This window comes from Atheta coriaria, unplaced genomic scaffold (genome assembly GCF_025399875.1).
Source record: "Atheta coriaria isolate IRGN ID8LTWV9N9 unplaced genomic scaffold, Caltech_Dcor_3.1 hic_scaffold_5_pilon, whole genome shotgun sequence".
Classification (NCBI taxonomy): domain Eukaryota; kingdom Metazoa; phylum Arthropoda; class Insecta; order Coleoptera; family Staphylinidae; genus Dalotia; species Dalotia coriaria.
In genome coordinates, this window is record NW_027045447.1 from 9,653,411 (window position 1) to 10,151,665 (window position 498,255).

At 36.8% G+C, this 498,255-nt stretch overlaps 51 protein-coding genes, 11 long non-coding RNA genes and 3 other non-coding genes across 102 annotated transcripts; 35 read left to right on the forward strand and 30 right to left on the reverse strand.

Annotated features, from left to right (window-relative positions):
- The first annotated feature begins 9,124 nt into the window (after positions 1 to 9,124).
- On the forward strand, positions 9,125 to 33,145 carry DAAM (disheveled-associated activator of morphogenesis-like protein). The gene is given in 11 exon segments (XM_065302781.1): positions 9,125 to 9,509; positions 20,162 to 20,284; positions 26,664 to 26,786; positions 28,714 to 28,872; positions 28,932 to 29,162; positions 29,238 to 30,653; positions 30,717 to 31,018; positions 31,098 to 31,279; positions 31,282 to 31,400; positions 31,457 to 31,705; positions 31,772 to 33,145. Coding segments are annotated over 11 exon segments (3,435 nt in total). The 5' UTR covers positions 9,125 to 9,449; the 3' UTR covers positions 32,243 to 33,145.
- Positions 33,146 to 35,518: 2,373 nt separating this feature from the next.
- Positions 35,519 to 63,142, forward strand: LOC135792485 (ras association domain-containing protein 10-like). Its single transcript, XM_065303134.1, has 7 exons — positions 35,519 to 35,781; positions 60,635 to 60,818; positions 60,882 to 61,007; positions 61,093 to 61,313; positions 61,378 to 61,600; positions 61,664 to 62,704; positions 62,764 to 63,142. The coding sequence occupies exons 2-6, from the start codon at positions 60,636 to 60,638 to the stop codon at positions 62,291 to 62,293; spliced, it is 1,383 nt and encodes a 460-aa protein (XP_065159206.1). The 5' UTR covers positions 35,519 to 35,781; position 60,635; the 3' UTR covers positions 62,294 to 62,704; positions 62,764 to 63,142.
- Positions 63,143 to 63,690: 548 nt separating this feature from the next.
- Positions 63,691 to 64,653, reverse strand: LOC135792416 (uncharacterized). 3 transcript variants are annotated; one of them, XR_010548310.1, is made up of 3 exons: positions 64,513 to 64,653; positions 64,231 to 64,458; positions 63,691 to 64,151 (listed from the first exon to the last, which is right to left on the reverse strand). It is a non-coding gene; the product is annotated as an uncharacterized lncRNA (long non-coding RNA). The 3 variants fall into 3 exon arrangements; XR_010548311.1 differs by having other exon boundaries at positions 64,231 to 64,367; positions 64,431 to 64,547; XR_010548308.1 differs by having other exon boundaries at positions 64,231 to 64,551.
- Positions 64,654 to 64,689: 36 nt separating this feature from the next.
- On the forward strand, positions 64,690 to 65,491 carry LOC135792415 (putative small proline-rich protein 5). The gene is made up of 2 exons (XM_065303040.1): positions 64,690 to 64,831; positions 64,891 to 65,491. The coding sequence occupies exons 1-2, from the start codon at positions 64,810 to 64,812 to the stop codon at positions 65,253 to 65,255; spliced, it is 387 nt and encodes a 128-aa protein (XP_065159112.1). The 5' UTR covers positions 64,690 to 64,809; the 3' UTR covers positions 65,256 to 65,491.
- A 6,096-nt stretch (positions 65,492 to 71,587) lies between these two features.
- On the forward strand, positions 71,588 to 72,539 carry LOC135792204 (uncharacterized). The gene is made up of 3 exons (XR_010548217.1): positions 71,588 to 71,744; positions 71,799 to 71,885; positions 72,016 to 72,539. It is a non-coding gene; the product is annotated as an uncharacterized lncRNA (long non-coding RNA).
- A 106-nt stretch (positions 72,540 to 72,645) lies between these two features.
- On the reverse strand, positions 72,646 to 95,452 carry LOC135792203 (harmonin-like). Its single transcript, XM_065302815.1, is given in 13 exon segments — positions 72,646 to 73,675; positions 73,737 to 74,526; positions 74,726 to 74,957; positions 75,050 to 75,595; positions 75,655 to 75,801; positions 77,675 to 77,854; positions 77,915 to 78,653; positions 78,715 to 78,852; positions 78,927 to 78,951; positions 80,228 to 80,336; positions 83,603 to 83,658; positions 83,661 to 83,953; positions 94,931 to 95,452. Coding segments are annotated over 11 exon segments (2,475 nt in total). The 5' UTR covers position 83,953; positions 94,931 to 95,452; the 3' UTR covers positions 72,646 to 73,675; positions 73,737 to 74,515.
- Positions 95,453 to 100,487: 5,035 nt separating this feature from the next.
- LOC135792289 (uncharacterized) lies at positions 100,488 to 101,469 on the forward strand. Its single transcript, XR_010548234.1, has 2 exons — positions 100,488 to 100,914; positions 101,188 to 101,469. It is a non-coding gene; the product is annotated as an uncharacterized lncRNA (long non-coding RNA).
- TRNAW-CCA (transfer RNA tryptophan (anticodon CCA)) lies at positions 101,018 to 101,089 on the reverse strand. Its single transcript has one exon. It is a non-coding gene; the product is annotated as a tRNA-Trp (tRNA).
- A 2,031-nt stretch (positions 101,470 to 103,500) lies between the features above and the next one.
- On the reverse strand, positions 103,501 to 104,539 carry LOC135792288 (S-phase kinase-associated protein 1). The gene is made up of 2 exons (XM_065302916.1): positions 104,397 to 104,539; positions 103,501 to 104,253 (listed from the first exon to the last, which is right to left on the reverse strand). The coding sequence occupies exon 2, from the start codon at positions 104,251 to 104,253 to the stop codon at positions 103,765 to 103,767; it is 489 nt and encodes a 162-aa protein (XP_065158988.1). The 5' UTR covers positions 104,397 to 104,539; the 3' UTR covers positions 103,501 to 103,764.
- A 558-nt stretch (positions 104,540 to 105,097) lies between these two features.
- On the forward strand, positions 105,098 to 108,594 carry LOC135792220 (uncharacterized). Its single transcript, XM_065302831.1, has 4 exons — positions 105,098 to 105,332; positions 106,967 to 107,121; positions 107,220 to 107,330; positions 108,190 to 108,594. Exons 2-4 carry the CDS (start codon positions 106,979 to 106,981, stop codon positions 108,422 to 108,424), a joined length of 489 nt encoding a protein of 162 aa, XP_065158903.1. The 5' UTR covers positions 105,098 to 105,332; positions 106,967 to 106,978; the 3' UTR covers positions 108,425 to 108,594.
- On the reverse strand, positions 108,503 to 110,637 carry LOC135792219 (mitochondrial ornithine transporter 1). Its single transcript, XM_065302829.1, has 2 exons — positions 110,136 to 110,637; positions 108,503 to 109,486 (listed from the first exon to the last, which is right to left on the reverse strand). Exons 1-2 carry the CDS (start codon positions 110,200 to 110,202, stop codon positions 108,639 to 108,641), a joined length of 915 nt encoding a protein of 304 aa, XP_065158901.1. The 5' UTR covers positions 110,203 to 110,637; the 3' UTR covers positions 108,503 to 108,638.
- A 587-nt stretch (positions 110,638 to 111,224) lies between these two features.
- Positions 111,225 to 122,977, forward strand: Rab3-GEF (Rab3 GDP-GTP exchange factor). Of its 7 annotated transcripts, none has more exons than XM_065303515.1 (17): positions 111,225 to 111,344; positions 112,231 to 112,428; positions 112,536 to 113,194; positions 113,265 to 113,399; positions 113,456 to 113,824; positions 113,881 to 113,995; positions 114,141 to 114,173; positions 114,550 to 114,638; positions 114,691 to 116,893; positions 116,964 to 117,371; positions 117,508 to 117,651; positions 117,748 to 118,239; positions 118,292 to 118,564; positions 118,622 to 118,789; positions 121,258 to 121,330; positions 121,389 to 121,435; positions 121,702 to 122,977. In XM_065303515.1, exons 2-17 carry the CDS (start codon positions 112,315 to 112,317, stop codon positions 122,125 to 122,127), a joined length of 5,748 nt encoding a protein of 1,915 aa, XP_065159587.1. In that variant the 5' UTR covers positions 111,225 to 111,344; positions 112,231 to 112,314; the 3' UTR covers positions 122,128 to 122,977. The 7 variants fall into 7 exon arrangements, with proteins under 7 accessions (XP_065159587.1, XP_065159591.1, XP_065159590.1 ...); XM_065303519.1 differs by having other exon boundaries at positions 121,533 to 121,837; XM_065303518.1 differs by lacking the exon at positions 117,508 to 117,651.
- A 6-nt stretch (positions 122,978 to 122,983) lies between these two features.
- On the reverse strand, positions 122,984 to 151,849 carry LOC135792159 (uncharacterized). Its single transcript, XM_065302774.1, has 3 exons — positions 151,354 to 151,849; positions 151,202 to 151,247; positions 122,984 to 126,336 (listed from the first exon to the last, which is right to left on the reverse strand). The coding sequence occupies exons 1-3, from the start codon at positions 151,847 to 151,849 to the stop codon at positions 123,492 to 123,494; spliced, it is 3,387 nt and encodes a 1,128-aa protein (XP_065158846.1). The 3' UTR covers positions 122,984 to 123,491.
- On the reverse strand, positions 129,166 to 134,935 carry Pits (Protein interacting with Ttk69 and Sin3A). The gene is made up of 3 exons (XM_065303523.1): positions 133,716 to 134,935; positions 130,907 to 131,487; positions 129,166 to 130,843 (listed from the first exon to the last, which is right to left on the reverse strand). The coding sequence occupies exons 1-3, from the start codon at positions 134,563 to 134,565 to the stop codon at positions 130,718 to 130,720; spliced, it is 1,557 nt and encodes a 518-aa protein (XP_065159595.1). The 5' UTR covers positions 134,566 to 134,935; the 3' UTR covers positions 129,166 to 130,717.
- Positions 131,798 to 134,675, forward strand: LOC135792792 (uncharacterized). The gene is made up of 2 exons (XR_010548470.1): positions 131,798 to 132,152; positions 132,374 to 134,675. It is a non-coding gene; the product is annotated as an uncharacterized lncRNA (long non-coding RNA).
- On the forward strand, positions 135,088 to 137,538 carry LOC135792791 (uncharacterized). The gene is made up of 2 exons (XR_010548469.1): positions 135,088 to 135,347; positions 135,606 to 137,538. It is a non-coding gene; the product is annotated as an uncharacterized lncRNA (long non-coding RNA).
- TRNAT-CGU (transfer RNA threonine (anticodon CGU)) lies at positions 149,607 to 149,678 on the reverse strand. Its single transcript has one exon. It is a non-coding gene; the product is annotated as a tRNA-Thr (tRNA).
- Positions 151,850 to 153,374: 1,525 nt separating the features above from the next.
- Positions 153,375 to 154,049, forward strand: Tim9a (translocase of inner membrane 9). Its single transcript, XM_065303238.1, has 3 exons — positions 153,375 to 153,538; positions 153,608 to 153,703; positions 153,757 to 154,049. The coding sequence occupies exons 1-3, from the start codon at positions 153,482 to 153,484 to the stop codon at positions 153,889 to 153,891; spliced, it is 288 nt and encodes a 95-aa protein (XP_065159310.1). The 5' UTR covers positions 153,375 to 153,481; the 3' UTR covers positions 153,892 to 154,049.
- LOC135792571 (ras-related protein Rab-32B-like) lies at positions 153,892 to 155,281 on the reverse strand. The gene is made up of 6 exons (XM_065303235.1): positions 155,051 to 155,281; positions 154,964 to 154,996; positions 154,603 to 154,756; positions 154,481 to 154,541; positions 154,191 to 154,374; positions 153,892 to 154,113 (listed from the first exon to the last, which is right to left on the reverse strand). Exons 1-6 carry the CDS (start codon positions 155,106 to 155,108, stop codon positions 153,986 to 153,988), a joined length of 618 nt encoding a protein of 205 aa, XP_065159307.1. The 5' UTR covers positions 155,109 to 155,281; the 3' UTR covers positions 153,892 to 153,985.
- Positions 155,282 to 155,353: 72 nt separating this feature from the next.
- LOC135792568 (cytochrome P450 CYP12A2-like) lies at positions 155,354 to 157,627 on the forward strand. The gene is made up of 6 exons (XM_065303231.1): positions 155,354 to 155,920; positions 155,989 to 156,195; positions 156,265 to 156,666; positions 156,719 to 156,884; positions 156,939 to 157,394; positions 157,450 to 157,627. Exons 1-6 carry the CDS (start codon positions 155,694 to 155,696, stop codon positions 157,561 to 157,563), a joined length of 1,572 nt encoding a protein of 523 aa, XP_065159303.1. The 5' UTR covers positions 155,354 to 155,693; the 3' UTR covers positions 157,564 to 157,627.
- A 402-nt stretch (positions 157,628 to 158,029) lies between these two features.
- LOC135792567 (cytochrome P450 CYP12A2-like) lies at positions 158,030 to 160,358 on the forward strand. The gene is made up of 6 exons (XM_065303230.1): positions 158,030 to 158,339; positions 158,589 to 158,795; positions 158,859 to 159,260; positions 159,311 to 159,476; positions 159,543 to 159,998; positions 160,134 to 160,358. The coding sequence occupies exons 1-6, from the start codon at positions 158,077 to 158,079 to the stop codon at positions 160,245 to 160,247; spliced, it is 1,608 nt and encodes a 535-aa protein (XP_065159302.1). The 5' UTR covers positions 158,030 to 158,076; the 3' UTR covers positions 160,248 to 160,358.
- A 126-nt stretch (positions 160,359 to 160,484) lies between these two features.
- Positions 160,485 to 164,952, forward strand: LOC135792161 (uncharacterized). Its single transcript, XM_065302775.1, has 13 exons — positions 160,485 to 161,047; positions 161,118 to 161,324; positions 161,384 to 161,785; positions 161,837 to 162,002; positions 162,064 to 162,519; positions 162,608 to 162,709; positions 162,790 to 162,820; positions 162,997 to 163,249; positions 163,320 to 163,526; positions 163,579 to 163,980; positions 164,032 to 164,197; positions 164,262 to 164,717; positions 164,780 to 164,952. The coding sequence occupies exons 1-13, from the start codon at positions 160,806 to 160,808 to the stop codon at positions 164,891 to 164,893; spliced, it is 3,204 nt and encodes a 1,067-aa protein (XP_065158847.1). The 5' UTR covers positions 160,485 to 160,805; the 3' UTR covers positions 164,894 to 164,952.
- A 206-nt stretch (positions 164,953 to 165,158) lies between these two features.
- Positions 165,159 to 172,155, forward strand: LOC135792162 (uncharacterized). Its single transcript, XM_065302777.1, is given in 14 exon segments — positions 165,159 to 165,556; positions 165,609 to 165,815; positions 165,886 to 166,287; positions 166,346 to 166,502; positions 166,562 to 166,652; positions 166,655 to 167,022; positions 167,082 to 167,183; positions 167,420 to 167,448; positions 169,382 to 169,534; positions 169,926 to 170,199; positions 170,259 to 170,646; positions 170,712 to 170,872; positions 170,928 to 171,112; positions 171,168 to 172,155. Coding segments are annotated over 14 exon segments (3,198 nt in total). The 5' UTR covers positions 165,159 to 165,275; the 3' UTR covers positions 171,568 to 172,155.
- LOC135792572 (ferritin heavy chain-like) lies at positions 167,193 to 168,500 on the forward strand. Its single transcript, XM_065303236.1, is given in 4 exon segments — positions 167,193 to 167,632; positions 167,634 to 167,787; positions 167,851 to 167,988; positions 168,044 to 168,500. Coding segments are annotated over 4 exon segments (591 nt in total). The 5' UTR covers positions 167,193 to 167,552; the 3' UTR covers positions 168,263 to 168,500.
- A 259-nt stretch (positions 172,156 to 172,414) lies between the features above and the next one.
- Oscillin (glucosamine-6-phosphate isomerase Oscillin) lies at positions 172,415 to 174,584 on the forward strand. 3 transcript variants are annotated; one of them, XM_065303234.1, is made up of 6 exons: positions 172,415 to 172,597; positions 173,069 to 173,215; positions 173,279 to 173,748; positions 173,806 to 173,979; positions 174,067 to 174,169; positions 174,357 to 174,584. In XM_065303234.1, the coding sequence occupies exons 2-5, from the start codon at positions 173,092 to 173,094 to the stop codon at positions 174,136 to 174,138; spliced, it is 840 nt and encodes a 279-aa protein (XP_065159306.1). In that variant the 5' UTR covers positions 172,415 to 172,597; positions 173,069 to 173,091; the 3' UTR covers positions 174,139 to 174,169; positions 174,357 to 174,584. The 3 variants fall into 3 exon arrangements, with proteins under 3 accessions (XP_065159306.1, XP_065159305.1, XP_065159304.1); XM_065303232.1 differs by lacking the exon at positions 172,415 to 172,597 and adding an exon at positions 172,766 to 172,884; XM_065303233.1 differs by lacking the exons at positions 172,415 to 172,597; positions 174,067 to 174,169 and adding an exon at positions 172,764 to 172,884.
- Positions 174,467 to 175,086, reverse strand: LOC135792574 (uncharacterized). The gene is made up of 2 exons (XR_010548388.1): positions 174,856 to 175,086; positions 174,467 to 174,799 (listed from the first exon to the last, which is right to left on the reverse strand). It is a non-coding gene; the product is annotated as an uncharacterized lncRNA (long non-coding RNA).
- A 2,457-nt stretch (positions 175,087 to 177,543) lies between these two features.
- LOC135792592 (uncharacterized) lies at positions 177,544 to 180,860 on the reverse strand. Of its 2 annotated transcripts, XR_010548401.1 has the most exons (17): positions 180,735 to 180,860; positions 180,570 to 180,621; positions 180,406 to 180,457; positions 180,242 to 180,293; positions 180,078 to 180,129; positions 179,914 to 179,965; positions 179,752 to 179,803; positions 179,588 to 179,639; positions 179,424 to 179,475; positions 179,260 to 179,311; positions 179,096 to 179,169; positions 178,932 to 178,983; positions 178,768 to 178,819; positions 178,604 to 178,655; positions 178,440 to 178,513; positions 178,276 to 178,327; positions 177,544 to 178,164 (listed from the first exon to the last, which is right to left on the reverse strand). It is a non-coding gene; the product is annotated as an uncharacterized lncRNA (long non-coding RNA). The 2 variants fall into 2 exon arrangements; XR_010548400.1 differs by lacking the exon at positions 178,440 to 178,513 and having other exon boundaries at positions 179,096 to 179,147.
- A 1,071-nt stretch (positions 180,861 to 181,931) lies between these two features.
- Positions 181,932 to 199,704, reverse strand: Ptp10D (Protein tyrosine phosphatase 10D). 2 transcript variants are annotated; one of them, XR_010548432.1, is made up of 18 exons: positions 198,876 to 199,704; positions 191,577 to 191,820; positions 187,731 to 188,015; positions 187,112 to 187,675; positions 186,520 to 187,053; positions 186,195 to 186,464; positions 185,843 to 186,124; positions 185,500 to 185,778; positions 185,229 to 185,431; positions 184,965 to 185,171; positions 184,336 to 184,909; positions 183,969 to 184,200; positions 183,703 to 183,889; positions 183,390 to 183,647; positions 183,172 to 183,320; positions 182,861 to 183,096; positions 182,561 to 182,712; positions 181,932 to 182,358 (listed from the first exon to the last, which is right to left on the reverse strand). XR_010548432.1 is itself a non-coding variant. In XM_065303377.1 (17 exons), the coding sequence occupies exons 1-17, from the start codon at positions 198,951 to 198,953 to the stop codon at positions 182,327 to 182,329; spliced, it is 4,614 nt and encodes a 1,537-aa protein (XP_065159449.1). In that variant the 5' UTR covers positions 198,954 to 199,704; the 3' UTR covers positions 181,932 to 182,326. The 2 variants fall into 2 exon arrangements, 1 of the variants encoding a protein (XP_065159449.1); XM_065303377.1 differs by lacking the exon at positions 182,561 to 182,712.
- A 1,156-nt stretch (positions 199,705 to 200,860) lies between these two features.
- On the forward strand, positions 200,861 to 201,830 carry LOC135792708 (pheromone-binding protein-related protein 6-like). Its single transcript, XM_065303384.1, has 4 exons — positions 200,861 to 201,021; positions 201,147 to 201,320; positions 201,389 to 201,562; positions 201,625 to 201,830. Exons 1-4 carry the CDS (start codon positions 200,980 to 200,982, stop codon positions 201,640 to 201,642), a joined length of 408 nt encoding a protein of 135 aa, XP_065159456.1. The 5' UTR covers positions 200,861 to 200,979; the 3' UTR covers positions 201,643 to 201,830.
- On the reverse strand, positions 201,730 to 202,517 carry Grx5 (Glutaredoxin 5). Its single transcript, XM_065303383.1, has 2 exons — positions 202,120 to 202,517; positions 201,730 to 202,058 (listed from the first exon to the last, which is right to left on the reverse strand). The coding sequence occupies exons 1-2, from the start codon at positions 202,370 to 202,372 to the stop codon at positions 201,865 to 201,867; spliced, it is 447 nt and encodes a 148-aa protein (XP_065159455.1). The 5' UTR covers positions 202,373 to 202,517; the 3' UTR covers positions 201,730 to 201,864.
- Positions 202,518 to 202,740: 223 nt separating this feature from the next.
- LOC135792706 (alpha- and gamma-adaptin-binding protein p34) lies at positions 202,741 to 203,662 on the forward strand. Its single transcript, XM_065303382.1, is given in 2 exon segments — positions 202,741 to 203,449; positions 203,452 to 203,662. Coding segments are annotated over 2 exon segments (753 nt in total). The 5' UTR covers positions 202,741 to 202,839; the 3' UTR covers positions 203,595 to 203,662.
- A 185-nt stretch (positions 203,663 to 203,847) lies between these two features.
- LOC135792704 (Golgi resident protein GCP60) lies at positions 203,848 to 207,236 on the reverse strand. 2 transcript variants are annotated; one of them, XM_065303379.1, is made up of 5 exons: positions 206,909 to 207,228; positions 206,550 to 206,838; positions 206,172 to 206,490; positions 204,516 to 206,111; positions 203,848 to 204,446 (listed from the first exon to the last, which is right to left on the reverse strand). In XM_065303379.1, exons 1-4 carry the CDS (start codon positions 207,072 to 207,074, stop codon positions 205,530 to 205,532), a joined length of 1,356 nt encoding a protein of 451 aa, XP_065159451.1. In that variant the 5' UTR covers positions 207,075 to 207,228; the 3' UTR covers positions 203,848 to 204,446; positions 204,516 to 205,529. The 2 variants fall into 2 exon arrangements, with proteins under 2 accessions (XP_065159451.1, XP_065159450.1); XM_065303378.1 differs by having other exon boundaries at positions 204,516 to 206,490; positions 206,909 to 207,236.
- An 80-nt stretch (positions 207,237 to 207,316) lies between these two features.
- On the forward strand, positions 207,317 to 209,417 carry LOC135792163 (CWF19-like protein 2 homolog). Its single transcript, XM_065302778.1, is given in 5 exon segments — positions 207,317 to 207,394; positions 207,514 to 207,564; positions 207,567 to 207,984; positions 208,035 to 208,565; positions 208,568 to 209,417. Coding segments are annotated over 5 exon segments (1,770 nt in total). The 3' UTR covers positions 209,260 to 209,417.
- Rpn12 (regulatory particle non-ATPase 12) lies at positions 209,326 to 210,405 on the reverse strand. Its single transcript, XM_065303380.1, has 2 exons — positions 210,205 to 210,405; positions 209,326 to 210,134 (listed from the first exon to the last, which is right to left on the reverse strand). The coding sequence occupies exons 1-2, from the start codon at positions 210,310 to 210,312 to the stop codon at positions 209,445 to 209,447; spliced, it is 798 nt and encodes a 265-aa protein (XP_065159452.1). The 5' UTR covers positions 210,313 to 210,405; the 3' UTR covers positions 209,326 to 209,444.
- A 751-nt stretch (positions 210,406 to 211,156) lies between these two features.
- On the forward strand, positions 211,157 to 213,131 carry LOC135792232 (uncharacterized). Its single transcript, XM_065302844.1, has one exon. It carries the CDS (start codon positions 211,397 to 211,399, stop codon positions 211,802 to 211,804), a length of 408 nt encoding a protein of 135 aa, XP_065158916.1. The 5' UTR covers positions 211,157 to 211,396; the 3' UTR covers positions 211,805 to 213,131.
- A 7,332-nt stretch (positions 213,132 to 220,463) lies between these two features.
- On the reverse strand, positions 220,464 to 220,848 carry LOC135792164 (small ribosomal subunit protein uS10m-like). The gene is made up of 2 exons (XM_065302779.1): positions 220,763 to 220,848; positions 220,464 to 220,704 (listed from the first exon to the last, which is right to left on the reverse strand). The coding sequence occupies exons 1-2, from the start codon at positions 220,846 to 220,848 to the stop codon at positions 220,464 to 220,466; spliced, it is 327 nt and encodes a 108-aa protein (XP_065158851.1).
- Positions 220,849 to 221,259: 411 nt separating this feature from the next.
- Tmem131 (Transmembrane protein 131) lies at positions 221,260 to 227,514 on the reverse strand. Its single transcript, XM_065303513.1, has 10 exons — positions 227,100 to 227,514; positions 226,968 to 227,026; positions 226,798 to 226,892; positions 226,619 to 226,742; positions 226,351 to 226,464; positions 225,709 to 226,285; positions 225,380 to 225,648; positions 225,142 to 225,318; positions 224,650 to 225,066; positions 221,260 to 224,583 (listed from the first exon to the last, which is right to left on the reverse strand). The coding sequence occupies exons 1-10, from the start codon at positions 227,200 to 227,202 to the stop codon at positions 221,515 to 221,517; spliced, it is 5,004 nt and encodes a 1,667-aa protein (XP_065159585.1). The 5' UTR covers positions 227,203 to 227,514; the 3' UTR covers positions 221,260 to 221,514.
- Positions 227,515 to 227,660: 146 nt separating this feature from the next.
- LOC135792788 (sorting nexin-25-like) lies at positions 227,661 to 232,500 on the forward strand. Its single transcript, XM_065303514.1, has 7 exons — positions 227,661 to 227,996; positions 228,122 to 228,353; positions 228,413 to 228,582; positions 229,096 to 229,230; positions 229,580 to 231,125; positions 231,185 to 231,874; positions 231,936 to 232,500. Coding segments are annotated over exons 1-7 (2,832 nt in total). The 5' UTR covers positions 227,661 to 227,994; the 3' UTR covers positions 231,993 to 232,500.
- Positions 232,501 to 232,650: 150 nt separating this feature from the next.
- Lrp4 (LDL receptor related protein 4) lies at positions 232,651 to 243,163 on the reverse strand. The gene is made up of 10 exons (XM_065303512.1): positions 242,529 to 243,163; positions 240,592 to 241,204; positions 240,336 to 240,529; positions 240,144 to 240,273; positions 239,786 to 239,892; positions 239,417 to 239,727; positions 239,039 to 239,355; positions 235,170 to 238,978; positions 234,726 to 235,108; positions 232,651 to 234,671 (listed from the first exon to the last, which is right to left on the reverse strand). The coding sequence occupies exons 1-10, from the start codon at positions 242,596 to 242,598 to the stop codon at positions 234,504 to 234,506; spliced, it is 6,102 nt and encodes a 2,033-aa protein (XP_065159584.1). The 5' UTR covers positions 242,599 to 243,163; the 3' UTR covers positions 232,651 to 234,503.
- On the forward strand, positions 241,560 to 241,632 carry TRNAR-UCU (transfer RNA arginine (anticodon UCU)). The gene has a single exon. It is a non-coding gene; the product is annotated as a tRNA-Arg (tRNA).
- Positions 243,164 to 253,015: 9,852 nt separating the features above from the next.
- Lcch3 (Ligand-gated chloride channel homolog 3) lies at positions 253,016 to 259,503 on the reverse strand. Of its 3 annotated transcripts, none has more exons than XM_065301903.1 (8): positions 259,027 to 259,503; positions 257,476 to 257,567; positions 256,721 to 256,788; positions 256,090 to 256,235; positions 255,628 to 255,785; positions 255,277 to 255,561; positions 254,706 to 255,203; positions 253,016 to 254,568 (listed from the first exon to the last, which is right to left on the reverse strand). In XM_065301903.1, exons 1-8 carry the CDS (start codon positions 259,080 to 259,082, stop codon positions 254,390 to 254,392), a joined length of 1,482 nt encoding a protein of 493 aa, XP_065157975.1. In that variant the 5' UTR covers positions 259,083 to 259,503; the 3' UTR covers positions 253,016 to 254,389. The 3 variants fall into 3 exon arrangements, with proteins under 3 accessions (XP_065157975.1, XP_065157974.1, XP_065157976.1); XM_065301902.1 differs by having other exon boundaries at positions 257,476 to 257,576; positions 259,027 to 259,502; XM_065301904.1 differs by having other exon boundaries at positions 257,476 to 257,553; positions 259,027 to 259,075.
- A 1,828-nt stretch (positions 259,504 to 261,331) lies between these two features.
- Positions 261,332 to 268,133, forward strand: LOC135791508 (gamma-aminobutyric acid receptor subunit alpha-6). The gene is made up of 8 exons (XM_065301900.1): positions 261,332 to 261,592; positions 264,069 to 264,379; positions 265,658 to 265,725; positions 266,106 to 266,326; positions 266,509 to 266,591; positions 266,839 to 266,973; positions 267,120 to 267,607; positions 267,666 to 268,133. The coding sequence occupies exons 1-8, from the start codon at positions 261,546 to 261,548 to the stop codon at positions 268,038 to 268,040; spliced, it is 1,728 nt and encodes a 575-aa protein (XP_065157972.1). The 5' UTR covers positions 261,332 to 261,545; the 3' UTR covers positions 268,041 to 268,133.
- Positions 268,134 to 268,221: 88 nt separating this feature from the next.
- Positions 268,222 to 341,884, reverse strand: oaf (out at first). The gene is made up of 4 exons (XM_065301908.1): positions 341,593 to 341,884; positions 317,253 to 317,366; positions 278,578 to 278,896; positions 268,222 to 269,593 (listed from the first exon to the last, which is right to left on the reverse strand). The coding sequence occupies exons 1-4, from the start codon at positions 341,689 to 341,691 to the stop codon at positions 269,271 to 269,273; spliced, it is 855 nt and encodes a 284-aa protein (XP_065157980.1). The 5' UTR covers positions 341,692 to 341,884; the 3' UTR covers positions 268,222 to 269,270.
- On the reverse strand, positions 270,524 to 272,275 carry LOC135791512 (sentrin-specific protease 1-like). The gene has a single exon (XM_065301905.1). The coding sequence runs from the start codon at positions 271,517 to 271,519 to the stop codon at positions 270,578 to 270,580; it is 942 nt and encodes a 313-aa protein (XP_065157977.1). The 5' UTR covers positions 271,520 to 272,275; the 3' UTR covers positions 270,524 to 270,577.
- On the forward strand, positions 286,312 to 287,269 carry LOC135791991 (uncharacterized). The gene is made up of 2 exons (XM_065302606.1): positions 286,312 to 286,604; positions 286,694 to 287,269. Exons 1-2 carry the CDS (start codon positions 286,422 to 286,424, stop codon positions 287,267 to 287,269), a joined length of 759 nt encoding a protein of 252 aa, XP_065158678.1. The 5' UTR covers positions 286,312 to 286,421.
- Positions 334,406 to 336,797, forward strand: LOC135791992 (uncharacterized). The gene is made up of 6 exons (XM_065302607.1): positions 334,406 to 334,526; positions 334,579 to 334,738; positions 334,790 to 334,968; positions 335,027 to 335,792; positions 335,852 to 336,000; positions 336,712 to 336,797. Exons 1-6 carry the CDS (start codon positions 334,406 to 334,408, stop codon positions 336,795 to 336,797), a joined length of 1,461 nt encoding a protein of 486 aa, XP_065158679.1.
- On the forward strand, positions 338,771 to 340,426 carry LOC135791513 (uncharacterized). The gene is made up of 2 exons (XM_065301906.1): positions 338,771 to 338,904; positions 339,447 to 340,426. The coding sequence occupies exon 2, from the start codon at positions 339,447 to 339,449 to the stop codon at positions 340,359 to 340,361; it is 915 nt and encodes a 304-aa protein (XP_065157978.1). The 5' UTR covers positions 338,771 to 338,904; the 3' UTR covers positions 340,362 to 340,426.
- A 280-nt stretch (positions 341,885 to 342,164) lies between the features above and the next one.
- On the reverse strand, positions 342,165 to 343,868 carry LOC135791509 (glycerate kinase). Its single transcript, XM_065301901.1, has one exon. It carries the CDS (start codon positions 343,752 to 343,754, stop codon positions 342,255 to 342,257), a length of 1,500 nt encoding a protein of 499 aa, XP_065157973.1. The 5' UTR covers positions 343,755 to 343,868; the 3' UTR covers positions 342,165 to 342,254.
- A 2,307-nt stretch (positions 343,869 to 346,175) lies between these two features.
- Positions 346,176 to 357,347, forward strand: LOC135792450 (pancreatic lipase-related protein 2). The gene is made up of 6 exons (XM_065303095.1): positions 346,176 to 346,788; positions 351,895 to 352,057; positions 354,949 to 355,361; positions 355,435 to 355,626; positions 356,150 to 356,321; positions 356,875 to 357,347. The coding sequence occupies exons 1-6, from the start codon at positions 346,680 to 346,682 to the stop codon at positions 357,002 to 357,004; spliced, it is 1,179 nt and encodes a 392-aa protein (XP_065159167.1). The 5' UTR covers positions 346,176 to 346,679; the 3' UTR covers positions 357,005 to 357,347.
- LOC135792449 (uncharacterized) lies at positions 346,284 to 349,014 on the reverse strand. Its single transcript, XM_065303094.1, is given in 6 exon segments — positions 346,284 to 347,069; positions 347,136 to 347,346; positions 347,349 to 347,900; positions 347,955 to 348,133; positions 348,184 to 348,343; positions 348,396 to 349,014. Coding segments are annotated over 6 exon segments (1,959 nt in total). The 5' UTR covers positions 349,003 to 349,014; the 3' UTR covers positions 346,284 to 346,819.
- On the reverse strand, positions 353,087 to 354,101 carry LOC135791994 (esterase E4-like). Its single transcript, XM_065302616.1, is given in 3 exon segments — positions 353,087 to 353,707; positions 353,784 to 353,932; positions 353,935 to 354,101. Coding segments are annotated over 3 exon segments (813 nt in total). The 5' UTR covers positions 353,978 to 354,101.
- Positions 357,348 to 358,557: 1,210 nt separating the features above from the next.
- On the forward strand, positions 358,558 to 359,018 carry LOC135792451 (uncharacterized). The gene is made up of 2 exons (XR_010548326.1): positions 358,558 to 358,633; positions 358,709 to 359,018. It is a non-coding gene; the product is annotated as an uncharacterized lncRNA (long non-coding RNA).
- An 871-nt stretch (positions 359,019 to 359,889) lies between these two features.
- LOC135791529 (uncharacterized) lies at positions 359,890 to 360,554 on the forward strand. The gene is made up of 2 exons (XR_010548052.1): positions 359,890 to 360,001; positions 360,062 to 360,554. It is a non-coding gene; the product is annotated as an uncharacterized lncRNA (long non-coding RNA).
- A 166-nt stretch (positions 360,555 to 360,720) lies between these two features.
- On the forward strand, positions 360,721 to 366,498 carry Cka (Connector of kinase to AP-1). 2 transcript variants are annotated; one of them, XM_065301928.1, is made up of 6 exons: positions 360,721 to 361,310; positions 361,639 to 362,068; positions 362,127 to 363,037; positions 363,102 to 363,280; positions 363,429 to 363,607; positions 363,696 to 366,498. In XM_065301928.1, the coding sequence occupies exons 1-6, from the start codon at positions 361,122 to 361,124 to the stop codon at positions 363,866 to 363,868; spliced, it is 2,061 nt and encodes a 686-aa protein (XP_065158000.1). In that variant the 5' UTR covers positions 360,721 to 361,121; the 3' UTR covers positions 363,869 to 366,498. The 2 variants fall into 2 exon arrangements, with proteins under 2 accessions (XP_065158000.1, XP_065158001.1); XM_065301929.1 differs by having other exon boundaries at positions 360,722 to 361,310; positions 362,130 to 363,037.
- A 529-nt stretch (positions 366,499 to 367,027) lies between these two features.
- On the reverse strand, positions 367,028 to 367,534 carry LOC135792167 (uncharacterized). Its single transcript, XM_065302782.1, has one exon. The coding sequence runs from the start codon at positions 367,532 to 367,534 to the stop codon at positions 367,028 to 367,030; it is 507 nt and encodes a 168-aa protein (XP_065158854.1).
- A 234-nt stretch (positions 367,535 to 367,768) lies between these two features.
- Positions 367,769 to 370,321, reverse strand: Slh (sec1 family domain containing Slh). 2 transcript variants are annotated; one of them, XM_065301930.1, is made up of 8 exons: positions 370,232 to 370,285; positions 370,144 to 370,175; positions 369,920 to 370,079; positions 369,551 to 369,852; positions 369,114 to 369,491; positions 368,276 to 368,973; positions 368,014 to 368,214; positions 367,769 to 367,954 (listed from the first exon to the last, which is right to left on the reverse strand). In XM_065301930.1, exons 2-8 carry the CDS (start codon positions 370,169 to 370,171, stop codon positions 367,847 to 367,849), a joined length of 1,875 nt encoding a protein of 624 aa, XP_065158002.1. In that variant the 5' UTR covers positions 370,172 to 370,175; positions 370,232 to 370,285; the 3' UTR covers positions 367,769 to 367,846. The 2 variants fall into 2 exon arrangements, with proteins under 2 accessions (XP_065158002.1, XP_065158003.1); XM_065301931.1 differs by lacking the exon at positions 370,144 to 370,175 and having other exon boundaries at positions 370,232 to 370,321.
- Positions 370,322 to 370,934: 613 nt separating this feature from the next.
- On the forward strand, positions 370,935 to 374,723 carry CoRest (REST corepressor). Its single transcript, XM_065302941.1, has 8 exons — positions 370,935 to 371,207; positions 371,337 to 371,480; positions 371,543 to 371,757; positions 371,823 to 372,002; positions 372,236 to 372,319; positions 372,719 to 372,816; positions 372,941 to 373,136; positions 373,389 to 374,723. The coding sequence occupies exons 1-8, from the start codon at positions 371,096 to 371,098 to the stop codon at positions 373,758 to 373,760; spliced, it is 1,401 nt and encodes a 466-aa protein (XP_065159013.1). The 5' UTR covers positions 370,935 to 371,095; the 3' UTR covers positions 373,761 to 374,723.
- A 1,412-nt stretch (positions 374,724 to 376,135) lies between these two features.
- On the reverse strand, positions 376,136 to 382,599 carry LOC135792486 (homeobox protein unc-42). Its single transcript, XM_065303135.1, is given in 6 exon segments — positions 376,136 to 376,783; positions 377,416 to 377,512; positions 378,075 to 378,251; positions 380,850 to 381,124; positions 381,842 to 381,868; positions 381,871 to 382,599. Coding segments are annotated over 6 exon segments (924 nt in total). The 5' UTR covers positions 382,112 to 382,599; the 3' UTR covers positions 376,136 to 376,676.
- LOC135792487 (uncharacterized) lies at positions 376,685 to 379,243 on the forward strand. The gene is made up of 2 exons (XR_010548333.1): positions 376,685 to 376,826; positions 376,955 to 379,243. It is a non-coding gene; the product is annotated as an uncharacterized lncRNA (long non-coding RNA).
- Positions 382,600 to 390,102: 7,503 nt separating the features above from the next.
- LOC135791827 (multiple coagulation factor deficiency protein 2 homolog) lies at positions 390,103 to 392,042 on the forward strand. Of its 3 annotated transcripts, XM_065302375.1 has the most exons (5): positions 390,103 to 390,639; positions 390,723 to 390,766; positions 391,139 to 391,340; positions 391,410 to 391,656; positions 391,757 to 392,042. In XM_065302375.1, the coding sequence occupies exons 3-5, from the start codon at positions 391,158 to 391,160 to the stop codon at positions 391,921 to 391,923; spliced, it is 597 nt and encodes a 198-aa protein (XP_065158447.1). In that variant the 5' UTR covers positions 390,103 to 390,639; positions 390,723 to 390,766; positions 391,139 to 391,157; the 3' UTR covers positions 391,924 to 392,042. The 3 variants fall into 3 exon arrangements, with proteins under 3 accessions (XP_065158447.1, XP_065158448.1, XP_065158446.1); XM_065302376.1 differs by lacking the exon at positions 390,723 to 390,766; XM_065302374.1 differs by having other exon boundaries at positions 390,105 to 390,766.
- LOC135792168 (uncharacterized) lies at positions 392,040 to 392,753 on the reverse strand. Its single transcript, XM_065302783.1, has 3 exons — positions 392,662 to 392,753; positions 392,337 to 392,599; positions 392,040 to 392,275 (listed from the first exon to the last, which is right to left on the reverse strand). The coding sequence occupies exons 1-3, from the start codon at positions 392,751 to 392,753 to the stop codon at positions 392,040 to 392,042; spliced, it is 591 nt and encodes a 196-aa protein (XP_065158855.1).
- Positions 392,754 to 393,574: 821 nt separating this feature from the next.
- Positions 393,575 to 400,494, forward strand: LOC135792329 (uncharacterized). Of its 17 annotated transcripts, none has more exons than XR_010548268.1 (7): positions 393,575 to 393,816; positions 393,973 to 394,029; positions 395,484 to 395,535; positions 396,361 to 396,397; positions 397,285 to 397,476; positions 400,006 to 400,160; positions 400,229 to 400,494. XR_010548268.1 is itself a non-coding variant. In XM_065302948.1 (6 exons), the coding sequence occupies exons 1-5, from the start codon at positions 393,729 to 393,731 to the stop codon at positions 400,147 to 400,149; spliced, it is 372 nt and encodes a 123-aa protein (XP_065159020.1). In that variant the 5' UTR covers positions 393,575 to 393,728; the 3' UTR covers positions 400,150 to 400,190; positions 400,288 to 400,494. The 17 variants fall into 17 exon arrangements, 3 of the variants coding, with proteins under 3 accessions (XP_065159020.1, XP_065159019.1, XP_065159021.1); XR_010548276.1 differs by having other exon boundaries at positions 397,426 to 397,476; XR_010548274.1 differs by lacking the exon at positions 393,973 to 394,029 and having other exon boundaries at positions 397,285 to 397,323; positions 397,426 to 397,483.
- Positions 400,495 to 402,298: 1,804 nt separating this feature from the next.
- Positions 402,299 to 409,644, reverse strand: LOC135791801 (uncharacterized). Of its 3 annotated transcripts, XR_010548124.1 has the most exons (8): positions 409,424 to 409,644; positions 409,250 to 409,290; positions 405,035 to 405,086; positions 404,871 to 404,922; positions 404,707 to 404,758; positions 402,904 to 402,955; positions 402,577 to 402,792; positions 402,299 to 402,464 (listed from the first exon to the last, which is right to left on the reverse strand). It is a non-coding gene; the product is annotated as an uncharacterized lncRNA (long non-coding RNA). The 3 variants fall into 3 exon arrangements; XR_010548125.1 differs by lacking the exons at positions 402,299 to 402,464; positions 402,577 to 402,792; positions 402,904 to 402,955 and adding an exon at positions 404,159 to 404,431; XR_010548123.1 differs by lacking the exons at positions 402,299 to 402,464; positions 402,577 to 402,792; positions 402,904 to 402,955 and adding an exon at positions 404,559 to 404,594.
- Positions 409,645 to 414,004: 4,360 nt separating this feature from the next.
- LOC135791722 (protein dachsous-like) lies at positions 414,005 to 491,232 on the forward strand. Its single transcript, XM_065302221.1, is given in 11 exon segments — positions 414,005 to 414,291; positions 423,264 to 424,488; positions 424,558 to 425,066; positions 481,418 to 482,084; positions 482,990 to 484,018; positions 484,161 to 484,361; positions 484,419 to 486,757; positions 486,760 to 487,618; positions 487,682 to 487,990; positions 488,051 to 488,407; positions 488,410 to 491,232. Coding segments are annotated over 10 exon segments (9,927 nt in total). The 5' UTR covers positions 414,005 to 414,291; positions 423,264 to 423,284; the 3' UTR covers positions 490,863 to 491,232.
- LOC135791723 (facilitated trehalose transporter Tret1-like) lies at positions 478,725 to 480,477 on the reverse strand. The gene is made up of 2 exons (XM_065302222.1): positions 480,322 to 480,477; positions 478,725 to 480,264 (listed from the first exon to the last, which is right to left on the reverse strand). The coding sequence occupies exons 1-2, from the start codon at positions 480,362 to 480,364 to the stop codon at positions 478,898 to 478,900; spliced, it is 1,410 nt and encodes a 469-aa protein (XP_065158294.1). The 5' UTR covers positions 480,365 to 480,477; the 3' UTR covers positions 478,725 to 478,897.
- Positions 491,233 to 498,255: the final 7,023 nt, after the last annotated feature.

Here is a 498,255-nt window from a genome sequence, read left to right on the forward strand (position 1 = left end):
TGGTTATGCCAGCTAACCTACCTGTATATTTGCTACTTGTTTGAGAATTTTGAGTACTTTACTAATACTAATAGGAATATCGCACGTCTTGGCACGACTATACCCAACGTCGCAAAAATAGCCAGCTCGTAAATTTCCACCGCGCGCGTTTCCTGCTTTTCATAAATTCGCGTTTCTTTGCGGCGGCGAATTTATGCACTCGCTGGTTTTATGCGCAAAGTGTGCGACGCACAACAACCTTCCATGCCGCCCATGCATCAGAAAGAAGAAATACGATTGAAATTGTGTATAAATTTCTTCGTGCCAGCGAGAACGCTCTCTGGACGCATTGCATGCCAATTCGAATCACAAATGCAACGGAGTACCACACTGTAAATAATGCTGCCTGATGTAATGTAATAAAATAACGATTTGTGGAGGTTGATATTGTGATATTTGATACAAGAAGGCAATTTCACTTTGTAAACGAAAATTGGGTTAAGAAATAATACCAAGTTATTATTTTTGATAAAATTTGATTTTTTAAGTAAATTTTTATGTTTTGCCCATGCATAAATGTAATAATGGATAAAATTATTTGACAATCGAGTGTATTCTCACCTGGGAGTCCATATTTATGCGTGACGTGTTTCAAGGGTGTCTGCATTGCCAAAAATGCATCATTGGTAATAAAACGTCCCGAAAGCACGGCACACGAGCCGAATTTATTGAATGAAATTTTCGGTTTTGCACTCCAGGGTTCAATAACACAAACATTGCACCTGACAAAGTTTATTTGAGGGTTTTGACTCTTGAAATCAATGTTTATTCTCCCTACTCACGAAATTTGACGCTTAAACGAGAATTAATTCAAAATTGATGTCGTAACAAAACGAAAACACGCACATTTGGCGTGAAAATAAAAAGAAAGTGATAAAAGGATTTTCATTAATGGCCAACAAACACAAATGATAAGTGTTATATCTTCAAAACGGAAAGAAATGCGATTCATGCATGCGAGCCGAAATGGAAAGAAAGTTAATACCGTTTTGCTCATTTATCAATATCAGAAGTAATAATTGTTGCATGCTTATTTAAATGTTTGGAGCTCTTTTCAGAGTGCCATTAGGCGCGATCGCGGTCGCGCGGAAAAGAACAGACATTTTAAAGAAACGCTAAAGAAAACGATTAGATTACGCACCTTCGTAAAATGTTGGGCAAATGTGCGGCGACATCGATTCGAACGTTTCGGACGAATTAATCAAGCTCAGCGGCACAACAGATTGCGTAAAGTTAAATTTAAATCAAATATATTGAATTATTTATTGCATTGAATAGAAAATTCAACTTTCCAAGAAAATAATTTATTTTTTGCACGAATTCTCCACTCAAATGATGATTAATTAATCTTTCGTAATTATTTCCTCAAATATTTCTCCCAAAAACTCCACTTCATATTATTATTGATTGTGTTTAATTTTGACTGAATTGAGTGTTGTATGTTTATTCATGAACTTGATTGATAACCGGTAGTCGTTTAATTAAAACAAAAAAATCCCAAAGAGGTAGTGATGACCTGACGATGATGATGTTTGATGTTTGATGGTTTTTAGACGTTTTTAGTTTCTATTTGGTTTCTATTACCTCGACTTTATATTATTATTATTATTATTTTTATTAATATCTATCTAGATAGATGCGTGAACACTTTTTAAAGTGCTGCTAAATTTTTATGTTTGATTTTACTTGAGTGAAGCTTGTTTCTGATGCATGATTGATTTTTATTGATTTGATTTGCGTGGCGTTTTTATTTTGAACTTTTCGGGAACGCCTCGACTTGTGAAATTGAGAATGATCGACAGGATTTAAACGAATATCAAATATCAAGCAAATCAAGCAGATAAATCACACAAAAATTAATCGAATTCATCAAACATTATGACATGTAATTTAGAAAATATTTTTTAATATATAAACAGCTGTAAAATTAAATTAAACATTTTTTTGTAATTTAAAGTTCATTTTGATGGATTTTATTGCGAAAATGCATAATTTTCATTCGTAATTGTCAATTCAAAGTGCATTTCTGCACACGAGAATCCAAATGTCGCGTATTTTGAAAAATACAGGTTTATTTGAATTGCCTCCGGGTGTATTGAACCATTTCTACACATTCGGTCAAAAACTATACAAACATTTAATATAAAGTATTGAATTATAGTGTTTTACACCGTTGCTAAAGTTATTGCCAACTTGTAGTAACAACACGCTTCAAAAAGTGTAATATTTCAATTTACATTCACCGGGTGTTCGTTTAAAACATGGTAAAACATTGTCCAACAATGGTTGCGCCCGATAAATCCGATTTCGAATGCATCGCGATGCTCTCAATGTCGTCGCATCGATTCACATACAAATCAATCAACGATAAAAATTATACAAGTTTTCATATTCTTCTTGTACTTTTCGGAGTTATAAAAATTGTAATTTCTAAAGTAGGTAGTAGGCGAAAAACTTTTTTTAAATATAAATGAACATAGAAAGTGTGTTGTGAGTCAGATGTACACACGCGCTGATTTAATTAAATCTTAAGACGCGCATCTAAAGATTAAGCTGCTATTAGTGTGCGTAATTAACGTTAAATTAACATTCTTTGAGGCTCGAGGTGCCAGAGACGATTAGCGCACGAGCTTGGGCGTCAAGACGAGAAAATAAAGTGGAAATGAGCGATGATGATGAACAAGGCATGAAATTAAATAAATTTACAGCATTTACAGCCGCCGACAATTAGGTATTGTGTAATGCCACAGATGAATATTGTGCTTAAAATTAAACAACGAAAAATAATTTATTTAAAAATATTAATTCAATGTTTTGTTTTGTTTCAGGTAAATATTTGAAAAAGATGAGAAAATTGTGCACGCCTTGGAAAATTTAAGTTGTGAGTAATTGAAAATGTGTTTTAATATTGCTGGCACGAATTCTAATGTAGGTTAGTGATTTTTTGCGTCGTTCACCTTCAGGTCAACCTGTTTAAATGTCGTCCGGCAATGGCCGCACGCACGTACCTATCTATTCATTTCAATTTAATTTACGCATTGGTATGCATTCTATAATTTCTTGCACGGTAGCGCATGTTTAGATAATTACGAATTACAATTAACAACAATAACGGGACTCGCGCACCTGCATTTACATTCGATATGCGTTTCTGGCAAACGTGAGGTCAAAATTTACGACTGGATAATATGCTAATATTATTATTGTTTACTTTGAAAAGTATTTAGAAAAATAAAAGAAATCATCAACAGAATGTCATGATTTCTTACATTAAAATGTTAAAATGTTAATTTCTGTTTTAATATTTTACTTAAAACACAAGAAAACATCAATTTATTTATGTATATAAAAATATAATCACATAATTCGAGTTAAAATGACGCTAAAATGCATTTATTTGCTTAAAATTAACGAAAAACACTTGTTTTCCACGGTTTTGAGACACAAAAAGTGTACTTTAAACACGGGCGGCCAAAACCGTGACTAAAGTACTTTAGTCACGTGCTTTAGTCACGGGGTGGAGTCTGCGCCTACTACGGTGCAGTCAAACAATCACATTTTTATTTATTTTTTGACTTACTATCAATACTCTACATTTTTTTTCATTTTAAAGAAAAATATACTTCCCATAGATTTTTTCATTCAATATGTTTACTACGCAATAAATTACCTTTTCAATTATGTATCAATCATTTTTCTGTCATTCTAAATGATTGAGTTATAGCACCGCAAAAAAACGAACAACATATGAAAGTATTTTTTTGCGAAAAAAAGTATTTATTTTACATGAATTTCTTTGCATTGGCGTTTAAAAGATTTGAAGGATTCGTCCGGATCGCCTTTCTAGCAATTAAAACGCTAATTTATGAACGCGTCCAATGTATTAACATTTATGTGTTTATTTTCGCGTTTTTTGTGCGTAGTGAAACATTACCAGGTGCTCCACGCATTTTTTTTGCAACCACAAGTGATCTCACTTTCATAAAATTCTCAAGTTTATGTTTTATCAATAGTATTTTCAATGCGTTCGCTTGCGATTAATTTCTTGTTATGCCATTAAAAGTTAAATAAATTACTATTAATGCGCAATGCAATGCGATTGCGATTGCGATCAAAGTGATTGCATCGGATTACTTAGTATTTCTATCACTTGCGATAATTCTCCATGTCTGGATTTCTATTATTGCATTTTTATGTTAATAAAATTTCAACAATGCGTGTTTTATTAAGTTAAGTATAAAGTATAACGCTTCCTTTAATAATGGATATTTAACGAAATTAATTTTATGGCAATCGTGATACGTGAATTTCGTGGGTGCAGCCAAATGTTATTTGCAGGCTAAAAGTGCAAAAATGTACGAAATTGCACAAGCTGTCGGTTGTCTTGTCGTCTTTTGTACTTTGCAAATGTCAACCTCGACTCTTCTGCGCTCGAATAACGCAATAATCTAGACGGTTAAAGACCGAAGAATGTTGGATTACAAAGCACAATTGCAGTGTGCCATTGAAATTCATACTCAACTCAAGAGAGGCAAGAAAAATAAAAAAAACTGCATACTTGAAATAATTCAGCTGTATTTCTATACAATTGCTGAGTAATCTGTGCAATATTTGAAGAAAGTCATGCTTAGAAATGGTGATGGTCCCATTTTGATGCGTCCATGCTCCTAACATGGTAGAAAACGATCGTAAATTGCCTTAAAAGTCTGCTGCGTGCAAATGCAAATACTCGATGCGCAAATATGCAAATTACCAGTCATCATACTCAATAATAATCATCGACCATCGTTGTAAAACGGTTGCATAGAATTTAGTATTTGAGGATTTTTGTTGAGATGGATGGAGAGATATGAAGATGTGAAGGCGATGTTAATGCTTGGTTATCAACAGTTATCGTGGTGTGGTTGGAAGAAACTAATGACAGCATCGACGATTTATGTAGCGATATATTCCGTTCGACGCTGAGAATCCCAGGAGGAAGCGATGAAAATCGAGTCTCGTGTCACCGGGTTTATTTGCTTATCGGCGACGTTTTTTCATCGGCTTTTCCGGGCCGCCAGCGTCCTGTCCGGGTTTTTTCTTCTGCCGGCTCTTATGGCTTTACTTGACACCATTAAACCGTTTCTATAGGTTTTACTTTCTTTTTGGATGCAATTTCCTTTCGATAGAAGTTTTCATTTGTTAATTTAATTAATTCTACATGCTTTATATGTATAGCTTTACTCGTATATTATTAGTTAAATTTTTTATCAGAGAAAATAATCGTAACTTGAAACCAATTTGACTTTATTTTTCAATTTAAAAAATTTAAATACCAAAAAAGTATATTTTTGCCACCTGACTATAATTTGAATACATTTGAATTACTTGTTATCCGATTGAGGAAATACTGGATGATTACGAGCCACTGTTTTGTTTCTTGTATTCGAACACCTCTAGGTTTCACATCTAAAGCGGAAACATTAAATTTAATGAAGAAGCGATCAAATTATCCAACTCTTTGACGCCGCCAGCAAACTTTAGCGATTGGTAAACTACTTGCATTTGAAATAAGCTTTAAATAATTAATTCCGTACGTTTAAAACAATTTTTGCAATAAATTTCATTCTATTTAATTGAATACGACTGGCATAGGATATTTATTAATTCGATTGAAACTCTTTTGAATGCAGGCGATAAGTGCGTTGAAATTAAGCAAATATTGCGTAAGCCACTCAGGCCTTCATCCTTCATCAAAATCGCACGTAAGCACATACACGATGAATGTGAATATTTTATTCCTGCATAACGCAACGTGTGCAATTCAATTACGCTTAAATTAATTACGTATTAAGAACGCATCTGAGTGGAAATGCTTCTGCTTCAAATGAGAGACTTTTTTATGTTTATTTCGCGTTTTGTGGTGTTTCCTGGACGCAGTCACTTGAGGTTTTACGCAGATGGCGCAGATTGCGTAATCGAATTTGAATATAAATCTGTGAAGTTACTTCCTAATTGAAAGTTGCGCTTACAGATTTTGCATGCAATTAAAAACGTTCATAAAACAACAGATTACGGATTTAATTCTTCTTATTGAAGCTGAGTAACTAATCAGTAACTAATTATGCTTTCACTGAAAGCATGAAATTCATGATTTTATGTTTGAATGTGATAATGTCGTTGTTTATGCCATCTGTCATATATTAGAATTATATACCTATAACCATAATTAGTTTGCCATATGAACTTTCATCCCTTATTTTACCCTATGTAAGTTATATTTTTATGATAAAAAGTAGCCAATATTATTTTTCTTGGCCAAAAATATCTCTATACCAAAATTTATCAATATTGGTTCAGTGGTTTAGGCGTGAAAGCGACACAAACAAACAAATTTACTCAAAATTGCATTTATAAATTGTGTTAAGATTCTATGTTGATATTTTCAACAAAACAATAATAAAATAATACTATAGTGTCTGCCGCTAGAAAAAAATTTAATTTTTTTGTATTTCTTTGCTAAAAAAGACTAAAAACCAATAACAATTCAAAAATTGTTACAAATGTAAGTTCTAAATTAGTGCCATGGCAAACACAATCTCAATCACTTACTTTACACATTCTACTCCTAATACAACATAATTATAACAAATTTTTCATTTCAATCACTCAACTTCGCTCCAATCACAATCCAATAATTTAATGATCAATCAGACATCAATAAAAAGCCATCAAATTATACCCATTTGTGTGAAGTTGCAACCGTGAATAAATCACGCATTTAACACCTACCTACTTGTTAGTGACCGCTGTTACCGCAGTCTTCTTGATGATGATTATTTATTTCTTGTTTCGTTGTTATGTGCCATGCGTAATATGTTAAGCTGAGTTATCGTGCAATGTTGTTGTTTGCTGTGCTGCACTCCTAATTTTGTTTGTGCTCATTAAACGCGCATAACTTGTGGTACCGCGCATTTTCTTAAATAATATTTTAATGAGGCTTCATTTCTTTAATTTTTCGGTGGCCGGAGGAAGTCGAATATTTCTTGCGCTTCATTAGGCGTTGCTTTACGTGCGGTGCGATGGATATTAATGGCTGGCAATTATGATATAATCGAAATCATTATTTATATATTTCACAGTTCGGAAATTAACACAAGGAAATATTAATGGTGAAATTATATAGCAAGTTGAATTAAAAGTTGAAAAATATTTGATTACTAATGTCATTCATTGGAAAATTGAGCAAAAACACAGAAAATACTGTTTTTTTGGAGGTTTTGAGACGAAAATTGTAGAAAAAAACAGAAATATTTCATTTTATTACACACAACACATCTCCAACAAATGATTTTTGGATAAAAATACTTATTAATTTAAGTATTATCTCGAAAATGTGTAAATTTGTGATTTTTTAATAAGAAAAATAAGAAAAATATTTTAAAATTGCAAAAAGTATTTTGTAATTTGTTAATCACTTGATTTATTCATAAAATTATGAAATATTAATTATGTCAAACACTTATGGTAAAAATTAAATTAAGTATTTTCCTTTTAAGTCCAAAAATTAAGCAAGATTAATGGTTTTGGCATGAAATTTTCGCTTCTTTTTCTTTAATTTTTGTTTCGTAACTGCTGCTGTATTTAGGTATTACTGTTCATGCTGCGGTTATTGCTGTTGTTGTTGTTGTTGTTGTTATTATTCTTTCTTTCTTCATTTTATTATCTCTCGGTAGTCAAAACTTTCTTCCGAAAAATGTTTCTTCTTCATACGCGGCCCATTGCACGCGCTTCACGGCGATCTCCATGGATTTCCATCCTCTTCCGTCTGCGTCGTCAAGGTGTTACCGAATTGAATATTTATAAAGCGCGTCGGCGTGATGTGTGAAAATTTCGTTTTTATCGGGAATTAATCAAGTGCGTTTTCTAGTGTGTCGTCACGCGCGAGTCGTGTGATAAATGATTACAACTATTGCGCTCAGGCAGCGACTAGGAAATATTCTCGGGCTCGGTCAAAGCCTTCAGACGTTGGGCGTTAGGAACGGAACGAAAGCACCGATTGAGTTATAAAAGCAATAATAATAAGGATGTAAATGCAAATTTTCGACATTTTTCGAATTTTTGTTCCGCTCTCTTCTCGTTTGCTGCAGAAATGCGTTCGAAGAAATCTGGAAATTTGTGGAAACATTATCGAAATGTTCCTAAAGACGTAAACAAATTAATCTTTATCTCACCGTGTGTTTAATCGTATGTAAACAGCAGAATATGATTAATTATTTTAATTATATTATATATTTGGTGATTTATTAATTATATTGTACGTGGAAGAAAAGCTGAATGCCAACATTATGATTATTTTATGATTATTATGGGTAATTATTGTTTTTGGAAAAAATCTCAAATTGGGCATCGAACGCATCATGCGTTGGAATCTCTGGAAGGATGGTACTCGAGGACTTTCTCGCCTTCTTCGTTGGTGTCTTCGTTCCTCTTCTTCACAGCGCGCGGCGCCAATGCACTAAAGTGGGTCGCGCGTTCGACGAATATTTCGCTTTGTAGTTTACGTTTATTTATTTACTCGATGTACACATCACGGTAAAATCTTCAGAATGATGATATCTACGGAAAATTGGATTTCATTAAATTTTCTTAGAAAAAATTATGAAAAACTAGAAAATATTGAATTTTAATTGTAATTGGAAAACATTTCGCTTTAATTTAAAATATTTTGCAGTTAAATTCAATTTGAATCTAAAACATAACCTATTTCAATAGTTGTCATTATAGGCAACCAAGTATACATCCCCAACTTTTAAATCGCTTGAATTAAAATGAGAATTTACTATAAAACTCAAAGATTTTATGTTAAATTCAAAAATAATCATTATTTTTATAATTTGTTATTTTCCTGAAAGTGTAGCACCGTAGTGTAGAATAATCCACCTGTACGATCGCGACTAGCACCTCTGTATCGTGCGCATTTCACGTTGCATTGCGGCCCGCTCGGCCGGTGTCTTGCGCTTGCTGCTGCTTCTCGGCGCTGTCCGCATCGTCCTCACCATTACCATTGCCAACAATACCGCTGCGCGCAGTGCTGTGCCGTGCCTCTTCGCGTCGGGCCCGTCAAACGCACCTGCGATCGTCGCGAACGCGGTCGTGTGTGCTCTCGCATTTCACCGCGCACACGACGCGAACTTTTATCGCAACACGCGAGTCACGCGCATCGCGAAATTTTATCAAAATTATTACCGCAATGACACTCTCGTGAACATTCGCATAGCCTTCTTAAAATGCGTTAATTAACTTTGTTTAATATGTAAATCAGCAAGAAAAACTGTTACTTGTGTGTAAGTTACATTAAAAGTTCTTTCAAATAAAAACAAGTTGGGATTGAATGTGATCGTGATCAGTGAGGATTTTGCGGATTCAAAATGGCTTCGATTATGTGTAGCAAGGAACAAATAAACGATATTATGGATAAAATGCACAAGGTAAATTCAATTTTATTTTTAATAAGGTCAAAATGTCATAAAAATCAAAACCACGTGTTTTCATTGGATTTCTCCGCTGAAAATTAACCTCAAATAATTTTTTATTAAAAACTAATAAAAATCAATTAATTTTCTATAGATTCGCGAGAGAAATCTAAAATTCCTTGTGTCAATGAATAAAATAGAATAAAATGTGCTAAAATAAGACGAGTCGTATCTCTAGCAAGCGACAAATTAACAGATGCCTGATTAATTGCGCTTTTTGCATGGTTGAATCGCATTAGGCTTCGCTTCTCAGTTATGTACGAGTAGTTAGTAGGCTTGGGATTTGTCGGCGTCGTCGTCGGCATTTTCATCTCTTGAACGTGTCGCGTTAATGAAACGCGTGTTTGCGCTGCACACGAAGATAAAATTACAATCACTGGCAATCACCGGCGAACGCAGTTTCGCGCATGTCTATCGATGCCGAGACGTCGAGATAGGCAGATAATAGTGCGAAAAGTCAGAAAGTCAGTGTGGCATCGTTCGCACTTCGCGTCTCGCGGTATTCAGGCAACAGGCAAGGTTTAAACATTTAACTAACAAAAACATGCAAGAACATGAACGTAAAAATAAATAGAATGCAGTAAATTCAATTTATTCAGTATAATTTTCGAAATGTTTTTACATTTGAATTTTTTATGAGTAAATTTATTATTTTTTAGAAAATATATTTGTTAGACAACGTGAAGAATTTATTTTCGCATTTTTTATTATTTTGCCAAAAATAATCGTTTTGTTGATTACTTAATATTTAATAAAAATGTTTGGTGAAATTTTAATTAAATGCGAAAATTAGGCGAATATAATAAAATTGTAAGCGAAATATGCAATACATTCTCGTATTTGAATTTAATACTTACTAAAGTTTATGATTGTCGTAAATTAGATATTATCTTTTCTGAACATGTAAAATGTGCACTTTCAATGAATTTCATGAGGTTTCTGTGTTTGTATGGTAATGAGCAGCTAAACGCGGTCGTCCTCCTTATCTACATTTTCTGTAATTATTTAATTCATCAGATAAACAATCTGTGAAGCATTATTTACACAATCTAAGATTTGCATGCACATAGAAATTTTACTCTTAAACTGTTAAAAACTGCACGTTTACGAAACTTTTTATTTTGATTAAATTCCAGTGCAGAAAATAAAGCAGCAATTTAATTGTGGTATTATTCACGTGTTTTTACTGCTCTTTGTACGCTAATTTTCTATTCATTTGAATATGATGCGATGCGTTCATGCGCAATGAATGTGTCAATTAAAATTCAATAAAAATAGAAATTCAATGAAAATCGTTTTATTGATATCTAGGGAAAATGAATGTGAATGGTAAACGAGATGAGAAATGTTGAAATGGAATAAAAAGTGATTCTTTACGAGCGCAATAAAAAAAGTACTGCAATTGCATGAATGGCAAATATAACGAAATCAAATGAGATGAGAAATGCGAATAATGCGCTGTGGCGTTACTCAAGAAAGTTGTGACAATGACATTGTGAATCTGATTAAGAAAGCTGCCCTCTAATAAGATTTTTTATTCTAAATTTAATGAAAAATGCTAATAATTTATCTAAACTCATTTTTAATTTTTTATTTTTGTTTACAAAACTTAGTGAATTCTATTTTCATCTAATAGTTCAATATTATTTCAACATTGCTGTGTGATATTTGTATTCTATTTTATTTTCCTCTGCACGGTTCTCACTGAAGTTATTCGGTTGTTCGTGCCCGCGCATGTAATACAACAGCCACGCTCTTGAGAGGTCTCGCGACCGGCGCGAAGAAGCGACCGAAGAGACCTATCGATGACCCAATAACCTATAATAGTACTAAAAATCATCGCCGACTCGCCGGCAAACTACTACTGCGCGCCTGCCTGCATGGCCGGCAAGTTGCGCGCAACAAACGCCGAACGGGCCCATAAAACTGCCGACATAAAAGTACTACATACTTTAAATGCAAATAAATACATCATCGCGCGCGCACACACACTTGCTGACACACAACCGGACCGCACAAGTGCAAGCGACAAGAGGTCAACGTATTAAATTATGTCAAAAGTAAAACAAAAAAAAACAACACAGTTTAAATATTTGCTTGATTTTTGTAAGTTTTGTGTCATAATAATTTTCACGTTGTTAGTTTTTATGATGTTTACATTCTTGTGCTGGTCATAATCGGAATTTCTGTGGTTTTCTAGGTCGATGCATAATTTACTTTCCAGCTTCTTCATGTTTTTTATTTGTTTGTGTTTTGGGAGAATCCGACAAAAACTAAAACTTTATAAGTTTTTTTTTTGTTTAGCGGTTGGAAGTTATTGCCCTCTGCATTCCAGCAAAATAAAATTATTGCATAATTTGACAGCTTACAAGGTGTAAATTATTAACTTTATAAATTTATTCGTAAAATATATTCCCATTTTTGCAAAGTCAAAGTTCGCGTGATTTTATTTGCATTTTTAGCTGCTGCATTTAATTGACACTGAAATTTTTGCTATTTTTCAAGAATTCTGTTTTTAATTTTTTATTATTTTCGTTTTGCGTTTCGTGTGCGCATAATCCAAATTGAAATCGAAACTTTACCACAACCTACATGATTGCGATATATTACTACTTATTATTGCTTGATATTAGAGGTAGACGAAACAAAAACGTGCAGAACTCGACCGACTGCGAGCTGAACATCAAATAGAGCATTACGATTTGCATAACACAACCAGCAACAAAACAATACAATACAATGGGTTATAAGTTACAAGCGCAATGGAATACAAGACATAATACTGGCTTATAACACTTGTACGTTTTATGTATGATGAAAGAACAAGTGTATAAACATATATTTTATTAATGAACTACGATAAATCAAAAATGTATTAACATTTCCTTAAAAGTAACGCCATCTGGTTACTAAAATAAGAATTAAAAAAATTAAAAATATTTTATTAAAACATATTGTGTGTTTACCTATGGTAAATTAGGTACTTTATTAACATATTACGCATATATTTATTACGTTTATAAGATGACTCGCCTATTTTACGTCCTAATTTGTTGTTATACACTTTTTATTCCCTCGAATTTGCACATAATAATGGTATTATGTGTACGCTTACGCTGCAATTGAGAACTTTTAATGTTAATTGGCTTTCCGATTGAATCGTACGATTAGATAACCAAATCCGAAACGAATATTTCATCAGTCTACATTTCTGACGCAGATTCACGTCAGAAATCAGTAACTAACTGTTAACGGAACGTGAGTACTTGTAAGTTGTCGAAATCGAGCAATAAAAACTCAAATGTTTTATAACTATTATAACATTTGAATATAATTTACTATTCATTCATACTAATGAGGTAGAAATACAATTATTTCACGTTTTTATCTCATAATTATTTTGTCTCAAAATTAGGCAAAAGAAGAAAGATTCTCTTGTGGATTCAAAAAAAGTTTCGTTTTCATTCCATGACACATTTTTTCACTGTTGAATTCGCGCCTTTTATAGCCACATAATTTGCTCGCATGCTCACAACACGTTCACATTCGCAATTGGCGATTTCGTTTTGGTTTCATTGATGCTTTTTTTCTGCGCGCGCGTTGATGATCAATTTCAGTTTTATTGAATACGAGTTTCAAGTTTACGATTCCAAGCGACACCGATTCTTGTCTCACGACGTGAATGAAGTGATGTGAATCTCGGCGAGTGCTGTTTGTGGCCTGATTAATCGTCCAGATCTGATCGGCGAGGTAATTAATCGACTTGCGACGTGCGACGTGCGACTTTTAACTTCTAATGATTCTCCAACTACAGATTCATGCGAGACTGAGCATTTGGCGTTCTGGGCGATTTCATAAATCGCTTTTTAAAGAGGTTTACGCTCATTTTAATCGCTTAATTCTAGACTCGATTAAGTGACGGAAAAAACCAAGGCGGTCGGATTAATTTTTACTTCCGAAACATTTCGTTACAAGTGTTTAATTACAAGTTTTCTAAATTCACATATTTATTTTTTCTTTAAATTTAAATTTAATGTAATGTATGTAATGAGAACAAGATAATTGTGACTCTAATTGTTTCTCGTTGCAAACGAACTTCTTGAATGTGTGTAAAGTTTAATTTAGGTGAATTGTGTCGTGCAGAACAAACAAGCACACATGCATACGCTTGCTTGAAGGTACTTATTCATATCTGTACGCAATTATAGTGTGCAGAGATGGCGATGTAAACAAATGAGATAACGCGAGTACGCGTGGCGCATTGTTTGTAAATGTTTGTAAAACTATAATTGAGCAAACAGAAAATGGCAGGGAGCAAGAAACATGAAATGAAGGCGGTTGGAAAGAATGTGCGGGTATGTCGAGGCACGTAAACTATGTTAAACTGTTCGGGACTGTGCTGAAAGTTTGAAAGAACGCGCCGCATCAAGATTGAAAAGTTAAGAGAGGAGATTCATTCATAGAAAAGGTCACAGTACATTATTATACTTACAACATAAAACAATTGTGTTTTCGTTTAACTTTCAATTTTGTGTTGATGCAACTGAGTATAAGCAACTTCTGACTAAATATTATTAGTGAATAAAATATAGTATTCATATCTATAATCCACTATAGAAATTATTATAAAAATGCATTAATATTGTTTCTCATTTTTAAAATTAAAATTCCGAATCCTACTGTCAGAATAAATTTTAGTACAACAATAAATATACTAAACTTATGTTGCACTTAGTCAACCGCTGATAATAGAACGGGTGGGTTGATATAAACGATTTGTAAATAAGTCAAATGGATTTGTCGACGGTGCGTCACAAAGCGCGGCGTTTTTGCATCACAAATATTTATTAGATTGATATTAATATTTATAATCTAATTTTGCATGCACTATGCATGTTTACAGCCCGTTCAAAATAAATTTAATCAATTTTTGGACATTATTGGAAAGTACTCTTGATTTTGCATCAAATATCGCCACCTATTACTCAATTGAAACAAAATTTTAACCTTTTTAACCTTGAATACATTATTGACTAATGCATTTATGTTCACACCCGGTATAGTATATTATCCTTTATATATGCATTCGTACTTTATGATTGCTGTTGAGCAAAAGTATGCAGATATTGGTCGCTTGCTGAGATGAGTTTTTTTTTCTTCACTCGTGTCAGACTGCCTAATAAGTAAAACGAAGTCAAGTTAATCCAGTGTGGTGTGGTGTGTACCGTGTGGGCATTGTGCAACGTTCAGCGCAAATGCAAAGAGCAAAAAGCTTCTCAGCGCGATTTGTAATGGGCTTGTTGAATCTCATTACAATTACAACAATCCGACCCCGTCAATATGTTGGCGGGATGATAAAGCAAGTTTATTTGGAGCATGTGCACTTGATGTTTAGCATAACAAACCAACTGTTCTATTAACTTTTAACTTTTTGCACCGTGCACTAAATGATAGTTCACATGTGTATTATGAAGGCCTTTTATAGTGTTAGATGCTTTATGTTGTTACGGTTTTACGAGTGTTGTTATCTTCTTTTGAGCTTTTCAAAGCCAGAGAAAGGTAATGGCGGACGACAGGTGCGATTATATGGCCGTCACCTGTTGCCCATGCAGCCGGCTGCTCATTGACCGTCGGTAAACTGCTAACGCAATAATCGTTTTAAAAGCTTCCTATTGTTTGGAGTACTTTAACAAATCTGCAAAATATTGCACGTAAATCACTTTAGACACGCCGAATTTACAAAATGGACATGCGCTGGCGCAAGCTCTACGCCGTGACTCAAACCTGTGCCTAAAGTACTTTAATCACTGCCTTGGCTGTCCGTGTTTAAAATATCACTTGTTGTGTCTAAAACCCGCCAAAACTGTCGTTTTAAAAGTGGAAATGGAAAAAGTTATTTAATATTCTCATAATTACTACTTTGATGATCAATAGAAGGAAGTAATTAACACCACAAAATAAAAGTGTCATTAAACTTTGTAATATTGTGTTTCTCGTATCCGTATCATGTTTTTCTTCAGTTGGACGCGCGCACAGACAGTCGATTTAAATATCGCCACAATTCTGAAAAGAAAGAGTGGTAAAAAGCGGCATAAATGAATGCACAATGGAAACCTAAGAAAGCGAAACCTTCAATTGTTTGCGCTGCGCTACTTGAACCATCAATGCAACACATCAACAAGGTTTCGTTTTAGCATCCAAACATTAGTCGAACAATATAAATTCAATTGTTTTTCGACTATGTAATTTTAAACGCTGGTGTTTTGGTGTTTTTGTTGTTTATTTCAATGTTTAGTTAAATATAATTTTAACGCTCGACTTGATTGGTCACTTTCTTTTGAGGCCTTTAATTTATTTCATTCGGGTTTTTGTTTTCGCGGTTTTATGGCCTTCGCTAATGATTAATTCGATTTTTATTGTTTCGGCGATTTCAAATTTGCATTCAGCGAGAGTTTATTACACGGATTGTTGTTGTTCAATTGACCTACGAGTAAGTAAGTATTAAAGAAACTGTAAATCAGCGTGTCATCAACGAATTTAAATGGCCAGCGTGTTAAAAGTTACTAAAAATTTAATTGTTGTGTATTGACGCATTGTTGACTTGCGGTAAAAGTATTGAGCAGATAGGTGGCATGAAGTTATGGTTCATAAAACAATTTTGTCGATTAACCGAAAGTCATAGTTATTATTAAGCCAAATGATAGAATATCATGCCTATAATTAAAATTCCTCAGACTCGCATATCGCACGTTGCTGCTTTAATTAGCAGCCGCGTGCTGAGCGTTATTTATGCGCAATTTATGATATCTTTTCATTTCGATTTGCATTCGCATTATGCGCATATTTAATTCGCACGCACGTTTTCATATCGGCTGCTATTGACATTTTATTTGCATTTGCACGCTGCATAATTTAAACTGTTTAAACACCTGAAACTATTAAAGAAAAGATGTAGGTGAGACTTTTCTCCACAATATACGCATAACACCTAACAGACCACGCGGAGAGTTGCGTTATATTACATTACATTCCATTGAAACAGAATTGCAGAATATGTAACGGTCGATACGCATATTGCTAACGTGTGTACAATTGCAAGTGTGATAAACGGTGATAATCAGTCGATATATGCTGCACGTTTTATTTGATTTTTAATTTTGAAAATTTGCATTGCTTGTTTTTGTGTGCACGATTCGATGCACGTTCGCGTTCACGCGTTATTGGCATGGAATTATGTCGCATGCGTACATATCTACATATTTCTCTAGTTGAGCGAGTTTGTTAAGAGATTGCAAAATGTGTCGGAGTGTCGGTGTGTCGACCTGCAAGGTGTAGCTAAAGGTGCATCAAGGTTGGATGCATTCGTTTCGCTACAAGAAATTATTACTGTAGTTATAACACATGGCACCAGTTTAAATAAAAAAAAAACAATCATGATACCTATCATTATAATATAGTACAATCCACGTAGTATGACTTAACAGAAAAAAGTTTTTGCATTTTTTTTTCTACAAAACAATTAATTTTTAATAGAAATTGTGTAAACTAAAAGAGATATTCAGGAACGAATCCTAGACTCTTAAATTACGGAAAATTCTCTATATGATAGGCTAGTTAAAACGGAAATCTAAGAGATGAAATTATAATTCTTAAGAAAAAATTGCCATAATAAACTGATCATCACACTTGCTCATAAACTAAAAGCCGTAGCAATCAACAATTTGCTGATTATGAAAGACTAGAAAATTCTCTATCAGATAGAAATATAAAAGAATTATATTTCCAATAGTAAAAGGTCGAAAAACGCGACTAAAAGTGCTAAAAAGTAACATTTTTCAATTTTTCCCCATTTTATTCAATCGCGAATATCTCGTAAACTAAAAGAGATAATTAAGATCCGATCGCAGCGTCTTAATCTACGTACTTTTCTCTATCAAATAGGATAGTTAAAACGGAAATCTGAAAGATGAAATTTTAACTCTTAAGAAAAAATTTGCCAAGGGGGGGTGCTTGATACTTTTTTTCGACGATTTTTGATAATTAATATCTCATAAACTAAAAGCCGTAGCAATCAACAATTTGCTGATTATGAAAGACTAGAAAATTCTCTATCAGATAGCAATATAAAATAATTATATTTCCAATAGTAAAAGGTCGAAAAACGCGACTAAATGTGCTAAAAAGTGACATTTTTCAATTTTTGCCCATTTTATTCAATCGCGAATATCTCGTAAACTAAAAGAGATAATTAAGATCCGTTCGCAGCGTCTTAATCTACGTACTTTTCTCTATCAGATAGGATAGTTAAAACGGAAATCGGAGAGATGAAATTTTAACTCTTAAGAAAAAATTGCCAAGGGGGGGTGCTTGATACTTTTTTTCGACAATTTTTGATAATTAATATCTCATAAACTAAAAGCCGTAGCAATCAACAATTTGCTGATTATGAAAGACTAGAAAATTCTCTATCAGATAGCAATATAAAATAATCATATTTCCAATAGTAAAAGGTCGAAAAACGCGACTAAAAGTGCTAAAAAGTGACATTTTTCAATTTTTGCCCATTTTATTCAATCGCGAGTATCTCGTAAACTAAAAGAGATAATTAAGATCCGTTCGCAGCGTCTTAATCTACGTACTTTTCTCTATCAGATAGGATAGTTAAAACGGAAATCTGAGAGATGAAATTTTAACTCTTAAGAAAAAATTGCCAAGGGGGGGTGCTTGATACTTTTTTTCGACGATTTTTGATAATTAATATCTCATAAACTAAAAGCCGTAGCAATCAACAATTTGCTGATTATGAAAGACTAGAAAATTCTCTATCAGATAGCAATATAAAATAATTATATTTCCAATAGTAAAAGGTCGAAAAACGCGACTAAAAGTGCTAAAAAGTGACATTTTTCAATTTTTGCCCATTTTATTCAATCGCGATTATCTCGTAAACTAAAAGAGATAATTAAGATCCGATCGCAGCGTCTTAATCTACGTACTATTCTCTATAAGATAGGCTAGTTAAGGCTTTGATATTTCCAACACTTATCTGCATTTGTTTTTGGCATATTTGAAGATCGTTATTATAGTATATTCAGAAAATATTCAAAATCAAGTGGCATGTGGCAAGCTACGAAGTATCGCACAAATAAGAGATGAAGATAATAGGAAACACTGTATATTTGTGTTTCTTATTCTTATTCGCAGGCTAAACCATATAAACGAATACTTTTGTCTCTTTTTAGTGTAGTTTCATTAATTTTGAAATCCCAACAATTCTAAAGAAGTTTTCACTTCAAAAATAGTATGTATGTTACACATTTTTAAGCACTCAACATCCAAGATACTCTTTTATCTGTTTTGACAGTTTATATTTATATTCATTGCTATTCTAATGTTCCAGTTGCGTTGAAATAGTTCTGTAGCCGTGTAGTGCCACGGTTTAGTTTAGCGCGCTCGTGGAAAATTGATTACATCTCTTCGCTTTACGAGTTTAGCTTAAAATCGCATTTGTAATAATCACTTCCAGCTGCACGCCGCCACGCACCACTCCCAGGTCTATCACGTCCTGAAGATATTGAGAGAAAAGTGTATGTGGAAATATTGCATGCGATGAAGCGAAGACCACTGGCGCATTAGTCGTAGTCGGTGAAGAAGTAATAATATTTCTCTAATAATAACGGTGAAAATGAGATAATCAACGCGCGGCGGACGAACATAAATTCCATCATTATTGGGATTATGTATTAGTAAATTGTTTAATGAAAAAATAAAATTTATTACTAAAAATCAATTTCGAAAAATTTTAAGTATCACCATCGAGCGGGAAAACTATAAAATTAAATATATACTTAAGAAATATTTTCTTTTAAACATTTTCTTTTGTAATCTACTTCCTCAGAAGAGAAATGAAGCTTCCAACCAATCCATTCGAAGAAGAAAAGTATTTTGTATGCTAATTTGCTAGTAAAAGCTGTTTTTCATTTGGTTCACTTACTCGGCGCTCCAACAAGAAAAGAGAGAGACTCGTTTGCGATTCAGCATGAAATGTAGGAAACGAATACATTGACATATTGAATGTGCATCAAGAAGTCCCGCGGAAAGCGGGACAACAAAAAACAATACAACAAAAATTACTTTGAAAAAAATTTGTCGAACACGATGAGCAATGAGTTTAAAACGTCCTCAATAGGATTAAATTACAATTGCAAATAGACAAACAAATTTACAAACACAAATTAAACTTGAACCAGTCGTGTTCTTCTGGTATTTCTTTAAAACGTCGTTTGTTAAGTGCATTGGCATGTATTTAACGTGAAAATTTCTTGTCGTCATTGTTATAGGAAACACTTAGTTTAATTCACGATGAGGGTGCATAAATTAGTTTTTTATACTTTCCCCTTCCGTTGGAAAGTTTTCACATTTTCATGTTGATTGCGTTGTTTTGCTGCATTATACACTGACGTGCGTGTGAAAAACTTTTCCTATTGTGCGTTTCATTGCAGTTTCCTACACTTTATTAAAGTTTTCTTTTATTCGATGCTTAGTAATATATGGAAAATGAAACCTTTTTTGTTCATGTTGTTAATATTGTTCGTTTTTGTTTTCAGGGCTTTCCAAAGTGCAGCTTAAAATTGCCAGCGTGGGATAATTTAACCAACGCGCTGCCTCGATTACACATCCCGGCCATGCCGGCCGTGCGCTCACGGCGCGGCTGGTGCGGCTGCCTACAAGTAAGTCATCCAGCGCCCTCTGGTAGCGCAAAGTCTTAAAATTACATTTTTACTCAATTTTTAAGAATAAAAAATGAATTTATCGTTTGTAAGTGAATTGTAAGTGAATATAGTGACGATTAATTTGTTCGGAAAGCAAAGGCAGTAATTTCGTTATCATCGCCGGGTAGTCATTCGAAAATCACCGCGCAGGCCCCCGCGGACTCTTGTCTGCGCCAGCAAACAACTGTTATTAGTCTAATATTTATCGCTCGTAATTACGCTTTGATAAATTACACTCTTGTTATTATTCTCGTATACCTTTCGTTGCGTTGCGAGTACCTCGAAGATTCAAAAGAGATTTCTCTTTTTTGCTCTCCAACCTGCGCGCCTGCATTCATTTCATATCAATACTCAATTCAAATCCGCTTCTTATCATCTGTCGAAGCAGTACGCTTATTACTTATTGCCAGCCCACTAGCAGCTCGCTACATATTCGAATTTACATAATTGAGAAATGGGCAGAAACGAAGAAATGAAACGTACTCGCGGAGATAACGATTGAAGCATGCATTGAGTGGACAGAAGGTGATGAAAGAATAAGAAATTCGGACTTGAAATCCATCGACGGTCGATGGTCAAGCGAAAGAAAGTCCGTGAACGCTCCCTAATCTCGCGCGATCGCTACAAACGCGTCCGAGCGATAAATAACCTGCAAACAAGTCTTTAATTCGAGAACATTCATCGCGCATACTTTTGATCCAGAATATAATATGAGATATTATACTGTTTTTGGTGTAAAAAAAGTTGGATACAAGTGGCGCCGCCTGGTGCTCATAAAACTCGTTTATGTTGTAAAATTGTGTTCTGATGTCTGAAATAATTTTATTTTCTTGTTCCGGTTGTTTTTATCGCGTTTCGCGTCGTTATTTGTTTTAAATTAGTAATTTTATTATTTATTTGCCACGATTATCGCTTAATTAACATCGCTTCATTTTCCTTTCGCTTTTTTCTTGACTCTCGAACAGCAATCATTAATATTAATAACGTCAATCGTCACTGGATAGATGAAATTTTTATTTAATTTTCGTTTTACGGATAAACACGGCGCAGGTCATTAAAAACATTTAACGAATGCGAGTCTGCATGAAATAGCGCTGCACAATCCGTTAGCTACTAATCTATAGCGTAATGGACTAATTTTCAAGCTGGAGATAAATTTAATGAACGTGCATCATTAAAACACGCAATGGCAATGCCAATACCATTGGCATTGACAGTGGAACACCCAGAATATGAAAATTCAATCGCGGTTCATTTGTATTTTTAGAATGTGTGTTTTTTTTTTGTTTGCGTTTCGTCGATAATTTCACTCGGCCGGCGTTGGTCGACCGCACGAAATTTTCTAATACCTTTTAATTCCATTTAACGACTCGCAAGAATGTCGCCGACGTTGCGGGCCACACTTTTGCGCCTAGGAATTATGAAATACGATCGCGTGAGGTGAAAGAATTTAGATGGCAATGCCAAGGAGCAGATTCAAGTGTTATACGCGCTTTTTCATTTTTATACTGTCAAATGAGTTGGAAATACGGTTAAAAGTTTTAAATCAATGAAACTAGACATTTTTAAATGTTAAAATGAACAACAAATATTTTTATATCTGACAGGAAGCTACTTTTAACGTCTTTAAGATGTTTGCAAATAATTTTTCTTTATATTTTCTTGAAATTCCCAAAATGTTTGTCATTTTGTCACAAAATTCATATAATAAATGCAACCTAGTATAAAGCGATTGCTGAACTTGTTGTGTGTACATTGTAATAATACCTTTATTCACACATGTAGTTTTTTTGCGTGATAAACTCAAACGACCGTAACGAACACGACAATAAAAACGTACGCGCAACAAACGCACGCAAAGTTAATTGTAATTTATGCAATAATATTGGTACTTTTGGGTATGGCTTGTGCGCCAGCGATATCGGGCTCTACGTGAAGCGAATGTTGTTGAGGTGATAGTTTCATGCGTTCATGCCCATTTCGCGCACCTCGCGCACTTTGCGCCCGTATTCGCGTTCGAAAAGTAGGTTCCCGGCCAAACACGTCCCGACGCTAATTACCGATATTAAACATGTCGGGGCTAGCAGGTCACTTTGCCGGTAAAGATAGTCGTAAACTTTCCAAATCAATAAAATTGAATTGTTTGACAAACGCAAAGAAAAATTCGCGAAAATACGATTTAAAAAATAAAAACAAATTAACTTTCGAGGTTAAGTAATTTGACTAAAACGGATTTTAAAGTGCTGTGAAATACGAGTACTTCAACAAACGTGGAAATTACAATACCGCTTAATATCCAGTCAAATTCTCATTAATAATTATATTAATAATAATTTGTTTTAGAAAATAAATTTTGCCTTTTTCTTCGTTCTAAATAAAAGAATTAAATTTTAACCAGGAAAATATTTTTTCAAATCATTTTTTACACTTCCCGTTATTACAATATTAAAAACTCTTACGATTACATTTATTATTACGCGACTATAATAACACAATTTAAAACCTAATTATTTATTGTAACTTGCGCGGAAAAAAAGATATTATCTAATGTTTGTATTCGTTACATATATTATTAACATAATTTAATATGTATGTAATCGGTACGAAATGATTTCCTAACGTTTTTTTTTGTCTCAAACCGCAGAAATTAAGAAAAAAACTTAAATACGAAAAAACGCTCCGTAATCGAAGCTGGGAGTGTTCATGGCTTGGTTTATTGTTCGAATCATTGCTTATTTGGCGAGCAAATCGCTTGGTATTTAAATTTCGACATGAACTTCTCGTTAAATTTAAATGCCTCGAAAAACAGTTTATAAAGTGCATGTTGTGTGTGGTCGGTAAATGTTTTAATCAAGGCTGTGTACTCGTACCAACAAAGAATATATATTTACTGTTTAGAAGATAAATTAAGTTTTGAGCGTTTAAAGTTTTTTTCTTGCTGTTTGCCGGCTTCAAACTCGCAAAATTGCATGTTTTCACACGTCAAGTGAGTTAAACAGTTGAACGTAACGTCAATTAAGTGTCATCGCCCAGAGGTGACTTTTCCTCGCGTTCGTGTTTAGTTAGATCTTCTCAGTCTGTACAATTTGCACTTTTTTCCTGTTTCAACTGAGATTCTCACAGCATCAGCCTGTGCAAAACATTATTAAATCGTACATATTAATCTAGTACGTCACATAGTTTGACATCCACTGTTTCTTATGTTATCTATTCGCTTTGGTCTTGTTCTTGCACTGTTGTTGTTCTTCCTCGGAGGCTCGCAGCGATGTTAGCAATTTTTATGCAGGAATTTCCTTGAGGCCTTCAAAAGTCGATTAAAGTGCTCTCGTTCTAGCCTGCTATCATTTGTACATTCTCGCAGTCATTTCGCAAATGACTTGTCCGCGATACGCTCGTATCAAAACGTCTACATTTAGCCGCGTTTTATCAACCATAGTATTAAAATCGAAGATAATGAAACAGAACGCGAACGAAATCCACATAGTCAGTCGGCGGTGTATGGCATAAATATTGTTATTAAAGCTTTCACGTTTGTCCCGCAAACATTAGGCCATTGCAATGTTTAGCAGCGTTTAAAATACACATCTCGAATTATAGTTATGAGTGCTTTTGAGCGTTTTAACTATAGGAAAGAGTACATCTCGTTTGTTTCATTACTAAACACTTTAAATGTGCGAAACGTAGATAGTTATTATTTTTGTAGAAAAAAAAAACTTTCTTTTAAAAGTTTTGAGGAATCAATATTTTTTAATATTTAATATAATATTTTAATATTTAATAATTAAAAATATATTTCAGTTTGTAATTAAATTTGCGTTAAAATTCTGGGTTTTTTTTCTGGGATTTTAATGTTGTGCATGCAAGTTGCCTGAATAAGGTTTATTCCATATATAAATTCTAAATTGTTGCTGATTATCAGTTATAGTCATGATGCCTATCATAATTAATTTTATAAAGGTGAATGTGAGTTAATTAGTTTGTTTGTGTCGCTTTTACGTAAAAACTACTCAACCAATTTGGATATATTTTGGTATAGAGATCGTGTTGACGATGGAAAAGCAAGTGGGCTACTTGTTTTGCAATAATATAACTTCAAGGGTATAAAATAAGGGATGAAAGTTGATATGTCGCAAAAGTGCATTACTGGCATTTTTTTTCAAATAATATTAAGAAGAAGAATATTGGCGAAGTCGATAATTACGAAAACAAGTAAATAATTTACAAAAAACAGATTTGGTAAGATTGTTATTACAATGAAATTGAAGCAAAGTAAAACACATTTAATTTGAGACAAATTAATCAACTTTTGTAAATTAGATTCACGTAATTTATTTAGATAATGATTCTGGGAGTATAAACAATAACCTAATGCATTATTACACTTGCTACTCATTGGCAACGCGCTTATTTTTGCAATTAATTATAATTACTAAGCGCTAATTCCACCTGCATAACAGTAATTTGATGAACAAACGATTCAGCGATTCATCGCAAGCAGGAAGAATCAATTCATCGTCGCGGCTAATTTTCACTCACTGTTACATGCTATAATTGGAAATTATGAACCGAACGGGATTATTCAATTAGAAGCTAGATAGTTCAGCTACTTAATCCTAATTTGCTCATTATTTCAATATGAAATCATCCTTGCTTTCTTTCCACCATGACATTTAAGGATGTCTGCTTCTGCTTATTTATCCAAAGAGAGAGATTTTAGAATGTTACACTTTTCATTAAATGCGAAATTGAATTTCAGCGTTTGATAAATGCCTGCGCGGCGCACAGCCGAAAGCTGTGGGATTGTAGATCAAACGCATGTGTGCACCGCGGGCGCACAGTGCGGTGATTTTTACATTTCGGCGGTGCTCTTGGCACTCGGAGCGCGCGCGCGATCTCGCGAAAAGAGAAAATCGAATTCCAAACGCGGCATTTCGCACTAATCATACGCGCGCAACAGATTTCGCATGCGGATATACGTTCGATTCAAGGTGGACGCAGACACATTACCATTACACCTAGATTATGCTTTTTGATCTTTGTTTGGCGCAAAAATCGGACCTACCTTCGCCAGGTGCCATAAATGGATTCGCACGCACCGCGCCAGTGCCACGCCAATTAATTTGACTGTTGGTGTCGGTGATTATTAACGGGCATTATTGAATAAGGCGATTCGTTGTTCTATTTTGGGGTAAAAGTTTTGTTCAAATAGATAATAATTTACAGAAGAAAGACGCGAAAGTAATAGAAAATGTATATTTATATGATTTATGATACCGAGTGAAAATTTCTACAGGTTTTGAGTTTTATTTTAAATAATTTGCATGCTAATTAAGAGTAAAATATTAAGGGAAAATATAATATATTAAATACGACCATGAATTGTTACTTTACAGCCTTAGGAAAGTATTTCTGTTAAATGCATGAATGAATAATTATTGATTTGATTTGCTCAGCAATTTCAAGATATTATTTTTTGCGCATTGTTCATTCATGCAAAAATATTTTATCAAAAACATTAGCATATTTTTCCTGTAGTCAGCAGAATTTTTGATAAAAATCATTCATTCTGCAGTTATAAATTAATTTTTTGTACTAAAATACTTCTGTTTTTTCCAAACTCGAGAAATTCCGGATTTAACGATGTTGTCTGTACGAATTCTTATCGAGTTCGTCGCCAAGAGTGTCGTCGGCGTCTAGCCGCACGTAATCGGATGCTAAAAGCGCGCAATTAACGATGCAAAGCCGTAAATCATTAAGCGGCGCTTTATCCGCCACGCGGAATTTTTTCTTTCCGACGAAGAATTTGCTGCGATCGCCGCCTTTTGTTGTCGGCGCTTAACACTGGCGGACATGCGAAATTTGCATAATGAAATGATGAAATGAATTATAAATTATGTTATTTTTTGTGTGTCTACATTAAAACCATTAAAAAAAGAAAAGAAATTCGCAATAATCGTTTGTATGGGTTAAAATAGCGAAACAATTTTATTTCTAATAAATCGTGCGGTTTGATGATGGCAATATAAGGCGGTTAATTGTTGAATAAGTACCTGAGCATGTATAATTTATGCATTTTCGTGCCTAGCAACACGGTTTGAAAGGAGTTTATCGTGGAGCGGTAATCGCTGAAATTGATAGTGTTTTCCCTTTTATTTCGCTCCGACGAATTTGACGATTTTAACGATTTGCTTTATGTCAGTTTATTGTTTATTTATGCCGATGCCGGATTGAATTCAAGATTTAAAAGCGCGTAATTAAACTAGACATTGGATACGCTCTTTAATGAGGAGATACTTGAAGTGTTTTCTAAACAGCAACTTTTTCCTTTTGTTTTAAGGATGACGAACCTCCTGAAATTACCTATTGCGTGGTGGAGAACTCTGGGACTCTGCAAGCCATCACTCCAACACAGCCAATGCCACCGCAGGATGAACTGGATGCAAAATTTGCGGAACTTGTCGTAAGTTTACAAATAATCTTAAATTTCAATTTCTACTAGTTAGAACTGTTTGCATGGGAAGGTAAAATTTTTGTGTTTTCTATTTTTCTTACAATTTCTTCCAATTTTCTCATTTTTTGAGTTTTCCATAGACTTCCTCAAGTATTTTAATACTTTATGATACGTGAATAATTGTTTATACATTCTTTGGTTTATTGTGACTGCACATCCGCAGATTTAAATGATTTTATATTACTTTTTCTGTAATCTATTAAAATTTATTACAAAACGGGAAAAACGAAGGCAAACCGAATCGAAACAGGTTGCGTACATGCACCGGCTGTTATGCTAATGCAAAATTGCGGTTTGTTCCGCGATTTATAATCTCATTACGATCACATTATTGCCGAGATGTTTTCATCTTGCTTGTATTACGATGAGATGGAAACAGAAGAGCTAAAGAAAAATTTATCCATAAAAATAAACGAACTGCAGAATTTTTAATCAATGCCACATTAATTATGTTTAAAATACAGAATATATGTTACAGTATAATCATAAGTATGTAAATATTAAATTGAAAATGTTTGCTTTTTCATTTTGTTTGTTTGTGCGGTTTTTGTGCTTGGTTTTCACCGGAAATAATATTTGTTGTAATATAACGTAACCAAGTTTATGTACTCGAATACCACACCATATGGCCGGCAGAAATTGCAAGCGCAGAACGAATTTTTAGTAAACAATTATTATTAACGATGGTTTACCAAGAATGGCGGTAAAACTGCTACGTAGAATACATATTGATAATAAATTTGCTCCTTTTATAAACAAGATTAAATGAAATAGTCTACTTCCGCTCTTGTTATGATGTTGCCATCTTCTTTTCTTTGCTTTTTGTTTTGTTTTGCAATTTGAAAACCTGTTGTTGACTGCGAAATGAAGGGAAATGACGGAACGCATCCGTGGACGAAACCGACAAAAGAAGCGTAAAAACTGATTTGCCGATTCGCTCAGCAGACGGAAAAGTCGGCAAGAATTCGAAATGCGCGATCGGTGCGAACTTGCGCATAACTGTACCCATTCGAGATGAATACGAATGCGAAATGCATCATGTAGAATGTGTAATGCTGAATGTTGATGGTTGATGGGCTCTGAATGCAAGCTGTATGTCAAGGCGATTGTAAATGATTGTAAACGATCGCCGATCGCGATCCTCGCAGATTTGCACTCCCGCAGCGCCGTGTGACGCCATTACGGTCACTTTCACCGTCAAGATGCTGTCATAAAATGGCCGCCCGGGTGTCAATTCCGGACCGCCATTAAAAATCGATTATAAACGATGCAAAACCAACACCGCCGATTGCATCGGCTCGTAAAGTATTCAAAAAGTGAAATTTTTGCTTTTCTAGTCGATTAAAGCTTAACAATGCGCCCGTAATGGGTTAATTATGTGACAGAGAGTTGAAAGGCACACTCCAAACACGAGTTGTTGTATTGTTCAACATGAGTTACTTAGCCATTTAAAATATTTAAAGAATTTATTGTTTTAAACTAGCAAAAATACAGTTGTACTTACATAATGGCATTCTTAGTGATAATTGCATTTTCGAATCACTCTAATCACGCCTGAATGTTACCAACGGTTGAGTGATGTTGGTATTAATTGCAATGTAATCAAGAAATGTTCGATTAACCGTTTGCGGTATGCAGTATGGCTTTCCATGCGTTTTTTGCGCATTTGCGATGGATTTCCGCATTTTTCTTGCTTTTTCCATCTGGTCACCCACATTTCTAATCGATTCCTGGGCTGCAAACATTTTTACTTCAATAAACTTTTAGCTAATGGGTTTCTAACAGTGTTAAGCTAATAAATTTTAAAACAAATCTCAACTAAAAGCAAATTTAATGTCAATATGTCTAATTTCATATTTGTACTTTGTATTTACAGGAGGAACTTGATTTAACAGCCCCAAACAAAGCTGCAATGCTCAGCCTACCTTCGGAGAAAAAATGGCAGATCTATTGCTCAAGAAAGGGCGGCGAGGACAGCGTCGACTTGGCTCAAGGACCCGAACATTACATAGAAAGACTGCAGACATTAGCCACTGTAACAATCTAAAAAATTAACTCAAAATACTTGATTTTATTAAACAAATATGTTTTTAGTTGGAATATCCAGAATTAAACACCGAAGAAGAAATCCGTACTCGAACGAAACAAATCGACGGTCTGAAGACAGCTCTGCGCACGTCTACACACAGTTTTGTAATCAAATTCATTGAATTGGATGGCCTCCCGGTGCTTTTGGACTTTTTGGAGAAAATGGATTACTTTGCCGCGCAGAGTTCACTTCATACGAGTATTATTGGTTGTGTCAAAGCTCTCATGAACAATTCTGTAAGTTCTTCTGCTGACATTTTGTAAACTTTATTGTTTGATTTATGTATGACACTTATGTTTAAATTATTGCAGACTGGGCGGGCGCATGTCTTGGCACATCCAACAAGCATCAATACAATTGCTCAATCTCTGAGCACAGAAAACATCAAAACAAAAATTGCGGCGTTGGAAATTCTCGGCGCTGTTTGTTTGGTGTCTGGTGGGCATAAGAAGGTCCTGGATGCTATGTTGCACTATCAGAAATATGCATTTGAACGAACGCGATTCCAAGGCATCATTAATGATCTGGATAAATCTACGGGAGTTTATCGAGATGAAGTCAACTTGAAAACTGCGATTATGTCTTTCATCAATGCTGTCTTAAGCTATGGCCAAGGACAGGAAAATCTGGAATTTCGTTTGCATTTACGTTATGAGTTTCTTATGCTTGGTATACAACCGATTATTGATAAACTCAAACGTCATGAAAATGAAAATTTAGATCGTCATTTGGACTTTTTTGAAATGGTCCGCAATGACGATGAAAAGGAGTTGGCTAAAAAGTTTGACCAGGAGCATATTGATACCAAAAGTGCGTCTGCTATGTTTGATTTGATCAGACGGAAATTAAGTCATACTCCAGCTTATCCACATCTCTTATCTCTACTGACACATTGTTTGCATTTATCTGGTGGTTGTGATGGACAGTACTGGATGTTATTCGATAGAATTGTCCAACAGATTGTTCTTCAACAGAATGAAATCGTAGAGGGCAAACGAAAAGTGGCAGATCCTGATGTCTCTCCCATACAGATTAATGTTAAGGAGATTGTGCATTTGTTAGCAAAAGAGGAAGAGCTTGTTGCAGCTCGAAAGAAAGCCGATGAGCTTGAGAAAGAAAATACTGACATGTCTGTTCGGCTTGCTAAGAAGGAACAGGAGCTGGATCAAAGAACTCAGGAGAAGGAAGATTTTGAAACGAGTCTGCTACGAATTAAAGAGCGTTTGGAGAAGGAAACATCCACGCATATTGAAACCAGGCAGAGATTGTCTGAAATTGAATATAGAGCTGCCGAATTGGAACGTCAGGTGAATTGTGAGCGCGGGGAGAGACACCGTTTGGAACGTCTTGTTAGTTCAGGCAATATCCCAGATGATGCCAAGGTGATTGGATTGAAAGGACTGGAAGCTAATGGGGATATCAAAAGTGATTTTAAGTCAGCACCACCTCCACCACCACCACTGGCGCCTCCACCACCTCCAGCTCCAGGTCCACCTCCACCACCATGTGCACCAATGGCCCCACCAGCACCTCTCAGAATGGAGATGCCTAAAAAGAACGTACCCCAACCTGGTAATCCATTAAAATCGTTCAATTGGTCAAAGTTACCAGATGCCAAGGTAAATGGCACAATTTGGAGTGAGCTAGATGACACTAAGCTTTACAATGCGATGGAGTTGGACAATATTGATAAACTGTTTTGTGCTTATCAAAAGAATGGAGTTGCTGTAAGTTCTGCTGCAGTTTTACATTTTACTGAGTAAATAATAACTGTTTATATTTTATTACAGAATGAAGGTTCTATTGAAGACCTCCGCCAGTTAGGCTCGACCAAAAAGACAAAGGTCCTATCGGTGATTGATGGGCGACGAGCACAGAACTGCACTATTCTTTTGTCTAAGCTCAAGATGTCGGACGAGGATATTACCAAAGCTATTCTAAGTATGGACAGCAAGGAGCAGCTGCCCATGGATATGGTGGAGCAACTTTTGAAGTTTACTCCATCGCCTGAAGAGGCTGCTTTATTGGAGGAGCATAGTGATGAAATCGATTCATTAGCACGTGCAGATCGATTCCTGTATGAAATTTCAAAGTAAGCATATTCCTATAAATATAGCACATTTTAAAAGATATTAAAAGATATCTAACTTACTTTTTGTATAACTTTAAAGGGTGCCTCATTATGAACAACGCTTACGAAGTCTGCACTACAAGAAACGCTTCTTGATCAATGTCAACGAATTGATTCCACGGATTGGAAATGTGATGGAAGCCTCAAGGGAAGTATCCCGATCCAGGCGGTTGAGAAGACTGCTGGAGATTGTGTTGGCGCTTGGAAATTACATGAATCGCGGGCTCGAGGCAACGCTTCCGGTTTTAGGTTGGCATCACTAAACCGTTTAGCTGATACAAAGTCTAGTGCAGCAAAGGGGACTACTTTGTTGCATTATTTAGTACAAATTTTGGAGAAGAAAGTAAGTGTTTTATTAGATTTTAATATATTTTCAACAATAACTTTGGTTAATTCTAGTTTAAAGACATTCTAAGAATGGATGAAGATCTACCACATGTTCGTGATGCTGCCAAAGTGTCCCTTGGCGAATTGAACAAAGACATGGCGCAGCTACGCGCTGGATTGAAGGATGTAGCCAAAGAAATCGAATTCCATCGCGCCCAAAGCCCGGTGGCCAATGACAAGTTTGTCCCGGTTATGCGCGAGTTCCAAGCGACTGCCACTTGTAGATTGGCGGAAATTGAAGATCAATATCAAGATATGAAGGTATAGCAAATTATTAATTACAAATTTCTAATAATAATAAATAATATTTGTATTTTAACTGTTTAGACACGCTTTGAACGTGCTGTGCGTCTGTTTGGTGAAGACCCAAGCCAAATTCAACCTGACGAATTCTTCGGGATCTTTGACAGTTTCCTCACCACCTTCCAGGAGGCGCGTCAAGACAACGAAAATATGCGTAAGCGTCAAGAGGAGGAAGAAAAGCGTGCCAAACAAGAAGCAGATCTGAAGAAACTCACCCTTGAACGCAAACACAGTCGAGAAGGCATTCTCTCAACAATCAGCAAAACAATAGGTCTGAAGAATTCTTCGAATGGTGAGAGCAACGACGCCAAAGGAGAGTTCGATGATTTGATCTCGGCGTTAAGAACTGGAGATGTATTTGGCGAGGACATGGCTAAATTCAAACGATCGAGGAAGAATAAAATAGCCGCCGGAAACTCACCCCCGCGAAGAAATTCGGTAAATCGTGATGATAGTCGCGAGCGTGTTATTTCAAACGGTAATCGACGTCAGTAAAGCTTTCATTATGAATGTCTGTGTACGATTGAGTGATGCATTTGCTCATATTTACAAACAACGGCTTTTTAGAAACATTTTAAACGTAGCAACAATTACTTAACGATTAATAATCAACATTATTAGGATGTCGAGCATGATAGCGACGATGTATCAAGCCATATTAATTGGATAATCGGATGTACTGATTTTACGTAAAGAGTTTAAATTTAACGCATAGTAATATATTAAAAAGTGGATCAACATGATATGAAACGAAGGCAAAAATTAATGTTTTGTATAAAATATTTTGAAAAAAGCAAACGAACTTTTAGTTTCGTACAACTCAAACACATGTACAATTAAGTATTTTTTTCGGTATTTTCTATATGATATCGGACCAATATTTCTACAAATATTGTACAATTTGGCGACAAAAATGAACTTGTGGTCAGTTTGTTTTATTTTGTAATTACTTTCATTTCTGATCCGTTAGTCATGGAGTACTCAATATGTACTCAAAGTGCAGCGGTGACATTGTATAAATTTTATTGTTATTTTGTTTAAACTTGAATTTGTACGTACAACTTATGATTATTAATTTATATCGATTTGTAACAGACTTTAAATGATACTGTGGATACGTTAGGTAGCGAGAAGAACGACGAGGCATCTCAATTATTAATCACAGATTCCGTGTTGCTAACTCATTTTTATTTGCGTTTTCCAACATTTTATTACCGGCAAAACACCAGTAGATGATATCCTGACGACTGTGAACGCTGTGGACCACAGTCCTTGACAGTGGGAGCAGTGATGACAATTTGTATGTTTGTATAACGTAGAAAACAAACGAGTAGTAGATAAATGTTACAGTTTTTATTATTATTACGATGATGAATTATTAAATGATTATTATTGAAATATGTGAAAGTTTTCTGTATTTATGAAATTCTATGTACATTTATATTTAATATTTAACTAAATTCTTTAATTTACAGTTTATGGTAACATATTTCCGAGCAGCAACATGGAAAAAAGGAGTGCAACTAAAATCTGATGGTGAGTACCTATAATTTGTTTAGAAAAAGCATTTAAATAATTATTTAGGCCCAATCCTAAATAAACTTATTTCAATGTAGTATTCCAAGGCGTAATTCATGGCGCGTTTTTAAATAATACATACGCCTACTACAGAATGTTGAATACATGCTTACAATTTGTCGGCATATACGAACAATTCAAATAATTGGGGTCCTGAACTTGGCTTTTCTGCGCTTCCGCTTTCCTTCCTGCTCTTCTCCTCTTCACTCTCATTGTTCCTGTGCTGTAAGTTATGAATCGAGCAATGCGTATTTGTCTTACGAGCGCACATAAATAAGGCAGAATAAATAAGTGCTTATTGCGCTTGCCATAAAGGAGATAATAATACCCGATACCGGCTCGTAAAAAACGTCAAAAATTCCAACCTTTGACTTTCTTTATGTTCATACAAAAGAATACTTTTTCGTTTGCATAAGTGCAGTTTTATTTGTATTGTGATCAGAAGAATACGATGCATCGAAGATGCAGAAACAAAGAAATGCAGAAAAATATTGCAAAACGAGGTTGTTACACGTGTAATTTGCAACAGTGTTGCACGTGGCCTAAATTCACCCGAACAGTGAGAAAACAAAATAATAACTTATTGATTTTAATACTTAAAGTAATAACAACAACACTACTTCAATGTGGGAGCAAAATATTAAATAATAATTGGTTTCTAAATTAATTTATCAATTGATTTAATATTTAACAATTTGCTGCGTTCATTATATTCACATAACAATTTCGTGCGTCATGAAAGTTCCTGCCGGTCATGATATCTCTGGGTCATGCAAATATTCAATAAATAACCGCGCGTGAGCACCGGACGTGGCGCACAGCCATGAAAACACCTACAATCAACCCAGCAAAGAAAAACGAGCAGACGATGAACCTACACTTTACCGCCGCATCAAGATCCGAGAAGAAGAAATAACGCGTTATTGATGTATCCAAATCTTTCACGCCCGGAAGATACATACTCGCACAAGACCGCCATCAAGATAATCTACAGGATGTTTTTAAATGCTCAAATTTCATTTTTGCACGAAACTTCAAAATCAGTGCGTGTTTGGATAAAGTTTTCGTACGCATTCGGTTTATGATACAAGACACACGTGTGTCTTAAAAGATTCGGTCGTGCAGCATTGGATGAAACTGCGCAAATTTACATTTTTATGGCTCGCCTGCAAGGAAACTCGTGCTCGTACGCGGAGAGAGTAATTTATAAGTTATGCGTCGTTAAGCGTCACGACTTTTGCAGTTTTACGAATTCAATAAAATACACTTTTTGGTATTTTAAATGCATTGCAGTCAATTATCGATAAGATTCATTTTATCATTAAATATTGTAAATTGCCCAGTTTGTTGCAGACGACTAATGAGGCGCATAAGTTTCACACCAGACGCCTTCTTCGTCTGCGGCGTTCACAAGTGCGCACACAGTGAACTAGTCACGCCGGAAATCGCTTTTTCATTTCGTTGCCTCCGCACGCAAACCGCCGCGACCGTCGACAACACGAAGCACACGAGGTACGCTATCGCCATTAAGCAAAAAAGAAAAGCGAGCAGACATCTTAACCAACTGAACCAGAAATATCGGAAATATCAAGCGGCGAGACAAGCGGGCAAAAAAACTAACTTGTAATGATCGACACAGTGCAACAAAACAAGTAAAAGTGAGCTAATTTACTGCAGAAAACGTTTAAAATTAAAAATTTGTGTAAATAATTTATTTTAATAATTTAACAATGAAAAAAATTGATAAAAACATTTATGTAAGCTTTAAATTAAAAATTTTCATATTATTATAGAATACTTTCTTAATTAAAAATTGTAATTTTAAGTTTAAGTGTCATTTTGCTTGACCTCATTTTAAATCACATAATTTACCCAAGTACTTCCGCATTTTTACAGTTTCCAGGATAATTTTATAATCGCTATGTTGTAAAAACATGCCATACAGTTAGGCAAAAACATTAAAGTAAATTTGGGTGAAATAATGATATCCGAGTGCTGCGGCTCACACTACTAGTTCATTAACTCTTTGCTTTTCTTGTTGTTCTTCTTCGTTTCCGAGTGCGTTACCGTTTCGATGAATAAATCGCGGCTGAATCATGCCCGCTGTCGTCGATTCACTTAAAAATCCAGGTGGGGGTCCCCGTCAGGTAAACGTGACGCGTTCGACCACGCACCGTCTGCCGCGGAGGAGTTCTTCACGCGCACACCGCGAACACTCGGCGAGCTGGCGGGCTGCGGCGCGGTATTACATGTTTTTATTTTTCGTCACGAGCCGCGAAACGGTAACGTGTGTTCGGGACGCGTTTCATTGATCACATCAGTGTATTACTTGACTATTACTAAACTGACAGTGTTGTGGAAGTGCATATACATTTTGGATTTAAAATAAACTCGAGGATTTATGGTTGTGTTACCAACTTGGAAGTCATCACAGAGGCCAGGCACAAATTAACAAGGTAATTAAACAATTTAGTCATAGTATGTAGTCAATTGTAGAAAGTAAAAACATTCTTAACCACAAATTGTATCTACAATTTCTAATTCTTGCAAACTTCGATTCCAATCGAATGCCCGAGGAAATTTAAATTTACTTTGAAACGTGATTGACTGTATCGAACGTGCATACTCGGGAGGTAATTTCTGCAGGGCAAGAAATTGTTTCGCTCGCGCCGGGAATTTCAGATCGTAAATGTTTATCATTCGGATGTTGGAAACAATGCACGTGGAATGTAAGTCATCTCGATATGATTGCTCGCATCGGATATCATTTGCATCTTACGGGCTGCGCATGATTTAATTACCCATTGAAGAAATGCAAATGTTGGAATGCAAAAATTACCACGTGCAAAGTTTATTATGATTGTAATATGCGATTAGTCGCTATTGTTGATTGACAAATCGTTAAAAATTTATATTGCAATTTTGTATTTTGCAACTTTGATCGTTGAAGACATTGGTTACATCATTGCACGACACTCCCTTCAGGCGCAATTTTGTAGTTAAAACCAACTTAAAACATAAAGTAAAGAACACAAGATTATTATTATGTTAACAGCGTCGTAAAATTTTATGAATGTGATTTTTGCTGTTCATTAATTGTTTTCATACCAGTTTTATAAATTGCATAATTAATAAAGTAAACAAATTGCTACTTTGCAATTTTAGACCGTTATTGAGTACATAATGCATTACGTTAAAATAGTGTAAAACGTGGTATATTTTACACGTTGTAACAAGTTTCAAGATCGGTTTATCTGTTTTGTTCGCCTTGAAGAGTTTATCTCTTTGATAATTCTGTGTGTGTCGGCCGTACCTCACGCTGTTTAAACCATGTTACACGCGTTTGTTCGCCGGGTACATCGCTGGAAGATAAATCGATTGCACCGGATCATGCCAATGTACAGTTTTGCTGCGCACAATCACCAATTGCCCATCAACAAACGCACAAATATAAAAATGTTTTGTTTTTACTTAAACACGATGAATACGTCATGAGTCATGCGCTTTGTTTGCGTATTGCGAACACGCTAGCAGCGTACAAGTTGATGAATACACACGACATTCTTGCTGCAGGTATTTGCAGAGCAACTGTTCAGCTTATTTGCACCTAGGAGTAAATTTGTAATAGGAAATCCAAAGAACGCGCTAATTAAATAAGAAGGAATATTATTTACAATCTTTTTCATGGTAAATGTGTGTATTGTAGTCGTTAAGTGCCTTAAATTAATTTTTAAAGTTGCAAAGTGAAGTAGTGTTGACATTAGGTTAGAGTAGTAAATTTTGAGGTTAGATGTTGCTTGTATTATGAATAAATGTGAGTAAAAGCAATGATAGACATTAGAAGTTGGTAGATGTTGAAACATTCGCTTTTCTCGAATGCAATTTGCGAAATTGGATGCAATCTGAAAACAAAATGAAAGGAATCAAACAAAAGGAAAATAAATGCCACAAGTACCTGTAGAATATCTCAGAATAGTCTTTTTTCTTTTCTATTTTTAATTTCTATAATTTCGAGAAAGGAAAAGTTAAATTTAATAAATGAGTTTAATAAAGTAATGAAATATTTTTACTATCAGGCTATAAGGTAAAACTCACACGATTTCTTCGTCTTTCAATTATTTTTTCAAAATATCGTTATTGTTAGTTTTTTTAGGTTCTTTTAAGTATATTTTCTGAGGCTTTTCTTCTCTTTTCTCATCATAATCAACATGCACTTGCATGTTGCGCATCTTCAGTGAATCGTTAGCGGCGACGAACTATTTACATGAAAACCTGCTCGCTGTTCGGCCGTTTTGCTTCCATCGCTTCCATCTTATTCCTACACTCTATCTACTTGACTTCCTTTGCTGCAATCGCTTGCCTACCGTGTGCTTTTATTTCTTCGGCGAACGCGTCGTATCATTATCGTTATTATTATGTGTAACGTTCTACTTCTCATTTAGCTTGTCGTCAATAAACACTATCAGAATTGAAACATGATCGGTTATTCCAGTCGAATCAAACAAAAATTCAATTTTTATACTTATCAGCAAGCAATTAAACTTTTTTCTTAACTTAATGCATTAAAATTAGTTTTGTTATTAAAGAACTTAAATTTTTTACAGAGAAAAATTCAGTTTTTATTTGCGAAATCAAAATAATTAAATTTGTATCAATTTTCTCACTCTGATCATGCTAAAAAATATGAAATAATATAAAATAGTATTGGGTAATCTTTTTAGACTTCCTGTTTCAATAAAACCTCAAATTTGAAGCCAAAATAATCCACCTGATTATGAAACTACCTTTAGTGACTCATTAGATGCAAATGAAGCTTAGCGTTATCGTTACGTCTACCTGTCGTAGAGTACGCGCGTTGGGCGCTGGGCCGGAAACAGGAAGTCCATTTAAAAAGTCCGTTAAGGGTTCACTCGGCCGGCGGCATATGGCGTCACTAGCATGGATCTTCAACGGCCAAACAAGTGCCTCGGTCTTTGTCGACCGACCGTTGAGGTTCCCATGGCTTACCAGCCTTACAGGTTGTTGTTGACGTTCCGTGTGCTTTACATCTGTGTCGGTTCCAATTCATTAATAACATAAAAAATAACGACGACATTATTCCCAAACAAAATGATCCACATGAACCAGTATTGTATACAAAAGTAACTTGATCTGTCAGAAGTTGTCTTTTATGAATGCAAAACGGTTGAGTTGGAAATATTGCTTAATCGATTATCGTGTATTCATCCGGTGGGTGAAATTTTTTATTATTATTTTTAGTTTTGCAATGAGCGTATTGAAGTTGTTCTGTGTGTATGTGTATGCACTGAAGACGAAACTGAAATTATTTGAGTAAGTGATGCGCGATGCGCGACAGGTGGGTTGCTGCGCAAACAGTTTTCGTTCTTCGTTTTACGATTTCCGATTGGATTTGTGTGTCTGCCGCAATGTGCGCTCGCGTGGCGTGGCTAACGGCTGGTTGCAATGGTCGAAATTAGTCGTCAGGTGCAGTCAGGTGTTTGCGTGCACCGCGCACCGGTGATTCTCCAACCGGCCCGGTGCAACAATGTAAAATACCGTGCAACTTTGCTGCGCACGCAGTGAAACTCATCATTTTAACTTCAAATCTTTAGTTGTCAAAATAGAATCATTTCTACTATACGTACTTTGACTTTATTTGGGTTATGTTTTGGTATTGTGATTTCCCAAAATGTAAAAATATTTGAAATGCATAAAATTACACAGAAGCACGCCGGCGGAACAAAGTGGAAGCACAAGGCACCGAAACGTTTTCGTAGTACACTCGAGTGCGTATTGAATCTTATATGTTTGGTCACTTGGAAAATCCTACGCCTTTCCGTACGAAATCTCAAAGTGCAACTGTGCATAACAAATAACACGCCAATTAAATAAATTTGTACGTTGTGGTCTAGAATTTCAGAGTGTGTCCGATTTTATACGTTTAATTAAAAATATAGGAAGTAAAAAATTACAACGAAGTGCATTTCGTTTTATTTTCACATTGACTTTAGTGTTGTTTGTTTTATTATAAAGTTATAAACCTGAAGTAGTAATAAATTTACGTGAAATAATTCAATTCATTGTTAGGACGTTTCGTCATTTATTCTCAACACTCATTATGTAATGATATTAAACAAAGTTGCGATACGAAATGTAGTAAAATTTTAAAGAATTTGCTTCTGTGTAAATTTGTTGGTACAGTTAACTATGTGTACTCTATAATTATTAGTTATTAATGAACTTAATGATGTGTGCAGAAATTTCTATGAAACTCAATTCAATTGGTAGCTGGCGCAAGAAAATGAGATATATAATTACCTTCATTTTCTATATACTCTTAATTTTTAAAGTTTTGCAAAAATAAAGTTAAATAACTCAATCATTAATATTTTATATTCAAAAACGTGGGATTAAATGGTTGACGTAATTATAATTTTCATTAAAACTCCACCACAAATTTGATCTTCTATTTTTCACGTTGGTAGTTAAATTTTTGCAATAAAAAGCAGTCTCTTTGCATTTCCTTGGTCAAAATTACTTTTATATCTAAATTTGTCAAAATTGGTTTTGTGGTTTTGGTGTGAAAGCGTCACAAATACACAAACAAACTCACAGATATAATATTTAGGATATTATTTAGGATATGGATAAGAATTTTGTACATAACTTTAAAATTAATTAATTAGCAACAAATTTAAACACAAATTTTAATTTTACTTATTTTATTTTATCTAGCTACTTTGTCAACATGTCCCCACGGAAAAGGAAAACGCTCAAGTAAATACTTGTTATAAACCATAAACAGTTTAAATAGTCGTAATAACTGTCATCAGTTATAAGTTACAAGAAAAAACTTTCATTTTTTATTTGTTTCACTAAGCCTGCTTCCTGCCACAACAAAACGTCTTCAATTTTCTTCACTCCGTGCAGTTGCCTTCGCTTTTTCACTTTTATTCTCAGCCAAAATAGTAACGATTTCTAAGCTTCAAATCTTCATTGTGGCCGTTTCGGCGTTTCGTCTTATTTGGCATTATCTTGTTGATAATATTCTTCACATTCGTTGCAGTTAGTTAAGTTATTTAATCACATGTTAGTTCATCGCCTCATGTTTCTTCACGCTTTGACTTTACTATCTTCTCTATAACAAGACAAGTTGATGTACAATACCGTTTTCATCATATTGCCGCATAATTTACAAAGAGGAAGAAGTAACAGCTCAAGAATAACATATATTGTGATACAAAAACTTATCGAAGTAGAACTTACATTGTTTTCTGCTTAGTTACTCTTGAAACTTTTGCTCGTTGTTTTTTGTTTACTGATTTTCTTTTCGGTTACAGTGTGTAAACTCTTGTACATTTGCATAGTATCCAGTGGCGTAGCAAGAATTTCCCCTATGAGCATTGAACAAAGCATTAATTGTTCTTCAATATAGTAAATTGACCAAGTAGGTAATTAAAGAGAGCAGAGGTTTCTAAAAACAAAATTAATAATTTTATTCCAAAATAAGTTTTGACTTTGTACTAAATCAAGAGCTGATGCATTATAACCTCAAATTTCAAAGTTTAGTTTTGCTTTTAATGTAAAAATGTCTGTTTCTCGTTTGTAAACGCTGTAAATTACGTATAATACAGTAGAATCTTGATAACTCGAATGTCAAGGGAAACCAAAAAAAATTCGAGATAGCAAGTGTTCGACTTAACAAGAATTTCGAGATATGAAGAGTTAACTCATCAAATTTCGACATAAAAAGGCACAATTTCATAGAACATTTATTACGACAAATTACATTAGGTAACATAAAATGAAATATAGGGAAAGTAGCCATATTTGGACCATTTTTATATTTTTTGATTTATAGAGCCACATATAAACTGTCAATAAATATTAAGTAGCGGAAAAGTAACTCACAAGGCTTACCAACAAAATGATATTTTTGGTTTAAGTAAAAATTATATTTATACCCCTCAAATTTCAATTTAAAAAAATTGTGTTTTTGGTCCAAATTAAGAAACCGGTTTCCTAAATTGGACCGCGCGGTTTCTTAAATTGGACCAACCTTTTTTTAACGGCAATTGACACAATAGTAAATTTTAGTTTTAGCAGTAACACAAGCACATTTTGTATAAACCAAAGTGCGGCATTTCATACAGTGGATCATTTCGAAGATTTGTGCTCGTCCACAAGCTTTTCTAGGAGGTCGAAAAAATGATATACGTTTTCCCTGTAAAACTCCGGTGTCTGTCTTCGGTCCAACTTGGGCAACTTGAAGAATTTATATATAATGATCAACAACAATCTTAATATAACATAACCTCTCAAAATTAATACTATAAATTATAGATAAATAAAGAAGCTTTCTGATGATAAAATAATAATCGGTAAAACTAACGTTTTAACGGCTTGACAGCTCTTGCACTTACGTCGTTATAATAGATTTGATAATCAATGATACACGAAGTTGTTGTCACGACGAAAGCACGCGGCAAGTTTTAACCCAAATAGTTGCATTAATTGTTTATAAATACGAGTAAAACAAGGGGCCAGTCAATTTTTGCATAAACTTCAACAGTCCGCGGATATCGTGGTGGTCCAACTTAGGCGCTGGTCCAAATTATGCTACCTTCCCTATTGTATTGTACTCATGTTGTTGCTTGTTAACAGCCAAACAAATATGTACTGACTGAGCCAAGTAACCAAAAGTGACCAAAAATGAAGAAACATAACATCTGTGTTTCTTAGAAATTAGAAAGTTTATTGAATGAATTCATTCCTTGCACGTGTGCAAAACAAAAACAATAGATAAGAGGCCCCGAGCCCCGAACATTCCTTTTTGATTTTATTGCCACGAGTTTTAAGCTCCGGGAATCCCGAGTTTTGAGCTCCGGGAATCTCGAGTAAGAAATCATAAAATTTTATGAACTTCGACTTACTGAGGTAGTATTTGCAGTTCGAGTTACTGAGTATTAAAATGTACGAGTAATGCCTCACAGGGAAATAACTTATTGTTCGAGTTACTGAGTCTAAAAAATTCGAGTTAGTGCGTCGTTCGGGGTTCAGCGGAAGGGAATAGCATATCTTTTCGAGTTACTGAGGATTACGACTTAACAAGGTTCGAGTTATCAAGATTCTACTGTATTTGAAATATTTGCCATTTGCGACGGAAAACAAAGGACCGGCGGATATTTCTAGGCCCAACGTCCAATATATTTAGCTACGCCATTGACTGTATCTAATTACCAAACATTGAACAAATAACACGTCAGTCAACATGGATAATTCTATGTTGCTACCTAGGAGCGAAACGTAAAGATGTTGAAATCATTAGTTGTTCTTAGAAAAGTCAGAGATTCGCCAAGACCGAGAGGAAATTACGTGCAACCTCCTCCGGAAACGGCATAATGCACCCAGACGTGATCATTATTGTTGCTAATTACAACTCGAACGAAGCAACGAACAAAAAAGTTTATGTGTGTTATGCATTGAGGATGTGAACCAATGAAGAAAACAGGAAATCCTTAACAACTAACGTTTTTACTAAATTGTCATGTCAACACTTTCAAATTCATAGAAAATTATTAAATGGCATTTAGATTTATAAAAGTCGCACACTCAAAACACTAATTGAACAAGGTCGAGTTGAATGGGTAAATAGGCAATAAACATAAAATAGAAATGATTAAATTACGTATAAATATAGACAAATTAATTGGTCAATTATACCCTCGGCTAGATATGAATCGCAGAGATTGGTGTAATTTCTGCAATTGGCGGCGACCGCTGCGCGTTGCTGTGTTTCTGCAATTTGTGCAAATTGTTGAGAATTTATGCCACTAGATTACCGCTTATGGCAATTGTGGACTGTTTCTAGACCGAACAGGTGTCATTTGGCATTAAATATTTTAATAGTGATTTATTTATTCTGCAGCTGACTGTGAATGCAATTTCAGTCGTTTCTATGATAATGTGATAATCAGTTGATTATTAGTGAATAATTTGATTTGCTGTTGATACCTATTGATAAGTTAATAAATCATAAAATCAGGAATGCAGCTAAACAAACAATTCAAGAATTTAGAACGTGATTAGCACATTGGATAACAATTTATGCAAGGCTTATGGGTCTCCGGCAGTTTTTTCGATTATAAAACTTTTTAAACTAGTGTAAAATTTAAGATTTTATCCTTAGAATATTCAGATTGTATTTTTAAGATTTTTTTACTTTTAAAATAACGTATGCTGTTAATTTTTCATGATCGCATTGAACAATTTAATTTAATTAATGTTTTTAACAAAAATCCTTCAAACCACCACAATTTATGAGTATTTTTCTATTAACTTTTATTGCACTGCTGCTATTATTGCAAAAGGTGAAAATTAAATAGTATTCATCAACATAAAATGTCGTGCAGTAAATGTTTACGCACCACAATTAAAAATCTGTAAATGGTAAGAAAATGTTTATGAAACATTATCTAACGATTTAAATTAAGTCGTCTTAAAAGCAGGAAATCAACATCTCGATAAACAGCCCGTCTAATCACAATATTAACAACATTAACGTTGCTAATTAATGGTCCGAATCGATGTAATTAATTAATAAAAAACCGTTGCTACATCAAAACGACATGTGAAAACTTAATTTAAAAGTTCAAGAAAACTAGCCGATTTTTTTCAATAGAAATATCACTGCGTACACGAATACAAAATCGCGCTAATTATAAACTCGTCTAATTTACGATCGCAACTCTCGCTTTTAATTGCATTAATAAACATTAATAAACGTTTTCAGTCTAGTGGATCGCAATAGTATCGTATGATTATCTGTGCATTTTTTTCTAATTCCATTAAGGCTAATTAATTAAGTTATTACGTGCACCACAGGAGTGAAAAGTGGAAAATAATAATAAAAGCAAAAAACGTTTATAAAATATAAATCTAGGAAATTATCATTTCCTTATTGAGAAATTGTTTATGTAGATTAAGAAAATATAAAAATAATGAAATGCATTAAATGCAAATGCTAATCTGGATAACAATAAATTAATTACGTTCATTAAACGATAATTTATCGTTTTAAATGGAGTTAATGTGCTCTAATGAAATCGAAAGCAATGTCAATGATAATTCAATGATAATTTCAGCATAATCCGACCGGATTTTTACAATAAATTTCATTTATAAGTTGATAACATTTATAAAACGATTCAAACCTAGCCAATAAAAGTATAATGCGTAATTTTTCTTTAATTACTTTATTTATCCGTAATTTATACGCTTTTTTGCTTTCATGAAGTTGTGCAGTAAGTGTGCTCATAAATTACGCCGTTTAATTGTCGCCGTTTATTATTTATTAGCGTCAATCATTCAGCTGGACACGTTTGGCGCCTGAGAACTTGCGAAATCACACACTATCCTACACGCAGTACCTACATTAAAAGGTTTAAAATGTTTCAATAGAACTATAACTTGTACTAGTCAAACGGGTGTAAAATCCTCGTGTTGAGTTTAACGATTGCGTCATAATTGCAAATTTCAATTATCCATTGCAGGCGAGTTTAAAAGCGTGTAATATCAACACAATGTGTTGGTCACTGTAGGTGTTCGACAGTAAATGAGTTTCCATCAGTTAACGATGTTTATACGAGCTGTACGCACATTATACACGCGAACAGTTCGTATGCAGCGTAAGTGAATTACCTCTGGAAGGAAAAAACATAATCGCTGGAATGAAAAGCAATGAAAACTGATAGGTATCTATCTCTCGGCGTGCAGTTTCAAAGTGTCAGACTATTAAAACAGGTCTTGTCAAACTGTGGATTCCAGTGAGGCAACGGTTATTATAGCGATAATTGCTAAGAGTGTTAAAAGCACTGTTTTAAGTGCCATAAATATGAAAATGCTTTGGTGGAAATGCCACCAGGTAATCAACTCACTTATTGAATAAACAAACCTCCCATATAAGACTGATATTGATACACGTTGATAGTTGTGGATAGATTGTGACTGCCGGCAAATAAATTAATAAATAAATCACGAGTTGTGTGAATTTTGCAATGCGCTTCGATTAGCATATATAACGAAGTGACATTTAAGTTTTTAATGAATAATATAGGGTATTATTACGAGTACATGAAAGTTTATTATTTTTGAATGGAATGTCTTATTTTATTCATTAGTGAAGCTAAAGCGTCAATTTCAATGTTTTGCACTGGATATTTTTTGATTTACGTGCTAAGGATGACAAGCATTTTAATTGTCTTAATTTAAAAATATAAAAATGAATTAAATTGAGTTAATTTCACGAAAACTCAAGAACTGCTGGACCAATTTGTTTATAAATTGAAGAAAGGTTCAAAAAGTGAGATAATTTGAAGAAATTGTAAAGAAAATTAAAAAATTGAAGAAAATTAAGAATTTTTTGAATTTGACATTAAAATTTACGCATCCAGATTCAGAAAAATTACTTTTAAAATAATAATTACGAAATGATTGTGTCCATAATTAATATTTTAATATGTATTTGTGATTTACGTTCATCATTACCTTCCAGTATATAATATACCATTATATCCCGTTTCAATGAGTGGGAAAAATATTATAATTTTCTATTGTGTAGTCAAAAATAGAAAATAATGACACCAAAGAAAAAGGTTGGTACTTTAGTGAAAACTAGATTTACAGATTAAACACTTGAAAGTTCTTGACTTTCTTGACTCTAAGTACAAGCCGCTAAATTTGGTCACAATTTAGTCCTAATGATGATTTTGACATTCAAAATACAAATTCAAAGTGGATATTAAAGTCCAAATTGAGGCTGGAAGGTCTGAGTCACGAAGTTGTTTTAGGCAGCAATTTGGGGAACCGTACCGATTATTTTCCAAGAACAAATTTAATTGATGATACTCTGACATTTGGCATCATAAACTTTGGAATGCTCTTAAATTGTGACATTAACATATTAGCAAGTGGAGTGGATCGAAATTTATTTCGGGTTTTGCCCACCTGCACAAAACCACTCCACAAAACATTTTGTATTGTTACTTTTGTGAAGGTGTTTTTAGTGTAATAAATTGCTGGCTTATGATTCACCTCTTTTGCATCCTTGTATGCATCATCTCTTTATTTCTTACCTGGAGACAGATTTTGGACTTGATCTTGACTTTTTTCACTTTTGTCACATCTCACAACAAAAGCTTTAATAAAAAGAAAAAAGTAAAGTCTGGGCGCAAAACACAAGCCACTGACGTTATCTCACCAAAGTGATTTAAGTTAGTTTGAAGATGAAAGTCTGTTTGGAATTATGCAAAGGTGGGTTTTGAGGCAGGCGCAATCTGATAATCGGCTATTTTAGTATGCAGTGTTAATCCGGTTCATGTCATGCTCACGTTGTTTGTTCTACTGCATTCTTGGGCGTCATAAATTTGGACAGACCTACGCTGCTACCACACAACCTTTCAACAATCATAGTGCACCTAAATGCGTAAACATTGAGGTAGCGCATATCTAGATCATCATTCCAAATCCGGTCTGGTATGACGCACATGTTTATATAAGTCGGCATCCCAACATACACACCGTATTTTATTCAAGCATAATGAATAGACTAGTTTTTATAAAACCGTGTTAAACGAAGATATTTTTGCAAAACTGATAGTTTCTTTAAAGAAAAACATTATATTTTGGTTTTATCTTGAAACTTATTGAAATTATTGGACCTTCCTTTCATTACCTTCTGAAAATTTACGTATTTTGCATATAATATTAATTTTCTTATCAATAACTACATATAAATCATATTAAATAACATATATTATAGATAAAATTAATATTATTAGTTTGTATTGGTAATATTCACATGATTAATGCGTTGATTACAAAAAACCACCATGCACCTAATTAATTAACTCACCAGGTTCACTTCGGATTACATAAATAACTCAATACCAACCACATCTACATATTATAAGTAAGTAGATAAAACTACTTCTATTCGCAGAATGTGCAAAACGAGTTTTAGATGCAAGCGCAAATTATGATGCGAATACTTCGTACAGGTAGTCAGTCGTGTTTAATTAATTTATGCGCAACGTCGCGCTCGTTTAGCGCACCGCTGTCCCAGTGGTATAAATAAATAATCATTTATATTTTATAATTTTATACAATTTAAATTTTACATTTAATATTTTATCGCACTATTTTATAATATTCACAACTGCGTCTTCTTTCCAGACTCATTCAATGAATAATTTTAAGTTTTGCTCCAATTACGCAGTGAATATGCGAATTTTTGTCAAAAGAAGATGTAGGTAGGTTGTTTATAATGACGTGCAGTGTGACGGAAAATAAGAAAACGATTGGAAAACGATAGAAAACTTGTTTGCAATTGCGGAGTGAACGAGCTTTTCAGCTTAAATCATGTTGAAAATTTTGTTTTAGTTTCCTCGCATGGATTCCAGATAATTGCTAGAGGGTTTGAATTAAGCCCATTTTGCCATGATTGCACGTAATTCATTTGATCCATCGGCGATTTTAAACCTGAAACAAGCTTATTGCTTTATTTCATTGACGTTTTAAAATATCTTATTAAAATGATAAGTTCGAAGGGTTTTTTAAAGTATTAGTTAGGTTTTTTGATCTGTAAAAACTATTAATGCAAAATAGATGATTAGTTTTCTTATCTATAGATAGTGCACTTAGAAAACGACCATTCTACACATAGAAATATTTGTAGATGTCCCAGGAAAGTTTAAAAAGTGATAAAACGCAAAGAAATTGCAAGAAAAATTGCGAAAACCAAATTTTATTTTGCGATTACACTTATTAAAAGTAATTCTCAAGTCACGCCCAAAATAATACCCAACAGATAACAGATTTTGTCACACTCTGTAAATAAAATCACATAAAATGTGAATTGCGGTCGAAATGCGAAGAATTCCTGTCGAAGTCGTTCGCTATCTAACTGTCAATCGTTCTGGATATTTGTTAGAAAACGCAAACTTTGTAGCCTGCCGAGAAACATCGCATTTATATTTATACACGCGTTATTATTAATAAATTATGCTATGAGAATAAGTCTATCATCAACCTGTAGCGCCAGTATGTTTCTGAGGTAAAAATAATTTGCCAAATGTTGTAATTTATCTCTTTGGTGTTTCATTAAAATTTCAAATGTTGTCCCAAAAGTCATTAAATCGGATATCTTCGTGCGTTCGGACCGTGAAATTTGTCTTCCAAATATCTTTAACAGTTTTAACAATGTAGTTATCTCGATGGCAGGTGTTGAAGCATAACTTGCGCCTCGTAAAAAAGTCGTAAAGTTTAACTTACACTCGAAATAAAACAAATAATTAGCTAATAATATATGTTTTACACTTTTTTGAGAAAATTAAAATTATAGTTACCTATTGATTATACTAGAAACATAAAAATTAAAACGCAATAAAGTTTACCATGTGCGATAAAATTGTATAATTTATAGATATACATATTCTTGGAAATGTTTTTATTGTGGTTCATTAATAATCAACTGCATAATTTGTATTGTTTTTATTGTTTCAATGCAGTGAAACAGTGAACTCTTGAACTAGTACGGCGCGGTTTATGTTTTAATTGCACAATGCAATTTACTAAGCAAACAATACAAGATATTCTACTTAAAAACAATTACGCTGTGCTTATTAGTGTTGTTCATGACCTGGCATGGAAACTTATTCATCATCAAAGTCAATGATACCAGAAATGCATCTGTTTACTTTTTTTATTTTTTACAATTTCCGCTAGTTAACGGTGATTTTTACAACAATAATTTTAGCGCAAGTAGAAATATAGTTAATTAAGTTAATACTACATAATAACGATGGTAACAATCATATCCGATTGAGAAATTCATAATGCAGTGCAAAATAGAAAAGAAAATGTCGCTAACTTGATTTTTTTACGATGCTGAATGTTTATGGATTAGATTTACCGTTGGAGCGTAAGACTGGGAGTTAATATCAGTAATAAAAATTAAGTTAATACGTTTCTCAAGTCTCAGATTAGTGCTAATTACCAATTGTGTTATAAAAACTCGTTAAAACTTAAAAAAATAATTTTGCATACTTTTCTTGCAAAATTTAAATAAAATTTTATCGTGCATACCGAAAAAATAAATCAGACACATTTAAAACATATGTTAATAAATTTTTATGTGAAATTTAGTGATATTTTTTAAATCTTAAGTTGTAAGAATTTAAAACACTCGTTATTATTTATTAGCATTTTTAGTGATACTAAAGAAGAAGAAAAAATCTTGACTTTCTCTTTAAGAACGTTTTCGTTTGTTTGGTTAGCTCATTATTAGCAATAAATGTATGCAAAACGTTCTACCAATTCGTTACACATTGTTACACTCCGCCAGTTATCCACCTGTTAGCGCTGACAAATGCAAAAAAAAACGCTCGCTGGCTAATAAGAACAGGATGAAGAATGGCAAAACCAGTGAAATTGATTCGGCATTTTTTAAGCCACTCGTTTCATAAACATTAACGTGCACAAAACACATGTGACAGGTGTTTTGAAAGTGGTTTTTAATGCTTTTTTATACTTCTTAATAATTTATAGCGATTAGTTGCCAACTACAACATTAAAATTAATAAATAAATAATTAATCGATTAGAATGTATTTAAAAAAATGAGTTTTTTATTATTTTATTTTACACTATTAGAAATACTGATTTATGACAATGATGCTTTTTGTTGTGTAAGATTTATTGTAGGTATTGCATGAAAATTAATTTACATTTTGTGAAAGTAACAGTTTCCATGAAAAATCCATGAAAAACGAATAAATGACGAAACCTCATTGCTCATTGTTTGATGCGCGGCTCAAACGCTCTCAACACTTGAAAAACAAATGCGACGATCCACTATAAATTACATTTGCTGTAATTATATTTACATCATTGTTTTTTCGAGACTCGCTCATTACGCACATTACGAGAGCTGATGCCCTTAAAATCCATTGAAACACATTTTACTTTCACTTCTTTAGATCTCATGAAATGAAATCGATTCCATTATTTCGTTTGACGTTTCAAGCGTTTTGTATGTATCTAGCAATACAAGTGCTTATTGAATAAAAACGACGAGTATACGCGAGTTGTCTGCATCAATGTTCCACCTAAGGTTGGTTGTTGGTTAAATTGAGCATGCTCACATGCAAAACGAACCAAGGAATTGAGCATTGACCGAAAACGTGCAAAGTGAAGAAATACGCCGCAACAGCGATGTTGGATGTTGCATTATATTCACGATAAGCTAACCAAGGAGGAGGTTGCTCAATCGGCCAGGACGTTAAACTACGTTAAATGTGCGCTAAATATCGTGATTTACTAGCGCCTCGATCATAAATACGGTTTTGTAAGACCTCCACTTGAAAACACACCTGATTCAATTTAATGTTTTTTCAAAATTAATTTCCTTTGAATATTAATAGCTCAGTCAACTTACAAAAAGTCGAGTTTAAGTTATTTTAATTCCCATAAAGTTCACAAGTCTCCCATTCATACCAAAAGTGCATCAAATAGATTTTTGCATTTTAAAACTAAACGACTAGAAATATATTCATGTTGACTGAGCTTAAATAATTTAAAAAATTAAAACTCAACCTCCAAGAAACAAATATTTACTTTTCAATTTACTATTTACAACGTTTTCCGCTAGATTGCGTAATTTGATAACTCGTGTAATTAAAATTTCGAAATTAGACTAACAAAGACATCTAAACTCTTAAAATGCTTAGCCATACAAAGGCTTTACACAATAAACAAATAAATAACAATTATAATATTACACGCGTTTTACGTTTGTATCATGCTCATTTCGCCATTTCGCATACGAAGATGAAAATTTACATTTGCTGACATTTGTATATACAGCATATCGAAAGTACCACGAAATAATTATATTGTTCTCCAGACATTCGAAATTACCAGTTTCATAGATTGAAAGATATTAATTATTACAAAATAATTGCGAGTAATAAATTGTGTTCGAGTCAAAACTGCCACGGTTATGTGAATACATTACATTAATATAAATTAAACAAACGTTTCTGTTGAATGCTGATTAATTAGCGCTGTTAATTGCAACATTCGATGTTTAACATTGAGCGATTTTTCTTTGGTTAGGGTCATCAACATTAACATATAACGTTTTATTGTCTTACACTCTTATATTCTTACGTATTTCGATTGTTGAAACATCCACACAATAAAAACATGCATGAATTAATTTAATTATTTAATTGTTTATCGTTAATTAATTAGCCCTGGTGCCGAATTCGAAACACTCGTTAAAACTGCGTTTCTTGCAATTTAAGTGTAATTGACGTTGCTGGTCGGATCAAAATCACATTTAATTGAATCGGAGTTTAAAATTACCGCAAATTAGTCGATAAATTGTTGCTCTCGATGCTGACCAAGCGGTGATTAATCAAAGATAATTATTACATAAAACACACTGTGTTTATTAGCATAAACGTTTTACTAAACCACTGCTTAGGCTCATAAATACAAAGCTATACTGAGAAATTGGTTGTTTTGAGATTAAGCGATAAGATTTTAGTTTGGTTTTCCGCTTGCTTTCCAGAAACATGAAAAAACGCGTGTATGATACTGGTGTTTATGAATTATTACGTGCCGCTGTGTGTTATGTGCGCTGTCGTGCTCTAATTACCGGAATTAATTAAGGTACAAGCGTTTAATTAACGTTTTGTTTTACAAATAGTACAAAATTTAAAAGTAGAGTTCAAATCTTGATTTTTAGCTGGTTTAATTGAAAAGCGGTAACTCGAGCTCAGCCTACTTGTGATTATGCGCTATCACGCATGCGCACTCAATTTTTACCAGGAACTTAAGATTAAGAAGTTATCGGGTCGATATGTACAGAACCGATTGTAGAAAATTTGCATTGAATGCAATCGACGAAACGTCAACACATTCTAAAACTGATTTACGCTTTAAATTTGCATCGAAATTAAACGATTGTTGCAATTCTCTACGAAAGTGTTCCAAACACTACAAAATGTCATTTTCATGCTAATTTCTTTACACATTGCAACATTATTCAATAGATAATAATTATTTTCTTGTAAACAACTATTTCGGCCGTTACTAATTGCAGTAAATATGCGCATGCGTGGTAAATAATTACATATTGATTATAACATTAGATTTGTGTGACTTTGCACTTCCGTGATTTCTCGAAATCGCCAGCACTGCTTAAACAGTTACATGAAAAACAATTGACAGTCATTGACAGTCGTGCGCACGATGGTACCTGACATGCCGCCATTATGGCTGCCGTCTGCATATAAAACAAAACACGACGAATTTCGGAATTCTTGCGTGTTGCATTCAAGGTCTAAGCTGAAATTGTAGTTAACACTGTCGACGATGACGAGCTCATCATCGTCACGCACAGGCTGATATTTCATTGAAACATTGAAAACATTGAAACGTAAAAACCGAAATTCGTGAGGAGATTAATAAAATGTCGTCTGCACGTTTTTCTCACTTTGTTTTGGCCCATTGTTATTCAGCGATTCTCACGCTAACAAAACAATTACTTAATAAAATTTTAAGATTAGTTGAAGCTGTAAACGCTATTTTATTTGTGCATAAATTTTATGCGAATGAAAATGATGCAATCGTTAAACTATTATTACCTCTGTAATTAAATTACTTTGCCATAAAATATCCAGAACAATGAAGAAAGTGAAATGCTAACAGTTGCGAATAACAACTCGATGGGCGTGGTTTTGGTGTTTGTACTACCCCGCATGCGCACTCGATTGAAGCTATAAAAACTCTGTACACTTTTGTTCTCCACACACAATTACAATTTATGTAGAGTTTTCTCTTGAGAAAATATTCACGTTTAATGTTTGAGACGCAACTTTTCTCGGTTTCTCAGCTGCGACGCCGATGATTTACGAGCTGGGCCCGCACACGCAGTCCTTCTCTTTGATCTTTTAAAATCTCTCCTCTAATAATTCGAGAGAAACCGAAAATTATCCCATTCCCGCGCCGCGCACGAGCGACGCACGAAGCCCAGAAAGAACAAGAGAAATCACGATGATTACCCATGATTATTACCTAATAATAATTATGATAGCGAGTATGTATTACTTACGCACGCCTCGCACGCCGACATGTTACAATATGGCGGCGGTAACAACATAAGTGCTCGACAATAATTGTAATGTCTGCAGAAGACACATCTACACATCTGCAAACGATGAGATTCGTATAATGTTTCACATCATAGTGCATTTTCAAGCAGAGGTAAAAGTATTGGCTACCGGGCATGCGCAACAAACGCACTCAACTACGACCAAATTGGAATATTTGCTTTTATAGCTCCGTTGTTATTTTATGTCGGTGTTTTATGGCTCTGCAATGGTGTCAATCCGTATAATTTGAAACAGTCTCTTGTTTACATTCACGCTGATAGATTTCGCTCGCTTAATTTGCATAATGACGGCGTCACTCGCGTTAAAATATCATGTCTTCGATGGCGTTTCTTTGACTCCGCGTCTTCGTCGAGTGGAATTTCGAGCTGCGTGTAGAAATTATGGGCACGTGCCACGCATGTCAAAGACGAAGGACTTTATTGATATTTCCGACGCCAACGCGTTTTTTTTTCTACATGTTTAAAGCGGTATGCAAACACCAGACACAACTAAGCATAAATGCTACAAATCATCACGATGTCATAAAATACTTGCTTTAAATGTCATCTCTACCTACTTCTAGCACCAACTGGAGACTCACATAAATAAACATTTGTGGGCAATAATCTATAAAGCTCTAACACAATCGCGAATATCTCGTGAACTAAAAGAGATAATTAAGATCCGATCGCAGTGTCTTAATCTACGGACTATTCTCTATAAGATAGGATAGTTAAAACGGAAATCTGAGAGATGAAATTTTAACTCTTAAGAAAAAAATTGCCAAGGGGGGGTGCTTGATACTTTTTTTCGACAATTTTTGATAATTAATATCTCATAAACTAAAAGCCGTAGCAACCAATAAATTGCTGATTATGAAAGACTAGAAAATTCTCTATCAGATAACAATATAAAATAATTATATTTCTAAGAGTAAAAGGTCAAAAAACACCATTAAAAGTGCTAAAAAGTGACTTTTTTCAATTTTTGCCCATTTTATTCAATCGCGAATATCTCGTAAACTAAAACAGATAATTAAGATCCGATCGCAGCGTCTTAATCTACGGACTATTTTCTATAAGATAGAATTGTTAAAACGGAAATCTGAGAGATAAAATTTTAACTCTTAAGAAAAAATTGCCAAGGGGGGGTGCTTGATACTTTTTTTTGACGATTTTTGATAATTAATATCTCATAAACTAAAAGCCGTAGCAACCAACAAATTGCTGATTATGAAAGACTGGAAAATTCTCTAGCAGATAAAAGTATAAAACAAAAATATTTCCAATAGTAAAGAGTCAAAAACCGCCACTAAAAGTACTAAAAAGAGACATTTTTCAATTTTTGCCCATTTTCTTCAATCGCGAATATCTCGTAAACTAAAAGAGATAATTAAGATCTGATCGCAGCGTCTTAATCTACGGACTTTTCTCTATAAGATAGGCTAGTTAAAACGGAAATCTGAGAGATAAAATTTTAACTCTTAAGAAAAAATTGCCAAGGGGGGGTGCTTGATACTTTTTTTTGGCGATTTTTGATAATTAATATCTCATAAACTAAAAGCCGTAGCAACCAACCAATTGCTGATTATGAAAGACTAGAAAACTCTCTATCAGATAACAATATAAAATAATTATATTTCTAAGAGTAAAAGGTCAAAAAACACCATTAAAAGTGCTAAAAAGTGACTTTTTTCAATTTTTGCCCATTTTATTCAATCGCGAATATCTCGTAAACTAGAACAGATAATTAAGATCTGATCGCAGCGTCTTAATCTACGGACTTTTCTCTATAAGATAGGCTAGTTAAAACGGAAATCTGAGAGATAAAATTTTAACTCTTAAGAAAAAATTGCCAAGGGGGGGGTGCTTGATACTTTTTTTTGGCGATTTTTGATAATTAATATCTCATAAACTAAAAGCCGTAGCAACCAACAAATTGCTGATTATGAAAGACTAGAAAATTCTCTATCAGATAACAAAATAAAATAATTATATTTCTAAGAGTAAAAGGTCAAGAAACACCATTAAAAGTGCTAAAAAGTGACTTTTTTCAATTTTTGCCCATTTTATTCAATCGCGAATATCTCGTAAACTAAAACAGATAATTAAGATCCGATCGCAGCGTTTTAATCTACGGACTATTTTCTATAAGATAGAATAGTTAAAACGGAAATCAGAGAGATGAAATTTTAACTCTTAAGAAAAAATTGCCAAGGGGGGGTGCTTGATACTTTTTTTCGACAATTTTTGATAATTAATATCTCATAAATTAAAAGCCGTAGCAACCAACAAATTGCTGATTATGAAAGACTAGAAAATTCTCTATCCGATAACAATATAAAATAATTATATTTCTAAGAGTAAAAGGTCAAAAAACACCATTAAAAGTGCTAAAAAGTGACTTTTTTCAATTTTTGCCCATTTTATTCAATCGCGAATATCTCGTAAACTAAAACAGATAATTAAGATCCGATCGCAGCGTTTTAATCTACGGACTATTTTCTATAAGATAGAATAGTTAAAACGGAAATCAGAGAGATGAAATTTTAACTCTTAAGAAAAAATTGCCAAGGGGGGGTGCTTGATACTTTTTTTCGACAATTTTTGATAATTAATATCTCATAAACTAAAAGCCGTAGCAACCAACAAATTGCTGATTATGAAAGACTAGAAAATTCTCTATCCGATAACAATATAAAATAATTATATTTCTAAGAGTTAAAGGTCAAAAAACACCATTAAAAGTGCTAAAAAGTGACTTTTTTCAATTTTTGCCCATTTTATTCAATCGCGAATATCTCGTAAACTAAAACAGATAATTAATATCCGATCGCAGCGTCTTAATCTACGGACTATTTTTTATAAGATAGAATAGTTAAAACGGAAATCTGAGAGATGAAATTTTAACTCTTAAGAAAAAATTGTCAAGGGGGGGTGCTTGATACTTTTTTTCGATGATTTTTGATAATTAATATCTCATAAACTAAAAGCCGTAGCAACCAACAAATTGCTGATTATGAAAGACTAGAAAATTCTCTATCCGATAACAATATAAAATAATTATATTTCTAAGAGTAAAAGGTCAAAAAACACCATTAAAAGTGCTAAAAAGTGACTTTTTTCAATTTTTGCCCATTTTATTCAATCGCGAATATCTCGTAAACTAAAACAGATAATTAAGATCCGATCGCAGCGTCTTAATCTACGGACTATTTTCTATAAGATAGGATAGTTAAAACGTAAATCTGAGAGATGAAATTTTAACTCTTAAGAAAAAATTGCCAAGGGGGGGTGCTTGATACTTTTTTTTGACGATTTTTGATAATTAATATCTCATAAAATAAAAGCCGTAGCAACCAACAAATTGCTGATTATGAAAGACTAGAAAATTCTCTATCAGATAACAATATAAAATAATTATATTTCTAAGAGTAAAAGGTCAAAAAACTCCATTAAAAGTGCTAAAAAGTGACATTTTTCAATTTTTGCCCGTTTTATTCAATCACGAATATCTCGTAAATTAAAAGAGATAAACAGAAACGTCTCGCATACTCTTAAACTACGGAAAATTCTCTATAAGATAGGCTAGTTAAAACGGAAATATGAGGGATAAAGCATTTGGAATGCACAGAAAACTGTAAACTCTACATTCACCTTTGCATTTTGTGCATTTCCTAAGTGTCTTAAAGTAGAACACATTTTATCGACGTTTTATTAACATCATTACGGACATTAGACGCGCGGTAATAACATTACGAATTAACATTACAAACATATCGTCATCCATTAACGTTCACTCGTTTGATAAATACCGGCACATGACTTTTTACAATTTTCTGCTTTTCCTCACTCAATTACTCTTGCGGTTGCAAAACATGTCGAAGTCTACGCCAATACAAACACATTTATCATTATATCTGCAAACATAAATTATCATTGACATGGAATTCTTATTTCAAGCGCATATTGTGTTTAATGTCTTTAAAAGTTAATTTAAGCAAAAGTTAACCTATATTATTATATCTAAGTAGGATTCAATGAGTTTACTGTTTGCTCGAGTTTAATCTTCACAAGAACGGCAAACAATTCCTCGTTAACTAACTATCAGATGTGAGCAAAGCTTATGTTTATATGCGAGTGAAAAAGTTTTACGATGGATTCTTTTTAATTCTCGGCCTTTTTATTCTGAAACAGAGACAAATTCCTGTGCCTAGCGCTAAAATTATGGATTTAGATTGGCGAAAATACGAAATGATAAACATTTTAATGGCAGAATTCTGTTTATGGCAAGCGTTAACGGTTTTAATGAAATATTTATCTGAGTGCGAAATTTATTAGGTTTTATTCGTTGAATAAAAATGATAAATTACGACCAATAAAAACATGTCCCAGATTACACAACATATTGCACTCGTTGCACTGATTATATCATTATTAAATCTGTAATAATAATTAACGACTTTTATGTGCTTAAAAAGTTGTGTACGTGAGTTTCTCATGCGCGCAGCATCACAATGAAATTGTAAAAATATGCATAATAATTTCTAGGTTACTCAATCCAGTGTGACTGAATGAAACACTCATAAATCACCTCTTTGTTTTACATGCTTTTACATTTGTATTTTAATGGCGCACCGTGAGAAAACTCATCAGCAAGTCAAAGTAAATATATTTGGAATTAAAATTGAAACAAATTTGTGTTCAATGAAGCAAAGAGAAAAAACCGGTAGACTTCGTAGAATTTTGTGTGTATAGTAGAATCGATGTTTCGATGGACACAGTGGATGTGAATAACTGAATGAAGATGAGCGTTCATGAGAAACGAGTAGCGCAGTCGATCACGTAATTTTCTACGGACGTGTGCATGAGATAATGTTCAACACGTGAATATCGAGTAGGTGCGGACGAGGAGAAGAAGACGACGAAGAAAACACCGGATGCACGTACGAAATAATCTTCTTTCCTGCTAACACACTAAGAAAATGTAAAAATTTATCAATCTTATGATGAAAATTGCTTGTGCGCATACGTCGAAGATATTAAATTTTGTTTTTAGTGTTTTTTGATGATCAGAATATAAAAAAAGCTTCATTGCAAAGTCTGGAACACTTAAACATCATTTTACACTACCAACACATTGTAAACATGTAAATGATCAGTTCGACGCTTCTTCATCATAACCTACAACTCGCGCTACTCATGATGATCCCTTGTGTCGAATGCTAAATGTTTAACATATGCGTGCTTGGCACAATTTATTTACTCGATGGCGTGCGACGCCGCATCATTACTTACCGTCGGCGGCGCATTAATTTCGAAAACAAACCACCGCGATGTCTACCGCGTTTCCGAAGCTTCTGTCTTGAGCGCCGGCGGTGGCCCGTGGTCTCGTTCCTCGCCTGAAGCAGAGCTTCTGGAGCGGGCGCGCTGCCACCCTAATTACACGGCTGCGAAGGAGATGATTATTTGTTTTCTGTGTTTTGCGCGGCAAGTACTTCTCTTCGGAAAGCAAAAGATGAAGAAGAAGTCGGGTTTGTGATTATAGGAGTGCAAGTCGCGCTTGCCTGCTGTCCCAAGACGTTTGCGGCACCGCTAGCTAAGAAAGTTCTTTTAAGTGGAGCTTGTGATGAGCTCCAGATGAGATCTACATGGTAGATAAAAGAGAGATGTCATAAATTACACATAAAAGAGGTAAAAGTAATATTTACCATAAAATATTTTAAATCAAATAAATTTTTTGGATATAATTGTGGTTTTGGGTAATTTTAAACTTTTAAGATCGAAAAAAAAATTTTTGTTGCATATTTTGTGAATTTAAGTATAAAATCGTAATATATCACAAAATAAATAAAATTTACTTAGGTAGCGACGAATTACCGTTAATACTCGCTCGGATATCTTGTATATCGTTGTTAAGTTCCATTGTTCGCGTTTTTACAAACAAATCCACGAGTTACGAAAAATCGTAACTTAATAATAAAATACATAAATTGCGGCATAATTTCGAAGCGAATCACAAATCACAATGGAACAACCAGCCGACGAACACGGCCCGAACAAAATATAATTTGTACCGTACACACCTGCTCCCAGAGAACAAGAAAAAAATCTTATTAGACTTACTTAATCTTGATTCACTGCCTGGTTACATTTTTGAACATACTGTATAGTATATCTTTAATAAACTGGATGAAACGTATGAAATATTTAATTGTGAGTACAACTTTGTTCTTGTTCACCTGTTCACGTGAATTACTTAATATATTTCACAAGGCGTGTTGTCGGGAGAGGAAAACAAAAGCCAAACAAGCGTATTAAACAAAATGGCCGCCTATCACACGCCGTGCGGTGTCGCGCAACGGACGAGCAACGAGGAACTAATTACGTTCTTTCAAAATACGCACAATATTATAAAGCGATTGCACCTGAAGTGACATTTCTTCATTTATTACGCAATGCAGTCAGTCTAATCAGATGTCGTGAATTAGCTACCGTACTTCCGCTTTTCATTTGTCGTCGAGTCGTCGCCATCTTGTTAGCGGTGTCTTTGTTGCAAACGACAAAAGTGCATGTCGGAAGGGTAAAAAACTTTGCAATTATTACCAGTATTACGTTTATTGCGTTTATTACGATTCGAATAGCATGCCTTACGATTGTTACACGTTTTGACGGCGCTGGCAATTAAGCAGTCGGTCATTAGTCACAGACAGTCGTTGACGTTGCACTTGTTGCAATTATTCGACGCACTGAATAAAATAAAAGGAAACACTCACATAACAAAGCAAAAAGAATCGTAAACTCAAGAATAGGCATTCGCCTGTAATTATTTTACGATTTATTAAGTTTTTTGAGTTTGAAATTTTAAAAAACTTTTTTTATTTACTTATTTATTTGCTGTCGTTTGTAGTTATTTATTGGTTTATTATGTTTATTGCTCAGAAACAGGTCCAACGATAGGCAAATATTATAAGTAACGATATAAAAATGATAATTTTAGTGTTTTGAGAGCACAGCACGTGCCAGATTTATAGAAATTGACTTAAGCAGATTTTGACCGATTTATAAATAGAATTTCTTGGTTTGTTGTAGGATGATGTGGATTGACGAGACGCCAAAGAAGTTGAACGACACAGATGACAGCGCCGATTCAGTGAGCAGCGGTGAGGAGCTGCCAATCTGGGTGCGAGGCGAACAAAGATGGGTGTCGGGCGTTGTCGAAGAAACCACATGCTTTGATGTTATCAAAGTTTTACTACAAGATGAAGAAAATAGAGTAAGTTAAATCACACAAATATTTATAATACTAAAGAAATTTTAAATTTTTAATTTTTTACAGGGCAAACACACCGGAAAAGTCGAAGAATACCACATTACTGAACGATGGCGTGGTGTGGAACAACCATTAGATGGCGAAGCAGCCATATTAGATATTTGGAATGCTTGGGGCACTGCACAAACAGAAGTAAGACTTCTTTTTAAGTCAAATCTAAATTATTCACATTAAATGATATTTCTGAGTGTTTTATTTAAAATTTTTGTGTTCTTAGGTTAAAATCTCGTTGAGAAGATTAAAATACGACCGCACATTACGCCGGTCCCGTTGTCGCTCGGATACCAGTCTATGGTCAGATAAAAACTCCTTCAAAACGGTGCACCCTAAGAGATTGACAGCGCTCCAGAACGAGAAACAACCGTCTAGTACCGAGGAGCTTTTAAAGTTGGTATTGGCTCAAGGTGAAGTGATTAGAAAACAACTTAAAAAGCTCAGGTAAGAATAATAAGGGACATAAAATGCTTTCAGAACTTTAAGTCTAATCTAGTAATGTTTTTAGGCACAGTGAACATCAAATTGGAAACTTAGAAGAAAAGACTCATCGAGCCAGGGTACGAAAACATGGCAGTAATTATTTGCTGGAAACTTATCTGAAAGGTTTATCGGAAGCAATTGAACCAGAAACCTCCGAAACACCTTTAGGCGATAAAAACAGTGATAGTGGTGTGGTAACTGAAGGAGACAGTGAACAATCCAATAACAAAGCATCCAATTCCGCTGAGGTAAGTTTAATACATCATTAAATAGACTTAAAAATAAAATTAAATTGATTTTGCTTATTTCAGAGTTCATTTGAAAGATTCTCGTCACCATCTTCGCATGAATTCAACAAAGACCTCAAAGACGACGATACTTCGTCCACAATTAGTGAGGCTACTGTACGAGAACAATTGGATCTTTTTGACAAAATATCCAAACTAAACAAACGCCTACTTAAAGAAGAAGAAGCTTTAGTACGCTTGGAAGCTAACCTTAAGAAACATGAGAAATCTCATAGCGCCACCGACGAGTTGTCGAAAAATCTAACGCAAACTCGTACTGAACTCGCGAAAGGTTCTTGTGAATTGCAACATAATGATGTTGTACTGGAGGAAACCCTGGAAGCCATCACGCATCGACGAAACTATCTGGAAACGTTGCACAAAGATCTCACGAATGAGGATCAAGAGTTTGAAATGTTGCAAACTTTGCTTTACAGGCAAAGCATCAATCAGCACAAGCTCAAGATTCAGAGGCAGCAATTGGAACAACAGCAACAGCAACAACAGCAACAACAATTGCAGTTACAGCATAATCAACAACTGTTTGTACAGTCATATCCGTTGAGTCCACAGTTTCAAAATCAGCAGAGTCATCAAAGATTAGGCGGTTACAAGGCGCATCATACCAAAGAATTGTTAGATACCTTAGTGTAGCACAAAATTGCGACCAATTTTGAAAAATCCAATTGAATTGTTTGTGTTTGGGTTAATTTTATACCAAATATTTGTACCTAACATCGATTTTAATCAGTGTTAATGTGTAAGATAGTGTAATGATACATTTTCAAAGTCATATTTTAGAATGTAATGTCTAACATTTAAAATTTGTGCATTTTGTAAATAAAATTTGTTTGTTTTTTAATCAAAGCCAGTTTTGTGGAAATTTTTGATAAATCTTAGTAGCCTGTGAGTAGAAATTGTTTTACTATTGTTTGATCGTTGGCAGCTCATGCATTTGCACCGTTTTTGATCTTTTTTCATCAGCCTGATTAAATTATCCGCAATTATTTGCATCGAACGTTTCGCTGTTTTCTAAAACCAACGATTAACATAACTCTACTTGCGGTAAGTCGAATATTTGATTAATTTCTTGCATTTTCTTAATATTGACTTTGCATTTGCAGAATCCGAAAATGGCGTCAGGAGGGTCTGATATACCAAAGTGCTTCTGTCCCTGTGGCGATTGCAAGTGCGGGGTCGGCTGCAAATGCACACCAGAAAATCGCATGCCAGGCTGTTGCTGCCAGATTTCAGCATCGAAAGGGGGCCCAGCTGAAGTGTGTCTCTGCAAGTGTGAAGGCTGCAAAGCCGGCACCCATTGCGGCGGCGAATGCAAGGAAGGTACATGTGGCGGCAAGTGCATGTGCTCCTCATTGAGATGCTAATCATCCAACGATGATATGATGTAAACAAGATCAAGACAACAGCTTTATGTAACGTCAACTTTATTTTTCTCCTCAAAATATGACCTTGTTTAATGCAAATAAAAATTAATCGTAAAAACCTGTGTTTTATTTATATTTTACATGTCCCTTATTAAAAATGTTTTCAGGCTTGCTCAAGAAATATTGTGTCACTATCAATCAAGTTTTACACAAATTGTGTTTAAAGATTGATTGGTGAGGAATCCATCTAGTGAAAATGCCGATTTAAAAATCGCTATAAGTTGAAGAGTAAAAAAAGTTAAAAATCACAGCGAAATTCAATAAATTTTAAATAAAAATTTTTACATGTAGCTACCTCCTCACACATTCTGCGATCCGGATACAAATCGGTAAAATTATTTCGATCTTCGCGACCAAAAATCGCTTCAAAATTGCCATTTTACAGTTTTGGGTATCAGGAGAACAGAATGTGCGAGGAGGTGTAAGATTTTTAAAAATTTTGAATTTTGAGGCGCCATCTCGTGGTGGAGTATTGAAGTAACATATTAGTTGTGCTTGCGTTTTTCACAAACAGAGGGCGCTAGGTGTTTTAAAATTCAAAATAAAGAATTGATATTCTTAATCTGAAAACGAATATAATTTGGGAGGCAAAATTAGCAATAAAAATTACTGCAAAAATATTATTTATTGTAAAAACAATGCATTACATAGCGGTAATAAGTAAATAAATAAAATAAATACAATAAATACATTAAATAGTAATAAATAATGAGTAAAATAAATTAAATGCAAGTATTAGAAATAAAAACTGACTAAATATAACAAAATCGCCCTTACAATTGACAGTGTCTGTTCTTTATCACAAATTGATGAAATTTAAGCTGCCATTTTAAAGCAACTAGTCTTTTGCTATGAAATTGCAGGAAATAGAAATCATCCCTTTCTGTATAGAACTATGAAAGGAAACTCCCACAGAACAAGTCATCTGCTTCTTCTTCTTCTTCTTCCTCTTCTTCTTCTTGTTCCTCCTCTTCTTCTTCTTCTTCTTCTTCTTCTTCTGTTGGCTGTATGGTCACTATACAGCATAGGCTATCAGCCTGTTTTTCATCCTGACTTGGTTGGGTAAACTGAAATAAATCAAATCATATCATTAATGAACATACTTTTTCTGAATTGGTGATTAACATCAACCACTCATGATCTTACCTCAATGAATGTCTCAAAATTCACATTACAGACTTAACTGTTTCTCGGCTTTTTCTAACAATTCATTGTTGATTAACCGGGCAACGAAGGAACCTCACATTTGACTTAAGTCGACTTATTCGTAAGTGGTACATCAGCTGTCCATAGTTGGTACAGAAAATGCAAAGAAAAATTCAAAATTTAGTCTTAATGTCATCTACCATAATCCGGCCACAGATGTGTTAAATTCTGTAATTTAATTTCAGTAATATTGTTGGTATTGATAAGATAAAACAATAGTACGTGAGAGTGTGATTGATGCTCGAATGTGTTGCGTGCCGTGTGCAACTTTAATTTGTTTATTCCTGATGAAATGTAGGCAAACCATTAGTCAGTTAAGTGAGTTGGCTGGAATACGTTCGTCGTACTCAACGCCGTCTGAATTTGCACACGGCACCAATGATTTCTAGAACGTGATTATCTCAACCGGCTGCAAAACCCGCGAAGTATAAAACGCCGGTTGCGTTATATCGCCGCATCACAAACCGATAAGTGATAGATCATCTTCAAAGGTTAATACCTCCAAAGTACCAATTCAAAATGGCCGCCACTTCTGAAAATGGTAAGTATACTTAATACTTGAATACTTGATACTCACTAATTTACTTGTTGCTTTTACAGTGTGCTGCAAAGTTGATCAGAAATGCTGTAAAGCTGACTCAAACTGCTGCAAAGACCAAGTCTGCTCCTGCGATTGCAAGAAGGATAAATGCTGCACCATCGACGCTAAATACTGCCCTGAAGATGCCGAATGCTGTATTGTAAATGGCAAACGCTGCTGCATTGAAGGGAAATGTTCCGGTGATGGTAAATGCTGCCCTGAAGGTGCCAAATGTTGTGTGATCGAGGGCAAAAGCGTTTGCGTTGACGGCAAATGCATTCCAACCGGCGGCCAATGCTGTCCCGGTGAAGAAAAATGCTGTGGCAAGGACAAACAATGTTGCAAGGACGGGAAACCATGCTGCAAGAAAGACGACTGTTGCTAAGAAGGCCCTCCAAGAGTCGACATAGTCAGATAGTCTTCTCCATGCCTTCCATTTTCATCAATATCTGTAACATTTTCAATAATTTATGATTATTAGGCTTAATTCTTGACGATACATATTTGTAATTTTAATTTGGTAAATTTGCAGTAGCATGACCAGCCATTTTGCAAAGAAACTATGTATTGTAAATTGTAATGTTAATTTTAAAAATAATGAAATAAATATTTGGTTTTAAATTTTTGTTATTGATAATATTGTGAAGTCAAATATTCAACAAAAGCGATGTCTTTCTCGAACAAATTATAAAATGTTGCATATTTGCACGTTCCGGTGTTTTTCTGCAAGTTCGAAGCTCGGCGAGCTCCGCGAAGAGTCAACAAGCTGAAGTTAATGAAATATGAATGAACATGAGAAGAAAGCACGCGCAAAAGGCCGGCGACGGCAAAAAAGAACACCGCCGGTACTCAAAGACGAAACATGACGCATCATAATTTATGAATTACGACGGCCCGTTAGCATCTTAGATTCTTAGATGTTTGCCATCACCATCGCGTTCGGCATCGCGCATCGAAACGATTCCGAACGCAATCTATCGTGACGTCTGTAACGTTGCTTAATGATTATAACACGGCTCAACAAAAAAAAATTTATTTTTTGCCTAAAGTTTATTTTATGATTTTTGGGTTAATTATGCGCAACAACTACCAGCGAATACCTCATTTTGGTATAAAGTTTGCTTTTGTGATATCTGTAGTAATAATACTCATTTTCAAATCTACTATATAAAAATAAGACTGCTTTTCCTTCCTGTCGCTATAACTCCAGAACGCACCAACCGATTTTCACGGTTTTGCATTTGTTGGATAGGTCTCGGGCTCAGAGAGATATATAACAAAGAAAATAGTAGAAAAATTCGAATAGAAAAGCGGGAAAGCACCAGGGAAAGCACCTGAAGGAACAGGGAAAACATTTGTCATTTCATTGATTTTGTTATTGTAGAAATTACTCGTAATTATTTCTACATGTTAGGTTGGTATCGAGGAGAGAAAAGATTTGATGAAACAATTCGTTAAACAGTTTGGCAATACCTCAGAAGCTTTTACTTATTTGAAAATTTTTTTTCCCAAGTTATCTGAAGCAAAAGTTAAAGCTGGAATTTTTGTTGGTCCGCAAATTAGGCAAATTTACGCCGATGAAAAATTTTCAAAATTGCTGAATCACACCCAAAAAGCAAGTTGGAACAGTTTTAAAGTAGTAGTAACTGGATTCTTAGGAAATAACAAAGCTAAAACTACGAAAAATTAGTTGAAAACATGTTGAAAAATTTTAAGGCCATGGGATGTCTTGCTGGATGTCTTTGAAAGTACATTTGCTTCATCCGCACTTAGATAAGTTAAAAAATAACATGGGGGCATATTCCGAAGAGCAAGGAGAACGTTTTCATCAGGACATCATGCACTTCAAACAACGATATCAAGGCCAATATAATGAAAATATGATGGGAGACTATATCTGGGGTTTATTGAGAGAAAACAGTTATGATCATAAAAAAAGGGCAAAAATGTACACTTTTAAACTATTTTTCACTTTTTTATAAGTTATTTTAATAGTAAAAATTCATGCAAATGATAAATTAATTTATTTGTATAGTTCTATCCTTAATTAAACATAAAAATCCCAAATTTTGAAAAATATAGTTAAATCTGAATTCTGAGTACAGAAGCAAACTTCTTTATGTCATATATTTTTTTTTCGTGTAGTTATGACCTAAATTATCGAAATTAAACCTTTAAACGAAAAGGCAAATTTTGTGTTGACCTGTGTAATCAGGCAAACACCGGCGATTCGCATCGCAAAATATACAAGATATATGGATTATTTTTGCAAATTTTATGTCTCCATTTAGAATTATTCAAATCCACAACTGCATCGTTCATCAATTTTATAGGGAATTGTTTTGAAATACATGCATTTCATATATTACATGAAAAGATTGGAATGCTTACTTACATAAATAGAAGTGTTTCTTGTAATTTAATTATTATCGAGATTAGTTTTTCATAATTCATTTATATAATATTTTAAATGTAAGTTTACACAATTTGATTGTGCTTAAATTAATTGTGCTTAAAATTTCAAATAGAACCTAAACGGTTAATGTTAGAAAAAAATATTACTGAAATAATTGATGTAGAATTAAATTATCTGTCAGAATCAGAAAACAGAATTTCAAAATTTCAAGCTTTAATTTTGAATATAAAAACAAGAAATCTTTTGCCTTTTTTATGGCGAAATATTTGTTCACCAAATGCAACTTTTGAACTAATTAGAATTTTTGAATTCTGTTTTCGGATTCTGAAAGATAATTTAATTCTATATCGACTATTTATGTAATTAATTTACTAACATTGACCGTTTAGGCCCTATTTGCAATTTCAATACAAAAATGGTTTTTACATGCTAATAGGGCATTGATCTACAATTGTGATACTGGTTTCCGATTCAGAATTTAATCTACTTTCAGAATCCAAAATCCGAATATAAAAATTTCAATTAGTATAGAAGATGCATTTGCTAAAATAAAAGATTTCGCCATAAAAAAGGCAAAAAATTACGCGTTTTCATTAAATTTTGCAAATAGGGCCTAAATGCTTAATGTTAGCAAAAAAGTTACTAAAATAACCGATAAAGAATTAAATTATCTATCATAATCCGAAAACAGAATTAAAAAATAGCAATTATTTCAAAAGTTAATTTAAAAATTCAAACTTTTAATTTTAACATTAAAAAGATTGAATCTTTTGCCTTTTTTATGACAAAACCTCTTTTCAGCAAATGCAGTTTCTGTAATAATGAGAATTTTTTAATACTGAAAGTAGATTAAATTTTGAATTGGAAACCAGTAACACAATTACAAATTAAATCCCTATTGGCATGTAAAAACCAATTTTTTTTTTAATTAAAATTGCAAATAGCACCGAATGAGAAAACTCGTCTTGCAATTTAAATTTCTTATCTAGGTTTGATTACGGAGCATTTCAAATCGTTAAAAGCGATTACCGCCCTAAAACTTAAACAGCAAAATTCATTTCGCGAGTCGGCGCAAATTCAAACATAACTTTGGACGGTGACTAAGATTAAGTAATGAAATTCTTAAAGCAGAAGTGCATTATACAATATTTATGCAAACAAATCGTTAGAACTATAAGCAAAATTGTGTTGTCCTAGTCATTAGCTACTTTTAATCGGTCTACTCGTTAAACGCACATTACATCTTAATGTAATGGCAAAAACCCTTTGCCCTTAGTACTTGATAAGAATATCGCATATTTTCAGTCTATATAAATTGAAATCACTGCATTTGAAAATCAGTACAATTAAATCTGTTAAAGATTATTGACCACACTCGCCACACCACAAAATGTAAGTAAAATAATATTTTAAATAATATTTTCTTTTAAATGAACAATTTAAATTAATTTTGTATTGTTTTTTGTTCTAAAAAGCTTAAAATGGAATCTTCTAAGTCAAAATCACCAGCAAAAAACACCACTACTCCAATTGAAACCTGCAAACACAAAGATGCAGATTGTCTGTGCAAAAAGAAGAAAAGTTACGCTGAAAATGCCTACACCAACGGATTTATTCTAGCTACGGCCGCCATGATGAACGATTTGGAAGTGGTACGGAAAGCCAGAGACGCCGCCATCTTGGCCAGCTTAAACTCACCCTGAACTTCAAACCAAAACGACTAAAAAACTCATCATCGTAATATTAGTCTTAAATGTATTATGATTTATCGATAAACATTAATATATTTTTATCACTCTAAATGTCTCTTAATTGGTGTTCATATTGCATTCAATTTTCCAGCAATTCCAGCACTAGCAATGATTTATTGACAGACTAGTTATCTGCCAAATGATTTGATTTGAATGCAGCTGTACACCTCCGGAGCTTGTCTCGCGCCGTGCTTAATTCGCAAACGCGAGAATTTGCATTTTGCGTCGGGCATCGGGTTTCGCATTAGAAACTTCCCGTGCGGTGCAGATTTATTGCATCGCGTGGGATAGAAAGTCAAGTCGCTAGTCAAAGACACAAGCGGCACACATGACTCTGGATGCAGGATGCATGAGTAGAATGCAAACGAAGACTCATGCCTCCTGGTCACCTGGTTAATGTTTACTGGTTTTACCACTTCTTTCCTCAAAAATGATTTGATCAATTCACATTCTCGTTTTATTTTGTACCAAACAGTTTTATGAAAATAAAAGTATAATAACGTAAACAAATTTCTAAAATTAATGAGTTATTATTAGGCCATGGCAATCACTGACCTACTCCAACCACTACCAAGCAAATCCAATGTAACCGAATACTCCTCACATTTATATGAACATGCAAAACGTGTAAAACAGCAAGTACTCACATAAACCAGTCGAAGATGAAATATTATATCAACACTAGAAGACTATCAATCATAACGACATAACCTGCCAACTACCACGATGCTCAAGTCGTTGAATACTGCAACAAGTTTACAGTTCACGCTCATATTCGCAAACTAGATATCACTTGACTCGCTTGACTTCTATTTGATATTGGAATTCAATTTGCTTGTTGACTTGCATGAGAATCTTGGAATATCTTGGATTGTAATGTCGTTTAATGTCAACGATATCAACATTCAAAACACAACATTCCATGCGTTGGTATTTTTGTTTTTAAAGTTATAATAGGTTCTTCTTGGTTACATTAGTTTACTTTTGCGTTTGCAGTTAGTTTTTTTGTGGTAATTCGAAGCGGTAAAGCGTTCGAGTGAACGCTTCTTGTATGTAGCCACTTGGAAGGCTTCACTTTTTATTCAGATTTCAATTTGAAACCTACATACAAAGCGTGTAAACTAATTTACTTAAAAAGCAAATGACATTAATTATTTATTATGACGATTTTTACAAAGTGGTTCGGTGCAAATGTAAATTTATTGCGTTGGTTGCATGAATCATCGATGGAATGGTTATTATCAATATTTTTTGCTTGCCTTTTGTTATGAGCGCCATGTTTACCCACTGTTTCATAAATGTTTGGTGTTTTTATTTCGGGCTCATTGTTCTACACGCATTACTACGCGTGCATCACAAATAGCGAAACGAGCATGCATTATTAATGCGCTTCGAAATATTTATCAGTTTTGCGCTGTGTATGCAAATCAGCGCGAATCGCAAACAATCGCAAGCTACATGCAACGAAACAAGATGGCCGCGCGCAAATTTATGTTTTTCTCGTTAAATGCGATTTTAGATTTACAACTATTAGGGATAGTAATTGAATTGTATTTGTTGCACTGGTTGGAAAAGATTTCGTCCGGTTTAATGAGTCTTAGGCAAGAGTTGTCGAGTGAAATATCGCAAAAACTAGTTGCGATGTACAGTTACTTCAATCCAGATGCATTATTAACGTCCGCGTGGCCGTGGCAGTAGTGGCACCGCACGAAGTCGAGGAATATACTGCTGCATGATAGCAAAACACGTCGTCGACATCGTCTACATGCAAAACCAGCAAGACGTATGAGTTTTCATCCTGTAGCTTGCAGTCACGCATTTGATACAGGATTTAATATTTCAGAATTTCCTGCATGCAAACATCTTTACTTTATCAAATTTCTAAATTTTGGATTTGAAATAAATTTGGGTTTTAATAAATTAAGTGTAAATCTGGATTTGTAGTCTATAATTTGCAATGTTTTTGCGTTTGACGTAGAAAGTTGCTTTCATCATTTCACTCCAGTCTACCAATTCTTTTTTTGCGTGGCCAAGAAACGCACACGCAGTCTAGATGAGATTTACGACTGTTGTTAACGTCTCTGTACTGGCTGAAATACATTCGAATAGGAATTCGCGCAGCGCTTGATCTTCATTTGTTCATTCATAGATTCGAATTCAAGTCCACGGTGAATGAGCCCAATGCCAATTGAATTGTTAATTTGGAATACGGTACGAGAGGAACGTTAAAATATCGACGGCAGGAAGACAATAACATTCAGCCGCTTGAACGTTAAATTGTTCAAAGGTTCGTGTAGGCGACGAATTGCAAATTCCTTGTACGGATAGGAAAAAAGTTGAAAATTACAGTATGTGACTAGAACTTTGATAATTAATAAATATACTACAGCAGCCAATTAATAGATTTGTTAAATTAGTTATAAATTGTAGTGCTGAGCGGTAAATTCAATTATTTCGTTTAATTTTATGTTGTTTTTATGGGTAAATTTTACCGGTGTTGGATTTTACTACATGTTGAAATGGTTTGTAGTTGTTGGGTGGCGGTGGAATCGATCGATGGCGGGGGCCTGCGCTTTAGCATAAAAGCCGCTCGCCGGGAACAGATTATTCACAACTCAAACCACCTCTGGAAGTGTTGTGTTTTACGTCTGAAGAGAAGACAAATAAATTTGTGCCAAAATGCCGTCTCCATGCGATTCCTGCAAAGGTAAACACAATATATCAGTATAAGACAAATTAATTATAATCAAATCAATTGCAGACACTTGCACTGATGGCAAGGGCTGTGGTAGCGACTGCAAATGCGGCGACGATTGCAAATGCGGTGATCATCATCATTCTGGTTCTGGTAAGCATATAATTAAATAATTATTCTGTTTATCATCAATTAAGCAATATTTATTGTCAATTACACTCATTTAAACCCACGATTTCTACAGAACTATGCAATAGTTTAATTTATGCTTATTGTGTTTTAGGTGATGGATGCTGCAGTGGTGAAAAGAAAGAGTAACTTCCATCAACAGATATTTGAAAGTAAATCCTATTAAGAAGAAAAACGATAAAATGTAACCGACTTATTATTTATTAACCATTAAAATGCTTGTACCATCTTAAGTAGAAGAAGCATATTACGGCTTTTTACGGCTATGATTATTTTATACTTGTTTATCGCCAAGACATTCCTATATCTAATTATACTTTGCAGACGAATGAATTGTTCTGTAATACATAACTGTTACGTTTGTTGATTATTAACTTTTTATGTTACTGTATACGCATAGTTCCTGCTGCAGTTTGCGCTTTAAACAACTGTTTAACGATATTTTAAGTAACTAAACGTTTGTTAATACGTTCGCGAACATGTTTTATTATACTGCATAAAATTTTATTTTTTTATTTTAATTCATTATCAAATTGTGAAAATTATGAAAGAAATATAAACTTGTATTAATATAAGCTTTATCTGGTCAAAATTATAAAATATAAGTTATCAAAAACATTGACAAACTGAATTCACCATCCTGTAGAGAATTCAATTTCTGGAATTCTGATTGTCCCGTTTATTTTCTGAAATATTGATGGTAATGTTAAACTGACTAGATATATTTCATCACTTCGACAAACTCCATTGATTTTTATTTCATTTTTCATTTTGGCCTTGCTAAAAATTATTTTTTTGGGACAAAAATTAGGCAAGTGGCTCAAATATATCAAACAAATCAAATTTATTATGAAACTGAAAGAACTGCAAATAACCAAATTTAAAGTGACATTCCTGGAATTGATGGAAAACCTGATGGTAAACCTGATGGTAAACCTGGGAAGTCGGATAAGTTAGGTAAGGTATCTGGAACATTTGGCATGTCTGGCACTACGTTTCCCACAGAAAGTAAGGCTTGTAATACAGTTACCAGAATCTGAATAAGAACCTGCAGAAGTCCCAACACAGCGTTCTTTACTTCCTCAAATCCTGCAGTAACTGGAGCCGCCATTATAGGGAAGTTCTCCATCCATGACAGCACATAATTAATAAAGGAGTAAGCCATTTCTCTTGCGGCGGCTTCCAAGAAAGCTTTGAAGAATAACATGAGCAGTTTAATTTCGTGGTAGATTGAACTGACAGTGTTCAAGTTCTCGTTTGTGACGTTCGTGCCAAATTCAAAACTACTGCTGATAAGGGTCCAAGTGGACACGACAATATTCTTAGCTGCATTGCGTAAATCTTCTTCCTGTTGAAGACTTTGCCAAACATTGGTGAAGTATGCTTTCGAAGCATCCAGGAAAGCTTCCATCTTATCTAGGACTACTTGGAAATTACTTTCCATTTCTTGTTGAATTTCATCAAGCTTTGCCAGCATGACGGTTTTAGCTTCGGCGGCAAAAAGTTTGCTCTTATTGATTAGTGCGCGCGTAGCATTAACGAAAGTGGCGCATTTCTCGGCAGAATTCTCGCTTAGATGGTCACGAGCCAGTTGGATACCTTCGATGAAGTCTTCAAAATACTCTTTGAATTTACCATTTTGGCCAGCCAGCATGCCATCAAGTTGGCTGCTAAAGGAAAGGTCTACACCCAGATTAAGATCAAAAGCATGGCCGCACGCCAAAATGGCAGCTAGTGCAAGAAGGAATCTCATTCTGTGAACAAGAATTAAATATTAACAGTGAATATATATTATATTAAACTGTTGGTACTCACACTGCAGATTGAAGGGTTCTCTGATACCCAATTGCCGGATGATAGCATATTTATACTAAAAAGTGTACAGAAATGCAAATCCTGGATTAAAACACACACGTCAAATTTATAATCCAAAACTGACGACATTCACTAATGAATATAAAAAGACAAACAAAATTAAAATAAAATAAATATTATCAGGATGCGAAACATAATTGTAATCCGTTTTCATAATATTTACATTCCGCCCGTGTTAGTAGCTGGTTGGCCAAAATTACCAACGTAACAACAAAAATTATAAAAATAAAATTAATATACAGAAGTCCTTCGCATACGTCAATTAGCATTGTAGAGATTTAATGTAGATTAAATACTTTTCACAAAACACGTACAAGTCATGTTTATAAAATCATTTAATTATTATTAAATATTCTCAGTAAGTTATTATACAATCAAACTCATGCACTTCATATACATAAAATAGTAGTGTAAACTATAAAACAAATTAACAAATACAATAAGTATAGTGTACGACTACGGACAATAACAAAACTCTAATCATAAACTATTGGCAGACAATACAGAAAAAACTACAACAGAATTAAATACAGACTATAACATTTATGTACAAGACATTTATCAAACTTTCCATTAATAAAACACACACTGACGAATAACTAAAACATTTTTAAAGTTTATCTATACTATAACTTAGGTAAGTACATGTTTTAATTAAGTTTTGTGATTAAGTTATTGCTGGTTAATAATTCATGAGACATGCAGTGGCTCATCAATGATTACTGTTGGCCTAAAACAGCACCAAAGACGAAATTAATAAATACTGATTACTGATGCGGTGTAGATATGTAAATAATGGAAATGTTTGTGATGGATGTGTGAGAATAGATTAAGATAGATATTATAAGTCGTATTGCATGGAGGAGGCTCTTACATCTCGCCGAATGTAATGCTTTTTTGGTGAACCAATGATCTGTGATGCATATTACCGTTGCCGGTGGCACTGCCGTTTTGAGCATTCTTTAGGATGCCATTCGGTGCGGCCGCCATGTTGTCGACCTTCTTCATATCCGGTGCAACGTTAATTTTGACACGATTTGTAAGTACCTTTGAAAGTGCATCCAAATTGAGCTGTCGGTTTGTGTTGTTGTTCACTGTTATTCGAACCGAGCCAGTTTCGTCACTCCTGATTTGAGGTGTTGAATGATTCAATAGATTTTCCTAAAATCAGTACAAGTAAATTATAATCATGTGTTTAAACAGTCTACCGTCATGTACTCGTATTTATCTCATAATTAGTTGACTAATTTTACCATTGAGTCAGTGCGTCGCCTTAAATTCGATCGGTTCAACGTCTGCGCCAACTCTGATGCAAATTGAGAGTTGATTGGTTCCTTATTGGAATCTGCGGCGCTTCCGTTCAAGAAGTCAAATTTTCCAGGCGTTTTTCTACTTGCACCAGCATATTCACCGATTGTGACGTTGCTCAGAGGTTTCTTGGCGGCGTCGAAAGAATCGGGGTGGAAGTAAGTCGACGGTGGTTTCGGATTACTCGCTGGATTGTGTATCGCAAACGAGTCGAGCGATTCCATTTCTACGGCGTCATTGTGATGCGTGTTGGAAGGATTGTGACTAGTCGTACGGTTGACAGGCTTCTTGGGAAGAGAACGCGGAAGCGTTGAGTTTGAATTCAGCGACAAGGTGTCGTAATCAGGTGTTGGGCAAGGGGGTGGTTGATGGAAAGTTGAAAAACTTGAAAGCGTGCTGGTCTTTACAGGTACCGGCGGTGGTGGCGCTTTTTGTTTCGGTTTCACTATATTAAAGGCACCTCCTGAATTTGCAGCACCAGACATTGGCAACTAAAATTTATAAAAATTTAATAAAGTTGACATAAGAATTATAATACAAATATATTTACGGGTGGTGGTGGAGGCGCTGCATCCTTTTTATTATGTATGGTCAAATCAGTGAAACAATTCGGTTTATTCTCATTGCCTCCATTCGAATTGTTTATTAGCTGGGTTAATCTGTCTGTGCTATCTTGGGAATGTCCATTTGTACGATCCTGTGCAGAAAACAATACAATTTAAATAAGCATTTAGAAATTTCTAATTAACCAGCTTACTTCATAAGTCTGTATGATCACAAGCGGTTTCCCAACTTTATTACAACTATTATTATTGCTCATACTGAACCACCGACGCACTGCAATTGTTGTGAATGCACATGCACAAAAGGAAAACTAATGAAAACTGCACTTTTCAACGATTTTATAGAGCTACTTAATGGCAAACTAAGCCAACACTTAAATGTGTTAAGTTTTGAAGTAAGTGCGTTTCGTCTATTGTTGAAAAAACAACTGAGTCGTTTATTATTTACAAACGAATCGTTCGTAGTTCGTACGCGGTTCGGTTCGCTTACACAACGACACGACGACGACTTTGGAAGCCGAACGAACTCGCGGCGGTAAGGTAGAAAAAAACCATGCACTGGAACACAAACACACGCGAACTGCAAACGCGACGCGAAACCACGATGATGTACAATGCGCCAGCGATTTTCAACTTGTAAAACGGCGAATTTCCACCTTTAATATTAATAATAATAATAACAATAATAACCACCGGCAATAATAACTACAACAATATTTACAACCGCAAAGTACTTAAACCTCTTGGATTATTTATTATTTCGTATGTTATTTCGTACGATTTCAACCGACACGGATGTTAATCCATAATTATTATTATTGCAAGATTACGAAATATTCACTTAGAATGTAAACGAAATTTAGTTCTTCTTTTTTTACCAAAAAACTAAAACACTAAACGATTAACAGAATGAATGAGTAAGAATATAAGATAAAAAGAAACAATCGGCGGTTATATAGTCAGGTGAGTTTGTTCAAGATACGCGAGATTGTATTATCACTAACTTGACGCCTATTTATGGCGCGTAATAGCGTACACGACATACCTTATCGAAATAGTTGTGTCAGTGAGTGCATTGTTAAAAGCAGCAACATTGGTACGCGTTGCAATAATATATCTAATGAACTTTGCTTGTTGGTTGTGCTAATATTTACAAATGCGTACCATAATTGAAGCAACTACGTAATTAAAGCATTTTTATGAATAAACTAATAAATTGGCACATTAAGACATCAATTTAAATGTTAAACACTTTGAATTGCTCAGAGAAGTCTTAATTTTTGTTGTTTTGATTTGATTCATTACGCAACTTGTTAAAAGTTCATAATAGATTGAGAAATGAATGAAACAAATGAAATCGCATCACTTATTAAACTGTGTGTGCACAAATCTTCTTTAAGTTTAATTTAAACAATGAAAACATTATTTGTACAGAGTGTTACATTAATATTACCCAAAATTACATCTAAAATTATTTTTCTTAAATGATTATTTTCTGCAACACTCTGTATAAAGTCTCATTGTTACAATTTAGTCGATGAGCACACGACCGTATGGGTAACAGACGTGCGCGCCAATGAAACACAATAAAAATAATGGAATATTGTAATTCAACGCGAAAAAGCAAAAATCATCCATTCCCGCGCACGAAAAGTGAAAAGAAAAGCGCAACGCGACGTAAGAGTTACGCGTGCTCGTCGTGCACACAATTGAATTGAAGTCGCACGCTCACTTTGGATCCATTCTCAACTAGCTGAGCATTCAACATCAACGGCAACATGAAACCCGCATATTATAATATGTATTAAACAAAACTCGCGCAAAAACGCCAGTATTATGCGCATCATTCAAACAAAAAAATAAAGAATCCACCCGAAGAAAAGAAAGAAAGTAAAAATAAAATGTGAGAGTGGGTGCCAAGAAACGAAAGTAAAATTAACAATTGAATCGGATTTTTTTCGGCTGCGGTAATCCGTAACATCAGATAATTATGCTTGTAATTCCTACCTGCTTATCATCGACGCTATCTGCCGGCCCGTTAGACTTGAACATCTTCTTGTGCGCCTTGCGAAACTCATCCATGAGCTTGTGGTGCTGTTGTTGTTTTTCCGTGTCGACGTTCTTCATAAGATTTTTCTTCATTTGCAACTGCTCGTCGATGGATAATGTGTTATCAACCTTTTGTTTCTGTAATAATAGTAGGATAAAAAGTACGGTGCATTGAATTTATTGAAATGCGGTTATTACCTCTGATCGTCTTAAAAGCTCCTGGGAAATGGCACTGGAAAGGCTTGTGGCTGCAGATTGCGTACTGCTGCGGCTCGCTGAGCTCGTATAGCTGCTAATTGAAGGCGTTTTCGATAGAGCTAATTTTTCATGTGGTGGATTAGGTAAAAGTGGTTTTGTTGTCGATTCATCGCTTCGATGAATTTCGACGACGACAGTTTTGGTGTCCGGTGGGTTCGGTGGCTCCGGTTTGCAGTCCTCGAAGCTGCTGGTGCCATTATTCTTGATGGTCGTGCCGTGCTCGGAGAGATTGATAATCGTCGGCTTGTAGAAGTTGCCCCTATCGCACTCGGCATCGATGTCGTCCCATTCGATCTTCTCCCACTTCTGCTTGCTGTTGGCGCGTTGTAGATGCGCGAGACGATCCTCCAAGTCCATCGACTCTTCCTTGACGATCGACAGCCGCTTGGAATCGGACCACGAGGGACTCTGGTCGCCAGTCACTGAACTCGCCGAGCTGTTGTAGCCGGACGACTCGCCGGGGAAGAGCTCGGAGCCGGCGGACTTCCGCACGACAAGGTCCAGCTGCCGCGAAGACTTCATCAACGCCACCGCTTCGTTGAAAGCAATATCGCCAAAATCCACGCCATTGCACGCAAGGATTTGGTCGCCGGGCCGCAGGCCAGCCTCACGTGCAATCCCACCCTCCTTGGTGAACTGGATAAAAATACCCGGTTTCCAATCGGGGCCTTTGCATATTCTAAATCGAAGATGATCGTTAGATCGGCCATGCGTGCGATCGTTAAAATTTACGAGCTTACCCGCATCCTAATTTGGAGCGCGGCGCGACTTGGATTGTGATGCGGACATCATGATTCTTCTCGCCTAATTGTGGCGAGGATCGTGTCGACGAACTACAGTCTGATATTATTTGCCAACTTAATGGATCACCTCGTTTTCTAAATTAAAATAATTTGCAAACAATCAAAAATCACATAATCTACTTAAAAATCACTTAAGTAATTTTACTTACTCTTTTACAGGAATCATCCCAACACCTGAAACAACAACAAAATTTAATCCCAAGCGTCAATATTCAATAAATTTCAATAAATCCTTCAGCAGCAACTAAAATTATTGCCTACTTTAAGTGAAATATGATTCTCCGAACACCGTGTTATTATCCTTGCCAATTGCACAAGAATTGCTCAATAATCAACCTCGTACTCGCCTCGGGTCTCGCAGAACCACTTTAATTAACATGATGCGTTTTCGCATTACATTCGGGAATGTAATATAGCCCTAATAGAATAAGCGAATGTGAGGCGCACTCACATGAAAATTATTATTGACAGAATTCATGCCTTGACTTCATTACCGAGCGCATGGCTTTAATAACCGGCTGAAAAATGATACACGATGCGTTTGATTTGCGGGCAGATTAAAGGATGATTATTAATGGTCCCCGGCATCGTCAACTGCAAATTACATTCGATAATTCATGCATACGCTCAACACGGCCTTAGAAAGTATATCCAGCTCAAGAAAATATTATCATTTTTAAGCCTGCCCTGTACTAATGCAATTATGCATTTAAATTAGGATTATAGTCATATTAGAAGTGGAACAAAAGAAACTTCTATCTTAAGATAAGTCAAACGTTGGAGAGTTTTGTTTTTATTACTCTCGTATGACTGAATAAATATTATAATTTCATGACGAATCTTCTTTGTCATGTTGCTCTAAACTACCAGACATGGTAGGCAGATATAATTTAATCAAGCAGGATGTTCCAGAATAAATTCTAAACATCCTTTTCGAATTGTAAAACATCCACGCTGCATTGTTACATGTTACAACACACACACAACGAGTACGATTTGAATGAAATTCCTTTCAATTTTATCCGAAATTAGCGGTAATCCAATTTCGAGCGTAATTTGCGTTGCAAAATTACATTTTGGAATCTGAGAAACCGAAAATGTGGTTCGAGATTACAACAGTGCATTGTGCAGGCGCAGGCCAAGTGCGCGTGAAAAACCCGACAATTTGGCGCTGAATAGAATTAGGTGTTATGCCGCTTCGCGTTATGAAAGCGCCGCCGCCGGCCGGCGAGTTATATGCATTGATAATGTCTTCCGGTACGTCAAGGTGATTCGAGTACACTTGCCCGACGAACCGTGCAGCAAAACCAACAACTAAACGCCGCGAACACATTCGTTCTAAGCGTGAAGAAAAACATATTTCAGCAAGAACCAATTTTGTAGGTTTTAATCATGACAGCAATGACATTTAGTGTATAAACTATAACCTTAATTGTAATAATATACTTACTTCGGACTTTCAATGCGAGATGAGTGTGATTCGAAATCAATTGCAGCACCTCCTTGTGCACGGCGTCTTCGACGGTGAAGCCGTTGATGCGGACGATCTGATCCCCGACCTGCAAGCAGAGAAAATCGCGATTGTAATAAATTAGATCTCAATTAAAGGCGCGCGTACGCGCAACGCTGGTATTTTAATTAAAACGACGGCTGCCCTTATTTATCGCCGGCCATTATTTTCGCACGGCGCGATGCCGCGATATAGATATAGATTTTATTTGTGCGTTTATTGGATGCCCGGTTTTATTTCATTGAACCCCAGCCGCAAGGAGCCAAGGTTATTTCTTGCATTCCTTGTAATTCTGTACAATACGCAAACGCAACAAGTTACATCTTACATGTTTTCTCAAGCAGAAGAAAAATGTTCGCATCACTAAAAAGTGTCTTCTCACTGTACGGGTAACATGTCAACAATTCCTCATTAATTTTCGCATACGAGTGAAAGTGGATTATAATAAATATTAATTAAACTCGCGCACACGTAATTCTCTGATTGTTTTTTTGCTTGGCATTGTTTGAAGATGATTGAAATTTGTGTGGTAGAGTGACGTGAACAAGAGTCAACTTTTAAAAGACAATTAGCGATGAAACAAAGTAGCCCCGGCGTAGCGCGGATACTTAGCCTAGCCTGAAATGAGCAGCATTATTAACATTGACCTTAACCGGTCGTTACTTGGTTTCTTCAAGTTTCTCGAAGTAGCATCATGAGCGGCCGCATGTCATGGTATGACTGCCACGCCATGAACCAATACAACCAGTAGTTGCAGTACGAAACCAGCCTGAAGAGTAAACTCCAGCAAAAACTGACCAACAACGACGGGTTGTTAGAGCATTGAAACGCTCAAATGTCTTAGTCTTAAACAAGTATTCTTGTTATTCTCAAGACACATTACATATTTTAATATAGTGTATCTTGTTAATGTGTTTTTTGTAACCGATGACGTTTAGAATCTTGTAGTAAAGTGACTTATGACGTCTGAAGTCGTAATCATCAACGCAACAAGAATTGAACTTCCTGTGGTGGCCGGTCATGAACTTAATGTGCTTTTTACACCTTTATCTTTTGCTTTTTACGCTCACCTTCCGTCCATTACAATGCTAAATAAGTCGAAGTAAAAGTACGACTTGCACTTGTCATGAAGCATGACTATCATGAAAACAACTGACTAGATAACACTGCATTCAAAGATTCAACCATTACAACCAATCAATGCTTAACTTGGATGTGTCATTTTTCCAATACGATCAATAGCACAAATTGCAACCAACCGGGAAGTGAATTCTACAATCGTAGACAAAAGCAAGCGACTACAAAAGCTCAAAGCTTCAATTCATGTTTATTGCATGCAAGTTAAATCCACCTTCAACGTTACAGTCAGTTATGGCAAAGTTGTCATAGGGATTTAAAAATTTGAATGAAATAAGAACTTATGGTATTGCGGTAACGTTATGGAAACGCTAGCGTGCCTTCGAGAATCGCGATGGCGATGTGAAGTTCACCTTCCGACGCCAGAAGCCTCGAAACCACCACCACAAGAACAGAACACAAGTATCATACAAGTACTGGTACTTATAATCGTGCATTGGACGAAATTTATGCGTTGCGGGTGTTCCTCCACTCCGTGCTATCTGCACACTGTATAATTCATCGGATTATCTGTGTATTATTGTGTTGAGTTGACTTCGTGATCGTTTGTAACGGTATCACGAGATGAATTCAATTCTCGGCGCATATACAGTTTTACACAAAAGTGTAACAATTTTTATACGATATTTATTTATTTATTCATCTCAGCATGACTTTCTCCAATTTGTCGCCGGAGGTTTAAGCTGGGCAATTATGAATCGAAATAACGATAACAATAAAACACCTGTACTGATTATATTGACGACAATTGCTCATAATAATGCTCGTACACTCACGAAACAATGAATCAACGTGGGCACATAAACACGACCACTCATCGCATTCTAGTACAACTAAAAATTCGATAACCAGCTCGCAAACGACGAGTGATTGATATTCGCTGTATTTGATGCGGCGTTTTTCTCGGGTGAAAACGCGGAGGATGCATTTGCTATGAATAGCAACAGGAAAAGCTCGCAATGCGTTTGAAGAAGAGAAATGTGTCTGCATGCCGAAAAAACATGAATGCGAAATGAATACAAACGTAATGTAATCCGTGCTCATGCTTACATTTGAATATAAATCAGCGAGTGCGAATTGTATTGAAGACACACACGGCGCACACGCCGGACGCGCACATGGCGGAGGCGAAGAAAGTTAATTAAAATATGCATTTATGCAGGAGCATACACTGCAGATCGCACACGCGCAAGATTTAAGTTAAAGAAAATCAATTTGAATACCTAATAGTCTACAACTGAGCTACAAGACATTTTTATTCACGTTTTCACACTCAATTTATAGATTATTGACTATTATTTTATTTTGAAACATTCTGGTGTAAAAGTAGTTTTTGTGTTTAAACTTTTTATGTAGCTCCAGCGTTCGCACAGGAAATAATGTTTATTTATCTTTACGAGTACGCACAAAGAGCAGCAGCAGGTGAGCGTAATAATAACACAGAGCGTTAGATCAGATGTGGAAAAAATTACGAAACGCATCAATTACCATCCGCTCGCGTCGGATACATTCGACATTAAATAAATTATCAACTCGCGAAATTTAATTAAAGCACAAAAACACATAAACAAAATGACAGAGTACATATCCTCTCAGTTTCCGAAAGTAATTGATTAAATTATCTGCGATTAAATTACAATTAACTTTCTAAAAAACAATTACCGTTTAATATTTTACGCTTTAAAGTAAGAGCAGATTACTTTTTTATTATGGCGCGAAGAATCGGCGCCAGCGCCACCCGAAATGCGTTTATTATGAGATAAGACTGCTGCCAGAATTAATTTAGCAGTTTATTTGCAAATACTATGCATTGATTATTTCAGGTTGGGCCATAAAAATGTTTTACTGCTGACAGCTCCGGACGCATCAAATTTGCACTAAAATGTAAATTTAACACTCATTTCAGTAGGTGCTTTTTATTATTATTTTTTTGTAGTCCTACCCACTTAATACGTTAATTTAAGTTACCAGTATTTTTTCTTCTAAAAGAAAATTTCAATATTACAAATTTTGGACAAAAAAAAGAACATTATGAATGAAATTAAATGAATAAACATTTAATTTTATAGTTTAGGTTATGTTACCATATACCCCTCTCCCTGATTAATATTTATTAAGTTTTACCTTTTTAAATTATAAATCACTTATTTAGGTAAATGTATAAAGAACTTTGCTTACCCTTAATCCTTGCCTATGAGCCTCCGAACCAAGCTCAATATGCGTGACGAAAAACCAGTACCATGTTCCCTCCCACCTCGGATACTGAATCCTAAATTAGGCCCATGACGACATCCACTTAACCCTGGCGGCGGCAACGCGCTTATATTCGGTCTGACAAGTCGCACAGTCCTCACGCGATTAGATTGTCTCGTTGAAGAGACAACGCTGCCGGACATCGTGTCCGACGACATGGCCGACATCCCCGACATCGCCGACATGGCGGACATACTGGATCCACCGCCGCCATATTGAAACGGATGATGCATCGCCATCGACGACTGATGGTGGAGATAATCAGACATCAACATTCTAAAAGTAAAATTATTCAATTAAATACATATAAATGAATACAAATGAATACAAAATACAAAGAAGTGAAAGAATGATACTATTAGCATGTAATAAAATTATAAAGTTAAATTTTTCTGCAGAGACGCAACTTTTACTTTAATTACGTTGATGTGGTATTGTTTAAAAATAAAGTAAAAATATTTTGATCATTTTGCGCATTACATATTACGCAAGGCACGTAATAAATAACAGTATAAGAAACTATTATTGTTAATAGTTACGTTCCATCACAAAACAACTCATCATGTGTGATTAAAGTTTGAATAAATCATTATAAACGAAATGGTTTTTGGGTTTTGTTTTGTTTCGAGTTCAATGAGCATTAATTTGCATTGTAATTTTCATTTATATGACTATTTTGCTTTAGAACTCAAAGTAATTTTTAATGCGCGGTGAATGTACCAAAAAAATTTCTTTTTCTTTTGTATTAATTCATGGTTGAAACCATAATCAACAAATAAATGGTCATTCAGTTATTTCATTTTATACTTCACGATATAATAATTTAAAATTCGTTAATTTTATTTATAATAGCAAATTGCTTTCCATATTAATCGAAACATTTCGCAATACTAATTGGATTTGATATTCGAAAACGTAAAATATTTTCCCATCGTTTAATATCTTTTAATCACAGTTGAAATCTTTCTAAACAATAGCTTCGAAGACGAAAATAAGAGTTTAAACGGTTAAATGAATTTTAATTGAAATTTGTTTGTCTGTTAATTTCCACATTAGCAAGTTTACTTGTTTATCCTTTTATAGTATCCTGGAACTAAGTTTTCCATTAACCGATTCAACGACGAGTAATTAGAAAGGCGCGAATTGAAATTCAAAGATGTGTAATTTTCACCCGTTTCACATTTTGCCACATCGCATCATTGCATTGCCGCGGCGGCGACGTTGTAAACAAAAAGAAAATCTTATTTACGCAGTGAGCTAATTCTTATATTGTTCGCGCTGGGAAATGACATAAAGCGCCGCCAAAAGTACAAAAGTAGCGCTAAGTATTGCACTTTAAAACGTATTAAAGCGGCGCAGTAAATTTAAATTGAGCAAAACTGTAGTTAATTGAATTGTAATGAAAGTAAAGTGGCTAGAATTATTTATTAATAAGGAAAATTCAATAAATCGATCAACAGATGGTGAATTTCTTTTCACACTGCGTATTTTCACTGCGTTTTATTGGATTATGTTCAATATGACTAACAAACGCACTTCTCTTTTATTCTCTATTTTATCCTACTATATAATGACTAGAAACAAGTGCAACTTATCATTACTATTAAAACAATAGAAGCAAATTAATCTCATTTTCAAATTTCCTTTTATAATGAAAATGAAATCTTGAAATCAAAAATTGAATAGAATAAAATGAAACAAATGAATCAATAGAATAATAAGAAGAGAATAAAACCAGCCTAACCAGTAATTTCCGCCGCAGTGTTCCAATTTCTAAGCCTGATGATTAGATCAATACACAATATTAATTTCTATTTCTAATTCAAATTCAGCCTTTGCTTTTTGATAAATTACAGCTTCTTTTTATGCACTCAGCTAATAAATCAAGCTGCATCACAGTGATCCAATTTTCATTTAGTTTCTTTTATTTTTTGCATTCAATGCGTTTGGAATTTTCATTGTGTTGTATTTTAAACCTGTTGAATTGAGAGAAAAGTGCGCACGCTTGGAAAGTGAATTCGTGGAAATAGTTTTCTCATTAGCTACTTAATTAGATATTAGTAGGTATATAATTCAGTCTATCATTCAAAATACAAAAATTGCATTTTGTGATTTATTAAATGTTAAAACTCGCTTAAAAATCAGAAAAACTTCAAAATCTGTAAAAATATAAAAAATTTGCAAGAAAATTTTTGGTTTGTTCCAAATTTCACTCCACTGAAGAATATTTTTGCTCGATGTTGTATTTATTAATTCGATTACCATTGATTTTCAAAAATAGGTCATCATGCTCGTAGAAAAAGTGAATTGTGCGCGTGTTTCGTGTTACTTATTTTTTTCTGTGTTTTTTTTTCGTGTGGTTCTGCGCCCGCCGGCGATAAATATGATATACGCATTTGGAATTCTGTGCTGAGTGCGGCGAGCGCACTTTCTTCCATTGGCGGGCGCACTTGCCACGCCGTCTCGCAGCAAAAGTATTTCAGACGAGACGCGCAGAACTCTCTAGCAGGTCTGGGCCTACTTTTAGCCGAAACGCGCCCGGGGCGATCGGTCGACCGCACACCATCCTCAGCCGAGAAAACAACCAGCGGACAACCAACACAAAACAAACCTACTGATCAACATATACAACTAATTTAATCCATTCAATGAATATCATGGTGTAAAAATTATAAAATTCTTTGTTTTTCTCTCATTTACATCTAAATTCTTGGATTTTATCATTCAAGATCACAGAATATTGTCATTTGTATTAACGAATCAATTTTTTCTATTTTCACCTAAAAGTACTTTAGTCACGGGCTTTAGTCACGGGGTGGAGCTTGCGTCTGCGCATTTGCCTATGATGCAGCATAAGATAAAATAAACACGTTAATTTGTGTTTTTCTAGAGTTTTGCGTGAAATTTGCGTGAATATAATCAAATTTTCGAAAGAAACACACAAATAAATGTGCGTACAAGTGGCAAAAAAATAAAAATAAAAGAATTATTAAATTTCTTGCTTTTGACGCGCAATAAACTTCAAAATTATTTTTTCTGTAAAACTGATTTCAACCGATAAAAAATAAAATATTAGGTGTGCTTATTTTAATTAGCATCTAAAAATTATGTAAATACCGTAATATACAAATTATAATTACGAATTAATGTAACAAAATTATGCAAATTATCGCAGCACAAAATTCAGAATTAAACCTGAACGATAATTCTCTCTCCGTGTGCCATATGCACGCACTAATTGCAGTATCCGTCCTGACCGCTCCGAACTCACCATCACCTCCGCGAGCCAATAAATTATAATATTTTTACCACGCACTGATTGCCCGCCTAATTACGAGCATCACATTGTTGCGGTTGCGCCATAACTACTACACTATTACTATTACCTACTAATCGCACTAATAGTTGATTATGAGCAGGTGGATTCGCACATTCATAGTGCAACTCTTCAACGACCTTCATCAAAGTGACTTGTTGCAGACTGGGAATGTAAACGAAATATTGCTTGTTTTGTTTATGACGTATGTGAGTGTAGTAAGCATTATATTCGTGAATTAGTTGCAGAGCATTACGACACGATGCGGATTGGCTGGCACGAAGCGCAAGCAATGAAGAAATTGAACTCGGCGTGCCGATGTGCCGAAGTGGCGACGACGAGAAATTCTCACGTGACCCTTACAACGAAGGTCAAAGTTATTCACACACCGAGATAAACAGCGACAACACTGAACGTGGATGAATAAATTCCGAAAAACGACGGAATTAAATAATAAATTGAGAGAATTTTGACATTTTAGTCAAAGTATATTGAGTTGCATACATTTAGAGCTATCAAATTGATTTATTGTTTAATTCAGTAGTAATATAAACTAAAATGGGTCAAAAAATGTTCTTAATTTTCTCCTCGTAATGTTTAATTGCAACTTTATTGCTTCTCGATTATCCGTGCAGATACTCTATTTCGGTTGTAGTTAATTCAGCACGGTATCGATTTTTATGATGGGTTTGTGTGAACAAGTTCGTAAAACAAAACAGCAACAACAACAAAAAACTAAACAGGAACAAGGCGCACATTCCGAACATGTCGGACGTGTTCGAATATCAACACGCAATCGTGCCGGTCGTCTATTATATCCGCGGATCTCTCGAAAGAAATCTAAATTAGTCGGCGAAAACATTCTGGCCTAAAAACGATTACCAGCCGCCGCAAATTACCGACTTCGGCAGCAATTAAACGTCGTCGTAAATAACGATCGGAAGTTACGTTTCTCTTTTTGCGCTGTGTGAAGGTAATTATTTCCTCGTTGTAATTGTAATTGTCATGCGTCGTGCAGCAGTTGCGATATGTTTCAATTACTAAACTCGCGAACAAAACCACAAAACATTTAAATTTAAACAAAGTTATGTTGCGTTACTCGTTTGCTTTTGAGAGATTTCAAAATTATGTGGGTGTAATGTTAAGCGCACAAGTGTATAAAAGTAAGTTTAATTAAAACACGAAATATTTTATAATATTTGAACAAAAAAACAATGTTAGAAAAGAAAGTAATAGCAAAATTAAAGCAGGTAGTTGATAGGCCTTTTTTAAATTACTTTAGTCACAGTCTTGGTCGTCCGTGTATAAAGTACCACAAAACAAAAAAAACTGACGCTGTAATGATAATTAATATCTCTTAAACTAAAAGCGACGCATTGCTGATTATGAAAGACTGAAAGACAGATAACAATATAAAATAATAATATTTTCAACAGCAAAAGAATGAAAAACGCGACTAAAAGTGCTAAAAAGTGACATTTTTCAATTTTTGCCCATTTTCTTCAAACGCTTTTATCTCGTAAACTAAAAGAGATAATTAAGATCTGATCGCAGCGTCTTAATCTACGGACTATTCTCTATCAGATAAAATAGTTAAAACGGAAATCTGAGAGATGAAATTTTAACTCTTAAGAAAAAATTGCCAAGGGGGGGTGCTTGATACTTTTTTTCGACGATTTTTGATAATTAATATCTCTTAAAATAAAAGCGATAGCAACCAAAGAATTGCTGATTATGAAAGTTTGAAAAATTCTCTATCAGATAAAGATATAAAATAATTATATTTCCAATAGTAAAAGGTTGAAAAACGCGACTAAAAGTGCTAAAAAGTGACATTTTCCAATTTTTGACCATTTTCTTCAAACGCGCATATCTCGTAAACTAAAAGAGATAATTAAGATCTGATCGCAGCGTCTTAATCTACGGACTATTCTCTATCAGATAAAATAGTTAAAACGGAAATCTGAGAGATGAAATTTTAACTCTTAAGAAAAAATTGCCAAGGGGGGGTGCTTGATACTTTTTTTCGACGATTTTTGATAATTAATATCTCTTAAAATAAAAGCGATATCAACTAACGAATTGTTGATTATGAAAGATTGAAAAATTCTCTATCAGATAAAGATATAAAATAATAATATTTCCTATAGTAAAAGGTTGAAAAACGCGACTAAAAGTGCTAAAAAGTGGCATTTTTCAATTTTTGCCCATTTTCTTCAAACGCGTATATCTCGTAAACTAAAAGAGATAATTAAGATCTGATCGCAGCGTCTTAATCTACGGACTATTCTCTATCAGATAGGATAGTTAAAATGGAAATCTGAGAGATGAAATTTTAACTCTTAAGAAAAAATTGCCAAGGGGGGGTGCTTGATACTTTTTTTCGACGATTTTTGATAATTAATATCTCTTAAAATAAAAGCGATAGCAACCAAAGAATTGCTGATTATGAAAGATTGAAAAATTCTCTATCAGATAAAGATATAAAATAATTATATTTCCAATCGTAAAAGGTTGAAAAACGCGACTAAAAGTGCTAAAAAGTGACAATTTTCAATTTTTGCCCATTTTCTTCAAACGCGTATATCTCGTAAACTAAAAGAGATAATTAAGATCTGATCGCAGCGTCTTAATCTACGGACTATTCTCTATCAGATAGGATAGTTAAAATGGAAATCTGAGAGATGAAATTTTAACTCTTAAGAAAAAATAGCCAAGGGGGGGTGCTTGATACTTTTTTCGACGATTTTTGATAATTAATATCTCTTAAAATAAAAGCGATATCAACCAACGAATTGTTGATTATGAAAGATTGAAAAATTCTCTATCAGATAAAGATATAAAATAATAATATTTCCTATAGTAAAAGGTTGAAAAACGCGACTAAAAGTGCTAAAAAGTGACATTTTTCAATTTTTGCCCATTTTCTTCAAACGCGTATATCTCGTAAACTAAAAGAGATAATTAAGATCTGATCGCAGCGTCTTAATCTACGGACTATTCTCTATCAGATAGGATAGTTAAAATGGAAATCTGAGAGATGAAATTTTAACTCTTAAGAAAAAATTGCCAAGGGGGGGTGCTTGATACTTTTTTTCGACGATTTTTGATAATTAATATCTCTTAAAATAAAAGCGATGGCAACCAACGAATTGCTGATTATGAAAGATTGAAAAATTCTCTATCAGATAAAGATATAAAATAATTATATTTCCTATAGTAAAAGGTTGAAAAACGCGACTATAAGTGCTAAAAAGTGACATTTTTCAATTTTTGTCCATTTTCTTCAAACGCGTATATCTCGTAAACTAAAAGAGATAATTAAGATCTGATCGCAGCGTCTTAATATATGGACAATTCTGTATCAAATAAGCTAGTTAAATTGTAAATTTAAGAGAATATTTATGTCTTTTTTAGTGTCGTTTCATTAATTTCGAAATCACAACGATTCTAAAGAAGTTTTCACTTCAAAAACACAATAATTTTATTTTGTCATACAAACAGTTCGAACTGTTCGAAATTTTGTAAAATTTTGAAAAATTTATTCACGGAGTCTGCACATATACAGTCCAAAAAGTAAAAAATTAATTAGCCAATTTTATGATAATCTGTGCGAATGAAATTGCAGTCAAATGCAAATATGGTATATATTTTAGTTTAAAAAATACAAATGAGTAATTAAAAACACATAATACTTTAACGATTGGAAAGTCCAGGTAATGCAAAAACAATACCTGGTTCAAAGATCGGTAATGATCATTCATCACTGCAGCTTCCAATGCAATCATTGTTTTATTACGCACGAGCCTAACCAGGCTCAAACAATTGATATCATCGTTAATACAAAGTGTTTTAAATCGTGCCTGATTCATTCAGAAACTCATCTATACTAATAACAACTTTATGAGTTGAGTATATGATTCAATGATCACTCCTATTCTCGGAACTGAGGAAGCAAAACGCCGAGACCTAATAGCGCTGGTCAAGAACGCAAGATGTCGCATGCAAGTGCACAAGAAGAAAGCATTTGCAATCGAGAGGTATGTGTGTCATTCATTAATGTGTCCGAGGCGACTGAATGTCAACACAAATGCGCACATACGGTTTGTCTCGTGCCGGTTTTACTGGTAATTTCTAATTTCTTTTCACAGTCTCGAATGATTTATAGATTGAAAAATGGCCAATCTAGAAAAATCCCAATTAAAGACGCCATTCGAATGCACCAATTAAAACATCAAAATCGGTTTTCTTTTTCTGTTTTGTTGCTGTGATTATCATATTATACCGCGGAGAAAATAATTAGCGCATAAACGCGAGCGAATCTACCGCCGGTGGACTGTTTACCCAATTCGTCGCAAAACCGTGAACAACAAACACGTTAACGCCTCGACAACACAACAAACTAATAGCTCACACCGGCGTAATAAACTAGAAACCTTACTATGGTAGTTGAGTCGGAGGAAATGTTATTTTGTTGTTTTTGTTGCTGTTTGGCGTTATCAAGATTTTGCGACTCGCGATATATCACAAAGAGGAAGCCTGTTTTTTATTCTACAATGAGTTTACAACAATTTACAATAATTTACAACAGTTTATAATAATTTCCAACAGCTTGAAACACTAACGTCTTTATAATGCAATATTTTAACCTGTTTTTTGTCATTTCATAAATTAAATGGAAGACTTTTGCTGTCAGATAAAGAAATTAATATTCTGCCAAATAAAATTTTAAAAAATAAAGGAACCAAAGTGTTTGTGATTTAAAACAGACCAGGTATCACATTTAAACACGTAATTTCCGACATAGAAACCAAAAATATCGCAATAACAACAAAAAAAAGTTTAAATTCACGTATGATCATCAAAAATTGTAGTTTTTTGTAGACACTTTTTTATCATTTCGTTTTTGAGTCATTCATACGTTAAATTACGCTTTGGCACAATGTGATGAAGTCACGGTTGATAATTTCGCCCAAACTGTTGCGCATGGCAATGAGTTCACGACCGTCAAATGTAAATTACGGTTTTAACTACTCAACTACTAGCGGTTATCGTTCAGGTTTGCCATGAAAATATAAATACAACTAGGATTTAAAACATTCACTGATAAGAGCAATGGCGTGTGCAATTTTCGATAAGTTGCAAATATTTGAAGTCATTACTCCAAACTACCTTGAACAATATTCATAAGAATCAAATGCAGTGTTGAAAATATGAACTTCTATCAGTCTACCAGTTTTGTATTTTAATTTTTGAACAACTCGTGAACTCGTAATAAATATTAAAGCATAAATTACTATTTTTTATAGGAAATTTACGTAAAATGTAAAAGAAGTGAAAGCAAAATGTTTTTGAATCAATCAGTTGGTGATGTTCAATGATGTGTGCAACGCACAAGTCAAAATGATTTCTTGGTACAACAGTTTCGATAGTAACAACTAAACCGATTTGTAAAACACGAAATTTTTGGTCTTTTTGGTGGTTTTGCAGAATTGTAGCTTGTATCTAGCAGGTTACTCCTCTATTCAGCAATAACAATTCAAACTGTAGCGCAGAAGAATAGTTTATTTCGATGTGGCAATCAGAAACACTGCTTTCAATTGATAAAATGCCGCCGCTGTGCTCGTAAGAGAGTGTTGTAAGTGAAGCAGCGCGAATCCGATTCCTACGTTGATTCAAACCGCAAATGCCCGCTGATTGCTTTTCAACGTTTTCACGTTCATTGCCTATTGGCAGGTTTTGCGTTTGGAATTCGCTCGCGGATACAAATTTTTTTGCGTCGCCTATTTTTTACAAACTGTCAATAATAAATCTAGATTCTTGCTGATCTACCTACAGTGTGTTTATAAAAGTTATTAAAATATTTTTTATTAAAGCAAACAAAAAACTAAAGAAATTTCTACGATGTTGTTTTTTTTAATGATTTGATCATTAGAAAATATTATAAAGTGTTAACTGATTCTGTTGGCGACACTGTGTTCTACGCTCGTCGAGAGTCAAAAGAGAAAAAGAGCGCGCACTGAAAGTGTTCCAATTCTTTTTCTCCGCTTCTAGATCTTCGTCGGCGACAACTTTTGCATATTGCTGCGGGGCTTTGGCTACGTGTGAAATTACCATAAAATATCAAGATTCCAGTAAAACGATGCGAAATGAAGCAAATCTAACGGCGCATACGCGAAGGAAATGCTTATTTCTGCAATTATTTTCCTATTCGAACGAATAAAACCATAAACGAGCCGCAATCAGCTAACGAACAAAAAAGTATACCACTGTGACGGCTATAACAATTGACTTAAGGCACTTGGGTGCAATTAAAATTGTAATAAACTTGACAATGAAACAATTTATGGAATATTTTAGTGATGGAAAGTTTCCGAAAGAAAGTTACGCACAAAGTTGACTTACGCAAAATTTTAAACAAAATTCTAATGTGATACTGTGATACTTCCAGCGACTAAATTTGATATTTAAATCTTTTTAAGGTTTCTGTTCATATCCGTTAAAGAGAATGCAATCGGAAATCAATTTTGCAGAAAACTTATTAAAAAATTCAAAATGTGGTTCTTTACTCTTTTCTCGCAAAAATATAACTTAAACATTTTAAAATAAAAATCATAAAAGTTGATATTAAAACTAAATCATTGTTTCAGTTACATTATCTAAACAAATATGACTTTTTCTTGGCGGAATCGGCACAAAATCAGTCCAAGAAACAACCAAGTAATTAATTCATAAAATCTTTGAGCAAAATCTAGTTTATGAATATAAAAATTACATTCGATGATTATTCTGTTACAATTACTTTAAAACCATAACAAATTTACGGTTGTGCCGAAAATACGCTGTATTATTTGCTAAAATTGAGTATTCATAGGCATAACGGTTAATTTTACAGTCCGTTTTTAAATAACTACCAAAATACCTACTAATATTATATTTTATATTAACTAAAGAAAACCGTATGAGAACTGTTTTTTCCTTGTTGATTGTAAGTTAGTTTGTTGGTAAATTAGTTTCAATCGCTTTTTGTATGTACCTACTCATCGCGCTCAATTGATGCCGATTTGGAAATGGCAAAAAGTGGCATAATTGCGTGCGCAGCGTGCGCGCATTGTAGAAAATTAAAAACGCCGCGATGAAAAATGAATGACTCTACAAAAGGCAGCGCTGAAGCGCAGAATATCCGAAGACGAGCGATCGTACACACACAAAAAGCGTTTCATGGCCATTCGCATCGGGAGAAACAAGTGCGCGCGGCGAGTCAAGTGAAAGAAGTTGAAGCCGCGCCGAAGAATCAAGTCGAGATAAGTCAGTTCAACTACTCAAGAATCAATAGCACAAGATGACCGAGACGAAATTAACAAACAACGTCCGCTGCTCCTTCCTTTTGTTCGCCAACCAGCAAGCAACTTAGCCATTCAATATTTATTAATATATTTTATAATAAAAAATATTTTCTACATACGAAGTATTGCACTTGAATGTAGAACAGAAACATTTGCATAACGTATTAATTAATTCAATTAGCAAATATTTTTATGATTTTTACAAACAAAACGCACGATTTGCTTTTGCATTGTTTCATCAAGTGTGTGTGTATTGGGTTGCGTATCATTGCAAAACAATTATATACTGAGTGTTGTAATAATATACAAAACAATAAAATCTTACAAAACGCTTGGACATGGCATTGAAATTAATTTAAAAAATTACCGCAAATTTTAGTAAATAATATATTCAATATTTCTGAAATAAAATAAAAATTGCAGTTTCGTGTAATATGATTTTATAATTTTTAATTTATTGTCTGTTTTCACACCTTTTTATAGCTATTATGCAAATAACCTGATTCTATATACTCTGATTTTATGAAATATAAAGCAATAATTTAATAAATGCGCGCACGCCTACAATTATTACATGAATTAACAACTTACTTTGCTTTATTGTTGTAAGTACGTTGACTGTAAGCCAATGATATCCGACTCTGGATTGATTGCACTCCAAACCACACTACAGACGAAACATGTCTTCAATGCGGTGAAGCATCATAGTTTACGCACACCCTTTCTGATAAACACGAGGGTGTTTAGTTTAATCAATATATAACACGTTGTGTCCAATCACTTTCTATCTTTAAGTCACTTTGTCACTTAAATCCAACAAGTCACTTTTGAGGGTTAAGACTCAACGTTAGTTATGTTTATGTTTATGTTGTTCTGATTGTGTGAGGCGTAATTTAGCGAATGTAGCGTCAACGTGCCGTTCCGGCGAGTAATGGCAGCAACACTAAACCAGCTGAAGAGCAGACGACTTTGCGCGGCGCGCTGCTCGCGATCGCGCAACGGTAGGATGGACGCACGGACAGGTAGGGCAGGAAAGGTAGAAAGAGAAACGGCGTGCATGCTATACACACACACAATCTCAACGAGGTATGGAACGCACCGCCAAACACAACACACAATTGTGCTTACTTACTTACCAACACTGGAATATTGGTGGCATCGAGAGTGTCTTCATGCATGGATGCCTTCCTATTTCAGTCCAAATGGACGAATTCTATGTATTTATTCGGTATTTATCAAATATTTCAAGATATACAATATTTATATATTGTTATGGTTCTGTAATAAATAAATGTCGAACTAAAATTAGTAATTGGAATGTTTTTAATCGTTTTGGTATTTTATTCTTGTCCAAAACTTTTAAAATTAAGATTTTGGGTTAAGTTACTTTCCAAAACAGCCACTAGAGGGTATTACATGATACAGAATATGAAAAATTGCTAAATTTTCATTCATTCATTTTAATCATCAATTTTGATGATTTCCATTTGCATCACAACATAATTTAAATACTGTTAATATATTTTAAACGAAATATAATGTAAATTTATAAAATTTATGTTTTTATTGTTTTATTTATATTAAGCGTGTAAATAATTGACCGCCTTTCGCGGAACGTATGGCCTGACGCCAAAATAATTCTTTTCCTGAGCATTTATAATTTTATTCTTTATATTTGACGTTTAATTAAACCGTCTGTAATTGTTCGTAGCATATTTGATTTGTATTTATTGTTTTCCTTATTTGCTTTCTTGAAAGCATAATTAAATTAATTACAAGCCCAATTTTACAGCAATTAATTATATTATTATTTGGTCACATTAAAAAGTAATTATATAAAAAATTATTTTCGGTGACAACTGCTTTTACTTTTCGAATAATAACATGATTCCAAAGTCTTTTGTATAAAATATCTAATGTGTTGAACGGTTTAGTATGTAACAAGAAGAAATAATCTCAAAAATAAACAAGGTAATAATTTATATCTGTACATAATTGATTTTGCTCGGTTGAATTTCCGCAACGCCATTAATAGAAGTGCCCATTTTGCGCTGCGCTGTGTGGACGTGGGTGTGAAATAACTACAAATTGTAAGATATCACCAATGCATTGTAATCATCGTAAAGTTTATAAACTGTAAAGTGTATGTATTTATCAGTGTAGAAATATGTTTATACGAGAAAGCAGATGTCAACTTTTTTGACTTGTTACTAAACATAACCAAATATGCTCAAATTCATCAACCTAACCTAAAACGCTTAATTAGATTCCCTAATAGATTTGGAAATTATGAATACAAATTGTAGAAATGAATTTCTATGGATGCAAATAATTTTTTTTAATTGTAATTTTAAACTTTTTCCTGAAACTTGAAATTAAATAAAGTGAGAGTAAAAAATTAATTAGTTCATAAGTATTTAAGTATTTAAGTTAACTAAATCCAATTAAATATTGCATTTTGTCTAATGCAAGTCTAGCTTCTAGATAAGTGCATAATTTTAATACACTAATCACGCACTTACTTGCATATAAGTATTATATGTATAAATACTGGCACCGCGATTAAAACTAGCGTGGAAAATGCTTCCAATCACGAATATGACATTATCGACTCCATCATTATTGCGTGTGCGGCGTGTGGATTACATTTCGACTGTTACAAGAAGCATTACATTACATTACACTTGAAAGAATTCAATATTCAGCATGTAACATGTTTTTAAACATTCAGACTGCAAATATCTGTTATGCAAGAATCACGAGAAATTCTTCTTTAGTTTTCAACTGCTTCAAACTGCGTGGAAAACAAGAATTTACATTTATTGATGTATAATGTACAATATAATGAAATTACAAGTAGTTGGCATTAAGCTAACTTATTCATTAATGCTTAGGACTTAAATTGCGTAAATGCGCAGTTGCAATTTACAGAAATTTTTATTTTTATTAAAATATTGGAAATCCGAATGTTTGTGACGCTTTCACGCAAAAACCACCGAAAAATTTTTAATACATTTTGGTGTAGATACATTTTTGTCCAAGGAAAAGCAAATAGACTACATTTAGACATAAAAATAAAACTTTCAGGGCCTAAAACAAGGAATAAAAGTGAAGATGATAAGTTAATCATCGTTATAGTTATCATCACTACATAGTATAAAGTAAAGTCGCTTTTTTTTCCGGTCCCTTTGTTCGCTTAAATATTTGAAACTACGCAACGGATTTTGATGCCGTTTTTTTTAATAGATAGAGTGATTCAAGAGGAAGGTTTGTATGTATAATAACATCCATTAAATAGTGGAGAAGTACTGTTATTTTTGAGGTTTCTAATGTGATGTCGTAAATACAAAGTTTTCGATTATTCCCGTCTGCTCTTTGTGCGATGCTTCGTAGCTTCCCCCTCCAAGCATAGACGTGTGTATGTGTGTATGTGTGGGTTGAAGTTGACCGGTTGATGTTTTTGTTTGGAGAAGGAAAGTCGCTTTCTCTGTCTGTCTCTTTGTATGCTTAAATCATTGAAACTACGCAACGGATTTTGATGCGGTTTTTTACTTCCGTGCGAAGCCGGGGCAGGTCGCTAGTATATGATAAACCTAGGTGGCGCTATTAGCATTTGACATGTCAGTAAATAAAAATGAAAAGTTTTACCGAAAACATTTCTTTGTATAATGTTAACCAGAATCTAAAGAGTAATTAAATAGGCTACTTTATATATTAAAATATGCTCATAATAAATAATTACCTAATGTCATTGCAATTAAACACTGATTAATGATTGGATTTTATGCGAGGCGTTGCAGATGACGAAATACAAATGCGTGTATCATGTTAACAGAAATATCCACGCACGCACCTTAATTTTTTTCAAAAAGGAAGTAACACATCCATAGTTCAGCAATATTTTTGGATATATAAATGTGTGGGCTTGCAAACAACATATTATTGGATAGTGTTAGCATTAAGTGTTGGTATGTTTGTTAAAACATGTATGAGATGATGAAATCGAAGATTCATTTCATGTGGATTTCTAATCATTCTAATAATGCGAAAATGGCACACTTGTCGGTGCATCTGGAAAGATCAGCCGCCGCTCGCGGCTAATAAAAGTGTTATGTGGGCGTATGATTATGATTTGCACTCTCACTCGGCGCGCAACAGTTGCCAAGACTGTGTGTATGTAATTAACTTTGCAATTATTCGAATATCGAACACTCTGCATGATATTAGATTATGTAAGGATTGAGTAGGGGTGACTTCAATCATATATTCTGTATAGTGTATATACCAGTATAAAACAAACTTGGGTTAGTTACAGCTTTTATAACTTGAGAACCCGTAAACAGATTTTGATGATTTATGATTTGTTGGATTTGTCTCAGAATCAAATAGGAGAATAACTATTCAAAAATTTTAAAAGTTGATTTAAAGGGTGTTAAATAAAGGATAAAAACGTGATTATTAAATTAAGTAAAACAATGTAGAAATTTTAACCTGAGTATGAATCTGGGTCTTCATTCACCACTGAACTTTTTGATCACAGTATGTATTTGTATGAGTTGCTTAAAAAGCGCCAAAAGGTGGCGCTGCCAGTTAAACAATGGCGGCACTCAGATGTCACCGGGTTTAGCAGTTCAAACATCAAAATTTCCGTTTAGCATTTAAATTTCTTGTGATAAATTGTGATCAATGAACAGCAACACAAAATACGTTCTGGTTGATTACATGCCAGAGAAGCCTTGCGAAATGGACGACGCAAATGTACATGCTTTTCGTAATGCGAGAGGCGGCGACGACTGCGATACGCAAATCGTCGCAAAAGTGATGCGTGACATTCGCAACATGTCAGACCGGCAGCAATTGCTTTTCGGTGCTGCTGTAGGCTTCCTCAGCGGCTACCTGCTCACCAAGACCGGCAAGTACGTGTGCATCTGCTTCGGTGCGGGCGTGATCGTCCTGCAGCTAGCTGGACAGAACGACTACATCAAATTCAACCTGCTGCGCGCCCTCAGCGCCGATGATGTGCATCGCACCACAACTAGCGAGCCCAGATCCCAGGGTATAAGACCTATTATGGCAAGATTCTTCAGAAAGCTGCATTCTTTCCTGTTGGAGCAGCCAAACTTAACGTCGGGAGTAATTGGCGGATTTCTGATTGGTATTGGATTTTCGTAATTGAATAAAATCTTTATATTGTGATTTTGTTATCTGAAATGAAACGAAAGTTTGAGAAAAAATGTTAATCAAGGTGAAGAGTTGAAAAGTTTTATTTCAGAATCTGAATTATTTATTATGTATAATGAAAAGGGAAACTCAACGAATAGAGTGCTTAAACGATTGACGATGTTTAGTGTTCATATTTTACGACTTCCTAATGGATGCCAAAGGTTGACTTGAACGATTTTATTGCTTTTCGATTTAAATTATCATCATCGATGCGTGGTTGGTGCGTGTGGATGTTGTAGACGAAAGATTGAGCAATATTTTATGCAATAAAAAAAAACTTTCAAAATCCGGAAACGCCAGGTAACAGTTTTGTTAGTTGTCAATCAATTTAAAATACCATGTTTAAACATATACGTAAATTAATTTCTTTAAGTTTACAACGACAAGTTATAAAAATTTAATACTTTATTCTTTGTTTGCCTTTTTGCAATTACAATTATTACCGTAAATGTAGTTTTTCCTGCTGTTTAATACGTTGAGCCATTTCTACTTGTTTTTGACGCGCCTGCGCTTTTCCATCTTCCGCAAGTTTGCTTTTTGTGACACCAACTAACTTCTCTTTCTCTTTTCGGTTATCTTCTAGTTTCTGGTTTATATCTTCAATAACCGTTTTTACCATTGTGGCAGTATTTTTGTCTTACAAGTAATAAATAAGTATTCAATGTAAGAAGTTAGCGATACACACTCAATAACAAAATTTATTGTTGTGAATATAGTTAAAGTTTGATATTGTTATTTATTACAAGCTAATCTTATCTAATCATTTATCTAATCAAAGGCATCTGTACAGGCACCTACAAAATGAACAATTGCTATTCGAAATATTCGCAAATACTGCGCTAATTTTCCGAAAATGCTCAATGCTTATTCAATGGAAATATGTAAAGTTATAGAATGTTATCATAGGCAACCCATTATACACTTAGCGTTTGAAAAATTAAACTCACTACAAAATTGAAGTATAAATCAAAGAATTTCTTGCAAATAAAATTATATTACTTGTATAACCTAATAACTGCAAATTTCATCATATTTCCGCCCCAAATCACTAATATTATTCTGACCTTAACATGAAATTGTCATCTTGACATCCTAATACTTGCATTTATACGTATTATCAAATCATTCTGTTCAAATGAACACAAAGGTCCAAATTAAATGGATTGGAAAGCCAAGAAGCACATAACAGAACAATTGAATTTACACTGCCACCGCACCGCACCAGTAATCAAGATCCCTGCTCAACATAAAATTGACATTCGAAGGCATCGCCAGACTGTCGTTAACTTGGTACAAACACAAATAGGAAAATGCAATTGTAAATTTGACCGCATAGTAAAGAATACACAAAGGTAATTTTAAATCAGCGCAGAATTTAAAATTTGTTATATTTATCAAATAGTTTTAAACTTTACCTTTTTTGATACACAATAAACAAAAAGCTAGGCACAGCTGTGACCCCGACGTGATTTGAACACGCAACCTTCTGATCTGGAGTCAGACGCGCTACCGTTGCGCCACGGAGTCGTTGCTACGCAGGAATCACAATTTTAAATTAGAATAGAATTATATGAAACTCTTATTAATTAAAATTATATTTAAACTTTTGTTTTTATAACTTACAGATGCAGCCAAACACGAAAGTCCGGTCTAATTCTATACAGCCTGATAGTATTCGTGATAGCTGTTCTGTGTATTTATGCAGCAATGGTTTACGGTGCAATTGTAGGGGCTGCACAATGCTCGAGAGACGACTTTGGATGTGCACACACTTTGTGCGCAAAGCTTGGCATTCCGGGCCTTCGGTTTAAGCGAAATAAGCAGCATGGAATTATGTAGTGTACATGACAACTTGCTTTTTTATAGTTATTTTATTTTATCGAATAAATTTCTTTTGTTTAACAAAATATTGAAGAGAAAATACAATTAAAACACCTAAAATCGACAAATCTAAATTCATACTGTGAATTATATACTAAAAATAGAATAATAGAAACAAAGAACGTTAATAGTAATAATGATAATTATTTGTGATGATAAAATAAAGATTATAAGAAAATGAAGTTAGGATACAAAAATAGTACCTACGCGGTAAAAACTTGAAAGTTTTCATTTGCGAAAGATTGCGATAGACACCGCGTCAAAATTGCTACAGCAAAAACACTCAACGTTAGATTTACAAAGAAGTTCTTGGTTACATTTGGAATCTTTAAGCAACTCTATTTTATACCAAACCGCACCCCATCCCTCAGGCAAAGTTATTTCATTAAGTTTTAGAGACTTATACGGGAATGTTCTAAAGTTCGATATAGTCAATATAAAAATATTTGATCGGAATAATATTTCATAACAATAAATACCCAAATCTGCAAAGTTGTTCCGAATTTTCTCGTGTTTATCTCTTACATGAGCACAAAAATTATGTGCTCTATATTCCTTCCAGCACACTGAGCATTCAATTCTTCTGAAAGCACACACCATGTTATGCTTATGCATATCACTTGGCTTTACAAGTTCTGCACACCCATCATCAAAATTCTCGCATGGGAATTCATAATCTGGTAATATGCGTTTCAAGTTGATTATTAGATCAATCATCTCTCCTCTACAAACTGAACACTATTTCCTTGTTTCAGAGGCACATGTAACACAAACAAAATGCGCATTCTTGCATTGCCTAACATCAGACAATAAAAGTTTGAAGCATACGAGACAACTAGCAAATGTATTCTTTACCATTTCATAATTGGCAATATACATACTGATTTCGGTATTTTTGTGAAGTAATGAGGTACTAAGCAATAAACCATCAACATTTTCTCCACTGTTGATTAAGGTTTCAATTGGATATTGAATTCCATCCAGGCGCATTTCAATGTTTTCAAATTGATAAATAATAGTAAATGGCATACTTTCCGCATTCGGGCCAAACAAATGTTTTCCCACCTTGATTGAAACTGTTTCATCTAGAAATTTGATGAAAACAAGAAAATAGTGATTTTTGTAATCAGCTACAATGATGTGATCCAGTTTCTCTTCAAGATCCAATTCAATTGTAATTCTTAATGAATCAAGTACTATTTTTTTAACATTCTCATGACCAGACAAATGTTCCAAAAATAAAGCAACATCATGAAACAGCTCTTTATCCATTGGACAAGTAACATTAACTGGTGGTGTAGGTCCAAACACACAAATTGGCACATGCTTTTGAAACATAGAATAACCATCAGTAAAGTTGCATTGCTCAAATATGCACGGAAATCGAGCGGTACGTAAATATTTCTTAAGAAAGTGATTCACAACCATTAAACCTTTACTCTCCAGATCTTCAGACTTATAGCATGGTTCACAGTAGTTCTCATTTTCAGCCTCATCTTCACATACTATGGTATATATTTCAGTGATGAATACTTTTGTACATTTTGAACAGAACAAGTGTTCTTGCTTCAAATTTGAATGGTTCATTAAATTGAATTCTTTTACATAGGGTTCCATATCTATTGGTTATTAGGCATCTTTACTAAATAGTATTGAGTTATAATAAAGAATAAATATTACCTGCTTACTTCAATCGGCGTCCCAAAAATAAAATCAAAGATTTAAGTTTTAATGATCAAATAACTACCTGCGAATGCCCGAACTTTTAATAACGATTAAGAAAGTTCAAAAGATCGATATTATTTTATCTTATCTTATCTTTCAAGCAGTTATTTGTAAAAAGGAAATTTTCACTTTTTTTTAGCGTAGGCAACCCAACATTCCCAGTACTCATTTCAGTTATTTTCCGTATAACAAATACAAATTGTGTGTTTTAGCGTTCTGCCCTCGTATATTCCACATAATTTAAATGTTTATCAGGTTAATATAAACTCATTCTCCATGTCCGAAACAATGAGAAACATACGTACGAATAACACAATAGTTCCTGGGGAAAATTATTTTTAGTCAAACTAGCCTGGGACTAGCTGTATTTATTATTATATTGATTGAACTTGACTAAAATCGACAAAAAAGAAATATTAATTAGGCTCAAATAAAATATGTAAAATCTTGACGGCTGCTTTGAATTTACAATAATTTCCAGTGTAAATTTATTCAATACTCAATCACCTAATGAAAAATAAAATAAAAGCCTACCACACTGTCACATCCATAATACACAGTATTAAAATAGAAAATAAAAACGTGTATAATTTGATCTATTTCTCCTCACACCATTCATTCTCCTTCTTCACCTGCTCCTCTTCGGAGGCAGTGAAATCGTTCTTGATATTGAAAGTTTTCCTAATCTCTTCTGGGGTCTTGCCTTTAATCATATTAGCAACAGTTTTGCAAGTCACATCAAGTAAGCCCTTGATGTCCAAATAGTTAGCAGCTAAGATGAGCTCAAAAAGTGTGCCCTGGTCAACTTTAAGAAAGTCAGCATCCCAGGAGGAGATGTCATCAGTGCGTTTTTCTTTGTTCTCATCATCCTCTGGTGGTGGTGGGTCATCCTTGTGGTATGTAGCCCACTGGATGACCTTCTTGAGGATGGCGGAGTTAACATTTGGCAATGGAACTGCCTCATCTTCATCCTCATCCATTCCAAGATCTTCCAGCATGGTTTTAATGGTGACAGAGCACTTGGCAATCTCGACGTCAACCTCAAAGTTCTCTCCGTCGGAGGATTGCAATTTAATAGTCGGCATCTAATCAGAATTTCAATTTTTCAATACCACAAGTTGATTCCAAATAACGAATGCACACAGTGAAGGAAATTAAACAAAATATATCATTCTCAACGAATTGAATTATTACGCATAGTTATAGGGATATTAAGCACTATACTTACGTTTAAACAGGTCAATAGCTTTGCAAAATAATGGGAGAATGTTGATTTGATTCCACTTTACTGAAATGTGACAATGCAGACAAAATGAGCGGCAGCCTGCGACTGTCCCGCATGAAATGACGCTGTCATTTGAAGCGTCATCTATGAATCACTTATAACTGTAAGATAAAAATAAAGTATTGAAGTAAATAATGTACAGACCAATAGTAATACAAATAATATAAATCATTTTTGTGATAAATAAATAATATGTACCATTGATTTTATTTAAACTCTAGCAATTTAAAATGTTTGAATTGAGACAATATTGCGATGCTTGCGACATCTGGGAACCACTTTTAAAACTGATTTGCGCCAGTGGAAGGAAAAGACCAGAAATAAACACAAAGTAATTATTAATTTTTCTTTTTATGTCCAAGTCGTCTTTAAATGCACGTTTAAATTTAAACTTTAAAAGCAAAAAAACTACTTTTACAGTCAGTATTTTTTGAATTTATCAATGTAGAGTGTGATAAAGTCATACAAAACTTCACAGTTTTTTTCATTTTAAGTAAAGTAGATAAAAAATAATTCAAATAAAAAAAACGATTGCTTTTCTAATAATTATTAAAGCAGGATAAATTTTACTTATTATGTTAGTATTAGTACGTTTAATAACAATTCATAACAGACAGTATACCAGCATTGAAGGACAACAAATTTTGGCGGAATTTCGTCCCAACCGAGATGAGGGACCGCGCAAAGCGCAAGACTGGAAATTTTGTTAAAAGGAGCCGCCTCACGCAACACGCAGTCAGTTGTCCTGACGAAAACGAATGTTTGCAACAAGCATGGACGGTGCAAGAGATTAAAGTTGAACCAGTTGAACAACATTCGCACGTCAAAACATCGACCACACGCAAGACAAAATAATATACAACTACGAAGAATTTAAAAGTAAGTAGATAAATATTTTTTAAGCACTAAATAACTTAAAATAATCAATAACAACAAAAGTAGACAAAAATTTAAAATTCATTAAAAGCACAGTTCAAAACGATTGTGAATGATGCAACATTTGATTTATTTACTTAATATCTGACAATGCATTACAAGAAGAAGAAAATTCAACTTGTGCGCATCAATAGTTCTACTTCATGGTAAAACTTTTGGATCAAGTTGAATTATAATTATTAACCTTTCATCAGTATCGAAAGTTCACGTTTTTATTGCGTGTTGGAAACAGTTGCGAATTGAATCATAAAATATTTGATATAAAATTCGCATTTGAATAGAGCAATAATAATAGTAATAAAATAACATTTGTTACCAACCAATCAAATAGTGTAATCATTTTATGAAGTTGCATAAAACACGATTTTACGATTTCCAAACAAATCTTCGATTATTTTCGGCAAATATGAAAGCTTAAACACTCAATGGAATCTATTGATGCGATTCAGGATTGACAGATGAATGAAAATGTGTTTAGATTGTGATTAGACGTCACGCATTCCGGAAGGAATACATAAACCGTTTTACGCAAATACCCACCACGAATAAATGATTGCAATCAATCATCGATCAATGCGTCTGTCGGCCAAGAATGTGCTTTGTAAATATTTTCAACTCTTTCTTTCAATCTTTCACTTTTCACTTGGTCTTCGAATATGCGTAGTTAAATATTTATTAAATCAAGGTAAAACGCAATAAAGTCGCGCATTCCAACCGGTTTCCATTAGATGGAAAATAATTGGATTTTCATTGGATGAGATGCCGAGGCGTGGGAGTGTAATTAAATTGTCACGCGCGATATCGAGTTGAGTCATTTAAATCGTAATCGTGTTTTGTTGATGTCAGCTGTGTACGATTCGATTGCGGGAAGTGTTGAATGCTCACGAGGTGGACGGAAGCGAATTGTTGACCCGTACATTTCTGGTCATCAGGGTCGCCGGCGCCATTAACACACTGACGGAGCTTCAAGCTGATGTTAAATCTTGCGTGAAATACGGACGCATCGCGACATTTTCCACGAATTGTTGCGGACGTTGTGGATGCGATTTCGTGCATGAGCAATTCGCGTTTTGAAATCATTATCACTCTCGCTTTTCAACTGTCTTAGCTAACCACTGGGGTAGAAATCAAGCCGCATCAAGTGTTCAAACGACCCAACCGCACTAGTCTGTCATTAATCAAACTTTTGCTTGTTCATTCAATTGCAGAATCATATTTATCTACCAAAATTATTGATGAAAAATTACAAAGAATTTGTTTGAGAAAAATAGTTGTTTTGGAACTATCTTCTTTCTTTTTAAACAAAAATTGGTCAAATCAGTCCTGTACTTCTAAAATTTTAATGAAATTAATGAAAATCAACCCATTTTATCTATGTATGAAGATAATTTTAAGAAACCGGCTATTGTAGTCACAATTAAACAAAATAAACCTGATTCAAATACTAAATAAACTTTTCATCAGTCAAATTAAGTTTTTGACATAACCAAAGTTAACCTAGTTGGTAGGCAGCACAAATAGCATAGAAATAATATAAAAGTATAAATAAAACTTTAACTAAACACATTACTTTGCAGCCGTTTATCAGAATGACAATAATTGGCAAAAAATCGTTGTCAATCAGCAGTATTGGCCATTTCCGGCACGCGACATTACTCTTTACGGCGCTGTTGTTGATCGTCACGAACGGATGCGCCGCCGGCGAGAAGGTTGACTTGAAAGATCGTTGCATGTAAGTTGTTGCAAGCTGCAATAAAATCCCAAGTCCAATTTCGACAAATCAAATCAATTTCATTTACGCTAGCAACTTTATTATTTTATTATTTCCAGGAAGTATCCGCTGCATTTGATGTGCCGAGGCAGCGTGATGAAGCGAGGCGTCCCAAAAATTCGAAATTTGGACATGATCTTCGACGATTTCATCCGATCGAAAATACCCAGGTATAAACATTGTCATCGCTATAATAGCTAAAACTATTTTATGACACATTTGATCAATATTTATTCTGATAGAAGAAGCCCCAATAAATTTTGACCCAAGACTTGTATGCCCAAGTTAGATAAGAAGCTAGTGCAATATTTTTCAAGGCCGTGATCTTCTTTATCGCCCTTTACCCTTTGTGTAATAAAATCCGGGTCTTATCATAGTGAATTGCGTCATGAATGCGTGGAAAGTGAACGAAAAAAAGCGGAAATATCATTCTTCACAGTGTTGTTATCCTTTCGCCGCACAGCGCAGCAGGAAAAAAGACGCGGTAGTAGTATTACATTGCAAAATTATTAATATATCATGCAGAATGACACTGAGTACTTCAGATTTCATACGGAACTTGATATTCCACTTAAAAATAAAATGTGTTACTTTTTGGGAAGCAACTTCAAGCGTGCTTTAAACACGATTATTAACAATCGCGTGTTTGACGTCGTTTTCTTCTATCGCAACAGTTGTTTGCGAAGTGTTTTGTATTCGTTGGTGTCATCAGACATCTAAAACGATTAATTTTATTACGTGCTTTTATGCATAGTACAAATTATCGTAAACAAGTATTATCTGTTTTTCATAACCTTGCATGATGTAGGCAACCAAACGAACAAATAAATAATTTTAACACAAAAATGTCTTTTGCACAAAATTTTGCAAACGTAAGACATTGGTGTTAAAAGTGGATCACTCTCGAAGTTTCACGTAACAGTACAGCCATGTACATGGAAAACTCCCCCAAGTCTGAAACTAATAATTACATTACTTGAAGATTCATGTCGTGCTTGCAAATTAAGAGGCCTCTGTGTGAATTTGCAGGTCTACATCCGAATGGGAGGAGTATCCTCACCGGCGAAATAATCTACTTAGTAGATTAACCAAAAAAGAGCGCAATGATTTGTACGACTACTACATGTCCACCAAGCAGGCGCAACACACGAACCGATCGAAACTTTTCGACAGTTTGCTGCCAGGACGAATTGCGCGGGACGCGAATGACGCAAATCCAGCGGTCGGTTTCATCTCGTTCCTGGAAAATTTAGAATATAAGTAGATCACGATCAAATAAATACAAACTAATGAAGAAGAAACAGTATTATACAAATAGAACTTATTTATATTTATGTCACAGTATTTTTTCAATATTTATTGTAGTCAAATAAAACACACGAGACAAAAACATTAACTAAAATAATAAAATTCGAATGTTTGAGCAAATTATAAGTTAGTGAACTTTTTTTTATATATATAGGTGTAATTAGTAATAACTAGAATATTTGGTGCATAAATCTCTTGCTGTATTCGTACGTAGCGAATAATGTGGCAGTTGCAGGTACGGTCCTGACTAAAGTCGGAAGTAAACCACTGAATAATGATGCAATGCCTTCCGTCCGGAGCATTTTCATTGCTAACGTATGCATACCTATACTCAATCCTTGCACTTGAATTCTTGACTTGATTACGTCTATTGGGTACACACTGATCCAGAAAACTGTCCCACCCACAGCACCGGCTACCATGGTCTTACCCAAACCGATATCGTCTTTATTCTGCCCCTCTTTGGCTAGCAACACGCGCATTCCTTCGTACCCGCCGAAGAAAAAGAAATAACCTGGCATCTCACGCGCTAGTGTTGGCACTAACCCTCTGAACAAACCTCTGGTACCCTCTCGACGATAGATGTCGCAGGTTAATGCAAACGGTCCAATTCTTTGCACGACATTGCCTTTTGCGATTTCAATTTTTTGCATCTCGTACATCGCCTGCAGTTTGCACTTGATTAGTTCGGTTGGAGTTAGTGCTATGGATGAGAAGAAAGATGCAAGACAGCCGGCTAGACCGTTACTGACGATGCTGAGGTTCTCGATTGAGTCTGTTTTTGTCGCGTATTGTATCACCTTCTGGCACATGCCGTAGCACATGAAGAGGACGGAGTTTTCGGTGATGTTTGCTACCAGAGCGGGGACTGTGCCCGCATATAGACCTTTATAAATGCCATCGTGTTTCAAGGTTTGCACGAAGCATCCAAACATGTTAGTGTACAGTTTTGGGAATGTTTGCATTTTTACTTTGATTGTGTCCAAGGGTTGTCCTACGTATACCAAAGCAACGCCACCTATTTAATTAGAAAAATTTGCATTTATTTCCACGATTTTCGATATATCTTCTAAACTAAAAGAGATAGCAACTAGAAAATTACAGATTATGGAAGATAGGAAAATTCTCTATCAGATTAAAATATAAAATAATTATATTTCCTACAGTAAAAGGTCAAAAAACACCATTAAAAGTGCTAAAAATTGCAATTTTTCAATTTTTGACGATTTGTTTCAATTGCGAATATCTCGTAAACTAAAGAAGATAGAGAAGAACGCATCTCAGCATCTTAATCTACGCACAATTCTCTATAAAATAAGATGGTTAAATTAAAAATTTAAAAGATGAAATTTAAATTCATAAAAAAAAATTGTGCTTGAAAACTTATTTCCATGATTTTTGACAGTGAATATCTTTTAAACTAAAAGAGATAGAAACGAGAAAATTATAGATTATGAAAGATTGGAAAATTCTCTATAAGATGGAAATTTAAAATAATTTAATTTAATGGGGTAAAAGGTCTAAAATCGCGACTGAAAATGATAAAAATTGCAAATTTTCAATTTTTGATCTATCAGATGGAAATTTAAATAAAAATCATTTACACTAAGTTTTAACCTTATTTCCAATGAAATTATTCCCCGATCTCTATAAAATATTATCCTTACCTAAAAATCCAGCTGTGAAATCAATAACACCATCCTTGGTGTTGTTCGAAGACGAAGATACTGTCATGATGAATCTTGTTCAATTTTACGCACGACTGATTTAAAACGCCCACGGAAACTCCAATTGAAAAGAAAATTACTTCAGTTTGACAGGCATCCAACTAAAAGAACTTTTCAACTTTCATTTACACTGTTTGTTTCGTATTATTTAATAAATAATCGTTACACATTTAATGACTGTCGCGCATCGTCGTCCGTGACTACGACGACACGACTTACGACATAATGAGATAAACGCGTTTATGCTTCGTGCGATAATCTTTTGGTAGTCGCTAAAGCAACATCGGTATCAGCCGATTACGAACGCTGCGATTTATCACACAGAAATACACTTTTTCGATTTATCAATCCGTCAGGCGCGAATGCATGAGCACATGTCACGTCTCGCGAGGTTATATTTGACTGCGCGCAACCGACTAGCGCGATTTAAGTAAAGTAATCAAACACTATAGCACAGGTACACAATAACTCATGCAGTCAAAGTGATTATGACCCAAAAAACAAGTTTGGAGGAGGAATTTTAATGAGTGTGATGTTAATGAACACCATGACGTCATAAATTTTAGATTTCAGATTGAAATAGTGAATGACAATTGAATATTAAGTAAATTTTACTTGAATTGCATCAGAATGTTTTTAAATTTCTCTATTGCTTAGTAAACTGGAATTTACTATAGGCAACTTAATATACACCCACCAAACTTTTTATTTATTTTTATTTATTAGTTAACTTAAGTTTTCTTTAATTTCAATGTAAAATGTTTTTATTATATTTTAGTTCTCCTAAAATTTATTGTATTATATAAGAGAATAGAATGTATATTGTTTTTAAATTAAAAAAAGTTTTTATCGATGATAATGGCATTAAATAATAAACGAAGCCTTTTAACACTCCCAAACTAAAAAAAGAACAGATATACAGACATGATTAGCAAAAATAATTGTGTCTAGGACTAAAAGCACTCAGGCGCATGGCCGTTACCCTTCGATCAAGAACTTGAGTCCCGCACGGCGGCGGCGTTGAGGTGGTGGAGGCGGCGGGCGGCAGCGCTACGCGTACAACTGGTAGTAATCGCAGAACATCAGTGCTGTCAAGAAGGATACGGGCGTTTTCGAGCCGTGTCCTGTAAAGAACTTAACAACAAAATGGTAAGTGCCATATTTAAATAAATTAACAAACAATTCCATTAAAATTCCGTAAATAAAATATTCGCAAATATAATTTTATTGTGCAATCAATTTAAACAGTTACAAATATAATTTTGGGGTTTTTGCGAGTTTTTGAAGAGTTTTGATAGTTTTGCGTTTAATTATGTTTATTAATATGCTGTAGCCCTTCGATAATGCAATAATCAATACCTAAAAAGCGTTAGAAAAGTGCTCGTAATGGAAAATCTAAAAATATAGGCCAACTCGACACGCTGCAAAGGCAGGGGCCGCGCGTTATCGATCGGTTGGGGCAACGTAAGGCTCGTCTGTGTGTTAGCTTCATCTACGAATACACAAAATTACACCAACACACAGCCACGCATTGAGCTTACATATTTGCAACATTAAAATTTGCGAACGTTGATTATAAGGTGACAATGTAGTAAAAAACGCGCCTACGCCTATGCGTTCAAAGTCTTCATGAGTTTGCTCGTAAAACGCTCAAAATTAAGAGATAAAAAGCATTGTCGGTTAGTTTATTCAGCGCACGCAACCACAGCCCTGTTATTACAGTCTTTCGCCGTGATTACAGTCGTCAATCACGGTCGAAATGTTGATTCAACGTTGCGAAAGTATTTGCGAAAAAATAATCGGATAAAACTTTTCAACGTAATTAATGTCGGTTGCGGTTTTTGTAATCATTATTATTTTTTTCCAATGCAAATTATTTACTAGCATAATTATATCATGTCTGCTAGCCAGCTAATAAAACAATCTACATGTCTACACTGTCTACAGTTAGTAAATACTCGCGTGCGCGGCGTTATCAATGTGGAAATGCGGGCAAATGTGGGCTACAGTGTTTTGCGTTGTTCGTTTGTTTCAGTAATCGCGCGACGACTATGAACAACACTGGCGATTTTTACGGCGGATTTACTATGACCTACAGCAGGTGACCCAATCGTGCAAGATGTCTCTGGACGCCGAGCGGCAGTTCCTCTGCCCCCGACTGATTGACTATTTGGTCATCGTCGGGGTGCGCCCGGCGAATTCTGTGCGACCAAGCACAAATCCATCTATACAGGTAAGAATTAAATACACTCGCGTGAAACACAAACTTTTTTGTAAAAAATAAAATAAAAACAAGAAGAAGAAGATGATGATGATGAGGAAAAATGTTTTTTGAAATAGTCGCCGGAACTATTAAGGCGCTACCCGACCAATGACCATAAAGACTTTCCGATGCCCCTGGATATGGTGTATTTTTGCCAACCGGAAGGTTGCTCATCCGTGGGTCCTCGACGAACAGCTCTGCGAGAACCGTCATCGTTTGTCTTCATGCTGACGGATAAAGATTCAGGCCGAACTAGATTCGGCATCTGCGTTAATTTCTATCGACCAATTGAACGTGGTCCCGCAAATGCCCAAAACACGCGTCGAGGTTCCTCTGTTCTACGAAGAGACTCCTGGCGAAAGAGTATGGAAAAAAGTTCGGATTCAGCGTTCTCCAGTGATTATCGCAGCAGTAATGTGGGACCCAGCGATTCGGAAAAAGACTGTCCGAGTAGACGCGACTCTGAAGTGCCGAATTCTACAATACAACCTCCCAGATTGGGAGTTACAGCTCCCAGTAATGATTCGGAAAGTGGTGGTAGTCACACTCCATCTCCTCGTGCGAGTAGGAAACGCCAACGCATTCGTAATCATTCATTAACATCGCTTTGTATACTTTCGCATCATCCGTTCTTCAGCTCGTTCCGTGAGTGTTTATTCATCCTCAAGAAATTGATTGACGCATGCAATGAAAGTTCGAGCCCACGAAGCGTGGGTGGATCAAAGCAGGTTGGCAGGTGAGCCCATCAACAATGTGTGGGTGTGTTTGCAGTTTTATTACATCAAGATGTGACCTTCAACTTATAGAGACACCGTGTGGAGTATCCTGACCGGCCAGGCAACAGAAGCGACTCCCTCTATTGTCCTGCATGACGTCAGAGAAATCGAGACATGGATACTACGTTTGCTATCCGCGCCAGTGCCAATACCGGGGAAGACAAAGTAACGCAACGATCTTTTTATTGTTTTTTCACACAATGTCTGAACTTTATTTCCAGAGTGTCGATGGAAATTTTATCGCCCAGCGTTTACGACTCATTGGTTTTTGCTTTACCCGATCATACAAGGTTCACCTTAATTGACTTCCCCTTACACTTACCCTTGGAACTGCTTGGAGTGGACACATGCCTCAAGGTCCTCACGCTTATTCTACTGGAGAACAAAGTGGTGCTTCAGTCAAGGGACTACAACGCACTCTCAATGTCTGTGATGGCCTTCGTGACAATGATCTACCCCCTGGAGTATATGTTCCCTGTGATTCCACTGTTACCCACCTGCATGAGTTGCGCCGAACAACTTTTGTTAGCACCAACGCCGTTTGTCATTGGATTACCGGCGAGTTTCCTGATGTACAAAAAGAACTTCAAGTGAGATGAAACTAAAGCAGTTAAATGTAAACATTTTAATTTATAATTTTAATTAGACTTCCCGATGATATCTGGTTGGTGGATCTGGATTCATGCAAGTTGACTTCACCGGCTGAAATACCTCCGTTGCCGGAACCAGAAGGGACCATTCTTAAGAACCATCTGAAACAGGTAGGTTTCTAGGAACCGATGGGCCGATTTGATTTATTCTGAGCTTTGTTTGTTGTTCTCATCGCATTGCCAATGTTTTACAATTCAATACACGTTTTGGTCTTTCGCCTTTTCACATTTGTCTGTTTGTTGTCCTTTTTCTCAGGCCATGCAACTCATGGACCAGGCGGGCAGCGGCGTAAATATCCAATTCAATACTATCTACGAACGCATTACACTAAAAACACTTTAAACACACATACACAGTAATATAAACAACATAGAAACATAGAAAGCGCTCGCAGTAGACGTATAATACAAGTACTCTCGTAGAAGTTGTTTCCACAAAGTAAAGATCAGCCGTAGACGCACACTGAAACAAGAAACCTTTCAATGCCCCCAAGATACCCATAAAACCCTTTAAAGGTCGATCTCATTATAAATCCCGCAAATGTATTCTCGATCTTCGTGTTGATCTTGCATGAGACTGCATGTGTTTTCAGTCAGCTGTAATGCTTCCCTATGAATATCCCCTGCGTTGGTTGTGATTGATAAAATGATAATGATGATTATAGGCACTTACTGGTTTGTCAACGCCATCGGCCAACACTCAACAGCAATTACAACCTTCAAGGCGTGAATCCTTGTCGATGAACACTTTAAGGTAAGAGCAAACTTAGAGCAAAGTTTTAATGATTTTAATGGTTTGGGTTTAGTGTTTCTTCTGCTAGGAAGTCCCCTGACATGTCGCCCACACCTCCAACGATACCAATCACACGCCATACTGGCAACTCGCCAACGCCGCCCAGTGCTTCGCCACGCTCGTCGATAACACCCATTCCACCTCCAACCAGTTCACTTGCCTTCAACCCATTTATCTACGGCAATGATGTTGATTCCGTAGACGTCGCAACCCGGGTCGCGATGGTAAAGTTCTTCAACTCGCAGAACTTGCTCGCAAACTTTTCGGAGCACACGCGAACCCTGCGCTTATATCCACGACCAGTGGTTGCGTTTCAGATCAATAGCTTCCTACGGTCACGACCGAGAGCGTCACAATTTCTAAATAGGTTTGCGCGCACGCAGGCGGTTGAGTTCCTTGCTGAATGGTCGTTGACTCCAACGAACGTTGCATTCCAGAGAGTGCATACGGGAGTGCTAGATCCTGGTCAGATCGGAGACAAACCCAAGTGGTATCTGCATACATTAGACCCGATTCATTTTGTGGTCTGGGACGATGGAAGTTCTTTAAATGGAGCATTGAGAAGTTTACAGAATATGGAGAATCAACCTACTGATGAATCCGGATCAGATTCCGAAGGTGCTGATAGTACCAGCTCAAGTTATTCATCACTATCTGATTTTGTGTCTGAAATGGCTTCCTCTGACCTATCACCTGGTTATTCAGCGTCGTATGCGGAGTCTCGAAAGTTAGCACAAAATATGTCATTGTCTAGTAACTTGGACCCTCTTTTGGTATATCATCCACCATCACAGTTGCAATATCCCGATGGTGAGATACCAGATGATCGTCCTGGATCCGCACAAAGCTCATCAAGTAGTACCCAGTCTGATTTATCATCGCCTTCATTCAATCGTGATTCTGAGTTTGAATTCGGTAAAAAACAAGAGGCCCAAACAAAAGATTCTAAAGAACGTGAGGAAAGTGGAAGTTTAGAAAACGAATCTGATTCCAATTCCACGACGACTCCAAAAACTATCGTTAGTGCTGGGATGAAACCAGACTCTCCAAATAGTGATGTTGACAATAGAAATGCACGAAAAACTCGCTCAGGAAAATCAATAACACCAGTACCACCGATCAGTCCGGTGCCGTTGCAACGTCAACCCAGCGTTGGTAATGTTCTAGCCAGAACATCAAGTTTCAGCAGTACATCAGGCTCACCACAATGCAGCCCAGCTCCTTCATCAGCTCACAGTGTCACACGGCAGTCATCACAAAACTCACTCTTCGAACAATTTGCTTCACAGGCCAAGGAATTAGTTAAGGAACAAACTCGTCAGAGTAGTCAAGATGGTCTCCTGGCCCAAATGGATAAATTAAAAATACAAGCCAAAGGAAAACTAACAGAAGCTGAAGAGAGTCATATTTTTGCACCACTGGATAAATTCACTAAAGAAACCAAGAAAGCTGTTGAGGAAGCTTCGAAATCTGTACAAGAAGCTTCAAAAACTGCATTGGAAGCAAGTAAAACCGCAGCGGCAGTGTCTAAAAATACAGTAGAAGACTTAACATACGTTGGAAAATCTACAATTGGAGATTTGACCAAAAGTGCAAAAGAAGTAGTATCAAAGAAAGGTTTACTCCGAGGCGACTCGTTTAATAAAGCTGATGAACGTCGAGCGTCAACCACCAGTACATCTTTGGTTCAGGCTAGTTCAGGTTTATTGGCTGGAACAAGCAGAGACTTCTTGTCAAATATTAGCTCCGATCTCAATGGAATTGCTGCTTCAACAACGAGCATGTTTTCTGGAATATTTGGTAATAAAAAGGCACAACAACAACAGCAACAAATTCAACAAGCTCAGGCGCAACAACAAACGCAACAGATGCAATTGAAAGCAAAAGAAACAAATAAAACCGGCGTGTTTGGGCCGTTCCCACGTGGTCCCAAAGGATTGGTTGAAAAGAGTCCTTTGATTAAACACACTCCCAGCAAACGCTCCGATGAATTCCAGCGAAAGCAATCAATCGATCGCACTACTACGAACGCTGAAAACCAATTGTTTCTCAAAGATGTGGTCAATCAAATCCTCGAGGGCGAGGGCGTAGGTTGGCTGAAATTAAATCGTTTGAAGAAGCTCATGGAGGACGAATCTTATCGCAACTTTGTAGTCAGTAAACTGAATAAAACACTCGAGAGGAAAATCTCGCCTGATGATCACATTGACGACGTGGTAAGTAGTTTGCATCCCACGCAATTATGTCAGTAATTAAACCTTGTTTGCATTGAATGGCTACTTGCAGTGTGTGCCGAAGGCGGTGTGGAAAGGGATGCTCAAGGCTCTGCAGGCCGTGACGCACGGCCTCGAAGTAACCTATAGTAATTACGGACTGGGCGGAATGGCATCAGCGTTCCAATTGCAAGAGATATCCCACACACACTACTGGTCCAAGGATTTCAATGAGAGTTCCGTAATGGATCAATTGACTACACAAAGTTCCAGTCCGCGGTCGCCACAATCTCCGCGATCATCAATTCAATTAGACTGGGATTCACGAAAGTCATCACATTCGGAAGCACCCGAAGTGCGACTTCAATCTGGGGCTGAGGATGATCCCGAAGGGCATCATTCCACAGCTGAAATGTTCAAGGATATGCTCAATCAGAAGAAAAACATGCTGCTCAGTAAACTTACCTCGTTTGAATCAGATGTAAGTAGAGATTTTGGTTAAATTTTCTTTTGCGGTTCCAGGCAATCTTTGAATGTGCTGATTAGCGGATTATATTTGTATATATTTTTGAAAGAAAGATTACCTGGACAATAAATGTTGTGTGTGTGCCATACAGGCCGAAGGTACGATGCATGGTTCCGGCGGCACCCTGTCGCCGGGCGGGTCGATTACCACCGGACCCGCGTGCGGCTTGAACCGTGGCGGGCCGCAAGCCTCCTTCCGCTCTACCGTCTCGGACACAGAGGTCGAAACACTACAGGTCAGTCATTTATTACTTAATGTTGCTTTTGATTGTTGTTTAATTGTCTCAAACCTTCATCACTTCCTCTATTTAACAAATTTTAATCTATTTTAGTTTCCAAAAATTCCTAAACAAAGAACCTCCAGCGTCTGGTCGAGCAAGTCATCACTAAGCACAGGATTCAGATATCACGGGGGTCACATGGTCAACACAGCAAACACACCGTCACCAGACTCTCAAAGGACCTATTTGTTTGAAGGATTAATTGGCAAAGAAAGGTCAACCCTCTGGGACCAAATGCAATTCTGGGAGGATGCATTCCTCGATGCGGTCTCACAAGAGCGTGACATGATCGGAATGGATCAAGGTCCTCGAGAAATGATGGAACGTTACAAAGCTTTAAGTGAAACTGAACGCAAGCGATTAGAACACGACGAAGATCGACTTCTAAGCACCATGTTGTATAACCTGACCGCCATTTTGGTAATGCTCAAAGTAAACAAAGCGGAGTTAAAGAGAAAGATCCGGAGGCTGCTTGGTAAAAGCCACATTGGTTTGGTCTACAGTCAAGAAGTCAATCTACTATTGGACCAGATTAATAACTTGGTAATGTTACATTACTAACCTCAAAATATCAACTAATTTATATTAATTAAAGCATGGAAATGACATTGACTTGAAACCCTTGGGATCGAGATTATTGCACCGTCAAAGCTTCACAGTACATCAAGGAATTGATGGTGGAGGCGAGTTGAGGTTCCTAGAAGTTCGTGATGATGGTCTCGTGTTAAGGAGTACCAATGGCATCATCGTAGAACGATGGTGGTATGAACGGCTTGTCAACATGACCTACAGCCCCAAAAACAAAGTATTGTGTCTTTGGAGACGCAACGGACAACAAACCCAACTACATAAATATTATACAAAGAAGGTATTTTATATAAAACCCAACATAACCTCAATTATATACTATGTTTGTATGTTCCAGTGTAAACAACTTTATTACTGTATAAAAGACGCAATGGAACGCGGTGGGATTGCCGGAAGTGCTCCGGAACTCGGCGGTGAATTTCCCGTTCAAGACATGAGCACCGGAGAAGGTGGTTTACTGCAAGTGTGCATGGAGGGTGTCGGACTACTCTTCGCAACGAGCAAGGTAATCTTTTCGCTCTAATTCTAACCTAAAAGCAGCAGAAATAACTTATCTTGCATTACCAGTTAAAAAGAAAAAAGAAATAGATAAATTGGTCTTGTTTGCAAACAAGAGATGGCTGCAAACTAAACGGATGGAGAGCACAGTGTATATTATGCCAAAGTTTAACTCAAAATATCGTAACATGTCAACGTATATAGAAAAAAAATGCGTGCTCGTACAATTTCAATATTTGATGCAATCAGAAATAATAAAAATGACAACGTATAATTCATTACTGTTCGTGTTGTTGGGTGACGCTAATGTGACTTGTATACTGCATTTGTACTGCAAGGACCACTCAAACTTTCTTATTTACTTATGATTATGACTTCGTTTACCTCATTATTTGTTCGTTTTATTTTGAAATTAAATTAAGTCTCGTATGATTGGATTGGTTGCTCTGTGCCACTCGCTCGCCTTTGTTTTCGGCATCGTTCTTCCTGATTTTGGTTCTTCTGTTCTGTGCGAATTGCGAAATAACATAGAGTGAAAGCAATTTTTGTTCGATTCGTCATAGTAATTAGAAATTGCCGTTAAGAGATTGACTCAGCAAAACAGGTAGTAAGTTTTCTTGATTACGAAAAAACTTAAACCACACTTTTCCCCAGTATCTTAAGTAAAGTAGGGTCTGAGTCTTTTGCGACAGAAGGACGTATTCTTAAATCTAGACATTTTGAAAAGTACATTATATATGCCTCGATTGCATGAACATTTGTAACATCGATGTGCAAGTATATGATTAAATTCTGAAAGTAATCAAACGTGTCGATTTTGTTTTCTCTCTTACTAAATGGATGCATAAACTTATATAAATTTGCCTCGTTTTTTTTTACTATTTTACTATCTTTTTTTGACTCTCTCTTTGCTTCCTTCGTGAATATTATGTGTACGATTTTAAAATCTCGATGTCTGGCTCTGTTTCTTTGATTTCCTCTGATTGTGTTTCGTTTGTGATGACAAACACGAAATGAGTGGTCGTGTGTGGCAACAAAAAAAAAAGAAAAAGAATTGAATCATGAAATTCGATAACACAAACGTTTATTTCTGTACATAACCTTACTTTCACTTATTTTTCATTTTATCGAACTCGTTTCTTGCAGCTAGCTGAACGTTTTCTTTCACGTTTATTTTTTGTTTAAAATATATATATACTAGGAACTTTTGAGATGGTCCTTGTCGGGCATAAAGTAAAATTTCTCTCGACAAGTCAAAACGATTCGAACGAAAAATAGCAAATTAATAATTTGAAGAAAAAATTTTAAAAAGAAAAAAAACATAAAGCACTAATGTTGTGTTCTGTTTGTATTTTTGTTTCCAAACAATACAAATTCTTCTCTACCTACCCCGACCTATCCGAATTGCGGACACGATTTGTGGGGTGATTTGGGGTGAATCCGCCGAATTACCGCTCTCGCTCGCTCTCGCTGCTCTCATGCGCGCGCTGGCCTGAAACGCTTGACGATCTTGCAGGACTTTGAGGTACTGATTAATATTACGATTCGACCTGTTGATGAAGGAATAAGAGAAAAAAAACAATCGAAAATTTTGCGACTTTTGATATGATACCATCGTTAGATTGTTTTCTTTGCGCTCGTTCGTCCATTTATCTCTCTAATGATTATGTTTGATTTTATCAGCGAACCATATGATTTCTGTTTAGATATTGTCACCCCTGTTTTTCAATAGATGCCCATTATATCGTATTAGAACAGCTTCCTAGTGATTTATTGTTCTCATTGATTTTAGGCGTTTATTTTTGTATTCGTAGTTGTTATCAACACTTTACACCTACACACAGAACACTCAAAATACACCAAGCTTTGTTTTTTTGATTGATTTTGTTTTCAATTTCTTTAACTACACACTAGTTTAAACGTGGCTTAACTTTCAATAGTGACTTAGTTCTAGCTTTGTAGTTGCTTTCACACCACACACATTCAAGCATGTTAAAAATTTAATTTCGAACGAATTTCGATGAATATACAGACAGACAGACACACAACATTCACACCACACACATCACAAACAATTGAATCCAAAATCTTAAAAATGAACCAAATAATTCGCCAAAACCTGAAACTGAAAACCTGATGTTTGATTTGGATATTTCTCTTTAAAAAAATAATTGACCATTAATACTATATGAACTAATACATTGAGCAAACCATCTCTGAAGTTGCCTAAACCTTTACTATTTAAATGTACGCTTCTTTCACACATATATCTATATTGCATGCTTGGATTTGAACTTAGTTATCGACGATGATTTGACGATGAGAGTTGAGTATCTGCTTGCTGCATAAATCTGCATGTTGTTGCTTTGTTCACATCATCTAGTCACCTCACGTAGACGAATAAAATATGTGTAACCTGTACCGACTACTTTCAGAGTATTTTGAAATGTGTTATTAATCTGAGTTGATTTTCAGTTCTTCGTGCGCATCGATCACATTCGGAAATGCTTTACACAAAAGGGTGGCATTTTTGTTTTGGAAGAATTTAGTAAGTAACAAATCAAAAATGTTGATTTTGATTGATTAATTGAATTTTTATTATTTAGATCCAAAAACCAGACAAGTTATTCAAAGAAGATATAAATCTTCAATGGTAAGTCTGTGGCTGTGATAAGATTAAGTGTGGGTTTCATTTGATTTTGTTTTATTTAAATTTTCATTTTATTTGCATGTGCCTGCAATAATTTTAGACAAGCCAGATGATTTTTTCTTTCCATCGGATTTTTTCAATACACTTGGCCCAATGGCTGGTCCTCTCACAAACCACCCCAGGTGCACCATCATCAGTTACACCAGTATCAGCCACTCCACCAATACCAGCAACAAATTAATCCACGTTATCAATATTTCTATCTCTAGGCTGATCAGATCTGCTACGCAGTCCTCTGCGTCTTCTCCTACGTAGCAGCTGGTTCAGATAAGAAGTTCCAACTCCCAAAACCCCCACCTAGTCTGGACGTACAGGTTACCACTGCTCCGGAACCACTGGCGACGACACAAGAAGAACCCGAATTGCTCGCCGATGCGGATAAGCTGAGAGGTGATGTTAGAACTGAGTTTGACATGGCAACGATGCAAATCCCAGTGAGTCCCGAACCAGGTACGGTCACCCCGGTTGGCGGACCTCCTGCATACCCGCCACCCGCACTGCCACCGGGTGTCCAACCTCCAGCACCACCTCCCGGCAAGGTTCTCACGAGCAGGCCGAACGTCCCACCGCCGGTACCGCACCGGCAAGGGTCTGTGAGCACTGGGGCACCGCCGCCTCCGCCCAGACCTAAATGATGCGACCAATCCAACCAGAATGCAAATGACAGTATTACAGATTACGACTCGAACGTCATCGAATCCGACGACGAGGATCAACTCTCCGCATTCAGCAAGGACCGTAGAATAATATCATCATGTTTACCCTGGAATGTAAACCTGACAAAAATTAATTTCTAACATATCATCCATTTTGTTAACACTTAAAACTAACCCAATTTGTAAATGTTGTAAAGTCAAGATATATAGTGTCTTCAATGAGTTTTCTAACTCATTGAACATATTTTCTTTAACGTCATTCATTTAGTTGTTGACTTTATAATATATAGTTAGTTATATAGCAATAACTATCATCAGGCATTTGTAAATATGAAAAATGCAAAAGCAGATAAACTAAAACTTAACTAAATGAAGATGTACATGTGTTAAACAAGATATATAATCGAAATTTTTAGCAAGAAAATATTACTTTTAGTTTTAGCACACTCCAAGGATATAAAAAAATAATAAATAAATTGTGCCTACACAATACATGTATCTACAAAATAACAAACCAAACAATATTAATACCTATGAATGTCTTTGCGTGTGATTTCGATAAAACTGTGAACCTGAAAAAGGAAGCAAGCAAAACGTATCGCAATTGTGTATAAAACATTTTGAAGCTGGTTGTGTTGACTACGCTATTAGCCAATAACGCATATTTAATTTATTGTATATAAGAAAGAGTTTAGCACAAAAATGTTATAAAAGCGAGCAATATATGCGTATTCACAGCGAGTGGTGAAACTGTTAGATTTTGTTATAATTTTATTAGTACTCAATGCTTAAGAACCTATTCTTATTATAAATAAATGAATTGAAAATATTGGAATGAGTTGGATGTTATTTTATTTCGGAAATATTTGATTGAAGTTTAATTGTTGGTAGAGTCATTGGAAGATCTTGAAATGTAATAAGAGACTATGTTTTTGTTGAAATATCGACGGTTTGTGGCTGCCACGTGGATTTGTTCTTCATTTTCATTCTTAGATGTCATTTTCTGATCGTTGATAGTTGTTTTACACGCGTGTATTTCTCCAATGCTTATCGAGCAGTTGCATTCTGCCTCTCCTTCAGATAATATCTGATCCACAGTGTCTTTGATTTTATAATTTGAGTCTTTTTTTATCGGTGTTTTAACTTTTTTCTTTCTCATGATCTTCCAATCAAAAAAAGGTTTTTTCTTCGAAAAACTTTTATTCTTCTTCCTTTTCATTCGATCTTCTTGCAGTTTTTCAGTATATTCTTGTCTATATGGCATTATGGTTTCAATATCAGGTGCTTCTTGATGTTGGGGAATAGTTTTCAAAAAATCATCGAAAGAATCGACCACAGTAGCCTCAGGCAATTTTTTTTTGAATTGGCATTTCTGATTTGTGAATAATTGGAGGTTGTATACAAGATAACTTAGGGTCTTTTGATCCTTTAAGTTCTACTTGAGTTGATACATCTCGTACAACCATGAAATCATCTAAAGGTTCTGGTATTGTTATACTATCTAAACTTTTCAAATCAGAAAACTCTGAATTTAAATTCGGAAACAGCGGATTATTATCAATGGCACAATGAGCAACTCTTATACAACTCCTTTTGTTGGCTCTCACAGGCAGTGCTGGTGTTTTGGATTGCCAGGATTTATTTGAAGAAGTATCATTTTGTGATAATTCAGGCCATTGTGCAATATTTGCTTGTTTGGAAAAATTAACCCTTAATGGAACTGTATGACACTGATATAATTCCGAATATCTTTCAGTTTCTGGAACTGTAAAATTACAAACTTTATTTTCTGAAATACGACTCGCCCGAGCTTCAATTGCCTTTGTAACTTCGTTTGAAATATGAGGATTACTAGCTCCTTTAACAATTTCATAGTGATGAGTATCAGTAGTTTGTATAAGTTTGATTCTGCATTTGTCACTCGTACAATTTTCATTCTTACACATTTTCTTTTTCCGCTTGCAGCAATGGCAACAGCCATTCACCTCTGGTGTCTCAGGTACTTTATTCTTTTTATGTCGAACTACTTCTTCCTTGACACTAGTTGTTGGTTCTGAGGATAAGTCATCAACATGATAACATTCTCTAGAATCTTCATGGCGGCAGTTATTGCTAGGACAACTGAAATCTTTGCTTCTTCTAACACAACAACCTTGATTTCTGCAATGTTTGCGTCTATACCATTTTTTTGACACAGGATCACGTTTGATTTTAGTGGTATAACTACAACAACCAGAATCACGCTTCTTTCTATCCATTTCAAATTTCTGACAAGAATCGCATGTAATGTTTGGTATGCATTCATTCTCTTGAACGTAGTCGCTTATATAAACCTTTCTTTGTGAGATTTCCGTTTGGGTACCTTCGCCATCCAAAATGTTATTTGTTGAATTAAATATATTGCTTTGTTTTTGTTTTAAAATTGTCGATGGCTGTTTGCTTATTCTCTTAGAAGATACACTAACTACTGAAATACGATCAACTATTGGTTTTTCAACTGTTGAATACGACTCTGTGTAAGTTTCTAGAATTACAGGACTGTTAGCTCTGTCCACTGTTAATATTTTTGTCTGCTGCGATTTGCAACAGTCCTCTTTAGCAAATATCTTTTCTATTTCTTTCTCCTCTGATCCTTTGATTGATTTGCTTTTCCTACGTGGGAAACATCCTGAATTATTACTAACAGGATTAATATCAACAGGTAATTCAGTAGTCATTTGATTATAAACCATTTCTTGTGTGGGACCTTCATCGGACTCTTTCTTGTCTTCATAAACAGACTTGTCAACACATGAGTCTATAGAAATGCCCGGCATTGTTTGAACGACCAATTTCTGTAACTTCATGTTATTGCATTCAACATCTACTTCTACTTCTTTATCAATGAGCGTTGTATTTTTCTCAGTGCCTGTCTCAGTAACTCTGTCAGGACCTGTCTCAGTAAGTGTTTCAGTGGCTGCTGTCTTTATACAGTTACACTTGCAACATGCGGCGACTGTTCTATGGCCCATCCAGCACGGACAGCTGGGTTGTATCACACCTTGACACTTGTTCGGAAAAACCAAATTTTGATAATGATGACATTTAAAATTCGCGTTCGTTGCTGTATCATTCTTGGCCATAAAAACTTCTACTTTGGTTGGTTGTATAACAGTTTTAGGATTAGTACAGCGAAATTGTAAGTGATTTTGGCTATCTGTGATCGTCAAAGAGTCAAATTTATTCAAAACGTCTTTTGTATCCTTTGTAATATCAGTTGATAATCCTTGCGTTGCTATACTTGCTCCTGTTGACCTTTTTCTTGTTTTATCAATATTCTTTTGTTTACTGGATTCTGGGTAAATATTTTTATAAGTATTTGAATTCACGGTATTCCTTTTGCTCGAAATACTTTCACCTCTCAAACTTGGGTTTTGCGCATTTTTAATAGATTGGAGATCTTTTGAGATGCGCGAAGATCGATAGCTATTCCTATTATCCTGTGATTTCCTTGGATTATTAGGAATAGAGTCACGAGGAATAAGACTTGATGCATTTGTAGATTTTCGCCATGACGGCTCCGATTCTAGTACAGTAGACAAATTAGTAGATTTATAACGAGTTCCATCTGATGCTATGGATTCCCTCGTAAAACCTGATACACGCTTAGCTCCAGAAGGTCTTGACTTATCACTTCTAACAGAAATCCTCTTCGGAGGTGTGTATTTTATAGCTTTATTACTATTATTACTTCGAAGGGAAACGGCAAACGAATTTTTCACTTTACCTTTGGAGATTTCATTAGGTTGATTTATGCTTAGAAGATTAGATGATTCAGCAGCAAGTGGTCTATAACTAAGTTGTTGGGACTCTTGGTCTTCTTTGTAGGTGTTGTAACTGCGCATAGATTCCCTTAAAGTAGTTTGACTTGTTTGGGTGCTGGGGTAATTAAACACTTTTTTAAGTTTTTCCTCGCTGGACGGTCTTGAGATGGAATAATAGCCTGTACTATTTTTTGTGAGTATTGAATTAACATTGGAAGCTTTATTTGTTAGGTCTGTCTCGCTATGCTTTGAATATTCTTTAAAATTTTTGCTAGGAATTTGTGTGGAGAGATTTTTTTGAATTGATTCTTTCCAAGTTGGCAAAACTTCTTTTTCACTGGCGCTTACGTCATCGGATGGTTTCATATCATTAGAAATATGCCATCTGCAACAAAAACACTAAATATTAGAAAATATCTTATTATTAATAATTATTTTGGTAATGTCACAATTTATAATCGAGGCGTATACAAATTGCTTTCAAAATAATAATTATTTTTATTTATTCCAATAATTTACAATTTATCGTTATATTCGCTAATGTGGACCTGCCACGGGCTTTCCAATGTCCCGTCTCATCTTCAAGTTCTTAATTTGTTTTCTTGTTGCTGCCTTAATATCACAAATCTTTCCGCTGCTCGTTGAACCTTCACACACCCTCTTACCAACCACTTCGTCGCTTGAACAACATTTCAACGTGTAATTTTTAATGTTCTCATTAAGCTTTTGCGATTTAATATTTTTTCGTCTCTCTGGTTCAGAATTCCTATCTCCAGGTCTTCTACTTCCCTTTTTGTTAAGTGTGTGTTGAAATTTAATTTTCGTTGTTGTATCTTTCGGGGTTTCATGAGTATCTACGTCAACGGCGACATCTTCTACTTCACATTGACTTGTTCCTGGTTTTAGTAAATCATTTACCGACGTACTCGTGCATTTTTGCGGGGATTCAGGTTCCAAAATACATAAACATGACTTATCCAAATCCTCTGTATCCAAAATATCAACTTGTGTAGATATATCCCGAAATGTGAAACATTGGCGCTTAGGAAACGGTGAACTATGGTCATCCAACACAGCATTTCCAGAAAATCTTTGACTGACACTAGTATACTTCGAGTCATTCATAGCACAATTGGGTAAATTTACAGGTTGCAAGTCGATGCTACTTTCATCGGTACTGCAAATTTCTTCAGAATTAACTTTGAAGCAGCAGAATTTCTTTAGAGACACTGGTGCTTTTTTGAAAGTACTTGTGACTTGAGAAAATCTTTTGTTATAACAATTTACAGTTACTAGTTTATCATTCTTGTCTGGGCATGAATTTTCGCTTGAGCCTGAACTATTAGTTTTATCTGATTCAGAAATATGTACATTCGTGCTCTGAAAATCTTGGCTATTATATTGTATGTCAAATCCACATTTAGTTTTCCTCTTCTTGTTATTACCTTCACAACATTGCCCTCCAGTGTCCCCACGTTCCAAATTAGCCATATTGATATCCGCACAACTAGGACATGCTATATTAGAAGGAATATCTGTCACTAAAACAGGCTCAATAGCATGTAGGGCAGATTGAACAGTTAAAATCTGTTGCGATTTATCGGTGTCCTGTCTTGGTGCGCATATTTTTGATTGTTCTTTCTTGTGGTGGCAATGATTTACTCTAGTTTTCAAGTACCGCATAACTTTTATAACACAAGCTTCGGAATGAGTTAAACTTGGATGATAACTGTGACTAATGCTCGTATCAATTTCATCTAGATTATCATACTGATCAGTCATTAATTCAGTTTTCTTGCAATTGTTTGACTGAGCTCTCTGAACGTTTGGGACTGGTAAAGTGCTATCAATACAAACGCAGGACATTGTATGAATGACAAACTTATCCACCATGTGTTTGTCACTATCAAAAATTTTATCAGGCTTTGCATTGTTACAAGGACTGATTGATTTTGGACAATCACTCTCTTTAATGTCTAAAGAGTAACTACGACTGTTACAGTCAGTATTAACAACTGCATTTGTTGTAATATCGAGTTTGGCAATGTAAACCTCTACTTTAGTTGGTTGAATAATGGAATTAGGATCAACATAGGTAAACTGCAAATGATTGCAGCTATCGGTAATGGACAAAAAGTCAATATTTTGCATTGCATTTTTAGCTATTTCTACAATGTCATGTGGAGGTCTCAAAGTCGCAAACTGTGGCGATACGATTTCCATTTGCCCCTTCATTTCAGGATCACCCTCAGAACAACATGCGCCATTGTTACACAATATATTGCAATCTTGACCTTTTTTCAATGAACATTTCGATGCAGACTTCTGAATTCCTGCAGTCTGTTTAGCTTTTGGCAAAACCTCATTACTTTCATTATTTGTTTTAGGTAACACGATATTATCACTCGGCGGTGCACTTTTCCAGGAAGCCTTAACATTCGGATTTCTTTTGGATGTTTTCGTGCAAGACAACTTATTTAAGCAAGGCCTTTTCACATTTTTCACAACTGATGGAACAGACTCAGATATAGGCGACAATGACGTTGGTTTTACGCATGGTCCATGCAAACCTTTCTTCTTATTTGATTCTTCCTTGTTTCCAGCAGTTAATTGTGTTTTTGACTTGCTTTTTTTAGTAACTTGTTGTCTTTTCACCGGGGTATATTTTATCGACTTGTTATTTTTACAACAAACGGAAGTAGGATTAGGAGAAGTCTGCTTTGTTTTCATCACAGGAATTTCTTTAAGTTTCATTTTAGTTGATACCTTACAATCCTTTACTCGTTTTGGTAATTCACGAATTGTTTTGGTTTCTGCAGCTTTTCCACGACATTCTTTTGCAGGAACACTTTTAATATTATTTGCAGCATTAATAGATTCAGTATTGACATTACAAACAAATAAATCATTGGTTAAATCGATTTCGGTACGTTCAGAAATTGTTCTGAGGTATTCTTCGCTTGGTGTGCGTACGACAGGAGTATACTTAGTCCCTGGAACAGCTACCAACAACTTCTTAAAATACTCATTAGTTGGTCTTCTTGAGATGTGAAAATGTTTATTTTTAAGCCCACGAGGCACTTCTTGATAGTTATTTAACGGTAAAACTTCATTTTCAGCAAGAGAATTTAATCTGCAACAAAAAACACAAATCTATATCAAAGCAACCAGTAACAAATTGTGGATGTGAGCTATCTGCAATAAACATAGTCAGTTTTTCATCTACTTTTTATATTATTGATACATACAAGGTCTGTACACAAAAAAGTTTTCTGTCTTTCGCCACACGATCGTTAACAAATTTTTTTTATCTAAAATCATTACGTTTCGTTTGTTTTCTTTTTTATTATTTTGTACAAATTGTTTTAATCATCACATATGTATAACATCGTGTTGGTTGTTTGACAAATATCAAGAGACTGTACCGTCGGTTACGAAGCATAGACAATGTTTAAATATGCAGCATGTATCTAAACAATTTTACACACTAGAGTTTTATATACCATTTATTAGTAGACCTTGATATATATATGACACTGCCTCCGCCATTATCATATGTCGCCATTTGGGGAATAGGTTCGGGGTGGATAAACATCATACAATTAAGAATAGTTTGTTTTAATTTTCACTTTTACTCAATGAAAGTTATTACTTCGTTTTTTTTTTGTTCACTTATAATTTACCAGCGAGTTTTGGAGTTCCTATGATGAAGTCTGCAAACTTCATGTGATTTTTTTCTTCTTGACTAGGTTTACTTTCAAAGTACACAATAATTAAATATCTTCGTTTCTCAATGTAACAAATGAATTAAAAAGCAAAAAATAATGGCGTTGAGCTAAGACTAGGTCTTTGCCATGCCGATGATTTTAAAAACACCTAAAAGAAACTTGTTGATTTCGCATTTTAATCGTAACATTACAAAAAAACAAATCAAATAAAACATTCGGCTGATGAATATACAATATTTACAGCTCAAGTGAAAAATACATCAAATGGACTCGACATAACTTCATCTTTGTAAAATAAAGTGAAATTACAACAACTCAGCGGTTCGCTTTTATCCTCCAGTTGTCTCCTTTCCTCATTCTCTCACATACGCATCGCAAACTTAATTCTTAACCATTTGACCGCTTCGATCGAATATTTACATATTTACAAATATGCCATCGTTATTAATTGTTCGTATTTAGACAAATTGCACGCGAACGTGCACAAGTTGTTTCTAATTACACATACAAATTTGCGCGCAATACAAATATTACACCTGCAAACGCAGATGTCGAATGTGAAGCCAGATTGCATTACTGTATATATAGATATATATATACACATATATATATATTTCTGCCTTCTTTTCGTTAATATATAAAAAAAAAACAGGACGCTACAATGTGGGAAGTGATTATAGTGTGAGAATGCAAAGAATCCACTCGTTGCCCCAACAATGTCGTTTATGTACATTATTGATTTCGGCGATAGTTAGCCTTGTTATGTTTTTCTTTTAATTCGGTAAAATCTGTTTGTACAATCGGCACATTTCATGCCGTCAATTAAATAATATTTCCATTTTCGACACAGCCTCATCATCGCGTTCCCGATCCAGCATCACAACGCCATCGTCGTGTATCACTAACATTCGCCAACTTTCCAATGATTTGCACGCTCCTCCCCCAATTCGCAGAAAGAGGAGGTGCGTGTATGCGCGCGAGCGCTCACGATGCCGCGAGCAAACTGCGAATCCAATTCAACGCGCCAACGCCGAGCGGTTAAGTCTCGCGTTCCTTTTTGACCTTAAAGTCCTCGCCGAGGATCGTCTGGATCTCGTTCTGCATGAACGCCCACGGCACGTTCGAGTTAGCGAGCGGGCATTTCTCGCCGCTGGGGCAGTACACCTGCAACACAATTGCCTTAGTACCTTCCGCTGGCTTGGTGGCGTGGCTGGCGGATGGTCTTACCTCCTGGCCTGCGCCCTGATGCTTGATGCTGTTGCGGCTGCACGGAAAACAGAACTTGTGCTGCTGCACCGAGGGACACTGCACAAAGTGCGTATCCTCGAGGCGTTCCTGACAAATGGTACAGCGTAGTGTGTTGGCGGCAGCCGCCGGGGGCGTAGCAGTCTCGGTACCGTTCGAGGGAAGAGCTTCGGGAGCCGCACCCAGTGTACCAGTAGCACCCGCCTCCGAAGAGGTAACAGTTGTAGAAGAGACGTGCCGCGAGCCGGAGGAACGCCGGCTGCTGGACGAACCCGCCGAAGAGTTGGGCGAGTGCTGGGAGCCACGCGAAGCGGAGCGTGGCGCAACGGCGCTGCTAGGCGGGCTGCCGCCGGCGGAGCGCGGACTGCCAGAGGGCAGGTTGTCTGCAACAGATATGAGAGCCGCCATTGGACTTTGGCCTGATGCCGAAGAGGCTTGTTGTGGTTGGGTGGCACCTGAGGTCGCGTTGGCCTCCGGCGGTGAACTCGTCCTGCTGTTTAACGGAGACCCGGTGTTTGTACCGTTCGCAGTCGCATTCGCCACCGAAACGACGGCGGTGTATCCTAAAAATGCCATTACAACACATTAAAACCAACAATCGTTCAATCTCCACCCAGTCAGAGAGTCAATCAGAGTGTCGGAGAGCGTATCGGGCGCGAGTGCGCGCACCACGTTCGTCATACATTCGCGCGACCTCGATATGCAATTCGGTGACGTAGCAGGAACGCGCGCGTCGTGCACGCAGTGTGTATAATTTTAGCCAGCGCCTGCTGGCGGCCGTCGGCGCAACGCGCGTGGAATGTGACCACGACGAGTTTTTCGCTCTGTACGGCGCGCCGCGCACTCGGCGTGTATTTTTAACGGCAACGGAAATATTACGGCCGTCTCCTAGTCATGCGGCGTTGCCTGATGGCTCGACAAGCCACTCCCAGAGCCGCGTAATTATAAACTTTTATTACGCGCGCGCCCGCACGCAAAGAAATCGAAATCGGCGTGCGCAAGAAGAGCGTGTGCGCGCGCGCGCACGCGGTTCTACTAGGCTGTTGCATAACGCGACGTGTACAACCCATTCATTCCAAGAACGAAATCGAATATGCACCCACGACCTACGCCAACTAATGCACTGCATTGTGCATGCGCACGCATTCCAAGAAAACAAAATGCACACAACGCATAAGTCATTACTGACTGAGCATTGTTTAATTTAAAATGTGTGCACACCGAGCAGGTGTGTATATATAAATTACGGCGTGCGTGTTCGCGGATAATCAAACGATGAGCAATGATTGGACGCATCGTATACGGGCACGGCTGGTTTCCTTAATGATCCTGCCCGTTTGACCTAAAGAAATAAAAAAACAGGTGCAAAATACCGTTGATGTTCGCACACATGCGCGCGCGCGCGAGCGTCTTCCAAGTCGTGTTATTATCTATTTCCTTCCGTTCCAGCTGGTTGTCATGAAATTAACAACAAAAGCCTCGCGGATAAAATCAACCAGCTGCCAGTCAACTCAAGTGTATGCTTCTACAAGAAAAGTTAAAACTCAACACACGCACCGAGGGTAATTCGATAATTTTCGGTGAAAAATTCAGTTTCCCATCGGAAAAAAATCCAACCCGTTCCCAGACTGTGAGACTGCAAGCGTCAACACCACACACAAAACACAATGGGAGTGTGCTTGCATTGTTTACACTCTGAGAAATGTGAATCAATGCGATTGTTGGCGCGACGAGAACGCATCCCAGGATGTAAGTGTAGTTGTTGATGGTGGATGGCAAAAGCGCAAACGTGCAAGGCAACAGGGCAGTGATCCTAGACCGTGAGAAAGTTCTTGTAGGATCAAGGCCATCATGTGCAGACGACGACGAGCGCAAGCGCAAGGCGCGCGCGCGACTGGTTTGACTACCACCGATGATTTCTTTTGTTTGTGCCAACCGAACACAACCAGCCGGCCGCCAGGCCAGCAAAGAGTAAAAACTATCGAGTAAGAGAATTAAAAACCCTTTTATTTTTAAATGTCGAAACAAAAACGAGATATTCTTTCTCTCTGCGAGCCGGCGACACCACCTGTGCGCTGCGGCTGTACCCGACTAACGGTACCTTCCGAAAGGGGGCCAGCGGGACCAGGTAGACGCTTTTCGAAAAGCGACTCGCTCGTTTTCGAAACCGGCACGAATATAATTCTCTTGTGAAAGCTGTGCTGCTGCGCGCCACACTCGGGTCGATCGGGCATCACACGGCTGGTGTTGTGTGTGACGTAGCCGACGTAGGAACCGAAACCGGTTGAAACGTGGGCTCAGCAGAGCACACGCAACGCGCGAGTGACGATGACAGACGACGGCGCGCATACACACACACACGCCGAAACCAGCCGACCGTGCAAAAATAAAACATTACGAAACCAAACCACCACCACCAACATCACGTAGTCCTCCTCCAAACAACCAAAACAGAAGTTTTACTTTTTCTGCGCTCGCACACACTAATGAGCAATGGTGAATAATTATTATTCATAGTTATAAATAATTTGCCGTTGCGCGTCGTCATCTGCTCAACGGCAGAATGAATCCGTTAATTCGCCGCACACACAACTGGTTTTATTTTCTGTACAGTTGCGGCCGCGCGCGCTCTCAACGCGACTAGTGTAAACGATAACGCATACGAAAATAAACATTACGTCACAGATTCGGCGCCCGCCCATTGAACCGGATGCATAACCAACTAAGCGCAAACACTCTTCCGACTCTCTTTTAAAACTCTGACCAATCTCCGAATAGTTTCTTATCTCACCATTGGGTTTAAACGAGGCGGCCGCATCAAACAAACCCGTTCGTAGTTTCTCCTGCTTGAAGTTGCGTTCGGCTGTGACGCTGAACGTCTGCGCCAGGGAGACTGCTGGTAGTGACTCTCCACGAGTTAAGGGTGGTCGTACAGTGACGGCAGCGCTGTGTTCCTCAACGGACATCATGCGTTTCGAGCCGCCGTTCACCTCGCCGTTTGTATGACCATGATGCCCATGGTGTTCGTCTTCCTCAGTTGTGGACAAGCCACGCTTTAATCCCTGAAGGTTAGCTGGTCTTCCACTACTCGCCGAATGATGATGAGCTTGCATTGGATGATGTGCGCCAGCCGGCAGATGACTGGGTATCCGCACTGTTGTCCTAGCCACCATCGCTTCGTGATCCTCTCGTGTGGCTTCCTGCAGACCAGGCCGTGACATTGAGCTACCTCGAAGCGGTGCTGTTTGATACTCGGTCAACATGCCGGGTCTGGTATGCTGCATGGTGTAGGTTCCAGTGTGATGCGCCCCCGCAGCTGCTGCAGCCGCGGCCGCTGTCTGTTGTTGCTGGCGACTTGATGTCGCTACATCCCCGTTCTGATGCTCATGTCCACTGCTGGAGGTTCTGTGACTCTTGGAGCTGTGTGCGGAGCGTTGCTCCTGAAAACCGTGGGCGCGTTTCATCTGCCTTGCTGTTTCCAGCACGATCTCAATACGATCGGCGCCCTCGTAATTCACACAACCGCGGCACACCGCCTCCGAGAAATCGTGCACCATCGCCCACGGCATGCGGGGCAGGTCGCACAGATAGCACTGCTGCCGCTTAGCCTGCTGCATTTGCATCACCGACATTTTCACCATCAGTTTTCACGCTAGAAGATACCAAACACACAACGCGCACGCACTACTGGGGCACAATATCTAATAATCCAAATGTAATGTAATAATCCAATAAATCGAACTAAAAAGCCCTTATGTGTCGTAGGAACGGCTGTGGTACACTGCACTCACATAATTTAGCTCATCCGTTTAGGATGTTCATCACGATGCACTAGTCGGCACTCGGCGCAGCGGCTCCACTGCACTAAATACGAGCATGAGCGCGGGACGTGCGATCAACGCAGGCGTGTGCTACTGACTGAAAACACTGGCGCGCTCACAGGCTCAAACAAAACAGGCAACTGCGCACACCGCACGCCGAAACCGTAGAAACGGTTCGTCGGCAACAAATATCGCAGCGGCAGCAGCCGCGGCTCCAACCGACCGAGTCAGACGTCAGCGAGGATGAAGGTGGGAGAGAGACAAGCGCAGTGCTGGCGGCGCAACGCGCACTACGGCGACTACGGACGTGCCGCCACAATAATCATTATCGCCGGTCGTGACGTCATGATGTACCGCAGACCAATGGCAACATGAGCGACGTCACGCATCGTGCCAACGCGCGCGCGCGCTCACTCGGTCGTCCGCTGCATGCCGAAACGTAATCGTGTAAGCAATAAGCAAACGAAACGAAACGAAAACGCGCGCAGCGCGTCGTCGTCGTGTCGAGAGTTGTTCCCAGCACCAGCCAGCAGAGCCAGCCAGCCAACTATCGACAGCGTGGGGTCTGTTGACACGTTGCGCGTTGCCGCAATTCGGCGCAGGTAGCCAGCGAGCGCATAATTGTCACCGTTAATTGTGACCTCGATCTTTACTTTACTCGGCATGCATCACAACATGGCGGACAGAAGATGCACCGAAATTTTAACACCTCATCTCACCAGGTCATACCGTTACAACACACCACGCACAACAATCAAGTCCTTCAAACGACCTTATACATGACAATTGTCAAAACCAACAACCGGAGAGTTATATCACAGTTCTTAACACATTATAATTTGCCATCTCATCATTTTCAGTTTTACATCTGTCAAAATTCTGCAAATGAAGTTCAAGAACATTCGAGATGACGCATATCCCATGTCCGGCATGACCAACATAGTAAATTCCGTATAAACACAGCCGCAGCAGTTACACGGGCAGTTTTTGTGTTTGGGTGCGGGTGGGAGGAGTGCTTTCACCGCCGCCGCCGCCGTTACCGCCGCCCGGGACACGACGTAAGCTCCGCACTCGCCGCTTCCTCGGATCAATACCAGCGGTTGAGCATCATGCAATGTGACGCAACAAGCCCACCACCGCCGCCGCCGCCGCCACCATGCACACGAAAGTGGAGCGTTCGCCGATAACAGCGTGTAAAAATACACGCATCATGTTTGAAAAAGCACGGAATGCCCCATTTATTGCATGCCACCGTAGATTTTTGCCCCAAACCGAGTCAACTCGTTCATTTATTCAACAACAGTGATAAGGTATCACAGCGCACACGTAAAAGTATATAGATATTAGTTTACATATTGGACTTGGAATTAGAATTGGAGTAGTTATCAGCCGTCGAAGTCGTGGCTGGCAGTGATAACAACTTATCAGTTGTACCAATATATGCATCGGTTGACATTTTTAGACCACTGCAAAACCCACAACATAAGTTGATATGAAAAAAGCAGCCGGCTGCTTGTAACTAAAATAATCTCTCATTTAGGTTGATTGTATTGTCTCAGAGACACGTGATTCATTCGTGCCACCACTCACGTCACATCACGAGCGCTTCACGGACATGTTTTAACAATTGACGTAACAACTCTGCTCTGCTCTCTGCAGTCAAGGGTGATAGGCTTCTCTCAGTTAGTAAACATTTCCATACAACTCGGCAACAGAATGTGTACCGTCTTATCACTACGGTCCGGTTTCGTCAAAATTTATAATATTCATGTCACAGTATCCGAGTTTTGATTTCGTTCTGACCCCGAATGTGTGTTAAGTAAACAGACGCGCACACGCATCCGAATATAGAGAAAAAAGCGCTCTGGATGTGATGACCGATGCATTCACTGGCGACGTAAACAAGCAATACTAATCGCTGGCAGACGAAAAAACGAACCGTTTTTAGCAGAGGAATGAAAGTCGGTTACCAGTGGTGGTTAACAAACAACAGTTTGGCCATGTGGGTGCCCACATCATGCGCACTCATCTCAAAGTCCAGCATCCGCAGGCGAACGAGTAAAAATAAAAACGATATCAAATTGAAGTCATGCAGTCAGTGCATTCGCAGACGCGTCGGGTCGATACGAGATCAAGCATCAGCGCGCCGCGCGACGCTCGCCGGCGAGGGTGCAGTGAACGCGCAGTTATCGATCGCCGGGGTCGGGCCGGATAGTCACAGAGTGGGAAGAGAGGTCGGACCCTCCTAGCCATGAGCAACCAGCATTACACCGCATGCACAAACTGCATCTAGTACATAAATAATCTGTTAGAACAAAGCAGTGAAACACTCACACAGATGACAGTCATGTTGCTGAAACATTCAACAAACTAACTTCAGGGGCTACAATACACGAAACAAATAGTAAATTCATAATTAGAGTTCATTAAGGCATTAAATAACAATATTTTGGATGTTTAAACTCAATAAGTCATAGTTTCATTCACTGCGCATGTCAGAACAAAATGGCTGCGTTTCAAGTGTCAAATTGACAGTTTTTCATAGTTTTTCAAGTATTAAACTCGAAAAAAAATTGCGACATGTTCAACAAACTCAAGATTTGCCAGTTGCAACATTGATGTTCAATAATTGCGTCATTGCTAAGTGATAACAGGTGTAAATATGATAAGAGACAGTTCTACCATTATTATCTGCATCTGCTGTATATTTACACTAAACTAACCTAACTTTTTTACAAGTTAAAAAAAGTTAATGAAGAGTTTGCGGTTTCTGATGTTTCCATCTGCACAAAAGCTTTCTCTTTGAGCCACGGTGCCTTCAAAAACAGGCGAAACGTTAACGTAATCAAAGACGCATGCCGACGCAAGCTCCAAGCTCTCTTCTAACGCGTTGTAGTGGTAGTGGTACCTACTAGTAGGACGCATCATGGCGAGCGGCACTATTCCGCGACCTTAGTCAAAGAGCGGCACATTAACCCGCTCGACTACGGCCGAACAAAGCTCGCCTACGAAACGCACACAAACGCATTCTTCTTTTTCAGTCAGCAACACAGCAACTCTTCCGCAAGAACAATGAAACGCTTACAGAACACCAAAGCATACAGTTTTGAATGCGTAAGCAGTAAACAAAGCGCGCCAAGAGAGTTGAGAATAAATTCAACGCGTTCAACGACGCATGAAGCAATAATAATTCTGATATCATTTTACAATTCTCGTCCCGCTGTCCCTGTGGAACGTCATGGAATATTTTCTCAATGACTTTCTGGATGTTTTTACAATCGAAAATGACTACCGCACATTAGATGTGATTACTCGGTTAGTTATGCACGAGTTAAGCGTTTAGGCACTTAGTTCTTAGCGAGTGCATCAAATCGAAATCTAGAAACATCACGAAAACTCATAAATAAGTCACAGTCATAACTACCACGTAGTAATAGTAAAATTACAATTTACTGTTTTGTAATTTACTAAAAGTGTTAAGAAACAGTATTTAGGATATGTTATTAAGTCTAGCGGATAAATAATACGAATTTAATTTTATTGGTGAACCCAGACGCGCGCGGTCAATTGATCCAAATTGATTACAGTCTCGGTCGAGTGACTAAAATGCACCGCATGCGCCAGAAAACACTATCAAATATTGACACAGTCATTATTTTGACATGTTTTAAATACACACGCTGACAAAAACAGGAAAAATAGTTAGCATACTAACGATAATCTAAAAAGTCGACACGTGAACAAGACCTACGTTTTTTAACAAATAATTGATGTTTTTCACATTGAATATGAAATTAATTTAGTTATAGCCCTCTGGTGGTTGATTTTAAACTAAAAGACAAGTACTACTTTAATGCAACCTAAAATTTCTAGAAATAGAAAACTTTATTATTTTCTAAGTTGAATACGTAATCCATGGTTTATAAAATGTATTTATTAAAATAATTTTGTGATTTTCTTGGATTTTAAAACTGAGTTTTTTGATGATGCCCACAGGGCGAAACATGTAAAACTCGCATACAAAATTGTAAAATCCAAGAAAATCACAAAATTATTTTAATAAATACATTTTATAAATAGAAAACTCTTAGATTTTTTGTCTCAACGCTTTTACCACCGCATGGAGTCGTGTTAAACAGTTAATGTAAGGTAAATAAACAAGAGAGAATTCAGTTGGATCAGATTCTAGCACGTGTAAATATACATGGTACCAAGTCGAGTGGACCAGGAATAGATCGGGCCAACACGCTCAACGTGGCAACGACCACGCCGATATTTCAGCTTCTACTCAAACGATCGTGAGTTGTTCAAAACGGAAACCGGCTCGAACACAGGAAGTTAACACTATAAACTTGTGCTCTAAAACGCATTTTCCAATTTTAAGAAACACTTATGTGCAGCTTTTGCAAGCATTTCACTTGATGCCAAAACAAACGTTAATATTTTCAGTTTAAACCGATAATATTAGGAAGTAAGCGTTCAACTCGTGTGAAGTTGAATAAACATTTTTAATTAAACAGTTTTCAATCATCATAAAAACGTTGTGTTTGGTTGAGTGTGAACTGAATAAGCGAGGCATTATATTCAGTCGACGCAAACGAATACAAGTTATTCGTATCGATAATAATAATCGGCCACGTACGCCCCTTATCACTTATCACCAACATTCCATGGTTACGCGGCTAATAATAATGCATTGTAACATTATACCGCATTGTTATCCCGAGTATTATTCATACGCCGGCGTTATTCATGATTGTATAAAGTCAAATGTTTCTAAACTGACAAACGTGGCGAGTTTTATAAGTTTACTAACAAATCCAACTCATAAACTTCGAAAGAATGACTAGAAAATTAACATTTTGCCCATTCACACACTTAGCGACAAGAAAAATGATTTAACCGTTAAAACAGCGAAATCAAAAGTGAATGATATAATTGATTTGATAAAAGTAATTACTGGCGTAATATAAGCACCAAAATAAAGTGTCGATAAACAATCGCTATCGAGCGAGTCGAAAAAACAACGACTAAAGTGACAATGCGACAAGATTACGTGCCTCGCAGCGAAAACGTCACCAGCGTAACGTCCTCGACTCGTCGATGCCGCACGAAATTATAGATTCTCGCAATAATTCGCAATTGTCGTCCCCGCAATGCCATGCATAAACAAACGTACCAAACATTGCGTGTGTATTATGCGAGAAGGTCGTTTATAGATATTCTATTATTAGCTTATTGCAAAAAAAAATCATGAATCAACATGACGTCATTTTACAGCAACGCCATCTGTTAAAAATTAAATTTTATTCGTAAAAATCCATAGAAGTTACATTGTCGCATGATGAAATTATTGGATTTTTGATCTTTCCAGTCGAGTCGATAACAATTATCGATAGGGTTCTGTGATAAATTTAATTTTAGTGCGTTTATCGAGCCGATAAAAACATCTACGATAAACAATATGCAAATTGATATCTCCATAGTCGGGCGCACAAGTCAATTGTTTTATTTTGCCACGATACGCGATTGTTTCAGATATAATTTATTGCGTGCGGCTTTTGATTGCGCGATCCAAGGACGTCTTCCAGCGTAAACAATAAATACACACATGTAGACGTAATATTAATTTTAATTTTTATAAATATTTCAATGTGGAGCACAATTTAAAGTGTTTTTAAGTTTCACGCGGTAATTGAGCTGAAAACGACATGCGGAATTAATTCAAAAGTGATATGAATCACAGCTCGCCATGCGTGTATTATGCAAATATTCGTAGCATAAAGATTCGTTGATATTCCAAGAAAAACAAAAAGAATACTTTGACGGGATTCACGCGAGCGTAAAATTTCCGCGTGTGTGCATCAACAGTCAGTCACCTGGAAACAATGACACGTTGAAAATTCGCCACTGATTAAAACTGAAATAATAAATTGGTATATGTTTCGCTCGGACGTGGGTGTAACTACTACGTGCAGCACGCGGCGCACGGCGAACACGCCAACATCGATCTGTGTACGACGTGACGTCACGTTTTGGTCCAGCGCCAAGAGAACGCGACGCCGCCGCCGCCGCCACAGCCGCCGCCGATCGTTGCAACTGCGAGCGGGGAACCTTCACCGCGCACGACGCACGCCCGCCAGAAAATAATCCATACAGCTGCAGGATTGTCTGCAGACTTGCGCTACCGAAAATATATTCGAAATCGGCGAAAATTTCTAAATTATTAAAAGCGTTTCATTCAGCCCTGACAGTATGAAAGGCGAGGTACATACTCGAGCAGAACCGCGTGTGCACTTGGTGCCAAAAAATGCATAAAGTATGCGCAATTCGCAGGATGGATGGGCGGCGGACGCGGCTTATAAATAACGCCGCCGTCACACCGTTTCGAAACGTGCATTTGAAACAAAACAAGAACACACACGCGACCATTAACTTCAATTGCACCAAATGCACGCATTTACAAATGAAACCCAGAGATGGCGCTAGTATCATAACCTATTTCATTGATTTTCACATCAAAAACCAAAAACTAAAAACTATTAGTTTAAATTTATGAAACAAAATTAATTTTAATTTTTCTAAATTATTATTAATCATTAATCCAACACTGTAAGTTTCCTGCTCTAGCAGTAATATGATTTTGTTTATATTAGATCCAAGCAAAACTTTACATGTTACGACGCAGAATGTGCGACAGTTTGTGATACGAAATACCGTGGGGGTTGGCCTGAGTGGCGCGAGTAATGTAAAATTAAAAACGCGCGCCTGGCAGCCATCAGAGTTTACATTCGCGCGTTGCCTGTTTACGTTCGGCGCGCTAAATTTAGATATTTGTGTATTATTATTATGAGTAAACCGGGCAGTCGGGACTAGCAGGAGGAGAGGAAAGTCATGCACCAAGCATATTCCCTCATTTTAGACCTATTGCGCTTAGAGTCACGCAAAATGTAGAAAAATAAATACTGCCAACAAATTAATAATAGAGAACAAGCGGGGTATTACCTATTACGTAGCAAATTTTATACGCATTAAATTTTTATCTTTTTGTTTTAAAATTTTGAGAAATCTGTTTATAACTTATCTTTTTTTTTCTTAACTACGATTACTAAGTTTGTTGATACTTGAAAACGTTCAAAAGTATTATTTTACAGCCGCGACAATCAAAAGCTGATATAGCAGTTTGCAAAATTTTTAAGAAACTGCTTTATGCGATGTGTTACCGCAGCTTGCAGTAACAATAAAGATAAAAATTGATATTTGAGAGTTGAAACAAAAATAACATTTGAATGCTAGGCATTATTCCCTCAACAATCTTCAAAATATGCAGAACAGCAAAACTGCAGGTGCAGCACGATTCAAAATTAAGCCCTCAAATATATAAATACATTCAATATGCCTTTTATGCAAAACATAAAAATTATCGAAGAAAAACAACGTTAAACACATCAAATTTCGTAAGCAGCTGAACACTATCGTTTATCTCGTGTATGATTGATGCGATGTAAATTGCGTGCCCGGGTGCATAATAATTCCGCGCGCCGGAACAAAGTGCATCCAGTGTGCAGCGAGTGCAATTTCGCAAACAAAGAACCAGCGCGCACAACTCAAGACGCTGCGCGCTGTGTTTTGGCCCGCTGAATTCGAAAACGATCATTAATTCACACAGCCCAGGCTGTCTGCGCGTCCGCCAGTCAACTACGGTATCTACAAGGCGTAAATAAGGAACAGAAAAAAAAAACAGGCGAAAAAATAAACTGCAGCACCGGATATACCGAAATAAATATGCAGCGCGAACAAAGAACAAGATGCCTCAAGCTGGCGCTGGCACACTCACATATATTCAAGTCGAACACACGTTTGCACCTGTTTTAATTTAATAATATGCATTAATAATATACTTTCGAAACAGCGCCATCTGTATAGAAAATTCACTTTTATTGTATTGTGTATGTTTCTAACGGAAGTATCTTATACGACACGTCATCAAATTTAAAAAATGCTACTAATAAAAAACGCGATAATAAATATGACTCACATGGTTTGCAGTCACAACAACTCTATGAATATACATATGCCTACATATTCGTAATTACGAGCAAACAATGGGCACTAAACCTGCTATCTGTGCGTTGATAAGTGCATTTCGGTTGTGTTAAGATGGCTTAACATGTGGAGAATGAAAATTCCTTTAAATTTCACCCTATGTATGCAAGTTTGTTTGTTTGTTTCACTTTCCCGCGAAAACTATTAAACCAATCATCATGAAATTTTGTCCAGATATTTTCGAGGGTATTACGAAGGACGTAGGGTACTTTTTATTAAAAATTTAATAATATTTTGCCTAAAAAATAAAAAAATCCAAAATACATTGACAATTATAAAATAAAAAGAATTTTGCCAATTTTGAAAAGAAAACTGAGATTTATAATAAAAAATAAACCTCATGCAATAAACAAAAACTTTTTTATTCAATTCTACGCGGTCGGAGTCGCGGATAAAAGTTAGTGTTATAATAATAACAAAAATAATGACTATCATGATGCTGATAAATAAAGTTCTTCAACTTTGAGTCACCTCACAAGCAATAAAAATACTCCAAGTAATAACATTTTGATAGACATGGTAATAACACATTAATAAATAAACAAACAAACGTTTAAGTTATAAACATGAACTATTAACCATTTGCCGGCTATGTGTGCGTGTGTAAATAGGAGGAAACATGACAATATGCGTTATCATAGACAGCACGATGCGCAATTATGTTGCGGTGCATGTACATGCCAGAAATGAGTTATTTATTTATCAATGCCGCGTCTTTTATTTTTAACTCAACTATTCATGGATTTCCTGATGATTAAACGCCTAGTCGGTTGCAATAAGTAAATATCGTAGTGATAAAGTGTCTTATAAGGATACGTGAGTAAATTTCACAAAAAACTAGTTTAAGTACATCATTTATGAGGTAAAATTTACTTTTATGGTTTTATAAGGTAACAAGTTTCAAGATGATGAAGATGACTTTATTAGGAAAGGTTTTTTGTAGTTTTGCTTAAGTTTAAATCATTTTATTTCAAAAATACTCATCATGCATGTGTAAATTTGAGGTTATGTGCATTCAACACATACATTAGTGTTGAATTTCAACATTAGTCAGAACCAATATTGCCGTATACATTCCCACGAAGGTGACACCGATTGTTGAATCAGTGATAAAACCACACCACATAACTATCTAATCTTACACCGTAGCAACGCGGTGAGTGTACTTTTCATTTTTTTTATAAGGATATCTCACAGCTTATCTTGTCCCCGACCGCTGTTCGACAAATCCATCAAATTTAATGTGTTGTCATATGTAAAACAATAATACACCGATAGTAAGCGAGTGGAATTGACAAATTGTAAGGCAAATAGCCATTATGCAATGGTAATAAATGACGGGACGGTAGTTATTAGTACTTGTTAACATCGTCGTTAATTAATTATTTATAATTTGTGAGCTGCACTCGAATATATTGATTATGCACTCCTAAGTATAATTTTTTCAGATATCACACGTGGGTAGAATTTAGTTTAAATATTTCTTTATTTGACAACGTAGTATTCTTATCAATTTCCTTGTGTGCACAGTCAATATAGTTGTTGGCGACGTGAACACATGATAGCAGCAAATCAGTGCCGGATTTCCGTTTGCAGATAGTCACAAATTTTTTATAAATTTAAAAAACAAGTTTCGGCTTTGACTCATAATTACTCAAGTAAATTTCCTAAAATTATATGTTTCATAATAGAAAGCAGTTATTGCACTTATCAAAAAGTAAAAGTAAACGTTTGATAAAATAAAAATATTGATTTCATAATTCGAATCGAAATCAATAATCTTATCACATTAAAAAACACTCAAATGTACTTCCCTGAAACATAGTAATCTCATAAAAGCTACCGAAATGTCAAAAAGCAAGTTTTACCTAATCTCATCACGAAGATGATTAGAAAAATATTTCTATTAATCGTGTCCTCATTATCATTATCACTATCATCACCTCCTCGACCAGGACGTGGACCTCAGGCCATCGGCTCCAATATCAAAATCATGTGATGATGATGATGCGTACACGTGTGGATGGCAACAGCGCAGCCGCCGCTTGTCGATGCGATTGATAACGCCGTTTCAATATTACATTACACCATTTCAGCCGGCTAATCTTATCGGGTCATATTCCATCACTTCATATTCCCAGTATAACAATATAACAATAACAAATAACCCCAGCGCCGCACAGTATCAGTTGTGCAAACAATGAGCGCGTGAAAATGGTTACACATCGAAAATTTTGTTCCTGGTAAAATATATATATGAAATGTTGGAGTCATCAAAAATTTTGAGATTATTTCAATTGAAATGGCGACAGTAATAATCAATTAAAAAGGTTTTTCTGATTATAAAATGCAAATTCATATTTTTTGTATTGTGGGAAGTATAGACTATAACCTATAGTATTAGTTTGTTTTTGTTCCACGAGATGGCGCGTTACAAGCACAGAATTTATATAATTTGAAAATATTAAATTTTGCACAATTATGACTGATTTATGCATAATACTATTTTTTCCTCACGTGTTGTACAACATACACCACATGTGATCAATTTTATTATTGATTCGAAATCATTCCAACGTGTGTTTCCCGTGGCAGCCACGTGCAACTGTAATTATTGCATTCTGATGCAAGTCGCCCGTCTATTCAGTAATATGCATCGCGTGTGCGAGCTCGTCGGATGAATGTGATTCGTGAATAATATTAAAATTCCCTCGTGGGCAGCCGCGTGCAAGAGTTCAGCCAGAGGCGCAGCGCACCGTTGCCGATAACGGTGTCGGACTTTGGCGAAGCGCCCGAAAGCACTCCGCGCAGACGTGTCGGATGAAAAGCAGAAAAGAGGCTCGCGAGTGCGCATCGAGGCGCAGCGCGTTTCTCGCGTTGTTGGCTTCTTCGGTCACCCGGTCTTGGAAACCGTGCGATTCAACAAGCGTGGCGAACCGCACGGCGTTTAAAACAAATATTTTCGATTTAAAAATCAATTTCAAATATGAAAAAATAGGTTTATACTAGTATGCGTGATGACACGACATTGTGCGTGTTGATAAACACGTTTTCCAACACAGAAATCGACATTTTTGTGCTGTGTCATAATAACGACACGTCATGGTAACCTGCAACCGAAGAACATTTGTTAATTAAATACGAGACATATGTTTTAATATGAAAATATTGATTTTTTGCTTAGTTTAATTTATTACTTGATCGGAAGTTGTCTAATTACGCATCAAACGCACATTATATTCTCGTTTTACGTTATGAAATAAAAATGAGATAAGATAAGCGCATAATATGAGGTTAAGCGATATTTTATTGATCGATTGCAGCTTATATCATCTCAAATCAACCTATTTATAGGCGTCATTATCAAGTGGAAAAAAATTCCACTGGTAAAGAAAATTTTAAAGATAAAAAACAAAAAAATTATAAAAATCAGCGTCCCTGACATTAAAGAGTCAACCAATGACAAGACCACACATTGCCTCAAACCTGATTAAGCCACATGTCGATTTAGTCATATTCTGTCATATTTTTCCAATTACCATTAAAGATAATCATTAACGCCAGAATTATTATCATTTCAACGCATGTCTTTCGTTTTTTGGCAAGACTGTACCTACACTCGGCCAAGAGACACAAGAATAAGAACCAACCAATGCGTGCGTGTGTGTGTGAGTAGATATATAACTGGCTGGCATTAGTCATGGGACGGCGACGACGACGGCGAACGGCGGCGGGGAGACGCGATTGCGAAAAATAACGTGTAGTAAGTACACCATCAAGTGCAAGTTCCTGCGTCCTGAGTTCAAGGTCTGATGACGTACGAATCGTGTAGTCCTATAGCGCAAGAAGAGAACCACAGTCAACCAGTGTAACAAGTCGACGGCTAAACTGCTCAAGTACGCACGAAACACAATACAAACTACAAACAAGCTAATGAACCATACAAATACACACCAGGTGAAGGGGGTTCACTTTATGAAAGCTTAGAAAATAGAAAACTTGTTGCATTAACATGAAATCTATAGTTACGAAAATTTGATTGATTGAAATTCACTAAGAAATTCGTGAGAAATAAGAAATTTTCAAGAAAATGAAAAAATTCAAAATCAAACCACGTTCGCACCTCGGACGTGACACAACGTGAGACACTCGCTCTGTGAGATGATGATGGTCACCAAAGTTGTGCGCAAAATTCCAAAAACATTTCCACGTAACGATGAAGTTCTAATTGTGGTTTAATATTACATTTCGATTATATAAACACCCCATACGTGGAAAATTCGAAAAAATCGGGAAATAAATTTTTATAAAATCAGCGTAGGTATTGTTACGTTAAGTTAAATAATGCGTAGGTATTTATAGACATATTCGCATTTATACCTATTCCTGGATTCACTGGTTCACTTATATCTTGCATATTATATCCTCCGCGTAATGATTTTTAAATGAAGACCGTCCAGCGTCAAGAGACAGAAACAGAAGATGGGTCTGTGCCTTCCACCTCTAAAGTTTTATCGATTTGCCAAACTCCACAGCCAGCCTGGTAAAAAAGGTGGCGGCGACCCAACTCCCCCTTTTCTAACACGCCACCCTTCTCTCCACTCGCTGCGCAGTCGGCAGGACCTATTCCAGCTTCATCTCGTTCGACCGAGGACGAGCATAGGGTACAAGACGGTGCAATATCGATTTCAGTTTTGTTTAGGTATAGGTAATTTAATACAAATCAATATCTTATCTCGCGGATAGTAAATAATATGTCAAACCTTAAAATTACACAAATATTTACCGATTGCATGTCACAGTAGTGTTTCGTAACAAGCGGATAACAAAATGTGTTTTCAATCAATATCTTTATTATCTCATCACGATGAAAATTTACCGTGACTGTTATGATGACTGCGCAGTTAGGAGGTAAATTTAGAAAATGTGAGAGAAAGCACGTTGTTATTGTGTCATTGTGTAACGCGCCTCAAAACAGCGGAACATGTATTTGTTTAGAGGCAATCAATTAAATTGAAGTAATGGCTACTTAATCTTCATTATATAAATTTTATGCAATCGTAATAATTGAATTATTTTATTTCTCGCTAGATGGCGTCATCACTTGAGTTCTTGTCACCATGTTTTATGAAAATTATTTTATTTATATTTTTACTTCCCGAGATTGCCTAGCTATTTCTGTATGCACGTAACCTTCCGCAATGAAACAAACCCCACGTCAGTGCTCACCGGCGAGGGTGGTACACACCCCACTTCTTTCTCAATAATCTAAGTGTTTGCGTGGGCGTCTATAAGGTTATATAAAGCGGAGGTGTGATTCACGTTTTTAAAATATTGAACGGCAAACAATGGTGAATGAATTCTTCCTAGTCGCGGTGTATGGTTGAACGAGTGTAAATTCGTTTTATTTTAATGCAATTCTTCCATTTTTGGTGAATTTGTTTTCACACCTGCTTTGAGTAAATTATTATTGTCTTTACGGTCAGTGTTTTCATGATAAATCTGATAATATTATGAATATGCATAAAATATTGATTTAACTTCCTAGATAATTTAAATTCAATACTGTGGAGAAAATACGAACGATTTTTATTGTTAAATTAATTTTATATGCATTTAGAGCCTTGTGGGATGATCAAGACAAAAATCTTTTTCATTACAAACATTCAGATTTCATTTTGGTCCAGAAATACGAAATTTAGAAAAATATTAATTGTAGAGTGAAATATTTGGGCATAAGAAGTATATGATGAGCATAAAAATAGTAAAAATAGTTGAAGTGTTACTATTTCTGTTATTATCGATGCGTTGTTGTGTTTATGCGTAACCCCGGCGTATTCGTAACCTTCCGCAACGAATCGAGCGCCACGTCACGACAGTGCTCGCCGGGGCGAGGGTTGCACACTGCGTGGGCGGCCATCTACCTATATATAGAGGTGTGATTCATGCGTTAAAGTATTGAGCGAAAGACTGAGCAGGCGTATAGCCAAAAATCTACCCTTGACTTCATCCACGTTTAGCAAATCAACAACCATTCCCTCAACCCCAGAAAATACGAAAATCACGAAAAGCATTAAAATTACCATCGAAGGTAATAATATAATCAGATGACGTGGTTTTGCTGATATAACAGAATAAACTCATAACATACAAGACTGAAAATGGGAGTTTTGTACAGTAGCAGTGGATCGATAGCATTCCAATGTTTGTTTACCACGTAGAGGTCCCGGACCATGTGCGCGTCTCCGATTGACTGACTCGACCTGGCTAGGGAAATAGTGCCACCTGGCACCACGTCGCAAAGTACGTGGACCAATTGGAATGCGCACTTTTACAACCCTCGCGGTGACATTACCCGCTGTTAGCTGTTAGTCTGGCCTAATTTAACACATCAAAAGGAAACGTATAGAAACACGTTTTAAATAATTAATGAATATACAATAATATACTGTTATAATGATTATTATCAATATACAGAGGGGTTTTATTATTCGATCAACATAAGGGGTAATGTATAAACAAATTACATTGACCCGCGCGGGCACAGGTCAAAGAAATAAGTAATTTTGTTTTTTTATGGGAAATATTCAACTGAGTAGTTGTAAGTTAGACAACTCTACATACACAAAAACTGATACTTCCGTAAATTATACTCGTTATAATAATTTTAACTACAGAATTTATATAATTTGGTTTATCTTGAAAGAGGTCATGATAATAAGTTATAATTTGATGTAGAATTTAAAAAAGAAACTTGCCTCCTGTGAGGTTTGAACTCACGACCCCTGGTTTACGAGACCAGTGCTCTACCACTGAGCTAAAGAGGCCTCATAGCCTGCACTTTTAATCTACAGTATTTCTATAAAATTAAATAATTTACTCAAATTATTATTATTTGTAACAATTATATGTTACAATTACACACACCGTTATTAATTTATACATCGTAAGTTATAATTATTCTAATTCAAAGTAATGAATGAAATTATTCACAATACTAAACTTCTAAAAATCTTAAAGATCTAAATTATCAACATTTATCATAATTACGCACGTTATGATATATTTAATTGACCTGAATAAATCTCAAGAAAATCATTCCGGCCTTGGTACTAATTACACCAACCCGGACGGCCCAATTTCATTATTGCTTTTTTCGCCTTTTGCTCCACTTCCTCTTACTTTATTGCTTGTGCTTTCGAGCTTCACAGGTAATTGACGTATAACCTATTTACAACGGTTTGAAAATGAAAAAGTGGCAGATACCTGCTTATAAAACATCATACTTATTTCATTTTTATCTAAAACTTATCCGTATACACTCACACGTTTCATATTTACTGAAGAAACGCGTTTTATCAACGATATTCTATACTATCGGTGAAAATTATTATCTTGGAGTTGATAAACTCTTCAAATAAATCATAAACCTTTAGATATAATATCCAGCTATAGGTATAAACAAATATTAGCGTCTGATAACACTAAAACAACTTTAAGATGTCCCAATGATTGTACAGTTGTTCACATATACAGAAATAATATTTATGCAGATGATTCAAAGATAAATTCTAGATTTTAACTTTAACTTTACTTTTGTTACCTGATCAATGACCAGAAATACTTTATATACGTACCTGAAACATTTTTGCACAAATTTCACACAATTTCAATGCGAAATCAAGTCACAAAAGGCAAGTCCGTCCGTTTGAAAGCTTTTCAATTTCAAGCTTTCTCTTGTATGCTCTTCTTTTCACAAATTCACAGCACAGAATTAAATTTGCACCACAACTGAACTAGCACTACCTAGGTCATACACATTGTTACAGATTTTCCTCTACGCATGAAAGAAATTAAACCAGGTGTTCTTTTTTATGACATTGAATCTAAATTTACAGTTCAGTAGTATAATCGTATGTGTTTTTTTTCTTCTGGTGCTAATGTTAGGGTTTGCAAAGGGAAGTTTATTCATCAAATATAGAATAAGGGTCAAAGAGGAAAAAAATTCAATGGGAATGACGCAAAAGTCTTATACAAGTCGCTCACAAAGAACATACCCCGAGTGAATTCGATTTAAGATTGCGTCTTGAATTAATAAAAGTTGATTGTTTTTTACGACACAATCAGTGCGATTTCAATATGAATAGAATTTCTTATTGTACATAAGGTACATGGCAAGACTCTTTTGTGACAGACGTGTGCACGAGCCCCTTAAACCTTAAACTTTTCTATAGAATTGCTTTGAATAATGATTTCTTCTAAACATTTGAGTTTAGAATTCATTCAAGCCACACGCTTTTGAAGCTACTGAATAATCGATAAACTAAATATTATAGGTTTAGGCACTTACTCAGAATCTACGGTGCCTTCAGTCGGTAATAATTTGGATGGTGATGCTTTTCAGCTAAAAATAATTAAAAATACGTTAATAATCAAATTTAGCCGTAAATGTATATTGGGTTGCCTATATCAAGGAAGGAATTCTTAATGTTTGTATTGTACCTTCATTAGACCGCACCATTTGTAAATAATAAATATTCTGCCGCAGTTTGGTTTTATATTCCTTAATTTCGTCTTTGATCTTTGTCAAATTGTTGCTGTTCCTGACATCCAAAGAACCACGATTCAACCAGATTTCTCTTTTGAGATTCTTGAGAGCTGCATCGCTTTCAGTCCCTGTTTGATTGAACACTTCCATTGACTTCGACACCCGCGGCCTGTCGCGCACCCTTTGTTGATCAAATACGTTGTCGTTTACGTTGGATATGTCCGAACTGGTATCGCTGCTTTTCAAGCGTGAATTTACTATTTGGTTCACCTGGCGTTTAATTGCTGTCTGTTTATACGATCCGTGGCCACTGTCGGCGCTGAGTTTCCTTGGTAGGCTGATGCTACGATGAATTTTGGGGTTGCAATTTCGTAAGTGTTTTCCTGAACACTGATTACGACTAGCAGGATCAAGTTTGGGTTGTGAAGCCACAAACAGACATATTTCCATTCTTGGCAGGGGATGACGCGATTTATTTATGATTTGGATGATTTACATGGGTGTTGGTGATTTAATTGTGCGGCGATGAATAATTTGAATTTGAAATGTCAAACGGGTCAAAAGACCAGTTAATTTTGAAATTTGACAAGTCAGAAATAAAAATGCAACTAGTTTGTCATATTAACAAACAGTATAAGTGGTTTATTGAAATTTAATTGATGATTTGCATTATAAATTACAAATATTTACAAATATTTATTAAAACAAGAAATAAATATATTTAAAATTATTATCATTACATTCCATCCAAATATTTTCAAATTATAGAACTCAAAAATTAAAATGCATAGTATGAAGACGTTGTTTTATAAAATTCGGAGATTCAGGGTTTTAAAAGTTGGCCGTGAAACAGCGCGTAGTTTGATATTTGAGATCAAGAGTGCTTTGGAACTAATATAAATATCTTTGCAATCGAGAGTGCCATGAAAATCTTCCTAATAACTGCGATTGTTTCCCTAACACATTCTTTGTTTTACCATCGTAAAACAAAAAGCAGAAAATAGCACTAGTCAAAGTTTTAAAATTCTTTTAAGAAAATTTGAATTAGTAGAATGTCGTTGCCTTTATCAAACTCTGATTATGAAGAAGCAGTCAACGTTATAATAAAGCCAAATGTACGTCTAATTGATTACTCAACTAAGCGATGGGAAGATGTGGAAGATATCATATTTGAATATCACAATAACTTGAAGTCTTCAAAACGATCTGAAGAAGCAATCGCGTCTAATCTACTACCCCGGGCCGACTGTCCGTTGTTCGGGTATATGCCAAAATATAGAAGACAAGTTTTATTCGAGTGCAATACATGTGGTAAGCTAGTAATGCCATGCGTATACAAAGAGCACTATGATAATCGGCATAAGGAAGAGCCGATGGATCAGGATGTAACGATACCAAAGAAACCAAAGAACAATAAAAGTTTAAAATTGGGAAAAGCATCTTCAGGAACACGTCCTAATGGGAATGTTGGTAAAAAATAACAGCAGTAGAGGATTTTAGAGCAAGAGAATTAAAGAATTAATATTTTATAACTTATGTAACATTTTATAAATAAATAAAACTTTATTATCCTGTTTTGATTCCGAAATCATTTTTCCCCTTATTTGTCTTGATACTTGTACATATTTATTATAATTAATATATGACGAATTAAGTAGACATGTGTGGGATTAGTATATGTTGAACTTGTGGTTTCTCAACGCCAACCCCAATTAAGAAAGCTAAAGCTGGTATTGACGAATCATTGTTGATCTAGTTGGCGATAACACGTGATGACGTCAACCACAGCCACCCTCGCGAAACGTGCGAATTATGCTTCGTCACTCCGATGACGATGCAGAATCTTATATTAACCCCCATTATTGGCAATGCATTTGACTCTGATGTGATAAGCAGGCTTACTTCCCTTCCAAATTACCGACGTTAGTGGTACACGTATCGCCATCTAGTAGATTAAACTGGAACTGAAACTGAATGTTCAGAACTTGACATCATAACCTTACATTTAATTATTGATCAACTGATCTCCGGTTCCACGTTCCTGTCTAAAATTTGTATATTTTTGCAGTTTAATCAATTAAAATGAGCGTGTTACCTCAAGTGTCTTCAGATGCCGTGGACTCGGAACAAATGCGCACGGTAATTTTCTTGCATTACTGTCATCCACTCAATTATTCAGCACATTTATAATTTTCAATACTATTTTAGTTCAAAGAATTTCTTATCAACTACAATAAAATATCAGAGATGTGCTTCCATGATTGTATTAGTGATTTTACAAGTAGGAAAATTAAAGCACCAGAGGTAATTATAAAACAACTTTGAAGAAATGTCCTATATCAATGTAAATATTGCAGGAAAAATGTGCATTAACATGTATGGAAAAATATCTGAAGACAAACCAAAGAATATCTCAACGTTTCTCCGAGTTTCAGATGTTGGCAAATGAGAATGCACTTGCTGCAGCACAAAAGTTGCAGGGTAAAGCATAGTTATGCATTTCACATTTTTAATATCATCAGTTTGTTATGTGGATATACACTACATAAGTATATTAGTAAATAAATATAGTTAGTCAGTCTGTTATCATATAAAACACAAACGTTTCTGTGGCTTGCTGTCACTTGTAAGTATAATTTGTTCCTTTGGAGATTGGGTGTGTGTTTGATCAACATTTTCAATGGTTACCTTCATCAGTTTATTCATTGCCTCATCTGAAATTATAAACAATACATGAGAGTTATCTGGTAGTTGAGATATATTATGTAAATATTTGAAATTAATTTAGTACCCAAATTAATATTTTCTTTCGCTGATGTGATGAGCCACGTCAAAATCTTGTGTTTGGTGCAGAAAGCGTTAAGTTTTTCCGTTTCAATATTTGACGTTGTTATGTCTCCTTTGTTTGCGAGGAGAATTATCGGTATATCGCTGCCATTTGGAAGAGTGATGCGGTCACGCAGATCTGTAACCCACTAAATCAACTGGTATATCAAAAATGGTCAAATGTTGCCATTATTTTATGATTTGCGTTGAAAGAAGTTAATTTTTTATTATTTACGTCTAAAATATAATATTTACCTTATCAATGGAGTCGAACGTTGCAGGACGAGTTAAATCAAATACCACAGCAGCTGCTAAGCTAAAAATATGAAAACATATTTAAAATCAACGTTTAGAAATAAATTTTACGAACTTCTTACGCATAACGGTAATAAACACTTGTTAGCGATCCGAAACGTTCGTGTCCCGCAATGTCCCACAACTGCAGGTTGATCCGCGTATCCTTATTCCATTCGATTGTGCGGAGGGCAAAGTCCGCGCCGATAGTAATCTTATACGAGGGCGAAAATGTGTCTGGAACACGGAAGCAGGTAATTCACCTCTGCACACTACCCTACAACCCCATATAATGGCATCGTCTGGATACAAATTTGTCCTTCGGCTTGCCACAAGTTATACAATATTGATTATTATGGAATGCGGCAGTTATCGATTAAACAATCAACAATTCTCAAGAATTTTGATTTGAAACTCAGAAATAAAAATATTTAACAGACTTACCTTCTGCATATCGTTTTACAATCGAAGTTTTTCCTAAAAATGAATATTTTACATTGTGTTGATAATTATTTTGAATTTTATACTTACCAACGCCGAAATCACCCAAAACAAGAATTTTGAACAGTAGTTCACGTTTGTATTCCATGTAAAGCCGCAACTTTTACACAAATATAGCCAGGAATATTTGATTCCGTCTACATAACTATTATTACGTTGTTTTCTCACGTGTGATAACACTTATCATTAGATGAATGCGTTATGTTCGATTGATAAGAGTTTCGTGCGCGTTCGGGACATGTTGCGCGCGAGAATCGCATTGCACCAGCGAACTGATTCCCAACTATCGGGAGTTTTCATTTAGAATTCATGTTTAGTTACAACTAGCGCTATCTTACCATTGATTTACTAAGTGAAAAGGAGTTTTCTATGACCGTAAAACCTTGAAAATTGTGCTTGTAACATTCAAGCACTTGGCAATGATTTGAAATTGAAATTATAGAACACACGTGTGAATTGTTCAAGTAAATATTGAATAAATAATCAGTATTAACGCATTTGTTATTATTGCAGTCAATATTAAATTCACTGTTGCTAATATTTAATGAAGTTGTAGTTTTTGTCTGTGTTGTGTTATGTAGGATGTTGTCATGTACCAATTTTAAATAGTTTCGGGTGTAGCACACTTATTGCGTTTTAACTGCGATCAAGTTTCGTGTGTTTAGTAGCAATCATGATTCGAGCGAGTGCGCATCGCTTATTTAGCAATCAACTCGCGATAAACTCATTGAAACGATGTTACGCTCTTGGTGTAACCGCAGAAACGGAACCGGATGTGATCCCAAGCGATTGGCATAGTGCAAAACCATATGAATCTATTCCTGGCCCGACCCCGTGGCCAATTGTTGGTAATGCCTGGAGATTCATTGGAGGGGTTGATTTTTTAAAGATAATGAAACAGTAAGTTAACAAAATGGCCGCAATGAGATATTTTGGGAGATGTTTATATGAATAATATTTCTTTATAGAATGCATAATAAATATGGCGATGTGGTGATAATGCGCCAACTTCTGGCTCTTGGTGATATGACAATGCTTTTTAACATTCGTGACATCGAATGGTTGCTTCGTAATGAAGGAGCGTGGCCTATTCGTGATGGTTTAGCATCCAGTTACAGATATCGTCATGTACTACGCAAGGACGTATTCGGAGACACTTATGGTTTAATTAACGGGTTGGTTCCTGAAAATCCATGAAATCAACAAATCAACAATTGATTATGTATATAAATTAAATTTTCTAGTCAGAATGAAAGTTGGGGAACTTTTCGAACGGCAGTTAATCCAATAATGATGCAGCCTCGCACAACACATCAGTACATACCTCAAATCAACGAAATTGGTGATGAATTCATTGAGCTCGTTACAAAATTGAAGTCGAAGGATGCCAATAATGAAACACCCGACAATTTCGCTGATGAACTGAATAAATGGGCGTTTGAATCAATCACGGCCATTGCATTGGACACGCGATTAGGTGTTTTAGCTGAGAAACCCAGTGCTAAAGCAGAAAAAGCTGTACAATATATTACCGAAAGTTTTGGTTTAATATTTCAATTGGATTTCATGCCGGCTGGAAAGCTTCACATGAAGTTTAATACGTCAGTATGGAAAAAGTTTGTTAGAAATCAGGATTACTTCACTGAGTAAGCGCCATTTTTTCAACCTAAATTTGAGGTTATTATCAAAGTATTTTAGTATGTGCTTGGAGTTGATTGAGCAGGCACAACAAAGGATTAACAACAATCCAAATTATACTCTGAAACAAGAACATGAGAAAAGTGTCTTTGAAAGATTGGTGGCTAAAGATAAGAAAGTGGCAATGGTGATGACTCTGGACATGATGGGTGCCGGAGTGGACACAGTAGGTATTGTAAAATTGAAGTTCGAAACAAATTTTATTTTTGTGTTATTTCAGACCGCTAAGGCCGTGGCTGCTACATTGTATTTCCTAGCAAAGTCACAAAAATCACAAGAAGCCCTTCGTTCAGAGTTGAAACGTCTTCTACCAAATAAAAATTCCCCAATTACCAAACAAGTCCTCGATGACGCAAAATATTTGCGCGCCGCCATTAAAGAGGCTTTGAGATTAGCACCGATCGGCATTGGGAATATGCGCAAGATGACTAAACCAATGGTACTTGGCGGGTATCAGATACCTGAAGGCACGTTGATATCAATGCCTAATTTGTACTTGAGTAAAGTGATTGATAAGCACTTTTCAAACCCGCAAGAGTACATTCCGGAGCGATGGTTGCGAGAGGTTAAAACTGAGAATGTGAATGCGTTTGTTTCGTTACCATTTGGTTTTGGCGCTCGAAGTTGTATTGGAAAACGGATGGCTAGTATGGAGATTGAAGTGATTGTTGCTAAAGTATGTCAGTGTAGGATATAATTTAAGGTAGTTTAAAATTATTGATGTATTTTAGATGGTGCGAAACTTTGTTCTTGAATGGCATCACAAGGATATGTTCTTTAAGCAAGGGCTTATCTATGGAGTTGCTGATCCGTTGAAAATTAAATTGATAGATCTACCAAGTTAAGTATTGTCGCACATGTTTTTCTTATTAAACTAATAGATAATAAAATAATAAATAATAAAACTTGGCTATTGTCTCGTAGATTTTCATTATAAGTATTCGATTTGTTTTTCTTTGGTCACAAATATCACGATTTTTGCCTGAATTCGTCAAACACAAACAAATTTATTAATTTAAAATTTAACTAAGCACATCATAAAATTAGGTATGTTTAATATTGTAACAATGTATCTGGAATCAGCGCATATCAACTCATTTTTGTTATATAAAATATTTTCAGTATTTTTTACGCACAACGCAACAATCAACTGTTTTATAGTATAACTTATAATACTCGTACATTGAGCGGCAATTTGTTCAATTATTACAGCTGAAGTGACTGACGTGTCAAGTTACCCAATTCAAACTAATTCTAATCTCCTACTCCTATAAAATGATTTTTAACTGCGCATTATATATTGTCAAGTTTCGCGAGCTACACTAGACCTAGTTTGGAGAGTGTTGTTAGTCTCCGCCATGTTGCGATCAAGCGCGATTCGCGCGCTACTCATACGCGACTTGCCAAATTTAAGCAAACAAAATACTTTGATTTTGCCGAAATGTTATTCGGTGAGTGCTTCAGCTGCAACCGCAACTGCAGATTCAGATACATCATATCAGACCGTTGAATATGCAAACGCCAAACCATACGATTCCATCCCAGGACCTCCAGCATATCCGATTATCGGAAATGCATGGAGATTTATTGGCGGAGTTGATTTTTTAAAAATATGCAAAGAGTAAGTTTGTTGTTTTAAAACTTTTACATTCATAACAAACAAATTAATTGTTCAATAATATAACAACCGAGACCTTGACTGGTGTTATTGCTGCTATATGTTATAATATTATACTGTATAGTTGATGGCATTGAAATTGTTTTGATGTAATTACGTAATTCCAGCTGATTTTGTTTGGGTATAATTTAAAACCGCTTAACTAGGATAGACTTGTAAATATTTTTGTTATCAATGTGGTATTTTATGTAGAATGCAGACAAACTATGGCGATGTGGTAAGAATGCGTAAAATGGTGGCATTTGGTGATATGACCTTCGTATTCAACACCCGTGATATGGAGTACATGCTCCGCAATGAAGGCCAATGGCCGCAGCGCGAAAATCTTAAATCCAGCATGTACTATCGCCATGTTGTACGTAAAGATATTTTCGGGGACACTCATGGTTTGCTCAACGGGTAACTCATAAATCCTAATAATAAATATTGTATTGTGTTTTGATTGTTATATTAATGTCATAGACAAGATGAAAAATGGGGCACGTTCCGAACTGCAGTCAATCCCATTATGATGCAGCCACGTGTTACCCATCAATACATTCCACAAATCAACGAAATCGCTGACGAATTTATTGGTTTAGTAAAAAATTTGAAAGCGAAAGATCCCAATGGTGAAATGCCTGCAAATTTTATTGATCAATTGAATAAATGGGCTTTTGAGTCTATTACCGCCATTGCTCTGGATTATAGACTGGGAGTATTGGCGGAGAAACCAAGCGAAAGGGCCGAGAAAGCAATGAATTACATTTTGGATATATTCCGACTTTCATTGAAGTTGGACATCATGGTGACCGGTCATTTTCACAGAAAGTTTAACTCACCTTCATGGAGGCAGTTTATTAAATGCTCGGACTTTTTCACTAAGTAAATATGTGTAGGTTAAAATAAAAGGATATTAATTGAGGTTATTATAGTATGACATTGGACCTTATCGAGGAGGCCAAACATAGAATCGAAAACGATCCGAACTACGCGAAAAAATCAGAAAATGAAAAGTCTGTCTTTGAAAAATTGGTCGCTAAGGATAAACAAGTTGCAATGGTGATGATTCTGGACATGATGCAAGCTGGTATTGACACTGTACGCATAAAAGAAACCACACACATGATTATAAAATTAATCTAAACATTGTATACATTTTTATAGACTTCCAGAATAAGTGGTGCTACTCTTTACTACCTCGCAAGATATCCAAACGCTCAGGAGAAACTACGAGCTGAACTTAAGCGCCTTCTGCCAAAGAAAGACTCACCAATTACCAAGGAAACTCTTGATGAAGCAAAGTATCTGCGAGCGTGTATCAAAGAATCCCTAAGATTGGCGCCCATTACTTTTGGCACGCTTCGCATCATGACTAAAGACATTGTCCTTGGTGGTTACCAGATTCCCAAAGGAAGTATTGTTACTCTACCCAATCTTTACTTGTCTAAATCTGTGGATACGCATTTTTCAAATCCGAGTGCGTATATTCCCGAGCGGTGGTTGCGAGGTGTGAAAACTGAAAATGTGAATGCGTTTGTTACGCTACCTTTTGGATTTGGTGCTAGGAGTTGTATTGGCAAGCGGATGGCCAGCATGGAGATTGAGGTTGTTATTGCGAAGGTGAGTTCAATAACAGTATCGTTAAATTAAAAAAAAAACTTGTTTAAAATTGATGTTTGCGATGTTTTTTATGAGTTAATTGGTTAATGATTACTTGATGGAGGTTAGGCAGTTATAACAGGATATTTTTTGTAGATGGTGCGCAATTTCATAATGGAGTGGAAACACAAAGAGATGGGTTTCAAGCAAGACATGCTGTATGGTATTGCGGATCCGCTGAAGATACGATTGAGTGATGCTAGTGATTAATTATAATTTTATTCTATTTTTCGATACGTTTTTGTGTAATTTTTAAATAATTGGTAATACAATTTATAATCTGATTGGTCTGCGAAGAATAAAGATATATGGTATTCTAAATTAGAGTAAAATTTAAAGTCAGACACTAAAGTATTTATAAATTGCGTAGTTAATATGATTTTTATCAGTTGGTAAGTGAAATTTTGTTTATTTTCAAGTGTTTTCGTTTTTATTCTTATCTAATCAGTGCATTATGACTTGCTAATTTAGGTATAAGCATAAAATGCACTTAAACACTTATTGATTTTCACACAGTAACGATTTCTACTGATTTTAAAAATTTATTATATTTTATTACTGCATAACAATAAGTTGTGATAGATTATATTAGATTTGGTTATATTTCTGGCCCATAATTTAATTTTGAATTTGAAGTGGTGATTTCTCATTTTATTCCATCTTACTTCAATCACTTATACTCTATATCACTTATTAATAATCTACCTAATCATTGTTTATATTAGATATTAATAGAACGCTTGAATTATTAAACACACAGTCTCCATCATGCTGCGATCAGGCGTGTTTCGAGGACTACTCACTTGTGAGTTACCTAATTTGTCAAAACAGAACTTTTTACCGAAATATTATTCGGCGAGTGCAAACGCCGCGCAGAAAACAAACCATCAAACAGTTGAATATGAAAATGCCAAGCCGTACAACACCATTCCAGGACCAAAACCACTTCCAATTGTTGGAAATGCGTGGAGATTCATGGGAGGCATTGATTTTTTGAAAATTTGCAAAGAGTAAGTGTTTATACTAATAATTAATATGTAAAAATATAACAAAACATGTAAAAATATTATTATTGTGCAGAATGCATAACAAATATGGCGATATTGTAAAGATGCGAGAACTACTCGCTTTCGGTGACATGACATTCTTGTTCAACACTCGTGACATAGAGTACATGCTCCGTAATGAAGGACAATGGCCGAGTCGTGAAGCCCTGCCATCTATGATGTATTATCGCCATGTATTACGTCGAGATGTTTATGGAGACACTCATGGTTTGGTCAACGGGTGAGTTTGAAATTTGCAAAAAAAAGATCCAAATTTTTAAAATAAATTTAATATTTCAGTCAAGACGAAAAATGGGGCACTTTCCGAACAGCAGTTAATCCCATTATGATGCAGCCACGTGTTACCCATCAATACATTCCACAAATCAACGAAATCGCTGATGAATTTATTGGTTTAGTAAAGAATTTGAAGGCGAAAGATGCCAACGGTGAAATGCCTGCAAATTTTATTGACCAAATGAATAAATGGGCTTTTGAGTCGATTACCGCCATTGCTCTGGATACCAGACTGGGAGTATTGGCGGAGAAACCAAGCGAAAGAGCTGAGACAGCTATGAATTACATGTTGGAGATTTTCCGTCTTTCTCTGAAATTGGATATTTTGATTACTGGTAAATATCACAGAAAGTACAATACTCCAACATGGAGAAAGTTTGTAAAATATCAGGACTTTTTCACCACGTAAGTGTTTACAGATTTAAAATAGAAAGATAATAATTGTGGTTATTGTAGTATGGTAATGGATCTTATTAACGACGCAAAAACAAAAATTGATAACGATCCGGACTATGCAAAAAAGTCAGAGAATGATAAATCAGTTTTTGAAAAATTGATCGTTAAAGATAAACAAATTGCGATTGTAATGATTTTAGACATGTTGGGAGCTGGTATTGATACTGTGAGTAAACAAATAAATATTAAGTAACATAACCAATCAAATTAAACTTTTTTATTTCTAGACATCAAGGGTAGGTGGAGCTACTTTGTACTACCTTGCAAGGAATCCTGAAGCTCAGGCAAATTTACGCGTTGAACTCAAACGCCTTATGCCCAAGAAAGATACAGTGATAACAAAAGAAATCCTCGATGAAGCTAAATATCTTCGCGCATGCATTAAGGAAGCATTAAGATTTGCGCCTATTTCGTTTGGCAACATTCGCATCATGACCAAGGACATTGTCCTTGCAGGATATCAGATCCCAACTGGAAGTGTTGTCAATCTACCCAATCTTTACCTGTCGAAAGTGGTGGATACGCATTTCTCCAATCCAAGTGCTTATATTCCCGAACGTTGGTTGCGCGACGTTAAAACAGAACATGTGAACGCTTTCGTTTCACTACCATTTGGATTCGGTGCTAGGAGTTGTATTGGCAAGCGGATGGCCAATATGGAGATAGAGGTTCTCGTTGCTAAGGTAGGATATTTATATATTCACCTGCTAATCAAATATGAATGAGTAATGTATGGTAGAAGATGTAAAATTAATTTTTATTTGTTTACAGATGGTGAGGAATTTCATGATGGAGTGGAAACACAAGGATATGGCATTCAAGCAGGAAATGTTGTATGGCATGGCGGATCCGTTGAAAATTCGATTGAGCGATGTTACTGATTAAAAAACAAAACTTTATTTTTCAAGAATAAATAATAAATAGATATTATTATATCTAACATGTATTTTTAGTGGGAAATGTTAATAAATAAATATAGGTTAAGTTAGGTTATGTTAATATGGGTTTTGTTTGCTTGGTTTATTAATTTTTTATTCGCTACATATGAATTAGTTTAATTTACACCAACTTTAGCCGCACCTTCATGCGTATGTATATTTTTTGAGTATTTGGAGTGTGATTTTGGATAATATACCTACTAGTATAACAAATTGCGTCAGTATTCATCATGCGGCGATCGTGTGAGGTTCGTGCGCTCCTCGCACGCCAATTGCCGAATTTATTCAAAACAAACAAAATAATTCAACCTAAACATTACTTGACAACAACCTCAACCTCAACAAATACATATCGCACAGTTGAATACGAAAATGCCAAGCCGTACGCCTCCATTCCAGGACCTCGACCACTTCCGATCGTTGGAAATGCGTGGAGATTTTTCGGAGGTGTTGATTTCGTAAAGATGTGTAAACAGTGAGTAGAAACATGTTTCCTTATGTAAATATAACAATCGTAAAGACAATAATTTTGTTTTGTTGTTTAGAATGCATGAAAAATATGGCGATATCGTAAAGATACAGAAATTAATAGCAATTGGAGATTTGACCATAGTGTTCAACACTCGTGATATGGAGTACGCACTTCGTAATGAAGGCCAATGGCCATATCGGCAAAATTTTGAGTCTAGTATGTACTACCGCCATGTTTTACGCAAAGACATTTTCGGAGACACTTACGGTGTAGTTAATGGGTAAATTTCAAATTCTAAGAAATGATTCATATAAATATATTGTAATTTATAGCCAATATGAAAAGTGGGCCACATTCCGGACTGCAGTCAACCCCATTATGATGCAGCCACGTGTAACCCATCAATACATTCCACAAATCAACGAAATCGCTGACGAGTTTATTCATTTTGTGAAGATTTTGAAGAAGCAAGACCCAAATGGTGAAATGCCTGCGAATTTCGAAGATCAACTAAACAGATGGGCATTTGAATCCATCACCGCTATTGCTCTGGATACCAGATTGGGGGTATTAGCAGAGAAACCCAGTGAAAGAGCTGAGACAGCCATGCAATACATGTTGGAAATGTTCCGAATTTTATTAAAACTTGACATTTTTGTGACTGGAAAATATCATAGAAAATTCAACTCGCCTTTATGGAGAAAGTTTGTGAAATATCAGGACTTTTTTACTGAGTAAGTATTTGAAGATTAAAAGCAGAAAGATTTTAATTGAGGTTATTATAGTATGACCTTGGAACTCATCGATGAGGCCAAACATAAAATCGATAATGATCCGGATTATGCTCGTAAGCCTGAACATGATAAATCTGTTTTTGAAAAATTGGTGGCTATTGATAAGAAAGTTGCTATGGTCATGACTTTGGACATGCTGGGAGCTGGTATTGATACTGTACGTACCAAAACGCATACTTAACCTTGAATGCAACCTATTTTTCCTATAATATTTTTTATAGACTTCAAGAGTAAGTGGAACAGCTTTGTATTTTCTCGCCAAGAATCCAGCGGCGCAAGAAAAGCTCCGCGATGAATTAAAACGCCTTCTGCCAAAAAAAGACACTCCCATCACAAAGGAAATCATAGATGAAGCTAAGTACCTTCGTGCTTGCGTTAAGGAGACTTTACGGTTTGCACCAATCACGTTTGGTACCACTCGCATGATGCCCAAGGACCTAGTCATTGGCGGGTATCAGATACCCGCTGGAACTTACATTACTTTACCTAATTTATACTTATCGAAGGAGGTGGACACGCATTATTCCAATCCGAGTGCTTATACTCCGGAACGTTGGTTGCGTGGTGAGAAAACCGAGAATGTGAATTCGTTTGTTTCGTTACCATTTGGTTTCGGGCCTCGAAGTTGTATTGGTAAACGGATGGCAAACATGGAGATTGAGATGGTTGTTGCTAAGGTGGATTTAGAAATCTTATATCTTGTATTCTATAACTTGAAAATTTAACCTAACTTTTTCAGATGGTAAGAAATTTCAAAATGGAGTGGCATCATAAGGACATGACTTTCAAACAAGAGTTTCTGTATGGTTTTGCGGATCCATTGAGACTCCGATTGAGCGATATTACTGACTGATAATATAACTACTTATGTTTATTGTAATTTTTTTAATTTAATGATTTTTTAAATTTTAAGTGTTTTGGTGGAATGTTTTTAAAACCAAACACCTGCTCCGTTTTCTGGCTAAATTTCCTTATTTTAATCGAGTTGAAGTGTTTGCATGACTGTCGGTTACCATGTGACCTACTCTTGCTAGTTATATTTTTATCCCACAAACACTCATGTCGAGTTCCCCAATACAACGATTAGATTTCGAACGTTGAATGTTTTGACCTTGCCAGCAATACACGAATACCAGCTGAACATATACTGCTACTTTATACACATGCCAATGTTTGTTATGATCTGCTTGGTGTAAAAATCGTTAGTAACGCACCGGCAGCGAGCCTAACACATCATGAATTCTTCTACTTCAGTTATACGCTTGTTTACTAACAATAAAATTAGTGGATGTTTCTATAATCGGCTGTGTCAAAATGTAAAATGTGCAAGTTCTATAAAATCAACATTTTCTACGTCTGCATGTCCTGTAGACCATCAAGCTGCGACGGAATCAAAACCAGAAAATTGGTCTACAGCTAAACCATTTAACTCGATACCAGGACCCAAACCTTTACCTATTATTGGGAATTCATATTGGTTTGTTTTTCTCCGGGATTTTGTCAAATTAAGCGTTTAGTGAGTATTTATTTATACATTTTTTATCATTATTATATTGGTAACTTTGTAGCATGCGTAAAAATTACGGTGACATCGTAAATTTGTCAAACATCATCAATTTCGGTAACATACTCTTTCTCTTCAACGTTCGTGACATCGAATGGATGCTGAGGAATGAAGGACAATGGCCGATGCGAATTGTTATGCCCTCCAGCAAAATCTACCGTCATGAATTGCGAAAGGATCGTTTTGGTGACACTTATGGATTACTTAATGGGTAAGCACTATATAAATTTAATTACGAAGCTTTTAAAACAGTTTATGTTAATTCTAATATTGTATCTTAGGCAAAATAAAGATTGGGGTTCATTTCGAACCGCAGTAAACCCAATCATGATGCAACCCCGAGTAACAACCCAATATATCCCGGAATTGAACCAAATCGCTGATGAATTCTTGTCGCACGTGCGATTATATAAAGAAAGCAATCCACAAGGCGAGATGCCTGCTGACTTTGTACAAGAACTCAACAAATGGGCGTTTGAATCAATTGTTTACATTGCTTTAGATACTCGTTTGGGATGTCTTGGTAGGAAACCAACGGAAAAGTCTCGGAATGCAATTGAGTACACACAACAATTGATGAAACTCACCACGGATCTGGACTTGAATCCACTTGGATATATTTATAAAAAATTCAAAACGCAGACATGGAAAAATTACATTAAGTATCAGGACTTTTTCACAGAGTAAATAAAGATACATAAATATTAAAAGTAATAAATTTTAATTTGCCGATTTTTGTAGTCTAGCTATGGAACTGATTAATGATGTGGATCAAAGAATGAAATCTAGCCCAGAAAAACCTGAGCATGAGAAGTCTGTGTTCGAAAAACTGGTGGCAAAAGATAAGAAGATTGCAATGGTGATGACACTGGACATGTTAGCAGCCGGAATAGAAACAGTAAGATGATTAATCTCGCAACGCAACATACACTTAAATTAACTCATGTATCTTTTAAGACTGGCAAAGCGACTGGTGCTGCCCTCTACTACCTTGCCAAGAACAAAGACGCGCAAACCAAACTCCGCGAGGAATTGTGTCGTCTCCTACCATCAAAAACACTCCACTTACCAAAGATATACTTGAAGATGCTAAATATTTGAAAGCCACAATCAAAGAAACTCTAAGACTTGCTCCGATAGCCCATTCAACAGTTAGAGTAACACAAGAAAATATGGTCATTGGTGGATATCAAATACCACCGGAAGTATTAATAATGATGCCGCATATTTACTTATCAACTGGTACAGATGAACACTTTACTAACCCGTTGGAGTTCAGACCAGACCGGTGGATGAGAGGTGCTGATGGTACTGCGAACCAAGTGAATGCGTTTGCTAATTTGCCTTTTGGATTCGGTGTTAGGAGTTGTATTGGAAAGCGCATGGCACAAATGGAGATAGAAATAATGCTATCGAAGGTAAAATCTGTTAAAATATTTTAAGTATTTAATGAGTGTTTAAATGGTAAATTTTGTAGATTGTAAGAAACTTTTATATGGACTGGACTCATCCAGATATGACATTCAAACAGGAAATGGCCTACGGTATTGCGGATCCATTGAAGATTCAATTAAAGGATGTGGAAAAATAAATATTTTAGGTTATGTTAGGTTAAGTATATTATTTATTGTTTTTGTGCGTACCAATTAAAAATAAACCAATTAATGTGTATCAACAATAATAAGCGTGTGATAAACACAGATAAAACATCTCAAACATCGCGAATGTAAATAAAACTTGATTTATAAAAGAAACGCCAAGTTTGATGTGCTTGGTAATCATGAATTTGTTAATTTCTGTGTGTGTTGCCTGCAGTATGGCTGCCGTTTCCGGCGATTTAGTCTGTAAGTAATGTTTTATTTTCTATGTACCTATGTTCTGATAATCATTTATATTGTTGCTTTAAGGTGACTATACTATTCCGGATGTACCTACCGATTGGATCCACATGTCGGAGCAGTGCGTCAACGCAATGCGAGAACAAATCGGTTACGAGATGACCGCTTCGAATAAATTCTTAGCAATGGGTGCATTTTTCAAGGGATAGTATAAATAGGTTGGGATTCTCGGATTTCTTCTACGATTATGCTGATGAAGAACGTGAGCATGGTATTAGCTTGGCTGAATATTTAGTCAACAGGGGTGAATTGACCACTGGAATTAACGATCTCTTTCAATTAGAAGTAAGTACCACTATGAAAACAAAATGGCCGATATTTAAAGTGTTGAATATTCAATTATTTAAGTATATTCCGGATAAAACTGAATGGACGTCGGTCACAGACGCTCTGGACGATGGAATTGTTATTGAAGGTGATTTAACTGGGCATATACGAAATGTAATTGATGTTTGTGAGCATGCAGACAATTTTGAAGATTATGCGGTATGTGTAACGTAATAATTTATTATGAAAACTATTTAATAAAGTACGTTTTTAGTTGGATGATTGGTTAACGGCAGCTTGGTTGAAGACACAATATCACAATCAGTTCGAATTAGCTGATATGATATCGTCATTAACAAAGATGAATGCTTTGCATCAAAATCTCGGAGAATTTTTAGCTGATGTTGAATTATTATATGCTGAAGATGATGACGATGACGATGATGATGATGACGATGAAGACGATGAGGATGACGATGACGATGATGAATAATTATTTAAAATTAATTTAATTGTATTAACTTAATAAAAACAAATAATATCAAGAAATTTGGGTTGCCTACCTTATGATATTGGTTTGAATCGAATCTTTTCATTAAACCATAGTGTAGAATTAATATAATGTTGATATATGACATATAAACACATATATAAACATATAAACATATAAAAACAAATGTACTCCTTAACTATGCATTTTCAAGATTACAATTAACGTGTTTTCTCGTCGATTTCCATTATTTGATTCCCAATTGTGTTTCTTCCGCTCAATCAACACCAACGATTGCAAACAACCACAAAACCTTGAGGTTGATTTTTAAAAATTGCATTTATGGCGCGCTGCCTTCTATGGAAACTTGAAATCTGTTCTTATCGCGTCAATGGCATGCCTGTTTCCGGGAATTCTTATTCGCTCCCACTTGCATTTCTCCAAACCGAAAACAAAAGCAACAGAAAACTGGAGGTGGAACTGACAAAGGAATCAAACACGACTAGCACGAGTTGCCTCGCAGCATGATTCAGAATCAGCTGTTTTCTGTCTTCATTCGCTTTCGCGCAGTTTATTTCGCCTCCTCCAACCGTTGTTGTTTTTGTTGGTAAGGTGACTCGCAGAAATTCTCAGTGTTAATCCACGGTCCATCCATCTAAGAACCATCGAGAATATTACAGGTAAATCAATAAGAATATTATTAAAATGTCACTATAAACTTAAAGTAAATTAAATGTAGGTTAATGATGCCAATTTGCTCTTGAATTCAGTTGAATAACAAACTGCGCTTTCTAAATTTAGTATTAATGACACCACAACATTGAACAGCTTATGATATGGTGAAATTCATTTCACTTTGTGTTGTAAGACATTCTACCTGGTTCTTATCATTAATGTCAATAATATTTTGTATGCACTGTTTGTGCAAATACGTTTTTACTTCTAATATATCTTTAACATATTGTATGAACTGCACACTGGTTTGGAAATGTTGTTGCATAATTCATCTCAGAATAGCATCATGACCTGTTTCATGCAGCACTCTAACAGGCTAACATGCTAACAACTCTTGACTGATATTGGTGTTCATCTAAGTTCCTGAAACTTTAATTTTGGCCGCAGGTTTTCCGCCTTAGACGCTATGGGTGAGAACGCACCTAGCAGATCGTCGGATCCTATCAACATGGATGGATCGTCAGGTTCGCGCGTTCGCACACAAAGTGAATGTTCAGCTGCTAGTGAGGATGGTACTTCCGGGATTGGTTCTGGTAAAAGGTAAAAGTATATAGCAGAATTGTTTGAATTATGGAATCAAGTTTTTAAAGTTTACGTCGAGTAATATTTTATTTTCGTGGGTTTATTTTTGTTTTTATTTCTTTTTTTTGTGTGTTTGATAATTTTCTTTTGCTTTAAAAGGTCTATTTGCAGTTGTGCTTGTCAGCACTGTGCTCAACATTTTCAGCGTATTGTGTTGTTTAGTTCTTTATGAAATTGGCAAGATATACCCTTTTGACTGGATTATTGCTGAAGTTATAAGTGTAGTTATTAATAAAATCTGCGCACTTCGGAGAAATTTAAACACAAAATACATATATTACTAAAATATGTGTAGTTCTTTCTATTATTGATTAATTAATATTGTTGCCAATTATGTTGTATCTTACAGACAAAGAACCACATCCCAAACATTCATGGTAACATCCGCGTTGACAGCCGCCTCGCCACCAAAGTTCGTTTCACTCGAAGAAATCATGCAAGCTGCCAATGGCATGAAAGACATGGCGTTAGTCCATGAAATCGTTGTCGATAACGAGTTTAGATTGGAGCGCTACGAGCCCCCAGAGAACACTCTACACCGCGCAGTCAAAGATAACATGCATCGGGCTTTCTGGGAAATGCTCAGAAAGGACTTCTCGAAGGATCCCCCAAATTATACTCATGTAAGTTTTCTTGAAAAGTAATTATAAAATTAATATAAATATTAATTCTGAAAATATAGGCTTTGGTTCTGTTGGAAGATGTAAAAACGGGTCTCTTTGATCTGTTATTGCCTCAACACACGAAACTCCGTCAACAAATTTCGGAAATTCTTGACAGTGAATTGATCAAGCAACAAGTTGAGCAGGGTGTTTTTGATTTCAAGCATTATTCTCAGTATGTTATTTCTGTCATGGGCAATATGTGTGCTCCTGCTCGAGATGACAGAATTAAAGAGTTAACTGAAATGACCGACGTTGTGGACACGTTCAGAGGTATTTTGGAGATGCTGGATGTCATGGCGTTGGATATGGCCAACACCATGATTCAATTCACCAAACCTGAAATAATCGCACAGAGCATTCAATTGGAGAGGAAGAAATTTGCTGATTACTTAGCCATTCAAACAGGTAAAACTTTAAATCTTAAGAAAATTTTTAAATAAACATAAATATAAATAAAATGGTTGTTTAAGATGGTTTGGAATTCACACGTAAATGGATCCTCAGGAATCTCACAGTAAAAACAAATGAGAATCAGGATCGCGTGACGTTCGTTCGAAATCACATCAGGGAGACACTGCAGAAAGCAATGTTGGAGTTGTTGGAATGGGATCAAAACGAACCTTATCCCGAAGTAAATATTTATATTTGAATTCATTACCATCTATTTTTATATTGTTTTCTTTCAGACTTTTATGTTGGACGAGACGCGAATGAGAACATTGCAGACTGAAACGGAGAAGATTATTCTTGTGGGGACAATCATACTGATTGTTTTCGTAAATGTCGGATCTGATTTAGACTCTAACGCTGCTTTTAAGGCTCAGGTCAAGGAACATCTTTTAATTATTATGCAGTCTTACAAATCACCAAGGTATGCTATATTTTAACACGTACAAAATTATTATAATCCGCCATCTTGTTTTTAGTGATGTGAGTGATCTATTAGCGAACATCAGTATTCAAGTAATCAAAGATATTAAGGAATACCAACAAAAACACTCACTGACGCCGATCACCGAAGAAAAGGAGAAGATAATCACAAATCTAGTTCTGGATGTGGGCACAGACGATCATAAGATCAAGGGAATGGTGCGAAAACGGGTGCTGGAGTTTATCGGCGAAATTATAATTTCCTGCACAGCGGCGCCGCAACAAGTGCCTACCGGTTTGACACAACTGCAGAAGGAACTGACTGCAATCGTCGGGCAGTATCTACGTATCATTTCGCACAACACGACCGTGTTTTGCATTTATTACAATGACATCATCGAGAAGGCACTGCCCGCGCCGACGACGACGGCGACCACCACGAGTGCTCCCGCTTAAGTATGCTTACAATTAAAACAACTAACCATGAGGCAACTAACAACACTGTATACTATACTCGAGCTTTATATAAACTGAACGAGTCACTGAGATGACAGCACGGCGAACAATTTGTTTAATTTTCTAACACATTTGTGAAGTACTTGTTTTCTATTTGTAGTTCAATTTCTAGTTCAATTATTTTTATGTAATTCTACATACATTGCTTTTGAGCTTTATTATAATTTCGAATACTTTTATATTTTAAGTTGAATTTAGGTGTAGTGATGTAAATTCAATTATATTTAGAGGCGGGTGTTTGTTTCGATACAGAAAACAACTGATAAAAATATGTTATGGTACTCACAAGCACACTGGCCACACTGAATTAATACGATTAATATTTATGGTGAATACTTACAAGTAGATTGCGTATTGTGGATTAATCAACGAAATTTATCGTAAACATGCATGGAGAAAATTGTGTCAACGTGTCGAAATTTATTATGGCGACATGTTGACGAGTGAATGTTTGGTTCAACTTTGTGATATTTTCATTTACGTGGATGTTTGAAACGTTGTGAAGGGAAAATAAATATATTCTAAGTACGTTGCACAGGAGTGAATCGTCTGACTTGAATTTAATATTTTATATATCTTACGAGTTTAATATTTGTTTACAATAACAGTTCTTATATATTTTCCGTTATTGTTATTGTATTAATTGTTAAAATAACAGTTTCAACCTTCAGATGAAGGTATTGCAGTCTAAACTTCGAATAAATCCCCAGCTATAGGTTTTCAACAACGCCTCATCAACCTTGGGAATCGCTTTTTATGTTTTTCATTTTGGAATGCTTTTGTATTCAATCCGTCCGATTCAGTGTATCTTAACCGTTGGACAGTGCGCACTTGTTTAACGGACGCTTCTGTCCATCAACATTGGCTGGTGAATACGTGCTCAAGAATTATTATAATTATTAATCCAAATAGTCTAAAAATCACATTGCCCACTACTCTACTATCTGTGATATACAATTATCGTTATAAAGTAAGTTTTCTCGTTTAATTTTATCTATTTCTCGGTAAACTTAACCAAACAAATACAACATGTATAAATTAAATATAAAAATATAATCAATTCATCAAATATTTTGTCATTTCAAGTATTTCAAGTTCATCAATAATATCTTATAAATTGTTTTTACTGCACTAATTGCCTTTCAATGTAGTATGCAATTCAATACGTAATGTTTGTTTTGAAGTGCAGGCATAAACTTGTTATCTCAAGTTGAAACAAGTATAATTCATTTATGTGCGAGTATCGTAGATTATATGGTAGTTATCATTTTATTTCAGTCGGCTTTTTGTTTGTTTGCCTTTTGGGGCAGGCCAATAACCTTATCACGAGTCACATGATGATTGAGTTAAATATATAATTCTTTATTTCTCGATAGTAGTCTATTACTCGCCGCTGCAGCGTGTACAAGTGTTGTTAATGATTTCCTGCATTTTATTTTAGGTGTTATAACATACAGAACAAACATGCGTCTAATAATCTTAGATAAATCGGCCGATGTGTCCGAATGGGCTGCACGGTATGTAATGAAGAGAATAAATGACTTCAAGGCTGGACCAGATAAATATTTTGTCCTGGGTTTACCTACAGGTATTGTATATGCACAGAAGAATTTAAAAAATGATTACTATGAGTTATCTAATTCATTTTTAGGTAGCACTCCATTTGGAATGTATCAAAACTTAATTAAGTTCCATAAAGAGGGCAAGGTCTCCTTCAAGTATGTGAAAACGTTCAACATGGACGAATACGTCGGTTTACCTCGCGACCATCACGAAAGTTACCATTACTACATGTGGGATACTTTCTTCAAACACATTGACATTGATCCTGAGAATGCCAACCTTTTGGATGGAAATGCAGAGGATTTGGTGAAAGAATGCAATAATTATGAGGTGAAAATTAAAAAGGCTGGTGGAATTGAACTATTTATTGGTGGTATTGGTCCTGATGGTCATATTGCTTTCAATGAACCTGGATCTTCTTTGGTATCCAGAACTCGCGTGAAAACATTGGCACAGGACACTTTAGAAGCGAACGCTAGGTTTTTCGATAATGATATGAATAAGGTTCCTAAGAGTGCTTTGACTGTTGGAGTTGGTACTGTGATGGATGCCAATGAGGTACAATTATACACATTGCACAGTTTTGTTTTGTTTTATAATTTTTATCGTATTCAGGTAATGATTCTGATCACGGGCGCACATAAATCATTTGCGTTATACAAAGCCATAGAGGAAGGAGTGAACCATATGTGGACTGTGTCAGCCTTCCAGCAGCATCCACAAACGTTAATGATTTGTGATGAAGATGCCACCTTGGAGTTACGAGTCAAGACTGTCAAGTATTTCAAGGTAACGTAGAAATTTATTTCGTTGACCTGGTTTGTTGTTTATGTTTAACAAATTGTACAAACTTTATTCTATTTTCTGTATATTTAGGCGTTGAGCACAATCCATCACAAACTAATCGAGGAGGACACACACTTTAAGCAAAGTCGTGTCCTACATTAATATCTTATCAGGCACATGTTAGATTACGCTGGTAAAATAACCGTTCATTGATTATTACTCAATCAAGCACGCACATACATCTTTATTTTAATAACGCTTTTTACTTTCGATAGAAATCACGCAGTTTTAGTTTTCTTAACGCATTTATCGAACATGCACACATTTTATTCGATTTTAATTGTTTGATGCTAATTAATGAGCGTATTATTATGTTTCAGAGCTTAAATACCGTGCATAACCGGCTTATTGAAGATTAAAACGTACTATTAGTTGTCAATTTTAGTGCTCTACAGTTCTACATATTCATAAATAAGAGTATTTACATCTCTTCCATATACAAACGTACTTTTTAATGTCAAATTAAGGATTTTTACAATTAGTTTATAAAGTTTTTTAATCACACCAATGTATTTTTAAACTTTTATATAAATATTCGTATACATTAAGTTGTGGTAAGCCATTTTAATATAATTTTGATTTATTACACCAAACTAGTTGTACTGGAGAAACTGGACCTCAACGAGGAGATCCATTCAATGTGCACGATGTTTGTGTTCTGCTTTTCGTCTTTTCAGCATTTGCACACACTTCCCAGGTGGCTTCCATTATAGTGTGGCCTTTTGAAAACCTGTACTGATTTTTTATTCCTTGTACAAACTTCCTACAATCATGAATGACATGGATTGTGTTTTTAATAAACAATTTGTTTGAAATTACTGTGATTTTAATTTTGCATCCTCAATTTTATTCGTTTTCAGGTTACAAACATCTATTCTTAATATTAAAGTCGACTAAATCTGTTGAAAGGAACCTTTAAAAGGAAGCAGAAGTTCCGAGGTTCCGAGCTAGCATCTATATTATAATATATTGAAGGTAAACATGCATAGAAACGCAAATATTAAGCGATATTCATTTTATTCTGTAAAATAGAGCTGGCTCAGTAATATGATCGCCCGCCAATGTTTGACAATCAGCTGATCGGCAGTGTTGCCGGTTTTCTTACTTAAGCTAGTAGTGCTTCTGCTCCTCAACTTTCTGCAATCCTAATATTCAAAAGAATTTTGTGTATAATTTCACTGGAATTTCTCGACAAAATTTTTTGTGCCATTTTTTGTTGTTTTTCAATAAGGATGCCATTTGGTCCAGAATTCTTCAAGGATCAAGAATATGTACTTCTTTTTACTCTAGCCCTTTTAGTTGTCGAGATAATTACCATTTAATCTTCATAAATTAGGCCATTCCGACGGGATACACGTATTTTATTATAATTGCAAATAGGGCCTAAACGGTTCATGCTAGCAAAAAACTTTACTAAAATAATCGATGTAGAATTAAATTATCAATCATAATCCGAAAACAGAATTTAAAAATTCCAACTTTTAATTTTCCACATAAAAAAGAGAAATATTTTGCCTTTTTTATAACAAAATCTTTTCTTTAAAAATTTTTTGTGCCATTTTTGTGGTTTTTCAATAATGATGCCATCTTGTCCAGAATTCTTCAAGGATCAAGAATATGTAATTATTTTTATTCTAGCCCCTTTAGTTGTCGAGATAATTACCATTTAATCTTCATAAATTAGTAATTATCTCGACAACCAAAAGGGCTAGAATAAAAATAACTACATATTCTTGATCCTTGAAGAATTCTAGACAAGATGGCATATTTTTCTCAAAATGAAGAAATGGGCACAAAACATTTTTAAAGAAAAGTTTTTGTTATAAAAAAGGCAAAAGATTTCTCTTTTTTATGTTGAAAATTAAAAGTTGGAATTTTTAAATTCTGTTTTCGGATTATGATTGATAATTTAATTCTACATCGATTATTTTAGTAACTTTTTTGGTTTATGTTTACCGTTTAGGCCCTATTTGCAATTTTAATGAAAACAACATTCGACATAAAAAAGAAAAATGTTTTGCCTTTTTTATGACGAAATCTTTTTTCAGCAAATTCAGGTTCTGTAATAATTGAAATTATTAAATTCTGCTTTCGGATTCTGAAAGTAGATTAAATTCAGAATCGGAAACTAGTAACACACTTATAGATTAAGGCCCTATTGGCATGTAAAATACAATTTTTTAATTAAAATTGCAAATACAGCCTAAACAGTCAATGTTAAGAAAATAATTACATAAATAGTCGATATAGAATTTTAGCTTACAAAATTCGAAAACAGAATTCAAAAATTCCAATTATATAGAAGCTGCACTTGCTGATAAATGAATTTTAAACATTAATTTTACCCGCCATTAGTTACCGCCAAAACTATGTCAGCCTCCTTACACTTTCTGCGATCCGAATACCAAAACCTGAGTTTCGACTGTTTCGAGTCCAAATTTTGTGTCATTTTGCCTCCCAGAGTCGACAAAATAAAGATTGAATATTCGGAGAGCAGAAAGTTGAGGAGGCTGATAAAGTTTTGGCGGCAACTAGTAATGTGCTGCCTCTAGTGGCGACGGGTCGAAGCTCAAAACTTTCAGTAGTTTTAGTTTCCAATAAACAGATGGCGCTAGCATGCACTTTTCAAAATAAATGGTTTAAGGATCGTTTAATATGTGATCAGGTTGAAATAACAGAATTAATTAAAATCAGAAATACTTAAAAATATTATTTATTAAAGAAAACACACAAGCAGATAATGAAAAAGAAATTAAATATTAACAATATGATGCAAGAATGGTGCTTCTACGATGTCAGATTTAGGTGCAAAATCCCTAAAACCATCAAAAATTAATCCTTCGAACATAAAAATGCAATTTTGGGGGTCAATTTGTGAGATTATCACAAAAGTTATTTAGGAAAATGATAAAGAAATTTAATACTTACAATCTGAGGCAAGAATGGTCCTTCTACGATGTCAGACTCAGGTGCAAAATCCCTAAAACCATCAAAAATCAGTCCTTCGAACATAAAAATGCAATTTTGGGGGTCAAATTGTGAGACTATCACAAAAGTTATTTAGGAAAATGATAAAGAAATTTAATACTTACAATCTGATGCAAGAATGGTCCTTCTACGATGTCAGACTCAGGTGCAAAATCCCTAAAACCATCAAAAATTAGTCCTTCAAACATAAAAATGCAATTTTGGGGGTCAAATTGTGAGACTATCACAAAAGTTATTTAGGAAAATGATAAAGAAATTTAATACTTACAATCTGATGCAAGAATGGTCCTTCTACGATGTCAGACTCAGGTGCAAAATCCCTAAAACCATCAAAAATCAGTCCTTCGAACATAAAAATGCAATTTTGGGGGTCAATTTGTGAGATTATCACAAAAGTTATTTAGGAAAATGATAAAGAAATTTAATACTTACAATCTGATGCAAGAATGGTCCTTCTACGATGTCAGACTCAGGTGCAAAATCCCTAAAACCATCAAAAATTAGTCCTTCGAACATAAAAATGCAATTTTGAGGGTCAATTTGTGAGATTATCACAAAAGTTATTTAGGAAAATGATAAAGAAATTTAATACGTACAATCTGATGCAAGAATGGTCCTTCTACGATGTCAGACTCAGGTGCAAAATCCCTAAAACCATCAAAAATTAGTCCTTCAAACATAAAAATGCAATTTTGGGGGTCAATTTGTGAGATTATCACAAAAGTTATTTAGGAAAATGATAAAGAAATTTAATACTTACAATCTGATGCAAGAATGGTCCTTCTACGATGTCAGACTCAGGTGCAAAATCCCTAAAACCATCAAAAATCAGTCCTTCGAACATAAAAATGCAATTTTGGGGGTCAAATTGTGAGACTATCACAAAAGTTATTTAGGAAAATGATAAAGAAATTTAATACTTACAATCTGATGCAAGAATGGTCCTTCTACGATGTCAGACTCAGGTGCAAAATCCCTAAAACCATCAAAAATTAGTCCTTCAAACATAAAAATGCAATTTTGGGGGTCAAATTGTGAGACTATCACAAAAGTTATTTAGGAAAATGATAAAGAAATTTAATACTTACAATCTGATGCAAGAATGGTCCTTCTACGATGTCAGACTCAGGTGCAAAATCCCTAAAACCATCAAAAATCAGTCCTTCGAACATAAAAATGCAATTTTGGGGTCAATTTGTGAGATTATCACAAAAGTTATTTAGGATAATGATAAAGAAATTTAATACTTACAATCTGATGCAAGAATGGTCCTTCTACGATGGCAGACTCAGGTGCAAAATCCCTAAAACCATAAAAAATTAGTCCTTCGAACATAAAAAGGCAATTTTGGGGGTCAAATTGTGAGACTATCACAAATGTTATTTAGGAAAATGATAAATAAATTTAATATTTACAATCTGATGCAAGAATGGTCCTTCTACGATGTCAGACTCAGGTGCAAAATCCCTAAAACCATCAAAAATCAGTCCTTCGAACATAAAAATGCAATTTTGGGGGTCAATTTGTGAGACTATCACAAATGTTATTTAGGAAAATGATAAATAAATTTAATACTTACAATCTGATGCAAGAATGGTCCTTCTACGATGTCAGATTTAGGTGCAAAGTCCCTAAAATCATCAAAAATTAGTCCTTCGAACATAAAAATGCAATTTTGGGGGTCAATTTGTGAGGTTATCACAAAAGTTATTTAGGAAAATGATAAAGAAATTTAATACTTACAATCTGATGCAAGAATGGTCCTTCTACGATGTCAGACTCAGGTGCAAAATCCCTAAAACCATCAAAAATTAGTCCTTCGAAAATAAAAATGCAATTTTGAGGGTCAATTTGTGAGATTATCACAAAAGTTATTTAGGAAAATGATAAAGAAATTTAATATTTACAATCTGATGCAAGAATGGTCCTTCTACGATGTCAGATTTAGGTGCAAAGTCCCTAAAATCATCAAAAATTAGTCCTTTGAACATAAAAATGCAATTTTGGGGGTCAATTTGTGAGATTATCACAAAAGTTATTTAGGAAAATGATAAAGAAATTTAATACTTACAATCTGATGCAAGAATGGTCCTTCTACGATGTCAGACTCAGGTGCAAAATCCCTAAAACCATCAAAAATCAGTCCTTCGAACATAAAAATGCAATTTTGGGGGTCAATTTGTGAGGTTATCACAAAAGTTATTTAGGATAATGATAAAGAAATTTAATACTTACAATCTGATGCAAGAATGGTCCTTCTACGATGGCAGACTCAGGTGCAAAATCCCTAAAACCATCAAAAATCAGTCCTTCGAACATAAAAATGCAATTTTGGGGGTCAATTTGTGAGATTATCACAAAAGTTATTTAGGAAAATGATAAAGAAATTTAATACTTACAATCTGATGCAAGAATGGTCCTTCTACGATGTCAGATTTAGGTGCAAAGTCCCTAAAATCATCAAAAATTAGTCCTTCAAACATAAAAATGCAATTTTGGGGGTCAAATTGTGAGACTATCACAAAAGTTATTTAGGAAAATGATAAAGAAATTTAATACTTACAATCTGATGCAAGAATGGTCCTTCTACGATGTCAGACTCAGGTGCAAAATCCCTAAAACCATCAAAAATCAGTCCTTCGAACATAAAAATGCAATTTTGGGGGTCAATTTGTGAGATTATCACAAAAGTTATTTAGGATAATGATAAAGAAATTTAATACTTACAATCTGATGCAAGAATGGTCCTTCTACGATGGCAGACTCAGGTGCAAAATCCCTAAAACCATAAAAATTAGTCCTTCGAACATAAAAGGCAATTTTGGGGGTCAAATTGTGAGACTATCACAAATGTTATTTAGGAAAATGATAAATAAATTTAATATTTACAATCTGGTGCAAGAATGGTCCTTCTACGATGTCAGACTCAGGTGCAAAATCCCTAAAACCATCAAAAATCAGTCCTTCGAACATAAAAATGCAATTTTGGGGGTCAATTTGTGAGACTATCACAAATGTTATTTAGGAAAATGATAAATAAATTTAATACTTACAATCTGATGCAAGAATGGTCCTTCTACGATGTCAGATTTAGGTGCAAAGTCCCTAAAATCATCAAAAATTAGTCCTTCGAACATAAAAATGCAATTTTGGGGGTCAATTTGTGAGATTATCACAAAAGTTATTTAGGAAAATGATAAAGAAATTTAATACTTACAATCTGATGCAAGAATGGTCCTTCTACGATGTCAGACTCAGGTGCAAAATCCCTAAAACCATCAAAAATTAGTCCTTCGAAAATAAAAATGCAATTTTGTGGGTCAATTTGTGAGATTATCACAAAAGTTATTTAGGAAAATGATAAAGAAATTTAATATTTACAATCTGATGCAAGAATGGTCCTTCTACGATGTCAGATTTAGGTGCAAAGTCCCTAAAATCATCAAAAATTAGTCCTTTGAACATAAAAATGCAATTTTGGGGGTCAATTTGTGAGATTATCACAAAAGTTATTAAGGAAAATGGTAAAGAAATTTAATACTTACAATCTGATGCAAGAATGGTCCTTCTACGATGTCAGACTCAGGTGCAAAATCCCTAAAACCAGCAAAATTAGTTCTTTTAGACCTTTTCAGGTTACAAACATCTCTTCTCGATATTAAACTCAGCAAAATTTGTTTAAACGAACGTTTAGAAGGAAGCAGGAGTACCTAGGTTCCTAGCTAGTATCTATATTATGTAATAATGCAGGTAAACATCCATAGAAACGCTAATATTTAGCGATATTGACTTTATTCTGAAAAATAGAGCTGGCTGGCTCAGTAATATGACTGCCCGCCAATACTTGACAATCAGCTGATCGGCAGTGTTGCCGGTTTTCTTACTTAAGTTAGTAGTGCTTGTGCTCCTCAACTTTCTGCGATCCTAATATTCAAAAGTATTTTGTATATAAATTATTGCATTTTGTGAGCGAAATTTGTCGAAATTTTGTCGAGGATCATTGCTCATCAGTGTATGCTATTAGGAACGCAGAAAGTGAGAGTAGGCTGCTCCCGCCATATTATATTTTAATTCGTTTCGGCGCAAATTCAATTATTGAGATAAACTTGTTAATAGGGCCTAAACGGTCCATGTTAGATAATAATTACCTTAAATAGTTAATATAGAATTACACTATCATTCAGAATCTGAAAACAAAATTTAAAAATTTCAATTATTTCAAAACCGGCATTTGGTGAAATAAAAGATTTCGTCATAAAAAAGGCAAAAGATTTCTCTTTTTTATGGTCGAAATTAAAAGTTGGAATTTTTAAATTTTGTTTTCGGATTTTGATAGATTTTTTAATTCTACATCGATTATTTTGGTACCTTTTTTTGCTAGCACTTACCGTTTAGTCACTATTTACCAATGTTAGTGAAACAGACGTTTGACATAAAAAGAGAAATCTTTTGCCTTTTTTATGACGAAATCTTTTATTTCACGAAATACAACTTTAGAAATAATTGGAAATTTTGAATGCTGTTTTCGGATTTGGAAAGTAGATTAGATTCTGAATCGGAAACCAGTAACATAATTGTGATTAAGGCCCTATTGGCATAAAAAAACTTTTTTTTAATTAAAATTGTAAATAGCGCCTAAATGGTCGATTCCGGTTTCCATATGCTGATATCGGAAAACTGATGGAATATCTTTCTTCCTCTTGTAATTCCTTGTTGAAAGTCTAGGCTGAAAGGAGACCAGAAAAATGTACAGTACTTAGAAAAGTACCTAAAATGTACCAAGCCATTTAAGTTCGGTTGAATATCCAGCGCCTGGATAAGTAAATAACAAGGATAACAAGGATAAATAACAAGAAGGTGACATATGACTTGCCTTCAGCACCACTCAGGCAACACAAAAAACAACATTTTAACAAAAATATTACTTTATTTTGTTGTTTCCACCATTACACTCATCTTTTCATTGCTGAATAAATCAAAAAATAGAGATATTTATAAAGTAAATAAACAATTAATGACTACCTATACATATTGAGTTAACTCTAAATTACATTAGTTATGTTGTGTATGTACAAAAATCGTCAAAATCATATTCGACACAACACATTATGAGTTGTTAAAGAATAAAAACAATCGAGTAAACGAGTATTACTGTCAATACATAAAAAAATATCATTCAAGTTAAACTAACATCCTAGGGTGTGTTAAATAAAGTATGTATATAAATAGATTGCTATATTCTAAACTTGTTCAAAGAAGAAGTTGTAGATTCCAATTCCTTTTGTTCTGGATCACATTTTGTCTACATGCCTGATTCGGCAATGCCCTCATCATCTAAAACACACAAACAATTTAAAAATCTCAACACATATTTCACTACAATTAAATGTACATGCAAATATTTCACGCGTGTCAAACAAAATACAACAATTTGATAAATAGTAATAAATGCAGATAACAATGCTTGTGATATTGTGATGTTTACTAATCATTCTAGAAGTGATCATGCAAACATTCAATGTATAATCCAAATTACCACAAAACATGTGTGTGCTGCCCCAGTTTACGAATAGAGTACAAATAGAGGAAGGAGTTGATACAAGAAAGAATATGTAGTATGTACGCGTTACCGCTCCTTCTCGCCAGGACCCATCGGTTCATTCACCGCACCATTCCCTACACCTTTGCCTACGTCGTAAAATAGTTAGATATAATAACTTTGTTAGTACTCCAACAGTAAAATTTATTTTAAAATATTACGGTTAATACTACTCTTTTAAAATATTTAGAAATATAATAGATTCATAAAAGAAGGATAATATTTAGGCTTATGTACCTTCAAATCCCTGATTTTCGTGAATTTCACGCGGTGGTCCGCTCAGCTCCTTGCCCTCTAGCACCGCAAGCAAACACTGGTGGATACAAATATACTGCTGCTCAGTTTGAACCATCCATACTCGTTCTTTACGCATCGCATACACTATGGCAAAGATGTCCACATGGTCAAACACCAGAATTTGCTGTAGAATACGGTCTAGGCATATAAATGTCCCCGAACGACCGACACCCGCACTAAAAACACAAACAAATATTAATATTAATAAATATTTACGAAGTGTTTAAAACAAGTTTAATTTTACACATTACCTGCAGTGTACAACAATGGGCCGTTGATCAGACCCAACCCTTTCTCTAAACGCGCGTACGAATCGTACCAGAGTATGCGGGGGATTTGGCACGCCGAAATCTGGCCATGTCGTAAAGTGGAAATGTCTTATCACACGTTGAGTATCACCCTAAAGCAAGAAAAACAAATTCTAGATGAGTCATAATTCTTACATGTATATTTTTATGGCATAACTTACACGACAAACCATAAATTCGGAAATATTCCAATCAGGATATCGACTCTCGTTGAGAATCTGGACGGAAATGTCCCCGTAGTAAACGGGCATGGTGTCGTACGGCCAGTAATGGTCGCACTTTTCTCTTCCCTTTTCTACACAACGCGTCAACATTATGATGGCGCGCGAGTTACTCTCCCAACACATTCGCCAAAAATCGTCCCTTGTCGAATGAAGAGGTCCTTGTGTTACTATAAATTCCCGTGGTGAATTGTGACCCTAAACATAATAACTTCTATTAATATAGTTCAGTATTTTAAATTAGTATACGTACAGGTACATAATTTGCATTAATATAATCTGATCCTTCTTCATCATCAACGGGCTGTAGTTTGTATCTTGAATGGTCATAAGGTAAAATATTTGTAAATCTGTTTTTGGGCCGATTGCAAGGTAAATCAGCAAAACTGCATGCTTGTTCGCGGCCGACATGTTTCAATTCTTCAAATTCTTCGCTAAATCTGTAAACAATTATTGTTTGAGTAAGCAAATAGATGACACACTACAATTACGACATTATTAAATAATTGAAGCATTTACCTGAAATCTGAATCGGCCGACATTAATCTATAATGGTTTGCAAAGGCGTTAATCCGAATAGGTCGATTCGTTTCGATCACCGAATCAGGCACTGACATGTTGTCGTTATTGCGACTTTCGGTCGCCTTCCGACCTTGCGACCGCCGCTTGCGAATGAACAGTATGACGAGGATCGTCGCAATTACTAGTATCGGTATAACGATGCCCAATATAATCGGCGTATTGTTTTGGTCTATAAATAATTAAACGGTTCAATGAGTCAGTTACTGTAATAGTCCCACCACCTAACTAAAACTATATTCCACTCAACTCAACAATTCTACGTCATTAAATTATATGGCTGATAAGGCATTCAAGGACAACCTACCTGTTTGAATTGGGAAACTGTAATGTGTGTCTGTGAACTTATCGGGCGCAGTGAATGCTCTTATCTTGACCTTATAGGTCGAGCCAGATTTGAGCGGACCATTACAATATCCAGTTTGCCGCATATCACAGGTTTCTGAACCTATTGTAAAGTCTTCGACGGAACTGTTATGGAATGGATAATAAGGTTCCATAATTTGATATGGCGGCCATACAGAGTATGCTTGAACATCGCGCCATGAAGGCATTTCCAAGCCTGAAGCGTTCTTCGAATCGTCTTCAGCTACTATAATCGTATAGGACACGACAGGTCCGTTTTGCTCACTGAAATAATTCTTCCGGAAGCGGATTTGTATCGTCGACGAACTTTTGCACACTTCGGTGGGAACAACTATTCCTCGGGGTGGCGGAGGTGCCAAAATGGGCATTTTCTGTGTAACTGTCGTTTCTGGACCAAAACCAACTTTGGTCTCTGCCTGTATACGGAAGACATAAGTGCGACCGGGAATTAATTGTCGGATTACGCCAGTGAACTCATCAGGGCCAAAATCTTTGAATAATGTATTCGTAGATCTCTGCAATTATAAAAACAATGAAAACATTTTCGCAATAACACTCTAAAATACATACATCAAGACCATACGTAATGGTGAATTTCCGGATGACGCCATTTTGTTCAGTTGACGGTAGAATCCATTTGAATGTTATGTCACTTGGTTGAATATCCGTAGCGAAGAACTTTTCAACCTTTCCGGGAACAGATTCTTTTGTAGTGAAGATAGCAGACACAGGTAGTGAACGTCTCAGTATACTTGATTCTGTACCGCTCCTTACAACCTAAAGCACGAGTGTTTCTTAACATTAACGGAAACAGACTGAGTGTTCTCAACTTACCACAGTAAAAGTGTAGTTTCGATGAGGTTTCAAATCGATGATTGTAATGGAATTAAACAAGGTCAGGTTCTGAATGTAAACGTTATCCGCTGTCAAATACTGGACCTCAAAGGCGTTGAATTCACCGCGTGGCGACTCCCACGAGAGTGTGATCTCGGTGTCGGAAATATACGTCGCGTTGATGCCGGCAATCTGTTCCGGATCTGTGCGCAAACAAGAAATTAAAATCCTAGTCCCGTAGAGATCTCCGCCGAGCGTAAAATCGACTTACACAAACGGTCCTGCCGTTGGAGTGGTTGACTCGGAACGTTCTGCGACACTGTCCACACGGTAATATTGTATAAACGACCGGGTATTAACCCGGTGAATGTCACAAGCCTATCCGAATCATTCGCAGCCTTTTCTTGTTCCGCTATCGATGGTTCTGAGAGGGAAAATCTATAAAGATCAAACTTCGAGGAGTCTGCTGGTGTAGGGGTGTATCTCAAACTGATAGAGTCTGAAGTTTGTTGATTATTGACCACTACAAGTTCCGATTGTATCAGAGGCACTGAAATTTCATTAAATTACAATTTAAAGAATATATTTTTTGCATTGGATGAGAGTAGTCATACTTGTTCGTGTTTTCAATTGGGTTACATCACTTTCCAGGTCATTGCTGATAGCCTGTATGTCAAACTCATACTCCACGCCGGGCATGAGGTCCCCAACGAGCAACCGAATGGGTCCCGAGGAGTTATTATTTTGCGAGACGTTGCGTTTGTTAATTAGCGAGGGTTGAGCGCTCTCCCACCAGCGAACTATGTAAGTTTCTACTCGACCTTCAGGTCGTGGCCATTCCAAAGTCACATTATTGGAATCGACCAGCGGAGCAATATTGGATACTGGATTGGGTCCTATAAATATACCACAAAACACGTTCAAACACATTCAAAACAAAGGCAGGTATAAAACGGATTTACTTACTGACTGTGTGGTTTAACTGCTGAGGTTCATTACTCTCCAGACCATAACTGACTGTGTTAACCTGAATGGTATACCTTTCGCCGGGTGTCATATCAGTCACTTCCGCTTCGGTATTGTTTACACCCGGTAATTTTACCCAAGTGCCCTCGGAATCTGTCCGATAACGAATGGCATATTCTGTAATCAATGAATCCACAGGAGCTTGCCACTGTACAATCACCGAATTCGTTGTGGTCTTCTCAATAGTCATATTTCGAGGTGGTCTTGGAACTATAAAAAATTGATAGTTATCCATCTAAGTATAATATTTTTGATCACAACTTACAAACAGGTTGGAAGTATTCATGAGGTTCACTCTTCAATCCATGAGAAATGGCAAATACCTTAACCATGTACCCAGCACCAGGATACAAGTCCTTTAATACAATTCGTGACTCATAAGTTGTCTTGATAAGATTATCTAGAGTATCATTTCTGACACACTCAACTTCATATTTATCTTGTCTGGAATTAACATCTGACTTCCAACTGATGTTAAGACCATCCACCAGTGGTTTAAGGTCTTCTATGATTGGTGCACTGGGTCTGGTTAAAACAAATAGAAAACTTTCATTGGATTCAACTTTCTTCGATATTGCCGACACCGCAATCGAATAGTTTCTTCCCGGAAGTAGCGCATCTAACGTAATTTTCGTTTCATTGGTCGTCACTGTATTGGAATCACCAGCGGAGCTCTCAACTTCATGATAAGAAACCCCGTAAGATTCCTGGAAGCTATTCGGGTTGGATATCCAATGCACATTGACAACATTTAGAGATTCTTCAGTTTCTGCCTTGAGATTAACCACAGGTAAAGGTTCTAATAAGAAAAACACAATAGCAATTTCAAAATTTAAAATTAAAGTAAATTAACTTACTGAGAGTAACATCTGCAGACGTAGGCCATGATGTAACCTTCCCTGAAACGGTCTTCACCACAACCTGGTAAGTCTTGCCAGGTTCGAGATTATCTTTAAATTTCCACCATGTGGGTTCCTCTCTGAGCCTACTAACAGCAGGCTGTTTACGAACGGAACCCAAGGATATTTGATACTTGTCAAACTCGCTTCTACCACTTGGTGGTTCCCAATTTACAATAAACGAATTGGATGTCACTGAAGTCTTATCAAATGTGATATTTAAAGGTCTCACTGGCACTGTTCGATACTGAGCGGTTGTTGGAGTTGACGTTTCATCTTCCGACATAGTCTGGACGGAAATATTATAAGCCCTGCCAGGAACAAGTCCTTTAAATGCAGCCTGAGCAGGCCCAGGCGGTTCTCCCTCTTTCTCCACATATAAAACACTCTCAATTGCATCTGGTGGGTCAATGGACACCTTGTAATGAGTATAAATTGCTGGTGGGTATGGTGGTTGCCACAATACTAATAATGTGGTTTCATTTCTAAACCATACGATAAATTTACCAGGAGTATTTGGTTCTAAACAAAAATAACATATTAGTATTGAACTATAATTAATACGTACAAATCATACTGGTTGTAAAGTTCCTCGATGTATAAGCAGCGCTTTCCTTGTTTTCGAAAACAGTGTACGCTTGAACTTGATACGTGGCACCAGGTGTTAAATCCCGCAGAATATGCGGCGACGTTTCAACATTGTCCACGATAATCGTTTGTGGTTTAGGCTCCAGGGCGGTGGAGAGAGCATTTATTCTCAACTTGAACGTAGAGTAGCTTCCTTGAGATGGTGGACTCCATGAGATTGCGGCTGTCTTACCATTACGTACAGCGACGGAGAGATTCGAAGGTGGATCAGGTACTAATAAAAATATTTTTGGTGATGTTAGATTATACAAGACATTAGAATAATATAGCTATGATTTGAAGTTATGTAGTTTCTGGACTGGTAAATATGCGCATATACGTATAAATTGTATGCATATTCGTGTTTGAAAGTGCATAATTGCTGATGCAGGAAGTGTACGTTTATATTATGCAGTTCCCAATCACGAAACCGCAAAACGTGCGATGATAATAACAAATAATCTACACCCAAGCACACTCACGCTATAATTACGCATCGGACATCAAAACAATCATCAAACCTAGAACATCCTCCAGTTGTTTCAACTTAAACTATAGTTAATCACTATTTGCGTTAAAAATTAATAATTCATTTTCGCACAGTTACCATTCAATTGTTTTACTGGTCTAGCACCATTAAATTTCATTGTCATAGTATAATAATGATTATTGAAGGACTAATTGTTCATAATTGTCTTGCAGAATAACTAAATATGCGACTTTTTTTTACAAATCGCAACTTATATACAACGATGAAACATTTTTGAAGTAAAAACTTCTTAAGAATATATTTCTAAATTGTTTTAGAATATATATATATATATATATATGTATATTTCCAACAGTAAAAGGTCAAGAAACGCCACTAAAAGTACTAAAAAGTGAGATTTTTCAATTTTTGCCCATTTTCTTCAATCGCGAATATCTCGTAAACTAAAAGAGATAATTAAGATCTGATCGCAGCGTCTTAATTTACGGACTTTTCTCTATAAGATAGGCTAGTTAAAACGGAAATCTGAGAGATGAAATTTTAACTCTTAAGAAAAAATTGCCAAGGGGGGGTGCTTGATACTTTTTTTCGACGATTTTTGATAATTAATATCTCATAAACTAAAAGCCGTAGCAACCAACAAATTGCTGATTATGAAAGGCTGGAAAATTCTCAGATAAAAGTATAAAACAATAATATTTCCAATAGATAAAAACGCCACTAAAAGTACTAAAAGTGACATTTTCAATTTTTCTCGTAAACTAAAAGAATTAAGATCTGATCGCAGCGTCTTAATCTACAGACTTTTCTCTATCAGATTTTACTTTTTTCGACGATTTTTGATAATTAATATCTCATAAACTAAAAGCCGTAGCAACCAACAAATTGCTGATTATGAAAGGCTGGAAAATTCTCCATCAGATAAAAGTATAAAACAATAATATTTCCAATAGTAAAAGGTCAAAAAACGCCACTAAAAGTACTAAAAAGTGACATTTTTCAATTTTTGCCCATTTTCTTCAATCGCGAATATCTCGTAAACTAAAAGAGATAATTAAGATCTGATCGCAGCGTCTTAATCTACAGACTTTTCTCTATCAGATAGGATAGTTAAAACGGAAATCTGAGAGATGAAATTTTAACTCTTAAGAAAAAATTGCCAAGGGGGGGTGCTTGATACTTTTTTTCGACGATTTTTGATAATTAATATCTCATAAACTAAAAGCCGTAGCAACCAACAAATTGCTGATTATGAAAGACTGGAAAATTCCCTATCAGATAAAACTATAAAACAATAATATTTCCAATAGTAAAAAGTCAAAAAACGCCACTAAAAGTACTAAAAAGTGACATTTTTCAATTTTTGCACATTTTCTTCAATCGCGAATATCTCGTAAACTAAAAGAGATAATTAAGATCTGATCGCAGCGTCTTAATTTACGGACTTTTCTCTATAAGATAGGCTAGTTAAAACGGAAATCTGAGAGATGAAATTTTAACTCTTAAGAAAAAATTGCCAAGGGGGGGTGCTTGATACTTTTTTTCGACGATTTTTGATAATTAATATCTCATAAACTAAAAGCCGTAGCAACCAACAAATTGCTGATTATGAAAGACTGGAAAATTCTCCATCAGATAAAAGTATAAAACAATAATATTTCCAATAGTAAAAGGTCAAAAAACGCCACTAAAAGTACTAAAAAGTGACATTTTTCAATTTTTGCCCATTTTCTTCAATCGCGAATATCTCGTAAACTAAAAGAGATAATTAAGATCTGATCGCAGCGTCTTAATCTACAGACTTTTCTCTATCAGATAGGATAGTTAAAACGGAAATCTGAGAGATGAAATTTTAACTCTTAAGAAAAAATTGCCAAGGGGGGGTGCTTGATACTTTTTTTCGACGATTTTTGATAATTAATATCTCATAAACTAAAAGCCGTAGCAACCAACAAATTGCTGATTATGAAAGACTGGAAAATTCCCTATCAGATAAAACTATAAAACAATAATATTTCCAATAGTAAAAAGTCAAAAAACGCCACTAAAAGTACTAAAAAGTGACATTTTTCAATTTTTGCACATTTTCTTCAATCGCGAATATCTCGTAAACTAAAAGAGATAATTAAGATCTGATCGCAGCGTCTTAATTTACGGACTTTTCTCTATAAGATAGGCTAGTTAAAACGGAAATCTGAGAGATGAAATTTTAACTCTTAAGAAAAATTGCCAAGGGGGGGTGCTTGATACTTTTTTTCGACGATTTTTGATAATTAATATCTCATAAACTAAAAGCCGTAGCAACCAACAAATTGCTGATTATGAAAGACTGGAAAATTCTCCATCAGATAAAAGTATAAAACAATAATATTTCCAATAGTAAAAGGTCAAAAAACGCCACTAAAAGTACTAAAAAGTGACATTTTTCAATTTTTGCCCATTTTCTTCAATCGCGAATATCTCGTAAACTAAAAGAGATAATTAAGATCTGATCGCAGCGTCTTAATCTACAGACTTTTCTCTATCAGATAGGATAGTTAAAACGGAAATCTGAGAGATGAAATTTTAACTCTTAAGAAAAAATTGCCAAGGGGGGGTGCTTGATACTTTTTTTCGACGATTTTTGATAATTAATATCTCATAAACTAAAAGCCGTAGCAACCAACAAATTGCTGATTATGAAAGACTGGAAAATTCTCAAACAGATAAAAATATAAAATAATTATATTTCCTACAGTAAAAGGTCGCAAATCGCGACTGAAAGTGCTAAAAAGTTACATTTTTCAATTTTTGCACATTTTCTTCAATCGCGAATATCTCGTAAACTAAAAGAGATAATTAAGATCTGATCGCAGCGTCTTAATCTACGGACTTTTCTCTATCAGATAGGATAGTTTAAACGGAAATCTGAGAGATGAAATTTTAATTTTTAAGAAAAAATTGCCATGGTGGGGTGCTTGATATTTTTTATCGACGATTTTCGATAATTAATATCTCTTAAACTAAAAGAGATAACAACCAACGAATTGATGATTATGGAAGATTGAAAAATTCTCTTTTAATTCATAAGAATTCATGAGACGTAACTAATCCATACCGAGAAAAGGAGAGAATAGATAGGAATCAAGAGACGCCTGGGCACTGCGCTCACTAAGCGCTATCTTTTTATGTTTACGTGCAACCCGCAAAATATGGTGGGGGAAAGAGCAGCGCGCCTGTAGTATTGCTACCAGGTCTGCGACCCAAATGTGGATCTTCCCCCACTTTTTTGTTATTCTTTTGTTTCTTTTTTGTAATCTAACTAACCTGTTGTAAAATTTGCCGTCCATGTGAGCGTATTATGTGTCAGATTCGAGGAATACAGCCAGAAGTCATACTTGGTACCGGGCAGACCCTGCGAGAATTTAATCACGTCGTGGATATCCTTCGACGCGATTGTTGTATTCGGCTCTGGATAGCCGAATGGCGGATAATAATCAAGGCGATACACGACGCCATCTTGATTCAAGTTGCCTGGAATGTGGATAACTAATTCTGCGCCCAAACATTGCTGAAACATAAAAATAAACCACATATATTATAAAACATATTTTTGCTATATCAGAGGTGTATTAATTCAATACACGCCATATTGATAATTTAATTAACATCTAACAATCACGTGTTGCTAAAGTGTGTCGAATTTAGCAACGGAATTTTACAGTTAAACTATATACATTATTATTAATAGTAATAATATTAGTTTAGTGCGTTAACAAACACCGAAATGAAAATAAAGAAACTTTTGATCATGCAGTGTGTCGCCCAAGCACGATATACTTAGGAATTCGTTGGAATTTACATTCGCTGGAATGTTAATAGAAATTCATAACAAGCAATAAATTAACGTATTAACGCAAATTGTTACATATTACTCGTACGTACAAAGTCAGGCGAATCGAAGAGTCAAAACAGTTTCATTTTAATAATCAACATTGTTGCGAATGTGTGGATTATGAAGTAAAATATTATTATTACATTCCTATTATGGTGATTATGGTTGATTATGGTTGCATGTCGATTTTCGTTATGCAACTGCAACGAGTTACATGTTAATTTGAGTATTATTCGTATTATTTTTACGAGCGAACGATTTATTATCATTTAACTTAATTATTTGCACTGTGGAGGCAGGTACAATCATTTGGTGTACGAGGACGCAATAGTTTTACCTAATGAATTAGGTAAGTTTTATTTATAAAAACATTTAATCTTATATATTGATGTATCAGCCTTGAGCTTCGTGCAAGTTGAGTCAAAATCTGGCCAAATCTTAGAAAGTTGTTTTTAAAAATATTAAATATGTATGGATATAAACTGACGCTTTAAATCTAATTTTTATAAACATTTCCGACGGAAATTAGTTTATATCTCAACTGATCCGGATGCACCGGAAGTCAATATTTTATTTATATCGAATTAAAATGTTACCAAAGCCAGCAAAGTAACTAATTTTACTTTTTTCGTTTAACCTAGTGACATTTATAAAACATAACAACTTGCGGCGTTAAAATATTGTAAAATATTCAAAGAAATAAAAAAAGAAATCAAAGTGATGATTGAATTTCTACCACTCTTGTCTAATCTCCAATCGCACACGTTGTGTGTGTGTGAAAGTGATCATATTGCATTTGCGAACAATCGTATTCTCACCTGGTGCGCAGCACCTGCGCCTCGAATCAAATTCGAATTCAAACATCTCCACGTTGGCGAATAGTTTCTCCAAGTAGCATTTTACGACCTACTCGTGCCAAATTAGCATATTAATCAAACCGAAAACTACTAATTAGAAATCAACCCAAATCTTGTTCGATTTAATTTTCACCACCAAAGCACATTATTCGGCAGAGTTATTATTATGTGTTATTATGACAGAATAACATTTCAGTGGCCACAGAGTGAAGGTCAACGTTAATGAGAGTCATAAGGAAGTAATTATAAACCAATGAACTATCTATCTACAATCTAGAAGCTTAGATTTCTGGGAAAATCAAATAATCCTTGACACTTCAATTATTAACACATGAAAATCACATGATCATGCAGGTTGATTCAGTGGTAACAAGTGCAAATCATTTAATGCAACATGTAATACTTATATAATTATTTTACGAAGTTTATAATTTGCGACTTTTTAAAGTTTTCTTTGTTTTTTGCTGATTTGATCATTGGAACGTCGCCATGTTGCATACAACGGAACAATTTAAAGAATTTGTCGCCGCATCAAATTATGCGCGTATTATTTTTAGAAATGTTCCAATTTTCGGCGCCATCCACTTTATTTTTGTGAACAGTAAATTGCAAATGATGCAAATACTAATTTATTAAAGTGCAAATGTGATAATTGAGCCAACTGCGTCTAAAAGTTATAAAATTGCTAATAAAGTAGAAAGCAGCGCATTTTGTCGTTAAACATAACCACCAAAATAACTTTGCAAATTTAAATTATTATAAGACAAGATGCCAGATGCAGATGATGCAATTATTTATCATAAAAATGTTACAAGTTACAAATTGAAATGAATATTTCTAAATCAAAACATTCAACCACCTCTATTGTATAATTATTGCTTTAATTTAATCGATTTCGAAAGTGGTTCACAAATATAAACATGATTATGATAATTGGGCAAGATAAATTTGAATATCGTTACAAATTGCAGGTTGTTCACTATGAACTAACGCACGCTGCGCATTGTTAACGCTAAAGAATAGAAAAAATAAAGCGTGATATGTATAACACGTTGAAAATAAAAGTTTCAATACACCATACATTTTTATCTTAATGTTTCTAACAGCAACTTTCATTCGTCCATTCATTCGTTGCAAAGCAAAAAGATTAGCGTTAATGAACGAAACAAACACAACCAACTTGAACAATAGTCAAAGCAGAATTATTTTTATTTAAATCTCACTTCGAAAGAATCTGAAAGTTTACAAATCACTTTGGCACTCGTGAATTGAATTCGAAAACATAAAACAATTAGTTGCGAGTCTATTGTAAGACATGAATATTTTATTAAGTATTCGCAAAATGTTTATTCACCAACTGGATTATTGTATGCATTATGAAACAAATCACATGTGAACGCATGTGAAATATTTCTGAGTTATGAATTATGCATCGTAATCGTAACATTCGGTTGGTTGGTGTGTGTGTGCTGTTTTTTTTCGGTTTTACTTTTTTACTCTTTGAAATCGAAGCCGGAATAACCTATTTTGTTATGTAATGTCTATCTGCACACATGAACTGGATTTCGAATACACTTTTTTCCAATCGTTGCAAACTACAAAAAGTACAAAACAGCAAATAGATTATTTAGAAAGCGAAAAATTCGTTAATTTGTATGATGGAGTTCTGCATCATAGAAAGCAGACAGAACAGGAAAAAAATAGAAACATTGCTTAATTGATTTGTTAATTTATGACAAGAAATGATATGATTAACCTCAATTATAAGTAATTTTTAATATCTACTTACTGAGTTATACATTTTTTCTTTCTTTAACTCTTAAAATTTTAACCGAATGCGGAACTATGGTCAAAGGAGCCGTCAGTTTTGCAATGAGTTAAAATCAAAATTAATACTTATTTTGGTGTGTTAACTTTAACAAAAAATATAGTGTAAAACTATACGTTTCAGTAATAATTCCTATAAATATCTATATTAATATTAATTGGATTTAGGGTAAAATTTATTCGCTATTAAGACGCTGTGACTCATCAAATTAATAAGCACGACCAGCCACATAGCAGCGGCTCACCCCCCACCACTTTCTGCGGGTTGCCCGCAGGGACCACTGTGCTCAGTCGTGTCTGGGTCGTCCAGCAGTCCAGTCGCAGGTCCCTAGCTTCCCCTCCCCTCTCTTTGGCTTACTCTTAATTCGGTCCTGGTCGCGGTTTGTGGTGGTTCAAGAAGGTCAAGCGAATCTCAAGTGATATTGCGTCATCCCGTACCATTTTTTCTACTTTTCTGCTATATACAACCCCCAACATCTAACAATAAACCATTTTGAGGGTAATGTACTCTACTCATAACAATTGGCAACTGATTACTCCAAATTTAAACAGACTACAGACAACCCGAGTACAATTTATAGTAAACCACTGCAGATTCAGACACACATTGTAAATCGCAATCAAAACAAACTCAAACGCGATGTGATTGATGCTGGTGTCTGGCGGAAAAACCTAATCGATTCGTCTGCTCGGTTGTTTTTTCAGGCTCAGTTTATTCGTATACAAAACCCACATGCGCACATGCCTGTGATGAGCCATGTGCTTACTAATGTTAACTCAGGCCAGAGTTAATTAAGCTTGATTCTGTTTACACTAGCTGAATAATAAATAAATTGAAACGCCACTCACCACAATAGTTTAGCTAGAACGCACATGCACACTTTTTATTTAACTTTAATTAAACTTGATTAAAGCTATTTAAAGCTACTTTAATTCAGTTGGTTCGGTTATGTTTATAATCAAAGTATAATTCACACATAAGTATAATGAATGAAATATTATTCATGTGATTTGTTGATTTGGAACCTTGATTTATGAACAGCAAATATAGACAACATTCAAAAAATCGCCAGACCTTGATGTGGGTGACCTCCTAAAGGAATAAATTTTGTTACACTGACGTACTCACTCAGAAAAAGCACTTAATTAATGTTTTCTGTTTAATTGTTTACTAAACACGTCAATTTTTGGTTTTATGATGAGTATATTAATAATAATTCATTTACATACAAATGTAGTTGTATTTCCGGCCAAAACTCACTTGGTAATATATAAAAAAACTTGTGTTAGTTACAACAAGTATAACTCAAGAACGGCTGCACAGATTTTGATGATCTATGATTTATTGGATTCGTCTCCACCCCTATTAGCAGAACGACAATTAAAACTTTCAAAATATATGTCGTAAAGGGTGCTAAATAAGGGATGAAACTAAACTTTAAAAAAAAAACTTCAAAATCAGACTTTTTGATGAGTAAGACACATATAACCTCGAATATGAATGACCGTTGATAATTACATTTTAATCTTTTCACTAACCTGTTATTCCTTACAATTAATGACTGATTCTATGTAAAAATATTATTTCAGTTGAATAAACAAGATGATTCATTGACGTGCAAAGTTACGCAACGTAAATATCCGTGATGATCATGTACGACACGAACATAACTCATAAACAGTCTAGATATCTACCTATGAAAAACATATTGTTCATTTTTTTGCAATTGAATTTTGTTTGTGCCTCATATATTTTTTGTTCGTGACTTTGACGTACGTCTGTATTCCGTATGCGTACACACGTGCAGACGTGCTATTACTGCACGTCCGTCGTATGCAAAATGAGCTGAATTACCTAGGAATCGCATTGAATTCGCAACGCTCGAGCACACTAACTAATTGCGATTACGAAACGTGCGCGCGCGCTTTGTTTCGCGCGCGGCTCGCAGCTGCGACACGCTGTAATAAACTTTTGCAGCGTTTTGTACTTTTGTGTGAATATGAAGGTATACATATATATACATTTTCAAACGGACTAAGGCGTCGTTCTGAGTTGAAAGCGATTGCGCTAATCGACTGAGCAACCAACGACCAAGAACGCGAATGCAAATTGAGCCTTCAATTAAACGCCAAAGCGAAACCAGTTGCACATCACAAGACGCAGTGTTTGTGTTTGTGTGTGTATGCAAACACAACAATAAAACTTGTTCCTAGACTTTTACTACAGTAGGTATTGCAGATTACAATATATAACCAAACTTTACGAAGTTCATAAAATAAATATTTCTTGTTTTTGATTTGGAATTAAAAAATTAACTATTAAAATATCGAAAATTATGACTTAAACTGAGTAAAATTGTCAAAAAGTCGGTTACCACTGACATAACCTCTAATCCTGAGATGTCATTTGTTTTATTACCTCACCAGTCAATGTCAAATCATTTTTATTTAAAAATTATGTTTACTTGGACAATAAATTGAGGTTAAAACATTACTCTAAGCCGACGTAACTAGAAATTAATTAACAGCACATTACTTTACACTATTTTATAACAAACAATGAACAACAGCGCAACCTAAACGGAAAGCAATGTTAACAGACGCACGTTTTTCTTTTCTTTTAATAACCGCCGGGTCACGATTAAACGCAAGGTGCGTGTAATATCTTTTTAATTAAACGGCAATTTCTTTCAAATCTTCGTCTTGATAACAATCAAACTGTTACCAGATACGAGTACATCCTAACAGCAATAAAAGTTCAATAAACGAATGAATCAATTGTTTTGTATTTTTGAGAAAAGAAAACGAAGATTGAGTCACATCCTACGCCAAAAATACCACTTTACTCAACAACACATTCATAAAAGAAGAAAATTACTAATGAATATGAAAGCGACCTAACTTGACTTAACTTAAGCCAACTAATAAGTTGTCCATTCAGTGTAATGGCGACTTGTTTCACGCTACCGTTAATTTCGTGTTGAGCTAAAAAAAAGTCAACCAAACCAAGTCAAGCATGTTGTTCTGGTGCGGTCTTGACTTAAAACGTAAGTCAACTTCAGAGTAGCGCAAGTTCCACTATTGACTGTTCCAAATAGTTTTTGAAACGTTCGTACCTGTTCGTTGGCACAAAGTGAATTGTAATACGCACATACAATTGTGAATAAGAAGGCAGACTCAAGAATGGAATGGTGTTGGTCATTAGCATTCACTGCGAGCGCGTCATCAATGAGAATCAGCCAACAGGTTGGTTATCTCGACATTCTCAATTCATAACTAATATTACAAAATTTCAAATGAAAATATACGCAAATAAATCACTTTCCTATTATATATAAGTAACAAAAAAGTAATTCTCACGTTATTCTTGACATGTGTTCATTTCCTGACGCTAGCGGAAGTGTTTTTTGGTGAGAAATGTCGTAAAATGCGGCTTAAGTCATGTGTGAGCACAGAAAACAAAAGTTATATGCTTTGGCAGTTGATTGATCGTGTTTTACGACATGTGACTTAAGTTATTTCTTTGAATGACGTTGTTTTCCCAAAAAACTAACAAAAGCATAAAAAGTGACTTAAGTCACATTTACTTCTGTTTATTACATTAGATGTAAATAAGTTCGAACGGTATTCTAACCTTACTTAACCTCACATTCACTCTAGGTGCTCAACACGTTTGTTTTTATGGTTAGGTAGAGTACGTTTTATCCAACCTACCTAATTGCCTTTGGTTAGTTGACTATGTAGTTAAACTTTCGGATTGTTTCACGTAACGAGCAACATTTGAATACAGAACATGCTAAAATAGGGAAATTTAAATTTTTACATTCACAATTTAGTCAACGTACGTCATAGCTACACGAATATGAAATAAACAACTATTGTGGTGTAATTTACTGTGTAAAATAATATGTATAACAAAGATCTGACTTCGTTTTGTTGTTTATACTTGATAACAAGCTCGAACGAATGATAAATGCAGGTATAAAGTGTAAAATTGACATTTTATACATTTCGTATGTCTAATATAGAATAAATGGTCTCATTTACCTTTACATAATAGAAAAGTAGCACAAGCGAGAAGGTGTGCACCCAATGCCGACGAAAACGCAGCAAACCGCTGGTCATTTTACTTCCAAGAGATGTTGTCCCCCGTCAATTGTCGTTTGTTTTAAGCGCGACTCATTTGTTGTTCCTCGTTTGCAGCGGATCTGGTGTGGCTTCCTTTGTGTTGTGCAGGCAGGTAGGAGGATATTCCGGGGTACCGGGGACGCAAACAGAGAACACAGCACAACAGGTACACACGATGCACTCAACACTTTACACACGTTTCACAGTAATAAATGCAAACATTGATATATTGATCAAACAGGTGTCACCGATAAAGTCTCCTCAGTTATTATTTAATAAAGTTGTTCACACATTGAATTGCTTTGCTTTGCTTAAGATTTGCACTGCACTGCGTTATTCTTGACTTGACTTAAGTCACTTCCGATGGCACTACTTGTATAACGAATATATTATGTGCTCGTTGTGGCCGGTGATGAATATCCGTATCCGCGCACGTTGGAATTGTCGGAATAGTTGTTAAATGTGAGCGGTGTAAATGCGCGAGCCGCCGTCGACGGTCGACGTCGCCATGGTGGCCGAATTTAGCGGATTGCGGCTGAGCACTAGAAGTAGCAGCACGCGAGACGAACGAGCGAACGCAGTCACGGACAGGCCAGCGACGGGGGAAGCCTCGAATGCTTCGAGTGCTTCGAGCTCACGGCTGGCTCGCGCGGTCGTGCCGTTTGCTCGTATGCGGTCGGAACAACTTTGAGCAACTTTCATTTCTGGCAAAAAGCACCAACACCAGCAAAACGCAACGTGCGCGGTGCGCGCAATACTGACTTAACACAAGTCAGACTTGATTCGGTGGTCACAGTCTGCCACTTAATTTTGTCTTGCTTCCACTTACTTCGCCAACATCGGCAGCTTGAATATGCGTCGTTAGGTTATCGCGATATTTGATTGATAACGGTGGGTAATTTTCGCTTCAAGATAAGTTAGGTCTGTATTAATGGGTCGAGAAATGGCTCAAACCCACTTAAGATGAGTAATTTGTTGTTTAAATGTTTAAACTGAGTAATACATGGGAGAATATAGAAAAAGTTGATCTGTCGATTACCTGGAAATTTTTACGCACTTTTATGTGTTTTTATTAATAAAAATCTAAAATTCTTCTATGTATCAATTTAAATTACATATTCCAAAAGCTAATTTCTAAATAACATGTCACCATCACAAAAATATTTAAATATTCCATATTTATTGTTATTTCTATCAACAAACTTTGTTGTAACATTAGTTCTACCAATTATCCTTTTCGTAAAGTTAAAAATGGAATTCCTGCAAAATATTTTCTAATAATGGTCAACTGGTTGCCTAGTTTAAATGTTAGTTAGTAGTAAATAAGTTAGATGTAGAGTGCGCCATATTTTCTTATGTATTTCTATACATACCCAAAACTATATGATATTTATATGTATTTCTCAGCACACGCACGCAATTACGACTTATCTCATTGACTTAACGTTTGCATATGGCTGTTGTTTACTTAGACAGCGCAACAGTTTTATTTTTAATTATGGAGCAGGTTAAAATTAATATTCAATGTAATTTTCCTTCTAAATTAACAAAACCAATCTATACTTGTATTAATAAATATGTAATTTGTTGCAGCTCTACATAATGACTGAAATTATGTAACAAATGCAGTATCTTACAATGTAAAAAATCCTGTTGTTTTGCATGTTATAATACGAACTTTTAAAGCTACTAATTAATAGCTAATTGGTGATGCATCTACTAATCGCCAACTTTGTTGTTACCTGCCGCGAAACCACACATCTTTCCTTCGCAATTAAGAAAATGATATCCTTGCAAATGAATAAGCATGTACCCATTCACGTGGCCAAATTATTTAAAAAAATAAACGAATTATAATGATCGTGAACTTGCGTGTCCCATAAGCGCACATTACGAATCTGTTATGTATGTAATTGATGGGCATATAAAGTAACTGGGAAACTGCCAATCAAGCTATTGTTTTTCAATACTTAGTGATTTCCACTTGTGAAATTTCATCCATACCAGTTTCAACCCCGTCAAGATGAAGTTTGTTGTTATTTTCATCATCGTGCAGTGCTTATTGGTAAAGAATACATTTTAACTTAAGCAATAAATGTTATTGGGGTGGATTTAAGTAATTTGGGTTGTCTGCATTTTTCTAAATACTTAAGGCTACTGACTTTATAATTATGTTTTACTCTGATTTAGATTCAATACGCAACGGCTGAATTTTCAGCACAAAAATACAAGGAAATGCACGATACTTGTGTTAACCAAAGTGGTTGTCCAGAGGACATTATCGAGAATGCGCGCAACGGTGACTTTAACCCGGATCAAAGATTCAAAGCATTCTTGAAATGTTGCTTTGAACAGGAAGATGGCGTAAGAACTTACATTTTTTCAATCGCCTGTTGCAATTTTATTACTGCGAAAGTAATGATTACTTTCAGCTTGATGCAAATGGTAATATACTGGTTGACAAAGTCCTGGAATCTTTCCATGACGATCTTGTTGCAAAATATGAAAAACCAATGAGGGAATGCAACGATATCGTTTCACACGCCGGTGACACCCTGGATTACATCTACAACTATTGTTATTGTGCCTACGAAAAAACTAAGGAGGTATTTCTATTAAAATACAGCGTATTTTCATATATGTATTATTAATTTGGTTCTATTTGCAGCATTTTGATATTCCTTAAGTGAATGTTTATCAGCAATTGGAGTTATTGGAATTATTTCCTGAATAATTTTATAGAACGATTTGTTTGTAGGCAATCTGAAAACAATTTTTTTTATCTACTCTTTACATTTAATCCATTGTAAATTATATCCAACATGTTGAGATTTTAATATTAAATTTACAAGTGCACAAACATAAAAATAAGAATGTAAATTAAATTCTCACTATATTCCCATCCCAGTTACTTCTTTTCTTTGGTTCCTGAAGCTGCTTCTTTATCTTTATCTAGTAGTGCACTACGAATTCCTGCTTTTTCTAGAGTTTCCACCAGATCACCAGACTGGTGCATTTGCAAGAGAATATCACAACCACCAACAAATTCACCATTAATATATACTTGTGGGATTGTTGGCCAGCTTGAAAAATCTTTAACACCTTTAAAATAAAAATTATAATAAAATACTAACAAATTGAATATAATTATATAAAAAGATACCTTGACGTAAAACTTCATCTTTCAAAACATCATGAGCATCATATTGTACTCCATGCATTCTCATAATCTGTACAACGGCATTACTAAAACCGCATCGGGGTTGATCTGGTACTCCTTTCATAAAAACCACCACTTTACTCTTTTTTACCATTTTTGTCAAGTCTTCAGTGATGTTTGGTTTAGCTGTGCAGAAGTGTGCTTTAAAAATATTATTTAAAACACCTGCCATAGGACGTCTGGTTAAAGCGTTCATCTTGATTTCTGTCTATTCAATAAGTACAAAGATAAACGTGACTTGGAAATGCTTTTTTAATTTGATTTATAATTTAATGAAAATACCAGCGCCGACTCTTTGATAAGATTTTGTCTCTGGTTTTGTGGTTACGATCTATTTGAATTTCATAATCAACGATCATATACATAAAAATGAGTTTTTCATACAAAATATAACTAAATATCTCTTAAAATAAGCATTTATTAGAAATAATCTGATATTTTATGAGAATATCTTTAAATATAAATTGATATTTGACAATACTTAACAACCAAATCATTTTTTGTGTAAAAATATGTTGATCATTTAAAAGTATCCATGAAAGTTATAATATTTTTGCCTTGTAGGTTATCATGTCGGTAATGTCACTTGAATGTCACATTTGTTTTGATTCAAGCCAAATCACCCAAAAGTTGATTTTGGCTGCTAAGAAAATCTGAATAACAATGGAAACAACACCGTCAGTATTAATAATTAGTAACAGCAACACGAAACCAGCATCTATCATTAAATTAATCACCAAGCATCAACCCCACAACAATGATACCAACATATCCATTCATCCCTTTCAAATAAAAACAAAATACTACACAACCACCATCAATTTAATTGGATTTAATGACAATATAACAAACTTGGACAAAAATGCCTCATTCCTGAACACAATTGAAGCACTTATCATACACATGGATGCTAATAAACCATCTGCATTGGAAGATGTAGATAAATGGACACAACTTTTTGATGAGCTTGAAATTCAACCAGAAATTAAACTGCTTCTTGCTAACTACTGCAATGAATCCACAGTTATTTCCAAAGATGATGCGAATCTATGGTGTTTAGATAAGGGCTTTGAGTTTGTTGAGTTGTTTCCACCACAGAATGAAACCCAGAGTGGAGTGATAGAAGAAGAAAATGAGTTGGAAGATGCATTTGGGGAGGAGAAAGTTGGTGTGGACCGAGTTCTGGAAGCATTAGAGAATAATCTCTGGTCTAACATGGAGATGAGTGATAAGGATCCAATGAGTAAAGAAACTGAAGAGGAAACTGATATGTTTTTGAGCTGTTTAGTAATTTGATGTCGATGAAGAGCAATATATCTAATATGCCTACAAATGTGAGGAAACAGTGTGCTGAGCAGATGGTCACTGCATTTTGGAATGCCATTGGTGGTGATGAAGATGAACTTGGAGATTTGTAGCTCTTTGTATATTAAATATTTATCTGTGTATAATTCCATAAAAATTAAATAAACATAATTAATATTCACTGCTTTTATGTTTTGCTGTCTAATTATTGTTAAACTTGAAATTTCAAAGCAAAAAATTCATATTTAGGTGTTATTTAATGTTAATTTAATAAAAGGAAGTTTGGTCATCTATTTTTGATGTATTTTGCTGTTATTGCAGCTTCTATACAACAGAATTTAATATTCGGTTGAAAAACTAATCATATTCATTTATATATTTATTTAAAAATAGAAAAATCTAGTTATTCTTTTAAGATTTTAAAATTACATTGATTTGATTTGAATATAACTATATCTCTTAAATTATAAAATTAATTTTTACTTATTTTTGTTTCCAATAAAGTAAGGCACATTAAATTGAACATGAGAACATCAAAATATAAAATTTACCCCATTCTAGGTAAATTCAATGAGAACACAAATTTTATTATTATTACCCTGAAAGTCTAGCCTTCCTGCAACTCCTCAGTTTCTTCTCAATTACTTCACCCATGGCAACATCAGTTGAGGACATAATCAGTCTCCGTCTTAGCTTCACATTAATATCAGGCTTCTGGGGCTTCTTCTCTGGATCTGGTGTTTTCTCCCTGGGTGGGCCAAACAGTCTAGTTCTGTTACCATCATATGGTGACCAAGTCAATGGCTTGCGCCTGAAGCCTCTCTGGATAATCACTTGTTCATCTGGAGATGGTGCTTTGTTGGGGGTGGCTGGTTCATTGGGCACATCAGGGAGCTCGCTTAAGGCCGATCGTCGTTGAGAAGACAATCGTGTAATGCGCTCCTCATCATTTCTTGTATCGTCCACTATTTATTTAAAAATTTAATATGAATCAAACCAACGAAACCAATGTTTTATTTATTTGGATTACTTACTTTTCAGATATAAAATGCTACAAAGTTTTCATTGATAGTCATAGATAATTAGGGCGGGAAAGCTGCGAATTGCTTTAACTCATGATGTGTGTTTACGTACGCCAAGTAATCGGTGTTTTCGCGGCATACGCGGCGCGTCGAACTTGCGTTGTTCGTTAGGTTCGTTAGGATTGTCGTTGCGTTCGTTGAGTAGTTTTTACGCTCTGGCGGTTAGGTTAACCAACAACTCCAACAAGTTTGGTAAGTTTTGTCTTTTGGAAGTTTACGTAAGAGGAAAAGAGTTAGATATACTTCTTTACGAAGGGGTTAAAATGCGTTTTTTTAGTTTACTTAAAATATTTATATCCATAGTTGAAAATGCCAATTTGTAACAACACGATATTTAAAAATGGAAATAAATAATAAGAAATATTATATTTTTAGATTTAATTTTGTCTACCCTTCCATTGATTTTAGTTATGCAATCACATTCAGAGATCAAAACTCTCAAATTAAATAAACATTAAACGTTTATTTTAATTTACCTGTTTTTCCATCAAATAGATCAGGATGATCATAACGATGTTATCTTAATAAAAGCGGCAATAAAAATACAGTTAAAATTAAAAAAGGAAACAATTTGTTCTGATTTAGTTGTATGTTTAAAGAATGTTTTCTGTTGTTAGTTTTAAGGGTTTTTCGACATCAGTTTTAAATGGAATTAAAATCTCACGAATCATGGCGTTTAATTATAATCTAACTACGAATTTTCACCACCAAACTGGGCAACAAAATAAAACGTTCATAACAGATAAAATACAAATAAAGAAACGATCAATACTTAAATAAACTGATTGCACACATGTGATGAGCTAGGTCTACAGCTAACATTTCGGGTCCTTGTATCTCGTATCTTGGAATACAAACATTTAAAGATTGAAAGGATTTGAAGAGAAGATGAAATCATAATTTAAATATTTAAATATAAATACTATATACGTTTTACGCATTTTAGCGTTGAATGTCTGAATTACTTCAATGCGTATAATAAACTCTGTAATATAACGTTTTCGACCGCCACAACGAGTACGAATTGTCAAACTTCAGCAGGTATACGCCCTGTCCGGGATACTTGTGCGAGCCAGCATAAACTTCGTTTTGGCAGTCGCGTCGAAACACCGGCACAATCTCCGTCAGCAGGGACTTACTATTACCCTGCATATTGGTCGAACCCGCCTCTAAATCTCCACCAGGCAACTGGAGATCTTCATCGTAGAGTTCATCTTCAATGTCGTCACCCTCTTCATCTTCACTCTCAGAAATGTGCACGGAAACACGATCTGTTGTCGGTGTGCCGTATTCAAAATACAAACCGAAACCAATGTCGTAATGGTCAGTGGCAAACTCCCAGAAGAGTCGCGAGCCTTCTAGATGCGTTGGCACACGGACTGTTACAGTCTCACCGTGGCCAACGCGCACAACACCATCGCCTTCTGCTTGTGATACGGATTGTTTAAACGCGTCCATGTCCGCACGCGTCCACATATTCGCAGCGACCAGTTGATCGAGCGAGTCTTCATCGTATTCTTTTGTTTCGTTTTCGTTATTTATTGAATCCTGATAAAATATAATATACAAATAATATACTTGTAATAAAGTATAGAAAAAATAACTTACATAGTCTTTTGTTTCGTGTTTTATGTCCTCGCTGATTTCAGTAGTTTCACCACGTTGCGCAGCTTTGAGCTGTTGCATGTACTGGATGTAGTGTTGCTCTTGAAGTTGTTTAACTAGCGCGCCTTGTTTCTCCGGTTCGCCGGGAAATTGATGCTCGGAATATTTCCTAAACTGTTCATATGTCTGTTCATTGAGCGCCTGCTGAATCTGTCGTTTTATAAGTTCTTCTTGTTCAAGTCGTTCCTGCTCCTTTTGTTGTTCCAATTCTATTTGTTTCTGTTGTTCATATTCTGCTTGTTTTCTAACTTCATCTTCTTTACTACAAAATTGATTTTACTGTGTAATTACAGCAATAAAATATTAATAAGAATGTCTTACTATTTTCTTTCTTGTTCCTTCTTCTCTCTTCTATGTGCTTCAATATAAGTTGAAAACAAATGACACTTTCTACTTAACAACTCAACAAAACCAGCCCTAGCTTGATCTGAAGACAATCCACCTAATTTCTGCCATGCTACCCTTCTATCTCTGCCAACCACATCTAATGCCCCCACTGGGGGCAACTTGTGTATTGCTTCACTAAATGGTCCATGTGAAACTTGCTGGGAGAATGCAACCAGTTGCAGCTTATCCTCATAACTAAAATGCACAGCCTTTCCCTCTTTTTCTATAATACAACATAAACTTATTTAATAAAATTAAAACTTCTTCGATGAAATTTGTGAAGTTATAAATACCTTTGTAGAAACTGACAGCTAACTTGTACACCTCAGGTAATGGAAGTCCATAATCCAGACATGATTCGTTACCGTTCACAGGCGCCGCATCCTCTTCGTTTTCGTAGTTTATTCTTAAATTTGAGAAGGAACCCGAAATTTCGGTGTTTTCCTGCGTTGCAGCCATTGTTGTTTACGTCAATGACACACAGTTATCTTTGGGTGCTTTAGGAGCACTTGAAGCAAGTGTCAAATTTTAAACACTTTGATTTCTCTTTTTAAGTAACACACTAATTGTCGATTTATAAGCAATGATTTAGTTTGGAAATGTTTATACTTATAATTTTGTTTGTTTAGAAATGGTTATGAAAAGTTGAGTAGCGTTAATTACTTTTATAAAGTTATTTGTTTTTATACAGTGTGTTGCAAATGCCGCATCATAATTGGTATCATAACCCAACACCTAACGCTTTAAAAACGTTCCGTGGCGGAAAACACCGCATTCAAGTAAATAAATAAAAGAAGAACTTTAAATAATGGTGAGTAATGAAATAATAATAATTTTTATGTAATACATTATTTTTGTCAATTATGTACTTTAGTATTATATTTTTCGTAACTTTCAGGGAAGACACAAAGAAAAGAAACATAAGAAAGAGAAGAAACACAAAAAGACAAGAAGAAACACAAGGAGTACTCATCATCTAATGATTCAAGTGCTTCTGAAGATGAATGGGTTGAAAAACCATCAAGGGAAACAAAATCAGTTCCAGACAGAGATGACTGGTTATCGTTACCAGCAAACTTCCTCTCAGCAAGCAATAAAGAAATTAAAGACTCACGAAAACAAGCTAAACAAGAACAGAAACTTAATGATCAATATAATCCAGCAACATGCTCCAGAGAGTTAAATCCTTACTGGAAGGATAATGGAACAGGTTTGCCTAGTGCATCAAGCTCTGCTTTCAAGAAACCTAGCTTCAATGAAGATAATGATGATGAATATGATTATGGGCATAAATCATCTGCATCTGCAAGCTTAAATTCGAATTTATCAAAGAAAACATCAAACTGGAAGAAGACTAAACCTGAAACAAGTGTTTCAAACAAAATAATAGATCAAAAAGCAGCACAAATGTTAATGCAGATAATGTTGAAGAAGAAAATAAAGTGTTATCTCAAAAGGAATTGAATGCATTGGCTGCTAAATTAGTAAAAGCTGAAATAATGGGAAACACTGCATTAATGAAACAACTCCAACTGAAGTTAGATTCCGCAAGACAACTAAGAGACGAAAATCCTGGTAAAGCTAAAGAGGAAGATGTGATTCTAACACAAACAGACTCCAAAGGTTATTCACGACCGTTAAAATCTAAAAGTGACGATTGCCACGAGAATAAATCGAAAAAACGTCGAGTTGATACACACACTGATGGCGAACGCAATAAATACTTTGCCGATGATGACAAATATAATTTGAAGCAAATGTTTGAGCATGAAAAATTCAACACTGCCGAAAAACAAAACGAAGAGTTCTTGTCGATACTTGGCAAAAGCAAAAATGATGATCTAGACGAGATCTTCACGGATAAAATACGCAACCATGAAAAAGACGGTAAATCAGAACGTAGAGAACGTGATAAAGCAATCAGTGAGCATACAAAGATGACTCGAGTCCTGACAATTGCAATAAGTGTCCTACAAGTGACGCTGTGCGTAAACATTTGATTGTTACACTTGGACAAACTGTATACTTAAGTTTACCTGCGCATGAACCACTAACAACTGGGCATTGTCTAATTGTACCTACGAGACATACAATTTGCAGCACACAACTTGATGAGAACGAATGGGAGGAGATTATGGACTTCAGGAAGGCCGTGACTAAAATGTGTGCGAATCGTGGCGAAGATGTTATATTTTTCGAAGTGGCGAGATATTTGCATCGTTTTCCACACATGTCGATCGAAGCTGTCCCTATGGACAAGGAAATCGGTGATTTGGCGCCGATTTATTTTAAGAAGGCCATTGATGAGTCCGAAAATGAATGGGCTACCAATAGGAAGCTGGTTAAATTGGAGGGTAAAAATGTGAGGCGTGCTGTACCGAAAGGTTTGCCGTACTTTTTCGTCTCGTTTGGAATGCAGGAAGGATTTGCGCATGTAATTGAAGACGAAGAGGCGTTTCCGGTGAATTTTGCGCAGGAGATCATCGGAGGGATGCTGGATCTGCATCATTCACGGTGGAGGAATCCGAAGCGGCAGAGTTTCCAGCAGCAGAGCGATAGAGTGAAAGAATTTAATCAAGAATGGAAAAAGTTTGATTTTTGTCAAAAACATGACAAATATCTTAAGTCCAAACCAGCATCATGATAATCTGTTCTCTGTGAACATCTTACGGTTAATAAACAGATTTTAAAAAATTATTAAATCAAGTAATAAATGTTAAACCTATTTTCTTTCATGTTGAGAATTACACATATGACATAAGAATAAATGTAAGAAAAAACTTATTATGTTGTGACCTTAAAGATGACTTATAATCTTCTATGATTGACCTAAACAATCATCTCTAGTTCCCTAGCATAATCAATTGCTTGTTCTGCAAGTTCCTGTGAAGGAATGGAATCATCACTCTTCTGCACCTCAGGTGTGAATATGAAGACATTGTTGGTGAGCTTCCATTTCATAACCCTCTCTCCAAACTCTTTTGCTTCATCCATTTTAGGCAAATACAACATTCTAGCTGCATTTTTCAGAGATATTCTCTCATAAGCTTTCTCAACACAAGCAGCAATTTCAGCTCTGATTGTATTCAAGAGAATATCCATGAAAAAATTGTAATTCCTAGCAGGGACATTTCCTTTGGCCAAAAATATCTTATTATAACTACCTTCCATGAGGAACTGCTCAATGGACAATGGATGTCTAATGTAAATGTTCTGCTGGATGATGTCAGCTGGAAGCAGTTCCAATTCAGTGTGGAATTCAGCAACGCGATTTTGAGACAGCAGGAATAACAAGTTTAGTCCCAGCAGTTGATATTTAAACTCGGATTCAGTGATGGATGCTTGGTAGTCAAAGTAATAACATTTTAATTGTGCCATGTATCTTTCAAAGGACTGAATGTCCTTTGCTTCAATACTCCATTGTACACCAATTTCCAGTGCATCTCTAGCCAGGATTAACTCTTGTTTGGATGCTACCGAGTTAGATGTTGGCAAAAAGATGAGATTAGTTAATCCCAACTGAAATATTTAATAAATTGAAGAGTTGCATTACAGGCCAAAATTTATAACCTCAATAGTTGATATTTACCTTTAAATCGGCGAGAAGTTTTTCACATTTGCTTAGATTTGGCTTTGCTACACCCCATTCTTGTCTGAGGGATTTGTATAAAGCAGCAACTTCGTTTATTCCGGCCATACTTTAATAATTTAGAAAATAACTTCTGATTTCACAAGTTTTACAAGAGAGAATGATTTGTATTTTTGTAGCTGTCAGGAAAGTCAACTTTAGATCATGTAGATGATGTGGATCATGTACATGTCAAGCTAAATACTTTAACCTACATTATAACAATTTTTTGTTGTGTTTGTTATTTATATTAGTCTTCTTACCAACAAAAAATATAGTTTCCACAAATAGTGTTTGTACCATTTTTGTTACCAAATTATAAGAAACAGAACAGCAAATTATTTGATTTAATTTAAATTGCACACCAGACTGCATGTGAATATAAATTTTTGTAAATGATTCTTTTACATGATGTCTATACAAGGTGGTTTACTAAACTCAAATTAGTTTATTTCTTAATATTTCTTAAAAATTCCATGCATTAATAAATTAATTGCAAAATATTACTTAAAATTGCATCAATAATTATTTACTCATCGTAAACTGTGGCATTACCAGTTTTGATACATTAAAAAAGTAATGAACAAATTTTCCTAAAGCTTAATGTACACTACGTCGCCATGTAAACAACTTTACTTCATTTCGTAAAAAGCTAAAATAATTCCATCAATATATAAAAATAAAGCAATCTATTAAATCATATAAGTAATTAACAAATAATTGTTGATTTGTGATAAGTAGTGACGAGTTTATAACGCAAATCAATAATGTAAAGCGTGCTGTTTCCGCGAAGAAAACAAACCGGTAATGTTTACATTCAACGAAATGCAGTTGTGAATCCCCACTCTTCGCGCATTGACCAATCAGGACGAATGTCGCCGCCGGCGAGTTTCATAAAAGCGAGGCGCACTTGCAGCTGATTGCATTTTGCGAACACGTGTGGTGTGCATCTGACGTTTCACCGTGCGAACGGGTCGAATCAAAATAAACTCATCCCAACCCAAAACGCAACATTGCATAAAACCTAAACAACGCGAATATCATCGCAGTACCAAACCAACCGTCGTCAGTGATCGATCCTCAGAGTAACGAAGTGAAATTATTCATTTCGTGCATTTCGTGGATATTGATTTTACAACACAACACAACAAACATGGCTTTTATGATGCCAGTGGTGAAGAACGATTGGGACATCTACAAGTCCAACCGTTCGCGACGCGTGTCCGAGTGCAGTAACGGAACATCATGCCGTTCGAGGAAGGTGTCCGAGTGCAAATCAGAAGGACCCAGCCTATCGACATCACCACCAGGTGCTGATTTTATCGTCGGTTCACCGGCACATCGCAGCGTGCCGGCGAATATGTCCCGACAGTATTCACGCGCTTCATCCCGCAACTCACAAACGAGTCTTATACAAAGCCCGTGCAAGAGTATGTCGTCATCACCGCCGAAGAACGGCTCACAGTCCAGCCTCAACAAGTTCCACAACCGGCTGCTGGACAAATTGAAGCGCTCGCTGCGTCGGAATGACTGCTGCGACAACGAGCGCACCAGTTCATGAGGTAGGCGCTCCTCGACGCCGACACCGCCGCCGCCTTCAACGAACAACAACAATACGAACAACGTCGGCACCCATCAGCACCATCACCAGCAGCAGCTTCAGCACTACATTGGTCGATGATTGAGCCACTAGGGACGCTAGTATAAGGTTTCTCTTCACACTTCAGACTCACATTTCACAGAGTAGAGAATTATTAGTACGTAGTTTAATGATGTAAGTTGTAAAACACTTTCGAATCGCGCGGCGTGGCGAGAAGCGAAAGCAGCAGGACATTTCTTTGTTTGCGTGTGCGGGTCATTGACACTTTTTGGGACGATAAGACGTGCCCTGTGATATTTTCTAGAAAATATTTAAAAAAAACAAACGCTGTTTTTGTTTTGCTCATGTAATCAGCTTCAACGAATTTTGAGAAAATTTGAAAAGCGCTCTAGAAAATATTATAACTTAAAAAACAAGGCGTTGGCCAGAAATTAACCTTGACTGCGACTGGCAATGATAAAAAAATGGTGATAATATCAATTTAATAACGATTAAATTGATCGATCGATGGATAAATGATAACGCGAATTGTTGTGGGATGATTGAGTTGGGTCGTGAGTCAGTTTTTATATTCATATACTCGTACACACACACGTAACATGCGCGCCTTGTAAATGTAAATCGAATTTTTCGCTAATTTGTTAAGCGGAGTTTTAAGAAGACGCGAGAAATCAAACAATTGCGTGGTGTTTGCACGCGAAATTAAGACGCACTGCCCGGAACCCCGATGCGGGTCGAGTTTTTTCGTCTTTTTCGATGAAATTTTTTACTTCTCGCCGCCATATATGATGAATAATTGCAAACAATGAAACAGACGAATGTTGATGACCACATGACAACGTGCCGAGTATTCGTGCTGCTAGCAAACATTCCAGAGTATTTATAAAATAATAAAATTATTACAAGTTTTAATAAGAGTTGAAGCTTACAGAATTTAAATGACACACAGGATGGACAATGTACACGTTCATCGATACACTTTGTTAAAATGACAACTGACAGATATGAGGGGTTATGCAATCAAGAATACACGATTATTTTGACAGTGAAGGGAGGAGCTTCATGATTATGACAGTTTTTGTAACTTTTTTCGAATGACACATGAACTTGACAGCAGATCCTATTGCAGACGTTCTGCGCATGACTATATTATATTGTATTATATTCGTTTTATTTATTCGAAGATGTTTACGTTTTTAGAATTATAATGTTGTATTTTTAAATAAATTTAAAGAATATTATAATGGGAATATTATACGAATGATAATAAAATCAAAACTAAGAGAAATGATTTTTATTTGATAATTTCAAAAGGAAATAACCATAACCTAACTTTACCTTAATTATAATCTGAAATCTTGCATTTTTTCTTTATTTTTCTATGATTTAAGATGTTTTATGTTTAAAATTTCATAATTCTCTTTAATTTCTCTTTAATTTCTCAAAATTTCTAGTTTAACGTGTTTAAATTTGTAAAAATATATTTCTTTTATAAATAACACTGATAATTAATAATACAAATTTAAAAACTCCAAATTTTAAACAAATTTAATTAAAATTCTTGAATTTTACTCTCAACAGGCATTAAACCTTTAAATTTTCTTTCTACTGCTACTTATTCAATATTCTGCAATATTAAATGCCTAAATTATGACCCTGCCAGTGCTTTCAAAACTTAAGACATTAAAAACTAAGAAAGAATGTAAAAAAAAACTGGTTACGCCAATATATAAAGACTAAACATGTTAATTTCAGTATTTTAATGAAGTTTTAGCCGTTAAAGAATCTATTAAAACTTATTTTCGTTTAAAACATAAAACTTTGCAACACAACCTCACATAACCTCTATAAAACAATCTCAAAATATATTTCATTATGCTTTCCATTTTCGCATTTTTTTACATTTAATTTAATACTACAATTGTTTCACGTCGCATGGAAAACTACCAGCCTCAAATGATGATATGCCTCGCCTGCAGGCTGCAGTTAGTCATTAATTCCTGCCGCATGCCTGCCGCAAAACAACATTATTCAAACTGCCAGCCACGCCAACCGACCAACCCGTACATGTGTGACTGTTTATTGACATCAATTCGTTATTGTGCGACGTGCACAATGTGTACACTGCACGAGCTGGTGTGGATGCGAAAGTAAACCGAAGTAAACTTAAGTCAATTAAGTACAGGTAGGTAAACATCTTACAACGGGACAAGATGTCGAGTCAAACTTGCAAATAGGGCTTTTCTTTTTTCATTTCTTTTTTTTATTTGCGTTACGTGTTTACGAATGTCGACGATCAATTTTATTCGTCCGCAGCATTTGTCAACAAATTATTTTGCATTATGTACAGAAACGTAAGAAATTATGTTTTCGTGATATCTGACACGCAAGTAGCAACAGATTTGTTGTGATTGTTATTAATTTCATTGCATTTCCTGTAATAAATTGTTACAATCATTTGGTACAGTAAATTACGTGTTTATTTGGTTGCATAACGCATTGAACCTAACCTCCGCCAATACTACACATTACATAATATTTAAAAAACGCCCTTGAAATGCATGTGCGTAATTAATTTACATTTTTTGTTTGTTTAAAAAAAATATAATGTATGTTTAGATCAGGTTTTATTTACGTTGGCATTGACTTTACTCGAATGTTTAAAGTTTAAAACTTTTTTTTAAGGAAGAGATTGTTTTCGAGTCTCTGCCGGGTACGAACGCTGCGCGCGTGTTCAAAATCCGCGCATAAAACTAAATTTAGAAAAGAATTCAATATTTTGCAACACATGCTTCATTTCACTTCTCGAAAGTCAATATTTAGAATAAATGCAGTTTGTTTAGATTCAAAACTCGATCAAAAGAAGGTGATTTGAAGGTTGTGTACATATTATTGAGTTTTTCTTTGTAGGTAGGCAACCATCCCATACATTTTTAATAATCTAAACTAATTTTAATGTTTATTACATTTTTTTATTGCAAAAATTATGAAGAAAATTCATATTCAATTCGTAGAAATCCTAGAATAATACGAAAAGTACTATAGCGCGTAATAGTTGGTAATATTTTCGCACAATTCTATTTTTATGTCAAGTTAATAATACGGCGTAGGTTTGTCATTGTGTTTCGTGTTGTTTCAACGGATTGTTGCTGATACCGCACGCCGCCGGCAGTCGGATGTAATTCTAATCCTTTTAAAGCAATCTCCTCCGTTTTCCGCGCTGCTGTAGCCCCGCCTCCAAGCCGCCGTTTACTCTTGGCAGGCGCTTCGCAATTTCGCGTCGTGCGACACAAACGCAGTGTCATGCAATACCCGCGCATAAACAAATTATATCTAATAATAACACACGAGGTTCTAGTACTCGTACTTCTAGTACTCGACGTTCGCAAACATTACATACATGTGTGTATAGAATAAGAATCAAGAATCGGATAAACGGAAATTTACGGTTTCTTTCAATCGCAAGCTGGAAAATTACCTCTGCGAATGATTACGTAGAATTATCCCCTGAAATTACACCCTGACTTGCTTAGAAATTACTTTGCATTTTGTCTGGAAATGATAAAACACAATTCGCAATGATTGTGCGAAGTTATCAAAAAACCGTCTGAAGGTTCATAGTAATTTTAAGTGTGAGTTTTCCAGAGACAAAAAAGTACTTAGAGAAAAAATGGAAATGAAAAAATTCATTCCTGGAAATTTCCTTGATTAGCATTACATATTTTTGGCGAAAATAACAAAAAACAAAAAAATGATTATTGTAATTTGTACTGAGCTCACTTCACACCTGAATCATAGTGAGTCATACACACCTCAGTCATACTCCTTACAGATTAAGATAAATGATATAGGGCGACATGGTGGCATCAGTTTGAATGCGATTTTGCACAACCCTGGACGGAAGGCAACTGGTGGACGTGCGCCGCGCGGCGTACACACTTCGGTCGCCGCCGCCGCTGCCGCCAAAACGCCAAGCGCACGTCCTTGATAACGCAACCTTGAATCCGCTCAATAGTCCACGCTTGAATGCATGAAATCCAAGCATTCGAAATATATACATTGTTTCATGTATAGATTGGCAGAATAGAGTAAATTCAATGAACAATTGTATTTGTGTTTGAATCACCGTATAATTGTAATAATATTGCTAATATCAATGTGGTGTTACACATCAAATAACACTCCAGGTATTTGTATTCGTAATCTGTGATCGGGTGTATCATCATTCATAACATGGATTATCAACGCGTATATCATTTTTCAGTTTAATTGGAAAATACCAAAAGGTAAATAACTTTGAAAAAAATTTACGTTAGTTTCGAAGTTATAGATATAGATAAATATTACGTGGGGTGTGATATCATTCTCAAAGTGCACTTATTTCGCAATCATTTTAATGATGTATATTGAACAGATTTACTTCAAGAACAATCAAATATTAGGAATTTATCTACCGGATTTTAATTTTTCAAATTCTATTTAATCAAAAATGTTAATTTCGCAAAAATAGCTAGAGTTTTAAGAAAAATCATCAGTAAAGAAAACTTTCATAATTATACTTAATGTTTTTTTGTGATATTGAGGTCAAACGATGCTCTGTCAAGGTCAGAATATCCTTAAATTCTCCAAAATGTAAAAGCGGTTCTGAGTATTCTTGTAGAAAAAAATGTATCTAAATATTTAAATAATGAGAAAGTTAAGAGATCGATATTTAATTTGTTGATACACCTTATACATATATTCGCATGAAACGTATTTCCTGAATGAAAATAAGTGTGAACGCTTTTCCCGTCACCTCGTCCTTGCCCTTGAATGTCGGCTGTGAGATTTTGCTACGCCATTCTCGTATTCTCGTTACTGCCATCAATCAAATCTATTGTTGATCAAATGCGACCATTACAGTAAATAAATTCTACCTCTGTGAGCCAAAGAAAAAAAACGTACGAATCCTTGATGTCGTACTCTGATAAAGTGTTGTCCTTAAGTCTTGGTCATTCGTTCATCCGGTCATTCGGCAAACAATTTAGTTCTATATTCGTATTCGCAATCGCGTTCGTATTCGTCAGGATTCTGGGCGCGTATTTGATTTTATATTTATGTATTTATTATATTTGTGTATCAAGGTTTTTAGGCCAGGATTCGCGCCGCGTGAGCTGAGTTTTTTCAGTTTCGCATGCGCCAATTTCCTCGAAATATCCGCGAATTTTCAGTTTTCACGCAAAACACAAAGCGTAATAATAATAGTTGAAGTATAACAACCGGCACATGCTTTGGCATGTTATGTTAAAATACAAATTTCATCACCACGGTTTAAAAATGGCTCATATTAAACTGAAATATATTATTGCTTAGCAGAAACTACATAAAATCAACGCTTAAAAGGTAGCTTGTTAATCATATTGCAATATTGTCACAACAGAACAATTCAGCGTTATTTTGCCAAGAGAATATTATTAATATTGTTATTTATTTTTAAACATGCAGAAATATTAAATCCTGATGAAATATTTGACAATGACTCCGGCCATTTTGGCATCGCTTTGTAGTTGTAATCTAGCGAATATTAATGCTTTTTGTGCACCCGGACACGTTCGCACAATTAAGCGATTACGTAAATGCGCACACGTGGACAATGTATTTCGGTTCAGCAGGCGGCGGCGGCTGAGGCGGCGTGCCAATACTCAGTTCTGCTGTACCTGATACTGGTCAGCATTACCAGCTTTAAAGCTGGTAAACATTAAGCGTAAAACATTAACAGCAATAACAGCGTCGTTTGACGCCGACGCCAACACATCGAGACAAAAGACTGGCGCCTGTTGTTATTACGACGCGTCACGCGACTTTTTACAAAGATGCAGTCGCAGTAAATATTCAATTGCCTATGATATATTTTATTATAGCATATTTAATATTTCCAAGGGTGAAAAATGATTTCTTGTGGTATGCAACCAAACTAACCTCAAAATTTGTTTATTTGTCAATCTAGAGACAAATTTAAGGTTAGATCAGTGCATAATATAACTTAGGCTACTTTATAACCAGAAATGATGTTTGATTATGTTAAAAATATAAAAATTCACATTTGAACTTTATGTAACCTGACGTAGAGCGGTTTTATGAGCGAAAACTTTTCTTACATTTTCTATTTTCACTTGTAGCATGAAATCGGTAAAAACCGCCTGTGCTATGTTTGAAGCCGACTAAATTTAGCCTGCCGGATTATTGCCAGCGCTCATCTCATACCATATTTAACAAATATCCCCAGTTTTATAGTTTACCGACATAGATTAACGCTGTTGGTCGGATTATTAGGCATTATCTCTATCTACCTGAACCAAATTCGCCAACAAACGAATAAATGTGTAAATAAGTGGCGTACTGAAACGCAATAAACCCACTTGGGGAAATTCTCATCCATTCGGTATTGTACGGTGCGTACATAAATTTATAGCTTTTTGCGACGTGAGTAATAATAAATAAATTGCGCACAGACGCAAATAGCGGAATGCATTTGCGTAGCGCAGCATTGCGTCTGGTATACGATTCACACGTCAACGCTGCCGCTTCTTAAATGTTAATCATGATCAGTTGATCAGTCGATGACGTCAGAAATGCCATGAATTAATCGATTCTATTGATAGACGAAGCATACTCAACATTGTTAATATCTTATGATGGTATTTGATACCAGTACGTCTAAACAAAGTACAAACAAAGCAGTACAGGGTGTTGGAAACGCACAACACATTAATCAAAATTTTACTGCGTATTTACGTTTCAATGTGTATCCAGTTTTTGAAGCACACTATTAACGCAAGTGCCAATTTGTGAGCTATTTTCGTATTTGTTTTTCGAGGCGCATTTTTTTTTACTCGCGTTGGGTCCACGCTTGTATGATTGAAAGACCGGCGACAACGTCGACGGCGAGAGGTGCATTGACCATGCTGACACAAGTGATGAATTTAAATATGTTAATATGCACAGCGAGGCAATGACGTCCATTTCGGAATTAATTAATATATTTTGATTGTGGGCATGGCGCTTGTGACGATCATGATCTAATTGTTCAAATGTGCAATAACTGATAAAAATACATTTTTTCCATCATTTTTGTTTATACAGTGTTAGTAAAAAAATTACCAACTGCGATATTGATTTAACCTCAAGTGTAACAACATAGAGATGAAATAATATTAGCTCCTGATATAATGTTGCACTATGATAAATATTGATAAAGATTAATGAAAAGTGATAAAACATTGAAATATCTATAGTTTCCCACAAAATGACAAGATTTATAGTCTTTGCGCAGGCGCAAGCTTCACCCCGTGACTAAAACCCGTGATTAAAGTACTTTAGTCACGGCCCTAACCGTCCGTGATTAAAGTACCACTTTTTGTGTCAGAAAACCATTGAAAACTGGCGTTTTAAAGATGAAAATAAAAAGAAAAAAATTAATTGATGAAGTTCTCAATAATAAATTTAAAAAAATTAATTTCTGACTAATAATAATCAATGTGGATCAAATAATAAACCGCTCATAAAATTATTCACATTCCAGTAACACAGTCAACAAATCTTATTTTATATACGTATAATCACAGATAAAATGTCTCCACATTTCGGTGACATACTGGTATCACTCGCCCACGACTTTGGGCACGCAATAACGTAATGCATGACGTAAATGCGATTACACTTTTGTACTCGTATTCCCAGCTCGAAATTCAATGCAATAAAACAAATGTTTCAACATTATAGAAACTGAAAATTCGCGTGGGTGTTTCATCTCTCGCTGCAACGCTACGTTGCAATAACACCCACCCACGCTAGGGGTAACCATATGACCGTTGATGCATCCACTACCGGTGAGAATTGTTGGTATTGAAGTGATTGCGACGCAGTTTAGATAGGTCAGGGTTTTACGCCGTAGTCGCCGTTGTCGCGCATTTTCAATTCAGCCCTCGGCCTGCAATTGCAGCCATACCGCATCGACCCGAAGTCGTGCAGCGACACGGTGGCGGCGGCGAAGCCGGCACCATGACCTAGTTTGCAGCGATCAAGAAAATTTATTACGTTTTTTTTGCGTTTTTCTTATTGATGTTGTTATTCCGCGGATGAGGTTTAAAAGTTGCCGCATCGCGTCGATCGATGGTCATACTTGGTAGGCGGCAGTAAACGCTGCCGAAAATACACGGCATGCCGCCGCTGTTGGCATCACGCGTCTATATTTTTAGAATGCGCGCATCGCGGAAAATTCCCATCGATCCGTTCATATTAAGTCCCGAAAGTCGTTCGCAACTAATTTGTTGTAGCTGGAGCGGTTGTAAAAATCGATTTCATAATAAATTAACCGATTACTGTTCTAATTCCCCTTTTTTCATGACTATAATGCGTTTCTTCAAAATGTGAAGGAATAAAACACCCCGTAGAGTAATAGAAGCTTGTAGAATACGCTGCGCCATCCTGTGTTGAACTTTATAAGCAAATCTTATAAATGGCGTACACTTTACAGTGTAACAATAAGAAATAAAACATTTTTTGCTAATTTTACTTGAAACTCATGTTTAATAATAAACACTCTACCATATATCATACCTAGTTTTAATTACCTACTACCCTAAGACTCCAAATAATCAGGCAATTTCTGAAGTTCAATCTTAGATGTCTTCAATGCTACACCTTCAGGCAAATTCCTTTGCAAATACTCTACCAAAGTGTCACATGTGGATCCAGTCAAGTATTTAAATTGAACAAATGAGAAGTATGTTCTAAGCTCATACTGACTCTTGTGCTTCTTATAAATGTGCACTGATTTATACATTGTAAAACGTTCATGCTTTGGTTTCCTCAATTTCCATCTGAAAGTCAGATCATAATAAATATATTTATAAATTATTTTTGATTTAAATATCTTACGTTTTTGTTTCTAATTCAAAATGCTTGCCAGCTGTAGTGGCAAACTTTGCATAGCTGTCTAAAACAGCTGGATCATTGCCTTTCATTTCCAATTCCACTATTTTATAAAGTTTATCAAGTCCCGAGGTACTTGGAGTTGGTTGACTTGCAGTCTCAGGTGAGGTTTGTGTACTGAATGCATTAGAAAGGCGTGTGAAATTATTTCTTAATGCAAATGTATCATTTACGATTGTGGAGAAAACTCTTCTTATGTTCTACAATAAAATATGAGTTATTAATGTCGTCAAATAACTCAAAAATTAGTATTATACCATTTTGGATGTTATGAAATCTTTGGTTATGTTCGTGAAACGCGCGAATGTATACAGGGGAACTAGTTTATGATTAGCGGGAATAAAAAAATATGAACACGCATATACCGGGTATTTAGAAACTTGCCTACATCTAAAATAAATTTAAATTAATTTATAGTCGGAAAGAGTTTTGAAACTCGTAAATTTGCATTGCATTCACATTTATTTAACTGAATGTTGTATCGTTATCAACAAAGTAAGCATCCTATGTATGCCAGAGTAGTAAATGGGCCATGGGGAGTAAAAGTGATCCACAGAACAGTCTTCAGAATTACGTTAAACAGTTTAAACATCTCCGCCGACAACTTACACACACACACATTTGCATGACAAGTCGAAATTAAGTATAGACGTGCAGCAAATCAACATCAAACATCAAAATCTTCCAATCTACTGCATTTACTGGCCACGGGGTAACCATGGATCAGTATGCTGCACCGAGCCAGTCCATATGTTGGGATAGGCAAACGGGTTGAAGTTCCCGTTACGTTCCAGTTGTTGTTGATGAGGCTGCTGCTGCTGCTGTTGTTGTACCTGTGACGGTAATAATATCGGTTCAACACGATGGTTCATGACTTCCTCCTCCTGAGACCTCTGCGGGGCAAAACCCGGAGGCGTCCGAAGTGTGGAAGGAGTCCACGTCTCTTGAACCGGAGGTGTCCACGGCTCCCAGACTGATGATCCCCACAAATAATTTGAATTCGTGGTTGCCGAATTTGCGTCATTCATGATAGGAGCTGCATAGCTTGGATTCTCCCAGATCGCAGGTTGGTTAGCATTCAACAACCAGGGATTGTTAGTATTGTTAGTGTTTAAATTTGGTTGCTGTGTATGATGTGGCTGATCCACATCCAAGAACCAGTTGGTACTTTCGATTGCCGCGTGATAAAACCGGGAATAGTCTGAATTATTATCGGACCTGCCGCCGCGCGAACCAATCGGAGCCAACTTGGGCGAATGTGTGTGTGACAATGAGTGCGTAAGCTGTTGGGTGTAAGTGTTTTGTGATTGGGGCTGAAGCAAGGGAGGAGGAGGAGGTGGGACAAAAGCCTGTTTGTATGGTTCCACATACATGGTGGGTTTAGTTGTGAGACTGGTGGTTTTGGTGACGCTTCCCGGGGAAGCGGTTGCCGTAGCTGTAGATGGGGTTTCACATCTTCCAACGACATCGCTAAACGACGCCTTGTTCTCGTTCCAGATGGAATTTGGAACTGGTGACGCTGGTTTCGACCCGGACTGAGACTGACTCAGTTGCATAGGACTTATACGATCTTTATCTTTATCCGGATGTCCCATCCCACAAACCTTGTGCATACGGTCGCCATTTTGAGTCTTCGTTGATGTCGTACTCTTTTCACGATCGCGTCGTTCACGACGATTTGGTTTGACTTTTTCGATGATTACCTTCTCGCTGATTTCCTTCTCTGCAGTAATCGGCGGTGTGACGACAGGCTTACCAATTCTACCAATTTTCGCAGTGCGTTGTGTTTGTTGTGTCTTGCTGTAAACATTCTCCTTCTCTTGAACGCAAGGCGTGATTTTTTCGATGACCGGCACCTGCTTCTTCGCCTTTTTCTCTTCGTTGCTATTGCTCTGATTACTATGGCTGCTTTCAGTCGTTGTCGATGAAGTCTCTTCCTCTGGAACGATAGGTGGCGCTGGAGTCTTCACCTCTAATTTCTTCGAAACATTATTTACATGTTTCTTGAGGTGTTTCTTGGCGTTGGCTTCCTCCTGAACATGCTTCTGCTCCTCGTGTTTCAACTTTTGTGCCTCCATCCATTGTTTTTTGTGATTTTCTTTATCACGCTCCTGTTGATCTGATAACTTTCGGTTTTTCTTCTTAGTTTTACCAGTTGTAGGTACCACAGCCGTATACTTTTCGCCATCTTGCTTCACGCCCGGAGAATTTTTATCCTCCGAGTTAAGTACATTGTCCTGCTTGTTCTGTACTTCCGCTTCCGGCTTGACTGACTGCAGTTCTTGGCGAGTTTGCGCGCCAATTGATCGCAAATCCAACGTGTGCTGGACATTATTTTGTGGTGATAAAAGTATGACAGCTTCTTGACATATCTTGTCCGAATCCATCACAGCTACCAGCAGCGCGATGGTCAACGCAAAGACCATGATACTCGAAGCTAATACGTACATATTGTATTCCCACTCGGGGCGTTCAATCGCACTAGAGCATACAGACAGATAATATGAAGGTACGGTGGTCACCAGAGTGTAATTCACCGGAAAGTTGAGACTAGTGTCCAATATCAAAGTCCGTGTGACTTTTGCAAGGGTATAATCCGGCGTAAATTCAATATCAATCTTTTTTGTTCCATTGGGCAATAGAATTGTGGGTTCACAATTCAGGATTTTAAATCCGTATCCCTCACAGGACATTTGATTGATAAAAAAATTATTTATAAAGATGGGAATCTCGCCGTTGTTCTTCGCAGTAAACGACCGCTTTAAGCTTATAATCGGGATACTCCCGGACTTTGATTTGACAGCCAAATCACAGTCCTTTAAATGTTTCTCCCCAAACTCAAAGAGCAGCGGTTGCTGCAAACTGCCCGGTTTTCGATTGCCAAACTTAAAGTGTGGCAACGCACCTCTGCCGGACAACTGGACCATTTCCACAATGGTCAAATTGTTCCTCACAATCAAGAAAGCTTGGTTCGGATTGGAATCAACTGCTTTGAATCCAACCCTGAACACAAACTCTTCATTGGGTTTCAACTGCACAGTTAAAGAATTTTTAAACGCTGTGGGAAATTGCTCGTTGACATCATTCGTCTCCAAAAAGAAACCGTGCTTCCCTTTGACAAACGTGTCATGACTATGCGATACAAACACGGGCGGCAAGCCCTCAAACAAGATATCAAAGCGTGGATAAACTGAATCCATCACAATTTGTATCAGGAGATCAAAACTCGCCGGATTCCGTATGGTTACATTTTTGTACGTTGTGTTGCCGACTTGCGTTAATGGGAACGTAACCGCTGATTTATTCTCAAACGTTTCGTTCACGATCAGAGTAGGCCAGCTCATTTTAACGCGGGTTTTAAACAGATGACCCTTTACTTCGGATGTGTCCATACGCATGGTGAGGTTTTGCCACTGAGCAGCACCATGCGCAGTCTCGTTCAAATACCGGTGATACAAGATATTGACTAGATTCAGATCCAAGTCGCAGGTGGACGTCGGCTGGAGCCCGATCGACCTGCGCCAATAGACTCTGGTTTCGGCGTCTTGTATCCCCAGATAGCACTCTTGATCACATCTTTGATTGGGATCCAGTTGCAGTGTCCCCACTACCGTCGTAGCACGGCCAGGAATGTGACCCAAATGTTTGCATTCGTGATTTCGTGCAAATGTGATGCGTTCATCTGGTGGTATGCTAAGGATTTCCTCGATGGCCATGGGGTGGTCAAAAGAAGAATGTATCCGAAGCGGATGTGAACAGATTTTATACTGTAAAACACAAATATGTTAGTTTGGTTGCATATTTATAGCGGTAAGAAGCAATTGTAAACTTACAGGAAAGCATTGATCGAATACAAGTCGATCAGGTCCAATCTCGAGCTTTCCAGCGGCAATCTTAAAGTGAACCGGTATCGACAACTGTTCAAATTGGGTGTTTATCGAAATATCTCCCCAGATTTGCGTTTCCGACCGCCCCGACCTAACAGACAGTTTCAAAATGGCGTATTCCTTACTCCGCAATCGCTCACATTTCGTCATATTCGCATAAGACTCCTGCAGCAATGCGGTCTCATAATTCCCCTTCCCACATCCCATTAATTCAACCTGCCCGGATGGTATCGAAGTGGTGACCTGCTTAATATCAATCGCAATCGGATTTTTATTCACCACCAAAATGTACGAGTCTTTTTTCGACTCGACGCTAATCAAGCCCAAGTCCATCGAGTTGTCCTTGCTTTTATGCGGCAGCTTCTAAATTATTAACACAAATAACAAACAAATCAATAACTAATTAACCTGTTGATGTCGAAAACGTTTCACACATACCAAGTCCAGTTTTCCATCGTAACTGACTAGGGGAATATGCAGACTCGAGATGTTCGTGTGTAATTGAATAAATGTGTTAAGCTTCATATGCGTCGCTTGGACGCCAGGGTTGAACTTGAGCGTGAACACGACACGTTCATCAGCGTGCCGCATTACGATTGGACTGAAGTCGGTCACCTACGGATCGATTATTATTATTACAATTGTAAAACAAATACAACATTAATTAATAATTCACCTGAAAGTAATGTCGGGCATCCGCTGGAAGTGAGACATTTAGAAGTTTCACCGGTGATTGAAAATCGTTCTTGACGCTAATGCGACGATTTTCGGGTCGGTCTTGTTTGTTGTTGTAGTTTTGGATAAAATAAGTCGTCTGCGATGCGTTGAACGTAAACCCACCGTCGATTATAGTCGCATAATAGGGTACCTCCGTCTTCCTATTCGCGTTTTTATACTTGACTACAATTTTCCCGTAGAAGTCTTTGTTCTCGTACGCTTTTTTCCCTATAAAAAACCACATAATTACATGAACTAACATGATTACAAATTAATACAACTACTTACAATTGAGTACGAGTTTAGCGACCTCAACGCATCGCACACTGTCATCTTTCGCTGGCGGTATTATCGACTCCAACATTTCCAGAGTCACACTCTTCGACCCACTGTTAATCGACGCAATGCGCACAGCTTTCTTAAACGGATTGCACAGCGACAACCGTTTTGTCTTGAATCCTTCCTTTGAACCCCCGATACCAAAGTCAACATACCCTTGAGGTGGGTAAAGTACAGCATCTGGAGTGACTTGAATCTCTAAGGGTACAACTAAATCCTCAGAGTTGTTGAGTTTGATGCGTACATAAGAGGTGTGATTATGTTCGGTCTCGCCGAAGAAACGCACGCGAATAATCGCCTTTGTTTCAAACGGTGCTACCTCCCACATATCCTTGGGACCTTCCATTTCTCCACTGGGCAACTCCAGATGGAAGTCACCACCGCTGCAATAGATTTCTACAATCTGCAGCGACTCTTGAAACGGATTGTGGAAGTAAATGACGGGGGAAAATGAAGAATTGAGAGGGAGTTTGACGTTGACAATTGGGCGCAGGCGATATGGACTGAAAACACTATCACCTTTTACCTAGATAAAGAAAAAAACATAGATTTACATCAATATTTAATTCAAATTATGTTTTGATGACTTACGCGGTACTTAAAGTGGCCCTGCGTCGTATGAATAAATAAATTACTTTCTACAGAACCTTCCTCCCTGCCAAGGAACACCACATTAAAGGTTGTGTTGCCCAATGGGGGAATTTTCTGTAATTAAAACAAGGATAATTATTTTCTACTCGAATTTTATAATAAAAAATCAGTAAAACAAATTGTTTTCATCTAATATTCATGAAACACTGTTCCAAATACAAAATGAAGCAATATTTAAATAACTATATTGATATCATTTGGCACTTACCTTATTTTCAAAAAAGGAACTATGAAAATGAACAGTACTGCCAGAAATAGATGTCATATCAACACTGTAGTTAGAATCAATGTTGAACAACATCACCTTCTCCAAGTGAGGCACCCCCAAGTGCCTGCAAACAAATCATATCAATAATAGAATAACTAAAGATGAAAAACAAAAATTACCTCTGCTTAAAGTCCAAAACTTCTGGATTAAACTTAATTTGTAGTTTGGAATTGAGTTTGCTGTTAATCATGACCCCTCGGATATCAGTAAGTTCCTAAAACAAGCGTTTAGCGTATTTATGCGTAATGTAACCGCGCTGCACTCAAAATAAAAGCAAAAGCAAACTCACATCTTGAATTGATGAGATTTCTTTGGCCAGGTACCTGTCATGATTGTTGTTTATGAAGCCTGTGGGCAGAAAGGCATTAGTAGATTAGCACGGATTGCGAAACGCGCACTAAAAGCAAAACACAACACTGACCGTGGCTGCTGTCGTACGTCGTGAGCTGCGTCTTCGCTACGAACTCCAGCAGCGTGCAGCCGAGAATAAACCACGAGAGCGATCGCTTAAACATCGTAACCATTCTCTTCACATTTATGGCGCTCAGAAGTATATCGTATTGCGGATGAACGCGCGGAATAAACGCCGTGCTGCTTCATTCGCCGTTGTGCTCTTTGGTGTGTGTAGTAACACTACCGCAAACCGATCGGAGGACGAAAATATTTTCTCGCTCACTGCGACTGGCTCGCGACGATGGATGTGTGCTTGTGGTTGGTCTGTCAAAAGCGCGCTGTCACTTTCAAAACAGGCGCGTGCGCGCGATTCGACGGAGGAGTTGGAGGACGAGGGCCCGATTCGGTACAAGGTGAGACACGAGACCAAATATGTATAAGGATATTTTATGGAATTGTTGCTCAAGCGTGAGGCGAATGTCAATGTCAGCACAAATAATTGACCCTGAAACAAACGTTGTTAATATCTTTTATTTTAAAATTTTTATTAGTTGTTTAGTATATTGCCTAGCAACCTAGATAGTTGTTTGAGTGTTATGTTGGTTGCCTATTAAATAGCAACCAGCAACATCGCAGTGAACAACACTACTAAAAGTTGCATACAACTCAAATATTTTAAAACATGTCTGTAAAATAGCTTTTTTAATCAAAGCATATATTATTTCGACATCATTCGGTGGATTGGAACTTCAAGTCCCCACTTTGCATTCATTCACACACATACACCCACTCTGTAACATATGTTGCTTGTTTTGCAACAGTAATCAATTTTACCACACAGTTATCAGATATGTATCTAATTCCCGAACCGCAAGATAATAAGTAATCGTATCATGAGTTGATTGTATCGCTTGCGCTTATCAATGTGAGTATCGAACTTTTATCATATTCATTGCTTCAAGTATTCTACTAAACTGTGGTAGATTATTAACCATAAAAAGTTTGTTTCGATTTAAACAAACATTACAATATCTACAAATAATACTTTAGGATGCAAATGCGACTCGTCGCTTTGTCAACTCTCGCAGCATGCATCAGCTTGGCGGTATTGTCGCAGAGATGCCTAACATTCACTCTGCTGATGATCCTAACAACCACTGCAGTTGTTCTGGGTGTCTTCTGTGTCATCTGGGTGTACATTATGCTCTCTCTGAATCATCGCACTGGTACTGGCATTGAACATGTGCAGAAAGATATTGGTACTTTTCATACAAAATTGATGGTAAATAATTTGGAAACATTGAAAATGTTTTGATGAATCATTGTTTTTTTTTCTTATAGCATGGATATGACTTATCACCGAAAGCCACCAGTGATCACTTACCAGTCATTCTGGGGAGGACTATTGATCATTTACTGCAGCAGATTATTGATTTTTTTATAAGGGATTTTATAGAGTTTTATTTCAGGCAGTATGCTTTCAAGCCTACAAATCTATCAGACAATATTAAGTGAGTAATTACATTTTAAATATTTTCATTTCAATGAAGATAAGAGTTTAATTTTCACATTTATGATTTTGTGTTTTCAAATCATCATACTTCACTTTATCGAGCTTGTTTTTTGATTGCGGCCGCGATAAAAGTTACTTTGGAATTATCATGAAATGGCGACATTTGAAGAGCACAGTGTTTATGCTTCTGACCACAAAACTTAGTAACTTGGTTTTGTAATTATCTAAGAATAGATATATGAAGATATTCTTGACCAAAATGACCTAATCTAGTGTTGGAACAGGAACTTGGGAAAGTTATTTGCAATTGAATTGACTTTGAACTTTCATTGTAGTCTAATATTTGTGTAACAATGTTTTTTTTGTTACAAAATTACCTATGACACTTAATATTTTGACCTTACTTAAATCTAGCCATAAACCATATCAAATTTTTATTAGTTTGCTAATTTTGAGATGCGGTTAAATTTTAATTACTAATTTATTTATGTAATTACTTAATTAATTTCAGGGAGGACATTTGGGGTGCTATACATAACATTTACGATCGTCTTTCACGAGTAGATCACGTTTCGTTACTGGCTTGTGACATGGTGAACAAAATCACGACGCATTTTGCTAAAATCAGGGACGCCAAGGAGACTGGGTAAGTGCAAATAACCCTTTTTAGACCTTAATAGATTTTGATGTCTTGCAATAAAGTTCGTTTCTATGTGTTTCTTAATTATATATTTATTTATGCTTTTTGTGTGTCAATGTTTTTACTTCAAATAAATAAATCTCTCTCTGGTTGCACCTCATTTATTTATTTCGTTGAATTAACTTTGAGTACAAATAATTTACTTACCATAACCTTTAATTACTGAGTAATTTTATAAAGCAATGCATGGGAGCTATCACTGCATAACCTCAATTGTGTATATAACCAATTATACACTTAATATAGGTTGGCACATTTAAATCGCCGAAACAAACGTATTATTAAATGTTTAAAGGACTGAATTGATGAAACCAACATTCAAATTACCTCCGCATGTGCTAACAACCGAAAAGGAACTGGATTATCTTCGCCAAATCTCCGAGATGTTTGTAATGTTCCTCTTACCGCGCAGCTACTCTCTGCCCCCCGCGAAATATTTTCTACGAGAGGTTCTCGCTTGCAAGGTCCTCAATGAAGCGGTTGACATTCTCTGCGATCCGGATTTCTTTAACCAGCATGTCATCACTTACATTGAGTCCCAAAAAGTCGCTAATCTAATGCATCGCAAAACTTTTGAATACGCCAACACATTCGAAGACTTTTTAAAGATCATACAGAAAACGGACGATGTGGAAACCCTGAAAGGTTTCCGCTATGAAATAGTCAACAAAATTATGCACGCTACAACTTTACAGAATATGAAACGCGCAAAGGGAGTCGATGCGGATGCTGAGAAATCAACAGGCATAAACAAAACAGAACTTAATGAAGCCAAAAAGTTAAAGAGATTTATTGATCAATTACAGTCAGCTAAAAAAGAATGTGAATGTAGACTCTTGTCTCTGGGTTGGGATGGTGGAGTACAATATCATGTGTTACCACTCACGCAGATATTAGATCATGTACTGGGCCGGAAGTACATGACGATGTTTTTAGAAACAATGGCGAGTCAGGGTTTGGTCGGCTATTGGATGGCTGTGGAGGACTTGAAAGTCGCGCAGAGAAAAAACTGGCATCAAGTTGGAGCTGAGATATTCTATACGTATATACGCAACCCTCAAGGCGAGATAAAGGTAGATAAGAGTACTAGAAAACGTATGGAAGCATTTTTATTGGGGGATAAGGGACCTGAGGTGTTTTACGAGGTACAGAAGCAGGTTTGGCGCACACTCGAAGAGAAATACTACCAACCGTTTGTACACAGTAAATATTACAACGAAATGGTCACCGCCATTGATGCCGATGAAGGTATAACGGAAGTAGATGGCGTTGGCGGTGGCATGGATGAGAGACAAAACTCCGGTGACAGTAATACAAGTTCGGAGAGTAATCATGTTGGAGAACATTCGAATTATTCACGTAGAAAGTTAAGCGAACTGCAGGAAAAGTTAAATAATAAAGCACAAGCATTAACAGCGTTACATACATCACTCAAACCAGAATCAAGAGTTTTGAAGATGTTACAACAGGAAGTTGAATGGTTGCAAGGTGAAAAGCGACAGTTAGAAGCACATATTTCCCGAACAGAGATATGGGGTGAAAATTTAGGAAAATGGCGGGCGATTGTACAGAATGCCGAGATTGTGGATGATAAAGAGACGCCCACGTTTGTTATAGTCGTCCATATGCAATCGGACGATGAAGATGAAGAAGAGACGAGTTCCGGATGGGTCGTTTCACGATCACTCACGCAATTTCAAGAACTACATAGAAAATTACGTCCACTGTGTGCGGAAGTCAAAGGACTTGAACTACCTTCACAAACATTTAAGTTTTTGTTTGCTAAATCTGAGAAAACCACTTTGGATAAAGCCAAATTGCAGATACAGAAATATCTAGAGGTTAGTTTACGTAACATTATAATCATTGTACTTCTTAACCTCAATTGTATGCTTTTCAGTTTATCTTAGAAGACGACAGATTGAATCAATGCGAAGCAATTTATTCATTTCTGAGTCCCAGCTCGGAGCATCTCAAACAATCAGCACAAGCTCCGAAAAAGTCCAAATTCTCATTTTCCACCCTCTTTAAATCCAACAGTGATCAAAGCAGTAATAGTTCGTTAATTCAACGTGAGTCCGAAGAGGATGACATGTCGCAATATTTAGACGCGCCTGGCAGCGCGGATTATAACGATTGCAAGAATCAAAATGGCCATAATCGATCTTCGGATGAAGGAAAGGACACAGTCGCCGAACCGTTATACGCGCTAATGGATGAGATCTTTGATCATAAAGGTTTTAATAAGTATCTAAGAAAAACATTGATTACTTTCGTTCAAATTACGTATGGAAGGACGATCAATCGGCAGATTCATGATATTATCACGTGGTACTTTTCGGAGAAACAGTTGCATTATTATCTGAGTCTGCTCACGAAATCATTCTGGCCGCAAGGGATGCTAGCGCAGAAGGGTCCTGAACGCAGTGCATTGGAGAAGAGTTTCACAGCAAATGAAGCAAGAAAGATGTTTGTTAGCAATGTTCCCGAAATAATGGTAACTTTGGTCGGGCAGAACGCGGCGCGTAATGGTGCTAAGAAAGTTTTCGATAATCTACAAAACAAGAAGATGAACAAATTATTATTTTATGTAAGTTTTAAATAATTTCTCATTTCTTAAGCAACATATAATATCTAAATATTAATTTCAGGAACTTTTGGAAGTGTTTCTGATCAAGACCTTTCCCGAATTGAACATTGAGAAGTAGGTGAATGATTTGAAGCAGGAGCCAAAGCTTGTTTAAGGTTAAGTATTTAACATTTCGCGGGATAAATCGAACCAAAGCGTTACGGTGCCAATTTTGATACGTATATTTTTAAAACTTTTGTATTTTTTATTTTCTATATCAGAAAGCTTTACAGGAACTTCTTTACATTCCACATGGCGTACCTAATTTAATTTAATGGAATCGTGTGCAGTCAATTGCACGATTTTGCCTAGTATATCCACTAGCGCTATTTAATGGTTATGTTTTCTACTTACACTTAGTTTTCGGAAGTTCCGTTGTACCGAGCAGCTGTTACACTAATTACTTGATGTTGTAGACACACGTTTGTGTTCTTAGCCAGGTGAATTAATTAATTAGAGAGCTAGATACTAGGATGAAACAATAAGCATATTCAAACAAACACATAATCTCAAAAATTATAATGACAATTTTAAAACACAAAGAGACGTTGATATATTGATGAAAATAAAATTCTTTATGCGAGTAACGAAGCTTTTAGACGTACGAACTATTTTTCTAAACATATTTCAAGGAACAACATACGAAAACAGGCAAAAATTGAGGTTATCTAAGGAATGGAACAAAGCATTTTATGGTTAATGATTAAGGTTAAATTTAAGCAAAAAGACACCTGATAAACATTTAAAATACATCGTTTATTGTTAACATGAATCTTTCGGAGGCTTTTCAAGATTCATGGGTTCTAGTAATGTTTTTTTCTTCTTTTTGTATGTGTGTTTCTCCATTACCGTTTCTTTCAATTATGCCAAATTTGTTCATTTGTATTTTTCATCGCTGTGTGTGTTCACAATTTGTTATACAAGTCTTAAATGCGACAAACAAATACTCTATTGTATACTCTTAGTTAAACACTTATTAGACTGCCTCTATGCGTAAATGTGTTTCATTTAAAAAACATTTCTTTGTTAGTAATAATCATAGTAACCAATAACGAACAAATATTTTGCGTTTAACAATTTAAGTACGTATATTGTATTAATCTTTGTGATATTATTAAATTGAATAAAAACCAAATTGAATGTATACACAGAGTTTATACACATATCGCGCAGGTGAATTCATCAAGATGGCGTCGATGAGTTCATCCGCGCGCGCAAATCCGCCATGTTCGTCGTAAATTCGTAAAACAACTAACGATTATAAAATTTTTACGTCAGTCGGACGTGCAGTGTGCTCAATTCATGCTTTAATAGATTTTTACTAATTTTACAATGTGTGTTATTAACGCACAAATTGATTGATGTCGTTTTACACGCGCACGCGCATAAAAACATCCGTCCAACCAACATAACATCATTTATATACATATATAGATAGATATATATTTATTTATATACCTACATATATACTCATATTTATAGTAAATATTTTCTATCTATAATCTCATCATGGGGGCGTGTGTGGGTGTGTTAGGGGGTTGGTATCCAATATCAGTATCAATGCGCGCCGTCAATGAATGAATTACATGAGCCATTGTAATTTATCCATTTGTTCTGGCTGCAATTGTTAAATCTAAACGTTTAGAAATGGTTAGCGCCATTGTCGGAGGATTTCATCGTTGATCAAAATTTCAGACCAATCACAAACCACAGAAATCAATTAAATGCGTGTACATGATTGGTCCGTGCTGTCCGACACCTGGCGGCCATGTTTTATTTTGTTACATAACCTCAAATATGACGTGCGTTTCATTGTCTTACTTTCTTTGTATCTCGTTTTGATTATATTTTTGGTTTGTCAACAGAGCCTAACAATCAGTCTTTGTTATCATTTACATATTTTTTTTGTTCTTTACGGTTCGTGCTTATCATTTGTTTTCATCATTTTTTATAAAAATATTAATATCTAAGATATAATGCATGAAAACAAAGTTTTGTTTAGTTTATTTTATGTATATGTGTTTATGTGTTATGTGTAGGTGTCAGTTTCTCTTTGTATGCTTGTTTTTGGTATCGTGTAACAAGATATGTAACGTCTATTGAATTCATACACTAATAGATTTTATTTACTCTAAGATAATCCATGAACAAATCAGCACTTGGAAAATTAATCGCATCGTTTTATGGGTGTAAGTAATTAGAAGAATGAAGCAATTTGTTTAATTTTGTTGTTTTAATTTACCGCGTTTTTGTTTTTTGTTTTTAGTATCCAGGACCGTGCTATAATAATTTAATTAGACTTAGTTTTTTCAAAAATTTAGACAACCAAACAATTAATTACTTTTTTTTTCATTTGAGTTCTGGTTCTTATAAATTGTACTAATTTTCTTTTTTCATTTGTACACCACATTTATTACAAGTTTATGTATTTGTTGAATCCCTGCACAGAAAATTTAAACTCTCTTTGTGCTTGTTGTCAAAGGTCGCGTTTCATTTGTGTTAGTTTTGCGTTATTGTCGTTTCTCTGACAATCTGTTTGACCCGTTTTGTGTGTATGGACATATTTGTTGTTGTTTTTTTTTTTGTTTGCTTACACGACTGGATTTAGTGAGTTGCGTCGCAATGGCGTGATCGATGGCGACCGTTCCATTTCCGGCGTGATGGCTTCACAATGTGAGCTACTGGGCGTCAGCACTGTGGGTATCAAACTAGTGACTTCCGGACTGCTGCATGAACCTTTATCTTCATAAACACGTTCCTGGAACAATTCAAAATGTGTAACAAACAGTTTGAGGTTAAGTTTTAAGCATACTTGTGATTTATCGTATTTGAGCCTCTTCCACAAGAAGGGTTTCTTATCGACGTTGGTGGCTGCAGCCGGCGGTGTCTCACCCGGATTGGACGTATAGTAATTGGGATTCGAGAAGGTCATCACACTGCGCCCGGTAACGTACAACAACTTCTTGCGCGACTTTTTTAATATCAAAATGATCAACAAGAACGCGGCAGTGACAAATATTAAGCACACTATTGCAGCGATCAACACCACATAGAATGGCACCGAGAAGTGTTTCGGACGACCGTCGAATGCCTCGTCAAAGTTTCCGTTTGCATCGTAGAAGATTGCTTTGTCATCAGCTTCATCAACGTATTCATCATCATCAGGTATTTCATTAAACACCAAATGCTCCGGGTCTTAAAAAAAAAACAGAAAAAATTATAAGGTTTATTTTTAATTTTGTTTCAGGTAACTTACCCAGTTTACAAACCCTTCCATTTGGTTCATCTGGACACTGACAAATGTAATCTGTTTGTCGGAATAAGCATAAATGAGTGCATCCACCATTGTTTACCAAGCATGGGTTCCACCCTTTCTGGCGGCTTTCTGAGACAACACGTATACCCATTGCACCATCTAGATTAGCTTTGATGACTGAGGTTTTGGTACCGGAACTTTTGTCAGCTCTTACGATGGTCTTTTGGAACCAGTCAGACCAGTAAATGTAGTTTTCATATTGGGCCATTGCGAAGGGATGAGTGGTTGGTTCATTACTGCTGTGTACCAATTTTATACGGTTCTTGCCATGAAGATCAGAGGTTTCTACTCTGTCCCATTTTGCATCTGCCCAATACAATCTCTTTCCTTTGTAATCAATGGTTATACCATTAGGAAAGCCTAGATCTTGGTTGAACAGTACTCTTCTTCCGGATCCATCCAGGAATGACCTTTCTATCTTGGGTTGAGCTCCCCAATCAGTCCAGAAGAGATACCCACGACGTGGGAAAGTTGCAATTGATCGAGGTTCTTGTAGATTGTCCTTGATGACAACGTGCCGCATTGTTCCATCAATCTTACATAACTCTATTACTTTCTTTGCTCCATCAGTCCAATAAATCAGGTTACTGATCCAATCAACTGCAATACCATTGGGGATAGTGGAATTATCCGAGATAATATCTCTTCTATCCGAAAAGTTCTTCATGTTGATGGATTCGATACCACCTAAATCAATATCACTGATAAAGATCAACTGCTTCTTCCAATGGAAGTCTACATCAATCACATGTTGGAGCTTCTTAATCGGAAGAGTAACTTCGAAGAGTTCTTTGGTGTCCAAGCTGATACGAACAATATTAGACCTTGTAGTAAACATGAGGTAATTCAAAGGTTGATGTTCGCATATCTTATCTGAACCTGATTTGAAATTAATACCAGTTGGACATTGACATGAATAACCCTTGGAGTTTCGGAGACATAAATGTGAACAACCGCCATTGTTATTTCCGCAAGCATTCTCGGCTATGTTATCACTCTGAACTGATCTAATATCCATTAAGCCTTCCAACTTTTCCCTGATGACAGTCCGATCGCTACCATTATGTTTCTCAGCTCTATGTAATCCCTGTGTTTGCCAATCAGTCCAATACATGTGGTTACCCACCACGACAAGACCATATGGATGAGGTACTCCAACTATTATGACTCGTCTATCATTACCATTGAGGTCACTAGATTCGATTGTTTTGAGTTTTCCATCATTCCAATAGAGACGTTCAGATGGACGATCTATGGCTAAGCCATTAGGCCATGCCAAGTTAGTTGTGATCAAAGCCCGACGATGTGATCCATCCATTTGAGCCACCTCAATCTTTGCTTTGGTTCCCCAATCTGACCAGAACATCAATCCGTGATGGTAGTGTAATGCAATTGCTCGTGGAGTATCAAGGTCTGACCAAATTAACACCTTGCGGTTGGTACCATCCAGCTCAGCTACCTCAATGCTATTACGACCACCATCAGTCCAATACATTTTTCTTCCAGTGGAATCAATGGTTATCCCATCAGCCATTTGTAATTCATGTCTGATGATGGTACGAGGTGTTTTACCATCGGGGGTGTTCTTCTGAATGACATCAGCTGATGTATCAGTCCAGTAAACCTCCCCGGTTTTTCTATCAACATCAACGGACATTACGTTCTTCAAGGGTGGAAACGGTAATACATAATCCACAATGTAGGGCACGTCAAGAGATATCTGTCGAATGTCAACTCTATGCGCAATAATCAACGAGTTAATTGGACCCTTTGGACATGTTCTTCCATCTTTCATCAGAGCAATGCCAATTGGGCACGCACATGAATGTCCCTTTGGTTTGAGCAAACATAGATCCGAACATCCGCCATTATTGATGTGACACGATGTGGTACTGTACTTTCGGTTCCGATGGAACGCCCTCACATCCATCAAGTCAGTTATCCCAGTACTGATCACCTTGCGATTTTGACCTGTAAACTTGTTTGCTCGTTCGATTTTCAAAGTTTCCCAATCAGTCCAATAGACATTGTCGCCAAAAACATCTAGACCAAAAGGGTGTGGTAATGAACTACCTTCGAGTAAAATTTTCCGGTTGCTTCCGTCAAGGTTTGAATATTCAATTGAGGAGGTACCGCCGTCTGACCAGTATAATCTATTGGTGTCGTAATCAATTGCTAGTCCATTCGGCCAAGTCAGGTTATGAGCAATCAGCACTGACCTCATTGTTCCGTCCATTGCAGCGCGTTCAATCTTTGGTTTCTCACCCCAATCGGACCAATACATGTAACCATTAACAGGGTCTACTACGATATCTCTTGGGCGATCTAAATCCTCCCAGATAAGAATTCCTCGCAGGGTACCATCACTGTTTGCAACTTCAATTTTAGCAGTACCATCATCAGTCCAATAGAGTTTATCAGTATACCAATCGTAGGCTAGGCCAGCCGGAGATATAGCGTTGGTTTTGATGACAACTTGATGATTACTTCCATTCCAATGAGCTCGGTTGATGGTGTCTTTTTCTACATCCGTCCAATAAATCATATCAGTTTTAGACTCCCATGCAATGGCAACCGCTGATTTAATTCCATCAATTGGTACGACAATCTCATGATGATGAGCTGCATCGCTATCCAATTGTTTGATCCTCAAATCCTTCTTTCTAACAAACACCAAAAGTTTCTCGGGTTGTTGACAAGTTTTCTTATCGGAGTTTAATTTTTGTCCCATTTGACATAGACAAGTGTAGGAGTTTTTATTCGGAAGACATAGGTGTTCACATCCGCCATTATTCTCCCCGCAATGGTTTTTGTATTGGGGTTGTCTCTGTGCGTGGAAGCTGTGTATGTCCATCGGAAAATGTAGATTAGCATGAATTGTTCTCATGCCAGCACCAGTTTGCTTATTAGCAGTTGAGATCGCTTTGGTATGCCAATCAGTCCAATAAATTGCATCCTCAAAGATGGTTAAAGCGAAGGGATGGGGGAGTCCTTTACTGATCACCTTCCTCCTGTCATTACCATCAAATAGCGCAGTTTCTATTACATTGTGCTTTGCATCAGCCCAGTAAATTCGATCACTGGTAAAGTCAAGAGTTAATCCGTTAGGCCAGAAAACTGATTCGGTTATTATGCTGCGACGGTTGGAACCATCCATTTCGATGCGTTCAATTTTAGGCCTTGGACCCCAATCAGTCCAGAAAACAAGTGCGTGTCCAGGATGAACTACAATTGCTCTAGGTTTGTCTAAATCATTAGCAACCAAAATAGCTCTTTTTGTACCATCCAGGGTTGCGACCTCTACGCGCCTAGTACCAGAATCGGTCCAAAAGATCAAATCGTGGATCCAATCCAAAGCGATACCTCCAGGTGATTCCAAACCCCATTTGATGACGTCCTCCTTTTTGTCACCATTAATACAAGCTTGTTTGATGACATCCAATGCCATATCCGACCAAAAGATTAAACCCTTTTTGTAGTGATAGTCTAGTGCGATTGCATTATGTAGGCCTTTCAAAATGGCGGTGTATCGGGAGTTGATAGAAGACATCTGTAGTGATACTTGTCGAATATCAAACCTATTTGCAAAGAGTAATGTTGGGGAACAACCTAAAGCTTTACACGTTCGTAAATCAGGTCTTAGGATATATCCGGTCATGCAGCCGCATCGAAAACTGCCGATTGTGTTATTGCAGGTTTGGGAACAGACCGGGTCGGATTCATATAAACATTCATTGACGTCAATACATCTATAACCAGAAAATATTGAAATTCATAAAAATTCATTGAGTTTTTACTTGGTAACTTACGTAAAACCATCTGGAGCTAAAGAATAACCTCTGTTACAAGCACAGGCGTCTTTACCATCAACTGTCTTGATGCAGACTTGATCACACTTTGAATCTTTGTTGCAATCATAAATTGTGGGACAATCAACTTCGTCTTCACCTTTTGGACAGTCTTTGAGTCCATCGCAGACGTGTTTCTTGTTAATACAGAATTCTGTGTCGGTTGAGTTGGGTTGACTTCCGGTGCAGGCAAATTTCGTTTCGTCACATGTGATTTTACAATCAATTTCGTCTTCTTCTTGTGGACAATCTGAGTAGCCATCACAAACCCAAGTTTTCTATAAATTTAAATTTTGCATTTTTTAAAATCTCGGTTATTTTGAAATTTATAAATATTACCAGTATACAAGCGCCTGATTTACAAGTAAATTCATCTGGGGAGCAAGTGCGGGTGTTGCTATCTGTACAATTAACTTCATCTTCACTGTTTTCGCAATCTTGTTGTTTATCACACTTCCACGTTTCCGGAATGCAATCACCATTGTTGCAGCTAAACTCGCCGGCGACACATGGCCCTGAACGATTACCACATCCCTCTTCGTCGCTCCAATCGTCACAGTCATTGTCGCCATCGCACCGGAACTGATCCTTGATGCATTTTTGAGTGACGCAATGGAATTCACCTTTGTTGCAAGTTGGTGGTTCAATATCTACACCAACATCATTAAAAATTAGGAATTCATCGGTTACTAAATTGAATGTAAATACCACAACTAATTTCATCTGATTCATCATTACAATCGGGTTCACGATCACATTTCCATGACAACGAGATGCATGAACCATCCGAACAGGTGAATTCATCCGGTGTACAACTAAAATGGTAAAAATGCATTTTTTGCATCTTGCAGGTGGTTGCATTGTGATGGTAGTGGTTGGAGGTTGAGGGTTGCTAGGTAGCTGTAGCCGGGAATACTTGCCCTGTGTAGTCATGGGAACGACGCGCAATCGATCGGCGAACGGACCGCTTGCGGCGCGCTTTTCCGCGAGAGGAAAACGCACCGATTGCCCTCAAACCAACTCCAACCCAATTTCAACTACCGTTTTTCTTTAATTTTCTACTCACCCAATTTTAGTACAGTTCAATTCATCGGAGAAATCTCGACAGTCGTTGTCGTTGTCGCAGATCCAGGATTTTTGAATGCAGAGACCGTTGGCACACTCGAATTGATCACTGGTGCAATTTGTCGGAAATGCTGTGGATGTGAAATATTAAATTTTATTTGTGAGGTTTGTTTCCTTCTGATTTGAACTTTACCGCAGTGTGTTTCATCAGAGAAATCGCCACAGTCATCTTCTCCATCGCACAGCCAATCCTTTCGGATGCATTTACCCGATCTGGGACATCTGACATATTTTTCTTTATCCTTGCAGATTTCATTACGAGCATGATCAATTTCTCCACATTCGATTTCATCTTCGCCGTGTTCACAATCTTCATGACCATCACACCTAAATTTTAATAAATAAATAGAGCATAAATGAGGTTAGGTCGATTGAGGTTAAGTGTGTACCTATTAATATACTGTATACATTGACAAGTCTTCGAACAGGTAAATTCCCCGCGATCGCAGCCATCTTTACATTGAAGGTATTCCTCTTCTTCGTAGCCATCACCATCAAGACCATCACTTGATGCTTGCATGGTGAGGATACCGATGTCTTTGTTTCTATTGAAGGGATTGTCCGGTTGTATTGAGATGCCCATTCGAGGGTAACCATAGTCACTTCCCCAGGTACCGATTCCCATACCTCTTCCAATCGGGTATTCCAATCTGCCGCCATAGTAGCCGCCTTCACCGCGTGATCTTCCGCCTGTGCGTGTGGTGTCTTGCACGCTCGGGGGGTAACCAGGTGCGACCATCACCGGGAAGCCGTCGGGTAGAATGTCAAAGTCGCGCATTGGAATTGATAGTGGGACGATTGGGTAGTAGCGTTTGTTGGAGGGTGTCGGCGTGGGCCGTGGACGTGGTGGTCTATGGCCTGGACCTAGATGAAGAGGTCCAGGCGTGCGCAAGGATCCGGAGCCGTACATGATGCGGGCGGCACCGCGATGCGGTGGAGGTGTCACGGTGGTCACCGAGGGCCCTTGGTAACCGCAGCATGTTGAAATTAATATTAATAATGCTGAAAGAAATGAAAATGCATTGAAAATATGTCATCCAATTCGGTTTTGCGGTTGGCTGAATACGTAATATAAGTTTCACAAGTAGTTTTCAACGGAAAAATCCTAAATATTTCATAATTTATTATGTTAACGATGTTATAAGAATAAATATTTAAATTTAAACATAAACATGTACTAAAAGTTCTATTTTATAACGTTATTAATGCAGCCGTGAGTAATGAGACTAATGTGTCATTTTTAAAATGTACTGTACGTTGAAGGTTGTTGCGGTTAAACAAGTTGCCTATGTTATACAAAAAATTACAAATTTGCTTCATAGACTTATGTGACATACGAAGCAAGCTGTTGACGTGAGTCCCTGTAGCGCAGAGGATAGCGCGTTGGACTTCTAATCCAAAGGTCGTGGGTTCGATCCCCACCAGGGATGCAAGTAAGTCGGCTTTATGTGGTTCAAAGTCGCTTTTTGCATTCTAACAATTATTCTATTAAACAATTTAAATATTGTTTCTATTGTCATTCGAGTATTTTTCTTTTGCCTCAAAAATGTTAAAATGTTAATAATTATTTATAAAAGGTTAAATAATTATTTGCTTTAATTGATTCAAAATGGAAATATAACTCAATCTCGATAAGTTTCAGAATAATCAATGGAAAACTCTCTGGATATATAAAATTTATTTTTGTGACAGCATAATCACGTTATTTATGGCTGAATCCTCAAATCAACTCGAATGAATTGTTAAAACTGCCTAAAAATAGTCATGGGTATAATCTGTAAGCATTCAATTCGAGAGTGCTCTATACCCGTAATAGCTCAAGTAACTCAAGTCTGTGTGCTGTCTGTACGTGTCAGATGTGCCCTGTTAGCGACATTCGCGTAGGCAGTCGCTGGCGACATACAATTTGCACATTCAAACCCACACACAGACACACACAGGCAGACAGCGTGGCGTTCGGGACCAAAAGAGACATGGTCAGACCCCTACGCGAGTCACAATGAATGGTTCATTCAGCAGCGAGGAAGGCGAGGCTCGCGCTCTGGCCACGCTCGTCGCCACTCTCGCGCGGGTCGATACTATGTGAGGGTTGACTCGTGGGCGGCAGTGTGCAAACCACCACCACCACCACTACCAGCATCACCATCGTCACCATCCCTCTCCCTAAATTGAACATCTAACAACTACAGCTCGAACCTCCTGAACTCCGTCTATGACTAGGTCAACTTGTTCTACGTTTTCTATCAATTGCTACATCAATTGCGATAATTGGCTGTAATTATCATGAAAACATGCCTCGTATGTTGTTATTCTTAGATTTGCTTACCTGAAATAGTCCAATATTTGCGTATACCCTGATTAAGTCCATCTTGAGCCTGGATCGATGGTGGAAACATCGTTTTTGGGGGTGACTAGTCAATTGTTATCGGTTGGTTTCAAGCTAGGTTTTACTCTAACTTCTGTTTAAACTTTTTACTTGTTACTAGATCGGGTGGCGCCGAATTGAAGTCGCACCTCGATTTTATGCGACCCCGCGACACCCGACTTCACCCAAAGATCTTCTCTTATAACGCATCATGGTGGTCGCTTGGTTTGGATGGATGCTGTATATCCAACACTTTCAAATCGAGGAATCACACAATCACTTCTGGGAATTGTTTTTTTTTTCTCTGCTTTCTTTGAGAATCAGTTCAATCAGTCTCCAACTTGTTCACACATTTTTATAACTTTATTTACTTTGTTAGTTGAGTGATGATTTTGAGCACAAATTGTTTGGTTTCTTTGGCAATTATTTGGCGATTAGTTTTGGTTTATACGCAGGTTGGGTTTCGCTGGACGCCCGTCGATGTTGTTGTTCCGATGCGAGCATCGCACCGTGGTCCAGTCGCTGTGCGAAAATTGCGAAATATTGATTAGATCCCGAAGGCGGAGCGGCGAGAGTGTGCGCAGCATCCCACGGATTCTCACGGCGAGGCTGTGATGCTGGGGAGCGCCCGGTTAGGCGGATGGGAAATTTGGGAAACGCGACGACAGCGCCAGCCAAGTTTCAAGAAAACTGTCGCCCACGCAAATCGTTTCAGTCGTTTATTTTTGATGCCTTTGTTTATGTTTACATTCATACATGCGGCCGATAAGTTTATTATTTAACATGTTTGAAAAATAATCATGTAAAATGATTTAACTAAAAAAGTGCTGATAAAAAGTGTTTGTTTAAAGTGCTGTTAAAATGCTGTTAAAGTGCTGTTTAATTTAAATAATGTTTAATGGTTTTGATTTGAAGAAAAACACCCTGTAGCTCGAGAACTAATTGTTTTCTTGGGGCCTTCTTACCGCTATATTAAAGTTCCGAAGTCCCTCTACTCGATGCATACCTTTCCAAATCTCTAGCACTTCTGAAAGTGTCTTAAAATGCCCTTTCAAAATTTATTTAAAAAATTGAAAACTTGGTTTGGAAACACCCTGTAATTCGTGAACTAATTGATTTTTTTGGAGTTTCTCACCGCCAAGTTGGAGTATAAGAGTTCTTCTACAAGATGAATCTTTCTTTAATTTGCTTGCGCTTCCGAAAGTGCCCAAAAACGCCTTATAAAAATTAGCTTTTTCCAAAAAATGGGAAACGTGGTGTGAAAAATACCCTGTATCTCGTGAACTAATTAAATTTTTTGGAACTTCTCACCGTTAAGTGAAAGTTCAAGAGTTCTTCTATAGGATGCATACCCTTCTACTCTTGTAGCTTCTTCGGAAGTGCCCCAGAACGTCCTCTAAAAACTAGCATTTTTCGAAAAAATTGAAAACATAGTGTGGAAAACACCCTGTATCTTCTGGACTAATTGACTTTATTAAAGTTTCTCACCGTTATATTAAAATTCGAAAGTTTATCTACACAATGCATTTCATTTCAACCCTCTAGCCCTTTTAGAAGTACCTTAAAATGCGGTTCAAACATAGCTATTTTTGTCCAATAAATTTCATTGTTTGGTCGAAAAGCAGTGTCAAAATCGTAGATAAATTTTCGGTTGAATAACATAGTTGAAATTTTTTCTTAGAATATTTTTCGGTCGAATAACAGGGTCGAACTTTTCTCTTAAAATATTTTTCGGTTGAATAACAGGGTCGAACTCTTTTCTTAATATATTTTTCGGTCGAACAACAGGGTCGAACTTTTTTCTTAAAATATTTTTCGGTCGAATAACAGGGCTGAAATTTTTTCTTAAATTATTTTTCGGTCGAAAAACCGGGTCGAACTTTTTCATAAAATTGGAATGATGAATCTAAAGAGAAGATTTGGCATAAAATTTTCAACTTTTTTTTATTAAGAAATAAAATTTGGAATTTTTAAATTCTTTTATCAGATTCTGAAAATAGATTAAATTCTAAATAACCTATTGGTATATAAAAAACTAATTGAAATTGAGATATACATTAGGGTGGTCCTTAAAATGCATTTTTTTGAATTTCTTTGCTCCCAGGGGCTTAAACGCTTTCAAATCGATAAAAAAAAATTCCCTGAAAATTTGAGCTCTTAATATTAACTTTAAGATAGTCCGCACTCTCAGATAAGGTTTTTATGGAGATTACTTGGCAGAAAATGGATTTTAAGTAACAAATCGCGACATATTTATTGTAAATTTAATTCTCCATGTAAAAAATACCTCATACATATTTACTGCACCTATTGACTTGATACTATTTAGAATATATAGCAAATAATAGCAAATAGGAGTTTATTGTTCAATTTTTATCAGAATATAAGCAATATTATGGTGATACTCGAAAATCTGCAATAGTGGATAATATGAAAAAAGATTAAAGCTTAGTATTCGAATAGTCAATAGGTGCAGTAAATATGTATGAGGTATTTTTTACATGGAGAATTAAATTTACAATAAATATGTCGCGATTTGTTACTTAAAATCCATTTTCTGCCAAGTAATCTCCATAAAAACCTTATCTGAGAGTGCGGACTATCTTAAAGTTAATATTAAGAGCTCAAATTTTCAGGGAATTTTTTTTTATCGATTTGAAAGCGTTTAAGCCCCTGGGAGCAAAGAAATTCAAAAAAATGCATTTTAAGGACCACCCCTAATATACATATTTATAAATATTAATTTATAATATGTATAAATAATATATATAAATATTTATTTAAAAATATAAAATTCCGAAATTATCTATCTGGTGTCACCAACTAGATGTTTACGTCGACTGGCAATTCTCTTTCCTGTTTAGTCGGTCGTGCGCGATGGTGGCGTGAGCACGTGTTTTTGTTTGTGCGTCTATCAGCATAGTAATTAATTGCCTTTCTTAAGATGATAATGTGATAGTGGCATGGATGACAATAAATTTCAGCAAGTGTGGCTTACCGTTATCGAATTGTGCGCATGGATTCTGAAATCGAGTGACTATCCTAACATTTGTGGTTGCCGTCGGATACCGTCCACTTGCTAATTCGTCGAATTGGTATTATTATTTATTTATTCAACGGTTTATTTGTTCATTTCGTACTAATATGTAAAGTCTGTTATTAGCGGAAAGACAATTAAATGATTAGAACTAATTGCAACGAACGTATTCATTATTTTTTATATTTATTTGTTTTCATTTATTCTGTAGTAAAACCATGTGGTACCGAGCTATAGAAAATATAGAAAAACAATTACAAAATACTCTCTTGATTGTATGAGCTCCAATAAAAGATTATTTAATATTACATTTATAAGTATATTTATTTTTGTATCCCTTTTGTCGTTTTCAGGAATCATTTAAAAATAACATTTGGTTTAATTTATGTGTAGCGTGACGAAGCATATGTGTTGTTTTTTTTTAAACATAAATAAAAGTGCAACATTTATACCTGAAACGAATAGAGTAAGATAAAAGAGCCCGGTGGCTCAGGTGCATGTACCTGTACTTGCAGATTCGAGATTCATGGTTCGAATCCCAGTAGAGCGAAGATGTTTTCTTAAATATCAAAATAAATCCGAGTAATGTGGGTTGCCTATGCATTAGAGTTGAAATTCAAATGAAATTCGAATAAGAACGAAGAACGAGAAGGAGAAGAAGACCGGCTATACAGAGAAAAGAAGTTGGGATAGAGTGAGGAAAGGAGTAGAGTAGGAGGAACAGAGTTAGATGAGAAAGCCACCCCGAGAACAGGAGTGGCTTGGATTTTAAAATTTTTTGGCACGTGTCGTTATAAGACAGTCTACGGTCGATCTCCCAGAGCGCCTCCGGCGCTCTGGTCGATCGCCCACTGCTTCGATCCGTCCATTGCTCCCGGCCCATCCTACAGCTACGATGTCTCTGCGCTTCATCCCCGAAATTATCAGGCATATCAACAATTTTTATGGTGGGGGATCACCCCCAGAGAGAGGGAACTCCTTATAAGGACAATCCTTATAAGGTCTTGTTCAAATATTTCTAAGTTTAAAGTCGTCTCAAGAGAGATGACACTTAAAAATATTCTTACAAGTTCTGACCTGTAGCTGAAATGAAAGAAGGAGCACATAAATCACACGGGATACCTTAACAATTTTTATAGTGGGGATCATCCCCTGAGAGAGGGAACTCTCTCAGAGACCTGTTCCTGAAATGATAGAAGGAGTGCACAAATCAAAGAAGTCAATATATCTTACAATTTCTTTATTAACAATAAAGTACATGTTTAGATTTTACAAGTTAACAGAATACATGTCGCCATATTGAAACAGGACTTACGACCTGCTAAGCCGCGCACATATAAGCAAGTAGCATTTCGTATAGTTCTACCGAAATAAAGAAATTAATAAATAGTTCATTTTCTACGTTATTGAAAATGAAAACAAATATACAGGGTGTTACAAATGAAAAATTTAATGTCAAAACAGAAAAACATTTTAACACTACTATCATTCGTTTTTTACTCGAGGTTCCGGGAAACTAATATACCGGGTGTCACAGAAAGAAAATTCAAAGGGCAATGAGGAAAACCATAAAAACAACAGTAAAAGCAAAATTTTCACGGACACAAAGAAAAAATTAATATACAGGGTGTTTCAGTAAGAAAATCTCTAGTTGAAACGAAGAACATTCAAAACTCACAAATACCGGCGATTTTCTATGTAGTGTTAGGAAAACTATTATACACGGTGTTACAAAAAGAAAACTACAAACGACAAACGACACACTACAAAGGGAGTTAATATTCACAACATGAAGAGGGAAATTTACAAATAAACAACAATATTTTAAGATAAAATCCAAGATTTTATCCGAAAATCATCGGGAAATTGAGCAAAAAGATGAAAAATATGAAAATTTTCCATCAGATATAAATATAAAATAATTATATTTCCTACAGTGAAAGGTCAAAAAACGCTACTAAAAGTACGAAAAAGTGACATTTTACAATTTTTGCCCATTTTATTCAATCGCGAATATCTCGTAAACTAAAAGGGATATTTAAGATCTGATCGCAGCGTCTTAATCTACGCACTATTCTCTATAAGATAGGATAGTTAAAACGGAAATCTGAGAGATGAAATTTTCATTCTTAAATAAAAATTGCCAAGGGGGGGTGCTTGATACTTTTTTTCGACGATTTTTGAAAATTCATATCTCTTAAACTAAAAGCCACAGCAACCAACAAATTGCTGATTATGATAGATTGGAAAATTCTCTATCACTTAAAAATATAAAATAATTATATTTCCTACAGTAAAAGGTCGAAAAACGCGAGTAAAAGTGCTAAAAAGTGACATTTTTCAATTTTTGCCCATTTTATTCAAACACGAATATCTCGTAAACTAAAAGAGATAATTAAGATCTGATCGCAGCGTCTTAATCTACGCACTATTCTCTATAAGATAGGATAGTTAAAACGGAAATCTGAGAGATTAAATTTTCATTCTTAAATAAAAATTGCCAAGGGGGGTGCTTGATACTTTTTTTCGACGATTTTTGAAAATTCATATCTCTTAAACTAAAAGCCACAGCAACCAACAAATTGCTGATTATGATAGATTGGAAAATTCTCTATCACTTAAAAATATAAAATAATTTTATTTCCTACAGTAAAAGGTCGAAAAACGCGAGTAAAAGTGCTAAAAAGTGACATTTTTCAATTTTTGCCCATTTTATTCAAACACGAATATCTCGTAAACTAAAAGAGATAATTAAGATCTGATCGCAGCGTCTTAATGTACGGACCAATCTCTATCAGATACAATAGTTAAAAGGGAAATCTGAGAGATTAAATTTTCATTCTTAAGAAAAAATTGCCAAGGGGGGGTGCTTGATACTTTTTTTCGACGATTTTTGAAAATTCATATCTCTTAAACTAAAAGCCACAGCAACCAACAAATTGCTGATTATGATAGATTGGAAAATTCTCTATCAGGTAAAAATATAAAATAATTATATTTCCTTCAGTAAAAGGTCGAAAAACTCGAGTAAAAGTGCTAAAAAGTGACATTTTTCAATTTTTGCCCATTTTATTCAAACACGAATATCTCGTAAACTAAAAGAGATAATTAAGATCTGATCGCAGCGTCTTAATGTACGGACCAATCTCTATCAGATACAATAGTTAAAAGGGAAATCTGAGAGATTAAATTTTCATTCTTAAATAAAAATTGCCAAGGGGGGGTGCTTGATACTTTTTTTCGACGATTTTTGAAAATTCATATCTCTTAAACTAAAAGCCACAGCAACCAACAAATTGCTGATTATGATAGATTGGAAAATTCTCTATCAGGTAAAAATATAAAATAATTATATTTCCTTCAGTAAAAGGTCGAAAAACGCGAGTAAAAGTGCTAAAAAGTGACATTTTTCAATTTTTGCCCATTTTATTCAAACACGAATATCTCGTAAACTAAAAGAGATAATTAAGATCTGATCGCAGCGTCTTAATGTACGGACCAATCTCTATCAGATACAATAGTTAAAAGGAAATCTGAGAGATTAAATTTTCATTCTTAAATAAAATTGCCAAGGGGGGGTGCTTGATACTTTTTTTCGACGATTTTTGAAAATTCATATCTCTTAAACTAAAAGCCACAGCAACCAACAAATTGCTGATTATGATAGATTGGAAAATTCTCTATCACTTAAAAATATAAAATAATTATATTTCCTACAGTAAAAGGTCGAAAAACGCGAGTAAAAGTGCTAAAAAGTGACATTTTTCAATTTTTGCCCATTTTATTCAAACACGAATATCTCGTAAACTAAAAGAGATAATTAAGATCTGATCGCAGCGTCTTAATGTACGGACCAATCTCTATCAGATACAATAGTTAAAAGGGAAATCTGAGAGATTAAATTTTCATTCTTAAGAAAAAATTGCCAAGGGGGGGTGCTTGATACTTTTTTTCGACGATTTTTGAAAATTCATATCTCTTAAACTAAAAGCCACAGCAACCAACAAATTGCTGATTATGATAGATTGGAAAATTCTCTATCACTTAAAAATATAAAATAATTATATTTCCTACAGTAAAAGGTCGAAAAACGCGAGTAAAAGTGCTAAAAAGTGACATTTTTCAATTTTTGCCCATTTTATTCAAACACGAATATCTCGTAAACTAAAAGAGATAATTAAGATCTGATCGCAGCGTCTTAATGTACGGACCAATCTCTATCAGATACAATAGTTAAAAGGGAAATCTGAGAGATTAAATTTTCATTCTTAAGAAAAAATTGCCAAGGGGGGGTGCTTGATACTTTTTTTCGACGATTTTTGAAAATTCATATCTCTTAAACTAAAAGCCACAGCATCCAACAAATTGCTGATTATGATAGATTGGAAAATTCTCTATCAGGTAAAAATATAAAATAATTATATTTCCTTCAGTAAAAGGTCGAAAAACGCGAGTAAAAGTGCTAAAAAGTGACATTTTTCAATTTTTGCCCATTTTATTCAAACACGAATATCTCGTAAACTAAAAGAGATAATTAAGATCTGATCGCAGCGTCTTAATGTACGGACCAATCTCTATCAGATACAATAGTTAAAAGGAAATCTGAGAGATTAAATTTTCATTCTTAAATAAAATTGCCAAGGGTGGGTGCTTGATACTTTTTTTCGACGATTTTTGAAAATTCATATCTCTTAAACTAAAAGCCACAGCAACCAACAAATTGCTGATTATGATAGATTGGAAAATTCTCTATCAGATAAAAATATAAAATAATTATATTTCCTACAGTAAAAGGTCGAAAAACGCGAGTAAAAGTGCTAAAAAGTGACATTTTTCAATTTTTGCCCATTTTATTCAAACACGAATATCTCGTAAACTAAAAGAGATAATTAAGATCTGATCGCAGCGTCTTAATGTACGGACCAATCTCTATCAGATACAATAGTTAAAAGGGAAATCTGAGAGATTAAATTTTCATTCTTAAGAAAAAATTGCCAAGGGGGGGTGCTTGATACTTTTTTTCGACGATTTTTGAAAATTCATATCTCTTAAACTAAAAGCCACAGCAACCATCAAATTGCTGATTATGATAGATTGGAAAATTCTCTATCAGATAAAAATATAAAATAATTATATTTCCTACATTAAAAGGTCGAAAAACGCGAGTAAAAGTGCTAAAAAGTGACATTTTTCAATTTTTGCCCATTTTATTCAAACACGAATATCTCGTAAACTAAAAGAGATAATTAAGATCTGATCGCAGCGTCTTAATGTACGGACCAATCCCTATCAGATACAATAGTTAAAAGGGAAATCTGAGAGATTAAATTTTCATTCTTAAGAAAAAATTGCCAAGGGGGGGTGCTTGATACTTTTTTTCGACGATTTTTGAAAATTAATATCTGTTAAACTAAAAGCGATAGCAACCCACAAATTGCTGATTATGAAAGATTGGAAAATTCTCTATCAGATAAAAGTATAAAATAGTTATATTTCCTACAGTAAATTGTCGAAAAACGCGAGTAAAAGTGCTAAAAAATGACATTTTTCATTTTTTGTCCATTTTATTCAATCGCGAATATCTCGTAAACTAAAAGTATTAGCAACTAGAAAATTGGAGATTAAGGAAGATTGGAAAATTCTCTATCAGTTGGATATCTAAGTAATTTAATTAAAGCGGATAAAATGTCTAAAATCGCGGGTAAAAGTGCTAAAAATTGCAATTTTTCAATTTTTGATGATTTATTTCAATTGCGAAAATCTCGTGTTCATACGGTGCCTTGAACACGAGTCACTTCTACCGCTAGCCTCGTAAGGCGCCCTGAATCGGGTTACTGCTACCGCTACCCTCGTACGGTGCCCTGAACACGAGTCACTTCTACCGCTAGCTCTGTAAGGTGCCCTGAATCGAGTTACTTCTACCGCTAGCCTCGTAAGGCGCCCTGAATCGGGTCACTTCTACCGCTAGCCTCGTATGGTGCCCTGAATCGAGTCACTTCTACCGCTTGGTGGTGGTGCTTGATAATGTGTGATTTAAATGTGGGTGCTTGATAAATTAAATTTGTGGGTGCTGCATCATGTTGTTGTTGGGATTGTTTCTCGTTATCAAACTACATTGCAGAACAACAATAAATCGTTGAACTAAACTGAAATCTATCTACGTACACAGCAAACATCTTTTATAAATAATGAAATTATTTTACATACCGGTTATGGAAGATAGTATATCGACGACAAGTTGGCGAATACTAAAAAAATGCGAAACAAAACATTAGTTACAGCATTTCGTGCGATGTTGAAATAAATTTGAGTTCCGTCGGAACCCAAACTTTGAATTAAAATTCTTGTTATTCGCATAATAATCATAGGAATGACAATATTTACCTGGTAGCACAATGATCCATGCTCCTCTGTTGATGACAAATATGTTTTTCACAAGTAAATTAATTATTAGGGTTTACAAAATATCGCAGGCCGTCTCCCGACGGCAACGCGCAAAATTTAGAATTACAAAGATTACACACGCGATAAATAGCTGATAAAAGATCAATCACGTTTATTAACACTAATTGTCACCGGCGATTTAGAAAATATAACACGTTGTACCGAACTTGCAACAACAAATAACACAAGCCGAAAGTGTGAAATGTGCGCTCGTCGTTATCGCACCGATTGAACAAAACAAAATTCACTCGCTGGAACATTTCGAGGTAAATCTACATTGTTGCGCCATCTGCGCGCAATGATCCGATCATTGCGAGTAACTAAACTTTCTTAAGCAGCCGTGTAATCCTGCCGAGGTCATTTCTTGATAAAATTCATTTCGTCATTCACTAAATTGTTCTTCCGCTAACAACAGACTTTGCACATTAGTAAGAAATGTTGCTTATTTGAACAAATTAACCGATGAATAAATAAACAATAATACCAATTCCACGAATTAGCAAGCGGACGGTATCCGACGGCATCCACAAATGTTAGGATAAAGTCACTCGATTTCAGATTCCATGCGCGACAATTCGATAACGGTAAACCACACTGAAATTTATTGTCATCCATGCCACTATCACATTAACATTTTAGGAAAAACGATTAATAACTATGCAGATAGACGCACAAACAAAACACGTGCTCGCGCCACTACCGCGCACGACCGACTAAACAGGAAAGAGAATTGCCAGCCGACGTAAACATCTAGTTGGGGACACCAGATAGATAATTTTAGTATTCTATATTTTGTTAAATGTTACTGAAATAATCGATCTATCATTCCATATTTTACTGCATTCTATTTCTTTTGATTTTAGGATAAGTTTTAATTCTCTTTCGTTGTTTGCTATGCCGTTGGCATTTCGTTGGGCATGGGTACGTGACACATTTGCATTTCTTGTACAAAACACCAAGCAAAATATTTTAATGTTTATACGTTTATTTAAATGTATTTCAAATAAAATTCTGTTTTGAACAGCCATCATAAATTTTCAATCTTTGTCATTGACAACTTTTTTTATATTTCTTCGATATAATTTTAATAATTTTGTGTTTAACATGACATAACGTTAATAAAAGGAACTCTGAATTTAAATTCAAATATCCTGAATATTTAAAATTTTCTTGTTTTTTTTTTTTGCTTGTTTGAACTTTATTAAATGCTCAGCGAGTGGAGTCTTATTAAATATATTTTATCGGATAACAATAATATAAATCTTTTTTTTTATATAATGTAAGTTATAATAATAATATTTTGCTGAGCAGAAACAGAGAGGTTTATTTAATCCGATTAATATAATGCGCTTTTCTTAATATTATTGAATCACTTCCAACTACCCGTACGTAGGTAAGTACACATTACAAGTAGTACATACTTATATAAAGTAAAGTGATGTAAGTGAAAAACTATTGCAGGTGCATTCATATGTATGCCAATATAAATTGAAAGATAATAGAAGCTTGATTAAATATATTTCCTAACAAATTTGATTAAAATGTGTTATAAACATTTTCTTAACTTAATATTTAATTAAGTAACTAAAAAAATATTGCACCATTAAATAGTTAAACACCTACTCCACTTTACCATATTTGTATTTATTTAAATATTTAGTTTGATAAATCTCTTTTGGTTCTAACCCGCTTTTCAATCCAGTCGATTCGAACGACGCCAATTGCATTTCCATTTTAAGTTCGCAGCCTACAATTGACTGCAAGTTAAAAATATGAAGCCAATCTCAATATCTGCTCAATAAATTTTCGATAATTATTGGTCATTTTAAAATTTTCAGCGTAAATTTCGATTTTCAATTGTAAACTTTTTGTTCTGCGATTACATTACACACTATTGGTATGTACAAGTACAATTACTAATACATGTTGTTTTAGTTTTTCAAAGGAAGTCCCGTGTTCCCAAAAACTTGTCACAATTCACAAATGTTGTTTGCCAAAGTCTATACGTAAACAATCCATCAACGCTTTATTTCGAGCGATACATCAATTACATTTGTTTAGTAAATGCAACCAACTGCAAAATCCGCTTTTATCTGTACGCTGAACATTAACGCTAAATTCGTTATCGCCGAATACTTCAATTATTCTCGACTTCGTTTCGCACGCATGCAGAGTGTCAAATTGTCGCAGCTAGCAAAATGTTTTGTTGGTGATGTGCGTGTTCGTATTTATGCTATTTACACAATGCTGGCGTTGTAAAAACCTTTCCGGAGTTAACTCGGAAATTTCGTTTTTGTTCCTGTTTTCGCTTGATATTATCAGATTCTATTCTTACATGTATTTATTCGATGAAGTAGAATATCCAGTAGCCGGCGTTGAACAGCATGAACGCTACCGGGAAGATGATCCGCGAGTATTTGTCGATGACGTTGACGTCTTTGATTTTCGGCATTGACGCCTTCAGCACCGAAGCGCCGCGTTTTATTGCGTGGAGCACTTTGGGCTTGTGAACGGGATTTCCTGAAACATATCGTTCAAATTAAGTGATGAAAACACACTGTATGTTAAAATTGACTTGAAACATTGGCAAACATTCATGTTTAAGTGGTTTTCCCAGTTTTCCGAATACATTCACCCAGAATAATATTCTTTCTCACCTCTGGCGCCGCGATATCTTAGTCCTGGCGCTCGCGGATTGATGCAGTATGCCGTAGAACGCGAGATTCTGAAGCTGGGCGGAAAACGCGTCGGATCGATCTCGCCGCAACCGCCGGCGGCTGCTTTTGTATTGTGTCGGTTGCGTATCGACGCGATGGGGCTGAGCCGTACGTCCTGCAGCTCAATGATGTCTTCGTTACCGCTTCCTCCACCTCCACCACCGCCATTTGCATGCTCGGTGGCGCTGGCGTTCGTATGGCTGGCTGTTTTTATCGTGGTCCCCAGTTTCTTCTCGTCTTCTTTCACCTTTTTGCTTTTTTTCTTTGCGCGAGCTCCCCAGTACGTGTAATTTACGGCGGCGTACTCCAACAACGCGGCAAAGACGAAAACAAAACACATTACCAAGTATATATCGATGGCTTTCACGTAACTGATGCGTGGGAGTGAGCTTCGAACTCCTGTACTTATTGTTGTCATTGTTAAAACCGTCGTAATACCTATTAAAAAATTAGGTTATAGAAATATAGGTTATTAGAGGTTATAACTCAAATTGAGTTGAGGTTATGTTACCTAATGCTACTCTTGCACTTGTCGCTTCGTGATTAATCCAGAATGAAACCCACGATAACATTACAATCAAAATACTAGGGAGATACGTTTGAAAGACAAAATAACCTATGTTCCGCTGCAGTTTAAAAGATAACGAAAGTCTTTGATAGATTCCAGTAGCAAGTCGTTCTTTTCTGTCGTTGGTCTCATAACCAATAATTGTAAACTGCGGCAGCTCGGCTTCTTCTACTCCTCTTACTGGTGTATCCATCCAGTACATTAGAACATCCATAACTGTATAGCCATCTATAAATTACAATTTGAAAGATTAGGTTATGTTTCTATGAGTTAGGTTATGTAATAATCACTTACAGCTTTCTATTTCGACTGTACAATTTTGTGAGTCCAATGGATAATAATGTAGGTCCATCATACAAGCTAAAGTGGTAGTGAATCTCATACCGTACGTAATACCACCTTCGCCGTTTAACCGCACCAATTTATTGCGTTCGGTGACGTCATGCAGAAAACTGTAAACATATTTCGACTAACTATGGATTTTTATGACGATGATGATGATGATGATGGCGCTTGGCGTCGGAAATTGGGTTAAGCATTTGCCCTGCGCGCAGCTTTCAAGGCTTTGAAGTGAGAATCGCTCGCGAAATCTCAGATAAACCCGTTTAGGTGTAAGAAGAAAAAACTGCGCTCATGTTTTTAATCATGTATTTCATCCCGCACGCAAAATTTGTAATGTAGATTGGATTATGGAACAATTGCGCGGGCTGCATTGAAGGAAAAAATAAAAACATAAACCCGTGCGAACGAACCAACCTGCTTTTATCGTTGGCGAAGAACGTGTCCGGCACCCAGATTTTTTCGGCAAAGTCCCCCGATAACGTCAGCACCTCATCCTCGCTGCTGAACGCCAATCGTTCGTCCTTCCAGTATTGATTCAGATACATCGTGATGGTATAATCCTAATACAAACCGAACATGATTAAATTTTAAATTAAAGCAGATGGTTGATGTAAACATGTACATGGCTGACTTAGAACTACCAAAATGGTGTATTGAGGAAAAGAAGAAGCGAATCATTAGTAAAACTTGTCGTGTGCTTGGCTGAACTTCGAGCTGTGCCAATTTCCGATTTTCGTCGACTTGGTTGATTCCGAACACTATTAGGACGCTAAATGCCCGTCAGATATATAAACTGCTCCACTGCGCATTCATTCGATTTTCGCGAACGTCGCGTAAATATAATCAGCTGGCTGGCAGCAACAGAACTACAGAGATAGAAATCTCGTCCGTCTTTGCGACGCTTCCATCGTACTCGGTTGGATAATTGCGCCTTGAAGAGGGTGCGCATAAACAGACTAATTGAAATTCCAACCGCACTTTTTTTTTTTCAATTTTCTGGTTATCAATTAACTGGAATGGAAAATTAACTTTTCTTTCAACTCACCATATTGACTTCTGAAATAGCATCGAAGCTGGCAATTGTTAGATCCATACCAACGTAGAGCGGTTCACCTAAAAGTAATTTATTGTTTTGAAACTGCAGTGAATCTAAAAATAGAAAGCAATTTGCTGCCTGCTGGTAAATTGCATTTAAACTAGATAGTAAATCAAATTTACAAAATTCTAGATTTGACCGTATTGTGTGTGCAAACGTGTTTTCCAAAAAGTACAAAGTAAGGTACTAACAGTTTTAAAGGAAGGAGCGTAAAAAGGGGAGAAGGGGTATAAAGGACAAGCGAATCCAATTATCCCATATCAAGACATGTTGTCGAGTCGTTTCCTCGTCTCCTTCGTGCCTAAGTTGGAATGAGGTAAAACTGGGAAGAAGGTTGTTGCTGCGTAGTGTCTGGTGCAAGACCCTGGCCTCTATTTGAAAACCTAGATACCCAGATTTACGCAAGTAGAGACACTAGACATCCTTTTAGGCGTCTTTTAAAGTTTAACTTTCTCTTGTCCTTGCATACATAACCCCAAAAGAGTAGACACACGTGTCTGCAAAATTAGGTTATGTTGCGGTTCATAATATAATTTTAAAATTGGGTTGCCCGAAAAAATATTTGCAATCCCTTAAATTAAAAGGGATAATTTTATTGTAAAATGTATTTAGAGTTTAAAATATCATTAAAATTATTAACTTAGAGAAGGATAATGTGTTATAATGAGGTTATGTTGGGGTGTTATTCAAAATAGATTAGTTACCTCCAAAATTGGGTCGTAACCGAATGTCGTAACCCTCCAAAAGTTTGGATATCGTTTGGGTGACGTTTTCGAGACGGTCTGAAACCATATTTCTGTGAACACTAATAAACAAATTAAAATTTCCAAAGATTTTTAATAAAAAATACATAAATTTTCTCATAAAATTCAACAGAAAATGTATGAAACTTTTATATGAATCCCCAATTCCTAAACCTTGTTCATCCTTTTCCCTAACACCGCCCACCACCATTAAAACAACGCCCACATTTTCCTAAACCACGCCCACATCATTATTCACCATTACTATAAGGATAATAATCTGTAATTTTACTTTATGTCTTTTTATTGCTTTATGTTTTTACGTCTTCATATCTTCACGTCACGTACTTGTCGTCACGAATACGTGCCATCAAAAAAAAAAACTCTTAGCAACAAATCAGACCTTCATATATGCCCTACTCGTATATAAGAATCTCTTCAACAAATCAGAGAATCCGAAGCATATTGCCGTCGTCGTGTCAATATCGTGGCACTTAACATTGCTTATAAATAAAAGTCGTTTTATCCGATTTTTATGAGACTATGCGCATCAAATCAAGTGCGGAGCGTAAAAAGTTGATATAGGCATCAATGCACTCGGGCTGCATGTACTGAATTATTGAAACATGTGGATAAGTGTGGGATAGTCCCGAAGAGTGAGAAACGATAAGCACACTGACTGGGGCACTGGGGGTAAAAGTGATGCTGGGCGATGTGGAGTGATGAATCGATACGTTCCGACCGCAGCCAAGTCGTCAAACTCATCGAAACCATCACATCATCAATACCATCAAGTTGTTTGCCATTGATGGCATCATTATGATTGATTGCAGTTTTAAAATCAAAACTTAAATATTTTACAGTTTTTAATTAATTTCAGTTAAACTAATCTCCGAGTTTTGAAATAATTGTTTTCTTTTGGGTTTATTTGTACATCCAAAAACGTTACATTGATGGTTTTGATGATCTGACAATGATTTTCTGTTGTTACTCGTCAGGAGAGTTTTCGCTCGGTTTGGTTGACAGAGAAATATACGATCCGTTTATTTCGCTGACAGCAAATTCATTGAGTTTCTCTCATTCTAATTCAGAAGTTTATAACTGTCCTATTTACCAGCATTTCTGACATGTTGTAAAATCAGGCCAATTTGACCTAAATTAATAACTTTCTAACTAACTTACTGACAAATTTACGAGAACTTAGTTGGTTTATTAAATATTATTAAATAACCATTGGCATATCAGAAAAAAAAAAACAATTTTCTGTGCCTTTGCTCATAATTTTAACTTTATATAAAATTATTTCCTTGTTGTACACAAATTCTGAATTATTTTTTAACTGCGTTTGTTCTTTATTTACATTATTTACATGATTAGAACTGAGTGTTTTTATAAAAATAAACAAAAATCCCCCAAAACATGTTTTTATTAAAGTCTGAACTGGTATTCTTAACTGATAATAACTTATTATAATGTTTTGTTATTATTAACTTTTGACCTTGTTAAACTCACCCGTCGGACGGTTGAAGATCTTTGCACACAGCAACCAGAAACAGCCACAGCATCATCTTGCGGTACAAAATCGTCCACCAAACGTGTGAAACCGCGTTGTGTTCCACTAACCCTCAACCACATCGATGGGGCCTCACTCAATCGTCTTCCAAAAACGGTCCTACCCCACAACGGTCTCACGCGACCATCAACTCACGACATACGTCACCTTTGTTGAGTTTATTTACTACCGCCATCACATTATTTATTTATTTACAATACAACAACGTCAATTGGTAGTGCACTAACGCAGGTGATCTAGCATCTAATGTTAGTGGAATACTTCGTTGTAGAGTCTAGAGACGGCGTTGTAACGCGCGTTGGTTAAATTTGCAGCCGTCGCTCGGTGCACAATTTCGCACATTTCGCAGTGCTGCGAAGCGGTGGGATGCTGCGGCCTCGAGAGTGGAGCAAATTTTGCAGCTGATGACAAACGCGCAGACTCGCCGCCAGCAAGATGTGGAGGCGGCTGCGAGAAACGCCAACGAACGCATGCAATTGTATGACTCAGCGACATCTGTCCACATCATTTTAATGTAATTATTTTCAAACAAAAACCATACACGTACCTCTCCCCAGATTGTTATTTTAAATTTTCATTGACACGTCCCCATTGAATAAATAATAATTTTCAGTCTGCAATCAACATTAACTTCACGTTTAAGTTTTTATAATCTTGTGCATGTTCGTTTATCCAGAAAGTTCGAAAAACTTAAAGTTTACAATTGGCGCGGATAAAACTTTTGCCAATAATTTGTCCGTTTGCATGACAGGATCACAATGACCATTGGCCACGTTTTTTAAAACTTTTATTGCCCCCAAACTCATGGAAACATACGAGTATTTTGCATTTTACAAGTTTTGTGTTTGCCAATATTTCCCTGAAATGTTTTATTTTTGTGCAAGTACCCGGCGCCTCCACATAATACTTTCCTATAGTTTCAAAGAAATAAAATGAAACCAGTAAAAGAAACAAATAAAATATTTCTAGTTTTGCGGTGAGGTTCTAGAATGGTTGTATATTCTAGCCGCAAGGTTCAGACTATAATATTCCTTTATTGCGATACTCCAAATAAATATTTACAAACGTAACAATTATATATTACATTTTTACTGAAATATATTTAATAAAAGCTACGCATGTGCCAGCGTAATAGTATTAGTCGCAGGCTGAATGTCTAATGCAATAAGTGTAAGAATGTTGAAGGGTGGCAGCGTGGAAATGCGACTACAAGCTATAAAACCGACCGCTGCCTGTCCCCGAAACGCAAAATTGCGTCGCCGCCTAATTCCCGACTAATTACTTAATTCCATTTATTTGCCATACCACATTTTACACTTACATCCATACACCCATGTCTTCATGCATATGCATGCACCAATAAAAAAATCACCCGTTTTCTACCCTTAATTTTTTTGGAATAAAGTATATTATAACGTGATTATGTAGCTTTGTGACTAATGCACTCCTGGATTTTCTACGTATTTGATGATTTAGCTCCTAATAGAATATTTGCCTGTGCAAACAAGCAAACGCCACTTCGTCACCGCTTTCGAGAATTATCGAAAGAAAATAAAAGCGAATCGGGGGATGTTTAATACACGCGTGCCGCCGGCGATTGAATTGATTATGCGCGAGCATGGCTGGCGAAAGCTCGCCTCCGATAAATATAATTTTGGTCATTTATTCGGCAGCATGTTGCAGTCACAGTGCGAATCAATTTTAACCAGTCACAAATTGTGAAATTAAATTTTGTGTGATTTTCTTTAATTTTTTAAAAATCACGGCGTTTTAATTAATTACCACAAATACCAAGTATGGGTAATTAATTTTTGGGTGATTGATAACATGTTTTACTTAAAATAACACGTATTGATTTATTTTTTATAAATTTTTGAAAAATTACGGAATTTTTAAAATTAAAACATTTTAGATCCACTTCTTGGGTATTGAAAATAATTTTTATTTTTCTACATTAATTTTATTGCAAAAATTCTGCACTTTTAATGAGTAATTTAATAGGTTTGTGTAATAACTACAAATAATTAAGCACTTTTTTGAGAGCAGTTCCCAAAACACAAATTACAAACATTTTTTTAATTTTATTGATTTAATTATAATTTCTACCTCTTCATAATAATTCCTATTATTTGCAGAGCAGATGGTAACCTAGTCCGCGTCGAAGCGACATAACGCAAGCGCGAATCCTTCGCGGAATCGCACATGCGGGTGGCCGGCGTCGTGTTTGAAAGTTTTGCGCTCATCTCGCCCTCGGCGTGCGTTTCCCGAACGCGAAACGTGTGTTTCGCGATACTCGCGCGCATCGCACCATCACACTAGACGAAAACTAATTGCATCTCTCCGAATTTCCATCGTTATTTATTATCCCTATTAATTCAATCCACTATCTACACTACTTGCAGTTTTTTAGCCACAAGTGAAGAAGAACTTGCAGTGATCGGACCAAAACTCTCCCAAAATGTTAAAGTGCAGTGTATTAATCATCAGCGTTATAACTATCCATATGTAAGTATTGTTATACTAAATTTTATGTTGTTTTGTTGATGAAAATGTGTGTGATGGGAAAAAGTATCTGAGTGAAAATTCTTGTTGAAATCCGAATCGTCAAGTGTAATAGTGTCCGGTAAGCCATAAATATCCATTTAGTCGTAGCCGAGTAGTCTGTGCGAAGTCCTTTGGAAAACGAATCCACCTTGAGAGTAGCACCCAGCCACAAAAGAAAAGTAATGCGTGGATAATGCAGTCGTAGACAAGTCGCAAGTCTTAAATTCGTAAATAAGAAAACCACAGAAACAAAGAGTAACAAAGTGCAAACCTCGCAAAGAGTAGTTGAAAAGGGTGCGAAGTTCTTAAGAAATTCAACAAACAATTAACTAACGTCGCAGGAGAAATCCAACCAAAATAATTTATTTAATACTGCAGAAAAATTGAGATTTATAGCGGTAAATATTTCGTTTTCTCGTAAAAATCAAAAAAAATCTGTTTCTGTATAATTTAATGCGCGAATCGAATAGTGAGTGAGTGATGTTAGCTCGACTCGGTGTTATTAATATTATCATACGTGGCTTTCGGATTTCTGTCTTTTCCCGTCAGCTCTGCCGTCAAGTGCTTTGTTTTCGAGGCGCGCGCGGGTTGAATACTACACATTACACATGCAACTGACATGCCGTCGACGACCGACAAGCATGAAAAAGTAACAGCAACCTTTTTCATACGCATCGATTTGAGCAATATTTATCTAGGGAGGACTGCTGAACGATGGCCAAAAATATCGAGCAATAGACCAATATTTACTTAATAATGTGACAAGATGTCATCTCCTCTCGCAAATCATTAGATATAAAAACGAAATGTTGGTAATTTTTGTCGTGCTGTAACTTTGCTATTAATAAAATCGTTCGGTATTGATTAAAATAGTATTAGAAAGGATGTTTATGGTTGGGTAAACATGCTGGAAGGAAATGTTTTCATATGATTGGAGGAAAATTGAATAAAAATTGTCAATAAGTCAGAAACCAATAAATGTTAAAATCTGATAAAAATCTGATAAAAGAGTTTAAAATATAAAGTTTAAAACTTAAATATCATTTTAGATAATTGGTTATATCATTTTTTAAAAAGAATTATAACAAATTAAAAAATTATGTTTTTTTAAACATAAAAATGAATTAACTCGAGAACGGTTGGACCAATTTAACTCATTTTGATTTTAAAATATTTGTTTAAGTCCACGGAAAGTTGAAAATGTGAGAAAATAAAAACAATAATTTTATTTCCCTCATAAACTGATCATATTTGTTAAAAAATGAAACCGAAAAAAATCGCCAAAATTTAAATTTACTTCTTTAAATGAGTTGGAAACAAGACCACTTAGTCTCGTCTCGTCGACGAAACTCTCCACCAAACTGCCGTCACAGCCACCACGTGTACTCTGATGAAACCATGGTAAACTTGTGGTTGTGGTCGTGTGGTAGATATGCGTGTGTGCGTTAAAGTCTATCAGTTTGAAAATTGATTTTCTCAAGTGTTTAGAGCAAGCTTTTAAACGAGCACAAAACAAACGCGGATTCAGCTGAAATCGCAAACGAGTGTCTCGTCGTCGCCGCCATCTTCACGGTCTCGCGGTTGATGGGATGTGTGCTGCTTCAACTAATATCACTCACACGGCCAAGAATAGACAAGCAGCAATTCGGAATTCCGGCGCGCCTTCGAGCGAAATCAAAGATTACCAGCTGGAAAACCTCTACGTTAAATAGAAAAACCGTTAAACAAGCAACCGGCGCTGCAGGAGTTAATTTGTTCGTGAAGCAATTTAGAAAATGACGATTTTCTGACTTCTGTTTACTTGTTGGTTGATGAAGAAGAGGGTCATTCGGTCATCGTTACTCAAACATTAATTAGCATTTTATCTGCATTGTCAGTGTCGCTGTCTTGAAGATTTATACACTCGCGATGGGAGATGCCCACACGGATATAAGGACCTATCAGTAATTAATTATTAGTTAAACAATGGCCCCATTTTGGATCTTACACCCTATGTGCTTACAAGTCCTTATAATCTTACATTTTGGGGCGTAGTTGGTTTAATCCTTCGGTGGAGCATTCATCATGTCCCACTAGTTAGTTACAACAGAAAGGACGCAGATTATGAAGCGTTGGAATATTTTTTCCTAATTTTTGTAATAAATAATATCTAACGTTGTAATCCGAGATGAAAAGTAACCGATGTCGGTTAATCCTTGCTTTGCGGTTGTCCTTACTCGGGGAGAGTTCATCATCCTTTGTATTCTTTGCGATTCAAAATCGCTTCATAACTTTTTCTACGGACAAACACCGCATTTGTTTATTCTGTCCTTTATCTTTTGTCCTTTTAGGTGGTTAATGTGGTTTTGCTTTGTATATAACGTAGAATTTTTTGTAAATTTTTCTTTAAATATAAAAGACTGATGTAATTTGATGTTTATATCACAATTTAATCAAGGGTTTGGTTCTCGGAGTCTTCGATTTCGCTCCTGAAGAGTTTGGGCGATGCGAATTTAAAGCAGCACGTCGTGATCGGCCATAACTTGTCGTCGATCGTTTTGGATTTTTCACATCGGACACGGTACACGCGTTACGCGCGTCCGCCAAAGGTGCACGTCGATGATAACAGCACGTTCGATAAGAACGCTAATGATATGGAAGGACGACGAAAACGATCCGCAAACGCACATTTCAGCAAGAACATCACCACGCTGCTGGAAAACCTCCTCAAGAACTATGAAAGCTCACAATTACCATCACATGGACAAGGTATGAGTAAAACAAGAAAAAGTTTTTGTGAAAAAATAGTTTCGGATGTTTAAATTTTAATATTTTAATCCCGGTAAATTCTGCGCTAGATTTTCGAATATGTGTGGAATGACACGCTTTAAACTCACTGGTGTAGTGTCCCGCACCCGGGTGTTTAACCCTCTGCGTTTGCATGCTAGCTATTTTGACCCACCATTACACGAATGCAGGTAATGTAACTATGAGGTTACAAAAGATCAAAGGGCGCAACGGTACGGATTTGCTGGCAGCCGGCCACGGTGTGTGTTCGGGCATTCTTAACGAGCGTGCCTTTTTATTACGTCATTCATTTCATTACAAACCACGACGTGGTAACTTCATATACTTCTTTGACTTCATGAACAACAAAAAAATAGCTTCTGGTCTACATCAGTGTTGTTTATAATACAAATATTTAAAGTTAAAACTTATTTCTTAAAAGTTAAAAATTTTAAAAACAAAATTTGGTTAAATCTGGTCCAGGATAACGGAAACCGTCAACATCGATTAGATTATTTTTTATAAGCTAAAGGAATTAATGGAAAATCTGCCACATGCAATTAAACTCATTGTATTTTATCTAAAATCTCGGTACCAATACCTTTTCATCTAGAAACATCAATTATTTCTAATAATTGAAATTAAACGTTGTGCATATCATAAAATCATCCTTATATGATTAGAATGTGATGCGATTAAGGGCGGGATGTGGCTATTATGCAAGCGATGTGAGTTTGTGAGATGGATTTAATTAAATATTAATTTTTCGTTATCCGTTGATCGCGTCAGTGTCCTGCCGAATATCCGCATTAGCGCGTTACGTCAGGGGTTTGTCCGAAAGCGAGATTAGATTCGTTCCAGGCAGCATCCTGGTGCCTGGAACTTGAAGTTGTTCCGATTCGTTTATTCATGAATTGTTCTGCATAATATAATGAATAATGAGATTAAAGCGAATAACGAAAGATTATGCAACTTTTTTTTTCATAAATTGAAAAACAACGCTTTAATTTCTTTCAAGTTTTTAAGAAAACATTTCAAAAACCATACCTTATATGCTCATGAAATAATTATTTTAAATAATAATTATGTTAGACTATTATTCTTCCAGAAAAAATAAGTACCTATTCAATTTAAGTTTTCAGTATTTTAAAAATTCGTTGTTACTTGTGATTCACCGTGCATAAATTATACTGAAATTGTTTGTTTCAAAGAATTCACTTTTGAGAAATCTAATTCATCATGTAATTGTGCTAATTTCAGACAAACCCACCGTTGTGAAGACGAACATTTTAATCCGTAGCATGGGGCCCGTCTCGGAGTTGGATATGGTGAGTTTGCGAGTTGGTTAATTTGGTAATAAATCTTTTTAAATTGGTATCAAATTTCCGCGTACATCAAATCATCATTTCTTGCAATTAGGTCATAGGTTTATACGCATAAAATATAATATATGCAGCCATTATAGCATAAACTAACATAACCAAAATTACAATTTCATAACCTTATATGAGGCAATTAAATTCACAATCTGTTATAAAAAGAAAATTTGGTTATAAGTAGAATATTGTACAATGAATGCAATTTCCTATGATAATATCCTTAATGAAACTATTATCTGAGATAGTTCAATATGAAACTTCGTTTACTTTCTCGCTGATAGTTCCGATTGTTTTATTATGAAAATACAAATTGTATGCGTCTGCGACAGGAATACTCGATGGACTGCTATTTTCGTCAGTATTGGCGCGACCGGCGATTGTCTTTTCTCGGCCCCATCAAGTCGCTGTCGCTTTCCATCAAGATGCTGGAACGCATCTGGCGGCCGGACACCTACTTCTACAACGGCAAAAACTCTTACGTGCACACCATCACCGTGCCCAACAAACTGCTCCGCATTAGTCAAGATGGCGACATTCTGTATTCCATGCGGTAAGAATATTGCTAACCATCAATTATATCAAAGTACCTTTGATGAAAATTTCAATCTCACAAACGCGGTGCGTTATTAATAATAATCTCAAATTAAAAATGTCCACTTGGTTGAAAGCAAAAGGGTTGTTATTAATGTGTGCTCATTAATATGCCGCGCCTGCAATTTTCATCGTCCGCAGGCTGACGATTAAGGCGAAATGCCCGATGGAGTTGCGCTCGTTTCCCATGGACCGACAATCTTGCCCGCTCATCCTTGGCAGCTGTGAGTAAACCGAATTAAATTTTTATTATCCTCAATTAACTTAATAAAATTAACACACTCACGAAAACACGCATGAAGAGGTGCAGTGAGGTCATGTCATGGTAACAAAATGGCAACTTTCGACATTTAGTTATATTAGTATTAAACTATAATCAAATTCTCAGAATTCACAAAAATTTAATTTTTACTTCTAGTAAATGACATTTCCATAATTCACTTGTGAATTATACAATTATATCTTTTATAGATGCATACACTTCCAACGAATTGGTTTATCAGTGGTTGGACGACGCCAGCGTGAGTTTCATTCCCGGAATGACTCTATCCCAGTTTGATCTGATGAGCTTTCCGTACAGGAATTTCACGTTTCGCCGGCGCGAAGGTAAACCGGAAGTAATGTCATTATCGCCTTTTCCACTTGTGAAAATCCACGCTCAACGTTTTTACCAGCTAATCTAGTTTCAAAAATTAGTCAAACGTGCATAATGCTTTTTATGACATTATGTTTGTTTAATTTGTAATTTCTAGGTGAATTTTCCGTCCTGCAAGTATCTTTCAATTTGCAACGACATACCGGATACTTCCTCATACAAGTATATGTCCCTTGCATACTGATCGTGGTCCTTTCTTGGGTGTCATTTTGGATTCATCGCGAGGCAACTAGTGATCGCGTCGGACTGGGAATAACAACCGTGCTAACATTATCTACGATAAGTTTGGATTCACGTACGGACCTGCCTAAAGTGCGTTATGCTACCGCGTTGGACTGGTTTCTGTTATCTTGCTTTTTCTATTGCATTGCCACTTTACTGGAATTTGCTGGAGTGCATTACTTTACTAAAGTCGGCAGTGGGGAGATCCCAGTTGACGAAGATGAGTGGGTCGATTGTATGGACCAACATGACGAAATCGTCGTAAGAAACCCCATGGATTTAGTGGATAATACTGTTATGGGAAACGGAAATGGCAATACTCATACTCGACGCAGGAGTTCTTTGATATGTCCTATTTATAATGTAAGTATTGCTTTACTTACTATATAATTAATTCAAGACAAATATGTTATTTTTACAGAACCCCGGATTAAATGTAGGCCTTCATTATGACCGAAGAACATCACTGACCAATAATACACCACCGCCATCTGTTCGTCTAACAATGGAGCGCCAAACTCAGACAGAATATCGGCTACCAAAATGGCGTCAGTTTTGGAAGTGTTTGATAGGTGATGATAAATTCCGTAAACAAAGACAAAGAGAAGCCGCTGGAAGTGGTGGAAGTGATCATGGCGCAAGACACATTAATAGTGTGTCATACATTGACCAAGCAGCAAGAGTAATGTTTCCGTTGTCGTTCACCATCTTGAATGTTATTTACTGGCTGATTTACTATACATATCAGGAGGACTTTAAGTGGGGTGATACGCCATTGCATTCTTTAAGCCATTAAACGCATTTTTCGTTTTCTTTTGGCGTAATAATTCAGTTTAAACGTAAAATTCATTCATATAATTGTGAATGTATTTATTATTCATCAACTCGGTGTAACCTTTAAATATTTTGTCTGAAATAGCTTTTGCTGCTACTGTAATCGTAGTTATTATGTGAAAATGCTTATCAATGGCCTAAAATAAATCAATAATCACATAGACATTTATTTTCCATCAAATCCTCATTATTTTAAACATTGATTATTACATTTAAGAACACGTCATGTCTAATACAGTTATCAACAGGTTGTTGTACTGGGGTTTCCGAATTTTCCTCTTACTGATACAACCAGGGAAATCTGCAGGCGAAAAGCCGAACTAGATTTTCCTCCCACGCAAAATTTTCTTTTCACATAAAGGTTTCTGCATTTTTCTTTCGTAAGAAAATCGATAAGCCGTATAGTATATAAAATTCAACTTGTCATTATTGTAATTATCTACTATGCACTACTCTACTTTTTACTCTATTGTTCTAAACTAGTTCTTTTCAGGATATTTGTAACTACCGTTGATGTGTTTTTTAATGTACCAATTATCTCCGTATATTTTTCCTTACAAACATTATACAATATTCATTTGTTTTTCTTTTTCAGTTGTAATTTTTACAGTGTATTAAATAAACGCTAAGCATCCTTTGACAATGTTACGTTAAAACTGGTTTTGTGTTAATATTAACAACATTTAGTTACTGCTTGTATTGTTTTAAGTTGCTGATGGAGTTGTTTGGAGAGCGTATTATTCACATCAGGCTAGAAACTGCTAGAAAATTATCTCTGTCAGTAATTTACATTTTACACATTGTTGCTTATCTCGAAGAAGAGTAGTATAAAATAGCCCTTATCATTTAAATACTATGAGTAATGAAAATAAAGTACATTTATCTAAAATATACGTCATTACATGAAGAAACTAGGAAGTTGTTGGCTTATATACAATTTTCTTTTCATTTTGATTAATTTAAAATTAAATTCTTGAATTTTTTTACAGAAAGCAAACCAAGTATTCGCCAAATATTTCTTTACGTCTAAGGCATGTTGGTCCAATATTTTAAGAGGTTCGTTTTCATTTTTTTTTACAAGAGAATAGTTTTCTGGTATTCTGTCAATTTTTGTTCTATAAGGCAACAAGCAGACTCGACGCAGAAATGGAGTCATTCAATCGTCCCAGTTCGGCGTCGTCGCCGCCCTTTGTCATTCGTCCCAGAGACAAATCTGCTTCTGGGGCACGTAGTATGAGAACAGGTGGCACTTGCGACATGTCTTGATGCCGCAGCGGTACGTCATCGCCGTGTTCTTGCTCTCACCCTTTCCTTTGCAGTATTTCAGACCGCAAGGATACCAACCGATGCAGAGCTCAAGGTGACATTGGCATGGCGACCATACCTTCTTCACCAGTGAGCAGCTGTCGATGTCGTTGGTGTGTGCATCAGCAGTATGCACCTCGTTTGCCAGACGGGGATCAGCCACCGTTGGGAAACGTTTTAAAACTTGAAGGTATGTTGCTTCAGGTATGCCTAAAACAACAAACAGAAACGATGATAGGGTGAGGTTTTTAAACCTTTTTCCTATTTTCACTATAACTATGCAGAAAATAAGAAGTAAAAAGTGTAACTTGCAAGATATAACTCAAAAGGTATTTAGCAGTCGGGATAAGCAGCGTAGACCCAGGACAAGACGTAATCTTCGACGGCATCGCGCATTAAGAATCGCCTTATCTTATAGCATTTTCCTCACAAAGCTTGGCATTTTCCGGAACCGTAGAAAAACAAGCAGAACGCGCCGAGATAAGTTCTTAATTTCGCTTCAAAGCAAAGTTTTATATCACCGCATAAAAAGCATGTCCGCTTCGTGCTTGCAAATTCAAAATTACGAATTTGACACAATCTACATACTACATTAGGCCTCAAACGAATACCCACCGAATTCGCAACGATTTCTTTCTTTTTTCAGTAAGCCACGAACGTAGTTTATTTGCCAAAGGCAGAAAACTAATCAACTAAGTCAACAACATCCGGCGCTTGATTGTCACGTCGCTGAGGGGAGAACAGATGATAAAGAATACAAACAAAAGAAGAAAAATACGAAAATAAAAATACACGACAGAATCAAATGAAAAAAAAAATTGAAATGAAATGAAACGCAATGAGCGATGAGGAGCAACAGTGCGTCCCATTGTCCCGGATGTTTTCGCTGGGCTGAAAATAAATAACAAAAATAACCGCCACGGTAAAATGTTAGCGCAAGCGAAACGAATGCATATTGTGCTGGCCGAGAGCATTGTGCAGCGTAATTTCGAATGAATTAAATTGCGCTCGAACGCACGCCGAACGCGGAATGCGGAATGCAATGTCGAATCGTCCGAGACGAGATAACCCACATTAAACCGTTACCGTTTGCAACACGAAATTGGAGAATTTAAGAAAACGAGAAGCAACTTAAATAAATTATCAGTTTAAATGGTTTAATTTTGCACAAAATGCCAACAAAAATTTCCATTACTATTGTACCAATAATCCGCCAATCATTATCTCCACAACCATCCTCTTACGAATCAGAGGAATATCTGCATGTGTGAAGGTAAACGGTGCTTGGCGACTTAAAAACTCGGCGATTGCACAGACAAAAACGCCACAATCACCCGCATGCTTATGCTGGGGTACACCACGTGCAGATTCCAACTTCCAATTATCCACATCCAGAACACTGCCTTGTTTATCCTCATACTCTACGTATAGATACTTCATGATAATATTTAGACAATTATTCACGCTCTTAGGACCACTATCATAATAAACGACTTTCTGTTCCGCCATATTGATGCAAATTAAACACCAATGCAACCCGATATGCATCGGTATAAAAATCAGCTCATGATGAAAAATATTCACTGTCTTAGTCCACTTTTTAGTTGAAAACGGCCCATCCTTCACTAATTTCGGATAAAACGACGAATCAAAACAATATACATCCGGGAAATTATTCAATGCATTACGACTACGCTCGATGATCATCTTCATGTAAAAGTTGATTATCTCGTTGTTCAACCAATTATTACCATGCAGCGTTAACATATCCCTGCGTATGATGGTCAGCTCGAATTTGCAAGCAAGTATCGTCGTGAGGCTGCGGCTCTCATCCAGGGAGTATGCCACGATAGCTTCCTGTTTTGCGTTGAGTGGACACAGTGAGTATTCAAGCTGGGCGCTTGTCGAGGCATCTCGAAAACTGTTGATTATCTCCGACGATTGCACGGTTAATCGTTGTCTTTTTTGTATGGGAAATGGCAACGCGTGAGCTCGCTCTTGACCTAGTCTCTGAATGAGTTCGAGGTCTTGTTCCCGGCGCTCACATTCAAGGACATGTTCCTTTACGATTTGATTCGCGAGTGGGGATAGGATTAAAACGGTTAATTTCGTAAAAATACTGCAGAGCTGACCCATTTTTACGTGAAATTTTGACACTGTCACTGTATCATTTTCATTGGCATCTTGTAATTGTCATTATTAATATTTTTGTTGAATGTGAAAATTTCTGTTAAAACAATGGCTTTTATCTCAACCTACCAAGCAGATTACAGGAAGAAAACATTCATAAAATCAACTCTAGCGAAGGAAAACCTTGACGAGTATAAGATATTACCGGAAGGTGCAGTTTGGTTAGATACAAAGATTAATGTTAAAGATGTCGGGTTAGAGCTATCTATTCAAAAAATCAAAGAGATGTACAGGAAACGAATGAAGTCAGTTTATCGCACTGATTATGATGGACAAACTTCGTTTGAGGCAGATCCTGCCGATGGAGAATCAAAAGAAGAAGTTGGTGATCATATGTTGGTAACGTGTAAGAAATTGAAGTTGAGCAAAGAGAAAGATCCTGTGTTGCCACCGCTAATTGGAGCTAGAAAGCTCTTCGGATATATGAATCCGAAATATTTCCATACGAATTTGACAGAGTATGAAGAGGAGCATGGAGTGAATGCTTGTAATTGGATGTTTGGTAAGGATTTGAAAGGAAATCGGGGGTTTTTGGATAAAGACAGGAAGAAAATTCAGGACAGAATTGAACAAGAACAAGAACAAGAAGTTTTTAATAATGAAGATACTAATTTGGGGAAAAAGAAGAAGAAAAATTTTAAATGTTGTAAATGCTCAAGTCAATAAAACATTTTAAAACATTTTTAAATAAAAAAAAATATTTCTTGCAATTTCTTCATATTTTCTCCCCTTGTGAGATTTCCTAAGACTACTACAAATATTTCAAAACCAAAATTTGCTAAATAGCCCTCACCGTTCTCGAGATGAACGTAAATTAATTTTTTACTAATGAATATTGAAGTACTCAGTACTTGTCAGTGATAGCGTTAATGGTCTCACCCTGTATGCGTCCGAACACCAACATATCCCAGGTAGCTACTCTAGTGTAGTTGTTAGTAGAGGATAGTTGAGGTTAGCAACACCCGATTTGCATACAAATTGCTTTCGAGCAGCCACTCGACCGCACGGATTAATTAAAATGAACTAATATCGCATGCTGAGATTTAACGGCAATGACGGTCCAGCAAACACACATCTCCTTGAGAGTTTGCACAATTAGAGCCAAACTGCGACCAATTATCACGAGTGATCTCGGCGATCTCCGACAACAAATTTTACGAGCACATTTGCATTAAGCGTCACTCGGAATTGAATTAAAATAATTACACTCATAAAAAATATGTAAATTCGAAGCGTTTGGCAAACGAGTTGAAAGTTGAAAGTCAACTTGCAAGCTGCTTGGGAAATGAAATCCGCTTATGTTTAATATTCTGCCGTTCAAAGCAATTTACAATTTCAAACGTGAGTTGCAAATGATCAAAAGATTTTGTGCTATTATAAGCTGCGCATTCAAACTGCGTCGAAACAATAGTAAAGTTTTTATGTTTCAATACTTGAAATATATTTTAAATCTCATTTAATGAGTACCAATCTTTTACTGGGTAAAAAATATCAACGATAGATGGCGCCCCATGCGGGTAAAAATAAAGATGCTACGCCACTGTATAAAATGTTGTTTTATTTAGACCGTTGCTCTGCACATAGTATTTTAATTAAAACTGAGTTAACTTGAAAGTACGAAAATAAATTCGAAGCATCCTTTTTGTAATTACGTAATCACCATTGTGAGATTTTAAGGATTTGAAGAGATTTGAAAATATTAAACATATAAATTTCCGCAGCATCGCGAGCAAACGAGAAAATGATATTGCCCGTTTCGTGCCATAAACGCTAAACGCAAATAAGTAAAAACCAAAGGACTGCACAGGAGTGCGAGAAACGGTGTCAGTTTTATTTTGTAACATCTGTTCGTTTTCGGGCAGAAAATTAATAAATTTCAAACAGCAACATTATATACTAAAGAGGGTGAATTGAGACACAGGGGGAAAAATTAACTGCGCAAGCTGGCGTCACGTGGTGGCGACTTTTATACAAAAACGAAATATGTTTCCTAAAATCCCTAGAAAAATAAAGTAAAGTAAATAAAGACTCATTATAACGCTGCGTGAAATTTTACCTCAAAAACTTTTGAAATCATAGATTATACAATTCGCAGTAATGCAAAACATTGATTTTCTACCCCACGTGGCCTTGGAAATTGTCTGAAGAAAACATCCAGCAACACCGAAAATGATGGGCGTAAATCGACATTATAACTCATCATTATAAACGAACAACATTATGAACTCGGAACGACTGCATTAAGCACATGCCTAACACGAAGACCGACGAATGAATGAAGAAACGAAGGAGATAAATTATCGTCCGCGCGGCAGCGGCGCCAGCAAACAAAGAAAACGCATTGTCGACGGCCGCCTCCGCGCCCTGCGACATTATGATGGAGATATAGTAAGATTGTAATACGTGAGCTATAAATGTTGAAATGTTGACGACGCGCCATGAATACCTCGCAGTAAATGCCACTAGCAGCAAATTCAAACAATGCTAAATGTCATGCGCATTATTAATGCATTTTATAATTATTAACCACACATACATCACCGATAGATGGCGTGGCATACGACATCCGCCATGTTATTATCCTCCAATTGAGGTTAGGTCATAAATTATACCTGATTGAATTACGGCCTATTCAACAAATCGATTGCGGGTAATTCCTTACTGGCGTCCGGCGAAGATAATCCAGATGGCGCGCATAACCAGCGGATGGTAATAAATCGATATGGTTTAATTAAAAGCAGAGCGGGTAAATTGATCCGCAATGTAAATAAATGGGTTTAGCTTATTTGTTGTTCATTTACATAAAACCAGAAAAATGTTGAAATGGCGCAAAATATTAAAAACGCAATGTAGGACGCTGTTGTCGTTTTTTGTCTGCTGCCATCCGCAGAAGAGGATGCGCTGCCGAACAATTCGCATTTATTTATCGCCGACCTCGTGACCGAGCGGCGTTGTTGCTGCCACTCCAATCTGCGAATTGATCGGCAATAAATTCGTCGGCGAAAACTCGCAGGACAACTGACGCACACCGCACCACTCAGGTGCGGCGGGCACAAGAGCGACGCCATTGTTCACGCTGACATCTATACATTGACATTACTGATGTTGATTTAATAACATCGATCATGGCAATTGCACGCGGCGTTCGTCATTTCGTGATTGGATAAATGCGCATCGTATAATTGCGTCGTATAATTCGCCTGATAAGAATTATACCTGACAGTAGGATTCATCATTCATCCTTCCTAAATATTTTTTATGATTATATAAAACTACGTGTCATAAATAAAAAATTCCAATTCTAAGCTACTCATAAAATTCAACCAGCGCCATCTAGTATAAAATAAAATACCTAAAATAAACGCAATCATTCTGTGTCGGTTTGAAATGTTAAAATGTGATTAAATCTCCAACTTCATGAAAATAATTTGTTGCGGAAGAACAATGAGCAATCACTTTGCCGAACAAAACACGTGTAAACAAACAACTCATTTTCAGGCGCGGTGCAGCCACGAATTCGAATTAATTTCGAAATAAACGCTTGCCAAATTAAAATCGCAGTCGCAATTAAACTAATGAACGTTTCGAACGTGTTGTTCGACCGGGCGATAATGAATAGCCGCGTCCTGCGTTTGATGTTAAAAAAATACAACAATACGAATAAAATGTTTTAAATTTTTGTACAAAAAAAAACGCAGAAAAAAAACGTTCGTCCTGCATCAACAAAAAACGGGATATCAATCACAGGCGAACACGGTGTTAACTGCGCGCACAAACATGCTAAACAGAGCTTTGAACCAGCATTAATCTATCACCTGATGCAACAATGGCGTCGGCGGCAACGCCATCAACACAAATATGTGCGCGTTTTCGGCGTGTGTGGCGTGGTAAAGTCCATAATGCACGCGTGTCAAAAAATCACCGCCCGAATATGGACGAAATGCACCCGGGAATAACAGTAGAGGGTGGTAAACATGGAACGGGAGTGAAAAATGGCCGTGTCATTTGCCATAATTCACAAATTTTGAAAAACCAACGCTTCGTCTGCTTTTTTGCCTAATAAATTATGAAAAATAAACGCCACCTGGTGTCTAGTAGAATTACTAATCCCACAGCGTGTCATAATGAACCTTTCACCTTTCAATCTGGTAATTTGGGAGCCCCGCAACAAAGCCCTTACTTTAATGCGTCTCGTCGTCATTTTTTTCCACTGTTGATTAATGAAAAGTTGCGCGCGGGCAGCGACGTTCTTGCGATCGTTCATTTTCATTAAAAACGGACTACGCTTGAGGTTTGCGCATCCAATGCGTATATTTATAATGGGTTTATGAAAATCCATATAAACGGCCGCGTTCCGCACACTCGTATATAGCACACACGCGAACGCTTTTATTTTATTATGATAATTAATCCGGCCGGCGCCTCCGCCGCTAACGCGGAGAATTTAAATTTAAACGCGTGCAAGTGTAAAAACATTAACTCAACAATAACACGCCGAGCTGGTGCCGAGCGCGTGCATTTAACCAAATAAATAAATTCGTTTACGTTGAGTCAGTTAAAATAATAATACAAATTCGAAATAATTGAATTCGTTTTTTAAATTTTATTTAACACAATAAACATTATATGAACATGAAACAATAAAAAACCGACTTGCAACTTCCAAAAGAGAAAAACGCAAAGTTTATAGTAAGTATCGCCATCTATCGTCCATATTTTTTTCATAAAATTTTTCTTTTTCGTTGAAATTCGCTAAAATTTCACAAATTTCACCATCAATATAATTCCCATATACACGAATTTCAATTTTTGTTTACTTTCTGTATTTACCGCATCCCCATCACCCTCACACCACCCACAGAGACAGTATTGCTTGTTTATGTTGCTGAGCTTATTGCGATTGGCGCTTTCTTGTTCAACAACAGTATAATACCCGCATACGGCAATACTCCACAGGATATTTGATCGAAATTTATACGTGCGATTCATACGCCCATTCCGCCTGCGTCCATATATAGTGTTTACAAACGTGCGGTGTACAACATACCTATATTTTCGTAGGTGTATTGAAAGCAGGCGAAGCTGGAGAGGTTAGCACAGAGGATGGGTGACGCGCCATTACTGGGCGTTTTAGTGGCCGTCGTCGTGCCGAAAATGGGAAATGGAATACTGCCCCGGCTGTGACATTAATTTCCGCCCTTCTTCGTGCGCTATCAAACTCTCCCCCAACCTTTTGGAGTCTCACACCACATGTCTAACTCATTCGTTCAAGATGCGCGCGTTACAAATCGAAATTACGTAACGCAATACCATCTATATGTGGGTTTTTGTATCGAATACGTGCATAACCTATAAATTCGATTAGAGCAAGAATTGCCATTATTATGCATTACATGGCAGGTGCCACCTCTGCTTCTGCCGTCGACGCCATTACAAGGTAATTGTACATTAGGTTCTATTACGGTTCTCGGCAAAACCGGGAAACGTATCTGCAAAGTGCCATTCCATTTCTCACTAAGAATATGAACCAATGAAATTTCACATTCAGAATTCAGACATTTCAATTATTTCCTAGACATGCTATTATCCTTTATTAATTCCACAATATCACCGTTTCAAATTACAAATTATGTCAAAAATAAAACGTTATACACGTCTCAATCGCGGTCCAGTCTATTAACACTATATTAAATGCATAACCTCAAATTCCTTGTATGCAACAAGCTAAAAATTATATTATACTACCAACCGAACTCCCGATATAGTTGCATGTATTGTGTATGTGTGAAAACACGCTTCCATTAAATTTGAATGTGCGAATCGTTGGTATTGAACGCATTGATGTAAACGATATAACAGCCCGTGGGATAGGAGAACCCATTCAAAAAGCTAACCCGCTAGTATATTGTATAGTATTGGTTATGTTCACAGTGTGCGTAGGTTATGGGCGTTTGTGCGGTTGTGGTTGAATAGCAAATTCGCTCCTCGAACCGACTCCATTCCCGGCGCCGGTTCGCACAATGCGTCTGATCAATTTCCGCTTTTATCCGGCGGGCGTATTCACCACCTCACATTATAACCCCAATTCCTGATTCTCCGCTTTATTTATTCACCAAACAACACACCGCGACACATTTACCTTTTCGCAAAAGTTGTTTATTTCGGCGGTTAAAGTTCGATTGACGATTTGTACCTGTCTGAAAAGTTTATAGAAACCCGGGTTAATCCGTACCCGCATGACGCGCAGGCAGTTGGCGAAACTTTTCTGCGACAGCGCCGGCAATTCGAATGTTGTGTCAAGTTGTCGCGCTTGTCTGCTTTTGTTTGCTAACTGAATTGGAGGAGATTCAGGTATGGGAGAACGGCGCCGGCTCAGGAGAAAGAAGGTGTTGATGCAGAAACGTAGATTAGCAGAAGGCGCGTCCTGCGCGTCGTTGTCATCCCTTCTCGTGACAACCTGACACCAAATACACTCTCACCACTAGGAAACTCACTCAAAACTAACATGTATATTCGCCGTCTATATTATCAAGCCTCAGCATTGTCATATCCTGGGCGCGCAGGATAAATCCCAAAAAACAGAAAAAATACAAAGCGTTGACAAAAAAATAATTATCTAAAAACACGCAATACATTTTTAAGCGATAATTTTTTTACTGCTGACTTTTTCTAAGACACCCTGTATACACACGTTCCTGGCTGAGTTCTGATAAAACTCGAGACGCTTAAATTAACTTCTCAACAAACGAGGACGCTCCGTCGACGTCGACATTCCGGGCGCCGGGTTCAAGCTACGAAGGATGAGGCATCGAAGCGCATCGGAGATTGTAGATGTAGAAGGATTGCGCGACGCGAGTAAAAGTGAAATTTGAATAAGTCACGTTTGCCCTCCCGCAGTGCCCTATCACTGCGTATTATTTAAGTTTAAGATACGAGTCCAATTTCAACTTTTCGTGACTTCCCAAGCAATACATGCAGAAATGTAAAATTTATTTTAGTCTTACCTTGATTGACGGACCAGATTTGAATATCCTCATATCGAGTGTAGCTGCTCTCGGGGGCTTCCGCGCAGAGGTCTGCAATATGCGGGGAGATAATCCCCGCCAGTGTCAGATCAACCGCATAGTCCATGGTGAAGTTCTCACGTCCTCGATCTTCTTCGGGGATGCGTACTGTTGTGGGGTTCTTCTGACGCAGCTTGGACATGGCGTCCGATGAAATGAATGCTTCCTTCGGGAAGTGAAAGATGAAGCACATCACCTGGTACTGGCTTTGACCACGTTCTTCTTCGCCGAGTATCAGTGCTTTTAGAATTTGCACTTCCTGTAAATAAAAATAAAAAATTAGAGAATTTAGGGCATAAGGTGAGATAAGAGAGATAAGAATGTTTGTCAAAGTTAGATTGGGGATGGGAGTTGCATGTGCTTTGATTAGTTTCATCCGGCTGACTCAACCGCATGACCTGGTTGCAGCGCGCTGCCAATCGGAAACGCATTAGAATTGTTAATTACCCATTTGGAAGATGAGATCCGCGCTTACAGTCTGCTTCTGAGACAGTTCCCAGTGTTCCCAACGATCATTATACCAGGTCCGGACCTTGGTACTAACAATAGTTCAAATTTAATAACAAAATTTATCCTCTAAAATAAGAATACAGCAGTTTTCTAATAAAATTTTGTTGAATTTTGTTTTGAGGTACAAAATCTGTTAAGCCGGTTCTAGAATTCCCAAACTCCCAATTCTAGTTAACAGTAACTACAGTTGTTGCATTTGATTTCCTCATAAAGTAGTCTTCTTTCTTAAGACATAATAATAGCTAATCATTAGCTAGTTGCTTACTTGTAGCCATGTAATTTCTGGACTTGATTAGCTCCCGATTCCTGAGCTTGTAAACTGCTAATCCCGGGCCCGATTCAATTAGTCCGCATGAACAAGGCAAGTGATATTGAATACTAATTGTTCCGTCACGGTCCAGATTCGAACGCGGGTGTAAATTCCTCTTCCCACTTCTCCTCCCCTTCCTTTCCTGCTCGTCCAACTGGTTTTATCTCTACAGCCGAGGCTGCGTCAATTATTATTGTAATCAGATGGTAATCCGCGAGTCTTACTTTAGCGGATTAGCTCCTTAAAAGGATTAACTGAATATTCAGCATGACACCCATTGACCCAGCGGTAGCGGCAAACGGGGTGAGGGTGGTTCGCCAGTTGGCAGCCGGGTAGTGCTTTCATTGTTACAAGTGTACGTCGACGGTGTAATGCACTCCCTCGACGAGCGGCGATGAGCGAAAAGGCGCATACAAATTGCCGACTTCGGAGAGTTCTAAATGCAAATGCTCTGCGCCAACCCCCCACGCGCGTACAGCAACCCTTTTTGCTACATTTGGACGCTCCACGCCTTTGGTCGTTTTGTTAATTGTTATTTGAGTTTGTACAAAAACAAAACTCGGAGATAGCGCGCGTATGAAAATGAAATTTCTTCCGTTTACAGCAAACTTAACATAAAATCATCCCCTGGATGCTTCCCACGCTCGTAGTGCATGTGCGCTTAAACTCTCCGGCGTAGAGCGTGTTATCTAGAAAAGTAACGATTATGGACTTCATTTTTCACTAAATGCTTTAAGTGAATTTTGATAAAGAGACCGGAATGAATGTGCAAGCGGGTGATAAGGGGCGAAACGTGCTCAGATTAGTAGACCAGTCGAGCAAATAAAAGATCACGAAGAATACTTAGAAGCGCGAGATGAATGCAAGGCAGGACTTTGAGATCTCACGCTTTCAATGCAAAAAGAACAAGAAATAGAGATGATAAATTGTTCCATGAGTGTATAACTCGAATTGGGATTCAGAACAATGAAAATCAGAGAAGAATAAACTTAAAATTCAAAAATAAACATGAATAAATTTAGTTACACTCGAACATAAGTCAATATAACCGTAATAAGTCACATTGCATCTTAATTCTATTTGAAAATGCTTTCAAATAAATAGGATTAAACATTGCGTGCTTGGCGTAACGTTGACAGGAAACCCGATTATCGCTAACAGGTAAATTTATCAGCGAGCTGGGATCAGCGGGTGGAAATTAAATATTTTCGTGTTCGTGCGCTTTTTAAAAGCCGGCCGCGTCGTGACGGCACGTTCGGGCCGAGTACGTGTAGAAAAAATAGTTAAACAGCCCTCAAGCGAGTGGCCACTCCAACGCTATCCAATTTTCCTGCGGCTAGACTTAAGTATCCGACATGTATCTAAGGCTGGCAGGTCTTCAAGGGGTGAGCAAAATGCTCGCGTGTGGAAATAAAAACATACGTTGCACAAGCACGACTATCGTGTAATTCCAATTTTATCTAGAAGCTATTTATTATACATTTATACAAAGGGTGCGAATTAGGGGTAGTTCTAAGAAATTAAATGGAAAGTGCTAAAAAATAATCAGATACGCATAGTAATCACGTTTCTTTTTATTTTACATTTTTAAATTGTGGAAATAAATAAAATTCTATAAAAAATAATCGTAGATTGTAATATTTCATGCTTACGTGCACTCTGCACTAAAATATGTTGAGTTTTGTTTTCGTTGCATTCCGCTGGAGGCCAAGGGGTGCAATTCACCCCTTAGACGTAATAAAAGTAGGTTGTGTGCGCCGGTGTGAGGGTTGTTGGTCTGGTCATGATGAATTTTACACAAACAAAACGATAAAATGCGCTCGTCTGTGCGCGCGCTCGCAATTTACTTCAAATTGTGTTCGCAACCCTTACGAACACAACGCGGTGGAAATGGAAAAAACAAGCAGCGGAACAAAAACGCATCCGCAGAGTTTAATTAATTTAAAAAGATGCACGCGGCTAGTGTCGGCGCGCAATTAGCATTCGCGAATTATCGAGCCGTTACCTGCGGGGGTGTTTAATGCCCCTATCGTTATCCGCTAACAAGCACTTAATGCGAATGCGATTCGCAGCAGGGAAGGTAAAATGGTAAAAAGAGCGCGCACTGTTTGAAAAAAAAGCGCCAGCCCACGGCTACGGTTACGACGAACAGCAGGTGAAAAATAGAATGGTGAATGGGGAATGAGGAAATGCGAAAACAAGGAAGGAATTTAAAGCGATTAAATATACATCGAATTACACGATAAAACCATTAAAACGAAACGCGATGCTTAACGGCACAGCCTCTTGAATTTGGATGCGAATACGCACAGGCTTTCAACAAAAAAACAGACACATCCGGTTTTCCGGTTTGAAAAATCATAAATTTAAACTTTCCAAACCAAATTTATATAAATACTGACCTACAAACACAAATCTAGTTAGATGTTCAAAACCGAAGCAATAAAATCATTAAAATCGTTCTTTCCGGTTTCCGTGAAATCAGATAACCTCCAACGCCTGCATTGCAGTCATGCTGCAATAAAATCGAAGCCGATGAAGTTCGACCGGTATTGTTTGCTTATCCAGCTAGTAGCCCCGTCTGCCAATTGGGCATTAACCATATGATAAAGTCCATTATTCTTTTTTAATGGGCCGGAAGTGAAACGCACGGCACCATCATGCTGGCAAATGCGGGACGCGCGAGTTTTATGTGCGAAACTTTTGATTGTGCGCAATGAAAAACATGAACAAGTCACCAGTGCCTATATGCGCGGGCATTCAAAGTCATCGAAGCCGGAAAACTGGCATCCGGTGAAAAAAACACAACCCCCCGAGTGTTATGAGGTGAGAGTGTAGCTTTTACGCGAGTAAAGTTTAAATGCACAGAGAAAAAAATCAACAGGTCATCATTTTTTAATTAAAAGTTAAAATGTGCTCCTCCCACTTTGTGGGCGGAGCTAATTTATAATCCCAGCAGGAAACACATAACATTTTAATATTATTTTAAATTTTAGATATGAATAATAAATGAATAGAGTGTAAACATTTCATATTTCCGTCAAAAATAAATATTTTATGCCTTTCATTAATTTCACCCCTTCATAAAATAATTCAAACAAAATACATAAAATTGTAAACTACACGTAATATTAGTAGATTTTAATTATGCAAACAATTGCATGAATAAAAATATGTAAAAAAAACCAGCGCCAGCAAACGTGTTTCACTAAAGCATAAATTTAAATTTTTAAAATACAACGCACTGTTCCATGAAAACAATGTTTTTCACTCAAAAACGTATGCAATCACGAAGGGCTGGGGCTGCGGCCTAAAAAATTTATCGAACATTTTATTTTCGCATAAAAATTCACGCGACACGAATGCAAATATGTTTTAAATTAAACAAAAAAAAAACATGAAATACTCAACACTGGTCACAATCAACCCTTATGACCCCCTTACTCACCCCCTAAACACAACCCGTAATAGAAGGTGGAATACATTTTGATATTTCGATATAACAAATGTCAAAATCCGGAAATGTGCCACATTGCAACATCGGTTCCACCCGGGGCAGGGGATGTTTTTCCTGAGGGGATGTATTTTTATTAGCGCAACTTGATAAACACCCGAATTGTGCGCGGTTGTGGATTGCGGATGGTGCCGCGTGAACGAATCTCACGCGCAAAATCAGCAATTAAATCCCGGCTAATTACACACGCCGCCATCGACGAGGGGTTGGTGGAGCGCATTAAAACGCACGTCCATTTGTTTATATTTCCATTCCTCATTCGTGCGCTTGCTCCCTCGATAAAACTGTGCGCCGAGCATTTGAATATTTGAGTGTTGGAGTATTAACGCTGCATCAACAAGGGGGTTGACCATTAAACTCGGCGAGGGTGGCAAATCTGTTAGAGTTAGGGTTGTTTTTCGGTCATTTGCCATCACATCACACCGGCCACATTGTTATTATTTCCCAAGAGATTACGAAATTGTTAAGGGAGATGAAAATAAAACAAAAATAAATAAATTTATTTTAAATTATTAAAATATTTAACTTAAAATTAATATTTATTTATTATTTTGAATTATTTTCATAATTATACTCATTTATGCTCCGCCTAGGTTACGCCCACTGGAGGTGAGTAAGAGGCGGAGCTTAGAATCGAGGAAATCACTTAAAAAGCGCTAAAACTTGAACTTTTAAAACATTTAAAATGCGCAAAACTTTTCTTAGTTGTTCCACGTGTAATCCCATGTTTCTGACGGCCGGAGACAGAATTTAATTATTTAAAACGAGCGAATGCGAACACATCGAAAATTGAAAACGAAGCTGCGTTCCGTATCAATCGCGCATGGGAATTTCCCTAGAGATGCGCCGATGTAAAGCGATAGCTTCCCGACCCATAACATAACGGGCCCGGAGAAAATTAGGAAAGTTCGAACAATCTCCGGGTTCGTCTCAGCCCCGACCGCCCACCGACGCGGGCTGCCAACGAGTCGTCGGAACAAATCTGCCACTTTCGGGTTCAACGATTCCGATATCAGAGAGCAACTATTTCGATCTCGCAAAAAACCTTTTACTCGTAGATGTCATCAAACGTAGCAAAATATTAAGAAAAAATTGTAAAAAAAAGTATTTTTTTAAATTCACACAAAAATAATACGAAAAGATCAAGATCTCATATCAAGGTGATATGAGGGGTTGATAGGGTGAAACGTACGAATGTCAAATGAAAAGGTCGATCGAAGGGCGCGTTGGTAGTGGTTGCCGTGCGTGATCGCGTGTAAAGAGAAGCAGATTACATGGCGGAGCTTTTTATTTTGGCCGGAAATTGCTACCCAATACCGGGGTCGTCGGCGACATTTCACCCCCGCTGATAAGAGGCGCCCGTTTGCGCACCGCGCGTATATCTTACTGTCGCCCGAACACAATGCACATAATATGGGCCACAAAAAAATTCACACAAAAAACCACCTCAAACAAAAAATTGTAGATTATGGAAAATTTGAAAAATCTCTATCAGATGAAAACTTAAAAAAATTTAATTCAATGGGGTAAAAGGTCTAAAACTGCGACTGAAAGTGCTAAAAAGTGACATTTTACAATTTTTGCCCATTTTATTCAAACGCGAATATCTCGTAAACTAAAAGAGATAAATAAGATCTGATCGCAGCGTCTTAATCTACAGACTATTCTCTTTAAGATGAGATAGTTAAAACAGAAATCTGAGAGATAAATTTTCATTCTTAAGAAAAAATTGCCAAGGGGGGGGTGCTTGATACTTTTTTTCGACGATTTTCATAAATTAATATCTCTTAAACTAAAAGCGATTGTAACCAACGAATCACTGATTATGAAAGATTGGAACATTCTCTATCAGATAAAAATATAAAATAATTATATTTCCTACAGTAAAAGGTCGAAAATCGCGACTGAAAGTGCTAAAAAGTGACATTTCTCAATTTTTGCCCATTTTATTCAAACGAGAATATCTCGTAAACTAAAAGAGATATTTAAGATCTGATCGCAGCGTCTTAATCTACGGGCTATTTTCTATCAGATAGGAGAGTTAAAAGAGAAATCTGAGAGATGAAATTTTCATTCTTAAGAAAAAATTGCCAAGGGGGGGTGCTTGATACTTTTTTTCGACGATTTTCAAAAATTAATATCTCTTAAACTAAAAGTGATTGCAACCAACGAATTGCTGATTATGAAAGATTGGAAAATTCTCTATCAGATAAAACTATGAAGTAATTATATTTCCTACAGTAAAAGGTCGAAAAACGCGACTAAAAGTGCTAAAAAGTGACATTTTACAATTTTTGCCCATTTTATTCAAACGCGAATATCTCGTAAACTAAAAGAGATATATTAGATCTGATCGCAGCGTCTTAATCTACAGACTATTCTCGATAAGATGAGATAGTTAAAAGAGAAATCTGAGAGATGAAATTTTCATTCTTAAGAAAAAATTGCCAAGGGGGGGGTGCTAGATACTTTTTTTCGACGATTTTTGATAATTAATATCTCTTAAACTAAAAGCGATAGCAACCAACGAATTGCTGATTATGAAAGATTGGAAAATTCTCTATCAGATAAAACTATAAAATAATTATATTTCCTACAGTAAAAGGTCGAAAAACGCGACTAAAAGTGCTAAAAAGTGACATTTTTCCATTTATGATAATTTATTTTAATTGCGAATATCTCGTGTTCATACGGTGCCCTGAACACGAGTCTCTACCGCTAGCCTCGTAAGGTGCCCTGAATGGAGTGACTTCTATCGCTAGCCTCGTAAGACGCCCTAAATCGAGTCACTTTTACCGCTACCCCCGTACGGTGCCCTGAACACGAGTCACTTCTACCGCTACCCTCGTACGGTGCCCTGAACACGAGTCACTTCTACCGCTACCCTCATGCGGTGCTGTAAACACGAGTCACTTTTACCGTGACTCAATAAACAATAAACTAAAAACTTTTAAACTAAAAGCGATAGCGACCAACGGATTGAAAGTTATATTCACAATTTCAAAATTTATTCAAATTAATTATTCGCGTGAAACTGAACGCAATTAATGCGGCTATTGATGATTTATGACCTACCCCATTTGGAGGAATTATAACTCCACCTGTCATTAAGTAAACATAACATGCGCTCCGATCGGCGCCCGTAATTTATTATCGATTGCGTTTTGTTATTCATATTCCGACGGACGAGTAATTACATAATTACCTGCGCACGACGCGCGCATTAATATTTGCAACATATCGCTTTCGGTAATTAAGCTCTGGAAGCATATCGGTGTCGCAATAATTCGGCATTAATCTCCGGCGGTAATTTTTCGATCGTTAGTCTGGCAAGGAACCCGATAGCTAATGGCTGTTAATGGCTAATGGCCAATGGGGTGGAAGGCAGGGAATGTTGTCTGGCTTTCCAAATTTCTCTTTTTTTGAGCGGTAAATCGCCGCGCGAGCTTAATGTGGGCGAAATTTCGTTTTGGAACGTATATAAGTTGGGGTGGATTGCTGGTGGAAATTAGTTACGATTTGTTACTGCCTACGACAAGTACAATTGCAAAGTGTAGTACTAACTATTGTCCAAATAGTTATCTTAAAATGGCGGATATTCATTCACTGAAGAAATTTCTTGGCGTTATTTTGGTAAGTAAACGTTTTTTTCTAAAGTTTTGTAAAAATTTGTTCTAAGTTTTGAAAAAATCAGCAAAAATTGATTTTTCTTCCTTTTTAAGGCTGTTATCATCTCTCTTCACATAACCTCAACATCAGCGGCTCGAATGGACATTGCCAACATGGACTACGATCAAATGCTCTCCCTCCTAGCCGAACAAGAATCCGAATCACCACAACCATCAGAATCAGATGAGATTCCATACGAATCAAACAACGTTCCGCAATATTACACCGCCGAAAAACATTTCAATATCCAATCATCACCCCCCAAACCCCCAGCACAATCAAATGGCAAACGTGTGTCGTCGAATGTCGACTTTACGTTTACGAAACCTTCGGCCAGTTCAATCATCGCCCCGCACGTGGAGATTTTACATATTGTCGAATCGTTCCTGAGGCTCAAAGGCGAGATGGCCACCCGCATTCACGCGCTCATCAACGACAACTTCGACCTCTTCCAGAGCATCTACAACGTGATCGTTGCCAAAGCGTCAAAGCTGCACGGTTTCACCCTGATGGGTATCAGTGTGATTAGGAAGATCCTTGAGTTCGCCGTGCAGATGATCGGCACGTGGGAGGTGAACGCGCCGAGTGTATCAATTGGGGTTAATAAAGTGTTTAGTGCACTGGGGTAAATTAAAAACCGAGAGGTGAAATTTATAATTGATAAGCAGTGATTATACTAATATAATTTATTTAAATTTATAATAAAACTCGATAAAACTTTATCTATGTGAATGTTTTTTTTGCAAAATTTTTACAGCAAAGATAAAATTTTGAAGAAAAAATTTAAATGAGGAAAATAATTAGTTAGCTAGTTAAATATATATAATTTAATAGTTACAATTAAATGATTAAACTATTGCAATACTAATCAATAGCTTCATATCCATTTCAGTGCATAATTCAACAATATTCCACATTAATTATGCAACTGCGTATACATAATTTTGTAATTTCGTGCAATGAGTATTTTCCACCCCTTCCCTTTGCAATTCAAACATTTTATTAGCATATTAGGTTATTAGTTTTGAATCATTTCGAAATGCGGCATGAAACCCACTAGAATTATATTAATTTCGATTTAATATGAATTTTCTCCCTCACAACAACGCCAAATTGCTTCGAAAGTAGAAATTGACTAAAATAGTTCACAAATAGGTTACTGGAGTAAAAGTTTCGGTCGCGTGCTAATATCCAATGATTTTGGTTGTCATTCGCACTGATTGCGTTTATACGACTGGAAGAGGGGTGAATTTAATTTAGTTTCGTTTTAATCGGATCAAGAACAAGTTAAGAACGCATTTAAAAATAAATTTAACTTTATAGTGCAGATAAAAAGTTTTTATTAGACCAATTGTTTAAAAAATAAATGTTAAAACTAATTATACCTGAATTTTTGTCAGAAAGCAAAAAATGTGATAAAAATCAACTTAATAAAATTCCTCAGCTGATTTAAATAATAAAAAAAAATCAAAAAAAAATTTTCTAACTCAAGAAACATTTTTCCGCGACTCCTACGAATGAAATAATTTATGAATCAAATGTGTAAGGTGTAATGATGCGTGTGTAAAATATGAAAACCCGAGAAATGAATAAAATAAAGATAAAAGCAATGAATATACGCAGGAAATATAATGAAGGCAAGTATAAAAGTAGACACGAGCACATAAAAGTAACAAAGATAAGAAGAACGGTAAGAAAAGAAAGGTGATTCAATTCGGAAGAGTTGCGGTGCTACATAAATCTACGCGTAACAGCAGAATGAACCCCACACGCACATTTTTAAGGTTTAGGTATACTGTTCAAGGCACAGGTCTAAGCTTAGCTAACATTTTCTTTTCTGCTTTACTTAATAAAGTAAATGTAAGACCCCCGCGTTTAATACCGTTATTTATACCGTATCATATTGATGCACTTTGTTTTTATTTGTATTACGCAACGACGCGCAATGATGAATTGCCCTTTGTGTATTTTATCTGCAACCCGCGTCAGCGGGGGGTTGGACTGCAATCGGTTTCCAACCGTTTCGCAAACGGATTTGTAAATAAATAATCCAATCGTCTTGCTGGTGTCATGAATGATTTATTAAAGTAATGTTCTTTACGGTATATTGCGAAAAATATTGAAAATTTAAAAAAAGAAAAATGTGTTTGAATAGCAAGAAATTAAATAATAACACAAAAGAAGTTTTGTACAAGCTCCTCCCCGTGACTAAAACCAGTGACTAATGTACTTTAGTCACGGTCGTATATAAAGTACCACTTTTTGTATCACAGAACCGTGAAAAAATTGACGCTTTAAAAGTGAAAGTAGAAAAAATATTTTCAAGCAGTATTGCGTAAAAGTCCAATTTTTGCACCTTCATATGACCCTTTAAACTAATCCTGTTTTAATTGCACTTGTGTACTTTTTCTTTGTTGTATTTGTTTGTTAATTAAACATGTTGGGGTATAACCCGCCTGCCAGGTGTCCTTCGACTTTAATTTTCTTTAATGTCGACCGCCCTCGGAATCGGGCAATTAGTGCACGACGGCGCTGCGTGCGCGGCATTATTGAATGGCCGCCTCTTTTATTAAAAGTATTAAAACGCTTAATTGCACGCGGGCGGAGGCCGCGGGTTTGTTGTGCACAGCAAAAAGCCCTCCATGCTTTCATTTCATTCCGCGCCGGAATGGAAGATTGAGAAAATTTCCACTTTACGAATAGCACTAGGCGCAGCGCTAGGTGCTGCTACATGCACCTATACAAGTTAAGGAAATGAAAATTAGCCACGACCCTCAAGCGCTCAACACTCGACGATCCGGCATGATTACGCAATGAATGCTATTAGTTCCATTAGTGACTGAATAAGGGGTGTAGCGGGCGAACAACATGCAGGCAGTGAAATAAAAAAAATCAGAATTACAATATTTGTAAATTCGATCAGAGCGAAATTAGAAATCTGCCGAATATTATTTTTATGTTGTGATGGTATAATAGCAAAAATGATGATCAACTAAATTGGATTTTGTATCGGTGATGATAATAAAAGTAAATAACAGGATATAAAACGAAATGAAACCAACAAAAACGTGATAATATCAATGACAATATTTCAACACATTTATGCTACATTAACTTTTATCCACGACTTCACTCGAATAGATTTTAATAAAATGTAGTATTACTAATTACTTTCTTGCTGCTTATGCTAAAATATCAAGAAAATATTTTAAAAAATCATGTGTGCAGTTCACACGCGGTAGAAGTGAAACCTTCAGAACACTGCACTGCGAGAGAATCAGACAAAAATAGTATGATGATAATTTTTATAATAAATTATTTCACCTAATGTAAAATTGTTAGTTATATTCAAGACTTAGGAATTGAGGAATATTTGTTTAAATTTACGATGCCAATATAAACTGCAAGATGTGGTTTTATTCCAAGAAATAAAGATTCGATATCTGCAGGTAAACAAACTTATCTCTTGTGCGAATTCGCGAGATCCACACGGACAAGGTGGGCACTCACTACCACCGACAAGCAATATTTAACGCGAAAACGTGCATCCTAGTGCCATCTATCCGACTATCTAGTAACAGCAGGTTAAAACTCAAAACACATTTTATCAAATATGCAACAAAGTTGATATTGCAGGAAAATGCCAATCATAAGCAATTTAATAATGTTTAGTTAAAAGTTACTTACACCAGCCCGTTCGGTCATCCAAATTATGAATCAGCATGGACACAATACACTTACGCGCAAATAATAAATAACTTCACTAAAGTCACTAAAGTCAAGTTACAATTAAATAGTCGATCAATGATCGAATATAATACGAATTGGAAAGTAGAAGTCCGGATAAACAATACGAGTCGCACAAAACACGTCTGGATCAACCAGAAACCGGCACGAAACTGGCCGCAAACTGCATAAGCAACCACGAGGAAGTTTATGATAAGACAGCAAGAGGTGATATCACGCGACCTTATGTGCGAATTGCATTAGTCACTTTACCTGGGATCAAAACTAAACTAAGATGCAGCAACATGCGGCGTGAGGTGCTGACAACGACGACATACGGCAATGTGATAAGAAAGTGTATATTGTGTTCAAACAAACATGATTTTTGTGTCGAATTCTCACGCTTGCTGATATATAGAAATAAACAAAACAAGTTTATTTTACAATTTTTAGTCCATACTATTGCCATCTATAAATTCGATTTGCGTAATTCTGGTTTCTTATGCTGACAGATTGCCAGATTTTACATCAAATATTTAAGTGTTATTTAATTTGAACATGCATCGTTTCTCGTTTCTCGTTTTTATAATAAACTATTAAAAGTAATATAAAATTGTTAGTTATATTCATGAAAGAATTGAAGAATATTTGCGATGCTAATATAATAAACAGCAACGGTGTGTTTTGATTCCACGAAATAAAGATTCGATACCTGCAGGTAAACAAACTTATCTTTTACGCGAAATCGCGTGATCCACACGGACGCAGTGTGCACTCACTACCACCAACAAGAAATATTTAACGCGAAAACATGCATCGTAGTGTCATCTATCCGACTATCTAATAACGGCAGGTTTAAATTCAAAACACATTTTATCAAATATGCAACAAAGTTGATATTGCATGAAAATACCAATTATAAGCAATTTATTAATGCCTATCAAATCCCAATATTGATTTAATTTATACTCTATGATACAATATTCGATTCTAAAGAAGTTTTCACTTCAAAATTAAATAATTTTTATCTTCCATTAACTTTTCGCTTATTTTTTTTTATTAAATTGAGATTAAATAATTCTTAATGCAATATAAAATCTAATTTTATATTTGATTGAATTTTGTTCCCATCCCTCATCGTGTCTTCATCACTTTCTCTTTGCCGTTTTATTCGCTTGTTCAAGTTTCCTATTAAATTTCGGTATTATTGCATTGCTTTATTATTATTCACTTACGCGTATTTTCTCCGGCTATAATAATCTTCGCCAGCTGCAGACGCTGAATTGAGACCGATGGAATTTCTTGATTAAATTCCCCCGATGCTATTTGTACAACTCCAGAGAGCAAGAAAACAAGAAAGTGAATGGCGCCGATTATGAACTCGCATTTTTTCATCAAAATGTTTTTATTTTACATGTTCCTTAACTTTTAGTCCTTGACCTTAGTTATTACCAAAATCACAAAGTTACGAGTATAAACTTTTCGGGCCCGTGAACACACAAAACAAGCAAATAATGATGACAAACGATAATATAGCGTGCAAATTTTCACAAACCATCAAAATATGTTTCGGAAAATATAATTTGAAAAACGACGTGAATATCATACGACATTTTATACTAATGATCAAAAATGGGTTTTATTTTTTCATCGTACATAATGAACCACAATTTGCATCACAATCAAACAAAAATAAGCACGCGTTACCGAAATAATATAGTGCAATAAAAGCCACACTAAAATCGTGGGCGTTGTGATATTGTGATTGTGATGTTGATGAATTACGTTTATCCATCTTTCTCGTATTGTGGAAGGCCTACAGTGTCGACGCAATCAACCGAAAATTAATGAGTTTTCACAATCACAATCACCGCTTGCGTCATTCACAACTTCAACATTATTTTATAATCAAATTTTCATTGTTGGAGAATAAATTATCTACGTTAATATTAAATGAATTGACGTTTCTTAGGTTCACAAAGTATTAATCTTAAAAAAAGTATGGAATTTGGTGGAATGATTTAGTGTAGTGATTAAATTACTTTAGTCACGGGATGGAGCTTGCGCCTGCGCATTTGTCTACGGTGCATATAATTTAAAATTAAAATTGGAAATCTTATAAGCCGAGTCAGCACAAAAATATGATTTTTTATCATTAAGTAAACTTCACATTTTTTGTCGCAAGTAATGAGGAAGGAATCAACCCTAATCTGACCAATAAATCACATGTATGTACAAAAAGTAATAAACCTAATGTTTATTATCGGTTGTAAAGTTGAGGTGATGGTTATCTAATGACCAATGACCAAGTATTTCTCATTGTCATTTCAAAATCGATATCAGCACATTACAATTCGAGCATATTTTCAACTGAGCCGGAAACTACTTGTAATAAACAAAATTCCTCACCGGAAATATCTGATTAATATTAGGTATTATTAAATTGCGGTTTCAGACCAACAAATTATCGACCACTACCTACTTTGACCATTCGTAGCAAATGAATATTAATGTATATGCTTCGTAATATATTGTGTTTTGGTGTTTTCGGGTTTCTAGCTGTGAATAGAAATAATTTGTGGATTTTCCGCCCGAAGCAATTCCTGTGTCGGAAGGGATAGGACTTGTTGCTTTATTGAAGAATTTATTTTACGACGAGTGGACGCCCTACCATCGCGCAGGCAGAGTATAAAGGAAAAGCGTGTAAAACGGAAGACCAGGAAGTCCACGAAGACCGGGCGCTGCAGTTCCGGGAAGCTATAAGGAAGCATGCAGCGCATGAAGGTGTAGTTAAAAAAATATCGCGCTATAAAAATAAAAACACAAGAGTATTATAACTTTTGCGGATATACGACCACAAAATCAAGAGTGTAGTGTCTTACGTCAACATAGACACCATTTTACACTCTCAACGCCATCTATAACACAACGGAAAAAACAAAAGTAGATTTTAAATTCTAACCAAAAAAAAAAATACTAAAAACAATAGTAATAGATTGAATTTGTGTTGTAAAGTTTTGAACCACTTGGCAAAATTGTTATACCCCAAGATAGTTTGCTCGGAAAACCACAGCAGCCATTCAACATCTCCCGAAGCGCGCGTTTTCTTCGCTTCGTTATTATTGCCGCGGAAATATTAGCGAACCGCAGCGGCAGGGTGAGTGATGATTCTCAGTCGCTACGTAAAACACGAACAAGTCGGTTATTAAACGCAAACAAAGTGCTATGCCCCCAGCTCAACCTTTACTATATATCTGTATGTGTAGATGTGTAGGGTGAAGGACGAGAAGGAGAAATAGTTAGGCGGTGTGAAGTTGTGGAGATATTGCTCAAGTGCGTTTGCATAAGTCCTGACTTGACTACGAAGCGTAGAATTCCCGCCCGTTTGCAAACGGTGTAATATTATGAGTAGATAGCAGGTTTTAGGATTTCGAGGAATTCAGGCAAATGTAAGTAAGGCCTATATTTTCATGTCATATCTATTCGGTGGAATTGATATCCTTAGATCTCTCACGTCTTAGAATCCTTCCACATCACATTCACAGAAATGCAGAGAGGAAGGCACAAAGGGAGAAGCTGATTTGATTACTTAAAACATCGTTAATTTTATACCAAGTGTTGCAAACAAGAAACAAGAGACATCCTGTGATGTATAAATATTATCTTTGTAAACCATGATATGTCACCGCATCTACTTCCGGCCAACCTGAGAAAACTGCTTGTTTTCACACAGTTGGCATGTGTAAATGTGTAAAATGTGTAAACATGAAAAGTAACACGATATCTAAATGTTGAATGTGTGAAATGTAAATTCTCCGTGTGAAATCTTAGAGAATCTAGAAATAAAGATGCAGAATTCGTCGCACAAACAAAGAACGCGTTTCAACACACTTTCTTATTATCTCTGAAGTCTTTGTTCGACTTGAGCATTTCACCCCTCGCCTTGTGTGTCGCCTTGAACTAAGTTGATGTTTGTATTTCGGGCGTTTCTTGTGTTTCCCACGGAGCATGATACTTTGCGGTCCTTTAAAGTCTATCCTTCGTTCGCAATTCCAGGCATATAAGGTTACCGCCGTTCGTTTCGTGTTAAATGAAAAGGAAGGGTTTATAGGTAAATATTTGATTAGAAAATGTAAAATGTAAATGTGTACGACAAGGTAAACGGCACGTGGCGTGATAGGTAAACAAAGTAAATATGCTGGTTAAATATGGTTAAGAAAATGCTACAAGACGCGGTGGAGCAGAGCGCCCGCGCTCGGCCATTGTATAAATATTGTAATTTAATGATTACTAGAGATGCGATCACGGCGCATTATTTGCCGGCGCCCGTGTTTGCATTTATTAGGTGGAATATTTGCTCGGAGCGACTTGCTGCGAGGGGGGCGGCTCGCCAGCTTGCCATTCCGGGTGATTACACTTAATGGAATAAAGCGAAACGCAATTTATCTTACCGTGAAAACACGCCCGGCGGAGAAATGCCAATTGATGGTTGGAAAAGTGTAGGTAAGAGCAAGTTACTCACCTGTAACAAGAAAATATTACACATGAATTTATTTTCAACTACTGAAGCAAATGTAAAATTATGCACGAAATTAAAAATATTTATTTGGAAATTTTGGGGAAATTTTGTAATTATTTCATGAAAAAATTGCTAAAAATGCCGTTTAACGCCATCTACATTGAAATTATATAACTATTACTATGTTAAATCTTCATATTATCCCCTAATTCACCCCTAATTTTCCACCCTTCAAGTAATATTTTCGCAATAAAAAGTAGTTTATCTCCTCTTCTCGGTTCCAAACTATTTCTATACCAAAATTTATCAAAATTGCTTCACAGGTTTTAGCGTAAAAGCGGAACAAACAAACAAACTCATATAATATTAGTTAGGATTGCAACCAAATACATTCTAGAAGTATATAAACCCCTGTTTGACGATAAACAAGTTATCCCTGGATTATCGCGTTACGTTGGGAATATATTCCACGTCCGATCACGTACGCATCGACAAAATCCGGCTGCAAGGCGGACACTTAACCAAAACATCCGGATAGTGTCGACCGTGTCGCAGGTTACACACGTTCGGGGGCATGTTCGCGTGTTCGACAGGATGGTCCCGATCATCCGACAAACAAATGTTTCCTATTGAGCGATAGTGTGTGATCGTATGCGGAACATTCGCAGACGACACAATCGTATCATAAAATGTCATGAAATTGCACCGAAGAAAAATAGGGGATGAATGACTTGGAATACAAAAGCGGAAGAAGTCATACTGGGTGTTTTACATCACTAGACTAGCAATATACAAAAATTGTATTTTTTTACCCTGTAAATTCTTTCAACCCTTTTATATTCTCCACCCACAAATGCAAATGTTGTAGTCCTTTTGTTATAACCTCGATTTTCTACCATTCGGATTCAGCCACGCATAGAACTTCGCTTCCGTTTGGGAAAAAGGACATGAAACCAGCTTGTATATTCAGATTTCCAAGTCCAAAACGTATTCGTGCGTCCTTTTCCGCATGGCACGAGTTCACCGTCTTTTAACACAATCTGCTCCAACGCTGACTGCATGTGACAACTTGAGGAATATCCTCCCGGAATGGAACGGCAACTCCAACCGCCTCCGATAGTTGAGAGAGTCTGCTTGTCGGGAACATTCGAACATTCAAGACTAGACCAAACTAGGAATCGAGTAAAGTAAACTAGCAGTGAACATTTACAATGTTGAACGTTCTACTACATGGTCGGAGTAATAAATATACTTGGAATGGTTGATCCACATCCAAATAATCATCTTCTATCTGTTAAAAAATTAAATTAACATCTAGTAGTCTCACTAAACCGCGAAAAATTTCACAAAGTGAAAAATATGAAAAAATGCAAGGAAAATAGTGAAAAATGATTCAGAAGCTAATTTTGCGACTAAATATATTAACAAAAATTCGAAATTTTGGTCCAAAAATCAAGAAAATAATTATTTATTCCTTGTCTTATTAAAATCTGAGCAAAAATAATGTTTCCTTCACATTTTAACCTCTAGTCCCCCCTGAAAATATTTCCAGTCCCCGTCCTTGATGTATTAAGTGTAGATCTTTAGAATCTCCAAGATGCATGTAGATTGAGTGACTATACGAGAGTTACTATGCTAAATCCAGGCAATTCTAACCCGAAGCTCGTTCGCAGTCGATTTCTCCTGTTCGCTGATCGCTGTCTCTAGTCACAGCTCGACGTCTCAACGATTCCGATCCGGCTCGTACGTTAAGCGTCTGAATGCGCTCGAACACGATTTAATCTTGTCATGATAAGACCACTCCAAGGACTCAATTTTCCAGCCGGCAGCGCTGCGCATCGCGCATTTTAAACACGTGTCTTAAACACCGCGCGCGGCTTTAAACACAGCTTATTGGGTTGTGTGTGTGTGTGCGCGGAAAGGAAAAACAAGATGGCGGCGAAGTCTGACGTGACATGAAGCCACATGTGGTGAGCCTCCAGCGACGCATACGTGCGCGCACGAAGAAGAAGAACTACGTGCACATGCGGGTGTTTCCTAATTAATTTATTCGCGAGTTGGCGGCGTAATTTAGAAGCCCCCTGTGTGAGAAACAGGAGGAGGAAAGGGTGACGTATTATATTCGTTCTATTGCGCCGCTTCGGCGTCGTTACCTCATGTATTACGTTTTACTTAGGGTAAAACGGGTAAATTTTGTTTTGAAAATCAAAAAATGTTGCATTTAGCGATTATTACCGCTCATGCTTGCCCGGCGCCTCCACCATTTATTTTCGCGTAATGTTTGAAAGAAATGTATTGAATTTTGAACGAAAACTATCACGACTAGCGCTGTGTACATTGAGTTCGAGTGGAATTGAATGGCGCCGCCGACGCAGTGCGCATAAAACCGAAACTGTAACACTGAAACACTGAAAATTGAAATGGAATAAAACGTCATGGCGAGCCTCGTAAAACTTCACGCGACAAACGTCATAAAATACCACACTACTGTTGGCAAACAGAATGCGCAACAAAAACGAGGTAAACCACAATTCGAGCGAGGATTGTAACAAACTTTGCAACAGAATTGCTCGCCTGTACAAAAATGATAAAAGGTACATATAGTTGGGTTTTAAAATATGATATAAAATGACCCATTCGGGTCAATTTTTCAAATTCATTTGTCACTACAGATGACACTTTATAGTTCTATTACGATTTATTTCTTCTTCCACGAATTCAGAATTTCTCGGTTTCTTAGAGGGTCTAGGCACTGGCTGTTCGCTTATTTTCTCGTATTCCTCTTGGACCTGAGCACACGCGTCCATTTATCATCGCCAGTATGGGAAATGTATTTTTTATGTTTTTCGGCTCGACGCACGTGCATTTGCGTCTCCAACGCGCGTACCCCACGTATCAAAGCACTATATTTTTATTGAATAAGACGTATAGTGAATTTTCGACGTATTTTTCAACTCGAATTACGCTCTTCGCGGCGCATCGCACTTGATGGTCGGCGGATCTTTCCTCTCGACTTGTTTCGACTACAAGTTTTTCCTCTTTTTTTGCGGTTTTGGCTTACGCTTTATTTTTTCGCGTTCGTGTTCGTTCAATTTCTTGACGTGACGTATGTATGCGAATATGCAAACGGCGCATAAATCCGAAAAGTGCTTTTGTGTAAAAGCTCGCATTTATCTTGGAAATGTTGGCGTGCGGGCAGAAAAACTGTTTTTAGAGGAGTAACAACAAGCAATCGAACGCAGATATTTCTGACGCCTGCAATAATTTACTACAGGAAAAAAAAACAAAAAAAATCCACCCAAGGGAAATTTGAATGAATATTTAAATTCTGAATCACAATTTAGTGCCGCATATTAACCCCTGACAGTTATAACAGCGCAACTTAGCGTTGCATTTATGCAAATGTCGACTATTAATCGTAAAATTTGATTATTATTGGTGTCGAAGCGCCTGGCAAACAAACACCGATAAACCTTCCCACCCGCACCATCGTCTTTGGTCTCGACAGCGTGTGCAGTTTGGTGTTTTGGCGCGGCGCGACTTTTGTTTAATCGCGGCCGAGGCGGTCGAATTCCACCCGCAGCCACGCATGCATTTGCATCTCGTTTGCGCTGCGCGTCGAGCGTAAATATGTACAGTTTTGCACGAGCGCGCATAGTTTGCGGGCGCTCGCACGATGGTAATTCGCTAATTGTGAATGTGGAGGACGAAGAAGCAGCGCGCATAGTTCGCGAGAGGCGAGTCGACCTCGCGGGCGCTTTAAACATTGCTCGGGTGTAATTAAACTTTTGTAATAAACCACAGTTATTACGTTAACATTGTTGTTCGGTTGGTGAGCGCAGCGCACCCCGGCGCGGGGGTGGAATGTAGGGTTATTATCACGCGGATGCGTCATTAAATGCATTTTCTCTTATAGACACAACACATCCTAGAGAACTGTGATGATATTAACTGCATTTATCACAAAGTCACGTTGTGTTATGTTATGTTTATCAACTTGAATAAAAACAAGTTTTTATGTTCATGACTTATTTCAGTGGCTTACAAAGTACAAAAGTAAGATTATAAAAATAAAAATTAAAGAAAAAGAAACACAATTTAAATATTTGTATATTAAAAAAGTTTTCTTTAATTTAATTCCGCGAGAAACGCGAAACGTATTCTTCTGTCTGCTAAATTCTTTCAAATCTTCTTTGTCTACTTAGCGTAGAGCTTCTACAACAGAGCTTTTGCACGAGAGGTGCAAAACGTTTTCGTAAAACTTTCGCGAGCAAAATACGCGAAGCTTTAAAGAGTAGGATTTAATATGAAAATAATGCGTCTGAATGCAAAAGAGAAAACGCAAAATATTGTATAACTTATACAATATATGTGTTTAATGCTCTTACCAACAGAAAGCAGAAAACAAAGCGGAAAGCAGAAGCCAGATAGAAGTTGGGAAAAGTTAGCAGTTAAGGGGTTAGACATATTTTAGAAAAATTAAAAAATTAATAAATTTCAGCATAAAACTGATAAAAAATGATTTTTCTAAATTAAGTAGACTTAAAGTAAGTTATCTCAATCAAAGTTTTGATGTTTCATTGTCTAACCATAATTTTAATAAGAAAAAACGTCGATAAAGAAGCACAAAAATTAAAAATATAAAATAAATAATATATCCCTTTAAAAACTTTAAATTTTCACCGTTTTGCGTCACAGAATTTGAAAAAACTTTGCAATTTCATACTTTCAATTATTTCGCTCCGTGAATCTGCGCCATCCACTCGAAAGTGTAAGATTGCTGGAATATTGCGTTTTCTATTGCGCCGCGTGGTGTTTTCCACATTTCGCATGGAAATGCAAGGCGCTAAGGAGTTTAGACGACAAAGCACGTAACAATAGGTCATGAAAACGCGCCCGCACAAAGAAGCCAAAGCTGCGACGGCGCGCGCTGTTTTTATTTTTGAATATATTCTCGAGCCGCGCCCGAGGCGAGAATGGAAAAGCGCGCGCAAAGTGTCGCGCCACTGACGTCGTAATTAATTGTGTAATTAATTAAGATTCGTATCGCGGCCGAGAGTGCACGGCTCTGAAGGGACCGAAAGCTCTTTCTCCTCTGACACCACGCGCACCGGACAAGCAAAGCCAAAACGCAAAGCATGTTTGCTTGCCGAAAGCATAACAAAGTGCAGGTGAATGTGAAATTGAATTTAATTTAATTTAAGTATCAACGTCCGGACAGGATTTTGGGAGTTTTAGGATGAAAATGTTTTGAAAATCTTATTCAAACTAAAAATAAAAATAAAAACGTCTTCTAAATGCTTTAAAACTAAATTTAAAAAAATATTTTTATCAAATTTTCATTTTTCTTACTTTGATCAACTTTAAATAAACAATTTAAAGTAAAATAATATTTTGATCATTTATACTAAGAGTATATTAAATGTCCAATCGATTGAACCCTTGATTAATAAAATCCGTTGAGACGCTGTCGGTAAAGTTTGCATGCCAAACTTTGAATAATTAAATCCACTCGCCGTTTAAAAATAATAATACCCGCTGGCAGTAATGAACGATGAACACTCTGGTCGTGATACCTTCGCCGTGAAAGTAGACCCCTAAATGATTTATCGGGTCCTTTGTAATACGGTTAGCGGTACAATGTGTACATCTCTCGCGGCCATAAATATTACAAAGACGAGCGTCGCGTCTCATCCATATTAATCGGGGCCCAACTAAAAGCGACGCAATCGATCGATTCCGCATGAAAATTTAAACGCACCGGCGGCAGCGGCCGCTAACTTGAAGGGGGTGTGTGCGCGCAAGGAAGGGCATCTCGTTACCTTTTACCTTTTCCTCTTTCGTTTCGAGGTTCCAATAACGTCGATTGCATGTTTCCATTACTTACTTAGTTTTGGCGGATGGAATTTCGAAATTTCAGAGAAAAGAAGGAAAATGTAAGAAATATCATCGGGATTAAAGTGTACACATGGTTAATAATACAGAAAATTAATGAAATAATTAACTAGTAAGTTTCTTAGATGAATAAAAAACTTAAAGGTTCAAAAGTTTCAGAATTCAAATTTTCATTTTCTCAAGTTTCATTTCAAAATCGTTTTTAACCCCCGGTATATAATTAGAGCAGTATTATTCTCTGAGCAAATGAAAAATAATCAATGAGGTTCAATGTTGAGTACACAGGGTCGCGATTACTTATTCATGCAAAGACATAAAGGGTTAATAATGCAATGAATAAATTATGTCTTATTGTACTGATGAATGGCTAAAGACGAACAGGAAGAAGCGCTTACATAGTAATGAGTACTAAACAGTGAAGGTTAAGGGTAAAGAAAGTCCCGAATAATCTTGTATCAAACAAGCAATTAACAAATCGAGTGAAACTATGAAAATACATAAATAATTAATTAAAATCCACAAATTCTGGGCATTCTGGGCACCGTACGAAGGTAGCGGTAAAAGTGACTCGATTCAGGGCACTGTACGAGGCTAGCGGTAGAAGTGACTCGATTCAGGGCACCGTTTGAGGGTAGCGGTAGAAGTGACTCGTGTTCAGGGCACCGTATGAGGGTAGCGGTAGAAGTGACTCCTATTCTGGGCACCGTACGAAGGTAGCGGTAGAAGTGACTCGATTCAGGGCACCGAACAGGCTAGCGGTAAAAGTGACTCGTATTCAGAGCACCGTACGAAGGTAGCTATAATTTAGGTAATAATTTATCAACCGTAATAAAACTGATTCTTTAAAAAAATATTATTTTACTTTTAACTTTTAAGTTGGTTATTAATAATGAAAATTGTAATAAAAAATAAATTAAAATAATATGGTAAAAAATTGAATATAAAATTAATCATCAGGAGACTAATAATTAAAATTATGTGAATTGAAAGCGATTTCAATTAATTTTCCATTATTGCAAAATTAAAAGAAAAATTATAAAAAAATTAATGTTTGCTGGCACTTATTTTTCCAAAATTGATTTTATGCGTAATACAATTTGATGTTAAATTACACACAACCAAACTCAATTTAACACGTGAAATAATCAAATTATTTTCCATGTCAAACACACAAAATTTGTATTCTAAAACATACACCCGTTAAAATTGCCGCCCCGCTTGTTATTAAAACATTAATAAGACGCTCGGATAAAATCCGAGAAAGCCAATTAGGCGGAAAATATGAGCCGCGATTAATTGCAGTATGCCGTGATTAACTCGTCGCTGATAATGAGCCATTTTCTTCGCTCGCATCGCAAACTTCCGTTAATTTACTACGCTCGTCTTGTTTTCCAGGTATACAAACTCACCCCCGCGACTCACACCCACACACACGTACACCTCGTAATTGTTGCTTGGTTTGTTTGCTAAAACGTACGGCAGCGGCGGTATCGCCGTTTATGATGGTACATCTCGTTACATTATTAACGATTTCACGTGCCGAAGGAAGCAGATATGAGTTAGTGAAGCGAAAACAAGACGGTGTAAATGCAGACTCGCAGATCTAATTAAAACTTTGTTTATGTTTGCTGTTCGTTAATATAATCAATATGTGATGAGTTGTTGGTTACAGCGGTACGTGGGAAGTAAAGCTAAATCAAATATTTGCTCAATTTTACAACGATGCAGCTATTATTAACTAGGGTGATTATAAAATATCAAATTATACAAAATAAGTATTTCTATGATGTTGTGTTGTACCGTAGTCCAATGCGCAGGCGCAAGTTCCACCCCGTGACTAAAACCCGTGACTAAAGTACTTTTTGGGTCTCAAAACCGTGAAAAAAACTTGCAAAGTAAAAAAAATTATTTTGCGACTTAATATAGTAAGAAAAAAAATCAGTTATCATTTTATTTCCCATCTGGTTACCTTTTATCTCCAAAATATAAATTAAAAACCGTAAAATAAGCAAAAAATTTGATTTTTTTAAATCTTCGTAAATATTTCAATTTGGTGTTATTTTTCAATAAAAAAAACCTTTGAGAATTTAAAGATAAAAGCAGTTACATTGAAATTGTGCACACACATAACCTCAATAATATAAACGTGCCCATTCATGTTTGAATCTAGCCTGGAATCTATTTGATTTACTTCCGGTCCACATCAGCTGATGCACTGCTATACAGAGTGAAAAATAGAAGTATGTCCAGGCTTAGATCACGAGCATCTTCCACTTTATCGTGAGTTTTCCGGTTTGAGTAAACTCGACTCTGGGCACCGCTCTGCGATCAACAAGAAGCCACCAGCGACGAGTAGTCAAAAGAAAGAGTTCGAAGGAAAAGTGGAGTGCTCGCTGGAGTGCTTTCGACTTTTCGCCTCCACGTTCCATTTCCTTTCTGGACATTCATTTTCTAATTGAATTTATAAGAAGTGGATGCGAGCGAGGAGGAGGAAAAGATGAAAATTGCTCTTAGTCCTTATAGTCCTTAGTCCTTCTGCACTCGCATTGAACATTAAGCGTTGAGCTTTTAACTTGTTTAGTCATTTAATAAAGTCGAGTTTAATTTGTTGATGAATGCGAATGCGTGGGATGCAATTAAATGTTTCGAAACATTAATCGCTAAAATTCACTTTACACAAATTAAGGATTCATTTAAAAAATTCACAAGTGAATTACGCCAAAAGATTAATCACCTAATTTTTAATAATTTAAATTGTTACAAAAGGCTAAAGAAGAGTTTTAGTCACAAGAATAATTAAAAGTAGGTTAATACGCAGGCGTAAGCTCCACCCCGTGACTAAAGTACTTTTTGTGTCTCCAAACCGTGAAAAACTAACGATTTAAAGGTAAAAGTAGAAAAAATATATTATTAGTAATATAAATAAATCCATAAAATATACCAAGTGTTTTAAAACCACATCCCAACCGATAATAAAAAACTTTTCCCATTAAAATTTAATTCCTAATCGAACATAGGGTAAAACCTTAAGGTGGAGCTGGTAAACATCTAAAATATATTAAAATTAATAATTTATGAACACCATAACTAGCTGCAGCATACAGGCGCGCACATTATTGTTATCTTTACGCATGCAGGTTGGCAGGATGGAGGATTCGACGCCGCTAATATTTTATGCCTTTGGGAATATATTAATGCTCGCGATACCGCGCTCGTTCTCCCGCTGCAAGTCAATAACCCTCCGAACAAAGCGTTTGTGTTTGAGGTTATATCATATCGAACCAGACCATCTGCTCTCGCGCGACTAGCGAATCTTGCAAACTTCGCAGTGAAATTCTTTGTTCTTCACATATTTAAACACCGCGCGCGCAATCTTGTTCAAAAGCATATTAACTCAATGGGTTGCTCAAGTATGCCTAGATTGAGTTGAAATTAGGTTATGTTAAACTGGCGTTCAATTTTAGGTTATGTTCCACTTATATAGTTTTATAGCTATCATAACTTTCATCATTAAAGTATAATTCTTTCAAATACGTAAATTTTTAAGGATTTTAAGTAATAATAAAAGAAATAATTACAAAAATGGTTGAAAATAATGAAAATTCCTGGGAAAAATCTTTTTGAACTGTAAATAATTCAAAATTTCATTTTTTCCAAAAAAGCAAAATAAATTCAATGCAATAAAGCACAACATAGCGTAATTTAGCATAGTTTGAGTAAATGCCATAGTTCCAGTTCGGATTCCGGTTCCGGCACCGGTTTCAATTTTCGGTTCGACTGGTTTTAGTTGCTTTTTATTGAAAGTTTGTTAGCGAAATGAGTAGAGTAGCGCGAGCGCATTCCGTCGTCGCATTCATTAAGCCGGGCTCAATGTGTGCGGCAGCGTTGGTATTAAACAGAGGGCTGCAAAATGGACGTGAAAACGGGAACAATGCGCTCGTCGAGGGCGCATGTATCTTTTTCGACGTGGCGCATATTTCCACACGCACGCACATTGATCAGCAGCGATGCGATGACGCCGCCGCCATCGCCAGCTCCAACACTACCAACACCATCATCATCATGGCTCGGATGTAATTGAAATCGCCGCCCTCGCCGCACTTCATTATTGTCCATTGCGGCGCATTATTTCGTAATTGGTTTCCGTTTACGCGCGCGCTCCGCGGAAAACTTCCGGCTGCTTTTCACGTGTTACAATAGTGCAGTGTACGAAATTTTCAACAAAAACGACGCAAAACGTATGCGGAATTAGCACAAACAATAAGATAATTTTACGGTAGTATTACGAGTCTAATTAATATTTTAAAAAATAGAAAATTTTGTTGCGGAAATTTAATATTCACTTTTAATGGATTTCTACGGCCGTTAAAATTATATTTTACAAAAAAAAATGATATCTTATTTAATTCATTACGTCATCTAAACCTTATATTTGATCAATCGGACCTTTACTCTTTGAATTAATTGACATTCAGGCAGAAAGTTCAGCAAATTTCATCATAAATGTCAGATATTTACTTAAATCTGCTCAATTTACTAATGACTGGATGTGTGTGCCTTTTGTAAATTACAGGCCCTTAAATTTTCTGTCTAATTACACCCATTTAGTAATATTTAAGTAAAAAATAAACAAAACCAAAAATAAAAATCAAAAAATTTGGAAAAAAGCAAGAAAACTTTTTTATTGGGTACAGAAATATTTTTTCAAGACCTTAAAATGTGTTGCATGTACTTTATAACGTTGATTATAAATAAATAACTAATATACCATAAAATTTTCCTTTTTATAATACCCCACTCAATATTCTATGACATTAAACACCGACACAAACGCAAACAACTTTTTAAGTACTTTTTAATTCCCCAAAACAAAAAACAACACATAAAAACATTTTAAATATTAATTCAAATTGTTATTAATAATGTAAACCGAGCACAGCTGGTGCTTGGGGAATGTTTAATATCGGAGAATAATTTGTGTTTGCGTTTAATATTCAACTCGTGTGTTCGAAGCGTTGTCACTCGGACGGAAAGTGTCGAAATACTCGTAAGTTTGCGCCGTTTGGCGAGTTGACGACCGCCGCCTCTACCACCGTCGCCTACGTCTCAAACTATTAATATTCAACGGCCACTAATTTGCTTCGCACTCGTAGCTCACGCTCGCGCACGCCGGGAGATTAACCCGCTCGGGAAAGTTTGGAATTAACGCGCCCTCCAAACCATGGGGCCGCTGGTGGCGGCGGACACCTTCTTTAACGGCCGCCTCACCGCAAGTCCTTTTCTTCGTCGCGTGTGTCCCCCTGCATAATTCATTGGTCGGCGCGGCAAGTGGATTTTCGCGCCCGGCCCGTCTTCCGCACAAATTATTCTTGCCCGGAACTTCCGCTCGGACTTACGCAAACTAAATTACGTCCCGGACGAAGTTAGTCCCGCCGATTAACGCTAAAAGCATTCGGGAATATCGCACCTTGCAAGTGCTACAACTTATTACACAAAAATAAAACGAAGATATTTTTGCTGCGCATGCGCAGCTCAATAAAACAAGTTTTACTATTTTATTTTACCGGGTCAAGGATAAAAATTTATCAGACGTTGAAAATTAGTGACCTACCTCACGTGCAGCGCGTTAAAAAAGGGTCGTTAACGAAGTGCATGTTGCACATGTTGCGAAAGAGTGAAAAAGTGGGCCACCTTGACCCAAAACTGCACTCGTGGTATATTTTTAGACGATTGATTTTTCTCTGACCTGCATATATAATAACATAACACTTTTTTTGTTAACAAAAAATTTAATTAACTTTCTGCGTTGAAATATTCACCCAGTGCGCGAAATATAACGCCACAACTTTATCGCACAATTTGATTTAATATCGCGTGTATTATATGCGCCGGCGTGCGCACAATAGAAAGTTTAAAAACGCGTCGTTTTCGGAAAAATCTCGCACGTGAAAAGATGGAAAACTCCATAACTTTGTTAATAAATCTAACTTTCATAATGCTATAAGGATTCCGACGTTGGGTCGTTCGGTTCAGCGAGAATGATCGAGTTACGCGTGTGTGCCAAAGCGCACCTCACACCACCACCCCTAAGTTACGAAGGTAGTATAGGATGTGCGCATGAAATACGATTTCGTTTTACTTACTAAGCATTACATTCTTCGAGGCACCAGGCGCGGATGTTGATAAGAAGTATAATGTATTACGCAAAGTTCGCTGGAATTAAATTTTTATCATCGTATATACCTCAATGATTTTGGAATAGATTTTATGTGTCATAGAAGAATTGTAGTTATGTGATGTTTTAAGTATTGTTTATTTAATGTCTCAATTTAAGTTGTGAATGTGTTGTTTTTGGTATTTTCGCTCTGCAGCGCTCAGATTTGCTCTCGCTTTCCGGTTGATTAATTTCGGCCCTTAGTTGGCTCGCCTGGCACGGTTCCATTCGCCGCGCTGCTCCGTAAAATTGTTGATGGCAAAAAGCTAACCGACAATTTAGCACTGTCGAGCGGGGCGCCGCTCCGTCTGCGCCGTCGGCGCTAATATAGTGGCGGCGGGACGTGAGGTTAATTGATTTTCTGCAACGATAAACATCCAGCCGCCGCCGAACGGATTTCAATTAATATCGCACACCTTCGGGAGAGAACTTGCACGCAACCGGCTAAAATGTCAAGATTGTGGCGCAAATTGGCAATCATCTAACAATATTTTTAGAAATTTCAAAAATTCATCAAAAAATACATTAAACTCAAAAATATAACCCAAAAACATTAAAACTCTACGTGAAAAGAATAAAAATTCACAAATTTCTGAATTTTTTGCTTTTTTTTGTTGATGAAAGGTCAAAAAATTTAAAAACAAAAATAGAATTCGCTGTAATAGAGTTATTTAGACAAGTTGAAAGTTGAAAGTTTTTATCATCGAACATAGTGACAATTACGCTAATCCAAAGTGATTTCCGGAAGCGACGCGAACGACTGTGGACTGCGGATGAACTCGAAAAAGCTCGCAAAAGAGCAAATCTCCGGATATCGACTTTCTGCTCCCTCAGAGCGTCTTCTCAATTAAATGCGCTCGAACAAAAAGCCCGAAAACATTATCCTTCCTCGAGAGAAGTTTCCGCCGGGCTGAAATAATCCACATCACGACATTTCTTCGTCGCAACTGTTGACATCATTAATAGTTTACAATGTGACCTGATTGATATTGCGCGCCTAAAATAAGCCAGCGCGTAATGAAATTGCCGCAACCAATAAAAAGCCAATTAACCAACGAAATGGGAAACGGCACAGCGAAACGATCCAATATTGGCACAATAAATAAAGGCTATATTATGATCCGATCAGGGAGAGAATAAAATGAGCGTATATTTTTCGAACGTGTTGAAAAGCGGCATCGTAAACTTTTATATTGCGTTGCGTTTTTTTTGCGTTAAACATTTGATTATTGTCGAATAAAAGAAATTAATCAATGGGAAATTTACGCACAAATTGCTTTCGACCACACAGATGAAATTATCCGCTCTATATGAAATAATGTTATTATGTTGGCGGCGGTGAAAAGGTGTAAATGTTAAAAGGTAACGCCGGTAAAAGGATTCGTTGTTGCCATTCAGTTAATTGCGTTGCCGGCGTCGCCTCCTCGCGTGAGGGATGAAGTAATTCCGACTATTTTATTCAGCGTGTACCGCGGTACCATTGGCATACATTTTGTATGCGCGGGACCGGAAATGACCGTGCAGAATAAGTATGGCAAACACCGACGCAGGCCAAATATTATATTAACAGCAGCCCCACATCAGTACATTTCATGTATTCATTACTATTCTACCGTATAATTTTATAATTCATTTTTATAAATTACTAACAGCCTGTCTCTATGCACAGAATTGCTTAATTATCGCATGGAGAAATTATTTTCTAAGAAATGTCTCTCGTGAATTTTATACAAACTTTCATCGTGTATTTTATGCCCTTAGAGTAAAAAATTTCGCAACCAAATTTCACAGGACTATCTTCAAGCTTAATCTGAAGATATTCTGAAAATTTCATCAAAATTTGTCCAGGCGTTTTAAAGTTATAAGGGAACAAACATACACATCAACGTTTTTTCATATATAAATTTATAGAATAAATTTTACTGCCAGTTTTTTTAGAAAAGGCAATGAGTGAATGTGTGTCTTTTGATTACACTGTGTATTTTCCCAATTAGTCCACCCTTATCTTATTCTTGGGACGCTTTTGCGTGGGTGTGCGCAACCGGATCCGATAACAAACCAGAAAGTGCTGACGGATTAGAAGCGGAATTAAATCCGGTTAAAATATCTCACGCTCGGGACCGCATCTAAAACACCATCGGCTAATTTATTTTTCTTTCGCCCCGGGAGAAAAAGTCGGAACAGAGAAATTATTTATTCAATCGAATCGATTGCTTTTTCGCTGTTAGTCCAATCAATCTGAACACTAGCTATTCTAGTCACAGCACGAAAGAAAAATAAAATATTTATAAGACGATACAAAGTTTTAATGGAAAACCTGGCGAAAGTTTTATCAGACGTCAGCGCTAAGTGAAAAACTTCAATATAATTTCCGGTCGTCGTTCATCGACGTTTGCAGAAAAGATTTTTTCACACATTATTAGGAAACGATATATGAATCATAATGTGCGAAGGTAATCCTGGGAAATTCTTAAAAATTAAGCCAAAAATTAATAAAATTATTAAAAAAACTGAATTTTTTTCTGAAATAATCTCTAAATAAAAATAAATCTCTAAAAATTTATTATCTGAAATTAAACTAGCGACAAGTGCACTTTGTAAAAGCAGGAGAAAACTAGGGACTAAAAGATGGAAGAGTAAATGTTTGCCAAGCAAGCGAAGTGTCTTGAACAGAAAAAAGTATTCTGCTTAGTTTCCACTTGAAACGCCTTCAAATGTTTGTTTTCTTTTACTTACCTTAGAAGCAAAAATTTGTTCAAATAGTTAACCATACTTTTTACTTATTTTCCCAAAGAAGAAACCAAATTTAAATTGCAAATATTTAAATGGACGCCAGCGGACTTTTTATTTTCATTTTTTGAGCTTCTTAACTTTCATTGGCCTGAGACGAGAGCGCGGCGCGTTCCGTTCCGTTTGAATGCGATGCAAATTTATAGGACTTTTGTCAAACAACGCGGAACGACTCCTCGACGTCCTGTAAAACCGCCTCCCTGCACACGCTTTATTATTCCATTGCGTGTCTCGCCTAGAAAGAATTCCTAGAGACACTTTTTTCGCCGCTATTTTATGCTACAAAATCTTAAAATTTAAAAAATATGCAAAACACGTTTACATGAAAAAAATGTAAACAGAAAGTTCATATCAATTTTTAAGAATTCATAAAGTATTTGAAACACTTTGTATAACCATGGTATGACATTGCGTGGCTTTTCATAGACGAAGTAGTTTTACGTATGACACGGCCATTGGAAAAACGCGAGTCTTCATAATCTATTCATACAGTTATGAATATGGATACACATCCAGCATGCACTCGGAGGCGGCGCCGCCGCCATAAAATCCACCCCCAGCGAATAATTTACGAATCACATTGGAAATTCATGAATGCACCAGTAACATATACTTTCTAATCGAAAAATATTTCAATTTTAACCCTAAAATATCTTAACATTCGAATGCAGATGTCATAGATGTCATTGATGTTATCAAATCTTTTCTTTGGCATCCCTTGAGTGGGATGGGGGGTGGCTCCGGGCATCCCTTCCTGTTTTGCCTCATTTCCGACTTCCCTATTCATTGAATTCCGCCTCGGTTCGCGGCGCGTTTCAATAGAATCGACTGTATCGAAGTTTCGCTCGGCGGCGCCGGTGATGGTGGTGGTAATACAGTGTGTGCTAGTTCACGAAGTGAGCGAGCGAACGGGGGCGAAATCTGATTTGGACGTAACGTGATAATATCCCGGAGCCGATCGGTCGGCGATGCATGCGTCTGGCAGTCGCCATCATGCCGACAACCCACTTACAATGGTGGTTCAAGTCGAAGCAATCGAAATGTCACAGTTGAATTGAAACAAACTAATAATTGACTTGTGAAATGAAAAATTTCAAAGTTTTGTTTTTAATTTTTGAGGTGTTTTCTACCAAAACTTTTTTTGTGGTTAGTTTGAAATTAAATTCGAGTCACTATTCAATATTCCACGTAGGTACAAGTTGTCCATGTTGTCTGTTTACGTGTTCAGCAATGTCTCCATCACTGATTTGATAAGCACGCTCGCCTCCGTGTGGTGCAAGTTGAGAATATTCTCGGAAATGTACACGACACTAACAACGTTTGCTGATCAATGCGAGACGCGAACGCACGGCGCCTCCACCACACTCACCAATCCGGCGAGAAAAATGTTTGAAAATGTTTGCTCCATTTGTCGTCTCCCGGCGGCGCGGGGTCTAGGTTAGAGCCGGAGTTGGAGTATGACATTTATTACTCGGGGCCAACAAATCCCGGCGCGCCGAGGACATAAGCCGCTCTGTCGGCGTATCCTGCGGGACGCGTCATCGCGGCGCTAGCGAGTGTCTCACTACTCATACCTAAACTAGAGGAATTGTGATGGTATTATACTGGCGGTTGGTGGTGGTGGTGTGGTGCTCATGTCGTTGCCACCGTTAACTCGTATTCCCACGGGCGGCGGAGGAGCTTTGCATGTTTGCGTATTAAAATTATGACCCGCCATGCCGACAATTCTTCAAAATTTCAACCCGAACGCTAAATTTTACCAACTAAAATTTAAACCGTGTTTTTCTAGTATTTTTGCTTTTAAATCATATTTTAGGATATTTAGTACGATGGAAAACCGGTTTAATATCATCGGGTCGAGTGTACGTGTGTGCAGGGTTATAAATCGCTTGAAAATTGGCACTTTTGGCAGCCGCGGTGGCGGATTTGTGGAATTGAGAGCGAGGACACGAAAGACGCGCTCGATAAACTACACATACTCGTATGTTGAGAGCGGCGCATAAATCTGTCCGTTGTCGCGCACAAATCTCCACCAATCCAGCTGGTCGACATTCCAGAGATTGTAAAATTGGACCAAACATAAACAAGTACATAAATATCCCACTTCTCGATTTGCCAAAAAACTACTTTCAATTTTTGGACGATTTTTTAGCAAAATTACGAATTTTACGAATAAAATTCTAAATTTTATGAAAAAATGCTTCAAACGAATAATAAAAAAAATTTTAAACAAAAAATACTCTTTAATTTTTAATTTTAAGGCTAGAAATATGTCAGCTAGACAAAAATAATTATAATCTTTTATGAAAAATCACCACACTGTATGTGAAGCGTGAAAACAATAAAAATTTCCAACAATACCTAAAATCCTTAGTGGAATTAGCACCGCGCAAACGAAAGCGTGCTCGGCGTCCTCGACGTCGAGAACACGCATTATAATCCGAGGATAAATGTTAGCAAACGAAAACGAGAAACAAAGCGCAGAATAAAAACACACAACAAACGCGCGCACGCTGCATCGGAGAGCGCTCGTGCGCAAAGCATCAACACTCGTTTTTACGCTTTGCTTTATTTTAATTTTTGATAAAGACGACCGACGACTAAAACGTGGCGTCGCGTTTATGAATTTCAATCAAAACCCTCTCAACCGCGCGTGGGCGTCTCCTGTTCGAGCGCTTTTAATTTTCCGCACACTGGATGCATAGCAAGTATTAAAAATCACCAAACATTTTATGTTCTATTGTCATTTTATAAAATAAATAATTTTATGACATAAAAAAAATAAAAATGGATGAAAACTGAGAAATCCACAAAACAAACAAGAATGTTGTCGGTCGTTAGGAATAAAATCCTTTGTTTGCGCTCACCGAACCAAGGCGATCCTGCTAAGGGTCTGCCAGGTCACGTGATGCACAAACCCTTCATTTGTAGGGATTAGAATTATAATTAAAATGTTGAGCAAAAATATTTTAAACATTTTTTAAATTTTTTGAGCAAAAAATGGCTAAAAACACCACAATTTGTTGCTATTATTTTAAAATATAAAATATTAAAACAAAAGTATTAAAGTTACACCTCAGTTCTCAAGTGATTCATTAAAAACGCAAAGAATATTTATTTGGGTCAGCTTCAGACCCTCACTCTTTGCGCAATAATAAAAAAAATGCAAGTCTGGAAATATTTAATTATTTTCTCAATTTCAAAGTCCAAGAAAATACTCAGTGAAAAAATGCTGGAATTTAATTTGTAAAACACCTCGCACCCCACCACTTGCCCGTAATTTGTTTCGGCTGTGTGTTTACGTTTGTTCTCCCCATTCCTCGTATTTTTTTTCGCTTCTTTGCGTCAGCGCGACTGTTTTCTTTGCATTTTTCCAGAAACGTCGCTCGTTGAACATCTCTATAGCACACAGCATTCGCGTATTCCTCTCTTCCGTCGTACCGGAAAAACTTTTCCTAATTTAGAACTTGTACAAAATGTTCGTTCGAATGTGAGTTAAATGAAAAATGCAAAAACGAAAACAATAAAATTAAAGCGCGCAACGCGGTTGAATTACGATTGGAAACGAGAATCTTCAATTTGCTTATTCAATTCGGCCCGGAAGGAAATTCGCCGCCAAGAAACGCGGGACGAGGAAAAGCTAATATTTGAATTACAATCAGAGATATTCAGTGTTTTTCTTTCATTCCAATTTTTTTCTCCTTCACAAAAGTTTCGAAATAGCTATTTTTAAGAGGGCGGCCAGGGCGGAAACTTTCAACTTTGATGGATTATGACTACACAAAAAATTAAGGTCATACCGAACAGGTTTCAAGGATGTAAAAGGGTGTAATCATCCATCGAATGGGAAAGTCATTTTTTTCGACGTCTTGTGTTTGCATTATTAATTAATCACTTTTTAATGAATCGGACAAAGACGAAAAATAACAACCGAAAATTCGAAGGGAGAGTCAACAACGCGCGCAGGCACGCGAGTTTTACAAATGGAAAGAAAACAAAAAGTTCCGCACGATGATTTCCCGGCCGCAGAAAAGTAATTAATCAACTTTTAACTTTTAACAAGCGCCCACTCGATGCGCATTGTTTGACGACTTTTATTTTTTATTCTCCGCGCGCATTATTTCAGCGCATGCAAAAATAAAAACTAAACTAAATCAATTAAACTGCCAGGGGGTAGTTTTGCATTGTTATTCGACCACTGTAAAGTCTGCAATGCGCCAAATTCGATCGCAACATTTTTTGCCGGTTTTATGCAATTAGTTCTCCCTTTTTTGATCAATTTGCCTGATGGCAATAAAAAATAATAGCAAACAAAAATTTATTGTCAAATGTAGTCCATATAAAATGCATTGCACGTACTGTAGCAACGAGAAAAGGGTTGCGGGTTGTGGGTTGCTTGTAGCGCGTTGTGATTGCAGGTATGCGCGCGACCGGATTTAATAAAATTTGCGTACGCCCAGAAATAAAAAAAAAAACGTAAGTACTCAAAGACTGCGGTTTCGCCAATTACGGCCGGGGCGGTTTTTGGACCCGCATGCACACACGTACACATTCAAACCCACATAGCGCGGGCAGGAAATTGACGAAACGAACTCGCCATTTGAATGAATTCCAATGCGACGCGTACGAAATCCACACACATTCGTTGCGAAACTTTGTTTGAATTTCAATGAGCATCCCTTTGACACACAGAGAAAAAAATTACATTAAAGCAAACAAAAAGTTGCAGGTTATTTATAAAATAAATTTAGCTACATAATTTTGTGCATTTTTTAACTTTTTTAATTAAAATTTATGTTTGTAACACTTTGTATACACGTTTTCGAAATGGGACATTCATTAACGTCGCAGGCTTTGCCTGTTCTGTGTTCGTTCGACGGTTCGTGGCGCATTTTTTGTTTCGGCACTCTCAACGTTTTTAGCTTGTAGCAATTCGTCATTTGATTACGCTAAACCATAATTAACGGAAAATATTCCATACGACGGAAATTTCAAACAATACGAGCTTTTTATGTATTGCCAGAGAGACAAACAGGATATGAACAATATACAGAAACAACATATTGTGAAATTACAACAAAAACATTTTTTTGTAATTTTTTAAATCCGAAACAGAAAAATAAACAAAAATTTGATTAAAAAAATTTGTTTCCTGGCTTATCATGTACACAAAAAAATGATAGCAAAAGTATTAATTGTGTTTAAAGGCAAAACTTGTTTAAAACTTGGCAAACTTTTCTCATCCAGCGAAAGTTAAACAAGATACACAAAATTGGCAAAAATAAACGAAAAACTTTGAAATCTTTGTAAACCGAGCCACAATCTATTCAAATCCAGAATATCTAGAGCAAAATTCAATCCGAAGCTCAAAACTTTCAAATCTCGCATTTACAATATTCACATTCAGTCACAACAACGAAAAACTAAAAGATCAAACTTTAAGCACGTTGCCCAACCCGTCTGTTGTGGAATGTTTGGTTATGTTAAGTCCAAGTCTACGAGAAGCAAAAAAAAAAAACAAATCAAAATGTCTGACTAAAGTTGCGCGTTCGACTCGTGCGGATAGAATATCCCGAGCGCGGCATTTGCGTGCGTTTAAACTTTTCACATGTTGCGGCGTTGCTTGTGCTCGCTGTTCGCCGCCGACACAACTGGAATAAGGAATAGGAAGCGAGGCATAAGGAATGCGGCCGAATTGATTCGCATTTACATTCACATTCACATTCGCGTGTGTTTCACATACGAAATTTTCCATTTTCCTGGCGAGTGCACCAGAATTCTTACTCGGCATCAAAATTCACTTAACAATATAAAAGATATACATTGAGTGCCACCCGGATGCCAATCTCGGCCGGATGGGGGCGGAATTCCATCCCTAGTGCAAAGGGTAATCCGTTTCATCTCGTCGGGAAAAGAGTGAAAACCTTACGGAGGTGATTTCTCAGGTGTTGACCTCAAAAAGTTTTAAAATTATTTGTTTTTTGCATAAAATGTTTATTTGTAACGCTTTTACGCATAAACCAATGAATTAATTTTGATAAATTTTGATATAGAAATATTCCGGACTATGGAAAAGCAAATAAGCAACTTTTTGTCCCAAAATTTTAAGTAAAATGGTGTAAAATAAGGGATGAAAGTTACCATCAATATTAAATCATACTTAATGCTCAATTTTATCATTTTTCACGTTTTAAAATTAAAATTAATAATATTTTTGACAAATTCATCAAAAACACCCAAAAATCATCCATAAAGTTAAAGACAAAGCTCAAACAAGTAAGTTAAAAGTCGTATGTCGTTATGCGATCACCTCGCAGGTATTAACTCCATTTAGACGACGTGATACATGCATAATGAACGTGTCAACAAGTTGCGAGCCTCCCGCGCGCTACCTGTTAACAGTGTCTGCCCGGCGCCTCCACCACCGAACGCTTCCTGCGCGTCAGCCTCGTTTCCGCGCACATCATGACACCGCACGAACTAATACGAATGGCATGCTAAAACGAACTTTTCACCACTGACGAATGCAAACGAAACGAACAATGCCAAAGACGACTACAAACTGAATGTGTGTGTTGGGAGTAGTTTTCGCCGCACGCTTCGAATGATAATGACAACGATGGCTGTGTTGTGATGTTGTGATAACGCGACGCGCCACCAAGTTGTTGTCTCTGCACTATGCAAGACGGAAGTGCGGCGGGTGAATTAGAGTACAAACTTTTTGGGTAAGTGTTTACTGTGGAAAGTTTAAATGAATTTACTTCTGAAATGACAAACAAGTCAAAACAAAAGATAAATTTTAATTCAACTGCGCATGCGCAGTAAAAAAGTAATTCAAGTGATTAATCGAAGTCACAGGAACAAAAATAAAAACACAACAAACATAAATCACCCACTCGACAAGCGAAATGAGACGATTCGTCATAAATGCACGCACATGCTCCACCATCACACACATGAAAGTTGTTATTAATTGTTCGTTTGTTGTTGTTGTTGTTGGTTGAAAACTTCCGCTCGCGCATTTGGAGTCATCGCGGCGTAAAAGTGTAAAACACTCTCGGAGGTCGTAGGCATAGTAGTAGGGGGGTTGCATGCGCGGACTTTGCACCCGGAAAACCAGCATGTGGCCATCCCGGCCACATAAATTAGACGCGCGCGCCCGAGGACCGCAATTCATATTTTAAATCCAGCTGGGAAATTATTAGAAAGGTTAAATTAATTAGCGCGCCGGGCGCGACACTCCCACCGTCAGGAGCGCATAACTTTCCAGATTGAAGCAAAACAAAGCTCGGGATTGTTTGTATATACAGATATTTATGCAGATGGCGGCGAGATTAAAAGGATTCGGCCGATCGGACGCAGAGGGCGACTTTAATTAAGGCGGGCCCGGAATTTATGTAACAAGTTGCGAATTGAAGGCCGCGCGGCGCACACACGTTGGCTAGTATTTTTACATTTCGGTACTCACGTTACGAAAATCGATGAACTGCGTCACCAGGGTGCCGTCGGAGCGCTGGAATTCCAGGACGACCGTGTCGTCGCTCACGTTCGCTGAAATGTTTTCCTGGAGGACTTCACCGCCCTGGAAATGAAATAAAAATCGTTATTATTCAAAACAACAAACAAATTCACGCATATTTTAATATATATGCTCCATATTTGATTTTTAAACTACTGCGCATGCGCATTAAATAATTTTATTCAAAAAAATAAAAATTTTAAAATAAAAATAATTCAACCACTTAATTTTCATCACAAGTGGTCTATAACAACCCTTATTGAGCCTATAAAAATCTAGCGTGTTCGATAGCAACCCTTAACCGTTTATTTTTACCACACTCGACTTTTAACACCGCAGGTAGGCGCAAGGTAACAGCAGAACATAGCTTTAGGGTGGAATTCTAAGTATAAGGGTAGTAATATAATGAAGAGATGCAAATCAGCACTCATTTTTTCCTACAACGAGGGTGTGGATGTCGTGTCGAATACGACATGCGCTTTGTCGTTGCCTCGAAAAAACAAGGCTGGAGACCTAGAATGCCCTTCTCGGCTCGGGATCGAATTATATTTTCATATATATTTTATGGAAATTTTCATCGTTCAACGTTTGAGTGTTTTTGTTGTGTGTTGTGTGTGTGAGGGTTTTTTTATATCGCGATATGTTATTTTTCGCCGTTTCGCTGTTTTCTTTTTATTGAGACGAAGGGATGAAGAAGCGTGCAAAACGATGGGATGAAAAAACGTAGGCTTTTGGATTTTATCGTCTTGGGGCTTAGGAAAATAAGAAAATACATAAACACAGAACATAAAAAATCATACTTATGCTTAATGCCGGATGAAAAAATATAGCGGTCAAAAGTTTACAGAAACTTGTTTCATTTTTGTGTTAATAATTAATTACAAAAAAGAATTTGTAAACCCAAAAAATGATTTTTATTAAATTTTACTTGTTTATTACCTAATTTAGCAAGTAAAGTTAATAAAAATGTTTAAAAAAATGTTTTTTTTTTATAAAATAAACACTTTATTTGGTAAATTACTTAAAAATTAAATATATTATTATTAGTTTATAATAATTTACTTCAAGTTTTCCCCCAAAAACCTTTAGAAAAATGTTTTTCTTTTTCCTTTTTGCTTTTATGATGATAAATTATTTTTCATGACGTTTTCAAGATATTTGTAACGCGAGATGTAAATATCCCTCGAATATCTTAGTTAGTCGAGCGCAAACATGAATTTGCCATTTAAATTGCAACATCGTCGCGACGCTGATTAATAATATTCGGAGTGTATAACACAGCTGGTAGTTTCGTGCCAAAACGATCATTAATCATTCGTCGGCGCGCTTAGGTGCGACGCGCGTTCCTCATATCAACCACCGACTGCAATGTGCGGGCTGAAGCTAAGCGTGCCGAACAACGCTAAACGCCAAGCGGCGCGACGCGCTCATCGTCGATTAATTATTGCTCATTGACTTATTGGAAAATCCCCCAAGGGGCCAAAACAAACAAGTTTACATGGCACAACTTTACACGTTACATAAATATATTTTTTTTGTATGAGAAGAAAATATTTCTAATTATTTCAAAGAAAAACAGAAAATATTAAGGAAATAATGCATAAAAAAAATTAAAATATAATACTGTAGTTGCTTTCCAGTATTTCTGAACCTAAATCTCTTGTAAATCTAAAGAAAACAACAAATTTCCGTTTTTTTTTTAAAGTAAATTGAAAGTAATCATAGAATTTTCCAGAATTACGTTAACTTAATGTCACTATATAGGAGAGAAACTCAGTATCCGCGTGTGCGGATATTCGAGCGTGTCCAGTTTGACAAACATTTGCTTTCAACTCGATTCACCCGATGCACTAATGACGCGTTCTCCGCCCGCCGCCGCACGAAGGGATTTCGTCGGGTCAGCGGCGCCGCACGCGGGGTTTAATTGAACGCGACATTAGAGTGCCGGACGAGCGGACGCCCTTTATCCGCGTCCCGGCTCCGGCTGCGGCTGGATAACGCCCAGCTCAAGATCCAGCTCCATACAGGCCCATTCAGTGTTTAAACCAGGATGGGGCTTGCAATTCTGCTATCCGCTGGAGACGCGGCTGGGAGGGTGGTAGTGGGCTTGAAACATTGAGAAAATCAGTTGGGAGACTAGAAACGCGTAACGTGGGACACTCACATGGGAATGTGACATTCTTAAATTATTTCCGGGCTATAAATTTCTTGAATTATTTATTTCCTTAAACTTCAGACCTTGGAGGCACTTTCAGTTAGATTTTAATAATAAATTGACTATGCGCATGCGCAAGCTCCATCCGTGACTAAAACCCGCGAATAAAGTACTTTAGTCACGGCCGTGTATAAAGTATCACTTTTTATGTATCAAAAACGTGAACAAACAGACGTTTTTGGAAGAAAAAAGTTAAAAAAATAAATTTCGATAATAATTTGATACATATACCCTGATTAATTGACATTGACGTGGTTACATCACTGCAAAAACCAAACACGATTTTTTTTATGCACATATAACTCAGAGTTATGCAATCTGCATATTCTGTGTGCATGCGTTGTCGATAATTAATTATTGAAATTAAATTCATCAACATGTGGTATAATCTGCTCCTCGATCGTCGGCTGAAGACTCTCGACGGCGTGCAGTTGACGGCAGGATCGTTTCTCGACTAGCGTGTGGGTGGGTAGCGCTGATGCGTTAGTCGCGTTCGTCCCGTCAGAATATTAATGGCCGCCTGCCGCTTCTCGACGAAATTAGACATCGGAAATTTCGCCCGTCGAATTTGCTATCGATCCTGCGTGCCGCGCCAAAACGTTCTAACGCCAACAAGCAAGTCGTCGTCAATTTAGCGCGTTTCGCACACCTGGCCGTGGCGGCCTCAAACCAGCAGCGTGCGTTAGTTGCTTCATTTGGAATTAGTATCCGACCAAAACCTCATAATTTGTCGTATATTAAATTTTGGGGCGTATGTTTGGTCGGACAGCTTTTAAATGGGTTTTTGTGTGTGTGTGTGTCGGCAAGAAACATCGCGCGACTTAATTACGTCCAACGCGTCGTATTTTTGCGCCTAAAGATGGTGCCACCCCTAACCACACTCACACATTCACCCTCCAACAAGATGTATTAACATCAGCTATAATTTTGATCACATTCTGGCTTCACAATGGAACATTAATTACATTTTACACATTTGTGCGTAAAATCTACGAATTTATACTGTGAGTTACAATAAATCACAAATATTTTATTTCTGGTGTTGAAAAATATTCATTTTGACACTTAATATACAAAATCAACATCAAAGCAATCGACAAAAGCATAGAAACGTTGTCAAACGGTAAATTTAATTAATTGCAGCTTATCATTCCTTTGAAATGTCGACTAGAAATTTTTTGTCGCCAAAGATTTTTCTTCCTTTGATGTGATGAAAAGCCCCTCGAGCAGGAGAGCTTTCTTTGAAACGAAAAGTTCGTAATATCATAAAACAATGCTTTGTAAGCACTATCACCGTGTGCCCAGCGATAGTGTGTCATCCTCGGGGATACGTTCATCGTTTCATCGCTTATTAATAGTTGTCCCATCGTTGGATTTTTCCAGCGCTGCTTCCATCACGCTTTATTGGTAAACGCAAACTGCGACTGGAAAAGAACGAGAGGGTGGAAAAAAAGTAAGCAAGCAAGCGAGGAAGGCCAACGTGCCGAACGCGTTATTAAAGTTTATTAAAACATCTCTTCGTCTGGCCGTGCGGTGCAGTGAAAGCCGGCGGCGCGTTTGGATGAGACAAGGCCGGAAAAGCGGAAAAATGCCTCGCAGGCACCAGACGAAATATTACGCGCTAATGCGATGAAGCGACGAAGGAAGTGTGCGCATTAACGAACGCCAACTCTACGAAATCCTACAGTGTGCTCATTTTCAGACAAGTAATAATGTTTCATGGTTTGCCATTTGCTCAAACAATTTTGAGCCTTCAAAAAACATTAATAATAATTAATTTTAGATCAATTTTAATAAGGATTTAAAAACAAAATTAATAATTTCTGAAAATTTTGTCTTAAATTGTAAAATAAAACTTTTTTTTTCCATTTTTTTTCTTTTTTCCAAAAAAAATTGTACAAAAACCCCCAAAATCTTTTTTTAAGAATTACTTTGTTTTTCTTTAGTTCACGAAAAGAATATCCAAACAAGTTTTAATCTCCTTTCCCACATCTTCCCATCCAGACTTATTTACTTCTCAACTTCGTCTCCGCACAGTAAATAACAAAAGCAAGATGAACGTGACAAGAAATAATAAAAGCAACTCACTTAAAAAAACTCACAATGCTCTACGCAGGAGAAAACTGCGCGAAAGCATCAACGTTTGTTATGTCAATTATGAAGTTATTTGTGTAAAGTTTGAGTTTTTCCCCACAACTTTTGTTCTTATTTTACTTTGTAATTCAAAACTTTTAACGACGCTCATATTTCACATTCAAACAATGTCCGAATGAAAATAATTCGGAGTTTTTTTTTGTAAATGGCGTGTTGGATTGGTCTTGAAGTGGTAATAAAATAGGTGTTTTTGCGTTTTAGGGGCGGTTTGAAGCCCAAAGACGTTTAATGACGGTGGCGCGGTGAAAGTGGTAAAAATAACCCACCTCGCCCTAGTTCGATGCTCGTTCGACAAAAAAAAACGTTCCGAGGTTCTACAAATTAAATTTCCGTCCTCCCTTGCTTCGCCGCCCCCACGCCCCACGCCCCTTTAGCGCTGATTTCTCTCATTTTCATCTCGTTTTTACTTATTTTCACATTTACACTGATTTCACGACGCTTCATCAGCGCGCTAAAAGTTAAATGCTGGAGAAAGTATGATGGAATGCGATGAAAAACAACCCTTAAAAAATAACCCTACAAAAAGTTTTTAAAATGCCCAAAAATGTTTTAATTTAGTATCCATACATTAAACACAAACAAAATATAAATTTTCTTGTTTAAAATTTTTTTTACAAAAAATTTCTGAGATTTAAATTGCAATCTTAACATTTTCCAGTCGTGCCTAATGTGATATGGTGCAGCACTTGAAAATTGCATTTCCCAATTTGTTTCCGATGTAGTACGTTTGTTGGCTCTCCTTCAGGATCGCGCAATTTTTCTAAATAATTTATTTCGTTCGCAATGCACCGAGCGTGAACAACGGCGCAATTTTTACGTTCGTTTGTTTCGCGTGCGCGTTGTTTACACAGCGGCGTGTGGTGTTTGCGTTCGGTTCCGAAGGTAATTCGGTTGGGCAATGAGCTTTTCGTGTTGGCGCTGTAAAATTTTTCATTTTCCTCCGCCAGGTTTTATATCATTTCGAGGGGGCGCGGCGCGTTTGTACGCAGGACTACTCGTAAACATGCGCGAAGAATGCATCATATTTTTTTCGTAGCCAACGAGAGAGCAACAGAACAAATTTATCGTTCTTCTAGTTCTTCGTTTTCGCTAATTTAATTTCTTATGCAAAAAATCTTAAAAATATTATTAAATGCATTGTTGGATAGTTAATGATGAAATTTCAAAGAAAAAACAATAAAAACTGTAAATTTACAACGAAAAAAACAAAAAATTATTTTTTTATAAAGAAAATATTAGTTTTAAAGAACAAGAAAATATTCCATGTGTGAATTGAAGTGAAAACATGATAAGTTACAGCAGCAGGAAAAAATTGACAAATACCCGCTCGTAAAACTACAATTTTCATACGAAATTTCCATTTTTTATTGTTGTTTATTCGTCGTTTCGCCGTCTCGTCCTCGGTTCGAAAGCGACACACATAAAATTTTTATGCCATTCCGCTAGTTTGCCATTTTCCGTCCATGCATCCTCCGAAGGTTCATCCCCGAGAAAAACTTCGCCATTTATGAATAATTTAGATAAACAAATAGGATCACACATGCATAGATACAAACTCACATCAAGTGAGTCCAAAAAGTTTAAAACGTCGAGTCGAGTAAACATGAATTTACTTCATCTGGGATGAACTCGCATCGTAACTGGATACGGTCCTGCGTCGCTCGGTTACTTTACTGCTGTACACACGCGCGCCGTAATGGGTTCGTTCGGTAGGCAAACAGACATTTGGCAAGCGGCAACGACAGCGTCTAGCCGCCATCCCCTCATCCTGTTCAACCCTTTCTTGCCGCTCGCAAAGTTGCGCGCAACTCGCAGCATCACAACATGTATGCTTGGGTGGAGAGAAAAGACACGCAAGACGAATGTGTGTACACGTGGTTTATGTTGCGGTCTCGGCGGCACGTCGGCGTATAAACAAAGTATTAAACCTGAAGAATTTAAATCGAAATGAATCGTAAAGGAGCCACGCCGACCGAAAATGTCTTGTCGAGTCAATTTTTAATCTTTTATTGCTTGGGAAACGTATCCATCCGGTTTATATTTTAATTTAATTAAATTAATATCAGATGAAAATGGAATTTCCGAACGTAAATCAAATTTACTTTCAATTTTCTTCCAATATCCTCAATTTCAACACAATATAATTGAATTTCCACAATGAATTTAGCAAAAAATTAATTTTTATGTAAAAATAAGTAGGTTTTGTTGTCTAGCATAGGTTATAAGTGAGGTTAGGTCGTGTCTGGGGAGTTTCCGAGAGTTCTGGCGTCTGTTTTCACCCTCTTTGCCCCCGCAAAGAGCATCGAACGTGTTTTCGCCCGCCGACGTGCACGTCGATCGAGCGAGGTGCAGCGTCGCGACCAGATGAGCCGTGGAGCGAGGTGAAAGGGTCATTGAGCATAAAATTGGCCAGCAGATGCTGCGGATATCCGTCGCACGACGCCGGCAATAAAAAGGCACTAATGACGGTGAGACAGCGGACACTCGGTCGGCAATTAAAATCGATTGAAAACACTAACTTACTACTTGTAACAAAACAAACAATTCAAAATTTTCTTATCTAAGCTGAATTATTATTAATTCCAAGAAAAAAAGAACAAAAATAATTAAAAATTGAATTGAACGCATAAAAAATAATTTTTCTATAAAATTATCTTAAATTTTGCCTTAAACAAACATAAATTCGCCTCTCTCACTAATTACACTTTATGTTTTAATTTAAACGTCGTCGTTAATTAAATAAAAACACTAAAGAGGATAATAATTAATTTCAGCGCTGTATTAGATCGTAATTAACGTCTCGCTGGCCCTGGCGAAGAGTCGAATATGCCATTAGGCCACAGGATCTGCTATCAGAGTCGTTTATTTAATTTTACATTTTTATGGCGCTGCGCGTCGCCGACGACCGGAGACAAAAACCAGCATGCATAATTAAAAAGCTAATTACACAATGAACGCCTGTGTATCCTCAACATCCAACACTCGAAACGCAGAAGAAAAAATTGCGCGCGAATGCCACGTATTAGCATTACAAATTAGTTTTAAATTGCGTCGGAGTATCCTCGGCGTTAAGTAAAAGTTTGCTGTCGCAGCGCGCGATGGGATGAAGCGCAAAAGCATAAAAGCGAAATAAAAGGCGTTAAAAAATGCGAAAAGTGTCGCGTTCGGCGGATAAACTCTAGCCATGATCGATGCGAAACTGCGAAACTGTTTAACAAACTGGTAAACTAGTCGCCGAAGACTAGTTTCCGAAGTAGTTTACGCGGCGAGTTCTTCGGCAGGCAGAGTACTTCAATGATTCGAAAACTTAAAAAGTATCTAGGAGATAAACCCATTGGAAAGTTTGAGAGCCAATCTATCACAATTTAAATTGACAAAATGTGGAGATATTAATGGTTGCCTGAATAAAAATTCAGGAAATCTTTTGTTCTAAATAAATATTTGGAATTTTTTTTTAAATTTAACAATAAATAACAAAAAATAAAAAATTAACTCATCAAATTTAATTTTGAAGAAAAATACCTCACAAAAACGTCCTGTATAAATTAAATCGTGCACCCATACATGAGATCCTATTAGACTTGGAAACTCAACGGGGAGAATAAGGATTCCTATCGATTGGTCTCGCCCTTTCATAATGTGTCGGCCGCCCGGCAGTGTAGCCTGGCGTAATAAGTCGACTTGTATTCACTGCTCACTGAATAAGTTTACAACTTTCACAATAACTTATTTTTTCGGTTCAATATCGGCCGTGAAAACGGCCGAGACGTGCGCAAACGCTTTGCCGGCGATTGCGGGGGATGAATGCAAAGAAACGATAGCCGGGACAAAAAAGTCATTAATTTTCTGGGCCGGGACAGCGGACGGTCGGGTTGCGTGGAAAATTTCTTTTCATTTTCGTTTTTAGTCGTAGGTTTCTTTTATGTTGCCCGGCGCCTTCACCATTATACAATAAAGGGAAAAAAACTTTGCAACTTTTTTAAACAAGCGTTTCACTGCTTACTAACGCAAACATGAAATATAATAATTTGATAAATAACAATAACATTAATTATTTATTGTGTAGGAAGATTTAAAATTGAAAAAAATGCATATTTTCGAAAAATTTTAAAAAATTTAGAAAGTAAAACTGAAAATAATACGATTATTAAATACGTTTTTAACTTAATTTTATTTCGAATTTGGTTTTCGTGTTGAAATATTTATAGATATCAGCGCATCAAGAAAAGTTAATGTAAATTATGTTTGAAAAACGCTGAAAGCATTCGATAAACTTGGATCAACAACATCGACTTGCGCCGCTAGTGTTAAAAATCGCGCGATAAAAGCATTCGAAGCTCGGTCGTGAAACTTTCGCCGAGGTGCACGTCGGTAAACAAAGCCATCATACAATCCTAACTCAACACAATTTACACTCGGGGCGGCGTTCCAGGCACACGTCAACAAACAGCGCACCACTTCCATCATTCCACCACGGTTGTGATAAATAAAAATTAAATGCAAACAAGTTCTAATCATAGTTATGTTACGATTAAATTATGTTATAATGACCAAACAAGCACCAAACTTAACTGATGCATAATTGGTTCAAAATTGATGCTTTTTATGAGATTGTTGCACAGAAGAACTTGAGGGATATATAAAGTAATAGAATGGACGAGAAAATGCATCATGCATGATCAAAAATGCATTAGCACCATATTTCAAGAACGCTCGGAATAACGACGGCGCATTTTTACATCGCAGGATGCGAGGCAAATCGAACGCCGGAGCGCCCAACCCTGGGCACCTCTTGAAAATAGACGCATAAAAAGCTGAAAATACGTCCGACGTTTTCTACTTCTTCTTCAAAACGTAGTAAGTGAAATGCTTTCTAGTTTCAGCATACGTGAGTGAATTTTTAATAACCGAAAACGCTTGAAACACGAAAAAACGTGTTTAAGGGCACAAATATCACAAAATGAACAAAAAATTGGAATTTTTCAAATTTTGATAATAATTTTTTTCGACGTTTTTTGATAGTGAATATCTTCTAAACTAAAAGCGCTAGAATCTAACGAATTGCAGATTATGAAAGATTGGAAAATTCTCTATTAGATTGGAATATAAAATAATTAAATATCGAAGGGTAAAAAGGCGAAAAATAAGATTAAAAGTGCTAAAAATGGAAATGTTTCAAATTTTGACGATTTTTTACAATTGCGAATATCTCGTAAACCAAAAGAAATAGAAAGGAACGAATCGCAGGGTCTTAAACTAGGGACAATTCTCGATCAAATAAGCTAGTTAAATTGGAAATCTAAGGAATGCTTGATAATTTTTATCGACGTTTCTTTTTTTTTTTAATTTAAAATCGCAACATAAAACAATCAAACCTAAAAATCAGTAACCAAGTTAATAATTATTTATAAATGTACCAAAAAGCATAAAAAGAAACTTTAGTAAAATATTAATAACTAACAAAATCTATTAGCAGCGAACGCTATTTGCCGTTAGTTTCGTTTGAATGTCAAACATGACTACACGTTGCTTTGAACTCAATTCCAGTCTACGTCTCGCGTGTTTGCATTTTCGCATTTTTTCATTAATCGCATCGTTGGCGTCGTCCGCGCGCAATTTTTTGCGTGTTTGGCGCCGTTTTGCGCCGTAATTTACCAGCGCTCGCACAGTTTTACAGCGCGTCCGCTAATACCTGCATACCATACCGACCGACATTCATATTCGAGCAAATTCGAGCAAAATTCAATAACGGAGCAAAGAGCACACGGGCAACGAATACGCGTATACATAATGCACACACATGAGAACATGCTACCACGACAAAGTGTACCTCCGCGAAAACGCGGAACATGTGAAGAGTAAAAGCATCCAAAGGGTAAATAAACCAGCGAGTGCCTTCCAGTTACAGCCGCAACAGACAGACAGCTTCTGCCGCAAACGAAACCAAACATACGAGCCCGGCGAGCAACAAAATGCTTCGAAATTAGACTGCATGTGAACAACGCTGCTTGAAAACATCATATTGTTTTCTTATTCGGGATAAAGTTAACATAACATTATTTTGGCATTTTCATATTTTATGTTTTGATTGTTTAAATGGAATTAACATACTCAGGTAGATACGGAAAGGTGTTTTAATGGGTTTTAATTTAGTCAGGGAAAAGAGGAGTATATTCATATTATTCCCTTGAGTGAGTAATTTAAAAACAATTTAATAAAATAAAGAGAAATTTGAAATTAATTATTAAAAAATCTTCTTTATCTTTAAAATTAATAAAAAAAGTAAAGAAACCGGTGTAAATTCCATCATGTGACTAAAACCCGTGACTAAAGTACTTTAGTCACAGCCTTGGCCGTTCATGTTTAAAGTATCACTTTAACTGATGACTCAAACAATGTAAAATATAAAAATAAATTCATTAAAATAAATTGAAAGCACGTAAATGATGATTTATATTTAAGTAGTGGGCAACTCAGTGTGTACTCGTACATGCGTCTGCGTGTTGGGGGTGTCTCACCGCAAACCCTTCGCGCCGCAAAACCGAACAGTAAACTTCGCCCAAACTGCGCTCAGTTACGCGCCGCCGCCCGCTTGCCCCGTCGAATAGATCTGGATCTCGCGGCCTCCGGTTGCATGCTTTATGGATAAGATAACTTCCAATTTCGGGGGCCGGAAACTCCGGGAAACTGCACGCTGCACGCGCGCGACCGCAGCGCATCAAGATACGCGCGCGCTCAAAGGCAACAGAGGCATAAATACATCCTCCGTGGCGCAAGGAGAATGGCCGCAAATCCAGCTAATAAATATCCGAGTAGTGAGCAGCAGCGGCACGGACTTACACATCAAATCAAAAATTAAGTTTTCAAGTTATATGCGTATTATGAACAAATAACTTTCGAGTTTAAGTTTAATTCAACAATTTGCCACTTTTAATTTTAAATTTAGTGAAAAAACCAAGAATTTATGTTATTAAAAACAAATTTCCTTAATTTATAACATGAAAAAAATAAAAGGAAAAGATTGTGTCTGCTACGTCTGGCCTATTTATAGTAAATCTTATTATCTGCAGCAACCACACGCTGTAGCAGAGGTGGAGGCGCCGGTCTCGCACGCCAACTTACGTCCCCTTTATGAGCCTCTTCTGGAAACCGCGCAGACAAAGTCTCGTCTGGCCCATTCCGCTCCATTCCCACCCATTCTAACACAATTCTAATCTCTCCGACATTTTTTCCTCCTTTACCTCTCTCGCACACACACAACACACACACAAACACACACAGTGAAACTCAAAGCTCAGGTTTTGGGTTTTAGGGTCGGTGGTTTGTGGTTTACATTCGAAGAGGTTTATGCTTATTTTTATGTTAACCCAAGATAACATCCCCGTGGGGTGGCGGCGGGTCGAAACGTGCGAAGGTACGAGCAACGTAATTATGACGTGAGCTTTCGAGTTTTGAGCTTGAGGCGTAATAAATGGAAACCTACACCGCACACACATAACCTGACATTGTCGGAGGGCGAATGCGGTTAATAGTAGCGACTAGCAGGAGAAAATAGAAATAAAAACCAGAGAAACGGATGAAAACGAGAAAATAGGTTTTGTTGCGTGGGATGCGGGATTGGGATTAGAGCTTTGGATGGCGGGAAGAAAATGGAGTTGTAGAGCACAACATTTTACGACGTTATGACAGCCGTTGTGATGTGATATCATAGCTGATTACAGAATAATAGATAACTCACCATCAAAAAGAGTAACGATTCTTTCACATACCTGTAACAGAAAAAACAACATAAATTAGTAATTAATTAACTGAGTTAATTTTGTGGTACATTTGTGGGGTGTGTTGTGTGGTTACAAATAAATGTTTCATGGTAAATGAAGAGAATGGTATCCAATCGTAAATAGATGTGCAATATTTGTGACTGTGGCGAAGCGCATGAACGCATTGAACAAGAATCGGCAACACGGAATTTCCATGTTCGGCGCTGCGGTTCGTGTCGCAGCGATGTTAGGCAATTTACAGCACGTTTATTGTTGTTATCGATAAACTACCAACCCCTTCGACATACGTGGCTGACAATATCCCACATCGAAAATGTTCCGCTTGTAATTTCATGAAAATCTAGTTAAACCTGTTTTTTACAAAAAAATTTAAAAAATAAAAAAATTGCGGTAAAAATAATCAGTAAAACAGTCAGGTATCAATTAACCCGTTTTCATTCTGCGCACATAGACCTAAATTCAAGATAAGTTGTGCTCAACTGGCCAAGTATAAATGTACAATATAATTCAAGGACTCTGCCGACTCTATCGACCAGTCCAGTTCAAGCCCACAAGAAATGAGCAACCCCCTTCAAAAGCAAAACAACCCTCCAGGACGTGCGAAAGGTGTGCGCAAAGAAGAGCGTCGAAGATTCGCAAAAACTCGACATTATCGAACGTTTAAACATCAACCACCCACACCCACCGACCGGATGTACTCGAGTGGCGAGCCACCCTCAGTTTTAAGATCGCCCTCGAGGGTTAACTTTACACCTTGGACGCGCGCCGCGTGCGCCCGTCACCTAAGTGAGTAAGTAAGAAAAGAAGAGTGTGTTTACACGAATACTTTAACTTCCATCCTCCTCAACCCGTAAGATATAGTACTCCTGATCGTTATTTTTTCCAGCGAGTAAACAACAACAAAAAGTTAACAAGAAACAAACAGATGCGACTATTAGGCGGAAATTTATTCGCGCAAAAAGTGCGAAACAGGAACAATTGTCAGGGGAAATCAAAGAAAAATATTTCCACTTTCACACTGCCGGTGTTATGATTTAAAATTTATAAATAAATGATAGTGTTTGAGGCGGTCGGTTAGTGATTACTGATTGCATGCCGATTAAATATTTAAATGCCAGCATGTGCACGCAAACTTGTAAATGCAAAGTGCAAAATAATCGTGTGTTGCAAATTCCCTAAATACACGCGTAAACTATTTAGTCGATCAATACACTTCTAATAACATTTTCGCCATCAGAATAATTTTAATTAAAATAAGTAAATGATAAAAATAAAATTTTTATACATCAACTAGCGCCACCTATATTTTAATAGCTATAAAATTCATTAAAAAATCATAAAAATTTCAAAATTAAAAAAAAATCTAAAATCAAACCTAAAATAATAATCTTATAAGTAGAAACTAGCTCCATCTATGAAATAATAGGCGTGAAAAAATGTTTTGTGTTTATCATGCAATTTTCAAGCTTCACCCGAATGGAAATTACGCAAACGTCGAGTATATCGATAAAACGATCGGGTTCACATGGCGTGATAAGTAAATTACGCCATTAGCGTTAACAGCAACAATTTGTAGCCGTTATTTACTGCAGGCGGCGTGTGCATTATTGATTTCGCAATGGCACCATCCATGCCGCCCACCGAAATGCTGCAGATCGCGCGTGCATTATTTAAATCCGAAAATCCACAATTCAAATCCTAATCCCGTCGGCCTAATCTCGCCCAGTGCCTAGCGCACAATGTCGCTAACATCATGAGCACGATCAGTAAACATCGACAGATACAATGCCCGGAGTGGTTCACGTAGAATTATAGGCGATTGTTGAATTAATTAACAAAATTATCAAATAATCTGTATTATTCTATTGACTACGAACTGTGAAAACTATAAACAACAAATTTATTTCTCAAAAATTAAAAATTTAATTGGACAATGCTTTGAGTTGCGGTACAAGCATCGAACATTACTAATATGCATGCATATCTCTATAATTTGATTTATTTTGCTTAAAAAATACTTTTTCCTAGTAAAAGTCAATCTTTATTTTGCATACTATGAGTTTTTTCTTCTTTTTGGTTACAATTCGTCTTCTCCTGAAAGTGTTCCATCATTTCATTCGGTTTTCACCGCCGTGCGTTTTCTTTTCTTCACATCTTCCTTTCAATAAATCGCTCATCGCAGCCGCGTTCGTTCGGATATTACAACGCGAAAGTGCTTTTGTTAAACGCGCGCTCAGTTTTCCCCTCGTCCATTGCCTGATTCCGCATTCTCGTACCTCCGACTTCGGCGGCGCAATTTTATGGTTGCCACTAACGCGCGCCGCGAACAAAAGCATCTCCACAGGACGAAGGTCGGGCAGGACCAAAAAAAAACCTCCACTACCGCCGACCAAGAGCCGATATTAAGTTATTATCGTAGATATATTGAAAGATTGAGACGTAGACTATAGACTAGAGGTTAGCGAGGTTTTTTTATCTCAAAAAACATAAATCAAATCAAATTCGATATTAGATTTTACATTAGAATTATTAGATTTCAGAGGGTAGTAAATTTTTGGACGTACGCAAAAATGCTTGACCTACTCGTAATAGGCAACGTAAAAGATGATAAAATAAGAATTTTTAAAGTGAAAAAAAATCAATAAAGAGTAACAGCGTATAATGTGAAATTTATGTGCGAATAGCGCTTGAAATCGAATAATATCGGAAATTTAAGATGTCGACTTGTCAAAGAGGATCATACTTTACGTATATTGCATTCGGCGTCGCCGCCACCGCCAACGGCAAACCGACAACTCACTATTAAAGTAAATACCGCGGTAGACCCACCCACGCACACACATACCGAGCCTGGCAGGTGTGCCATAGTAAACCGAGCCAAACAAACTCAAGTCAGGGATACTCATATTTTACGAACAACTTCAATCGAATTTTATAACGTTTTATATCGCCTTATAATGGTTATTATAACGCAGTATAATAAAATACTCAAAATCTTTTTTATTTTAATTTCTTGAGGTTAGAATTTAAAAATTTATTTTTTGAGTCTAACAAACGTCAATCCATTTTTATATATTCACATATTCAGTGAAATGTTTCATTCCCTGCCGTTTGTCCGATTAAGGTTTTAATTTGACGCGGCGGTGCGAAAAGTTTGCGCCATTGCGCCTCGCATGAAAATCTCATGCGTCATATTACCACATCTGTATGCGAATGCAGCGCCGCAGTTTTATCGCGTTCGGCAAACTATTGTTTTAATGCCACGCGGCGCTTTATTTGTTAATTAAATATTTTATCAGACTCGTTTGAAACTTTCCACTTTGAGATAATTTATCCAAATGCATAAAAATTTTAACTATTAGCATAAAATAGGTTATGATGGTTTATAATCTTTATTAGCACGTCAACCGCTAGATGTCGCTTTTCTATTTTTGCATTGGTAACTTAATATTATGCATACAATCGCATGCTGAAAAACAAGTCTGCATGCAAATGAGAAAATTATCGCAGCTCACAAAAAACGCAACGGAAATATTCTAATAAGGGTGTAAAACGTGTGGTCACAACACAGTTTATTAAAGGGTGTAATTTAGTTGTTGTTAGTTATGACCAGCAGTTTTCCCTGAGTATCAGTTGTCTTAATTATGCACAAAAATACAAAAAATAAAAAATATACAAAGCTTTAATAACTAACGTATAAATATAGTTATTGTGAAGTAGGTATTCATAAAATTAATTCAATAAAACCAACTTTTTGAAGTTTCTGTACATAATAACAGTTATTGTTGAATGGTTGATAAGTAATAATGTAATGGATCGAATTGATCAAATGGATCGTCCGGGCACAAAGGAAACTCATTCAGGCTTTATATTCGGCTAACACGCGATGAAATTCTTAGTGAATGGTGAAGTTGTGTAGTTTTTAAAAGCGCTTTTAGAAAGTTTTCTATTTGGTGTCAAATGTAGTGTTTCATTGTTTCATTGCAGCTTTTATTACAGTGGTATGTGGAGGTTATGTGAGTTTATGAGTTGCTATAAATGCCGGGGGTGAATTTAGCATTTTGTGAGTGGAATTAATTCGATGCCGGGTGCATCCGATGGAATTTAGTATTTGCAATTTCGGTAAATTATAATCAATTTAGAATTCATACACAATTTGTATGTTTGGAGTGTAATTATAACAATATAATGAAATATGAAGTGAAATATGCTTGCGTTGACTGTGTATCAGACACGACATATTAATATTTCAAGATGTCAAGACAACGTTGCATTTTTCCGATTTAAACCTACTGTTTTTCCGCTTCCCGTTTCCCATTATTTTCCATTATTCACAATCCTCCCTACCCGCCGCCCGCTTATTACATTCGTTGCGGATTTCACATTTCGCATTCGAAGACAAAAACGAATCATAAAAACCACGCCGACTGCAAATTCTCCGCCAGTTAACGCTACTATCATCGCAATATGCAAACCAAACTTCAACCTCAACCCAGCGCGGCAACAATTTTGCGTCTTTTCGCATTTCTGCTCCTGGCAATTGCCATGTCAGACGCTGCTCGCGATCTGCCTGCGACAGAAACCAAACGAGCGTTCCTAAGCGATTTCTTAGCCGCGGACAACCCCAATCCTCTCACTCACAACTGGAACATCAACAGATATTATACTCTGCTCATGGAGTGTTGGCCACGGGCCGCCGTTAAAAATTTAATCGCCTCAAATCATCGAATATTTTTCCGTCATTTAGAACTGAAAAATAATGACGAATTAAAAACCGCACCGGATAAATTCAATAATTACGAGATTATTGATTTCGACTGTCCGCAAAGTTGGGACGTGTTATCGACTCAAGTTTGGGACGATCACATTCCCCTGTGCGGTGGATGGGATTCTTCAAACAGATTTTAATCCTCGTCGACGCGGGCAATTTCGCCGAGTTGGGGCGAGTTTTAATGAATCCAAATGGCAGAATTAAAGTGAGCGTCATGAGTCGAGTGATAATTGCCAGACGCATTCATTCAGAGAGATATCAACTTTATCAGGTTTATCGGATATCCAAAGACAGACCATTGGGTAGACATCTTTCTTTCGTCTTAATTAATAACTCTACTTAAACTTGTTGTAGTCTATGAAGATTTCGGTTACTGGAGTATCAATGAAGGTCTTATATTGACCAAACAAAAAGGGGAGATTACCACAAGAAGAAGAAATCTTCAAGGATTGTTTTTTGTCATTTCATCTACTCTAGAGCATCCGGAAACAATAAACTACTACAACACAATAAAGTAAGTAATTTGATTATAATCTTCATTTGTTAATTCTATAGAATTATTTAGATATCCGGAAACTGATTCAGTGATAAAACAATCTTATGCCATGTTCGCAAATCTGGTTGATATTGTCAATATGACCTATGCCAATGTGTTCCACAATAGTTTTGGGCATTATAATGCCACAACTAAAAAATGGACAGGTCATAGCGAATCGTTAAGAAGTGGTGCATCAAATTACAGCGGTATACAAAACCCATCAAATTATTTCCTGAATTTAATTTTATTTTATTATTATTCTAGCATCAGCAATGGTAGTGATGAAACAAAGACTACCCATAATGGATTTTGTCATTCAGATCTCGCAAAGAGTCAAAATCAAATTCATCTTTAAAAATCCTCCCACATCCTATGTTAAAGACATCTTCATTATATCATTCCACAATCACGTGTGGTACGCCCTTTTTGCAACATTCCTATTACACTGTATCTTCATAGGATATCTGCTAAATATCGAAAAAAAATATTTTGATAACACTACAGGTGATGCTAAAGATGGAGCTTTAGTCACATTAGAGTCCATCAGTCAACAAGGATCAGTAGTAACAACCAAAACCCTATCAGGAGCAATACTATTCTTTGTTCTATCATTAGCATGCATGTTTTTCTACAATGCTTACTCTAGCAGTATAGTAACACTCTTACAAAGCACGACTAGTATCAATACAATTGAAGAACTATTAAACAGTCCATTTGAAGTTGGAGCTGAAGACACAATCTACATCAAACACTTCATGAGAGTTGATACAGATCCAGTAAGAAAAGCCCTGTATGATACTAAAGTAACTGAACATGGTTTCCTGAATTTAAAAGAAGGTCTCGATAGAATGCGTAAAGGTGGATATGCATTTCACATAGAGAAGAACCCTGCGTATTATTATATTCTGCGTCATTTTGATATCAACGAGATATGCTCCCTGCAACGTATAGAAGCATTGTATCTACCATCACATTTGATATACATTCCAATGTATAAAGCTTCACCATATAAGAAAATCAAAAAAGTCGGGTAATGGCTGCTATTATATTCTTAGTACAATTTTTAGAAGAATTCATTTTTAATTTTAGTGCTTTTCGAATATTAGAAACAGGATTACATCTACGTCAAGTGAAGCTCTTTGACCCGGAACCCAAATGTACTGGAATAGCACCCTCATTCAAAACAATCGAGCTGGTTGATGTCCAGACTGCTTTCGTGACATTCTTGATTGGTTTAGGTATGACTATCTGCGTCTTTACTGTAGAATTGCTTTACCATCATAGACACACTTTAATGATGAAATTTAACAAACCTAAACGTGCTTCAATTTTATTTGAAGCTTGAAATGTATTGAATTAAAATAAAAATAACAGTGGAATTTATTAGTGTAACACTATAACTCTGTCGGTATTGAAAAATATATCTTCAATGGTGCTGCACCTAACAAAGCGTCGACGTAACAACGATACGCCATTAAATTTTTCCGTCTTTTCGACTATTCTTACAATTTTTCACTCCGAGAAGAAGAGCTTGGGAAAGCTTTCATCCATTCTTACTCAATAATAATGATAAATCGTGATATTTTGATATTTTCTGCTCACAAATAAAGACTCTACAAACATCTGTTTCCTGCGATACAAATGTCAAAAAAACCGGTGCTGGTAAATAGAATTATCCATTAGACGGAATTGCTTTTTGATCCGGCACAACAGGGTTGATAGACACACAATTTCAAGGATCTTAGTTCACAGGAGTTTTATCCCTCATCCTTTATCCTGGAAATGTTTACTCCTGCTAGTATATCGTCAACATTTGCTATTATTTGGAAATTTTAAATTCTGATCAATGTTTAAATATATTTTCAATAAAATGATGAGGCGGGTTTGTGATCCGGAGATCGGAATCGGATAAACATATCCCTTTTCATTTTGTTGCCCATTACGAGAAGAAACGGGTCGTGTGGTGCCGGAAATCGGGGAACGACCTTTCTATAATAGGATTGCCCAACGAATTTCCGGAAATAAAAAGACCTAAACCACAAACATATCAAAATAACAACAAAACCCAAAAATAATAGGATATAAGAGGTTTGAAATATAAAATAATAAACCTGTTACCTATTTAGTTTTTTTTTAGTATTTTCTCTGCTAATTGGGTAGAACAAGCCGTGAATGAGCAAAAAAAAGCAATTTTAGTGATTTGTTTCCAAAGACTTTTTGGCAAAAATAAAAATGTACATTGTTTGCCCGACCAAAAACCGGAAACTAGTCGAAAAACAGGAAGCGCAACCAAGGAAGTAATGAAAAATTCCACGGAGAAAAATAATTTTTAAGAGCGCAGTAATTAAGATTTTTTTGTCCACTTTTTCCACTTCTTGGCGGGCCCGTTGTCATCCCGGCCATTTTTCTCCCCCGGCAGCAAAAGCCCGCGAGGCGCATTAGACGTTCAGCCTCTCATCGTTTGTTTTTTACCCGCTTCTCCGGTGTCTTGTTGGCTTGGCGTAATTTTTATGCGATTTTTTGCGCGCCGCATAATTCCCAAAACAAGAAAGCAACAAAGCAAGCACTGCATAAATCTTCACCGGAGGTAACATCAACATTAAGACCAAGACGGCTGAGCAAAGTGCCATTAGAATTTATTCCTTGCGGCGGTGCTAACAACAAACACATAAATAACGTAAATAACGCAAAAACGTGTACTCAATCAACAATAGAAATGTTTGAACACAGAGAAAAACGCCGTGAAAGGCATGAAAGAAAACGAAACCTTTTGTTCCACGACCGCAAAGCTCAGTCAGCTGTTGAGGTCTGTATTTATAAGGTTTTAATACATTTTACCGCACACCAGCGCGGGTGTGCATAAAGAATGATGGTGCGGTGTGTGCGGGGGTGGGTTCGGGGCGTGACAGGTACGGCGAGAAAAACGATGGTCATAAGTCACCTTTGCTTCTGAGGGGCGGCCGCGCCGGACGCGTAACAAAGGCGCTTTCGGACAGCCGCCGGCCGGGGCCGTTACAATACAATTGATCTGACACACAATGGCCACCAATCAGCCGATCGGCTCGCTAAACGACGCCGACGATACATCACCCCTTCCAAAATCCACGCCAAACCACCAAAACCGGAACTAAATTCCAAACAAAGCGATATTGGCTTATCTTTAAAAACTATATCCTTAATCAAACCGGAAAAAGTATTTACAACTGAAACTCCAACCCGGAACACTCATCAGGATAATTTCATGTTTGTGAATGACTTGTGAAAAGTGTACGCGTCGTCGACGCGGATTTATCAGCCTGCCTTAGATTTGCTTTGATCCAGCAAATTTACTTTAAGGTCGTCGCGTGCTCGTCTGCTTCGCGATGCGCTCACGGCTCGATTCCTCCGACTCGTGTCTGAAGTCGTCTCGGATTAACTCGCCGAACGTGAACGGTGAACACAAAGCGTCGAAAATCGCATTTTTTACGTGTCTTCGGCCCGCAAAAAACACTTCACGTCGACGCAGTCAAAACCAAATATCGAAAATAAAGTTAGAAAATAATTTGTTTACTCAAACGTGATTTCATACGCATTCTGAACATTTTTCTATTCTCGTGGTTGCAAAATCATAAAATACCTTTATCTCAGTCAAATAATTATCAAAGAAACTAAATCAAAACTTGATTCACCTACTTCTGTAAGCCGCTGTTGTACACTTATGGCACATCCTGAAACTTAAAGTTTTCGCTCACGTGCCATCATAAAAGTGTCGATGTCCTATTATATTCGTACGTGTGAAGTCATGCTTCACTGCATCTTTTACAGTACGCATACGACCGATGAATTTTAATCAGCAAAAAGCGTCTCGCCAGGAATTTTCAAAGCGAACATTTTTTCAGCAACTAACTTCACGAAAATATAAAACTTGAGAGACAAAAAAAAACAGTAATAAAAACGTCGTGCGTATATAGAATTGTACGTCATGTCCTTTGCGGAGAGAAATTTATAACGCCCATGTGATAAGAGGACAGTTTATTTGATGTTCTTCAGCATAAGTGTTGATTTTTATTTGGCGCTCATAATGATAACAGCACACGGCGGAATATTAGTGAAAAAGTTACGTGAATAAAATAATTCCACGAAAATCTATCTATAAATAAATCGTAAGTAATATTTTATTTATATTTTTAATATTAGAGTAGTATTTTAGTTGTAAGCTTTTATTTTGACATATTAATTCCGTGCGTGGCATTTTTTGAAAAAAAAATTGTGTATTTCGCGAATTATTGTAAATGCATTCGAATGTTATCGATTTTAGTAAGTAATGGTTTATATTGTTTATTATATTGATGGTGGCGAAGAGCACTAGCTATATTGTGGAACACGAATGCGGCATTTTCGGCGGAATGTTTGCTTTCAGTTTGACGCAAAACACGAGGCTATAAACTAGCAAACGCGGCAAATATATCAAAATGTTGTGCGCGGCACATGCAAAGTGCAAACACGCCGATAAAAATTCACACATACACTCAACATATTCCGTAATTGCAGAAAATGCAAAAATATATATTTGTGAAATTCAAATTTCACGTCAATTTAGTGTTTGTGCTTTTGTGATTCTGAAAAATGTGCGTCCAGAGCTGCACAGGTGGGCGAAAATAAAATATTTATAATCTATTTGTTAATACTCCACTGTCTGTTCCAGATGTGGGTGAATGGCCTTCTGCGAATATCAATTTTGATTACAATTCAAAGTTTAGTCCTTGCGAGACCTGACTCCAGGATCGATGATGATTACGACGACGACTTTGTGCCTGGTGGCAGGCTACTGGGAGATGTTATAACTGTTGCTGGAGATGTTGTGGAAGATGTTCTTGTGGGTGGAGAGGGTACTACTACTACTCCACAACCAACAACTACGGTTACTACTCCAACAACAACAGTTCCGACCACAACTCCTACGACTACTCCAACAACGACTCCTACTACTCCTACTTCTACAACTGTTACAACTCCCACGACTGCAACGACACCTACTACTGGAACAACACCAACAACTACTCCAACGGGTCCAACGACCCCTACTGGAACAACTCCTACAACACCAACTACTACAGCTACAACTCCAACAACAACTCCTACAACAGCTACAACTCCAACAACAACTCCTACTACTCCTACGACACCTACAACTCATACAACCACTGCTACAACTCAAACAACAACTCCTACAACCGTTACCACCACTCCTCCAACAGTTACTACAACTCCTACAACTCCCCACACTACTTCAACAACAACAGATCCAACTGCTACTACCCCAACTGCAACCACAACTGATCCAACTGCAACAACACCAGATCCTACAGCAACCACAACAATAGATCCTTCTGCAAGTACCACTGCTGTTAGCACAACTACAGCAGCACCGAATGGTGCCCTTCAAAATATTCTAGCCTGGGCGGCTGCAATTGGAGCAGGATTATTCGTAAACGCTCCAATGATAAGAGCCGCTATATTGTTTGCTGTAGCACTCATGGCGCTTACAGGACCTCTGAATATTTTCGGTGTCATGATAATTTTCTTTGTTCAGATGATCAGACCCTTCTTACCAATATAAAACTAACTTACTCACAACAATGTAATAAATATCAAATCAATAAAACAGTGGAATATTGTTCAAAATTCTTCAAATTTAAATTTAACCTATAACACCATGAATATGATAAACTACATGAAAACAATAACAATTTCCTCTTATTTTTTAGATGGATATCAAACTATTGGTGGGTCTCACCATAATTTTCACCCTTTTTCCTGGGAGTATCACACAGACCTCAACCCCAACCCCTACTCCAACCCCCACCCCAACTGGTAGCAGTACAACAACTTCAACAGCAACAACAAATACGGGAAGTTCTACAAACTCTTCCCCAACATCATCTACAACTCCAACCAGTACCACAAGTGGTAGTAGTACTTCTGGTGGTAGCACATCTACAACAACACCTAATCCATCTGATCCAACAAGTTCAACTGGTACAGGTAGTACCACAGTTAGCTCAGGTAGTACAACTTCATCGACCACTGTGTCCACAACCACAAAGCTCACAACAACCACCACCCCACGACCCACAACGGCATTATTTGTACGTCCAACATACATGAACCCAACTCTAAGTGAATGGCTCATTTTGATGGTTACAATTGGCCTTCCATCGATGCCTGTAATCATCGTGGGCATGGTCATTATGATCGGAGCTTATATTTTAACAGTCCCTCCGACTATTGTAATGTATATTTATATTTCTATTGAACAATATCTTGGAATGTTTAAATTTTAAAAGGAAAAACAGAGGAAAAGGTAAAAAACACACTTTATTATTATTAGAAATATATGTAGTGGTTAAACAACAGTAGTTAGTCAAAGATGCAACAGGAACTCGCATGTGCTTCAGGTGGTAGATAAAATCTTAATCCGAATCATTTATATTAATCACTGTCACTCCTTGTAACTGCCTGCAATTCAAGCGTTGATTTTTATTTGCAACGTTTGATCTAATTGAAGGCACTAATCAAACGTCTGCTCAGTTATAAGCTAATTATCCGCGGTTAATTACGCGAGTCTAGTCAGCCCGACCTTCGAGAGGGTTCTGTTTACACAACGGCAACATGCCCTTCACCTTCAAACTCCTTCAAGTCCTTCAAACCTCACCAACACAAACCATTACAACAAATTTCCGTAATATGCACGTAAATTATATTAGGTGAAAGCTCCCGAGTTTCCAAGCTTTATACTCGTGAAGATATGTATTGTCATTTGTTTATTTAATGATATTTCTACAACGTACCTGATTGCGAACGTTGATCACCAACTGCTGGCTAGCAGGATCACAAAACAGCACGAGAAGCAGTCCGCACAGAGTCACGCACAGCCTGCATGCGGACATCTTGTCGCACGTGGTGTTTAATTACAACAACAACGGACGATTGCACGCCATAGTGAACAGCTGACCGGGACGCCGATAAGATGATTTGCGCGTGGGTGGATCTGTCGCGAGCGCCGCTTGATGCCGACTGGCGAAGTAACCGCGTGCAGGCAACTAACGCCGATGAAGCGCACGCGCCGCAGGAATGTCACAACATGTTGGGCATGTTGGAGAAGCATGGTGAACTTGAAAATCGATTGCCCACGACGCAACTTCGGCTGGACTCGGAAAAAAACATTTGATTAATTAAAATCTGATAATGTTTCAAAAGCTTTGATTAATACGTTGTATTGTAGATTATATTGTGAGTTATTTTGTGTTTTGTTAGTTTATGCATCAATCATATGATTTTAAATCTTACAGAGAAACTTTTTGTTATTTTCATGTGTTTGCAATGCTCCTTGATAGATGGCGCGACACTTTTAAACGTCTACTAAAAAACATGATTTTTCGTATATTTTATCAAAAAACGTCCCAATTTCGTTATTATAAACCTCAAAATTATGTTTAAGTATATTTTAAATTTAAATTGCTTTCCCTGTTATAATTAAAATATGAATATCCATGACATTCGTGCCTGTATGTCCTGTTCTTATCAAATAATCAGGTTTCTTCTCCTTAAAATAGTTGTAAGTATCACAATTTTCCAAAAAGGGCTTTGCTTGTTCTTTCTCTTCAGGTGTTAGTCCAACGGGAGCAATCGCCCCAGCCATATCCGTCGGCCCATCTATACCATCAGTTCCACAACTTAAAAAGTAAATCCCTTCACTATCATCACCCTCCAAAATCATCGCCAGCTCCAAAGCAAGATGCATATTCCTCCCACCTTTCCCCTTTTTACCACCAACCACAATCGTTGGTTCACCACCAAAAATCAAACACAAGGGATCACCCACTCGTGAATACTTCATTTTTTCAAATGCAACCATAACCATCGAATCCAACAAATCCTGGTACTGATTTATAGCAATAATTGGCCGACTTTTATATTTGAAGTATTTCACAATCTCCAGATAGAATTCAGCGACATCAGGAACTTTACCATCAATTCTCGTTGTGACCACATCAGCGTAATACCCAAGTTTCTGAGCTTTCTGCGCAGCGGCAGTACATGCCAAGCTATTGTTACCAATGACAAAGTTCTTAACATTACGAAACACTCGTAAAGTCGACGCTGTTGTTTCCTGTGTTTCCTCATGAGAGACAACAGTTTTCAGGTTACGAGACAGACCATCCAAGAGTTCGTATTTGTTTAGAACTGATAAAACATTCATGCATTGAGAAGCTACATGTGGTGCAGTTGGTCCACTTGCAATAATATCCAAGGAATCACCAACCACATCACTGAGGATCAATGAGTAAACCTTAGCTGGATAAGCAATACGTGCCAATCCGCCACCTTTGAATATGGATAACTTTTTACGTACACAGTTCACCTCGAAGATACCAGCTCCTCTGTTGAACAACTCCCTGGTCAAAAGTATTTTTTCATCAAGGGTGACACCTTCTTTAGGTAATGGTAACAGGGCAGATCCACCACCGGATATCAAGACAATAAGCACATCATCATAGTCTAGGCTTTCAACAAGATCATATATTTTCTTTGCTCCTTTCATGGCGTATTCATCGGGTAGATTATGATACGCTCCTTCAAAGACTTCGAATTTTTCAGCGAATAATTGCTCTTTTTTAGTCCCTAGCGCCATCTTACTGACTTCGTGCGTACCTGCGGGGATTGTCAGTATTCCACGTTCGACTTTATCACCGAGGACATTCAAGAGTTCCGAGGCCATGGCAAAGACAGCCTTACCAAAACCGATAATATAGACTGGTTTCTTCAACTCGAAGCTTCTATCCACGATTGTTAAGGTTTGCTTACCGGATTCTTCACTGGTTTTTAGTTTAACGCTGGTTTGTATGAGGTTTGAAGTTTGCACTGAACCCAGTGCAGCCTGGAAGATCTCACGAAGATGGCGTGCTTGGTCCATCATTGCCCTCGACAACACAAACTGTGATAAACGCATTGTTATCAATTTAATAATTACGTCACGTGCATAATCAGAAAATTTAGAAAAATAAAGACTAGCAAGTATAAAGGTTACATTGTCACGTTGATTTTGTTTAGTTATAAACTTCACATGAAGATGGCGCCTTATTAGCATTTGTATATAAATTAATCAAAAAAGAGTAAAAACAATTACGAACCACATTACCATATAGAACATTAATTTTACATTAGTCTGAGTATACACTTCCTCCAAAATACTGTTTTTTGGGATTAATGATGCTTTTTGTAGACACATTAAGCAATCCAGAACATCTGCTTTATTTTTTATTATAAATAATAAAATAACAATCAGTGGGCAATGTATTCAGTTCTCGCCCAACTAGAAATCTTGTAACAACGGTCAAAATGAAGGTATTAAAAATGTTCTTGATGTTGTTGGTGATTTCTGGAAGTGTTGATTATGTCAAGCCACTCAACGCCATTTTGAAGTCGTGGTCGAGCTGTGGTGGCAAAAAATACCCGAATTTCTTGCATATCTTTAACTTTAAACATTTGGGTGATTATGTTCATCGTGTCGATGTGAATTTGACTGGGGAAGTTGAATTTGGAGCCAATTTAAAAGTAATTATTGTAAAATTAGAAAAAATTGAAAATACATGTTTATTGTTGATTTTTTTAGTATAAAACAAATATTTACAAGAATGAAAAAAGCTGGCTATAAATTTTGGAGGTAAAGATGTCTGCAAGGGTGCTTTTGCTATTTTGGGTGATGTTGCCACCAATGTCTTGAATGTTCTACGTCCTAAAGTTTCTGCAAGTTGTCCAATCAAAAAGGTAAGCTAAAAAGTTTAAAAAATAACTTTCAGCACGTAATAATACTAATAATTAAGCTTAAATAATAAAAAAAATCAAATGAATTTTTATTATTTTATTTTTTCAATATTTGAGTTAAAATTTGTATTTTTAGGGGGTTTACACTGCAAGAAACACAGTTGTTGATGCTAAATTAATTAAACTGCCGATACCACTGAAAGGCAACTTCCGGATTGAGTTACCAATCTCAGAAGTAGCCACTAACAAAGATGTGGCATGTATTGAGATCGTCGCTGACCTAATGTAAAGGTTTTTACAATTTTATCAACAAAATTTTATTTGTGTATTTAAATAAATTCACACCTTGCATTTTGTCCTGATTGTGGTTACTTAATCGACCTTAATGCATTATTTGCAAGTCAACAGAGACTTTCATCATGAACAATGACAACCACAGTACTCGCACTTCGCAGAATAATATAATGATATTGTAATGACCTTGATATTGAAATTCTTTGCAATATTAATTACCTGGGTATTTTATTTGTATTTACATAGTCATACATTTTAATTTTTAATAGCAATTTGCTTTATTACTTTGACATTTTTTATATGAAAATGGCGACTGTGGAATTGCTCAATGTACATTGCGCAATGTTGAAATCGAAGACGACGATAGAAGTTGAAATTGAAATTAATGAAATCGATATTGAAATTGAAGTGGAAGAAATTATAGGCTTCTTGTATGATACGGCGATATGTCACCTGCACGCACTCGACGCAATCACGGTCGGTTTCTAAAAGGCGGTAGTCGTTTGGTCATTGATCGAAAAACGAAAATATGAAAGCGACACATTTATTTTATCACACACATTTAGTACTTATTAGTTTATGGCAAAAATATCAAATAAAACTTAGTGTATGTTTACAGGCGTAGAGTCCAACTAAGTATAGATATTATTAAGTCAATAGAAAGGTTATAAAAGCTGTGATTGGTAATGAATTAGTTTGAGAATCAAATAAAAATTGTTTGGGTATAAATTATCACTATTAATGATTCGTACTGAATTGTTGTTTTGCTATTCTTTCATTATTTGGTATGTATTTGTGTTAACTTTAAAATTATAAGTTTTTTAGTTGTTTATTTCAGATTTTGAGGAAAAAAAAACAAGTTTTTTAACCTTTATTCACTTTTCTTGTATTTTTACAAATATTTCAACATCAAAATTAGCCAAATAGCTTCAACCGTTCTCGAGTTATAATAAAATTACCAAGCGCCAAGTCAATTTTATTCCTGTACATAGATTTTAAACAAATTTCAAAATACAAATACATTTTACTGTATTTTACAAGAGTATTTACCTTGTCGTATAATTCTCTACCCTTGATACACAATAAAACACATTTTTATTCATTAAACAAGCAAATTAAATTGAATTAACTGAATTTAGAATCAAAAAAAGACACAAAATTCTATTTACTGGCCTTTACATGTTTGTAGGTGGCAGTATGTGCACCTCACTACTCATGTGCAAAGAGTTCACTTTCGATGCGTATTCTCAGGTTCTCACTTTCGGTAGACAGCGAGGTCTTGAGTTTCTTGAGCACCGCCTGCAACTAGCGACTGGCAGTTCGCTGCGACTCGGCGTGCAGGAAGGACCTACCTCGGTACCTACTCACACTGTAATCCCACATATTTATAATATTTATTGTAATAAAGAAACACACAGAAAATATTAAACTTAATTATAATAATCTACTCAATAATAATCAAACGGAAATACCTAAAATATTAAAATATTACAAAGAGCAGTTGGTTGTTTTTATTCTTATAGTTTTTGTTCGTGCAGTGAATCGTGCGCTTTCACCACATGTGCGAACTGTAGTGAACTTCTAATTCTCCATGGTTTAAGCCGCGCTGAATTAATCAATCGTGCGCGGTATTAATTGACCGGTTATTGGCTATAAATAGCAATAATAGTGTTAGACATTAACCCAAGGCGCTGCTTAAAAAGTGAAAAGTTGACAAAGTGGATTAGTATAGTAATAGTAATATAAAAATTTAAAAACAATAAAAAAACAAAGAAAAATTGGTTATCTGGACTCCTCCTAAAGTCAAGTAAACGAAATGACACACCATAAAAGAAGCTGCGTGACGCATCTTCTACGATTTGAGAACGTCACGCGAGAAAGTGTCTTCTTCTTTTGTTGCTGCCTACTTTTATTTACTATAAACGGTAAGTCTATATATAGTATGATATACTATAGTCAAGCAGAAGGTATTACTTTTTTTCCTTTGTGAATTTTTGCTTTCAAAGCTATTTTACGATAATAAACAATTTCCATAGCCAGAACCCACATGGTCAAACATACTCCGGATAAAAATATCACAAAAGCAGTCTCTACATCAACCAACTCAATCATTTTGAACGTGGGTGCAATCCCTGAACATTTAGGTTCTTGTTCAAAGAGTAATACATGACGTTGATGTAATCCTGTTTCTAATATTCGAAATGCTCTAAAATTAAAAAATAAATTCTTCTCAAAAAATTGTACTAAGAATATGTATAATAGTAACCATTACCCGACTTTTTTGATCTTCTTATATGGTGACGCTTTTATCATTGGAATGTATATCAAATGCGTGGGTAGATACAATGCTTCTATGCGTTGCAGGGAGCAAACCTCGGTGATATCAAAATAACGCAGAATATAATAATACGCAGGATTCTTATCAATGTGAAATGCATATCCACCTTGACGCACTCTATCGAGACCTTCTTTTTCTTCAGGAAACCATGTTCAGTCACTTTGGTATCATACAGCGCTTTTCTTACTGGATCAGTATCAATTCTCATGAAATATTTGATGTAGATGGTGTCTTCGGCTCCAACTTCAAATGGACTGTCTAATAGTTCTTTAACTGTTTTGATACTAGTCGTGCTTTGTAGGAGACTCACTATATTTGTAGAATATGCAGTGTAGAAGAACATGCATGCTAATGATAATATTACGATGAGTATTTCACCGGATATAGATTTAGTTGTTACTACAGATCCTTGTTGAGTGATGGATTCTAGAGTTATCAGGAATCCATCGTTGGCATTAGCTGTATAATTATTTAATACTTTTTTCTCGATATTGAGTAGATAACCAATAAATATACAGTATAAGAGAGACATTCCAAGCAGGGCGTACCACACGTTACAGTGGAAAGCAATATTGAAGATGTCTTTAACATAAGATGTCGGAGGACTTTTAAAGATGAATTTTACAGTGATTTTTTGGGAGATTTGAATGACGAAATCTATGAAAGGTACTCTTTCCCTTATTACAACTAAAGGTGATGCTAGAATTTTAATTAAATTATATTCTAAGCATTTTTTATGATATTTTTAAATACCGCTGTAATTTGATGTACCAATTCTTAAAGATTCAGTATGACCGTTCCATTTCTTAGATGTAGCGTTATAATACCCAAAAGTATTGTGGAATACATTGGCATAGGTCATATTAACGATATCAACCAGATTTGAGAACATGGCATAAGATTGTTTTATCACTGTATCAGTTTGTGGATGTCTAAATAAATCTATAGAATTAATAAATGAAGATTATTACAAATTACTTACTTTGTTGTGTTGTAGTAGTTTATTGTTTCCGGATTTTCTAGTGTACATGAAATGACAAAAAACAATCCTTGAAGATTCCTTCTTCTTGTGGTAATCTCCCCTTTTTGTTTGGTCAATATAAGACCTTCATTGATACTCCAGTAACCGAAATCTTCATAGACTACAACAAGTTTAAGTAGAGTTATTAATTAAGACGAGAGAAAGATGTCTACCCAATGGTCTGTCTTTGGATATCCGATAAACCTGATAAAGTTGATATCTCTCTGAATGAATGCGTCTGGCAATTATCACTCGACTCATGACGCTCACTTTAATTCTGCCATTTGGATTCATTAAAACTCGCCCCAACTCGGCGAAATTGCCCGCGTCGACGAGGATTAAAATCTGTTTGAAGAATCCCATCCACCGCACAGGGGGAATGTGATCGTCCCAAACTTGAGTCGATAACACGTCCCAACTTTGCGGACAGTCGAAATCAATAATCTCGTAATTATTGAATTTATCCGGTGCGGTTTTTAATTCGTCATTATTTTTCAGTTCTAAATGACGGAAAAATATTCGATGATTTGCGGCGATTAAATTCTTAACGGCGGCCCGTGGCCAACACTCCATGAGCAGAGTATAATATCTGTTGATGTTCCAGTTGTGAGTTAGAGGATTGGGATTGTCCGCGGCTAAGAAATCGCTTAGGAACGCTCGTTTGGTTTCTGTCGCCAACAGATCGCGAGCAGCGTCTGACATGGCAATTGCCAAGAGCAAAAATGCGAGAAGACGCAAAATTATTGCCGCTCTGGGTTTAGGTTGAAGTTTTGTTTGCATAATGAGATAATAGTGGCATGAACTGGCGGTGATATTGCATTTGGACTGGTATTTATTATTCGTTTTTGCGCAACCAATGTAATAAGCAGGCGGTGAGGTTTTTAAATAATTAAAAATAACGCCAACTAGCGACACAAAATCATAGGGCACATCGTAAAATTGCAACATTGGCTATACATATTAAATTATAAATGTGTCGTGTACTTTAAACACGATAACACAAACTGCAAAGCAACATCCCTCACATTTTTTGCATTTATTTTGAAATATTTAAGCAATAAATTCAATTATTATAATATACACAGTTATTTTTCGTAATATATTTAGTTAATTATATGATTGAGCAATTATAATTGATTGTCACGGTGGCAACCACTGTGAAGAACATATTAAAGTCCAAAATAGAATAACCTTCACACAGAATTCATAATTAACTCCGTAAAGTCCAAGGATACGCATAAAGTGCACTAGAAAAGAACGAAATAATTTATTATTTGTTTATTTTGGTTAATGAAATTAAATTTGGCAATATAAATGTGTCGCTGAGGTAAATAAATTATCTACAAATTTAATTATAATTAATCAGATTTAATTATTCTGGCGACAATAATATTCTTACCTAATATTCCAAAACAAACAAATATTACTTAAATAAACAAAGATATAACTAAATAATTTAATTGTTTATAATTACTAGTAATATTTAGCACACAAATAACAATAAATTATGTATAATTGTACGATATTAGTTTTTTTTTTTCAAGAACGAACGAAACAAATTGCATTTACGTTTTTTTTTTATTTCGTTACTTGTAATTTTGTAGTTAAAATATACAATCGATCGAGAACTAGACGTTTACCTTGCAGCGGCTATCTGGCAAACATGTTGCAATGAGTTGATGAAGATTCAAATCATTCAACATCAATAAGTGTTGAGTTTCGTAATTTCATGTTAGCTCATTGACGCGCTTTCAAAATTCACTTGAGCGGGCATTAACATTAGCATACACAAATGTTAAACCTATATTATTATACATATTTTAGCCCTAATTAATGAAGATTTAAAAATTCCTACAAATTCTCAGAAAATTAATATTAATTATTATTATATGCTGAATTTTCAAACTTTCACTTGATTTTCTAGACACTAAGTTCGTTTTGACGTAATGTTAACAAATGACTTACTTGGAACTTAAAAGATTTTTCTATAGATTTTTTCTACAGATGTTAACCTTGATCATGGCCTAGATTCCTTTCCAAGTTAAAAAACACTCGTAAAAAACGAATAAAAGAATTAAATCCAGTTTGTGGACGCACCTGACACTCACTTTTATTTTAATTTTATTTTTAATACCTTTCTTTCACTCGTGGATCGTGCACAACAGATTTAAAAATGAATCAAGAAAGTTTAAAAAATAAAAAGTTAAACTTTGTCTCACTGCATTTCTGTAAAATTGTTTTCGTGTTTTTATTGTTTACTTATTAACTTTTTCAACATTTATATTGTTTCTTTTTTTTTATAAAAAAAAAAAACAGTGTAAATGTAAACAAGTTTCTTTCGCCTTTGTTTTTAATGAGGAGTGAAAAATTAAAATAAGATTATAATTTGTTCTGGGAAAATAAAATGTAAGAAACGATACGTGAAATGGAAATAATGTGTTTGGTTTGTTGCGTTACGCATGTTTTTCTCTTTTGTTTGCATTCACTACACGTACAATACACGTAGAGCAGGGAGTGCATTGTGTTGAGTGTAATGAAAATTGAACGAAAGTGAAAGAAGTACGAGTAAAGAGTGAAATGCATTAATTAATTAAGATTAATGCTTATTATACATTTGCAGTTACAGATACGTGCTTGCATGTTTTGATATCGATATCAGCATTAATTCAAATGTTGTGTATAAGTATTATCAGGTTCTAATTATTTTTGACGTTCATTTACGAGGTTAGAATTAGAACAAACTTTGAAAGTGAATTAATGGTAGAAAAATTTAAGCGTAATTTAAGTTTTTTCTTGTTTTAAATTATTTTTTGTTATTGGACATTGTGATATAATAAAAAGAAGAATATTTTCAATGTCATAGATTTAATTTTAAAATAAAATTAAGTATTTTAATTTTGTTTTACTGCAAAACAAAAACCAACACCAATAAATTTTAAAATTAGGTGTCCAAGACCTTGAAATTACTGACATTATTATACTTAATTCTATAGTTTTTATCATTCAAAACATAACATTATTAATTTTAATTTGATTTTAATTTTTATGAAAGTAATTCAGTTAAATAATAACACACACGTAAACTCTCACTCTTACTTTTATTTCTGCTTAAGTAATGCCGTACAAATTTTCGTTAAGAAACATAAACTCCATATTTTACTAATATATGCGGTTTTATTCGTAACTGATTGAAATCAAGTTTTATGTTGCATTAAATCAAGTTTATTTGAACTAAATTAAAAATTATTTTACAAATTTCAACTAACTATTTCATATATTCATCATAAAACTGAAAATTTTATTTAAAATTAAAATTAGAACTAAAATCTTTCAAATCTCTCGTTAAACTCCCCTCTTTCATCTAATAATTTATTCCTATCTATAATTAATGATAATTTAACCAAAATTAGCATGAAATCGTTTCACTGGCGTCAATTACCAGCAGCAATCAGCAATAAAACACGAATTCCTATTTCTGGCTCAACCACATCTAGAATATTCACATTATTCACCTATGCACTTTATATGTATGACATAAAGTGAAAGGACAACTATCTATAACTATGATAAAATAAAACCTCATTAATTTATTCAAATCCTCACACCTAATACATTACATTATTTTCTTCAATATTTAATTTTTATTGATTTTTTTAATTATTTTTCTCGTAGGATCACAAGTTCAAGCTCAAGATGACATCGAAGACGTAGAAGTTGTCGAGGAGTCCACATCAAAGAAACCTCAAACGGTGCAAGACTTGTACAACACCTCCTCATGCATACCGAAACCGTTCACATGTCCACATCCGCAAATCCAATACTACTTATACACAAGGTAATTACTAATTAAACATAACCACAGATTTATGCTAATCACTCAACTTTCCGAGCGCTTAATTTAGTTTTAAAGTTAATCAGTGTCATTAAATTAATTTGCGACTTTTATTGACTTACTTACGCCAGTCAATGATAAATAAGTGAAAACACTTGACCGTAAAAAGGAAAAGTTACAAATTATAGTTGATGTTCAAAGTATCACTTATAGATGTCACACGTCACTAAACTTGCCATAAACGTACTTTTACTCTTTGCTGCTTATTGGGAAGCCTATACATTATATATTTCCGGAAGTAATATAACCTCAAATTAAATTTTACAATAACTTCCTGTAATAAAACTTTAATTTTATTTACCAGGCGCATATGTTTCATAAAGTCGATCCCAAAACTCAAAATTTACATTATTACCATTCACAATATCAAATTCATCATTTCTTAACCTCAAAATATTTTTATCTATACAATTATACGGCTTCCATTTGATATTCATTAATAATCTGTCATAAAACGGTGTTGGATTACTATACCTAACAAAATTACTTTGTAATCGTACCATTCGCTTCATCCAAAGCTCTTCTAGACTGTTTGGTGCTATCTGGGGACTTGCAGATTTAGCATAAATATAAGAATCATCATCAGCATGACATGCGCCAGGAAATTGTTTAATTCTAGCATCGGATAACTTAACCACATTCAATTTTGTATCCAATCCGAAATTCGCCATGTAAATCTTTTGATATTTACTTGCAATTTCAACAGTTCTGTGGGCGCCATGTTTAAACCAAATGTCACCCCAGAAATTTATCAAAGACTCGTTGATTTTTTTGGATTTGAAAAATAAAATTTGTTTACTTCTTCTTCTACTATCGTGCGATTAATACCAAAATCAAATGGGATATGTATAGAGATATTTGTCATTTCAACACTGTTCGGAATGATTGTAGAATTAAATAACAATCCTTCCATATTAGTTGTACTCAACATCATGGGCACACAATTGAAATCACCGTTTCTTGTGGACTCAATCAATGATTTAGTAATAAAACTTTTGTTTTGTCTTTTTCGTCTTCCATTGATAAACCTGAATACATTGGTTTATCTAAACAGAAATTATTCCAATTTATCTTCGTTTGGGCTGATAAAATATCATTTATAGGAGTATTCTGTAATTGATTAACCATTTTAACATGATTATCAGTATTGATTCCTAATGCTTCAGCTAAATCTACTGCGGTGTTTGGTTGGATTGACTGAACATTCGGCGAAAGAGCTGTTAAACTCCTCGAAATCACTTTATGAAATAAACCATTTGATAGCGGTGAATATAAGTGAAAATGAGAGGATAAACCACCTGCACTTTCACCACTCAGTGTCACAGCATTGGGATCACCACCAAAATATCTAATATTTTTCTGTATCCATTCTAAAGCCATGATTTGATCACGAAAACCATTATTAGGTGTAACGATTGATGAGTTGTCTAGAGTTAAGAAACCAAGCGATGATAAACGATGGTTGATTGTAACAATGACAATGTTCTCAGTGATAAGATATTTTGGATTTGCATTCGAAAAGGAGCTGGTTCCCAAAAAGAAAGCGCCTGCATGAATGTAGGCAAGGACTGGTTGTAAATTCAAAGAGTTTAACTGTGGATTATATAAAAATACATTTAACATAGGCAACTTAATATACATACATCTTTCAAAAGTTTGGTTAACTTACTGATTTTGTGTATACATTCAAATAAAGACAATCTTCCTGTCCAAGAAACAATGTACCATATGATTGTGGACAAGTTGGTGATGCTTTAGTGCCATCTTTAATGCCTAACCAAGGTTGGGGTTCTTTTGGTGGACGAAAACGTAAATTTCGAGAGGTGGTTGAGCATAAGGCACTGATTGGAAAGCGTAATACATATTGTTATTGTAATCCAAAAGTTCCAAACCGGAAATTAGGCCTTTTGATGTCCTCGCTATAATATTACTACTTATTACATCAATAATATTATAACATAAAATAAAACACAACACAAACGGATATTTACACTTCATAATGTATGTTATGTTGGAGTAAATGAAGTTGCCAACCTTTTATTAATTTTTCCTGTTTTTAATCATCGAATTTAATCAGTTAATATTATTATCTATTGTGCATTATTTATTTTATCAATAATTAAATTTAAATCAGCACGGTTTTCATTGTGGATTAATTACATTTCATGACAGCAAATATTTTATTAAAAGTCGTAAAGATGGATTTCAACACACTTCAAGCATTTCTTGATTAATCTCACGTTTGACATTTAGAGATGATTATATAGAGTGCAATAAATATTTAACTGCAAATTACTTACTTGTATGTGAAAAAATAACGCTTGGATCTATGCTAATCATTGCTGTTTCATAATGTGGATGTTGTCGTTGGTTTAATGATGTTTAACGAGAAATTACAAAATTGAAAATTACAAAATTGCGATTCTACGAGTATTAGGCATACAAACAATAGCGTAAATAAGAAGGAAAGAAAGCACACATGCTGTGGAATATCTAGTAAATGTGTGTCATTATAAAAATTGCTTTTTATTGCTGTTGCATTTATAACGATTTATGGTGCGGTATTTCTTTGCGCTAATTCATTGAAAGAAAGTGAAATACGAGGATTATGTAATGCATTTTAAAGTTAAGTAAATAACCTACAATATGTAAAAAATAAATTGACGTGTTACCTGATTTAGTTTTACCTCATTTTGGTTTTAAAATATTTGTAAAATGTTTGAAAGTTTAGAAAATATGAAGAAAATTGCAAGAAAAAAATTAAAAATTAATTTTTTTCCCAAAATCATTAATAAATTCTTTTATTTTAATTTTTTCAAATTAAATTATTTCAGGAGAACGCAAGCATCCCCAGAACTAATCAGTACAATGAAACTGGATTCCTTATACAAATCAAACTTCAATCGTGCGCATGAAACAAAAATCGTCGTTCATGGTTTCGGTGGCGGACGAAATCTATCGCCGAGTACCGACATGCGTGATGCGTATTTCTACCGAGGTAATTACAACATCTTCATCGTCGATTACGGCACATTGGTCAAGGAACCGTGTCTGAAGCAAATGGAATGGGCGCCGCGTTTCTGCGCGCTGTGCATCGCGCACCTTGTGCGTTATTTGACTCAACATCCGCGGGGCATCAGAGCTGATCAACTACACTTGATAGGATATAGTGTGGGTGCGCATATTTCCGGTCTGGTAGCCAACTTTTTAGATCCACAATTGGATGGCAAACTAGGTCGAATTACAGGTTAGTAATTCTATAGTTAATAAACTAATATAGGCAACCAAATATACATTTAATGGTTTTATTTATTTTATAGGTTTAGACCCTACGATTGTGTTTTACTCAGCGGCAAATACAACCAGAGACTTGGATCCATCAGATGCACACTTCGTGGATATTCTACATACGAATTCAGGGATTCTAGGCCAATGGGGACCGAATGGACACGCTGACTTTTACATCAATGGCGGTTCAAGCCAACCAGGCTGTGCAAGCGATACAATTTTCAGTAATTATTACATTTTTTATTATAAACTAGCTGTTGCCCGCGACTTCGTTCCCGCAGTGTTTAATAAAAATGTAATTCGTTTTTACTCTCTTGTTCTAGACATACTCGTAGTAAGAGTCAATTCTATCAATAAGATTAGCAATTTTAATTTAAAGAAATTAATTATATAAAGTTTTGTCAATAATGCACTTCAGCGCGCCATCTCGAATTCAACTATTTAACTATAACTATGATTGAATCTCAATGTCAAATTTTATTCTATAGGAAAGAGCTGTTTTGAGGATTTTCCCGGCAATTATTCGAATTTTTCTCACCTTTTAAACCTTCCCTAGACCTCCACGAATAATTCAAGACCAAGATAAGTTAAATCCGTTCAGCCGTTCTCGAGTTTTAGCGAGACTAACGAACAGCAATTCATTTATATATATATATATAGATTAAAATTTTGCAATTGTTATATAAGTTGTAGGTGTAACATGTAGTCTATTTTATTATATAATAATTAATTGTTTGAATGTGTTAGAAACGCTCGCGTGCGACCACACGAAAGTGACACCATACTTCATCGAGTCCATCGTGTCGAAGAAAGGCTTCTGGGCGTATCCGTGCCCGACGCTCATCAGCTTCTTGCTACGCATTTGTGATCCCGACGAGTCGGAATATGTGCAAATGGGCGAGCATGTCGACCGACGCAAGTAAGACACATTTCATCATCTGGTACATTTAATTGCTACATTACATACTGTTACATGCTTGCCACATTTTGCTCTCAATTACAATTACTGACCTAGCGTGCAGTAAACCATAACGTTTTTCAAGTATGTAATTCAATATGATCACTAATCATGGCTTAAATCGGTTGCAACACTCTGTATAACGGGAAGATAATTATTGCTTGTGGGAATAAGTATGTGAGATGTGATTAATGCATTCTTGTGTTGTTTACTCTTGTTGGATAAAGTGTAAATAATTTTCGTCCTCTTTTTTGATTTCTACATCAGTTTCAACTCGATGGAATTTCAATTAACCGTGAATGACTTAATTTATAGTAATTTAATATCTGTCGCATATCGGTGTAGTAGAAAACTGCAGTTTTGTTTGAATTTGATGGTTTAAAAGGAGAAAAAGGTCTAAAATCAAAAATTTCAACAAAAAATCCAAAAAATAGAAATAAGTTTATTTTATACTCGCTACTTCAGTGTTTATAGTGAAATTATTGCAAAAATTTATATTTTTTGTTTTGTTTAGAGCTCGAGGTGTGTATTACGTTACAACAAATGCCCATCCGCCGTTTTCGCAAGGCCATCCACTCCGAGAAACACTCGCCAGCACGAATCGTCTCCGACGTCGAAATCCCAACTGGCTTTTCCGGAAGTAAACCTTTATTCATAAAAACAAGTGATAGCACACTTTTTGTATCAAAAAATGATGTTTAATAGTATATAAAACTTTCTTGCCTGGTTAAAAGTTAATGGTTAGTCAAATTATGTAACTGGGGAGAACTGTAATATTTTTCTATGTTTAATTTACAATTTATCATTGAATCGCCCAGTTTTTTCTTGTTTTACAATGTTTTTACTTTAGTTTTGGAAAAAAATTATTTTTATTTTTATTTTAGGAGTAGAAAGCATTTAAATATGTAATACGTTTTTGTATAGCGTTGTCTGAGATGTAAATATATTTTAAATTATTTAAACAAAAAAATGCAAATCTGTTTAATCCACAAAAGCGTCTACAGACGTCAAAATCTAATTCGAACGAAAAAATAAAAAATTCAGATATAAATTCACTTATTACTGAAACACGTTAATATAATATAATTTAATTTAAAGCAAAAATGAATTTATTATTATTATATTTGTTGCCAGTGTTTACATTGGTTTGTAATACCAATGCAGAAACAGTAACCACCCCTATTCCGCTGGGTGGCGTTGGCAACGTTGTCAATAATGTGGAATCGAAAGGAACTTCGATTGCAACTGGTGTAGTTGGTGAAAACCAAATTAACGGCGTGTTTAGCACGATTGTAGCTGTCGTGGATGAGTTGACAGCCAATGCTCAAAGTGTACCGGTTGTTGGAAGCCTTGCCACCATCTTGGGAAACCTAATTAAGTCATACTTGTTTATTTTCGAGGATATTGTGAATGATCTCGTAACTGCTGCAACTTCTGGCAATCCTATGAAATTGGTGGCGGCTTTATTAGATCTGGTGAAGATGATTGTCATGGGAGTTGTGGTGAGCATCACTGATATGCCCAGAGTTGTGTGTCAGATTGACACATTGCCGGATGCAGCTTATTCAGCTTTGAATTCTGTGTGTACTCCGTTGACCAGCGTTTTGGATCAGATTGCAAACACTTTGTTGGATCAGATTTCCGAGTTGGATTTTGAAAGTTTACTAGCGGGTGGTGGATTTGGTGGACTTGGAGGGTTATCCAGTTTGGGTAATTTGGGTGGTTTGGATGGTTTGGGGAAATAATTGTAAACATTCTTTGTTGTTAAATGATAATAAATTGAAAGTTTTCTTAACCTCTTAAATTTAATAACCTCTTTGTCATTTTTTGTTTTTTGTGTCTTTATTTATCGCTAGATTTGACATATTTTAGGTTAGGGTTAATAAAAGTAATTCAAAAAAGGCTTAAATAATGTGGGAGCTCAGTAAAACACTGGAAATTACTTGAAAATTATTTTTTTTGTTAAGGCATGAAAACAGAGGGCGCTGTTAAGGTTATAATCATCTGTCAACACTTTAACCTTATTTAATAACTCTGCATTAATTTTTTTAACATAATCTAGAGCATAATAATTATTTAAATAAACACATGTCATCAAAATATAAAAAATAATTAATTTTCAACATTTGTTTATATATTTCTTATGATACTTATCTAAATCCATATATTTATTCTATTTAACATAATTGTTGTATAAAAATGAATAAGTAATCATAACCTACTCATTGTTTTTGCTGATTTCTTAACTTCTTGAAGAAAATTCGAAAGTAAAGGTATACTTTTAAAAATATCAACATGTTGCTTTAATTTTCTTTTATTACATTTTTTAAATAATTTCCGATTAATAGATGAAGTTCATTTATTCCATTTTGCTCTTGGTCGTGATTGTGTCATCTACAAATGCGGCATTGGACGGAGTCGATTCCAATCCTTTAGCAACATTGAACGATCTTATTCAAAAATTTCTTAGCATGGTGGGTTCTGGCACAAATCCTCTTGACGGCAACATCGATGGCATTATCAATCAAGCTGGACTTGAAGACATAGCCAATACAATTGTCAATCTTCTCAAGCAATTTGCAACACTTACCGACACTTTGACTGCAAAATCCGATTAAAAACTTTGTCACTTATGAAATAAAGAATTTCACACCAAAACTTATTGAATGATTTTTTTCTTTGGTTAAAAGTTAATTTAATTTAACCTAAATTATAAAATCCAAATTCTAACCTCAATTTAATGCTACTCTTTGATTATTGGATATTTGTATTATTTAAACTAAAAGAATAGAAAGATATTATCCTTATGTAAATAATGATGCAACAATTTTAAAACAAATACTCTAGGTTTTAATATTATTAAAAACAAGATTTAACTATACTTAAGTTAAGTACATAATTTCGTGCATATAAAAATGTAATAATCATCATTGTTTTCTTACAAAAACCTAGACATTGTTTAAATAACAAGGTATTTCATATTCTACATAGAAAAAGCATTGATTTGCAAAATATCTAAACTATTAACTTGTTCCAGATGAAATCTGCAATTTTTCTTGTTCTCTGCGTTGTTGCAACAACATGCGCCGAAATTACACTACCACCAATTCCAACAGAATTGCCCATAGATCTGACAACTATTCTACCAGAACCTTTGGACTTTCTTACTTCCATTGGCGATCTCATCAGTGAAGCCCTTGATGAAGTTGGGTTAGGTGTGTTGAGTGCTGCAGTTCAAATTATCATTGGAATGATTCAAACTGCAATTGTTCTTTTGGAATCAATTTTTGAAAAATTGCCAGCATTTCCCGAATTTCCCGAATTGCCAATTCCTTCATAAACTGAATATAAACTTTTGAATTGAATTATGTATTCTTTGAAATAAATCTGTTCAACATATAATTCTATTTATTTACTCTTTATTTATCCTTGAATTAATTTTAACGCATTATCTAGAGATCTTTTATCTGCGTCATCGGTTTGACGTTGTTTATGGCTTTACACTTACTTTGCAAGATATTAACCAAAATTTGCAAAGATTAGTACGTTTTGAAATGCGTCAAAACTTTTAATAAATTATATAAATTTTGTTGTTAAAACATTTATTATACAATTACTTCAGAAACTGCCACAAAATGAAGGTAATAAAACGTTAAATATAATAAACTGTTTAAAATCTTAAGGTTTTCTTTAATTTTTAGGTCTTTATCTTAGTATTAGTGACCTTATCGGCTAATTTAGTGTCATTGGCAAACGCACGTGAAGACTCTGAAATAACTGACTTGCGATCGATTGAACCAATTCATTCTGAGTGTCAGGATGCTCTCAAATCTAAATTGATACCACTCTTGGACTCTGTTTTAGCAGTTTTGCCTGCATTAGGACGTCTCAACGATGCTCTTGGGGATGCTGCCTTTAAACAAATTTTAAATTATATCATGACTCACACGCAATCGAATATTGTGACACAGTATTTGGCTGTTGTTGGATATACCATAGTCGGTAAAAAAGAACCCACGCTGGATTATTATAAAGATTTTATTTCGGATTTAGTGAGCATAACTATAGATCAAGTATGCTATCTTATCATTGAAAATCCTTCAAATTTGTTGCCGTCACCAGTATCATAAATTGTTTTAACATAAAATGTGATGTAGTTCGCCATCTGTTAATAAAATTTTGAGTTGTGTAGTAGTTCTCCGCGTTGTTGTCATGTGGCTTTACTTCAACGTATGCAACCCAATTGATAGCAAAAAGTCTTGCGCGTTGTCATCAATTAAACAGAGATAAAATACAAGTCCTAGCAGTATTGTAATGTGTACAACGAAGACAGGAGACGTTGAGGTTTGACGGCACGACTACCGATGACTATCCGTCAGCCACACAAGACCACTATCAATGGCCGCGCAGCGAATCTCGTCCTCGTCGTTGCCGTGCATTCTGTAGGCCGCGTGTGATGCGAGAGCGCTGCGATTGACGCGGAACGCGAGCGCCTAGCCGCCCGCCACCAGCGCGTGTTTCGCTCGCCGCCTGCCGCGAGTTAGCGAAGTGTTTTCGCATTCGCGACGTTCGCGTGCATAGCAGCTCCCCTTGTTCGGTCGCGCGCCGGGGCTATTCGTTTTGTGTTGGTCGTGTTGTCTCGTCTAGGTCGCGGCGATAAAATGGCGCACTGTTAGCCGCCGCCGCCGCCGCCGCCACCAGCAGCACGTCGCAGCCGTCGTCGCAGAGTCCCTGCCCCCCCAGCCGAAGCCAGCGCTGCTCATGGAGGACGCGCTCAATCACCAGAACGGCGCCCAGTTGGGCGGCCCACCGACGGGCAATAACAAGCAGATGGAAGACAGCCCGAACCCGCAGTACTCCATACCGGGCATCCTGCACTTCATCCAGCATGAGTGGGCGCGCTTCGAGCTGGAGCGTTCACAATGGGAGGTCGACAAGGCCGAGTTACAGGTGAGTCCCACTTCAATTGTTTTTCGCAAATGATGCATATATGTGTACGATACCGGTCTGAAGCACAGAAACGAGTTTTCGGTTGACTATTCTTCTTTTTTTTTTAATATTCGTAAACTCCCCGCACCACGTAAAATATTTTTTCAGAGGTGTTTTCAGTGCTAAATTCTCCCTTAACCATATAACCATAAATTTTTCTTTTAATATTCCTAAAAAAATCTACTTTTGTTTTGAAATAAATTGAGAAAAACAGAATAAAAATATTTTTTCTAATTATCAACATTATTTTGGGGTGATTTCCGAGAGTAATTGAATATTTCTGTTATAGGCAAGAATTGCATTCCTGCAAGGAGAAAGAAAAGGGCAGGAAAACCTCAAAAACGATCTGGTACGCCGCATCAAGATGCTCGAGTATGCGCTTAAACAAGAGCGCGCCAAATTCCACAAGCTGAAGTACGGCGTCGACCTGCAGCAGGGCGACATGAAGCCGCCGGTAGACGATCCCAGCCTCAATGTGGATTCCCAGCTGGATAGCGAGACGCCGTACACGTCCGTATCAAACGCCACCTGGAGACAGGGCAGACAATTACTGCGACAATACCTGCAGGAGATCGGCTACACCGATCGAATTATCGATGTACGGTCAACGCGGGTGCGCGCTCTTCTCGGGCTCAACAACAATGGCGAACAGGAAGAGAATCACAACGGCGGGTCGGTCAATGGCAACGAGACGAATAAACGAGCGAGCGAAACACAAGGTATGAATACTTCCCCCAGATTTATATTAATTTATAACTAAAATCATATTATTTTAAGCAGGAAGAACACCAGTGAAGAAAACGCAAGGCAGCTCACTCACCGAAGCGATGATGATTGATACCGAGGCGGCTGTGATGGTGAACTTGGACTTCCTCACTGGTGCCGACGTTGACACGGAGGACGAAGATGACATGAGCGATGAGTCCGTGTGTATGTATTCGGAAGAAATGGACGTGAAGCGCAAGGCTGGCGATGACGTCGATGCTGAAGCGATGGAGGTTCTCAACGAGCTCAATCTTCTCTCGGAGTCGGAAGATCGCGTCGAGATTAAAACCGACGCGCCGACCGAGTGGAACAAGAACTTCCAGCAGCCGGGGCAGCAGCGGCCACGCATTGGTCTCGGAGATGATGAGAACATTGATTCCAGCCTGGGACTGGGTGAGCTCGCACAGCTTACCGTCAATAACGAAGCGGAGAGCTCCTACGACATGGCGTCCAGCAAGGAGTCCTTCCGCAAGACGTGGAACGCCAAGTACACGCTGCGCAGTCACTTCGATGGCGTGCGCGCGCTTGCATTCCACCCGACCGAGTCGGTGCTGATTACGGCGAGTGAGGATCACACCCTCAAGTTGTGGAACTTGCAGAAAACCGTGCCGGCAAAGAAATCCGCTTCACTGGACGTCGAACCATTGTATACGTTCAGGTGTCATCAGGGGCCCGTGCTGTGTCTGGCGATGTCTGGCACCGGAGAGCATTGCTACTCAGGTGGACTGGATGGTAACATTCACTGCTGGAACACGCCCAATTCGAACATTGATCCATACGACTTGTACGAGCCTGACGTTCTCAACGCAACGCTGCAAGGGCACACCGAGGCGGTGTGGTGCTTGGCGGTGCTGCACTCGAGACAGCAGATTTTGTCTTGTTCGGCGGATAGTACAATTAAATTGTGGGCGCCTCATGCTAAGGTAGGCAACGTGATATACACCGAAAAGTTGAGGTAATTTACTTGGATATTGTTTGATTGTATAGACACATCTGTTGAATACGTTCTCATCGGAGCAAGATGGCATTCCGAATAGTGTAGACTTCTGTCGCGACGAGCCGAATAAAATTGTTGGCGCGTTTGCAAGTTCTCATTGCGTCGTTTTTGACACAGAAACGGGGAAACCGATCGTACGCTTGGAGGGCGAGACGAATGCTGCATCAAGGTGAATAATTTAGTAGTATTGGTAAAAGGTTCTGAGACATTTGAGATGTTCCATAATTTTTAGTCATTTTTTTTGTAATATTAACACTGTTTAATTGTTACCCACACGTTGCGGTTTATGGCAATTGTTAAACATTTCCTGTTTGCAGCCGGCAAATAAATCGAGTGGTCTGTCATCCGACACTGCCGCTGACGGTGACCGCGCATGAAGACCGCCATATCCGCTTTTGGGACAACAACACCGGCCAAATGGTGCATTCGATGGTGGCGCATCTGGACGCCGTGACTAGTCTGGCGGTTGACCCGAATGGGCTGTATTTGCTCTCAGGTAGGCTCCGCCCCGCACTAAATTTCAATTTTTCATCGTTTGACCTTTTGCATAATTTATTTATGTTGATGTTTGTGCCCGTTTGAAGGTTCGCACGACTGCTCGATACGTTTATGGCACTTGGACAATAAGACGTGCGTGCAGGAGATCACCGCCCATCGCAAGAAGTTCGACGAGAGCATCCTGGACGTGGCCTTCCATCCGTCCAGACCTTACATCGCCAGTGCCGGCGCTGACGGCTTAGCTAAGGTCTTCGTTTAAGAGGCGCGATCGCGGCGAACTTTGACACACCCAACCCACACAGAAACACCCCAACACACACTGCTGCTACTGTATATATTTACGAAACTGTCGTTCCGAATTATTGTTTGCTTTAGTTCCATTACGAATTGATTGATGACGAACGACGAACTGTATGCGGGCGCATTCATTTGTACATAACGCGAATCTATCTACAAGTTGAGGACATTGATACTAATGACAGAGACATTTACTCGTAAGCTTTTTCAAAATACTCTAGAATTGTACTGGTTAAGTGATGTTTTCTACAGGCAGTGCGGCACGACGACGATTTTATTTTGTTTCGAATCTCAACACACTCACACACACACATATACTATTCACGGCGCATCATTAAGTTTAAGGCACAATTATCAATTGTATATGAATACTGAATTTAACCTGTGTATTTATTTTCTCGGCTTATTTTAGGCATGCATTTTTTTATATAGAAGTAATTTGCGCGTACACGCTCATACTAACATACACTCTCTCACACACATACACACACTATCGATGTAGATCAAGATGAACAGGCGTAGTTATTAAGCGTGTACATATTTCGTAAAATACGGCGGATTATAAAAGTAATTTTAACGATAACAAATTAACGTAAACCTATAAGCGAACCGTAGCGCGTAGAGTGGTAAGCAGATGCGTTAAGTTTAGTTGATTAACGTTGTAACAATTAATTACAAGACAAACAGCAGGTTTATTGGACCGACTAAACGCGAACCTTAGCAACCACAACCAATTAGGGATAATGAATATACTGAGGTTTTATGCTTAAGTTTCACACACACACACACACACATCATACACAAACACGATATTTATCTTGTATTCGATTCTTATTACATTCTCTTATCATTGTTATCATCGCTAATTTAAAAAGGGAAACACTAATATAAGAAAGTAAGCAAATAACTATGTAAAACATAAACTAAGGTTTAAAATGTACTTGTGACCGCGAATACACACACACACACACACATACACACAGCCAGAAACACACATTCATATACGCGCGTGTACGAGAATATTAGTTAATTTATATTTACGAACGAAGATTGAAATGAGTACGATTGTGGTGCACTAGGCGTACGAACAGTTGCTGATTTGTGTCGGACGCCATGTGAGGGCATGTGTAAACTAAAACGCATTTAAAAGGTCTCGTTTTCCACCAAGCTCTCTTTTTACCCCTGATATTTATTTATACAAGTGACCACGTGCGGGAGAAGTACCGTCATTGCAAGCAAGTTTTCATTAATTAGATCGTGTAAACTGTAACAATATAGTGATATATATATATTATATATACACCCCCTCTCCCTATACATATATAAATATTTATTAATATTCAATCTGTGTGTAAAAAAATGTATTATTTCAAATAATGTATAATTAAAACATGATAAAGATCGGTCGTGTATACTGCTGGTGGCTAGTTAGCGCCGATGGGTTGTAGTTTCTGTGGCTTAGTTCAATGGAACGGTTTCTGAGAGTGTCAGTAAAGCATTCGGAAACTACAGGTAAGCATGTACCAGATATGTACAGTATAAACTCGTTAGAATTAAACTTAAACCCTATAATGGTTTAGCAACCACTTTTTTATATTTTTGTTTCTTACGGCATTTTTGTAATTCAAGCTGCAGGCAGGAAGTGCTCTAAAACGATTATTAAAAGTTGGTATTTTTATAAAACAAATTAAAAACTTTGTGGATAACTCTTGTTATCTTGTTGACGAATTCAATTGTTTTTAGATTTTTACCGCCATACAATAGTTCAAACAATTTTTGCACTCACAGCAAGTAAAAATTGACCAGTTTGTTCAGTTATTAGTTATTATCAGTTAGATTATGTCGGATTAAGCCACTATATAAGCGCAATATTTAAGCATAACGTATAAATTAATTTCAAAGTACGTTAAATTATTTTGAATCAAGTATCCGCTCACTTAATAGTGTATTGCAATGAACGAAGAAGAAATTGTAAAAAGTGGTCAGGAGGAAATGGTTCGATTGGCTGAAGAGATCCAGCAACAATCCGAAATAAAAATGAGGCAAAAAGAAGAAGAACTAGAGCAAGAACGAGTAACGATGTTGATGAAATGGTCTTCCAAGGAGTTGGCTGAAAAGGAAAAGATTCGTGACGCTCAAGAAAAAGATATCGAGAGAATGGTAAAACGAGTGAGCAAGGACGTCGACAAGAAGCTGGAGGTCATCCGAAAGAAACACAGGCAGTTGGAGAGAATTGAAAAGAGCGCACTTGCGCGTGATGGCAAAGCCCAGATCCGACAGAAACAACTTGAGATTGCGCGCAAGATTCGGCAACATAAGCAAAAGGATGTTCTGATGGCTGTAGAACGCGCATTAAAGAGCAATAACAGTCAAGAGCCTAATGATGAGGACTATGTCACCCCGGCGACTCGAGCCCTGTTAATTCCAAAAATCGAGATGAACGCTGACGATTCAGATGAAGAACCAAGTGGTTCTTCACCACGTGACCACTAGATTCTGAAAATAACAAATACCTATTTGTATTTAGGGATCATCTGGGTGGGGTTGAGACATTTTTGCATACCTAATTGTGTAATAAAACGATGATAACGATGACTACTATTATTTCGGCACCTTTTATGAGATGTTGCATTTGCTACAAAAAATTGATTGAGCTGTTATATATAATACTAGAATAAAATATTTTATCTCCTTAGCGGCATACTGATAAATTACGTGATTAGCGTCTATAGTACTGTGTACTCGCAGTAATTAGCCACATCCTGTGGGAAATACAAGCATAACGAAAAATGCAAACTAATAATGATCAATTTGATAAAACTGACAAAACAATAGTGCCAAAAATGATTGAAAATGTACTGAAAGTGAATAAAACTGCAGATAATATAAATAAAACTGCTGAAATGCATGAGTTAATTCACCGAATTAGACAGGTTGAAGTGCGATTGCGCAACATATCAAATAAATATCGGAGATTAAAACTAATTGATAAAACCTAACAAACACTCACCTAATTTAAGCAAAGGTAAGTTAAAATCATATTATTCCAAATACAATATTGTTACAATTACAATTTTTAATCATTTTCAGAAATATATGTATTATCTAAGAGAAACATACATCACGCCGTATCTTTCTTTAGGACTGCATCCATATAGAGCATATTATCCAGCGATGTGGTGCGACCATTATCGCTCAAGTTAAATAAAAACTTGACATATTCTTCGGGAAGGTTTGATTCTTTCGCCCCTTCGCGTATCGTGTCCAAATACGTGAGCGACGGCATTGTTTTCCAGCGCATCTGCGGGTCATTGTTGTTGTGGGGCGATTGGGTTTGTTGATGCATACGACATAGCATCATACTGCCATTAGCACGCTCCACACATTGATCCAGGGCGCGATAAGCACGACCGCCGGACGTTTCTAATTTATCAATGCAATCCAATTCTTGGCGGTTGACTTTCCAAATTGTGCCGTACACAGTGGCGTCTTTTGCTGGTACTACAGTGACAAGTGCCCCTCGACACTGCTCGGAATATCCAGCAAAGTCCAAACGGAAATGATTCAGCTTTCCAAGGTCCACACGCAGGGCAGAAGGTGCAATTCCATGCAAACACCGTGCTAGCATGTTACTCCCATATGCAAAATAATAAATAGTCATTTTTATGAAAGAAAATGGATGAAACTCGATCGAATTGTCAAAATATTAAACGTCAGAACTAGAATTTGGATTTTTGTTTGTATCTATTTAACAGTGTGTTATATTTGTACAGTGTACACACTGATTAAGCACTTTAGTCACGGCCATGGCCGTTTTTGTCGTAAAATGTTTTATTTTTGTGATATGATGGAATCGATAATATCTGCTCGTGATTCCGTTTATTTAACAAGCCCATAAAATATAGTCTATAAAATAATGTGTAATAATAATGTAAAATGCTTATAAATCCTGTCCCAAGTGGGCTAGCTGTTTAAGAAACTGCGTGGCGTTGTTCAACGTCGTCGCTCCGTACGTAACGCGTTTGGTTTGTCCCGAAGTTGTTTTTTGCTAAGAAAATATAGATGTAGAAACGCCATTTTGTATGGTTACACATTCAAGTAACTCACCTTGCAATAGTCGGCGAGATTTTGATATTCAATATAATTTCCACCGCCGATGACAAATACGAACGCGTCCTGGAAAGGCGAGCGATTTCTAGGAATATCCGTCAGCTTATACTGTTTAGGATCGAGGTAATAATACTCGTCCAGCTCTTGACTGCTTTTAAACTCCATTAGATTATCGACAATTTCCGTCACTGGCAAATTCTGCAATAATTCATTACACATAAATGTAATTTAAAGTTTTTACTTTTTAGTTCGGACTTACATGCCGTTTGACAACTAAATTCTTCACACCTTCCATGACAAATGAAGAACCCTGCGAGACAAGCTTTGAAAACATGTTTACTGTTTTCGTACCGGCTCCTTTGTAATGATTCGTTCCGGTGGCCATCTTGGTATAACCCTTCCAGCGCTTAATGTATGCCATTGGTGATAAATCGCAACCTGCATCCTGCAACGCACTTTCAAACTTTTTGTAATCCGCGTCAGTTATCTGCGAATTACACAAGTAATAAACGATAAACAATCGCATCTTGTCATCAGCTGTTCCGGTCTCCGGGTCCGTAATGATATCCAGGAGCGATTTGTCCAATGTTGCTTTACCCATGATTTTTTCCTCGAGTTCGAAGAATGTGTCGAGTTTGCGTGCTTTGATCGCATTCAAAATGGCGGTCGCAACGGTTGTGTGCATGTCAATAAGTCGCTTCATATCCAACAGTTGTGGCAATGAGCTGATTGCACTTGAAATCTTGTTGGTGTTGTCAGTGACCATAGAAAGCGCAAGTTCATCGCCATCAATGCCCATGGAAGTTTTAAGCTTCTTGATCTCGTCCTCAGAGTTACGGTAAGTTTCTAATTCTTCTTGGATCGCTTCCGCTACGGTCGGAAAGGGGCAGCCTTTGTGACTCATCCAGAATTTGTCCTTGCTGTCCAGTTCACAAGAACGATTCTTGGCACGTACACCTAGAATATGTCAAATGTGGTAAATATTGCGCAAAATATAAAAATAAAATCAAATTTAGTTAATTTTACGCATAATTAGCTATTTCTTTTCTTGTAATGCTATTTTTGCTCAATACATTCATAAAAATACAGTTCCTTACCCCCCGATGTGGATTGCTCCTCGATAACCACCCGATTCAAAGCCAAATCGAGCACATCATGCGCCAGCGCTTGATAAGTCCACGTATGATGCAGTGGTGTAGTCATATCAATGCTGCGATCCAGCAGAATCAACAATGGTCGTTGAAAGTTAAAGTTGCCAGCGTGCACGTCTGCATTGAACAAATTATTCCTTGCGTCAAATAGATTATCGCGCAGTTTCTTGTCTAACTTCTGCGCGACCATCTCGGAAGCGTTGCCTTTTCTACAGCGGATGATTGGCACAGTACCGATTGTCACAAAGACCGAAAATAAAGAGTCTACAATGCTATCAATGATTTCATCCATTTCCGTGTCTTTTATATCCCCCTTGTTTATAGCTGCAAACACAAAATCACGTTTTTTTCATTGTAAACAATTTAATTTAGTTATATCTTACCATAATATGATAAATTATCACTATTCTGATGTTTCAGCACAAACAGATCATCCTCCAATGAAATAAAATTCACATATTGATCATAAACCTTGTGGATGTTAGCTACACAATTTGCGGACAAAGCGGCCGATGCTAAATCTTCAAGCTTTTGCCTACTGATTGGCGAGATAAAATTTAAGTGGTAAATATCATAAACCCCATTCTGAAAATCTTGACTTATTCTTCCCAAGTTTTCCTCTGTGGGTGCACAGAAATACACAGCTGGCACTTCAGGTATGGGATCTCTGTCAGAATGTAATTGCCTAAAATATTAAATCAGTTAATACGCTGGTAGAATTAAACTATTACTTTTATACACAGAAAACATACACATATAAGGTGACACCAAGTTCCCTCAATTCCTTTACAGATATTAGTGGTGAAATAATATCTTGTCCTACTCTGTCGTAAATTAAGACTTTCCATAAGGGTTCTGATGCACTTAGCTTGGTTTGGGGCTGATTTAAGTTCAGCATTTGCTTAATCGCATCTGAAAATGTAATATTATTATAAAGGTTTCCAGTTAAACTAAAATTGTAAATAATAAAACGCACTTATTTGTTTTTGCCGTAGAGAAGACATATTGCTTCAAGTTTTACAAGTCTTTAATAAGTTAATAACAATTATTTGATTGATACCTACATATGATTTGTTGTTTTTGTGGTGTGACGTTTTGTTTTTGAGGTTGACGTGTAAGTAAACCAGAGGTTCAATTCCAACCTGTGAAGTATTAGTTCATATTACTCTAGTTTTTAAATCTTGTTTATGTTTTAATTAAAAAGAATTACTTATGTTATAATTATATAACGCTTTAATATATTTATTCCTTGGTTTGCACATAATCTAATATACACAAAATAATTTGAAATATAAAGAATTGGTAGTACTAAAAATAAAACTGCTTGGTTACCTCTAGATATAATTGTATATTTAAATGTATTTAAATCAAAAATTTTAGTAATCTCTTTTTCTATATTATTATCAATTTTACTTAAACATTATATTATGTTTATTACTTTTTTTTAGTTTTTAAATAAATTTGATTTATAAAAACTTCAAACAGTTCTAATAACTTAGTTGCCGTTGGTAGCACTGTTTTAAAATAGAGCTGTTTGGCTACCACTGAACTTCAAATTATTAATATTTTAAATCAAAATGCTTATTTTATACAGAATAATACATAATTTTACTAATTAAATATAATTTTAGTTTGTTTTGGTTTAAATTTCCATGAATTGAGTCTATTTGATAAAATAAAATTGAATATTTGAAGTATCGCCATCTGTGCGGCGACTGGCTGGCAACGCCTACGGTGCCTCGAACCAACTGCGAGTCGCCCAAACTACGGTGAGATGCCGAAGTCGCCGTCGCGCTACTTCGATTCGCACAGCACAACCGAGAGGAGTTCCTCATCTCCGCACTCGCATTTGAAACTGAACCTCGACTAGTGATAGAAGCATCAACGTTCAGGTACACAAACCAACTTAACAATACACAATATCCACCATGGTGTTGGCGGAGAAGAACAACGACAACGCTCGCAACGGGCGAAGAAGTCGCGGCCCAAGTCCGAACGGTCACGTACAACCGGAGTCCACCAGCGAGGACGAAAGCACAGGTATGTTTGCCTCGCATTTCAATGTATCACAATATGTGCATTTTTTATATCCAAGCTTATAAGCTCCTGGACACTTTTACAACATTTTTATTTACTGAAGACTTGAATAAGCAATTGTTATGATTGAAGTTCCAGTGGATAAGATAAGGGTGGGCCGAGACTACCAAGCCACATGTCCTGAGCTTCAGCCAGAAGCTTTGCGAAAACCTGAATTGCTTGCTGACAGAGCCCTGCTGGTGTGGTCACCTACAACAGATATTCCAGAAATAAAACGTAATTTATTTTTATTGACATTAAAATTAGTTATTGTTAAACATATTTTTTTGAATGAATAGTGGAAGAGTACATCACATTAGCCAAAGACAAATATGGCTACAATGGGGAGCAGGCATTGGGCATGCTCTTCTGGCACAAACACGACCTTGATCGCGCTGTGCTTGACCTCGCCAACTTCACACCATTCCCTGATGAGTGGTCCGTTGAAGACAAGGTACTCTTTGAGCAAGCATTTCAATTCCACGGGAAGAGTTTTCATCGAATCCGACAAATGGTAATACATTCATCTTGTATACATTTTGCAAGCCTCTGAAATTACTTAAATACCTTTTACATCAGTTACCAGATAAAAGTATCGCCAGTCTTGTGAAATACTACTACAGTTGGAAGAAAACTCGATCGCGCACTAGTCTAATGGACAAGCAGGCTCGTAAGTTGAACACACCGCGTGAGGATGGCACACCCAGCGAGGGAGGCTCTGAAGGCGGCTCCAATGAAGATTCCGACCACGACGACAAGGTGCGTGTCACTACGTTATGCAAATCTTTGTGGGCGATGGGTATGAGTTTGATTTTGGGGGCTCAAGTTTTTGGCTAACATTATGTTTTGTGCATGCACTAATGCGTTCTGCATGCGATTGTCTTACTTTTTCTACCGTGCGACCGAAAAATCCGACGAAATTGAAATCGAAAAGCGCCTTGGGCACACAATCCGCGCACTTGTCATATACAAAGTTGATTGTTATCTTGCAGAAATGGACGATACATCGGGGCATCAGGCGTAAAAGTGGCTCGCCACTTCGTGCCGGTGTACCACCAGACGAGAATACGTCTCAGGTAGCTCAAATCACTATGGCAAAAATAATAGTCGAACAAGTTCTTTTTTTTATACATTTATTTCCACTATTACGAATATGTTTTTCTATTCAGTAGTTTATGTTTTGTAGTTTTTGGCAGTTTTCTTTTTGCTTTCTATCGCGTTTTCATCATCATCATCATCATAATCATGGCATTTATTGGGAAGCAAAATCACGCGGAAGTTTTACGCAGTTTTATGTTCAGCTCATAATTTTTCGCACGCATCCCTAACAATCCCAAAGTGTGCGTTTTGAAAATAATTTTTATTGTTTGTGCTCGTAATGTTTCAATTCTGACACCATCTGATACTCTTTGATTTACTGAAGCATTAATGAGTTTTGGGTTTGTTCGGTATGATTGTTGTACGTGTGTGTGCAGGGTGAGAGAGGCTCGTGTTCTAACTGCGGCGTCGGCTGTACCTACACACAAGTCACTCCCAAGGGGACTCTGTGTAATTCCTGTTATCTGCATTGGAGGTACGTGTTCTCAATTCAGGCAGTGAATTAATAGTTGCAAACAAAAAATACAACAACATCAACAACAATAATATAGCTCACTATTGTAACTCGTGTCTTTTTTCTGATTTGTGCGCGTCGATAGACGCACGGGCATATTGCGGCCAACCTCGGGGCCGACTGGCGGCAAACGGGGCACGCTGCCGGGAGTCAGACACAAGCGCAAACCTCCGCGCGGCATGTACATCAATCACGACGATCTCGCCGCTATGGCGACGAGCGGCGCCGGCGTTCTAATGCTCAAGGCGCTTAATCGCGAACAGGACGCTCTCCAGAGACAAGTGAGTTCCAGCCTCTCTCTACTCAAACCAATAAAACTTAAACAAAAAAAAAATACATATACAACCCGTGTGTCCGAGTTATTCTAATCACGCGCACCTGGTTTTCTTTGCTTTTGTTTCTTCGTTTCTCAGTTTGCTGCATGTGGTGCATTTGTCTTATTTCATCGTAGTAAGGTAGAATATCTGTTGAATTTAATTGCACGCAGTTCTTATATCATACATACTTAAAATCCTTTATTATTTTTGACGCAGATTCAACACAATAAGCAGCAAATCAGTTCACTGAAACGCAAGCATTCTGAAAGCATTGAAGAACTACGTACGACTGGCGATACAACGTCGCGTATAAACGCACGATGGACGAATGAGGAGCTACACCTTGCCGTCCAGGGCGTGCGGAAATACGGCAAGGATTTTAAGAGCATAGCCGATGTCATCGGTAATAAAACAGAGACGCACGTTCGCACATTCTTCCTGAATTACCGTAAACGTTACAACCTCGACGATGTGCTGAAGGAGTACGAAAACGACAACGGACCAATCGTCGAAGAGGCTGGTAACAATGGCGAGGCTGAAAAGTCGTCGAGATTGTCGATGATGCCGCCAACGACAACGGCGATGTGATCTGTATCTCACCGTCGCCGATCAAGAAGGACTTTAAGAAATTGGCGGTCGCGCAGGCGAAATGATCGTGATCCGCACACAATCATCCACTCACATAACTATACATATTACCATAAGTGTTAATTGTTTAAATTTTCCAATTTATATAATATTATGTTATCAGAGTAAGCGTAATGACTGCACGCACGGTCAACATAAATTTGATTATTTTTTCATATAACTAGGATACGCTAGTTAGATAGGAAATGAATTTAATCGTGAACGTAATTGGCTATTGTAAACAAATCGCGGCTACGTTATGGATAGCACTTGGGGGGGTAAGCGTGAAATGTGTTCACTTTAGATATAGCTGAGTAACATCAACACAAACACAAAGCTGTGACACTCTCACAGAATTATTAATTTATATTTCTAGCATATCTCCTATTGTTAGCAATAATTGTAAGATTTCTTAATATATATTAATTTTTAGGTTCTTCTTAAGTTTTTTTTCAGTCGTCGGTTGAATCATTTTCTGAATATTGTATTTGTTAATTTAATTTAATGAATAAGACGCACGCAATCGTCCATTTCTAGAATTTATCGAATTATGCACAATCAATTAGGTTGTATTAAGGCTTTGTAATCTTCGATACATTTCATTTCATTACACAGAACGCTGTGTAATTGACTATAAGTGAAGAGAGGAACAAATATGATCTTGGCGAGGTTGCGATGATTCTGATTATCGCAAGATATTGATAATCGCTTATGTATGCGCGTAATAACTTATTCATTGCGATCAAATAGATTTTTAATTAGACGAACACGCTAATTGGGGAGTTGTGTAAGATCCAGATGAGTTAATGTGATGTGTCATGGAAGCAGAAGGTGTACCATTGGTGTATGATGACATGTTAACATAAAGGAATAATGAGTCACATCTTTCTTTAAATAATTTAATAAACTGACTTGTAAATATTATTTTTCTACTTCCACCTGTGAAACATCAGTTTTTCCAAAGTTTTAATACGCAAAAAGTGGTATTTTATACCAAAACCGTGAGTAAAGTACTTTAGTCTTGGGTTTTAATCACGGGGCGGAGCTTGCACCTTCGAATTTGTCTACTGAGCATTCAAAATTAAAAATTTAAATTATGTTTTTGGATTCTGAAAGATAATTTAATTCTACATCGATTATTTTAGTAACTTTTTTCGCTAACATCAACCGTTAATGTCTTATTTGCAAATTTTAATGGAACCAGCATTCGAGATTAATAAAATAATTTTTGTTCTGTAATAATTAAAATTTTTAAATTCTGTTTTCGGACACTGAAAGATAATTTAATTCTACATCGATTATTTTAGTAACTTTTTTTGCTAGCATTAACCGTTTAGGTCTTATTTGCAAATTTTAATGAAAATTGCATTCGAGGTAAATAAAATAATTTTCCTTATGTAATAATTGGAATTTTTAAATTCTGTTTTCGGATTCTGAAAGATAATTTAATTCTACATCGATTATTTTAGTAACTTTTTTCGCTAGCATTAACCGTTTAGGTCTTATTTGCAAATTTTAATGGAAACTATTCGAGATAAATAAAATAATTTTCGTTTTGTAATAATTGGAATTTTTAAATTCTGTTTTCGGACTCTGAAAGATAATTTAATTCTACATCGACTATTTTAGTAACATTTTTTGCTAGCACTAACCATTAAGGTCTTATTTGCAAATTTTAATAGAAACTGCATTAGAGATAAATAAAATAATTTTTGTTTTGTAATAATTGAAATTTTTAAATTCTGTTTTCGGACTCTGAAAGATAATTTAATTCCACATCGATTATTTTAGTAACTTTTTTTGCTAGCATTAACCGTTTAAGCCCTATTTGCAACTTAAGTAAAAAAAAATTGTTTTTACATGTTTTTCACAGGTGTGACATTTAATTATACATTCAAAGCAATGCATAAGTAGTTGTATGTTTTTTTATTTGCATAATTATTTACAATTTACTTTAATTTACAATAATGAATAGTTTGCATTCACCCCACTCTTATACATGTACGTAATTCATTGTTTGCTTGCGCATTAGTTTCACAATTTTTTTGTTTAAATTCATTTTTATAGTTTAGATCATCACCTCACCGCCTCCGCTTGCAGCAATTGATTGATTTGCGTTCATTATCTTACAGTTAGCGTTAATAATTAATTATCATTATATTTATTCATTTTAATCTTATGCGTATGAGCTACAAGTCGCTGGTGTGTCGCGAATCGCCTAAAAGATTCACAAACATCGTTCACGCCGCTCCAGCACACTCCGTGTTATTGTGTTTAATTAATTAATGCAAACAATGAAATAAATAAGAATAGGCATATAACAAATATGACACAAAATCACGAGATACTCTATTAACGAATAATCACAACCAAAAAATGTTTACTCGTCCAGTCCATTCAATATTTAGCGTGACTATGAAATTTCATTGAGGAACTTTTAATTTCTGCGATAGAATTACACGTACGAGACACAACTAAAGTCAAAACGCAAAAACTTGTTCGTGATGCTAACAATTACGTTATCGTTGTTAGTAAATAGTGTAAATATACATCATGCCTAATGTTAGTTTCATTTAATATGCAAGATAATGTTTACGTTCACGTCCTCACTTATAAACCAGATTTACAGCGTACATTCAAATTGATCGTCTTTAAAGTCATCCGTGTGTTAAGTGTGTTGTCTATATTTATAAAGTAGATTTATTTGTTTTGTGTGGCTGCGTGTGAGTTTTTGTATGTTGTAGAATTTAGTTGAAAAAGAACTTTATATTACAAAAGACGCCCGCGCGCGTCGCCCACGCTTTGCGATTCGTGATGGGTGGCGCACGCTGATTACTCGAATCTATCCAATTCGTGCGGATGCGGGGATATCGTCTATTATGTTTGGTACTGCAGCATTGGCGCTGTCAGGTTCGGATGGTGTGTTGAGTTCATTCGCAGCGCCGATAAACTTTTGTTGTACCATTCATCTTCTGCACTCATGCCTGAAAAATGAAGAAAAGAATTTAAATTATTGCTGTAATTAAGGTACAAGTATTTCTTTATCTAATAATTTATTAATTAACATTAAAATTAACTACAGTACTAGCTATTTCAAACTTTAAATTGTTTTAAATTGTTTTCCTAACCTTAAATTAATATTAGTGTTATTTCAGAAAGTAGCTGCAGATAAATAAAATTGAAATTTGTGAAGAACTCATAGAAATATTTGTAAACTCGATGCGATTTGTCAAAGCAAACTGGGAAATGAAAGACGAACGCAACATCGACGGTGAGACGTTGCAAAGTTACGCTCTGACTCCTATGGGAAATTATCCGCTTCCTCTCGAGGAGCGCTCGCGCCGCGCCGCCGAGATTGCGGCCAAGATGTTCAATTTCCTTTCGCTCTCCTTCGCCGTGTCTCGCGCCGCCGCCGCCGTTAATCGTCATGCGAGCAATCCCCATTACACGTTTCTCATCAAGCGGAAGATGGCGGCGACCGGAACTTTGATACTCTCGCGGAAATCATCTAAGACGACCAGCGTCTCAGCGTATACGCAGTGGAATTATTAATTAAACTAAATATTTTTCAGCTTTCTTGTTTGTAAACATGCAATTTCCAACTGTGGACGCTTACCCATTGCATCTTGACGCATTCCGGCGACGGTGGACATGTTTGTACCATGGGACATCGTAAAGGACTGCGCCATTCCAGGATATGAACTTGTACTCATCTGAAAGTAATCATTTATTATTTATTTCAGTATTTGTTATTGTATGTTGGGTTGCCTAAGTAGACAAGACCAGTGCTGATTAATAATTTGGTGGTTAGGAATCAAAGGATAATGCTTAATGAGTTAAACCCGGCTGAATGCAAATGAACGATGATAGGGGTGCAACAGGACGAATTGCATTTCCGGCATGTTTGCGAATTTGGCTGCGTGGAATCTTAAAGCGGTCGCACGGTCGCTCGGCCGGTTGGCGGCGATTACGAACGAATCAGGTAGGCGACGGCGGCGGCTGGCGGCGGCGAGCGTGCCGGTACGCGATTAGCAAGACGCAGGTAACCTAATTAGCCGAGGTCAAACAGGTTAGTTGATTAGTTTACGTCTCGACCGCGCATTTCCTTCGCCGCCACCGCCGCCGCCGCCGTCGTCACCACTACCGTTTCGGTTTCATGTCTACAACCTCCATAAACAAGCCCAAAATAGAATTTTCATTGATCATGCCGCTATTTTTAACATTTTAATGAATTTTATGAATATTTTAACGGAATAATATTTAAATAATTTTTACCTGTGGATAACGATTGATAGCCGTCGGATGTGGATAGGGTTGGTAGCCGCGTGCCGCCCCTGGATAAATGTTCCGCATCATGGCGCCATTGCATCCCGGGAGGACGGAGGGCGCGAGCGCCTTCTGCAGCTGCTTCTCCTGTTTTCGGTATTTCGCTCTTCGGTTTTGAAACCACACCTAAAAACAATCGCAATCAATACAAATAAGAACACCACTCTTAAATTTTTTCCTAGACTACTAACAAGTTATCTCATCTGGATCGTGATCTTAAAAGTTCAGCAACATATAACAACCCCTAAGAACAGAAGAAAAAAAAACGTCACGAATAAAAGAAAAAGAAGAGGAAAGTTTCCCAAAGTGAGGAAAAACGTGCCGAAAGTTTACAACACAAAGTTGTCGAAGTTTTTTTTCTCTTTGTTTTGCTCGACTTCAGTTTAATACGCCGCTCTTTTTGACAACAAGATGGCTGCCGAAATTGGTTCTATTACAATTTTAATCTTCTCCTTGTAATAATTGCAAGTTTTGCATTTCCTCGACTTGGAAAATTCGCGTCGCTTTAACGCACCACCCTCGCCGACGAAAACTTGAAATAGTTGCTGAGGGTGGCTGCCGCCGCCGCCGCCGTCGGCAGCGAAACGTTGCGAGGGCGGTTCATCCCAGCAGCGAAAACCGGGAAAATAGGGAGAAAACGAAACGCGGAACGAAAACGAAAACGTTATACGCGTACCCGTACCCGAAAGGCGCACAGAAGGGACGCGCAGCGGTGAGGGTGAGTTTTGTTCAAGGGGGGCGGTGCGCTCCGAGTGAAGGGGGGTGGGTTGGGTTGTGCGCTGTCCGTAATTCGATTACGGATCCATTTGATGGGATCGAGGGCGGACGAGGATGAGTGCGAGAGGCGGCCGTTTCGACGTGTACGCCGCTGCCGCCGTCGCCGGCTGCTGCCGTGGCGGGCAACAAGCGGGCGGCGGTTCTTTCGCCTTTTTCTTTCGCCTAGTTGCACGCGCGCTGCGTTTTCGTTTAATGTTTCGGGACCCACTGCCGCCTCGCTCGGTCTTTGTTTCGTTTTACGCGGCGGAGGCGGCGACGTCACATGCAAAATGTACGTGTACACAATGCGTCATTATGATATTACATCAAAGGAATACTAATAAAGCCGCGTTTCACTTTGCCTCGCATTGTTTCCACAACATTCAAATCATCTTTAAATTTTCATTCGCGTTGGAACACATTAATTTTACTACCCACATAAAAAATGGTTATTTTGTTAAATTTAGTGCAGGAATGAGAATTAAATAGTTTGATATAAATTATTATTAAGCAATTAGTGATAAAGTTTAACTTTAAAGATTTCTCATTTTATTTAAAGTAATTAATAAACAAAAACAGTGATAATGGTAAAAGATTACTCTCATTAATATAAAAGGTATAATACTTCATTTTGTTCAAGTTTAATTTAATTTTTTATTATTATTTTTTTTAAATTTTGGGTTAAAAATCATTCATATTAGAAAAATCTAGTAAAAAATAAATTAACTATCGCAAAATAATTGTTTAAATTATCATAAAATAGGAATAGAAAGGCAAACAAAGAGGTTTCAAAGGAATTTGTAATTTCTTTTAAAATTTACTTGCAAAATAATATATTAAGATATATAACGCTGTATCAAGATGAAAGTAAACCGTTGTTGATTTAGAATACTTGTGAGGTGGTTGTGGATGTCAGCAAGAAAAGAAAAAAAGGAGTGAAGCGCGTTTTCGTGCTGCGACGTTATTAAAATTCACGGTAACCGACCGTCGGCAGGCGCGTCGACGACGCGCATGAATTTTAATTTCCCGAAACGTTTTATTTTCACGCCAGCCGCGTTTTCCAGTGACGGAATTGCGCACGCCGCGCCGACGGCAACGAATCGAACGTGCTCCGCCAAAAACACATGCACAGAATATTCGTGTCATATATCCCTACGAATAAAAGCAATAAAATAGGCACGCATTGCCTATACCTATACATATTTCAGCAAAGAATAAAAGCAGTGTAAAAATTTACGGCAAAAAATAACAATTCTAATTCTAATACGTTTCTGTAATCTTGGGATATTCGTTTTGGTCTTGATTTGCATTTTGTCAAAATAAGCAAGAGCGGATCGTCCGCTCATAAATATTTAATAACTTAATGATGACGATGGGAATTTTCGCTTTCGTTTGCACTCGCCAGCTTTATAATTAATAGCAAATTTGGATTATTACGATATGCAGAGCGTTTTTGAACGAATTTACTTGCTATATTTATTGACTATCAATTTTATTCTTTTGTTGAGAGAAGTTTGGTAATGCATGACTCAGAATAGGTTTTTTTGTTATTGAGGGGCGGTTTGACAGTTGCACGTCTCGAAGGGGATGTCGTGCTGGGCGCCGTCGGCTAACGAACGGATAATTCAATCAAAGATTCTATGCGAACAAAACTAAACTGCACCAAGTCAAATACACTTGACCGGTTAAGCATAAAACGAAAAAAATATTTCGCGGTTTAATTTTGCTTAATTTCGCGGTAACCAGTGAGAAATTAACTTTGGAGTTGAAACATCAACAAATAGAATTAATTTTACAATTCCCTTTCCGTTTTTAAGCGTTTTTGATAATATTTTATGCGGGATAAATCGCTTTTTACTAAAAATCAAAATTTTAACAAAAAGTCTTTATATTTGATTTATTTTTAAATTAATATTGAAATATTTACTTTACCAACACTAAAATAATTTAAAAATATTTTTAACTTACTTGAATCCTAGCTTCGTTTAATTTGGTACTCCGCGCCAGCTCCTCGCGACAATAAATATCAGGATAGTGGCTCTTGGCGAAGGCGGCTTCCAGTTCAGCGAGTTGTTCCTGCGTGAAGGTGGTACGATGACGTCGGCGCGCCGGCGTTGGACATGAGGCGGTCGTCGGCGTGTGCCCGGCGTGTTGCGGCCCACCACCAGGCGATACCGTCCCAAGACTGCCGCCGCCGCTGCCCGCCGACGTCGGTTCCGGCTTTAGCTTTTTGAACGCGCCGTCTGCGAACAGAAACGCTGGGGATGACTTAAACTAATCCAAAAGTCATCTAATCATTCAAAACAAAACGCTATTACGTTCAATCCAAGTACGAACATTAACAGAGAAAGTTATTAAAGGGTTTTGATATCTGATGCTTATCGAATTCATTAGAGAGATTAATGCAGTTAGCAAACGAACCTAATTACAATTAGTCACATACCGATAATAGCAATGCGTTTAACTTTCAAGTATAACCTTAATTTTTAACTTGTAGATTGCATACATACAATGCAGTGTATATTAAGTTGTCTATATTTCAGGTTTTAGTCAATTTGTCATGGTACTTTAACGATGATAAAAACACTTCATTGATGCACTTGTAACAGCGTAAAAATTACACACAAATGAATAGGGATTAAGTCCTTTTGCAGGGCTTTCATGACATATGGACATTTGTCATTCATTGTCGAGTACCATATCGGAACAAAGCCGCGACGGGGCGACAACACCAAGGGTGGTTGGGGAGGAAACATAATGACGATGGTTAACACTCAATTTGACATATTGTCAACGCGTGCACATGTTATATTTGTGCAGGAAGCCCAACTAATTAGTATTATTTACTTCCTTACTTTTTATAGGTTAAACTTTAAGGTTATAATAGTGAAAGAAAAGTTGCCTACGTTAAAAATCATTTTTATTTTTTTTAATTTTAAACGAAATTATTTGATAATTACCTGTGTGATCCGTGATAGTCCTGGGGCGGCAGGCGGCGTATGCGCTGGAGTATGTGCATGATGGTCATGGGTGTGTTGAAGCCCACCATAAATGGCGGTAAAGTCTTCCGCCGAAGACCCGCTAGTGTTGCACTTCCGCGGCGCGCCTTTATTATCACCACCACCGGCCGCACCGCCACCCATGAGATGACCATGATGGTCGTCCAACAACCCACTCACCCCCAGCAGGTTACCGACTCCAACGAGATTCGGCCGCAGGTCGTCCATCATGGATTTCTGTGCAGCCGCCGGACACGCGTTGAAATTCAGCTGGCGGCTAAAAATCGCCGGAAAGATGTTGAACTGTTGGTGCGAGGCGAGATCGTCGCCGCCGCCACCACCACCGCTGGTGGTCGTCGTCGTGGGGGCTGATGGCGAATTGCCCAAGGCCCCCAGGCAACTGGAGACGCCCTTGAAATCCACTTCAAGGCCGTTACACACCGCACTAAAAAATTTACCCGTTTGATGAAGTTTCTGTTATTGTTGAATGGTAACAATAAGTACCAGGTTTGTAAGTAGTTGTGTTGCACCAAGTAGACACCAAAAATTCACCGCGCGAAGACCGCACGCCCGCGAATAATACGATTGTTGCGCGATCGTTGATATTGTTAATATCTGTGACTGATCTAATTATATTTCGCACATCCGCCCGCTCGCGAGAATAATGAACATATACACACCACCCGTGCACCCGGTGCGAGCGCGGCCTTTTGCCTAAGCCGAACGCCGAGCGAATATAACAATATTAAAACGTGATAGCGTTGTTCTGTTATCCGGTCGGATCGCGCACATCAATCTCCAACCACCACCCTTGCACTACATCCTCTTCTACAGTTATCCTTGGCGTATAAATCCATCCTTGTAGAATTGCATTCGTAGGTGGCGGGCTGCGCAAACGTTGGAGGAGTCCAGGATGATCACATTGGGCCAATGGGGGTTGTCGCGTGGTGGTGACTACGAATACGATTGGCTCACCAATTTTCCTGCTAGCCTAGCAACGCCAATCCCTGGGGGAGACGCACCGAAAATGGTGGCTTGCAGGATTCGATTTTTGCATTCGCACAGATGGCATATATCCCGGTTGCTTGTTTTATTTGTTGATTTTACATCTTCATCATGATATTGTAATATGGCGATATTGAGATATCACGACTAGTGCTTGTTTTTTCTTCTTTTTGAATGGAAATGTTTTGCATAGTGTTTTCAGCCAATTTTCAATATAAAGCGATGGAAAATATTGATACGGTGATATACCTTCGGATTGTGGTTTTGGGACGGATTGTATGTTTAAGTGAGTGTGAGGGGATGGAAACATCATCACTAGCTGTTTAGATGATGGCAGATCAAAGGGTTCGTGCAGCCATTCATCATAAATTTAGATGTTCTGTCAACCAAATCAAATTTTAAGCTTTTATAGACAATTATAATTGTTTTAGGTTATATACGTGCTGCGCATGCGCGCTAGCTAAAAATAATGCTGCAAATTAAGTTGCCTATGTTTATTTTTGATATTTTGTGTTAAAATACACAAATTTAAATTTTTTTCGTAAATTTGAATAAAATATGTAGTTATTTTTGTATAAAATCGGAATACGCGTAATTTTGCAAGTTTCTTTGAATGTCGAAAGTGACTAATGCACTGCATCGCGTTCCGCGTGCTACACTTACTCTCAGTGCTTTCTATGCGGATCGCTAATGCGCATATATTTTTTTCTCGCTCCACACACGCAATCCGTAAAAGTAGCCGCTTTTTTACATGTTTCGCATTTCGGTGAAGTGCGCGAGTGCGCGCCTCGGCGCTAATGTTTTTCCTCGTGCACCTTGCACGCGCTGATCCAGTAGCGTGTTGAGAGTCGGGAAAAAGCAACGGCGAAAGAGCTTTTTAAAAATGTATAAAGCCGCCGCGCCGCGCGCCGCCGCCCGGAGAGCCTCATCAAACTTAAAAGCTTTAAGCACGTTGGCCAATTACTGAGGTAAAAAGCCTTGCATACGTGATGCAGGCTAATGCGCGTCGCTTTTCTCTCGCGGCGGCTGGCAAGCTTCCTCTTTTGCGTATTTCGCACAAACAAAGCGTGAATGTGGCCCGCACACACATATATTCGGGTGGATGCGAGGACTGGAGAGAGTGCCAAACGTGTCGACGTCGTTCGATGGCAAAACGTGCGCCCAGCTTTGCGTTACGTGCACTTTCTGTAACTAACTGCCGAGCTTTCGCGAATGCCACCCCCGGTAAACAATGCAAACAAATTCTGCACAGTTGCAACTAATTCTGCAATAGTTAGGAACCAGTTTATATGGTAATAATGTTCAGATTACAAAATTCCATGGAGAAAAACGTAAAAAACGTAAAAACTTACTAAAAATCAAATTTCTACAAAAATTACGCGATTATTTTGTGTTTTTGTTGATTTAAAAACAAATTTTTATTTAAATTAAGTTATAATAATGTTTTCCCACCGAAAAACAAAGAAATTATAAGTTTTTCTTGAATTTTTCTCAAATATTCAGAAAAATTATGAATTTTTTACTTTAATTCATTAAAAAAATTATTTTCCAAACCATTTCAACAGCATTTATGTAAAATTTTCAACAATTTAATAAACTAAATAATATCTGAATGATTTTTTAAGCAAATAATAAATATTTGCAGATATTGAATGAAATTTGTGATTACTTGATTGATTTTGATTTCTTGATTTGTTCGACAATTGGTTTAGGCTAAATATAAAGCTGGCAGCGACACGTGCCGTGCACGCTTTCTCACTTAGCGCGCGCACACTTCCGATCGCAGCCATTTAAGCTCACCCCCGACGGCGCGTAAATATTTACACGACGCGCGCCCGTCGATGAATACGGCAAATTACACCTCTTGCGACTTCCGCACTTGGGCACTTCGGTAACCAACAATCAGCGCCTAGCATTATCAATAGAACGGTTAAAATTTTCATTGTAAGCTTAAATTCAGGCCCTGCCCCGAACGGGTGACAACCTAAAATTACCCAATCAAAATATTTGAGTGTTTCCTTTATCAATGAACAATTCAAGTGTAAATTTGTGTCACAACAAAGTTTCACACGTGAATATTATTTCTGAAGCTGCATGTTAGGGAAAAGTAGTGATTGGTTAATGCTTTATTTTAAATTTTTGTATTTTTGACGGGTGAAAAGCAAAAGTTTTAATCAAATCAAGCATTAATTAAGAGCGAAGCGTTAAACGCGGCGAAGAATCGTGCGCGCAAAAGTTGCGGTGATAGGTTGAGTGACGTTCCCGGGGGCGGAAAAGATCGAAGCGAACTTTTAAGGCAATTGTGCGGTGAGACACACGCGCACGCACAGATTAATGAATAATCAGAGTGCGAAACTTTCCATAATCGCGGTGCGCAATGGGAGTGCAATCATGAATTATTCACCAGCGAACATGTTCAAGAAACAGCGGGAACATGTGGTACATACATCTGATTGAAATTATTCAATTCTACGCATGCGCACTAGTTTCAATGTTAATTTGCCTTATAGGTTAGTTTTTCGTAAAAAAACCTAAAAATTTTGTTTAATTTTTATTTTTGATGTTAAATATGGAAGAAAAGCAATATATTTGCTTGCTTTGTAGATTTTTGACACATGAGTACATGTAACATGTGTGCAGCCCTCAAATTACAATTTTATTTCAATTTGTGATTATTCGAAGGGTCGACTGGAGAGTATGTCGGACACCCCGTGGTGGCGCGCAGCCACCCCACGGGGACGCACGCACCCCCTGCTTTGGCGAGACGCGACGCGTCGGCATCGGTAACCAGAAACTATCGACAAGTGCATTTGGATTATCGGCGAATTATCGGATATTCGGAGGGTATCAGTGGGCATCAGTGGGGCATCGCTCGGCTTAGCTGAAACACTAGTGGGGGTGAGTGGATCAGGAGATGCGATTATCACCGCCACCTTTTTTTTTGTTTTTAACGCGTTTTTGTGGTGGAAAAGTCAAAAAACTCTCAAAACTTGTTTTCTAAACTTAAAATACTAAAAATTTAAATTTATATTTTAATTGTTGTTAACCCTTTAAGAAATGTCAAAGATGAAATGTTCATTGTCGTGTGCTGAAAATAACTTTTGCTGTTGAAACGCAGACAGAGTCGAAGAGGGTAACATTTTGCCCGAGGGCGTAAAATCCCATAACGCAAAGTCATCCGACGTGGAGCATTAGAGCGCACCGCTAAACTCGTAAATATGTATTTTGTGTACCACGAGTACGAGTACCTCCTACACCTCGAGCAGTTTTCCTCCGGGCAGGGATGGTGGAGGTGCCAACCACCTTCAAAATCTTCAAAAACAAATAAATTTATTACAAATGAGAATTAACATTCATATGTGATGTATAAGCATTAATTTCTGAGGAAAACTTTAACCAAGTGCATTTTTTCGTCAAACTTGTGACGTGATCTCAGAAAAGATGGCAGGGCGAAAAAGGAGCGCGTGTTTTCCAACTTTGTAATTGCTCGCGATGATGTTTAATGACTTTTTAATGGACGACCAGCGCCGGAACGCTCACCGCCTCGGCCTTGTGTTTTTGTTTCTTTTTTTTTTCCTCCTCAACAGAATAACTTTTAATAGAAAAAATAAATTTACAAAATAATATTTAATGAATTTATATAAATGCATCTGGGATTTATTGTTCGCAATATTCATAAAGTTTAATTTAATTTCGAGCATTGTGCGTTGTATTTTAATAAAAATAATTTTTAGCACAAAATTTAAAAATTCGCAGTCTGAATGCATATAAATGATATAAATTTATAAATAAATTGATTGATATTTTGTTGTTGTGTTTGTGTTGTTGTCTGTTGTCTCCAATATGAATTGTTGCGAGACGATCACGATCAGCGTCGTCGGGGATGGTGGCGGCGCCTGGCATCCCGGTGATCAATAAGCTGGTCGTAGCTGGCGGCGATGTGCGGTTGCCGGGGCAACGCGTACCGCACACGCGTTCCCCTCGTACAGCGGGGACGGGAGAGAGACCAGCAACGGCGGCTGTGAGTGAACCGAGAGGGCGGCCCTCGTTCCGCTCCGGCCGGCCGTCGCGTGCCGCCAAATTGCGAAATTGCAAAATTGCAACAAACAAAAATTACCAATTCCGAATAGATACAAACATTCAACCATCCTAACAGGTTAAAATCGATATCACACAAAATTTTTTATTTCAATTTTATTTATTTCATTGCGAATTGTCTGGAATTATTCATGCGGATGAGAGAAATCTGGTTTAATTCGAGTATGGTTACGGTTTTGGGCAAACCGACCCTTTTTCAATGTGTAAAGGGGTTGTCGCGTGTGTTTACGCATGAAATTATTATTTACCTGTGCCGCAATTTTCGAGGCTTCAGAATGTTAGGTTTTAGCATGGATAGGAAAAAGGTTCTCGGAGACATTATACGCTGTGTTGACTTACGACATTTTGCATTCCGGAGGGTGAGCCTCATGGGCCGTGCATTATTCATGTCCATTTTGTTTAATTAATTCGAAAAGGGTTGAATTACATCATTTCTAAAAACGTTCCCGGGCATAGAAAAAACCTTAAATTTAAACATCTTTAAATAAAAATATAAAAAATTCATCAAATGCGCATGCGCGGTAGTTTAAAGCCTTAAACTCTTAAACAAACCAATAATGCTTGGATTTTAGTTTTGACTCAGTTGAAAATTGTTGGAAAAGTCGTAAGATTAGCCCGAGAAGCATCAGATAGCAAATAAGAAAACGACGATGTGAAAAAAAAAGAAGAAAGAAGCGTGCCCGAGCGCGAGAGCGATGAAGGGTGGAAAATCGAATTTATTTTTCAATCATTGCTGACTGATGGATGGATGGGCAACGTTGCGAACGTCCGACTCGATAGACACTCTAATCGAAACGATGCGAGCAACGACGCAGGTACGCGCTGATAAATCAACAAAAATATTGAGAAATAGAGAAAAATGTGTACAATTGTCAAACGGGATATTTACAGCGACATTGTTGTTGTTTTGACCGCAGGAGTCAAAAATTCAGTCGTATTTGTTTAAATCAACTTTAATTCGCTATTATTTTGTTTAGTCATTTGATATTTAATATATTTTCTACTTTCACCTTCAAAAAGTCTGTTTTTCCACGGTTTTGAGAGACAAAAAGTGATTAAAACGTACTTTAAAGCACTTTAGTCACGACCATGACTAAAGTACTTTGGCCGTCCGTGTTTAAAGTAACTTTTTTCCTGTCTCAAAACTGTGAAAAAACTGGCGCTTTTAAAGTGACAGTAGAAGATATTAGCAAAATTAATTTAAAATTCAGTCATAAAGAAATAAAATATTATCACAAACAGTTTTTACATTGTTAATCAAAAAACAAAAACTTTAATATCTTACTTTGTACTTCAACTAATAGCGTTTTTTTGTATTTTTTTAAATTATTAACAGAAATCAATAAATTTTGACATCGTTATTTGACAAAATTATGCTTTAAGTATTTTGCTATTGTGACAAAGCGCAATGAGACTATTGAGCATCACGTGTACATAATTATATCTCGACCGTAATTGTGTATTACAGCCCTACGCCGACAAAGGACGATTTGGCGACAGATTGAATGGGCGTGCGGTATCCTGAGTTGCAATTATTACCATCACGACAATGTTTGCTCTTCAAAGCCGCACACGTACACACTCACACAAAGAAATCCAATCAGTATAAAATTAAAAGGAAAGTTTTCTGTTTTATTCGGTGCAAATACTAGAAAATTGCAAAATCATTAAACACGCAATTTTATTGTAAGAATATCTCCAGCGAAAACCGAAACGTTGAGACGACGAGTATTATATTAAGTAGATTTCATGCTTTGACGATTCCGTCGGATGATTTCTTGTTTTCTCTCATTTTTTTGTGACCTCATCCGGTGACATCAATTTAATAAGAACGAAATGAAACGTACTAACTGCATTTTATTGCACAGCGATAGAAATCAGAAATAAGAAAAGAAATAAGGGTTGTTTTTCTTTTTAAAGATGACAAGTCTAAATTGAAAAAATATTTCACTTTGGACATGTCAAACAAAATTACACCGGGTTGGAACATCCGACGGAAAATGTTTACCGGATGGCGGACCGGAAGTCGGGATGATTGTGTGCTCTGCGTAGGGCTTCACGCGATACCGAGACTTTTCTCGTATCGTCTCGGTCTCGTCTCGGAAAAGCGAGACGATACCGAGACGAGACGTGTTTTATCAATTTCTCGGCGATACCGATACCACAGTCCGAGTCTCGTTTTTGGTCTCGTTATTGGTCTCGTTACTTTTTTTTATGAAGTTGTTATTAGAAAAATGGGAAAAGGTCCAATATATGAAATCCAATATATGACCATCTGTGAAATATTTCTTTTGTATATTCAAAATAACAAGTCAGTAACCGAATATCATGACCTTTTTGACTTTTTGAAAGTTTTATGAAAATTTTGTCTTTGTTTAGACATCCGGAGACATATTTTTGTGTTTTTCTGTACTTCTTGAAGCAAAGATATTGTATACATCTGGGTAAGTTAGGAATTGTAGACGTGCGCCGCTTACTTTCAACACAAATCAACTCGATTATTGTATCCTAGTATACATTAACGTTTAAAAATTTGAAACATTAAAAAATATATTTTCAATTAAAAGTGATGCAATTAAAAAATTAATATTTTAAACTATGTATGTATTTTGGATTTACTTTACAATACATGCAATTAGCAATTAAATGACTAAACTTTTGAACTGCAAAGATCTAAAACTGAGTTCTACTTAAAGCTTCACACGATACCGAGACTTTTCTCGTATCGTCTCGGTCTCGTATCGCTTTTGCGAGACGATACCGAGACCGAGACGATACCTTTGATAGTATCGTCCAGTCTCGTCTCGTGTGAAGCCCTAGCTCTGCGTTTCCGGTGCAATCTGTAGCAATCAACTATCCACCAAAATATAGTCAATATGTGTAAATAAATAAATTTTTTATACAAAATTTTTAAATTTTATTTAATTTTTGTTGAGTTTTAGTTTAGTTTTACAAAAAAATATCTAAAAAGTTATGAGTTGAATAACAGCGACATCTATAGGAATTTCCACGAATTTATTTCCATGAGAAGATTTTCCGGATGCAGGAATTTTCGGGATACGCAAGGATCAGCGCGCATGCGCCGTCTAACAATGCGAAAATTCTGGATGGTGTCGAGCGCGCCGCTTGGCTTTATCGATTACCAACGCGCACAATCTAAACGCACAACACACCATTTTCGGTTTCTCGTTTTGATGTGATTTTTCTTGCGTTCATCACTCGCATTTACGTTCAACGACGTCTGCAACTAGTTGCCAACAACGTTATCACTTCATTGCAACAACGCACAACCACCCCTACGCTGTACAAGACCAAAATTACACATTTCGATTACCAAACATCTAAAAACATTCCTAGAATAAGACAAACAGTAATAGTAGTAATAATAAAGTGAAATTGTAAGAAATAAATAAAAAGTGCGTCCGATTGAAACACGACAGAGGGACTAATGAAGGGGTTGCGGACGAGTGCACCCTCAAGGGACGGTCATTAGCAGGAGCCACATACGCACACAACGCACAAACGCACAAGCGTCGTCGATAAGCATCCGAAGACCTGAAGTGCACCAGTACGAGAAGCAACAGGGAGTCACTCACCACCACATCACCACCCTATGCATCACCCATTCATATCTGTACGACAGAGGGTGCGAACAAGTGAGAGAGCAAATGCATATGTGCACTTTTGTACCTAGTGTCGGCGACAAGTGCAGCTTAGATTTTAAGGGGTGAATTTTTAGGGGTGCCTAGGGGACGCGAACAAGGGATGATATTCTATTAATAGGTACATGTATTTAATATACTATTTGATGGAATTGTAGAGTGGATTTTAAGACGGGTGCTATTACAGTGTTTTGTTCTTTTATATACAAAGTGTTGCATAAAACCACCCCTATTGATAAAACAAAACAATAAGGTTTATTTTTAAATTATTTGAAGATTTTACTTTTACAACACTTTGTATATAACAGCTCAAATTGTAGGATCTGATTGCTCGTCGTAACATTCGAATTTACAATTTGTAGCGACATATTTCCACGCCGAGGGTTGAAATGCGAGTGATTTTATTCTGTCCCCTTTTGTATGATGTGATATCTCGTTACAATCTTTGATTTTCAAACATAAATCACCCTAAATATGTATTTTTATATTTTAGGAATTACATAGTATTTAAAATGCGTATTTTGACAATAATTGCTCTTCATTTGACCTTCGTGTGGGATGTGGAATGCCGCGGTCCACATCATCCACGTGGCGATTCAATTGCTAAACATCATGTGCATTATAAGCCCACCAAAGATGTGGAGCAGAATATCATTCAAGACTCGGAATTGCTACATGATAGAGAACATTTAGAGGTTAGATCTTACTTTAATTGAGGTTAAGTCAGTTTTATGTAATAAAATGTGATAAATGTCATATTTTAGGAACATTTGGAGGAGATTATAGACAAACCCAACTTGGACAACTTGACTGACGAGGAATTGGATTTTTACTACTTTCAAGTGCATGATGTTGATAGAAATAATAAATTGGACGGTCTAGAGATTCTGCAAGCTATACACCATACACATCATGAGCATGAAGGTGAAGAATCTGATAGTGTGAATGATTCAGATTATGATTTGAAGGCTTTGGCTGAGGAGGTTCAGACAAATTTGGAATATTATACAGGTAGGTATTATTAAAATATAAAAAATAATAAAACCAGACAATTAAATTTAAAATTTAACTGAAAATTTGTTTGAAATTTTGAAAATTTTTATATTTCCAGACTTAATTGATAAAGTTTTCGCTGAAGATGATCTTGACAATGACGGCTTCTTAAGTTATCCTGAATACAAAGCCGGAAGAGAAAAAGAAACGAAAATTCCTGGCCGAAAAGCTCCTCATCTTCAAACTGATCAAGTTGAATCATTACCATCAGTACAAATATCGTAATAGTAGTATTAACCTTCTTTTTATACAAACAAAAACAGAATTTTATTATACCTTATATATAATCTATTACATAATTATACTATTTATACAGTTATAAAATAAATTGTGTACAAAATTTATTTCTTCGCTTTCTTATCGCCGCAGAAGTATCGCGCGCCACAATCGCCTCCTGTATTACCAAAATCAACTGCTTCCTTTACCTCTCGTAATGTATATTCATAATCTTCCGTTGATCCTGGTTGTAACATTTTACCTGCTTTTAGTAACATTTCCCCGGCTGTGGTGTAGCGTGAAGCTTGGTTAGGTTGACGACACGCAACGTTTTGTAAACAAGCATTATTACCTGGTGAGCCTTAAAAATAAGGTTATGTTTAAGTAAATGGAGGATTTAAGGTTATATGATTGTAACAAACCAGTAAGATAACTTAAATACATAAGTATTTCATCTTCTGTTAGTAATTCTTCTTGACCATCAGCTGATCTTCCATATCCACCTTTCCAAGTACCAGCACCTAAGCTACCAGCAGCGAAAATCAATGCTTTTAATAGAACCAGCACCAAAAGATTGGTTAGGTTTAATGAAACGACTTGTGAGCCGCCATTAGCTGTGGTTGCATATCCTCGCGACATGATATTCGACGCCAATGAATTTAGCATGAATTTTGCGTCGAGACCTCTAGAACTTCAAATCCCAATTGTTTAATTTAAGGTAATTAATACTACTTAAGTATAGTTTACTTAATCTCATTGGATTCGCCTGTTGTAGAAATGGCCGCCATTGACACACCAATGAGGCAAAGCACAAAGACAACTTGAACTTTAAAACACATTTTTAACTCGTTTAATTTGATTAATGTTATTATTAAGTTCACTTTTCTGCTGCACTTTGCTAGAGAACACCACACCGTTGATAAGTGAGAAGAAATGTTTTTGAATGACTTAATCTACAAGCTGGTTTGCTTTTATATCCACATGGATTCTTTGCATCCCCCACGCAAACACCAATCATTCCTATTAGTGTAAGTATAGAAAACAATATGGCGATGGAGACAAAAGAGTGCTCGTAATGCGTGTGGCTTTCGCGTAATTCTATTGTCATGATTGTCATAGTCTACGTATCGTCCGCGTATCGGAAAATCGCTATTGTTTATGCTCGACGGGTCGAAAAACTGCAAAGTTTATTTGGTTTTATTTCTTGGCTTGTCGCGTGCACAGAGACATAACAAGCAACAACTTCAAGCCACACGTAATTTTATTCTGGAGCATATAAAACGAATGAAAGTTATAGTTGTCGACATATGTTTCATTCGGTAAAAATGGAAGATGCGGCTATAAAGAAAGACACCTTAGTTTATTGCAACAAAAGTCACACTTTCATGCACAAAACATCATCATTGTTCTTCGGTACGTTACACGTACGAATTATTATTATTAGCATCATAACGCGGTTCATATTTTGTCGTGATTTAGGTAACGTTTTAAATTAAATTAAATTATATAAACTTTTAACGCCGTAATTAAAACAGTATTTTTGATTGCGCCGGTGCAACTTAACAGCAGCAGGGACCAATATGGTTCAAGTATACGCGTTTTTCAAATTTTAAGTTGGCAGCACTGCGCTTTGTATCAATGTCATTTTCGCACTTCAGTATAAACTCGTCCGTTGTGGGAGTGTGTCGCTCGTCTTTTTATTCATAACTGCGCGTTCTCACAATATAAACAACGCTGTTTGTACTTAGTTTTTCGTTAAAGTAAACCTTTGTATCGTGATTTATCCGTTTTATATATTCACTACCTCAAAATAGATGTTATTGTCAAGATTTCGCGAAACAAACATTGTGCACACACTTAACTTCGCCGGTTTTGAAGATGTAGTATCATCATTTGATCCTGGTAAGTTAAATTTACCGCTTCATGGCTTCATTTAAAATTCAATTACCTGTTAATTTATTATCTGAGTATCAGAGAACTTTGTTTGAATATTAACAAAAGGAATTTGAATGTTTTTGCATATTTCGTCTGATTTGTTTCTGTTTTTGTTGGTTTTAGGGCATTAACAAGTCAAAAGGCTGTACTAGAATAGTCACAACACACATTGAATTTAAGGTAATGAAGTTTTCTTTCTTATAAATTTCATTTTTCGTTGTACATGCAAAGTTTTCATTGCTTTTGAATTAAATTGTTTGCGCTTGTCAATCCGCTTCCCCCACAGAAGAATGACAGGTTTGAAAGAAATACTGTACCCAATTACAGTTTCCTATAATAATTAAGTACTTCTGGCCTCCACCACTAGATGGCGCCAGGAAATTTAAAGCTGGTGACACTTTCTTCTTTGTCATTATTTCGCATGCCGATAGATGGCGCCACATACAGTTTCATGCTTTTTAGCCTGCAATTTATTTTCACTGGCTTATATTGTGCGTTGGTGTTGTGCGACGTTCGCCGGTTTTAAAGTACGTTTCTCGTTGAGTGATCGCTGTCGCAGCTCGTGAAGTTTCTTTTTTAATTTGGTGATAGTATTATTTCAACATAGAAAGTCACTTGCTATCGTTTAGGTTTATTGAACATTTCTTGAACCCGTAAACTTTTGATGATTTTCATTTGGTAAATACGATAGATCCTCATTAGATTTGTATTTCACAAATCGGAACTTGCCAATAGGCCGAATTAGTATGTAAAGTTTCTGTATATTTTTGTATTTGAACATTTTGTATTTTACAAGCCGGAACTTTTCGCGGAAATTTTCATGAAAGTTTTGCGATATTCCGTTCGGAGTTCAGTGTGTCAGCCTTGAGCAACGTCGAACGTTCTACGAACATATATTAAATTGATGAATAGTTGCATTAAAATTACAAAATTTGATTAATTTATTTTCAATAAGTACATCCTTGCGGCGTCTATTTTGAAGTTTTGAGTTACGTGTAAAATTTGCTATTCGTTTAGATAGGGTACTGCATGCGCACTTTCGTGTACGTGTGACACACGGACACGATCATTTAAATGCGAGACCACTTACTGACACATATGCAATCTCACACTGCCTCATATGCACGTAATACTTTTTGAAACACTTTGTATTTTCTTGAGGTACAATAAAGTATCGTCAGAGGGCCTAACGATGTATATTTTAACTAAAAATATTCCTGCGAGTATAAGTCGACCTGCACAGATGTGATCCCGGCAGGCAGCTCTTACTTCGTGCGGCAAGTAATAATACTCCGACGAGTATTCGTGTTTCTCATTGTAAATTCGGTATATCGCATTCATTGAATTTAGTGTTAATTGTTGGGTTTAGTCACTCGCTAAATATTTTTCGCGTGTGTAATCTTTGGAATTCAATATTTTGTATATTTATTAAATTTTCGCATGTATTCCTGATCGGTTGCCGTCGGACGCGGGCCGCCTTGATGTGGTATTGTAAATAATTGTAATTGTAATTAATTTTGGTCTTGTGCGAACCATTTTTGTTTTAAGCAGAACTCGTCAGATCAATGTGCTACCTGGTAAGAATACTCATTTAAATAATTGGTGTAACTAATGGTGTTTCTTCTTTATTTCAGTATTTACTCGCATTTGGTTTTCGCCGAAAACTTTTCGGTGTTCGATACACTGGTAAGTAAATTTTCTATCATTCTAAGTATCTGTTTTCCTGCAATTAGGAAATTGATATCTTAAATTTATTTTTGCGGAAATTTCTTTTAAGCATTCCGCAGAAAATCTGAAAAGGGCAATTCAATTTTTTATTGACGATGTTCAATAAAACCTTAAATCATAATTTCATGATTTCAATTTTAGTTCACTAGCATGAATCATAAAATAGAATTGATTTCCTTTTGAACAGCTCTATTATCAGCGTTTGTGTATAAACAACTTTCTTATCGCATTCGCCGTGCGAGATGCTACGGATAAGATTCTCAACGCGCGGTCGCATGCAGCACATTTTAGTTTTGTTCTTATTGCAATAAATACGTGTCTTTTGCAATTCGCGCACAAGTTCGCGTGCTACGTGCTACGTGCTATTGCTATCGTGTCATTAACTGTTGCGTTGTTGCTTGCACAGTTTGCAGCCAGTTTCGTGCCGGTCTCTGGTTGATCCAGACGTATTTTACGCGACTCGTATTTTTTGTCCGGACATCTACTTTCCAAATTCGCATTATTTTCGATCATCAATCCACTATAGTAATGTTATTTACTGTTTGCGCGTATATTATCCATAAATTCCGGTTAAGTGTATCGCCCCCATGTTGATTTGATATTCATCATTAGGATGACCCATCGTGCTGGTGTAAGTAATTTTTAACTAAACAGCACAGATTGTTTGTTTTTCCCCGCTGTGTGATTATAATATTGCTTCAACGAGACGTATGAAATATTTTATTTTACTGAACCGTATGCAATACTTTTGCTTTAACTTATGTTTTCTCTTTTTGTTTACAGTATTTGCCGTGCCTTGGAGTCAATGAGTTTTGCATTGGTAAGTTTTTAATTAAATTATATTTTTCGTTTTAATTTCTGCGTCCTCTATTAGTTTGTATTTACTTTGTTTTGATTTATCGCAGTCCACCGCGTTTTTCCTTCGCTTACAAAAGCGCAAGTCTTGTACTTGAAGATGCAATACAGCGGAATTCCGCCCTAACCATCCCTATCCCCTTTTTTGTCTCGGTTTTTTCAATTCAAATTGGAAAAATAGGAGAGGTCGAAAATAATTCATAAACCATTTGCTAAGGACAATACTTGTTTCATCTCACTGAAAGGTTTTTCATTTTCATTTTAGGAGAATTTTGGAAATTTGTTTGTTTTTAGTTACTGTATAATTCATAGATGGATGGGATATTTATCAACGTTTGAGTATAAACAAGGTTTTTTGTATCGCGTTGCAATCTGCTCATATCGCATGTAGCATATTTTTGTTTAGTTTTGATCGCATATATCCTACGGAATAAAATTATTTTTAATTATTACCTGGTAGAGAATTTTCTTAACTTTCATATTCTGTGTTGCGTTTGTCGTTTGTGATTTTAGTTTAAAAGAGGGCAGCGGTAGAAGTGACTCGTATTCAGGGCACCGTACAAGGGCAGCGGTAGAAGTGACTCGTGTTCAGGAATCATTTATAGTGTTTTGCGATGCAAATTGCAACTACCTAGCTTATTATATAGAATATTTGATGTAGATTGCCAATCTACAATCCGTTCCTCTCTATTTCATTTAGTATCAGTATTCGTTTGTGTATAAACACGTTTTCGTGTCGCATTTATATCATTTTACACTTAGCGCAGAAGTTTTATTGCATGTTTTGTCTCTGCTTTATTTTATCATTACTTGCACGCAATGTTCTAACTATCGTTTTCATCTCTGTTTTAGCAATTGCCTTCGAGTTCCGATGCCTGACTTACGAGCTAAGTTAGAATTCGAATTTCATTCGCTTCGTCGTTCGATTTAAAATAAAATAAATATTGACACCCCTTCCCGCATTTCCGCTTAACAATGTTATTTATTTCACAGATTTTATCAGCTTCAACAATAGTTCTGAGTGTTGCAACGAGTGAAATACTGGTATGTGGTATGTGTAACTAAGTGTTTGTTTTGTACTTATCCCCACGTGCTGGTAATATGTACGTTTTTTTAATCACTGAACGCGAGCTGGGCGCCACACAAACTCGAGCGGGGTGTCTAGAGTTGTAGAATTAAATTCTCCGTCGGGTTGTATTTGTTAGCGGTAGAAGTGACTCGATTCAGGGTACCTTACGAGGCTAGCGGTAAAAGTGACTCGTGTTCAGGGCACCGTATGGACCCGGTGAAAATTTGCATTAAAAAATCACCCTTTTTCATGAAATGTTTGTATTTTTTCGTGTTTGCACTCGATGTTGGCGTCTCAATAATTTCAGCGTGGCATCAAAAGATGCGGAATTAAATTCTCTGTCGGGTGGTATTTGTTTAATGCAGGAATTCGACCTGCAATCCGCGAAAATTTGCATTAAAAGATGATTTACTCACCGTTTTTCGTGCAATGTTTGAATTTTTTCGGGTTTGCACGAGATTTTTGCGTCCCAATAACCTTAGCGCAGCGCCAAAAGATGCGTAATTAAATTCTCCGTCGCGTAGTAATTGTTTCATGCAGGAATTCGACCTGCAACCCGCAAAAATTTGTATTAAAAGGTAATTTACTTACCCTTTTTCGTGCAATATTTGTATTTTTTCGGGTTTACACGCGATCTTGGCATCTCAATAGCTTCGACGTGGCATCAAAAAATGCGAAATTAAATTCTCCGTCGGGTGGTATTTGTTTGATGCCGGAATTCGACCTGCAACCCGCGAAAATTTGCATTAAATGGTGATTTACTCACCCTTTTTCGTGCAATATTTGTATTTTTCCGAGTTTGCACGCGATCTTGGCGTCTCAATAACTTTGGCGCAGCATCAAAAGATGCGGAATTAAATTCTCCGTCGGGTGGTATTTCTTTGATGCGGGAATTCGACCTGCAACCCGCGAAAATTTGCATTAAATGGTGATTTACTCACCCTTTTTCGTGCAATATTTGTATTTTTCGGGTTTGCACGCGATCTTGGCATCTCAATAACTTCGGCGCGGCATCAAAAGATGCGGAATTAAATTCTCCGTCGGGTGGTATTTCTTTGATGCGGGAATTCGACCTGCAACCCGCGAAAATTTGCATTAAAAGGTGATTTACTCACCGTTTTTCGTGCAATATTTGTATTTTTTCGGGTTTGCACGCGATCTTGGCGTCTCAATAACTTCGGCGCGGCATCAAAAGATGCGGAATTAAATTCTCCGTCGGGTGGTATTTGTTTGATGCAGGAATTCGACCTGCAACCCGCGAAAATTTGCATTAAAAGGTGATTTACTCACCCTTTTTCGTGCAATATTTGTATTTTTTCGGGTTTGCACGCGATCTTGGCGTCTCAATAACTTCGGCGTGGCATCAAAAGATGCGGAATTAAATTCTCCGTCGGGTGGTATTTGTTAGATGCGGGAATTCCACCTGCAACCCGTGAAAATTTGTGTTAAAAAATGATTTACTCACCGTTTTTCGTGCAATGTTTGTATTTTTTCGGGTTTGTACTCGATTTTGGCGTCGCAATAACTTCAGCGTGGCATCAAAAGATGCGGAATTAAATTCTCCGTCGGGTGGTATTTGTTAGATGCAGGAATTCGACCTGCAACCCGGGAAAATTTGTATTAAAAGGTGATTTACTCACCGTTTTTCCTGCAATGTTTGTATTTTTTTGAGTTTGCACATGATCTTAGCATCTCAATAGCTTCAGCGTGACATCAAAAGTTGCGGAATTAAATTCTCCGTCGGGTGGTATTTGTTTGATGCAGGAATTCGACCAGCAACTCGTAAAAATTTGCATTAAAAGGTGATTTACTCACCGTTTTTCCTGCAATGTTTATATTTTTCGGGTTTGAACGTGATCTTGGCGTCTCAATAACTTCGGCGCGGCATCAAAAGTTGCGGAATTAAATTCTCCGTCGGGTGGTATTAGTTTGATGCAGGAATTCGACGCGCAACCCGTAAAAATTTGTTCAAAATGATTTACTCACCGTTTTTCGTGCAATGTTTGTATTTTTTCGGGTTTGTATTCGCTCTTGGCGTCGCAATAACTTCAGCGTGGCATCAAAAGATGCGGAATTAAATTCTCCGTCGAGTGGTATTTGTTAGGTGCAGGAATTCGACCTGTAACCTGCGAAAATTTGCAGGGTGATTTACTCACCGTTTTCGTGCAATGTTTGTATTTTTCGGGTTTGCGTCTCAATTTCAGCGCAGCATCAAAAGATGCGGAATTAAATTCTCCGCCGAGTGGTATTTGTTAGGTGCAGGAATTCGACCTGTAACCTGCGAAAATTTGAACATTACGACTAATATAGGTTTGATTTATTGCATGGTGTACAAAACTGGGTGGGTGTAACTTCTACCGCTACCTTCGTACGGTGCCTTGAATGGGAGTCACTTCTACCGCTACCTTCGTACGGTGCCCTAAATGAGAATCTTTATGGATTCTGTAAAAATAATTAATTTAATTTATGTATATGTATACTTCATTTACATAAATATTTTCCAGTTGTTGGATGAAGCATTGGCTAATCCTGAGATGACCAAGTTTATCAATAGGGACCAACTGGAGAGGTTCCGTGGTACTGGTGGAGGAGTCCGTATTGAGGATTATGTTTTAATTACTGAAGATGGATGTGTCAACTGGACTTAAGTTCCAAGAACGTATGTTATATTTTGGCAATTTATAATATTTTATATTTTACTATTCTGTTATTCATTCTGGTTTATAGTGTACAAGAAATTGAAGATTGGATTGCCGGTGTTGATGATGATTCCAAATACAATTGAATGAATTTACAACATTTGGAAGCTGTTATTGATATCATTTTTGTTTATTTTGTTAAGTTATGAAAAGAGCATTATATAATTGCATATTATTATCCTGTTTTCTTGCTTGTATTGTTGAAAATGCTGTATATATTGAGAAATTGAGTTTGTGATTGTGTATATTCTACTTCTTTGAATAAAATTGTAGTTTTATATTTTTGACTATAAATTTTTATCGTTTTATTTGTTCCAAACGGAGAACTTAGCTCGCAACATCGTTACTCCTTTATTTAATCCATAAATCCCTTAAACTTTATTGGAAATGCCACTGCTAAATATGGAAAATAGTTCAAAATCAATTTTATATTGTATCAATATTAATTCAAAAACGGTATCACTAGTGTCATCTATCCACGAGTAACTAAACTACGCCGCTATTCAAGATTGCTGGAGATTCAGCAGCCTACTGCACTTTCTGCGATCCTAATATTCAAAAGAATTTTGTGTATAATTTCACTAGAATTTCTCGACAAAATTTTTTGTGCCATTTTTGTTGTTTTTCAATAAGGATGCCATCTTGTCCAGAATTCTTCAAGGATCAAGAATATGTAGTTCTTTTTTTTCTAGCCCTTCTAGATGTCGAGATAATTACCATTTAATCTTCATAAATTAGACTATTCCGACGGGATACACGTATTTTATTATAATTGCAAATAGGGCTTAAACGGTTAATGCTAGCAAAAAACTTTACTAAAATAATCGATGTAGAATTAAATTATCAATCATAATCCGAAAACAGAATTTAAAAATTCCAACTTTTAATTTTCAACATAAAAAAGAGAAATCTTTTGCCTTTTTTATAACAAAATCTTTTCTTTAAAAATTTTTTGTGCCCATTTCTTCATTTTGAGAAAAATATGCCATCTTGTCTAGAATTCCTCAAGGATCAAGAATATGTAGTTATTTTTATTCTAGCCCTTTTGGTTGTCGAGATAGCCTAATTTATGAAGATTAAATGGTAATTATCTCGACAACTAAAAGGGCTAGAATAAAAATAATTACATATTCTTGATCCTTGAAGAATTCTGGACAAGATGGCATCATTATTGAAAAACCACAAAAATGGCACAAAAAATTTTTAAAGAAAAGATTTTGTTATAAAAAAGGCAAAAGATTTCTCTTTTTTATGTTGAAAATTAAAAGTTGGAATTTTTAAATTCTGTTTTCGGATTATGATTGATAATTTAATTCTACATCGATTATTTTAGTAACTTTTTTGGTTTATGCTAACCGTTTAGGCCCTATTTGCAATTTTAATGAAAACAACATTCGACATAAAAAAGAAAAATGTTTTGCCTTTTTTATGACGAAATCTTTTTTCAGCAAATGCAGGTTCTGTAATAATTGGAATTTTTAAATTCTGTTTTCGGATTCTGAAAGTAGATTAAATTCTGAATCGGAAACCAGTAACACACTTATAGATTAAGGCCCTACTGGCATGTAAAAAAACAGTTTTTTAATTAAAATTGCAAATAGGGCCTAAACGTCAATGTTAGGAAAATAATTACATAAATAGTCGATATAGAAGTTTAGCTTACAAAATCCGAAAACAGAATTTAAAAATTCCACTTATACAGAAGCTGCACTTGCTGATAAATGAATTTTAAACATTAATTTTACCCGCCATTAGTTACCGCCAAAACTATATCAGCCTCCTTACACTTTCTGCGATCCGAATACCAAAACCTGAGTTTCGACTGTTTCGAGTCCAAATTTTGTGTCATTTTGCCTCCCAGAGTCGACAAAATAATGATTGAATATTAGGAGAGCAGAAAGTTGAGGAGGCTGATAAAGTTTTCGCGGTAACTAGTAATGTGCTGCCTCTAGTGGCAACGGGTCGAAGCTCAAAACTTTCAGTAGTTTCAGTTTCCAATAAACAGATGGCGCTAGCATGCACTTTTTAAAATAAATGGTTTAAGGGATCGTTTAATATGTGATCGGGTTGAAATAACAGAACAAATTAAAATCAGAAATACTTAAAAAATATTATTTATTAAAGAAAACACACGAGTATAAATTTTGGAAGTACATTTGTGTAATAATCACAAAAGTTATTTAAGATAATAATAAAGAAATTAAATATTAACAATATGATGCAAGAATGGTCCTTCTACGATGTCAGACTCAGGTGCAAAATCCCTAAAACCATCAAAAATTAGTCCTTCGAACATAAAAATGCAATTTTGGGGGTCAATTTGTGAGATAATCACAAAAGTTATTTAGGAAAATGATAAAGAAATTTAATACTTACAATCTGATGCAAGAATGGTCCTTCTACGATGTCAGACTCAGGTGCAAAATCCCTAAAACCATCAAAAATTAGTTATTTGAACATAAAAATGCAATTTTGGGGGTCAATTTGTGAGATAATCACAAAAGTTATTTAGGAAAATGATAAAGAAATTTAATACTTACAATCTGATGCAAGAATGGTCCTTCTACGATGTCAGACTCAGGTGCAAAATCCCTAAAACCATCAAAAATTAGTCCTTCGAACATAAAAATGCAATTTTGGGGTCAATTTGTGAGATAATCACAAAAGTTATTTAGGAAAATGATAAAGAAATTTAATACTTACAATCTGATGCAAGAATGGTCCTTCTACAATGTCAGACTCAGGTGCAAAATCCCTAAAACCATCAAAAATTAGTCCTTCGAACATAAAAATGCAATTTTTGGGGGGTCAATTTGTGAGATTATCACAAAAGTTATTTAAGAAAATGATAAAGAAATTTAATACTTACAATCTGATGCAAGAATGGTCCTTCTACGATGTCAGACTCAGGTGCAAAATCCCTAAAACCATCAAAAATTAGTCCTTCGAACATAAAAATGCAATTTTGGGGTCAATTTGTGAGATAATCACAAAAGTTATTTAGGAAAATGATAAAGAAATTTAATACTTACAATCTGATGCAAGAATGGTCCTTCTACGATGTCAGACTCAGGTGCAAAATCCCTAAAACCATCAAAAATTAGTAATTCGAACATAAAAATGCAATTTTAGGGGTCAATTTGTGAGATAATCACAAAAATTATTTAGGAAAATGATAAAGAAATTTAATACTTACAATCTGATGCAAGAATGGTCCTTCTACGATGTCAGACTCAGGTGCAAAATCCCTAAAACCATCAAAAATTAGTCATTCGAACATAAAAATGCAATTTTGGGGGTCAATTTGTGAGATAATCACAAAAGTTATTTAGGAAAATGATAAAGAAATTTAATACTTACAATCTGATGCAAGAATGGTCCTTCTACGATGTCAGACTCAGGTGCAAAATCCCTAAAACCATCAAAAATTAGTCCTTCGAACATAAAAATGCAATTTTGGGGGTCAATTTGTGAGATAATCACAAAAGTTATTTAGGAAAATGATAAAGAAATTTAATACTTACAATCTGATGCAAGAATGGTCCTTCTACGATGTCAGACTCAGGTGCAAAATCCCTAAAACCATCAAAAATTAGTCCTTCGAACATAAAAATGCAATTTTGGGGGTCAATTTGTGAAATAATCACAAAAGTTATTTAGGAAAATGATAAAGAAATTTAATACTTACAATCTGATGCAAGAATGGTCCTTCTACGATGTCAGACTCAGGTGCAAAATCCCTAAAACCATCAAAAATTAGTTCTTCGAACATAAAAATGCAATTTTGGGGGTCAATTTGTGAGATAATCACAAAAGTTATTTAGGAAAATGATAAAGAAATTTAATACTTACAATCTGATGCAAGAATGGTCCTTCTACGATGTCAGACTCAGGTGCAAAATCCCTAAAACCATCAAAAATTAGTCCTTCAAACATAAAAATGCAATTTTGGGGTCAATTTGTGAGATAATCACAAAAGTTATTTAGGAAAATGATAAAGAAATTTAATACTTACAATCTGATGCAAGAATGGTCCTTCTACAATATCAGACTCAGGTGCAAAATCCCTAAAACCATCAAAAATTAGTTATTCGAACATAAAAATGCAATTTTGGGGGTCAATTTGTGAAATAATCACAAAAGTTATTTAGGAAAATGATAAAGAAATTTAATACTTACAATCTGATGCAAGAATGGTCCTTCTACGATGTCAGACTCAGGTGCAAAATCCCTAAAACCATCAAAAATTAGTCCTTCGAACATAAAAATGCAATTTTGGGGGTCAATTTGTGAAATAATCACAAAAGTTATTTAGGAAAATGATAAAGAAATTTAATACTTACAATCTGATGCAAAATGGTCCTTCTACGATGTAAGACTCAGGTGCAAAATCCCTAAAACCATCAAAAATTAGTAATTTGAACATAAAAATGCAATTTTGGGGGTCAATTTGTGAGATAATCACAAAAGTTATTTAGGAAAATGATAAAGAAATTTAATACTTACAATCTGATACCAGAATGGTCCTTCTACGATGTCAGACTCAGGTGCAAAATCCCTAAAACCATCAAAAATTAGTCATTCGAACATAAAAATGCAATTTTGGGGCAAAATTTGTGAGATAATCACAAAGGGTATTTAAGAAAATGATAAAGAAATTAAATACTTACAATCTGATGCAAAAATGGTCCTTCTACGATGTAAGACTCAGGTGCAAAATCCCTAAAACCATCAAAAATTAGTCCTTCAAACATAAAAATGCAATTTTGGGGGTAAATTTGTGAGATAATCACAAAGGGTATTTAGAAAAATGATAAAGAAATTGAATACTTACAATCTAAAGAAAGAATGGTCCTTGTACGATGTAAGACTCAGGAGCAAAATCCCTAAAACCAACAAAAATTAGTTATTCAAACATAAAAATGCAATTTTCGGGGTCAATTTTTTTCAATCGCGAATATCTCGTAAAGTAAAAGCTATATTTAAGATCTGTTCGCAGCGTCTTAATCTACGAACTATTCTCTATAAGATAGCATAGTTTAAACGGAAATCTGAGAGATGAAATTTTAATTCTTAAGAAAAAATTGCCAAGGGGGGGTGCTTGATATTTTTATCGACGATTTTCGATAACTAATATCTCTTTAACTAAAAACGATAGCAACCAACAAATTGCTGATTATGAAAGATTGGAAAATTGTCTATCAGATAAAAATATAAAATAATTATATTTCCTACAGTAAAAGGTCAAAAAACGTCACTAAAAGTACTAAAAAGTGACATTTTTCAATTTTTGCCCATTTTATTCAATCGCGAATATCTCGTAAACTAAAAGAGATAATTAAGATCTGATCGCAGCGTCTTAATCTACGGACTATTCTCTATAAGATAGGATAGTTTAAACGGAAATCTGAGAGATGAAATTTTAATTCTTAAGAAAAAATTGCCAAAGGGGGGGTGCTTGATAATTTTTATCGACGATTTTCGATAACTAATATCTCTTCAACTAAAAACGATAGCAACCAACAAATTGCTGATTATGAAAGATTGGAAAATTGTCTATCAGATAAAAATATAAAATAATTATATTTCCTACAGTAAAAGGTCAAAAAACGCCACTAAAAGTACTAAAAAGTGACATTTTTCAATTTTTGCCCATTTTATTCAATCGCGAATATCTCGTAAACTAAAAGAGATAATTAAGATCTGATCGCAGCGTCTTAATCTACGGACTATTCTCTATAAGATAGGATTTTAAACGGAAATCTGAGATATGAAATTTTAATTCTTAAGAAAAAATTGCCAAAGGGGGGGGTGCTTGATAATTTTTATCGACGATTTTCGATAATTAATATCTCTTAAACTAAAAACGATAGCAACCAACAAATTGCTGATTATGAAAGATTGGAAAATTCTCTATCAGATAAAAATATAAAATAATTATATTTCCTACAGTAAAAGGTCAAAAAACGCCACTAAAAGTGCTAAAAAGTGACATTTTTCAATTTTTGCCCATTTTATTCAATCGCGAATATCTCGTAAACTAAAAGAGATAATTAAGATCTGATCGCAGCGTCTTAATCTACGGACTATTCTCTATAAGATAGGATAGTTTAAACGGAAATCTGAGAGATGAAATTTTAATTCTTAAGAAAAAAATGCCAAAGGGGGTGCTTGATACTTTTTTTCGACGATTTTTGAAAATTCATATCTCTTAAACTAAAAGCCACAGCAACCAACAAATTGCTGATTATGATAGATTGGAAAATTCTCTATCAGATAAAAATATAAAATAATTATATTTCCTACAGTAAAAGGTCGAAAAACGCGAGTAAAAGTGCTAAAAAGTGACATTTTTCAATTTTTGCCCATTTTATTCAAACGCGAATATCTCGTAAACTAAAAGAGATAATTAAGATCTGATCGCAGCGTCTTAATCTACGGACTATTCTCTATCAGATAGGATAGTTAAAACGGAAATCTGAGAGATGAAATTTTCATTCTTAAGAAAAAATTGCCAAGGGGGGGTGCTTGATACTTTTTTTCGACGATTTTTGAAAATTCATATCTCTTAAACTAAAAGCCACAGCAACCAACAAATTGCTGATTATGAAAGATTGGAAAATTCTCTATCAGATAAAAATATAAAATAATTATATTTCCTACAGTAAAAGGTCGAAAAACGCGACTAAAAGTGCTAAAAAGTGACATTTTCAATTTTTGCCCATTTTATTCAATCGCGAATATCTCGTAAACTAAAAGAGATAATTAAGATCTGATCGCAGCGTCTTAATCTACGGACTATTCTCTATAAGATAGGATAGTTAAAACGGAAATCTGAGAGATGAAATTTTCATTCTTAAGAAAAAAATTGCCAAGGGGGGGTGCTTGATACTTTTTTTCGACGATTTTTGAAAATTCATATCTCTTAAACTAAAAGCCACAGCAACCAACAAATTGCTGATTATGAAAGATTGGAAAATTCTCTATCAGATAAAAATATAAAATAATTATATTTCCTACAGTAAAAGGTCGAAAAACGCGACTAAAAGTGCTAAAAAGTGACATTTTTCAATTTTTGCCCATTTTATTCAAACGCGAATATCTCGTAAACTAAAAGAGATAATTAAGATCTGATCGCAGCGTCTTAATCTACGGACTATTCTCTATCAGATAGTATAGTTAAAACGGAAATCTGAGAGATGAAATTTTCATTCTTAAGAAAAAATTGCCAAGGGGGGGTGCTTGATACTTTTTTTCGACGATTTTTGAAAATTCATATCTCTTAAACTAAAAGCCACAGCAACCAACAAATTGCTGATTATGATAGATTGGAAAATTCTCTATCAGATAAAAATATAAAATAATTATATTTCCTACAGTAAAAGGTCGAAAAACGCGAGTAAAAGTGCTAAAAAGTGACATTTTTCAATTTTTGCCCATTTTATTCAATCGCGAATATCTCGTAAACTAAAAGAGATAATTAAGATCTGATCGCAGCGTCTTAATCTACGGACTATTCTCTATCAGATAGGATAGTTAAAACGTAAATCTGAGAGATGAAATTTTCATTCTTAAGAAAAAATTTCCAAGGGGGGGTGCTTGATACTTTTTTTCGACGATTTTTGAAAATTCATATCTCTTAAACTAAAAGCCACAGCAACCAACAAATTGCTGATTATGATAGATTGGAAAATTCTCTATCAGATAAAAATATAAAATAATTATATTTCCTACAGTAAAAGGTCGAAAAACGCGAGTAAAAGTGCTAAAAAGTGACATTTTTCAATTTTTGCCCATTTTATTCAATCGCGAATATCTCGTAAACTAAAAGAGATAATTAAGATCTGATCGCAGCGTCTTAATCTACGGACTATTCTCTATAAGATAGGATAGTTTAAACGGAAATCTGAGAGATGAAATTTTAATTCTTAAGAAAAAAATGCCAAAGGGGGGGTGCTTGATAATTGGTATCGACGATTTTGTGATTTTCGACAGTGAATATCTCCTAAACTAAAAGAGATTGGAACCATAAAATTGTAGATTAAGGAAGATTTGAAAATTCTCTATCTGATGCGAATACGAATTAAATTAATTTAATTTAATGGGGTGTAAGGTCCAAAAACGCGACTGAAATTGCTAAAAATTACAAATTTTCAATTTTTGACAATTTATTTCAATTGCGAATATCTCGTAAACTAATTAAGATAAGAATGAACAAATCGCAGATATCTACGGAAAATTCTCTATAAGATAGTCTAGTTAAAATGGAAATCTAAAGGATGAAATTTTAATTCATAAGAAAAGTTCCAAGGGTGAATATCTTCACTGAATATCTTCTAAACTAAAAGAGATTGCATCCAGAAAATTGTAGATTATAGAAGATCGGAAATTTTAAATAATTTAATTTCGTGAGGTAAAACATCCAGCGTGGGTTTCGATACGAGACGCGAGAAATAAGTTTAAAGCTAGCAGATACCTGCACGAAATTGACCATAATCCACGTATAGTGCATGCCGTAGCCGAGCAAGCAACGATCCGACAATTTAAGAGAAGAAAGTAAGAGGTGCGCAAAGCCGACGCGTCGATGTCACGCGACGACTGCCCGCGACCTTGTGCGCGAATTGCATTTGGCACGAATACATGCGATCGAAACTAAACTACAATGCGGCAGCGTGCGGCGAGAGGGGATGGCATCGACGACACAAGAGGATGCGATAAGAAAGTGTAAATCGTGTTCAAAACAAACACAATTCTCGTGTCGAATGCCCACGTTTGCTGATAAAGTTTAAGTAAAGTTTAAATATAAGTATATATTTAAAGATTAAGTATAAAAATTAATAAAAAATTAAAACTCGATTAATGTAATTCCGATTTCTTATGCTGCCCGATTGTCAAATTTTACATCAAATATTACAGTGATAATTATTTCGTATACGCATTGTTTCTCGTTATCAAACTACATTGCAGAACAACAATAAAACGTAGAACAAAATTGAAATCTACGTACACGGCAAACATTTTTTACAAATGATAAAATTATTTTACTTACCGGTTATGGAAGATGGTATACCGACGACAAGTTGGCGAATACTGAAATAAATGCGAAACAAAACATTAGTTACAGCATTTCGTGCGATGTTGAAATAAATTTGACTTCCGTCAGAACCCAAACATTTAAAATTCTTGTTATTCGCATAATAATCATAGGAACGACAATATTTACCTGGAAGCACAATGATCCATGCTCCTCTGTTGATGACAAATGTTTTTCACAAGTCAATTAATTATTACGAAGATTACATTAAAAGATCAAACACGTTTATTAACACTAATTATCACCAGCGATTTAGAAAATATAACACGTTGTACCGAACTTGCAACAACGAATAACACAAGCCGAAAGTGTGGAATGTGTGCTCGTCGTTATCGCACCGACTGAACAAAACAAAATTCACTTGCTGGAATATTTCGAGGTAAATCTACATCGTTGCGCCATCTGAGGACACTTTATAGTACCTCACAAAACAACATAGTGTTTCAAACAATGTGGCGCGATTTTTGAAGATTGGAAAATTTTCTATGGGATGAAAATTTAAAATTATTTAATGTAATTATCTTTATAATTATCGTTAATCGTTGAGATGTAGCCCGGTGTTGCCAACTTAGAAGAGGCGTTACGTGGTGTATAATGTATTGCATATAGTAATACCATAGTATTGAGTACTTTAATAACCCAGTGTCAGCTTGCATGCATATTGCAGAATTAAATATGCAATTAAACAATTATTTATATTAAAATTGCTAACAATAATAATAGTAAAAAATTACAATCAATAATTCTCAAATATTTTTGATATTTTATAAGTTTGCGGCGTAAAAAGAGTTGCCTATAGTAATCAAACGTAAATGAATATGTAACTACCATGCCTCATTCTTGCTATTTGAATTATGCTCACAGAGTGTTCAATAAAGTCTTTCATAAATATTTTAAATATTCAAAGAAATACATATTATATCTGTACACTTACACGTACACTATTGCGGTGTACTTCTAGAAAGATATTAGCAACTGTTAACAATAGCGAAACAAACGTACATTATTTACAAAACTCATCAACACCTAAAACTTAGAACCTTTAATACGTATCATTAAAGTTGCGGTTCCATTTGATTTAACACAATCCTTTATTTCGAAAAACACTAAAAATCATATGAAGCAAAAGCAATAAAATAAGTTTTTCATCCTGCTTTGAACAGCTGCAAGCTGATTTTTTCAACTTTGGATTAGGAAACTGTAATTCCGGAGTATAATCGCCATTATCAGGTACGGTGTCCAACAACTCAAGATATTCCTTGGACAAATTAAAAATTTTAGCAATTCTCCTCATTTCCTGTATAAGTGTAGGGGATGGAGCTTTTATTTTAGGTAATGTCGACAAATCCGCCCTTAATACTGGTTCAACCGTTGCAGTAGCATATACCCAGCATACTCTTCTTAATTTTCCACCAATTTTAACAAGCATATTAGCTTTGGAGTTAATCCCCATCCAAACACCTTTTACATAATCGAGACGGTAAATATGATCTGCGAATACCAGATAGGCAACACCCCCAACACCACGCGAATAATTTGATGTATCTTCAACAACAGTTGGAAGACATCCATGATGAACCTTGGAATACATAGCAAAATCCAATTGGAAACCAGGTAATTCAGCAGCACCCAAAATTGATACAACCGGTATATGCTTTTCAAGTCGAGACTTATTCATTAGAAGATCATATGCAAAGAAACATTCCGTCGCAGACCAAACACGGAATAAATGATTGGTCATTAGAATTACTAGGATTTTGATAAATATAACCATACCTATTGCTTGCTATTGACTTTGAATTGTTGGTTGACATTATTCTGACATTATTTACGCCAGTTTCAGGGACCACCAGAGTTTTGAATTTGATGGTGGGAAAATAAAAAAAAAACAATGAAGAGACTGTCGCTCGCATGTATGAAGAGATAAATAGATGCGGAATAAGAAATAATACATTAAACGGTAGCAGTGGCAATACAATACGACGTTGCGACGACATTGCGAAATGACGACGCGGCTCGCGAATATAATCGAAGAATAAGTTATCGCTCTGCCGACGCAGCAAAGAGCTACAAAAGCTTCCTCGAATATAAAGATGAAAGAGGAATATACAAGAGAAGAAACTAAACAAATTTTATAGAAAACTTTAGCCGAGCAGCTGTATTCGGTTTAGTAATTGCTTGCGAAGGCTGGAAAACACTAATTCAGTTTGTACAAATGTGTGTGTGCATGTGGGAGCTTCGTTTTTTTTATTCGCTATTTGGAGTTTTGTAGCTTTGTTGCGCGAAAGAGCTTTTGTCTTGCAAAGGGAGCTTACGACGGACTTATTTATGCATAAAGTCAGCCGGACAACGACGCCGCCCGATTTGGTTAAAAATCCTCGCTTTTTGTTTCCACTTATAGGTATTATAAATAAATACGCATTGCTCCTGTTCGCGGGCGCGCGTTTGTAAATTCAGGCAGGCGGGGAGCGACCGGGCCCCGTCGTCGTCGTCGTCGTCGTCTCGGGCTAATAAAATGCGTCCTCGCGTCCATCCGTCGGCATGAGTTGAAAGCGCTCTGGCAAAAGCACACACGCACATACACACGCACCACGGCGCGCTTGTTTATATATTTCGACCATTGTCCTGTCCGAACGCGCCCGTCGTCCCGTCGTCGCTGAAAGCTGCCCAAAACGAAAACGCAATGTTTCTTCTTTCGCCGGTGCGTACGTCCGTAACGTCCGAGAGACATGCGATATTTTTGCATTTTGACAATCAACGAAAACGAATGCAAATTTGCTGGAGCTCGACCAGCTTCTATCTTCTTACGTTTTGTTACTTAAATTAACGATAAATGTTAATAATGTTTGAGTTCTTTGGTTCATTTTGAAAAAAATGCTGAAATCGACTTTTTGGTTAGATTTAGAACTTAAAGTAATATTTTCTTTGTTTTAAGGTACAACTTAGAAAGTTTACTCTTCCCTGTCAACAATGAACAAGTTACCAAAGATGTGATGTCGACAAAATGCAATTTCGAGCGTCAAAATGACCAACAATAAGAATAAAGTTGTCACGCAGTGCAAAAGAAAGCAAAAAAATTTATTAGTTTTAAGCCAAATTTTTAACAAAATTTGCAAATTAGCATTAAAAATATCTGATACCATTTGTTTTAAAAGCGCTAATAAACTACACCTAGCCAAGCAATAACGCTCCTAAAAGGCGTGTATTCTTAAAAATTATGACCATACCATCGTTTATATGATAAATTCAGTTCGGTAGTGGTTACGGTCGGAGGTTAACAATCGTGCTAAATGCGCTCTGACACATTTTTATTACATTGGAAGTTGTTGCAGTTGTTGTTGGCGAGTGGTCACGCGTTGCGTTGGCCGCGGACTCGACTTCGTCGTTTGCTCGGCCATTGCATCGCCAATTATATGCGCGCACTGACAACGACGCGAATAAATAACCGAATAATACATAAACATCACCATTTCACCAGCGTTAGAATGACGTATTGTCTATAGCGCGATATTGTTTAGAAGAACATAAGCAATATTCTTTAATCAAATTTTACAGCGCTTTGCAATAGTTTTATTTCATTCCCAGGTGCGCGAGTAATTAAAATGCAAAAATAGCGCAAAATTATCATCGGCGATTAATCATCCCGGGCCTTGCTAATTACGCGGACGAGCGTAACGCGCGCATAAAGCAACGGCCTTAATTACGGAAACATTAGAATGCGACGAGATCTTTTCGCATCCAGGCTCTCAGGCCGGGGGAAGTAATGGTACTCAAACGATGTGGTTACGTTTTGGGCGCGCGCAGTAAAAGTTTACTACTTTATGATTAATATTCGTCGATAAATCATTTATACGCTGCGAAACGATAAAACACTACAATGCGTGCGCCGAGCAAATATATGACGGTATTATTGTAAAATTGTAATATATATTTATGTACTTGGAGCGCAACTGGGCGCACAACTATGTATGGCGGTTTTCGCGTGCGCGCTCAAGAGGCCATCAACACGTCTCGGCGCGCGCGGCGAAGAGATATGATGCGGAAGGGATATTGACTAATTGCGCTGGGTTGAATTATAAATTATTCGATTTCATCACGAATCAATTCTGAATGTAGGCAACCAAATACACACAAACAGTTATATCACGATCAAAATCAAGATCCAGATCACATGTCTAACTATTTTGACTCTTTTGTAATATTTGGCAAGGTATTCTTCTAATGCTTGACATGTTGAAGTGGTGGAGGTAAGCATAGTAAGTAAGTACCACATGTCTAATTCCGAATAAAAAAATAAAGAAAGAAACAAAGACCCAAAGTGGAAAAAGGGCCGCATCTACCTGTTTGGTCCTACGTCCTACCTGCTCACTCTTGATGGCAAGAAGGTAGGTGTACATATATAGTGTGAGTGTATGTGATGGTTACGTTCTTGTAGCTCACAGCATCAGAGTTGTCCAAAGTCGAAGAACTTACACGGCTAAACAGCAATGGGTGCGAGCGGGATCACTTCGTCTTCTTCCTCCTCTGGTTCGTAACACACCAACACGTGGATGTAAGTTGTCGGTGTACCAGGTATACCTCCTCGGCAGGTTAGTTCTTGCGCTCGTCGGCAAGGGGCAAGGAGAGGCGCTGTGGAATGCAGCGACCGGGCAGCTAGCAGCGAACGCGACTCGAGCGACTCCGAAGCGACTCAGTTCTCTGTGCTGAAGACGGCGAGCCGGTCGAGTGCGAGCTGAGGCGGATTTTCGTTGGCGACGACAACAACGACGACGACGACGGGCATCGCGACGCGCACACGTGCCATACCAATTCATAAGTGACTCTTCCAGTGCGTAAAAGGGAATACCTTTAAAATTTCCAGAGTGAACTGCTGAGATTCGACAAGAAAAATTATTCAACGTGTGAAACGTGTGTGTGAATCAATTACTAGTGCATGATTTGGATTAAACATTCGAAGGCTTTGCTGCGAAAGGATTATTGACATGCGCGTGAATTAAGTAAGTGTGTTAGGCTTGTTAGACGGGCCGAATTCGCGTGTTATTTGTTTTGATTCTTTTTTTATTCCCTGTTTCTCGCCGCCTGTTGCAAAACAAGAGTGTTGTTGTTGTGTTGTGTTTGATGCGGTGTGTGCCGGGTTTGTTGATGATTGTTGCGCGCATACGTACGGCGTGGTGGCTGAAGGAATTTTAGAAAATTAACTTCGGAGCGTTTAAAAAACCATTACTCAAAAGGAGATAGAGGCGTTTTGGAAACGAAGAGAGCCCAAGACCCAGCACACACCGCGGCCCCGCGCGCGCGCTTCGTAGCGCGTTTCTGAACATTTCTTCTCCTTGCGTCTTCGTCCGTCCGTCCGTCCGGCGGCAGGTTGCTGCTTGGCTCGCGTGTGTGCATCTGCGCGGGCTGCCCAGAGAAGAACTTCTTGGAGCGTTCCGGAGAGACGTCGCCGAGTTGAAACTCGCGAGACGAAGTTGAACTCTTTCGCGTTCGGCCACGGCGTGCGTGTAACCGAAGAGCTGAAGAGCTTCCTTCTATCCGCGGCGCGCGGCCGTCGTCAGCGAGAGTCAACGAGACGCAAACATTTTTTTTTTGCTCGCGGATTTGTCTCAGTTTTCTTGATATTAAGTTATTTACAATTTGCAACGAGCCGGGCAAACTACTGTCGCAGTTAACTACTTCGATGCGTCGAGTCAGAGAAGCAAAAAGCAAGATGTTAGAAATCAAGATACATATTCAAAGAACATCATGTGTGTAATAACGGGCAAATCTTCACAAAAACGGTTTTCATCTTCGTTAAGAATTAATCACATTAACCAATGCATAAAATATGGATTTAGAGTTAAATTCCTGAATTGCAATCAGTATAATTTTTAGAAAAGTTGCATAATTGTTTGTTTTATTAACCCAATTCTCGCATGATTCTTGAAATATAAAATCAACCATAATTTTTATAACTTATCTCGTAATCAATGTAATTACTCTGCTACGAAATTCTGTTTTATTCTTCACAAACAGGTACTTTAGTTGGTTATTAACGAATTGCTATAAAAACACCAATAACTCTTCTTTAGTTACAGAAAACTACTGCAGAATAAACATAATTACGCTCAAAAGAAAGCAATCATTAGTAGAAAATTTAATATAAACATTTTGCTTTTGTAGGTAGCTCTTTATTTAAGTTGCAAATCATTTCAATTACTGCATGAATTAAATACAGATTCGTCCTGCGTAAAACTTGATTTTTAATGTGTTGGTATTTTAATAATTAATATTTTATTCAAGATTAACTAACTATAGATCATCCAAAACATGCATAAAGAATACTTCAACTTCTAGAAATATTTCTTTGAACTTAAAAGTAAAAACAAAGCTAGAATTGTGTAAAAAGCAGTTTAAAAGCAGTGTACAATGAAAAAATTCAAAACTAGAATTTTTAACTCTTAATTTATAGATCAGTGAAAACTCAACATGATTAGATGCAGAATTTTATACAGAATCTATCTAATCATATTTTATTGCATTTTATTCTTGAATAATTTTGAATAACGCTCCGTCTTGTCATATTCATCACCATCCGCACTTTTTGTGTTTTTAATCGAAGGTAGCCGTGAAAAATTAAAAATCCCCATTGAAAATCAATTCCACGTCGGAATCAAAAACGTATTTGTCATCGTGTTAATATACTACGTGTGCGTATTTCGATTAAATTATCCTCTCGCCGGCGACGAGCGAAAAAAGCTCTTAATGGTTTTAGCCACGGCGTTTTTGCTTTTTGTTTAGAACATTACAACATTAGAATATTAGAATGTAATTTATTTATAGCGTTAATAACCGCGCGCTTGTAAATATTTCAGTTTTTTTCTCTCTTCGTGTGTAGTTGCTGGGAGTCCTCATCGAGTCAAGTGTTTGCCTGTTCGCGATTCGTGCCGCAATAAAAACTAAGCGCCACCGAAAATCCGTCGCTCGTATTTTTCAGCTTGTTCCGAGCATTATCCGAGAATCGCCGCGGCCATAAATCATAAATTACGTCGAGCGTTTTCGTTCCCCGTCCGCCGGCCGCTCTCACATTATAATAATAAATCGCTTAGTTTTTAATGAACTGCGGAGCGCTGCACAAAAGCACTCGCTGGTCGGTGAGAAGTGACTCGGACCATCCCTCCTGTGCCTTTTGAAGTACACACACCCCCTAGACTTTTGACTCGAGGTGCTTTCTCAACACAATCCGAATTCTACCTGTCTGCGGTAGTGGGATCTACAGCTATTTTCGAAGGTTTTTGCCGGTAACAAGAAATGTGTTTAAAAATTACATTTTCAAGTTGCGGCGCGAGTTTCATTACGCGATGTGGTAGTAGTAGTAGTTTTGCCGAAAAGTGCTGCGTAAGTCACCGAAATAAGAAATTTTTTCCGTCGCTCGCATAAAGGATATCAATTTTTGGCGTCGTCATCGCAGCGCCCGAAGAAATGCTTCTTGTTCGGGCAGCACGCGGGCTCAAAAAATAACCACTGCATCATCATTATTATTTTGTGCTTTAATAAGAAAAAGGAACAATCAGCAGCAAGCGCATGCGGCCTGTTGTTGTTGGTTTACGGAGCCAACAAGTTTTTTGTTTAAAACATTTTAATTTCATCAAGTTACAATTTCTTTCAAGTTTTTTATTAACCTTTTTAATCATTGCCAACTTTGAATTAAATAAAAATATTATTAAAATACATTTGATATTAGAAAATTCAAATTTTTATTAAAAATTAAGTTAATAGCAAAATTCAGTTGCAGAAACAAATTAGTTACATACAAAATTTATATGTGGGTGTCATTAAAGTTTTTGTTTAATTATTCTCTAAATAACAGTATCTTCATTCAACACCTCTATGCTTAATACGTATTTACGTGAAAATCATTAAACAAACACTAAACAAATTTATTATTTTGTTGATAACTGTTTGCATAGTTTGTCCATCGACCGCATGTTCCTAGCTTTACGCGCTGAATTAAATACAGAATAATAAATAGAGATATATCCTTAAGTTATACTTGTAATAGGAAATTTAATATGTTTTGTTCGCGATCGTAAAATATTACGCAAACGCTCGTCACATCGATACTGATATCAAACATTGTGCGTTTATAATTAGCGCCCGGGCCCCACCGATTGATTTACATCCGAAAACCTCTTCGGCGTTTATTGTTGTGCGGGCTCATTTGCATGCGTCGCAAATGTGCTCGTCGTCGTGTGTCGCAAGAGTGTGTCCGATTCCCGTTAGGATCGCCGCACGGCCGGACTCCTTCTGCTTATTATTTTTATTATCCCGAACATGAAAATCTCGTAAAAACCTTTTCGGGGCCCGATGGCCCGAGAAGGCATAAAAAAAGAGAGAATTTAGACACCTTCGATTCCAAATCGAGCACAACACACACCGCGCGGTGATGGTAATATGGTACACATCTACAAATTGATTGGCCAAGAGTGTTAAATCTTGCTTAGACTTTGGACGTCCAGCATTTGGAAACATACCGATAGTTAAAGTTTTCAACTCGAAATAGTTTCGGAGATTTTTATATTGTTGTTTTATGACACCGGTGTGTGTGCAACATACCGAGTGTTAAAAACGTTCAAATTTCGTGTTTTTATCCGGATTTTTTTAGTGTGACTGCAACTCAATTAAAACGACATAACAATCAAATAAAAACGAAAATGGAAACGTGTTTTTTTACAGCGTTTTATGTTAAATCCACTCTTACAAACACACACAGATGTAATATTATGGTGTGCTTAATTACCACTTTGTTTGTAAATTGCTCTAATTGTAGTCTAAATATTTTTTATTTCGTTTGAAAAACGCCTAAAACTGAATATTTTTACGACATCCTGTATGTGCAAGAATGCTGACTATGCTGTATAAACGAGCGCTGCATAATTGCTTTATTAATATTAATAAATTAATTAAAAAAACACAGGTTGGATGAATCTCAGGTGAAACCATAAGCTTATCAAGGCAAAAAGGAATATTTTTTGAATGAATCTAAAATAATATCCACACACATGTTTCAATTAACTCAGAAATTGATTGATTTTCTATTTTTTTTAATGCAGCATTTGATTTTCGAGGTTATGTTATTAACTTTTAGGTTATGAATGCATCTTTACATGAACTACATCTATTTGCTTCCAAATCTTAAAAGTTTATATTGATAATATTAATTTTCGTCTTGTTATCGCCACAATTTTGAAATAATTCAATTCTCTGTAAAAAAAACTAAAAAATTAATTATTTTAACGCCACGTGCTAATTACAACCTTCCTACTGAATATACAAGGGCACAAGTTAAAAATTGACCTTGACAAGAAATAAATTGTCGACAGGATTGAGACATTAACGCTTATCAAGTATGGTGTGTGCGCGAATCTCGGTAATGGCAGGCAGCTAACGCCGCGAAGAAGTGCACTACTTATGCATCAAGAGTATCACAAGAGACTTAAGACTTGAGCGTGGTGTGTTGAATGTTTGTTTTACGTCCACTTTGTCGAGTGTGTCCTCTCCGCGGGCCGGCATTAGCGATATTAGTCGACATTAGTCAACTCGAAATCAACCCACGCGCACGTATTTTTTCTCTCACTTCGTCCTTCGCACTTACACACACTCACACGCGTCTACAGATAGTTATTACATTGTGATGGTGGCTGAGTATAAAGATATCATTTTATCTTTAAAACGACGCCATTAATCGCTGCCCACATTACTTAAAACGAACAAAAAAATCATAAATAAACTTTGGTTGGAGGCGCGGTCCTGCGGATTTATTTGGATTTCACGTCTCATTACAATCAGGAGACAAAGCTTGCGATATAATTTACTAGCAAAATTTAAATAAAAATGAATTGACCCATAAAAACTCAAGATTTGGCTAATTTTGGTTTTAAAATATTTATAGAAATCTAAAGAAAGTTTACAATCATTTTATTTTCTTGTAGAAAATTATTTCTGCAAGAAAACGAATGAAATTAAATTTTGAAATTAATTTCTTTACATTTAGACTACTTTTGGTTGCTAAAATATAACTTAAAAGGTATGAAATAAAGGATTTAACTTTATAAGGAAAACAAAACTTGAATAACACTAAAATTATGAAATTGCAAGCAATGAAACATGAAATTCTACTGAAATAATAAAATAATTCGAAAGTCGTAACACCGCAAGATCTAAATAAAACAAAGCATTTATTGCAAGTGCTGAGAGAAGTACATAGTAATATTATTGTTCAATATCTGACGATGATGTTTCGCAAGCAATTTTCGTGTGTAAAAGTTTAAATTAATTACCAAGAACACGAGCGTACTTTCAAATCTGTAGTAATAATCCAAGCACTTAGAAACACGTTGATTCTCTGATTCTCTCGGAGGTTGCGAAATTATTATTACCAGCAATCATAAAAGGAACTCTTCTAAGTGGATCACACGGATATCAATGCACGTAATCACCCCGTATACACGCCATGTTTCTCTATATACATGTGTATGTGAGTGGATCGTGCCAACCTATATTTTTCTATTTCAAAATTGTATTTTAGTTGTATAATTCTCTATTATTTGAGGAGTTTTAATAGGAAGCGCGAGCGTAATCTAGATTTTACGAGTGATACACACTATAATAGTGTATGTTTCTCGGCGTAGATGTATGCGTTGTGTTCTCTCGATGAGTTAGTCCAAACGGATACGTGAGAATTAGTTTTTTGGGATGTGATCTTACTCAACGACTCAACGAGTAATCGTGTTTTTAATCGCACCAGACGTGTGTTTAAGACAAAGTAATCAAAATGCTAATGAAAGGAGCAAAAAAGCACTATAGATATAGATAATATTATCAAAATGTTTCAAAAAATAATTAAACCTTTTGAAATATTTAGTAATTTAGTGAAATTGAAAAAAATAAGTTTTTGATTAATTATATCAAAATGTTGTTACCTGTATTGTTTTGGATTGTTTTTGTTATTTTTAACAAACTTCAATAACACTTCAAGTAATTTTTGATGAAAAAATAAGAATTTTTGAATGCTTTGCTGATTTTACGAAAAAAGTTTGGAACCAAAGTCGAAATATTTAATATCTTGATAATCTTCGAGTTATTTATTAAAAATTATAAAATTCCCAGCGATTGGGTGAATTTCCTTCTTTTTTTTTAATTTGTCACCAGTTGTAGCCGAAAAAAGCTCGCGGCGCGTTCGTAAAAGAAATTGAGAGCCGTGGCCGCGCGGAGAGGAAGAAATTTCGGACGATACGTCGCGCGATACGCGGCTGGGGCGATGGCAATTTAATTTAAATGCTAGCTGTCACATATTTAAGATTTTCGAACAAGTCGCGACGCGCGGCGAGTGCGTGCGCCGCGCACCAGAATGAAATAGACGCACCGCATCTGAATTTGGTAGCTCGATCGTGTTACATTCCGTCTTTTTTTGTGCGAGAGCGCGCGCGTTCCTGCGCCGCAGCGCTGGCGAAGAAGACGAGGCATCGTCGGCGTCGGCACACCGCATGCCGGGGCCACCGGACACTGACGCGCGGAGAGCAAAGACCGGAGTAAACGCGAGGCCTCTCTGCAAACTCGATCATAGTACTACTACACCCGTTTTGCTCAGCAGCCCAACTACCATCGGAAGGCCCAGGTCGTTCTTGTGTCGGTCGCAAACGTCTTTCCCAGCCGAAAATTCATACTGTCAAGAGCAAGGGTTAGTTTTTCGGCCATAACTCGGGAACGGAACATATTTCGAGCATAATTTTTCGAAAAATCAAATTTTGATGTAATTATACATCCAAAAGATCAAAAAATATTTAATTAAATTAAATTTATAACTAATTAAAACATGATGAACAATTAAATTCAATTCATAATTAATTTTAGACATTTTTATCAATTTGAAGCTATAATTGCATAATTTTCAAAGTTATTAAGTAATATTTTTTAACAATTAATTACTTTTTCTAATAATTATCATTTAACAGTCTAAAAACTTAAAAACATAAAGTTTTTCCGTTAGATTTATTTCCAATTTTCAAACAGATTTTAAATAATTATACAATCAAGCGAGCTTTTCATCAAAACCAATATTTTCTATATTAGGATAAGCTGGAAAATAATCGATAACACAAAATTATGATTTACTCCACTTGCAACTTGTTATACATTTGCCTTATTCAGTCATAATTTACATTTCTACCAAGTAGATGCAAAACTTTTGATTGCTGTATTAATACGGTAGCAAATTGCATTCTCCAATAATTGATTATTAAGTACGTAAAACGTAACTTGCCGCTACTTTATAATAGACCGTTATATTTCAGACACGCACTATTCGTATAGGATTTGCTTACTGTAATATTTTAGCTAATATTTTGTAAAGTAACAATTTTTTTCTGAAAATTTATTTAATTCTATAATAATTGATAGTAATAAATTTCATGACATGACACAAATTAAATTTATGACTAAATATATATAAATAAATTGTTTAAAATGTAATCGTAAAGTGTAATCGTTATGCTTCATGTAATACTTAATTACCTATATTTTGTTAATGCATTGTTGCTGCATGAATAATTGATAATTAATTAAGAAATGCAAAAAGCGCAGACCGTTATTTTGGTATTATGTTGTACTAATGTTGTACTTATGTTGTAGCTAAATACGCAAGATAAAAAGCGACAAAATCTTAATTGTTGTAGTATTAAATTTTACATCAAGTGCATTAAAGTGTGCAAAATTGGTTGGCAATTAAAATGTCATAAAATTTGATCAACTTTGTGTCGAATTTAATATATTTTTTTGCAATTTGAGCAAATTGTGTATTAGTACTTTACATGGAGATGATGATGCTGAATTGAATGCTGAACGATTTATTGCTCTAACGGTTTGCATTTCTGTGTCTGATTTGACTTCAAACAACGTTTACAAAGATGATACAAAGTACTATAGAACGAAAAAGGCAATAAGAGGGAAAATAATTAAAAGTTTATTAGGTTTTTAATTGAAATACATTCAGAAAGTATTTAGTTATGTTGAAAATTGTTAATTTAAATTAAATTTAAAGTTCACGCCGAAAAAAAAAGTTTTTTGTTTCTGTACTTCTCTCAAATCAGTTTAGGCGCATAATTTGTTTTTCAATTGTTGTTTTTACTACTTTCGATACAATTTTACATATATTATTTTCTCACCTTTTGAACTTTCTTTGAACTTCTACAAACATTTTAAAACTAAAATTATTCAAATCGATCAAAGCGTTCTCGAGTTATACCAAAATTAACAAACGCCAATTCAATTTCAAATAAAAATAGACAGATTACTGTAAATTGCGTGGTCGTGCAGTAAGCTAATAATTCCTCTAATTAAATATTGCTTATGTTTATAATTCATATCATAATTGCACTCAACAGAATCTCATTTCTTTTGGTTTAAATTTAAGCCCTTGAAACGTGGGTACCATCTCTCTGACCGTGGAATATTTAAGAAAAATAAAATGCTAATGTCCCACAAGCGCACTCGTATAAAGTTACCTCTTGATGTTTGATGTGTTGTCTGAAGGGCATTTATTTGCGATTCAATCGTGGATTTAATTCCAGCTGCAGTCTTACATCACATGCGTGTGTGATGATGTGCGGTTGGTTTTTTCCTCGAAACGCACGCAGTTCATGCTCTTTCCTGGCGTGCACGATTCGCTCCCTTTTCTCGGGCTTCTTATTGTAATTTTCTCATTACCCCAATTAGGGCTTTTATTTCAAAACGTCGGGGCCACTTCCTTTTTCCAACCTGGCGTGCACGAATCGCACGCAATACAATTCTTCAATTCGTGTGCGTGTGCCACGTACTTACCTCTTTGTATAGCCTACCTGCTATAACAATTCCTCTTTTGAAATGTTCTGGTTAGGGCTAATATTCGTTTCAAAATATGACAATACAAATTTCGTTGTTTGCTTCTCTGTTTTAGAATGTATGTACCACCTCGGTGATGTCAGTTTACCCGTGCAGCGGCGGTGGCGGTGGCCACGCGATGACACCCATCGTGTACCTGCTGCTCTATTGCTGCTCCATCGCGGGGGCGGCAGCGGGATCGTCGACGGCTGAGCACGTGCGTGATCTTGAGGTGTCCGAGGGCGCCGCGGTCGGCACACGGATCGGCTTCATCGGCGATGGGCTCGCGCCCGACAGCGGCCCACCCTACCTCATTGTTCCCGTGGGCAGTATCAGTGTGCACTCCGATCTAAACATTGATAAGGAAACCGGAGAGGTACGCACGAAAATACCCCTGGATCGTGAGGTACGTGCGAGTTATTCGTTTGTGGCGCTGCCAATGAACGGCATGTACGTCAAGGTCAACGTCAAGGTCCTGGACGAGAACGACAATGCGCCCACATTCCCCACGGCGGTGATGAGTATAGAGTTTCCGGAAAATACTCCCAGGGATGTAAAACGTACACTACTGCCAGCAAAAGACCTAGATCTGGATCTATACAACACTCAGAAGTATAATATTGTCTCTGGGAATGTCAATAATGCATTTAGACTCTCCTCACATCGGGAGAGAGATGGTGTGTTGTATTTGGACATGCAGATTAATGGCTTCCTGGACCGAGAAACAACCTCATCATATTCCCTGGTGATTGAAGCTTTGGATGGTGGAACACCTCCATTGAGAGGGGAGATGATGGTTAACATCACAATACAGGATGTTAACGATAATCAACCCATTTTCAATCAAAGTAGATACTTTGCTGCTGTACCAGAAAATGCAACAATTGGTACCACGGTTCTACAGGTCTTTGCAACGGATAGTGATGCCAATGAAAATGGTCAAATCGAATATTTCATCAATCGCAGACAAAGCGATAAAGATGCCATGTTCAAGATAGAATCATCCACAGGTGTCATCAGTGTAAACAAACCCTTGGACTTCGAAACCAAGGAACTTCATGAGTTAGTAATTGTTGCCAAGGACAAAGGTCTACAACCATTAGAAACCACCGCTTTTGTCAGTATAAAAGTCACTGATGTCAATGACAATCAACCTACGATCAATGTCATCTTCCTCAGTGATGATGCAACTCCGAAAATATCAGAAAGCGCTCAACCTGGCGAATTCGTAGCGAGGATCTCCGTGAATGACCCAGACTCCAAAACAGAATACTCCAACATCAATGTATCTTTGTCCGGTGGTGAGGGTCACTTTGGTCTTACCACCAGAGATAACATCATCTATTTAGTAATTGTATCCCTACCATTAGACAGGGAACTACAACCGAATTACACACTTAATGTGGAAGCCACCGACACGGGTACACCACCTTTGCATGCAACGCGGACAATTAACCTCAAAGTGACTGATATTAACGATAATGCACCGGTGTTTGATAAGGATGTGTATCATGCAAATGTGATGGAGGTGTCTGATCCTGGTAGTAGTGTAGTGCAAGTGACCGCGCGTGATAAAGACGAAGGTGACAACTCAGTAATCACGTATTCACTGGTAGACACACCAGATACTCATAGTTCGTGGTTCCGGATTGATAGTAGAAGTGGGCTGGTCACCACAAAAGCTCACGTGGATTGTGAGACCAATCCAGTGCCGCAGTTGACAGTGGTCGCGACGGATAGTGGGTTTCCGCCGTTGAGTAGCACGGCTAAAGTGTTTGTGACTATTCATGATGTCAACGACAACGAACCCATCTTCGACCAGAGCTTCTACAATGTTTCTGTGGTGGAGAACGAACCGATTGGACGATGCATTTTAAAGGTATGTAGAAAATATGGATTTTTATGATTTATTAAGAAAATTAAGTTTTTTTGCATTGGCGTTGAATGATTTCGGAAATTCAACGGAGGTGAAGGAAATAAAAGTAAGAAATGAAAAGTGATTGAAAACGTGGTTGTTTCCCACAGCGTGATGTGTTCTTTTGTGAATGCGTTTATCGAGGTGTTCCACCACACGTGTGACGTCGAATAAATCGTGCGTGCCGGAGCCGCGTCGGCGATTCCGAGAAGGCAGCCAGCGCCATTGTTTTTGAACGGTTTTTAGTGCGATTCGTCGAAGCGCACGCCGGCCCCGATTGCGATTTTATATTATCGATCACGTCCATAACCAACCCTAACTTTATGTCACGGGCATGCATCATACGATTGCTGGAAAACCGCTTACAACATTTCGCGTCGTTGTTTGTTTGTTGTTTTTTTTTTGTGAGTTTGCGCTGGCTCTGTGGGCACAAATTGTTTTTGTGTCGTTTAATTGAAAATTTAATTGGCGACGCGACGCGCGGGAAAACGATGTTGAAGCTGCGTTTGGATTTGGTCTGGTTTGTGCGTCGGTCAACCATGTTCAGCGCGTGCACCCGGCGGAGTGAGATGAAAACTGGTGCCATTAGCATATTAATTGGTTACCGTATTGATGCCCGATGATGATGGCGACGGCTTTAGAAAACGAAATTAAAAATGGACGACGCTTTTAGCATCTTCTCCTCATCTTCTCTCTCAAATGAAAAAAATAAAATAAAATAAAATAAAAAGTTGTTACTGATAAAACAAAACTTTTTTGAGGCCCCGGTATAAATCGGATGGAAATATTTTAGGCTTAACTTGACAATAATAAAATTTGTAAAGCTCACGGGTCCTGCGCGACCATAAACGAAAATACAACCCAAAGCTCGATCGGATCGTGACGTCGTAAAATGTGGACTTGTTTCGCATCTTAGCAACATTGTCGCCCGCCGTCCATATCGAATATTTTATGTAACTGATTACGCATTTTATGATCGCACATTTTTTGGCCGAAAGCTTGCAATATTAAATTTGAATCAAATGCATCCTAATCGTAAATTATTACCGATAAAAAGCATCGGCTTCTTTCGAACGAAAATTGTTGTGTATTGTCTTAAAACGTTAAAATTTGCCCCGCCCACTTTCGCAAAGCGCATGCGCGTTTGTTTTAAATCCTAAAATATCGCCGATAAAAAATCGACGAGGTCTTAAGTAAGCCGCATATTTAAATGCTAATTAACTATCGTTGTTTCACATTCTTTTAAAAGGATTAGTATAATAGTTTGAGACTAATGCGTGAATTTAAGACCTCGGAGAGTTTCGTTCAGCGCATTAGCATTGAATACTACCCGACAATGTCGATTGTCAACAATCAAAGCGGTTGAGGTGTGATCCAGCGTGATATTTGCATTCAGCGCATGCGTTTTAGATGCTTAGACGAGTTGAAAGCATGGAATGGCAGACTTGTGTACGGTTCGTTCATTTCCGCGTTGACCCACATCGTCCACGCTCTCGCATGCATGACTTTGCCTCTTCATGGTCTTCTCTTCATGCTTTTCATACCAATGCATGATGCGAGTATGTGTGTACACGTTTGTTTGAGCGTTCATCGCTCGACGCGCTTGTTTTCTTCAGTTCTTCACTTCTTCGGACTTGGTCATAGGTGAGCGTGTGTGTGTATGGGTGTGCGTGCTGCGATCGCTGGATGTGTTGGAGAGGTCGAGACTCGAGGAGCGCGCGCGGCGGGACACCGATGCGCCACTACCCGCCGCGATGAATGAATGCGCCGCAGATTGATACAATTAACAGTCGCATTGTCGAGGCAATCACAAAAACAATTTTAATTATCTCGCCGCGCGGAGCGAGGCCCGCGATGCAGTCGGAGGGAATCAAATCAGCGCGTCCCGATCCACCGGAAAAATCAAACAATTCCACGCCAACCATATACACAGGGTGATGCAGAAAGGTATAAAACTTGAAAATAAGTTCAATATCTTCTTACATAACTTATTTTTAGTGATTTTAAGAGATTTTATTTGAGCTAATTTAATGATATTTTTTTTGTTTGTTTTAAATATTGCAATTTTTTATGCACACTCAATGTTGGAGTATTGTGGTGGTTTGCACCGCATGCGATTTGCGCATTCATCATTCGCGCGCGTTCGTATTGAGGCGCAATTCGATTATCGCACATGAATGCGTGCAATACAAGAGCAATAAGAGTTTTTAATTGTTATGGAAGTTATAGCGCATTCTTAACAACTACAAACACCAAAAATTTTAAAAACAACATAAAAACAATGTAATAAAACTAAATATAAACTAATAGAGTCTAAAAATCACAATAATTTGCGTTTTAATCAAATTCAATGTCTTAATATCAAAATTTACATAATTTTTAGAAATTTTTTCAAATTAACCAAATCGGATGTTCAGTCAAATCCATTCTATTCATTCAATCAAATTTTGACAGATTGAAAGACGCAGAAAAGCAAAAGTAAAAGCAATTGCCCGTGTCCATGTCGGTGCATGCCAATCAATTATTTATTGGTTAATAAATTTTATTTATTAGGAATCTAGGTCGATGAATTTTACACGTGTAAATTTCACTCGCCTGCGAACGAAAACGTTTTGATCGTGATGATGATGACAAGACACTGGCAGGACGCGTGTAATCATCGGCTTCGTTAGCGGCGATATAACTTTCACGTTTTCATCCAATGCTGCTGCAGGTTTAGATATTATGAATACATTTAATTTTATTTTATAATCACACCGATCTTAGATCGTCAGATGTGATTTTTCGTTTTATGTAGGTGCAAAGATTTTATTCTCGTGGTGTTAAAATAAAAACTTTGTTTGACCACCCAATAGTGGTTTTATCTACCTACCTGTGCGTGCATTGTATGAATAGTGTTATGTTTGCAGAGGAAAACTACCCTCGAAGTATAAACATCTTTTTTTGTTTGTCTTTTATGTGAAATTTTGAGCAAGTGGGGAATTTTTGGGTAGATGTCTATTTAATTTTTGTTTCGGTATGCACATCACGATGCACACGCAGTGGCGAAGAGCAGCGGCAACCAAAGACGAATATTTTTTTAATGCATGAATGCTTTTAGCGCAGCAAAACACTTTTGCTTCGTGTTTGCTTTACCTACAGGTTTTTCCTTAAAAGCTTTTCGGCTCGGGGTGGCAGGTATACTGAGTTTCATTTTATATTGACTTTTATCAGCAGCCAAAAGGCTCAAACAACGAAAATAATAAAAAATCTCCATAACATAAATTTTTTTAGTTCTCACTTAAATAATGTTACTTGGTTTTACTTCACATTTATGGATAAACAACGATTATCAGAGTTAAAATAATATTGCAGTATAATAAAACATTTTTAGCTTTTTTTTAAATTTTGGGTTTCTCGCCTATTAAAGTCTCTCAAATTAAATATTAAATTCTAATCTCTTGCAACTTGAGTAACTGAATAATGATAACAATGATTTTCTTACAAGCAACCTTATTATTTTTTACTTTAAGTACTCATATTCATCTTGGAACAAACAACAAACTTGATTTAAATTTAATTTTCTGTTAACTCATGTTGTGTTTGTTCCGAGCTCTGCAATTTAGTCAGGTCGCGGAAGCGTTGATTGCAGAACTTCCTCGCGCTGATGAGTTCTGCCTTAGTTATTAAATTCGTGTGATACGACGTCCATCTCAGAAACAATGCGTTTTTTGGCTCGCCATCTCGATGTCTATAATTATAACGACATAATTGCTCTCATCGCGTTTTATTTCAAAAAACAAAACCTTTCACATTAAAAACACGCCTGGATAAAGCGAAACAAATAGAAACACAACATCATCATTAAAAACATTATAATAATTAAACCCACAGCGCACCAGTTTATTTTTTATTTTGAATTTCAGTAAATTTTAGTCATGCGGTTCGAAGAATTTCGAATTCTTGACATTCCGATGTTTGGCGTGATCGTGAATTACTATGTAAAGGCATTGCCCGAATGAGGACCGATTAGAAAGTTCCCCGGCACAAAATTTGCAAATAGGCAGGTGCCTTATAGGCAGATATGAAAAATGTACGCATTGGTACGTGTATTTGAAGTTGCATACATTAAAATGAAAGTTGGGTTGCCTATTTATGGGCGCACGGCTACTTAACGTCGATTTACATTTAAATACGCGCTAAAGAAGAAGAATAAATAACTGTACCGTTGATTTCGATAGAAAAACACAAAACACTCGGTATAAACAGTTACAGATATTGCGGCATTTACATCAATTCGTTATTTTCGTCTATAAATTTACGATCGTGTGGGATCATTTCAGTTTCATGTCTTCTGTCCATTTCCTCGTAGCCCAGCGTGTGCGTTCGCATAATACGCAGAACGATCTGTACATGAATGTAATGTAATCCAATCGCAGTTTCGACGCTTTTTCAACTTTTAAAGCTTTTACAGTTTTAGACTGACATTTGATTGATTATGTATGCTGGGATAATTTATGCGCGTAGAGGAAGACATTGGCGATAAATGCGCTGGACCTCTGGCCGGCCGGCCCAAGATGGCCGCCGCGGCGCATTATGCGAATGCTCTCGCATTGTAATAACCCGCGCGCATCCACAATAAAGTTCTTATCACTTCCAGCGAAGAGTCGGTGCGCCGCGCCGTAATGCGGCGAACCGGTAAAAATGTAGACAATAACAACACGCGAAACGGCACTACGCCAACGCAAACACCGCGCGACTTGCACGCGCGCCCAAGGATTGAGGATGAGGATATGCGGCGAGATGCAGATGTGCGGAATGTGCAATGAAAACGTGGCGTGCTGAGCAAATGTGAAAAAACGTACGCTTAACGCCGCATTTTGCATTATGCATTGTTTTAGTTCAATCCCGGTTATCGTTTAACTGTTGATTCATCAATGTATGCCACCATTACCTGTTCCATTCATTCTAAATAATAAACCAGCCAGTAAGTAATAAAAATGCAATTGATTTACTAGCGAGGAGATTATTGTTTGCTCTGTGAGTTATTCTTAAACAATAACAAATTTTTTACTATCATTAAACATTTTTTTTATCGAAATTAAAGTTACAATTATTTATTTTCGGTTTTTTGCTATTTTGCGATTTTTTCAAATTTTAATATTAATTTCATCATATTTGATTAATATTATTTGATTATTAGTTGATGATGATGCCAAAATAGAACCCTCTAGCGGCAAAAATTACTGGCAGACATAAATATAGCAATCAACACGATATTAATGATATTTGCAGCATTTTAACCATCGATGAATTATTCACACCTCATTTTGCGATAATTCACCGCAGTGGTTGTGATAGTGTACGCTACGATGAATAAATAAATAAATAACAACGCGGAAAGCAATAAAAATGTAAAAAGCAGACTATCGACTGACAAATAACGAAAGCGATCTTAAGTGACATTTATGTTTCGAGTTTTTTTTTTACTTACTTTAAGTTTTAGTTTTATTTTATTATTTCCACCTCAAATTTTCGGTTTACACATTCGCGGCGTTTGAATAATTCACGCGTTTTGTGCCGCAGCAATAAATGCAAATTTATATTAAATCTAAAATGATATAAAAATAAATGTAGCCATTACGGCAAGCGCGAGAGCTTTGCGGTCGCGGATTTGACGGACGAATTTGGAGTTGGACATGCAAATCCGATCGCGACGCGTTGGCAACGAATCGAGTGTAATCTACAAGTAGATACATAATTTATCATTTGTTCGAGCGGTGTCCCGTCCGACTTATGGTCATCGAGATTTGTTTCTCAGCGAATTTTTTAAAAATTGTTATTTTTGAAGGTGGAAAAAAATATTGAATATCAATAAATTACATCGGCTTAAGATAAGTGCCAAGCGAACACATTTTGATTATTTTTCAGTTATTGACTCACTTCCTTGTCTTAAATACTACGATTTATTAAAAAATATTTTTTTAAATTTAATTTATTTGTATTTTTAACCAGAAAATTACATTTATAAAGAAATAATTTTTCTAAAAATATTTTTAGGGTTACTCGCTTGTTTTTCGTTTAAATCTCAACTTTTGTCGCGATGTTAATACATTATAACCGAATAATCATCGAATATAATTAACAAAATCGAAATGTCTATTGCCTGAGGTGAACAGCGACTAACTATGCGCAGTAATTTGAGGAAAATTGTAAATTTTACAGCGTTTTGTTGCATAAGCCTCGTTATGCCATGGAAACGCAGCATAAAATTAGAATAATAATTGTTTCTCCATAGTGTAATGCACGTACCGGCATTAACATTAACGATGCTACGATATTAATTTAATTTTTGCCAAAGAAAATCGGCCTTTCTTTCGCGCGGCGTGATTGGCAATCCTTTCCTGATTAGTATTTATCAGCCGCCATCCTCATGCCGTTTGCGTGGACCATACTCAGGTTGGAGTCACGCGACTTTCACCTGTAATTCACCGCGCAGTCGCGGATTATAATTGCGACTGCTGGTTGCTCTTTAACATTTTGCGCGCGCACCGCACAATTCGCAATTTGCGCCCAATTACAGCGCGAGCGGTGCGAGTTAATTGCAGTGCATTTGTACACGTTGTTGTGACATTTCGGTTTGGCCACACGAAAGATTATTAAGCACGCTTAATTAACCTGCCGTGGAGGTGAAATTAAGCGTTTTTAGATGTTTCGTTGATTCGGTTTTGAGATAAACGATGTTTGGTTTTTCTCTGAGTAGGAAATTTAATTTAGAAAAATTATTTAAAAGAAGATTTATGAGCGATTTCACCTACTAACAGAAAGTTTACTTCTCGGACTGAAAAAGTGCATTCAAATGTAATTTTAATAAAAGAAGAAGTTTTAATTTTCTGTAATAATTTAATACGTGTCCCACCGGATAATAACCGAGCGGTAACGGCAAATCAGGTAGCATTAAAAACGCGGCGCGCAATTGTTTTATTCATCCAAGCAAGAAAATCCAATTATTCGGATGAGTCGTCGGCAGCGCGCAGAGACCGGTGGTCGTTCGTTACCGCAGCAAGGACGGCTGTGTGTCTCGGGCGCGCATAAACGACCCACGGCCGGCCAAAAACCGGAGGAAATGTGTGCTCCTCCGATGATAATGGCTCCGAGTTGAGCATTCACCAGCCGCTAAATGACAAATTACGATCGCTTTACATTTCACGCGTAATAAACGACAAAAACGCGCTGGGATGGGCGCATCTTGCGCGTCTATCGGTTACCAACCACTTCGAGGCGGAAATTGATTTTCTCTGGGAGGTCACGGCGACAAAAAAAAATCAACCGCAAGTTTCTTTGATTTTTATGATGTGGGTTACTCTTCTGAGGCGCATTGTAGTCACCAGGAAGAATTTTGTTTTATATTTCATTACATAATTATTTTTTACAAAACTCAGTAAAACTCATGAACGGCAAGACTTATTGAGCTAATTCTGGTTTTAAAATATTTGTGAAAATCTAGGGAAAATTTAAAAGTAAGAAAATTTTAAGAATTTCCAAGGAAAATAGCCAAAACATTTGTTTTAAAATTTTTTGAATTTATTCCGGTTTGAATTAATTTGTACTTATAACTATTCCCGCTATTGACCGTTTTATGGTCTGAAAATCTATTTTTTGAGGGCGTAAGTCGATTGGCTTCGTTGTGAGGATTTTTCTCATTACATCTTGGTGGCCGGAGCTTTTTCTCTCGCCAAGGCTGGCGGCCTCGACGAGGCGTTCCGTGCATACCACGAGCTTCATCAATTACATCCCATACTAATGAGTTTTATAAGTCTCTCTGTTTACCACAAATTTAATGCTCGCTCGGACGGCGCGGCGCGCGCGTTCAATACGATTCGTTTCTTTCTATTTGCCCAGTCAGAAAATTATACACTCTGGACGCAACGCCCAAACGAGCAAGCAGCAAGGACGAGCGAAGAAAAAATAATCATAATTGAAACAGAAACAGCGATATTATTACGTTGAACTAATTCTATTCTTTTGTAAAATTCTAAAAGACATTTTCGTGCATTTTCCATACAGGCAATTAAAATTTTAAATATTAAAAACCCTTGGCAACAAAACCTAAAATCCATTTGTGCAGTCGACGATGGCGAGCGCGCAGACGGAAAAAAATCCGTACGTGGTAACGAAATTTATGAAAAGCCCAAGATACACACAACGAGATGGAACGATGATTAATGAAGATTGAAGCCCACATTGCCACATCGCTCTACACACTCGCGCTTCTGCTGCTGCCCCAGACGAAAAACTCCAAACTCAACTTAACTCAAAGATCGACGCAGCAACTCTCGCTGTATGTGCGCTGTGCGCGTAGGTACATCAACATTTTTTCTTCGCTTCTCCGATTTTTTTTCTTACAGGCCAGCACAGCGCCTCGCACGTTGGTCATTATCAGTGATGTTGGCTTTATTTTCGTACGCGCAGCGTCGTAGATAAACGTAACGCGCAAAGATTGAACGCCTCATTAGGAATATTTAAAATTCCGCTAGCGCGTTTTTCGACGCATTTTTTTTCTCCATCCTCTTATTCTTTATATACATGAATATCTGTGTGTGTACACGGGCGCTTTGTTGCGCAACAGCGCTGCGCCAAACATAAATTGCTTAATTTTCTAAAGGTTCGACGCGTAAATGACCGAATCGAACGCGTCCCGACGATCGTACGATTCAAATGCTTTTTTACTGTTAATTCACTCGCAATGCATTAACAAGCGTAGCTTATGACGTCACCCAGGCCCCAAGAAAATATTATCATTTAGCACACGTGAAAAGCGCGCTAATAGCCTTCGTTCTTGTTTAGTTTTACGAGCTTGCAGACAGACAGCCCTTTTATAGTTTCGGATAAAAGCAGCAGAAAAGTCTCAGGCCCGTTTAATTCGTCTTAAACATTTACTTCATTTCCTCTTTGATTTAATGGATTAGCAAGTTTTCATAGGTTAGAAGTTGATGCGTGCGCACTCCAGATCCAAATTCGTTATACTTAATAAAGGGAGTTAATGAGATTGCGAGCGCTGGTGCGTTGGTTTACGAGGGCGAACTTTTATGCGCATCCTCGACTTTATTTCGCTGGCGCAGCAAGTGCCGGCGCGGGGTTTTTATGGACCGTGTTTTTGTTTTGTGTTCGCAAGCTTGTTATTGAGTACAATTGCGATTCTAGTCTGGGGATGCTAGATCCTTCACGTCTAATTAACTTGTTTCTGTGCGCACGCCAAGACAATTTATTTAGCGAAAAGAATTGAAATGAGTTTTTCGGAGATTTTTATTTAAACCAACTTAACATGGACCTCTAGTGGTGAAAAAATTAACTAATTTATTTAAATTGGCATAATTTTAAGAAATAAATGAATATTTTTATTGGAAATCTAAATTAAACTAAATTTTTGTTTAAATCAACTTAAAATGGATTTCTAGAGCCGAAAAAATGAACTAAATTATTTAAATTGACATAATTTGACGAAATAAGTATTAAAATTTAATTTAAACTAAATTTTTATTTAGACTATGTTAAAATGGACCTCTAGAGTCGAAAAATTTAACTACATTATTTAAATTGGTATAATATTAAGAATTAAATAAATATTTCTAATTTAAATTTAATTTAAACTAAATTTAAGCCTTACCTAAGGCATTACTGTGATTGCAATGAACATTTTCATGTAGGTAATTTATAATACGAGCGTTGATATCTCCAGTAAGTAATACTTGGCAGAAATCTAAAATGAAACCAGGGTTTCTTCCCATAGCGAATAGTTATTATTACGCCTGGCGTTGATATGCGGAAACCGGCCGCCTAATATCCCCGGCGCATTGTACTTTTCGTGCATCTCGCGAGCAAATCACGGCACCGCGCGCAACTGCGAGCGCATTAGTTGCGTCACGAAAAATTTTCCAATTTATTAGCATCCTTCACATGTTGTGCAATTTCATCGACGTACCGGATCGCTATTTGTAATAACTAATAACAGATATTAGCCGGGTCGACTGCACGCTGCACACAGCACAGCGGACGCGCAGCGCATTTCTGCTCGTTCCGATCGTTGTTGTTCTTCCTGATCGTCATAATTATTACATTATATCTCCGATGTGAGAACGAGCTAAACGCGCACGCACACTCACAAACACACGGCGACATGGCCGGGCATGTAGCACGTCGCGCGGCTCGCTTGTAAATTCTCTCTCGGCATCGCGGATTTGATTTGTTCGCGCGCGCACTCCATTTCCATCATTAAGTTTATAATATGCTGCGCGATGGCGCGGCTTGTTTTGTCTCTGGCAGAGCGATTCCCGGAGGATGGAGCAAGAGGAGAGGTGTTCTCGCGAGCCGTTCGCGCATTATTTGCCTATTTGCACGTACTGCGCGCTGCTGCAGCGGCTGCTGCCGTTGTCGTCGACTTCTAACAACCCACGACTAACAGTAAATATCATCGCGGTGTGCATCGGACGGCAGATTCGAGCCCGATAGCGAGATAATGCGATATTGCGGAAGATTCTTATTTAATTGCAATTTACAGGGACGTGCAAATTTACTTTTACCTCCGAGAAATACCCAAAGCAAAGAATTTTTTGAAATATTCATAATCTACAAAATTATATCAGATTTCCTTTTAAAGCTTTGACTATTAACTATAATTTATTTTTTTGTTTATTTTTGCATTAATTAATTATTTTGCTTCAAATTACCACAATTTTATAATTATTTACGCCTACACAATTGAGATATCCATAATCTGAACTTTTTTCGCATATTTTCAATGTAAATTTTTAAATTTGATAAAAAAAGAGGAAAATTTGCCCAAAAAATGATTAATTTCTTCATGCGCTCTTGTTGCGCGGCAAATTGATGATTGTTATTGGCTTTTCGGACGGCCGAGCGAGTAATATCATGCTTTCGGTAAAAAGATAACGTTGATTGGATGTTCGGAACGCGGTGGCCAGCAGTGCATGGTCGGAAGAATTTATGCCCGCGAAGGGCGTTTCCGATCCATAAATATAACGTATATTAATAAATAGTCCCAGCAAATTAAACATTTGACAGTACTGAGGATAAAAAAATTTAAAAAATTGTTTTGTATTGAAAAGAAAAAAAATTAAGAAAAAAGTTAAAATTTCCTTCCAAAAATTAATTTTGTGAAATCATAGATGAGAGCATTGAAGTCTCCAGAAAAATAAAAATTTGTCACACCCTGTATATGCGAGTCACGTTGGTGGAAATGGCTGTGGTGGAGTCTGAGTCACTTTGCTTTATCTCGGGACGATATTGAACGGCATATAAGTAGATGTTTATCGTGCTGGTGAAGAACAACGGCTCTTTACGTTGTTGTGCTGCTTCTTGCGAGCGGGCGCTCGCGCGCGCGAGATGGTAAACGGATGGCTACCGAATCCGCCGCAGGGATGAACAACGCGCTCGACTTGATTCGTTCGCCATCGTCCGCAATTTTCATATTTCTTCATTCACATTACACGCATTACCGTACACTCCATATCCCGTGTGCTATACGCGAGTCGAATTTCCGACATAACCAAAATCGTCGAGCGCCAATTAAAATAATTAATTAATCGTCGAATCGTTTAATTTCGTTTGTTTTTATCGGGCGAGTGGCAGAAAGAGACGCGATGCGATGAAGTACGACGTGTCGGCCTCGGTTTAATTTAATAGGCATTTCGGTAATTAATCGAATCATGCATGCTCGAATTAAAAGCCGAAAGAAAATAAAAGCGGCGGTGCAAAAAATCCAACGAGGAGTATATAAAAACCCAGGCGGTTGGAGTCCCACTTTCGTTTTCGACTGGAGAACTTCGTGTGCGATGCTGAGTGCCAACAGCCGCGTTCTTTACGCATTCCGGCCACGTGCAAATAAGTCATGTAAATTCTGTGCGCGTCGCAATTGCATCAAAAGCTCGCGCGCATTCACTGCTAAGGAAACATTACTTAAATATTTTGTCTACATACATATTTCATTTTACCGGCAAAAACTTTATCTAAAAAGAGTTAAAATCTTCAAAAAAAAAAATTAAAGTTTTAATATTTTTGTTTTAAAATCTTAACTTAAGCTGAAGATTTGAAACTTGCGCTTCTCTTGAGAAATTAAATTGTTCCCAGTCAAGATAGGCGTGGACGGACGAACCGGCCGGTCGATTTTTTGTTCGCTTTTCGTTTTATTTTATTTTTTATCTATCCGAAGAAGAAACACTGCCGAGAGAGGGCTGGCAAACAAGCGCTTCTCCCGAGCATTGTCTACAATGTTTAATGCTCATCGCGCGCGAGTGGAAAACACGCGAAAACATAAATCAATAACGCGCGCAGCAAATAAGCTGCGATGCGCATCGAAAGCTCTCGCCGTCTTCTTGAAGCGCGTCGTCGAGCTCGCAGAGCAGCTCGCCTAATGCGTTCCTCTCGAGCGCGTGATGTCGGTTTAATTATACTTCTTAGTTGTTGTTAATTAATATCACAAATCATCAATATTGTTTGCTGAGACATTTCGAAAGCTCCACGAACAACGCGCCGCAACAAAAACGAACAACACATTTAAAAGTGTAGTAATCTTTTTTCTTGAAGAATATTTAAATACTCAAAGGGTTTATAAAAGCTCTCAGATGTAAAAGTTTAATATTCTTTAAAAAATTGTGTATGGAAATATATAAAAGCGCTAAAAGTTCGCGGAAAGTCATGGTGTTTTGTTTATCTTCGTAGATGGCCACAGAGGTTAGGTACTTTTTTGCCAATAGCAACAGGTATTTAAGTATGCCGTGGGCAAGTGTAAAGCCGCGGCGTGCGAGCTTAATTAAAAACAAAGGGGCCATAAATAGCGACGCGGCGACCGCTACCGGGTCGCAGGCATTTGCTAAAAGCGCGAAACGGCCGGGCGCGACATTGCCAGCAGGTATGCCGCCCGCGTGACAACACCTCTCTCGCAGCGGTCGAGCTTTTCGTTGTTGTTGTTGCGGTTGTTGTTCTGTTGTGTACGGCGTTGTCGCGCTGTCATTCGAGGCGTTAGTTATGCGCTGCTTTCGCACACCACCACCGCGTGCTTTATGACACGCTATATACGCGATAATTAGGCATCTTGTACCATCTTCTACATTACATACTATTGTGTGGTGTGCATTTTACAAAACAGAAAAAAAGTTTAAATTTAAGCGGAATTTACGAATTATTTATTTTAAATTTGATTTGATTTGGAACTCATGCAAAAACTACTATAATCGCGATGGAATCCAGGAAAAAGCAAGTTGAAAGCTCAAAGATATTAAGTTGAGCATGTCGAGTCCGGTGGAGTTTGAAGACGCCCGAGTCGACCGAGACTGGTTAATCGTTTCGGAGCACCAGCCGGTTTTCTGAAATCTAATTTCCTCGCGCGTCCGTCCCATAGCAATCTAGACGCGTCCTCGACCGGCCGCGGAATGGGCAAACCTTTCGGGTTAATGAGAAACGATGGGCGCGCACGGCCGTCGCCGGACGAAACCTCCAACCGAATTAGAACAGAAACAAAGACACCACGCCACAGCGGTTACCATTTTCCAACGAGGGGAGGAAATAATTTATCGTTTATGATATTATGCGACTTATTATACCACTAGAAGTTAAAATAAAAAAAACTTAAAACTTAAAATCTAGTTTCTTAATTTCATGCTTAGAAAAAAAAACTGATGAGATTAGATAATAGGGTGGAAATTTAAAACTTTTTTATGTATGTGCGGAAATCATATTTTATAGAATGATATGCACAACAAAAATAAAAGCTCTCTGTGCGTGTACAAATATAAATCATAAAAGATTCGTCCATCGTCCACATTGGCGCGTCGCGTTGAATTTTTCGCGAGTTCTCCACTGCGCTGATTCTCGAAAGCTTGCGGTTATGTGTAACATCGCAACATGCAAAGCTGGGCATTAGCCGCGCAGCGTGGATGTGGAAATGGCCGCGGCGTGCGTTGCGCGTGAAATAATAACCACAAATCATGCGAGACACGACGCGCCATCTGATATAAAATAATTCTTATAATCAGTATGCATTAACTCGGTATTAAATCATGCAATAAAACTAGATACACATTCACACATGCGCCCGCCGCCGCCAGAGACACGACGAAGTGTGGAGGCGCTGCGAATTATGCAGAAATATTAAAAAAGATATTTTTATATTGAGACTGAGGTGATTCGATGCTGGACTAGGCGACGAACCCAAAGTGAAAATTTGCGAAATCGTCGAAAAGTCACTTGTTGCTGTTTGGAATGCAATAAGCTCAAATGCGATACTAATGAATATTGTAAAAGTGCTCGTTCGGCGCGCGTAAACCTAGCCGGGTCTGGATTGGAGCTTTTGTGCATTTGATTTATTGGCATTATTGCCTCTCCTCGAACCTGAACCGCGCGCAATGTTTGCACTGGGAATCGCCGGCGACTCGCCTCGGCGAAATTATTCAGCGCTCCGGTAACGAGATGCAAACATTCTTCGAAGCTTTCGGTTTCGCACTCGTCATCGACCCGGTCCGATTACGGCGATTAGCAGGCGGCGTATCGGCCCTGCTTTTGTTTCGCTCGTTTTAGTGCGCATTGTTTTCAGTTTTCCGTTCTCGTTGCCGGCAAGGCGGAGAGGAGATGTTTATCGGCGCGCAGTTTTAACAACTCTCGCAGGCAGGAACTTTCATCATCTGTGAGTCCGGGGAGCGGAGATCGATTCGTTTACGAGTTGCTGCTTCGGCCTGCACGTGTGGTGTGTGCTGCTCGGTTTTATTGGTTTCTCCAAGCATCTATACAATCTTATCAAATTTTATTATGGGATTATTTCGACACTGTGTCTTTTTGGTGAACGGGCTCGCGTATCTCCGGCTTAAAAATGGAATAAAGGCGATTGTGTGTAGAAAACACACTGTATATGCCGCAGGATGGTTTTATGCAGCATTTTGGATGAACAACTTACGGAATTATTTCGAGTCGATGACGAAACTTTACGATTTGGGTTGATTTAAGCGCGTCGATGAGGATTTTTCACATTTTGTTTGATCTGAATTTTATTACAATTGCGTTTGTTTGCTTTTAGTCGATGTCGACATAAAATTCTGATAAAATCCCTGAGCTTTTAAGAGCTTTAACAAATAGTAAATCTGTTTTTTTCTTCTTTTTATTTATTCATTGATGTCAGTTTAATGCAAAATTAGTTAGGTTAAAGATGAAGAAGAAATAATGCCGATAAATCACGCACACACAAAAGCTCGAATCGTTTACACATCGCAAACGATCCGTTTTACAATATTCATTAGCGGTGCATTCTGCCGGTGTGCACCCACCGAGTGTTTCGAGATTTATAATTAACCAAAGCGCCAGACAAAAGCGAAACGCAGCTCTCTCACAAAGTCGGTAAAAACACGCCGAAAAGGCAACAAATCATGAATCACACACAACTGTGCGCCGCGCGCGCAAAATATGAAATAAAAAGCAACCACAACCGCCCCGCAAGCGCGAAATTAATGTGCGAAGCGCAGACCAAGGCGCATAGAATAGAGCGAACGAATGTTTCGCCGCGGTGCTGCCGGCGCGCGCGAGCTTTTGTGCGGCCGCGTCGTTTATCAGCGCGACAGTGGTGCTGCATGAGTTTCCGTATTTAGTCAACGCGAGAGGAAGATTCACGCTCGCGCGCAACAACACACACACACACACATACGCATAGGCGAGCTTTTGAAAAAGCTCCGTGTGTGACTGCCTAACAAACGGCCTACACGTCGCGCCGTGTTAATTTTTCTACGCGCCGCGAAGCAGCAGGGTGAGCGCGAGGGAGCGCGACGCGTTGACACGAGAGAAGACACCTTCGCCTCTGCCCATTGAAACACTTTACTAAATTTGAATATGAATATACGCGCGCCATGTTCGACACGACGTGCATACTGCACGCTAACGCATGAATCATGACCGGTCATGTTAGGTTAGGTTAGGTTATGTAAGTGTATTTGTGATTCTAACCTAAGTTGAAAAATTTGCAAAAAAAATTCAAAATTTTTAAAATTTAAATTTAATATTTTTGTGGGTTAATAAAAGAGTTTTCTTTGAGTTTTTAAAAAATTGCGTTTTTCTGAAGTTGATTCTTTCCCTGTAGATCTTTATAAACATCCAGGAGTGTAATGCAATATCGTCGCATGTGGTGGTGCGCGAACATGCCGCGGACGTCGCCGGGGACGAGTTAAGCCGGCTTAAATAAGCACCAACATGCATATGGGTATTTATAGGACGCTGCGGCCGGCTGCGGCAAAGTTGGATTAATTAATTTCGGCTTATCTGCGCGCGAAATCCGCAAAGAATTAAATGCATGCTTTGTAATCGTAAATATTCGTGCGCGTACGACACACGCCGGCGCGACCGAACCCGTACTTACGGACCCCGAGAGCATGTAACATACTTCTTCTCCTCTTCGGCTCGCCGGATCCTTTCTTTACATTTGCCTGCAGCGTGCGCACAACTTCGTATAATCTTGGTAGCAATGTGGCATTCGCATTCACATTTACAATCACTGTGTGTGATTTTTTTAACTTCTGTGACGCTTTCAGCTTGCCAACATGCGAACATAACCTATCAGTGTGGCGCTGCAGTCGCGTCTGGTATGTTGAGTTGTTGTTAGATGTCGCGACATTGCAAACGCTGCGCTTCGGATGATGTTCACCCGGCTAATTATATACGGCCTGGAAAATGGTAACATGTTCGTCCTGCATCCATATGCATGCGGCACGCTCGTATGTCTCTCTACTGTACGAGTAGAGTACATGCGAAAGCTCAACAACACTTATAAACTACTACAAATCAGGCGCTACCCGATGCTTGATTGACGATTACTTACATATTTTAATATCCGATGACTTAGGCAACCCAATATACGCATATTATACCAAGTGTTGCGTGAAAATGCAATCAATTTTTTCCTCGTTGCAATTTTATGTGATAGAAGATTACGGCGTACAAATTACACGTCGGGAATAAGTATATGACGTGAGCAAATCAATCTATACGAAACGGAAAGAGGAGAGGAGAGTGAGAGAGGAGTGTGCGGATGGATGCCGATGCGCAGCGCACCCTAATTATCCTGCACGAAGCCTTCGGCAGAAGCGCGCCGCGGCCGCAATCGCCCACAAACTCACTTCTTCTGCGAGACTTGCGGCTGCGGCCGCGGCCTCACTTACCACAATGACATGGCCGAACGACACGTATCATTATTGGCTCTCGCTCGCTCGCGCACAACGCCAAATTACACACCGGGCCCGCATTTTTCTCGTAATTATTATTTGGATTTGTGGACGGGCGCAAGCAGACGGCAGCGCACAAAAACGCCGGGAATATTTTAAAACAATCAGCGGAATATAGAAAAATCAACTGTTTTTTGCCTTTTTGGGGGCAAAATTAGAGTTCTAAGAAATTTTTCGCTCAGGCTATTAAAAGTAATTTTAGTTTTGTCTTATCATTAGGATTCGCAGTATAAAAAAATATTTTTTTGTAAAATTTGAATTTTTTAAAATTTTCTTGCTAATTATTGAATATTAATAACATTTTAAAGGACAGAATTAAATTATACAGTGTTAATTCAAAATATTTACCTGAAAATTTTTATTTTTGTTTTTATTTCTCCAAAATTCGGTTTAAATAGTATATTTTTATTTTTTAAATATGCGATTTATTTTTTAACTAATTTAATTTTTCTTTCTTCTAGGTAAGTTTTTATCCTTATTCCCAACGCATGGTCAGCTTGCAGGTAATTATATATGAACCGTTTTTCGGTTTTGTTGTTATTTGCTTTTTTGTCAGCCATCGAAATCATCATCACATCACGCAACGCACATTTATTTTATTATTTGATGCGTCTGTGTGTTTTATTTCGGCATTTCGTCGTCCACCGCCGGATTTTTTGTGCGCGCTCGCGTTTTTGTTCTTTTGTCCGGTGCATTACGACATCGTAACTTGCGCACGTCACATACCTGCGCGCGATGATGATTTTCCACGTCTCGCGCGTATCACGCCATATTTTCTGCGTGTGCTGCTGTCTTCTTCGTTACCGGCGCGCAGAGACGTTGTTAGAGAATGTCATTATCCCCGATGATAGGAAGGATGAAGGGGCTAGCGATTTAGTTGTTCGCCGGTCGGACGGCTGCGTAATGCGTGTACTTAGAGCGCCCGGGCAAAAACTCTCCAACAGATGATAGAGCTGTGTGCACGCCGCCGAAGAGAGCGCAGTAAGGAAAAAAGCACATACACCTGCATGTACACACACACGCGGCGGAGTTTCGACATTCCGGCCATTACCGGGCGCCGCGCGATTGAAAATTACTAAAAACAAACACTAATGCCTTTCGAACTTTCGAAAGGTAATTGTCTAAACGCGCACATCATCCTAGATAAATGCTGATTTTAACGTTTTTACGATAGAAATTACAGGGAAACGATTTTTTGGCTTGAAATTACACATAAATGATACTTTTATGTCTCTTTGCATTCAAAGCAAAAGCAAAAATCTTTAAATGTGCACAATTTTAAGAAATAATTCATTCCGAAGCAAAATTCAGCTTCATCTAAAGTTTAATTTTATTTATTTTGCTAAAATAGGCATTGTATTAATATTCTGTGATTCACTATCAAGTTATAAGCCTTAAAAAAGCAAACTCTATAAGAATAAAACGCATTAAAGTAAATTTTGCAAAATTGAAGATAATGAAAGGGTGCAAACGAAATTCGGCGTCATAATGACGGCCGGGTAATGTAATATTCTGGTACACAATCTACCCGAATGCAACGTGAATCGTTTTACCTTTACTTACACACTCACACAACACACGAGAGAATTTTTTTATTTTCGTGTTCGACATTCGAATTTCACTCATTTCTCGCCTCGCTTTCGGGGCTTGTTTTTAACAAGACACAAAAGAGATATTCGTGTACTTTGTGCGTATGTACTTCGGCGTTCCACGAAGAGAGCTTCGCCTCAAAGTTAAAACTTTGGACACTGGTATCTCGCGCTGCCTCTCGGCCATAAAGTGTTTAATGTATCTATTCCTCATCAAATGGGTTATAAAAAGATTTAATAGCCGAAGATGTCAATACGTTATACGCCCATGCAGGCCGCGCGCGACACTCACACCGCTCGCGACCGATAAGAGTCTCAGTCCACGACCAAGCAGACGCAGACGATGGAGGAGAAGAAGAAGAAGAAGAGCTTTCCAATACGTGCGCTATCAATATCTCGTCTTCGCGTTTCGAAAACTCTCAACATTTTCAACAATTTCAACGAAATCTTGAGATAAATAATGAAAAACGCATTGACATTCTTGAAAAAAACCGAAAAAAGCTCAAAAGTTCAAAGTTCAAAACGATTTTTTTACGGTTTTTTTTTGTATTGCAAGATTTTCTGTTTCTGCTCATGGGTGGATGTGGGGTTTTGCGAGTTGAAAAAGAAATAAAAGGAATATAGGAAATCGAGACGCGTCCCGCTGAAGAGGAGCAGAGGAGACGACGACGCGGCCTTTCTCCGTAGCTCGTCGCGAGCGAAGATTTATTTCGCAAGATAGAAATCGGATTCGTACGCAGCGCCGACCCGAACTCTCGCACAGCGAACGGAGACTGACGTCCCAGACCTGCCCAAACTAAATTATCGCGAATTCCTGCGCCGGAGCTTTTGCATGCGCACAACGCAGGCCTTTTTCAGCGACAGGCGCGTCGTTTGTAAACGAAATAACACAATTTAACTACTGCTTACCACAGCTCTGAAAAAGCTTAAAATAAAAAAGCTCAGCTTTTCGAAATGGTGAATTATATTCGAACGCATTGATTTCACACTCGGGTGCGTATATGACCACACTATCCGGTGTTTCCTTCATTACCTGTCGATGCCCCAGAGTTGACTTAATTGAAAAACGTGAAACGCGACCGCTCGCGCGCCCGAAAGCCGACGAAAATATTTCCTAATTTACCCGAGATATGCGCGCCGCAGACCTATCATTAGGTGGCATTAAGTCTTAATTTTCCACCGCGCGCGCAAGACGAACTCGCAGCACCCATATTTATTTATCCGACGCATTAATATCTCGACACCTGAAACATGTAACAATTCCAAACTCCGCACACTCACACACACACGCACACGTTGTCTTAGTGGTCGTGGGTCGTAAATGGCGTAAGTACGGTCCTGATTGTCCGATAGCCCGCCACCTTATAATTATAAACACACATCCAGGCACAGGCAAGCGTCTTCTGCGCAGACGACGTAAACGAGCGCTGGTTTGCTTCTCGGACGTTGGTTAAAAGTAATATCAAAAAAGCGGTCGACCAGCGGCCCAGAGAGCTCGGATGCTCGTCGCTCCGGCAGAGGAAACGTATAATAATCATGGTTGCCATTATTTTTTCTAGATTCTGCTCTTGCCGAGGCCGCAGACGCACACGGCGCGTCGTTATTAATATCATTAGACCTCCGCATTTTTAGACATGTGGAATTGTCGTTCTGTAATTGTAATTGTTGTGTTTTTAAGGCTTTTTTATTTTTATTGCGGCACAGCTGAAATATGGAATTATGGATAATAAAATCGTAATTATGGTGCAAAACTATTTTTAGCACTAACAATAGTCCAGGTTGGATATTCAAACAAATCAATTCGGTTTGATATAATTGTTTTAAGCCTGATAAAGGCTGGAGTTGCTTAGGAGTAGTGAGCTTTTCGCCATTGTTGCGCGCGCTCGCGTGCGTTGGCATTCCGGTGCGCAGGCATCCGTCACAAATTCTTTAAGTAGTCGCGCCGTTTAATATAGGCGCGCGCAGCGCTGCGGCGCGCCGTGTAATTGAAATAAAGCTGTATTTAAGCGGGCCCTAACCTCCGACTTAAGCACCCGACGCCGGCCGGCGCGCAAACCGCGAATAACAACATTCACAATTAACAGCGCGGCTGCATCTATGCGTACGCAGTCTTTTAATTAAGCAATACTAAAAATAATGCGTAAGTCCACGGAAAAAACGCGCCGGGAAAATCTCAGCAACCATCACAGGAGCGATGCATTAAACAAATTTCAGCTACCAGCCAAGTTTTTGAGCTTTTATAAGCTTTTATGAGCGTTGATGTTGTGTAATGGCGAATTGTTGTGTTGCGTCGAACATGTCGTCGCCGTGTGAGTTCCGCGGAAGACAAACAGGATCTTTTTTAAGCGATTCGCGCACGCGCATCGGGACATAATATTCTGCGGCGGCCATATATCATAAGCGCAACGAGTGCCCGGCGTTCACATTATGGCACATTTACGATTTACGATCGGGGCCTTTTTTAGATATATTCTTTTTCGTCGGAGTCCTTTGCCTTTCGCCAGCACGATGAAAGCTCAGGACTTGCATGAGCGGGCGTGCGCGCTCAGATCTTACAAACTCGTTCAGTTTATTGACCGATACATGAGGAAGGAAGGTGATGTTTCAACCAATGTATTTTTACTTAAACAACCAAGAAAAGAGTTTTTGTTTCAAAACATAAATTTTTTAACTTTAAAGCAAAAAAATTATTAAAAACATGTTTAAAAGAAAGAAAACAAATTTTTCGATTAAAAAGCTCATTTCGCGAGTTAATTCCACAACCAATATGATTAAAATTCCTCCTCCGTTGATCCGTTGATTTTTACAAATTTGCGAGCGTTTTTGTAACTTTTGCACACACGGCTGCAGCATTAGTGTGATGTTCATCCCGCGATGAAATACGAGCACAAAGTTGGAAAAGATGCGCGCGCGCGATAGCAGAAGAAAATATTTATTTATAGAAACGCGGCGGGCACCGGCGCGCAGCCGGACGGTCATTATACGCCACGAGGAAATTTTATTTTTCGCAGCGAGCTTGTTTATTTAATTTCATACCTGTATTAAATTACACTCACACGAACGCACGCCGGCGCTCGTCGCCGCGATGATCGCCTCCTCCTGCAATAAAACCAGGAAGCGCGGACGCAGCGCAGCGCTGCGATCCTTAATTTGTTATATGTGCACTGCGCGCATTTCTTTAATTCGCATCATATCGCCATCGTGTGTGATTACAGTGTAATTTGTCATTTTTGATGCGTAGGCACACGTCACGGCGCGAAATTCGCGCTGGGTTTTCCTGTTTTTTACGCTTGGATCGGCGGAGTTACGCTCGGAATTGAAATTATTTATCAGTTAGGTATTAATTTATCTAAAATGCAATTATTTTATCTATTATGAATTTAATCTACGATTTTTTACGAAAAATTTTTTTGCCGCTGAGTGAATTTTTACATAATAAATTAATTAGTCAGACAAAACAGAAATTCTCCTTCCTCTCATACGTTTCAAAAATAAAAATTCAGCTACCTTCATCCGTCGGTTGAAAAGCCGCACGATTATTGGCAGAGAATGTGCGCGCATAGCGTTAATAATGTCGAAAGTGCGACCGAAAGCTCACCCGAAAGCTTTTCTTCACTTTAGCTCGTCAACGTTTTCGTGGTGCATGTTGTTCGTTGTTTTTTTCTGCTGCGCTCAAAGGACGAGCCTCTTTCATCGCGCGCGCGGCCACGAAGAATGGGCTAGAGCCGGCTCGACGAGCGGATTTCAAATGTTACCAATTACCAGATATGACTGCGCAACTTTTACTCTCTCTTTAACACCACAAACGGCCCAGCCAACCAAGGTATACAAAGTCATCGGAGAACATCATCATCATTCAATTTAAATTTGCTTTTTAAATTCAATTGTGCCGATCTTCTCTATAACACTTTGTATATTATACGCTATGGTCAGTGGTGTTTCGAGTAATACCCAGATGCGAAACGAATGCGTTTTGGGTCGCGGTTCGTGGAATAAACTCTACAAGCACAGGAAGAAAAAAATCGATGGATTTTATTTTCGGTGGCAGCGCTACCGAAAAACTTAATGATAGAGACCCCGGACGAAACGATGCGGATGCCTCGGGTGATATCAAAACACGCGAATTTAGCCCGGAAAACATGAGCAAAGACATTAATTTTGTGTAATAGAGGTAGCCGTTTCCATCGTCTGGACGAAAATATTGATTGCCGCATTTTTGCGAAATGATAGAAATTAAGACCGGACTTCTGAGTTCTGAATTCGAAGAATTTTAGATTCATAGCCATGGCGCACGTTACAATGCAGATAATTCGTCGGCTGCTTAATTGTCCGACGCGTTGTTTACTCGCGCCGTTTATCAGGGATTACAGAGCGTTAAAGCGTTTTTGCGCTCCGTCGCCCGCGACAACGCCGGCGAAGAAGTGATGAAGATGGCCGGTGCAGTCGGCTGTGCTTTACCCGTGTCGAGCAATGCGTGGAATTTCATTCAATTAGTTTTGGCGAGTTAATTAAAGCAGCCGATGCTCACACCGCACATCAACACATTGCATTAAAAAAAAAACGCATATTACACTTGACTTTGACGTTTTTCTCTACTTGCGCTTAGTTAATCATCAGACAAAAAATAATTTTAAGGAATTATCATATAAATATCAGTGTAGAATCAGTAGTTTTTTAAAAATTTAAAATATTTCAACCAAAAATTCAAAATTTTTACTTTTTAGAAATAAAAATCATGAAAAATTAATGAAAAAAACCTTTGCAAATAATTTTGAATTTTTACTTAAACTTTTCCTCTTTGTCATTGAAACCTTTGACATTTAGGTCGAATATAGAACAGCGTTGCGGTGACTTCAAGTAGGTGATACGTTACCAAGAACTCATTGATATTTGCGCTGATATGGCAATAGCGTGCGACACAGTTCGCATTGTTATTGTTTATACCAGGCTAACTCTCAACCGACCCGATTCGATGGACGGCTGAATTTGCATTCGACATCTGCATAATCGTTACTTTACGCATTATTTGTTTATACTTCGTACGTAATTAGATTCCATTAAAATAATCCAGCGGATTTCATCAACAGGAAATATTAACTCACATCGTACTACGTGTACGATTCGCGTATTGCAACAAAAAATATGAGAATTTACAACTTATTGTTTTAGTTTCTTGGATTTTCTTGATTTGTGTCGTGTTACATCATTAGCCAACACGCCAACCTACATCTTCCGGTTGCAATTGTTGTAATTAGTTTCTATCTGCCGCTACAGACAAAAATTCTTCTTCCATCATGTTTACTCTAACCTCACACATCACAAATCAATAAAATCTATTAGATTAGGTTATGTAAATTAATATTATTTCGAGTTGAATAAAAGTGAATAATCTGATTTTTAGATACTAGGTTATCAATCATTTAACACGACGCGATTAAATTAACCAAAAAAAAAATTGGACATAAAGAAGGCGCGGTCCTACCGAGCACATGATACCTTATTGATTTTTAATTAATTATTGCTTTAATTGGTCGTTTTGTCGTAACGCTATAAACCTTTGCTTCGTGGCCAATCTAGACGTAACAACAAACAACACCTCTTGCTTTGCTTACTCAGACGATAAAAAAAGCAGCAAAATAAAAAAAAAGCGCGCGTCTTGTGTCTTGCGAGGAAGAAGACGGAAAATTAAGTCCTTCAATTAATTTCGCTTCGTGGAGTCTTGGAGAGGCGGCGGTCGAACACAACCAACTCGAGGTTTGTTGTCGGTGGACCGAATAGGCGTCGCCTATTTTTATTGCTTCAGTCTCATGTTACACACGCTTCGCGCCTTCAAGTTCGCACAGCAACTAAAAAAAATCAAGTATTAATTGGTGTGGATAATAATTGTAAGGTGATCTTACATTTGCCATCCGTGGAGAATTATTTACCTATTGATGTATAGTGTTGGGAAACAAATTCGTGTTTATATGTTTGATATTTGCACAAATTGAGAGAGAAAGAGGAAAATTTTAAATTAAAAAAAGTGTTTATGCATTCGAAGAATTATATATGAATAACCTTTTTCTTGTAAACTTTGAAGTTGCTTAATTAAGCCGATTAATTGATTGTACGACCGGTGGCTTCGTGACATCGTAAATAGCAACTATACGGTGCACTTTCTAAAATTGCTCGCGCGCTCGCAAACTCGAATTACAAAGATCTCCTGCATGCATTTGCATCGCGTATATGCACTTGTGTGTTTACATTCCCTCGCGCCATACCCACCGAACATTGTAAAACTGAAAAACTCTTGCGTTCGGTTGCGAAAGCGACCGAGAGACTTTCAAAACCCGCACGGGCAGGTTGTGATCGCAGGTTGGTGCGTTACCAACGCGGCTTAAAATGCAAAACTACGCTTACGCAACGCTCGCAAGTAAATATTTCACTGCTTGCTTTATATTTGATTAGAAGATTAGTAAAGATTGCATTTTAGTTTTATTTTACCAAGTTGATGTTTGCGTGTGTGATGTGGAGTTTACTTTTCCTGCTTCGACTTCTGCTGGGCTGGGAATCATCTCTGGTAATTTTCACATTTTCACAACAACTGAAGTCTTTCCACTTCTTGTTTGCTTCAAAGTTGATTGATACCATTGGCTTAGTGCAGGATCGCGTGTGTGCGTTCATGAATTTTTCATTTTCGTGAATTCCTCGAACCACGACCGACCGGTCGAGAGAAGATGTGCGCGCGCCCAGAGATTGTGTGTTATTTATTTTGTTTCGGCCGTGACACATGCCAACATACAGGCAACCCAACATACACATGAACGCATACACACCTGATTCGCGCATTACGTAACCTAATAATTATTAGCACTAAATCACCGGTTCTGTCATTTTTGTTTAATTAAAGCCGAACGTATCAGATGCAGACAGCACGGCACTGGCAGGTAGTATACTCACACACATTCATATAATCTTGACTCACTTGAACGCAATGGTCGGACGGAGGGTGTCGACGAGTTGGAGATTTGCGAAATTTTTCATTTTCTCATTTTATCTCTCGGTTTTCTGCTGCGTGCATTTTCCAGCATTCGTCGGACGTGCGGAGCGTGAAGGACCAAGGCGCGCACGTATCGGCCCCGTAATGGGCGTCGGACAAGCTCAGATCTTGGAGAGAGCAATTTGTGCGGCTCGCATCCACACAGCATCCCGGCTCTCATCAGCTCCAGATTGGATATTGCTGTTATTATCGGTTGGCGTGGTTGCTTTTTTTCTCTCCGACGGTTAATAACCTACAAGTATTCTCAATAAAATCTATTCGAAAACAAAATCTCAAGCACTCACATTGTTCACTTTGGTGATTTTGAGGTTAGAAATGCTATGCGCCCTCTTCTTCAACTAAAAATCAAATTATGGAAATACCGTCAAATATATTAAACATTCAACATCCAGTATATTGTGTCGGTAATAATATACACAAAAAATGTATATTTCGTAAACAGTAAACAAAAGATCAATATCGATGCAAGTCCTCGGAGATTCTGTTGGCAATTTGATGGCTGACCGCACGGCCACTCGCTGGATGGGCTTCTTATGAAATTTTATCGGCGTTTTTATTGATATCCTGTTGAGAAAATGTCATGCGCGCCACGTCGTGCACGATATTTCCCTCAAAAATACGAACTTGTGCGTCGCATAAAAATGAAATAAAGTTATCATAAACTCAAATTCTATTAGGAATGCTAGTTAGTCATATAGAGTCACCTAGCCTTAAATAAAGGAGAAAAAAAGTTGTCATTTGATGTTGTGAAATATTTTTTTACTACTTCAGTTTATGTATAGTGTGTGGATTAGAAGTCAATGACCAGTAAATGTTTTTGAGATTGTGGGTTAAAAGTTGTCCACATTTACGGCGGAATAACTTGACTCAATAAATTGGCAGGGTATTGATTAAAACATATATATATGGAAAATATAAGAAAATTCATCACAAATTTTTTTAATGCTTCAATGCATTAAAAAATATAAAAAATATAAAACTTTAATAACTTTAAAGCTAAAAAATCACAACAAAACAGTTTTGTAATTAAGTAAAGAATAAAACATAGACAGCAAAACCAAAAAAAAATTAAAATTAAAAATTAATTAGAAAATCGAATGAATGTCAGTCATTCCTTAGAAAATTTTCATCTAAAGCGGCTGAATTAATTTGTTCTGTTTTTCTACACGCATTTAATTTCAAGCCTTTAGTTTAGTTTCGCATTTTACGATCGCGCGCAAATAAAAAAAGAGCACCGTATAAACGGCGCAAGGCACTCCGCACTCTTTTGCCGAGGAAATTGATTGATTTATAAGTTTTGATATGCGATGTGCGTCCACAAGCCAGAGCCGTTTAATCAGAGCCGATTTCCTTCGCCAGCACTCAATCTTCATTAACAAGTGGACTCATCCGTGAATGAGTTTATTATGATTATGATTATTATTGGGGATCAGGGAGTTTTCGTGTTGGCGCGCCGCCAGAGTTGTTTTATATTTGCATGCATGCAACGGTTTCCGCGCAATAATATATATCTATATGAGGAAGCAAACCATTTGATTGGAGTCTTAAACTTTTAATGGTCATTGACATTAAGCGCAGGGCAATAAAATAGATTTTAAAATTATTATAAACTGTAAAATTATGTGAATTGGACAGAAATTCACTTTGAAGGTCATTCAAGCCCTTTTAAATGGGGACCAAATTAAGTCATGATTGCTGAATTGGGTTAACAAGAATTAAAATTGAACTTTCAACGATTGTGTCTCGAAAAATGAATTATTTCAAAGTCGGATTTATTTCTAGATTGCGAATTAAAATTATATCTTCAATATAAATTATTCAGTACCTTATTTTATAGCTTTAATTAGCTTTATAAAACAGAAATGTTAGGTTGATTTAGTTTTGTACTTATAGATCGCTAGCAAACTCTTCCGGCTCTCTAAAATAGAAAACTTAAAGTTATTAACGTGCCCTTTGTATTTTCGTCAATTTTTGCTTAATAAGTGTAGCGTAGTTCCATCTATGGTCAAATTAAGTAAGCAAAACAATGATTGAATCAACATTTTAATTTTTATCGCCAATTTTCACAATTATCACAAATTTTTCGTCAATTTCGACCTTTAAACGCTCGCTACGGTCACTTTTATATTTTACAATCTCGTGACTAAAACACCCGTTTAGCCACTTGATCTTTAATATATTTTAGTCACCATTCAGTTTTTAAACATTTTACGTACTTATCTGTCAAGAAATGACAAAAAAATAACGAAAACGTAATTTTATGACAACTTGCAATATTCTACATAGAATGTACTTTAGTCCGGGTCTGATAATATCCATCCTACATGTTTGCATGGGATTTTTTTTAACCATCGGGTGGTTTGATTCATTGGTTCGCTGCGCATTTGCCGCGGCTGGCTTAACTCTCTCGTCCGCGCAGCATCGATCGATGCTGTTCATTCCAATCGTGTCCACTTATCTGTAATAATAATATTGCGAAAACCTTTTAAGATTAATTGCGTGCGGAGCGAGCGAGAAGGAAAGCGCGCACGCCGGCGTCGACGTCGCCGCACGTACGCCGGCTTCTCCGTTATTTAGGGAATTAATATGCGATTCACCATTATTATCATTATCAATAAAAATATAATAACGCACTCGGCGCGCAGCGCCATCACAAAATGGCGCATAGTTGGAAATTGCGCGCACGACCGCGAGCGCATGCGCAATAAAATGTTAAATGTCATAAAATCTTCGGGTTGTCTCAAATTGTCTCACATGCGAGTGGATGCAGACAAAAAATGATATAGAATATCAGCAAAGAGCTAAAAAATGTTCAATAAACAAAATTTTGTGTTTCAGAGAAATAAGCTTTTATAACCTGAAAGCAATGAACTTTTAAGTAAAATTAAACTATTAAAACTGAAGTTTCACTAGTTTAAAACCAGATAATCGTTAAATTTGATGAAAATGGCTTCACTATTAAGTCTTACTGTGCCCCCAACCATTTGCGGTCATTTTGCATCGTTAAGTCGCCTGTATTCCACTGTTTCTCAGCACGTGTCATTTTTGGCGATGGCATTTCATTTGAATGTCGACGCGCTATATCGCCGATAGAGCAGGCAGGCGAAAGCAACGCCGCGACAAGCAGATGAATGTCATCGCCGGTTTGTTTTCATCGCTTAACTGTTCCTCGCATTATTATCCATGGTCAGCGCATTCCGAGCGGCTCGACCGTGCGCTCGCTCGGATCATATTAATTATGCTCGGCACAAATCGGTGCGCCATCTTAGATGTAGGTGCTGCCATCTACTCAGAGACCAACGAAGAAAAAACGATGCGTCTTTATGGAATTTTAATTGTTTACACCCAAAAGTGAATTGTTTTTATTTCCACGTTCAGAGAGCCGCTTTACAGCGTTTTAAATGCCCATATTTTTTTTATTTGTGTTTGTGGATATATAAAAACATAAAAAGCCCATTTGCTTCGTCAAATATCGCCTGCTTACGAAAACAATGCGCACTCCATCTAGTTTTATGCCGTTTTATGGTCTATTTGCTCTTTATGTGTTTACCACTTTTCAATCTTTCACGGTTCTAGGCCTCTAAACATACACACACTCTGTGTGTGCGTGTGTACTCTAATCTCCATCTGTTAGGATGTGTTTTTTTTTTTCGTGGAGACTTCATTGCTTTGACCGGAAAAAATCTCCGTGTTAAAACGCAGTACCTAGATTAAGAAAATTTCAAATTCCACGCATAAAATAATTCTACACCTAAGCCAGAATGTGACCTCTGACCCCGAACACACTATGCATCAATGTCACACACTGCGAGAGCGTCATTGAGCTTACACTCAACTTAACGCACCTTAATGCGAGTTAAGTCTCAACGCGCCGCGACTTAACCCAGCGCGCATATCCGTAGGTTGATGTGGCTTCTTTCTCCACTTTCAATCGCTGTTAGCCGGGTATTATTCCGGCGGAATGCGGCATATTTCCATTTTCGCGTCAATTTCGCGCGGACTGCACGGAGATTTGAATGGCTGGTCGGACATTTGCTTTATCGCTTTTTATTGCGTCATTGCGTGTGTATTCAATCTGTGCTGCGCGGCGCGGCGCTGAATGAATCGATAAAAACATAAAACATGGAAAAAGTCCGGCGTGTGCAATTTGTGCGGTGTAGTAAGTACGAATTGTGCGCCAGTGTATGCGCCAAGTGAGGTCCAATATGGAAACTTGACGGGTACGGGATTCCTTCATTGGCGCGCATTACAAATAATGAAATAATGATGGAATACGGTTGAGGTTTGCAGGATTTCCAGCGATTGGAAAAATGTCATTTGCAGCGGAGCTCTGATATCCACTTACCGTTTACAAGTCTATTTGGTTGCGTTATGTAATAATAGCTGTCATAGGAATAAGAAATATGTAATATTTTAAATGGCATAATAAGCGACTAGGAGAAAATAATTATGAAACTTTAAATTCAAATTGAAATTTTCAGCTTTTTCAAGTTTTAACACAAAACCACTTCATTGTTGTTTTTTTTCTTCTTCTGGGGCTTGGAAATTGCAGCCGATTGATTGTAAATTTGCGTAAGGTGTGCGGATAATAGTGCGATTGTCAAAGCTTCGTTTTCTTAGGCACTTCATTGCTTAGCGCTTTTTCAATTCCGAGTTTTGCGGCGCGCTGATGTTGTTTTCTGTGTTTTCATTTCTGCGTTTTCTCTTCCTGCATTTGGTAATAATCTACGCACATAATACCCAACCCATAAAATCCATTGCTCCGGCCGGACTCACGAATGCAACAATGATTCCGCATATTAAGTAATAATTTTTACTCAATTCCTACCTACCAGCAAGTACCCACAATCACATTTTAGCATATTTTGTATCTTTCTGAAAGTGCGCTTCGAAAAAATTTCACACCACTGTGTTTCACTTGCAGCGGTGCGCTTTATGTGATCTTATTAAAATACAATAACAAATAACACATGAAAACGTTGGCATCAAACGCTTTTGTCTTCGGAATTTCCAGCGCGCTTGTATGCTAAGCACACGTCCCCCGATGTGTGTTTCCAAAGGCGCGAGAGGAGCTTTTAGATATTTAAATACGTTAACGTGCGCCTTCTTTTTTTTTTGTGTTTTGTACGTGCGCGCATTGAAACGCCATTGAAGTCACAAAGCTGTGAGAGAGGAAAACGGGCGCTTTTTTCAGCGCGAGGGCTTGTGCATATTTGTTCAATATTAGAGAGGACAGTCGGCGCATTCAAAGGTGGAGAAATGCGGTGAAAGAGACGAAACAAACGCCCATTATGAGCTCGAGAGCCCGCAGGGCTCGTCAGTGTATACATAATGCGTGGTTTGTTTATAATGTTAATGCGTCTTTTGTGTTCGAAGCTTCAGCGAGCTTTACAGAGGGAAATATGCAGAAAACACACAATTCTTGGCTTTCAATGACGAAAACTGTTTGAATATCGCGAAAATATTAACATTTTTTGGTTAATTCTGAAAGAAGATTTTATTTTACACTCATTTTTATGTAAATTTTTATTAATTATTATTTATTTAGCAAGAAATAAGATTTTTATACAAAAAAGTCTGGAGACTTCAATGCCCGAAAGACAAGAAACCCGATTTATATGTTTACCATTTTATAACCTTAAAAATTCAATTTTTCGCTTAAAATTCTATGAGAAAACATGGTTTCTAGATTAACCTACTTCATTGCTTCATTAATTTCGTTGTGAATGTGTGCAATATTTACTTGTGCGCCAATTGTGTGGATAATTACGCAGCGGGCGGCCCGTTTGGCAACACCATCTAGTTTCTAAACAGATTCCGAGCTGTCTTGTCCCGTAGAAAGTAAAACGCGCGTACTTAATATCGAATATTTATCGCGTTTAGTTTCGACATTTCGATAATTGCTCACGCACAACCCAGGAGGTTGCAATTAACCCGCGGAATGTTCGTCAAAACGCAAAAATACACCGTTTAATAAACAGATGGCGTTACTATGCACAGTAATAATGATGTCATGGCGGTAAAAATTCGCGTTTGCTCGAAAATGGATATGTGTACTTTGCGAGCGCGCACAATTACACATTGTGTATAATTGGAACCCTCGAGGCTCTTGTGGTGCTCGCGCACACTTGCAGGTGGGGTGGGGGACCAAGGGGGCACTTAGAAAATGTGCTGAATCACCACTTAGCCCCGACTGCTGCTGCTTCGGCGAAGCCGCGCGTTTAATGAAACTAATAGAAGACAGATGTTGCTGCTTCGCTGGTTGCCGGCGCTGTGCGCTTGATGGTTGGAGGAGAGCGCAGAAGACGGCTACCGAATTACGCCACGCACATTCACACGTTCTTAACGGTGCCGAGAGCGCGCGCGCGAGCTTCTTATCTGCGCTTTAATTTCCACGCATACTTTTACGAAAAAATGACAAGTCAGCTTTTATAAAACACTGCCGATGCGCGCACGTTGATATGGGAAGGATGGGAATCGTGGAATCGAAATTATTTCATTTTTGTGAGTGCTTTCGGAAATAATTGAATTTGTGGATAGTAAGAAGAAATTTTATTTAATTTTTTTATAGAAAATAATTTTTAAGGGAATTTTACACAATTTCCTTTTTAAAGTTGAATTATCTTTGTTTTTGTGGAAGTTAACCTCAAAAATTTACTTTTTTTATTTTTTTTTATTTTGATTGTTTAATGTTTTTTTTTTGTTGTTTTTGAGTAAAATAATTAAGGAAAATGATGAAAACTGGGGTGTGTCTGGATGAATAACAAAGCTTAAACAAAATATCCAATCTGCATCAACCGTATTACAGGTTCTAAATGTATTCTGTGGTCTTGGGTCAAAATGAAGTCCGAGAAGAAGTACGACCGGGTATTTGCTACGGTGCATCCGTGGTTTTGCGGCCGAGTATTGTTTTCGCATTGAATTATTTTCTATTTGTTTGTTAGTCACGCGGAAACTCGGCGTGTGCGTTCGCCGCGCGCACCATGTAGGTGTTTTCGGTGAATGTTGTGCGCGCATTTTACGCGCCTGCACTCCGCGCGCCTATTAAAGTCACTTTGCACTAAAAGCAGGAAGTTATTTCTGCGGTTATCTTTCGCCAAACCTATCTTACGTTGACTGCGCAGCAAAAATACCTATAAAAATGCACAAATGCTTAAATTTTTGCTTTCAGTGTTCAGGAATTTTTTCAACTCGACTTCTTTTAATTTAATTTATTTCTGTTTGTTGTTGTCTAAGCGAATATCAGCGGTTGTGCATCGCCCACGCGGGTCGGCGGGCTCATTAGCGTTGGGATAAGTCGCGCGAGTTTCGCGAGGAGACAATAATGAGAGGACGCGTTAAGCGAGCCACCGCATGGTTGACACGTTCCTTGCAACAGTGTGCGCGCGCTGATCGTAAAGTACCGGGGGCCCCGGCTGCAATTTTTATTCAAACTAGCGCTTTAAATCCACACACGAAATCGACAATCGTCTAATACCACTTGTTACTAAAAAATTAACAATTTTGATTTCTAAAATTTCAAAAAAAAAAAACAAATTTAATTAAATCTGAATCAAAACGTATTAATATTGGTATAATATTGAAATTTTCTATGTGTAAAATTTTAATAGTGTTTATAATATCAAAATAATACTTATATTATAAGATCTAGTCTAACCTAGATTTTTTCCGGTTTTTGCGAAAATTTCAAGGACATTCAGTATGCAGATAGAAACGAAACGGCAGCGACATCGTGAGCACAGCACTTATGCACACTATCCGACAACATGTTATATCTTCTCTATTGCCGACGCGATGGCTACTTGTTGCTGCTTCTCTCTTGGGCCTCTTCCCGGTTGCGCCAACAATGGCGCGCGCAGGATCAGCGCGAGGGATCGCGCGCAGCGAGGGAATTTGCATGACCGGCATTTAAAGCTACTTACGCTACAGCGACTTTGGCACGCCGTATACTTTGCATTTTTGTCCGCGGCGGCGCACAGCTCGTGTGGTGGATTTTTTTCGTCTCTTCTCCTGTAGCTTTATTCCCCTGCCATGCTGCTGATGGTGGTGTGAGTGTGCATGCAGCAGCATTGTGCGCATTTTTTCGCTTTTCCACGTGCATTCCGTTCCGAAATCTGCACAGCAGCGAGTCCCACAACGAAAAAGAAAAAACACAGCTACAGGGCACAACATGCCCGGCCACAGCACAGCACCCGAAGGTGCCAGAAGAAATAATGCGACAATGGCGCAGGCAAGACACTTTTGCTATAAATATTTACAAGTCACGACGACACCTACAAAATCTTCTCTTTTAGAGAAGAAAAAAATGCTTAAATCTACTTTTCACTTATTTAAAACACCAAAAATCATTGCATAAATTCACAAATTGAATTATATTGATCTTAAAAATTATTAAAAATGATTTTATAGTAAATTTATTTCTTATTTTGAAATTAAACGTTCATAAAGCGCCCAAAGTAAAGTGAAATCAAATTTTATCATTATACATCTCAACGGTAGAAAATATTTTGGGTGTTCCCTGCGCCTGTAAGTTATTTATACGTTTGCGGCCGGTTAATTGTACTTTGTTTTATTGATTACGACGCGGTATCATTTTCGGTGGGCGTGCATATTCCTCCGGGAGCATTAAAACCTCTCGAACGCCGCGCGCACGATTTTTAATTAGAAAATTCAAATTTAATTCCCCTTTCTGGTTCTCGCATTCAGCGCACAGGTGTTTTATTGCATGTTTTTAATTGGTTTATATATTGATATCTCATACACACACGTACACAAATCCAAAGTGTTGCCGCACTAAAAATGAAGCAAAAAACAAGAGAATTAAAAGAATTAAATTTCGGCCGGCTAATTATCCACGAAAATACTACACTTACTACACAATGGCCCCCGAAATTGTGTTGGCTAATAAACATATAATTACGACTTAATTAACGCGCACGAATTAAAATTATTTTTATGAATAAACCAGTTTTGTATTCCGTTTTGTGAAACGACGTCACAGTGGATGGAATGTGTTGAATTTGTAAAAAACGATAATTAATTTGAATGCTCAATACGCAATGTTCACTGTGAGTAACAACAAATAGAAGCTTCGAATAAAAAGATAGAGAAGCAGACGCGAGTGCAAGATGCACTTAACATTAACATGCTCAGCGGACGACGGGGTTTTGAGTTTGACCATAAAAGCTGCATTTGAACTTGGATGTGTGTGCTGCTGTTGCTTCTTCTTCTTCTCGTCCTACTATATAGGCTGAATGAATGGAGGAAGCGGCTGTTTGTTTTCTTCATCACTTTTTACGTGTTTTCCTTTTTTTCTTCACAAACACATTATTACACAGACGAGTGTTGTGTTTGTGCTGCGTTTGAATTGCGTATTGCTAGACGCAGATGCTAGGCGAACACCCTGTAGGAAAGGATGTATGCGCGCTGCGTCGTCGCTTTATTGAGGTGTTAACTATTTTAATGGCAGTTTGATGCACTCATTATTACATTAGCTCATTAGCATGCCGGTGCTAATTTAAACGGCAGCCATCATCGACGACGCAAGGACTCGACACCGCGGCTCGGGTTTCGTCTGGCGTGCATGGGAATACAGTTGCTGGGTTTAATTTTAATTAAAATTGAGAAAAATGCAAAAATCAGAATTAATTCCAGGCAAGATGTTTTAGACTAATAACTTTTGTTGAGAGAGATATGATGGAAAGAGAGGATATTAATTATGGATTATGTTTTAAGGAAAAAGTAGTAATAAATAACATTTTGTGAGGTGGGTATTGAAAAACATTGAAAATATCGCAGTAAACTGCATCGTGAGCAAATGCGCATGCGCAAACTCCACCCCGTGTCTAAAGTCCGTGATTAAAGTACTTTAGTCACGGCCGTGGTTAAAGTACCACGTTTTGCTTTCTGTGCCACAAAATCGTGGAAAACTGGACATTTTAATGGTGAAACTAGAGAAATATTCTTAAAAAATCTATAACCTCGAAACAAACATCAAAACAAAGAAACAATTGTTCTTAACAATTTAAAAAAATATAATATTTATTGTGGCACCTGGTATCGCAAGTTATTACCTGTATATCTAAGCTAATAATTTCAGAATATTATTTAATTCATTTCAACATTATTCTGCAGGATCCAAAGAGTTAATTAGCATCGTTATCGCGTCGATTTACACACGGCGCAAATAAGATCAGAGCAGAACGTGACAAATAGGATATATCGGCGTAATTCGATAATAATTATTAAGTACGCGTATTATTTACCGATAAAGTCTGGTGCAAAGCGTGCGGTCGAGGAAGTATTAGCATTATTCATGTTGATATGCGATACGTACTTAGACCGCGATTGGCATTACTTATGCGGCTTTATTTTATTCTTATTTTATTGTTATTATGGTTTTACAACATTTGTATGACAACAATGTTGCACTACACCTTTTGCATATTTAAAATAGAAAGTAATTGATTTTTAGTAACAGAAATATGTTGATACCGCGCAAAATATTCGCAAGTTTAATTTCAAGAATTTTCAGCCCTTATTTTACGCCCTGTAAGTTATTTTTGGGCAACAATAAGTAGCCTATTTGTTTCCCCTTGGTCTAAACTACTTGAATACCAAAATTTATCAAAATCGGTTTGACGGTTTTTAAGTTATCGCGTCACAAACAAACAAAAAAATTATATTTGCATTTATAACATTATTTAGGATATTGTGAGGTATCAATAATATGAAAAATCGTGTTACCAACATGTTTAATTATATCGATATGAATAATTAAACGTTTTTTCAATATTTTATTTAATTGCGAATTAATTTAACAACTGACTTGTTGTTAAAATAAAATTATTATATTTCACACATGTCGCTTCACAAAAAATATTAATTTAGTTTTAAATAAATTAATATACGTATGTTTAAATAATTAATTCAAAACTATCAGAAATGAATATTAAATCTCTTTACTATATCGCTCAATTTGCATACTAATATTGAGTGCGTGACAAATGTTTAATAATTTTTCTTACTTGTTTCAGGTGAGCGTCTCAAGAACACATATTCGTATCTAACGACAGTAGGAAAAACGCCGGTATACACGTAAGTTGTATCCCTGCAGTTGAAGTGAATAACGAAGTTGAATTATGATTGTGAATTTGCATTCGCGTCGCGCCTGTTTGTCTCGCGGCGCGGCTCGCGCGCGCGCACACTGACTAGACCAAACAGTTGAATCGTTTTCGCGAAAATAATTATCACAAACAATCGCCGGGCAATAGCGCAACCAACACCGCAACGGGATTGATTCGCAACGTGTGACCATGAGAATGAATGAAAATGAAAACAAGATGCATTTGCAAAGTGCACACACGCAGCTGCCGAGCGAATATATCGTGTGCTTGGGACGCAAATTGATTAATTGATTTCGAAAGTACGCTGCGGCGTCATACACATGTACGACAAATAAACGCTCATTAAAATGTTCATATGCGTAATCTTATTATGTAGACACAGACAACACGGCGTGGAATGTAATTAACATGTCGTGTATTACAAATGCTAACCTTATAAATCAGCGTGCATCGTAAAAAACGCGCTTCTAATTTTTCCCGCTGCGCTAAGCAGCGGCCATCTTTGCGATGACGTCATGCCAGCCACCTGTCGCCATCTTGTCGATCAAGTGGCGCTCGTAATGGATACCCGAGCGTATTCATTCGGTCGGATATTAAATACACCCTCAACGGTCGTAAAACCGTTGCTCTGGTGGCTGTAATTACTAATTACGTGTATGCCCAGCGTTCCCAGCGCCCGCAATTAAGTCTCGTAATAACAAACAACGATAGAGATCGTCGGCAACGAACAATGCGCCGAATCTCGCGAATGCGCGCCATCCAGTTATTTATTGCAATGCGCCGGAATATCGATCGCTCATATTGGTTTTCTGCAGATAATGCATCGAGGGGGCGGGCATAATTATTGCTTTCCAACCGATCTCCAAGTCATTAATTTATATTTATAAAAAAACACATCAGTGAGGTATTTAAATTTTATTTTTTTTAAATTAAAAACAAAAAAATTAAAATTTAAAAAAATATTTTTTTGAATTTTGAGGTTATGTTCATTTCAAAGCTACTAAATTAAGGTTATTTGTACTTAAGAGAAAAAACGGCTTTAATTTCTACAATTCTGATGTATTCATCGTCACGTGTCATAAATTTCGTTCAAATTTAAAACGTAAAGTGTATTCCCAACCTAATTTCCTCCAAGATTGCATTTCAAGTGGCGCACTCAACAAGAAAACCCCTCTAGTGTAGATGTACAGCACCTGAGATCAAAACACTTCACGTAAATAGCCATTATGTCCGTGTAGACCTCAACCCGTCTACCTGACTCTCGAAAACCGAGCGCAGAATAAAACCCAACCGCCATTGTTTCGGTTTAAGTACTTACAATTGGGTATTAACATCTGTACGAGCACTTTACGTCGCGGTTTTTTGACCAAAAACCCACCACTACGGGGTAATTGTCGCGCGCCGCCATTATACGGACATTATTATTATTATACTTTTTACTTCTTCATTTATACACCGCAGGAAGATGTGAGGATTTCAACTCGGCGTTTATTACAGTGTTTTTTCGTTTCACCGACATCCGTCATGTATTATTTCAGTTTTATTCTTTTATAATCGTTTTGCACATGATGCGAACGTCGAAATGTTAGGTTAATGTGCATACGCATGCGCAGTATTATTATAATGGGCAATTAAAATTAAAATATCAATTTAGAGTGAATTATTAATGCCTACGTGTGTGCCGAATGCATTTTGCAAACGTTGCCCACTCAATAGCCTCATTTATTCATTGAATAACAAAACACAGATTGTTCACCACGCTAATTACAAGTCACAAACTGATATTTTTAAATTGACATTAAAAATATTTCGGTTAGATGATATAATATATATTAATATTAGCAGTGAAATATTTGAATGTTGATGAGATGCAGGTGCACGCGAAAGTAAATATTTCAGCACTTTGCATGTCCGCCGAATTATTGCATAACACGGCGGCCATTTTGCGTGCGCGTCGCGCTCGACTGCTCACCATGTGGTCGCCGAAGCCTTGCACAACTTCACACACTTCACAAAACTAAGAAAATCAAAATCAACCTGTTCACCATCTCTTTACTAATATTTTACTACAAAAATAACAAACGAATAGCTTTAAACTCGTCATAACCTGTAAATGCTTTGTTTTACATTTACAGATTTCTGTAATTCTGTGTATTATGATTTATTTAAAAACTTATTATGTAGATCAAGAATGAGGTCATTTCGAGCAAGCGAGCCTGGCTGTCTAGCGTAGATCGTTTTAATTAAATTGACAAGGACACCGCACTCGATTAAGACGCACTGAATAATCAAAAGCATTCACAGAGTCACCATTTACATGTTCAGGTGGACAAAGATTAATCAATCAGTGTACAATGTCAATCAATATTATTGGAAATGGAAATAAACTGTTCTATCCTTGAATTGTGGTTTTGGTTGGGTTTACGAGTCACTCGCGCATTGTTCGAGACACCACAGTGCATAATAGGAAATATCTTGGTGACAATGTTGTGCTATCATTCCCACAGAAGTTGGAGTCCTGTGCGCGCGCATGCGCATTACTCATTCGCGTATGTTTTACGATTTGCTGGTGGTAGGTTTGGTTGTCTAACTTTGAGTGTGTGTATGTGAACGCAAATGGCACGCATGCGAGACGCCCATAATTACGCCGCTGCCGCCGGTGAATATTATGGAGAAGACACAAAACGCAATAAAGTTTATGGCGGCGCGCATAAAACGACATAACATGTCGCATTACCGTGGGGACCCGCGGAAAATGCATCTAATCGTTAAATCGCCGGACGACTTCATCCTCGCGCGCATAAAATCTTACAACTTATATAAATGTGAGAGGTATATACAAATATGAATAGAAACCGTAAGGGAAATTGCAATTACATAAAAGCGGAATTAATTGAATGGGATGCAAAGTCGTTGAACTGATTCGTTGTTTTTTTTTTGTGTTTTGCTTGTGTTATTTCGAGTGAATTATGAATTTTCCGCACGGTTGCAATTAAGTTTCGCTTTGAGGCGAAGTCACGTGAACGTGTGGCGGGTTCATTCATTGTTTCCTCGAGTTCTTCGTGCACGAGTTGACGACGCGGCGCGTAATGTCAAAACACGACCGACGTGAAGACGTGATTCACTTTTTAACTACCGAATGCAGCTCGACAGGCCGGCTTTCGACCACTTTTCATAATAAACGTGATGATTTTTTCAATTTCAACGAATCGTTTCTTTGAAGTTCATTTTTAACCTCACATGAATGTTGTTGTCTCAAACCAATAGATTAATAAATTCCAATAAAATATTCTTGGTAAATTTTCGCTTTTAATGAAATTTTGTTAGATTTTCTGCAATATTAACTTCTTGAGTTGTTAGAACGGCAAGTTGGATTTTTATGCGACTTATCAGAGGCTTATTATGTAAGGGAATGTAACGAATTCAACATCATACTTATCCATAATCGGATAATTCATCGTCGCAGTATATGGCCGAACAATTACGTGTGCAATTAAAATTTCACCATTAACGTTATTTTACGAGCACAATCTAATGCAATATTCACTCAAAACTCTCAAAAAAGTCGCAATTTTGCAACGTAAAAATATCCGACGAGAGGTGCGGGCAATTCGGTGAGAACCTAATAAAATTCAGGCCTTTGGTCGTCAATGCGCTGCCGCGTACGAACAATAATAATTACGAGCGATATTAAGCAGAAGGAAAGGACACCCAAAAGTGGCTCTAATAACAGATCTCGTGCGCGGGTCCGAAATTACTAGCCGGATGGCCAGCATTTCGGGGCTCATTACGTCGGCGACGCAGAGCTTCGCGGCGTTGTTTTCGTTTCCTCCGAGGGGTCTTCGGCGGCATCATCTGCGAACGAGTGAAAAAAATACATATCATACGCGCATCAAGTCTTGCGGTTGGGCAAATGATACATCTTCGTGCACGATGGCGAGCAATGAGGCACAAAAACCTACGCACTCAAATACAGATTTCAAGAATTGAGAGATGGACCGAAGGAAAATTTTTCTGTGGCGCTGTTGTCTTTACGCAATGGAACTCGGAGTTAATGCTGTAATGGCACCGTCGCTCGTGATGGTCATGATCATTTGCTCAGGTATACAGGGTGTTGGAAAATAGAAATACTTGAAAAAATAAAATTTCTTGAAAAAATCAATAAAATTCTGCCTGATTTTAAACGTAATAAAACTTCAAAATTCAAAAATACAAGAAAGATTTTAATTTTTTTTTAAATTTTTTACTCATTTTTTTACATTTTTTGGTTATTAATGCAAAATTACAAAGAAATCTACATTGTAATGTTCTCATACCGTTGTTCTTTACATAACTACCTTTAATCATTATTTATATTGTAAATCGTCGGTGATTTTGTTTAACTTTTCGAGACTTTGAGCTTTTTGGTTGTTAATGCGCAGTTTCTGGCTGAAATCACGCTTAATACATTTAATTCTTCACCGCAGAGACGAAAAAAAGCGGCGCATTACGAAACTCCAACGAGATTTTTATGAAATATATTTTTGTTCATACGGATAGGTCGAGAAAATGAGCGGATTTGTATGCACGCGTCGCCTCTCATTGTTAAGATAGGCTGCCCACGTCGCGCCGCCGAGAGAAAAAGAAAACATCACCGAGATGCTAATCTTGCGCAGAGTTTTTATAATAAGAATATAACCATAACGACAATAAGAAAATACGAAAAAAACTTCAAAAAACAACAAATAAGATAATCTTTATAAAAATACTAAGAAACAGTTTATTCCAGAAAAACTTAAACAATTGAGATCTGCAAACGGTTGCCTAATGTTAAAGATATTTAACCACACTTTTAGACTTTAGATCAAAATTATTTCGGTGGTTTTAATACGAATATGTCGCAACAATGCGCACTGCTCAAATCTGAGATCATTGTCGCCTGTTTAAAAAAATGTTTACTAATGCTATTAGAATTATCAGAATATATAATTTTATTAATATACTAAGTGTGATAGAAATGTTTGTCCTGAACAATATTTAAGTGTAGTACTTTCGGTTGTGTGTTTGTTGTTGGCAACATTTTTGTTTTGGATTTCGGAGCATTGTTCGAGTTCACCTAATACCTTGTTGATATTTATTTAATCAGCGGGATGCCCACGACCCAACCCGTGTGTGCGTGCGTTGCTTTGTTCTTTTTCTCTTTCACTTCGAACGATTTTGGAGCGCTATTTATGATTTATTCTGCCATTATACAAATATATTAATGGATTAATTAAAGTCATCGTTTTTTAGATAAATCAAAATTTATTCTTATGTAGTTATTTAGTATTATGCTACTGTTATTATTAAAGAATGGTTAAGGTTAATATCAAAAATTTTCAAAAAAATTAATTTTTTCGAAATTTTGACAATTTTTTAAAGGATTTAATTTAAATTGAATAAATTTTTAATGTTTACTATTACATAGTAAATTAATTAAGTTACAATAATTATTATTACGCATTTTAAGCTTTGTGTAACGTAACTCTTCGTATTTATTTAATCTTGAAGCGCAAGTTTGAAGAATTTTGTGTTTTGACTTGGTGCGTTTTGTGAATCCGCTGCTCGCGCAGATGATGGACACGATGATAGGAGGCCCACAGGTAGAAAATACTTAATTGCTTTTGTACCCTTAATACGGCGGAACACACCCACTAATTTATACGTGGTGCTTGGGGTCTTGGTCGTTGCCGTCGCATATTGATGAAGAGATGCACACGAACGCCCCGAAAACGAGAATAGCTTAATGAGCAACGAAAAATACACAAATATCTCTCCAACAAGGTTCAGACTTATAAAACAAGAAGGCATCAACATAAATATATACATGTTACATATTACATATAAGAATTTTGCAGAAAAATGAGAAAATATTGAATATTTTGTTGATTTATTAAGTTTTTATGCATTCTACCGCCATCTAGGTGTAAATTATATAACTATAATATTGGTTTAGACGTGTTTGGGTGATACCATTGCAAATAAACAAACAAACTCACTTTCGTGTTTACAATATTATTCTTTGATAAATTGGCGACCCAATCGCGATATGAATGACGAATTTTCGCACCGAATGTGGTGCGCTCGACAAGTTGTTTAGTTCCTTGTCATCATCGCATAATAATCCATTTATGCATGCGATGCGGCCGCGGCCTTTCTAGATTCCATTTGCTACGCTTTGCGTTGGGATATCGCACGATTCACACGATCTAGCGGGGTCGACCCAGCGCCCAACGAGATAAATGCGCCGCGGCGCGCTGAATGCGCTAAAAACTATGATTTCGATGAAAATTGACTTTTAAACGTGAGATACTATATAATATAAGCGCACACACGTCTTATCATTTTTGTTCAGATCTACCCTCTCAAACGAATTATTATTTTACGTTGTTTTTATAAAATTTTAGTAAAATTTAGTTCAACAAATCTAAATGTTTTTAAATCACTGACAAAAGTAGCACTTTGGCGAATTCTTGCATTTTCTCCCACGAATTCGGCAACATACCACTTTGAACGGTTGTTTACGACGACACCCGGTATGCAGCCAGCTTTGTCCGCTAATAATGCGCCGCGAAATACCGGGAAAAACTATTTCGCATTGTCCGCGGTGCAGAAACGTAAATCGCCTTGACATATTAACTCGAAATATTTGTGTGCCACACAAAAAACATCCCAACTTTCTCGATGAATCAATTAGCACACTTAAACACACAATTAATTATTATTACAAATCGTGCGCTTGTCATTGAAGGCTATATATTTCATTTGACGAGATTAATTTGTTTGTTTTTGCGTTTTTTTTTTCGGCGCAAGCGAAAAAGTTTAAGTTAAACTTGCTGAAGCTAAATTATGCAGTCCCGGCGACTGTGTCGCGCTCAACTCGTATAATCAATCAGTGTTCGATCGCATTACCAAGCCGCGGTGTGCGAATGCGTTTGGCGCAACTTATAAATAATTCAATGCGACATTAATTAGATTAATGAAATCATACGCGCCTGATATGCAGATACGATACGCAAACATCGCCACCTTTTTGCAGGAAATGCGACTAAATGTGACGCCATGTTTTTTGGTGATGGCGATAATGTGGGTGTCAACCGTAATGGCACTCATTTTTAAGTCCAGCTTTGTGTAACAGTGTCTCTGGTAGCGTTTTAATATTAATTTTCAGAAAAGTTGAGATGACCGGCAGTTCTTTTTTTTTATGAAGATGATGATGATGACGCACCGAGAATTCGAGGTTTTGTTTCATGCGCGTTCGCTTAAGGAAAAACACGAGATTATTTAACGGCTGAAAAGGAAATGACAGCAAGATGACTTTCGTTTATCATGCATGACTAAAATATCAATTACGCGTGTTCGCTATGGCGCGCCGCGGCCATCTTGCCGGATTAACGCTCGTGCATATAAGAACACACTTTTAGGGCGCGCGCGCACTCGCGTTGAAAAACGAAATACAATTACCGCTCTTTTAATATGTGTGGCTGCTACTCTTTACGCTTTTGTTGCTTCCAGCCGCAGCAACAATGTAACAAAAGCATAAGCCGACACCGAAACGCATTTTTTCGTATTTTTGTGTAGAAATCTGTACGATTTTGATTTAGCAAATGGCCGCCCGCCGCCATTTCCATACAATGCTCACAAAGGTGTCTCCGCGCGCGCGCGCGCTCTGGCCCAAGGTCAAGCCGCGAGGATTTAATGCAAATAGGAACGCGAACACACGCCGACGAAGCGCGACAGGCGAACAAGCACTGCTTTTATGTGCGCAGACCGTGTGCGAATTAATGCAGTCAGTTTGTCTACGGTTGCAATCTAATAAATAATGCCACCGTTTATTGCGATGCACATTCTTCTCTTCCACGACGAATCGTAGCGCACCACACAGGAAAGCAGAAGAAACCAAAAATGTACCTACATGTAGATAGATACAGAACCGTCTTTAAGACGTATCACATTATGTGCCACCTAGTGGATAGCCATCAAACCAAACAACAGAAACCTGTAATTTGTAAAAGACGATGTTGAATGCACGATGCTTCTTGTTAGGCTTGCGAATATTACTTTATTAATTATTATCATTTATCCACGCGGCAGATTGAAGACGACGCCGGTTTTCAAAGATAGAGAGTCTCGTGGAGAGAGTATGGGTACTTACAGTTTACATTCTAAGTACATTGTAAGTTGCGAGCGATGGCCGCCGACCACGTTCGCGCAGACGCCCGCAGTTTATGCATTATGCCGCTGCCGCAAATTACCTTCATTACTTTGCTCGGCTACCTCAGGATTAATAAATTAATGCGAGTGATACTCAGGTGGGAACGTGCATTAATTACTTGGCAAATAATTTTCTTTTGCCTGAAAGGGGAGGTTTTATGTTTTATTTTGATTTAAAGTCAAATAAATATAAAAAAAGTTAAACTGGTTGCCTATATAGCAAAAAATAGATTTTTTACAAATTTTTTAATTATTTTTATTTTAAACCTATTTGTAAGCATTCAAAATGAAAATTAATTCGCCTATTAAAAATATTATTAATATAATTATTCAATCCATTGGAATGTAAGAATTTCCAAATTTTCAAACGATGAAATTATGAAATATGCGTTCCAGAAATTAGGATCCCGTGTGCGGTCTCGATTAGTATCGATTCGTGTCTGTTAATCGTTTGTAAACAATTAATCAAAGCGCACGTATTTACGAACGCAGCCCGCGAAACTATTCGGATAAGAATGAAAAATTGAGAATCGAAAGCGAGCGCGACCGAGGAGAATATTACAAGTACTCACGCCATCGCTATTTCGACTGCTAGCGTAAGAAATCACTTCTTTCGTCTCTCACTGTTTCTCGCGTTGTAGAAAGAGTCAACTCTGCGCGTTTATGGCATCCCAGATAGTATAATTCTGAATTAATAACGAGTGACATGAGTTAATGTTTCACTTTAGATAAAAACCAATAACATGTGTTCGGTGTGTCCGTTGTTCGGGCGGGCCGAAATTTTCGGCCAAACATAGCGCTTGACTAATAAACTTGTTACAAAATAACATTTCATATGTGTCTGTAACAAAACTATATTCAAAGTACATCGAAACGATTTCATTCACATCATACACAAACAAAAACACTATTATTCTAATTGTGCGTGCGTTAATTAATATAAAAACCTTGGATTTAATTAAACGCATAAATTATCGCGCATATTTTCATGAGCGTATCCGGTCGGGAAACAGTTTCGTACGTCGTTAGATGGCGCGCGCGCTTGTTGCAAGTATGAGCATCACATTTAATGTGCAGCGCTTTTTTCCGCATGCGGTGTCCTTCGCGAGGACAATTCCTGCGCGGCGCGCATGCATGTTAAATGCAGATTGGTTAATTACATGTTAATTAAAGCAGGGCTGGCGAGGCGAGAGATACGCGTCGATGTGCGCGCGGCGCGCATAAATATGGCCGCGCGCGGTCGTCGTCGGCGAAAATGCCGTGCACTTTATATGGTAATGAGCGTTAGCGTGGCTAGGCGTCCAGCCGGCGACAAACTGCAGCAGCATCGCAACGACCACGGCGAGAGTGAGTGGCTTACTTATGAGGCGAGTTGCATTGTCGTTCCTGTGCCGTACTCGTTTTGATATACAATCAGTAATTGCGCGCGCCGACGTTGAAAACCGCATTTTTTTCGGTGCATGTGGTTGCCAACATTCAATTTTCACTCTCTAGGCAACCAATGTTTCATAGGTGGCGTTGGTGGCGGTCCTGTTATAACCTTTATAAAATTTCGTAAAAAAATATTTTAAAACGTTAATAATTCATGAATGGATCATTCAATTTTATATATTCTGGTATCAAATGAAAGAGTGATTGAGGAAGCTTCAAATGACACCTCGTTTGTAAGCCGGAGACTTTTGTCCGCGTGACAATCAACACATAAAGGCACAGAGTAACGTTTAGCTCAATGTAAACGCGCTGTAAAAACGTTGTTATTGTAAAGCCTTTCAATAAAGTTTAATAAACAAATTAGAATGAAATTATTACGAGCGCGGCATTACAATTAAAGGAGTTATATTTCTTCTGCAGCCGGATGAGTTGATTTTTTACGATGATTCGCCGGTTGGGAGCTTAAAAGCTGTTGCGCTGCTATATACTATGTGTTTAATGAAAATATTTAAGCTCTTAATGCCGAATCCGCGCGAGCGGCGGGTACGCGCGGACGCACGTCGTAAAGCATCATTTTCCGTGGAACTGATTGGACAATAAAAAAATTAATTACGACCGTATTACGCCGGCGGCTGGAAATAAACTTAGTTTCAAAGAGATCTCGTAAAAGAACGCGCGCGCGCGCGACGCAATGTGGATGAGCGTTAAATTATATCTTGAATATTATACACGGTGTCAAGTGAGCCCAATCTTAACGCTGCTGTATTTTACGTCATTTATATTTTGTGCACCTCACCGTATACGAATATTTTTGCATATGCTCGGGGTATTAAAATCCATCGGGTTAATAAATACGCGACTTAGGCGGCGGCGCGAAAAAACCAAGAAACAAAATTTTGCAAAAAGCTCGTAACTTGGTATTAAGCACCTCGCGCATGCGCAGCAACGAGGTCCCAACAACGCGCGGCCTTGTTTTCGCCACGCAGTCAAAGCCGGTAGTTTATGGCCGATATGGGAGACGAATATCAGCAAGTGGATAACAATTGCAGAGCGCCGACCAGGGGATATTGAGCATGAACTGGCCACAATGGTCAATCGCGCGCAATCAAACGCTCGCTGGTGACAAACGGAAAAAACGAACTCAACTGCACACTATGCAGATCTGTATCTAACAACCTAACATTCAGCCAACTTGAATGAAACTCCCAAATGCTTATGCTGCCTGCGATCAGACGGTTGCTACTTACCTGTACTAGTAATAATAATAATACGTAAAAAGTCGCGAACACAGAAAATATAATATAAGCGCAGCACGCATGCGCATGCATGGCTGTATATGAGCCGGCACGCGGATTTGTCACGCCAACGTTTCTAACATCGATATCGCCGGCATGCATCGCGTGAATCAATGATTGATTGGACGCTCTGATGACCGTTGCAGAAAAGCACCCTTAGTGCCGGATAAATATTTGTGCACATGGGTCCGTTTGTGAGTTTCATTTAAGTGAGTTTGAGTATTCCTAGTTTAACGAGTCTCACGAATCGTGTTTGGTAGCATGCTTGAGAATTTTATCAGTTACGCGTGAAATTAATGTGAATATAAATCAATCGCACTGGAATAATAAACTTTGATAAATCATATTTTGTTCTTATTTTGTTTAAAAAATCACGTATTCTATTAATTTCTAGATGAAAATCTCAATTACGCGAAACAAGTCAATAATAAATTATAATTGTAATTAATAAACATTGCATGAATTGTTCTAAGTTTATTTATGTGTGGATAAAGTTCACTTTAGTCATAATTTCACCCCGTGACTAAAACCTGTGACTAAAGTACTTTAGTCACGGCTTTGGTCATCCGTGTTTAAAATACCACTTTTTACGTCTTAAAACTGTAGAAAAACGCTTTAAAGGTGGAAGTAGAAGAAATATTTTTAGTTTTTCTAAAATTAAGCTCATTTTCTGCACTGTGGCGTCTTGCTCCATGCGCAATACCAATTTTAATCAATCACGGCATCAATTAGTCGAGTGGAACCGCAATATTGCCGACGCGGTACGTGTGATACATTCATCGCGAAAAGGCGTTAAAAGCGAGAAAAGCTTCGCACGCGCATCCCGACACGTTGGCGTCGTGCAGATATCAGCCTGCCGCACTCTCGCAAAGAAATTATTTGTTTCTCGGACGTGATCTGTCGATCTAGCAACCGCAGGGTTACAAACCGTCTTTGTTTCCACACCTTCGTGCTAAATTTACACATTTTCATACTCAAACAAACAAGTATTCAAAGAACTAAAATTTTATTGTTGTACAATTGGTTGCCTACCACAACAAAAAGTTTTAAAGGTAATCTAAGTATACGATTGTTTTGAAATGAGGTTATGTGCAAAATAAACTACAGCATTCTTTATCTATCAAATGCCACATCAACTGATTGTGTATCTTTAGCAGTTTCGCTAATATTTGAGTTTGAGTTGAAAAATACCTCTAATATGGTTATTTCATTTGGTAAACAACATCTCGTTCCAAAGATAGCACATATAATTCCACGTCGTTTGTTTAAAGTGCGGTTGTGGTTCGTTAGAAGCTTTGCTTCTGCCATCGTCATGATGACGACGATGGAAGCTCTCTCCGCGGAGAATTAGATAAGAACTATTTGCATAATGAATGTAAGCATGCGTGCGTGTGTGCGGCCACAATGTGCGCTGAAGAATACCAAACCAACGCCGGGGACTGCGACGGGGACTGAGATGTTGATATTTGAATGCTTAATTCGACTCGAAAAGTCAGTTCACTTTCCTAACCTTGAGTCAGTCGTCGGGCAGCGCCATTGGCATTGCTATTTATTAACGTAATGGACGAAAACGTTTTGTCGGCTACTTAAAGTCAATTAACTGATATAAGAGTCCCATGCGCGGCTTTATTACGCCGCGCCGTGGCGTGTGTAATATACGCGCACGCATAATGCGCTTTATTAGACACTGAAGCAAGTCAAGCATGCGCAGAGGAAGGTATTTCGTATTTTCTTCACTGTTTACGTACCCCGGGTACACCGGGTGACTTTTGTTGGCTTGCAGATTCAATTGAGCTGCCATTGGGTACAAGTGCGACGTGACGTGAGACGCGGACGCGTCGTTTTCTTCTTCTTTGCATCTCTCCACGCCGAAGATAGATGAGCTGAGATAGTGGTGCGAATGTTATAACATTAGATGGCTATCCTGTGTGTGGATGCCACGAGATGCCACACATGCACATGCCTGCCTTGAGAACGGAAAACAACCCGGCGAGTGTTTTTTTTTTTGCGCGCTGCGCTAGAATTCGGCACGGATCTCTCGAATAAAAAGCGTCAACTTTATAACTCAGTTACAGCGGAATAAATCTCCTCTCGCCGCGGACGTCTAATACAATTTTCTTGTGATTTATGCGCCATCGCGGCCGTAATGAGGTTAGAACTGACGGAAATCTCGAATATTTCGTCGAGAATTATGCACACATAATTCGATGCAACGGTATTATATGTGCGCACAGCGCGCAGGATTAATGCAGTGTGCATGATGCGGCCACCTCGCAACTTTTTAAATCCAGGCCTTAGAAGTCAGAAATCGCTAGATATTGATTAAAATATTGTTCAGCGAGGAATTTCAAGTCGTAAAGTTGAAGACTTTTATGTATTCTCAAAATCGTTAAAAGTAACTTTGTAATATTTTGTTTGTCTTGTGTTTTAAAGTAAACCTGATGTGATTTTAACACTCGTGTCTCATGAGAACACCTCCGAAAACTGTAGTTTTTGTTTCCCAACAATTTGGTTGAAAATATTTTGCACTTGGAAAAAAACTAATTCGATCCAAACACGCAACGCGCACTCTTGAAAAAAATGAAGCATGTCGATGCTCATCAAATTCGATTCTAACCGATTATGCACGCCACACGAAAAGATTCACATTTTCGGTTTGAAAAAAAAGTACAGTAACAAAAAATAAGCGCGTTTTGAGCATTTTTGGCATGAAATTAAAAACGCTAGCAACGTGATGCAATAAAAAGTCATTAACTCACGACGCGTTTGCCTAAGTAAGCTCTGGGGCCCCGAAACAAAAAGAAATTGTTAATGAGACACCCGTTGGTTTTCCACAGCCGCGCGCGCGCCGATAATAATAAATCTTGTTGCCAAAGTGTTCAATTTTCGGGTCGTGTCCGTAACGATCTATCAATTTCGGTCAAACGCGGGCCCCGGCCTCTCCGCCATCAGGCATCACCCCGGTGCGCGCGCGCGCGCGCTTAAGTACTGTTATAATAATTAACGGCTTTAATTAATAGTATTGTATGCGCGAGTCGAAAATAAATTACTCGCGCGTTATTTTCTCTCGCGCGCACCGCGTGGATTCCGCGTCGCGGCGATGCCCACGAGTGTGGAATTTTCAAACCAAAATGGCCGCCATCCTCACATCTAACCTCAAAAGTTGGCTTTTATATCGCTTTATCGTTTTGTCTGTACTGATGGTAATAATATTGACTTTATCCAATTACGTGGATTTTTATGTGCCGACATGGAATCCGATGTTATTCGGGGAGGGCGCACATCGTACATCGTCGTGCGGTCGTAATTCGAATTGTTTAGGTCCCCGCCGCGTTGCATGCGCGCCGCGTGTTTGTGTGTGTGTGTATGCAAACGCATTAATTTCATCGTCGAAAATGCGTAATTTATGCGCGCGCGCGGCGTACTTTATTACCGCGCCGCGATGTGCAACATGCAGCCGAATGTCGGGGCATCGCATCCACCCGAAGAGGTGGAGGGCCCGTGTACGACGACGTGTCTGCCCGTTGTAATTCTTCTGCGGCGCGCACGGAGGGAAAAATGCGTGTAATGTTACTGCAAGATTTCGCGCGCACCGCGGTCAGCTGATATTCCCGTTCCGATATAATATTACCAGATCGCATGCGAGCCCACATTAACAATAAATAACGATATTAAAATAACATTCGCCCGTAATGGTATCTCGCTGTTATGCGCGCGCGCTCACGACCGGGGTTCATTCATAATTGCCACGAGGCGACCTGTCAAATATTGATTCTTTACGACGATGCACCACAACCGCAACAAGACGAACAAAGCCGCCTCACAATTTTTCATCCCAAAACGTCATAAAGGGCTATTTCATAAATTTTCCCCCCGAATTATTTCGTTTTTTCATGTTTTTTTTTGTTAATTATTGGTAACACTTAGCTTATTTTTAATAGCTTAATTCTAAAGTATAGATTTGGCTAATTTTTATTTTGAAATATTTAAAGAAGTTCAAAAGTTGAGAAAAACTTGAGTAAAAACAACAATTTTGTTTTCCAATAAGAATCCAAAACTTATATCATAGGCCATGCGGATAGCTCTTGAATCATAACCTCAAAATAATGTTTTAATGACTGCTGCTATGATTACTAGAAATATTTCTCCTTGTACAAGTATGTAGCAAGATAAAACAAAACGCAAAGAACATTATAACATCGTCTCATCGATCGAAGCTTATTATTAATAATAAACCAATAAGCGATCGAAGAATGCTTATAATATGTAATTATTACCTCCACATTGGCCACAACCGCCCGACGGTGAGGAGTAACATAACTTTCTGGCTTGAAATTAATAGAAAATTCCAGTACCGACCGACAACGACCAATAAGTATAGAACTAGAAGTACTAGCAATATATTGGACCGTCGTAAGTATCGATCGATCGGTGAATTTAAATGGGAATTATTTCACTTTTTTTTAATTAAAAATCTTCACCATTAATTTATCGCGCAGCGGATGGCGACGACCACGTCAAAATCGAGATTGTTTTAGCGTGTTTATGTTTTTCGGGAGTTGAAGTCGTCGAGATTGGATCGCTCGTGTGCATTTTACGATATTTTCCAGCGATGAGCGATTGCAAAGCGCGGCGCGTCCAACGCGCGAGGTTAGAAGACCGGCCCATTCTAACTGTAAACTTCTCTATGCGCTGTTTCTTCCGCACCGACGTGCCAAGTTCCACCGACGAGCGTTTTCCATTCAATCGAGTGGAAAAAAATCACATACCAAAGTTCTAAGCGCTTTTTAGGCGGTTTTGGAGAGGAAGTCTGGAAAGAAAGTTATTAATACGGCCATTTAGCTTTTCTTTTTTGCACTAAGTCCTTATCTAATGCAGTTCCAGTTTTTTAAAATTTTCAATTTTTCTAAAATTGATTTGTGCTGCTAATCCCAATTTATCACCCAATTTAATTTATCCTTACTGATTAGTCCAGACGTAGATTTGCGTAGAATGCCTCATGTTCTTTAACCGTCCCTGACGCAGAATTAGACTGAGAGTTTATGACTTTCCGAGAGCAAGGAGCAAGTATTGATTTGATTTATTTATTCTTTCGTAAAGAGGTAAAAAACGCACCACGTCTCGGTTGTGGTGTTGTAGATGTTGTAGGTCTTCGGTGTCGATGCCATCCCGAGCGCGCGTCTTATCTAAACAAGTCCGGGCACTTAAGACGCTCTCGCGCTGTCCGTTCACGCCGCAGTGCGCATCGCTATCTCATCCACCCGAAACGGGTCGTCGCCGGCCGACTTTTTTAAATTGAGATGTGACCGTTTACTTTATTACCAACATCCATCAACGTAACACCTCTCATTATAACGCACTTATCGCCCGTAAGAAAAATTAACAATTAACAACAAAACGGAGAATGTTTATCGCCCCGGCACCGCGAGATCATTAGCGCCCGGACACGCACTTATGTATGTGTATCAACCAAGTTGGTTCAAACTCAGCCAATGTCTTCGCTGCGGGTGCAAGGTCATTGCACAAAAATTACAAAACATTTCCATCAGTTTTTCACCAATTATCATCAGTTATAGGTCCTAAAATCAAATAGTTAGCAACTTTATAACCAAACCAACCTGTGAGTTACAACACTTTCTAAATTCTGAGCCTGGTTACTTTAAACTTCATTAGTTAAATGTAATTATATAATATTTAACATCTAAGCAAACAGATAATTTTGTTTGATTATACAATTTGTTATCCTAGGTCGTTAACTTTGTTATCATTGAATTCAAATGCGGCTGGCATAAAAAATAAATACCTACATACAAAATAAAACATTTGCCAGCTTAAGCTTTGCATTTTTCATCAGTATAAATTTGTTCCTTTAAGTAAACATCACTGCCAATCAATTCCACTTGGATCTGTTCCAAAGTTTTCCCCTTAGTTTCGGGGACATATAAATAAATCATACAAGCACCCAGAAAGGTACATATTGCAAAGGATGAGAAAGGAACATACATTCCCAGCTGGTCACTGCTCACCTGAAAGAATTTAGAGGCTGTTGTAGCCATCACCACTGAAGTGGTATCTCCCAAAAACAACGCTTTCGCTTTAACTGATGTTGGGAATAATTCTGAGAGGAATAACACCGGACCAAATGACAACCCACAACTGAAGATCATGTTGTAGGTTATGAGGGATACTATAGGCAACCAGGTGACATATTGAACGTAACCGGATGCAAATGTTTGCAAGGCAAAATAAGCGCCACATGCAGCAAGGGCAATTGAACATCCAACAGCTGAGAATAGCAACATAGGTCTTCTTCCAAACTTGTCCACGACACACATTCCTATGAGCGTTGTGATCATCCCAACAATATAAAAAGTTATTGTGGAAAGGACCGGATCTAATATACCATCAGCTTGGGCAAATATTATGGTGGTATAGAAGGTGACCGGGCTCTTTCCACTGTACTTATTCGTAAAGCACAGGATGCAATAGATGATGAATGCTCTTCGATTACTGGTCACTGTAAACAGGTCCAGATAACTTGCATTTGAATCCTTTGTGTTTTCCTGTCTGGTAACAGCCATATGAATCTCATCTAATTCTGTATCAACATCCTTATGACCCCTAAGAATGACCAGGCTATGTCTAGCGCCTTCAAGGTCACCCTTTTTGATGAGGTAATACGGACTATCAGGCATTGCCCAAAACGAGATCATATGCAGAAATGGAAATACACTGCATATGAAACCCGTCGTGGTGATGCTTACGAAAGGTCCAATAATATTAATAAGGATGGTACCAAGCAATGCGGCCACGGATACACTTGAGCTAATAAACCCTCTAATTTTCGGGTCGGATATTTCGCCATAATACATTGGGAGTGCAATGTACAGAGCTCCTTCAGTGGCACCAATTGCTACACGAGCAGCAATCAATGTCCACACATCCGTGGCCATTGCAATGAGGATATAACTAAGGAAACTAATCGGTGCCAGGGAAAGGATGAATCTTCTCCGGCCTGTGGTGTCAATGAGCATTGATGCAATTGACGATCCGATTGGGGCACCCAGGAGGGATGCAACTGCACACCAGAAACCTTCATCTTCTGTCATGGGGATATGTGAGTCTTCGCCCAGTAGATAGGGCAGGTATGGAGATGACCAGCCTGCATTAGCTCCTACTGCTATTCCCATGAGAGAACCTGTAATAATTTTATAAATAAATAAAAACACGTTTTTACTTGTTTATTATAACTTACCAGCAGCCATAGCGGCATATTGATAATTCAAATGAAGTGGCATCTTGGTTCATTCTTGTTGGATGCATTGATGGCATATGTTTAGACACGCAGGGTGCGAAACGTAATCTATATAAAGCCTCTGAACCCATTTTCGGGTAAACAACGCAACGGAATATTTTCGCCAATAAAATTGTGGTCGTCGTCTGCACCCGCTTACCGTACGCAATTAGAAACAACGCTTATACAAGGTGTTACTCAATTCATCCAGCATGCGAAAACCGCTCGAATCATATCAAAATGATAAATTTGCTTGTTTGCTATTTTTAGATGTTTGTATCAGTCGCAGCGCACTGCGTTCAATATTTACCCACTGAAAATCGTGTGCACATAAACACACCGGTGTTAATTTGTGTTTGTCAAATGGAAACAATGGCGCGTAATCACGCGACGCAAACAAATAGATTCGAATAGACGTGTTTAAGGAAGACGCGTGTTGTTGGTAAATAATCAAAAAGTTTTGACGCTGTTTCCATGTATTGCCTGCAGTCCGGTTTGATCCGGCCCTGCGCGTAGCAATGCGGTTCAAAAAACCAGCTTGTGTGCGCGCGCGCCCACGCAGCGGCCCGATACGAAAAAATTAACAAGATGACCTGTCGACGTCAACCATTTATACCTAATTAATTATATCCACTTAAACCGAAATAAGCGTGACGTCATGCATTACACGTCGATAGATGGCGCCACTTACCAAAAATAACTTTCCTCGTTTCTCCTTGCGGTAATAAACATGAAAGACGAAATGATATATCAAAGTGTCACACACATGTATGCAGCGTTGTTGTTCGTCCACAGCTAGCAATGACAGATCGTCGCCGAAGGACTCCTACTTTCTCGTGTCGCGCGCGGTGTCATTATCGCGCCGGCATAGAATATACCTTCTTCTTCGTTGGTAACATAATATCCACGATCGAGGCGAATCAATAATTCCTCGGCGCGCTCGCGCTCGTGACAGAAAACCTAATTGGGTGGCGGACGTAGAATTTAATTGACACTCTCTATATGTGTGTGTGTGTGTTTATAAATATATTAATATTTTGATGTTTGTGTCTTGCAGGTATCGGCCACAGATCCGGATTGTGGGGTGAACGCCATGGTGAACTACACACTGGACCATAGCTTCGGCAACATGAAAGAGTTTGAAGTGCGTAGTAGTACCGGTGAGGTGTGCATCCTCTCACCATTGGACTACGAAACACGAAATGTCTACGAGTTTCCTGTGATTGCAACGGACCGTGGTGGACTCAGTACCACTGCGATGATCAAAATTCAGATAACCGACGCCAATGACAATCGACCGATTTTTTACCCGAGAGAATATAATGTTTCTTTGCGAGAAGGAGGTGGTACCTCATCGACGCCGGTTGTGATAGTGGCTGCTACAGATCCCGACTCCGGAAAGTTTGGTACCTTGACGTACCGCATCACTTCTGGTAACGATGCTGGTTATTTTCGAATTGATCGGAATACGGGTGAGATTTTTGTCACACGGCCGAATATGTTGTCGTCACGGACGAAGAGGTACCATCGTTTGAATATATCAGCGAGTGATGGCGGCGGACTCAAGTCGGAGGCGGACGCCGAAGTCTTCATCAGCGTGATAGATGCTGCACAGAAACCGCCCATCTTCGAGCACTCGCGGTACACGTTCGGCGTGAAGGAAGACGTCCGCCGTGGTACCGTTATCGGCTCTGTGAAGGCATCCATCGCCGGCGACTCTTCAGGTACACACACACACACATACACATAACTTGCGCCCCCTTAACTCGATATAATTGACAGCTCTGAGCTAAATAACGTTCATTTGCGCGCATCTGATGCGCACACTAAATTTGCATTTACACACGCGGGTGGCTGTGAGAATTTAATTGAAATCTTGCATCTGCGGCCATTGTCTGCACGCTTAATTAACGAAAATGATTCAAAACGCTGCGCTTCAATTGGAATGAGACAATGCGAGCGTATAAAGGGCCGCGAATCCACTGTGTGACGTAAATTGGTATTTTAGAAGAGAGGTACGCTTTAGGTCCGAGTGTATTCCAGGTTAATTAGCATGCGGCGAGCGGTGATTTGCATGCGAACCGACGCGACGTCCCCGCGGCCAACTATAGTCCAATTATTTTTCATCGGGAGAAGAGACGACATTTCGGTAGTCGCGCGCGCACGCATGCTAAGTGAATAGTGGTCATTGTTTTCGCGGTCGACATGCGTCCAATGCGTCTCTCTTCGGGCGCGGGCTTTTCTACCAGTTGCTGGGGAATAATATATTACCCGTTGTCGCGCAGCGTATTTATGCGCTGCGCACACAAAGCGATTTAAAAATAAGAAAATCAACCAACAAAAAATCACCAGCGCCAAAACTAAATCGAATACCCATTAAGCATGTCCCAGCAGCTTGGTGCCATTCATTTCATTTCCTGGCTGTGCGGACCTGCGTGGTAATTTGTTGGGAGGGTGGGGGCACACACAGCCGTAATATTATCTTTTGACTGGTTTGTGTGTGCTGCCAGCTGACCGTAAATACCGTGCGCGACATTCGATTTATTATATCCCAAACTGGTCCCACCACTTTGTTTCGTTTGCCTTTTTTTGTAACTTGTGCTTATGTGCGAAAACGTCTTCTCCGTAGGTTCGTCACACGCCATCAGATACTCAATCTATTCAGGGGATCCAGATGGTCTCTTCAGCATTGATCCGGTAACAGGATCAATCAGGACTTCAGCGGGATTGGATCACGAAGTGAGAGGTAGTGTTTTGTTGAATGTACAAGCAACCAATGGAGAGCCGCCATCTTATGGTCACACCCAAGTCAATATTGAGATTGAAGATGTCAACGATAATGCGCCTGAATTCGAATCGAATACTGTGAAGATTTCTATACCGGAGAATGTTGAAGTTGGCTCACCTTTATATGCTGCCCATGCTAGAGATAGAGATTCGGGTTCTAATGGGGTGGTTCGATATAAATTAGTGAATAAAGCAGCCATTGGTGGGTTGTTTGACGTGGACCCTAAATCGGGACATGTTAGTTTAACAAGGAGATTGGATTACGAAACTGCTGAGCGTCACAGTTTGGTCATTACTGCTTCCGATATGGGTGTACCATCATTATCAGCTAATCTGACTGTACTGGTGGAAGTTCAGGATGTCAATGATAACCCGCCTGTGTTTGAACGAGCTGAATACGAAGTTAAAGTAATGGAAACCCTACCAATAAACTCACAGATTATTCAAGTAACTGCCATTGATCTTGATACGGGTAACAATGCCAGATTGACCTACCGACTCTTAACCAACAATGCAACTCTATCAGATTCCCTGGGAGTGTTTGGGGTCTTCCCAAATAGTGGATGGTTATACCTCAGACAAAATTTAGATCGCGAGATCAAAGATCGATATTCTCTCACAGTTGTTGCTACTGATAATGGAACACCAAATGAATCTGCTTCAACTAAAGTAGTCATCAACGTGTTGGATGCAAATGATAACGATCCCATCTTTGACAAGGAAGCCTATGAATTTGCTGTGGAGGAAAATCGACCACGTGGCAGTTTCGTAGGTGCCGCAAGGGCTGTGGATAAGGATATCGGTGCAAATGCAGAGGTGCGCTACTTCTTGATACCGAGCAATACCAGTTTCCAGATAAATCCAATTAGTGGTGAGTATTACCAAGTCAATTCCACTCTGAGGCATACATTATGCAGACTATAATTCACGCAGTTGATTTTATTACCGACGTGTGTGACATTATGGGTTTAAAATTACGCGCGGATGATTTATTGAGTTTGAACCTTTTGTAGGTGTCATCACGACAAAGTCGACGTTGGACCGAGAGTCGAAAGAGAATTACGACCTCGTCATTGAAGCGCGTGATCAAGGTACACCATCGAGAAATTCACGACAACCACTGCGAATTCACGTCTTGGATGTGAACGACAACGCACCTGAAATTGTAGATCCACAAGAAGATGTCATCAGTGTGCGAGAGGAACAACCACCAGGTAAATTACTGTCCATGAAAAATGATCAAGTTGTATAATTAATTGGTGTATCTTTAGGTACTGAAGTCGTTAGAGTACGTGCTGTGGACGCTGATAAGGGCAACAATGCTAGTATAACATACGCCATCTTGAAAAATCGAGACTCTGACGGCCAAAACGTCTTCACTATTGATCCATCTACCGGAATTATTAGAACCAAGCAGATGTTGGACCACGAAGAGAAAACTATCTATAGACTAGCAGTGACAGCTACGGACAGTGGTACCCCACCAAAACAAACCGTGCGGACTTTGCGTATTGAAGTGTTGGACCTGAACGACAACAGACCAACGTTTACCAGTTCAAGTTTAGTGTTTCGTGTGCGTGAAGATGTCCATATTGGATTTGTGGTAGGGTCAATTGCACCTACCTATAATTTAGACGATAGCAATGTGATCTTAAACAATTTCGGCCAAATTACTTATGTTTTAAACTCATTGGGAAGAGACAGTTTACCGGACGCATTTGATATTGATCGTGGTACAGGGTCTTTAGTAGTAGCACGTAGGTTGGATCGGGAAAAGCAAGCCGAATATCGTCTGGAAGTACGTGCCTTGGACACAAGTGCAACGAACAATCCACAAAGCAGTGCGGTGACAGTTCGGGTAGATATTGCAGACGCTAATGATAATGCTCCACAATGGCCTGAAGACCCAATGATGATTAGGTTTGATGAAGACGCTGTTGTGGGAAGTGCAGTGTATAATTTTAGTGCCTTTGATGCGGATTCTGGTAGTAATGGTGATTTGAGATACAAATTAATCAAACAATATCCTGATAAAGGAGGTTTTACAATTGATCCACTTACTGGCACACTCCTGGTGACCCAAAGTTTGGACTATGAAACTTTAAAAGATTACGTGTTGATTGTCCAAACTACTGATCAATCTTTAAATGTATCCGAACGTTTGTCAACTACCGTTACCGCAAAAGTTACTTTGAATGATATCAATGATAACAGTCCGGTATTTGTCTTACCATCAAGTGCCAACGTTTACTTTCCCAGTGATACTTCGATTGGAATGCCAGTGGCGCACCTAATGGCGGTGGATCTTGATTCCGGCGAAAACGCAAGAATTTCCTATGTCATATCAGGAGGAAATGAACAGGGGTACTTTTCGTTGGGTTATGACACTGGTGTGCTCACACTGTCGAAGTTTATCGACGCATCCAATCTTCTCCATTATGTCAACGTAACCGCAAGCGATCATGGCAATCCACCGCGACACACACGGATTGCTTTGAAGCTGTCGTTGCAAGACTTTGTCGACACACCGCCGCGATTCACCGCCGACGTGTATCATCTGGAGATCGCGGAAGACGCGACGCCTGGCGCGTTCGTCACCAGGTTGAGCACGAAGACCGCCTCGGATCGAGACGTCAATCTTACGTTCTTCATACCGAACGGCCTAGCGGACGACGCGTTCGTCGTCGATGCGTCCACTGGCGTTGTCTCCACGGCAAAACCGTTGGATCGTGAGAATCGCGCCGAGTACTATCTGCCCGTGTACGTGACGGACGCAAATCGCAAGGACGAGCATTTCGACGTGACCAAGCTGAAGATTTCCGTGTTGGATTTGAACGATCACGCGCCGGAATTTAAAGCGACTGCTTGCTATCCGTTATCGATTCCGGAAAACAGTGATGTGAGTATTGTGCATACAGTCGTAGCAATGGATCCGGATGTGGGCAACAATGGCGTCCTTGTTTATTCAATAACTAGTGGAAACAATGGGAACAAATTTTTCATCAATTCAACAACAGGAGAGCTCACGGCAAAGAGCCTGGACAGAGAATCACAATCGAAGTATCATTTAACAGTGACAGTTCAAGATAGAGGAACACCATCTCATCAAAATAGCTGCAATATTTCCGTCAGGGTTGAAGATCTAAACGATAACGATCCGAAATTTGATAGTCCTACGTACACAACACATATCAATGAGGATGTACCAATTGATACATCTGTTATGCGAGTAAAGGCATCTGATGCTGATATTGGTGTGAACGCAAAACTTATATATTCTATAGCTAACGAAAGCCAGTGGCTGTTTAGAATTGACAACAAAACTGGCATTATTACCACTGCAGGACACTTTGATAGGGAGAGACAGGCTGAGTACAACTTTCAAGTTGTAGCTACAGATAATGGTAAATCAAATGCCAGATCACAAAGAGTTCCTGTGAAAGTTATTATTGGAGATGTCAATGATAACAAACCTAGATTCGTAAAGTATCCGTATCGAGAAAAGGTAACTCCGTTTGTACAACCCGGTCAGGCTTTGGTAAAAGTCACCGCAACTGATGACGATGAAGATACCAACGCTGAAATCGTTTATAGTCTGTCACCAAAAGAAGAAACAAACGGAAGTTTCTTATTAATCCAAATACTGGGGTTATTAGTGCAACACAGAGCCTAGCTGGTGATTTATCTAAAACGATTCATTTGAATGTCCTCGCTACTGATAAGGGCAATCCACCACAATTTGCTCATGGTCTTGTTGAGTTGGTCGTTGGTGATCTTCCAGAAAACATGCCAAAATTAACATTTCAAAATTCTACGTATAGAGTGACTATTCCTGAGAATGCGGAACCCTACCGAGAAATCTTACAATTATCTGCTGTGCGATCAGATGGTCGTCGGCAACGTGCCCACTACTCTTTTGGCAGTGGTAACGATGATAACAGATTTTTCATGGATTCAGAAACGGGTGTAATTCAAGTTGCTAATCCAAAACTCTTAGACTACGAAGTTAACAAAGAAATTCATTTAGTAATTGCGGCACGATCTGAGGGTAATCCTATCTTATATGGTTATTGCAATGTTATTGTGCAACTCACAGATCAGAACGACAATGCTCCAAAGTTCACTCAACAACAATACACTGCTTCTGTATTTGAGGGTAACGCTAAAGGTACTTTTGTGCTGCAAACTGTCGCTTTCGACGCTGATGAAGGAAAGAATTCCATGATTCGTTATCATATAGTTGATGGTAACCATGACAATGCGTTCAAGATCGAACCTGCTTTTAGCGGAATACTGAAAACCAGCATTGTGTTAGATAGAGAAATCAGGGATACTTATAGACTTACTGTGATTGCAATCGATGAAGGTGTCCCCCAAATGACCGGAACTACTAGGATACGGATAAATGTTGTTGACGTCAATGATAATCAACCCACTTTTCCACCACACAGTGTTATTACAGTTCCTGAAGGTAAGCTATTTGCAAGATTGTTGTTATTTCTGAATTTAAACATTGTGAATAATTTTGTTATAGATACGGAAGTTGGGACAGTCCTAACAACAATTACAGCCAATGACGTAGATACCAGTCCAGCTCTAGTTTATTCATTCGCACCACAAATGGATTCCCAAACCCTAAAAAACTTCAGTATTGATCGGTTCAGTGGTAAAGTAATCTTAAAACGTGCTCTGGACTTTGAAACTTTGAACGAATATAAACTGAACATTATTGCTTCGGATGAAGCTCATCAGGCGGAAACTGTTTTGACTGTCCGAGTAACTGATGTCAATGATAACCCTCCAAGGTTTACTCAGATTGCATACGAAGCTAATTTGCCACTTGGTAAGTACACATATACGTTTTGCTTTGATAGAATGATTAATTGCTTTGTTTGCGTAACAGATAATGCTAATATTCATGATGTCATCACTGTCAATGCAACCGATGCGGATTCAGGAGACAATGGACGAATCAAGTATTCATTACCTTCTGCAACACCTGGATTCTTTATTGGATTTGATGGCATCCTCAAAGCAAACACAACGAATTTCCAAAATGTAAAATCAAGTTATGTCACAATTAACGTCGAAGATTTTGGATCGCCTTCCTTAAAAAGTAGCACTGTCGCACGTGTGAGCATCAATGGCGCCAGTCATGGTGAAGTCAACACAATCGCGAACGATGGCAGTGAATTAAAAACTCGAGTCTTTGAAAATGCGACGCTAGGTACAACAATTCTAACATTGCCAGAATCTGATAGTTTTACGATATAATTGAAGGCAATGATGAAGGACACTTTATGATCATAAATAGAGCCTTGCTGGTGATGAAGAAACTTGATAGGGAAATGAAAGACATCTTTAAGTTACGCATTGCGAGTGGAAGTAGAAAAATCTCGCTTGATGTTAATATTGATGATATAAATGATAATGCCCCACGATTTAACGATGACAGTTACCGCGTTGCAATAAGTGAAGCTACCCCAATTGATGCTACCATTATCAAAGTAGTTGCTCTTGATGACGATGCTCCTGATACAAAGAACTCATTGGTTGTCTATGAACTGACATCAGGAAACGATGAGGGATTGTTCCAGATTGTAAAAGCAGATGGTACTATTAAAGTGGCAAAAGTGTTGGATTATGATAGAGGCCATACTTCTTATAAACTTGTTGTGCATGCCTGTGATTCAGTCCATCTGCCATTGTGTTCATTATCAATCGTACAAGTAACGTTGGAAGATGCCAACGATAATGAACCTAGCTTCCCAGTTCAAGAATACCTCGAGTTTGTAGCAGAAAACGAATCTGTTGGTACAAGTGTTTTCACAGCGCGAGCAACCGATATGGATGGTGGAAGGTATGGCAAGTTGAACTACACCATTGCTAGTGTGAGTTCCAATAACTATCCGATTGATGACGCTTGGAAGTTGTTCAATATTGACAGTGGCAGTGGTTTGGTTACCACAAACGTGGTATTCGACTATGAAGTTCGCAACAAGTATGTATTCCTTATAAGAGCAACAGATGTGGGTCATAAGAGTGCTGAAGTAAAAGTTCGACTAGACATTGAAAGTCGCGATGAATTCTACCCACATTTCACAGAGAGAACCTACAAGTTCATTCTACCGGTACCATCTTCAGGAGCCCTTCCAGCTGGGCATATTGTAGGGCAGGTTACAGCTACTGACAGAGACAAGGGTCCTGACGGTAGAGTAGTGTATCAACTTACTACACAAAACCCGTACTTTAAGATAAACCGAACCACTGGAGCGTTAATGGTGAAGAAGAAAATGGAATTAGCTAACCTTGGAAGAGAAATTAGTTTAGTTGTAACTGCAGGTACAGGTCGTCAGAACTCATTGACGAATATGACTGTAGTAGAGATAACTTTAGATGAACGTGGGGACATGGGTCAAAATCTAGCAATAAACAATCAGACCGTCGCAGCTAGTAATAGCGGTATTGCCGATTGGGCATTAGGGTTACTCATTGCTCTATTGTTATTATTACTAACTTTCGGAGCACTGTTTGTCTTCCTACACATGAAGAATAAGCGTAATAAAAAGGTGAATAAGCCTAACTTAGGTGGACAGGAACCAGTCACCACGAATAATTATGTTGATCCGAGTGCGTTTGACACAATACCGATACGTGGTGGTAATGCTAATGTTCAATTTGCTCCTCCAAAGTATGACGAGATTCCTCCTTATGGAGCAGCAGCCAGCAGCAATTCGGGAGCTGCAACAACATCAGAGTTATCCGGCTCAGAACAGTCTGGTTCTAGTGGAAGAGGTTCTGCTGAAGATGGAGATGATAACGAGGATGAAGAGATCAGAATGATCAATGAAGGACCTTTACAAAGAGACTCAGGAATTCACAGACAAAATGACGACGGGGATAATTTATCGGACGTTAGCGTCAGAAACACGCAGGAATATCTTGCACGTCTTGGCATTGTCAACAACAGTACGGCTGTACCTCAAACGTCCAGAATCAATCAGGTACCTTTAGATAGTCTAATATTTGATGAAGAAACCAGTGGAGACAATGACATCGCAAATTTTTACGCAAAACTAAACGATGTAGCTAATAGTGATCGAGCTAGTTCGACAGATGACGCGGTTGGTGTGACCATGGAGCATATGATGAACCTAAGCGGATACGGTCAGGTACCAACTCATCACAATCAACCTTCTATGAATGGATCTTTAAGTTCCATAGTTCATAGCGAGGAAGAACTAGCGGGCAGTTACAATTGGGATTATTTATTAGATTGGGGACCTCAATACCAACCTTTAGCACATGTCTTCAGTGAAATTGCTAGATTAAAAGACGATACCGTTTCAGTGCAGTCAGGGGCAAGTGGGTCCAGCGCTAAATCCAAGGGTTCTCAGGTGAAAAGTGTACCACCACCACTGATTACTGGCGTAGCACCTAGAGCCATTCCGGTTTTGAATTCCAGGGGTGGTTCCAATCACCATTTAAATCAGATCAATTCAGTTTTACCAAGATCAACTATCAATCATGACTTGAGCAGTCAGTACAATAACTCAACTGCTATGTCGCCGAGTTTCTCGCCATCCTTATCGCCTCTAGCGACAAAAAGTCCGTCAATATCACCTTTAGTCACTCCTGGTTTGACCACCGCGCATCACGTACGACAGGCGCCAACTCGTGCGAAAGCCAACATGGATGGCGAAATGCGGATATAAATATTAATCGCCGAACTGATAATTTTGTTCATTATTATTTATTAATGTCGCGGTTTAAAACGAGTGTGTGATCGCCATATATGCATTTGTGCATTCGAAACATTTGTTCTAAAATGTTTCATGGAAATTGCTCCGGCTGAAGATGATGATACTAACTATAATATTGTTTTTATTGAAAAAAATACGCCAATGTAAATGTTGTAGGTATGTAACTTAATCGAATTTTTAATTATGTTAGCATGGCACTTTGTAATGGACTGAAAAACAAAACTCGTAAGCGTGTGTCATATGTATAAATGTACAAATATAATTGATAATGTAATTAAATATGTATAAGTGAATAAAGCAATGAAGAGAAATAAAAATATAATCATAGTTTTTTTCTGAAAAATAACAACACAACACTTACTAATAAAACACTCACAATACTAAAATTATCTACCTGGTGTCCCCAACTAGATGCTTACGTTTTTGTCGTTTTCAGGAATCATTTAAAAATAACATTTGGTTTCATTTACGTGTGCGCCGCGTGACGAAACATAAGTGTTGTTCTTTTAAAACATGATAAGAGAGCCCGGTGGCACAGGTGCATGTACCTGTACTTGCAGATTCAAGATTGATGGTTCGAATCCCAGTAGAGCGCGGATGTTTTCTTAAATAGCAAAATAAATCCGAGTAATGTGGGTTGCCTATGCATCAGAGTTGAAATTCAAATGAAATTCGAATAACAACGAAGAACGAGAAGGAGAAGACGGGCAATACAGAGAAAAGAAGTTGGGAATAGATTGAGGAAAGGAGCAGAGTAGGAGGAACAGAGTAAGATGAGAAAAAGCCATCCCGAGAACAGGAGTGGCTCAGATTTTTAAATTTTTTGGCCCGTGTCGTTAGACAGTCTAAGGTCTAAGGTCTAACTGCTTCGAATTGTCCATTGCTCCCGGCCCATCCTACAGCTACGATGTCTCTGCGCTTCATCCCCGAAATTATCAGGCATATCAACAATTTTTATGGTGGGGGATCATTCCCCGAGTGGGAGAACTCCTTATAAGGACATCCTTTTTAAAACTTATAAAAATATTTCTAAGTTTTAAGTCGTCTCAAGAGAGGCGACACTTAAAAATATTCTTACAAGTTCTGACCTGTACCTGAAATGGGAGAAATAAAAGAAGGGGTACACACAAATAAAAGAAGTCAATATATGTTACTATTTCTTTATTAACAATAGAATACAAGTATAGATTTTTCAAGTCAACAAAATACATGCGGCCATAATGAAACAGGACTTACGACCTGCATAGCCGCGCACATGCAAGCAAGTAGCACTTCGCGAAGTACTACCGGGATAAAGAAATTAGGAAATAGCCCATTTTCTACATGATTAAAAATGGAAACAAATATACAAGGTGTTACAAATGAATTTTTTATGTGAAAACAGAAAAACATTTTAACACTATTAATATCATTCGTTTTTCACCCGAGGGCCGAGAAACTAATATACAGGGTGTCACAAAAAGAAAATTCAAAGGGCTATGAGGAAAACCATAAAAACAACAGTTAAAGCAAAATTTTTACGGACACAAAGAAGAAAGGAATATACAGGGTGTTTCAGTAAGAAAATCTCTAGTTGAAACAAAGAACATTTAAAACTCACAAATACCAGCGATTTTCTATGTAGTGTTAGGAACAAAAAGAAAACTACAAACGACAAACGACACACTACAAAGAGAGTTAATATTCACAACATGAAGAGGAAAATTTACAAATAAACAACAATATTTTAATATAAAATCCAAGATTTTACCCAAAAATCATCGGGAAATTGAGCAAAAAGATGGTACAAAAATAAAACACTTACATTTTAACATATTGTGAATGTATATTTATTAATTGATGCATCAACTGCATAAAGTAACCGACGGGTGAAGCATCATCATAAATTGATAGAATATCCGGCGAAAAACATTCAAATCAGCAGACAGTTGTTTGAGAGGATAAAAATACCTTTTCTTTTGTAAAAATTAAGATGTACGGAGACTATGAAAACAAAAAACTATTCAACGTACAAGATTTTACTAGGTCAATAAGAAACTTCTTAATTTAACGATGCGAAGGAATGCAAATCGATTAAAAACATTCACGTGTTCAGCGAAAAGATGGCCGAGCCGACGGCCGACGGCAAAGTGTGCGTGGTCGACCATATGAATATTGCCAATTTTAATAATCTTTAGATACTTTTTTAAAACAGTATTTGTAGTAATTAAATCATCCATGTAATTTTCGGAAACGGAACCAAGAATTCTGATAAAAATGCTACATACCATGTGTTTGTAATTTACAAGATGATGCATGCAATTCATATCACTCAAATAGAATAATCAATTTAAGGTAAACCCGCGGAACTTTCCACAAAAAAAAATTAAATTACACACCTACCTATGCATTGATGAGGGAATTTTATATCCTGAAATATATTCTATCAACTGAAAACACACGCACAGATTAATGGACATTTATTTCTTATTTAAGGAGACTCTAAACGCCACAAATCTTTAAACAAAACAAACACACATGTCCATTGCGATTATTTTGCTGATGGTCGAAAAAGTACATGACGTTTAATTCAATTAAAACCTCAAAACGCATAGCGATTAAAGAGACACGTTCGCGGACCACGCGGTGAAACGACTGCTGTGTGCGCTTCGCTTAGTCAGGTACAAGGCTAGTACGTAGCGATAATTCGCGTCAGTCAAACAAAAAAAAGTTGTTTATACACAAGTTCTTGCCAAGGGGGTGCTTGATACCTTTTTTCGACGATTTTTGAAAATTCATATATCTTAAACTAAAAGCCACAGCAATCAACAAATTGCTGATTATGATAGATTGGAAAATTCTGTATCAGATAAAAATATTAAATAATTATATTTCCTACAGTACAAGGTCGAAAAACGCGAGTAAAAGTGCTAAAACGTGACATTTTTCAATTTTTGCCCATTTTATTCAAACGCGAATATCTCGTAAACTAAAAGAGATAATTAAGATCTGATCGCAGCGTCTTAATGTACGGACCAATCTCTATCAGATACAATAGTTAAAAGGGAAATCTGAGAGATGAAATTTTTGTTCTTAAGAAAAAATTGACAAGGGGGGGTGCTTGATACTTTTTTTCGACGATTTTTGAAAATTCATATCTCTTAAACTAAAAGCCACAGCAACCAACAAATTGCTGATTATGATAGATTGGAAAATTCTGTATCAGATAAAAATATAAAATAATTATATTTCCTACAGTAAAAGGTCGAAAAACGCGAGTAAAAGTGCTAAAACGTGACATTTTTCAATTTTTGCCCATTTTATTCAAACGCGAATATCTCGTAAACTAAAAGAGATAATTAAGATCTGATCGCAGCGTCTTAATGTACGGACCAATCTCTATCAGATACAATAGTTAAAAGGGAAATCTGAGAGATGAAATTTTTGTTCTTAAGAAAAAATTGACAAGGGGGGGTGCTTGATACTTTTTTTCGACGATTTTTGAAAATTCATATCTCTTAAACTAAAAGCCACAGCAACCAACAAATTGCTGATTATGATAGATTGGAAAATTCTGTATCAGATAAAAATATAAAATAATTATATTTCCTACAGTAAAAGGTCGAAAAACGCGAGTAAAAGTGCTAAAAAGTGACATTTTTCAATTTTTGCCCATTTTATTCAAACGCGAATATCTCGTAAACTAAAAGAGATAATTAAGATCTGATCGCAGCGTCTTAATCTACGGACTATTCTCTATCAGATACAATAGTTAAAATGGAAATCTGAGAGATGAAATTTTCGTTCTTAAGAAAAATTGCCAAGGGGGTGCTTGATACTTTTTTCGACGATTTTGAAAATTCATATCTCTTAAACTAAAAGCCACAGCAACCAACAAATTGCTGATTATGATAGATTGGAAAATTCTGTATCAGATAAAAATATAAAATAATTATATTTCCTACAGTAAAAGGTCGAAAAACGCGAGTAAAAGTGCTAAAAAGTGACATTTTTCAATTTTTGCCCATTTTATTCAAACGCGAATATCTCGTAAACTAAAAGAGATAATTAAGATCTGATCGCAGCGTCTTAATCTACGGACTAATCTCTATCAGATACAATAGTTAAAAGGGAAATCTGAGAGATGAAATTTTCATTCTTAAGAAAAAATTGCCAAGGGGGTGCTTGATACTTTTTTTCGACGATTTTTGAAAATTCATATCTCTTAAACTAAAAGCCACAGCAACCAACAAATTGCTGATTATGATAGATTGGAAAATTCTGTATCAGATAAAAATATAAAATAATTATATTTCCTACAGTAAAAGGTCGAAAAACGCGAGTAAAAGTGCTAAAAAGTGACATTTTTCAATTTTTGCCCATTTTATTCAAACGCGAATATCTCGTAAACTAAAAGAGATAATTAAGATCTGATCGCAGCGTCTTAATCTACGGACTATTCTCTATCAGATACAATAGTTAAAAGGGAAATCTGAGAGATGAAATTTTCATTCTTAAGAAAAAATTGCCAAGGGGGGGTGCTTGATACTTTTTTTCGACGATTTTTGAAAATTCATATCTCTTAAACTAAAAGCCACAGCAACCAACAAATTGCTGATTATGATAGATTGGAAAATTCTGTATCAGATAAAAATATAAAATAATTATATTTCCTACAGTAAAAGGTCGAAAAACGCGAGTAAAAGTGGTAAAAAGTGACATTTTTCAATTTTTGCCCATTTTATTCAAACGCGAATATCTCGTAAACTAAAAGAGATAATTAAGATCTGATCGCAGCGTCTTAATCTACGGACTATTCTCTATCAGATACAATAGTTAAAAGGGAAATCTGAGAGATGAAATTTTCGTTCTTAAGAAAAAATTGCCAAGGGGGGGTGCTTGATACTTTTTTTCGACGATTTTTGAAAATTCATATCTCTTAAACTAAAAGCCACAGCAACCAACAAATTGCTGATTATGATAGATTGGAAAATTCTGTATCAGATAAAAATATAAAATAATTATATTTCCTAGAGTAAAAGGTCGAAAAACACGAGTAAAAGTGGTAAAAAGTGACATTTTTCAATTTTTGCCCATTTTATTCAAACGCGAATATCTCGTAAACTAAAAGAGATAATTAAGATCTGATCGCAGCGTCTTAATGTACGGACCAATCTCTATCAGATACAATAGTTAAAAGGGAAATCTGAGAGATGAAATTTTCATTCTTAAGAAAAAATTGCCAAGGGGGGGTGCTTGATACCTTTTTTCGACGATTTTTGAAAATTCATAACTCTTAAACTAAAAGCCACAGCAACCAACAAATTGCTGATTATGATAGATTGGAAAATTCTGTATCAGATAAAAATATAAAATGATTATATTTCCTACAGTAAAAGGTCGAAAAACGCGAGTAAAAGTGGTAAAAAGTGACATTTTTCAATTTTTGCCCATTTTATTCAAACGCGAATATCTCGTAAACTAAAAGAGATAATTAAGATCTGATCGCAGCGTCTTAATGTACGGACCAATCTCTATCAGATACAATAGTTAAAAGGGAAATCTGAGAGATGAAATTTTTGTTCTTAAGAAAAAATTGACAGCGTCTTAATCTACGGACTATTCTCTATCAGATAGGATAGTTAAAACGTAAATCTGAGAGATGAAATTTTCATTCTTAAGAAAAAATTGCCAAGGGGGGGTGCTTGATACCTTTTTTCGACGATTTTTGAAAATTCATATCTCTTAAACTAAAAGCCACAGCAACCAACAAATTGCTGATTATGATAGATTGGAAAATTATGTATCAGATAAAAATATAAAATAATTATATTTCCTACAGTAAAAGGTCGAAAAACGCGAGTAAAAGTGGTAAAAAGTGACATTTTTCAATTTTTGCCCATTTTATTCAAACGCGAATATCTCGTAAACTAAAAGAGATAATTAAGATCTGATCGCAGCGTCTTAATGTACGGACCAATCTCTATCAGATACTATAGCTAAAAGGGAAATCTGAGAGATGAAATTTTCGTTCTTAAGAAAAAATTGCCAAGGGGGGGTGCTTGATACTTTTTTTCGACGATTTTTGAAAATTCATAACTCTTAAACTAAAAGCCACAGCAACCAACAAATTACTGATTATGATAGATTGGAAAATTCTGTATCAGATAAAAATATAAAATGATTATATTTCCTACAGTAAAAGGTCGAAAAACGCGAGTAAAAGTGGTAAAAAGTGACATTTTTCAATTTTTGCCCATTTTATTCAAACGCGAATATCTCGTAAACTAAAAGAGATAATTAAGATCTGATCGCAGCGTCTTAATGTACGGACCAATCTCTATCAGATACAATAGTTAAAAGGGAAATCTGAGAGATGAAATTTTTGTTCCTAAGAAAAAATTGACAAGGGGGGGTGCTTGATACTTTTTTTCGACGATTTTTGATAATTAATATCTCTTAAACTAACAGAGATATAAATCAGCGAATTATAGCTTATAAAAGACTGGAAAATTCTCTATCAGATATGATATTAAAATAATTAAGATTTGTGGTGTAAAAAGTGTAAAAACGTGGGCAAAAGTGCTAAAATGTGACATTTTTCAATTTTTGACGATTTACAAATTGCAAAGATAAAGCAAACAGCAGAATTTTAATTTTAATCACCGAAACTAACCGGCGATCAATCCGAAAAGCTGCCAGCGGATCGTAGCCAACGGCAAACGTTAACCTTTTTCAACGAAAATGAAACAATTTATCGAATTCGTGATGCAAACCAACGGTAGGTATTGAAACATAGACAACAATTATTTGTGTGTTTAAAGACCATGCGGTTGAAGTAAAAACATGTAAAGTCAATAATGGATTTGACTTTCATTTGACTGACAAAATGCGAAGACATACCTTGATGCAAAATAAATTTTTGCGCTTTTGGCAGATCTAATAAGTTGTAAGGACCTTAATTATGAACATTGTAGGAACGATGAAATACAAGTGTAATACAACGGAGTATCCGACGGCCGACGAAATATCACTCACGCTTTATCTCTACGAATGTTCAAACCCCATTTAATAAACGCCGCACATCACTCGCGCCCAATCGAAAAAGCATTTAGATATATTACGTAACAACACGAAGAAAAATCCAGGAACTCAAGAATAATGAAGAAAATGTGTGTGCAAGTCACCTGTCGACAAAAGTAAGACTAACGTGATACGCAAGCCAACCGCGTGGCGACCGCATCAAAATTGCACGCGATAAAAAAACTTGTTTGTTTGTACACAATGATTCTTTCAGTGTAGTAATGCAGAATATGAAACAAATTGTACTCATACGCATGAAACTTTTAATTTCGAACTTAAAATT

Excerpts from the sequence above, each read along its gene's own strand:
- LOC135792485 (XM_065303134.1), top strand. The coding sequence starts at position 60,636 with ATGATGTGGATTGACGAGACGCCAAAGAAGTTGAACGACACAGATGAC. Across the intron at positions 61,008-61,092 it reads GGGGCACTGCACAAACAGAA|GTTAAAATCTCGTTGAGAAG; the intron begins GTAAGACTTCTT and ends TTGTGTTCTTAG. Across the intron at positions 61,314-61,377 it reads AAACAACTTAAAAAGCTCAG|GCACAGTGAACATCAAATTG; the intron begins GTAAGAATAATA and ends TAATGTTTTTAG.
- LOC135792415 (XM_065303040.1), top strand. The coding sequence starts at position 64,810 with ATGGCCGCCACTTCTGAAAATG. Across the intron at positions 64,832-64,890 it reads GGCCGCCACTTCTGAAAATG|TGTGCTGCAAAGTTGATCAG; the intron begins GTAAGTATACTT and ends TTGCTTTTACAG.
- LOC135792288 (XM_065302916.1), bottom strand. The coding sequence starts at position 104,253 with ATGCCGACTATTAAATTGCAATCCTCCGACGGAGAGAACTTTGAGGTT.
- LOC135792220 (XM_065302831.1), top strand. The coding sequence starts at position 106,979 with ATGACAATAATTGGCAAAAAATCGTTGTCAATCAGCAGTATTGGCCAT. Across the intron at positions 107,122-107,219 it reads GACTTGAAAGATCGTTGCAT|GAAGTATCCGCTGCATTTGA; the intron begins GTAAGTTGTTGC and ends TATTATTTCCAG. Across the intron at positions 107,331-108,189 it reads ATCCGATCGAAAATACCCAG|GTCTACATCCGAATGGGAGG; the intron begins GTATAAACATTG and ends GTGAATTTGCAG.
- LOC135792219 (XM_065302829.1), bottom strand. The coding sequence starts at position 110,202 with ATGACAGTATCTTCGTCTTCGAACAACACCAAGGATGGTGTTATTGAT. Across the intron at positions 109,487-110,135 it reads TTTCACAGCTGGATTTTTAG|GTGGCGTTGCTTTGGTATAC; the intron begins GTAAGGATAATA and ends CTAATTAAATAG.
- Rab3-GEF (XM_065303515.1), top strand. The coding sequence starts at position 112,315 with ATGTCTCTGGACGCCGAGCGGCAGTTCCTCTGCCCCCGACTGATTGAC. Across the intron at positions 113,400-113,455 it reads CCAATACCGGGGAAGACAAA|AGTGTCGATGGAAATTTTAT; the intron begins GTAACGCAACGA and ends CTTTATTTCCAG. Across the intron at positions 121,331-121,388 it reads TTTTGTTTTGGAAGAATTTA|ATCCAAAAACCAGACAAGTT; the intron begins GTAAGTAACAAA and ends TTTATTATTTAG.
- Pits (XM_065303523.1), bottom strand. The coding sequence starts at position 134,565 with ATGGTGAAAATGTCGGTGATGCAAATGCAGCAGGCTAAGCGGCAGCAG. Across the intron at positions 131,488-133,715 it reads CGCCTCGTTTAAACCCAATG|GATACACCGCCGTCGTTTCG; the intron begins GTGAGATAAGAA and ends TGGCATTTTTAG. Across the intron at positions 130,844-130,906 it reads ATCAGGGCGCAGGCCAGGAG|GTGTACTGCCCCAGCGGCGA; the intron begins GTAAGACCATCC and ends ATTGTGTTGCAG.
- LOC135792159 (XM_065302774.1), bottom strand. The coding sequence starts at position 151,849 with ATGGAAATATGTCTGTTTGTGGCTTCACAACCCAAACTTGATCCTGCT. Across the intron at positions 151,248-151,353 it reads AATGGTGCGGTCTAATGAAG|CATCACCATCCAAATTATTA; the intron begins GTACAATACAAA and ends TTAGCTGAAAAG. Across the intron at positions 126,337-151,201 it reads GAAGGCACCGTAGATTCTGA|ATGGCATATTTCTAATGATA; the intron begins GTAAGTGCCTAA and ends TTTTTGTTGCAG.
- Tim9a (XM_065303238.1), top strand. The coding sequence starts at position 153,482 with ATGAGCGTGTTACCTCAAGTGTCTTCAGATGCCGTGGACTCGGAACAA. Across the intron at positions 153,539-153,607 it reads ACTCGGAACAAATGCGCACG|TTCAAAGAATTTCTTATCAA; the intron begins GTAATTTTCTTG and ends ATACTATTTTAG. Across the intron at positions 153,704-153,756 it reads GGAAAATTAAAGCACCAGAG|GAAAAATGTGCATTAACATG; the intron begins GTAATTATAAAA and ends TAAATATTGCAG.
- LOC135792571 (XM_065303235.1), bottom strand. The coding sequence starts at position 155,108 with ATGGAATACAAACGTGAACTACTGTTCAAAATTCTTGTTTTGGGTGAT. Across the intron at positions 154,542-154,602 it reads AGTGTTTATTACCGTTATGC|CTTAGCAGCTGCTGTGGTAT; the intron begins GTAAGAAGTTCG and ends TCATATTTTTAG. Across the intron at positions 154,114-154,190 it reads GAAAGAAAATATTAATTTGG|ATGAGGCAATGAATAAACTG; the intron begins GTACTAAATTAA and ends TTATAATTTCAG.
- LOC135792568 (XM_065303231.1), top strand. The coding sequence starts at position 155,694 with ATGATTCGAGCGAGTGCGCATCGCTTATTTAGCAATCAACTCGCGATA. Across the intron at positions 155,921-155,988 it reads TTTTTAAAGATAATGAAACA|AATGCATAATAAATATGGCG; the intron begins GTAAGTTAACAA and ends ATTTCTTTATAG. Across the intron at positions 156,196-156,264 it reads ACTTATGGTTTAATTAACGG|TCAGAATGAAAGTTGGGGAA; the intron begins GTTGGTTCCTGA and ends TAAATTTTCTAG.
- LOC135792567 (XM_065303230.1), top strand. The coding sequence starts at position 158,077 with ATGTTGCGATCAAGCGCGATTCGCGCGCTACTCATACGCGACTTGCCA. Across the intron at positions 158,796-158,858 it reads ACTCATGGTTTGCTCAACGG|ACAAGATGAAAAATGGGGCA; the intron begins GTAACTCATAAA and ends TTAATGTCATAG. Across the intron at positions 159,261-159,310 it reads TGCTCGGACTTTTTCACTAA|TATGACATTGGACCTTATCG; the intron begins GTAAATATGTGT and ends AGGTTATTATAG.
- LOC135792161 (XM_065302775.1), top strand. The coding sequence starts at position 160,806 with ATGCTGCGATCAGGCGTGTTTCGAGGACTACTCACTTGTGAGTTACCT. Across the intron at positions 161,786-161,836 it reads TATCAGGACTTTTTCACCAC|TATGGTAATGGATCTTATTA; the intron begins GTAAGTGTTTAC and ends TGGTTATTGTAG. Across the intron at positions 164,198-164,261 it reads TGGGAGCTGGTATTGATACT|ACTTCAAGAGTAAGTGGAAC; the intron begins GTACGTACCAAA and ends TATTTTTTATAG.
- Oscillin (XM_065303232.1), top strand. The coding sequence starts at position 172,860 with ATGTGCGAGTATCGTAGATTATATG. Across the intron at positions 173,749-173,805 it reads CTGTGATGGATGCCAATGAG|GTAATGATTCTGATCACGGG; the intron begins GTACAATTATAC and ends TATCGTATTCAG. Across the intron at positions 173,980-174,066 it reads AGACTGTCAAGTATTTCAAG|GCGTTGAGCACAATCCATCA; the intron begins GTAACGTAGAAA and ends CTGTATATTTAG.
- Ptp10D (XM_065303377.1), bottom strand. The coding sequence starts at position 198,953 with ATGACCAGCGGTTTGCTGCGTTTTCGTCGGCATTGGGTGCACACCTTC. Across the intron at positions 186,125-186,194 it reads GCAGTTAAACCACACAGTCA|GACCCAATCCAGTATCCAAT; the intron begins GTAAGTAAATCC and ends GTATATTTATAG. Across the intron at positions 185,432-185,499 it reads CCAACGGCAGGACCGTTTGT|ATCCGGAACAGATTGCCGGC; the intron begins GTAAGTCGATTT and ends GTTTGCGCACAG.
- LOC135792708 (XM_065303384.1), top strand. The coding sequence starts at position 200,980 with ATGAAGTTTGTTGTTATTTTCATCATCGTGCAGTGCTTATTG. Across the intron at positions 201,022-201,146 it reads TCATCGTGCAGTGCTTATTG|ATTCAATACGCAACGGCTGA; the intron begins GTAAAGAATACA and ends ACTCTGATTTAG. Across the intron at positions 201,321-201,388 it reads GCTTTGAACAGGAAGATGGC|CTTGATGCAAATGGTAATAT; the intron begins GTAAGAACTTAC and ends GATTACTTTCAG.
- Grx5 (XM_065303383.1), bottom strand. The coding sequence starts at position 202,372 with ATGAACGCTTTAACCAGACGTCCTATGGCAGGTGTTTTAAATAATATT. Across the intron at positions 202,059-202,119 it reads AGATGAAGTTTTACGTCAAG|GTGTTAAAGATTTTTCAAGC; the intron begins GTATCTTTTTAT and ends TTTATTTTAAAG.
- LOC135792704 (XM_065303378.1), bottom strand. The coding sequence starts at position 207,074 with ATGGCTGCAACGCAGGAAAACACCGAAATTTCGGGTTCCTTCTCAAAT. Across the intron at positions 206,839-206,908 it reads AGCTGTCAGTTTCTACAAAG|AAAAAGAGGGAAAGGCTGTG; the intron begins GTATTTATAACT and ends GTTGTATTATAG. Across the intron at positions 206,491-206,549 it reads AAGGAACAAGAAAGAAAATA|TAAAGAAGATGAAGTTAGAA; the intron begins GTAAGACATTCT and ends TCAATTTTGTAG.
- Rpn12 (XM_065303380.1), bottom strand. The coding sequence starts at position 210,312 with ATGGCCGGAATAAACGAAGTTGCTGCTTTATACAAATCCCTCAGACAA. Across the intron at positions 210,135-210,204 it reads AACTTCTCGCCGATTTAAAG|TTGGGATTAACTAATCTCAT; the intron begins GTAAATATCAAC and ends TAAATATTTCAG.
- LOC135792232 (XM_065302844.1), top strand. The coding sequence starts at position 211,397 with ATGGCTTTTATGATGCCAGTGGTGAAGAACGATTGGGACATCTACAAG.
- LOC135792164 (XM_065302779.1), bottom strand. The coding sequence starts at position 220,848 with ATGAAAGGCAATGATCCAGCTGTTTTAGACAGCTATGCAAAGTTTGCC. Across the intron at positions 220,705-220,762 it reads TTTGAATTAGAAACAAAAAC|ATGGAAATTGAGGAAACCAA; the intron begins GTAAGATATTTA and ends TCTGACTTTCAG.
- Tmem131 (XM_065303513.1), bottom strand. The coding sequence starts at position 227,202 with ATGGTTACGATGTTTAAGCGATCGCTCTCGTGGTTTATTCTCGGCTGC. Across the intron at positions 225,319-225,379 it reads ATGCCCGACATTACTTTCAG|GTGACCGACTTCAGTCCAAT; the intron begins GTGAATTATTAA and ends ATCGATCCGTAG. Across the intron at positions 224,584-224,649 it reads TATTCGATCAATGCTTTCCT|TATAAAATCTGTTCACATCC; the intron begins GTAAGTTTACAA and ends TGTGTTTTACAG.
- LOC135792788 (XM_065303514.1), top strand. Across the intron at positions 228,583-229,095 it reads AATCTATCAGACAATATTAA|GGAGGACATTTGGGGTGCTA; the intron begins GTGAGTAATTAC and ends AATTAATTTCAG. Across the intron at positions 231,875-231,935 it reads TGAACAAATTATTATTTTAT|GAACTTTTGGAAGTGTTTCT; the intron begins GTAAGTTTTAAA and ends TATTAATTTCAG.
- Lrp4 (XM_065303512.1), bottom strand. The coding sequence starts at position 242,598 with ATGTTTCCACCATCGATCCAGGCTCAAGATGGACTTAATCAGGGTATA. Across the intron at positions 239,728-239,785 it reads ATCAGATGAAATTAGTTGTG|ATATTGAACCACCAACTTGC; the intron begins GTATTTACATTC and ends ATGTTGGTGTAG. Across the intron at positions 238,979-239,038 it reads TTAGCTCCAGATGGTTTTAC|ATGTATTGACGTCAATGAAT; the intron begins GTAAGTTACCAA and ends TTCTGGTTATAG.
- Lcch3 (XM_065301902.1), bottom strand. The coding sequence starts at position 259,082 with ATGATGCTGTGGCTGTTTCTGGTTGCTGTGTGCAAAGATCTTCAACCG. Across the intron at positions 255,786-256,089 it reads TTCGCCAACGATAAAAGCAG|TTTTCTGCATGACGTCACCG; the intron begins GTTGGTTCGTTC and ends ATATGTTTACAG. Across the intron at positions 255,562-255,627 it reads TACAGTCGAAATAGAAAGCT|ATGGCTATACAGTTATGGAT; the intron begins GTAAGTGATTAT and ends TGTAATTTATAG.
- LOC135791508 (XM_065301900.1), top strand. The coding sequence starts at position 261,546 with ATGTTAAAGTGCAGTGTATTAATCATCAGCGTTATAACTATCCATAT. Across the intron at positions 266,592-266,838 it reads CCCGCTCATCCTTGGCAGCT|ATGCATACACTTCCAACGAA; the intron begins GTGAGTAAACCG and ends TATCTTTTATAG. Across the intron at positions 267,608-267,665 it reads TGATATGTCCTATTTATAAT|AACCCCGGATTAAATGTAGG; the intron begins GTAAGTATTGCT and ends TTATTTTTACAG.
- LOC135791512 (XM_065301905.1), bottom strand. The coding sequence starts at position 271,519 with ATGGGTCAGCTCTGCAGTATTTTTACGAAATTAACCGTTTTAATCCTA.
- LOC135791991 (XM_065302606.1), top strand. The coding sequence starts at position 286,422 with ATGTGGGCGAAATTTCGTTTTGGAACGTATATAAGTTGGGGTGGATTG. Across the intron at positions 286,605-286,693 it reads AATTTCTTGGCGTTATTTTG|GCTGTTATCATCTCTCTTCA; the intron begins GTAAGTAAACGT and ends TTCCTTTTTAAG.
- LOC135791992 (XM_065302607.1), top strand. The coding sequence starts at position 334,406 with ATGAATCCAAATGGCAGAATTAAAGTGAGCGTCATGAGTCGAGTGATA. Across the intron at positions 334,527-334,578 it reads ATCCAAAGACAGACCATTGG|TCTATGAAGATTTCGGTTAC; the intron begins GTAGACATCTTT and ends AACTTGTTGTAG. Across the intron at positions 335,793-335,851 it reads AAGAAAATCAAAAAAGTCGG|TGCTTTTCGAATATTAGAAA; the intron begins GTAATGGCTGCT and ends TTTTAATTTTAG.
- LOC135791513 (XM_065301906.1), top strand. The coding sequence starts at position 339,447 with ATGTGGGTGAATGGCCTTCTGCGAATATCAATTTTGATTACAATTCAA.
- oaf (XM_065301908.1), bottom strand. The coding sequence starts at position 341,691 with ATGTCCGCATGCAGGCTGTGCGTGACTCTGTGCGGACTGCTTCTCGTG. Across the intron at positions 317,367-341,592 it reads TGATCAACGTTCGCAATCAG|GGCGGTGAAGTCCTCCAGGA; the intron begins GTACGTTGTAGA and ends TTTCATTTCCAG. Across the intron at positions 278,897-317,252 it reads AGTTCATCGATTTTCGTAAC|GAAGTGCAAATTCTAAAAGC; the intron begins GTGAGTACCGAA and ends TTTTATTTACAG.
- LOC135791509 (XM_065301901.1), bottom strand. The coding sequence starts at position 343,754 with ATGCGTTTATCACAGTTTGTGTTGTCGAGGGCAATGATGGACCAAGCA.
- LOC135792450 (XM_065303095.1), top strand. The coding sequence starts at position 346,680 with ATGACACACCATAAAAGAAGCTGCGTGACGCATCTTCTACGATTTGAG. Across the intron at positions 346,789-351,894 it reads ACTTTTATTTACTATAAACG|GATCACAAGTTCAAGCTCAA; the intron begins GTAAGTCTATAT and ends TTTTTCTCGTAG. Across the intron at positions 355,362-355,434 it reads CAAACTAGGTCGAATTACAG|GTTTAGACCCTACGATTGTG; the intron begins GTTAGTAATTCT and ends TTTATTTTATAG.
- Cka (XM_065301928.1), top strand. The coding sequence starts at position 361,122 with ATGGAGGACGCGCTCAATCACCAGAACGGCGCCCAGTTGGGCGGCCCA. Across the intron at positions 361,311-361,638 it reads TCGACAAGGCCGAGTTACAG|GCAAGAATTGCATTCCTGCA; the intron begins GTGAGTCCCACT and ends TTTCTGTTATAG. Across the intron at positions 363,038-363,101 it reads TGTGGGCGCCTCATGCTAAG|ACACATCTGTTGAATACGTT; the intron begins GTAGGCAACGTG and ends TTGATTGTATAG.
- LOC135792167 (XM_065302782.1), bottom strand. The coding sequence starts at position 367,534 with ATGCTAGCACGGTGTTTGCATGGAATTGCACCTTCTGCCCTGCGTGTG.
- Slh (XM_065301930.1), bottom strand. The coding sequence starts at position 370,171 with ATGTCTTCTCTACGGCAAAAACAAATAA. Across the intron at positions 369,853-369,919 it reads CTTGGTGTCACCTTATATGT|GCAATTACATTCTGACAGAG; the intron begins GTATGTTTTCTG and ends TTAATATTTTAG. Across the intron at positions 367,955-368,013 it reads ATCTCGCCGACTATTGCAAG|CAAAAAACAACTTCGGGACA; the intron begins GTGAGTTACTTG and ends ATATTTTCTTAG.
- CoRest (XM_065302941.1), top strand. The coding sequence starts at position 371,096 with ATGGTGTTGGCGGAGAAGAACAACGACAACGCTCGCAACGGGCGAAGA. Across the intron at positions 372,320-372,718 it reads CAGACGAGAATACGTCTCAG|GGTGAGAGAGGCTCGTGTTC; the intron begins GTAGCTCAAATC and ends GTGTGTGTGCAG. Across the intron at positions 372,817-372,940 it reads TCCTGTTATCTGCATTGGAG|ACGCACGGGCATATTGCGGC; the intron begins GTACGTGTTCTC and ends GCGCGTCGATAG.
- LOC135791827 (XM_065302375.1), top strand. The coding sequence starts at position 391,158 with ATGCGTATTTTGACAATAATTGCTCTTCATTTGACCTTCGTGTGGGAT. Across the intron at positions 391,341-391,409 it reads ATGATAGAGAACATTTAGAG|GAACATTTGGAGGAGATTAT; the intron begins GTTAGATCTTAC and ends GTCATATTTTAG. Across the intron at positions 391,657-391,756 it reads AAATTTGGAATATTATACAG|ACTTAATTGATAAAGTTTTC; the intron begins GTAGGTATTATT and ends TTATATTTCCAG.
- LOC135792168 (XM_065302783.1), bottom strand. The coding sequence starts at position 392,753 with ATGTGTTTTAAAGTTCAAGTTGTCTTTGTGCTTTGCCTCATTGGTGTG. Across the intron at positions 392,600-392,661 it reads GGCGAATCCAATGAGATTAA|AGGTCTCGACGCAAAATTCA; the intron begins GTAAACTATACT and ends TTGAAGTTCTAG. Across the intron at positions 392,276-392,336 it reads GTATTTAAGTTATCTTACTG|GCTCACCAGGTAATAATGCT; the intron begins GTTTGTTACAAT and ends CTTATTTTTAAG.
- LOC135792329 (XM_065302948.1), top strand. The coding sequence starts at position 393,729 with ATGTTATTGTCAAGATTTCGCGAAACAAACATTGTGCACACACTTAAC. Across the intron at positions 396,398-397,425 it reads AGTCAATGAGTTTTGCATTG|ATTTTATCAGCTTCAACAAT; the intron begins GTAAGTTTTTAA and ends TTTATTTCACAG. Across the intron at positions 397,477-400,005 it reads TTGCAACGAGTGAAATACTG|TTGTTGGATGAAGCATTGGC; the intron begins GTATGTGGTATG and ends AATATTTTCCAG.
- LOC135791723 (XM_065302222.1), bottom strand. The coding sequence starts at position 480,364 with ATGCCACTTCATTTGAATTATCAATATGCCGCTATGGCTGCTG. Across the intron at positions 480,265-480,321 it reads ATATGCCGCTATGGCTGCTG|GTTCTCTCATGGGAATAGCA; the intron begins GTAAGTTATAAT and ends AAATTATTACAG.